At 45.4% G+C, this 508,737-nt stretch overlaps 19 protein-coding genes and 1 long non-coding RNA gene across 23 annotated transcripts; 8 read left to right on the forward strand and 12 right to left on the reverse strand.

Moving 5' to 3' along the window:
• Positions 1 to 3,341: 3,341 nt before the first annotated feature.
• On the reverse strand, positions 3,342 to 8,978 carry TNFRSF4 (TNF receptor superfamily member 4). Its single transcript, XM_074161555.1, is given in 7 exon segments — positions 3,342 to 3,412; positions 4,117 to 4,233; positions 4,524 to 4,753; positions 5,267 to 5,333; positions 5,764 to 5,865; positions 6,181 to 6,303; positions 8,726 to 8,978. Coding segments are annotated over 7 exon segments (963 nt in total).
• A 3,021-nt stretch (positions 8,979 to 11,999) lies between these two features.
• On the reverse strand, positions 12,000 to 26,619 carry SDF4 (stromal cell derived factor 4). 2 transcript variants are annotated; one of them, XM_074161558.1, is made up of 7 exons: positions 26,322 to 26,619; positions 24,246 to 24,611; positions 21,224 to 21,360; positions 20,645 to 20,758; positions 16,823 to 16,981; positions 15,514 to 15,689; positions 12,000 to 13,954 (listed from the first exon to the last, which is right to left on the reverse strand). In XM_074161558.1, the coding sequence occupies exons 2-7, from the start codon at positions 24,551 to 24,553 to the stop codon at positions 13,778 to 13,780; spliced, it is 1,071 nt and encodes a 356-aa protein (XP_074017659.1). In that variant the 5' UTR covers positions 24,554 to 24,611; positions 26,322 to 26,619; the 3' UTR covers positions 12,000 to 13,777. The 2 variants fall into 2 exon arrangements, with proteins under 2 accessions (XP_074017659.1, XP_074017658.1); XM_074161557.1 differs by lacking the exon at positions 26,322 to 26,619 and adding an exon at positions 25,966 to 26,170.
• Positions 26,620 to 27,003: 384 nt separating this feature from the next.
• Positions 27,004 to 28,047, forward strand: B3GALT6 (beta-1,3-galactosyltransferase 6). Its single transcript, XM_074161559.1, has one exon. The coding sequence runs from the start codon at positions 27,004 to 27,006 to the stop codon at positions 28,045 to 28,047; it is 1,044 nt and encodes a 347-aa protein (XP_074017660.1).
• A 63,236-nt stretch (positions 28,048 to 91,283) lies between these two features.
• C1QTNF12 (C1q and TNF related 12) lies at positions 91,284 to 111,981 on the reverse strand. The gene is made up of 8 exons (XM_074161545.1): positions 111,722 to 111,981; positions 102,377 to 102,496; positions 101,342 to 101,453; positions 100,906 to 101,087; positions 96,264 to 96,372; positions 95,639 to 95,729; positions 92,167 to 92,245; positions 91,284 to 91,589 (listed from the first exon to the last, which is right to left on the reverse strand). Exons 1-8 carry the CDS (start codon positions 111,890 to 111,892, stop codon positions 91,491 to 91,493), a joined length of 963 nt encoding a protein of 320 aa, XP_074017646.1. The 5' UTR covers positions 111,893 to 111,981; the 3' UTR covers positions 91,284 to 91,490.
• Positions 111,982 to 118,698: 6,717 nt separating this feature from the next.
• On the reverse strand, positions 118,699 to 125,312 carry UBE2J2 (ubiquitin conjugating enzyme E2 J2). Its single transcript, XM_074161546.1, has 7 exons — positions 125,104 to 125,312; positions 123,393 to 123,523; positions 123,129 to 123,169; positions 122,211 to 122,313; positions 121,959 to 122,097; positions 121,393 to 121,473; positions 118,699 to 120,487 (listed from the first exon to the last, which is right to left on the reverse strand). The coding sequence occupies exons 2-7, from the start codon at positions 123,521 to 123,523 to the stop codon at positions 120,203 to 120,205; spliced, it is 780 nt and encodes a 259-aa protein (XP_074017647.1). The 5' UTR covers positions 125,104 to 125,312; the 3' UTR covers positions 118,699 to 120,202.
• Positions 125,313 to 143,561: 18,249 nt separating this feature from the next.
• Positions 143,562 to 152,134, forward strand: SCNN1D (sodium channel epithelial 1 subunit delta). The gene is made up of 12 exons (XM_074161592.1): positions 143,562 to 143,884; positions 144,723 to 144,975; positions 146,426 to 146,619; positions 146,814 to 146,917; positions 147,338 to 147,501; positions 148,089 to 148,187; positions 148,759 to 148,876; positions 149,405 to 149,483; positions 150,100 to 150,157; positions 150,912 to 150,967; positions 151,378 to 151,453; positions 151,727 to 152,134. Exons 1-12 carry the CDS (start codon positions 143,562 to 143,564, stop codon positions 152,132 to 152,134), a joined length of 1,932 nt encoding a protein of 643 aa, XP_074017693.1.
• Positions 152,135 to 156,064: 3,930 nt separating this feature from the next.
• On the reverse strand, positions 156,065 to 248,386 carry ACAP3 (ArfGAP with coiled-coil, ankyrin repeat and PH domains 3). The gene is made up of 26 exons (XM_074161454.1): positions 248,340 to 248,386; positions 207,427 to 207,484; positions 204,038 to 204,157; positions 203,472 to 203,525; positions 191,816 to 191,874; positions 188,960 to 189,143; positions 186,986 to 187,030; positions 186,442 to 186,537; positions 186,059 to 186,133; positions 184,915 to 184,926; positions 176,683 to 176,795; positions 173,746 to 173,797; positions 173,194 to 173,294; positions 172,642 to 172,753; positions 171,896 to 172,104; positions 171,523 to 171,592; positions 171,295 to 171,389; positions 170,539 to 170,753; positions 169,837 to 169,941; positions 169,325 to 169,426; positions 167,037 to 167,129; positions 166,654 to 166,874; positions 166,391 to 166,500; positions 165,925 to 166,035; positions 165,759 to 165,820; positions 156,065 to 156,171 (listed from the first exon to the last, which is right to left on the reverse strand). Exons 1-26 carry the CDS (start codon positions 248,384 to 248,386, stop codon positions 156,065 to 156,067), a joined length of 2,628 nt encoding a protein of 875 aa, XP_074017555.1.
• Positions 248,387 to 252,259: 3,873 nt separating this feature from the next.
• Positions 252,260 to 280,144, forward strand: PUSL1 (pseudouridine synthase like 1). The gene is made up of 8 exons (XM_074161629.1): positions 252,260 to 252,405; positions 253,592 to 253,649; positions 260,844 to 261,031; positions 267,688 to 267,837; positions 270,085 to 270,258; positions 274,438 to 274,492; positions 277,962 to 278,124; positions 279,186 to 280,144. The coding sequence occupies exons 1-8, from the start codon at positions 252,347 to 252,349 to the stop codon at positions 279,215 to 279,217; spliced, it is 879 nt and encodes a 292-aa protein (XP_074017730.1). The 5' UTR covers positions 252,260 to 252,346; the 3' UTR covers positions 279,218 to 280,144.
• A 3,474-nt stretch (positions 280,145 to 283,618) lies between these two features.
• LOC141473851 (lysophosphatidic acid receptor 6-like) lies at positions 283,619 to 284,674 on the forward strand. Its single transcript, XM_074161455.1, has one exon. It carries the CDS (start codon positions 283,619 to 283,621, stop codon positions 284,672 to 284,674), a length of 1,056 nt encoding a protein of 351 aa, XP_074017556.1.
• Positions 284,675 to 286,748: 2,074 nt separating this feature from the next.
• On the reverse strand, positions 286,749 to 299,132 carry INTS11 (integrator complex subunit 11). Its single transcript, XM_074161501.1, has 18 exons — positions 298,566 to 299,132; positions 297,844 to 297,979; positions 296,745 to 296,842; positions 295,306 to 295,379; positions 294,871 to 295,099; positions 294,658 to 294,756; positions 294,528 to 294,562; positions 293,452 to 293,590; positions 293,101 to 293,165; positions 292,267 to 292,456; positions 291,590 to 291,673; positions 291,000 to 291,089; positions 290,343 to 290,505; positions 289,671 to 289,778; positions 288,999 to 289,060; positions 288,006 to 288,148; positions 287,396 to 287,525; positions 286,749 to 286,930 (listed from the first exon to the last, which is right to left on the reverse strand). Exons 2-18 carry the CDS (start codon positions 297,869 to 297,871, stop codon positions 286,865 to 286,867), a joined length of 1,803 nt encoding a protein of 600 aa, XP_074017602.1. The 5' UTR covers positions 297,872 to 297,979; positions 298,566 to 299,132; the 3' UTR covers positions 286,749 to 286,864.
• On the forward strand, positions 287,859 to 292,009 carry LOC141473883 (uncharacterized). Its single transcript, XR_012463610.1, has 3 exons — positions 287,859 to 288,822; positions 289,693 to 289,910; positions 290,371 to 292,009. It is a non-coding gene; the product is annotated as an uncharacterized lncRNA (long non-coding RNA).
• On the forward strand, positions 298,451 to 300,468 carry CPTP (ceramide-1-phosphate transfer protein). Its single transcript, XM_074161502.1, has 2 exons — positions 298,451 to 298,591; positions 298,670 to 300,468. Exons 1-2 carry the CDS (start codon positions 298,470 to 298,472, stop codon positions 299,190 to 299,192), a joined length of 645 nt encoding a protein of 214 aa, XP_074017603.1. The 5' UTR covers positions 298,451 to 298,469; the 3' UTR covers positions 299,193 to 300,468.
• A 2,640-nt stretch (positions 300,469 to 303,108) lies between these two features.
• On the forward strand, positions 303,109 to 308,558 carry TAS1R3 (taste 1 receptor member 3). Its single transcript, XM_074161735.1, has 6 exons — positions 303,109 to 303,290; positions 304,228 to 304,528; positions 305,238 to 306,020; positions 306,426 to 306,629; positions 306,930 to 307,050; positions 307,633 to 308,558. The coding sequence occupies exons 1-6, from the start codon at positions 303,109 to 303,111 to the stop codon at positions 308,556 to 308,558; spliced, it is 2,517 nt and encodes an 838-aa protein (XP_074017836.1).
• Positions 308,559 to 315,687: 7,129 nt separating this feature from the next.
• Positions 315,688 to 389,544, reverse strand: DVL1 (dishevelled segment polarity protein 1). 2 transcript variants are annotated; one of them, XM_074161746.1, is made up of 15 exons: positions 389,284 to 389,544; positions 359,637 to 359,706; positions 352,229 to 352,350; positions 347,611 to 347,723; positions 335,912 to 336,050; positions 330,362 to 330,455; positions 329,312 to 329,381; positions 328,425 to 328,564; positions 328,032 to 328,108; positions 327,484 to 327,551; positions 325,941 to 326,018; positions 321,146 to 321,277; positions 320,071 to 320,238; positions 319,374 to 319,580; positions 315,688 to 316,274 (listed from the first exon to the last, which is right to left on the reverse strand). In XM_074161746.1, exons 1-15 carry the CDS (start codon positions 389,451 to 389,453, stop codon positions 315,856 to 315,858), a joined length of 2,067 nt encoding a protein of 688 aa, XP_074017847.1. In that variant the 5' UTR covers positions 389,454 to 389,544; the 3' UTR covers positions 315,688 to 315,855. The 2 variants fall into 2 exon arrangements, with proteins under 2 accessions (XP_074017847.1, XP_074017846.1); XM_074161745.1 differs by having other exon boundaries at positions 325,869 to 326,018.
• An 8,089-nt stretch (positions 389,545 to 397,633) lies between these two features.
• MXRA8 (matrix remodeling associated 8) lies at positions 397,634 to 419,468 on the reverse strand. Its single transcript, XM_074161583.1, has 10 exons — positions 419,168 to 419,468; positions 412,539 to 412,559; positions 411,798 to 412,106; positions 411,117 to 411,218; positions 409,425 to 409,883; positions 405,100 to 405,258; positions 403,879 to 403,909; positions 403,377 to 403,453; positions 402,552 to 402,629; positions 397,634 to 401,666 (listed from the first exon to the last, which is right to left on the reverse strand). The coding sequence occupies exons 1-10, from the start codon at positions 419,214 to 419,216 to the stop codon at positions 401,641 to 401,643; spliced, it is 1,311 nt and encodes a 436-aa protein (XP_074017684.1). The 5' UTR covers positions 419,217 to 419,468; the 3' UTR covers positions 397,634 to 401,640.
• A 16,101-nt stretch (positions 419,469 to 435,569) lies between these two features.
• AURKAIP1 (aurora kinase A interacting protein 1) lies at positions 435,570 to 438,219 on the reverse strand. Its single transcript, XM_074161630.1, has 4 exons — positions 437,954 to 438,219; positions 437,601 to 437,689; positions 436,669 to 437,117; positions 435,570 to 435,737 (listed from the first exon to the last, which is right to left on the reverse strand). The coding sequence occupies exons 2-4, from the start codon at positions 437,650 to 437,652 to the stop codon at positions 435,630 to 435,632; spliced, it is 609 nt and encodes a 202-aa protein (XP_074017731.1). The 5' UTR covers positions 437,653 to 437,689; positions 437,954 to 438,219; the 3' UTR covers positions 435,570 to 435,629.
• Positions 438,220 to 439,794: 1,575 nt separating this feature from the next.
• On the reverse strand, positions 439,795 to 451,815 carry LOC141473974 (C-signal-like). The gene is made up of 6 exons (XM_074161621.1): positions 451,626 to 451,815; positions 443,309 to 443,360; positions 442,864 to 443,051; positions 442,279 to 442,434; positions 441,292 to 441,402; positions 439,795 to 440,547 (listed from the first exon to the last, which is right to left on the reverse strand). Exons 1-6 carry the CDS (start codon positions 451,764 to 451,766, stop codon positions 440,434 to 440,436), a joined length of 762 nt encoding a protein of 253 aa, XP_074017722.1. The 5' UTR covers positions 451,767 to 451,815; the 3' UTR covers positions 439,795 to 440,433.
• A 9,582-nt stretch (positions 451,816 to 461,397) lies between these two features.
• On the reverse strand, positions 461,398 to 470,967 carry CCNL2 (cyclin L2). 2 transcript variants are annotated; one of them, XM_074161531.1, is made up of 11 exons: positions 470,607 to 470,967; positions 469,631 to 469,705; positions 469,234 to 469,343; positions 468,840 to 468,960; positions 467,521 to 467,585; positions 464,588 to 464,687; positions 464,400 to 464,504; positions 464,030 to 464,171; positions 463,167 to 463,284; positions 462,989 to 463,081; positions 461,398 to 462,757 (listed from the first exon to the last, which is right to left on the reverse strand). In XM_074161531.1, the coding sequence occupies exons 1-11, from the start codon at positions 470,928 to 470,930 to the stop codon at positions 462,403 to 462,405; spliced, it is 1,608 nt and encodes a 535-aa protein (XP_074017632.1). In that variant the 5' UTR covers positions 470,931 to 470,967; the 3' UTR covers positions 461,398 to 462,402. The 2 variants fall into 2 exon arrangements, with proteins under 2 accessions (XP_074017632.1, XP_074017631.1); XM_074161530.1 differs by having other exon boundaries at positions 461,405 to 462,757; positions 463,167 to 463,298; positions 464,026 to 464,171; positions 470,607 to 470,966.
• A 306-nt stretch (positions 470,968 to 471,273) lies between these two features.
• Positions 471,274 to 474,778, reverse strand: MRPL20 (mitochondrial ribosomal protein L20). Its single transcript, XM_074161664.1, has 4 exons — positions 474,659 to 474,778; positions 473,099 to 473,209; positions 472,725 to 472,802; positions 471,274 to 471,706 (listed from the first exon to the last, which is right to left on the reverse strand). Exons 1-4 carry the CDS (start codon positions 474,743 to 474,745, stop codon positions 471,533 to 471,535), a joined length of 450 nt encoding a protein of 149 aa, XP_074017765.1. The 5' UTR covers positions 474,746 to 474,778; the 3' UTR covers positions 471,274 to 471,532.
• Positions 474,779 to 482,098: 7,320 nt separating this feature from the next.
• Positions 482,099 to 485,816, forward strand: TMEM278 (transmembrane protein 278). The gene is made up of 2 exons (XM_074161780.1): positions 482,099 to 482,368; positions 485,547 to 485,816. The coding sequence occupies exons 1-2, from the start codon at positions 482,099 to 482,101 to the stop codon at positions 485,814 to 485,816; spliced, it is 540 nt and encodes a 179-aa protein (XP_074017881.1).
• Positions 485,817 to 508,737: the final 22,921 nt, after the last annotated feature.

The following is a 508,737-nucleotide window of genomic DNA, read 5'->3' on the forward strand; positions in this document are numbered from 1 at the left end:
CGTGGGCAGAAGGCAGCATCAATCTGTTCAAGATTTTCTGCCTATTTTTAACTACTTTCTGCCGTTTTAGGGAGAATTGGAAAAAAAAAAATCCAAGCAAGTTTTTCACAGAAGAGTGACAAGACTGAAGATGGCAACTAAAAAAAAAATTATTATTCCTTTATTTAGAGTGAAATATCTACATTGGTTTATTTAAACCAGCAGTTTACCAACACACAAATCCTCAAAAAAAAATCAAATCAAAAATCAAATCAAATCATAAATGTCTCCAATCCTATCAAATGTGATTATGATTTAACTCTTCTGGGAGGATCACACATCTCGGCACAGAGTCCGGATACAGTACTACAGCAGCACAGCCAGCACAGACCAGCTCACAGGTAGGGATTCTCACAAAACCCAGCATTTTCAGCCTAGGAGGGCTTGTTATTACAGACCTTCAGCCACACACCACACTGGATTGTGTGTCTTCAGTCTTCCAAAGAGCAAATACAACTTGTTCTCAGCTCCCCTGCTGGGCACTTCCAGGGCCAGTATCAGTTCCTTCTCCCAGCAGAGGGAAGCCATGCCCCAGTTTTGGGAAATCTCCTCCTGGGGAGGCTGCAGGAAGGCATGAGAACATGGTGAGCGTGCTCAGGCATCTTCCCGCACAGCTGAGCCGGAGGGCAGAAAACAAGTAAGATTCGTGGAAAGAGCCGATAAGCCCACACCACAGAGGAGCTCAGCTGCCACAGCCTCACTTCTGCCAAGCCAACAACTCATCCGTTCCTGTGGGCTGTGTTTTCACCATGTAACCCCAAACCTGTGATAGCTCGTTAGTTATTTCCACCATGTTCAGCTGCATGGAAACACAGTACTTGCTTTAGTGCCTCTGCAGTGCAGCCTACAACCTCGATAAGCATCGTTTCTGAGAATTTGCTGGGCGTTCCCTGGAATGCATTTCTCCGATTCATCACTTTGCCATCCAATTCCCCACAAGATGACAGTATTTAGGCCACAGCACACTTCCAAAGACCTCGACATTTCAAGGGGCTGAGCCTTATCACCTTGAACATACCCCAGCAACTCTCAGGTGAGAGCTGCTGCCCAGCCAGATTCAGAGAGATAAAACACTATCCACAGTGATCTCAAGTAGCAAGGTATAAAGTGAACTCAAAGCCAGCTACGCCATAGGATTGGCCATTTGGGGATCCTGCTCTCCGTGAGAATTACACGCACTGGGAAAACTTTTTGCTCGTTTGTCCTCTCCAATCACACACAACATACACACACATCTAGCTGCTACCAGCATTTATTTCAGAAAGTCGCTATCACACTTCGTATATAATACAAATATTTATATACATTGTATATGCACTTCAAAATAGGAAATCACTGCTAAGTACACCATATGTATAACATATAAGAAAACATATGTTTAAAAACGTGTTTCTAGACACCAGTTGTATTCTTGAATACATTTCCTGTTGCACATTTGGGCATATGCTTTGGTACTGTGTTTATGAAATACCTATCGCTAATGAGTTATCTACTAAGGAGTTACATTTGAAGTGAAAAACACTTCTGAATTATGTAACCCCCAAGTTTTACTATTTCCTGAACTTTTACACTGAGGTATTTAAATGACATCAAAAGCTATTGACAGTAACACTTCAGATTTCTCACAGACACTTCAGATTTGGAACTTGCCACCTAAAACTTGAACGCTTTCCAAAACTACAGACTGATGAACTTGCGGTAAAATGTTACAGAAGTAAAATTCATTTCACACAGTGTACGGGCAAACCACCAGGCATTTCAACTGCACAGAGACCAAAATCAAGAACACTTCTTGAATGCAGATTCCACTGACAGCACACATCAGGTGATCATCCAGACGAATGGCCAGAGCACATCTATCCACTGTTACATGATCTTTGGATGCCTTTGCTAAAAGCAAAGGTCCTGAAGGCCCAGAGAGTCAGCACTGTGTTAGGAGTTCAGCTCTTGCCTCTTATCAACAGAGAACATCTAAGGAGTTAAACCTTTCTAAACCATCACAAAATCATCATTTAGCAGCAGAAAAACTCTGAATGTCCACGTACATGCTCCTAAACCTAAGACACAGACTTTCCCCAAAGCCAGAGCACTGCCTGGAACCAAACTTGCTTGTGGGTTTCTCCCTAAGTTCCAAGCAACCTAGTCCCACAGAAGTGGTTTAAGCTGCACAATATGACTGTGGAGATGTCCTAGCTTGACCAAAGCAGCCTTGCTGATGATAGACACCAGGATGTCCACACAGTGTATCAACTGTACAGGGCTTACAGATAAAACATTAGTTAGACATGGCAAGTACTAAAGTTTACATTGCAGACAAGTGGCACTTTACCCCTATTTTGAACTACAGTTTCCACTAATAATGTTCTAATCAGAAATTACTATTCCTTTTGCTTTCTGGCAATCCACATATTCTACTTTCCACACACATGATCTCCATGGAGATTTCCAAACACTTGGAGATCTGGAGCTACCTGGTGATCATGGGTAATTCCATTTTTTAGCCTGATAATGAGTAGAATGCTCAGTATGTTCACATGACAACTTCTCAATGGGTATGTCTGAAGAAATGCAGAAAAGAGAGAAGTGGCATTGAACAGCCATTTCTTGACAGTCGCTTATTAGCCAGCACCAGAATTCTGGTGTTGTTCTGGTATATGGCCACTATCGGAGACGTGGCCTCCCACTGTCTCTGCAGGCCCAGCTGACATATGCCATTCAACTTGGCCAAGAAGAAATAACATTAAAAAAAAATGGAAGTACAAAGGACGCTGGTTCATCAGGGGAGATTCTCCACCTAAAGCGAGGAGAGTTCATTTAGGAACTAGACTGAAACACTGGAGATACCTGCACTGAGAAAAGAGAGACATGCTCTGCTTAGCAGCTCAGAACTGTAAGCCAAGACATAAACTCAGCCGTAAAGCAAGTCTTTTGACTTCCCTGTTTTTCTGTCTGCTCAATGATCAGCTCTTACAGCTTCACAGACACTTTCTTCAGCCCAAAGACATGCCCATCACTACATACAGAATTGGCTAGAAATGCAGAGAGGACTATTAGCAACTCAGTCCTGGCAACAGGGATGCTGCGCACAGGATCTGCCAAAGAGAAAGAACCACATGATTCCAGCAAGAACATCTACTCCCACGAGCCCTAATGCCAAAGGGGCCGCTCAACGAGACCCAAAGGAACCGAAGTGCAATTAAACAGTTACACACATCCACGCGCACAGCCACAGAGTGCTCCGTCACATTACTTGTTACAATCGATCGGCTCAGAAATGCAGGAAACAGTAACGTAATGGGGAGTCAGTTTTTGATGAGACTAGAATTGGAGTCAATTTGTTCTTCCTGGACAGGAAATCGACAGCTCCCTGCTCCTGAAAGACAGAGAATAATAATAAAAAATTAAAAAATACTGTACAGAGTAGAAAGGGCAGGAAAAGGGAAGCCAGGGACTTTTCTAGTTTCACAGATGACTACAGACTTGAATGACATTTGGGTCGGTGCTGGCCTTTCCAGCCAGTGCTAGGAAATACTAAGGGAACAGTGAAAATACACTTTCCTGTAGCTCTGTCAAGGGAACATGAAGCAGCTGTGGGCTGATTCAAGAGCTGCCACTTAATTTTCACTATAGAGTTCAGCTCTTCTCAGTCAAACATTTCCTGTGTTTGCAGGTGACGCTTCAAGACAGTTCACTTCTATGTAGGCAAAAAAGTTCACCATATGCTCTTTTAAAGACACTTGATTCTGGATCCTCTCTGTACTGAATAGAATTCCCTGCACAAAATCATTACATCATTTTTTCAGGGCATAAGTGAGGAAAAAGCTAGTTAAAAGTTAGAGAGAGAATCCTTCTGCATGGCAACAAGTAGGGGAATCTGTGCTCTGTAAGAATGCAAAATTGAGACACTGTGACCTCCACTGCATCAGGACTACACAGAGGATAAATCACTGGCATTAACTGCAGATGACACTGTGCTACTTAGGTACCCCTCATAATGATTGAGACAATTATCACAGTTCAAATACAGGGCCCCAATTATTCCTTTCTGTACATTTTTACCCATAAAAAGAAACTCACCTTGACGGGTTTTCTTCCTCTTGGTCTCTTTTTTGGCTGCTTGGATAATCAACAGGAGGATGGACATTCCACTCACCATGAGCAATATCAGACAAATAAGGATAAGTGATAAAGACCCTGGAAGGAAAAATAGAAGAATACACTAAAAAAGATGCACGGTTCTAGCTGGAGTTCCCATGGCTTTCCAGCTTCAAAAGAAGGAACCTACAACTCCGAAGTACCCCTGAACCACAATAGCAAGCAAGAAGTCTGGAATCCGGTGTGTGTCTCACTGAAAGACTGTGTAAAATACAGGTATGGCTTCTGAGAATGAGTGTGATTTCATTCCCAATGAAATCAGTTTCAGGTGAAAATTACTGACCAGCTCTAGTAAATAGAGACTAGACTTGGTTATTCCCTCTCCTTACCCCAGTTAGTCTCTGTGGGGCTGTTCGTATCCGTGCAAATGAAAGGAATCACACTGGGCCTGGATGGTGAGAACGTTGCAGTCGACGTATTATTCTTGCGGTCAGTGGTGGAAAGACTCAGAGCAGGTGTTGCACTCTGAGAGGTGGCTGGCTGTGTGACATGGTTGCTGCAAACAGCATCGGCTGCTTTTGTCCCTTGTCGAAGGGTATTTTTCCCAAGACTGCTGCAGCTACAGACAGAAAATAAATTAGTGCAGTGTTTCAAACAGTTGCACTATGACTCTATGTAATCTCCATGGAAAAAATGAGTGAATATTACAATACTTTTTTTATCACTACAAACTCAGGCTTCACCTTTCCTAGGTTCTACAGCTATGTGAGGAACAACTAAGCTTATCAAAGTTATTACTGGAAAAAACCTGACATTCTGTTTTTCTTCACATCTGGGTGCCTAACAGCCTTGAAGCACATCTGCATTTGGCATGGGAACCTTTTGCTACAGAAACAAAACATCCAGACCTTTAAAAAACCGAAAGGCTGAGAATACTGTTGTTGCTATAGGTGAAGAGAGAAAGGGTGGACGCTTCAAATCAGTACACAGACTGCTCAAGGCTCCTGAGAGTCATGAGGAACACAGTTTCATTGCACCTACTGCAGGTTTACTCTATGCACCCTGATTTGGGCATCAAATGCTATCGAGATAAACCCAAAATGTTGCTCCGAACATGATCAGTGATACGTACTTGGTCCAAGGTTGGCAGTTTTCATTCCCTCCTGTGGAATAAAACCCTTCAGGACATGGTAAGCACGCTGGAAAAAAAGAAAGAGGGGGAATTTGAGTTCAGTTAGCAACATAACTGTGTAACAGCTACACAGGAATTACACTAATAGTTTATACTAGTACAGCTTATAGAACAGACCCAACAAAACTCACAGAGCCTCTAAAAACCATAGTCATTGGGTCAGAATAACACAAGACGCTCAGAGGCTCATTTTAGTCTGCAACTGGCAAGGTTTGCTGTTTCCTTTACTGGCTAATTATGGATATTAACAAGGAGAGCATTAAGATTTCTGACAGCTCAGGTATCACAGAAGAACAGCTTGCACAACTACCCTGCCATTAACACTTGTGTGGAGACATCAGTGAGACAAACAACAACAGTTTTTACACAAGAAATAACAACCGTCTCACCTGAAGCAGAGGCAAGAGTTTGGACAGTTTGACACATCCCTAACTTACCGCTTCGCAGTGGATGGCCGGCATCTGGCATGTAGCCTGCAGCACACATGCAAATTCTGTCAGAGGTCTTCTCACACTTCTTCACTTCCTTGCTCCCCTTCACTGGCAACAACAGAATCCAGGGCAAGTGAGAAACAAGAAGAAAATTATTAATTACTCAGTGCCTATCTGTTGTGTGTAGAAACAACCGCAGAGAGCAGAGTTTATTAACAATTCTGAAGACACCAGTTTTCAGGCGGTGCAAGCCTGTTTCCCTCTGAAGGCTCTACCATCAGTACCAACCAGGAGATATCAGCTACTGAAGTGATAACCCAGTGTTTGGACTTGGTTGTCAGCCTTTGAGGAGCACGCAAAGATATGAACACTGATTGCCTCCCAAATTCCTATCAAGAAATGCCCACGATACAGCTGACTTACTAGTGTCGCAGATCGTACAACTCTTGCAGAAGCTGTGGTTGTGCTCACTATTAAAGTACTCGTCTTGGCAGGGGGCACAGACTGTGTCTGTTGTTGCTGTGCAGCGGCTTCTCATTCTCTCACCTGAAACAAAGACCACATAGAAGGAGGAACTGATTGTTATCAGAATAAAATCCTCTTAATTTTCACACATTAAAATGAAAGAGCACCCAGATAGCAACAGTTCCACTTACAACTCTGGCTGAAAACATTCAGATTTAGACATGGCAGAATCCCTAAAAGTTTTGACCCATAGCATCACTGCAAATTAAGCAGCTAAAATCGGCTAGTAGGGGCCTGATGACTTGCTGAGAGTTGAGGCAGTGCCCCAAATGATTCTCCCAGTGGATTCCAAATACCACTTCTCCAGACCATCTTTTCATACGGTTTAGACAGCACAGTTTGCAGCCAGTATCAGTTAGGAAAAAAAGCAGGTTTTTAGCACAGCAACAGGTCTGATCGCCGGTGTAACACAATGGCGTTATGACAGATCCTGCCTTCCCTTATGAGATAGATCGTGCAATTCAACCCAAAGTAACACCAAACAGGTATAAAAGATGGCAACAGGCATTTTTTTTTTTTCAGAAAATTCATTAGTGAAGCAGCCAAAAATAAACGTTCGCAGTACCTTTCTGTTGGCATTCTGAAAGCCCATTAGGCATGAAAGAATGCAGCTGGATTTTGATATGCATCTGTATCGGCGCCCAGCAACATCAAAGATGTTACCAGCTCTGTTTCTCAAACAGCGAGACACGGCACAAGATCCAACGTGGGCATTTGTTACTCTTCCAAACAGCATGTGTACATCACACACTGCGTTTGGAAACAAGCTCTGCACACTTGCACCCACATACTCCAACCAGTACAATACACAGTGCTTCCAGAGAAGTTCAGATTGATGCACCAGGATGACAAGGTTTGTGAGCAAAGCCACTCGCCCAAACTGAAACAGCAAGTTACCTGGAGTCAGACATGTTCCTTTTATCTCCCAGCTTCCCTCCACACAGCCCAGGCTGCAGGAACTAGAGAGGCAGCTTTAACAACCAGGGTTTTTACAGCTGAGCTTAAATCTCACAGACTTGTTTCTTTCATTTTGGTTCTCCAATTTTCCATTCTGTGGGTGAACAATGAGCATCAAGTCTCTTGCTCACTCCAATTTTCTCTGCATTTCATTAAGTGCTCTCAGTGGCAAAATACGGGAGATTTTTAGTGACCACAATATATACACTTCTACATTTTTACAATCTATGCAATCAGGAAGAGACTATGAAGAAATGTTTCCCCAATAGCAGCAGATTTGCTAACAATGCAAAAAAACTGAAAAAAGTTGTTTCAGAGTAAGGAAGAAAAAAAAATTTTAGAGATGATGATCTTTATCTGCATACAAATATGCCTTTCCTTAAATTGAGTTCAGAAACACTCAGATTTAAATAGTTTTGAGAATAAAGCAATAGATCGCCTCAAGTCTTAGATGAAAGGTTGAATTTATTCCAACTAGCATCTTCGAAGGTAATACTACTGCATCAGTTCATTCCACATCCATTTGGTGTAGATCACTTAAGAAAAGAGAAAGTAACTATTCTGAAAGATGCGCACAAAACCATACGCAAGATTTTAAGTTGCAACTGCATTTACAGACACGATCTGCGCTCCCTCTAGGCACATACATACATGTACCCTTTTTTTAGTACAATCAGTATTGACTGTACTAAAAATACTCCCTTCTGACAAGGGGATTGCCCCTTGAACAGCAATATTACCTGTTAATTGTTGTTACTCTTCATCACTAAGTCATTTCTACGTGAATGAAATCCCAGCTATTAAAGTATTTGAGGCTTGATATTTTGCATTTATGCTTCTCAATATGGCATTGCCTTCAGAGAGATTCAGATTGGGGAAAAAAAAAACCCACACGTGTACAAAACTCAGAATTCAGACTAAATCAGTTCCTACAATAAGAAAGGAGGAAACAAATACATTTCCTGTCAAGCTACACTTTGCTGATCTCTGTCTATGAATCAAGCAGATCTTTTTCCTTAAAAAAACCACCAAGTCTTCAGTAGTACAAACCTTGCTACAGAAGAAAACTTGTTGTCTTTAGAAAGAGAATTAATTACCTAAAGTTTTCCAGTATTATGCAAAATTTCTGAGCTTCTTTATGTGATAGGTGAAGGACAGTAATATAAATGTTACTATCTTTTCTCAGCTGATATTCCCACAATGAAAATGTACCAGACCGACACGTTAAGAAAGCTGAGCCACACAAAATAAATTAAACAACATGTAGCTCTTTCAAAGAGGATTCCTAAATTTAGTATATCATAGAAATAATCTTTGTTGGTCTAGACTGATAGGAAAGTCTCCTCATCAAATGCTTCTTCTCCCTTTTATGCTTCCTACGATTGAATGATAATTCCATTGAGCTGTTTTCTACCACCTGTGGGTTATTAACTAATAGATATTACATCGAGCAAAGTATAACCAACATCTCGTGAAAATTACTTACCAGGGGCACAGTCCTTGCAGCACTTTTCACGGAAAAGATAGTGATGTTCTTTGCATTTCAATACTAAGCCATGGCTCATAGGGACTGCCAGCAGCAAGAACAAAGCAGTAGAAAAATGCAAGTAAAAACCTACAGCTACCATAATGCAGCCCTACTGTCCCAGCAAAATCCTGACGGTGGCAAACTCTTGGAGAAGTGATTCTAAACTGCTGGTGACCAGAACATATGTCAGTTGCTGAGAAAGTCCCATCATGTGCTCCACGCCCCCATCCTTTTTTTCCACACCCCACAAACCTATTTTTTTACAGTTCGCAACTGAAATATTCATAGGCAGAAAGACAGCATGCTGAAGAGCATTATGAAGAGATTTCTATTTGTAGCCTTAAAACAGAGTGCCTCCAGCCAGGTACATACCTCTCTACATTGTATTACAGCACAGGCCTTGAGTGCCAGAAGAACTAGAAGAGATGATCCTTGTTATTGTAAAGAAAAGTATTAAAGCAATACAGAGGCAACCCCTGAAAACCTTTACGGATGAGAGCCATAGGTAAAATGAAACATAGCCCACATAGGCTTGCTTCTTAAAAGGAAAAGTACAGAAAGATTCTCTCCCCTGGTCTCACGGTAACAGTAGACCCGTGACTTTTATTGCTGCATAAAAAACAACGTTGTTAATACATTTCTCTTCACAGGGAAAGTGCGGAATCACAAATCAGCAGTCATCTTGATACTGCCCTCAGGACCTAGCAAAAGCTGCAGATGAGAAGCATCTGCAGTCTCCATTTCGACTCGTAATACCAGACTCCCTTGCATTGCCATTGAAGAAAAGTAAGATCCAAAATAGAGACTTTGTGTTACCACTACCATTTGCCCCCCTGGAAATCAAAGCCTCCAGCACAGCTGGAAGCAAAGGAAAGCAAAGGATGCAACGTTCATGTACTAGCTGCTTTTGATGCCTATTTTGTTGTACAGAAGCACATTAACTCTGGAATCCAAACCCCCAGAAGGCTTCTCCTTCCAGCTGTCACGAAGACAGAACAACAGCACAGCAAGGAGGAGACTGAAGAGCACACTGGCATTGCCCTCACCTAACACAAGCATTTGGAGCAGAGAAAGAAGTGGTCACACCAGGGTTTAACTTTCCAGGCTCACTATTAGAATTTTACTAATTTGATCTTACTGATCTAGGATGTAAATTTTAGGTCTTCTGGTTCAAAGGGACTTAAGCATCTCTTATGCAAAGGCCCAAGCAAACAAGACATCCTACAGTAACCAAAGATGGTTTATTTGCATTAGTTAAAAACCAGAGCCAGGCTTCCCAGACAAGGCAGATCTACAATCAATGAACATCTAAACGCAACGGAGATTTGATTGGGACAGAATTACATTGGGAATCCCAATTAGCCTGCAGTATTTGGGAGGATTGAACAGCAATATCCTGGCGTAACTTACCCAGAACTGCTGCTTCTCATTTCTTCCTGAAATTTCTGTTGAGATTGTTTAGGAGTGAAAGGGGAGACAAAAGTGAAGCAAAACAGTAACCATTTTTCTACTTCTCCTATTTTCCAAGCATTTTGGAAAACAACTGCTACGGAAAAGAAGTTATACCTTAAAGCCACTCTTTCCAAAAGGGAGCAAACCTGACAGAGCGAGTAAATCACACCAGCTGAATTTCAACCACCTTCACACTCAGTACCTGCACGCAGGAAATATCCACATCTCTTCCCACTGCAGTATCACACTCAATGCCATTTAAGTGGTGTTTTGCCTCATGACTCAGTCATTCCCTCAGCAATATTTAACCAGATTTTTTCCCCCCCAATTCTCTTTCACAAACAGTAGAAGACTTTATATATTCAGTAAGACAATTATTATTCATTAAGAAACTGAAAATGCAAACTCCTGTGATGCCCCCAAACAAAGTAAGATTAGAATTCTGATATATACATTTAAACTGAAAACTCCCAAAATATTGGTATTCTTGTTAAGGATACTTTAATACAAATTAAATGCTCTTTTAATGAAAGCAGTTAGCACACAAACTTCATGTAGCATCTTGAGAATTCAACTTTTATATGTGGCATCCTTCAGTGTTGCCAGGTTTGATACTGCCAGATTCCTTTACGTGGCAATATCATACAAGTAAATAAAACAGGGAGAGAACACGACTATCCCACAGCATTTCACATCTCGCACACTCCTTGGCTGGATTTTCACCAACGCAGATTAACCTCTCCGAAATGCTGCTTGGCTTTGCTGTGGGGATCACAGGCTGTTCCCCAAAATCAGCCTGGATGCAGCTACTCTGGTTGTAGCAGGAGAGGGGAACTCCAGGGTGGTGAGTTGAGCCATGCTATGGGTCAGAAATAAGGCCCTGTTCTGCTTTTATGTAATATACATGTATCATTTTTGACTATAGATGCTTATCCTAGATATTCTACACAAGCTTTTGAATTCTGGAAAGACAAAACATGTCCATGAGATAGTAGCACTCAGATACCAAGTCCTATTAACAGTAGGCAGATTGCTTGTGTACATTAAAACAATCCAAAAAACCAACCAACCAAACACTGAACTCGAAACTAGTGCTTAATAAAAGGCTTTAAAGAAAAAGTCACTAGATTCCTTAGGGATTACAGGCAAGTAAGACGAATTTCCTACAGGAAATGACCTACAAGAATTTAAGAAAGATTGAGTGCATATAAAGTACTTGAAGAATTTTTAAAAATAAATAAGTCTATGGACAAACTAGAACAGTTTGAACTTCTAAAATTCCAAGACAGGAATAATGTCGTGTACCTCCAAATCTCACCACGCAGTCCACTTTATCCTTACAGCTGTTAGTTAACACGTGATCCTGATTTCTGGCAGAGAAAAACAAAACACATTAAGGTGCAGAACTCAAAGCACACATTAAAAATGAACTTTTCGCAGTTGTTCCTCAAGTTTCAGATTTATCAGTTTTGAGGCAAATACTGGAACAACAGTACGTACTTCAACATTTTTGCAGTCGGTCGCTAAATACTGTGTTATCTTGTATTTTTCAAGGGGTTCCAAGCTCACATTACCAGAAGATTAAACTAAGAGTGTGTATGCAAATCTTTGCCTCTGCTGACGATAAAGTCCCAAATTTCATCTTCATATTTCAGCTGCTCAAGCATCCCGCTGCAAACCAGCACTTGCTCTCTGCGCATCAGGTGTGACAAGACAGAACTTGTATCTAAATTGTGCAAACAACTAGAGAATAACACAAGAATGCAGTCAGGACATTTATACAATTATCAATTATTATTGCTAAAACTTTTGTCTTGACTAAATTGCCAACAACCACATTGCAAACCCGCATGTTTACATGTATAATTTTGTGTCAGTTCAAAGTGCAGTTCGTTGCATATTTAGGAAGCCTTAGTTAAAACAGCAGCAAAGCAAAACCTAGACCTTTTGCCAACCAATCTAAACCAGCTATACCCATGACTTCACACCAAGCACCACATTTTTAGACACAGGATTTTGTTTTGAAATTCTCCAGATTCCAGCCATATTAAAATCTCCCCACGCTGCAATAAAGTAAACGTGGGGCGTCGGTAGGGGGTGGGAGCGGGGGCTGACTAATGTGGCAGACGTTCTAAACTCATTTTAACACAAGTTTATCAACTGAATTTATGCCTTACAGTTCTTTCAAAATCGTATTTTAATTTGTCTGTCCTCTGAAGAGTTTCAATTTTTCCCCACTCACTGACAAACCTAAAAACAGCAACATTTCCAAAGCACGGAGAAAAATATTTAATGGAAAAAAAGATATGTATATAAAAAGACTCTGACACAAGCCATTTAACAAAAACAACAAAAAAAAAATAAGAAGGAGAGAGGAAATACTGGAACAGAACCAGACAGCAATACTTATATTTACATTATATTAAGAGAATAAATTTAATCAAATATAACATCTCACTTGGATTTTCAGGCAACCCTTCAGAAAGATGGGTTTTTACAGTAAAGATGGAACCAGAGTAAAAATAAATTTTCTATTTTAGACAGTAGTGGATATGACCCTTCTGTTGCAAGATGCTTTCAGAGATTACCCAAAACCAGACTGATTAAAAAGCTTCCCAAGTGCTGACTGTACGTTGCTCCAGCAAAAGCAGTACAAAAGCAAAGCCTGTATTTCCCCCAGCTTCATCATTCATGAATTCACGGGCACCATTAATGTGCACAGAGGCAAGTAATTAAACTAGTTTTAACAATGAATTTTAGTTAAGTAGTAATCACACCTCTAGGTGAATCACACTGCTGTCTCCAACGTCTTGAAGTCCACAAAGAAACCTTCCCCATTGTTTCATTTTAGGATGAAATTTGATTTTTTTTAAGACATAAGCGATGTCTTAAGTCGCTCACATTCCCAGTGCAAACACAAAACCTGTCACACTATAACCAGTTTTTCTTTTAAAGTACATGCAGAAGTTCTTTCCCACAGCTCCTAAAGATAGTTCAGCGATGGAGAAAGAACTTGCATTTAATTCTCAACAATATATAAGTAGGTCGAGACGCATTGAGAAAAATACTGGAAGATTTAGCCAATCAGTCTATGCAGGGATATTCTCCTGAGGTCAGAACACACGTATTTGAACCACAATCCCCTTTACGAAAGCAAACATCTTTCAGTATTATTTGTGATTTCCCTGGATCAGCAGCTATGGGGGCAACAAGAAGAGTTAAATAATTAAGAAGCCTCCACCAAATATGATTGGCCAAAAGCAGCTGAAATTTCAGCTGGACTAACTGTACAAACCAGGGCAAACTGATGTAGTCCAGTACATGCCCCCTTATTTATGGACCTTTTTTTTTTCCCCCTTATACCGAAGGCAACAGAGCTGTAAATCTTATGTATGGACGGAAGTTGTTTTTAATCTAGGACAACACACTGTAGGCATATAACAGATAGCAGCAAAGTAACTGTCTGTTTAGGGGTTGGATTTTTTTTCTTTTCTTTTTTTTTTTTTTTTTTTTTTTAAAGCAAGAAAGTGCTTGAGAGCTCTGGAAAAGCGAGCAGGATCAGAACTCCTCATGGACATTCCGTGCATAGTCCATAAGCTTGCTGCCCGTGAAGTATTCACTGTATTTCAGAATCTCCTCCAGCTCCAAGTGATGGTTTTGATTTTCATCTGCTACTGCTATCATTTGCTTTGCTTCATTTAGAGCATTGTATTCATTCATAGGATCCATATATTCCTAAAACAAGTAAGAAAATAATTTTCAATCACTAAGCACACATTTCTACACATCAGAAATATGAACCTTAGCTCCGTGTAAGCTTCAGCAATTATAAAACCAAAATAAGCCATCCCAAAGTGAAAATAAGTCATGGAAAAAGCAGTTACCACATCTTTTTAACAGGCTTACATGTATCTCCTAGCTACTTTTCCATTCACTGCCTCCTTGGCTGTTCCAACATAAATCCAGATTTTCTCAGCTTATGCCAGTGTCTACAATAGAAATATTTTGGACATTTTGGTTGCAAACTAAAGTGACTATCAAATCTGGTGGGTTTTGTGAAGAAATATCAATGCAATGAAGAAATATCAATGGTACAGTAGCAATCTGTACGACCTAATTTTTTCTTGTTTCTGGAGATAATCTTTTTATAACAAGTTCAATTTAGAACGTTCTTGTTCCCTTTTAAACCACCAGACAGACATTAGAGAGGTCAGAAGTCTCAGAAACAAAGCCTTTTGCTCCTTCACCTAACTTGAAATAGATTAAAAGATTTCAAGCAGTGCACTTTAGTTCATGATGTAGAAGACTCAAGATTACCTTCAATTTCTTCCCAGAAGATATATACGTGTGTGCATCTATGTGTGTGTATGTATACAAAGACTTCACAAAGAAAATGGCTATTTTTATAAAAGAAAATTCTCAGTAAAAAAGCTATTAACATTGTCTATGTCACAACAGAACTGTTTATCCATACTATTGCTACCGTTCATGCCCACATACTTGCATACTGACTCAGGGAAAAGGCCAACGTTTTAGAGGTTCTCCTGTCGCACTGCCTATGCTGCAGTTTGAACTCTGCTTGACAAAGTGTATTCTTATACCCAGAAAGCAAAAAAAATGAACCACAAGCCTCTTGCATGGGCCACAAAACAGTCACAACTGTAGGGTGCAAAATATTTTACGTTTGTTTGACCCTTCTGCAGACAGAATTATTAGAAGAAAGCCTTACTTCTCAAACCAAAGGCCAAAAAGGCCACAAACTAGAATCCACACTTGAAAAGAAGTATTTGGGTTTTTTTAAAAAGAAAAACACCCCAAAAGACAACAGATCTCTGCTATTTTCTAGGCTATTGGGGCCCTGGGGTTTGTTGGTCGTTGGGGTTTTTTTGGTTTATTTTAAATGAATATCTAGGTTGCCAGTTACTCTCTTTGCAACTGAAAGTATGACTCATTGTCCCATTAACAAGTGCAGCTAATGCAGTCTGTGACTTGCTTTCATGCACTCCATATCCATACAAGTGTCTATGTGACAAAAAAAAAAAAAGCAAAAACATACCTATGAATAACAGTTATGCAAGGAAAACTCCCCCTCCTCTTTAACAAAAAGCATAACAACACTATCTCCAAGCAGTACAGAGCAATACTATGTTCCAAAGTTTTGTAAAATAGACACATTGTACCATTAATTCAAATATTTTTGGACTTCATATTCTCTAAAGTAGTTTCAATCCTGTATTTAAAAACCAACTCTTGGTTTTAAAAACGCTGGAACTAACTATCTGAGGAAGACTTACCTCCAGCTCTTCCATTGTGACGATGCCATCGTGGTTAGCATCGATGACCTCCTCAAATTCCTTCCTTCTGTCTTTTACCCAGTCATCATCAATATCTTGAGCTTGCTGGTTCTCTACAGTACCAACAGGTAATGAAATGAACTCTGACAGGGTAAGTTTCTTATCTCCGTCTTGATCTACAACAGAAGTACACAGTAACTGAGAAGTATTTGCTTAATGCTCATTAAAAATGAGAAATTCCTTCGTGTCAGAGATGTCATTGGTACAGTCCATCTGGTTTCAGCAGTCCACAATCCTGACTCTAGCAGAGAAGAACAGTTACCATTTATATCTTTGGTTAGCCAAAACCTCTTGGTATTAGGGTACACAGACAATGTTTTAGAAGGCTAAAAAACAGACATTCATCAATATACTGAACAAAAAGAATTTTACTGGACCTGAAGGACACATCAGGTGTCAAGATGGGCTTTTTTTTTAATTTTTTCAACAATCTACTGCAACAGCAATTTTCTTACAGCTGTATCCAGTCTCCCTTGTATTAGCATTCAGGTAAATTAACCCTCATAAAAGACTGTGTGCTGGAGTTGTTCTGTCTGTGCGTGTCACACTCAAGTATCACTGGAAACTCTTCATATTTATTAAGCTTACAACTACCAAAGTCATAGTTGGTTTTTTTTTTTTTTTAAAATCCAGGTGTTGTAGCAGTTTTAAATATGCACCACTATTGACTCAATAGAAAAAAAAACCCATACGGTTCCAATACTTACGAATTTTTAAAAAAAATATTATTATTTTCTTAGAAACCTCAACCATTTATTTCCACTTCCATGACTGTACGTCACCATTCTTAAATGGTTGCTGTCCTGGGGAAGTACCAGGCAATTAATGCCCTTCTCACGCAACATTCATACCAATGTATTTTATAATATTTTACTATTCATCAAACCTTTTCTATTATTTCTACAATGACCCTACAATGCAGCAGCACTTCAGTGTGAAGTAGCGTCAGCTGATCTTTTTTGTATGAAGTACTTAGAGTATCTTTCTAACATATAATATTGTGCTGTTCTTTAACAACCAGAGACTAAATTTAGTCTTAAGAGATGCACAGACAACTCCAGAGATGCCAGCATTTTTGCTAGCAGTTTGTTTTCCTTACTCATCACGTGGAAAACGTGGAAAACAGAGCAAACAAGATGTGTCAAAATTTCATACTGATCCACGACAGTGCAGTCACCTAACAACATCTACCAAATAAAATGGTTTGCAAGTAAACAACTCCCAAGAAACACGTCTTAAAATGGCATACCCAAATCTCGGATGATTTCTTTCACCATGAACTTCAGCATTCCCCTACTATGCTCTGGATGAAGAAAGGACAAAAATTCTTCTTCATTCAACAACAGATCAGGAGGTGGGTTGTCAGCTTGGTACCATCGATCCTTCAGGTTATCTAAAACTTCCTGGGCTAGACATTTAAGAAAAAGATTTAAGCTATCATGTTCATTCTATTTAAAGTTCATAAAATATACCTTCCCCTGTTACTCAATTGTTTAAACAAGGATGACCTATGAATCACTTATTTTACAGTTCAACTCCCAGGGAAAGCAGGTGCTTAAGGGAAATGAAGAGCAATTGGTGTCATCTAGTTTGTGCTGAAACACTAGGAAAGATCCTTTAACCAAACAACTGAACTAAAATTAGGAGATGAAAATAAAGAATTAGCTACACTTGTATCAAAACTTCAACATATCAAGTGAAAAGTATTGTCATACCGTAGCTGCTTGTAGTAGGAGGTATGAATAATCCAACTTTGTGCACTACTTGTTTTTCTCCTGTCTTATTTTCAGATTTTGAAGCCCACTACCTACAGAAACCTTTCATTTTCCTGAATACCAGTAGTATCTTTCTTCTGAATTAATCATTTTTGTTTCCTACTTCAAACCAGTCCTGCGCACTGAAACAGCCAAAACATTCTTCAAATTAAGAATATCCTTCAGATTCACTATCTCCATTATTGCAATTGTGACATCACACACCTGGTTAATAGCTACAAGAAAGGAAGACGTCAACCAATTCTTTTCCTATTGAAATAATAACCATAGAACAACAAACCCTTTAACCTTGAGCATGTTTTCTTCTAAGACCAAATAAGACTATAATTAAGTCTAGAAAGACGCTTCTGATCTGTGAAGCACCATTGTATGAGTGCTTTAAACTACCAGCACCAAGTAGGTTTATTCTACTCTACAGCACTGAAGTTTACCACAGGTAAGAAAATATTCTTTGCCAACACAGCTGTTTCAAGCATCAAAGGGACACATTTTATTACTCCAATGTTATGATACAACTTTGCTTATTTCAACTTGGCATTTCTTAATACAACGTTACCTAAACCAAAACGAGTTGTGTTCTTGGTCTGAACTCTTTTTAGGCATGTTCAAGATCACAGGATTTGAGTTAACAAAATGGTACAGCGACCTACCCCAAAGTGGTGATTGCATTATGCATCTGCACACAATTTTAAGTGCAGAGGTTTTTCTCCAGCCACACTGCAATTCCAGACAGCACCCTCACTCTCCACAAAATTACATGTATGAATTAAGCTTAAGAATGGCATTAAACAAATTATAAAAAAGAAAAATCGAAGCCTAGTTTTTACAGCAATCAACAACATATTTGAACAGACAGCTGCTCTTAACAAAGCATCTGACTGAAAAGGCAGTGTAGAGCCAAACCATAAAGCAGAGGAGTAGGAAAGCTATGAAGAGACTTCTGCTCTGCTTCTGCTCCTCCCTTCTTCTTTACCCCATCAAAGGCTCAACATTTAAAAGGATCACCCACCCTGAAAGATCCTATATCCTTAGATTCTGATACATCAGCCTAAAAATGTGATTTGTTGGCACTACGAGAAATTGAAGAGGGTAGCTCTGCAAAAGAAAGTCTGGAAACATCAAGGACAGATGCTAAGTCAAGCACCAAGAAATGCACTTAGTTTTCAGTTACTTAAGGATGCAGATACTTATTACTCCTTTTCGCTCCTTTGTCTATTCTGCACCAGAAAACACACTGACTTCAAACCGAAGCTGCATATGCTTTAGTTATCACTTTAATTTAATAATAAAAGGAAATATTTTTGCTGCAAGCAGCAAATGCAAGCTAAAGTACACGCATACAAGTAGATACACCAGTACCAAAAACATTTACATTTTTACTTCTTTCATTTCATCTTCTTTCATTTAATCTTACATCATTCAGACAAGCACTTTTAAAGTGAGTTTCTCCTAAACTCAACTGAGAATCATAATTTGTATATGAGTTTCCACTAAAACCATGCATCTGATTTGAAGAAAAACCACCCTGCAACACACAAGGTGAATATCATGTGCACCTAGTGGTGCTGAAGATAACCAAACAGGAAAAAAATACCTGTGTAGAGCAATCGTTTTCTGGTGTAGGCATTTTCTAAATGACACACTGGAAAAAATACTGACTGTAGCACACCCTGCTATCTGCAAAATATACTAACAAACACAAATCTGAAGCATTTGCTTTTCACAAGTTTTCAAAACACTCTGAAGGACTATAGTCGTCAGATAAACTTTTTTTTTTTTTAAATTTAATAAACTGTCTTAAATAGCTCCTGCATGCTTTTGGTTGTTGAGTTACAAGGGAAAAAAACCAAAGCCAACGGTCACATCTACATTTTTGGAACTGCTAATTGCAATTAAAAGTTACGTAATGTTTTTTTTGTGAAGAGCAAAGAATCCTTCACAGTCTTAATATGCATCTTAGGGCAAGTTTGTAAACGGCAAATTCTAGTTTTATCAAGGGCACAAGTAAACACAGAATAATCAAATCACTGGCTTATGGTTTTCCACTATAGCCAACCCCACATGTTAGAAGTCACAAGTCGATCCTTTTCCCCACCTTTCTTACTCACTCTTAAATGAAACTCAACTGTCAGCCATTAGTTGAAACTGTCATTATCTGCACAAGTTACATAAAGTTGCATCCCTAGTTTTGGCCTGGCACCCAAACTGTAGTGTGCTTCTGCGCAAGACTCAGAACATGCCTTAAGATCCACACATTCAGTTATTTATTATACAGACCGAAAAAGAATACTTTTACACTGCACTAGAGTATGAAAATAGGTTTTGCCTCTCATCTTCAGGAAGTGGTAGATAACTAATTTGATTTTCCCAAACAAGGCTTGTCACCTAGGCAGAAAAATGATTATGTACACACTTCCCTTATTCAGCAAATCTTATCTGATGAACATTCCTGTAAACTGTAGTTAACCACACTGCCATAGAACATGCTGCACAGGTGTTTTCCCTGCCATAAAATTCAAAGGCCTATTTGCATTTTAGTTGCTTTTTGATATATGGAAAATATAACATAACCCGCTTTTAAATGACTAATTCCTGCAAGGAAAGGCTAAGGCTTCATGTTTTACTTAACAGTAAATTTAAACACTTTTAGATGGGGGAGAGTGGGGAGATTACTCTCTTCAGAGTTGCCATGTCTCTACCGAGCCAGATTTAAATGAAAGTTTCAAAAGTAACAAGGAAGAAATGATTAGTCTCACTAACCTAAAGAATCAATCCGTCTCTATAGACAGCTCAGATGAAACAACTGTTTGGCAACCTTCTGCTATTAACTTCCCATAGGCTCAGCAGTGCCTGAGCACACACCTATTTAAACACAGCACTGTTTGGTACCACATGCAGCCCTCCCTAATTTTAGAACAGAAATCGTGTAAAGCAGCTCCCTTTCTTTTGGGGCAACAGGGGACCCGGTTCCCACATTAACAATACAGTGGTCCACAGACAACACAGGTCTGACAAATTTCAGCAGACTGTTAAACAGAAATAAACGAAAACTACTCAAATAGGCAGTAACAAATAAGCAACTGAGATTTTTCACTGTTTAATATCCACATCAAGAGTGCTAGGAAGGCAGATCTGCATTGGAAAGAAATCCAGTATTTCTGTCTTAGGACTTACATATTCTACATCTGTGTAGAAGCAGAACAACTACTAAAACATTCATCTCATATTAAGAACAGCTTTGACATTCAGGTTTTAGTACAGAGAAAAACTGACGCACACCAATGATCTGCACTTACTTTCTTCATCTATTTTCAGCTCTTCATTGTTTTTTATCTTCTCTGCGATCTCCTTTTCATTAAAGCCCTTACTTGCCAAAAATTTAATTTTATATTCATCCCAGGACACATGGCCTGTAAGAAAGAGCTGTATCTCAGACATGACATAGTATGCTTAAATGACGAACTTTTGGTCTCATTACTTAGAACAGTAAGTTTTCGATTCAGTGCTGTAACCATCATGCTAAGCTTTACGAATGGCAATATGAAAACTATCACTTGATTCACTTTTATGTCTTAAAATAACGTCTTTACGTCACCGTCCTCATCCCATCCCTGCCAGAGCCACTTGTTACAATTTCTTATGACCACAAGTGAAATAACATAGTAGTCAACACAGAACTACAATGCTGACTGGAGCACATCAATTATTTGTTCTATTGTCTTCTGTATGGATCAAAACTGTGATTACACTGTAATTACATGCAGTGCAAAGGGACTTGGATTTTATCACAGTGGATCTGAAGAGCAGCCCGTAGGTTTGGCTACTACCAACTGCCTTAAGATGCCATCAGGAGAGGAAGGAATCATTCATCTTACCATCACCATCAGGGTCCACAGCTCGGAAGTGCATTTTATTCTCTTCCACAGCTTCCTGAAAATGTTCGTCCGTCTTTTCCATGATCCAGCGCTGCATCTCTTTTGCACTTATTTTCTTATCATTATTTATATCCACCCTATGGATGGATAGCAAACAAGATTTAGATTTGGGGACTGGGGGAAGGTTTTGATACCTTAATCTCTGGACCTGGAATACCTTGATCCCAGTTAACACATTATAGCTGATGGTTTTTAATTCTGAACACATTTAAAAGTTCTGCACATACATTTGTTCCCCATTAGGTTTCTGAGTTATCGGGCTCACTTTGCTTTGTCAAAGGATATGCCTGTCCTCAGTGCATCGAACTATTGAGCTACAGATCCAAGCTTTTTCCACCTGCCTGAAATTATCATTGAACTTCCAATTTGACAATCCACTGTTCTCCATAACGTACTGCCAATACTGCTTTATTGTATTAAGATACACTGCCACACCATCAATTCCATTAATGCTTATTTCATTAAAAAGAAGTTAATATAAAAATTACAGTTGAAGAAAAAATACAAAAAACAATAATATGCGACTTTAAGGGTTTTTTGAGCATATCACTAAGTATCTATTCAAAACAGATATAACAATATTTCAAACTGAAAAGGCATCATTAGCATCTAGAAGGCAAGCTTCTATTTAAAGCATACCAAACCCACTCTTGCTGAATTTAAAAAAAGCAACAACAACAAAAAAAACACAACAAAAAACCCCAGCTTGACTTTGGCTTTTTTATCTGTTTGTAACACGACTGAAGTGTTATTGAAACTCAAGTTATTAAATATGTGATTTGCCTTTAAATGTCAACTAAATGTTAAAAGCTTAAGCCAAATAACAACCCTAGCACCTAATCTTCTACAACACTTGGCTGTATTAATAAATGCAGTATTAGTGGTTTTAAATATCATATCATGTCTTTCCACATACATATGCACGGGCTCAGCATTCGCAACTTTTCAGTAACAATGGCAAGACCAGTAAAATGGTCATGTTCCCCTCCTGCCACCTTGCACTTACCAGGTGAACAAATGTGGGTTTTGAGAAGGAACAGGTACTATCAAAAATGAGAAGGGAAACAAATCATTTTCCCCTCAACATTTAACATTCTAGTTTCCTTAGATCAAAGCTATCAAACTTACTACATCCAAGGCGTACTTTCCACCTAAATCACATTGTAACTAAAGAGAAAGGTAACAAACATCCCATTTATTGCTCTTTTAGCTCAGGAAAAGTACACCTTTGTGCTGCTACCATAGTTCACAAGAAGTCTCCAATGGCTCAGCTTTTCAAGAACTAGCAGGCACCCACCGTACCAGGTGAGCTGAAATCCTTTCAGGGTCCATAAACAGCACTTCTGCTTTTCAGAAGAATATTTACAACTGTATGAAATATGATACGGTCCTGCCACAAAGTTACTATCTAAGGCAATAAACACCATAAACACATTTGATTGCTTTCAATATCCTTCCTTCTTCCCTCCCATCAACACCCACCTACACAAGCTAAACTACACCATACAGCAAAAGAATTTTTTATAGATTCCAGGCTAATTTTAACTATTTAAATGGAGACTACAGTAAGTGTTTTTTGGCAATCAGGAGAAGTACAAGAAGAAAGGATGTCAAGTAAGTTCACCCAGGATTTTCTGCAGCATGCCCCAATTTCACAGGGAAAAGCGGAAGTACTGGTTAACTTGTAAAAAAACTCTTCTGTAGACAAGTTAGGCTTGTCCTCCCAGTAAATAGTGACTTCAGAAACTGAAATACAGAACTATGAAATACCACTTGTTCTTTCAGTCACAGATAGCTTGCCCTCCTAGAAAAAAACATGGTTTGGGGAGCTTTACTTCCATGTTTCAGCTTTATTTTCAGTAGACAATAATGTATGCTTTGAACTGTCTACTTTATATCATACTGACACACCACAGAATCTCGTCTGTCATTAATTAAAAACACATTGTGTGTTTTCTTTGTGTCTTCAAAGAAAATATTTCCAAAGCAGCTGGAAGCCTGTGACTTACAAGCCTCTCACAGAAGTTCATAGTATTTCTCTTTTCATCAACCTTTAAGAGTATCTCTAGAAAGCAACCGCATTCCTCAGAATGCTTTTCTACATTTCTAATCAGATCATCTGACAGGACGCAATTTTAAGTATTTGAGTGAAGTTGATCTTGAATCCAATTGCTTTAAGCTTCTTAAAACAACCTCTTTCATAAGAAGCAGGCAGAAAAGAACAGAGTTTGCAATTTGTGAATGACAAGTTACTAACCACCTGCTGAATCTCTCCAATGAACACATAGCAATAAAGAAAATGAAACCTTCTAAGTACCATGTTAATAATTGTAGATATCCTACCAAAGAAGTGAGTGGTCTGAATAGTAGACATAATAATAAGATCCTACTCTAAATGAAACAAGCACCCTGGTTTGCCTATTTGCTTTAGCTGCCTTTTACTCAAGGGAACACCAGAAGAAAAATCCAATGCTATTAACTTATTTTTTTTGCCTGTTAATGAAAAGTTTGCAGAAAAAAAGCGCTTCATCAAGCCTTCTCATTTTATCTCAAGTATATGTGCATCCTCACGCCACCATCAGCATTAATAGCACCAATGTAATTTAAACTGTTCTAATAAAATTGATTCTTCACTGCAAAAATGCAACTAAAGTAAATTCTGCCACCTAGTGTCTAAAAGCATGCACTGATTTTGATTTCCATTTCCGTTATGTTTACTGACATCTTGATCGTTTATTAGCTGACACAAACCTTATCTAGCACAAGAAGTGTTTTATAAAAGGGAAAAACACTCCTGAGAATGGTTTATACTGGTATATTAGTACCTTAATAACATGAACACAGTGCTTATAATATGATGCTTCCCCCTCATCATTACAATTTTTAAATATTACAGAAAAAAATGCTAATTTTACTCGGAAGAGCAGAGAAAGAGGCTGCACTGTTCTTGGCAATAACTTACTTTGAGAAGATGACCATAAGCTTCTTCCTATTTTTTCTGGGTTCTGAATCTTCCTCAAACTCTTCCATATCTTTTCCTAGAAAAACTTCTTGATGAAATTCTTTGTTCAGATGTCCATCCATCTCCATTTTGACCCCATTCAAGTGATCTGGGGGCAATATCTCATTCTCATCTTTACTATCAGCTGGCTTTTCTTTGAGGGCTGAATTATTTGCAGGCCTTGCATAAACATCCATTAGAAGAAATACAAACAGAAGGGACAAATACAGAGATCCCAAACTGCACAGAAAGGCCTGCCTTGACATCATTTTTTCCTTCTTATTCAAAGTATCAGCTGTTTAAATTACTGTGAAGGGATTAAACGATCTAAAAACAAAAAGGAAAAAACACATGCAAATTAAACTCTAGAATATTATGTCACTAATAAAACATCTCCTAAAATTCAGAAGAACCTACACACACAAGTATTTCTATGAAAGAATAAAAAAGCCTGTTAAATACACAACACGAAATTAAACGGTGTCAGTTTTCAGTCTGCACAATTGTAACCTCTGTCAGAGAACTTTGGAAGACAACATCCTTCAAATGGCCTAGTTATGCTCTGAAAACCTTCAGATGTTATAGCATGAGCTGACCTGACAATTGAAACCCAAACATTCACTGAGAAGCCAGCACAGCGCACAGAGAACTTACTGTCCCATCATGCAGCCCAAGCTCAGCGGTGGCAATGGCCCTCACATGGCACTGCACTTCCCAGCAAGCTGCAGAAACAGCTATGACAACACAACAGATCACAGAATGGTTTTGGCTGGAAGGGACCTTCAAGACCATCCAGTCCCACCCCCTGCCCTGGGCAGGGACACCTCCCACCAGACCAGGTTGCTCAAAGCCCCCTCCAACCCGGCCTTGGACACCTCCAGGGATGGGGCAGCCACAGCTTCTCTGGGCAACCTGGGCCAGGGCCTCACCACCCTCAAAGGAAAGAATTTCTTCCACTTTACCAGAGATCTCATCAGACCCCCTCTTTAGAAAGGCTGAAAGACATAAAGGTCTTTTGGGGAAGAGATGACTGAGGGAAATACAATTACAAATGCCACCGCATAAAGTGGAGCTGGCAACACACAGGAAACAGCCGGCAGGAAAAGCAACCCTGGAGGCAGACCTGTCATGACCTGCTTGAAAACAGCTGCCACAAACAAGCTTGTGGGGACAGGAGAAAGGACCACAGCCCAACAGGCACAGCATCGAGGAGCACAGATTCTACAGTTCTGTGAGGCACAGCAGAGCCTTGGGAAGGGAGTACCCGCGGCATAGAGAAACAACCACCGACAGAGAGGGGGAGCCCGGCCCGACTCAAATCAGAGAATGGTTTAGATTCGTAAGGATCTTAAAGACCATTTAATTCCAACTCCATGCCCTGGGCAGGGACACCTCCCACCAGACCAGGTTGCTCAAAGCACCATCCAGCCTGGCCTCGGACACCTCCAGGGATGGGGCAGCCACAGCTTCTCTGGGCAACCTGGGCCAGTGCTTCACCACCCTCACAGCAAAGAATTTCTTAACATCTAATGTAAATCTACCCTCTTTCAGTTTGAAGCCATTAACCCTTGTCTTATCACTACACACCCTTGTAAAAAGCCCCTCTCCAGCTTTCTTGTAGGCCCCCTAAAGGGGCAGTGACGGTCCCGACCCTGCTCCAGGCTGGACCACACGCACTCACCGACAGCTCCGGCTGCCCCTTCTTCCCTGAAGCCTCGGAGAACCGTGACAGGCGGCGGGGAGGCCCGCCTCGGCCCCACTGCCCCTCGCTCCCCGTGCGGTCCCCTCAGAGGAGGAGGACCCCGGGCCCGCTCCCGTCCCACAGGTACGGGCGGAGGAAGTTCGTCAGAACGCAGTGCGTGCGTGAGGGGCTGCCAGCCGCCATCTTGGAGTAGGGCAACAGCGCGCCCTCTTGTGCTGGCGGCCGCCATTTTCCCTCACAGCGGGGCCCGGCGGTTGGCGAGGGGCGGGGAAAGGGGAAGGCGAAACTCGGGGTGCTACAAATCTGAACGTAGTTTCCTACGTGTTCTTCCTTACCTCAATTTATAATAAAGCAGACCACCTCCACGCGGAACCTTTTTAATTCCCTGTCAGGTCCCTTTTCCTGGCTATACGTACATCTGTAGCTTTGTGCTTATTCGTCTGTTTTGCTCGGGAGTCCTTAAAACACGTAACGCCGCCAGCAATCCGTGTGAAACCAGAACAGCAGCTAGCTAGCTAACACACGACTACTTCCACCAGACTGCCAGCTCCCAGCGAGGCGGCACCACAGCATCCATCCCCAACGGCAGCGCAGCCCGCCGGGACAGAAACCGCCCTTCCCCTCACCCCGAACAACGCCCGGAACCAAAATGGCTGCGCCTCAGCCTCGCCTGCCCGCTTGCAAGATGGCGGCCGCCAGGCGCCGCCGTCAGGTGATGCGGGGCGCGGCCACGCCTCCTGCCCCTGCTCCCACAAGGCAGGCGGCGAGGGCAGCGGCGGCCCTCGCTGGGTGGGCAGGGACGGGGCCGATCCTCCTGCCGGCCTGAGCCAGCGCTTCCCCGAGGAGACGTGGGAAGGAGGCATGAAGCCACCTCTGAGGGACGGCGAAGCGCGGTGAGGGCTCCCACAGGAATCTTGTCTCCTCCCGGCGGCCGTAAGGCCGTTCCCGCCGAAATAAACCTTCAGGGCAGCGGGGGCTCCAGCCGGGGCCGGTTCGCCCCGTCGAGGTCCCGCGGCCATGAAGCTGCTGCGCCTGCTGTGCCGCCACAAGACGGCCCTGGGCCTGGGCGGCCTGTCGCTCTTCGCCGTGGTCCTGCTTTACCTGGCCAAGTGCACCTCCGAGGGGCTCCGGCCACTGCCAGCCCCCCGCGGGCTCCCACACAATCAGCCTGCCGCCCTGCCGCCACGGGGTGCCAGGGGGCTGCAACCCCCTGCCGCCCCACCATCTTCCCCTGAGGAGACCGCCTTCTTGGCAGTGCTCATCACCAGCGGCCCCAAGTACAGCGAGCGTCGCAGCATCATCCGCAGCACGTGGCTGTCGGCCGCCGGGCGTCCCCCTCACGATGACATCTGGAGCCGCTTCGTGATCGGCACAGGAGGGCTCGGGGCAGAGGAGCTGCGTAGCCTGGAGCTGGAGCAGAGCCGGCACAGAGACCTCCTCCTCCTGCCAGAGCTGAGGGATTCCTACGAGAACCTGACAGCTAAAGTCCTGGCCACCTATGTCTGGCTGGATCTGCACCTGGACTTCCAGTTTGCGCTGAAGGCCGACGACGATACCTTCGTACGCTTGGATGTGCTGGTGGAAGAGCTGAGAGCCAAGGAGCCACGTCGCCTCTACTGGGGCTTCTTCTCTGGCCGTGGCCGGGTGAAATCTGGCGGCAAATGGAAAGAGAGCGCCTGGGTGCTCTGTGACTACTACCTGCCATATGCTCTGGGGGGTGGTTACGTGATTTCTGCAGATCTGGTGCACTACTTGCGTCTTAGCAGAGACTACCTGAACATGTGGCAGAGTGAAGATGTCTCCCTGGGGGTTTGGTTGGCTCCCATCGATGTGAAGAGAGTGCACGATCCTCGTTTTGACACTGAGTATAAGTCCCGGGGCTGCAACAATAAGTACATAGTAACTCATAAGCAGAGCATCGAGGACATGCTGGAAAAGCACCAGACCCTGGCTAAGGAAGGAAAGCTCTGTAAAGAGGAGGTTAAGCTCAGGCTTTCCTACATGTATGATTGGGGAGTGCCTCCTTCACAGTGTTGCCAGAGGAAGGATGGCATCCCGTGAAAGTCTGAGGAAGGAAAAGGCAGAATGTTGATGGACTCCCCAAGCTTGGTTGCTGTTACTTGGGAAGAAAAAAAATCCCAGTGATTAGGGCTTAAAAATTACTCAAAAGATTTTGCACGATTCATTATGTCACAATCGATGAAACCCTGAAACTGCTAAGAGCTACTGGTGTGGCATGGTGCAGAGATGTTTAAAAAGACATAGATGACAAAAAGCCTGGAAAGGCTCATATGACAGGACTGAAGGCAAAAAATAGGTTGAAAAATAAAGATAGCACAGCAAATTTGGGGGAGATAACTTGGATCAAAAGTTGCTGGAAGATTTTTAACAGACCCTAAGATTTATTTGCTAAAGATTGTGACAGGCCTTTGCTTTCTCTCTAAGATTGTGAAGCTGGCATCTGCTGTTTATTTCTTGTCAAGGAACAAGTGTCAGTTTGGCAAGGTTTGGAGATTCTAATGGAGCCGCAAATCAGTTGCTAATGCCAGTGGGAGCAGGTGGCTGGTTATTGACACAAGCAGTCAAGTGAAGGGAACAGTTTTACCTGGGATGTTCCTGTTAGGGGAGGGAGAGAGAGTCTATTCCTTGGCGAGTGCTCCGATTTACAAGAATAGAATTATTAGACCTTCTGTGTAACTTGTCTCTAAGGTTTTTTTGTTGTTTTAAAGACATCATGTACATAAATTACCTGGCAGCTATGGAGTAAGTCTGTATTTAGGCAGGTGGGTGAGTGATGGTATTTGGCAGATATAGAATATATTACCTTCTTTTGGGGGCAAATAGTTGTGCTACAAAGCTAGCCTTCAGTTGTTAGGCATAGGTGTTGTTCTTAGCTTATCCTCCAAGCACACTGTACTGTGTAAGAGGAAACATTTCCCCTCCCAACAGTAAGTAATCTCACTGACTACTATAAAGTCAGACATTGTAGTCTTCAGATTTATATTGTTCTGGATTACTTCTGTAAAATGTAAATTCAGAAAATTAGATCAGTGGAAGCTATTTGGAGTTCAAACAAGATTGCCCTTAACGTGGGTACCTCAGCTAAGAAAGTAAACTGTTTGTAATCAAGATAAATAGGTTTCCCCACCCTCCAGATTCCGATTTTAGGAGAACCTGGTCTCTCTTCAGGACCTACATTGCAATCTAAGGAGACTAATCCCCCAACAGTCACGTTTAGATGCCCAAAGCTAGGCTGTGTGGATTCCCTCCTTCTCTCCAATAACACCTTAGAGGGGAACTAACAATAATTTTAGGAGGTCTAAGTTAATTGCTCAAGTCATAATGTCAGCAAATGGGATTATATCCCTTAGTCCTGTCTACACTACAAATAATTCTAGTACTGTCAGAGCTTGTCAGCACCAGATGCGGTATTGAACAGTAAAAGCAGACAGGACATTCTTGGCTGTAGAACAGATCACTTACACTATTTCACCATGTTACTTATATTCAGACCTTTAGGTAAGCCTGTGATTCGAGCATTTTTGAATGGCAGGTGCTCTAAAATACCTAAATACTTTTTTTTTTTTCCAGTACTAATACAGAGCTGCTGACTTCCAGTAACCTTTGTCAGCTACAGATCTTTCAGTATAAGCAGAATTTTAATTTTATGCCTGAAGGGCATTTGTAATTATCAGTTTTACTGTTTGCTGCACACTGCACTTTCATAAAATTTCATTTTCTCCCCTCCCGAGTTCAGTGTCTGTTCCCACCTGCAGGAAAAGACAAACTGCAAAGGAAAAATAAGAAAAGGGGTGCCAACGTCTCTGTATTTTTGCTTCTTAAATTAGCAAGTTAGCAATTCATACCAAAGGAATCAAGAATAGGGTTGTTTGTTGTTCTCTTGTTTTGATTAAATTGAGGATTAAGAAAAAAATCTGCAGAGGATGATAATTCTCTGTTTTGAAAATTTGAACAAATCTTTGACTTTCTTTTAAAACAAAGTTAAACTAAAATACTGAAAAAAAAGAAGTTTCTTTAGCATGTGTCCATTCTAATGCGTGCTTACGTATTGACAGATAGGCAGGTGTTCTTTTCAGCAAGGTATACTATTCCAAAACAAGAATTTAAAAAGATTACAAGAAATTTAAATTGGCTTTAGCATTTAAAAAAAAAACAACCATCTTTTTGCTATTTGGGGTTCACTAGTATTGTGTGTGTATGCGTGATTAAATGCTTGTAATGTGAGTATTTATTTATAATTCTTGAAAATGTATTATGTATAGGAAAAATAAGATAGTTAAATGTCATTTAAATTTGTTTAAGGAGGTACTGTAACGTTTTACATATCAAGCAGTGCTTGAATTTGTTGCTGTACAAGCCATTATTTAAAGTACTGGGATCTGACCTGCAGATGAAAAGTCTGCTGCATGTCTCTCAAGCTAGTAAGAATATACTGTTTGTCCATTTTTACCAATGACTGTGTTCATGGAAGTTGTTTTCATTGTTGACTTTGACCCTCCCTGCCCACAACCCCCATCCCCACCCCGCCAAAAAAAAGTGTGTTTCTTCGCTGGCAAAATTAATGGCAGAGAAATGCTGGATCTCCATCCGATTTTGACCCCGTGGAAGACATTATACAAATACTTAATAACTAAGAAATTCTCTTGAAGATTTTCCTGACAGGTGTCAGGAACACAGCGTGCACCCCGAAATACCCGGCACAGCAGAGCTGGTGCCTGAACGCTGCCGAGGTGATGCTCAGAAACAGCAGTGACCCCTCTTGCACACCAATATTGGGTCTGACACGGCTTTGTTACACCCTTTTCTGTTTAAGATTACCCATATTTTGCTCTATTTGCAAAACAAATCAGCCTGGAAGGCTTGACAGGTTCTTTTCCTATGGTGAGGGCGTTTAGTTTTCTTAATAGACACCCCCTTACTGCACATGCAGCACAGATTCCAATCCCAGTTAATTGGGAAATGCCACGAAAGTAAAATACAAAGTTTTTAGTCCGTTTTAGTATTTTAAAATCAAATTGAATCATTTGGGAGAGAGCAGACATCTCACACGTTGTGTGGAAAAACCCGGAAAAACATTAACTAGTACAGGATTATGTCTTTTATATTTTACTAGAAAAAATTTGCATGTGAAAGACCTATTGATGTTATTCTGAATAATCAGGAGACATCTGTCTATTCCGTGAGTGAGTCACAAAAGTTTCAACACTTAAAGTTTCAGTCCAAAATTCATTTTGGAGCCTCTTTTTTCTAAAGCAAAAGATAAAGCACATTTTGAATAACATATTAACTGAATGTTTTAAAAGTAGTAATTAAAGGCTTATCTTTCATACCTTCTCAGGACCATGTTCCATATTTCCTGACATCAGCTCAGAAGTCGAGGATATGATGCTTTTATACTTGAAAACTGTGATGTAATCTTTATCCCTCCTGTGAGTCAGTGGGTCCAGCATTTGGAGGATGTTTTAGTGCTGCTGAGAAATAAGCGGTTTTTGGTCTTTATAGCAGCTATATCAGACTGGAAAGTTCTGCTGGGAGCCTTAGTGAAAACAAAGTTATCCAGGAACAGATTTATCTTCTTTTTTTGTAGCCATTCTTAGTGGTGATAAGTTAGTGATATCTTGGGCTGTTTATTTTATTTAAATAGTGCTTCTGCTGGTTTCCAAGTCTTCATAAATACTTTCCATTTTTAATATTATTGTTAGTGTGGGGAAAAATTATGACTTTGGCTTTTCAAGATATCGGTGTTACACACTGTCAAGTCTAAGGTTACGTTGGCAACCATTCAGAACTACTACTGAGTTCATCTTTGTAACACTATTGAGCTGTTTGTTATTATTTACAGATTAAAAAAAAACAAAACAAAACTTTTTAAATCAGGCATTTAGCATTCTTCCAGAGCTAACAGATACAGCAGAGAAATTAATTGTTCATGACATCTCCTCTCCGTGATCACAACTAAGACTTGATACTGAAGTATTTAAAGCTGACAATGGCATAAACTAGAAAGTTGATTTTATTTTCCAGTGAATTTTTCTAAGACGTGTGCAACATGACTCAATTTTGCTTTACTGTGTAAAAAATAAATAGCTTAAACATTAATTTCCGTAGTAAATAAACCAACGGTTCCACTTAAAAAAACCCTCAAGCTTCTAGGAATTCCTATAGTCAGTTCAAGGTTAAAAAAACCCCAACAAACTAAACCCAACTTAGAAATTACTATTCCTGTAACTCAGTCCTTTCTTTTCTGAATGTCTTGCCTTGTTCGTGTGAAGTTTGCTCAAATACAGGTTCTACGTGTCATACTTTTTGACAAACGTTACATTTTCTGTAGTTGAAATGCCTCTTTTTTTGAGCGTTTAAATGCCTATTTCATACCTGTTAACACTCACCTGTTGGGGGCCGGGGTGCTGGCTTTGCAGATGTGATGAAGAGCCCAGCAGGAAGGGGGGGGGATGCTGATTAAGGAAAGGTGATTAAGAGTTGCATTTCTATTACTTTCTGTTCAGCTCTAGCATCAGAGTTGAAATATGGGTTTGATATTGCCGTTCGCTTGACAAACTGTCAACACCTTCCCTACTATATATTTTATTTAAGAACTCACTGCCTGCGAGACTCAAATCTGTTGCTACATGCACCTGTAAAAGCCAGATATGCTTTTACCTTGGGACTGGAATGACTTTATGCCAACACAATATGCCAATTATTACTTTCTAATACAGAATATTTAGGTAATGTCTAGTAAAACTTGGAAAGGGATCCGTCTGTTACTTACAGCCTGTCTGAAGCTGGAGGATACCGTGTGATAAGTGTGCCTTTATGAACCAGGATTAGCGGGGGGTACTGTGCCGAGTGGCTTTTCAACAATCGAATGAAATTGCACATTTTTTGCGGCCACACGTTAACTTTCCCGTTTGGGGGTGCGGTGTGGCACACAGTTTATTTGTTCAGCATTGATCTCGGAAATAAACTGCTAAGAAACCTGAAGCTATCTGCGATGATGGAAACTCTTGGTAACTGCGCAAGCGTGTTGTAGGTGTATTTATGTCCTTTCGTGTATGCCTTTATTGGCCGAAGGATCTGTGTGCTGTGATTTTTAATAAAAGACTTTTGCTGTACTGGTGATGGCTTGTTCTATGTAAGGAAAGATATAAGTGTGGTTATTTTATTATGCCTCTGAGAGGCACGGAGAATTGGCTATAGTCCTGGTTTCTGTTTAAAAAAAAAAAACCGGAATACTAGCAGCATTCTGACAAAGAATTGAAAATATTTTCAGTATAACATCTGTTCAAATCATTTCAACACTTCAGGCAGTTTAAATAGCACTGACTTTCTGCTGATGAAGTAGCAGGTCTGTTCTCTTTAAAATGAGAGTGTTCTTGCTGTTGCTGCCGCTGCCAAAACCATGGAGGAACATTTTGGGCTCTAGCCCAGAGGAACACCTCTGTTTTTAGCTAAATAAACCCGTCTCTTCGAACCCAGAAGGACAAGATGTCTCCAAGTAAGACCAAGTTGTTGCTTTTGATAGGAAGTGTCCTGGGTTCTCACTAGCACTTCTTCAATTCCCTATTAGAATTTTCCTTGGAGGTGTTTGTAATAAAGCGCACTCTGAGCAGAAAACCAAAAGTCATTTTCCCTTGTGACACCGGGATCTCAAAGTGTCACAGTCACCTCTGACGCATGGAAAGCTCTGCCAAATTTAATGCATTGCTATCGGTATTGATTTGTTCCTAAGCTGAGAGCAAAAGGTACACTTCTTCCTCGCCCTTTGTCAGCATTTAACTCACCTGCTCAGTGATATTTGTTTTAAGAGTTTATATTGGCTGTGGCAGAGGCACAGACAAGTAATAATAAAAACACTTCTCTGATGCATTAGTAACTCGGAAACACTAAGGTCTGATGAAGATTTATTTAAACTAGAATTAAGTGTTCTTAAGTGTTCTTTGTGCTGTTTCACTGAAATCAAAGACATCTCAGGATCTACATATTTAGAAATTCACAGTAAGGATGCATCTAACCTCTAAAATTAGCACATCTGAAGCAGCTTATGATTTGTGTTTTCCCCCACTATGAGAAAAACCAGACTTTTTCAGGAGTCACCCCTGATGTTCTTTCGGCAGGAGGAAGAAGGAGACACGGCAGGAGGAAGAAGGAGACACGGCAGGAGGAAGAAGGAGACACGGCAGGAGGAAGAAGGAGACACGGCAGGAGGAAGAAGGAGACACGGCAGGAGGAAGAAGGAGACACGGCAGGCCACGTCCAAGGAGTGTAAGCGAGGAGAGGAAGAGTCCAGAGAGCCATTCCCTTGAGATAGGCCATTCATGTTGTATCCTCCTTTAGAGTAACAGATACTCCCTTTTATCCGCGTAGTTAATTCAGAACTGTGGTAAGCCAAATAGTAAAACGTATGTCTTGTAAGACATTTATAGACACAGTGCTCAGTAAACATATGCATCCTCATTTTAAGAAGAGAAGCGCAAGTCTGAAATTCCTCACCTACAGGATGGAACAAGGAAGTATTTCAACGCTCTGGAATTTTTAAGACAAGCCAAGTGACCATACGGAGCAGGGGGTTTGATTCCACGCTTGCACCCTGGCCCGTAGGCCGTAATTAAATTCAAAATTTCATACTCACCTCATTCCAGCAGCAGCGGTGTTGAGCTTTAATTAAAATTCGTAAAGCACTACCGTTGCCAAAGAACACATGCAGTCTCCCCTTTTACTGAAATAGCAAGTCCAATGGTAAATCAAGTTAAAGAACTCCCATCAATTACAAATACCGTAGTTAAACATTAAAACCACACTTGACCAGAGTCCTAACCTGTCCCCATTAGCAGCCTTGGGCAGACTGTGTAGATTTGGGGGCCAACACAAACATAAGTCAGCAGATCCCTTTATTGCTTTTATTCTTGTGCTGAAGTTGTTTCAATCATCCCAAATCTTACCCACAAGCTGATCCTAAATCCCTCCTTTCGAAAGAACCGTGCCAGAACCACGCAAATCCAACAGGTTTCCGTCCTCTTTGTGAGAGCAGAGCCAAGCCATCTGACTGTCCCCTGTTTCCACCTGTAGCGTCTCCCGGTCGGGGATACCCGGGCACCCTTGACAGGTTGCCAGTGGGTTACGGGGGAAATTGTCAGCATTTAGGTCTAAAAAGATTCACCCTTCAGATGGCTTTGCACCGAGTGCTGGGGTGATCGACGCCGTAACAAAAGAGAAGTGAGATAGAGCTAAATCGGTCACATCAGCTGAAGGTTTGCAGTTAACACACACCACCAGATAGCCAATATATGTTTTCAGAGAAGCGTGAGAGCTTTTTTCCCCCCCTTCTCTAACACAGCACTTCAGAATAGACAAGCAATACACTACCTCTGATTCCAAACCTCTCCTCTAAATCCAAACCCACCCCCTTTTGCCCCACTGTTGTTAGAGGAGCACGGGTCAAAGACCTGAGAGCCAAAACAAGCCTCCCAACTCAGCCACCTTAGCTTTTTTCCAGGAAAAATTGCAAATAAAAGCCATTTACCTAACGTGACTTCCACAGGATGATGCCTGTTACCACAGCCCAAACACTCCCCACCAAAAAAAAACCCTCACAGAGCTATTCCTGTTGCTTTTATAACGACCGTCTGGTCCTCACCTCGTTACTGACCCCAGGGAATCAGCTGGGAAGCAACAAATCAGCTACAGATGAGGATCGGGCCCAGCTTTCTTTTTAAAGGGACACCCCCCACGTGGGTATCATCCATCTATTTTCCCTGATACCATTAAAATGTGTATTCCAGCTCTTTTAAAATGTATTCTCATCCAAATTAAAATCTTTCACATGCGTATAATGAACTCACTTCCTTTTGCATCTTGCCTAAAAAGATTTACAATAAGACCTTTCTTCCATTTTTTTTGGATAAATCATTCAAAATAGCTTTCAATTTTGTTATTGAAGCTGACCTTTGAAGGAAGAGACTCTATTTGGAGCTCTCTCTAGTTTTTCTGTTTACTTGCACTCTACGATTCAGCCACTGGATGTCATTATCTGCCTTTAAAAGCACAGGACGGGATGTGTTCTTTGATTAAAAAAAAGACTCGAAGCAGAAACCTAAGCAGTGTCGAAAGGTAGTTGTTTCTGACTAAAATCTAGCTGTGTTCACGCCTAAGTAACTGCTATTTAACACAGACTCAACTGGGTGATCGAGGAGGAAAGGAAAAAAGTTTTCCAATTCAGAAATGGAATTCTGAAGGAATTATTGAGGATGCAGCCAACGTGTTGTTCCCTGTAATTAATGATTGATAATGCACACCCAGATTTTAAAGGCAAACCTTTGCAGAAGCCCACAAAGCCCCCCAAAATGGAGAAAAATTAACTAAAAACGATGAGCCGCATCGTGATCACTATGACAGTGAAGTTTAGACACATTTTGGGGACTACAATAACATGGGATTACGGGAAGATAACTCACCGCGCCTGTTATGGAAAAACATGCAGCTATGATTTGCCAAAATCTTTGGATGGCTTTTTCTTGTCTATGTATGTTTGTGGTTAAACTGGCCAAAAATTTTACATCAAAGGGCTTTGTTGTTTGGGGGGAGGGCTGGCAGGTGGAAGAGAAATAGCTTTTCAATGAAGTGGACATTTTTTATAGAAGAAGCCAAAACAACCCCAAATCACCAGTCCCCATCCCTCCACCCCCACTCCCCCCCCTTTTTTTTTTTTCCTTTTTATTATCAGTTTCAATGAAAACATGGAAAAAAATGTGGAGAAATCTAAACTCTGATTCATGTTTTGATGAAGAGTCGAAAAGCCACAAGCCCGCCCATCCATCTCCCGCTGCCCACTGTCTGATGGTCCCTCTGGCCCTGATTTCTGGGGACGCCAAAGCAATCCTCTGCCCGGCCCAGCAGCTTCGGCAAGTTGGCAAGGAGACTAAAGAACCTCTAGTCATTTAAGGCCACAAGCCCCACCTTCTGGTGGCCCGTGTCATTCCCTGCTTTGCTTGACAGCCAAGATCCAGGGAATACAGCATCTGTTTGCTTTCCAGGCAGCGGGATGATGAGCAGTCTTGAAAGCTACAGTGTTGGACAAGAAGAGAAGTTCCACACGAAGAGCCTCTAGTGCAAAGTGCACCACACATAAGCCACGGAGGGGACTGGAAAATTAATAACACTGTCTTTTATTAAAAAAATGAAGAGGTTGTTGTTGTTGTTGCCAGTGATCAATTAATTTGGGATGGTGCCAAATGGCTCCTCTTGGCTTTGAAGCATCATAGCACAAGACACTGCAAAAACATTTATCCAGAACAGATCCTAGCCACAAGAGTTACAAATATTTACTTTATATATTTACTTTAGGGAAGGGCTCAAGCCAGAGATAGTAGATCTTGATTGCAAACATACCAGCAATTGAGGTGCTAAGAACCCGAGTTTTGGGTCTAATCTCTCTGATCTTATCTTGTCTAATATATTTATCTTTCTTTCCGTGCTTTGACCTCAGTAAAACAAGTGTTCTACGCGCTGGAAAATCACTCCTATAAATGTGCCGTGCTGAGCTCAAGGCCCGAATCTATGGCTCTGCTAGGACCGAGGAGGCCAGGAGCTAACCCAGACTTACATAAATTTCAGTATCTTTTGTAGTTCCTTAGATATTTACACACTGCACACTTGTTTGTGCAATTTTCTCAGCTGTCTCTGCCCTGATTTGCAGTCGTCTCTCCTAATCCCCAGCAAGTGGCTTCTCTGGGAATGTTACACTGTGTCCCTTCCTAAAAACAAACCTTGCTGAGTTTGGCTGTGAAGAATGTTAGAACATTAGGGGAATTTTCAGGCATACGGGGATTTTCGCAAATATGAGGTGCTGTGCACAAGAAGTTAGAAAAGTTATGGCTATTCTGGCTTTTCTTTACCATTCCTCATCCCTGATTTCCTTGGGACTCCTGGCTAGTGAGGTGTTTGGTGGGGTTTTATCTTTTCTTTCTGACTTGCCTTCTAGCATCCTATTCTGCAGAGTTTGTCAGGCTGGTGGGTCACTCAGCCGCTGCTTCTTGCCCATCGCGGAGAGCAATGGATGGCTCCCCACGGCAGGGGAAGGCTGTAGAGGGTGAGGGTCCCTCAAGGAGACGTGAACGAATGGCAAAGGCATTGGCAAAAGGGAGAAGAGCTACTGGCGATGTGCTGTGAAGGGAGAGGACAGCCCGCTCTCCACACCTTCAGGTTGAAAGAGTCAGGTTCGCCAGCTCCTTGATCCACAGTTACTCCTGAAACTCTCCCTCCTGAAAGCTCGAAGTCAGATCTACCCTTGAATGCTGCAGCACTGAGATATTGGTGCTGAGCTTTGGTTAATGCAGCTCCCAAGGCTGGTTACTTCTTCATTATAAAGGAAGAACTGACCAATTAATTGTAGTCGGGACTCCTGGAGCCTACAGACCATCAGACATGTCTGTAGCCACGGGCAGACCTGCCAAACCATGGTCTGCAGTGCCCCAAGTTCTTAATGTGCTCTGTATCCATTATTCAACAGAACCCAGTGGAAATAGTTCTTAAAATGAAACTAATGACTACTCCGTGCCTCAGTTTCTCCCTCATTAAGTCAGTAATAACATTACCTCGTCTCAGGGCACTGTGAAGCAAAGCTGTCAAAGGCTTTTGGGATCCAGGCATGGCTGGACTTAGAGAAGAGCCTGATTATCTTACACTTTATAAAAGTCCAATCTGGCTCCTGAAAAGCTTCATCAAAGCAAAACCCATAGCTGGAAGGTTTATGAGGACAGGGAGAGGGGTAAGAAAACAATAACTGAGATCTAATTTCTTAGGAGTAACAGATAGTCCCGGGAGGATATAATTGAAGTCTCTAATAGCTGCAGATAAGATCAGACTGAGTTACTATTTTCAGCCAGTCTCAGACATCAGGACTGGAGTCACCGAAATAAATTCTAAAACCTGAGACAAATGAAATGCAGTGATCAGGAAGCTGCAGGGTCCCAAAGAGGGAGAGACAGCAAGAAATACATAAATATTGCAACTGGGTAGACTCAGCCACCAGGCAGGGATGTCCTGTCCCGGTTGTCCCAAGCACTGGGGTCACTAAAGAAGAGACAGATGCCTGTTTGGGGAAGGACTGACATGAAAAGGAGGAACTTGAAGGGGTAAAATGACCTTGATTTTAATTGGAGCTGTAACAAGAGGACCTTTATCCTCATTATGGTGCACCAGCAACAGCTCTCTGCTCCATTTGCTTTTGGAAACAAGCAGGACACAACCACAAAAGACCCAGAGCCAGGTTTAGCCCAGGGAGTTGCTTTGGGGTGACGGGTAGGAGCCTGTAGAAGTTGGCAATGCCTGAGTGAAGTCAGTGTCCCCCAGCTGGGGATCTGATCTCCAGGCAGTGGTTCCAAATGAGCTATACAGGTGACTTCAAAGATCACCAGGGTGAAGACTAGTGGGTCTAGTAGGGGGAAAGTTTGCATGGTCATAGCAGAGAGGTGGAGGGATTGGGAGAATTTTGATTGTTTTGCTGGGAGGTGGTACTTACCCTTGGAAAGAAAAGGAAGGCTGGTGACTAAAGGCCACGTCATCTCAGAAGCCCCCTTTCTATCTCATGAGCTGTGCGATTCCTGAGTGCTACAGAGCACCCGGCCACCTGCAGGTCGTGCAAATGGATGCCCTGGTTTGAGAATTCCTCCCCCTACTTCTTGTTTGGTGTGTTGATCACCCATTGTAGTTGCCTTAACCTGCCCAAAGGCCTATAAATCCTTGCCTGAGGACCCCAGAACACACTTCCTCTTTCCAGACACAAGCTACTGAGGAACAATATGGTCAAGAGCCCAAGGAGCTGGGCTTGTTTAGCCTGGAGAAGAAAAGCTGGGGGGGTGGCTAATAGCAAGCCTACAACGCCTGTGAGAAGTCAGCAAGAAGACAGATCCAGGTTCTTCCCTGTGGTGTAGGGCAGGAGGACAAGAAACAATGGGCACCTTGAAATGAGAGGTTCAAATTGGATTAATGGAAATTTTTTTTCATCACACAAACAGTCAGTTACTGGAACAGCTTGCCCAGAGAGATTGTGCAGTCTCCAGCTATGGAAGTTTTCAAAACCCAACTGGATAAAGCCCTGATTAACATGGTCTGGTCCCCGACGCTGACCCCACTTTGGGGTAGGTTGGACTCAAGACCTCCAGAGGTCTCTTCCAATGTTAATTATCCTAGAATTGACAGCAAGTCTGCCTCCACTCATCCTTGGCATGCGTAAAGATCAGCCTTAGCCAGGGCACATGACAAATGGGAGATTACATCAGCAGGCAGGGGAATGCTTGGGAAACATCCCATCGCTTGCCTTACACCAGTTCCACGTCGGCTCGTGCAGAGAGCACCCCACCCAATCCATGTGGATCTGTTCACTCCCTACCTCTGACAGCTTGTTTATCCAAAAGCATTTGGCTCTCAATGCCTTGCAGATGAAATAAGAGATCAAAGGCCCTAATTTCCTCTCCTCCCACTGCATTCCCCTTCCACGTTCAGGCGAGGGTTTATATTGACCAGGGATTTCTTCATGGCATGGGAAGTGCAGTTTTGAAGAACCCCTAGCAAAATAACAGGTACAAGCAAGGAGCAAGTTGGAAGTGGCTGCAGGTTCCTTGATTGGGGAATTGTCAGAGGCTGAGTTAGCAGCAGTTGGGAGTAGGATTGTTCAGAGTCAGGAAACAAGATAGGTTCAGAACAACCTGGTCTAGTGAGAGGTGTCCCTGCCCATGGCAGGGTGGTTGGAACTTGATGATCGTTCGGGTTCCTTCCAACCTAAACCATTTTGTGATTTTATGATATTAATAAACAGGTACAAAGCTGGTTGGAAGGTCCTGTCCTTGCAGACAGGATTAGAAGTTCTAGACGAGTTCTTCTATGAATACTGGGAGCTGAAGGAAGCTACTTCCATTTAGCTCAGATACTAAATGGGGCTCCCATTACCAGAGAACTTCCCAGGTTCGTCCTATCCTCACGGTCCCTCTACTAGAAAGGTTAGTGCTATGGAGTCATTTCAGAGAGTAGCTGAGGCACAGGGAGACCAAGATGACATCTAGAAATCATCCTTCAGATCCAGCTGTTGTCTTCTACTCCACAAGCTTGACACAAGCCAGCTGCCTCGGGAAGACATTATAACCACGTTAGCCTGATGCTGAACTCAAGTTAATCAGCTCAGACTTCCACGCTTGAAGGTTAACAGACCACAGGGGACTTGCTGATATTGCTGGTCAGGAGCAAAATCAAAGGCCTGAGCCACATTGTCACGGTCCTGCCTGGGCCCCCGACTGTTGTGGCACCTCTCCTTGGGCTGGGCAGTCCTGAAGTGTCTCCTTGTCCCTGTTCCTTGAATTATTCAGAATGTGTTCTTTCTTCTCCAGACTGAAAACAACCTGTGATTCACTGATTTCTTTCTAAGCGAACACGCAACCTCTTCCATGCAATCAGAGGTTGTTTATTCCACTGCTTCCCCTTTCATCTGAGGCCGATGGCTTTCCATTTCTTTTCAGGCATCAAACGCTAATTTCACTTGGCTTTTGTCAGTGAAATGGGCTGGAACAGAGAGTCATAAACAACTGGATCAGTAACACTGATGTTTATTTAAAAGGCAGTTATGATTTTTTTTTTATTATTTTTTTTTTACTGTCATTTTTTAACTCTTGAAATCCAGCATCTTTCTGCAGCTGTGTTGTTGCCCTCTCCGGCCTTACAGAGCAAGGTGGAGAAAACAAAAGAGATTAAAGCTGGATTTATTGGGATAAAATGATCGTTTAGTGATCACTGGTCCTTGGGAGGCAATCCTGCAAAGTCAGTCCTGCATTTAACTGGCAGCATGTGCTTAATAACCAGTGAATTCTTCTGCGCTTGGAAGATTGGGCCCTTATTTGTGAATGGCATCAGGTGGCCAGGTGAGAGGAAAGGAAATATGAGGAATTTTTTCCCCCTCTTTTTTTTTTTTTCTGGGCAAATCTGGAACAAACTAATGAAACGAGCTTGGGCAAAAAACATTTTAATGTAGCCGCAATGGGTAACAATCACAAAGTGAAGATGGTAGCACAGGTTTGGCAGGGACTAGAGCCTGCAAGAGCACACCTGGATTTACAGCCTAAACCAGAGAAACTTTTAATATTATGGTGCTTTTCCCTTGAGCATTTTGCGACTACGAAAACTACCTTTCAGAGCTTTCTTCTTCTCATTTCCAGAAAGCAGGTGGAAATGCAAAATAAATGCCTGTGTTTGGAAGTTCGTGAAGATGCTGAAGCGAGACAAGGTTGTGCTGGGCAAATGTTTCCTAGTCCATGCCTACTCTCTTCTCATCTCTCAGCTCTGCATTTGCAAGCAAGAGTCCGACAAATGCCTGGTGCTACACGGATGCCCCTCTCAGATGGTGGATTGGGGCTGTTGAGTCTATTTTCCCTTGGCTGCCTAAGAAAGGTAACGTGTCACCTCTGCCCAGCCCCAGATCAGCTCTGGAGATCCATACGTTAAATCCTACTGCTGAACACCTCCTCTTTCTGAAGCTTTCAGGTTCACACAGAACAGTTTCTTGTCCTTGGGGAATGTTGGAAAGAAAACAGTGTTGTCAATAACTGTGAATTGCACTAATTGGGATATTTAATACTTGGTTGCAATTGCGCTGGTGCTGAAACCATCATACCCTGGCTATAAAAGACCCTAGTGTCAGAAATACAGTAGAGTTTTTCATGCCAACTGCTGTTCTGGGTTATGGCTCCAGTCTGGCTGCATTGCTCGGTGAAATATGTTATTAGAAAATTAAACCAACAAAGACAACGTTACAGCAATGTTCAGTCTGAGCCCAACCCACAGAGGGCTGGGACATTCATCACCAAGCAGGGAGTTGCACCCCAGGTCAGCCCAGATGGTGCGTACGAGGCCTAATCCTGCAACGAGCTGAGTTCTCTCTGGGGCTAAAGGCTCCAGAGAACATGATGGTGCTCAGGATCTCGCTCTGCTCAGGACTGAGCCCCCCCAAGCACCATGACCTCCCCATGACAATGCCAGCCACACCAACATGGCATAGAACTGGCTGACCACCACTGGTAAACTGACCCATGGCTCCTTCTCTCAGGGGATTGAGGGGCTATGTCCTGCTGGGACTACCAAGGGAGCAGATGCCATTGGCTTTCTCTCCTCTCTCCCTTTTCCCAGCAACGTGCTGAGACGTGGCACCCTCTAACAAAGCTCTTTCTACGTGCCCTGTTCTCCATGTAGGGCTGGAAGGGGCCCCTTGCAAGAATGCTGACATAATCCACTGCTTAGAGCCCATCAAAACAGGGTGGCTTTGCCAAGGCCACCAGCAAGCAAACAACATTTGCTCTTTGCAGGCTGGATGGAACCCACTCACTCCTTTCCCAGTGTCTGCCCAGTACTCCTGTACTGGCCCAGCATGGATCTGAACTCACTGCTTACCAGTAGAAGAGGCTCCGTGGTCCGTTAGGTTGTGTGCCATTTAATCAAACTTACACCATGCTCACTCCGCTCTCTACAACCGAGACACGGGGCTTTCTCAGCTGAGCCAACGCCTACTGGAGATGCAGGAAATGTCGCAATTAGGAGTCAAAGAAGAGAAATTTTGTCACTCTGTATGCCGGATAAAATTTGATTTTGCAAGTATGCGTGTGTTTAGTCCTGGGGGCTACCTTTGATGAGAAATAATTTGTTAACAAAGGGAGTTCGGGTGCTGAGGGAATAGATCGGTATTTGATTTAGTATCTCCTCTGCCAAGAAGCAGAAGCGATTGATCCACTTTGCAGTCTGACTGATTTCTTAAGAAACCCCACTACATTAAATGAAACCGATTGTTTTTTTTTTTCTCCTGTGTACTTACTTGCAAGAGCTGTAAAACAACAGAGAGCATGAAAGGGTATCATCTTGCAGTCATCAAACCTAGTGTGCTTTTCCCCCTCTCAAATTCTACAAGGCCGCTCAGCCAAACCTTCTGCAGAGGTGGATTCAGAGGCCAAGCCAGAGAACCTTCCAGCAGTAATCTAAACCCCTTCCAGTGGGGTTTATGGGTGAGACAATGACAGGCAGTGTCCCCTGTCTGGTATGGCACTGCTAGCGGGCGCCGTGGTAATGCTCTGATTTATACATTCATTTCCTACTCTCATCTGTGGTTTTGGGTCCCCAGCTCTGCAGCAGCACGCTCTGCACAGGGAGATGGGCTCGCAGAGGAAGGATGGAATAACACTGATGTGCACAATCTGGTTTTTAAGAGCCCACAAAAAAAAACCCCAAAAAAACCCAAGCACAACAAAACACACAACTCGAGAACAACCACTTTTTCTGTGTTGTTGCAGTTACAAGAGTTACAGTCAAAGGAGGGACAAGATAACATCTGCCCAGCCACGGCGAAGCAGTGGAAGCCCATGGCTGTTGATGAAGATTTTCCCAAAGTTCAACCATAAAGCATTCAGCTCCTCTTTGCTAGAATTCATCTCTGCAGCGAGCACAGAAATAAACTCTTCTCATGGCAAAATATAAGAGAGAGAGGAATGTAAAGGACAGGAATTTGAGCATGGAACAAGAAGCCTGAAGAACCTGGCCATGCTGAGAAAGAGGAACCCCATAAAATCTTGCAGGAGGTTCCCCTGTGCAGCCAGTAGTGCACACTTCTCACGAATGAGGGCACTAGTGTGTTTTTAATTGGGAACAGGTTTACTCTTGGTTCCAGCTCATAAGCAGATGCGAGGGAATAAAAAAAATACAGAGGTTTAAGTCTGGCCACAGTACAAAAATTCTGTTTGCAGAGACATCCCTTAATGAGCCCCCACTAGGTATGGTAGAAAGGCTTTTCAGAAAGGAAGGATTGTGATTAAACACCAAGGAGGAGCTAAATCGTATTCTGATTTCAGTCTCTGCCATGTGTACCTGGAGTCAGACTTGCAAAGCCAGTGGTGTTATTTCAGAACTCACACAGGTTGTTGAGAACCGAATGTCAGTCACTGTTCAAAGCAGAAATTGGCCATAAAATACGCTCCTCTTGCCTGAAAGCCAGACAGGTCCTGAGGTTAGTTTCAGGGTTTGGGGTCATGTTCAAGTCTGGTTCAGAGTCCAAGTCTAGTGTTACTGAAATCTTACAGGCCTTGTACGGCAGGAGAATTCCGAGAGTGAGAATTCTGCCATACTGCATGGCCTAAAACCAGGCTGTGCAGAAGGTCCCAATGTCCCCAGGTCTGGCTGCCCATGTCCGAGAGAATGAAGCCTCCAGAGCTGTTGCATTTCTCCCCATCAGCATCGCTGTAGCAGAACCATTTCCCCAGGACGAGTTCCAGGGATGTCCACGAAGAGGTTAACGAAGCACAGACGGAGGCCAACGTATGTATCTCCGCACACACCCTTGCTGAGGCAATCCGGATTACTGTTCCTGTGTAAATAAAGCATAGTGAGAGTGGGTGGTCAGCTCCCATCCCACCCACTACAAAGCATTAGTTTTCTGGGCCTGGAAAATCTCCAGACACGTTGGCCTGACCCAAGAACCACCAACTCCACAGCGGACGCAGGACCATCACCCCACGTTCCCGCTTTCAACAGACACAAGGGATCTCTCTGTGCATTTATTGCCACCTGCTTCTGAAAGGCCTGATCCAATGGAATCGCAGAATCACAGAATCTTCACGGTTGGAAGGGACCTTTGAGATCATCGAGTCCAACCACGAAAGGAAAAACAAAACACAAAAAACCCCACCCAACAAAAAACCAAAAAAACCACCACACCCGCCCACTAACTGACACAACCCAACAATCTCGGGCACTAGAGCATGCCCTGAAGTGCCATGTCTACACGTTTCTTGAATACCTCCAGGGATGGCGACTCCACCACCTCCCTGGGCAGGCTGTTCCAGTGACTGACCACTCTCTCAGTAAAGTCATTCTTCCCAGCATCTAATCTAATCCCCCCCTGACACAACTTCAGACCATTTCCTCTGGTCCTGTCATTATTCCCTTGGGAGAAGAGGCCAACACCCACCTCTCTACAACCTCCTTTCAGGAAGTTGTAGAGGGCAATGAGGTCCCCCCTCAGCCTCGTCTTTTCCAAACTAAACCTGCCCAGTTCCCTCAGCCTCTCCTCATATGACCTGTTCTCCAGACCCCTCACCAGCTTGGTGGCTCTCCTCTGGACACGCTCCAGCAGCTCAATGTCCTTCCTGTAGTGAGGGGCCCAGAACTGAACACAGCACTCGAGGTGAGGCCTCACCAGTGCCCGGTACAGAGGCACCATCACTGCCCTGCTCCTGCTGGCCATGCTGTTCCTGATACAGGCCAGGATGCCGTTGGCCTTCTTGGCCACCTGGGCACACTGCTGGCTCATGTTCAGCCAGCTGTCCACCAACACCCCTAGGTCCTTTTCTGCTGGGCAGCTTTCCAGCCGCTCTTCCCCAAGCCTGGAGCGTTGCCTGGGGTTGTTGTGACCAAAATGCAGGACCCAGCACTTGGCCTTATTGAACCTCATCCTATTGGCCTTGGCTCATTGATCCAACCTGTCCAGATCCCTCTGTAGAGCCTTCCGACCCTCAAGTAATCGATAATTAATGAAACGGCCCATTCATTAATTGATCTGAAGTCCTTTAATGGAACGTGGCAACTGGTGAATGCAGCTTAGGGCTGGGTCTCAGAGACCTGATACAGAAGAAAGGGCTATATAAAGATAGACTATAAATGGCTACATTTAATTTTAATAGAATTCCTTTAACTTGTTCACTCTTCCTTTTAGTACTGTCTATTATTACGATGGCCACTGCTGTGTTAGGTGCTGAACAGATCCAGGGAAGAAAAATAGTCTCTTCCCACCCAAAATCTGCAAACTAAGGTAAAATAAAAGTAACATACAGATACAGAAAAGAAAAACTAATCAAACAATACAATAGTTCTGTTCGGCATGCCAAGAAGTGATCTCAGCACACCATGTCCCTAAATTGCCGTTAAGATTTAAACATCTCTGCTAAGCAGGGGTTTAATGGAGGATTTGAAGAAGTCAGCAAAGCTTTCCCTGTCTTCAGCAGCAACTGAGCTCTTCAGCCTGAACAGATTTCAAACAAATGGCCAAACCTTCAGGCCACTTCAAAAACGAGTCACACCAAGCTAGGAAGAAATCTACCCCCCAAGAGAGGCATCTGTTCAGTGTGGGGATGCATAAACAGGAAAGGTTGGATCTGATTTTGAAATGCTCTTAGGAGGTACCGGAGAGGGCAGGAGCCGGAGCCGTGGGTTGTTCGAGAGCACGCACTGCCCAGTCCACACCCACCTGAGCTCTGGAGTTCAGCCATAGACACCAAACTCTGCTCTCCGGCTCTTGGTAATAGTGTTCCCAAAAAAACCTCACAATTTCAGCACTACCAACATACTGCAATACAATATAAAACTACCTGCACTCTAAAATAAGAGTCATTTAGAAGGCTATAAATAACACAGTGCCTGGTAAACCCAAGCCTAAGAGAGAAATCACTTTACCTCCTACAGACATTCAGCCATTTGGATTAAAAAAAAAAAAAATATTAATCCAAAGGGAATAAAAGGGAATATAGAATGTAAAATGAACCATAATGCAGCTAGGATACAAAAACTATCACCCAAGTTCAACATAATTTCTCCCCTTGCATAACTCCTCAGCACCTTTGCTTTTACCCGAACCTTGACTTTCCCCAGTCACTCCCATTTATTTTTTATCTGTTTAAAAAAAAAAAAGGCACCAAATTTGTTAAGCAATGTTCTTTGCTCTTAACTCATCAGAGCTTTTCAAATGTTCTCTTGCTCCAGAGGTTAATGCATTCATCATTTTAAAAAGCTCTAGCTGGAAACTGGGAAAGCTGAAGAGAAAAAAGATGTTTGAATAGATGTGTCTCCTGTGGCGTTTGCACATTTCACAAAGATGTTTCAGTGCTACCAGTGAATTTGTCGTCCTGTGGACCTTCTCTTTGCGCTACTAGTCTGAGCGCAAAGATGATGATAGAGATATCACAGAGAATAATTTAGGGTACTGGGCTACTCTCTAGATCATGCAATGCTTCCCTTAGGTTGGTTTCCATCTCCCGTGTATTAGGTCTCTTCACCTTGGATGATATTACAGCCATAGAATCATAGAATTGTCTGGGTTAGAAGGGACCTTTAAGATGATCTAGTCCAACCATCAACCTAACTGATAAAAAAACATCACTAAGCCATGTCACTAAGCTATATATCAACCCGTCTTTTGAATACCTCCAGGAATGGTGCCTCAACCACTTCCCTGGGCAGCCCATTCCAAGGCTTAATAACCCTTTCAGTGTAAAATGTTTTCCTAACATCCAATCTGAACCTCCCTTGGCGCAACCTGAGGCCCTTTATTCTTGTCCTGTTGCCTGTGACTTGGGAGAAGAGACCAACCCCCACCTCTCTACACCCTCTTTTCAGGGAGTTGTAAAGAGCGAGAAGGTCTCCCCTCAGCCTCCTTTTCTCCAGGCTGAATACCCCCAGCTCCCTCAGCTGCTCCTCATAAGACTTATTCTCCAGACCCCTCACCAGCTTTGTTGCCCTAAATGAAAGCACCCCATAGCATACACTGCAGAGCAACTTAAAAATGCTGCTTTAACTACCAGCAGAAGAACAGATCTTCTGGGTTAGCCTGGCTTTCCTGGACAGTGTACTAAGTTGTTTTCTGCCATCTGGTGTCCAGAGACTAAAGGCAGATGTTACCACTAATCAGAGTCTTCCAGATGGTCACCAGCCTCAGGATGTTTGTCTTGCACAATTCTGTAGCCAAGAACCAAAGAGCTCTCCTCATAGCCAAAATTCAATGATATTACTGAGGGAAATACCATCTGTGTGCTCTCACTGGGATTGAGTTAGACCTAACTCATCTGGAAAGAGCACTGTTTGGCATTTGGGAAGCTTCTTATCCTATCAAAGATCTCAAAGTGCTTTGATAACTTTAATCAAGCCTCATTAAGCCTCAAATGCACATCTGTAAGGCAAGTCAGGATTTCTTCTCCTTCGGTTACAGAAGAAAACACTGAGGCACTGGAAAGCAAAGCGACTTGCCCTGGGCAGGGCTGTGGAGCCTCATGGTATTAGCTTGAATGTTGTGATATATTATTAATGCAATATCATTCTTCTGGGGTCTCAAGTCTTAATTTTTGGAGGGTTATAGCAGGCAATGAGGCAAGTCCATTGGGAGGCCAGCAAAATAAATGAGGAACCTAGACTTTGATTTTTCTATTTAAATGAAATTCATTGTAATCTCATTATAAATACTCGAAATAAGCATTTTAATGTGTAGCAAGCTGCCCTCTCTCCAGCATCCTCAAATCTCCACCGCCTGCTTATTTTGTGGCCCATTCAGTAGCCAAGGAATACCTGCTTTCAAATAAAGAGAGACACAAAATTAAAGTCTGACCCACGTTCCTGAGGGATTGTTCCAGGGAAATCACTGGTGTACGATCCGGTCGCAGTTTCTTTCAAATACGGCACAGTTTGGCTAACAAGCGTGTGCTTGCTAGGGGATGCAGGCACCATGCTCCTGGGAAATACTTTGTTGCCTTTTTTTTTTTTTAAAGTTTGAATCAACTTTATCCATCTTTGTTATTTTCGTTGTAACTCAGATGATCTAAAAATTGCCCAGGCCTCCAGTGTTTACTTTCGAAACAATAGAAAATGACTGGCTCAGTCACATGTATCCCAAAGACTTCTTTTTTTTTTCTAAGGCGTAATTAGAGTTCCTTCCATGGCTAATTAAATTCTCCAGTGAATGAAAACAAATTTCCTGGAATGAATATCATCTTGATTCACTTTGGGCAAAGCCAGGCTTACGTGCTTCTCCCACTCTGTTCTCTGAGGGTGTTGGCTACATTTCTGAAATCTTCTTGTCAACACATGACAATGCAGGGAAATAGTCTGGTACCGGGGTCTGTGTACTTCTTTGCCACGGATTACAAGAAATTGTGTCTGCCTTATTCCTCTTCTCTGCTCGATGTGATTTTATAGGCTTTTCTTGTCTTCTTCGTTAATCTTTTTCCTAAGCAGAACAGCGATAGAACAGAACTCTCTTTATACAATATGGTTCTGTACTTCTGACTATACCTCTTAGTCTTTGCTGGACCTTTTCTATTTCTACTATACGCTTCTAAGCACGAGATACTGGTTGACTGCCACAGTTGCGTGAGTTCACTAGGATATATATGGTAGAAATACGAACCCTTTTACAGAAATATGAACCCTTATTTACAGAACTCGGGATGCCAGTTCACTGCCTGGCTTTCCCCCTTACTCAGACCTTTCTACAAACTTCTGTCTCCCCATTAAGAAGCAGTCCATGGTAATAAGCACTGAGTGAAATCAGAAGTCAGAATTATTGTCCTGACAACACTGATTTCCCAGTACCTTGCTATTCTGCCACATTTCCCTCCCAAGGAATGTACCCAGGCACCTATCAGAAGTGCTCACATGGTTTAAGAGTGCACAGCAGTTGATTTTTACTGCTGATACAGTCACACGTATGGGAGAAATTCCTACAACTTAGACATTAGTTACAGCAAGTAAGTTAATGAATTATCTTTAGTGCCCTGATTCCCCCCAATGACTGCTCAAGAAAATGGCACTGTTTTACCTTTAAATGTGGTTTGTGGTTCCCAGTGATGGAGGGATGCAGCCTTTTGTGTGATCGCACTCATTTGGTTTTGAGAGCAATTTGCTCATAACTTGCTGAAGGCCACCAAGAAATCAGTTTACAAGCCACTTTGGATCGAAGTGGGGAAGATTCCTCCCAGGGCAGACAAAGATCCGTACCTGGCAAAATCATCTCCTTTCCTGTGTTTGTTCCCTGGCTGTCATCTTCCCCGTGAGTCTATATTTTGTACTGAGTGTTCCCTGGGGCAAGGCAGGCCTATACTCTGCATTTGGCAGTCAAGTAAGGTTAAAGTCAGCCCAAAGGAGACAATAAATCATTATCATGGTTAGACTGTGAGCAGATGCCTTTGGAGGCCATCCATTTTGAAGGCAAATTCCTTCCCTCTCTGACGTTTGCTTTCCTGTTTATTCCTTTCAAAGCCTCCATAAATGGTGCTCAGTTCTCCATCATCTTTTGACACTTAACTGGCCTCCAATCACCTCTTGGTGGTAAACACCATCACATATCCTCATGTGCTGGAAAACTTCATTCTTCAAACTTGTAGTTTATGGTTTTATCACCCAAATTCCATTGTCCTGTCAGAAAGGGGACTTGGACCACGCATTGAATAATAAGACAGAAACAAGGTGCCACTTCACAGCTGGACAGAAGCAAGTTTTTCTAGGATGTGGCCTCAGAGGTGATACTCTGTCTACTTTCTCTACATGTATGCAATGTCTACTATGACAGTTTGTTAGCTTGGGTATGTCAACTCAGATAGCTGTGGTGGCACAGAACTATTTCACCTGGATGCTCAGGCTGTGGTCAGCTGGTTGATGGTTGCATTTCTGTGGAATGAGATATCACTCATATCACTTACAAACTGAGCAGTGGTTATTCCCAGCTCCTTGCTAAAATGGCGTAAAACAAGTAGACCATTTTCACCTGAGTGTCAGGCCAATACAGAGCAGAAATGCCGTGTTGGAAGTGGAATGGACATGATCTCATTTCGCAAGAACTGCAGTTCCCGAACTACTGCTGTTTGCTTAGTAACATGTGAGTTGTTATGTGTGAAATTGCAGGTCTACTGAGGCAATTAACTTCATTATGCCATGAAATATCGGCAAATTTGACAGTAAAAGGCTGATTTCATACACTGCATTATGTTGCCAAGAAGTTAGCTTGTGTGTCTGCTCAAATGCAGGATGCAGAAGGGCTAAGGATGAGAAGACAACAGCTCTACTGGCAGCCATCATTTGGCTCCAGTCTCTGCAAAAGGGAGGGACCAACCTCTCTGCAATGGGGTAAAAATTAACATCTGCAGAATATTTTGGAAGAGGGAAGTGTCACAGAAGCAGACACTTCTTGGTTTTGTGTGTGCTTGTGGAGGTAGTCTGTGATTTTCCTAGGAGAGCTATGCGTGCAGTGGAACTGCTTTGCACACTCACTACTCTTAAATTTCGTAGGGCAAGAACGTGACTTGGATCATACCTATGCAGGGAGAAAAGAACCAGGCTTTTACATGTCGTGGATCCTGAGATGTCAAAGATAGCAGCTGGATGGGCTGACTGTAGCCATGGGTTGGGAGGGATGGAGCAAGGACTGTACAGGTTTCCTCTCCTACCATGTAAATCCCAGACAGAATACTGAGGGTGTACTCATACAAATTTAACCTCTATACTGGCATTGGTACCTCGTCTATGCAGTTTTAGAGAGAGTGCAGCATGAGCTCCAGGCCCATTCTTGGAGCACAAACACGTCATATTTGCCCCTATTTGAGTTTTAGAGGCCACAGCTTTTCATTCAGTTTGCATCTTCCACAAAAATTTTGTCAACTGACATTCTCAGGAGCCATAGAGTAGCATAATCCCAGTGACTCCAGCCACCCTACACACAGTTGTGCTGTTTTAAACCTTAGTAAGTTCTCTGAGCCAGATGTTACCCAAGACAGGCTGACAGGAGACCTAAGTTTCCCTCGGTCAGCTGCTCTCCCCTTTTTCCTGACGCCTCACCCTCTCCCCACATCGCCTCCTCACCTCCCAGACAAAATGACACAGCGTGTGTTGATCTTTCTTAGCTCCCTCAGAGAACCAGTTATAAAGAACCTCCAGGCTGCCAAGAATAATCTAACAGCAGGAAAGCACAGACTACTTGGACTGGCTATGCCACCCATGTTGTGATGAGTGGAGCCAGGGGAGATGAGGAGAGAGTAACTCTGAAGGCTGCGCAGAGACTCAAAGCAGCATGGCAGGACTGATGTGGGATTGTCCTGGGAAATAGCTATGTGCTCTGGGTCTCTTCCACTCAGCAACACCACCTGTGTAAAGCTCCTTCTTTAGCGTAAGACCACAACGTGTGGCCACAACATCCTCAGCAACTTGCTCACCTGCCGTGACAGGTCAGTGGAATGACATCTCTGCGTTGACTCCATCACAAACCAACGTTCTGCTCCTTGGCTACGCTTCTGCTGCAGGGCAGGGATTGAGTATAAGCACTGCGTGGAAGTTGACTCTATGGGGGCCCAAATTCACATTTCAAGAGGGTGCAGATTCTTTGAAAGCGATAGATTCATACCCGCTGACATCCAGCAAACACATGGGAGTGGTGAAATGACCTCGCGGCTCATCCTTTCGCTACAACTCCCCATCCACCTAGATGCAGTCGGTAGGTAGCTATTCTCCTGTGTTTGCAGAGATCGGTGTAGACTACTTCTATGGACACAACGTTGTTCTAAGTTTACTGTGGTATAGACCGTACCAAGAAGACAAGGTTTAGCAGTACTTCAAGAGCCTTCTAGACTATTTCCTTCCCTGGGGCCAGATTTAATACTATCAGACCCAAATCACAAGTGGGTGATTGCAAATCTGTGAGGTAAGGAGGTTTTACTCCCCTCATACGTGCAGTGACTGCCCCGTGACAGGACTCCCCTCTCAATGACGTACAGGTAACACTCCTATCAGAAAGGGAATCAAACATCACCCAGAAAACACACAGAAGGGAAGCTGACTTCAACCCAGCTGGGCTGTTTCACTCGTATCTTCCTTGTCAGAAGACAAGGATGAGGCCTCTGGTGTGTGAAGCATAAAGAACACTGTGCAAGGTGAGGCAGGGATTATATCCATGGTAAGAGAGAGGGAAAAGCCCTTTTTCCCCCCTGATGCCTGCCTTCCCCTTCACCAGCTTTGGCAACCTCTACAACATCAGCGCCGACTGTGGCCCTGACTGAAACAGAAAGAAATACGACTTAAGGAATTTTCCAAACTGCAACATACAAATAAACACATTAGCCATCTTCCCCTCAGCAACCACAAAACATCCTCCCAAAAGCAACACAGCAAGTCACTCATTAGAGATTTAATGAGCTGTGGAAAAATAACACTATTCATTCTCAGCTACTTATTCTCTGTCCTTTCTGAAGTCATAACTGGGGCCACCACAGAACCACACAGGCAGCAGGCAAAGTCATGGGCAAAGGCACAAGCTCACTTCAGCACACAAGCTCCCAAACAGTATTTGTTGGCTTGTAGCTTTGGCTCTGACCTGGTTTGACTCCAGCCTCAGCTGCGTTAGCCCTAAATCCAAATTGGATTGAGCTCGTGAAAGCTGGAAATCACTACCAGAAGAATGGTAGGACAAGTTATCCCTCCTAGCAGTTGATTATCTGTATGCTTCATCTTTACTTTGTAAGATCTGCAGACACTTCTATGGTATCTTTTTTTTCCCAGGATCTCAAAGCACATCATGAAGTGAGGTTTATTCATGTCTCAGAATTCAGAAAACCAGATACAAGGAAATTATGTGGCTTGACCATGTAAGACAGTGGAAGGATAGAGGCCATGTCTGATATGTTCCTAGCCCGAAACACCAAGCCCTCAAGTGCAGCGTCTCCTCCAGCAGGCTTCTACCAGGATGTAAGGATGATTTCACTTCTACACTCTTTCCCTTACTGCTGTGGTTGGTGCTGCATCCCCACCTTCAAAACCAGCCAGCCTGGGGGGCAGCAGGTTTGTCTGTTCTTATCTCCTGGTGGCAATCTGGCATCCACAGATGCAAGTAAATACGAGGAAACACAATCACGCCCCACAAAGCTGTTTTCTACCAAAGAAGATACGTATCAGTGTATGTCTAATGTTTTTCAAAAAAGCCTTCTAGAATTCTTTTTTAGCAGTTACAAGAAGTTCACTGAACACTCCTTTCTCCCAATTTATTTTCTGTTTCACAGGGGATTTTTTCTTGGTCTCAGAATAAAAGCTGATGTTCACAAAGTGTAGAAAGGTTACGTTCATCAGGTTTTCTTTTCCACACAATTTAACTTGGAAGTGTCTAATGAGCTTCAAAAAGAGACTCGGGATTTTCTGCCTCTTCTGCAAACCAGATTTGGAAGTGGGGGGACGAGTCACCTGCTGTTCCACTGAAGATTCATGTACTTCACACAGTTCAGACGATGGACTGACAGCAGTCGGCTGCATTCACATCTCAAAACTTAACAAGAATTACTTCCTATCCCGCTTCTTTCAAAGAGGGGTAACAATCTAGCATGAAGATCAACTATTTACTTGCTGCAAAAGGTCTGCCAAAGAAAACCTGTATAAAACCACAAGTTTGTTAAAATTTTGGTCATATTCCATCTCTTCTGTTTGCAAAGCTGAGAGCACCTGTGGGCTAGTGAAGGACTGTCACAGGGCTATACAATTTATATAGACCTGCTATGGACACCTCTTCTCTTTCCTCATAATTCAGCCTTTCTTAGTTCTGTATAAATTAGATCCAGGTATCATTGACAAAGGCTCAGTTGCTTCTCGGAAGACACTTTAATAGATGGGACTCTCAGCTAGGAATGACATGCATCACTCCTTTTTCTTTCATGACTTGAAAAAAGCCCCAGCAAATGAAAGCAACCCATTGGTGTTTATCAAGAAGAAATTATCTGTTTGTCTGGGGTTTAGCTGCAAGCATCCCAAATTCTGATGAAGACCTCTGCTCTTTTCAAGACATCAGTTGTGCTAAGACCTCACAGAAGTCTCAGAGGAAAGGAGCCTGCATAGGTCTCAGGGATGGTGAGAAGTCTGGTACAGCTACACAAAGCACCAAGAAGAGATGGAGTTAGGCTCTGGATAATATTAGAGCTGGGGAAAAAAAAGAGCCCAAATCTTTATTTCTTTCTTAATGAGTGGGACCAGTTCACCTTCTACATCTCCTTTCTCCTCCATGATATGAAACCATTTCTATAGAAAAGACAATCATGGCTTTAAAAGCCGTAGCACCAATACATCAGCTTGCAAAGGAAGAATAGCCCCTGCCACAGGTCACATGTGTTTATCATGACCACAGGCTGTTGAGACTTTTCTTGTTTGTTTGTTTAAGAAAGAAACCCAGCACATGATAAATCTGTGGCTGCCACTGTGTGGCAGAAGTCTCACCTGCCTCCATCCTCGCCAACACATCCTCGTGGGCCAACACAAGCAATAGTACAAAAATGCCACCAGGAAGTGAAGGATGAGGCCAAACGCTGGATGAATACGAAAAACGTTTTGGTTTGGTTTGGGGTTTTTCTGTGTTTGTTTTGGGGGATTTTTGTTTGTGTGTTTGCTTGTTTGTTTTTTAATTTTAAAAGTCAGTGGTCCATTTGTGGCAGTTGAAAATTCTGGCAGAGTGTTACCAAGAAAAAACTATAACCTTCTCTCCCATGTGACAGAGACTGCCATCAGCTGCCCAGATCCCCTGGGTTCTGCTACACACACAAACAACAACTAGTGTTGTTTCAGAGCTTCTGACAAGAGAATAATTTTTTTTCACTCTGTTGGCATTAATTATGCACATACCACTGAAATTCCCAGACAATCCACCCTTCTCTAGCTTCCTTTACGGCTCCATCCTGCAGGATGAGAAGCCCTGAGACAATAAAGCACCTGGACATGGACATGGACCTAAGCACAGAGAAGACTTGCTGGGCTCACACAAAGGGCTGAGTCTCAGCCGTGGCCAGGGTTTCCAGCCACCACACCGCAGAGAGGGAGACCTCCTGGCATTCGGCGCTTTTTTGCTATGAAAGGAGCTCTAGGAATGCAAGACATTTTTCTATACTTTGGATCTTCGAATATAAAACAAATCAAAGGCGTCCAAGCGTAGCCAGCCACTTTATTTTATAAACAAACTTATTTCTGGAATTCGCGATCTTCAGAAGTTTAGCACTTGCTGAGATTCATGAATATCGCAAAGTTCAGAAAAATGATTACAAGGAGCTAAAAAACAGCAGAAAAAACACACTGAAAAAGCCACTAACCAGAAGATCTTGCCTGTATGGGGTGTGACAGTGCTGCTATTGGAAAGCAGAAGATGACACATGTAGACGGATCTGAGATAGATCCCTCCTAACCTTACCAAGCAATAATCACAGCAGAGCTCACGGACACAGAGCACAACCATCGCCCATGTATAGAGGCCGCAAAATTATACACACAATTCACTTCCTACTATAGTAGGAACTGCTTTTGCCCATTTTGCCCAGTGCATTTGTTTCCAGGCCTTCTATTCCTCCTCCCAGTCAGATTTTCCAGTGCAACTGCTTGATCAGGGCATCTTAGCACAGAGAGCGCCCTTTCCATTGTCCAAGCTTGTGAGGTGTGTGTGGATTTCGTAACAGATTTGTTTAGCAAGATCTGCTGACCAGTCTCCTTTGCCAGTCGTGGCATATTTCTGGAAAATGAAAGCTGTGACACACTCATTCCACAACTTGGAGGACAAGGCCAAGTGGATCCTTTCCAAAACCATCACAGGGCTAGTGACTGGCTCTCTTCTCACAGATCTAAAAACCTCATTTCCCAAAAAATCCTTTTCCTTGAAGAATCAATCCCAATCAAAGCCATTAACACAGAACGTGCATTTCATTTAGGGACTACAAGGTGTAAGAAATTGCTTTCAAATCAAAAAGGTGAAAAGCTACTTTGCTAGGACTTCAACTGCTTGCTGCAGAAAAACTACAGAGCGTAGAAAATCAGGCTCACATTGAGCTGAGATCTGTAGGGGAGAAGTTGGCGCTGCTCATGTGTGGGCTGCACTGACAAACTCTGGAGTTCCTTCCAACCTATATAAATCTGTGATCCCACAATGGCCCTGTCTGTTGGAGACAACAGTCTACAATGTGTCGCGCCCAGCACAAGTTCTATCACTCATCCTTTCTCGCCAGGTGAGGAACAAGAGACCAAGACTTCAGCAGATAAGCCACAAAATCCATTGTAGAAGACTGGCAGTCAGAACCCGGATAAACCCGAAGCAGGGGGCTGTTTTTTAGACCTGTCAACCTGACTAGTAACCCCCAGACAAAAGAAATACCTATGAGGAAATATTTATTTTAGTGCACATTCCAGGCTATCAGATTTCTGGCAGTTTGATTTCAGCACTCTTGGGATCAGGAGCCATGGGCCAAACGTGACAGTATCTCTGAGCACCCTTAATCTTATTTCACTGGGAATTGCGGCTGGCCCCAGGCAGTCTCCATGGAATCGACGCTCTCTCTGTCATCTTCTCATGTCACCCCAACGCTGTCTGACATCCCAGGCAAACTTTTCAGCTCAGTGTTGCACACACAGATATATTGGTCTGAATTTGCACACAGACTTTGTGTGGATTCCCTTTGCTAATTTGCACATGCTGCATGACAGAGGTCTTTTGGAGTGTATCTTAGCTTTGCACTGGGCTGGGATTTGTACATGATAGATTTAATTTCACTTTTGTTTATACTGACTCCAGCTTGATGAATTCAGAAGGGTTGTTCTCGGCATAACTGAGTGTCAGAAGCCAACCAGACACAAAAGATTTAAAATGGAGCCAGAAGGAATGAGATGAGCCTCATTGGGACACTTTCTGGGAGTGACAATGAATTTCAGAGATTTTTTTTTTTCCCTCTATTAATTTTTTAATCTTTGGACATTTTTAGAACCTCTCTGAAGTGAGGTACTTTCAGCCACGGTTTTTTGTTCTAATTGTTCTTAAGACCTTCACACCAGAGGCCTGAGCTCTGGAAATGTTCTTCCTGAGGTATTTTACAGACGGGATGAAAAGAGAAATACTGGATATGTTGCAGGAAGCCTCCCCGGCTTTCACAAGATTTCTGGTTTATTTTTGCAGACATGTACAGCTCAGGTCAAAAAGGTCTCCAGATCTTGAGGAGCTTCTCCAAACCCCAAGCTCTGAACACGTTGCAGCCTTCCTGCGTAGCTGCATTCATTTGTCTCCAAATGGTCTGAGAAAAGAACTGCCCTTTTCTTGAGCTCAAATAATTTGTTCGGGGAAGTATCAAACAGCTGTAAGTAAATGCCAGGGAGTTGGACCCAAGAGCCTGCAGAGCGATAAAAGCAGATAGACCTGGACCTCAAAGGGACCAGCTTTCCTTTATAGAAGCGCCAGCGCTGGCCTGAGCAGCTCCTTTCATGAGCAGTGAGTTGGCTGGCATCGCACAGACCTTCCCAAATTATTTAACTCACTTTTCCACAGCCAGACAGGCTTTGGACAGGTGCTCAATAGCTGAGCAGGGCTAATTAAAACCACTCTTGCAAAATCTGACCAAGGCTAATTAAAAAAAATAAGATAAATTAATGATTGGCCCTCTGGAGCTCTGACAGAGCCTATGGATGAATCCTCCCAGTACCTGATGCTGTGCTGGAAGCTGGGGAAGATGCTTTAGGAGTCCCCACGCACTGGGAAAAGACAACTTAGCAGGAGGCACAGGCACTTTGATATGACTTTAAGTTTGGCTTTCTTCCCCAGGGTGAAGCTGGATAGGTCACCCACCCTATTTGCAAGGACGCACCCTGTCTGCTGAAACAACCTGAGAAAAGCACATGCAAGAGGAAAGCACAAGCTGTTTGAAGAACTACGAATAAGGCTGCCAGCCACGGGTTGCTAGTGCTCTGCTGGTGGGCACCCAACGTCACGGGGCTCACAGCTCGTCAGACACGATCATGCCAAAAGGCGTGAAGACTCTGTTTTCTTAACATATTCCGAATGGGACTGGGTACATGAGGGTGTAGAGATCGACACATAACGGAGCGAAGACAAACCCTGCAACTGTCCCCACCTGAGTGATGCTGAACATGTCACTCGCCTCTCAGTTTCTCTCTTTACACCAAGAGATTTTTAAGGAAGTGACTGTCTATCCTAATGGCCTCGTCTGAGGATACTAATGTAAGATTAAAAATGAAAAGCAGCAGGTATGGACACCTGCTTTCTCCATATGAAAAGCCACAGTAGATACCCTAGAGGTATCTACCCACAGAGAACCAGAACCAAAAACATCATAAAGCCCGGAACTTTTCTTTCCTCAGCTTCAGATGCACCCAAACTGCCAAAATGTCAAGGCTGTAGGAACGAGGTAGAAAAGCCCATATTTCATTCCTCTGCTTAGGGCTGATTTGTACCACAAACTTTGATAAGGGCTGGTGAATACCCTGACATTCTGCCTGCTGACCTTTTAAAACCATGTGATATTTCCCGCTAAAGATTGCCAGAAGGAAGTTAGTTAACTGCAGCGATCAAGCACCCGTAATCGTGCTGCAACTTAGTGCCCTAGGGAGGAGAAAGACACACTGGAGGAATTCAAATCACTTTCAGAAGAATTCTTTCAGGCTGTCTGGCCTGTGGAAACACACAAGTTGTATTCAGAAGGGTTTCTTAGGTTCATAGCAAGTTAGGAAGGAGACGGTTGCGAGGGGTCATCTATATCATCATTGCCAGGGCAGGATAAACCATGTGAAGCTAATCTAAGATCTCCAGAATCACAGAATGACATGGCGTTGGAAGGGACCTCTGGAGATCATCTGGTCCAACCCCCCTGCCAAAGCCGGTCCACCCCGAGCAGGTAAGCCAAGGGCCACCTGTGAAGTGCTGAAACCATGCACTGCCCTTTACCAGCCCTACTTGAAACTGGGCTGCTGCAATCACTAGTCACAAGGCAGTGCTGCTTTTGAAGGCTTACTCCAAAGATTTCTCTCAAAAGCTTAAACGGGAGAGAAATGTGAGCAAAGTGATAAAAACTAAAGGAGGCTGTGTTTGTTTCTCCAGGGAGTTAAGCAAAGGATAGAGAGGCACTGCCAGACCACACAGTTCTGTTATTCAGGTATTTTATTTTTTTTTTATAAAAGGGAGACAACTTCGTTTTTGTTTCTTTGGTTCATAAATACAGCACGTGTGTGGTCTCCGGAGAAACACACCAGCCTGGGCTTTCCTGTCCCAAGTCTCTTCCCAAACACTTTAAGGCACTGCTGGTACCTGGTGGTAATGTCATTAGTGCATTTGTGTGGGCAAGAAAAATACTTCACGTGGAATGACACTAGGGCCCTCTCTCCTAGAGGGACAGCTGCCCAGCCTCTCTTTTCTGTTATTGCCAGCGTATTTCTTTGTGCCAGTGGTTTGGTGCCTGCGGTTAAATTTGCAGATGGCAACGCTCGCTTTGGAAGGTCCAACTCCCTGGGCTGCTGAGATCTGCAGAGCAGTTGTCTGTGGCAATGCCAGCACTTGCCCTGGCAACTAATCCTGCCTGCTGGATGGTGGGAACAATTAAAATAGAGTTTAAGCTTTATTACAGACCTGAAAGAAGGATATTTCTTTGGTTGCCATTGCACAACAGACACCTTTTGCCATCACCCTGTGCCAGCAAGCGACAAAAGGTCCACGCTCAGGACAGCCTGCAGTGAAGAACCAAGGCCCTGATGATAAAAAGATGCGAGGCACTGACTGCCAGTCATTTTCATTGCACTTTCCCATTCATTTCAGTCTTAAAAGAGACTCATAACGTCTGCAAAGAGGCACAGATGTGTCTCGTACAGGGCTCTATCTGGGTAGCTGCTTCTTGTACGATACACATTACTGTTGAGGCACAACAGAAATGGCCAAGTGTAGAATTTCAGGCTTACCATTGGATTTCCTGCCTTTGCCTGGAACAAAATTATATCTGCGTCATTCAGTATATGGGAATTTCCTCTCCTAGATTACATAAATGTTATTTAAAGAGGTACTGGGTAGATTTCATAACATATTTTAACTTTGGAAAGGAATGTTTGCTATCAATTTATTAAAAAGATGTTGCATTTATTTGGGATGTTTTGGCTAAAGATGTTTGTCTCTAAGTTACAAGTCCTTACTAGTCTAATATTCCTACACCTCTTTTTTTTTGCTGTGATAATGTGATATATTAAAAGTATATATCAATACATAATACACTATATATATACATAATTATTTATATTCCTTGGTATGTATCAGATATTCATTTGGTATAAATCAGAAGAAGCAGAACTTTATTTTTGGAGAAGTATCTATCAATGTTAGATAATCACCTAATCACCTAATACTAAATTAACCTAGGTCCCTGTACCAAATCAGTAAGTCTAAGCTAACCAGAGGGTTTCCCCTCTCCCCACATTCATGTTGCTATTCTGGAGAAATCAGGTTAGCACGCATTGCCACTGCTTTTGGACAACTTTGTTTCTAGTCCCAATCACCCTTCTGCTCTAATTTTCATACTTAATGCAAAGCAGAACAGTCTCTGGTCCAAGTCATGGGACCATTCCCTCTTCCCCACCTCTTAAATATAAAAAGCATGCAGCATAATCTTCCCTTCAGTCATGAAAAATACAGTATAATCTTAAGTAAATATTAGTGTTCCACTTACGTAAATACAAACTGCCATTGAGGGCTAAAGCACTGAGCCTGTCAAAACCCCAGACCGAACATATTTCTTTGGAAAGGACAGTAGGGGTCAGGAGTGAAAGACACTTTGGTGTTCACTATGAGTTAGGGGAAGAGTTCTGCTGGAAAGAGAATGGCCCAAATAAGAACTTCATCTGAGAGCTTCTGCCTGCATCCAGTAGAGTGGTCCCTGATTCTCATGGTTTATAACCAAGTGGTGCACCTTTCAGCCCCGGGTCCTGTGCTTTTCTACAATGACTTTAATTAACCTCTGCAGTAAAAGGTCCCCTGACAGAGCAGGATGGGAGGGAAGACTGGATCCCGTTACTGAACAGATTAATTCTGTCGATTTTTCATTAGTCTTTAAAGCATTGGAGACATTCTACACTTGGAACCTAGCTGCATTTGCCCCATCATTACTTTCTCCGAGCATTAATTTCAGGCCCTTTTTTTTGTGTCTCATGCCCTTTTATAATTCCCCTGCTCTGAGCCAAACCCCTGCTTGTTTCGTAACTGCCGTATCTTTGATATAGACATTAGATTTCAGAACAGTGCTCAGATCTTTCCCCAGCATCCACCAGCAGCATATGCAGGTTACCTGCTCCCGTGGGACGATCCTGCTTACTTCTGCTACATACGTGCCAACTGCTGGCTTTGCTGCTAACGTTTCTCTTTTGCTTACTCACTGGCAGGACACCTTTCCCTCATTTGCAAAGAGAACCTGAAACCACAAAGGCATTTAAATGCCAAATCCCCGCTGGCCTCAGCGGGATTTAGAGCCCCAAATACCTTTGTGAAGCTACAAGTGGACAAAATGCCAGGAATCAGTGATAGCTAAAAGACAGAGAAGGGGGGGGGGGGGCGGTGGGAATAGATGAGCTCAAACTCCCAGCCTTGCAGTCAGACTAAACGAACCCAGCTTCTTCCCCCAGCTTTCCATCCTCGGTACATACAACCATGAGCACCATGAGCGCTGGAGAATAATCACCTACATCCAGTTCCTCCTCCCAAACCCTCTCCCCCCATCCCCCCCAACTCTGCTTTATGACACTGAAAGCACGCACAGCCCATTTTAACATTTTCCAGCCCGAGAGCTACAGTCCAACCAGGGTGGGCAAACAAACGTCTCGTCACCGCCAAGTATGGCCCAACATTGGCTCCAGCGAGAAATTTCCAGCCACTATGGAGCCAGACACATTTACATTCCTCTATTTGAAGTAAAAACCCTAATCCTTTGGAAGATTTGCAGTCTGAGCAAGAGCTGTGCTCTCACCCGTGCCTTTAAGGTTTCTTTCTGTCTTGCAGCAAGGGGCAGCAGCAGACTTCTAAAGAAAGAAGGGGCTGTTAAAGAAAATGGACCGGAATTTCATGAAGGGGGCTTTTCTTTTGTTTCAGTTCTTTGAGGCCTGTGACGATTTTCACAAATTTATCTTCAGGATCTCCCCTCTAGGAAATGAATGAAGCTTTTTTTTTTTCTCCGTATTTTACCAGCAGTTAAACAAAAGTGCATAGAAGGAAAGTGTCTTGCCTGATGCCATCTAAAAATTAAAGTTTTCACAGCAGAGCCAGGGTGGGAACTCAAGAGACCCGGCTCCAGTAAGCCTGTTAATGAACATAGACTTAATACACAAGTTTGTCACAATTCTTATCACTTGAAGGAGTAATTAACAGCTTTGACTTTCCCTGCTGGCTGTTGCCTGGAGTTATCACTCTCTTTCCCTTTAGAGGATTGCATCCATTTTTACTGCACGCATTGTGTTTTGCCTCTCACCCTCCATCTGTTTGCATTGGGTGGAATTCTTCTAAGAAATGGAATATACTTGGAAGTCAAGAAGAAGATGGTTCCAACCTAGTAAGTTCATGCCTTAATGCCGTAACTCTTCCAGCCCTTAGAAGCGATACACCTGATGTACATGGACTTCACTAGCAAATCGGTTCACACATGCGACATCCAGGCTGCAGTTATATGCCTTCTTGAACAGAGGAGTATTTCCATAGATCTTAAATTTTATGAGATGGCCTTCCTTGCTAAGAGTAAAACAACAGGAGAAACGAACAAACAGAAAGCTATCATTTTTTGCACTGTACATCAGTTCATGAACTTATAAGATCCACAATCACCTAGTGATTGTCTTTTTAAGGGAAGGAAGAAGCACTAATGCAGATGAGCATGCAGGGAATTAATTCCTTCTGGAACTGCTGCAAACGCTCAATACCCTGCCCTTCTCTCCAAATCAAAGACTGACAACCCACTTCTCGGCATTTCTCAGCTCTTCATGGGAACCAAGACTTCCAAACAGAGAGAGGACATAGGTCCATGGTTCACATTGTCCTGTCTGCTCAGACAACAGCCAGAAAAAACATTCCAGAGTAGAACATGGTCGAGATGTTTGGACTCAACAATAGGAACAGCAGAGCCTACCAGGCCTTGAAACTCGGCACAGCCCTGGATGAGTCCTAAGCACAGAATGCTAGCTCTGGTTATACCTGGGGAAGCTCAAGAGACCAAATTTCCACATTGCTATGCACACAAAAACTTAGTGTGCCTACTTCTGGGACCCACAGCCCTGGATCTAGCCAGGCATTATGCTGGCAAGGCTTTGGCAAGCTTCTTGTGGGCGTCTCTGCCAGTGCACCAGGTGCATTGGCACATCCAAGGCTTCACCTTCCCCGTGCCACCCAACACCCTCTTCTGTTTCACTGCCGAGGCGAGGCTGCACCGACCACAGGAGAGCTTTGGGGTGGTTATTGCCCAGGCTGGGACTCCAGGATGTGGTTGTGGCCTGGATCTCAGCCTTGGCCCCCGGGCAAGATCCCTGTGAGTATAAGGGCTCTCACTTCCTTCCTGGCCAAGCCCGAGGGCTAGCAGCAGTCTCAGAATGGGTCAGTGAATGCCTTTTCGCTCCTGGAATTTCACACAGATTACCTAGCAAACCATAAATTAGTCCTGCTTCTAGATTTCCAGTCAAGGGCTTGGACTTGCTGACCCAGTCTCTTGTTTCTTTCAGCACAGACATTGTGAAACTCCAACTTTCCTGTTTTCTCTCTCCTTAAAAATAAAATTTAAAAAAAAAAAAATCTTAAAAGAATCTTAAAGGTTCTTTTGCTGGCCGGCCTTACACATCAACTTTCCAAGCAACAGTACCACAATGGTTTCTCCTTTCAAATGTCAGAACCAAACACTTCTACCTATTTTGTGTCTGCAGACAGTTCATCTACTCTTTTCAGGAGGATGAGGGAGTATTTGATGAAGGGAGCAAGGGTTAAAACTGGAGCAAAACGCATTCATTCCATGCTAAGGCATTATTCTTCCCACGCTTGACTCCGATCACCTCACCACTGCCAAGGTAGCTGTGAAAACAGAGTAAATAAACCTGCTGCAAAGGTCACACATGCAGCATTCTAATTATTTTAGCTTTGGCCAGCTACAGGAGTGTGACAAGACTATGTCTTCCCAGCAGTAACCCAGGTTGTCTCTAGTCATACTCTCCAGCTCCTTTTGCTCATTTGCTCTGCCCTTCTGAGGTTGGGCTGAGTGGTGGCAGTGATGCCTCCTGAGGCCTCCAGCCACAGACTTGTTGGCCCTTGGTTCTCTGGGCCACTGAAGTCTTCCTGTTGAAGTGCTGGATGAAGTCATGGCATGTTTATCTGCATAGCAAAGAGCTAAGGGGAACAGATAGTGGGAAAGAGAAATGGTTTTTAACAGGACATCTCCATTTCATGCCAAAGATGTGGATTCTCCCATCACAACTTGGGGTTTCTGCTTCCCCTCCTTAGAACCTTTCTGTGAAAGGCTTAAATTAAAAGATACGTACGCAGAAGACCACTCTGTAGGCAGTACTGACCATGCCTCTTGTCATATCCTGACTATAAACAGCATATGCCTCCAACTTCCCTTGCTGGCTCAGGCATATTGCAAAAGCGTCACAGTCCCTACAGTTTTCTCTCCGCACTTCACATCACTGGGTAAATGTAATAATATGGAATAATAAATTAATCATTTCAGTTTCAGATCTTGTAGCTTGTGAGAAGGGCAGCTCTGGAAACAGACATTCCAACAGGATTACACTTTAAGTGGTTAATAACCTCTGATGAGGATCATTAGAATCTGAGAGAAAAAAATAAAACAATAGAGAGGAAGGGGAAAAGGGGAAGACAAGCTGGCTCTTGTTCCACAGGGCCACGGCATCTGCTGCTGAACGACTCTACCACTCAACCAATTGCAATACCATCCAAGTCCTTCCAGCTCCACGCCTTTCCAACCCCTTTCAGGCTGCGGGCTACACTTATTTCAGGCTAATGCTACAATTCCAAGCTCTTTCCTTACAACTGTGCTTAAATCACACCCAGAAGAGGAAACTAATCCAGCGTGGCCCATCTCAGTTAACCAGGCTGAGATCACCTCAGCCTATTTGAGAGGGTCAAACGCGTTAACACTAGACAAATAGTCTCATCACAGCTTGGTCAGAAATGATCACATATTCCAGTTCTTTGGCAAACCGTGTCACAAAAAAATAATTTCTGCTTGCCCCAAAAAAGTAATTAGCGTGTGGCAGATCCAAGACCACTGCAGGATAACCTTCCTCCTCCAACCCACCGCTCCCACTCCCAGCTCGGTTTAGAACGTTGCTCCTTACAGCAAAGTCTCCAGCTGCTAATACAAAATAAATATCAGCTCCCTTTTGCTGGCAGGACAAAGAACCCTAGCTCTCCACATAGAAGGGAGTGTGTACCTGTGGAATACCACGAGGAATCATTCTGTGACTCTACGAATATATCCAGGGTGCCCTCAGAGCAGTTTTTCAGAGAGAGCTCGAGGGGTTCTGGCTGGATGAAGTAAGTCTGAACAGGAGATGGTGCAGGGAAGCTCTTCTAGATCCTTTATGTTCCTTTAGGGTTTGTTTTTTTTTTTTTAATATGTGAGAAGAAGGCACAAGCAATTTTGACAGCTTCTTTGCAGCATTTTCCAGAAGCCTGAAATGGGATTTCAAGTGACAGACATCTAAATTCCTGTAAAGTTCCTCTGTATGCCATGGCAAATTAGGAATTTTCTGTCCAAACCACATATATTGAACTGGCTCTGATCCTGCTGCATTGACATTCTGATGTGTTTTCCTTTCCCTCTATTTCATTCCCTCTGGCCAACTACAATTGTTACACATCTATGATTCATGGCTTCCTAGTCATCGAGGCTGACCCACTAATAACAGCATTGTTTGCATTATGGTCAGCCTATTTTGCTAGACATTGTGCAAAAATCTAGAAAATGACAGATCTTGCCTCACAGAGTCATCCATAGAATTAGAAAACGTCTGTTCACTCTTACACAGAGAAGTGTGAGGTTCTTGAATTACCTTATGTGTTTGTTCAGGGGTTGTATGAAGATGGTACTCTGAGCAGTCCCTCAATTAACTAGTTTCTACACCATGCCAAAAGACCACCTTCATAACTAGATTTGCCTCTCAGCGTCAGAAAGGTCAATGAAGCTATAGGCCAGATAAGAGAATCATCCTCTTCATAGAATGGTTTGGATTGGACGGGACATAAAAGACCATCCAGTTCCAACCCCCTTCCCTGGGCAGGGACGCCTCCCACCAGACCAGGTTGCTCAAAGCCCCGTCCAACCTGGCCTTGAACCCCTCCAGGGATGGGGCAGCCACAGCTTCTCTGGGCAACCTGGGCCAGGCTCTCACCACCCTCACAGCAAAGAATTTCTTTCCAGTATCTAATCTAAATCTCCCCTCTTTCAGTTTAAAACCTTTACCCCTTATTACCCGTAAAGGAAGAACACATGTAAGAACAAACAGAACTTTATTTATGCAGAAGCATCTATTAATGCTAAACTAACCTAGGTCCCTGTACCAAATCAGTGAGTCTAAGCTAATGAGAGGGCTTTCCCCCTTCCCCCATTCATTCCCCTTCACAATTTCAAATGAAGCCATATATCCATCCACTCTTCAGTTGAGAATATCTCTAGATGGTTGGAACTAAATGGTCTTTAAGGTCCCTTAAAGATCTAAAAGACTCAAACCATTCTATGATTCTATGCTTCAGACCACCACACACCTCTCAAACCCCTCACCCTCACACTCTTCCCAGCACTGCCCCTTCCAACTGCCCAGACCACATTCCCTCTCCTTTCCCCCTGCTTCTGTCGCCTCTGTGGAAGCCATCTATGTCTGTGAAATAACTTTCCTATATTAGGTAAAATAGCCTCAAAACTGGGTGCTGAGTGCTCACAGCCCTCAAAGAAGCATCTTGCAGCCGATCAGTTACCACTGCCTACATATCTGAACCAAAAAGGGATACGTTTCTTGCTGGCAGACTGTGGAGACTTGCTGAACCCGAGCCAAGAAAATAGATGAGGCAAGGGGTGTTAAAAGCTACCGTCTCGCCTCTTCTACACATTACACGCACGAGTGCCTTCAGCACCCAGGGCCCGGAGCCCAGACAATTCGCTGAAAGTCTAATGCGTTTCAGATAAGGCCTTTGACTATTACCTGGATTGACAGCCAGAGAATGGGAGGAAAAATCCAGGCTCCGTCCTACGCAGCCGAGCAGAAAGCATCCCAGTTCACAGGCTAACCTAGGTCAAGTGATTTGGCGCCTGCGGTGTATTAAAGCTGTTTACAAGAGAGGAGAGGGAGGGATTTACAGAACTTGAAGGGAACCCACTCTCCCAGTGAACATTGGTTTTATTATTTTAATTCATGATACGTCCTGGCTCTGTGCCCACGGTCAGGGTTGGAAAGGCACTGTCTTTAGTAGAGACAAGGTGAAAATGGATAATATTTCTAAAATCCTTCCGTTTCACAACTACCCAGCTTGCACGCTTTGCTTTAATTCTATGGACCATCAGCAGAAAGCTGTTCCTTCAGGCTGGAGGTGGAAAGAATCAATTCCAAGTTCCTCAGGAGCCATGTGCATTTGTATACACACTCTCAGACATATCTGAGAAAGTACCAGGACAAGGATGCAAAAGGACTACCATGTTCAGAGCCTGTGTCAGAAAGACAAACACGTCTCTTGTCCGGAAAGACATTGATGCAGACACTTCAGTAAATCTCTCCCAGTCAAAGCTGAACTGGGAACCCCAGAAAGACTCTTGTGAGGTTTCAGCCATCTCCCATTTGAGCTGGAATGGTGTTTCACTCATGATTAGTGCTCTCAGAGCCGGCTGTGCCTGGGGGACAGATTGCAGAACCTGCCAAAATGCTGAAAGGTAACAAGACATTTGGGACTGATGGAGTTGATTCTTCCTTACTCTTTCCAAGGCTTCATTTCGTAGAAGAAGCCTGACCTGTTCAAGCCCAGTGTACCCCTCTACACCACCGTATATCATCCTCTCCGTCTGACTGTCAGCCCAAAGGCAGAGAAGGGGCACAGTCACTCGAGGTGGGCTGGGAGCCCCAGAGCGACAGTAGCCATCACGCTGTCCTGTACCAGCATAAATCCCCTGAGTTCTCCAGACACTATTTACCCAGTGGGAAAACCAAAGGGGGAATTACTCCTTCTGAAGGAATGCGACAAAATACCTCCTTTGGAGCCCTAGAAAGATGCCTTTCCCCCCGCTTTTTGTTTGTCTCCCCACTATTGTGTGCCATCCCTGGCTATAAACGAGCTGACACTTCTGCCAAGTCCACTTCCCAGCTGAGACACAGATCTCGCCTCAAGTTTCCATCAGGAACTGGTGTCTCATGCTGGGCTGGGTGAGTGACAGCGGTCCTGGGTGGGACAGTTTGACGCCTCACAGCCCCTCTGTGGCTCTGGATTGAGCAGCTGGGGCTGGGATGCTCTGTATGAACAACACGTAGCAGACTGGAACCAGCACCAGTTCACTCATCATGTTAGTCCTCATGGTCTGACCCGAGCACAGACACACCGTGTCAGGACAATGAGCATAATCATTCTCTAGAGCATCTTGACTCTTTCCCCTCTGCTTCCGTTTTCCCTTTTCACTTTTCCTTTCTCTTATGTTTTTTCTTCCTAGGCCGTTCATTGGGAAAGCTAATATTCTGTGACCAACTTGCCCCCCTACCTTTACCTGTCCACTCCCCACCTCCCGTCCCCTTCTGCTCTTTGATCTGAAGATCAAAGTGAGAAAGGAGCACAAGCTGGTGACAGTAAGAAAATCAACACACGCGTGGAGAAAAGGAAAACACCTGCTTACAAAGAGGAAGAGTAACATCTATTCCTCCACTTGTGATGGCCCCCACAGGTAGCTCTGCGTCTTGATTCTCTGAACTTGGCATAAGAGTCCAACAAATGTTCCTGACTGACCAATGCCCAACTTTTGGAGTGATTTGGGAACCCCCAGCTGTGGACTAGCACCCAAAAAATGTGTGTTTTTCTTATAATTGGTTCAACTGATTTCTGCTGCAAAACTCCAGTTCTATCACTTTTCTCCACTGCTGCAGTATCAAAGCACATCACGGGGATATTGAAGCAGCTGCTGCTCATCACGGAGGAAAAATCGAGTCCCACTGCACCCATTCTGCATGGGATTGGTGCTGCCTGGAAAGCAGGAGTGCCACAGGATAAACCACCACGAGCACCTCTCTGAGTCCTTAGGTTTTACCCTTAGAAAACTTCTTTTTCAGTTCTGAATCAGAATCTGCTCAGCTGGGAAATACAAACAGAACTTTAACCTGACACAGCACAGATGCTCCATGGCAGCTTTAAAATCAATGACTGAAACGTATGGGGTTTTTCTGGTGGCTAGAATTTCTGTGTATTAGACCAGGAACCTCATTTCCTAATATTCCATAGACACTTATCTGTGTCTGTCACTGTTGTCTGAGTCAAGAGCAGGGTAAGGACAGCCTGTACGAGCAGCTACAGCCATCCGAGTCCCTGACATCCTTCTCCGCAGTAAATACAGATATAATGCACATATATAAGTATAGATGCAGAGCAAAGCATACCACTTTGCTGCTCAGGCTCAGTTTCTATGACGAAAAGGAAAGTTTTGGTCTGCAAGGAAAATAGCCCAGGCTCTTTTTTTTTTTTTTTTGCGTGTGAGAATTGCCTAGCGTTCACCAAAAAAAAAAGTAAAAAAAAAAAAGTGTAGGAGGAGTAGACATTGCCTACTGCAAAACAAGGGCTAAACCCAACATCCCTACAGGTTGTTAACTCGCTATGGCTGTCAGCACTGATCCTAATCAATTGGTCACTCATCGCAGGAAAGCAAACGGTCAGGCCACAGCATGCCCCACAGGATCAACAGGCTAATTATTATACTCTGTCTCCCTGGAATAAGCCTGCTATTAAACTCCCAGAAACCTCACAAAGCTAAAACATTGTCCTCCAGCCGTGCCAAAGAGACCCGGAGCAGAATCCCTGAGGTTTCTCTGTGGTACTTCTATCCTGCATTTACGTTTTTAGCGGTGAGGAATAACAGAGGGCAGCAAGGTGCACAGAGCAGAGACACGGTGCCGTGATGCCTCCCGAGACCCCCTCATCCCAAACTCTCCTCCATACCACTTCCCCTCCCCGGCCTCAAGAGGATTTTCTCTCTTCTCAGAATAAGAGGAACACAGCAGCTCTGAGCAGTGGCTATTCATTTACCAGACACATCATTCGCAAAGCTTTGAAGACTGTCCCTCCTGCTCCAGCCCGTCCTGCCTACCGCAGCATCCCTCGGCGCTGCTCCTGGCCGGCGGGCAGGAGGCCAGGGCTGTCACTCAGCACGGGGCAGGGTCCCCGTCAGCAGCCTCTTTAGCCATCACAACACTGTCAGCCCTGGCGCCCAGGCAACCGTGGGAGGATGCTTAACGAGGTCCAATTTGTCTGGCCGCAGGGGAGGAGAAGCCAGGGACTCGTCACGGGATGCGTCCTGAAAAAAGAGCTACGCACTTGGGGCAAAAGCTGCAGGACCCGAGGAGAAAGGTAGAGAAGCTAAAGCAACAAATGGGCTCTTCTTCCCCAACCCTCTCCTTGCCCCCCCCTGGAAGGTGAGGGGTTAAACACAGGCCCCTCTGTCTCCATGCCCAGTTCCGTCTCTTCTCTCTGATCTCCTTAATCTCTTTTTGCAACTCCTGGCGTGGCACCTTCTCCATAAACCCTCTTCTGCTCAGCGTGGCTGAACGCGTCTTTACCCAGGGTATAGACGGTAATTAAGACATTTAGAGCGAGGCATTTTTATTCTGCTTCCTACCGGCAGCATGAAACTCCACGTAGCTACTCTCTGCACGCTGGGGATAACTGGGACACTCGGCTTCCTTGAAAACTCCTCCAGCCAAGTGTTATTACAGGGCAACAATTCACCTGTCTCCCTGTAAATCCTGCAGCTTTAGCCACGCCACCCTCACGCCTTCCTGCCAAGCTACATCCTGCTTTTGCTTTTTTTTTTTTTTTTTTTTTTTTAATATAAATGACTAATTCTCCACACTACTTCACGTCACATGAAAAGGTTTCACTCGGGGCTGCGTCTGGTTAAAACAAAACAAAGCAGGGCAAAAATTGCTTCTAGCTAAAAGAAACATTCTTTCGATGTTATATCACCGTTCCGTTCCATCACATCGCACATTACGATTCCGAGGCACTGGATGAGAGCGCGTTTCACCTGCAAGAAGGAGATGAATAATCCTGATTTCCCATGAGTTCACAGACACCCACGGTAGGGAAGAGCCGGGTGGAAATTCCACTTTAGCTGGGACGGGAAGGATGAGTTCAGGGGGAAATGCAGCAGCTTCCCCTTGACGCACCAGCCCATCGCTCCAAATCCAAAGGTGAGATAATCCAGGAGATCTGGGGATGGAAGAGCAGAGCAGACTGTGCAGAGGGTGGAAGAAGATGCCTGACACAAGATACCTTTTGCTCTCTTGGTTAAACTACCTTCTTACTGCTTTATTTGCAAAGGTACGACAGAGGACACCTCCCGTATGGACAGATCAGCCTTTCTCATAAGAGGCTGTCACTTGCTGTCACCTTGAATTAATTGAAACAATCGCCCGTCAGCATGCATGAGTTCAGAGAGGCTGGGATCAGAGAGTGATCTGCCTGTTACATGACCAGAAGGCGATTGTTTAATCATATCTTCCAGCAAGGAATTCTTTTGCAATCTTTCCATGGGAGTTTGCTATTAAATGTGAGCCCGGAAGTGTGTGAGAAACGGAGGATCCTTGTCCCATCATGAAAACAATTAAATCTACTCTCTCAAACGTTAGCAATTAAAGGCAGGGTAGGAACACACTCCTTTGGTTGGGAATCTCATCGAAACTCCTTTTTCACCTGGAAAATTCTGGGCAGCTTTGAGGCACTCGGTGGTTTGATCCAAGCTTATTTTCATAGAATCATAGAATTGTCTAGGTTGGAAGGGACCTTTAAGATCATCTAGTCCAACCATCAAATCCTGATGCCTTCCAACACTTCCAGATCAGAAAAACATCCACAAAAGCAGGCTGGCTTTAGCTGAACCGAGTCCCTTCCATACCTCCCCAGCTCAGTGAGGCAAATCTACCATCACAGCTGAGGGAACAGAAAGATGCTGAGAGTGTTGTCTTACTCAAAATCCATGGAAGCATTTGGATCTTCCTGGCCTGGCTTTGGCTATGGTTGATGCTGCAAATTGCTCTCACTCCAACATGCTTCCTTCTGCTGCATCCAGACAAATATGGCAATGAACCCAAGGCCTGGAGAAAGCTTATCTGGTTCACCTGATTTCTGCTTACTATGGAAATGAGCATCAGGACACCTTGTGTGCTTGAGAACTAGCAGAGACCGAGGTACAAAACAGCAGTAACTAACCCACCACTCGGTGAGTGTTCAGTCACAGACTGCCTCTGCGACACAACAGCTCAGCTGCAGGCACGACCTTCTCCTCCTCCAAATGACCACGACTGCCAATGATATTGCTGATCTCACAACTGCAGGAGACCCCGATCACATATGCTGGGACATGATTGCCTCATTTAACCCCCTGCCAAGCTCTGCACGAGGTCTGTCTCGCACCACCACAGCATATCCCAGTGGTTTCAGGAAGGTCCCCCAAAGAGAGGGGCTTGCTTCCCCCCAGAAGGGGCAGATCTTCATCCTGAGGCACCTCCGAGCACTTTTTCCTCATGCAAGTAGACAGATCAGCTTCAGCAAGACTCAGAGCTTGCAGGAGCGACTCATAATGAGCAATAAAGGTTTAATCACTCTTGACCATGCGGCAGCGCAGTGGTTTGGGTTGGGGTAAAGGAGGCAGGAGCATCCAGCCTTCCTGCAAAATCCATTTGTAGCTGTGTTTGGGGGTGATGGCATCAGGAGACGGTCTCCAGGATCGTCACATTGTGCAAGAGACGTGAGCCGTGGGGTTAACAGAGCTCAGCCCGGGGTTTGTGTTGCGCCCCATGTGCCTCAGGTCATCTTGGGAAGCACCTGCTGTGTAGGTGCCAGACAGAGATGATATCAAATGAAACTTTGGCACCAAAATTGACATACTTCTGCAAAGCCAATTTACATTCCTTGCTCTGGGCTTCTGGAGCCAAAAGGAAAAAAAAAAAAAAATTAAAAAAATATATTAAGAAAAAAAAAAAAGAGGACTTTGGATCCAAACTTGACACCGTGGCTCCAGTTTGCCTAGCGTAGTTTCCCTGGTATAATGCTAAAATGAGGTTCTGGCTCACAGTGCTGTGTCCTAGAAGAGTCCCCAGTGGGTATTGCAAAGTCTATCATAAGAGCAGACTGGGAACAAGACAGCAATTATGAGATCGTGATGAAAAATGGTCTATTTGTTGCATTGCCCAACCCTGTTCCCATCTTTGTCCTCAAGGGCTTCTTTGCAGACGCTGTGATTTGCCTTTTTTTTTTTTTTTTTTTCCTTAACGATGTTGGTTTGGAAAAAGAGACTCCTTTTTTTTTTTTTACCACCCTCCTGACACGCGGCCCGTGTGATGCCTCCTTCCCTCCCTCCTGCATTGCACCCTCTTCCCTGCAGCAGCCGGGGTTCTCAGCCAGGGAGATGGGCAGATTCACGGCCCTAGAGACCCCCACCCCAGAGATGAAGAAGCAGCAAACAATACTTGCAGGTTTGTTGTTACCAAACCAACTCTGTTGGCTGCTCACGGAAAATACAGAGTTGGGTAATCTGCATCTTCTGGTCTTGAATCTCCCTGACATTATACTATAAGTTATTGCTCGTACCTTTACAAAGCTGGTTTGAGAAGCCCTTTCTGCTGTCAGGGCTTCAACAGCTTGCTACCTGCGTCCTGTCCAAGGGTAACCAACAAAACACAGTGGATACAGCCGGGCTTTTGTCTTGATCTTTCAGCTTCACAGTCTCAGACAAATTACATGGCTCGAGCATCCAAAATCCTGTCTTTTCTTACACTAATCGCTAACAGCTTGGTGCCCCCACCAGCTCCATTCCCAATATAAAGCATAAATTAATAACGCAGCATTAGGTTGTTTTCATATAACATAATGCTGATGTAGTAATATAAAATAATATACAATATTACTGGTGTATATTACAATGCAAGTTATTCACTGTTTTGTCTTTTGCCCACTTGTTTCACAAAGGCACCATCTTAACGTAGCTCTATATTAACACAAGAGTAATTTTAACAACAAATATATTTCTTCTCATTTAGGCTTCTCGTTCAGACCTGGCAAACACTTAGGCACGTGTTCAGCAAGTCAGGAGGAGGACTTTGGGTTTCCAGTTTTGTCTGCTCACTCTGGCTGCCTTCTGCAGCGCCCCTACACGCCAGCAGACATCACCCAGAGCACACGGGCTCTTTCTGCTTCTCAGCTCACATTCTGCCCAAATACTCATGCTTGGTTCTTCTCAAACTTAACGGCCCGTGTCTGATGTGTTCTCGCTGCCTCTGTGGTCCTTCTGACCATCTTTCCTCTTTTGCTCTCTCTCTTCCCCCCCCCTCCCCAACTCCACAGCCCCATCCTGTGCCTGAGCCCCATGGACACAGCTCAGCCCTGGGGTGCCTTACACAGGCCCTGTGATTTGATGACTCCAACAGTTCCAGTGACCTGATTTTCTAAAGGACCTTTGTAGCTTCTTACATTTCTCCTGAATGACGAGCGGGTCCTACTCTTACAGCTTCAGAGAAGTTCCAGACAGCCCATAGCACCATAATATTAACCGGTTACCCTCTTCGTGAGTAGCACAAGCTTTTAAAAAAGGTGCTTAAGGAATCAGACTTCTGCTTTTATTGGAATCCGTGAAAGCTAAAAGCAGCCACAATTACACGAACCTAAATTTTTCTAAAGTTCCCCCTTGGCCTCTGCAGTTTCTACCCAAAGCAAACACGCTCAGGCTGTAAGGCTGGCCTGAAATGAAGGTAATACCCATTAGAGTGGAAAGGCTGCACCTTTATGAGTAAGGCAACGGCAAAATATCACTGAACTGATTATTTAAAGAAACATGTTTTATGTAGCCTTTATTGATTCTCTTCTGAGGTGCTGATTTGGCAAATACTTATACAGGTGCGTAATTGAAGCCCCCGAGGAGTGCCAGGCAGCTAATTATTTGGAGGAACGGAGGGCCTTTTGTGCCAGCTGAATAATGAAATATAAATTTGCAGACTTGTCAGTGAGTAAGCAGTTCTTTCATTGACTCTTATTCCATCTTTGTTACAGGTTTGGGTTAGTCGGCTCCCACTGGCAACGAAAAACCAGCGGTAAGTAGGTTCAGAAGTTTTCCAAGTCTTTTCCCTATTGAGTATAAATGTCACTTGGGGCAGAGTTTTATTTTCACTCTTTCTCTTGTAATTTTCTTTTCTGGGCAGGAATGTTTCGAGTCTTGGTTGCTAATGAGGGTTTATGGTGAAAACTAATCACTACTGGCTGTGTGTCTGTAGATGCCCACACAAACCACGGGAAGGCTTCAGAGGACCCCGTCACTCCAGTGCCACTGCCCAGCTTTCTCTGGGTTGTGCTACCTAGTGGGTAGCACCATCCCACCGAGACACACACCGGGAGGTAAAAGCACTAAAGATGAGAGTTTTTCGGTGCAGACAATACATCATGGCCCGGCTGTTTGCAGAGTCTTGGGAGGGACAAGCATTTCCAGGAGGTGCTATTCCTTCCTTTGGCAGATCCTCCTGGGCAGTTTCATTTCCTAAACGCCTCATTAAGGCATCCGAAAGGACGGCAACATTGAGGCTGGTTTCCTATTTGTTTCTGACAACTGCACGTAACTGCTAAAAGCGATGAAACGGACATAAATGGAGGAGATGCTAAAACATCACAGTGAAAAACACAACGCAAGGTGAAGCTATTGCTACTTTTACGTCACCCTGGGAGGCTCAGAACTGCACACTCCTTTCTCCTAGGTAGAAACTGTTTAAAAAACAGGTGTAGCAGTTCCACAACCCTGAAGAATGAACAAACATGACAGAAAAACCACCCTGTGCTGCAGCACAGGGCTTAGCGGGACATTCTTTTATGCTTATGCTCCCTAGCACGACTCCTACAGCCCAAGAGAGCTGTGGAGACTGACTGTATTGAAACAGCAGCAAGTGCTCCTTGTCCTTAGACAGCCAGGTGTGACAAAACCCTCATGGCCAAGCACTTATGGCACGTAACTCCAACACGTGGCTGAGCAGAAGCAGTTGGTGGCTGGTATGATCACTAGCCGTATGCTGCAGCAAAGTGTCCCCATTCCCTGCCGGCACCCTCCCTCCCTAGTCCATCCCTGCCTTCTTCACAGGTGCTTTGGCAAAGGACTCCCATTTTCCTCTCTGTGCCTATCCCAAACTCCGTCTAGAATAGGAAAAAAAATATTTATTTTCCTCTTCAGAAACCCGGTGTTTTCTCTCTTCTCATTTTATTTGTAAACAAACAGGTGGGAACAGCCTCCTCTGGGGTTATTTCTCCAAGATAAGCTTTCCCTGCGTTTCATATTCATCTTTCCCTACAATCCTCTCTCCACAGATATCTTTATGTTCATATCTAATCATAACAGACTGTTTGCCATATGAGACAATCCAAGACAAATAGCTAATGGGAGAGATTTAGACTGTTTCTTTCTAGGAAGGATGTGTTTTCAGGAAACCAGCAGACATCCCCCAGGAGAGCAAGCAAGTACAGCTGGGAGTAAAGTCAGGCTTGGAAGTATAAGATCAGATTTGGAACTTTGCTTTTTCTCCCTACCCCCAGCCTCCTCTAGCAAAGCCTTATCCAAAGAGATCTGGCAGGAGGGATCACTTTACACGTGTTTTCTCTGAGCAAACCCAAACCTTCCTGGATCACTAATAATTAAGAAACTAGCAATGAGAGTTAAATTCCCTGTTGCCTCCATCCATGTCTCCAGCCCATTCCTAGAGCCAGCCAGGCTCACTCCTATGTCCTTATCCTCAGCTTTGTGATCCCAGCAGCCTCCTCCAGCCCCCTTTCAGGCTACCAGAGCTTTCAGAAGGAGATTTACAGATCCTGTCTATTTGGCCAAAAGGCAGCCTTTAATTCCCTCCTACCAGCGAGTGTCTTGCTCCAGTGAAATAAGTGGTCCTCAATCTCCCTGACTCTTTATTGCCACCCCAGACATCAGTGTCCACGGCATGACCTTTCAGGGGAGGTACAATATCTTGTTTCAAGCCTGTTTGTCTTTATCAATGTGGGAAAAGAACCATCAATCTGCGCAAACTTCACTAAAATTCATGCTGGCGAGTTCAAAAGTCAAGGAGTTCCCTTGAGTCAAGTCAAGGAATAATTCCCTTGGGCTGAGAGCTGGATGAGTAACAGCACGTCGTTTCCTCACTGGATTCCACTGCCGCTTCGCCAGCATCACTGTTGCGTTGCATCACCCTTGTCTGGGTTCCCACTGGGAAAGAACACACCTTGGAGGGTCCCATAGGGCCAGCCGGACCCTGTCACAGCCCTCCACAGTCCCACTCCTAGTTTGGGGCATACTCGCTTCTTGTTCTCCATTTCTGTCCTACAGATGACATCGTCTCACTCAAGCTCTTTTTGATTTCCTATACAGATGGGTGGACTAACAATCTACCCAGATTTGTTCCGTGTAGTAAATGGCTTCATTGAATTTGGTTAGAAGCTGATCTGCGTTGCATGAGCCGGAGATTCGAGCCGCAGTAAAGCAAATAGCGCTAATGTAAAGGCAAAGAGCTGAATAAATAGATGGTGCATGGAAATGCAGTGTTGCAGAACCAGCTGCAGCAGCGCACGGCCAGGCTGGGAGGAAGCCTTCTACATCCATATCAGCTTCCCAGCATCCAGGTCACTGTCCTTCAGAAAAGCCCTTTGCGTTTGGTTTGCGTTTCACTTCCACACATCCCGGGGCACCTTTTCCTTTTCAAATACCTAGTCCCTCTAGTCATCTCCTATCTGTGTGCTGCAGGAATGGAACTGGGAGCCCTTGGGATTAAGCTGGCGGCAGAGTAACGCATCCAGAAAGCGTGGGAGGCTGGTAAGGTTTCTCTCCAGAGGTCAGAGCCCCATCCAGCGTTATTGGCGGAGACAAAGATCATTTCTAGCTGTTATCGCATTGTCACTTCACCTTTGAATAATCCAACAGAGTTACTTTGTCGGGGGGGGTGGTGGTGGTGGTGTTTTGCTTTTCCAATCCCTTTAATCAACTCATCTAGTCTGGGAAAAGCTGATGGGATTTGTAATGTTGGGTAAGGGCTGACTCATTTATAAATTGGCCTAAGCTCACCCAGATACACTCAAATCCTGATCCAGTCTCTGTCCCAGGCTTCTTTTTTACTCCAAGGAGCCTTGGTTCCCAAGGCAGTTGAGATGCCAAACCATACAGGAGGGAGCACTCGGCCCTTTGAGGATCAGGGGTTTGTCTGGAATTTAAAATAAATAAAAGAAATCCTTTCCCAGAGGATGCGAGGCGTGTTGGGGTGAAAATATTACACAGAAGTCAGTCACCACGTTATCTTTTTCCACACGGCTTGTATGTAGCTACAGTGATAAGAGACAACGGTCACTCACAGCTTTCTGAGTGCTGATTTCCCAGTTTCTTAGAGAAATAAGATCATGCCTGATGTCTGCATGTAATTCTAACTAAACATTTTAACTAAACCTGGCAGCAATGTGAAGGTCTCAGATGTATCTAAGTTCCTACAGATTTAAAGAACAAAAGCATCCGGGTAAAAGCAGGCAATTTATGAATATCCTCAAAAAAAAAAAAAAAAAAAAAAAAAAAAGTCTGTAACAAAACAAAACAAGAAAGAGTAACCAGCCATCTAGAAAGAAGTTAAATGGTCTGCCTGAAACCATCAAACAAACAGAGCTGACCTCAGGCATCCTACCTCCCACAATTATTAATTGGATGAGACTGAATTTTTGTGCAGGGAAGCAGGGGAGGCAGTTACTGAAACCTCTAGTCAAAACGGGAGCCCACGCAGCGTGGAACGAAGCCATGTACCCCCCCAGAAAAAGCCATTCTAGCATAGTTCTCCAAGGCCATAGCTAAAAACCAAGCATGAAAATAGCTCTGCCAGGTCAGAGCAAGTTCTCCGTGCCTCCGTGAGTGACCAAAAGCCGATGCTGAGAAGGACAGTGTAGAGCGATTTCCTCTCGGAGGCACAAAACAGGAGGGACAGGACACAACGGCTCCTTTTTGCCGCTTGGGCAAGAGGAGCAGCAGCGACTCCTGGGCCGTGCAGAGCCTGTGACAAACCAAGGGAGACTCAGCGGCTCCACGCCACGCTCCGCCGTTTCGTTAGGGTCATTAAACTGCGGCAGCCGTCCCCGGGCAAGGCTGCTGGCAGGACCAGGACATGGGAAGCAAGAACCTGGCTGCAGTTGGAAACAGTCATTTTTTCCATTTCCCCACCCACCCACCCACCCCCCTCCTTTTTTTGGGCCTGATACAACTGCACTGTGTCTTCAGCAAATGCTCCCGCTGAGCTTTCCGAGTCAAAACAGCACATTCCTTGTGACCCCAAATGCCTGTGTGATCCCACCGGGCACGAGAGGAGAAGGGGGAAGCCAGAGCAATCCTGGAGGTTTCGCTGGGCCAGCTGGAAGGAGGAGGTTGGTCTCAGTGGTCCAGTGGAGACAGAGCTCGTTTGGAACTGCCCCTTCTGGAGATGGTGGTTTCCAAGATGCTCAGCCCAGCTTCTGCGGCGCACGGTGTGTAGTGGCCGAGTCCCATCGTCCGGCAGCAGAGCTGGGCAAGGAAAGGTGGCAGAGCCCCAGGTGAATGAGAAACCTGGTCCACGAACATCCCATGTGCTGCTTTGAAGCGCTGGTGGTGGCTTGCAGAGGGGATTGACTTTGGATGGCACCTTGTTTTCATGTGGCTAGAGCTCATCAGGCCTTAAACAGCGATTCTTAACTCCTGCTATTTTTACTCCAAGCAATGAGAGCTGACATTTAAACGCAGACATTTAGATAGCTTAAACATCACTAATGACTGAGAGGGGATCTCATCAAGGCTCATCAATATCTAAAGAGTGGGTGTCAAGAGGATGGGGCCAGGCTCTTCTCAGTGGTGCCCGGTGACAGGACAAGGGGCAACAGGCACAACCTGGAACACGGGAAATTCCGTCTGGACATGAGGAAAAGTTTCTGTATTCTGAGGGTGTCAGAGCCCTGGAACAGGCTGCCCAGAGAAACTGTGGAGTCTCCTTCTCTGGAGAAATTTCAAACCCATCTGGACGCATTCCTGTCCAACCTGCTCTGGGTGAACCTGCTTTGGCAGGGAGTTGGACTGGATGATGTCTGAAGGTCCCTTCCAACCCCTGCCATTGTGTGATGATGGCTTGGAAAATGAGGCAGGGGTGAGCATGGGAGGAGAACTGGGATCCTCGGGCAGGTAGCCGGCTTCCAGAGAGGATATAGTGGGCATGCGTGCGTGCACCTACATCTGACTCTTCAGTCCTCTCATACACCCCAACACCGGCTGCACAGACGGCAGTTCCCACATACCTGCCGAGCCTGTGGAAAGCTTTCCAGCTTTCCATCCCCTTCCCCTCTTGTTCAGTCCCCCGGCAGCGGCTGTGGCCTCTGGAGGGGAGCAATACCTGGCACGAAGGCAAATCCTCTCCCCCTCATCCACCTTCTGCCTCCCCTCTTATCAGATCCTGCTCATTGTGAGTTTTAAGCTAATGGCTTCCTCGGGTATAGCCCAGAATAGCATTATCGGTGAAGATCCCTATCAGGCTCTAATACACCCTAAGGCTCCAGCTCCTATTTGCTTAAAACAGGGGGGAAAGCAAGAAGAATGTAACCCATTGAGCCCTCGCAAGGCAAGGGGCAACGGCTGGAGATCCAGCACTGAGATGTCTAGCACTGCTGTCTGACATCCTCTCCCTCTTTCCCCGGCATTTTTCTTTAAAGGAAATAGTAAATATGTAAGTACAGACCAATTCCACAAATACCAGATCTGCAGGAGTCAGACTGACTGTAGTTTGCCCGTGGCTCTGGGCTACCTAGCTCCCTCCAGATTTTTTTGGAAAAGGGGATGTTTTTCCTGGTACAGAGACCCAGGGTGACACGAGTGAATGCCTTCTGAGCTCCCTGTACGGCCCCTGGTCCCCTGTGGTGTGAAGAAGCCCATCGGGACGCGTGTGACGGGTACAGCCTCACACGGTCACCACTGCGGTGACAAGATGTGCAGGACACGGAGGCACTTGCTGGCTGCTACGTGTGTGTTACTGCAAGACAAATAGCCTCCAGATAAGTAACCCGATACATTTCATTATTACAAAATGGGATTTTTATGTGCAGAATTTGGATATCACACATACTTTAGTTTCTTTTTCTGACCATGAAAGATACGCAATTAATTAATTTTAAAAAAAAAGTTACTTTTAAGACAGCAGAGAATATTAACCCCCTCCTTGCCCCAGGCACTCAAAAGCTCTCACAAACCAAAGTGGAAAATAAACTCTTCTCCACTCACTTCACAGGTCTGCAACGGGAGGAAGTCAGGAGCTCTGCACACCCCTCAGATCCCATTAGTCAGACACCGCAGCATTTTTAAAATACTCTGTCATTAATCACGATAACACGAGAGAGCGAGGAGGAGATCAAAGAGGTAGAAGTCTGAAATTCCAGTTTCAGATGCCCTGCAGTTAAAGGTAATGACAAGGTTAGGAACCAGCAACAAGCGATCACCAAGTGTTGTGATCTACCTGGGCACCCACCGCTGTGGCAACCAGAACCTCTGAATGGCCCCCTCGTTTTACTGCGTTAGCCCAGGTGCAGATCTAGTTGCACGGATTTATCCAAACCACAGAAAACAGCATGGCGAGACGGGAACCTTCAGAGGGACGACATTTCCAGTAGCTCCTGCCTGTGGTTGAAACTGGAAATATCATCAGCATTTCCTCACCTCGAACAGAACACCTCTGGCAATGCAAAGGCAGCAATGTAGTCGTCGGGGGGGAGTTACCCAGAAAGGCTTCAGAGAAGACACTCCTCCCACTCCTAGGAAATTTCCAATTAATTTTCATCAGGAGGTTTCAGGAAGGGTGATGACTCTTTCCCTGGGTGGAAGACACGACCTTTCAGCGCTCGTCCCCTTTTGCAGAAGCCCTGAATTTAATTAATACCCCTGGTCCCTCTCATCAGGAGGAAATTGGTGCCCTCACAAGCTGTGGCATTGTTAACAGGAGTTATTCACACCTGTAAAGCAGGAGCACTCTTCACAAAGACGATGTTCTTGCTGGTCATCAGGGATAGTAGATGATACCTAAGGTCAACTTAAGAGAGCTCTAGCACTCATTAACCCGGTGTGAGCCTAAACACACCAGGCTGCTGTAACCCACCAGGCTGCTGTAACCCACCAAAGACCCTTTCTTGAAGGGCTAGCGCCGAACTGGATAGGACATAGAAAGAATGAGGGGATTTGTCCAAGGTCAATGGGAGTGCTGGAAAAAGAATCAAAGAATTGTCTAGGTTGGAAGGGACCTTTAAGAACATCTAGTCCAACCATCAACCTAACTCTGATAAAAAGAAACATCACTAAACCATGTCACTAAGGACCGTGTCAACCCATCTTTTGAACACCTCCAGGGATGGTGCCTCAACCACTTCCCTGGGCAGCCCATTCCAATGCTTAATAACCCTTTCCAGGTAAAAATTTTTCATAATATCCAATCTGAACCTCCCCTGGCACAACTTGAGGCCATTCCCTCTTGTCCCATCGCCTGTGACTTGGCAGAAGAGACCGACCCCACCTGGCTACACCCTCCTTTCAGGGAGTTGTAGAGAGCGAGAGGGTCTCCCCTCAGCCTCCTTGTCTCCAGGCTGAACGCCCCCAGCTCCCTCAGTCTCTCCTCAACAGAGAGCCCAGATTTTCTATTCTCTTGCTCTGAGACACTTGCTCCCACAGGCAAGCGTGTGTCCCCTCGGGATACAACCACCACCATCTCAAACGGTCCTATCTAGCACACAGGCTTCAACCCTGAGGGCAACAACGCAGCTACCCATGAGAGCTGCCCCGCTCCTCACTGCCCAGCCTCTTGTAAAAACATCCCCAGAATCTCTATCACTTCATAAAACTTTAAAACCAAAACCTGCTTGGGGATATTTATACCGTTTGAGATCATTTCCCCCAGACTGACTGTCATTCCTGTTTTATAGATTACTGGCAGCTCCCAGCACCCTTTGCTGGGAAAAAGAAGGTTTGATAATTTCAACAGCCTTTGAGAGCTTCGCTTTAAACAAAAACAAACAAACAAACAAACAACCCACCTCAACTTCATCATCCTGTAAAGTTTTGTTAGATTCCAGGTGTAACACACACACACACACAGCGCAAACATTCAGTACCCCGTCAAAGGAGACACCTGAGAGAGTTTTAAGGACAGTTTTCAGCCAATTTAAATTGGCTCAGATTGTTTTATATTTTTTTTTCTCGCAACTAGAGCTACCCGGCAGAGTACTCTCCCATCTACTGACACTTGATTTCCCGTCCACACAAGCATCACAGCTAATTAGTGGTGGAGTCAGTACTGCCAAGCACTTTGTGCCTACCTTCAGACCCAGCTTGTGCTTAAGGACACAGGCTGCCCTCGCCTGCCCGCGGGACCTGCCGGCCAGAGCCCACTGGAGGGATGCTCCTGGTCTTAGCAGGGTATCTCAGTTATGTTTTGCCTAAAAAAAGGCTAGGAAAGGTTGTCAGGCATTTATAAATCGGCCATGAGCATCTGAGTGAGAGACAGCAGGAGCATCCAGAACTCAGCCTTGCTCCTTTTCTACCCTGAGTTCTTGGCACTTTGTTCTTCCGCCCCTCGTTGACCCAGCGCCGATCCAGCTCCCCACAGAGCCGGTCCCTAACACCTCTTCCCACAGGTCCTTCAGGAAAACAAGCTCTGAAAAAGCACACGGTGAAGAGGAGCATTCCTCAAATAGAGCAAGACAACAAACTCTTATTCAGTTTCCTCCTGCCAGACAGAGCTCCAAACGCCATCATTGCCTCCACCCCACCAGCCAGGGCTGTTCTCAGAGGAAAGCATCTCCTTCCAGAGAGCTGGGACAACCCTCATCTGCTCTTCCAGTGCTCTGCAAGCCAGCCACAGCTAGAGGGAGAGCAAACAGCAGGCAGAAAGAGAAATAAACACTGAAACCACTGAAAAGCCAAACATGCAAACAACGTTTATGCCAAACAAACAGCAAACACAACACTTTCTTTGCCAAAAAAAACCACCCCAAGCTGCAGTAAAGAACCAAATTGCATTTGGAATGTCAATGTAAGACATAATAAAAGGACACGTGTTTGGTCCCTGCACACTGAGCCCCTGCAAGATGCAACAAAACCAGCCCCAGCCCGAGCTGAAGCTCCGTTAATACTAGGTCAGTTATCCTGCAATATTATGGCCTCAGCAACAGAGGCACAAGATCATTGCCCAAGCTGGCAGCCCATCTTTCCCATCTTGGATTTCAGGATAAAGGGAAACAAAACACCTCCACTGTTAAGAATGTGAGATCATAAGGCAAAGTCCTAGAATTTCAAAGAGCCATAAGGGAGGAGACGTTTCCGACTCTTATGGCCTGCCTATTCTCAGGAGTACCCAGGGCATGGAGGCTATTTTAAATCCAAACTCCTTGCCACAGAAGAGGTAAAAACACTATACCCTTTCTAAGCCTAGAGATAGAGGTCATCTAAGTAGTAACAAAGAAACACTATTTCCCCCCCAAACATCAAAAAAAACAGTAGAATTGCATGACTGACCAGCAGATGCAGCTTCTCCACTCCACGAGGGTCCAGTGCCTGCTCATCAACACTACTATTATAAATGCCTACCCAGCCCTTCACTGCTGGTTATTTATTGGGGGAATACTGAATCCTGGAAGCCCTGCAGGCAATTAGCTGTCCTGCAGGGAACATGGTGCACCTGAATCCCTAATGGCCTTTCCATCTTCATTGACAGCAGCCTAACCTGAGCATTAAATAAAGCTGCTGAGCGAGAACAAGCTCTGTAATCAATGAGGGTTTGGTAATTTCATTCCATAGATACAGGCCAGGACACAAAGCAATAAAGACTCAAGGTCTTCTTGGTACTTGGTTCTATTTTCACAGGGTCACCAGCTCTCAAATTGTCTGTGGAACCTCAACAGATTCAGCTCATTGGAGTCTGCTGTTCAGGCCCTCTCCAGCACAGTAGTTACAATACCAAAGTACACGGTGTTATTTTTTAAATATCATACAGTATTAATGCCTATATAGGGCTAATTTTACTCTGCTTTTTTTGCTACTGTCACCAATTACGAATGGTTTTCAAATCACCCTTGAGTTCCCCTTGAGGACTAAGCATTTAACCAACCTCCTATCGCTCGCTTCTACCTGCAGGCTCCTCTCAGAGAAGAGCCTTGGAAAGGGTCTCTCTGATTTCATCATCGTCCTCGGGACTGATTTATAACCTGCGCCTTTTATAACAAGAGTTTTATGTGACAAACTAATCATTTTGCTTGACGGCTAATAGCCCGCCGTTCAAGGGGAGTTTACATGCGCTGGGCTCTCTCCTCTGGAGTGAGGAAAGGCAGGCGATCCGCCGCTAATCCAACCTAAATACCCCTGGAGTCAGTCCGGAGCGTGGCATCGGAATCATTTACAAAACGTGAAATTTGAATAGAGCTTAAAACCTCATAACCTGTCAGCTCCCAGCCAGGGCAAATACTCAGAGAGAGCCCGCAACCGGAGTGTCGGGGCCTGGGAGATGGCTTGGATTCACCAACAGTATCTTTAGAAGCAAGAACCTCTCAGGTAGGAAACACTCAGGTGAGAGATCTCCAAACCCTGGATAGTGAACACACCTCCCTCATTTGAGAGAGATCTGCACAGAGCATCAACCCGCACAAAACCATCCTGTTTTGCCTGAGTTTTGTCTGAATCTGAACCGTATACAAGGCTAAAAGCTTGATGGAGATCCTTGCAAAGGTCACACGAGGCCTTTGTAGAGGAAGGGGCTGGGAGGAAGATGAGTGAGCAAGGGCACGGTGAGGACAGCAAAGATGCAGTAAATATCAGCTGATCTGTGTGGGGTGTCACAATAACCTTTTAAAAAGTGTTTTTGAGCTAGTATATGGTACCTGGACAAAGTTACAGCTGCAAGTACAAGTTATCAACCTTTGAAACTTTTTTGAAGGTGATTCTGTGGCAAACGCTTCTGTGAAGAACTCAAAGATGAGGGTAAGAAAAACTTGTTCCAGTAAGAAGAGATGGAATTTTCCTCATCTCCAGTTTCCTCAAAACTCTAAACTTAGACATTTTCAATAAAAAAATCGCAGCAACTCTTTGTTTCCTATTCCGCTAGGACCTCAATAGTGGGATGCCCCCACCGTCTCCTCCTGCCTCAGCTCGGACAGATACTGCACTGAGCACTCCAGAAGGACCCAGAAATAAAAAAAAACACAGCCATTTAATTTGTGCTTCTTTTAGACTTCTCCCCTTGAGTGCCACAAATAGCCAGTGCCACTGGGGGGGATTAACACACTTGGCAATTAAACCACAGGCTCAAGCGCATGGGTTTTATTTTGTTATAAACAGCTTCTTCCTACTGAACTCACTCCCGAGTTCTTAAATTTTCTTGGACTATAAATTTGATGACTACAGAGGAGCACTGGAACCTTTCTTGGCACACCATTCCTCTCCTCGCTCTCCAAAGAGCAGGGTGTTTGTCTCAGCCCCAGCCAGGAGCCGTGCCCATGTGAGCCGGGAGATTTGTGCACCTTCACCACCACCAGCCCCCAGTCCCAGCTCGATTCTTGGCTCTTTCGACCCATTCTGTCCCCAGATTACTGCTGGATGGACAAGCTCCTGCTGGCTGGAGCTCCAGGATACAACTGCAGCCTGGTAGCCTTCAGAGCTAAAAGACTCTTTAAAAAAAAAAAAAGAAAGATTAAGAGTCTTTTGGCTAAAAGACCTTGGTGATGCACAGGGAAGGTCCTTAAGGGACAGCCCTCTGTCCTGGGGATAAAAAGAGCTGATCAAAACTCCACGAGCTTTCCAGGGTGACAGTGAACTCGAGACAAATCGAGAGACATGATGTCTATTTTCTCTGCTAATTTGGCTTCTTTCCCCAGTTCCAGCCCAGTCCGACACGAGCTTTCTCTGCTGGCTGGAGCAGAAAGGCAACGTGCCTTCCAGAGGGACACCAGGGATAGACCTTTACTTCTCCCTCTGATAGTGGCCACAGGCAAAATCACTCCTCCTGCCCAGAGTAATTTAAACCTTCCCTGTTTAGGGTGCGTGTTCCCCAGGGCTGTCTGACACTGGGGAAACACATGTCAGGACAGCACTCCTTAGATAAATAAGGGAGAAGAAGTATAAAAACATTAAACAGGTATAAAGACAATAAACAATTCATCTCCTGCTAAGATCATAAGAGCGAAACACAGCAAAAAAGGGAAAAAAAGTCACAAATCCCAAAACAAAGTCTGACAAACATTTTTAGTTCTACAACAAAATAAATATTTTAACTCTGGTTTACCAAGAACAGTGAGATTTGGTTCAAACAAAACCACAACAACCCCTATAGATATAACAACATATGCCGAATGTCACAACACCGTGATTCTGTTGCTGTAAGTCATGCACGAAACAGCCCAATTTATTACAAATATTCACACGGTACAAAGTACAGTCTAGAAATACACGCTGGGATACAGGCCGCTTGCCCCGATTACACTTACTCCATCAAAGCCCAGTGTAAACAGCCGATCTTTCTCGATGGGGTTTAGCGATATTCATGTGTGCTTGACGCTTTGGGAAGCTCCAGAAATGAGAACTGCTGCTCCTCGCTACGCCTGTCATAGCTGCGGACTCCCCTCTGCCAGTTTATGCTTAAAAAGTACATTCTCCCCAAACGTACTAGGGGAAAAAAAAAAAAAAAGAGCCCTAGGAATTCTGGCATGTATTGTGGAGCGAGAACGAATGTATAAACATTGGTATCTGCTATATTTTAGACAGTCACACAGGTCCTGTTAGAACAACCGCATTCCACTGACTGGGAAGTGGAATTTACCTGTGTTGACTTGTGTAGCAGCACGACTTGATTATTCCCTCTCCTTCCTCCTCCAATAAGCATCACTTCGATACATTCTTCACAAAGGAAAAAATACCATTTAGTGCCCTTAAAAATCTGTCTGAAGGTGGAGATGAAAACAAACAGTTTCGGCCATGTGGGTTTTACAGCAGATTTTTCCACAGCTCCTGAAACAAGACACCTTTGCAACTATCCACCTGAGCAGCTGTGGTGCTGGGGATGCAGAAACATCGTATTTTGATCCACCTGAACGACAGGCCCAGCCACGGATGACATTTTTTTTCATGCCTTCTGGTGTCCCCAGCAGTCTGCCTTTGCATTGGACAAAGATACTGCAGTTGATGAAAAATTGCAACACTTTCCAAGGGATCTCTTCCATTCACTCCAAACATTCAAGAACAAGTATTTGGACTTTATTCTGGGGCCTTGCTACCGTCTGTTTCTGACACTGTTACACAACCATCGCCCCAGCTAAGTTGAATCAATAAAAGGGCCAGGTGTCTGTTGAAAGGGAAAGTTACAGAGCCACATTAAACGAGTGTGGGTTTTTTAATCACAAGGATATTACCACATCGCAGGTAACACCTTAACCCCGTGAAATGTCAACACCCTTTTACTTTGTTCAAATGAGTTTACAGCCTGGAGCTATACGCAAAGCTGCTTTGGGGGCTCAGCCCCACACGCTTACATTTGCAAATAGATTTGGAGAAACACAGAAAACGTTCGCTGGACGGTCTTTGAAAGCACTTTCAACCTCCAAGTAGAGCTCAGACAGGATCCCCCTGACCCTGGCCACCTGATGGAAGTAAGCCTCGCCTCCTGTTTTCTGTCGTTATTTCGCTGCAGTTCAACAAGCAGCAAAGAGGTGACACATCTGATCCCGGGCTGCGACCCTCACTGTCTTTGCCAGGTTTTTGACACCCCGTGTAATGCATTTGACACATTTACAAGTGATTATATGGCACCTGAGAGGACCCTGTTTACGTGACGCAGTCCAAAACCACATGTATATCTTACTAAAACATAAGAACATAAGTAAGGGAGTTCATGCTAGAACTGGTGCCGTTTGGCCTTACCTTTTCATAAAAACAAAACTGCGCAGGCAGCGAGGTATTCAGCTTCATCAATAAGATCATGGAAATACTTAGAAATAAAGAACCACAATTAAAGAGCTCAGACCTTGGGTTCCCATTTTTGAAGCAGGTGCTGTCTGAGAATTCAACATGCTTCTTGTCAAATATATCCAATCCTGAACATCAGTGAGGGCCTATACCACTTACAATTGTATGAAAAAAAGCAGTTTTGCTGGCAAATCTTTGTCTTCTTCCTCCACAACACATAGAATATAGTCACTATTTTACTTCCCCTCTCAATCCTTCATTTACAAACTCAAACACCCCACAATCAATCCCAAAAGACATGCTGATTACAAGTGCTATTGTGAAATAAAGATATAACGTAACAAATTCCAAATCTCAGTGTATTGTTTAGTGAGCATCCGGTGAAGCACAAATTAAATATTACAGAGTTTGCTTCTGAATTATAAGTGTCTTTTTTTTTTTTTTTTTTTTTTTTTTTGCTGAACAAACCAGCGTGGACCTTGAAAAGCAGTAGCCTCTGAAAGCAAGCTGAAGTATCTGTGAAAGGAAAGGCTCTTTGCTTGTTTAAAAAGATGCCAACAGTTACGGGAAGCAGTCTTCAAGAGGCAAAGTAAAGGTTTCTTCAGTCCAATACACACTGCGAGGCTCTGATTCACGTCCTTCCCTGCTACGCTGCTGCAGCCCATGTTACGCGCCCATGAACATGCCCATGAAATCGGACCCATTCTGAATGGTGACGGGAGCTCCAGCACTGTTGTCCACAAATATGGAGGTGTACTGGCCAGCCTGCAGGGAGAACAAGAGGGAAAGGAAAACATCTGACACTCCATAAGGAAGAAAAAAAAAAAAAAGCAAGCGCATTTCACTACCATGAACTAAGCACAAAGTCTCCTGCCCTTTCCTGTGGCTCCTGGGAATGGGATCCGACCACATGTTTTTACCGCAGTGCTACAGCTTTGACTTGGTGGAAGAAACTGTCTATAGTGAAATCGTGTCGTAGGTTTATTTCTTAACTAGATCCTTACTGCACTGGCATCTTTTTGGGCGAGTAGTCAAGTGGCATTTGTGCTTCCGATTCCCTTCTATGAAAAGGGGAATACAATTCCCATCTTGACAATGCAAGGGGAGGTTTGAGAAGGAAGAATAGTTACTGTCATTTCTTAGACAGAAGGTTACTTCTGCTTCTGTTCCTCTTCCTGCCACTCTCCAGTCACCCCAGGTAAGGCATTTAACTTCATTAACCTTAGAAAGAAGGTTAATGAAAACTTCCCCACCTCCTGGTGAGAATTCAGCCTTGCCAGTAAGTAGCTCCACAGCCTGCCAAGTAAACCAGTACAGCCATTCCCAGTCTGCATGGCCTTACCTGCAGCTGCAGTAAGCCATGTACGTAGATAGTGAAGATTTTGCTGTTACTTTCCAGACCAGCGATGACTTCCAAAGACCTGAAGAGCAGCAAAAGAAAAATAAATAGGTTAAGGCAGTCACAACAGTTGTATGTGGAATGACAATAGTCTCATGACCTCCCTAGAAAGAGGACCTGGTGTTTCTGGTGCCCATCTGTACTTGATTCTGGCAGTAATCAGCTGTCTTGAAAAGAGAACAGTAGACCCTCGTCCTCACCGTGGTGTCTAATGGAAGACCTACAGAGCACAAAGGACTGTCAATGCAGAACTCCGGCCGGAGGCAGGAACTGGGAGCCACCTTCTCTCACAGAGGCCTTTCTCAAGGTCCTGTAGTCTCTATCCCCCACCCTTGAATAGGTGCTAAACATGCCCTTTCGATTTATCTACATGCCAGTTATCCCAGTTTGTGGACCACCACCATAGCTTATACTCCTGTTATTCTGACACTAACAGTTCATTCATTTTCAAGGTGTGAAAGGCCTGTTTCACCTTAACAATATATGTTGTCAGCCTATGTAAGAAAGAACATGTTCTGCAGCTGAAAGGTGTTTTGGGAGGACGGGATCAGGGATCACATACAAGCCAAAAAATAAATAAATTGCACTTCAGTTAAAATTCAAGGGAGAGCTCCAGATCACCTCCTCAAGCACTGTTCTTTTCTAATATCGTGTCCTAATAGCCATCATATTCCTTGCAGTAGCAAGACATAGGACAGCTGCTCTCTGTGGCATCCTCTACAGAACTCTAACTCAGGTCCATTGTACAAGATTCAGGGTGGAAGGAGGTGCCTGAGACATCAACAACCGGAACAACCCACGTAAGCTCAGTTCCAAAGCAATACAAAAGCACAGAGCTCCATGCCTGGCTGGTTCTTCCGAAATCTGCCTACCCAGTGGTAGCAGATCTAGTTGTTTTCCCAAGAAAACCAACCCCTTTTCTCCCTTTTTTCCATGAAGTGGTGGTGATGAAAGCTAGCAAGTGCAAACGTGCTGTCTCCAGCCCCCTTGCAAGGAAATAATACGCATTAAAGGTAAGGGCAATTTGGCCCAGAGAGAGCAAGCCACTTGGCACCACCTTGATTGAAGAGCTCAGTCTGTGTGTCATATCCTGCCAAAAGCCTGACTTGGGTGGGAACTTCCCACCATTAATCTCTTCTACTCCAACTGTCTCCTTGCCTCCGAGTTTCCATCTCTCTCAGCCGAAAGCCCTCGGGGCTCTTTCAGCTCCCTCAAATGAACGACTGTGTACGCTGACATCCCCAGGAAATTCCACAAGCACGGGTAGCAGCTCAGCCTGTGCCAGTAGAGTGTCTGTCCAGACAGGCTCCCATCCCTCCACCCATCTCCCTTCCATGCCACGGACCAGTCAAACTCTCCCCCACCATATGGGAGAGAGGGTCTCTCACAGAGCCAGTGCTGATGCTGCTTTCCTCCCACTGCTCTCCAACTCACTCAACCCAGGACATCCTTGCAGGACAACCCATCATAAATTGCGACCCTGGACAACTGATGAAAACTCTGAGTCAGACATCAGAGAGCTTTATCTAAAGGATTAACATCTGGGTCAGTTCTGTCTAAGAAACAAAAGGTTTTTACAGTTACTGTTCTTTGGAGAATGCAGCTATAAATTCTTCAGATGACAAGTTAATCTCAAAACATCACAACCTGCCTGGGCTGTATGTGACAAAGAGGTTGTTCACATGTCTCAGATAGAACCAGAACAGTTTTCAGCTAAAAGGACCCGCAATGAGGAAGGCAGAGTAGTTTCTGTGGCCCAGAGGGAAGCTTCCTGTTCAGATAACTCTTGTGCTTGCATTTAGCAGAACAAGGAAGCGAGACTAAAGTAATGCTGAAAGCAATCAGAGACTGCCATCCATTCTTTAGGAACATTACTGTAAGGTTGACTGAATGGACAGCAAAGGAAAGAGACACAGACAGACGCTGTCCTTGGAGACAGAAGTGAGCCTTCCAGAAGAAAAACCCTTTGTTCTCTCTCAAATGCCTTAATCAAATCAGTTCGGAGCTTGTGGAATCATTAGGAAGAAAAACTCAACACTGTCACTTTCAGTTATTTTGCAAAATGGTTTAAGCGGAATTTAGATTTTCTGTATGATTCTGTAACAGAGGAGGTGCCAGTTGCTCCAGTCAGCAAGTTCCTTGACTTCCCATCAGGGTCCCCTAATTGCTAATGGGTACTCAGATACCAACCAAGTCTTTTCCGCAGGCCAATGAAAGCTAAGAGAGGTTTATTTATTACATGAGGCTTCACGTCAAATTCACCTGCCAATAAGGCCTCTAAATTGAAATGCCTGTGGAGAGGTCAGTCCTATTTGCAGTGTTCTGACTCACGGAACAGGGAAAGCGAGGGCTGAAGCAGCCAGTCCAGCAGCAAATTTATGGTTTTGTGGGTTTGAAGTTGCACCTGTGGAGTCGTTTTATGGATATATTTCAGTGGTGCTATTGCAAGGGTGTTGCTACAGCTGCGCTGGAAGAGCTGCAGACAGAGCAGAGCAAATCTGCACAGCCCTGTACAGGCAATTTTTTCCTCCCGTGACAAGGGCTGAGCCACAAGCAGAGGCGGTGGCCACTCTCTGCAAGCAGCATTGCCCTCTGCTGGGTGCAATTCAGACCAGGGGCTCCCCCCAGCCCCTTCTCCAAGCAAAGCTTGCCAAATCCCTCCTGAGCTGGCCTTCACTGAGACTCTGGGCACCTATATGCTGCGGCTGAAAGGACAACAGAGCAAACAAGAGCAGCCAACAGTATGCTGATGCCATGGCCCACTGCATAAGGAGCGGCACCCAACATTGCCATGACCTAACAAAACCATTTTTTTAGCAGAGTTTTCCAGATGGATCCCAGCAGAGGAAAATCCAGCAACGGTTATCTGAGCAAGCTCCACACGGCAGCTGAGGGCTGTGAGAAGGTATCGTGTACCTGTAGGCAAGCCCTGCGCTTTCTGCCCCAGGACCCATTCACCTCTATTTTCCACCTATTCGTTCTCCTCATCACTCCAATACTTTCATGGCAACACGAGTGAGATGCTGTGATCCATTCAGGATGCAGCTGAAATCATAAAAATAGAGCTAACAACCTCTGGCACAAAATTAAAGTGCTTCTCTCCCTCTGTACGTTTATGATGATAGCTGAGCATTCAGCGCCTTTAACGATATCCAGTTTCAGCCAATTTCATTCACAATTCTCTCAACATATGTAATATTCATCTATTTAGAGTAATTAGCTCTGAAAGGTTAAAAATCAGAATAAAAAAAACCTACATAAAACCTAAGGGCCAGATGGAATCACTCTCTTCAGAAAAGTTCTACAAGCAATTATTGTATAAAATCCACTGTTGGTGAACCTGATTTCCACAGTTGGTTGAAACATTGGCCCATCTGAGAAAAATAATTGCCAAGACAGCATTGCAGTAACTCACGTGTATCGGTGGCACAGAGATTCAATGCAGATCAACACTCGGACATTATCTCTGGCTCGGAGCTGGACTTTACTCTTCAACTCACTGTGGTCTGGGGAAAGTAGTGGAAGAAATATAAGGACTTTTGCAACACAGGAGACCACCAGTTGCTGGTGATTGGCTTCACAGAGACACCAGTAACCCTGTGACTTTTTAGGAAAGCACCTTTCTGGTGTTGGATTATAAAATACTTCATCGTTGAATGTTTAAAACCATTGAATGAATGCACTGGTGATAAAATACAATCAAAATTGCCTTGACGCAGTTCTACATCATCATGTTCATTTCTTCTAAAGTCTTTTGTGGAAGCCATGACTTTCACACATGAGTATATTTGGTCCCTAAGCTCATCCTCCATAAGGAGTGCTGATTTGTTTGGTTTGCCTGGAGAAGCCTGCTGTGGGTATCAGTCTGTGAAAGTGCCCAGCTCTAAGGATAGGGGTTTGGGTCATGGTACCAGAGGGAGGGCTCACTGCAAAGGGCTGCCATTGCACGTGCTTCAAATCAAACAGGACCCAGCATTCTCCAGGACTCCTTCCTGCACCCCTCAAGTAGTAGAGAAAAGGTTTCTGTGGACAACACTCACCAATGTGGACATTGGCTGAAAACTGGTAGATGCCAGACACAGGTGCTGTGAAACGTCCTGTTGCCAGATTTAATCCTGTCCCCCGGAGAAAAGCTCCTTTGGCCAGAGGCTGTAAGACAAGAGCAGATCCTGAACATGTCCCCAGCACCCTCAACAATTACTTCTGCCTCTGACAAAGAACAAGCTTACATTCATGTGAGCGAAGTTGAAAAAATTTGCAAGGCTATTGTCTCATCTCCCCAGAGCACACCTTCCAGATGGGCTCTCTCAGCGTTTGATGCCCACAAAAGGCAGAATTATCAGGATGAGACATGAAGATGCCTGTTTTGCTCACTGCCCAACTCTTCTAACTCATCTTGACAGGGACTGTGCCTACTACATCCCTTATGCTCTGCTGGTGCTAGTGGTGCTAGCCTCCACCCATGTTCTGATATACAAGATGTGCCATTATTTGAGTCAAGAGGTCGCTACTGCTCCCAAAGATTTCCTAGATGGGGCCAAGCAGTGCCCTCAGGCCTAAAAGACTGGAACCTTATACACTGTTCTTGTGATACAAAACTCTCATACAGGTCTCCAATTCAGGTCTAAGTCAGATGGCTTTGATACTGTTAAAGAACAACTCCTTGGATTCTTACAGGTTCCATATTTAGTTTCATTTTTTCCTAGCTTCGGATTTTACAGAACAGGCAAAAATCTAGTAAAATAGTGTGCAGCTTCTCCTCATGGCAAGGAAGCAGTCTGAAGTCAAACTCACAGCAGATTATCTGACTCAGACTAAAATAAACTCTGCGAGAAATGTTTATTGTTAGTTTTGGCCCGCCTGATATGAATTTGGCTGGAGCTGGGGAGAAGCAGGAGTGGCTTCAGCAGGCCAAGAAAGCACATTAGTCAGACTCTGCTTCCACCGCAAGGGCATTCTGTGTAATGTGATGGATGCTCTCCTGAGAGATTTGCCCCACATTGCTCTTACGGGACAGAAGAGCTGTTCAAATCTGACTCTGTAAAGGCACACACACTGTTATATCCCCAAAACATGCACAAACGCATAATTGAGGGATCTCAACAGCAAGCCAACATTTGAGCACGCTTTCCCATACTAGGTGGCAAAAGGGGCCTGAGACGTGGTGAGCAGATTTGCAGCAGTGTTGCCACAGGTGTTATTACACTAAAAATTATTCAGGTACCAGAAGGAAGTGAATTGCCTCCCCATTCCAGTTCATCACAGCCAGAAATTGCCAGCTTTCACAGTGCAGGGTAGGAATAATTTATTTAGCTTTGACTTTGAAAGGAAGTAAAGCTGCAAATATTTGGGTCTGGTGGTGTTTGTTGGGAGAGTTACTACAGGGTAGGAGTGAAATGACTAACCTGCCTTTATTCAGCAAATCCCAGGCAAGGCTCACAAAAAAGTAATTCCCAGTCCTTATTTACCAAGATCTAGCTGTAGTCTTAAATTTCACACCACTTTACTAGAAATGTTTTATGTATGCATATGGTGGTGATGATATACCCCTGGGCAACAGCAGCGGCTTTTTCTCATAAGATTACATATGTATAATGGGAAAACAGTAATAATGAACTGCAGGACAACTATGTTTCGTACAATGATTTCTATATTTATCAGTGTGCACTGATGTGTGCCTACGTGCAGACAGATACACACAAAAGGAGCTCTATTTTCTTTCTGTACACACATATGGACAATATAACAACTAACCTAACAACAAAGACTATGGAAGGAGCTTGATTCCATTCTTATGCTATCACTAGGCCATCATTTTTGGTACTGCTATTTTTGATTTACCTCACTGAGCAAATCCAAGCCCTGTATGTGCAAAACTGTACTGTGTAGTTAATTCATTCCTTTCTTGTTACAGCTATTAGCAGAATCAGCAACATAATTCCAAAACCACTGGCTGAGCATGGAAAGCAATTTTAGGCACCAGTAAATTATCACTGATAAAACATTCCTGTTTCTTCATGCCCTCAGTGGCTTTGTTATTCTTTTGCTCATAGAAATAGACAATGCAGGGAGAGGTTCTCTGGGCAAAATATTCCATTAAACCCCATGCCAATTAGAGCTCCCTGCTGCATTTGCAGCCTCACAGCAGCATGCTCACCTAAGCTGCTTCAAACACTGCAGGGATTTATATCTGAGAAACTAGCTACTTGCACACAGTTATCTCAGTTAGCAGACCAAAAGCAAACAAACAAGGTAGTGTCCAGCCACTCTGTACAAACCAAGACCAGCTTCTCTTCCTCAGTTCATCTCCTATCCCCCCATCTCCCTCACTCCATAGTTCTGGGTGAAAAATAGGAACCATGCACAGAGAATTAAGATGCGAAGTGTCAGTTTAGCTGTTCAGTGATAAACACTGAGAAAAGCAATGCACTGACTTATCTGTTATTAAAGAAAAAGATAACCCAGCCTGCACCATGATGCACAGCAGATGCACCAATCTCCTGAAGTAGCAATAGAATTCAACTGCCAAAGGTAGACACTCAGCTTGACCTCAAGGCACTAGAGACACTAGGATTCCTGGGATCTTTCACTATGAAAAGCACAAGGCCACCTTAGCCTTATAGGATCTGATTCCAGTGGCGTTCCTGAGCCCCAGATAAATCCCAATTCCATGGCCTGTCAGAGACTGCAGTTACTTCGGTTCTCGCTGTATAAAGTACCTTTCTGAAAGCTTTTGCAAGAGGCAATCATTAAAACCTAAAAGCATGAGATACAGGATGAAGAGGTTAGGGAAAGGAGTGTCACATGTTTCATTCCAGGTACTAAGGAAGCTGTAAGACCAAGAGGAAGGGAGGGAGGAAATGTTCTGGGAGGAAACGTAGCATGGGAGGATGAGAAAACATCATGCTCTCTCAAGACCCAAGGTCAAAGTGACTTACATACCATACTCAAGCGGCAGAGAATACAAGTGATAGGCTGTTTCTCAGCACAGGTTCTTTCCACTATCTCACAAATGCTTTGGGTAAGGTCCAAATCCAGGAATTAGAGTCAATCCCTATCATCTCACTGAGAAGTATCAAACTGTTGGCATCTTCACACTATTAAACTGACAGAATGGAGGGAGGGGAATTCTCCCTCTCTCCCCGTCCTTGGACTGTTTCAAGACAATGTTTTCATCTTTGCAATAGCATCCACTGTCTCACTCCCTGCTAAATTCCCCTGTATCAGAGCACAAGCTAAAACCAGACACTTCTTGTCCCAAAGCTGAAATGAAAGGCTGGCATCCAGAGGCCTGCCAGCCCTCCCACATCAGCTTCAGGGCCAGAAGCAATTAGAAAGAAGCTCGGCATATGATAACAAAGCATGGGAAGCAGCAGCCTACGCACTGATTGCCGAGATGTCTTTATTCACATTTTCCCTCCTAATTAATGAGGCAGCAGATCTCTCTAGCCCTGCCCACACTTCAAGCACAATCTTGCCTCTGTGCCAGCACCCACAGTGCTGTCAAACCAGGCTTCCACAAGTGTATCTGGGAAAGAGCCAGGAAAGCACCCTGTTGAGAACATAACCGCTGCCTCTAGTCCTGTAGCTCCGAGAAGTCCCAGCAACAAAACTACTCCGTAGGAAAGGATCTTCTGGGCAGGATTATTCAGAAAGGGTACTCAGTGCAGTTGGGAAGAAAGCTCAACACCTTACTACATGAACAGTGTTAGCAAACCCTGCTGATGGAAAGCAATATTCCCTTTTCACACCTCTTCAAACTCTTCCTGTCACACCACAAAACCAGCCATGTATCTGGAGGCCCTGTGCTATTAGGGAGACTTTGTGACTCCAATGTCTAGAATAAGTCTCCTCAATTACCAAGTAACCATTTGTTTTTAGCTCTTACTTTGCCTAACATTTACACTTCAAATTCAGATCCTATTTGCAACTGTTTCAGTAGAAGTATTAATATAAAATTCAACAGCTTGCTTGTAACCAATTGTATAATGACCTACAGCATCCCATGATGGTGTGCTTGTCATTGTAACATGGCCATAATGAAATTATATAGGTAATATTCATTTGTGTTCTATAAAATATTACATAAAGAATTTGAGCATCAGGACTGGCCCACCCAGCAAAATGATGGCTCTGATATGGGCTCAAAATAAATCTATAACCAATGGCTTCTGTCCACCTCTGACATTTTTATCATCTGAACGTTAATCTGGAGTTAAACAGGGTGTGCACTGAAAAAAACAAATGAACAGATCCTTCAGACTAATGCCAAACATGGACAAGTCTTTCTCCATCATAAATTGAAATAAAAAGACTATTGTTTGGACCTGTGAGACAGCCCTCTCTTGCACAGACCTGTTAGAACTTCAGTAAGAACTGTAATGAGATTCAGCTGGGCTGCAAGAGAGGGAGAAACTGCCTCTTGGATTTGTCAGGAAGGAGAGGACTCAAAGCTAAATATCCATCTCACTGCAGTTGAGTTTCAGTGCTGAAATCACCACATGAGATCCTACTTCATAGCATCCAAGCCTGAGAGGAGCTTCTGGGATTAGTCTGCCCTTTCAGGAAGCACCTTTATCTGCAGAGCCACCTGGCAGCTGTGCAGACCAGGGGAACTCTAGCTGATCTACGCACAAGGGCTGCTGTGGAGTTGCACAGGTTCAGTCTGTAATCCCTTCTCACCGACTGAAAGTTCTGAAGTTCTACCAGGGTCTTCTTATCTACAATGACTTGTCCTTTTAGCTTGCAATGGAAGGCCTCCTCGACACGTCTGTGGGGTGACACTTCCTCCAAGGAGAGCAGGAGCGGAGGCAGCTGGCTGGGATGGGCTGAAATAGCCAGGGACGCTCGACGCTCAATGGCTTCTGAGGACAACAGAAAAAGTATAGGAAAATAAAGGCTTAGTTTAAGAGCCTGGTCTATGAAGCCATTAGTTGTGCAATTAGACTGCTGCACTCAACTTTTCAACTCAAACTAAGAAGCACTGGGGAAACATTTTTTCAAATTTTTGTTTGCCAGATAGGGGAATGCTTTAAGGCAAACGTTTGCAAAGCCAGGTCTTCATTTGCCATGGTGCTTACCAAAAGAAGCAGATCATAAAAGCTCATACAGTCTTTACCTTTTAATATCTCCTTAAACTCCTGCAGAAGGACTTCCCGGGTGACTTCAGCACCAGGTGCTCCTGGAGGTCCCTGGGGGCCAGGAGGTCCTGGGGGCCCAACAAGGCCACGCTGAGGAAGCAACCAAAGAAAAATATGTGAATTAGAACCAGGCAATTGCAATGACAGACCAAAAGTTCTCTCAGCCATGATGAGCAAGATCTACAGGGCTGTCAGCCACGTGAGTGGCCCCCTCCACTACTGGTTCAACTACAGGCCTGGTGCAGTAAATCTTAAACTGGCTCTCTGGCCAGCTGTGAATTCCAGCACTTGGAATGTACTCATGTCTTTATGTGGGAGAACAAACTTTGCTCAGGTAAACACCAACAGATTCTTCGAGTGCATATATACAGTGTGAAGCACAACAGGCACAAGACTGTTTGCTGCTTCTGTATCTTCTCATACCACCAAAGTAACATACTAGTTTTTAAGCTTCTTAATCTGCCTATTTGCTAACTGGAATAGCCATCTAGCCACACTTTACGTTATTAATATACATTGCTCAGACTTAACAATCACATACAGGAACACTTGGTGTGACAGCAGAGCTCAGAAAAAAATGAAACATTCAAAACACCTGGAAAGGTTAGCCACACACACTAGAGCTTTAAACTAATAGTACAAATATACAACAGTGTTATCAATGCTATTTTGATGTATATTGTTCCCAGGGAGTTCCTGTTTCCTCAACTGAACCGCAATAAACCTGCCTATCAGCTCACTGAGAAATAAAAGGAAATCATTAAAAGCATTCAAGATTGTCTAAGCAGCAGATTAAAAGTGCACACATGATCAAGCATCACTCATCAGATAATCAGTAATTCATTAATTTGAAATAAATGACTTGTCCACACCTTGATTAATATATTGAGATACATGGACTTTATCAAGTAGAATTAAAAAAATGTTAATTTTATTTCTACTGAGCATTAAAAAACCAAAAGGGAAGCCACAGTGCACATTTATTAGCTGATGGCAATCTAGCAATAACTTACTAATTTCTTGTCTTTCCCTTTGCATCTCCTTTTAGAGGTATTGCCATCATCTGGGCGGTGAACAAAGGAGATCCAGGTCCGCCGTGGATCTGTGATTCGAGGATCTGGAGATTCTAGGACCTAAAGAGAAACAAGAACTAAGACTGATGTCACTGTATCTCTTCAGCCACTACATGGATTCAGAGAATGCAAAGTTTCCAGACCAGACTGTTGTCTGCTGCCTAAACCACATCCTTGATCCAAACACACTGCATTCAGGAGGACATCGAAGGTGGGATAAAATGAGATTTCACACTTCTGTAACAAGCAATTCGGTTTGGATTATCTGGTACGATGTCACTTTTTGTCTTCATTTACAGGAGCATTGCAAACACAGGATGGTAGTTCAGTCTGAGTTCTGACACAGTGTATGCAAGATGTATGCAAAGGCTGCTTTCAAAGAGTCCCATTAGAGTGGGATTTTTTCTTCCTAAATTACAGACTAAGCTTGCCCGCAAAAATGTCCCAAAAGCCAGAAGATGCTGTCCTTAAACTATCAAAATACCTTCTCATAACTTAATATGCCATCACCTGCAGGGCCTCCCAGCTCTCTTTGCTTAAGAAATCAGGAAGAGCCCAGAGCTGGGAACCAGTGTACCTCAGAGACCTTTCTCAAGCCTCTGAGACTCTCAGCCCTCTGACAGTCCTAATACGTGCCACTGAAAACCTGCCCAGATGCCAAAGACTGCTCACCACTGGCATCTGACATTTATCAGCTGGATCAATCAAGCAATACAGGGAGATTAAAATGTACAGAAAACCTTGAAATGCTCCATAACTTTCAAATCACAGGCTGTAGGGTGACAAATGTGCACATAGGAAAATAAAAAAAAAGAAAAACAAAGTCCACATCTGATCACAGAATAGATATCCATTGGCAAATTTAACTACCTTGCCCTTCCTGTGTTCTGAAAATATATCACAGCCGCAAAGAAATTATCTAGAGAAGCTTTGACATTACAGCGCCTAGTTCTGGATCCCTTCTAAACAAAGTGCAGACAGAAGAGAGCAACTGGCTTTATGAATTTGGGTCCACTTCCTATTGGGGTCCCTCATTCCCATGAGTCACCTCCCAGAGACGACCAGAAGTAAGTGATCAAGTAGCCATACCTGTTGGTTTTCTCCTAGGCTAGGAATGGACTTGTAGCTTCAAATTAAACAAAAGGCACCAGAAATCATTGGTTCCCAATACCCTGCCACACTCTTGTCTGTTGACTATGGGGGTTCCAATCTGTTGACACATCAGCCTCCCAAACGTCCATCACACTGAGGATAAAAGCGCAAACCCTTCCAAAGTTTCATGAACCTTGCTTAAGCATTCAGAGCCATTAATGAAAAAGCCAGAAAGGGAAAAACTGCAATGAACACTTAAAATCTTTAAAACAAACAAACAAAACCCCCACCGTACACCTATTGTAAATTTTTGGAACTCACTCAAGAAACCTGTTTTTTTGTCTCCTGATGAGACAGAACAGGTACAGATCAGAATTCCAGCAGGAAAGCAATACAAGGCAGCAGTGGGCTGAATGACATGTGAAGGGATTCCTACACCATTACAAGTTTAGGAAAATCAATATTGATTTATCACCATTCAGGAGGAAGAAAACAAGATGGGTGTGGAAAAAGCATAGAAGCAAAGTCAGTCAACAGATCTAAAAGTGTTTGCCCCTGGGTATTAAGGCCCTGCTAGAACCATATTGAGTTTTAATAACATTTTTAGTACCACTTATAAGCATAGATTCCCTTTCAAACAGTCTGCAGAAGTATGTAGAAAACAATTAACCTTTAGAATGCAGGTAGAGCTGAGGTCCCAACAACTGCAATACATTTCACCATCTAAGAGCAACAGAAATTGGACAGAGGGTTGCAAACTTTAGCTAGAAACATCAGGGCAACCCCATTTTGAGGAGGAAAGACAACAGTCTGTGTGTGATCTGGTATGAAAAATCCATGCAGCAGCAATTGTTTCAAAATTGAATCTTAGAAGTCTGCTGGAGCTCCAGCTTGAGGTTGCAAGGAATGTCGGTGCTTCTAAGCTGATGCAGAGCCTGGAAAGCTCTCTGCCCGGCATGAATCCAGGTACATGGGTGTAGTACAAGGCACTTGTCCATAGATTTCTGAGCTGATGGGATCGCAATTATTTATTTCAAACAGCTTGTGTCAACAGATGATTTACAAACCAGCAGATTGTGAGCAGCTCCCCAGAAATCAGATGTGTCGCGAGCTGAGCAAGGGTATTCATTAAACCTACATCTCAAACTCTGCGAAGCCAACTCCATCTTCTCTATTCAGCAAATAACCTTAGGTGATTTACTGCTCAGACACAACCCACAGAAAGATCTGCTCCTATTGAATTGCTCTGTTCAGGCAGTCCACTTATCCTCCCCTCCAGATAGATAGCTGCAGAGTAGCCAGCGTCCGTGCTTTAAGCCAAAGCAAGGATATCCCAAGACATTTTGCTGTATTGTTCATGCATTGTACTGTAATTAATCAGAGCCAGAGTTATGGTTATGCACACTCCCCCCGATGCTCAAATTTAGCATGTATCGCAAACGAGAGCAAGACAAACTATTCATAAAAAACTACGTCATTATTTCTGTACCAAAAATCAGTCTTGAACAGGCTTTTTACATTTATAAACACATTTATAGTCAGCTGTCAATTGTGTGTTTAGTCAAGGGGTTCCAGTAGTTGTTTTAGCTAAATTATTATTTGTCCTTTTTAGTTTCCACACCCAGGATTTCAATAGCTTTATGAAATTTCACTGCAAAGTAACGTAAATGGAGTACCATAGGAAATCCCAGGTATTGTGAGGTTAGCCACCTCAATAAAGCATCATCATCTTCCCACAGATTGCTTGAGTGCAGATTTTTGTAAAGCGTAAGAAAGGAGTCAAGGACAGGCCAAGAAGGTCCTTTAAATCTCTCCATCTATTGCAACATATAAACATCAAATCCAGAGGCAAACATTCATAAAGTTTGCAAACGTCCTTATAACAGCACACAAGGTGCCTTTTATTTCTAAAACAACCATGAAATATATTTATCGGTTTCATGGGGATTTAATGGTTTCTGATGGGAAAAGATAGTTCTTTCCTACCCCACTTCATCTGCAAACAGAAAAGTGCAGCACCACAACACACAAGGTCACACCTGCAGAGGACTGTTTATGAGCATTATAAGATATTTTATAATATTATTATATTATAGTTCATAAATGTACAGCAGGCAAGAGCCTACCCATGCTCTATCCAAAGGAAGGAGACATCTTTTTGTCTCCGTGATTGGGACTGATCGGTCTGCGGTAAAGCTGCAGCACCATTCACAAAACAGAAGGAAGCGACTTATTAATAGAAGCACCCAACTCAGGCAGGACGGAGTATTCCCTCAGTGCCGTAACAGAAGCCAGAAAAAGAACAGCTGGGTTGCAGAGAAAAGGAAAATAAAATCAGTTCATCCTTCAACACAGACTGGCAGGAACTCAGAAGCCCAATCTCCAAAACACAAGAACAGAGTCTTAGGAACTGGGATGCAGCATTTGCTGCAGATGTGGAAGAGACAATTCAAATATTCCTGGTTTCCACCAGGCTGCAAGACAGGCATCAACTCCCCTCCACTGCAAAAATGAGGAAACAGGCCAGCTAAAAGCAGAAGCCAGCAATCATGGGCAGACCCTGACCATTAACTGTGAAGACAAACAGATGTCCTCAGCCTTTCTGGAGCTCCAGCTGTGAAGGAACAGGCCAGAGCAGACATCTTGTCAGGGAGAAAAAAGAAATCCAGATGGCACATCCCAGAAAAACAAATGAAAATCTCCTGAAGTTTAAAAAAAAAATTAAAAAAATAATCCCATACCTCTCCAGTGGCTTGCTTAAATTACAAATCCCTCTACAAGACAGTCATGGCACTCCCTGATTTCTCCAGCACAAGGATGATTGACAGTTAAAATGAATGTTCCATCCTTGTGGTATTATTATTTAATTACTATGGCATGCATGAGCAATCCCAGCAATAAGCATGCAAGCCTCTGTTTTTCTTGGCAGCAGCAGCCTCCAGCAGCCAGAGAGACCTTGCAGCCAACTCAGGTATCCGTCAGGACTGGGAACAGCCCTGGAATCCCAGCAAAGGGGACTTATCCCTCCTGGGGTGCTGTTTACAGAGTGAAGCTGACCTACAGGAGTCAGGAGGAGTCCTCATGTTAACTGCAGTGAAGCCAGGCTTACTCCTTAACGCTTGAAACAGTGCCTCCAAAATCAACAGAAGCCTTGCCAGCAATTTTTAATGAACTTTCAATCAGGTCTTTTAAGATTATTTTGGAATCCAAATACAATGGTACCTATCACCTCAGACCCAGTTTATGACACTGATGAGAAATCAGCCTGCTCTGTCCTTAACTTCCCTCACAATAAAAACCAAATTGAGCTGTAATTTAGGCTGCTGTACACAAGCAGAACCTGCGGTTCTTTCTGGCTCTCGCTCCCAGGACAGCACGCACTGCCCAGAGATACAGACAGCCTCCGGCCAAGATGCAGCCAGCATGGAAGAAACTGCTAGCAGAAATCTACAGTCGAGCAGCAGAGTTTGGATCCTGAGAAATTTCTGAACTGTATCTGAACTTGCCTGAAATTCAAGGGTAGTGGGATCCAGTCTGCATCTCTGCTAAAAACCAAACCGAAATGGACAAAAGTAGTTTCAGAGTCTGGGTGAATAAAAGAAAAAAAAAAAAGTCAACACTATCTGCGAGCAAGTCTGTACACCTAAAAGCATCTCTGAGTGTTCTCAGGCACACTCAAGTATTTCTCAGGGTGCAACAGGATGGCAAAGCATGAAAAGGTGACAGTTTTGTGAGAGGACAGCATCCTTTCCACAGGCAATTATTTAGAGATGAGTGTCCAAAAACATGTATCTAACCATTCCAGTCCACAGTCTTCATGCCTGAAGTTACTGCCCTGCAAGCTTTGCTCAAACTGTTATCTATGTATTTGTCCATCTGTGATGGAATTATGTTTAAGAATCCTTTGCTTAATAGTTAAACAGTTGCCAGATACAAAATGGACCTAAGCATTTTGATTATCTTAATCCACAAATTTCTATGTTGTTACACCTGATTTACACCAGCAAGAGTATTGTCAGCTTCATTATGGAATTAGGAGCAAATTATTTGTTTCAGTAGTGTATTTTACTTGGAACAGGTTAAAAAGTGACAGACCACTTCTTTCTTTTTAGCATGAAAAATCCTAAGTCAGCTGCTAATAACGTATGGTTATACACACTCTTGGTTATTAATGAGATGTAAAACCAAGGTCCTGACCACTTGTGGTTTTTAGATCTCTCAAGAATTTTCCCTAGAGCAGAAGCGTTAGGTTTGATATCTTAGCCAAATCCAAAATGGAATTCCTACCTAAATTCCCACTACGTTTTGTGATTGAAAAATTATTCTTCACCTCTCTAAAGGGCTCCATCAACAAGCTTCTCCCCTCCACTGAAACACAAACCACCTTCAGCAGTCACACCCGTAATGAATTTAATTAATCTAACGGAACAGTTCGCATGAGCAAAAGCTACTCTGGGTGAGAGGACAACATGATGTTCGGTGCTGTGTTTGCTGTACTGCAATGTTCACCCATGTCACCCTTGGATGTACCATGTCTTCAGGGATGCCACAAAAAGGTAAGGAACTGAGGAGCACCAATAGAAGGCGTGCAGCACAGCGCATCTAGCACACAAACCCACATCTGACGTTAAGACTACATACTTTAATAATAAGCTTTAAAAAAAAAAAAAAAAATCTTACAAACTGCTCTGAGAAATGAGACCAAGCACTGAATTATGTGATATGCTGAGTCAGATGTAGGAATCCAACATTATTTTACGTGGCCCACAAGGAATTGCTAGGAAGCATGTTGTCGTAGCCCTTCTCATTCATAATATGCCAGAGCAAGACTGGCAATGATGACAGATACAAAATATGAACGATAACACCTTCTGCTACAGACAGGTCACAGTCCAGTCTCTCCCATGGCTTTAACTTGTCAGGCCCAAAAATACTTTTCTCATTTACACATGCAATCACACACTTCAGGCTACGATTGAAATCTCTTTACAGAGGAGGAATGTAATTTGCACAACGTCACTGAACCAGCTGCTGTTTTCAATTGGAAGCAAAAGCCTCCAAAGAAATAATTCAGAAAGATTTAAGTAACAAACCAGGTAGACCTAGCCCTAGATATTCGACAAAGACAGAAGGATCACAAAGGAAATAAAATTTCAAGGACTCCTTGGCTACATAGTGGGTAATTAAATTAAAAACATTACACTATTTCTTGCAGGAATTCCACTAAAGGTAGAATCTCTTGACCTCAAATCATCCCTGAAATTTCACTGGGATGCTGAGTTAACAATTTTCCCCAGGTTAGGGAACTCAGCCTTTGAGTTCCTCAGCTGAACTACCCCTAAAAGCAGGTCACAGAGCAGCTGAAGTGGGAAGAGACACCCACAGATTATCTAGTTTCACACCCCCATGGATGAACTACAGCTGGTTACTCTGGACCATGTGCAGTCAGGTTTTGACTGTGTCCAAGGATGGAGACTCCACAGCCTCTCTGTCCAGCCTTTTCCAGTGTTTGACCACCCTCACAGTAAAGAAGATTCTTTTCTCACATTTACGTGGAATTTCCTGTATTTCAACTTGTACCCACTGCCTCTTGTCCTTTAACTGGGCACTAAGAGCCTGACTCCATCTTTATTCACTCTACTTGGGTATCAAATGATAACTCCTCATCAGTGTCAACCCTAAATAAATATTACTGCTGAACCCCTGTTAGTATAATATCCCATCTTGCAGGAGAGGATGTACACCTGGAAAGGGGAAGGCAAGCCTGGCAAGTGGCAGCTGCTGGTATTCAGTCAAAATAAGAAGGTCCAGTAGATTAAAACCTCTGTATCCATCAGTCATGATCTGCTCTCTCTCTAAGTCCATCTGTGTCAGAGAAGAAAACTCTCATGTGCTTGGCAAGCACATCACATTGACAGCAACCCAGCAAAGATAAGACTGGAGGAAAACTTTAAAAAAAAAAAAATCCAACACACTTACTGTTTCCTTGGAAATATCACATCTATCAGATCTGAGACTTCTGCTTCCTGTTTTAGGTAGAGGTTTCACCACATGCATTATGAATGTTAAAGGGGAGTTTTCTCCACTCCTATTTGAAAAGGATTCTGAAAAGAAATTTGTCCTAAATTGTTTTGCTTAATTAGAAGGAAAACACAGCTACCTTTTCAACAGTATGAATAAAAATCACTACTCTCAGCTAATACTGTATACCCTGCTCCTCCTGCTTTGCTAAACCTACCAGCTGGCCAGAGTCTTCCAAGGTAAACACAGCCTTAATTTTTACTGTACAAAGCCAAAAAAAAAATTCCATCTTTCCTGTTATGTGCTATAGAGAAATGAAAGGGGACACTGCTGTTGTTTCACTTTCCCGTGCAGGGCACCCTTTCATGAAACAAAACGGCTCACAGAAGTACCTTCAAGGCTCAAAGAGATCAGTTTTCCGCAGAGAACGGCTTCCCACCTTCCTTTAGCTTGACAGGTTAGGTAAGGATAGATTCACTATTACTCTGCTTCTTCCCTTAGTGAATACAAATTGTGATGCTTTCTGTGCTATCATTTACCCCAGAAATGGTGGCGATTCTTAAGCACTGCATTTATAGTATGTATAAAATAATCCCTTAGCTTGGGCAGGTGCTATATAAATATAAAATACAATATAGTCAAGCCATGACATTTAGAAGCAATACTTAACCACAGTCTCAAATAGATTCCAAGGAGAAAAGTTCACATTGCAAAATTTGGGAGTGGACACCAAGCAGAGCTCGTAAGCGTTTACATCAAAGATTTGGTTTCGTACAGTCCTTATTAAACAGAACCTGCTTTCACTGAACTCGCCAGCTCTTACTGCAGCCAAACTTTTGCCATGGATATTTTAAAGCAAAGTATTTCAACACAGAAACTGCAGCTCCCAAACAATGTCTTTTTTAATGAATGCCCACTAGTCTCCGAATGAGTACTGTGTTTCTTCTAGCAATAATGTATGTATGACTATATTAGAATTAACCACGACCAGTTTCTGCTTGCTTTTGCAATCAGAATATATTGTGCTTGCGGTCCAATACATTTCACATGGAGCCAAATTAATTCCAGAATAGACTGAAATTTAGTTGCACCAGACGTGTGCCTGGCCCCTTTCGCAGAAGCAGAATGAAGCAGTTATAGAGAGAGCAGAAGAAAGTGATTGATTATAAGCACCTCAAGAATTTAGCGTGTATACAACCTGTCCTGACAGAGCCCTGCAATACACAACAAAGAATTAATTGATGAAACGCTGCTTACAGTCCCCTAATGATAATTTTAAGTGTAGCAGCCAGCTTTTTTATATAGAGGACTGTTTCCCAGACTTGCCCAACCTTAACCAATTACTCTCACAATAGCATTGAATAGGATATTTAGAATGTCAGCCCAATTGTTCTAACTTGCCCCCTCTGCCATGCCCCAATTTTTGACAGGTTTGTTCCTCCATTGCTATAGTGACTGCCATCCCTAATGCTTGTGATCAAAGTCATGTTTTAGAGGTCACCTCCATTTGAAACAAGGGACATTTTTGTGTGAGCAGAGAGAGGGAAGGGATTGTGTGATAGAGGAGACTCCCTCCCTTCTCAGTGTTGTAGTCTCCCTGAATCCTTTCCTACAAGAGCCACAATCACCTTAAACGGATCATCCCGACTCCAGCAAAATTTTTCGCATGTGTAATTTTCAGCCCCCGCAGCCTCTGTGGTGGAAGGCGCAGTGCAGAGAAAGCTCAGCATGCTCAGGTGTTTATACTGTTGCCTAAGACAGTGTTGAAATAACGTTCCAGAGAATGAAGGGTTTGCCTGCAAGAGACACATTAATATCCCAGTATCACTGTCGTACTGCGATAGCCCATTAGCCTTTTTAATCAGTTGTTTCTGAACTGGACAGTGTTCCCACACTGGAACTCAAAAACGTATTTAAACTTAATCAGCTACTACGGGATTGGAACTTCAGTCATACATACTCTAAAATAAGTTATAACCATGAATTGCAGTATCCCAGTGTTTGCTTCAGTAAGCTAGAAAATCACTCATGCACAGGCAAAAGAGAGAACATTTCTCTTTAAAATCAAATAAAATTTGGCAAGATTGCCTCAAATCATTGGGAAAAGGAACCAGCATCACATTACTGCCAGAAATACGTTCTACCAAGCACTGACAGCACATAAACACCTACCTTGGGATGCCCGTGCAGTTCTTCACTGTTTGAGAGGGTAGCATTGAAAGGCTCTGTGTACTGATTAGGTTCCTTCTTCATCTTCCTCTCTCTCTTTGCTGCCATAACTCTGAAGAGGCAGAACTGCTGACAAAGTAAAGTTGCCACAAACACCCAGGTGCACCCCTTCATTTTGCAAAGGGAGGGGCCAAGTCAGGAAGGGCACTCTCCAAGCACAAAAACCTTCACCGCCAATAATAGGAATAAACACAGACTTCTCTCTAAAAAAAAAAAAAAAAAAAAAAAAAGGGTTAGAACTATTAAAGGTGATCTTCTGGGCTATGCAACGTCAAATGAGCAGCATGCACAGATGCGCTGGTTGCTGGAGAGATCTCTGTCCAAGCAGGACACATGGAAATGGTATAGATAAACTTGTTTGAAAATCTGGATTCACTCGAAGAAGGAGGTAAGTCCATTCAGCCTCTTGAAGCTTACATAAATACAAGGGGCCCTGGAAAGTCCTACCACCCACCTTGAAGTGTTGCTCTCGTCCCCCCTCCCAAAATAAGTCTTCAGACTCGTTTAAAATGCACTCAACTATGAAACTTAGAGAAGTCAAATTGCTCAGGGCAATAGTTGCTCAGGCCGGAGCTGACAACACAAACTCATTAGGGGAGTTGTTGGGTTGTTCCTCTTCAACAGGAGATTTCACTTTCTGTCATTTGCAGCATCGTGTGCAGTTCAAAGCACGCTTGAATACGTTCCATCCATTCTCTCTTGAATGACACTTCCCTTTCCTCAGTGACAAGTCCTCATCGTTTCCTTTCAAGATGCTGGGAAACTGCAACCCAAGGTTGCTACAGCCACTGCTCTTCTGAAGGGGCCGAAAGCATCACAGCTCAGGCAAGTGCTCAGCCTTCTAAGGAGAAAAAAAATTTCTCATATCATAAAAATTAGAACAGGGAGAAGCAAAGAATCTGAAGATGTATCTAGGTCCATTAGGAGCAGATAAAAGTTTTCCCAGGTTTTCTCTCCCTCTTTAGCTGGGTTTATCTTTCCTTTTCTTTAATGAGACGACAAGCAGTGAGTCCCGATGCCACAAGCAGCTGTCAGGATGTAGAATCTCATGTCTTTTTCATCCTCATCTGGCCTCACACTAGGCAAGATTTCAGGTACCTCTGAGGGTAGATCACGTCTGATTTTTCTCGATGCTCCTTTCCCCAGCTGCACACTGGCAAAACCCTCCTCAGCTTTTGCTTTACCTCAGCAAATAAGTACTTCTTTCCTGAATGAGTTTCCATCAACTTCAAGAAAGGGGAAAAAAAAAAAAGGAAAAAAAAAAAAAAAAAGGAGGAGGGATCACATTCTAATGAGCTGTCAAGCCTATTCTCTTCACATTCCTATTAGACTCACTGATAAGTGGAGCTGGCCCGTGTGCCAGGCAGATTTAAATCAATGCCCGTTCCCTGCTCCCTCCCCTCAGCCCTATTCTGTACCTCCCCTTCATTATCTCAGAGAAATCACCATTTTTCTGGGAAGTTTGTAAAACTCTACATGAGTGTGTGGTAGAGCTAAAAATATGTGGCTTGGAATATGCACTCAGCATCACACCACACGTTGATACATCAGAACCCCCGTGTTATACTCATTAGCTGTGTGCCATACAACTTTTTACCCTAACTCTCATCACAGGCTGGCTCAGGGGGGCCTTTCTGATTTCTTTACAGGAGGGTGGGCTGTTTATTAAAAATAACAGAAAACCAAAGGTTACACATGTCCTACAAACATTTCATAAGGGAGACCTTGAACTACTTGGAAAGTCTGCAAATCTGTCAGTTCCCCACCACCTAGAATAAATATTCCTATTCTTTCTACAAATACGGAGACTGATGCAAAAATTTATCTGAGATTGTACCATGACAAAGTTCAAGAATGATAAAAGGTTGAAGATCACATAATTTGAAGTTCCTTATTCATCCAGCAAGCAACAGATTGGTTTTCTTTTAACAATACTATGCCTTCTGTAATCCAAGTAATAATGCCAGCACAGCCCTTCACTGGACTCCAAAGGCAGCCAGGGTGGATCAGGAGCAACAGCTCGATTATCTACAGCTCAGGGAAACTGAGGCATGAACAATCTGAGCACAAAATCAAGAAGCAGAATACAGATACTATTTTTTTTTAAAGCATCCTTTGAGAGAAACAGGGTTGGGGAAAGAGAAGAGAGTGAGAGTAAGAAAGGAAGTTACACAGAAGCTAAATAGTTAACAGCATATCACCCCTCCCCCAACAAGCTCACATTCCATCAAAACTACGTGGCAGACTTTATTTGTTAATAATATTTAACTTTCTTTGGCGCCTTCTCATACTTAAGCCTCTTTTTTCAGGTTAGTTGTAGACAAGTCATGAATTTGTAAAAGTGCACTTGATGACACATTAATAGGACAATCTGTCATATCGCAGCTAAACAGCTTGACAGATCCACACACCATGGCAAGAAATGACATTCACGGCTGGAATGGGGCAATCGCTTTTTTGGTCTGCTGTCTGCCTGCAACATCTCCTTCCCCATCCCAGGAGCCAAATCCCAAGACCCTAATCTTGGATTTTGGGGAAATGAATCCTAACTACATTTGCAAGCACAAGGCGAAGTTGCTTGATGGTCCAGTAAGACAAACAGACTGTGCAAACTCCTGACTGTGTATTTTTATCTATTTTGGGCTGAAACAAGTGTCAGCACAGTTGTTACCTCTCCTCCAATCTTTAATTCAGCATTTCTATTATCTCTGGAAAATGGCACACTTTGCTGCTGTTCTCACATCCTCATTGCAGCAGTTCCAAAGCACCCGAGTCCTGCCAATGCATGAACAATCTTCAACCCCGTTTGCAAAAAAAAAAATAGGAATAGGCCAATTTTGCACTTAAACCACAACAAACTAAGAATCTCAAAGTGACTGAAAAGATAAATAGTTTCCTCTCTTAGCTCAGCACCATAATGGGAATAGTTAAGAATATAACAATACCAATTCTGCATGAGCAAAGTTCTAAAGTAGGGAAGATAGTATAAGCGGCCCCATTTACATTTCAAAATTGTGGGCAAGAACCCAAACAGAGTGTTTGCAAACACTGCACTAAGTGTGTGTAAAGCTGGAGAGGAAACTGAACACTCAGGCAAGAAACTTGCAATTTGATCTTTCGATCTCTACTTATGCAGGTCACCTTTTACTCAAGATAGATCTTACCTATGCTAAAAGTAATATCCAAAGGGCAAAAGGTCAAAAGCCAGGATTTTCCCGGAGTTGCCCATTGTAAATATATTGGGCAGCTAAGCCTTGGTACAGAGATAGTGAATTTTTTAAGCCAATACAGTGACACATTACCATTCCCTGACACACACCCGCCCCTGCTTCATAGCAGATAAAGGTCTAAGTACTCCTATGATAGATCCCTTACGTTTAAATCTATAATTTCCCAATGCTAATCCATATAAACTCAAGCTTGTTGACTGGGTTAATATAAAAAAGCTGTTAGAACAAACCTAAACACACTAGCAGATAGAAGAGCAGCTTTGGTGAGACAGACCAAGAGTTTTTGGCAGCTTCAGTTGTCTTCTGCAAACCCCCTGTGCCCCAGATTTCGGAGATTCTTTCCCGCATTCCCCAGGGTCCAGGCGGGATCGCTACGCCATCTCCTGGCAAATCCAGGGAAATGCTGGGAAAAAAGGGGAAACCTGTGCAGCGGCTCCCAAGGTTTCTTTTGCAGTGGGCTCTTCGGAGTGACCGAGGTGTGAAATAACGTTGGTGGGGGTAAGCCTTTTACCACTAATAAAAGATTCCCAGTAAAGCCTAATAAATCTTCCACATTCATTTCCCAGAAAAGTCTTTACAATAACACGAGATGTTCACGATCACCGAGTTCGCATTCACTAGCCTCCCTTTTCTGTGTGCGTAGGTGATTTTTACATTGAAAACGTGATTTTTTTTCTGCTTTAAGAAGTAAGATCTGGCCTTTGCTGGGCAGCGAAAATATCATCTTGTATACTGTTTATATTGCAACCCAGTCACAGGAAGACAAGCCACCAATAACAGTAAATTAGCAGCATACGTTATTCAGAGACAAAAAAAAAAACAACTGTTTGAAGCCCAAGACTTCAAGTAATAATTCTAATTACAAATTGTGACCTTGCTCTTCTGAAGAAAAGACAGCTTATCTCTTGCCGAATGCTTACACGTTTAAGGCAAGTTGGTAAACCCATGAGATGGGCAACAGGCACCTCATTTCTCTGGCCTTCTGTCTATGGGAGAGTTCCCCATATAACACTGGGCTAGATAGACACTATCAACACCCATGGCCAGTTTGAAATCCAAATACTTGTGCAAACACAATAGGAGGGATTTTTTTCCTACAGGATTTGTCTGGGGTAGGGGCAGATGCTTGTCCTCACAGCAAGAATCCTATGACTACATGGATCCAAAATACAGCAATAAAGCTACCCTCATCTGAGCAGGTCCTTACCAACACAAGCATTAACACAAGCCACACCTGAAGAAGGGCAACAGATAAAATGAAAAGCACTAAGTCGAAACAATGGAGTGCAAAAGATCTCCAGGCACAACACCTGTTCTGAATAAGAAAAAAACAAAAAGGTGGAAATACCAGCATTATTAAGCAAAATCCATCATTTCATTAAACAAATTAGGACACAGCTTAGCCCTGGTAGACGTCAGTCAAGCAAAAAAAAAACCTCACCTCCATAAAGTTATAAAGAAACTGCTATTAGAAACAACTATTTTTCGGATACACACACACACACAACTGGAATGCCAGCCCAAAATCAAATTCTAAGAGTCAAAAGACAGTCTCCGAGTAACACTTACTGCCTTACATAGACAGCGGCAGCTCTGTGTATTACAGAAGTAGCGATCCAGGTGTTAAGGGAATGGCAGCACAATGAAGTCAAACCATACTCAAACAGCAACAGCCGAGTCAGTTGCAAGGTCCTAATCTACCTTCTTCTTCAGACACATCATCACTGTTGGCAAAAACAGCCGAACAGCATCCTAGAGCGGTTCCGTGTCTCGGAGAAGGTACTGAAAACAGACTGCACTACAATTACAGTTGTGACACTGATGTCATTACGGAACAAATACCTCTCTGGTAAAGGAACTGCATTATCAAACAAAAGATCTAAAAGAAGTTACTACCTGTAGGTCTTCCTGGAGGTGTTTCACCACAGATGTAAGGGACACCAAACTAACTTGAGGGAAAAAAAACATCTGGAGGTGAGAGAGATGCAGTTTTGCCACAGTTCTTGTTTTATAGTCCACATATATCCAGTTTTCTTCCCAGGGATTCCTTTCCCAAAAACAGTCCCACAGAAAGTATCAATTTTATCATGAATGTTTATTATGAACAAACAACTTTACAATGCAGTCATTTCTACTCCTCAGTACATGCTTGAAGTAAGGTAACTTCCATCACCTTGAAATCTTAGGGGGAGAAAAAGTTACGACTACACACAAATCCAGGATTTTAAAAATCAAGAGATCTTTAAAGGCGACCACTGGGATGTCTTCTGAGTCAGGCTGCAAAAACTTCCTACCAACTGTGTGTAACAATCCTACAGAGACCTATGAAATTGCAGCATGAAAGTGAAGGGCCAAACTTTTGTTCCAGTATCACACACTGAGGGAGAGCTCTTTGTTTGATTACATTAAGTAACGCACTGCTTCAGGGCATGATAATATTTTTGCATGGCAAAGAATGGTTTACTCCATCTAATGACTTTGGTAACAAAAAGATCAGATACTGCATACTATTATAAATGCTTTAAAAAAAAAAAAACAAACACAAAACAGTAAAACCTACACAAAAGGGAATAAATCTTCCGTTACCAAAGGCAAGGAGATGTATTAAAAACTTGTAAGCCATAGGTGCAAGGGTTCAGTCAGCTACCAGCTACTGCTCCTAGAAATGACTCAAATCTTTCTCTCAATCCAGGATACTGAAGGGAAACTGGAACTGGAAGTTTTTGTTTTTTAAATACAACCAATCCTCAGAAAAAAATGCAGCATGTCCAGGGTTTAACCAAAGTTTTTTTGTTTCCAATTGTGGCACTTCTTAAAAAGACGACACCCACCTTCAAATACTTGGGTGTAGCTTAAAGCCAACTTGTCACAAAATAAAATGCCTTTTATTCAACATCTCCAGATTTTACTAGTTCTTTTACCTTAGTTAGGTACATTTCACAGAAGATGCAAACACACCACGCCCAAGGTCTCCTTGCCTTTGTCTTCATTTATGCGGACAAAAGAATTTCCATAAGAGAAGAAGATAAACATAGATAACCAATTATAAGCTTCTGTCTGTAGGCAATGTCAATGGTAATAAAAGGCATTGCGAGAACACAAATATGTTTGAATGATGCTAAGATCTGAGGCACAACAGCCTCAGCTACAGGTCCATATGCTTTCAGAAAAAAATACCGGTCTGACAAACCCATCTTGAAAACCCTATCACTGCAGGAAAGACATGACACTCCCCTTCCTCTCCAGCACACCGACAGAACATAGTTGTTTCTAGATAGATACAACTGATGCTTCTCTTTTCACAAGAGCTGATTAAGCACATACAAGAGGTAAATTAAAAAATAGTTATAAATAAGATTTGGTAAAACCACAAAATAATAAAAAAAATTCAAAGATTTATAAATACATCTTAAAATCCAGCCTTTTCCAAATTCCATCCCCACACCCTATCTCCTCCTTCCCTTCCTTACCTCAGTAAGAACTGCTTTAAGATTTCTTTAGTATAGAGCTGTTCTGCTATTTTGGTAATTCCTACCTATTGCAGAGAATTGGTCACATTTATTGATGCTCTAAGCTGCATGGCTCATGGGTTAACAATACATTTTTGCTTACAATTCAAGATACGAAGGAGAAGCAGAGAGAGAGAACAAATCTGAAAGGGAAAATAAAAACAGTTTCAAAAAAATTCTTAGATACATGAGGTAATATTTATTTGGGCTCTTCACAATACTTAAAATAAGACTATGCAGTTTGATGCAGAGCTTTTCACCCTGCTCTCACCTCTGACAGTTTGTTGTAGCATTAACAGTGAGTGCATTCCTCCCCTGTTGACTAGGGATCACTGTCAATTATGAAAGGCACAGGATGTTTGCCTCTGATGAAACAAAGCATTGGGATAAAATTAAGTGGGGGGGAGGGGGAACGAAGCAAACTCAGTTAAAAAAAGTAATTTCAGACTTCTGAACTACCCTAGGAGCTTTAGTGTTTATCCACAGTCCTGTAATCCCATGAACAAACATTGGTATTTCAGTCATCAATCATCTGAAGGGGAACAGTGATGAACTTACACCTAAAAGAAAAAAGCTTCTAGAATCTCAGAAGAATTAGAAGGGTTTGGGTTTTGGTGGCTTTTTTTTTTTTAAGAGTTTATGCAAATCTTCGAGTAAGCAAGCAGAATTAATTTTAAGGGTTTACTTCAGCTACTGACACCAGATTAATTCAGTTGACTCTGAAGAAGCTGGTTTGTTATTCAGTCTCATTTGTCTTTTTATCTTCACAAGGGCTAGGGTTACTTCATTTCCCAAAGCCCAAGAAATCCAGAGAAGATTTTCTGAATACACAATCAACTCTCCATTGGTCTGTGCAGTTTTATTATTTTTTTTCCAACAGTGGCACCTTGTGATCAAAATTAAGTATTACAGCTTTCAAATAGAACATCTCCCAAAATGGAAATATCTAAATGAACAAATCCAAAACAATACTGGATATGGGTATCCCCCTAAAGACTGATTCAAATGCTTTTTTCTTATTAATCATTCCTAAAGGCCAAACTGTACTTCTTGTAGCCCAAATAAAACCTTCAATTACATTGTGACAATTTAGACAACAGATTTAACACACACAGTGTTATCTTCCCACTCATCTAATCGCTACTGACTAGATATGCGATGTTCATTCTATTTTAAAAAAGAAACCAGCAATCTTCTGTAGCATCAATGTTCACATGAATCAAATCCTTACCAAGTCCACATGAAATCTCTACTTGAATCATTTCAACACCTGTACAGACTCTTCCCTAATGAAAATAAAACATGATATGCATAAACTGTGAAATTTTAAAAACTGTTCAATGAAGTAAAAAGCCTTATTTAAGATTTTCAAATTCCAAATAACAGATGGAGAACTGCTATAAAAATCAAAGCACTAGAAATGCCAGTGTCTCATCAATAATGCTTTGACTTGTGAGCCACTACCAGATAGTAGCGAGGACAAGAGGATCTGTGAGTAGAAATTCTTTTAGTTTTCTGACTAATCGAAACTACTCCATTTCCCAAACATAACCCATGAGCCAACCAATGTCTTACCTAAAACTTGGTAAAACAAATATTTATCCCAGTGTCAGAGTCAGATGCCCAAAGAGTCCCAATCATTCTGCAACTACCACTAATTTGGTCTTGGATTGCTTTTATTATCCTCATTCTTGCGCTATGCTTCTCAGTACATACTTGACTGTGTAGGCAAAGGCTGCAAAACCAACTATAACAAACAAGTTCGCCAAAGCTCCGCCTAAAAGTCCATGGTTACGATTGGCCTGTTGGAGACCAGGATGGTTGGCAGGTGCCAGTGGTACGTGCCCATTCAGAAGGGGGATCCCGTTCTGACCGTAGTGTGCTTCCCCGTCAGGGACAACATCTGGTAAAGGGAGGGATGGGGGTCTGTTATTGAGCTCTTCTTGTGCTTTCTGTTTTTGTTTAATCTCCTGGAGAAAGAAAAAAGAAAACTGAATAGCTGGAAGTGAAGCATTGAAGCCATCGGGTATTTTGAAGAGATTTAAGAACCCAAGTTCTTACATAACTTTAGGAAAAGGATTTGGTACACTTCTTTACATTGCAGATCTTTTAAACTAAATTAACTGCATTACATTACATTTGTACAGACTCCCGAACTTCTTCCAAAGTGACCTAACTTCAGTAGTTGACACTAACAATCATTTGGCTAAGTTTATTTTTAGTTCAAACGTACATTTTCTGAGAAGTATTTTTTCAGAAATAAGAAATTCTTGCATCAAAAGTCTTGCATATGCAGCTTGTTTGGAACACAAGACATTCAGCTGTTCCCAATACACGGTGATATAAACTGTATCAACACACCTACAGGGTTAGCGTCGTGCAAGGAAGAGACATACCTATTTTTTATTTTTTGGGGTATCTCCCATTCTCAGAAGTTAAGCAGGAAGAATATAACAAACTCTGATCTTAAGGGAGAAATAAGAAATCCAGGAGTCCATCAGGGATATTGATGGACCAAGTCAAGGTATACAAAGACTAGTCCTACCCAAACTCAGGACAAAACTGCATACAATTCTAAAATATTGAGAACACAACCATGTCTGCAGCACATGCAGCTCAGTTAAGGCTGTGACAACAATCCTAAATACACATATTTGATTCCTTATACAATGGATCTTTGTGCAGCAGAAAAACAATTCCATTTTGAGATTCAAGGTTTTAATTTTCACGCATAGCAAAAGTGCCTATTAAAAGGCTTCCAAGACTGACAAAAGTAACTGTCTGTGAAAACACCTAAAAAATTATTTTACAGATCTACACAGAGAAGCTAAAAAACTACAGGAAACCAAATTATTGCACGGATGAATTCCCTTACCTCCACCACTTCAGGGAAGAGCTCACAGAAGACTTTATCTTTTAAATTAAACGCTAAGCTTTGTGCAGCGAGCTGTCTTTTCTGTGGAGGAAACCAAAATTATCAGCAGTTGCATATAAGTGAAGTTAATATACTTTAACTCAACTTCTGGCTATCTCCCCACAAGAATGGTGCAAACCACTAGCCATGCAGTTTCTAACATTTAAAACTTCACACAACAGACATTTCTAGACATAAATTATGTTCTTAATTCTTCATTTTCTGGGATTAGTGTTCTGTACTACTGTGCCTGCTTGGTAGACACTTCAAGAGGAAGGAAGGAGGGAAGGAGAAAGAAAGTCCCAACCACACTGTTTACTAAAAGGGATGTTAAGTTCTCTAAGAAATCCTCTCCCCATGCCCACACTACCTAAAATCAACTCAATTCATCTGCCCAACATCTGTAGTAGGCAACAAGGTATTCACTTATGAGATATCTAAATGTTGCTGCTGTTGTTTAAACTTTGAGGTCACGTTCAACACTCCCTCAGCTGACAAAAGGTACAATTGCAGAGTCTGGAGCTTACTGTGAACTCTGACGTCTCGATGCTGCCCAGGGTGGGGCCCTTTTCCACCATAAAACTAAGAAGGCCCGTCAAGATCGTCGAGACTGACCAAGCTGGATTCCATGTATCCGGGTGGAAATCAGTAATTGAAAGACATAACCTTCAAAAGGATAAAACAGGCAGTGTGTGTTATTTTTACCATTAAAATTATTACAGATTATATATATTGCTAAAATGGTGTTAATTGCTTAAGTGTTAGAAGAAAATCCTTACCTTGTATTACACTTAAACCTTCCATTAGGTGTAATCATATAAATACTAGGAGGTTTGAAAGGAAATTCTCTGGGGAATATTAGTTTCCCATGATAATAGCCACCTGCATTACATAAAGAGATGAATTACTTATTTTACATGAAGATGAAGTCCTAAGCTGCTACTCAAAATGGGCCAAATAAAACCCTTTACTTGTCTCCTTCTCCCCCTCACACTAAAGAGATCAAGCTCATCGTCTTCTGCCTCTAAAACACAGGAATAATGATGCACACCTGCATATTTACTTCAGAGGCAATTCTCTCACATGCTTATTACAAACAGTACTTGCTGCCGTCAAGTCTGTAATACACTTAAGGAAAACCAGCCAAAGGGTATTTAATAGAACACAAATGGATTAGTTTTCCAGAAACACAGCTACCTGCAAATATAATTCTATGAAGAATCCAACTTCAAAAAGCATTTTGTGAGAGGCTCCAGAAGACACTGGGAAATATGTGACTACAACAAATTAATAAGGCTTTTACATTCCTCACTTTCTCCTGAGAAATTCATAAGGAGAGTATACGCCTCAGGTCACTGAGAACATTTATGTGATAACAAAATGGGGTTTTTTTGAAATTATCTTGGACTGTCACATACTAAAGTGAGTTATCTGCTCCAAGACCTTTAGCAATTACTCAATAGGAAGTTATCGGTCTTCAGCTTAACCTAAACGTGGTTTTGTTAGAATCCTTGATAACAGGAAAATTACTAATGGACAGCGGTAGCCCACAAGTCACTGACTGCTTTGAAACTGCACTAACAGTTTTTAGAGCTATTTACAGTAGTTATATTTTTGCCCATTTAAGCAGTAATTACGCAAGCATCCCAATCACAACATAAAGTACACGCACGCTTTTGCTACATGCTAACTTTTACCTTCATAGGGAGTCATTTCAGGTCCCCGTACAACATAGTGCCTAAGACAAAGAGGGAAATTTAAACAGTATGAAAGCCATCACACAATCCACCATCAATTTCTCTAGAAAAATAAGAATCTTTATCACTTCAGCAAAAGTTTCATACTCCACCTCCCAAAACCAATATTCTCATACAATCTGTAGGAGTGAGGGAGTCAGACTTGATGACCTGGAAAATCTTGTTCTCTCCACAAGTGCGTGAACAGTTCATTCTAATTCTTACCATTCAAGGATATTAGATGGGAGGGGCTCTGCACAGATATAAGGCACTGGATCTTTCTTAATTCGAAGGTAGTCTTGTTTAAGTCTCTGTGTTGCTGTCGTTGGTGCTCTCTTATTACTGTTGTTGCTCATCTAGTTTTCAGAAAATATATACAAACACAATTTCAATACAATCTTAACAGATCCAGAGCTACTATGCTTCACTGAACGCAGCTCCAGAGTTTTGCAAAAATCTACCTTACAAAGTCTTTTTTTTTTAAATACAAATTATATTACCATAACTTTTGAGTTGCAAGAACCATGCAAAATTTTAACCCACTAACACACTCCCGAGAGACTCTGCATATTGCCAAAATGGGAAAATACTCCTTCCAGAACACCGCTGTTTAACTACCACAGTGAAGTGCTACCATCAAAACATGCTGCACTGTAGAACCCACTTGAACTCTTAATAACCAGCCCTGTGTTTAGGCTGAATGCACATCATTATGACACTGTTTCAAAGGGCTTAGGTTTTTTTGACTAATTCATTTCCCTATTCAATTTTAATATCTATTATGTAAATTTGCCCATGATTTAAACTCTTTCGCTGTTTCTACACATAGAGTTATTTGAAATAAATAACAAATAAAAAAACCCACAATATCCTTATTACTGAATTTGAGGTGAAGGATTTTAAATTAAATCTGCTGCCTGCTTAAGAGTCAGTTAAATTTACAGAAGGGAGCTTCTGAGCCAGATTATTCTCTTCCAGATAAACAAAGGCCTCATCCAAAATGAGACAAGTCAGTGTGAAGAAAGGAAACTCCACGCTGCTTACAAGACAAAGAAAGCATTAGCCCTTACAATGCACCTACAAAACACATACCAATTAACAACTGCTATTTAACTCACTTTTCCCCCAGAAATATAGCAAGTTACTTAGAAATTTAACCAAGAACAGAAAGATTTTACAAAAAGCTTGTATAAAGAGATGAGACAATGCTTACAGTATGATAACAGCATTTGACACAAGTAGTATGTTAAATACCTATGACCTTTTCTATTCTTTTAATTCAAAAGGATAGCAAAGTACCATTCGTTAAGAAATAATATTCAAAACCACAAGCACCAAACCCATGCGGGTCAAATATTCAAACCCTTCTCAAAATAAACACGTTTGACGCGGCTTCTGTCAGAACTACTGTATATCGTTGTTTAAAACATACGGGTTTTTTTTTTTTGAAGGAAGTCGCATGTGTTTTTAAGTCACACCTCTTGAAATCATAAAATAAGAATTTTCTCTAAAAAAGTCAGTTTTAACTTTGAAACATAGCTTGAAACATATCTTTTTAATTTAACACAATTATTTCGTTTTTAGTCTTGCTATAGGACACCTCATTCTGGACTGTAAAAATACATTGAAATATTTTACAGCACTATGTATAGCTGTTGGGTTTTTACCCCAAAGCCTTATCTGAAAGAACATTTGCATCTTAAACGCAGAGGCTAAACGGCAACACTTACAGAAGCCACGACCGCAAACCCATTTTCCCACCGCGACAACACAACTTACCAGAACCAAGCAAAAAAAAAGCAACTCGCCGGTGTTTAGGCAGCCAAACACCAGCAGCACGAAGCGCCCAAGCCCTGCTCCCAGCTCCCAGCTCGGCCGGCTCCCTGTTCCCTCAGCTCCCTCACGGGCTCGTCCCGCCGGCCCAGGCCCCACTCACCTCTCCCTGCTGGTGCAGGCCCTTCCACGGCCGGGACGCCCCACCTGCCTGCAGCCGGTGGCCAAGCGAGGGAGGGAGGGAAGGAGGGGAGGGAAGGAGAAAGGGAAGGGAAGGGAGCGCCACAGGAGAAAGCGGGCAGGGCAGGGCGGCGACCCCCAGCCTCCCTGCTGCGGCGCCCAACGCGGCTCCCAGCCAAGATGGCGGCCCGGCGAGGCGGGGCCAAGGTACCGCTGGACTCTGCTTCCGGGCAGGAACAGCCCCGTTTCCGGAGCGACTCTGCGTCACACGCAGCTCAGCTGACTTCCGCTTCCGGCCGTTACCATGGCGGCCCGGGACCTGCTGAGGGGCCGGGCGCGGCCCAAGTCCTCCGCGTTGAACGTGTGGGGTTTTTTTTGCTATAAGCCTCCTCTTTTCTTCAGATTCCCAGTGTTCGTAAAATGGATAAATCCAACCTCGTTTTCAGTCATTCAGCCATTCATAAAGGCAATATTTTTTGTTCCAGGATTCCGCCGGTAGGCCCATAAAAATACAACAAATCATTTTGTGTATGATATTAGTGCATTGTTTCTTCAGTATTGTTTAAGAAGAGTAAAGCAAGTTACTCCCTTTCAGTCAGGAGGCCAAACGTGACAGGAAGGTATAGTGCCTATTCACTCTTAATTTAATATCGCATATCCAGATCGTTTGAAGGGAAAAAACCTGCAAAATCTTGCTCCTTTGAAGGGAGCACAGAGTTCTGCTCTGTCTCGGATCAGCGTTGAGCACAGTGGCAGGCAGGCCTCTCTAAGGGATTATGGGAGATGCATATACTTGAAAGATTAAACATTTTAATAACATGGGTGTTGTGGGGTGTTTTGTAAAACACAAAATTCCACGTGGCCTTAACATCACTCTTGGCACAATAAGCGTGTTGCATAAGTTACACTAAAATCTTATTTACATGCCAGTTTGTGCAAGACAGGGTTTAGCAGATGTCAGTCACGATGGTCCTTCTCTGAGCATTGCACCCCAGCTGTTATTGTCAGGGCTGGACTAATCAGTTCTCTTTGGTGAGGCGAGTCCAGCTTGAGACTGAGTTATACTTGTATTTCCTATTGTATTTGTTCACACGCAAAAACCACCAAAAAAAAAAAAAGAAATTCCTCTTCAAAAGACTAAGAAATAAACTGTTTGTTGTTAACCATGTTTTGGCATTTCGGTTGTCACCTGTATACTGAACTGTATCCCAGTTGAGAGGAATATTTTGCCCACTCCCTTCCAAGGCTTCTCTTTCAGGGCATTTGAAATTTGCAACCCGAATAATGTTTGTGAAAGGGAATTCATGCAGTTCGATTATCCAAGATTTAATTTTAAAAAAAACCCAAATCATAAGCAAGAGCTTGGCTCCTGATTTATACATCTGTTCAGTGCTCTAGCTGTAGAGCAGAGCTGCTGTACTGTATTAATTAACTATTAGCATATATTTAAAAGTAGGTATTTAAAAGACGGGTTGACATAGAGCTTAGAGACATGGGTTAGGGATGTTTTTTTGTCAGTTAGGTTGATGGTTGGGCTAGATGATCTTAAAAGTCCCTTCCAACCCAGACAATTCTGTGATTCTATGATTCTATGATATGTACAAGTTTAAGGGAAAGTGTACCCCTCTCTCTGGGCTAATAATCTTCCTTTATTGACTCAGGTGAAACGAAAAGGCAGAAAAGAAAACGGTTGAGTTGCCCCAAAGAGTTTGCAACAGATGCTTAGACAGGACCGCAGGACTGCAATAAAAGGCCAGAATTTTTCTTACTGTTCCAAAAGCTGCAGGCATCTTCTATTTGAATAATTCCTGCAGTCACCTGCAGGTTCTCCTCAGTCCTTGAACACTTCTGCACCGCTAGCCAACAGAGGGCAGTGGTGGCCCACAAGGTTTCAGGTCTTAGTTCTGTCTGTTGTCAGCAGAGTACACTCTAGTGCAGACTTGCATTCCCTGTTAGGGGTTTGCGGAGGTTAATCAAGAGCAAGAAGGGGGGGAAAAATGGCCGTGATGTCAGTACCTATGGGCTGAACCCAAATTTTAAACTTTTTGTCTACAAACTTGGGATTTCAAAATCTTGTGTCCTCGAGCTCACTCGAGCTTTTGTGTTTGTTTTTAGTGGGAGTATGTAGTTTTCGTTTATGTCCTAAGCACTGAGGCAGGGTTGTTGATGCACAGTGACTGTCCTATTCAACCCCAGAGAGAGCCACAGTTGTGCAGCAAACTGAAATGATGTTTGGTCTTACAGAACCCCACTGAGAGATGTAACAATTTTTCTGATTTAAGCTTCAAATATGGACAAGAAATATTTTTCTAGAAGTAGGAAAATGATAGAGATTTTAGGAAAAAATGCCAATCTGAAATCACGAAGAGAGGAACCAACCAAACAAAAATATTTTCAGTTTGCTGAGGGATATAAAAATTTTCATTTCATTTCAAATGTCTAATATTTTTACTTCAGACTTCAATCACAATAACGGGATCTTTCATACACAAAGTGTTCACATGTCCCACCTGTAGCCACATCAAAACTTCTTGAGTTAGTGAAGTTTATCAAACCTTATCCTTTTCTTTGAACTGTTTTAATCTTGTTGCCTTGAAATGCTTCAAAGAAAAATGGTTTGCTTCAGAAACAAAGTACTAGTTGGTCTGTTTTGCTTTAATCTCTTACACTCATCCTTATATCTAATCTGAGCTCACCGTTTACAAGTGCTTAAAGGTTTTGCAGAACAGAAGGAACTCCTTATAATGAATTATTATTATAATTCAAGATGAAAAGCACTGTATAAATACAAGTTATTATTAGAATGCTGTATTAGCCTACATGTATTTCGCCTAATAAATTCCCCATGGCAACTCATGCAGTATAATACATACCTAGTTTTATACCCTTTGACCTGAGGACAATTACCTTTTTTTCCTTCTGCCACACCATTTTGTCTTTTTTTGTATTTACCCTGGAATTCCTACTAAGTCATCTAAGTCTAGAAATGTGAGAAACATGAACCTGAAGACTGTAATAAAGGCCCCAGAATGCTGAAGGGATTCCAGAGCTCGTGTTTACACCTCTGTCATTCTCCTTCATGTTCCCCAACCCCAAACTATTTCATGCATAAGTGTGTTGTCATTAACATTCCATTCATCTTTCTGGCATGTTATTCTCAACACTAATGATAGCGTAGAATGAGACCTCTCTCAGAGTAGTTTCTTTCTTCCCAGTTGTTTTCCAACATGCAAATGAATCACACTATAGAATTTCCTCTCTCTCTAAAGTATCTTTGGTGTACTGCTATTGTGTCTTGAAGGCATATTTTAAACCTGGGCTTGGGAAGTGACTAGAAGCTCCAAATTTATGTTTTTAAATCATTAAATGCACCAAGTCAATAAGTACTTACTGCTAAATTAGCTTGGAAAGTGATTAAGTCCAGGACAGAGACAAGTGAGACAGTTCACTATCTCATAAAGGTTGGAGTTGGTTTTTAATTTTATATGGGCCCCTCAGCAGGATCACATGGGTGGCTACAGGACATGAAAACATCTTTATGTACTTGTGAAGACCTTTTGTGTTACTCTTTATAAATACATAGCTGTCTGACTCCCACAGTGCAGAAAACTTTCCTTTAATTGGAATCATAACAAAAGCGTTGCAAATTTTCAGGTCAGGTACAAGAAACAGAAATCAGAATTTGTTCTATTTGTGGGTGCCTTTGGGTAAGTCCTTTGCTTCAGTTTCTCCCTCAAATGAAAGTGGTACTTTATGCACCACTCCACGCATGCAGTCAAATGAGTATTTTGAGGCTGACCTTGGTGGATGAAGAAATAATTTGAGAAAGAAAACGCACCCCGAGGAATGTAGTGATGGTTAATTAGTGTTCACATATACTCAAATGTAATCTTGTCCTGTAAATGTGGCAACGCTGTGGCTGCTGAGCGTCTGTTTAGGTTATCCAGAAAGACAGAGAACACCTGGAAGAACAGCCATGCCTCAAGGCTGCTCAGAACTGAGGGTGCTGATGAAATGGAAAGCTCTTGTATCCCAGAAAGACATTTGATATATCCTTGAGAAGGCAATTTCCCCGAGTCCTATTACCAACAGCCATGTTACAGTGGGATCAGGAGAGGACCTAACTGCATAACTCATATGTACTCAATGGGCACATTTTTTTCTTTAGTTACCTCATGGGTTGACCATTGAACCCATTGCTGCTTCAGATAACCAAGATAGGTCTCTCAGCTTAAGTAGTGAAAAAAACAGGAATCTTTACTTCTACCCTGAATATACAGAACTCCCCCCTAGGTCCTTTACTGGAGTTTCAGTCTCTGAAGCCTGGGGAATTGGAAGATCAGTCAGTTATAATGCGTTCTCTTACTTTATATGTCCATATAATGTGTTCCCTGACATGTAGCACAGTGAGACTTCTGATCTATTCATTTTGTTTCTTGTCTAAAACCACTGACAACTTGCACCATGTAAATATTTTGGATGTACAAAGGCAGAATTTGCTAACTGTGAAGAGCTTACTGCCCACAAGCACAAGAAGCATTAGAGAAATCGTTGCCCAGTCAATAAATGGAAGAGTTTCATGTGGCCTTTCATGGCTGACAACCTCCTAGAACAGGGGGTTCAAATCCTGCCTTGCAGCTTGCCAGATATAACCAAGATTCAGAGCAAGCAAAACCCATGGGAATCAGTAAAGGAGGAGGTTTGGGAGTGTTATACCCAAGTAGGAGCAATGTGGGTGGAGATTACGAAGCACAGTAAACGTGAGGGTGGCCTTGGACAGAGGGGCAAGAACCTGGGATGGAACACAGAAGGAGAGAACAAAGAGAGAAAAAGTATTCATGGGCCTCAGAACAAAGGGGACTGTGGCAATCCTGATCTGAATGGGCTGGAAGAACCATAGAATGGTTTAAGTTGGAAGGGAACTTGAAGATCACATTGTTCCATCCCCCTGCCCTGGGGGATGCCAGGGGACACCTCCCACCAGACCAGGTTGCTCAAAGCCCCGTCCAACCTGGCCTTGAACCCCTCCAGGGATGGGGCAGCCACAGCTTCTCTGGGCAACCTGGGCCAGGGTCTCACCACCCGCACAGCAAAGAATTTCTTCCTGAGATCTCATCTAAATCTGCCCTCTCCCAGTTTGAAGCCATTACCCCTTGTCCTATCAAGAAGTAAGTCAGGCATGGGGCTGAACCTGCAAAGCCACGGGGAAGGAAAGAATGAATCTTTAGGATGTTGTTAAGGAAGAATTCATCCCATGAGTAACAGGTGATCTAGCTCAGGAAATCACAGAGACATCTCTATTGGCAGGGCTCTTGTCAGTGTTTGCCAAAACTGGGGCAAGCAGCTCAGTGATGCTGGTGAAGCCATTTTTCACTCATGTTGGGTAAAATCTCTGTTCAAGACACTGTTATCTGAAAGGCCCTAGTCAGGGTTTTGGTTTTGTCCTGTGTTTAAGCATTAATGAATATTGCTGAATTGTATTTACTCTAGCTTTTTAAAGTGTATTTCTTCGTTTTGGGTGAATGTGAAACTTTTACAAGGTTGTGGGTTTTTTTTCTTTTATGGGAGGGACTTTTGACAAAAGAAATTTGGAAATTCTGAACCCTATTAAAAGCAGGATATATACTGTTCAATCTATAGTGAATCCCCATCACCGATATCTGAATGTGCTGGGATTGTAACTACCTGTGTGCAGATGAGAACTGTGACATTGAGAAACTAAGTCACTGTCCCAGGGTCAGGTTTGTAACACGGCACTGATTGATCACATTTTCCACTGTCTGACCTTGCCTTCAAACCAAGAGATACCCTTGACCGATAATCCTTCAGAGATCTTTTTGTAAGAGTACAGGATATTAATGCTAATGTCTTGGCCAGATTTAGTTCAAGTAATTATATCCTGCCTTCCTGAATTCCCCTCCAATTTCAAGTGCATAAGAGATGCATCACTTCCAGGTCCAAACTATGAGCAATGTCATTTGCATTAAAACATCTTGCTGTTTTCCCATCTAAAAGTAGTTCCACTTCATTGATGGAGGAAACAATGTAGGGTCTTTTGGTCTGGCTTTCTCATAAAATCCTGCCAAGTTGGGTCTCCCTTACTCTTTGGCCAAAAGGTGATTTAGAATTATTGTGTGTTTCTTTGTTTTTCTTATTTTTGGTTCTTTTTCCTCCTGATGGGGTTTATTGCTTTAACTCCCATATTGGCTTTTACTGAGTAACTCTCCTTCAGTGAATGTTTTGTCACTATAGTGCACGTTTGTTTCATAGTATTACACAAGTATAGAACCATAGTATTTTGTAGAATTCCCCAAACTCTTTGATTCCCTGGGAAAGTGATCCTCACCTTTTTCTGTTTTTTAATGGAAACTGATAACTTGTTCATAAATAGCTTCAACATGGGTGATTATCTTGAGTTCCCGAGAAGGGCTGTGGTGGTTCCTGAGTCTCACTGATTCATTGTTGATCATGAGGAAATCATTCAATTGTTTTGAAGCTCCATTTTTCTTATTGTATAAAGAAAGGATGATATTATTTATCTAGCTTTACTGGAAGCATTCATGCTTAATCATTTGGTGTCACCTGTTTGGAGTTCTCTGGGTAAAGGTTCCACATCAGCAAGTGCCAAACATGAATCATAATCTTTGTTTTCAGTAATCACTGCTGTAATGATAACAATCAATGTTTTTAATTTATGGGACAGATGAATATTTCCAGGCATCATACTTTTTGAGATTTACTTCATTTTCAACTGCCTGAATTGGAGAGACAGCAGGCAATCAGACAACCTTAGGTGACCCAAATAAAATGATAGGCAATTTAACCTAATCACCGATAAATCCCTGATAAACTTGCTGAATCTAGGGCTTTTTTCCCCTTTGATTTCCTCTCCTGCCTGGCTAAGATTGGGCGTGATCTCCTTTATGATGATTGACAAGGAGATAGTATTACTTAAAAAATAATTCTGGCGTGTTTCTGAGTCAGAAAGAGGAAAGGTCAGTCCTCTTCCTTATTTATTCCATGGGTACTAGGTAAGGAGCTCCATTACCAGGATCCACTTCCCATTTACCTCTCCATCCTGTGTTTCCCAAACAGTAATTGGTACACGGCCATCAGTGGTCATAAGTGGCCTTCTAATGACATCACCTGAAGATGCAAAGGCAAATAGTATGACATACCAGTTTCTCCTTGCCGTTCATCACTTTCACTCAGAGCCTTTCACTGCTTCCGCGTGCTCTTCTTTAGTATTTGACATTTGTATGATTACATTGCTCTTTAGATGCGAAGTACGGCATGCCTAGCATTAGAATGTTATTAAGCTATTACCTTGCAAGATGGATGTGTGCCTTCAAAAGCCATTATAATGGCTGTGGTTTCATTACTGCTGAACTTCCTTTAAAGCTAGGTAATCTCTACAGAGATCTCTATAGATAATCATTCTTCACAGAGATCATTTGCAATTTCATAGCAAGTTTTTGCATCTAAATATTTTTTCTTACCTGTTTAAAATATTTAGTCCTGCAGAAAGATCTGGTTGAGCTGACCAATAGTTTGTCTTCCTCTGGTTAGGTACAAAATGAGCCTCATTGAATGCGCTGCTTCGCTAAATTTCTTTGACAAATATGCCTGGCCTTACCTAGAATAATTGTCTCCAGTGCTGAAAGGAGGAACTGAGCCTTTCAATGACAAAATATTTCCTTTATAGAACTTAATAAGCAACACACAATACCTGCTAAACGTAGCCTGAGTTGTGAATCCTTGCTGTCCCACTCCATCTTCTGATCTGTTTTTTTCCTTTATGTCCACGGAGAGGAATGGGCACGCACTGAGTGCCACCAGAACGGTTGGAGCAGATAGAGTGTAGAAGCACATGTAGACTTTTACAGCCAGATTCTGCTCAGTTCAGGTGTAAATAAGCAGTTTGCTTACTGATGCAAGCCTTTGGAGATGCTGCAGCCTTGCAGGAAGAAACATCCTTGAAGAGGAGGAGGGAAGCCTTTTCTAACTGTTGGTACAAATAACATTTAGAATTTATGTCTGCCAGCATAGTCTTTGGGCATCTTAATGATAAAGATATGCCAGACATTATCAGAAATAAGCAGCTTGATTTTCTGTGGCACCCAGAATAAAAGGATGATGTCTCCTCTCACAATTTACACTGAATATTGATGACAACACGTCCTAGGGAGTCTTCTCCTAAGGGGCGCTCAGGGCATATTCTGAAGTCTGTGACGGATCAAAGGTAATGTGCTTTTGTTCATCCCAAGCCCAATCTTACCCTCTTTGTAGCTCCACTATTGCGTTTAATCTTCAGTACACAGCTATATTAGTATATGGTATTCTTTGACAAAGAACTAAGCGAGCTGCAGTGGCAAACAGGGCATGGGGATGCAGGGAGCATCCTGAATCAAGTTTCACAGGTAATTGCTGCTGATCTATTAAGTCAAAGTCAATATTCAGATTTTTATTGGAATAGAATATGGAGTTGATGTTTGCTGCCAATACCTGCTGGAGGACTCCAGCCAAAAAGGCCAGGGATAATAAGGAAAACCAGGGTATTTTATGTCAAGACACTTTTCAAAATAAAGTAATACAAAATGCATTTCTTGCCTTGTAGGCCTAACTGTCAGTCTCTGTGTGATGAATTAATGCATTCTCTCAAAGAGGAGAGAGAATTTCAGAAAAAATACTGAGTAAAGGATATAAGCCCTCGTGACGTACATTCACTTCTGGAGGCGTGTTAAATGGCCTGCATGGGAAATACAAATTACAAGTGTTCCTGATCTGTAGACCTCTATGACAAATGGGTCTAGAAGTGAAAATAACCTCAAGATCTTATCCTCTCATGCTGATGAAGTGAGAAGAAAGTCTATGCTGTTAAGCAACGGGCATTGCAAGGAGCTAGTTTGATGAGGCTGAAAGCTTAAGGTCGAAATGTGTGGGATCTGATGTAGGCAGTGCCCCTCACACGGTGTTGGAAAGTATCTGCAGGATTGTTAAATGCACAAAGAATTTAGTCACCCATTTGTCTAATACAGGAGTAAGTACTGATCATCTTGAAATATCAGATGAGATCTAGGAATATCTCTTAAAAACATATTTTTAAATACTGTAGCATGACTACAATCCATCCTGTTGCAATTACCAAGCAGTATCAAAGCAATACTCATCATCGTGCTTACATGGCAGCTTACATCACCAAAGCTTTATACAAACACCAATTAACCCTCTCAACAATGCTGCAAAGTGTCATTATGCCTATTTCAGAGATGAAGCAACAGAGAGAGAGAGGCAGAAAGATTTGCCCAGGATTGCACAGCAAAAGAAGAGAAAAGTTCAAGAGTTTAAGGCTTTCAAGTTGGTATTTCTTTGTCCCATGTAGGGGCAGACTCTACCCTTGTCTGTGGGTGGAGTTTTGTATTTATTGCCATTGCTTTTGCGAATCTGGTGTATAGGGAAAATTTAATATCTTCTTGTTGCATTTGGTGTTTGTTTTGGTTGGGTTTTTTGTTTGTTAGTTTGTTTTAAACGTGCTAGAGACTGAACAGAATCTCCTTGGCAAGCAGGGACCCTCCAGCAAACACGACACAGACTTTGAACAAACAGTTGTGAAGAGTTTGTAGACTTCTGCCTTTATTTGTGTTTTATATGGTGCTGATGGGGTACATTCAGTGAGGAAACATCACTAGGCCAGTTCAACTCCTTCTGGTTACCAACCATTCCTGATTTTTGGGGGAACCAGCTTTTGGGGCTTGCTTGGGGACTTCTGTGGAGGGTTTCTGTTAGTGCCGAATGGACAGGTCAGACCAGGAATATTTGTGCTGCTCAGGTGGACTGTTCACTCCACGTTACTCATGGTGAGGTACGGGTCGTGGAAGTCACATGGCAGCATTTCTACTCTTTGGTTGGCTAATAAAGCTTTCCCAGGCATGAAAAAAAAAAAATAAAAACAAGTGATTAATAGCGAATCGCAGGGCTTACCGGCTAACTACGGTGCTTTCCATGTGAATAAACGTGCCCCAAACATGAAAGCCAACAGACCCAGAGCACAGAGACATTCATGGGTCTCCCAGATAATCTTCTGCAAGTTTGAATGAATCAAAAATAAGTCATCTATGCAATCCTTCCATCAGCCTAGCATTTTGGATCACCTTTGGCATCATTTAAAGGTTGCAAAGTTATCTGTTTTTTAAAGCCAGGTCTTCTCTTCAGCCAGAATGCTTCCCTGAGGGTTTACCTGCTTTCAGAGGGTTGTTACAATGCTTTTTAAAGTTTTCAGCACTGGTAGCCTGTATAGAGCTGTTTGTACATTTGCTGTCAGGGCATCGGGTCTATGACTTTGCAATTACCGACTCAGGCATGGATAGAACTGTTCTATGAGAAGGTGAAGGAATCCTTCAGAAGTTGCAGATGGAAAATATAATATTGCACCTGAATTCAACCCAAAAAGCATCCATCTAAGGAGGTATGACAGCTGACACAGCCACTTATGTAATAGCTGGTTTCAGTTACTGATTTGCTAATGACTGTTTTGCCCTTGCGCAGTTTGTTCCTGGTTTCTTCATTCCCCTCCTTCCTCACTGCCATACTGTAGTACCTCTTCCTCTTGTTGACATCTGTTCTAGTTCCCAATAGGAGAGCCTGAAGTTACTGGATTGATTAACCCCAGTGAATTTCCTACCAAGCATTGCATTGCAATCTCTGCCGGGTACCAAGAGGAGTAGGGATCGCCAGGGGACATCTTCTTGCCTAATTACCAGAAGACAGGAGAAGGCGTACTATCTACCACTTTCTCCAGGAGCCTTGTGAAGATTTGGGCTTCATTTATGATGGAGCTATCGTATCTGTGATTCCAGGATGATTGCATCTTGCATGTCCACAGAACAAGAAGCTTTTACTGATGTTCTCCAATCTATGTCAGTCCTAATTGTATCAGCATTCCTGCAGCTACTGCGTCTGAGCTGGAGTAAGATTTAAAAAAAAAGTCCACTAGCAAGCAGGATTCCACCACCCTGGGAATCTTTGAAATTGGCTGAAGGGTTGACAGGTCGGAACAGGCAGAACATCATCTGTGATGGCCTGTGACTAAAGAAACAAGAACAGGAAGAGAAACAAAAAAGCAGGTGTTATCCCAGAGGGATGACAGGAGCAGCTACAGACGTCTTACTCAGAAAGGTGAGTGAGTGGAAATGAATGCTTGGTCATACTGGGAACAAGCAGGATTTTGCTTCTGAGGCTGCATTTTTAACCCTATGCGCCTCTGGTGGAGGCTTAATGAAAAGCAGGGGTTACGTGGGGCCTATTCATAACAAGAGGTGTAATTAAGGAATGTTTAAATGGCTGGTGACGAGCAGAATATGCATGTGCTCATTGCTGTGATTTCTGGGTTTTGTAAGGATGTGCCAGCTAGCTTTAACCTTGCTAACTCAGGCACTGCTGGTGATAAAAACCAGAGCACCAGGGAGCTCAGCACAAGTTAAGGAGTATTTACCCACTTCCTTGAGCAGGTTTGGCAGCCTTTGCAGCAATTGAAGCTGCTTTGGCTTGATACAAACCAGTGCAAAAGGGATGCCGAGGTACACCAGTGCTATCCCATTTCTGCAGGCATAGCTCGCTGTGGTTTCAAGATGTAGACGTCCTCAGCCATGGCTCAAAGCATCACACAAACAAAGCAATGAATTCCCAGAAAAAATTTTGGTGAACAGGGCTTCAACACAGAGATTTCAGGAGGCGAGGAGAACACCTGAAAATCAGAGTTAGTTCAACCACATTTGGGGCAGGATCAAAAGGAGACATTAAGCAATGTTTGAAAGCTCTCCAGGGCAGGGACTGCCTTTGTTCTGCCTCTTGCATAGGACTGAACAAGCTGTCAGCACTTCCATAATACCTCTGAGTGCTGCTCCTTCCTCCAGTAGGACAGCAGAGAAACAATTTTAATGTTCTGCTTTGAAAAGACGACAAAGTGGTTCTGGCTAGTAAGAACTGGGAAAAAATACAGGAGGCAGAGCTTGGTACACGCCAGTTCAAGTCCATACACAGCACAACCAACCAACAAATGCAAAGAGGAAACACTGGGAGTTTCCTTTTTCTGTAGTTGCCCACAGGAGTTTGCCTGCCTTTGAGTGGGAGGAGGACTAGACTGGCTCATCCAGTGGCCATGAAGAAAGCACCGTGAGGGTGTTTCCACAAAACCAGAGGAGAAGACTCGCACTGATTTCGGAGAGAGGAAAACTGGGTTGGTATGCTGTGTCCTGTGTAATGGGAGAAAATGTGGGAAGATGGTTTGACAGAGTAACCTGGAGCATTCCAGGAGAATGAACGCCATTCACGCAGGAACAAGTGACGTGAGTAAAGCAAGATTTGCTAAAAATCAAGATTAAACTGTCAATCTACAAAGCTTGCTGAAGGCAGGAGGGTGCAGGATCTGCTCCGTATCCCTTCCACTGCCTGCGGAAGTGAACGCCAGAGGCTGCTTTTCTCAGCTCACAGACTGAAAAATAATATAGAAAAAGAGTGGGGAATCTCTGGAAGACACAGGCGAGTTGAGGAATAATAGAAAGGAATGAAACACCTAAGCGTGAGAGAGCGCGATAATATGAAACAAATGCAGCAAGGGAGAAAGTTAATAACTGAAAGACAGTTTGTGTGGTTAGTGGACAGCAAATTGCAGTGAAGTTTACAGTATGGAATGGCAGCAGGGAAAGCTGCTGGAAGTGGGGGGATTTTGATGTATTTCAGTTTTCTAATTTGTTTTCGGCCTCTCAGTGCAAGCAGTTTTCAACCAGCTGGGAAAGTCTCCATGAATGAGTAGCTAAAGTGTCCTCTCCTGTTTCTGTGTGAGCCAAAAAGAGCGTGATTTATCTGTCAGGTCAGACTCACCTCACTGCAATTCACTGTTCTGACAAGAAGTCCAGACAGTCTGGCACCTCTTGTTCTGGATGTTTAAAATGAGATTGGACAAAATGGTAATATTTGAACTCTAGAGGACTAGCCAGTCACAGCAAGAGGGACTAGCTAGAGATCATCACTGAGCTTCTCCAGTTTAGTGTGTGCGACTCTCACTCAAGCCTGTAACCGCAGCAAATGTAATAAGGGGCAGGGAATGAATATTCTACACGCTGAACATTGTCTGTGCTGTTCATCTGCTTTGTGTCTAATAATAGTCAAAGTCAGTGTTATGAGAAAGGTTTGCTCTGTAGAGACCAACACTAAGGAAATATTGAAGGATGAAAGAAATGATTGTCTGGTAGTAGATTTCCCTAAGTGCCTGAGTCCATTCCACGAGGAACATGAATTCACTGAACAACTCTTTGGCCCACATGAAGTAGTCAAAGTCTCTTCTCTCTGCCTGCAGGATACTCTTTATACCTCTCTTCTGTTACTCTGAGCTGGTGCTGATACTAAGACAGGCTCATATTCAAAAGCACCTTTGTACAGTCAGGATTTTCCTTTGTTTCAGCAGTCTGTGACATGGGTGAGAATTGTATTCTCAGCCCCGCCGAGCATCCGCAATAATCAAGGCTGGTGTAGAGCCAAGGGTCAAGAGTGCGGAGTTTGGACAGTTCCTTTAATACGTGACAGCCACGTAAAAGCTTAAAAGCAAAATAACCAGATTCCTTTATTTTGTTTACCTGCACTGTCTTGGTCAACTAAATGGGATGTGATTCCATTAAGCCCAGCTGGGGAAGAAATTGCAGTCCTTCTGTGTAAAGCGTGACTTGTCCAGAGAGTGTCTTCATCCCAAATGGACATTTGCTGCTGCTCTACAGGGCATGCAATATTCTTACTCCTTCCCCCCATTACAGTACTACCAGCACTAATAAACATTTTCTGCCCCACTGAAAGTAATTATAGCATAGTCTTTTTGCAACCCTTAAGGACTTTCTCATGAATGTTATCTCCATAATCTGTTTCTGTATTTTGAAAGAAACCCCAGCTTACTTTTTAACCAGAAAGAGAGTTCTCTTCCCCGCTCCTCCCAGTTCAGGATACGGGATAACAAATGAGCAAGTGCAGGCAGAAATGGTATCTTGCTTGAGGGTCAGCGTTGTCTGTATATCCAGTTCTTCTCCATTTCCTGCAGGAAAAATTCATGGCTGGCTCAGAAGGTCTTGTTCTGATGTGTTGCCAGAGAATCTCCACACTGAGGCCTGCAGCCATAATGAAGCAAGAGAATTTGTCTTGTGTATGTTCATTGTGCAAGAATTTCATTGTCAAGGATTTATTGTTGCCATTTTCTATTGCACAATATAAAATGAAGAGAGAAAGAAGGGTGGGGGACGAATAAATGGACGTGACAGAATTAGGTTTTCAGTGCTCTGAGTTTTTTAAATGAGAATTTAACTATTTACCTCTTCATTGATCGGTGTACGTGGCTCTGCTGTAGCTGTTCATTCAAGAACCAATTGTTGGGGGTGTTTTTTAATCAAAAGTTTACATACTGGCTTTTTAAAAAAACTTAAAACATTTTTCAAGTACTTTTTGTGATATTTCCTTTTAATACCAGAGACAAAGAGGGTTAAGACATAGGATAGGATTAATAGGATTCTCATCTTTTGGAATGATCACTTTAAAATTTGAGATGAATTTCTACATTTTGATTTTCTAAAACAAAATCCAGCACAAAGCAACTGTTAAAAACATAAACAGGATTGAAATTGGTCAAAATCAGATCTCTGTCCTTTCTCCCTTCTTTCCAAATTCAATTTCACAAGAAATTTAAATTGTCTTTGCAAATGACAGTGTTTCACAACTTCCAATGTGAAAGAAACTCTGGTTCCAGCCAATTTTAAAAGGCAGGCAGAAGCTCTGCTGGTTCGATACAGAGCTCTAAACATTATCGATATCCGGAGTGTTAGTATTTTCATATATAAGAAGCTTCTTGCAAAACCATTGCAGAGCTGTTTTCCAACTGGGCAGATGTCAGCAGTAATTAAGCAAGCAATTCAAGGGTGCTTGTGTTTTAGCAGTCCTGGAGTTCTGAATCTACTCCTGCATTACTTAGGCAACTCTTAACTAAGCAGTATTACAAAACCAGGGTGTTCTGATTTAAATTGAGTATCACAATTGATTTAGTCTATCCAGGTCCTAATGTCTGAAGAGTTATATTCTTGATGGGTATGGGATAGCCCACTGCAGGTGAGCAATACTCATGGAGAAGCAGGAAGAAATCCACTGCCACGTGTGCCTTAGACTGAGTAGCTGATCATTTCAGATTACACTGAGGTATGTAATTCCTCAAGCACACCTGTGGAAACCTTAATGGCTTCAATTACTAGCGATCATGCAAGCCTCCGGAAACCATTGAAAGAAGGCAGAAAGCTAATTCCTTGATGGGAAAGTTCAGAGCGGAAGAGAACCTTACAGGACCCGTGGTTACTTCCCTTGGTATTTACAGAAATTATGGCTAAAAAGCTATTCTAGCCATTAAAAAAAAAAAAAGAGAACACAGCACCACCACTCAAACCAACTTTAACTCAAGCGTAACCTTAATGTTAACTAGTTTGTCCAGTTCATTCACTTCCTATTATTCCCTGCATCATGCTTTGAATAATTTCCATGATCTGTTTCTCAAGTCCTGCCCCTTTTGATGTCATCGATGTGATCCATATTAGGCTGGACATCTCCCAGGGCATCTCCAGTTAGAATAGGAGATCTGGAAGCTTTGGACCAAGACCTGTCTTCTGCTCAGGAGAAAGCCTAAGGCTGAGTTTAGTGGCTCCTCTAAACGCTCAAAGATAGAGTTTCTGCCAAGGTACAGTGGGGTGTTTCGGTCTTAGTTGTTTTAACTGTGTATTTCTGTATATATGTATGATTGATACGGAGACATGGATACCTATACACGTGGTTAAATATTTGTCTACATGACATTCATGTGTGAGTGTTTAGTTTGTGTTGAACGTTGAGTTGCTGTGATAATACGTGAACATATACTTGTTCCCTGCTGCTGTGTAACTTCCAGTGACTTTCTCATAACCTGCAGCCTGTCTCCAGGCATTTACCACAGACAAGACAGGCAATTGGTCACTGTTGCTGTTATGTTTTGTTAAGTCCCTGACTGCAATTGCTATGTTAAATAAATTAGTGGTAGGCAGCTCTGGGAAACCAGTGGAGGGAGGATGTTCTGTTGCCTGTACACGTGTGCGTTTTGAAAGATTCCCTCTGTTATTTTGCATTACCATATGCTTTTTCATTCTAGTTATTTTAAGAATGTGGATTCAAGTGGTATGAACTAACTAGCCATAGCCTTAAAAACCAAGTCAGAGTGTCTGAAAACTCTGGATTGTTTCTAAAGCCATGGTTTGAATGTTTACAAGTGTTTTTTTTAGATTCAAAGTTAAACGTAGAAAAAGTGTGTTTGATAGATTTGATTTAGCTTTCGCTTTTGGTAACTATTGCCTTTTATTCTACTTTTTCTCATTAGAGCAAAGGCTGACTAGCGAAGATTAATACAACAGTAACAAATTCAATTTTCCTGGCTTAGTCTCTCACAATTTTAATTTCTATCTTAAAATACTATAAAAATTTAAGGACTCATACAATATATTTCTTAACATACACCGCAGGCTTATTTTCATTTATTCTTATCTAAGTAAAACAAGAAAGAAAGAATTGAATAAGAAAAAGATAAAACATAAAAGTTTAATCTGAAAAATGGGTAACAATAGGGGGATAGCAAGACTACCATGGATTCTCTTCTGGGGTTTGCCCCAGATAGTCCTTTTTGACTAAATAAATATTAAGATGTAAGCCTTCAGCCGTAGGGTGAGCTGATAAGATTTGTATCCCTTGGTTCAGAGTAGTATGGTTCTGGGGAGTCTGTGTGGGAGTAAGGGTTTAACTGTATATGCACAATGCAGAAAAACTGTGTTTCCTTGTAGCAAAAGTGGAATTGCTCATTTCCCACTTCAATTCTTCATCACACATGTTTTTAGTTGTTCACACCCTTTTTTAAATATTTCACTTTGCTTGAGCTTCCCGTATTCAATCAATGGCAAGTATACCCAGGAAATTTGAAAAAAATCACTTATAGTGTTTAATTATGCATATGCCTTTCAGTTAAATTTGTATTATTTTTAAACAATATCTTAGAAAATACAAACACAGTTGTGTAATGGCCTTTAGGGAAAATAACTTGTGAGAAACTGGGTTTCCTTGTCAGATAATACACTTTTGTGGGCTATTTTAAAGCTAATTGGGTATACGGCTTTTGGAGTGCTCTTCTCTCTTTAAGGATTATTCCTAATCTTTCCGAGATGAATAGGCACAGCTGAAGAGACTGTCTTAGCAGCTTGTGCCTCTGAGATATGATTTCATATGAAAAGTCTTATTCCAAGGATCTTTGAAATAAAATCCTGAGTTATCTTTAGTTATTTGTGCGCTCCTTGTCTTCAAACTCTGTTGCTGTGTTTATAAGATTTTTATTTGGAGCTAAGGTTGGACCAAAGTGTTGTACTCAGTAAACTTCTCTTAATAGCATAATAGGTAGGGTGATTCACAGAGTGCTGTAATGTTGGAAACTCACATATTACAGGAATTGATGTCACATTCAGTACGTGGAAGTATGTCAACAATAGTGCCATGTCCCAGACTGGTACTAAAACCTAGGAAGATGCCCTCAATCTGTGCTGGCTAAAATAAATAGGGTTCAGACTTTCATCAGCATCGTCTGAAATTATCTAGAGTAGCACAGTAGATGTTTTACTTACTGTGATAAAGTAGATATGGATTTTGATTTCCAGTTATGCCACTCTTCTTGGGTAATTTTCAGTTCCTGTGCTTTCTTTTTGCTTCTGTAAAATAGAGAGAAGATCTTTAGATTCCTGGGAGAAGCCATTTATCTAAGAGATAGGTGGCAAAATTTCTGTTAATAGCAGTATTTAATATTTCTAATTTCTTCCTGAAAGTTGGATTTATCCCGATTCCCTGACATAAGGATGAAGCCATATGGCTAGTTCTGAGACAGTCTTGTTCCAGGCCTATAGGCCAGCGTGTTTCACTAGTAACATGCTTATAAGAATGAATTAGCTCCAGATCTGTATTAACACACGGTGACGTGATGCTTCAGAATCAGATGCTGGTCCTTGGTGTTCTTCGAAAGAAGAAAGCTACACACCCCTTTGGCTGCAGACTTCTCAGCAACTTGTGTATTAGTCATTAACTTTGCATATCCACACTAACAGAGCAGTCATAGTGTAAATGTTGAATCCCTTAAGTTACCTCGGCAGCAGCACGCAGAGCATTTGACCTTTTGCTACTTCCTGGCGTCCAAACTCTGGAAAGACAGATGGGTGTCAGCTCACCGTTATTTTCAGCTTTTGCTAATAACAAACTCATTGCCCTCCCTGTTTGAAAGTGACCATAGATTGGCCGTGGTCTTTCTATCAAGCTAATAAGATTTTTTTTTTTTTCTTTTTTATCGCACAGAAACAGACTTAGAGGATGGAGCAGGAAATAGCAAGAGAAGAAGAAGAAGAAAAGAAAGAAGGTTTGATTGAGTTTTATGATTCCTTCAAGGATATGTTTGAGTTCTTCTGTAAGAACACGACAATCCATGGCACCATCCGCCTCGTATGCTCGGACAGCAACAGGATGAAGACAGCTTTTTGGACTCTGCTTTTGCTTGCCAGCTTTGGCATGTTATACTGGCAATTTGCACTCATGTTCAGCCAGTACTGGGCCTACCCTGTTGTCCTGACCATGTCCATGCATTCAGAGCCCAAGATGTTCCCAGCAATTACCATCTGCAACCTGGACCCGTACAGGTAACCCGTGCTTCCCCCTTGGCCATAGTCAGATCTTTACGCTCACAGTCCAGGAAGGGTCAGCAACCTAATGAGTCCAACCTGGAAGAAGCTGAAGGTAGAGGAAGGTCTCTCTGCCTCACAGAGGTGGAAAGGGACTATTGTGATTTCCAAACTGGTTTTAAGATAAGATCTTGTTGGGAATTGTGCAAGAGCATGTAGCAGTTTATTTCATACACTGAGTCAGGATAGAGGAAACTTTGCCTTGTGACTTGGTTCAAGCTGCTAACTGATTTTGTGCTCTGATAAAAACAGTCTTTCCCTGAAAAACGTGGCTACTCTGTCTTTATTTCTAACTAAACTAACCGTCTCTGGAACAATGCATGCTAGACCTGATTCTGCTTGGTTTTTCGTACCACAGAATAGCTTTAAGGAAACAATATGAATTCTGTGGAAGTCTGTGTTGGCTCTGCTTGTCAAACCAGGCTCACTCAGTAGTGGCACGTTATCGACAAGTTTCAAATTACATAGCAAAGGAATTATGCAATTTACTAGGAATAATTATCTAATTGGCTATCAGGGAGGCCAGTTTGTGCAGCTGATGCTGCACAGCTACAAGTTCTGAGGTTTTCAGTGGAGGATGCAGCAACTGGAAATGCAGCTACTGGAGCTCCTAATAAATTAACTTACTGAAGTGAGGTTTGTGCTAAGCATAGGTCCCATAATTTCTGACTTTTCTCACGCAGACATCAAGGTCTGCAGAAACCAGGAGAGTGGCCTTTCTATTGATAAAATGAAGTGCTTTTGTCTAACAGAAACGTGGATATTCACAAAGAGCTAATATTCCCATTCCTTGCAGATTTGAACTGGTTAGTGAACATTTGGTCCAACTGGATCGCATGGCAGAGGAATCGATCACTTTTTTGTATGGCGTCAACACATCAGCCAGCTTATTCCACATGAACGAGAAAAACATCCGCATAAAAGACTTGTCAAACATCGGCAATCTCAGCACATCTACCTTCAAGCTGAGCCAAAACTTCTCACTCATAAGAGTGTTTGATCGCGATAACAGGTCAGGGAGGAGGCATTCCAGCGTGGGCTTCAGGCTGGTAAGTGTGTGTCCCTTTTGAGACTTTAACCTGGCTACAGACAGGAACTGCAAGGACTAGGTGCTCCCTGAGGCACAGGGGGGGGGACACAGTACCTGAGCAAGCAGGGAAAGCTCACAGATGGTGGCCAGGTCCAACCAAGAGTCCCATTCATCAGGCGAGTTGGTGGCTATGAGGTAGATTTCAAATCAGGCCATGAAGTTAGCCCAGATCAACAGGGTCCACAGCAAGACAGGAGCACAGCAACAGCCAGGCTGGAAAGCAGGAGCCCAAAGAGGAGCTGAAGCCTCTGGGCTGAGCTTAAATAAGCTCCTGGGGCCACAGGTGGAGGGTGTGGGTGGATGTCCCAGGTGAGGCTACTCAGGGCCGCTAAGTCCTAACAGTACACTCAGGGCCCTGACAAAAATCTCACAAGGTTCATTCAAGAAAAATGAGTGAAAAAATAGCTAGTTTCAGTGCTGTGTAATGACAGCTTGGTGGGTGTTTCGGGAGAGTCCATCCCCACCTCTAACAGTTTATGCTTGATTGTCAGGCTTCTTATGAAGTGAAACAATAGCAACATCAATGATCTCACACAGCCCACCCACTTGTGAAGTCCTTCTGGCAGTGACAAATTAAGTAGATAATGGTATCAGCAGGCTATGGGAATCATTGTACCCCTTTCTAAAATGATATAAATATCTAGACTTAGCAGGTGAGCCTAGAAATAACAGAGAAACAACATGTGAGGGTTCCCTCAGTGTCTAGATGCTGTGGTACTTGGGGGCATTAGAAATGTTGCAGATAAAACAAAAGATGGCAATAACAAATCAAGAGGATTAATGCAATAAATGTGTATCTGTGACTTCGGAGAAGAATGCAAATGCATCAAATTCTTCATATGAAGAACAGGATTTACGTAGGTCTAAGAGCAGAAGCTCTGAGAGAGGGATTGACGTGACTTGAGAGGCCAGCAATTTTTGCCTGATTATTATTGTCCTGCCCCATCCAGCAGTCCTTGACCAGGCACACTTTCACCAGAATCTGTGGGTGTTGACCTAATGCCTGAGTAAGAGCAAAGAAAGCGTCTCAGGACTTGGTTCATGATTCATGGATTGTAGAGAATTCCCACCAGCCCTGTCCTTCCTTCTCCCAAGGCACTTGAATTTGCTTGTCTGCTCTCTTCTCCTGCCTCTCCTCCCCTACACTCATTCCCCCGAGATGAAGTGTCACACCTCATTCAGCTTCAAGGAGAGAAGGTGCTTAGCACATAACAAGATGACCTCCAAAGGTCCCTTCCAACCTCAGCCATTCTGTGATAACTTAAATGATCAGAGACTTCACTTTCTGGAAAAATAAAGGTTCCCCTTGTCCCTGTATCCGGTATTGCCTTTGCCCCCTGAGCTCTGATTACCCTTAGGCTGTCACATCCTGGCTCTGCTGAATGGCTCCCTATTTTCTTTTCCTCCAGTGCAACGCCACAGGTGGGAATTGCTTCTACAAGACCTATTCATCTGGGATGGATGCAATTCTTGAATGGTACAGGTTTCACTACATGAATATCATGTCCCAGCTGCCAGTTATCATCAACATTTCTGATCATGAGGAGCAAATAGAAGATATGGTCTACTCCTGTCAGTACGACGGGGAGCCCTGCAGACCCAGGTATGTTACTTCTTGATACAATAATTGTGATTTCAGTAGAACTCAAGGACTTGGTAGACTGAAACTATTCTCCTATTGATTAGAGTGTAGAAAGTCAACCTGCCTGGTTGGAATAAGCAGGGAAAAATAGAGCCTACTTGGTGGACTATTGCTACATTTGTATTAAAACCCATCAAAATCTCTCTTGATTTCAGTGACTATGTTCACTTTCACCATCCCGTCTTTGGAAGCTGCTATACTTTTAACAGCAAGGGAACAGACTCTTTTTGGACAGCTACAAAACCAGGAATTCCTTACGGTATGTTATTTGGCAAAGAGTGGGAAGAAGAGCTAAACTTAGTATAATTTGGCAGTGGATTAAATATGTCTTCTCTACATGACTTACTGACATATAGCCCTTTCTTCTAGTCTGGTGGCACAAATTATATACTGTATTTGCTTACTTCACTAGTCATGTGTATATGATAGGCGTATAAGCCATATCTTACCTCATAGCAAGCAGAATACTATTTTAGTTTTCAAGCAGAATATTATTACAGTTTTGGAATAGGCTGGTGCAGTCGGTACCTGACCACTCACCAGGTCTCTAAGGAAAAAAGAATGGCCCTTCTGTGAGCTAAGACAGCAATTTCATCAGTGCTGAGAATTCAAGACATAGTGATGTTCCTGTTTTGGCCAAAATGAGTCGTTATATGTTTCCCTTTTCCTTGGTTTACAGGACTTTCCCTTATCCTGAGAGCGGAGCAGAAGGATCACATCCCGCTCTTGTCCACAGTAGCAGGTGTGAAAGTGATGATACACAATCACAATCAGACACCGTTCCTTGAGCATGAAGGCTTTGACATCAGACCAGGCATTGCCACCACCATCGGCATTCAGCAGGTTGGCCACTTCCTCAAGAGCATTGTTTCTTTTCCTTCTGACTGCAGAAAGTTGTGAGGAGCCTGGACAGTGTGACTGACTCACACAAGGGACTCGTGGGACTCTGGTGTTCACTCCTTGACTCTGCATGTGTATTTGTGCAAACCTCTTCTCTCTATTCACTGTGCTCAGGTTCCCATGGGTAAAAGAAAGCTATTCCAAATATGCAGGTGGCCTTTTGATCCTCAATACACCGGGGCCTGGTTTGTTTTACTCTGAGGCTCTTACACCTCTTGCATCTTGTTCCAGCCTTATACAGGGGGCTCATGTGTATATTAGGATGAGAACAAATGTTCAGCAGTGATTTAATTGTTTTTACGTGATGAGTTACTGCTTGTCAGCTAAACCCCAGGGACTGGCCACGTGCACTCTCCTACCTGTGCCCCATTCCTGTATATATTTTATTAGCAAGGTACAGCTTGGCTGCTCACATATGTTACTGTACTTCCTGTCCTTTATAAATGCTCCATCCAGTTAAGTTTAGATGGTGATGGCTAGGTCCAATTAAAGCTCCTAATCACTCAGGCCTCTCTTTTCTGTGTCCACAGGATGAGGTGAATCGCCTGGGTGGCAATTATGGGAAATGCACAACTAATGGCAATGATGTGAACGTTAAACTCCTGTACAACAACTCCTACACCCTGCAGGTATGGCCAGAGTGGCTGGATGAGGCCCCAGCTTATTCAGAAGGGATGAACAGCAAACAAGTCATACCTTACTCTCCAGAGAGTTTTTACAAATCAGCAGGTTGCTGACATAACAGGGAGATTCATGCCCCTCTGAAAAGAAGCTGATAAACAGGGCATTATAATTTGGCATGTGTTTTACTGAGTGGGGAATACTGTGTGCCAGACACTGGGGCTCTTCCCTCCTTCTACCACAAGAGAGATCAGTGAGCCAGTCAAGGCAGCTGGAATGTTCTGGTAGGACATTCTTGGGCATCAGATCTTTATTTGTGCAAGTAGTTGCTCCTGGATCTGGAAGTTTGGGCTGTTTAACTGGGATGTTACTGGGCACAATGAAAAAGGCAGCTGGGGGAAGTTCTGTTTCACTGAGTTCAATACTGTTCTCAGAGGTGAAAATAAGGAATGAAAAGTGTAAACCGTTTGCATCATCGTGCTCTAGTAATGGCTGGTGTCTTTTTGCAGTAAAAAAAATTATTTGGGCACTTGAGAATTTCTGGCTTATCCAACCTTCTATGCCTTCTTTATTTTCCAGGCGTGTTTGCATTCCTGCTTTCAGCACATAATGGTTCGAAAATGCGGCTGTGGCTATTACTACTACCCACTGCCTCCTGGTGCCAAGTACTGTGACTACAATAAGCAGCCTGCATGGGGTAAGAGCAGAAAACTGTTGTCTTGTCCTTCTTGAAAGGGGACCAAAGCTTCCTACAATAGTCACAAGTTACATGACCCTTTTGGTTACTGCCTGTCTACTTTGTGCCTGTTTCCTGCTTAGACTATTTCCTCACATCACTGAATCCAGCCAGGTGGCAGACACCTCTCTCTGTCTCTGCATGGATATCAAGTTAGTGCATAAAAAATATCAAGCATCCCTTTATTTAGGACATTAATATAGGGTTGAGCTCTTCCATATTACCAATATTGGTGGCTGTGCTGGTGTAAGACAAAGCTTTGAAGAAGTTCTCTTGGTTTTCTCCTTGGCCTGTCCTCAGCACATCCTTAGAGGGAAGGCACCTTCTTTGCACACAGGTGATGAGCTTGGCCATCTGGACCCATTCCAAAGTGAGAGGCAAAACCATGTCTCCCTGAGAGAGTCCCGTGTGCTTGGGAAGAGCAAGTGAGGACAGAGGATTTGGTAGCCTTCCATTTCCTGAGCGTGTTCCTCCCATTTCTTTCACCAGGTCACTGCTTTTACCAGCTGTACAACAGGCTCAGAAATCATCACCTGAATTGTTTCGATCAGTGCCCCAAGCCTTGCCGGTAGGTCACAAAAGCAGAGCACAATAAATGCCAGCTTGCAGAGGAAAATTACCCCACTGGAAAATTTGTGGATCAACTGGCCAACTGGATCTTGACATTTTCTGAACCAGAGATTTCATTTTGATGTTTGAACCTCAGTACTGAGAAAGGAAAAGACAAGAGCATTAGACGAATAAATAAGAACTTTGTGCGTGCACGGCAGCAGAGAGGGGAAATTGTTTTATCACACTGAAATGTTTTATTAAGCCCAAACCAAATTCTGTCATTTTCCAATCTATATTACTTTTTTTGGATTGCCTCTTTTATTGTAGGTCAATTTCAGAATAGAAAGACATAATTTTAAAGTAAAATATCAAATATATTGGGGTTGAATGCAGCGAAGAAAAGTTCTCAGGATTTTGAAACTATTCTAGTTTTCTTCCTGGCCTGAACAGTTTTCTGGCAAACTCTGGTTTTATTTTCTAAGCTGATTTACAAAACGTTTTCCGAGGTTCTCCAGAGCTGCTCGCAGAACTTCTACTTTGGGCAACGAGTTAAGGTTGTTAAACTTCTTCATGTATTCACTTTTAAATGCCAAGAATCATAGTGACCGTAATCTCCGTTTTTATCTTATCAGGGAATCACTGTACAAGGTGTCTGCTGGAACAGCTAAATGGCCATCAGTGAAGTCTCAGGTAGCCCATACAGACAACTGCTGTGTTTAGAGGGGATCCTACATTTACTGAGGCTGTTGGGACATTAAAGTTAAGGGTAAAAATGATGACTCAGGCAATGGAAATGGCAAATAAAGCAAACTGGTCCAAAACCTGGGCCCAAGGGAATGACCTTGTAGTTAAGATGCCAGACTAAGGTGCTGGAGCGGAACATTCAGTTCCAGTTCTAATCCCAACTTCCTTGGGATCTTCAGCAATTCCCTTCCTTGCCTCAGTTCCCAGCTGCAAAATGGTGCTAATGACCTTCTGCTCCCAGTGGGTGCTGTGGTGTGAGAACTCACTGTTTGTGAGGTGCTGCAGGGCTTCAGTGGAAACTGAGTCCATCGGTGACCTCTGGCCATTTCTTATCTTCTAATGTTAAATGAGCATCCAGGCTGTATGACCAAGTAATTAATTCATGTGAAATAGATGATAATGTAGGTGTAAATACAACCAATACTTTTTAAAAGAGGAAATTCTTTGGTGGGGGTGCCATTAAAGGCAGGATTTAAGAACCACAATCCTCTACACACCTAAAATATGAGTGTGTATTTCCTTGCTATTCTGGCAAGTACAGCTACTGCCCGAGAGCTATCACTATACGTTACAAACCAATCGATTACATCTTGTTTTATTATGTGCAATTATTGCTTATGAAATCTACATTTACAAAATATTAAATATACGAAAACTCAGAAGACAGGATTGCCAATAATATACACGTACTCTGCTGCAGGACTGGATCCGCCAGGCTCTGAGGCATCAGAACGGATATAACTCCACCAGCAACAGGTCAGTCACTGCGAGAAGGTACTTCTGTTAAGACTGTGGATTAACTCTTCATCCCTGCAGAATTTGTAGATATTAGACTGGAAAGGGAGGACAAGAGAAAAATCATAGAATCATAGAGTCATTTAGGTTGGAAAAGACCTTTAAGGGCATCAAGTCCAACTGTCAAATGTACAGGGTCATCCAATAAACTCCCCATCTTTCCTTACAACGCTGTAAGACAGTCACTGCTGAAACCTCTTGCCAAGCTCATGTTAAACACCCTCAGGAAGAAAGCTTGAGTGAGTGGTGAAACCTATTCCCTGGCAATCAGCATGTAAATCGCATGTAAATCAGAACGCCAGCAGTACCTTCTACCAGGTGAATGACATGTCCATCCCACCGTTGCTGACTGCTCCCTTTCTCCAATACAGGCAGGACATTGCCAAGGTGACCATCTTCTACAAGCAACTGAACTACCAGTCTGTGAACGAGTCTCCTTTACTCTCAGTAGGTTGCGCTACATCAGCTCCCAACATCGTTACCCCTCATTAGTTATGGTGTGCTATGTGTGGCTGGAGGGGGGATTATTTACAGCCCCCGAGATGGAATGGGATTCTTCTTCTTAAGGAAGAGACTTGAAAATTTCACATTTTACACAGTCACACAAAGTTACTCCCCAAATGGCAGGCAGCTGCCTCACCTGCTGGCAATAGGCAGCAATTTCATCTTCCCCGAGCTCTGCTGTGTTTGATAAACTCAACCCTTTGATTCTTTCCACAGGAGAATCTCCTTCTGTCCAGCATGGGAAGCCAGTGGAGTCTCTGGTTTGGATCCTCGGTGTTATCTGTGGTTGAAATGTTTGAGCTGCTCATAGATACACTGGTCTTGTCTCTCCTCTTCTGCTACCAAAGGTTCAGGGCAAAGAAGACATTGAAAGTCGCTCACACTCCTACCGTCCCCAGCGTGAGCTTGACCCTGGAAAACTACCGAGTTGTGCAAGAAGAAGCTGGGAAAGGTGATGATTCTGCTCACGCTCACCCTTCTGGAGTGACTATTGCCAGGACAACAGACCTGCACCTTCACCCGCTCTCCAGCAAGGTGGAAATGGCAGAGCTTTGCCCAGATGTGGTGCTTAATGGGTTCAGATACACAAAGGGCAGCTCGGTGGAAGGGGAGCTGAATAGCTGAGGGTGCGTTTGTGTGCCCAGAGAAGCGGGAGGCTGGAAGCTCCCCTCGTGCTCAGGTGCTGGCAGAAAGGCTGCAAACAGAATGTTCTGGATCCAGGATCCATGAGCACCTAAAACCACACCGCTCACCCCTCCTCCAGTTTGTTATTAAACCATCCGCGTGTCCTGGATTCAGACATCACGCAATGCCCTTTTGTTCCTAATGAGTATCTGGAGAGGGGAGAGCTGCACTTCTGCTCTCTGGGACAGTCGTGGCGTCCTCATAAAAGCCTATTCATAGCTTTTAACTTTAAAATCCTCATGAGGAAATCAGCCTGAGGCTTCAGACAGGCCCATCTACATTTCACAAATGTGCTCAAGAGAAGAGTCAGCCTGGCCGTTCCTGGAGAGGTTTCCAGTGGAGGCTGAGGAGCGTGAGCTCCAATCACTCAGTGCTGTCTGGAGGGTGACAGAGTGTGAGAACAAGAGGTGGCTCTGATCACAGCCCTGTCCTTAACCTGTCGCTGCTGCATTTTGAGGACAATGCACAGAATGCTGCTGCTGAGATGCTTAACCCCAATTATTTCAAAGGAGACCGACCATCCTAGGGGAAAGGAAAGAGAAGAAGTGGGGTTGATAACTTCTGTATGTCACAGACGAAGCATCTGATTTATTTAGAAGATTAAAAAATGCTGCGTTTTTGTTGCAGTCCATTTATAAATAGAGATGTTTTAATGTTAATATTTGACAGTAACTTATGTGTACATAGAAAAACTCATTTATTTTTTGATGATGACGTTTGCACAGGAGCATTTTACTCTGTTATCTTATTTGTTACTTTCTGTAGAAAACAAGAGTTAACAAGAAATCCATGAGCTTTGTTTTGTAACTTTTTTAAATAATAAAATGCTCTGAATACAGACGGTGACTGGGGGTTTAGTTTGATTTTTGTCGTGTCTTCAAACGATATTTGGGTTTGTTACTGCCTAATTGTTACTTCTAAGTGTTGGCTCTGGAAAAGTCTTTCTCAAAGTGTCCAACCTCACGTGCAGAAGCCTAAATGCACGGGGGGCAAAGCATGAAAAGAGATTTGCTTGCAGACACGGAGGTGGAACCCTTGTAGCCTTCAGTTTGCTGTGGCATCACTAGAAGCCGAGCACCAAGATGCTTTGGAAAGTCTCCTTTTTTTGCTTGATTTACTTGATTTTTTTTATTTTTTTTTTCATTCACAGGGAGGATCTCCAGAGCTGTAGACCAAACCCAAATGGACTGTGCTGTAATCCACCAGCCCGGTTAGAATGAAAAGGAACGTGTGGGCTCCATTGCTGTGGGTGATCCAGGCTTTTCCCCGGCTCTTCTGCACTGGGAAACAGCTGCTTTGCTGACTGGCAAGAGTGATTTTATGCAGTACTGCGGTCCCAGTCACCCCGTTGAGAAAGGATAGTGAAGAAAAAAAGCACTGAGGACAAGAAGGAGAGAAAAGGAGTGAGACTTCTAAAGCAGAACATCTGGGCATGCCCTGGGAATGCAAAACTCAAGCGGATGCCACGCGGTCATTACTGAAAGATCACCGGGCCATAGGTACGCACAGCTCTGTGTGTCTGCACACACCGACACACAAAAAAGCCCCTCCCGGGACTCCCAGACTTGTCACCACTGGGAATAAACGGGAAGGCTAAAAGTCAGCTGAAAGGAAATTGATAAAAGAATCTTTATACTGGTCCCAACGCACAAAAAAAAAAAAAAAAAAATCACTGCTGAATTGTGCGTGGTGTAATACCATCCCCAGGAGGAGCCAGTTTGGGGACAGGGAAGTGCGGGACCGAGGATGAAACAGCACCGTCGTGTCTCGCGGTCAGATTGGGAACCAGAGGGATGTGGCAAAGCAGGACCGGGATCTGGGAGCAGGGGCGGGTGCATCGGTTTATCCATGTGCAGGCCCAGAAGAGCCAGGGGTGTTGCAAGGTGGGAGGGAGATGCCCTGGCAGCCTGGTATGCGAGTGGGCAGGGAACGTCTGCTGGTGGCACCGAGACGTGAGACTGGAAGAGCAAAAGGATGTGGGGCTCACTATGGGAGACGGACACAGGGAAAACTTGCTTCACACCTTTGTGTGCCACTTTTAGTGGAATAAAATGATGGTTTCTAAGGCAGTGGAAGCGTAAGCAATGGGTATCCAGTTGGAAGGTAGCTTAGAGCAATCTTCTCTGAGGGTGTGGACTACTTTTCAGCTTAGCAGCTACCTCTTCATTACAGAACGTTCCTGCAGCCCTGCTGGAGTTGAGAAATCACCCGTACAAATTCTTCATTGGGGTCATACCTTCGTGTTTGTGATGTCGTCGCTGAAATATCTGCCCTATTTGGAGCTCCTCGTATCCGGGCTGTGCGTTTCCCCTCTGGAGCAAAAACTGAGGCCCAACTGGGAGTCACTGGTTTGCTCAGAATCTCACGGCAGCGCCAGAGACAGGTACAAACCAGAGCCCAGCTCCCTGCTCAGGCTGGGGGGGTTGGGGACCGAGATGTCTATTATGCTGCCACGCTGTGAGTGTGCTTCATTAATAGCATTAATGAAATTAGAGCCTGTCTTAATCAGATAAAAGAGAAGGGCTACCAAGAGAGTCAGAATCCCGCGTCTCTTTGGGGAAAAGGTCATTTACCTTCCTCTTTTCAAGCCGTAAACCTCTGTCAGATAAATATCGTATTTTAAACCTCCTCGACCTGAAGAGCTTCTCTGGATTGTAAAGATCTAGAGTCAGAAAGAATGAAGAAATGTGTGTGAATTTAAAAAAACATTTCCTGTATTTATTCTCCCTTCATAGATACCGTTTGCGTGTGAGATTTTTTTTCACTCCCACCTTTTCAAAAAAATACATTTCTTCTGCCATAAGATATATTACATTTCAGCACTTCATAGTTCATATATATCCTTCTGACAATACGCTTTGTTATGTCATGGTGCCTATACCTGTATAGCCCACACATAACCTGTTATTATTTGTGCTAACTATGACATACGATAATAAAAATCACCAAAAAAGAAAAATAATACTGAGAGGCGTGCCTTGGGGAAGAGTTCAACTCTCCTCACAGTGAGATGCACAACGAGCAGGGGACGGAGACCCCCGAGGGAGAGAGCTGGGTTCTGGATTCAGGGTTGCCTGCCAAGTCCCCGTGGAATCGGTGTTGTATTTTCTGGTCCTTGTCAAACCAAAGCGCTGGGGGGCGGAGGTATTTTTTAAGAGATTAATTTAAACAACAAAATGCTTTGCCAAAGGTTTTGGAGGGGACTGGTTGGGACTGGGAGCCCATGGCGTGGTGGTGTTACAGTGCTGTGTCCTGGGGGGGGGGCTTTTCTCCTTCAAGAGCTGCACCTGGAGGGTCCTGTGCCACCGGAATTACGTCCCGTCACCGTGGTGGGACCCCAGGGCACGGCAGGCGGCCGGTGCCGTCGGTTCGTGAGCTGAGCTGGCTCCAGTGACGCTGCCACAACGTGGCATAACTAAAAGTCCATGACATTCACTTTTCCTCAGTTTTTCAGAGCACTTCAGGCTTGTTCTCCTCCTGGAACGCTCAACGGTCACAACCGCTTGCCTGTACCTCATTTTAGGGGCAGGCGCTGCAGAAATGTTTGCACACAGCCGGAAAGGGGAGATTTTTCCAGAAATAGCAACTGTAGAAAGGGAACTGGGAGCTAAAAGATCAGCTTAACTCATTTTAAACTGCATTCAGGTGCTGGAAGGTGTGGGACCACGGCCCACAGCCTGACCCCTGGGAGGGCTGTCACCTCCCTGGCCAGGGCACGAAAGCAGACACGGGGGGACACGCAGACTTCGAGCAGAACCACGTCTGGACAGAGAACATCCTCCTTCAGCAGCAGAGCTCCCCCTCAGACGTCTCCGCCATCGTGGCCCTTCCATCAGGAGGTCTCAGCCGCGGGAGGAGGGATGGACGGGACTATCTGCAGGAATGGCTGAAGTGTAGGCTCCTCCTCTTGAGTTTCTCGGGGTCGTTGGAAGCCATGTGAGAGAACTCCCGGAAGATGTCCAGGTAGGTGGCATCTCCTGCAAAAACACACAGGAAGAGGCGTTAGTCCCAGTGTTTTCACTTTGCTTTGCTACTTCCCACCCATGGAGGTCATGGTGCATCAGGCCATTTTAACTTGGAGCTCATGACTCTCATCCGGGTGTAAGAGACAGCTCTACCTGTGACAGAGACAGAGCCCGGCTCGAGCCTTGCCCTGCTCAGAGGAGCCTGTTTTGCCTTTCCAGTCTTTGTTAACTGCAACAGGATTATTCATGATCTTGTGTATGTAAACCCGCTCTTAGGGCTCTTGTCTCACAATCAGATTTGGGATAATTCCTCCCTTTTATTGGGAGTATTATTGGTACTTTTTTCCAAAGCCCAAGAGACAGCAGAGAGACTCTTAAGACTTGAAGGAGAGCTATTCTGGAAGCAGAGTGCTCTGAAACACGAAGGACCTTCCTTGTGCCGCTTGGGCAGCAGCAGAGCTTCACACAGGGCTGGATATTGGTTTGCTGGAGACACTGTTCAGCCAGGACCAGCCATGAGGTAATTTACTGCTTATCTGGCTTCTCTTCTGGCAGCCAGACTTTTCAGAGGTTGTTGTGGCAGGTACAACGTCAGGCCGCCTGTGCTGGGACAAAACAACAGCCTGTTGAAGGGCACTCTCAGATAACAGCGACTCTCCGTGACCAGGCCCCGCTCAAACCACGGGGAAGGCAAAGAGTTCAGGTGTCCCGACAGCGGTTCTGTGATAGAATCTCCCCTGATGCAGGAACAGTTTCGGGTTTACGCTGTAATTCTAGAGATAATTAGGCACCCGCATCCCATTAATGATATCTCTGCTTGTACATTTGCCGCTTGATGTTCTCGGGCAATTTTTGCCACGGTCTGAGCAACCGAGCTCGTTTTTACCTGGTGATGAACCCATGTAGCCACAGGGGAAAAGATAAGTGAAAGATCCCAGGTATTCACCTACAGAGGTGCAGCTGCCTTTGGTCTTTCATACAGACCTCCTGTCCCCTTCGTTTGACAGAAGAGGTGTCCTGGAGAGACACCGAGAGGGAGGATCCCCAGCTGCTATGAGCTGTGTAGCTCCAAGAGACATCATCTGTCAAGGTTGGTGCAGTGCAGAGGGAAAAGCTAATACAAAAACTTGGCTCCACGCAGCCAGGCCCGCAGCAGGACCCCCTGTAACTTCGTATTTCCTCACAAACTCGGCTGGAGAGTGGTCTGAGTGTGTGTCCGGCTGGCTGAGGGTGGACAGAGAGGGCTTGGGGTGTCCCCTCACTGGCCTGGCAGCCACCCGAGCCTGGGGGCATCTTCCAAGAAGAGTTCCTCCAGCTGTTCCTCCGGTGCAAGCTCAAAGGACAGTCCCTCTGTGGTGTCCCCGTCCACCCCAGCTCCCGGGAGAGCACACTGGGGTGGGAGAATTGTCTCTTTTCACTACACGAACAGTGTCCAGCCCAAAAGGTCTCGAGAAAAACAGTCTTCAACATTATCCGCATGCGGGTGGCAAAGGCGTGTAACACCCGCCTTATCGCCAGGGCAGGCTTTGATCGGGGGCTGTTGATTTTGAGGCCCAGGAACGCTCAGGAAATGTCCGGTTTAGTGCCTGCCGCAAACCCAGCTTGACCTACCTGTTGGCTTCTGATTACGGTCACTCGGGCCCCTCCTGAACTGGTGGGACTCGGCCTGTTTCCCCTGCGCCCCCACCCCAGTGCTGTCCTGTGCAGGCAAATACACCCTGACGCGACAGGGACCCGCCTTGCAGCCCGTTAGACACCGTCCCCTCCCACCGGTGACAGCCCCGCTGGGACCCACACAGCTTTTCACCCACTGTGTGCATCACCCCAACTTCCCACCATCTCCACCTGCTCCCCAGCTGCCTATTCCTCCCACCTTCCCTAAATAAAACGCGCTCCCTTTCTGGGAGAAGAAGAAAATAACCCCAAACACCCTTATCCACTTACACACTGTATGGAAAACAGGTAGATTTTCCACGAGGACAATAAAGACTCCTCTCTCCAGGTAAGCAAGCGCTGAACTGGCCGAGTTCTGGTGCAGACACCAGGAAACGGCCACGACTTCTCCTCTTTGATCCTTAGTTTTGACACCAGTGGGATGGTGACAAAGTGGCACTCAAGCAGCGGGACAGAGAATGGCTATTAGCTCCTGACCGTGTTGGTAAAATCATGAATATATCCTCGTTCAGCCAGATCCCCATCCTCCTGCACACCCCTCAAATACTTGTTCTGGCAACACTCAAGATGTAACTCCAATTAACAAGAATCCTCCTGTTGTAACAAAGCGTTAGTCCCAGATTTTGGACGATGTTTAAGTATTTAATCCTCGTTATCTAAAGCAAGAGACCGTCTTTGGGAGATCTGGGTTTCTGTAACAGCGTTTCAGTCTCCAGCGTATTCATCCTCGCGAGACCACAGGCTCCGTCGCAGACAGAAAGGGAAAGGCAGCAAAGCAAAGGGGGGGGCGGTGGGAGTCGGTATCGGGGTGGGGATGAAGCCACGTGTCTCCCAAGCTCTGGGCTTATACATTTACTGTAAGAGCATCCAGCTCTCCTTCCATAAATGCCTTAAAAGACTGTAACACTCCTGGTTTCAAAGCATCCTTCCTATTTAACTCCTTCACGGAGTTCAGGAGCCTGCCCGGATTCATTAATCGGGATCTGTTTGTCCCTCCAGGGGAAAAACAGAGGTTATTCCACAATTTTTGTGCATTTATTTTCTGTGCTAAGCACGGTAGAAATCACGAGGCCAGGCCAGTCTGTCTTTTCTTCTTCTTCTTTTATTTTTTTTTTTCTGCCACAGACACGCAGTGTGAGAGGAACGAGGGGGGGGAGGACGGCACTGCCGCGTGTGGGAAACCGTGCTCCATGTGCGGGAGGATTGATATTTTCATCTAGTGCAAGGTCTCCTTCCACGGGACAGCCACGGGCAGAGCATCAACTGACTCGGGTTCTCTGAAGAAACACGAATGGGGGGGACTTGGGGGGGGGTGTGTGTGTGTGTGATCTGAGCCTGTCACCTCTACCCCAGCCTTCTTCCAAAGCACCCTGAAATTCATCACGTTATCACAAGACGGCGTCACAGAAACCCCAAGGAAAACACGGAGTATCTACGTGGCATCCCGAGTCTATTCACTGCCATAAAATTCAAGCTGCGGGTTGCGGAGAAGGAAAACAGGTTAAAGAGGGGATGGGTTTCTACATCCAGTTAATCCAGGCAACAAGGCAAGAAACCCTCCAATAAATAAATCAAGCCAAAGAAGGAGGAGGGAAGGAGTTTATCTAGATTTTTATTAACAGTGTTTCAAGAGACAATAGAAGAGAAGGGGGGGGGGGGGGGGGAAGGCAGACACCACAGCAACAGTTTTAAAATCGTACAAAGATAATAACATAGAGAATATCCGGTTCCGTAGTTACAGTCAGTACAGGCTGTGTAGGGAAAGGGGGGAATTAAAAAACGTGTTACAAAGTGGTACTGAAAGCAGGCAAGTGAAGGAGGTTAATAGGTTACAGCGTATTTACAGCGAGTGTCAGCCCCTGGGACAGCCCAGCCATCCAGTGCGGAACAGAGCCGTGTTAATTAACCACAATTAGCAGCTTTTGACCTGGCTAAAGAACGTCTTTCTCTCCGTGCTGTTTAGATAGGAAGGTGGGGGGGCTTTTGCTGGGAAGCCTCTTGGTTGGGCTTTGTCCCCACAAGGCTTCCAGCCTGTGACACCCCACAGCGAGGAAGGATTATCCATTTTTGGGATCCAGCAGCCACGGGGGAACACTAGAAACATTCCGGCCTCCTCGTGCCTTGGGAACCCTCCTGGCTACTCCCCACCTCCGTCCCTCATCCCCTCCCCACAGCTATTCGGCTGCCCCACCGTCCCCCTCCGGCAGTGCCGGGAACACAGCTCAGAGGGGGTGTACCCCCACCCCAATTCCAGCAGGCAGAGGGATATGAACCACATTCCTATGGGAACAGCACTCGGGATTTCAGAATCTCAAAAAAAAAAGGTCTTGTTTTTCAGAACTCCCACTTTCCCTTCTCCTGCTCCGTCCCTTCCCCACGCCCCTTCTCCATACCCCACCACCACACACGCACTCACACGCAGACGCCCGTCATCAGCCAACCCCACGGTTTAATGTCACATTTTAATCCTGTCCGTCCCGTTTTGTCTTTGGTTGAAAGCAATAATGCTCGGGCAGCGAGGAGGGAAGTGGGTTCGGGGAGAGTCGAGCAGCGCAGGAACGAGACAGCGGCTCAGGAGAAGACCAGAGCTGGGCTGTGGCCACAGGACAAGGAGTCAATCAGTGCATCGCTTGAGGAGGTCCTGTTTCTCTCTTGCATAAATAACGGCCACGTTTGCTGGTCTGAGACGTGACCGAGCCATTTCACGCTGATCACAGCTGTCTCAGCTTGTCAGCTCTTTTTCTTTAAAGACATAAATTCTTCCGATTCCACGTTTTCCCTTTAGACTGCTCAAAGAAATGGCAGAGACCAGCTCAGAGACAACAATATTAAAAGAACCTGAGGCTTTCCCTGGATGACACGTGGAGAGGGAATCAGGAATCGGAGACACGTGACAGACCCCAGAGATTCAAACCCAGATGACCTGTCCGGGCACTTGGCTACAGGGTTTGGGTCGAGTCAAACAAAAGGTAGGGCAGGGATGGAAATATTCACCCAGATCTCAAGAAGAAAAACCTCCAAAGATGCCAGAGCTGGGCCGGGCTGAGGCAAGGGGTGTGGGTCCGTTTGGGTTTCCATGGTGCCTGGCATGTTGCTTTCTAGACAAAGGCAAATCTCCCCCTGTTAACTGTGGTTGCAACCGAGTTACTGTCACGTAGACAACACACACACACACACACACGCTTTGAAAAGGAAGGAAGAACGAAAAGAGAGTAGTTTTGGCGTTAGGTATTTCAAACAAGATCGTACAACGCCAACAGAGCTGTGTTCCAAGAAGGAAAAAAAAAAAAAAAGTTGTTCCATCTCTAGTCTTCCCAGGAGCCGGGTTGGCCGTTTCCTTTGCTGAAAACCAATTTTCCATAAAACTTCCCCACTCTCCCCTCTCAACTTCAAAGCACACACGGGCACACACACCCCCATCAGAAGAAAATAATCAAAGAAACACAGAAAACATTGAGAAGTGCCTCCTCAGCATTTTTTTTTTTTTCCTGGAGAACCTTTTTGTTTCAGAAACTGGAGGATGTACTGAAGTGTTTGATTATATTTCAAACGAAAGGCATTTAATGCCTTCATTGTCTGTATAATGGAAATCGAAGAGAAAAGGGGGGAGGAGAAAGAAAGGAAAATTGGGGGGGAGTGGGGAGGCAGGTTTTGAAAACTATTCCCTAACAATGCTACAAAAAAATCCTGACATTAAATACAGACAAACTGTATTGAATAAAAATTGCACTAGTCCTCTGGGCACATCAATAATAAATTAAATACTTAACAATTTCACCGATTAAAAAAAGACAGCACAAAATCCATAACAAAAGAACATAACCCCCCCCCTCCCCCCCAATACTGTATGTAGGAAAAGTGCACAAAGTTGCTTTATACATTGAGTCTAAATAAAGTACCAATACATGTTAAATAGATCCATTGTCTTGCAAGACACTGCTTTTTGCGTCAGTATTTACACAGGCTTTAACTTCATGTACTTCAGCAGTGAGTCTGAGCCTCAGCGGAACCAACCCTACGGGAGTTGTGTGTTTTTCTCATGAGCCACTAAAACGCTGACGGTGAAATAAAAAGCCCCGCAGCGGGAGCCCCGTCCCCCCCCCTTCTCACTGCCCGACAGAACGGATCGCTCACGTTTCCGATTTCTCATAAAAAGCTGGAAAACCAGCCGGGGTGTTTGAAGTTGCTATACATGTGAAAAAACCCCACGGCCAGCCAATGAGCACGCCGAAATTCAGTAAGGGAGCAGGACCACGGGAGCGGTGAAACATCGATTTCACTTTCTAGATCATTGAAGTACCCTGAAAGGCGCCAGCTTTGATTGAAGTGTGGCCTTTTTCTAGGAAAGGGCACAACCCCAGGGGACGTGAGCACTGGCAAATGTCTCAATCGATGCAAATCGGTATGAAAGGGGATCGGATTATCAAGGAGAATTCATTACGGAGAATCTCCCGGTTCCCAGCCCAGGAAGCAGAGCGAGTTCTTGGCTGGGTACGGGTTCCTGTGCTGGTCTGGATGTGGCGGGGTGAGCTCTATGACGTAGCCATGAGCACGGCACGGTCCTGCCGACGGCAGACGTCTGTTTAAGGGCTTTGCTGGATTTCCAGCGGGCTCAGCACCACGACCCGAATCTCCGGACAACAGCATCCGACCCCATCCGAGCGCCGCGCAGAGCGGTGGGGTCTGTAGGGCGCTTCACACAGATGGCTTCTGAGAACTTCAGACCTCTCCTGACCCCGCTCAGGGGTAAAACTACCACCGGCAGAAGTGGGCTCAGCTGAGAAGAAAGGGGAGGTCAAATGGGGCAGGGACATGCAAGTGAAGGCACCGCCCTGCTCCGTGGGGAATTTAGGTAAATTTAGGGTGACTTGGACGAGAAAGAAGATGAAGTCCAATGCAAAGGACGGAAAGGAAGCTCCATGAGAACGTGACGTGGTCAGCTTCTGTAATCCTGCACGAGAAACGCTGGGCAGGCAGTGATGCCGGCTCGACCTTCACGTGGGTATCAGGAAGAAGGATGTTCAACCCAGGACGTGTTAAACAGACTGAAGGAGACCACGCGGCAGCAGCAGCTACACACAGTGCCCACCTGCCTGCATCTGCTGTCACTTCCAGGGGTGCACGCCCGGAGTCAGCCCTCTCCCTTCGGTGGTACGACCCCAGAGTCACACGTGGGAACCAGCACCAGAACACAGACCCTACTCACAAAGAATTCATCCTCTGAATGAAGGATTTATATACCCCAGCGTCCCTCTGAGATGGAATTGCAGCAAGGATGGCATTTTACGCCACAAGCGTTCCTCAGTCACTCCGGAGGGTGCCGCAGCTGAAGGGAACACGAATACAGACCAAGTGACCTGCCCTCTGCCAACTGTTAAGGGCATGTCCTACTCGGAGAAGAGTTCAGAGGGACTATCGCCTGCTCAGAGACTACGGGACAGTTTCAGACCAGGTACTGAACAGGTAAAAAGGGAGAGCACACCAAGCACTGTCCCTCCAGCCCATCGTCACGCTGGGACCCGGCAGGTTCCCACAAGGCAGGAACCTCAGGTTTACGCTCAGGTTCAGGTGCGCAGAGCGCTGGCCTCCAGGGACAGAAAGAGCAGGGAAAGTGAGGGAGAAAATGCCGTGAAAGGCATTGCCAATGATAAAAAGGCTGATGGGGCCAAGCGCATTAATCTTTATTTTCCAAGATTGGTGGAAGGAGATTGTTCATTACCCAGGGAAGCAGAGGAAGCCCTGGGGCCAGGTTTCGCGCTGCCATTGATCTGCGGCAGCTCCTAGCAGGGTCACGGGAACCATTTCGGATTCCCAACACACGGCTGGGACGGAGATCAGATCTCGGTACTTGGTACCGTGCGTCCCAAAGCTCTAAAGGGAACAAGAAAGCGGCAAGACAAAGATGGACTTCAAGACAGAAAACTGTGGTCTGGCTGCAGCAAAACTCGGGACAGCACTTTCCTAAGGATGTGGGGACTCTCCCTGGAAGCAAGGGGACACCCTGCAAGAGACTGAGAGGGGTTTCTTGATTGTTCCACTTTTAGATGCGTGGGTGGAGAGAGGGTGCTGTTGGTTCAGTCTCTGAGGGCAGTACCTGGAGTGAAGAGCTGGGTCACTGTTGCTTCAGTATCCGAGGTCACAATTACATCAGTAGAAACAAACCTGCAGAGGTTTTTTTAATCCATTAAGGGCTGCAGCACGACAGCAGCCAGGATACGAAAAAAAAAAAAGTAAAGAAAAATACGTATTGGATAAAAAAAATATTAGGATTGTGTCTCACTGCTGATGTAATGCAGGAGGATGGGGCACTCTCCCCTGTGTTCTTGCGTTCCTTGCCAGATCCTGATCCCCTCGAGATCCCATCTGTGTCCGTAAGGCACTACGGCCCAGCCCCAGAGCCAGCAGCCCCCACAGGCTCAATGCCAGTCATGGACCTGAAAAAAAGCTCTGACATCAATTGCAGTTGAGGGCGTTCAGAAGAGGCTCTTCCAGGAGCACACCTCGCTTGGTATCCAAGCTCCCAGCCAGAGGCCAAGCCGCCGGTGGGACACGAGCTCTGTCAGCCCTCCCGAGACAGGGTTACACGGCTCCGGCACCTCTGCAGAGCTACGGCAGCACGATCCCCGTGACACAGACCAGATACACAGCAACAAAGTGCTCCGAGTAGAAACACATTCCCCCGCTCCAGCAAAGGAGGATACAAGAAAAAAGGAAAGAGACACAAAGAAGGTTCTGCCGGTCATTGGAAGCGGGGAACTGAAAAGCCCCTGGGCCAGCTGCTGAGATGCCCTACTCACATGCTTCAGCATGCGGGGGAAGAGCACAGGGGGATACACATGCAAGTGGAAGTCTCCTTCGCAGAGATGCCAAGTCAGAAATCTGAAGCGACCAGGAACCGAACCGCAGTCAAATGGCACGGTGCAGCCAGCCGTTCCGGCAGCGGGAGTCGGATGTGGCTTCTCTTCCCTGACACAAAGCCCATCGCCAGCGACAAGCTTCTCCCAGCCTCAAAAAAATATTAGCCCTGCTGCTTCCGTAACACCGTGCAGATCGCATCTTGGCCCGGGAAGCAGGCGAGCTATGGCTTTGACCAGCTAACCACCAAGGGCAAAAAAAAAACAACACAGGGAGTGTGGCTGGTATAGTCCTGAGAGCAATTAAGGTGAGTAGCCATCGCTCTCAATCCTACCCCTTCTCTTGCGCCTTCTGGAGCAGAGTATCTCTGCCCCACAAAACAGCCTGTTCCTGTCTCAGAGGTCACCTTTTAAGTTTTCTAAACCGGTCCCAGCAGCTCCCAGATGCTGCAGCAGTCCCAGGAGAGAGCAGGCTGCTGGTCACGCTGCCAGGACGGAGAGCTCCACGTCCAAATCCCTTCCAACCAAACTGTTCAGACGAGAACTCAGTGCACGGTAACTACACTGAAGCAGAGACGGGTTCGTCTGATCGTATTGTTGGTGGGTTTCTCCTGGTGATAGAGGGTTTCCTTTTCTTCTCTTTCTTTTCTTTTTCCTTTTTTTTTTGTTCTTTTTTTTTTTTTTTTTTTTAAATGCTAAACTCATCTCCCATACTTTTCACACACTCAAGTCCACACGCCATGGTCTGTGGTTATGCCCTAGGAGTCTCCTACACAAAATCAACCATCCAGTAGTCAAGCATGAGAACTCAACGCCAACAGGAAAGAGCCCTTTTCCTTCCCGTGTGCATCTCAACCTCTATGTGCAGGCATCAAAAACAGACCAGTCTGCAAGAGACACCAATATACCAAGGATGGGGCTTCTCAGGGCTTCTAGAAATTCAGCCCAGCTTCAAGACAGCAAAGGGGAGGTGGGGGAGTTGTCACTAACACTCATCTATATTAAGGCTGATGAATTCCTGTATACACTTCCTGTACTGCAGCTCAGTAGGGCTGTTGCTGGGATATTGACCTGGTTGTCCAAAGGGCCCCTCTGCTTCTCGCATTTCCTCGTTCATTCGAGCCAGACGCAGCCTAGAGCAAAAACAGAGAAAGCACAGGGGAGAGAGGTTTGGTTACTCCTTCCCAGGTGGCTGCTTACACGTTTACGCGCGCTGGAAAGTCCTGGCTGCACTTACAAGGTGACGATGTCTGCGTTGGCTGCCTGGACAGCAATACTGAGCGGGTCCTGCCCGTCACCATCCACCGCATGCTGATTTGCCCCTCGCTTGAGGAACAAGCAGACCTGACTGTAGAAGGGAAAGAAAAGACCATCAGAGCAGGAATTCCAGCTCCCCAACCCCACCCTGAAGCGGGCAAAGGGCACTGCTCTTCCATGGGCAGGCACAGCTTCACTTATACTGATCTAAATAAACCAGGAAATGCTGCAGTGGCGTGGGGAAAGGAACGGGTGTACCACCATGGGGGCAATTATCCTTAAGATAATCAAGTTGTTAATATGATATAAAAAGGCAAGTTTTGCAAATAACCAATTCACCGAAACCCAGCTCCTTTGCCCACCTCACCCCACGAGTCTCAGCGTTAACGCTGAATTTCAGTCCCGAGGGTGATGGAGAACGTGACAGCATCGTGCAAAGAACTTACCCAGTGTGCCCGAGGTACGTGGCGTGATGCAAGGGAGCTCGGCCTCGGCTATCTCTTTGGTTAACATCCGCCCCATTCTGCAGCAGGAACTCACAGGCTATCAAGGAACCCTGCCAAGGTAAAGGGGAATTTCTAAATAAATTCAGCCAGCAGTACTGAGAGGATGCACGAGCGCGTACCGGGCTGTAAATTGCCCATCGTTGGTGCTCTCTGAAGACCTCCCATTCCCAAACATGGCCTCCCCAGCCGCCAGCACAACGTACCCCCACCACAGCCTGAATCAGAGGCGTTTTGTTTTCATCTTCATCGTTCACCCAGTTGATCTCAGCACCGTGCGCGAGCGCTTCTGCCATGAGAGGCAGGTTTCGGGCTTGTGCTGCCTTGTAGATCAACAAGCCGGGATGCAGCTCCCTCAGATCCTCCAGATCTGATGCTTCCTGTTCAATCTCTGCTTCACCACTTGACTCCTCTGACACCTCACACTCTAAGAGGCAAAAAAAAAAGATGGAAAGAGATTATCCAAAAGCTCCCCATTTCTAATTTCTTATGTTTCCTGTTCTTCTTGGCCCCAGACACTCCTGACCATCCATCCTGCCTTAGCACTAGCCACGTCCCCACGCTTCCATCAGCAGCCTGTGACACCCACCTTCTTCTGTCACGCTGTCCACCACGGAACCGAACACCAGGATATCGGTGCTGCCATCCGTGCTTCCTCCGAGTCCGCTGTCACTGCTCAGACCTGCAGGGCCAACAGAAGACAAACCAAGCCCATTTTAATACCCAGGCACTGCAGTTCCAGGCACAGCTGAGACCACGGCGGGGAAAAAGGACTGCGCAGAACGTCACACACACATTGCACCGGACACTGCTGGCAAGGGAGAGGGGGACTGCTATCCCTTTTAGCCCCGCTCAATAAAACTGCCCAAGGAAAAATTGCAAAGCCTTATGATGTCTGTCTCCCCGCGCTGCCCTTCATGCAGGGATGCTCCGACATTGCCATGGCACTTTGGACTGTTGAGGACAACCCTTGCTGCAATCCATGAGGGACGCCGTGACGGAGACTGGAGCAGAGCAGCAGCAGAGACAGCTTTGCAGCAGGTTATGCAGTGTCGTAAGCAAATAAAGACACCCCTCTGCTTTTACCACTAATAATCTCAGCTTCTATTCTATCCGTGCTCTCCCCAGAGCTTTTCAGTTGTCACTGGGGCACTTGCCAATGCATTGCTCTTGTGACAGGCTATTGACCATGGCTGGCTAAATAACATCAACAGCAAGTATCTCAAGCCAAATGCTTAAAGCATTGTCCATGGCTCATTCACCTTCACAGGCATCCCCTCCCTTTCCCCACAGTGCTTCCCACCTTCCTCGCTCAGCTGGTGAACGTTACAGCTCACTATATACAAGAAACGGAGTCATGAAGAGATGAAGCAACGTGTCCAAGGACACACAAGGTGTCAGTGGCAGAGCAACTTCGTGCTTTTTCCAGCCTTTACCCAAAAGCAGGCAAGAAAATGAGAGAAAGGAGGAAGCACATGCAGGAATTGCCCCTGCAGGAAGAGGGATGGCACATCGCCTCCGTCCTGAGGGACGCCCAGTCCCCCTGGCAACTCTGGCTGGATTCAACTTCTTGCTGCTATTAACTTCCCAATGACTGCAAGTGCTGGGGGTCTCTGTCCTCCCAGAACACAAGAGGTTAAGTCCCCATGATTTACCCCAAAACCTATCCTTAAATCACTGTGATTAGAAAGAAAACAAGTCAGGCTGTAGCTGACAAAACGTTTCTAAATTATGAGCTGAGTAATCTTCGCAAAGAGCAAAAGATCTGAGCCTTGAAAACCACAGCAGAACAAGACACCTCAACCTTACAGCCTGTCTGTTGAAATCTTCAGAGCAGCTACAGCTGGGTCCCAGGTAAAGAACAGTCTCTAAATCAGTGTTCCTGAAATCATGGCTCACACGTAACCCTTCAGCCAAAGCCACAGGTTCCACAGCCAAAGGAGATAATGAAGCTACAACAGGAAAGTTTTGTAATGGCGCATAGCATGAATATCTTTTTTCAGATTCGCTGTCAGAAAAATCATTGCTGTTTTTTGTAGAAAGCAAACACACTGCCTGGGGAGACACTGCTCTCCGTGACGTCTGTACAAGTAAAGCGCGACTCCAATGAGGCCACGTGGCACTTCTCTAGATTTACATCAAAGCAAGAAAGGAGGATCTGGCTCCTATCACAAGAGTATTAATACGTCAAATTCCCAGTTCTGCTCCTACTGAATCAGTGATAAAATCCCCGTTTTCTTCTACAGGAGCAAGATAAGGCTGGTGAATAAATCTGAAATCCTGCCTCTGCCAAGTATTCTTTCTGTTGACTAATAACACTGAATTCCTTGAAACTGGAATAGCCCTTAAGGCACAGATTCAGACAAGCACTAAAGCCCCTTCTTCACCGATTTCTAGCGATAACATGTATTTGTAGAAAAGTCTGTGATTTTCTGCTGGGCTGACTCAGGATTGTAACCGTTCCTCATGAGTTCATACGATAACAAGCAACTAAGCCAGTAAGTTTGAGAAAATTATCACTCCTCAACTAAGTATGACAAGGGACCACACGACTACTGTGTGACAGATGTGGGGCATTCGAAGTAAACACTTCTTACTTCCTATTTGCCATGAGGTCCCACCTGTACAGGATTGGATCCTTTATCTCATCTGAGGGACAGTTGTCCCTTTATGGTGTAGTGAATTGCTGGCTGGAAACCCTAGGAAGCTTTTTGCCTTTGGAAAGCCTGCCAGCCTGTCCTTCCCACAAGGGACTGGCAACGTACGGGTTCCAATCATTCGGCTGAAAGAAAATACATAACTGCCTCTGAAGCTTGGTTTGGAACAAGTAAAATTTGGGTGTCTCTTTTGCTGCCAGCTGCCAGAGCGTCACCTTACCTCCGTCCAGGAGGAACGGCGTACCGCTCCCACCGGGACCAATGCCACTGCCACTCCATGGGCCACCTGTTAGCGGATGCTGCATAGAGATGTGGCTGGCACCTAGAGGAAGGTGGACGGAATATGAGGGGGAGTTCATCGTCACAAACACAAAAAGAAAAATTGTCCGCAGTAAGACTTGCTAAAAAAAGGAAAAAAAAATTTAAAATCCAAAACTAAAACCAGAAAAAAAGCCAATGGAATGCACAGTCTGGGAGTAAGAGATGTTGGGAAAAAACTCCCATCCACCAGAATGGAAACATCAGGGACTGAGTGGATAGGGTATTAAAATAGTAAGTGCAATAAAAGAGCAATGGGTTGCAGTTGGTGCAATTAACTCCCCATTACTCTTCTCAAATATTTACCCTCTCTCCAGTGAGGCCGATACCTTGCCTTGGGTCTGGTGCAATGCACGTGCCCTAGAGCTGGGAGGTAAAGGCTGCCAGGAGCAGGGACACTTTCTTTGTACTTACTGCGTGGGCCAGAGCCAGCACCAGTGTCGAAGTAGGAGAAGAGAGAGTCCAGCTCATCCGGGCAGAAGAGGGAATCTCGGCGGAACTTCCTCTCCAGCGTAGCTGCTGTTTTACACAGAGAGATTTCAAAATACATAGTTAATAACACACAAACGAGACACAGTTCTACAGCTGTATTTACCCAGACTGAGTTTGCACGTCCAACAACACCCCAGATGTCCAGTGCCATACCCATACCCATATTCACCATCAAAATACAACAGAGCTGACTCTAGGTGGTGAGACACTGCAGACCGAGCCATCCCAGGGCATTTTGAGCAGCCAGAACCCTTGGTAAGCATGGCCTCTCCTACTGACCAGGCAGGTTAAAAGGATTTGAAACATATTAAAAAGCAGGCAACTGGAATACAAAACAAAATGCAGAAAGCAGGTTTAGAAGTTGCTGGATCACCCTAGTGTAACGATCTCCTCCTTTAGCCACAAGAACCTCTTTAAACAGATGGAAAATGTTAGGACATGGCTCTAAGGACCTGTGCCAACACAGTTTGTGCAACAGCATTTTTTGCTTATACCTCCGTCAGGCTGCAGGTCCTAGAGAGAGACAAGGTCTCATGTCATTGGGGCAGGTGTGTAGACACCTACAAAAGTGGTGGGGAGGCCACCACAGCTCTGCGTGGGGAGTGGGGCGAGGGAGGTGCCCACCTGAGGACAACATGGCTGGTGACGCATTGCCTGCTTCGTGGCGGTACTTCCTACGAGCCGTGGGTGCTTTCGTGGTGCTGTTGTTTCTCTGGCACTTCTTCACACACCAGCGTCGAGGTTTTCGCTCGTTCTCTGTTAGGGCCTCCCCATTCGGCAGCTTCTTCAGGAATTTCTTCTCCACATACTTCACCTTGATCCAGGCTTCCTTGTCCTGCCTAAGAGAAGAACAGCATAAAGCTGTGCATGGGGTCACCTGAATGATCTAAAGCAAACAGCCACAAGGAGATGGAGCTGCTCCGGGTCATTGTGTCAACCTGGCTTTGAGTCCTAAAAAACTTTGAGGCCTATATTAAAGGAGAATTTCTCAAACCTACAAATATCTCCCATTACAAAGCAAAACTAAGGAGTGCAGGGTGTAGCTGAGAGTGGAATGAGATGTTCAGCCCTAGGCAACACCACATGCTTTAATTACATGCATTTGAAAGGTCTCAGAGCAGTTGAAACCCAGCAAGTCCTGGTTCCCAAGCGTGTTTCACCAGGTTGCTGGCTGGTAATGCACCACTGGCCTTTCTGAGAGTGAAGCTCAGGCTAACTACAGAGGGAGGGCATTGAGGTGCACCTGAGGTAGTCTGGGCCATCTGTGAAGGCCAGTCACACTCTTTATCTGCCTTTCCAGAGAGCTTTGGGTACTGGGTTTGCTGTGTGGATGAAGAGCTTTCCACAGGACTGAGAGGACCAGCACGTGCTCGGACTCACCTGGAGCTCCCTGCTGTTGGTTTCTTAAGTCCCAACTCTTCACACTGTGCCTCATAAATCTGATTCATGGTACTGTTCCCCAGCTCGCACATCAACTGCAACACAACAGGGAGTGAATGAAATCCTCAGGTGAGGAGCTACCTTCCCTCTCGTCTAGCTTGCCACCAAATGACACTCCCTCTATGCCCACCATTTCTCTATCTCTTGTCATTAAAAGCCAACACTCACTTTCAGTAACTCTGGCTCCCAGGAGTCCAGTGTGAGAGATCGGACCTTGGAGCAGTGAACGCCCAGGCTCCTATTTATCCAAAAGCAAGAAAATGGAAATGGTTACGTGCCTCAAAATAGAACTTCTCACACATTAAGAGATGAACAAGATCAATCCAGTTCTTATGCATTTATCTGTACAGATGTAGCTACAGCAGGGAGTTTTATGCATACACAGATGTACCTGCTCACACAGGTACAACAGCAAGCAATTATTTTGGAATGTTTTTGTACAAACATTATAGTCAGTCATAATTCAGGCTCCACTGTTTTTTCCAGGAGCTTGCAATCCATCCCTGGCTGGCAGCACCGAGCACAAACGCACACACGGTACCTGTGGATACCGGAGCACTCGATGCACAGCAGAATGCCCAGGTTGATACTGGCCCAGCGAGGATCTGGCTGACCACAGTCACAGCACTGGTCATTCCCAGGGATGCTCTGCACTCTCTGCAGGATGCTCTCTCCTTTCACACTGCGCTCCCGGGAGTCGGTAGCAGAATCGATGCTGCTGGTTGACGGGGAAGCAGTTCGGTCCAGCCTCTGCAGGAAAAAAAAAAGGGGTTCTAGGATTCTGCAAAGCACTGTGGAATGAACCAGAGCTTTGCATAGCAGAGGCATTAATAGGGAGCATTATTTGAAGAAGAATAAACTAGGGCTGGTCCAAGAAGGGACCAGGTAAAGCCTAATTAATATCTATAATTGCCAGTAGACGGCGCTGCTGCCCATCCCTGCTCTGGGGTCTGCCATCCTCTGGCAAACTCCTTGCTGTCATGGTGCCTTGCCTGCACTTGTCCCAGCTGGGGAGGGAGCAAGCTCTTCCCAGGCGAACATCAATGATGGCAAGAAAGTGAAGATACCACTGATTAAAGCCTTGCCCTTCCCCCATCCCAGCTTTATAAGTGGAGCTTTGGTTGGCGAGCAATTCTTGTCTTTCAGTAAGCACTGACATCAGCTTCTTGAGGGCAGAAGAGTATTTCCAAATGGTCCACCCACGCACACTGGACCTGCCGCAGCCCAAAAGCCTACAGTCAGGGCTCTGAGACACAATTATGGATCTTTTTTGACCCCCTCGCTCACCTCGATGTAGTAGCTGTCAGGACTCTCCCGGTATGCAGAAGCAATGCTGGCTTGAACAGCCTGAATCCAGGCCTGCCGCAGCTTCTCCGAGTCAGCCTGCAACATGCAGCTCCTGGGAAGGAAGGAAAGGAGTTGGAAAGAGCAGAAGGACAGGGTGCTCATTTTGGTCAAAATTGTTCCACTTCATCCTCAGCACAGCCATTCCAATAGGGGCAGCACCTTGATTTGACAGGCAAAGGGGCAAAAATTAATCCTAGAAGCTTGCACTGCCAAAGGTGTTCCCTCTTCAAAAACTCCAGGCAGGTCTGCTACCTGTTTTGAGAAGCTGACCATTGCCAGTGTCACCATCAATATGTATATCAGGTACGTGTGGCCTAGATGTGGCTTATGCTGATGTCTCAGGAACTTCACAGGGATTCTGGAGTACAGGCAATAGCATCTCCCAGTCAACATTTAAAAGCCCATGGCAGCATCTGCTCAAATCTGATCTCTCATAGTTCCACGCACAGTCCAGCCACCATGAGGATGGCCCAGGGAAGCCACCAAACTTACTTGGTAGGCGAGACGACCTCAAAACAAAACCTCCTCTCTATGTCTTCACATGGCTTGACGGTACAGAGCCGCAGGTCTTCCACCACTACCGTGAGGACATCCTAAAAGGGTGAGAACAGGTGGATTTGTTGGCTCCCTGAATCTGGGTCATAATTAGTCCTCTCAGAAAACTCCTTCCCAAACCCCGCTGGTTAGCATGTGCTGAGTCCAGAAAGAGCAGAGCCAGCCCACCACTGATAACTCCAGGGCAATAAGACCGAATCAAAGCATGGGACAACAAGCACATGAAGTGTCAGGCTCGCTGGGGACTTTACCAGTTCCTCTGCTGAACGGGAATAATCTAGAGCACCACAAATACCGTCTGCTGCCACTTAGTTCTCAGTTTGGTCTAACTTTGGAGCACAGTAACTCCTGAATGCGCTTGTTGTCCCTTTGATTCCCCATCCCACTCCTTCCACCCCGCTGCCCCACCACGGCACAGAAGTCCCCAGCAAAGCAGGACTGAGACAAGTTGGCTCATCTGCCGGTGTCAAACGGGGTAGCCTCACTGACCTTTAGCTTTTTCTGGTACACCAGCTGACTGTTCTGTATGGAGAACCACCTCCTGAAGGAAGACAGACAGACAGACATCAGAACAAGTGAACAGCAGAGCTATAAAGGCCAAATAATGCCAAGGCTCCTGTTGCCTATGGCTAGAGTATGGACAGACACATGTGAAGGGAGTCTACCTTCTTAGGAGGCCACAAATCACCATCTAGCAGCTTTTCATTAAAATACAAGTGATGGAAGGTCCATGTGATGCTGGTAGCATACGTAATTCCCTAGTGTCTTAATTTACAGTGCTAAATCCAAACCCCCAAGTCACTTCCTCATTCCAAGATACAGCCTAAGATTTAGCAACCTGATCATCTTCATGGAGGGCACTGAAGCCATGACCATCACTAAGCTTCAGGAAGAAGGTACTGGAATACCTGAGCATGAAGAATCAAAGAGGCTTGCAGCAAGATGTTATTTAGAGCATATATTACATACTCTGTTTGCCAAAGAACTAGGGTCCCTGGGAAAATGAAATGAGACAGGATTCTCGTTCCTTTGTCATTGCTGAAATATTATACAGAGATAAAAGACAACAGAAGGACTTGACGTGTCTGTGGACAAATGGGAAGATACAGGTAAGTGGAGGCCACACCATCTATGTGGGAGCCCATTTGATGAGCTGATGTGGTTCTGCGTCACTCTGAGCTGCTGTGACAGGAGCAGTCTATGCTCAAGGAGCTCTGCTGTGAGATGAAGCCAAGCAGAAAGTTTGTCCCTCAGATTCTGGTCTCTGCTCCATCTCCTTACAGCTGTGCCCTCCTCCTCGCCCCCCCCCCAGAAATTCAGCTAAGACACCTTCCCACTGCCCCAGCACAGAAATCAAACACCAGGATGCACTGTGTTGTGGTTTCTGGTTCCTCCAAATGCAAATTTAGTACTTAACCATCAGGGGACCACAGAGCCTGAGGGGTAACAGAATTATACTAAATTAGCCTGGAATCTCCTTAGTACCAGGGAAGCTTCAGAGATAAGGAATCAGTTATCTAACCAATTCAGAGGTCTCTAATAATTTCAAGTCTTTTTTCCATGCAAATCCAGGCAGTTTCTGTGCATACCACAAACTGTTCACTGAACCATTTAGCGTTTATTTATTCCAAAGTCTAACAGCAGCACATTTCAGCCTTGCTGTGGTATATACTTTGAATGCATCCCATAGCCAAGTAAAAGAAGATCTCTTAATATTGTATCATTTCCCTGCTATGTGAGAGGAGGGAATGTAGGTCAAAAAGGTATTGATCTCATGCATTAGAAACTCACTGGAAGGATTTGAATCCTTTTGCACAACCCTGTATGAAACCCATTGACTATCTCAAGGGAAACGAAACACTCAAATATTGAGCGAGGCTGGAACATGAAACCTTTGCTTCCGCTTTCCCCAAGGTCTCTGGCAGCTGTGGAGCCTCCTGACTACTGCAGGAGGTGTATCAGCCTGACATTCCCAGTGACCTATCACATTAAATATTTATGAATTATTAAAAGCAGGGTCAGTGCACAGAAAGCCATTTCCCAGCTCCTGGCAGCACAGCAGATATTTCCACTTTCACATATCTCCCCGTCCTAGATTAGTCAGGTTTGATACTCATGGCATCTCCTACTGTGTTAGGTATTTCTCTTAATTGTTATGAATTTCCTAGCTGTCCTAGGGCAAGACTTGAGCTGCATTGTTCCCTGTCTTCCTTGCATGGAACCTGGTCATTCTTCCATTGTGGAAGGCACTTTTTTTTCCTGGCATTTACTAAGATACAGCAAAACAGGAGCTGTCTCATTTTATGATACAGCCTAAGAGGAATATACAGCTTCATGGAAAGAAGCATACTTGCTTTTCAACAGGAAAATAATAATCACTTATGTAAACTGCACAGCATCTAGCTCTTTTACTGATTAACGTACATGTCTCCAACACACCAATATCAAAGACCTACAAAGCAAGTGGCTTTGCAAGCTCAGCATGAGTTATAATGTGCTGGTAGAAAATTTATGTGGTCTTAAAACATCATTGCAAGCAAGCAGATGCTTACTCCTCTTTTGCTCTGAGCTGACTTGGCATCACAGAGCCAGGTTAGTGTCTCGATAAGGCTACATTAATCTCTCTTGAGGTACTGCTCCTCTTGGGAGGACTTACTCTGACGCAGAGAGTTATGCTAGCCCGGCTTCAGGTTCTGATCTTACTTGCAGCCACCAGGTTCTGAGCAGAATCACAGAATCACTTCGGTTGAAAGGGACCTCTTCAGATCATCCAGTCCAACCCTCCTGCTCAAGCAGGGCCAGCTACAGCAGGTTGCCCAGACTGTGCCCAGGTGGGTTTTGAATATCTCCACAGCTGGAGACTTCACAACCTGTCTGGGCAACCTGCTCCACTGCCTGACCACCCTCACAGTAAAAAAAGCAGTTTCTTGTGTTCAGATGAAATTTCACATTCCTAATATGTGCCCATTGCCTCTCATCCTGTCACTAGGCACTGCTGAGAAGTCTGGCTCCCTCTTCTTCATTCCCTCCCATCAGGAATTCGTACACATTGATACGATTCCCCCCGGAGCCTTCTCTTCTCCAGGCTGAACAACCCCAGCTCTCTCAGCCTGTCTTCATAGGGGAGGTGCTCCATCCCTCTGATCATTTTTGTGGCCCTCCACTGGACCCGTTCCAACAGGTCCATGTCCTTCCTGTGTTGAGGACTCCAAAAATGCTCCAAAAAGAAAAATCTCTGTATGCAGAAACTATCAAATCAACCTCATTTTAACTATTCAGCTTTTAACTACTTAGCTCAGAATCCTTCCAGTGGCAGTAACAGTTGCTAAGATCTCACTAAAAGGGAAGTGTATTCCTGTGCAGGCAGTATTAGCTGTGTTCAGAGCCTTAGCCCAAACATGAAACAGAATATGAGTTACTACTCACCGATTCCATGTTTTGAAAGCATTGCTAGCTCTCTTGAAGAGGTAGCCTTCCATCACCACTCCATTCGGGGCATCAACATTAAACTCCACCTTCGAGTCATCGTAGGAGAAGTCCTGCAAACAAAAAGAGACTGAGACTTTCGTGACTGCGCTCCCAGGACCAAGATGGAGATGAGCCTCATCAAAGCATTAAGAAGAGAAAGACACCTACATCAAGACCCTAAGGCTCAGGCAGAGCTATCTGTCACAGCACATCCCTGTGCCTTAGTGGGCTGCAGTCACAAATAGCAGTCATGAATTATCCTCATTCCAGTAAGATCATCTGTCCCTATTGTTGGGAGAAAAGTTCCACGCATGCTGTGCTTCCCTCCTCGGGTGCCGATGAGGAGAAAGGCAGGTAGCTTATCATGAGGGTTAAAAATTCCTAATATTTAGGGCAATCTACAGTAGGAAATAAAGCCAAAGAAGTGCTTTTCACTGGCCAAGTGAGTTAGCAATGCTGCTTGCTGCCACCTCTCCATTCTGCAAAGGGCCAGGAACAGAACAAACCCCAGCCTTTTCACACAAGGAAAAGAGGTACGATGATTTCTATAGGGGAAGACTTATCAATTCCGTTTTCATTAGCCATCATCCTATGCCATCTCCAATCTGTGCTCGCTCAATTCTCTCCGCTATGCTACCAGTCCGAGCTGATTTGTCAGGCTTGGCACTGATTCACCAGATAGATCTCATGGATTCTGACAGCTGGCGAGCAAGACACAGCACAGAGGGAGCAGCAGCTGCTCTCACAGAACGTGGGATCCTTCTCCCTGGGCAATGCTCTGCCCCCTTCCCAAGAGAAACTAGGTCACGAAGCCGAAATGACTCTCCCCTCCAACCTGGGGAACTAAGGCACATTGTCTCTCTGCCCGCCCATTCCACCCTAATGATGAATTCTACCCACACCTCCCTCTCTCTCCAGCACAAATATTTCCCCCTCTACTACTTGGTTCAAAGACACAACAGTGCAGTGAAAACAGCCCCCATTAAGTTAAGTGCCTTTCCCAGCTTAGCATCTGAAGACCCTAGTGATGCTGTGTTGCCAGGCAACGCGCACTTCACTCTCATTAAGATGAGTTATTTTCATGTTCGGAGATGCGAGCTTGCCTGGGAGGTGTCATAATAAGACTAATACTGATACAGAAGGAGGAGATTTAATGGGACAGGACTGAGTCATTCCTTGGAAAGACAGCGTGATACCCAATTAGACACTAGAAACTGCTGCAAGGCACCCAATTAAGAGAGGTCTGCTCAGCCCCAAATTTTGCTATAAGAGGGTGAATCCCATGGGGGGTCCTCTTCTGCAGATGTCTTTCATGCACATACAGCAAACAAAGGCTTGAGGGAATTTTCCTCTAACTCATAGATATTTGAATGGGGGATTTTTGTACAGCTGCTCCAAAGTGACAACTCTATAAATTTGATGAGAATCTGAACTGTTTTATTATAAATAATGCAAACAGCCAAAAATACAGGCTTTGTTGAAAAGCACACAGCAAGCATAGGGCAAAACCCTTCCAAGCACATCTTTAAAATGACCATTTAGCCTTGCCTCACTTCATGAAAGAGGTAAAAATAAGGGGGAGGGTCTAATTATAATCACCTGACTTCTTCAGCTGCCCTTGTATAACCAAGCAGTGTGATGGTAAGAAGGATGTATGGCTGATGAGTGCAGGAGGAACAGATGGGCCACATGCGTCACTACAGTAAATCCACTAAAAATCAGTGGAGTCAAGCCAGGTGTGACTTTAACCTCATTCAGTCTGTATTGTGTTACACCTCTCTACAAATCGAACGGCTAAAGAGGAGCAGCTGAAGGCACATGGAGTTGTTCCTTGCCTTTGAAAGGATTCTAACCTGTGCCAAGCCCAGTTTTAGAAAGAGAAAATTATACACAAAACCACGCAGCGCATATCCAGCTAAGACGACGGGGAGCCATCTGGATGATGTCCAAACATCCAAAGACATTGCTGGGAAGAACGGCTGGTGTTTGCATTACTCTGAAGACATCTCCCCCTTCCTTGTTCTCTCATTGCTTAGGAAACTTCCCTAGGCAAAATTCTGCTCATATTTCTGCTGGTGTAATTCCTGAGCAACTGCTATCAACAGAAGTACTGCTGGGCAGCTGAGGGCAGAATACGTCAGCCGGAGCTGTAAGCTGGATTTGTAAAGCAGGTACAAATCAAAGGAGAGATCCAAGGGATAAGGACCAGTCTGGCTCTGATCCCTGGGGGTGTGCAGCAGCCTGATCCTCAGTGGGACTTTGTTCCATTCCATTGTCTTCGGTACAAAGTTATTGAAAGACAAATGAAGTACGGCAATGGGGAGGGTTTTAAAAATCCAGATATTATCCCCTTGATCAGTTTCCTTTTTCCTTTTCCTCTCCCAAACGGGAGATGTGCAGAAATGGCTCCAGTAGCTGGAAGGCAAAATCATGGCAAGTGCAATTGTGAAACTTGCAGCACACCAGAGAGAGCTTAAACTATGGGCTTAAACACTGGATTCCTAGGCACGTCTTCTTGTTGTACCCAGACAGGGAACTTTCTTACCACTGCCATTGAAAAGAGAACAAATTTCTGGAAAAAGAGTTCCAAGAACATCTGTTGAATCCTGATTCCAGGTCAAAGCTAGCTTAGAAATGGTCTGAGGAGATCATCTTGCCAATGGTGTTGAAATATCTCAGTAGTGTGTGGCCACCACTGGATTACACACAGATGTGTGACAATGAATCCCCTGACCTGCCCTTGATGTGTCCCTGTGTCTGTTCTATTCGTTGATAAACAAAGATTTTGATTCTGTTAGTTCTGGGAAGTAAGTCGAAGGGTTCTGGCTGATGGACACCACTCCTGCCAAGCACATCATCAGCTGTGCCATCAGTAACTCTGCGACTCCGTCAAGGGACGCAGCACATCAGTGGACAGTCTGACTCAAGATAAAACTAAGAAATAAAAACCTTCCAGCCCTGTGAGCCAAGCCACGATGTCAGGGAGGTGCTGGCAGAGAAGGAACGTGTCACCCATTCTACAACATCCAAAGTAACTTCCTTGACTTAAATATTCCCCTTGCCAAAGGGGATGCACACATATGCTTTCCCTTGTTCCCTCTTTTTCCATTTCCTGCTACATATGAGATTTTAATGCATGATTTTAATAAACTACCCTTTACTGAATTCTTCCCATCATTGCAACGTACACAGAGTAGGCGAGTCTGCTCTAAAGGAGTTGGGACTGATTTATTAAGTCTGCATTTAGCACCTCATTGTCTCTGTAACGTGAAAAAATGCTGGAGACAGAAAAGGCTTCCTAAGATTGGGATCTGAATGGCTTTGGCTACAACCGCACACGCGATCGTGATCAGCAACAGCAGGGACACGTTGGATCACACATCGGTAAAATAAATCGGATGTCTTCCAAAATAAGACACCGGATCTCTGCCATCATCTGCTTCCCTCTCCTTCACCAACTTCCAGTAAATCACACCAATCTTGTCTCACTGTCCCCTCTCCTTCTTGGTCCTGTCACTCTGAGTTTACACAGGAGGCTGCCCGGGAACTGATATTCTTTTGGAAATGGCATCACAATGGTTTCCATGGGAGCACACCGAATGTAACAATGAAGTAACGCATTCCAAGGGACACGTCCATTGGGATGTGAAAAAGGACATTAATGCGGACATTTTCAAACCAGCAAATGGAAAGCAAAAACCCAGCACAGGCACAGACAGACCTGTGAAAGAAGGGAAAAAAAGGGGAAAAAAGGAATAAACCCTATTTAAAGGTAGCCTCGTGGCTCACTCAGTTAAAAACTCCCTTGTCCATCTCCACACAGCACACACCGGGACTGCTTGAATTGCAGAGGCCAGACCAGCTCTTCCAATTGCTCCTGTGAAGGCAGCATTTCATGCAGAGAAAATGGCTGAAGAAATTAAATAAACCTCCAGCTTCAGTGAACAGACTTAATATGAAGGGTGACGATGCCCCTCATCAGCCTGAAATCCTTGGAGGGGGGGAGTCTTCTAAGTAAGGAGCCCACTGAAGGAGGAAGGTCTTGTTTATCAGTTCATTCCTACCCCAGAGGGCACAACACCTGACTGAGAAAAAACAGAACCTCTCTCTAAAACACCAATACTTCAGTAAAATTATCTAAAATTCAATCGCTATGGCAATGGCCCTCCCTGAAAAGCCATAGCGTTACTCCCTCAGGGTATCAATTCAATGTGGAAATAGGAACACCGTCCTTTTCTGTACAATGTTTGTATTTCTACTGATAGAAAACACTATCAAAACCAGGCAATCATGGCCAGTGAATCACTTCAGTCCAGTTGTTTTTAGATATTCAGAGAAGCATGTCTTACTACCAAACCTCCGTGTTATTTTATTTTCAATCAATATCATTTAGGACAAGCAACACCACATGCGATACGTGCTTTTCCTCACAGAAGACAAAGGCTTTTATCCAAAAGTGCCCTCAAGTAATCAATGATGCTCAGTATTTCACAATAATATTATGTACACTCTAACAGCATTATGTATACATCCATGCATTGAAAAGAACTTCTCCTGAAGGTGAGTTAAAAACTGTATGTGACTGGTTTGGCTGTTCTATTCTAAAGAGACCATGAGTCAGAGGAATATTCACATTCCCTAAAGATGCACACACCCCCCTTCCACACAAACACCGGTGCCTGCACATTCTGTTCTCTTCCAGCGCCTGAATATATTTCAAGCTTTTCTCTATCTGGCTATTTTTACCTCTGTGTATATGCTGTGTACAATCCAAGACCCTCAGAGGCAGATGGAATTTGGAGCAGGGCTCTCCCCCACCTACATTCCCGTTCTGCGCAGCTTTCATTCATTCTGGCCAAATCCCATTTACAGCCCCTTTTGTTTCTTGAATTTCCCAACGCCAAATGATCTCCCTGCTCCGCAGCTTGCCAGCAGATGATGCACAGAGATCCATGCCCTGCCCCAGAGCTTTTCCATCCCAGAACCAAACACATTTGCTCTCCCTGCAGTAATAAAGCTCCACTCACTTTCGGGTCACATCAGCAAATGAGGTCCTACAGGCACAATCCTCGCTCCCCCAGGGAAAAGCACCCTCTAAACTGTCTCCCCAAGTCAAGCCAACCCTGCAGGTGTCTCCTTACCAGGAGGTATTCAAGCCTGCCGAAAATCTTCATGATGCCAGCTGCAAGGGAGGTTTTGCTGCTCTTGCCCGCAGAGCAGGGAGCAGCTCTGTGTGTCCTCTCTCTCCCTCTGCTCGCTCTCTAGAGTAGCATCTCTGCTAAGCACCGTGGGCTGGCAGGGAAGGAGGGATTTCTTTTTCAGCCTTTTCTCCTTTACCCCTCCTACTCCTTTTTGGGAAGCTCTAAGCTCTGCCCTTGGCTCCTGTGGAAGCAAGGGGCACTAGGCGAAGGAAGGCTGCTGGCCCCAGGGGACCACTTGCTTACCCCCTCCTCGTGCCTCCTATTCACAGTCAATCAGCTTAGAGCAAGGGCTAATTATCATACAGCTGTCATGGAGGCACAGAAGGGAGCAGGAGAAGACAGGCAACACAGAGCCAAGTTGACAGGAAGATGCTCACCAAATGCTTCCCTGACCTTCACAGGGCCAGGCTCATCTGCCTTCAGCAGGGGCTGTCTCCCCCCCGGCTTCCTGGAGCACGGCCACCCTTTGGCCAGTTAATTCCACTCCTGCTCCACTGCAGCCACAGAAATCCGGGGCTGGAGGTGCCATATGGCCCCTAGTTTGTTATCCACCAGCTGGACTAAATGAGGCGGAGAGCCCTGCCTTGGCACTCCATCCTCCCTCCCCCTGCAAACAGGCAACAGGAGCACAACTGCTTCCCCCACAACCCTGGACCGGGGAATAGATACAAGGCTGCAAAGGAGCTTCTATACAGCCCTGGATTCTTACACTTTCAGAGACTGACCTGTTGGTTTTGCTGCAGAGGAAGGATTCAGAAAGGTCAGGATGTGTAAGGGAAGACTGGTTTATAAGTTACTGTTTCTCTACTCATTTCCCATTGGAAAAAATTCCTAGGCCTGGGTGTTCCAGTGCTAAGTTCTCCAAAATTTTTCATAGACTCATAGAATGGTTAGAGTTGGAAGGGGCCTTAAAGATCATCGAGTTCCAACCCCTCCTCCCCCGGGCAGGGACACCTCCCACCAGACCAGGTTGCTCCAAGCCCCCTCCAACCTGGCCTTGAACCCCTCCAGGGATGGGGCAGCCACAGCTTCTCTGGGCAACCTGGGCCAGGGTCTCACCACCCTCACAGTAAAGAATTTCTCCTAATATCTCATCTAAATCTCCCCTCTTCCAGTTTGAAACCATTACCTCTCATTCTGTGGCTCCCCTCCCTGATCAAGTGTCCCTCCCCAGCTTTCCTGGAGCCCCTTTTGGGACTGGAAGGGGCTCTAAGGTCTCCCCAGAGCCTTCTCTTCTCCAGAGTGGTCCAACCTACACCAGGCCCTGTGTGTCTTTGTGCATCCATCTGAAGTAACTCAGCCCACACAAAAACATACAAATTCATCACGTGTGGTTTAAGACAGTTAAAATGAGAGCCTGAAATGAGAACTGCCTTCGGAATCTGCCCCAAAGGTGGCAGATGTTCCATGAAGGATGATGGGGAAAGGGTGGTGTAGGAAAAAGGCACCTGAATTCCAGAATCAAAGAAAATAGTCGAGATTTGTGCTGAGCTTCTCTCTCCTGCCAAATTTATTTTAATTAAAACAATAATGAAATAAAATGCCACAAACCACTTCCTTGCGAGCTGAAAGGAGCCTCCTGAAGGCTGCCCTCCACACCTCACAGAGCTGCCCAAAGACAATTCTGTTCCCTGTCTTCAGAATCTGCACAGCTCCCCCACCCCAACCCATCCCAAAACCACTTCAAAACACATTATCTAAACTGGATTCCCTCCCTTTCCGTCATGCCTTAGCAGGCTGTTTGGGAAGACACCGTGTTGAGGAAAAAAAAAAAAAAAAAAAAAGGATATTTCTGCCACTCCTCTCTAATTAAGCACAACTAAATGTCCAAATTTGTCAAGAGCCCAGAGGGTATTCTGGGCTCAGCATGAAGATGTATATTCAAATATGGGCTGTGTTCCCTTTGGAGATGGGGAGATGCTCACCAGATGCAGAATGCCTTGCTCCATCGCAAAGGGAGGAGCAACTCTGACTCAGAGCAGCAGAAAAACATAACGTTTCCAGGCAGGAAGCTTTAAATCCTGACTTGCAGTAGGGATGCTGAGCTCTCTTACAGGCTTACGCACAGAGAGAACCACAGCTCTATGCATGTGTATGCTGATGAAGAGTAATTGCTCTTTCTCCCTCTTGGTACCTGACCTCTGCTTGATTCCCTGCTAGTCCAGTCAGCAAAGCCACGTAAAGAGATTTAGCTGAAATGTACTGCGCTCGAGAGATTTTCCATGCTCCCTCGAATGAAGTCATCACTCCAGCAGGGTCCCAGAGGAACTGAGAGTTCACAAATGGATTTATCCCTCCCGCAGAACACTTAACCAAAGGGAGCATATGCGCAGGCCGATTCACAGGCAATGCCTGTCATTAGCTTTCAAATCTGGTTACGTTTCCATTTCATGGGTTATGACATTTTTGAGAGAGCGCATTAGGAAGAGAACAGCAGCCACTTAGATTCCTCCTGTTGAGAAGTATCGATCCACACAAGTGCCTGCCAGACACAGGCTCCTTAGTGAGTCCTGCTCAGGGCTTGGTTGATGAACAGCTATTTCCCAGGGCTCTCTGAAATCCCCTCTCGCTCTGCCCACAGAGGGTGAGTGTGTGTTGAAAGTCCACCAACGCCCTCTGTTATGAGCCATTCACCTCCCACCAGACCCATAGCCCTCAAAGGCTCCGAGGCATCAAACCTACATTGAAAGCCAGCCCAGTACTGCTGCCACCGCAACACTGAATGTTGAATCAAGACTCCCATACAGAGTAGAGTGAACAGAAATATTATTTTAGCAGAGAACTGAAAACAGCTTTGATGAGGGTGAAATCAAACTCACTTGAAACCAGGCTTTGAAATTACATCTCCAGTATTCAGGTGACAGCACCAATGCGACAGCAACGTTGCTCTGTTTTGCTTTCAAAGGCAGGACTTCGTAAAGGTCCAGAGCAAAATGTTAATTCTGAGCAATGAAGATGCCAGAAAGAGGAAATACATGTGGGTACTCACCTGCAGGAGGGTCTGAAGGGATGGGTCAGCAATCCATGAAGAGAAGGAAAAGAAAAAAAAATAATAATTAGTTGATGTTTCTACAAGCCTCAGATTTGGAATCATTCCCAGATGAATGGTCTGGAAAATCAGAGCACACGTTAACCAAAAATGCCTCTCTACTGAAGGATCAGAATTGTGTGATAATAAATCTTATTATCTTGCCAATTCATGGTGGTTACTCCCAGTTACAGCAGGTGAGAGTGGGATACCATAGCCCCCATGGACCTTCCCAAAGTTATGCTGCTCAAGGCTGTAGCCAGGTCACGTCACAGGAGCTGAGCAAGAATCATCTGAACTGCAGTTTGGAGCAGAATTGCATGAAAAAAGTTCACTGCAGAACACTCCTCTCTCAATGGCAGCACAGAGTCCTGCTCTCTCCCCGCTACAACCCATCAACATCACTTCAGGACAGTGTGAGCCCCTGAGGAACAAAGAAAAGGCCCCGCAGCAAGTCCTGTCCATGGGTACCAGAGGAGCGTCAGAAGGGACACGTGAATACTGCAGTAGCTGGAGATCATGGGGCTCACCAGGCAACAGCTAGCTTATTTGAGGATGCGAGACTGGGGGAGAAAAGAGGAAAAGCAGAGAAAAGTAAGGGTGGGAGAAAAGTGGGCTCTAGACTCTCCCCAAAAACATCTCCGCAAGGCACTCAAGTTGCTTTCACAGGCAACTACAAACAACTACATCCCCTCCTCTTTCTCAGCCATTTATAGAACACAAACCTTTAAGTCTTCCCACATCCACAGCAGCAAAGAGAGAGAGAGAAAGCACAGAAGGAAGGCTTGCTCAGAGGCAGAGCAGGTCTGGGGCAGAGCTGGGAGAACAACCCAGGTGCCCAGGACCCATGGGGTCCTCCCTGTGTCCCTCTCCCTTGTGTACTCGGATGTGTCAGCGGCTGAATGCCCTGCATTTCATCAGCCCTACCTCCTGGCTAGACCTCCGGCATCCAGGAGGTTATTACTCTCATCTCAACAATTTCTCCTGCTACTGCTCCAGGCTGTGAAGGACTAACTCAGCAAGGTCCCTCATCACTGTGGGATCCAGACAGCCACACTATCAGAGAGAAGCGCTGCTTGCACCAAGCTGCGGCCCCAGGACTCACCCTCTGCTGTATCAGCGCATGTTTGTGCTCCATCTCCCTCTTCTCCACTGCAGAATCAATCACCAGCTGGTCCAGCTAAAGGCAGGGAGGAGAACACCAGGTATAAAAGTCAGGAAGAAGGTTTATGAGCCACTATCCAGCTCTGCTTCCCTGCTCTGGGATTACACCAGCCCTGCCTAACATCGTTAAGTCCCCAAAGAGGGGAAAAGGGCTGTGTTTGGGTGTGCACTGAAAGCAGTACGGCATAGCTAATCCAACACCCAACAAGCATGATGCCCTGACCACTCCCTGGTTACCAAGTTTGGTAGCTAAAGAAGATGTCCTTTCAGGGTGAAGGGGTACCAACAGGCACATTGAGTCGACAATATTCCCTGTCTCCTCACCTCTGTGGCTAGTTTCTTCATGTAGGGATCCAGTTCGTGGAGAAGGCTGTAGCCCTGCTGGAAAAAGGTGTACTGCGCATGCATGAAGGACAGCATCTGGGGAAGGAAAGAACAGCAAGGTCAGAACAGGTTCTGGGACAAAGCGAGTATGAGAAGTCCTTATCCCTTATTACCAACAAACAAGCCTCTTCAAGGTCTAACCCTTTCCCTTCCCAAAGCAATCTATCCATGAGATGCCTCTCCCTCTTCTCCTTTCCTCCTCTCATACTTCCACACTGTCAGGCAACCCGTGTTGTGAGCACAAAGCAGTAAAAGCAGCATCTGTCACCCCTGAAAGTCCCCTCTAGTTTTGGCCTGTGGGGTATCTTGCTGGTCCTTCCTTCTCCCCTCTTGTCAGCATACCTGCAGCCCCCAGAGCAGTCCCAGATAGTATCTCCAGGGCAGACCAGGGAGTCGGTATGTTGACCCACGCAACCTGAAATGGAGAGGGCTGCCTTTCATTGAGTCACTGAGAGCAGCCACACAAAACACAGAGAGCCCTTACCGCATCCAGTATTTCAAACTTCTTCTTGGCCTGCAGGACGTTGATCTGGAAAGGAATCATGACGAGACTATCAGCATCAGAAGCACTGAGCAGTTTGGCACGGAGATTTAAGGATGAACTTGCTGCAATACCCACAGCAGCAAACCACAAGCTATTCAAGGACAGTTCCAGAAATTTAGCTTCTGAAAAGACAGTTCTGGTGAGTTCCAGGTGGAATAAAAAGGGAAAGAGTATAGATGCATTTTCTGACCTGGGCTGCTACTGATGAAGGTCACTGCTAGGTGTAGTTTATACATAGACTGACAATAAGCACTGACCCCAGAGTGCAATTTGGCATCACATGGAGGAGATGTTTAATCTATCAGGTCACTGCTTTGATTTCTCTTAGCAGGCTGAGAGGTACCAGTGTAGTGTTATGGGGGTTTTTTTCAGCAATCATAGTGAACCTAGCCAGGAAATTGTGGTACCTGTGGGGCGGAAGCGTGTGTGTGACTATGTTCTCAGTGTGCACACCCTTTTTTCTTGGAGAAAAGTGCATGGCTCACAGCAACACAGCAGGGGAGACAAAGTAGTTCAGGTATGTCCCCAGCCTCCTAGATCTCTCCTTTCCACACCCAGTGTGAGTAATCAATCCTTCAAGTTTGACCATGCTAATTTCAGGCCTGTTGACAAAGTCAAAGACAACAAAGATGAGTTCTGCAAGATGGGAAAGGTGCAACAGATCCATAAACCAGGGTCTGTCTCTGGAGGCTGGAGAAATAGAGGATGCAGAGGATGCCGCTTGGAAGATTTTCTGCATGTAGCATTTCCATGAGGACCAACTGGGACTTTTCTGCCAATACAGTGCCCTCCATAGCTGATTCCACCACGGCAAATTCTGGGACTTTATTTTTGCTGCGAGCCAAGTTATCCATTTTCCCAGGTATCCGAGTTGGGATTTGTAGTGGGAGAGCTTAACTTACTGCAATTAGGATACAGTTTTAATTCATTATGAGGGGGTGCCCTTCAGTTGTGCAGACAATTCAGCTCTCCTTTCAGATATGAGAGAATAAAATTATAACTCTCTTCATTATATCCTAAATTAAATACCGAAGGATGCCCAGACAAGTTCACGTCTACGCATGTCAAAACTGATGGATTTAGACTGGTACCTTGCAGTGGGCCAACAGGGAAATCCCCAGTATTGGGTCAGCACATTAAAGGAACTCTTCCTCTTCGTTAGCAGGAGAAATGGAAGGAGATTACTACAGCATGACCTTGCCAGCAAATACAGTTGCATTCACATCTAAATCCTAGATGCAAAAAGTTGCAATCCTAAAGGAGGATCAACAACAGGCTGATTTATACCTTAAGGGGACAGCATTGCCTTTCTATCTGCAGCTGCCAGAGCATGTGCCATCAGAAACTACCTCATGGTCAGACAGAACTTGCTGGCAGATGGTCTTAGTTGGGTGCTGCAGGAGTGACAGCTAGTGGAGACACACACAGATCAATATTAACACTGAATTTGTCTGCTTAATACCCCCACTGCCTGAAAGGACAGACCTGACATGAAGCCTATGAATGATTCCAAGAAAAATCCTCAACCATTCCGGGTGCAGTTAGTGTTCCTGCAGGAAATCCCCCGTTGGGAAGAGAAATTCAGTGTAAGGCAGTGTGTTAGATTTCTCTTACTGAAAAAAATGATTAAGATTTCCCTTCTCAGGTACGATGTAGCATTTTTAGGAAGGAGAACGTCTGTGACATGAAGAGTCATGTCAGTGCCATGCAAAGGTGCAAACATAGGTAAGCACACATTCCCACAGCATAGTACAGGTTGGAAGGGAAGTACTGGATGTACAGTTGTAAGACCCTACTTGCCCTCTCTCATCCCTCCACTTCTTCATCCCCTACAGTAGATTTTTTCACAATTTGCCTGTGATGTCTCGTTCTGTCCTGGGAAATCCAGTCAGAGCTGGGGTCACAGACACCAACCTGCAACACGTAGTCTAGAGCCAGGTGCCGGAAACACTTTCTAGTTATGGTCAAGGTGCCCGTTGCCTCCTCCACTTCATGGGGCTTGTGCCGAGGTGCCTGGGCATTCTTCACCAGTGAAATCTCCATGTCCTCTCGCACCTTGTCAAACTGCTTCTTGGTTTCCTTGAATTTCCGGACATCACTGGAACCCGAAGAAAATGAGATGGTGAGAATGACAATTACAAAGCAGACAGAATATTGCTGATACCAGGAAAGCGGGAAAAGGTGCAGCCAGAGGTACTACAATCACTCAAAAATCTGCTCCAGATGCCATTGGGATCCTAAGCCACCCCACCAAGCTCCACTGTGTCCAGCTGGACTGACTCCAGATTAACTCTAGACAGTCCTTCTTAGAGACAGTTGGCAAAGAAAAAATATAAGATCTTACACACTCTCTTCAAAGCCTTAAGGAAATTCTCCAGGGACAGCAACCAGAAAGCCAGGCCAGATGGCATCCAGCCCTAAAGACAGTCCACAATCGCCCACAGAATAAGTGGTGAGCAGAACATTTCAGAACCTACCTGTGAAAACACTTGCTTCATGTTTCACTTTCAGAGTAAAGCCAGCTACTTCTCAAATTCAGGAAAGGGCATTCAGGGAGGGAAACCAGGCCGCTCACGTGCGTCTAGCTCATTCCCTCTTGTCTGATCATAAAATCCAGACATTTGACTATTCTTCTCCTCTTCTATAGTAGGCACATTTATTAACATTTGCATTCAGAAATATGATGTACAATATGAATTTTCAAAGTTTTGTTGAAGCCTAGAGGTCTCACATGGGGTCAGGGGTCTGCTCTGCAGGGGCCGGGGGGAAGCTATAAATGCAAAGCAACAGGCAGGGGTTTTCAGTTTGTTCAGTTGTTTTTTCAGTTAAATAGCAGGACTTGATTTGAGTTGCATGACCACAAAGAAGTGAGGACAGCAATTCCTGAAGATCACCTCTTACAAGTGGTCCTGGTTCCTCAGGAGTTGAAAGCGGCAATGCTGATTTACAGCAGCTGTAACACAAACACTTATTTTCTGTCCAGGGAAGCTCCGTTTACCTCAATTATAAATTGTTACAACTTAAAGTAGTCAAAACCTGCTAGTAAATAAGTAGCATCCACTTATTCTTTGCCCTAGGGAAGATGAAGAGCCTCAGTTGAACACGACAGTCAGTGCTGAACTCTGCCCTGTGGCAAACTGTTTGAAGTTGCATATACTTATGTATGGATCAGCCTCTGGCCAAGAGCCTCCTCCATGGGCAGGTACAGCAAGGATAAATGAAAATAGAGGTGACTGGATTACTGTTCTGGTGGTTGTTGCTTCTTCACATCGCCCTCAGGGCTGCCAAGTTACATGGCCATCTAGCTCTATTCACAGGAAAATAGCGGGGTCACTTTTCGCATTTTTGGGTCACTTGCAGCAAAGGGCTGTGGGGATTTCACACAGGTTTTGACCCAGCACTGGAGAGAATGGCTTCCTCATCCCCAGTGGAAACGAGCAGGAGTTTGGAGGCGTACGATACTGCTGGGAATTCCCAGCTAGCTCTAAGCCAGGCTGCAGCAGCGTGACTGCAACCTCAAGACTTTACTAATAAAACCCTCCTTCTCAGCAAGGTCTATGGCTTGGTAAGGTGCTAAGGTAATCACACAGCATTTGGCTACTAACACCATGGTCCGGGCAAGCTGACCTCTCCTGAGCATACCAGGCAAAGACCTTCAGGGCTTGGGGACAGGGAAGGCAGATTAGAGGGTAAATATTGCCCTCTCAGATAGGCACGAACCACCATGCAAGGGCACGGTTCCCATTGTCCCCATCATCAGCCAGGAAGTTGCAAACTGGCCCAAGGTGGATTATTCAAAATGGTCCCAAGCGTAGAAATTATTTTCCAGACAAGGACAGAGGCGGTGCAAAGATGAAAGCGCCAGGGCCCGCAAGTGCAGAGGCTGAGCAGAACAAGAGCAAAAAAGGAGTAAGTTGCAAAGATGCTGAAAGGACGACAGACCCGAAAGGAAGGTGAAATTCCCCCTTCCGACTGCCAGGTTTAAGCAGATTAAATCTGAGCTCATCAGAGAAATGATTAGACAGAAAGCGGGGGTAGGGTGAGTGCCAGGCCAGAAGAGGGGGATGAGGAAGAGGGGGGGTCAGCTATGGACCCCCTCCCTCCATCAAACCATGCAGCTGCTGAGGGATTCACGGACAATTACCAGTTCCCATGGCAACCTGCTCCTGTGTAGCCCAAGGCCTGGGTTGCGTCTCTGACCTACATTCAGCTGAGGTAGGATCCCGTGCTACATGGGGACAGCCTGCTGAGAGCCTTGATCAAGGTACATGCTGTCCCCATCTAATTAACTTCCCGGGCCCAGTTCTTCCACACCTCGGGCCTGCCATGTGCCAGTGCACATCCTTAATATGCAATATTCTGCATTGCTCACACCAGGGCACTGTAAACTTGCTCTCCACTAGCAAAGAACTCTGAACCAGTGGCCAAGCTGAAGGCACAGTGATGATTAGCTGTGCTCTCCACACCAACAAGGGCCCTCCTGTCTGTCATCTTCTGCTCTGACCTGGAAGTATGCCTCATGTCCAGCTTTAACTATGAGCTGGGAACAGGATGAAGACACCTGGTTGACAACGGAGCAACCAAATGATAGGGTAGCAAGAAAACAGCAACAGCCATCATACAAATCACATCTTTTCCTCTTTTCAGTGTCTTTTCTGCTCCAAGCTTCAGTAGCTGTGCAGAGGATGCAGCTCTGTTTCCAGCGCACACAGGATGGGTGCAACGGAAGTTCAAGAAGCTGAAGACCAAACTGATAAGAGAAGTACTCACTCTTTCACAAAATTGTGCAGCTGCTGCCGGACTGACCTCTGAGCCTGGTCAAACAGGATCTGAAAGAAAAGAGAGGGAAAAGAATAGAAAATATTTTTGCAACATGGAAACATTGAGGAGTCAGAAAATTCATCGACGCTTTCTAGGAGCTTCAGTGAGCGGGACTCAGCATTACTCCAGGGCTTAGTGGTGTCCATTACTTGATGACTGTGATAATGGGTAATAACTTTTTTCTGTAGCTACAGCATTCTCTTACAAGTGCAGAATTCCTGCACTGCAGATTCCACAGCCTGTGCCAGGGCTCTGACATCCCAAAGAGACCTATGCCACCAACATACCTTCATAAGAGGAGTGTTTGTAGGAGCTGTTGTCTTCATGGTCCCCATTTTTAACCCTCCCGAGTCTCGAATTTCACATTTTGCCAGAGGAGGGCACTGTCACCTCAACACTACACCACTTAGTGAGGGAGACAGGAATAATCGCTGGAGGTACATCATAGCCAGCCACAGGCTGATGAACACAGGTGAGAGGTCCAAGCATACAGTATATAGACTGAGTTCCTACAAGTCTTTTCAGTTTTAGTCTCCTGTCTGTCTCTCACAAAAAAATGGTCCCAAGCCTATTACTCTACACCCTCTGCCCATCTCACCTCCAGCCCTCCCCTCTTCTTTAAGAGATGCTCTCCCCCTACCCTCCGCTGGATGCCCAACAGTGGTGTCTGCTCAGCTCCCTCCCATCCATCTCTGACGGGCACGATCACAAATTACTCCATATTTCAGACACGCATCGGGATGATGCAGCATTTTGGCTAATTGGGACCAGATGGGCAGAGACTCCCAGACCACATAGTGACTACAGCAGCAAATACACGCTGCCCCAGGGTTACACAGAAAAGCCACTGGCCAGGCTGCAGCTAGAGAGAATGGCCCTCAAAGAATGGACAGGGACCCCATTTTGTTCCACCATCAGGAACACAAGGCCTGGGGACTTAACGATACCCCAAAACATCACAGTGCTGGGGTCTGGCATCACTACGGCTGTTTGCCACGAGTAGCCCTGCCTCATTTGCTCCAATTTCACACTGTGTCCTAAGCAGCCAGTTTAACCTAGAGAGGTGCTGGAACACACAACGGTAACTGTGTCTGTCTTCCTGAGGACGCAGTCACCAGGAGCAGCATTTCCCAGTCCAGCATTTGGCCTTGCTTTCCCTCCTGAAGCGACCAAAGCCCTTTCAGGGGAGCCCCCAGAGTGCGAGGCTAACGCAGGACTTTGTCAAGGCTTCAGCAAGCAGACTGCGTGAAGCTCTTCAGATTAAAACAAATGCCTTTTTCTAGTTTGCTTCCCCCCACCCCCCGCTTTATGGCAAGCTTGGATTTCCAGTGGGAGTTTTTTTGGACAGCTTCTCTTGACACCTCGCCCACCGTTTCTCCTTTCCTTTTCTGCCCACCTTCTCTGCTGCACTACACAGTTCAGGTAAGACCCAGGGGTGGTGAGCACCTCTGGATCTCCTGGCTTTTTCCAGGAGGCAGGAACAGTCATCTTAGATCATTTACAATGCAAAAGAGCTGGCATTGCCTAAAGCAGCAGCTTTTCGTGTGGAGGTGGTGGGTTAACATTGTCTGGCTGCCAGGTACCCACCAACCCACCCTCTCACCACACCTCCTCAGCAAGAGGAGAAAGCTCATGGGGTGAGATAAGTACAGGGAGATCAGTTACCATCACAGGCAGAACAGACTTGACTTCGGGAAGATTGACTTAATTAATTGCCAGTTAAAAATAAAGGATCGTGAGATGCAAGAACAAAACTAAGAACACCTCCCTCCACCGGAGCATGACCTGCATTCCCAGCCCGAGCAGCACTTGTCCACCACCTTGGGATCCTGGCAGGCACTGCAGAGATCTGGCGTGTGACATGCACTCTGAGGTGCTCACAAGCTTTAACCTTCTCATGCCCCAGAGTAACCTACTAGAAAAACCATCCTGGTTCATTCCTGAGCCTTCCTTCCAGTGCCAACAGCCTCATACGGATACAGATGTCCTCCCTACCCAACATCTCCCACGCAGAGATAAGCAAGTCATGCTTTTGACACTATGCAGGTGTACGACTCCAAACAGAACATAAAGCGCCCTGTGCAGAAGCAGCAGCGTCAGCTGCAGAGCCTCAGACACGTTCATTATAAGCATGGCTGCAGCCAAGGACAAAGCCAGAAGCACGCCAGGACTAGCTGAGTATAAACAGCCATGAACAGCCTCTAAATATGAACAGATGCAAAGCAAGGGGGAAAGAAAGAGAACCAAGACCACCCAGCTTTGTGTTTCTACCAATGTAAATTATTTACTGCTCTTGGCATCCATTCGCTCTCTCCAACGGCACTCCAAGAGGCATTGGCCTGCAACTTTTCCCATGGAGCAGCTTCCCCAAGTGACTTTGGGCATTGACGATCCTTCCCTTCAACTCATGATCCCATGCAGCAAGAAAGCCATCTGGTTCCCACCTGCACCTACCTCTGGAAAGTTTCCATCATTGGTTTCCACCAGGATGACACATTTGCTTAGGATCATCCACCTTACCGCTTCTGCCTGGAAAAATCAGCTCCTAGCTGGTGCCCTTGGGCACTGCGTTGAAAGCAATGAGCAAAATCCATTGATAACTTGGTACAGAGGACAAACCCAGCAAAGTCCCAGGCCAGGCAGATCACCCTGGAAGTAGGAGACTGCCCTTGCTCTTCTGTAGTAGCCAGAAAGGCTCTGCACACCAGCGTCCAGCTGGAAAAAGGAGAGATGCCTTCAACAGCACAAGTGAAGCATTTACAGAAGATTTTTCGCCTGTAACAGGGAGACACTCTCCCAGCAGGACACTTCCAGGCCCACGTGCAAAGCTCTTCTCCTGCCACAACATGGGCTCGTTCTCAGGCTGCCGAGGAAGAAAATTAACTAAGGATTCAGTCCAGGACTAAAAATCAGAGCTCATAAAACCGCTCCTTACTGAGAGGGGACTGAACTCATGGTGAACACATAAGCAGTATTTCTCTGCCTGTGGTACAGGGACATTTCTATACGGATTTTAAATTAAATGCATCTGTATCAGAACAGGAAAACTGCACAAACGAGGAAGACAGGCCATATATATATACACCTCCATCTCCTGCTCTGTCAATACTACTCTCCCCTGCTCCTGTTATTCATGCCCTGAGTCCCACAACGCTGCAACAGTGCCCTTCCTTCCAGTCTGCAATGGTTCATGCAGTGCAAATCCGGGGCAGGGATCGCCAAGCTGTTTGTGAGGGGATACTAGGTAATGACTATGCCTTCCCTGCCAGCAGCATCTCCACTGAGAAGCATCCTAAGATACCAGCATTACTCTTATTGCTGCTTCGTTAATTTTGCCAGGGAAGATCACCAGGGGAATATTTTGAAGTGGGTCCTCCATTCAATTTTCAACACAAAATAAATAGAGTTTTAAGAGCTAGAGTTTCAAATACAAAATCATCTCTTGGCTTTTTCTTCTTTCCCAGACATACTTGGAACAAACCATTTGTTTTAAGATTTTCCAGACCAAATATCACCCCACCCTCTCTCTCTTAGCTTCCACCAAGACATGGGAAGTCCAGCCTATGACTCACACACATCTGTGCCGGAGGAGGGTCAGCATGAAAGAAGGGAGTTAACACAGCTCTCACCCAACAGCAGCAAAAGCCCAGATCCTGTATTTCACTTCCCCAGCACGAGCTTCTGAGGAAAAGGGATAAATCCAAACTTCTATTTGACAGGGGGGCTTAGGAATTTCATGCCCCCAAGAAGTGAAACGTGGGCAGGATGCTATTCCTGGAATTGAAAACCTAAAAATCCAAGATACAAGATATCAGAGATCCAAAGGGATGTTACTGTTATAGCACTCCCACAGGACTCTGCAGAACCTACAAGAGAAGAGGAGATCCCATCAGGCTCCAAATCAAAGCAGAAGGTAAAAAGAAGTATGATTGCCTGGCTGCAGACTGCTTCTCTCAGCAGTTACATGCACGAAGTTCAGAAGTAGGACATCGTAGCTGCACACGGGAATAGCACTTGAGTAGAGGTTAAAGGTAGGCAACAGCATTTGCAGTGGGAATTCATCAAGAAGCAGCAAAAGCCATTGTTTCCCTTCAGCTCCTGGTCCAAAGCACTGGCAGAGCAGGGGCCTCACCGGCCAAGGCTCCACACCAAGAAAGCAGGGCAAGTCCAGAGATGGTGGCCAGATTCAGCCAAGAGCCCAGATCATCAGGTAAATTTGTGGCAATGAGGCAGGTCCGAAGCTGGGAAGTCAGTCCACATATCAGAGTCAAGCCCAGAGACCGCCAGGCAGATCCATGGTGACAAGGCAGTTCCAGCATCAAGCTAGAGAAATCAGTCTGTGAGTTGGGATCACCAGGGTCCATGGCTGTGGTTGAGCTGAAGACCTGTGCTCCCACAGCACAGCTCAAACTAAGACTGAAGGCCCCAGGTGGAGTTTAAATGGAGTGCCTGGGCCCATGGGTGGAGGGTGTGGGTGGAAGCCCCAGGTGAAGCTGGTCAGGGCCACTAAGGACTACTAGTGCACAGGAAGCCATAGCCCAAGACGAGATCAAGGTCATGAAGCGAATCAGCCATTCTCCTGCAACAACTGGCCCCATCTGATGAGCCAGAGGGTGCGGAGCTTCCTCTGCAGCTGCTTGACATATGGAAAAAGGCGGCTCTGCCTTCTCCAGCCCCGCCAAGTCACCACCCCAGCCACGGTGGCCATGAGCTGGATGAGTCACAGCTCTGCGCTTATCTCCCTCATGGCCAGTCTGGGGGCTTCGTTCTCACCGACGTCCCCAGTAACAGTCTGGGGACTGGTTTATGTTGCATTTACATGAGGGCTGGTTGTCTGGTGGCCTGGGAATCAGAGCCTGATCCTTTTATCTGGCCTTGGGAATCCTGTCCTGTTAACAGTCTCCAGTGTGTCTCGGAGAGGGAGGCAGTGGGGCTGGCCAGTCCTGATTCTGTTGGCTACCTCTGAGCATCTGCTGGGGGACAGAAGTGACCCCACTCCCTGTCTTGCAGAAGGTGATCATCCATAATCTTTATCTCAGACGCCCTGCTCCCCAAAGATGGTCCATTCTGACATAAACCCCTTCTCAAACACGGCACCGTCAGGACTGCAGTGGCTTTGGCAGTCTGTCCTGGCCTCTCCATCTCTCCTGCTTCTCCTCAACTACCTGTCCTGCTGGAAAGCTGCAAAGAGGTTTTCCAAGACCTGGGTACTCTCCTGTTCTAGGACATGTCTATCCAAGCTGAGGTCAGGGTGTGCCTGACAGAGCTTTGGAAAGAGCATGTAAATACCACTGCAGCTGTTCAAATAACAAAATCAAATTCAACAATGACAGCAAACTGTACATTTTTCTCTGCTTTCATATTCCTACACTTCATTTCTCTTTCATTGCAGCTTCTAGCAGCTGAATAGAGTAAATTAAGGGAGTAGGAGGGTGAAGTAAAACTCAAGCATCTTTTGTTTGGCAGGGGATGTTTAAATGACTTTTATTCCTGTCAGGCAATATGATTTGGTCCTACATCTCTTGAGCGATGGCCCACCAGATAAATGCCACCCATGAAGAGCATTCCATCTGCAATGCCTTTGTAACACAGCTCACTTGAAGATCTGTGCTCAGGAAAACAAGCCAACAACACTACTTCTATTACACGTTGGATGTCAACGCAGTCCAAGCCTAACTTCCGAACCAAGCTGAAGCTGAGTCTCTCTCACAAAAATCTCAAGAGCTCCAGTTTGTGCTTAAGTCAAAGGACACTTGTTCCTGCCCCTTACATATTATTGAAGCTGCTTCTCTCCCCTAACAAAAAAGCAGACATCCTAAAATATTCTAGAAACTGACAAAAACCTAGTCTTTCTGAAACCCAGGATGCAGCACCGAGCTCGTGTTAACTGCTAGACTGGTATCAAACTGCAAGGGCAGCAGCTCACTGAAGTCTTTTGGACTAGTGTAATGCCATTGCACTAGCCACAATGGCAAAACCTGTGAAGCCCTGAGATGACAGAAAGCATCTCCCTTGTCAGAAGGTAATCTCTGCATCCAAGTGACACCCCTCACCATGTAGCTTGCTGTACCTGGACCCTTCCCAAGGGCTGTCAGATGCAGGTGGTCCACACAAGCCTGCCTGTGGAGAACAGGCAGCTTGGAAGGACTCTCCACTTTCCCTTCCTTCATCCTTCCCCCTGAACTCCACCACCACCCTCCGCCCATGACATCTGCCATCGGCCTCACTGACTCATCACAGCTTGGGTGGCTTTTCTTCTTGTCAGCAGGAAATGCTTCCCGGCTCGCTCAGCACGGCTAAATCTCCCCTGCAAGCTGCCGCTGCTCCTGCCGGAGGATTCCTCTGACGCTGCGCCAGTGATTTGTGGCACACAGGAAAGCTCAGGACTTAATGAAGCTCAGCACAGCGCTGTCTGGAGCGGTACTGATGAGGGCAATTAATGTTAATGTTACATCTTCGGAGCTGGAAAATACCTGGTGCTGCTGAAGATGCACTTAAGGCACTCAGCCAGAGGAATCCTATCACAACAGCACTTTCACTTGCATCCTTTCATTTTTCTTATCTTTCTGATCACAGAGAGAGAAGGAACTGCACGGGAAAGAGCTTTGCTGTGACAAGGTGACAAGGTTGCGCCTCAGACCCTGGTGTTTCATTCCAAGGCACGTGTAGGGCAATAGGCTGGTTGGAAAAATGCCTCCCGTTCTTTGACTGAGCCAGGGATTATTGCGCGCCACATTCACTGCATCTTGCCCTCGTATAACCTGGAGCTTCTCCTTCCCTAGTTCCTTGGAAGTGGATGCTGACAGCTTTGAGCTGTCTGTAAGTCGTACATCTCTTAATCTGGACAGCTAGTCGGCACCAAGGGGCTGGCATGGAGTGTAGCCGGTTATGTCTGCTTTAAAAGTCGAAGGAGAGGATTACCTGCCTTCATCAGAGCTGATCGGGTACGTGGCTGCACTAGAAAGAACTGCACCTAGAAGCAGCACAAGGAACTCTGACCTAACCAGAAGGTTTTGGGGAAAAAACATCCACTTCAAGTCTAGAGTTTAACAGTCTTTGGCAACGGGATGAAAAAAACCACTTGAGCTTCTGCGCTGCTCTAATTCCAAACACTGTTGCCTCGCATCATCATGTAAATCCAATAGCCCATAATTATCAGCCACCACTCTAGAACTGATGGCAACTTTATGCTCCTATACCTGTGGGGAAACCTTGTTATATATTTAATTACGTTCATCAGACTCTGTAAAAAGAGGTAAAGGTTGATTTCTCACATATAATGGCAGATTGCTATGCCTTTCAACCTGTTCCGTGTTTTTGGGAGGGCGATAAGGAGGAAGGAAGGAGGGAGCAAACATACACGGAGGATTTAGAGCTGACAGCACAGCATCTGTCTGCAGAGAAGCAAGGAGCATTCCCAGTGCAGAAGAGCTTGGCAAGCCACAGTCAAAAATTTATTCACTGCAGCGTGGTGTGTTGTGAGGAGGAGGGATCACAGGGGAGACTTCAGGCCCTCGAGCAAAATTCCAGTTCACGCCACTCAGGCTCATGTGAAAGGAAACGGTTCACCCTGGCGAGCTGCACAGGAAGGATGCTGCAAGGCTCTGCCATCCCTGTCTGCCACCCGCTGCTCAGAGGGCTCGCGGAGGTAGCTGGAAACTTGTTCCCTGTCACGGATCATGCACCTCTAAGCAGCGCGTGGCAGCTCGCGGGGTGAGGGGATGGGATGCAGCATCCCTTGGGCAGCTCTGCCGTGCCCCACGCTGAAAGACTGCACTCACCAGGCTCTGCAGAACATCAGCTCCTTGCAGTGTGGAGGCAGAGGCTCCTGGGGCAGGGGAGTGATAGAATGGAACACTACAAATAATGGGACAGTGGTACTCCGAGAACTAAATACCTCTGAGAGCCTGCACCTCTGCCCTGCGTCTGTAAAGAGCCAATTACCCTAAACACTGGACTTTTACAAGTACTGGAGGTAATAGCTGATGTTTTCAAATTCAATAGGGGCATTTTGCTTTTGGAACGTGAAGAGAAGTCACAGTCATTTCTCATCAGTTATTTTCCTCCTGCATGAACTGAAATTTTGGGTCTGGGATGCCTGACGCTGGGGATCCTTATCCCTTAGATCTCTAATGTAGCATTAGTACAGCTGAGAATCAGACCACTGAACTGCTGTCAGAAAAGATGACTACAGCAATTCAGTGGAACTACACGCTGCCACGGTTGTTAGGAGAGGGAAATGACAGCCCCCTAAAGCAAAACACAGCATTCAGCCACAGTAAAGCCACCAAGAGAAACACCCGCACAGCATCCTGCCTTGAACCTGACTCTGAGGTGCACACAGCCAGAAGGACCTTTGGCTTTTCTGCTGATGCTGCTCCCAACATCTGCAGCTGCAGCGATGCCTCAAGAGGTCAGCATTGTAACATCACTAGGAAGCTCTTTTTCAAGCCACTAAGCACACGTTTCTGCACAGAACATCTCAGGAAGCCAATTGCCCAAGTCATTGGAAGGGCATTTTCCCTAGAGCAGCAGCAAAACCAGCCTCCCAGCTAAGCATGTTACAGAAACACGTCCTCTGGGCTTGCCAGGGCAGTGACACGCTGTCCCTGCCCATGGCAGGGGGTTGGAACTAGAGGATCATCAAGGTCCCTTCCAACCAAACCATTCTATGATTCTCTGATTCTCCAGCTCACTAGTCAAATCAAACACAACCAGCCAGAGACATTAGCTCCTCGACCTCTTACTCAGTCATCATTACCTACACCAGTTTGTCTGAGCCATCTAACCTTTCCTGTCTCCCCTACAAAGCCATCCCCAGTAAAACAGCAGCCAAGCAAGCCACGTTAGGCAGTCACCACCACCAGCCACAGCCACCAGCCCAACTCTCTCAAATACCTAATGGGGAGAGGCAGACACCTTCAGAGTACAGCTCAGGGAAGCCCTGGACCATAGCTCCAGGAACCTTTCCAACCTAGCACTGCAGTCAGAGGTCACTGTGTTTAGGCTGTTGCATCGTGAAATGGCTTTAACTAGCTAAAATCTGGCTAGTTTGGACACAGACCAGTGCCCTCTAGAGCGGTGTGACCCCCTGGGCCAGCACTAGGGAGGGATGACAAGGGCGCTGGAAAAAGTTAAAAAGAGAGAGAAGGCAAGAGAGGCGGTAGGACTCAACTCTCTTTTGGCATCTGTCCTCTAAGGCTTCTTTGATGCTTCTTCCTCCTTGTGCACTAAAAGGTGGGAATGCTCAGGAGCTCAGTGTGTTCATCTTCTAAATTCAAGAGAGTTTTATGCTTGAATTTTGCTGAACTAGAATCAGGACATCACCAGGCCCCGTGCTCCAGCAATTAAATCATAGAACAAGCTTTTCCAACCGATTTTTGCGGGGATATTTGCCCTTCTTTTTAACTTGTTCCAGTTGTACATACCGTCCTGGCCGCATTCCTAGAGTGAGCACTGACAACTGCTTCATAGCTGAGATCCGAGACACGGATGAGCCAAGATACACACACACACAGGCACACACAGGCACACACGCACACAAAGGAGACAGCAGAAGGCACTAAAAATAACTCATCTAATTGAAAAGCTGCCGGAGAGGGCTCGAGATGCTGCAGTCATTCCAAAGCCATTTCCTGGACAGGGACTCGTGCTGCCGTGCACCGAGGGAGGAGGGTGCTCCCCAAGGGCTTGGGGGGAGGGAGGATTTAAGCATGTTTCTTTCCCCTTGTGCATGCAGCTGGTGGTAGGGAAATACTGCCTTTTACAGCCCCTGAGTCACACGTAGCGGGGAGCTCGCCCCTGCTGAGCAGGGTGGGGTGCATGGGAAGGGTTATACCGCATCAGCTGGGGATTTGACAGCTCTGGGAAGGGTCCTTCTTGCTTATTAGTTGGCTGAGGCAAGAGCAATCCCAGAAGTGGCACTTTTGGCAGAGGCCGGGGATGCAGGGGAAGCTGCACAGCTGGCGGAGCGGAGCCTGCAGACAGCATTCTGAGTCCAGAGCTTTCTGGCAGGGACTGCTTCCTCACGGCTGGGCTGCACGCACACCTCAGCCCAGCCCCTATCAGCGCAGCGGTGATGTGATCCCTGGAACGAAGGAGTGGCCTCTCAGGGGCTCATACGCTCCTTGGCAGAAAGGCCTTACATTTTCCGAGGGAATTTGAGTAGCATCAGGGTTTGACTTTCTCTGCTTTGTCACAAACACTCACATTCAAGGCCGGGCTGGATGGGGCTTTGAGCAACCTGGTCTGGTGGGAGATGTCCCTGCCCATGGCAGGGGGGTTGGAACTCGGTGATCTTTAAGGTCCCTTCCAACTCTAACCATTCTACGATTCTATGAAACACATTTTTTCTCTGATGCTCACACTGGTTTATTCACTCTCTCCCCACCAACAGCATCACTGCACAGCTGCTTGGCTGTTCCCAAAAACTAAGAGTCCTAGGAAAGCTGCATGTGCAGCACCTCTTTTCCCTGTCCTATTTTACCAGGAAACAGTCTTCCCACCTCCTTCACGAAATAATTAAATAGACTTGATGCAGCTCCTTCTCCAGCTGCACGTGGTTAACTTGCATCCCAAAAGCAAGCATCGTGCCTAATGTACTTTGACAGGGGCATCGTGGTATAAAAGTGGGTCAGTCCAGTGCTGACACCCTGAAGCTTCCTTCACTTTAAAGCACTTGTGCTTTCAGCTCCTACTGAGTTACAGACTTAAAATTGTGGGTCTGGCATGGAGCCACCACACATGAAGCTCCTTCCTCTTTTATGAGGTTTACAGATGCCACGGCTGGATGTTTGGGATGGAGAAAGGGCAGATTCTAACCCCTTGGGCTCTGTTAGCGAGACACAGTCAGCTCGGGAGAATAGCCATTGTCTGGGCATTTCCTTCCTTTCATCTCCACGGAGCATTAGTATGTCCTGTGTTATCCTTAAACACAGAGCTGCACACAACTCGCCAAATGCTCCCAGCACCAACTGAACAATGCAGTCCTTTGGGTTTGATCCATTCACAGCCCTACTGGTGTTCTAATGTCACAAATGTGAATGCTCAGCTTCAGAGGGTACTCCAAATCTGCAGCAACAAGGTTCTACATGCTGGTAACGGCCAGAGTCCTGAGACATCAGAGCTCCTCAGGCCCCCTTTGTCCTCACTACAAAATCCTGCACTATCCAAACAGAAGAACAAGGCATCTGCAGTGCAGGACTTTTGTGAGCTCTCCTCTTCCTCTGACAAAGAGGTGTCTAACCTCACCCTTCTACATATTCATTGTACATCTTTGATCTGCAATGAGCCAAAAGGCACCCATGCAACAGTACATACCCTTTCACTAAGTGGCACCTCCTCTGCAAGCCTGTGGAAATCCCACTTCCTAGCGTACGTGATGCCTCAGGACTGACCGCTGTGAGAACACAGACTGACAGCTCATCCAACTCAATACTCCCAGTCCTGTGCTGCTCTCTTGGCTACGCAGCGTGTGGGGACTGGAACCTGAAACTCCCTTCATGGACCCCCACCTTCGTGCAGTGCCTGGTACGCCAAGCACAGGAGACCATTAACCAGAGGTTGCCATCAGCACACAAAAAGACAAGAGGAAGCAGCATCTTACCATGTGATAGTTAATCATTTCCTGTAGACTGTCTCCAAATTTGTCGAGGCACTCCTGCAAAAAAAGGTAAAGAGAACTGGCAGTGAATAGAAGCAGCTGCCCCTCATCCCCAGGGGCTCAACGGCTGGGAGAGACTCTCATTAAGCCACTGCGGAGCCACCCTACCATTTGGCAAGAAGGTGTTTCAAAAATGTCTGACACTGAAGCCATAGGCTCCCCATCCTTTCCAGTTTCGTGCTGAAATCCACATGTCAGTTGTCGCTCGTGTAGGCTGGTTACCCGTGTTTCCTAAGTAACTGATGCTTACTGACCTAGATTCCAACAACCTTGCCAGCACTGTGGCTTCTTACAAGTCCAATCCCCCCGGCAAACCATGCATCTCACTCTGCTCTTTCAGCACTGCCTTATCAGACGGTCTCTACATTCCTCCAAAAATAAAATCTCATACTGAATGGCTACTTAAACAGCATAAGGGTCTTGGACATACAGTCCATACACAGCACCAGGAAGCTTAACGCTCCCCAGTCCTCGCCGTGTCACACGGTCCATCCCACGGGATGACTTACCGAAATCATTTCATCCTTCTTGCACTGTTGCGACAGGTCCCGGACTCCGCTGACAAAGTGCTTGTTGGTGGTGATGTAGGCTTTGCCCGCTTCAATCATCCCACTGCATAGCTTCACCAGCTGCACCAGGAGAGAGGGGTGAGTGGAAAAATCAAAATCTTCACCAACCAAACCAAATGTGTGCCAACACCACACCCCAGAACCTTTAGAGAGGATGCCATTCACCTTCCTGGTGTGGCTACACTAGCGACCCTTTACTGCACGTGGCAGAAACAGGGATAAAATCGCACTTCTTAGGATATGTCATGCTGCCAACATTTCACTTATCACTGAACAGTTCCAGGCTATGCCCTGAGGATGGATGAATCAGCGCAGCCCTTTCTTTCCAGTGGGTTTCTACAGTTCATTCTATCCTGAGGCATCAGACTGAGATAAAAGGAACCTGATCACACTGACTGGGGAGAGGTAAGACTCCTTGGTGCTGGGGGAAGTGATAAGCTGTCTAGAATTTCCCTGCTGGGAGTCTGCTGCTCTTTGGGATAGTCGGGTCTCTGACCCAGCTGGCTCTCCCGTATACTCATGGAGTCTTGTCTTGCTGTTCCCTTGGAACAAAGGGAAGCCAGAATTCAGTAGCTTCTTGATTTTATATCACATTTTCCTTAAACCAACCGACCAGGACCGATGCAGCCAGTGAATATCTATGTTCCCTCACATGCAGGTTAAAATCATCAAGACTGTAGATAACTATAAATCAACTCCCACCATTCTGCAGCCCAAGGAAACATTGCTGGTGCATGACAAGGGGTTACAGCACATCTCCCTGGACTGCCTGTCACTTAGTACAGTCTCTCTGATGGACCTGGAAAGAGCTTTGCTCGGAGAAACATTAACAACTCTAAGCAACCTACAAACGCTCCAGTTTTCATCACTGGCCTTGATAGAGTGAAGTTACCAGTGAAGTTACCCGGAACTTGCAGCAAAATGGGGTGGCTTTGCTTTTGCTTGCTGCAGTACAGGTATACATCTCCACACAGCCTTTAATAACTTTTGATAATTTAGCGTCTGCAGGGAACATTCCCAGACTTCCTAGCCACAGCAAAGTGCCTTAGCGTGCCTGGAAGTGGCTGTAAAGACTGGAGCATTACCTTAGCCACAGTTCCTGGCCGTTAGCCTATCTCCCTTCAGCCAAAGCTTCTTGTAAAAGGTTACGTTAAACAACTTAAGATAAACCCATAAACCAAAGGCCCAAGAGATTTGCAACAGTAACGGCTGGCCACTGAGCACAACTTTTACGTTTTTTGTTTCTTTGTTTTTAAATCATCACTGTTCCAGGCTTTTTAATCAAGTAAAAAACTTCAGCTGCTGATAATAAACAACACTTGGAACTGAAGTCTTCCATTCTGAAAATCCAGGAGGTTTTTAGGGATATTAATCTTACTAATGAAAAATGGCTTCAGAAATCTATCCCTGTCAACCGGCCTCACCTACAGGCTGGGAATTAACAGCTCTCAAGTTTGGCTGGATGTCAAAGCCCTGCTGCAGCACGGTGAGCTGTTTTGGGGCTTGGGGCTTGTTCTATTTATGCAGCCACAAGGCTTTGGGGTCTAATCTATATGCAAACATTGCAGAATAAGCCTGTTTGCCTCTATCTGCAGCTCTGTAAAAATATATCTGAGTGTATCTGAATGTATAAATATATATAGTCACACGTGGTATATCTGTGTATACATAGTATATACAGTCTTCACTCTTTCACACTCACATCCTCTCCTGTCCACGCAATTAGACAGAACAGCATTGGATGCTAACAGGCTTCTACTACCCCATCCAAGCCCAGAGAAGAAAAGCAAACAGATGCGGTTCCTGTCACATCTGGAGCCCAGACGTACACTCGGAGTTTGGACAGACCCTCTGGAAAGGAAATCCAGCCTATTCTGCAACGTGGCGGTTTCTAGCATACCTCTGTGCAAACACTTGCGGCCAAGGCTGTGTTAACCAGTAGCTGAAGGTCATGCAGCACAAGCACACTCCCGAGGGGAGCAGTGATGGCTTTGCAGATGGAGCACAGGACAGAATGAAGGAACTCTTTGAAACAGCCCAAATCTCCGGTGTTCCCTCGGATGGGTCATTTACGCTGCCCTTTACCTCCATTTTAGACAGGAGTTAAAAGGCTAATCATTTATAAACTCAATGCTCAGGGGCACAGTAAAAGGCAGAGAAACAGAGTCAGCCCTTGGCAGCTTGCTGCTCTTAAAGAACTCCTCATGCCAGCTATTTGGGTACCACTGAACAGCATTTACACCAAGCCCTAGAAAGGCTTCCCCGGGCATCCACCCAGCCGGTAGATGGGAGAGGAGCGGGGCCATCCAAAGCTGATTTATTAGGAATGGGGGTGATTGAATCTTGTCCAAACTCATTGGAACTTCATTGGCTCTTCGGATGCAAACTCCAGCCTCACTTGCCCTGGATCCAGGCCTGAGAAGGCTGTTGGATGTGTCCCTGGCACACCAAGTTGTCCAACTACACAGCGCACTGACAGCAGTAGTGCTAAAATCTGAGCAAATTTTGCCTCATGCTTTGTCTTTGGAGCCTTACCCTCTTCCACAGAGGAAAAGAGAGAACCTAAATCCCTTTGCAGCTTTCACCAGTGAGACTAGTTAGCTTGTGCAGATAACCATTTCAAGCAGCTTGAGTAGTAAATAGGTTTTATAGGACACAGCTTTGCCTAGGGCTTGTGACTTCAACAAAGCCCATTTCTCCATCAGACACAGGAGTTTTATCCCTTGCTAGCTTTGGGAAATCTCACAGATAAAAAGCCAACAGCTATTCTGGCTCCTCCTCTTCATTTCTCCCTGTTCTCACTTAGAAACAACTTGGCTGATGTCTCAGACATCAGGGGGAGTGGGGGTGGAAAAGCTGCCTTCCATCCTAAAGCCTCTGACTTAGATCCAAACTACCAACTGGTTGTAAAGAATCACCAACATAAATGCAAAATGGCCAAACTGGTCCCTACGGATATTTCCAGTGTCCGATTACAGCTGTGGCACGAAGCCTGGCTGAACATCAGACAGCAACCACCGTCATCAGTCCGAACCTGGACGTATCAGTCCCCTGAGATGCAGGACCAGAACAACAAGGCCATCATTGAGCATGAGGAGCCCAAGTTTGGACCTCTTATCCTAACTCCCTTGGCAGTCACAAAGGAGCCTTAACAGGTACCTGTCAGTAGAGGGAGACATGGTCCTGTTGACAAGCCCAGTGTGTTATACATTAGTTTCCTGACAGCCTGAGATGGGCTCACTTTTTGGAGGAGACTGGTGGGGCCATATTCCTAAGCAGGAACTCATCAGTCCCTCTTTAAACCGGCGCGCCGAGCTGCCCCATCTTACCTTGTCAAGCTTGGCCTCTATCTCCACTACATCTGTTTCCACTTCATCGATGGTTGCCCTGCAATGACAACAGCAAAAAGAAGTAATTAATTGATTGCTTATGATGAATGGGAAAGAAGCCAGGAAGTCCCAGATGAGTAAAGATCAGAGGGATGAAGGTATGTGTGCTGGTGGTGGACGGGAGGAGGGATTCACACCTCCCACTCTGGAGTTTCCTGCTGTTACATAAGCTCGGGGCTGAGTGAGTCGAGAGAAGGGTCACACCTCATCAGGAATGAAATCCACAGGGCTGGGACAAGGGATGGAAATTATGCTATCTGCTGTCAGCGTCACAGAGAAATTCAGGTGAGCTGTGGTAGTCATACCCCACAAACTCAGGTAGAGGCCTTGTTCTGATTCTGATATTACCAATTAATAGGCAACGCTGTTAATTGGCAATAATGCTAAGTGATGCAGAAATAACCATTGTTACGCCTTAGCCATCCGTTCACATCAGGCACAAATTGCTTGCTTCAGTACCACCAAAACCCACTTTCTAAGCTGTAACTGGGCCTGAAGTGCAGCCGCACGGCAAATTATGTCCTTTGAACCTTAGGAACCATCACTCAAGCAGAAACACATCTCGGTGCTTCTGTCGTTGAACACCCTAAGTCTCTTTCATACACGTGGGGCTTTGCTTGCATACAGATAAATCTGCTCCATGATTATCGGATGTGTTTCCTTTCCACGTCACTGGACAGATGTGACAGCAAGAGGCTGTTAGAATCCAGCTGCAAAGGTCACCAGGCCTCCCTCACAAAGCGAAATATTACCATGACATCAGCCATTTGCAAGAGGCATTCCCAGGCTGAGGCATGTGGTATGGAATGACTTTTTTGAGGCCAGAGCCGATCAGCGAGCGCTGTAAACCTGAGAATTTCCCTTCCAGAGCCGCTCACTGCTACATGATGTCTATACTTGGATGTTTGTTTCTTTAACCACACACCTGGAAACGCGGTAAGCCTCACGCCACCGAGGATACACAATCCAAATTTCACTGCAAGGAGCTGCTTAAGTTTGTGGGCTTCTAATTTAAAAGGTTGGTTCCTGAAATATTACACTCAGGCTTTAAAAAAATCCAGCACTGAACATGTGCCAGCCGAAAGACCAGCAGGGGAGAGATGTGACTTAGAGCCACACGAATCAATACTGCTCTCTCAGCAAAAGGACAGGACACCCACAAACCAAAGGGAACAGCAAAAGTCCTCAAGAAACCATTAGAGGATGTAGTAACTCTGTGCCTCTGAGGCTCTCGATGTCTTCGGCGAATTAGTGAATGATGAAGACAGCGACTGTTTTCATGAAGGAGACAGACTTCTAAGAGAAGCAAGGAAAAATTTAAGCAGAAAGCCCAAAGGATTACAAAGTTGGGGGCTAAACCTAGATTTCTGCCAGGCTGAGGAAGGGTTCAGGCCAACAGCACGGTACCTTACAAAGATTACACATACCCACAGTAGCACAGCATGCCAGTAACATCTATTCTAAGCATTCTTCAATGGGAAATATGTATAATACCTTACACGGGAGCGTGCAGTCCCCATCTGTAAGCTGTGAGACAGCCAACATTTGCTCCAGTCCTGTGTAATCCGGGTGGAGCAAAGAGGAGAGAGTTTGTCCTCACACAGTACGGGAGTAAAACAGAAGACCCGATGTTCTCAGGTCCGTCCAGGAGACTTTCAGTAGCTTCAGACACACACACTGCAGGAGAGGGTAGCTTTTCTACCCACCATGAGAACCTTCCAAAGCCTCACGTGGGCTGCAAGCAGCCAGCTGACTGGGACATCCTGTGCGGTAGCTCTTTGATTAATGACAACCCAGGCCAGGTGATGTCATATGATGGCTCTTTGATTAATGACAACCCAGGCGATGTCATATGACCGTGGGAACTCCCTTCCCCACACGCCAGGCCTGGTCTTTCCACAGCTCTGTACTTCAGGAAGATGGCAGGTAACTGGTAACACAGTGGAGCACATCAAAGCCCCTTCTGACACCACTGAACCCCAAGAAGTTGGAGTTGGTAGGAGAGCCAGGAGACACTAACACACTGCCCTGCAAAGCAGAAGGCTGGAAAGGCTAAATAATACATTGGGCATCACATGAAGAATCAGTGACGGAGAAGGACAGGTTAGCCCCTTCCCCAGCAGACCCTCAGTCTTCTCTGTTGACTTTGCTGGAGACAATGGAAATAATTACATTTTCCCTGTTGGGCCACTTGATCACTTTGTCCTTGATGATGTTCAATAAAGCGGCTTTTACATCTTGGTTCAGATGAAGATTTGCAATGAGAATTAAGACTCCTCTCTGTAGTGTCCTTTTAAACAGAATTCCCCCTAGCGAGTTGGTTTTCCAAGTCCTAGGCAGTTTGGAAATCTCCAGTTCCTTTGGGCTGCCTTTTCCCTGTAGCAGGTGAGGAAACACTCAAGAAGTGATGAAGTTGCTTTGGAAAAGGAGCACCCAGGAGTCTGAGGTCTCTGGGGCAGGGATTATCTTTTCTCAGGACTGCACAGCAGTTAGCACAGCAGTGCCCTGTGCGTCTTGGGGCCTCTATTAAAACATTAGTATAAAAAGGTTAATCCTTTCATTGCCCATGACTTGCTCACTTGTGAGAAGAAGGTCCTTTCTGCTGCCTTGAGACTTCAGACGCTTTTACTGACATTCACATTGGTACTCGAAGACCAGGAGCACTGAATGCCTCAGCCATTTGACATATCCTTCTCAAAGTGGCACTAAACCCTCAAAAAACATTTCCAAGAACTTCTTCATTCCCTGGAGGTGCTCGCTGGGTGCTCCCAGCCACACAACCTGACGTATTGCTGGTGGTGGTCACCTGTTACCTGTGTGCTACAGGAGGTCTGAATCACCTGGTTCCTCATGTGCTGAGAGACGCTGCCTCAGCCCCAGGCAAAGCTGGCCCCACGCCGAAGCCTCCATGCGCTGGCCCCATCCCCACCTTGCAGATGCTGCCCCGTACTGCTGGTGGGGGACCCAGTTCTAAACAGCCCATCGCTGCTTCAAGGGAGTTAAACAAAGCCCTGAATCTGAGTGGCCTCAAAGACTGTGGATCTAATAACCGATTTGTTGAATCTAAATTGGCTGCGTGTTCAAGAACTGTGATGTAACGGCTGTAACTCTCCTCCAGAGACCACTGTCCTTCCCTTCCACTGCCCTTTTGTTCCCAGATGATATTACTTACAAGCAGAAGAGCACCTCCTCCATCAATGCCCCCTTCCATTAAAAATCTCTTCTAGCCTGTGGTTTGACCCCACTGCTCCCAGTCAGGGAAGGCAGAAGGGGGATGCTGGGCATTTACAGGCCACTTGTGACTTCTCTGCTGCCCTCTCTCCTCATCTGGTTTCTTTTAACAAGTGAGTCTGAAGGAGAAAAAGGGGTAGATCTGCTGTTCTGAAATGAAACGCACTGTTCTTCAGCCCTGTGAGAAGCGAGAAGCACCGAAACCCTGCCAGTGCTGCGCAAGGAAAGGATGTGTCTCTACTCCCTTCATCCAAGAGCTCTTGATGTCATCCCAGCAAACAATACTCCCTACATCTTAACATAAGCCGAACACCAAATCCAGAGGAAGCAGGCTAGGTTATTAATCACCATTATATATCGCAGCAGACAGTCTGGAATCTGCTTTCATTCAAAAATACCGGATGCCAGAAAATACAACTACTGCCTACAATTGGCTCCTCTATTTCCTGCCACGCAAGGAGAAACACGTATTTACACGAAGCTCGCTACCTGCTGAGCACTTTAAATGAAGCATATTTCTTACACCTTCCCTCTCTGAAGTTGTAGTACGGCTGCTCAGGAGTGTACCCGATCCCTGGTCTTCTCCTGCACCTGGAAGGAAGCTGGCAAGAAACCAGGGCAGAGCAGGCAAGACAGCAAGAAACGATGTGTGTTCAAAATGGCCTTTTTCATTGGCAGCTCCTCAAAAATGCAGATAGCGAGAGACTAAACCTGCACCCACCGTGGTGGGAGCAAGGCTTTGCGTGTAGGTCGTATTTGTGTAGGAATTCATTGGAACAACTCCCCAGCAAGGAACACTTTTGTGCAGAGTCCCAAGGCCTGACTTTGCTGCAGTTTGCAGAGTTCTCAGGTTCCATTATGCAAAGGGAGGGAACCGGTCACTGCAGGTTTACAAGAAAGTATAATTTTCTGTGATAACAGCAGAAACACCAAGTATAGTGCATCCATTTCTTTTTTTGCTCTTTTGTTGTTTAAGAACAAGCTCTGTCTTGGCACGGCACTGTAATGCCAGCCTTTGCCTTCTACAAATACCTCTCTGTCCCACCACAGGCACTCGGAAAAGAAGGAATAAGGACATTATGGAAAATTACTAACACAGATGGGTGTCCAGCGCACAGTGTTGCCACCGCTGTCGTTCCAAGCTCTGGCCCGACTCAGGGACTCCTATAATGTGAAGCTGCGATGCTACTGCCAGGCGGTGGCTTAAGTCCCACCAGCCAAGCACCTACTTGAGAAAGAGCCATTGTACCTCCCTGTTTTCCTGTCTGCTGGACGCTGCAAACTCTAACAGAAGGGCCAGACCACAGTCTGATGCCATTAGAGAATGAGGGTCTCATTATTCTCTCATTATTCCCTTGCTGTGTTGCAGTGCCCACCTGGCCTGGCATCCCTCTCTCCTTCCTCCCAATTGCTCTGTGTACAACTGGTACCCACCGCTACTGGGCAGCACGGACAAAAAATTAAAGAGACAGATCTTACTGTAAAGCCCCTTTGACAGTTCAGCAAAGGTTATTTTAGTAGGTGTATTTAACAGTAGTCTTCTCCTTGGCTTGCGAGAACATCTCAGCCAACAGAGTTTCACACAATTGCTATTGGCTTAATTCCAGAGAAAGATATATAACCAAATATCTGCTTCCCTAATTAGAGAAAACTCAGATGTCAGTATGGCCATCTTCAGCACAAACACCACCCACAAGAGTATTTCAAAGCTTTGCAATATTCTCAGTGCTCCTCATATGCTTCAAAAGCGTCAACTTGCAAGTGCTGGAGAAAGATGTAAAGACTTAGACACCATAGAAGGGGATGGGTGGCTTCTAGAAGACTGGGTATTCTCTCAGTGTCCTGAAACACAGGTTCACTGGGCTGTGGGTTAGAATCATAGAATCATAGAATGGTTAGAGCTGGAAAGGGCCTTAAAAATCATCCAGTTCCAACCCCCTGCCCTGGGCAGGGACACCTCCCACCAGAACAGGTTGCTTAAAGCCCCATCCAACCTGGTCTTGAACACTTCGAAGGATGGGACATCCACAGCTTCTCTGGGCAACCTGTTCCAGGGTCTCACCACCCTCACAGTAAAGAATTTCTTTCTAGTATCTAATCTAAATCTCCCCTCTTTCAGTTTAAAACCATTACCCCTCGTCCTGTCACTACACTCCCTGATGAAGAGTCCCTCCCCATCTCTCCTGTAGCCCCTTCAGGTACTGGTTACTGTGGGGTCAGCACAGCTAAGTGACTTTGCCTTTCTGTAGCAGCGGCAGAAAGTGCCCTCATGAAGATTTCAGTCCTCTGTGCCACAGCAACAACCAGGAACCTTCTCCAGCAGACTGGAAAAGAAAGTGCTGGGTAGCCTTTTCTTTGCCTTCCCCCAACACTTCTTCCAACCTCCTCCTTAAGCAGCCCTCTGGGAGCAGCCTCTAGAATCCAAGCAGAAATCTAAACTCCTCAGCCGGACTGAAAATTAAATCCTGGTGAGTCATTATGGAAGTACAGACTCCCTTGTGCCCAGGGCTCTGGCCACAATCGATTTGCTACCAGCTCTTTGAACACACAGCCAAAAAAGAAGCTTCTTTCTCTCTAATAATGTGGTGCTCGAGCTTTACTGCAACACATATGGCTGCCCTATATGAACGGCAGCCTGGCTGTGCCAGGGGCAAAGCTTTTGAAAGAAAAGGAATAATTAGAGAGCTTCTTTCAGGCAATTTTTTGCTCTTGCAGCTATTTTTGTTCTCTGGATTTGGAAGTCGTGTGCCTTCATGCATCGCACTCTTGCTGCCAGATTAGATTTTTCCACTTGGTTTCTTCATGCTTCTGATAGCTGGACAGAATAACCAGCTAAAAAAAAAAAGAGAGATGGGATTTCTGAGGATGCTTTTCTTTTCAGGAAAGCAACAGCAGCCATTGTTTAATTTGCAGACATGAGTTAGAGCCTAGGGTAGCAGGGAGGTCTAGCGGCATATTTCCTGCCAGAAGATGCAGAGAGCATCTATAATTTACTCCCCATTTTTATCGTAACCTAAGAAAAGGAGCTGATATATTTGGACTCTGTGTGGAGGAGGAAGACATTTTGGGTCTGGTATCCACTAAGGTATGAATACAACTGACTATGGCTGGAAGAGCATGAAACTTGAGTTTTATATTTAGTGTACAGATTTGATATAAAAAGTTCCAAGTGTTTGATTTCAAGGACAGTGACCTCAGGGACCTCTTCAGTTCCAGGACTGTAATGGAGTTCCAGCTTCATTACAGGAAGGGTGAACAGCTCTCCATCCTTCCCAGTTACATGGTGCTTTTATATCTGAATGAAGTCCCTGGGGAGATGAATTATGAGGCTGAGATGTGGTTAGGGGTACTGCAGCCATGCATTCATCCTGGATAAGCTGTAAGCAGAAGACAAAAAGACCTCAGTCCTCAAGCAGGCGCCTAACTCCTACCCTGCAGTGTCTTTTCCCATACACCTGGTCTTGTTGGCCAGGGATTTGTCTTTCTGCAGCTCTGGCCCTTTGCTTCTTAGAAATCCAAGAGCTGGGAGAAGGCTGGAGCAGAGCAGCAGTGCAAAACCAGAAGCAGTTCAAGTTCCCCCCTTCATTATGATCTGTGCTATTCCAGTACATTGCAAACAAGCTGGTAATTAGCTAAAGCAGCATTAACTGAGATCCTTTTGACAGGCCCTGCTTCATACAGCCAGGACAGGCCCAGCACATTTGCTCCAAAGAGGTAGAAAGCTTGGGGGAAGAGATTATACCAGATTATTTAACACCTGATTTCCCATCCTTCAAGCGTACAACATGCCTAAGTCCATTCCGGGGCTTTTGGGGTTCAAAATGTCCTTATCCTGCTCACTGATGGAGTTGCAGAGTCTGCTGATCAGGCTTCCCTAGAGAAATAACAGGTTTCAGTGCAACTGCTTACTTCAGAACACAGGCAGCGGGCTAAATTCTCTGCCAATTTCATCCCCAAATTTAAATCCTCCCACCACTCCACCAGTGTGTCACAGATAAAAGGCAAAACCCTTTCAGTTAGTTACACAAGCAAGCTGAGAACCTGGAATAACTCCATGGGGATGAGTAATGCCACCTCAGCACTGCTGAGCTCTGCTGCTCCATCCTGAAGGAACACAGACGTGAGATGAACGGGCACGGCAAGTGGCCCAGATGATCCCGACTGAACCTACACGCTTGCCATGTCCACAGCACTTGTGGCTTCCAACACCAAGGGAAAACCCCAGGCAGAGGCAGCAGCTGGAGTGCGCACCCAGGGATGCTCAGCACTCAGGGCTCACACACTCGCCCAGCTGGAGGCATCTGGCTGGAAAACCAAGCGATTCTGACAAGGGAGAATTGAATCCCTTCACCCAAAAAAGCAATGTCCCGATTGCTGGGCAGCTTAGAGCTGTGTAGTCATGTCCTGGCTGGATGCCCTTCATGTTTCCTGATGCTCTGCTCTTCCTGCTAATGCTTTTCCAGGCCTTGGGCTATTTCAGTCATGAGGGGAGAGAAAACAATCCACAATCTCATCTGCTAGTTGTTCAGTGCAAAGGGGAGCCCTTCCAACTGAAGAGATGAAGCTTGAGTTTCCTCGCTCAGAGAAATCAGCAATTCCCCACAGTCCCGAGGGTTTTGCGTTGTGACTTTTTCTTTGTCCTTTAACGAAGCCATTCAGAAGCATGATCCGTATGTGACAAAAATCTTCCCAGAAGCATTTTTATATTCCTTGGGGATAGGAATAATACGCTATTCTGCTATCAGAGACAGATGTGGCAAGAACACATCTGCCTTTCCCCTCTTGTGGCTTGGTCCTACTAACTTTCATTGGATGGTCCAAGCCAAGCACCAAGAGAATAATCACCCACATCCAAAAAGTGATCAAAGCAAGAAAGTCCCACTGGTAAAACGATGCAGAAATCAAGTCGTTGGCATCGCTACAAGCTGAGGCTGAGTGTAATTCTGTGGGTGCCCAGAACTGCGTCTTATAAGCTGTGTCTGGGGTGCAGTTAGTAGGACAGAGCTAGTAGAGAAGGATGGACAAAACCAGAGGGTGAAGGACATCCTGACAGTGGGGCACTGGTTGTGACAGGTCAAGCACAAAGCCCCTTTTTTAGTGAGATTATCATTAGTCACCATTTGCTTCTGACTCTGCTGAAATGGTTTATGACGAGAGGAGCACTGAGCAGGCCTAACGAAGCTGTCATTAGCTGCCAGGTAAGTCATCTCTCAGCCTGGACTTCCCCATCGCTAAATTGATAAACATTTGCTTTACGGTGACATTGTGAGTATCTGGTGATTAATCCACGTTTGGCAAGCTCCAGGGGATCCTCAGGTGACAAGCTGACTACAGCAAAGAGCAGTCATGTATTCGATAAATATATTTAGCATTAAACAATATCGTATTACTAACCAGCTCAGGCATGAAGTGACCAACAGACATTTCTCAGAGAGGCCTGTCTGCATTTTTCACATTTCTTTTTCTTCATGATGGAATACTGGTCGTGGTTTTCTTGAAATTTTGCGTTAACTGAGTGCCTTTGACACAAACACACACGTGCTCTACATGAAGGCAAGTACGGCAGAAACCCAACACCAAACTAGGTATTAAAAAGTAATAAAACCACCTAAAAATGCTTGGTTACCTCTGGCAACTAGATGAAGAGGAGAACCAAAAGAACATAAAATGTAATTCCAAATTATTAGCTGCTATAATAGCAGCTACTTACATTTGAAGCTGTCAAAGCAACTCACAAAGCTGACTTAATTAAACATGCCCTTCTTCTTCCTGGGAAGTGCATTTGGTTTTCCTCACTTTTCTGGCAGGGAAACTGAGGCACAAGAATACAAAGACTAAGATACTTTTTTTCAGTATTGAAGTTCAGAAAAACACAGGGCTATTTTCTGCCTGCAGTCACCAGATTACAGCTTGTTAAACTGGTCAAGGAAAGGACTCATTTGTCCCTACAGCACATTTCTACCCAAAGGCCATCTCCTTCACCACCTACAAAAAAGCTGCATTTTCACAGCTTTCCAGAATGTAAAAAGCACCTCGGAGGTTCTTGCTTTCAAAAGTGCCTACCAAAAGGAGGTACATCTCTTTGGGGCCACATGGCTCTGCTCTGCGTGAGCTGATCCTGCTCCAAGTGGCATCAGCAGGACACGTGGGGTCCCAGCTCCTGTTGCACTCAACATGAAGACAACCCTTTCACCCAGCAGGAGCAGGAACATTTCCGGAGAGCTTCCCTCCACCTCCATCGGTGCCAATTCTAACTCCGGATGATTTGTGACTCGTACATATGTGATTTAACTGCTACACGGTGTTACTACTCCCTTACAAGCCGCCTGCATTGCTGCCCGTAAAACTCTCCCCAGTTGGAGAGGAGAAGCTGGCGCCCTTGAACCCCAAATGAAGCCCCACCTGCAGGCCAGCTGTTTCCAGCTGCTGGCTCGGATGCACGTAGGCTCGCTCAGTTTTAAATCTCTCTTGCCATGGATGAGTCATACGTGAAACAGGAGCACGACACTCAAAGCAGTGCTTTTATACCTTGTGCTATACCTGACCAACGTGTGGAGTGGGCTGGGTAATTCCTCGAAACCCACCTCGCACCAGGAATAACTGCACCAAACCCACTTTGATCCCAGCACCAAAAATGACTGTCAAATCCAGGAAAATAGCTAATCCATGCCTTGCAGTGACAACTCCTCCACAGAAACATCTTCTGTGGCCGGGAAAAGGACTGCCTCATGAGCCTAATGTGTTTGGAAGTGAGCCACTGGCATGTTCGGATCAAAGGCAATGTTATTTAGCCACCAGGAGCATTCAGATCTCTGCTTAATATAGCTCCAAATCAGGCTGCTAAGGGCCCTACACTACATGTCACTCCAGTGATGTTCAGGGTCTCCCTTAGTTTAATGCTGTGGGACAGAATGAAATGTGGTCTTCCCAGGGCAAAGGACAGGAAACAGGAATTCCTGGATCCTGTTCCCGAAGGCCACAGCATCCATGGGAGACCACTTACCAGTCTCTGTGCCCCATTATCGCTCTTCAAAGACTGAGAAAAAGGAATCCTTCCCTCTCTCGCAGAAGTGTTTGGAGGATTTAATAAATAGCAGCGGCAAAATGTTCAGAGAGTGAGAAGCTGTAGGTGTGCAAAGTGGAGTTATTATTATTTATTAAATCTGACTGTGTTCTATTTGAAATGGAGTGAAACCAGCATTTGCCTTGGTGAGATTAGCTCTGCCCCTAACGAGACAAGGATGTTTGGCACAGACACAAGTCATTTCTCATTCAGCTCCTTCTTCCAGAGCCATCAGCAGCCTGACAAGGTCACTAACAGCTGCCAAACTGCCTTCCAAAGGAGCACAGACTTTCTCTAGAAATTAAAATAAGGTGATTGTGTTCCTTCAAGGAAAGGGGGCCTGCAGGGGAGGATGGGATTTTAAGTACCGCCTCCATATCCTCCTCTTCTGCAAGATATTGCATTTCTGGAGGTTTAAACTGAGATGAGGTAAAAGCCAAGCACTGACTTCGGATTTATTTTTTTTTGGTAAGAAAGTGCTGCTTTCATTGCACGGTGAAGTAATGGCTGTGGATGATCCTACAGCAAGTACATGAGTCTCACTTCTTTTTGTTGGCTATTACTGTGGGACACAAAAGAGAAAAATAAGGAACCTGACATAGAGAGACAGCAGAGTCAGCACAACTCTAAAACAAAATAGTTATTAACCTCCCTAAATACCTATCTGAAAGCTTCTGTGCCCTCTAGTATCCACTGTTCTTCCTCCTTTCTTCAAAAGAAGTATACTTTGCATCTCTCCGTCAATGAGAGCAGCCATCACTATGGCAACAGCTCCATGGTGACAATATCCATGACAACCAGATCCTGCAGTTGCTGTGGCTTCCCCTTCAAAAGGAGAGCCTGATTTGCATGGCTTTTTGCATTTGCTCATGGAAATAGCACGGGACAGGTTACGAGACAGTTAAGCGTAGTTAAAGGTTCCTGAGGTCATGAGCAGAGTATACAGGATGGTGCTGGAAATGTAAGTTCTGGGGAGTAATGAAACTGGACGGTGTCATTAAATACCAGCTCAGCATCCCAGCTCAGCTGGAGCGTGGGCTGGAAAGTGAAGGCAGTCTAGGTGAGATGCTTTAAGGCTACAGCCGCAGCATGTTTGTAGTTCTCATACACCAGCCATGCCAGCAAACTGCCATTTCAGACACGCACATCACTTGTTAAAATACTGGAGATTTCAATCACTTTGCTGGTGCTGGTTCCACCAGGCTCAACAAGCATGATCCCACAGGAGCACATCCCAGAGGGATCGGAGAAGGGACTGAAGAGCTCCCCTGGATGGGAACACAGACTCCCTCCATTAATGCCAGCCATTCCTAAAACCAAAAGCTCTCTGAAAACATGAATGAAGCCTTATATGCTCACACGCTTCACACATATCATATAGCTTAGGTGGGAAAATTGAGGCACAAAAACCTCCACACCTCCATTCCTCCTCTTCAGAACACCTGGCTCTCCACATGGTGGAGGGAACGAAAAAAAAAAAAAAAAAAAGGAGCTATGTGGATATTTGAAAACTCCGCATACAACTGAGGGAAGTCAGATCCCATGTATTCAACTGTTGTCTGGGTTTAAGTTTGCTGAAAGGAGCTGGTTTCATAGTCTTGGGTCTGATGTGCACGCATTAGTCACAGCACTGTCCCCAGTTGTCTCACTGGTCCCTCCTTCCTTCCAGAGAGGAACCAGTTCAGCTGATGTTGACTCCCTTGGGCCTTGGAGTCTATTGTTCTTTCATCAACACCAAGATCAGGACAAACTAGATTAAAGCTCAGTTGGGTAGAAGGCCCATGACTTCAGTAATGCTTAAATTGTACTTCAGAGCAGCAAGTTTTCAAAGTGCAAGCTTCATTTCTCTTTCTGTGGATCAATGGCAAAGCTCTGCATTTAGCACCAGGAGGATGAAATCCCATCTTTCTTATAATTGTGAGGGTTCCTGGTTTTACTGATGGCAGTCTGGATCGCAAGAAAGTGACATTGGGGAAAATACCCCTCCATCAGCCCCTGAGTCCGCTGCTACCTGCTCTCACCCGTCCTTATCAAGCTTCTGAGCAGGTTTGTTTGCTGTCTTCAGATTCTTGGGAAACACAGCTTGTCCCCTTGTTATTTATCCCCTTTTATCCCCCACTGCCAGCTCCCTGCCTTCTGCCTGTGTGCAGAGGGGGAGGGAGTTCCCGCAGTCCCCGCTGGCTGCAGCGCTCTCAGACAAAGGAAAAGTAAATGTTTATCTGGTTCTTTGGTATGTATATCACTGCTGTGCTTTCAGCTCAGGAGAGAAGCCTTGCTGCAGCTGGAGTTAATGCCTTGGAATACCATATTCCAAGGGTGGATCCAACCAGGCTGGGGAGGGTGACTTGGAGCAGGAGTCTGGGAGCCAGCGCTCCTGGGTTGAATCCTTACCTCTGGCAGTGACTCACTCGTGTCATCAAAAATAATTCATCATCACTCCCTGCCTTGGCTTCCCCATCTGTAAAACGGAGCTGCGTTCACAAAGCCGCGCTGTGAACTCCACTTAATGACAACTGCACCACATTCAAAGGCCTTCAGATCAAAGATACTGCGAACAGATTACTGTTAATATTGCCAGAGATTTATTAACACAACCCTCGTGCTGACAAGTCAATAGCCTTCCCAAGCATAAATGTGCAAACACTGACCTAGATTTGGAGTAGTTATGCTGGAAACTGGCGCATGTGATGCTTTTGCTCTCTGGCTTTCAAGTCAGCAGTATTCAGGTAAGTGGAGAATATAGAGCCATCCCTTTCCCACTGTCACTCAGTGTTTCACAGTGTTAGCACGACCACACCAAACATTATTCTCTCTTTTTCCATCCCCAAACTGAGCTCTCTTCTGCTTGAGTGGAAGCAGAATGTTTTCTAGGTGCAAAACAAGGTCTGAAACACCCCAGGACACTTCACCTTCCATCCAGGAAAGGGCAGTGTTGCTCACAAATCCTTGGTGACTCACTGAGGCACAGAGTGAACGAGGGGATCACTACATAGAGTGGCAAAGACCAGTCTTGTGACCCCAACAGTGACCTCTCTGCAAGTGAAAGAAATCCCGTAACACATCAGTCATCAATGGAGAAGAGGAGAAAAGAGCCCCTTCCTGACCCTCTCAGTGAACAGGAGTATGAGCTATGGTGTCAGTGTGCCTCATCTTGCTTGCCTCGTCTGCGTGGCTCGCTTGGAGCATTCATGAAGCTCTCGCCCCATTCAGCTCAGTTCTTGCAGTCGGCTGGTTCTGGCAGGGATAAAAATCACAAGGCACAGGCGAGTGACAGCATCCTTGATACCTCCATGATACCTGAAGGAGAGAGACTCACCGAGGGCAAAGTTTGCTTTTGACGCTTGAGGTCTCACCACACACCTTCACCGTGGGTCACTAAAGGCCTTAGAGCCTCCTGCTCCACATGGAAAGTCTGAGGCAGGGAGAATAAATAACCACACGTGCTTACGCAGCAATCCAATGCCAGGTGTGAGAGTACTTACTCCCAGGGCACTCTTTTAACCTCAGGTGGCAACAGTTAGCCAGTGGGAAAGCTACCAAAGGTGGGTTAACATCAACACCTTCACTGGCAAAGGCTTAGAGGAAAAGTCTTGGAGGTTCCAAAGGGCGTGCGAATGCAAAGTCCTCAAGCAGATACTTGACTTTAAACCTGTCTCTCACTCCTACCAAATTCAATGGGATTTCACATATATGCCCAGTGCTAAGCACATGCTTCACCCAGCTTGCTAAGCTGGAACAGGAATCAGAGTGAAGAAATGCCTTTGTAAAACCAGTTGCACTGGTATAGCTCGTAGGATGAACTAGATCCAGAGATATGCCCAGCAAGGAATAAACTACAGAGTGAATGTTACAGGCTGCTACCCTTAAACTCCCGGCTGCCTCGCTGTCCCAAGGACGAGAGATGGAAGACATGGAAAGCCTCGTGCTGAGCTGGGTATGTGAAGCACTCATGGCTGTTTCTAGGTTTGCTCCATCTGCATTACTCAGCATTAAAAAGCCATTTGGTGTAGAGCACGAGAGGTGTGCACACTAACAATCTGAAGTCCCACAAAAATGCCAGCCACAAAGCAAGTGTCTTCATCGCAGCTGAGCATCCCAGGCCAGCCCAGACAACAGGAAAAGAGTCGTTGCCCCAAGCCACAGCAGGTCCAACTGGAGGTTGCTACATTTCTCTAAATAAAAACTTGCTCCCTATGCTTTTATGCAAACAAACAAATAAACAAACAGTAAAGCCAGGCACAAAAGTGAGGATGAGGTATTGTGTCCCTTTCAATTTCTGCCACTGCCCAGTGCAAGGACACCACAGATTTCCTTGCCCGTGGAACTGCATTGCTCTGTGACTCCAGAAGACACACTTTCAAACACATGACATATCTTAAAATAAGAAGCACGAAATCCTTTCTATTTGCCTGTGGCTATTGGGCTTTTCTCTGGAACAATTAAGCCTTTGATTTCTCTGGGTCCCATGTGATCCCTTGTTATCAGAAGCTGCAACTGTAAAAAAAATTAAATATCAGAATCTAATTATCAACTCCTGATCCTCAGCAACCTAACAGAATGACTGCTATGGCCTGAGAGGGGAATTTGGCCAGCAGTGAAAGCGGACAGGCTGGATCTTCTAGCATGAGACACTGAGACACACGCTCCCCACTCCTGCCACAAATATCATCCCTAATTCTAAGCCAGGAGGGCAGGCCATATGCAGAATTGTCATGTACAGTGATAGCAGGTGGGTGGCGAATTGCAGAATTGACTGTTAAATGTCTACCTATTAAACGCAGGCCTTAAATCACACCCTAAATGTTTACCTGCACCCTGTCACTGATCTACATCAAATTCATAACATAAGAACACAGAGGAAAATCTTCTGACATCAGCAGGGATTAAAGAGGTTTTCGGTTAGAAAACAAACCTGGTTTATGCAAAATAGCACAGCCTTGTACCTTGCTGGTAACGGTGTGGAGCGGCAGGTAGACTCAGGGCCTGTGATTCACCAGAATTCCACAGAAAAAAGTTATTTTGGAAAAAAAGCACCGCTAGTAGATGTTAGGTGGACTCTGCTATGCTGCACAAGCCTTCTGCCTCGAACCAGAAATAGCTGGACTGCAGATGTGCGCAAGTTTTTGTTTAGTCTATCATGGTTATTGCTGCGGAGAAAATTTTGTTTTACTCCTAAATATTCATTTTCCCACACACATGCATGACCACAATGCACACACACACACACAGTTTGGCGGAAGATGCAGAGCCTGCTTGTTTGAAACCTCGAGCTGGAATATAATGGCATTTCAGAGAGATTGATGGGAGCCAGAGAACGGAAAGTGGGAAAGACACATTGGCAATAACAGGAGATGCTGCAGGTCAGGGAGGGGGGCCAGGAGAGTGATGCAGAGAGGTGAGGGTAGATCAGCAAAGGGAGGTGCAAGAAAGAAGGAGAAAAGTGCTTTTGCTGGGTGTCAGGGGCAGTTTCCGTTCATACAAAGCGGATGTGAAGCACCGCTGATTTACACCAGCTGGGAATTTACCCTTCGGCACTGGTTCTGTGCCCTTGCAGCCAAAGGGAGTTTTGCAATGAGGCTCCACGAGATCAGCCCGTTCCTTCCTCTGCCTCTTTGTGCTTCAGAACCATGGGCCCTGACCCTGCACCTGGCCTGGCTCTGAACCCTTCTTGTCCCTGGATGGTCCAAAGTGCCAAACGAGAGAGAAAGAGGGACTGTGGCGAGAAAGCCACACAGACAAATGCAGAGCAAGGCAAACGGTCCAATGTGCCCATGGCAGGTGTCCCTTTGCTGCGATGGCAGTGATAAATGTCACCCTGACCTCCTAAACACAAACACACACTCACGCACACTTCATCTCTTGTTCCCATTAGCTCCGGAACAGACAACCACACAGGGTCTATTCTGCGGGCACAGTATCATCTTGCACTGATTACTTCTTGTCCCCTATCTCGACGGTGAATTTTGAACTCATTAGCGTCGCTGCTAATGGCTCTGCACGTGGAGCCCAGGCACACTGGAGGCTGCAGACAATGTCCTCCCTTGTGGCCGCCGCCACAGGAACTCCATTGTGAGCCCCGACACTGGGGCTGTGTTCCCCTTGGCCGGCTCCCCACGCTTCTCCCCGCTCCGTGAGATTTCCTGATCCTCTGCCAAGGCTGAGCCTCACTGGCCTTTTCAGCGCCGGGGTTTTGCTTTACAACTCCCAGCACAGCACTGCTGTCACCACAGATCCATTGGCAGGGACGACGTTCCCAGCTCTCGATGGCACCTGAGCCCACAGTCGCCCCATTCTGCTGGAAGTACAGGGCTCAGACACCCCCACAGAACCCCCAGAATCCTCCCTTGTGAACGCCAAAAGGTTTGTGAGAGGTGTTTTGCATTTGGCACTCCTCACTGGGACACTTGTGACCAGCCTTTTGAAAGTGTTCCCTGCTCATCATGATGAGTGCTTTGGAAAACCTACCTCCCAGAGGTTCAAGTGCCTTTGGCTCTGCTGCTCAAAGCCTCCCCTAAGCGGACAAGTGCTGTGATACCGGTAAAACAGGGAAGAAGACCACTAGGATAAATGTAATCACCAAAATCGATGGCGAAATTACATGAGAATTCACAGATTTGTGGTCTTTAACCAGTGAGGACAGTTCAGACTGCATTACCCAAACCAGAAATTTCCAGTCAGTCACTCCCAGACCAGTTCTAGCTCACTGGGAACACCTCATCCAGACAGCCACACGGAGATGGGGTGGCAGTCCCCGCTCCTCAGAGCCCAGGCAGGTCTAAAGCATAGGACACCAGCGGTTGGTGCCTTCCTCCAGTCTGCAGATGGGGATGGGCATGGGGACAAAAGTCACACTGTCATCTCACAAGGCCACCAGCAGAGCAGAGCACCCTCCTCCTCAGTCTCAAGCCATAAAACACAGATTCCAGGCATCGATCCTGCCTCGCCAACATTTTCCAGTGCCAAATGTTTCTCTGTTTCCAGAAGGAATTCACTCTTCTGCCCCCGAGGGCAGCGATATTCAGAACTACACTCTCCTGGGAACCACCACTGATGCCCTTTTTACGCCTCACCACCCTTCCAACATGTCCTTTGCCTTTGCAGCAAAACTCAACTTCAAGCTTGTCCCAGCAAAACAGCTCTCACTGAAAGAAGTGGACCCATGGTGCATGGAAGCCAACAGTAGATCTGACTTTAAAACAACCCCGACCCACTGGGAGGTACTGCAGCTTGGGAAGGGCTGCACAGCAGATCTAAACTACCCGTGTTTCAACTCTGTGATGCACCCGTCCCCTTGTCCCTTTAAAACCACCAGTTTCAAAGCAAATTCATGCCAGAGACACAGTCCTTGAATCTCTGTCCCAGCTGCAGAAGGAGCAGTGTCCCATTATCTAAGGCCGAGAGAGCATCTACCACTTTCACTGGATAATCCCTTAATTAGCGTGGCCTCCAAAATAATCCTATTGAATGGTTTACACACAGCACAGTTTAAAACAAGCCGTGCCACAGATCCCAGGGTAATGGGCAGTATGTCATCCTTAGGTGCCTTTGTATGAGTTGATTAGCTTTCTTTGATATGTGCTAGAACAGGTTGTGCTCCAACCCTCCCAATCTTTCCACAGCACTAATGGGCCTTTGTTTAATTCATTATAGCTTGTGGGATTTCAAGGCCAATAAGGCTCCTTTGACTAACTCCTAAGACCACACAGGCCATTTAAAAAACCATGCTGGCTGAAAGCTTATTTTCCAGAGTCTTGACATGAAGCTATCGAGACCTGCAACATCACCAGCTCCATGGCTGAAGAAGTAGGATGGGGATTAAGAAATTAGCTTCACCTCTTGCAGTAGAGTAGGAAAAAAAGTCGTTACTGATTCATGAAGACAGATAACAAAACAATTGCTCTTCTTATCCAATGTTTTTGGGACTTGGGGATACAAGTGCAGCACTGAGGCTTAAGAAATGGGTCCTCATCGTGTCGTCCATCGACAGAGAAATCAGGGTCATGGCAGGAATTAACTGAGGGGTCTGATGCTTCAGGCAGTTAAAGCCCTGCAGATCAGGAGGTGCTCCAGGAAACCAAACTGTGTATAGGATGCAGTATGCACTCTTGGGGCCAAAAAAATAAAATAACCTGTCCTTTGTGTTACAATAACAGTTATTCTTTCTTCTTTCTTTCTTAGTGCACAGATATTTACATGTGCACTGCCCTTTTAAACTGTAAATACTGAGCAGTTCTCAGAGGACAATGTCTGGAAAGGTTTCCTGCTATTGCCAGAAGAAACAAATGTCTTATATGAGAGATATTGGCCGGGGGGAGAGAAGGGGCTTGGTTTTGGATTGGGTTCTGAACGTCTTTTCTCTCCCCTCCTCCCACTCCCTTTTTCTTCTCTGATTCACAAGGAAACCACAAAGCAAACTTAAGACTGAATGAATCTTGTTTTTATGAATGTTCTGGCTTTCTTTTAGGACTCACTTCCACCCCCACTAGCCTAAATCTCCTCCATTTATACCAGCCCAATTAATTCAGCAAACTTCCACAAGTGTAAACACAACCAAAATCTGACCTGGTATTTAATTACCGCTGCAGAAGCCACTGGGAGTTACACTGATATACAAAAGCAAATTTTAATGCTCTCGTTTGGTCCAATGCTGTTTAATTTAGTTTAACTTAAACTTTCAAACTCTGAAACACGCTGACCTTTGCGTGAGGACAGACTTACATGACCAAAAGCCCAGAGTCATCCAGCGCTTTTAGCTGCAGAGTACACTGAGTGCATCCATCTGCCTCTCCAGATCCCTATTCTGAAAGCAATTAGCATGACACCTGTGTGACCCTCCGCTTCCCCATCTTGCCATCACCACGTCATTAGAAGGCTCTTCTCTGCTTCGGTGCAACCTCCAGCAGAACTACCTAAAATCACCTTTTCTGACTTTTAAATGAGATACTTCATATATTTCAGCCTGTGTCTGAATGATGGGATTTAAGGGATTTTTAAAAACTTCGCAAGCCATCCATTTCCTATTTCCATAGGCACTTAAGTGCCTTTAGAATTTCACAGAATCTTAGTGGTTGGAAGGGACCTTTGAGATCATCGAGTCCAACCACATTAAAAAAAAAAAAACAAAAACAAAAGCACACAAACAAACAAAAAAACACAACACAAAACCAAACAAACAACAACACCCCCCCCAAAAAAAAAAAAAAAAAAAAAAAGCAGCATCCATCAACTAAACCCCACACACAACACCCCACCACAAACCAACAATCCCGGGCACTAGAGCATGCCCTGAAGAGCCACGTCTACACGTTTCTTAAATACCTCCAGGGATGGTGACTCCACCACCTCCCTGGGCAGGCTGTTCCAGTGCTTGACCACTCTCTCAGTAAAGTAATTCTTCCTAATATCTAATCTAAACCTCCCTTGCCGCAGCTTCATACCATTCTGGTCCTGTCGTTATTCCCTTGGGAGAAGAGGCCAACCCCCGCCTCTCTACAGTTTCCTTTCAGGTAGTTGTAGAGGGCAATGAGGTCTCCCCTCAGCCTCCTCTTCTCCAAACTAAACATGCCCAGTACCAACTAACTAAACATGCCCATTTCAGCCTTGGATCATCAGCTCTAATATGAGATTAATTCCCTACCAAAGAATTGTAGGAAGAACTCTGTTAATGCTTATTTACAAGGTCTGGATAATGCAGCAATGAACTAATCTGACAGGAAAGGCTGAAGAAACTTCTGAAAAGCACTGGATAGAACTGATGTGTTTTAAGAAATGCTTCCTTTCCCTGTGGAACAGGTTCTCCTGCTCGGGGTTGGGTCAGAGCGATTACACATCAAAGGCTTTGCTTTTGCAATCATTAAGACCAAGAGCCAACTCACTGCTCCGCAGCCTGGAATGGCACAGGATTTGGAAAGTGGGACATTCAATGTAGAGCTGCCTGGGAAATTTCTGGAGAAAAAACGTATTTTCTGAAAGAATGTCTTGGCATTGGTAAGTGCTGATTTATCAGAGTGGAACATTTCATGGGACAGTGTTGCGTCTGGGAATATTCCCTTCTGGAAGGAAAAGTTGGACCAGTATGTTCTGCTCCCATCACTTTGAACCTCAGCTCCTTCGACTTCTAAGATTCACATTGAGATCTGAACCCAGCCGGAAATGGAATGACAGTTTTCAAATGAAAAATTGCTTTGGAATTTCATATCACAGAAGTTTCTTGGACCAATTTTTCAGTCCAATTCACTTGTGAAATAAAAATTGGAAAAAAAATTTACAGGGGTTCCTGCAAACCTGCACTCCCAGCTCCAAAGAAAGTCCAGCCCTGCCCTGTGAATTGGCTCCGCATCGCAGACCAACCTGTCCCACAAACGGGGCTAATGGCTGATTTCTGTAATAAGAGCTGGCAAGCATAAGAAAGATTTCACACCCTTCCTCCCGTGAATGGGAAAGAAGCATTCAATTAGGAACACTGCCTATTCCTTAATCATTTCCTTTGTCTGCATGGTTATTAATATCTTTACATGACTAGTCAAGCCAGGGGCTATGTTTTTCTGCACTGGTTTTGGCTACTACTTGATGCTTACAAAATACATCTAGAAGCCACACCCATAGAAAAATAAGGAAAGAAAAGGATGGGATTGCTGGCATTGCTTGCAGTAGCAACTGCATTCCCCAAGCACACTGAAACCCTGTATTTGATATTCTACAATGTCAAACTGTATTTGATATTCTACAACGCCACAGAAAGAGACTGTCACATCCCCAGCGAATTTAAGTAGATAAGGCAGGTAAAGAGCAAGAGAAGTAGAGAGAGGCACAGGAGAAGTTATGTGACCCAAGGAAGTCAAAACAGAAGGTCAATATCCAAACCAAAAATAGAATTGATCCACCTGATCCCTCATCCAGTACTTCGCGCTGCCTGCCAGATAAATATAACTCAAAACCTCTGCTAAAAAAAAATGAAAGGTAATCATCAAAAGCAAGCTGGAAGTAATATGTCTTGCAACAAGACTGGAAGTTGGGAAGAAGGCCAGATGTTCTCAAGCCTGCAGCTGGTCCGTAATGGACCCAGCAATAAGCACACACAGTGTGGAACGGTTCAGGCAATGCTGGGAAGAAGCCCATTCCCCGTCTACCTTGCGCCAAGCACATCTGGATTTTGGCTTTTAAGTAAGAGAATGGGAAAAAAGCCAAAGGTGGGAGGAATTGTCGGCCCCTCTGTAAAGTTAGATGACAGAACTGCATTGTCCTCTCTTCGGAAAGGAGATAGCATTTAACTACACGCTTGCAAGTCCTTGCTGACCACTGAGCTCTCTTCTCTGCTGATATAGTGAAAACAGGAGCCAAACCACTCCAGATCCTGCAGACAGGGGTTCCCAGCTCACCCTGTGACACATCTTGGCCCATTTCTGCTCTCAACTGGCCGAGTACCTGGAATGGAAGGATGTCACCCCTGGCAGCATAACTGACTCCTTTGGGGACAGGCATCCCCAAGCAGCAAGTTCACAGCAGCCCCAAGATGCTCTGCACAGTCACTCACATCCTCCCGTCGGAGAGAGAGCTTAATAAGCAGAGAGGCAGTGGGCAGTGATGCTATTTATATCAGCCATGATTCAAGTGAACATCTCCATTCACCAGAATGGAGATTCAGCTGCTTCTGATTTAATTAAAGAAGGCCTCGTTTGCTTTGGGAAGCAGGGCCACTGCCCATCAGTACATCGTTTATAAAGGCCTTTTCTTCCACACATGAGGATTTCTGTTCTGAAAATTCTGTTACAGACTCACACAGCAGATTAACACAGGAAATATTTTACCATGTGCCTTGTTCAAAGAGAGGGTGTGTAACTGTGTTAAATTAAACCACATCTGCGTTCAGCTAATACAAGCTGCTGGCAAGATGTCACTACAAGCTGGATCTCCACCTGTAGTGGTAACCACCATGGTCATCCAGGAGTGATCCACAGGCAAACCACGTGCCAGGCCAAGGATGCTCTTCAGACAGACCTGCCACACTTCTGGGCTGTACTCAACATGGTGAGTGGTGGAAAGGGAAGAGTTTATGGCCTCTAGAAGCAGTTTAGAGCCCCTGACCTATAGACAACTCATTGAGAAGTCTAAGAAGGCCCCTGGTAGCAAGTTTTCCCCAGGCTTGCCCAAAAGGCAGGGAGCCCAACAGGTCTGACAGATAGAGGTAGGTAATGGTGGAAAGTCTTGTCAGCATCCTCCATACAGCCAACATTGTCCCACTGTGAAGGGGAGATGAGAATGCAGAGTCCTGAATGAGATGTCCTGGAAAGAACGAGGCCAAGGAGACAGAGTTCACGTGGGGAGGAGTGCCTGGGTTTGATTTGAGGCTGAGTCAAGGCCAAGCCACAGCCCTGGATTCTCCATCACTGAGATCACACAAGCCTGACTTGGAAAACAACTGACATAAACCTCCTCAGAACTGGTGACTGTGACACACACCAACCAACCCAAAAGGCACTAAATTCAGCCTTCCACTCAATCCAGAACCAAAGGGCTCTGGTGTGGCAGTTCATACCCTGAAGCGTCTCACAGGCTATGGTTCTACAGGACTTTGCCTCCATCCTGGATACAGAGATGATCCAACGGCACTACAAAACCACCACATGTTCCTGGAGGATGTGCAGGAATAACACACAGTATTCTGGTTTCTGTGCTCTTTATCTTCACATTTCTAAGGCTCCCTTTGTGCAGTGACTAGTTTATTCTCAGATCTGCAGCAGAAGGGAAGGTTCACTCACTCTGCTTCCCTGCCAAGTCTTAACCATGGCCTCTGCTCTATTTTATGGAAGGTTTCTGCACATTCAGATTGTCTAAAATACAAATCATCCGGAATAAGAAATAGACGGCCACTCTTTGTATTTGTGCTATTGGTAAATGGGAACAATGGCTGCAATGATTTCTGCCTGGTCTGTCACCACAGGGTAGCTCTGATCCTTCCCAAAGCTTTGCTATCAGCCTACAAACCTCCACAGAAACCAAGACCTGTTGCTGCTAACCTCTGTTTCCCTTTCTGCTCCAAAGTGACAAAGCAGAAACGCTACTCCTGCCTCGCATTCCTCCAAGCCCACAGGAAACCATAAATCAGAAGAAAAGCATAACATCCAGAGAGAACTTGGAAAAGGCCAAACACCAGGATGGGCCGAGGGGCTGGAGAAAGGGAACAGGGAACCAGTGAAACCAGCTACAAGGTGAGCACTAACCCACACCTGCACCTTGGCTGGGAGAGGTCCTGCTCCAAAGAACAGAAGGAAATTGAGGGTCAGGGCAACTAAAAGTCTTTTGCTCTTTCAAGGGAATACGTATATACACGTTTATCTATATTCTTCATTGACTTCCAGCCTCCCGTCCTCCAGCCTTGCCTGTTCTGTAATTAAATAATAATAATAATTTAAAAACTTTTAGCTGGAGAGGGTTAAACCTCCCCAGGTGTCACCTTGGGTAGAAGCTGAGAAGAGTTTGTGTTTGGAGGGAAGTGAGCGAGCGGTGCTTGGTCCATGAGGTGCCAGCTTTGTTTGGCTCTTGAAGCCTGAAGTTTGGAGTGCCCCGAAGAAACCCTGCAGGGTTGCTTCGGGGCACTCCAAACTTCAGGCTTCAGGACCAGTGTGACCTGATGCCAGCAGCCTCAAAGAAACAAAGCTTGGTTTTTTGGCCAACACAGGGAACTGTGGTCGGTTCAGTTTTGCTCTGCAGAGAGTCTGTTACAGCTCTGCATCCTCAGTGTGATCAACCCCGTCTGTAGACAGGTAATGCCTCAAGTCTCCCTGGGTTTGTGATAGGACCTGCTCTACCTTCCTCCCATCAACCCTGAGGGCTGCGGTTTGGGCTGAAGCACTTCTCTGTGGTGGAACACAAGCAAGAATCTGCTTCGTTTAGAGGTGACTCGTCGTTCTGGTCAAAACAGCTGAGATTTACTCTGGCCCAGATAAATCTATTTATAGTAAGTGTTATGCTAATTCCACACACGCCAGTCTGATCCACTTGTACTCACTGGAGCAATAACGCTTTCTGCTACCTTTTCTTTTTAACCACTTTTCTGCAGCCAGCATTCGTTTTGTTCTCGGATCATCAGCTCTTACTCTAAGGTAGATGTGTGCTTCCCCTTGCTTCCCTTTTCGGTGATCCATAGAGCACTGCATTTCCTGAAGCCCTGCAGGTCTTCTTCCCTGTGGAAACTGCTGGCTCAATCCGAGACCTACACTTTGTTTTGAATAAGTGGGAGAAACCCAGGTAAAAACAGATTATGCAAGTAGTTTTAAAGCCACTCACATTTAAGTCACTGTAAAAAAAAAGATTGAATTGTTTTTATTACCATATCTGAGGTTCCTGTTATGTTTTGTAAAGAGTAGTTCATTTATTGTCACTCTTGTGAACTAAGGAGTGTGGAGGGGATTTTACTCATCATTAAAATGCATCTGTCTTTGGGATAAACTGTACCAATTGCTTAATGGAGAAATGGCAATACAAGAGCTGGTTTTAGTGGTTTGTGTCTCCCATGTTTTGTTCTAGGATAATGGAATAAGCTGTATTTCTAATCTTGACTAAAATCTCTCTACAGATGGCTATAAGCATGATGCAGATGCAGAAGACAGTGTCAATGCTTTTTGATCCTGGGAGCACGGAAGAGTTTTCTGCAGTAAAAACCTGAGGCAGAAGAGCAGACGCTCTGATGATGTGACACTGAAATGATTCTGAGACATGGGGTCCTTATCTCTCTCCTTGTTGTTCTATTCTCACTTATGTTTTTCAAAGGCTCTACTGAAAAATTTCTTTTCGCTTTTTGAGCCCAACGATTTCTCAAACACTTGAACTTGTCACCAAATCTATCAGCTTCAGTTCTTTCCCTGCGACAGACCTACAAGTAGCCAGCAGGCTCAACTCCTCACTCCTTATAAAGTCCCCGTGGGCAGTACGTTAGAGATTGCTGGCTTGACTTGCTGCAAAATGGGGTTTGGATTACTGGTTTGCTAAGAGTAAGCAGTACAGCCAGCAAGTGACTTCAGCTTGCTGTTCCGCTGTTAAGAGCAGTCAGAGGTGGTCTCAGCAAGCTTTTGAATGCTGCAAGAACCTCCAAGTAGATAAACAATTAAAATAGGGAAAGCACATCAAGACATGAAAAACAGATTGCCCAAATCTGGTTTTCACTGGTACATGGATACAGATGTTTTCCTGGTATCTGGTGTTCTATTTTCTCATGGTTTTCATGGAGGCTAGATGTAGCCCTAAAACCATTTCCAGTCTATCTTCTCATGGGCAAAGAGATTCCGTGCCTAGACTTAGCTTATCTCTAGCTTTGGTAATAGCATTTATAACATTTTGCACAAGTTTTGCACAGCTACAGAATTACCCAAGTCTTTGTCTGAAACGTGCTAAATGTCAGTTTATGGCTCTTATCCTTCTTCTGAGAGGCTGGAGGTGTATGTTTAGACAGAGTTTTGAAGCAAGATGAGTAAGATTTCATATTTTGGTTGCATGGTGTTCCATTGACTTTAAATCAGTACATTAATATTTAGCAAAAACTGACACCTCCCTTCAGGAGACATACAATGACAGATAATGGCTTTTATGCACTCTGCTACATATACACAAGCACAGGCTTTTTCCAGTGTTGCTTCTCAAAAATTCAAATTATTAAAAGGCCCACTGCACTTTATTAAAGTATTTGAGTTTACCAAGTACTTTGAATTCTCCATCACTACATTCTGACAGCTAGTCTGAGCTCCTGTAGAACCAAGGCACTATGCAACCTGATGTAGCTGGACTCACTTTGAGAAGGACATTGGATTAGATGACCTGCAGAGGTCTCTTCCAACCTAAATTACTGTAGGATTTAATGGCTTAAAGATTAAATCCTTCCTTAGCTCTTTTAATGCGTTCCTTATGTAATGTATCTCATGATAACAAGTTTCCCCCAGCTTTCTCTCCTCCACAGCCAAATGTTCAAGGAGACAATAGCAACTTGAGCATCTGGATCTTTCACCATCCAACCCCGATTGATCTGCAGGTCATAATGCGGACATAAAGCAGAGAGGAAATGCTGCACAGAAGGCAGTTTACTTTTCACCTCTCATCATTACAGCCTAGGGGGGAAATTCTGACAGAAGTTGCAGCAAACTATTTCCTACTTCTGCCCATAGTACTTGAGCAGCTTCTCAAATTTTGAGAGGAAAGGGAAGCAGCCCAACAATGTCACAGTACTGTTAATCTTCCAATCCTGCTATTTCAGTGTGTGTGGAAAGGAAAATCCCATTAGAAAACTGACTTGGTGAGGACAGGTAGATCAGGTCAAGAAATAGTATTGAACTAGACTGTACGCCTAGGGTAGTGTCTCTTCTCCACACAGCCCTTGTGGCGGTTTCAGATCAGCAGTATGCAGATGTCTGTGCAAACTATGGTAAAACCAGTAAGGAACATCAACTTCTCAGGGATTCTACAGTCTGACTGACAGTAAATCAGATAGTTGACTTTAAAAAGGCACCATCCTAAGCGCAAAGGGGGTTCTCCGCTTGCCAGAGCGGTCAGGACTACCTATTTCTTGTTCAACATTGTTCTTGTCCCCTTTAGTTCACTGGAAGTAATTTCTCAGCTGAAGTGCTGAGCTGAGCACCTCGAAGTGATGGATTCTCCGTGCGGACCATTTCACGGGCCAGCCATGTGCACTAACGCTGATGAATTGGCAGAGCAACTGACAAAGATCAGCTGGTAACCACCACATCGCAACCTCCAGCTTTAGCTCATCTGGGCAGAGCACTGTTTCTGCCGATAGCTAGGAATTTCTCTGGTTATCAAACTGAACAGATCCCTACCTTCCTTTCTGTTCCGAGTATCTGCTTTGCAGAAGAATGACACGGCTCCAAGATTCACCCTCTCTGATTCAACGTGCAGTAGATCTTAGCACCACAACTCTAATACGCTTTGAGAAAAGTCCAGGAAGAGATACAGCTCTCTGCATCTGCAATCTGCCTGGACAACCGCACTCCTGCAGCTCAGTACTCCCCAGGCCTCTCTGAGCATCACACTCTGCAGTTCAGTTCCTGCAATGTCACTCAGAAGAACGATGTAAGAGAGGGCTTTTGAGTTCTGGAGAAGAAAGTATCTCCCAGAGACTCACCCTGAGCAAACCAGGTGACACCACAACACACCTGTTAGTCCTTCTGTGCAGGCAGAAGATGACTCCTCCTGAACCAAATTTCTGGCTCTTGCGTTCTACTGACCTGGGCTTGCTGTGTCTCCTACAGAGAGACATAACTTGCCTTAATTTGACCCTCTGGAGCTAGTTCATCCATCTGACAAGTTCCACAAACTCCTGTGAGACCCATGCCCAGAATCAGTCACACTAAAAACCAAATATTCTCCACCCTCACGACTTCATCAGGTGGGTCATTTGCCCTTTCCCATGAGTGATACTTTTTCTTTCCGTCACACTTTGACCCAGCTTGCTAAGCAACTTTGAGCAGAGATTGCTTCTCTGCTCATCAGAAAGCATCTCCCTGCCTGGGTCACCAGGATCGAGCTTTTGCAGCAGCAATATGGAAACTGCACAGCAAGGACTGAATATGGGAATATTCTTTTCTGAGCTGAAGAAAGAAACATGTGGCCACGCGATTCCTCAGATGGTATTTGTTTGCTTTCTTTTACAAGCAAAATAGATTTATCAAAAAACTTGTATCAAACAGTTCTGTCTTCTCCCCGAGTGAACTCAGCAGCATCCGTTTACCAACAGGGCTGGCCACGTTCCAGCAGGCTTTGTTGAGACTTCCCCTAGTCCATAGTTTAGCTCAATCCACCCTCCCCCTGCAGGGATCTCTTTCGGCACTAAATGCTCCTTGTCTCTTTTTTTTTCTCTCCCTCCCCTGGGCCTTGGCTCAGAACCGGAGCTCCCCAACCTCTGTGCTCCCTTTGTCTCTGTCTGAAAGGCTTTTCCTGTGTCGTGTCCTGCCAAACTCAGCAAAGGTCTTGCCCTCGCTGGCAGCAGAAATGCTGAAAGTGCGGACTGACCTTGGGGGCAACAAGGGAAGGTCCTTGCCCCTTCCTTTGCCCTGGGAGACTTGGGTGTCGCTTGCACCCTCATGGAGGTGCCAAATATTTTTTGCCATGTCCCAGTGCCAGAAACCAACTGTTTTTTCTCCTGTAGAGTACCGATACCAGTAACACAACCCTTTCTGAAAGGGATGACAGCTTATGGCTGTGCTATTTCAGCTGGTGCTGCATGGAGGCTTGCTGGGGGAAGGATAAGTGTCCTAGACACTACTCATCCCTTGCTTTTATTTATTACTCTCAAGGGTTGGGTATGGTCCCATTTTTCTAGCTCTGACTTCCTCTTACACCTCCTCAGAGGGAACAGAACTGTTGTGATGTGGCTTGGGTTGAGGAACTAATTCTCATGTAAAGGATTATTGTCTCAGTCATCAAGCTTTAGAAAAGGACATTCTTCTGAGGGCAGCTTGCAGGACTTCTATCAGCTACAGATTACTTATCTGCTCTCTGTAGTCGTATGATGGACTGTCACATCCCTTTGAGCTAGTAAATCATCCTTGCAGGATGAACCTTACTGTCCTGATGTTGTCTTGGACCCTGCTCTGGACATAGGATGCTTAGACTCATACAAGGAGGAAATTCCCAAGCTCACACAAAAAGCCAGAATGTTGGGGGTAGAGGGAATCACTGGCAGGAAACAGGGACCAGTGAGTGCTACTTGGAGTAAAAATTAATACGTCCTCTGTACTGAGTGATGTGGCCCAGGCAAGGGAGAACAAAGTTGGCATTGTAGTAACCAGGCCTCAGCAGCAGAAAAAGAATTGAAGCACAAAGTCAAGGGTCAGAACAACAGAGTTCAGCCCTGTTGGGCTACAGGATCACAGATATTCATCCTCCATGCTGAAAATTTAGCTAGAAAACTCCACTTCTTAATTTCTTGGCATCTCACACATCTCATCTCAACCCACACAGGCCAGGCAAAAGAGAAGTATGGAGTATTAAACTATGAGTATCTGTGGTGAACACAAGCAAAGATGAAAGTCCACGAGGCTAGATGCTATAGCACTTTGACTTCTGAGAGAAGCCTTTTCCCATCCCATCAACATATATATCAGCTTGGAGTTTTCCAGTGTCTCAGTCCTGTTTACTAGTTTGGCATCATCCCATAGTTTTATGCTTTATCTCTGAATTCAGATGAGTCAGTGGCACATCAAGAGCTTGCCTTATTCCAAACTCCTAAACTCAATCTGGCAGAACCGGTTTTACTGCACTCTTTGAACACTTAAGGCTGGTGTCTCTCTACAAATGTCAGGTTGCTGCCTTCTCTTCCTCCAGCCTTCAGGTAGGCTGTTCTCCACAAATCTGAGAGCACCATCTGAAGTGCCAGCCTCCAGCTGGTGGAGAAAAGTTGGGAAGTGTGTGGGAAGAGAAGTGTGTGGGAAGAGAGGTGTGTGGAAGTGTGCGGAAGGGAAGTGTGGGGAAGGGAAGTGTGGGGAAGAAGGGAAGGGAAGGGAAGGGAAGGGAAGGGAAGGGAAGGGAAGGGAAGGGAAGGGAAGGGAAGGGAAGGGAAGGGAAGGGAAGGGAAGGGAAGGGAAGGGAAGGGAAGGGAAGGGAAGGGAAGGGAAGGGAAGGGAAGGGAAGGGAAGGGAAGGGAAGGGAAGGGAAGGGAAGGGAAGGGAAGGGAAGGGAAGGGAAGGGAAGGGAAGGGAAGGGAAGGGGAAAGGGCCTCTTGCTATGTCAGTGCTATCACAGTGGCTGTTTCCTACATCCTGGAGTGAGGTCACGGTGCGGGGACAAATCCATACTTCCTGCCAAAAACTGGGTTTATCAGAGAGAACAAAGGGGTGATATTCTGCAAAGAAACTGAGCTGTGGGAAACAGCATTGTTTCACTGAGCTAGAATAGAGCAGGAACAACTGACAGGCTTAAATAGCATTCTTCAAAATAGTCATGGAGATTTCTGCATTGCCCCAATAATGCAAATTAGCAGGACTATGCTGGTGTTTAAGCTGGTTTTCTTCTCAAATGCATGGGCATCAAATGGCCTCAAAACAAGCCACGAGTGTGTATACTTGCATAACCTAACTTTTCTTTGTTGTAGGAGAACAGAAAAATCTTTTAGCTGCTCCCTATGTCCATGGAGATACTTTACTGTAGCTATGTATGCAGGCCACGTCTGTGAAATCTACAGGCGTAGTATGCTGTATTTTCAGCCCAATGGTCATTTAGCAGACAAAACCATCTGCCAGTCTCCTCCATGTAGTGTTAAATAAAGACTGTCACAGCTGCCCGGGTGCTGAGGAAGGACTAAAAGCTTCATGTTCGTACCTCTGTGCATCTGAATGCGTGTGTGTGCAGGCCATACAGCTATACCTTATTCCCACAAAATATCCTCTTGCCTTATCAACAGGAAGATGTATCCAACTCTTGCATGTGCACATCTGCATTTACACAAATGTTCACACATGCTGTTTCTATTAGCAGTAGCATTTAATAAAGAGTATGGAAATTATTAAGCCCTGCCGTAGTGTGATGAAGCAGACTGGCTATGCAGAGAACGGATTATCTCACTCACTGATATTATATAATCTGTTTAGACTGTGCCACTTTATGCTTATTTAAGGAATGAATGAGCACTTCACTCTGGGATGTGCCACCCCTGAGTTCTGACATCATCCCTTTAATCCACTGTAATGAATATACAGCTTTGCTTTTTAGCCATTCCCTCGCTATATCCAGTAAAAGTTCTGTACTAGAACGATTACTCTCAGAGGCCACATTTGTGTGTGTGCTATTCCACAGTGAATTAAGTGACGGTTAACTATATCAGAGCAACAGAATGTTCTCCGTCTCCCTCAAGAAGAGACCTGGCATATAAGCAAAGTAAACTTCTCCTGCAGATAAGGTGAAGCAAGACAAGAATGGAACGTGTGTGTGGGCACACTCTGCTGTAAATGTACCACGCTGCATTTGGTTAACCTTCTATTCAGTGGATTGGAACAGGCTGTTGAGAACACATACAACCTTTCCATGAAATTTTTCTTGTCCTTTCTTCCTTCCTATAAATCAAACTCTCTGAACTGAATTCCCTTCTTTACAAAATGAGAGGCCAGAGGAGACAGCATTGTGCAAAAATAAGAGGATCTGTAGATGCACTGCTTTAAAATAAACACTCTCCACTAAGCCAAGACATGCACCCCACCAAGGGAAAATTTTGCCAAGAGGTTTGCGTAGGGGCAATTATCTTGCCTCATTTTCTTCTTTTGGGTGCAGTGGCTGACAGGAGTAATCAGCTCCTGCAGCAACACGTGTGGCTTACTCACTACTACCTTGACCTGTGCTGGTATTGTCTCACCTGGTTCGTCAGGGCAGATACATGCATGCCTGGGCTCTGTTCATACGGTGGCAAAGCCGGTTTCCTCACCACCAAGCAGGAAGAAACACATAAAGACTCTTCTCTAAGCCTTCTGGAGGAACAGAGTCTCCAGCATACCCTGTTCTCTTTTCTAATCTACGGCAGTAGAAGTAGAAACACTTTTTTTCCCCTTTCTGCTAGCAGCTCGCCCAACAATGGGCAGAACATTAAGCATGATGCTTTTCCCTTGCTGGTACACGGCCAGCCACGATGGGTGTTGTGACTGTAGTTGTGGGCAGCTCCTTCTGGGCTGAGGGCCAGTGTGGCTGCAGCCAGGCATGGATGCGGTGGAGATGCAGGAAATCAGCCTCCACCCTCCCTGCAGTCCCCAGGAATAATTGCTCAGTATCCCAGTTCTGTTCCCTGACCTATGGGATCCTACATTCTTACATTCTCGCTGCTGTGTACTGCAGAGCAGAGACACAATTCAGCTCCGCTGTAGCCCACAAGATCCACACATCTCCCTGGGGCTGCAATTTAGCCATGTCGTCCATCCCCTTGGACTGAGGCATACAGCTCCCTAGCACTCCAACATGCCAGGAATTCTGCAGATTAAATTGCTTGTCTTGCCCATTCCAAGATCTTAACAGAGCACTCTGCAGTGCCTCAGAGAAGATAAAGAAGCAATTAGAAAGCTACTGGCAGGCAAAAGTCTCAGCCTTCCATACTGGCCATGATGCCTCCTTCCCCCTCTCCCTCTAAATCTGCAATTGCTGGGCAAAGAGGGAACAAATTCTGCCCTTAGTTGCTCTTCCTTTCTCCACAGGAAAAGTTAGCATGGAATCCTGTTAGCTCAGAGCCAAATCTACTTACTTTTTTTTTTTTTTTCCCACTTCCTTTCCTCCAGCCCCATTTTTAAAGCAGGCTTTACATTAGACGGGAGCCACATTAATTATGGGGAGAGCTAACAACCTGTGAGCGTAACGTCTGAAATCAGAATACAGCCCTGATGCAGAGGAGAACTGCAAGCAAACGAGCAAGGAAGCACTCTTGGCTCCAGGGAAACGTTCTGTCCTGCCCCCAAAATTCACCCAAATTTGGACTGCAGGTCTGTTTCTCGGGCTCTTTTCTTTATCCCAGATAACCGGAGTTACAAAGCTAGCAGTAGCCTGGTTTTTTAACCAAAGCCAGTGTTTAGGAAGCCAGAAAAACTTGTGGTTCCACTGGCCTTTCTGCTGCAAAAAAAATTAATACTGTGGCTGAAATTTCATAGTGTTGTGAAAGCCAGTTTTAAAGGGGCCGTCACCATTTCAGAAAATCTTGGGATTCCAAAGGTCCTGTGCTTGATTTTCATTCCTCCCTCCCATCCGTGCTCTTCCACTGTCCCTGGAGAACAGAGCAGTTTAGGATGCTTAGAGCTTTATGGGGCTAGCAGTTTCAGGTCGCTTTTAGGTGCAAGAATGAGCATAAATTTATTTTGCAATGGCTACAGGAAATTGGTAGGTGGTGGGGAAACTGGCTCTGTCACCAGCCCCATGTATGGGCTGGGCACGTGTGTGTGCCCTGACAAACTCTGTGGGACAGTAGGGACACAACCCAGGGACAGCTGCACCCAGACCCAAAGTCACTCTTGTAGCTCTGATTACGGGTCTCAGCCTTCATCTGTTCCTAACCTCAAACAATCCAGCACACACATTTTCCATCCTGAGTTCATGTTACCCTGTTGAGCCCTACCACCAAACTGAAAATCTTCAGCCTCCTTATATCCACTCTGTGACTCAAACAGAGTCTCTCAATGCACTGTGTTAGTAACGCCAGAATATATGTCCTACAAATCAGAAAATACTGTTTAACCAGCAAAAGGGACTTGCAACATCCCCCAGCGTGGATTTAACTAACTCAGGAGTTGCAGCGGAATTTATAGTGCCCTGATCTGTGCATCGGCAGATGAGACAGTGCTTTACTCCTCATCCAGTGATTATAGGTCAGAGCTGAACAGTCCTACTGACAGTGCAAAAACTTTGCAAAAGCGCCCAGATTAAGAGAGTCGATGTCACTGATAACATTAATAACGTGCAAAATGCTCCCATCTTGGGCTGTCTGGTGCAGGGGAGGGCAGCCAGGGAAAGCTGCCAGCACACAGCCCAAGCTCTTCCAGGTAAAGGATTCTCCACCATGCTGTCGCATCCCTTCTCCCTGACCAGCCTGGAGAACAGCCTTGGTGATGCCACTGAGATCAGAAAAACCCAGCCTGACTCCAGGAGTCTGCACTGCCTTCCTGTCTCTGGGAGGCATAAGGAAATGAAGATAAACGGATGGTTTCCCTCACAGAGGCTGGGAGAGGTCCCCAGTGTGTGCGGCAGCGGTACATCGCCCTCCTTTCCAGCCCTCCTTCCCTCGGAGCCCACTGCTGGAAGGCAATGCTTCCCTACCTAAAGGGATCACCAGAAATGAATGATTAATCAATCAGTGCTGACGGCATCACATTACTGAAGGTGCTTTGTCATCACAAACTTTAATTATTTCACAGACTTTTGACTCAGATACACAGTGTGACCCTTCCACCCTCTCCCTAAGCTGAGGAAAATGAAACAGAGGGGCTGTTGAAATGAATAAAAGGGACTTTCCTCAGTTGCACAATCGCTGGGTGCCAAAGCAAGTGGTAGCCCTCAGCCCCTGGACCCCCAGTTCTCCACTGGAGCTAGCAGAGAGCCTGGGTCCCCTTCAGATGAAGGCTCGACACCATTGTTTCCCATCACCTCTACGAAACTGGCCTGGTGGCACCTTTCCAGCTTCCTGAGCTCCAGCAGAATGAGTGACAATGGACTGACTTATCCCTAGAATGCAGAGCTCGCTGGCTTTGCCATAACACACATTTCAACAGGAGCCTGCCTGGAGTCCGCGCGAATGAGGCTACGCCAAATAATGTTTCATTGAACTCTTACTCTACGTGCTCACTTGGCCACGCTGCAGCCCTTCGAGGACCAGGGTTGGAGTCCAGAGACACCGCATGGTGCCAAGACAACCAGCAAACACAATTATCAAGACATGTGGCTCTCTCCGAGGAGGAACGGATGACTCTCCCACAGATAATTTCAATAGCACAGATAAGCCAGCATCAGCATCTCTCGGCCACATTACCTCTGGGTCTAATTACCCTCTTCCACCACAGGGTTATTGCTCTTTTGTTTTTATTCCTTTTAGTGAGCTTTGTCTTCTAATTTCCAACCCTCTTACATTCTTTACTACAGCTAGAAAACTAGCAACTAGCAAAACCCTCATCTTGGCGTTCTCAGTGGCTTTTGGCCATCCTAACAGGACAAGGCCTCCGGTTCCTCGTGGTGTTGCCCTCTGGAAGGCTCTAGGGGAACGCAGTCCAATCTCACAGCCAGAGTTTTACGCTTTGCAAAACTTCTCCTGCAAAAGCACTTAGGTTGAACAGCTTTCTCCTTAACACTTATCTCACGGCAACCAGAAGGAGAGCCATGGAGAGAGAGCAATGTCAGAAGACTACTCTGGCAAACGAGGTGATTTTTGTCTCTGTGTAGCCACGTGCATCCCAGCCAGCAGAAAGACAACAGAGAGGAACAGAGACTGAAAATGAAAGCAAGAAACTTCTGACTCACAAACTGATCTGTTAAACAGCTGGAAATGTTTCAGTGTTTGCAGATGTTCTTACAGGGTACACACAATTACAAAGCAAGGTGTGTTACAGGAGGATTATTCTGGTAACAAGGTCAATCATCAAATTACGAAATAACAAAATTTCCCTTTTCCACGTGCTACACTGAAACTCATGAGCTACAGCTCCCATGAGCAGCCTGAGAGACTGTATTTCAGAGTTTAATAGCATCCACTGCAAACTCACAGCTTCTAAGTCTGGGCAGTTTTACCTTGGGGAAAAGAAAATTTAAAAAATCCTTTTCTGCTTTGGAGATTTGGGATGGATCAGTGGGGTTTCAGCTTGAGAACCTCAGCCCTTTGGGATACCCTGCTTATACACTTCATAATTCAAAGTTACTAAAGAAACCGCTTGCCAAAAATTTGGCATAAAATACCATTTATGAAGCCAAGCCAGAGATCTCAAGCCAGTTGTCACCAGTCGGTTCTCTCATACCAGGGGATTTTTCCTGACTACACGTTGAGTAAATACCTTCAGATCTGCCCACAGTAATGCAGGGTGAAGGACCGCAGCTTTTTCCTAAGTACTTCAGGGTTCACATGGCAGTTTTGATGACAGGGAAACCTCAGATTAAGGGACGTCTGCTTCCATATTCTTCTCTGATACCACCTATGGAGGGAAAAACCCTGTGCCGTGCGAGGGTCCTGCTGTGATCCGCTGTGAATGTGACTCATCTGCTGCAAGAACAGCTGAAATGTAACGCATCCGCGATTGCAAAGGAGGCCCCTTGGGGTGAAGCTGTCACAACTACAGTCTCGATATGTCACATCAGGCACAAGCTGCCATAAATACACATGTAGGGGGAGAAGCCAACCTATTAGACGATGGATGGACCCCACCGTAAACCATGGTAAAGGCCAGATTTCATTCTGTATTACTGGCTCAGGGTCACTTTGAAGGGATGCTGGAAGCCAGGAGAGGAAACGAAGCCTCCCTGCATCCGGAAAGCACTGGGCTGATGTATAGATATATATATATAGGGCTGGGTGGACAGGATGGACTGCTGCAACTGGGAGAGCATTTCACGGCTGGTGCTGTGAGAGGAAGTAACTATATGGTGACATCTTGCTGTGACTTCTCCCTTTCACTTCAGAAGTGCAATGATAAAGAGATAAGAAATAGAATAAATAGATAAAGACCGGTATTATGATTGATACAGATTATATCATGCTGCTTTCCTGTCTTCTCTCTCGTGCAACCAAACCAGCAAGTGATGGCAATTGTACTCATTAGTCTCTGATTCAAACAGAAGCTCTCCGTGTAGGCGTATCTTCACGCAACGGCAGCCGGTATCAGGGCTCTTGCTTACATAAGAAGCCTTGTGTAACAAAAACCAATTTCAAATCAATGCATGTGCTCTTTTTGTTAAACTGATTTAGTTAAACAGATGAAGATTCCTTCTATGGCCATTCTGGGTGTAATTTAAATTTGCTTTTAAGTAACTTCAGCTAATAAATTTGGCTTGCCTCAAACTGTAGTGTCAATCGACACAAATCACACTTTTTTTTTCTGCGGAAGCCTTCGCTAACACACATTCACACAGCACGGATGCATTAAAACAGGTTTTTCTAGCTTTAAACTTGTCTAATCAGACTTTGCAAGATGAGTTTGACCAAGGGTTTTAATTCTTCCCATTCTGTTTGAAACACCCTAGTACCAGTTAGAAAATATTTTCTAAATGTACTTGTTTTTTCACTTTCTTTTCCTCTGGCAAATGACTTTATTTTTTTCTTACCCTTGCATCTTTCATGGAGCTAGAATTACATGTCTGCATTTTTCTCTGCAATAACGTGCAGACAGTGCTGCACGCTGCTAGAACAAACATCTCTGCCCATGTCCCTGGGTCACTGCCTGATGATGGTGACGCTCCGGGGAGTCCTGCCAGTGTGTGAACTCCTGCGGCACAACCACCCAAGGGGCTGCGAGGCATCGGGGAGGGGACGCCCCTCAGACCTGTGCACGTACACGCTCTCATGTAGCCTACCCCTCAATCGCAGGTCTCTCTTTCCTGCTAAGCAGCACGGAGGTCCGTCGGTGGCCTGGGGCTTGGATGTCTACGGAGGGATGCTGTTTGCTGTCTGTTCCCTGAGGTTGTGGGAGCTGCACGGGCTCCTCCTGAGAAGATTCCATCAGTCAGAGCACGGCACCTCCTGGCTCACCCCACCAACACGCAGCCCGCTCTGCAGTGGGTAACCCTGACCTCACAACAAGCCTGATTAATAAGGTTAGTTAATAGCAACACCAACTACAATAGCAATGTCAGTTAAGGAAATAACTGCTCATTTCCCTCCCTTGTGGGAATTACCACAGAGGCATTTGGGGTTTTGTGTGACCCACGGAGTGCTACAGCCAGGTCCAACCTCTGCAATCTGTTCCTGCTCTTCCCCTTGTCCTCCTGATTGTTCCTCGAGTGCATTCACACCCAGAATGAGTAATGATGTCCCTACCTGTCCCTTAGGACCAAGAGACTCATCCCTGAGCGAGAAAGGAATAAAGGTAGGGGGGGAAACCTTGGGAGCTGGCAGTAAGCCCAAGAACTTCCATTTTGCAAGAATGAGCCAAATTTACACATCTAGCCCTGTTGCTTAACAGATCTGCATGGGTAAGGGCAGAAATGGGTTCTTCTTTGCATCCCTCCAGACCGCTCAGTTCCTCCGTGACCCATCAGAACAAGTCAGAAACACATTCCTAGATTTCCCAGACTCCTGCTAGTTAAAGAGAGGGCTCTGCATGGCAGGGAGATGAAAGCAGCATCTATTGGGGTTACATTCAAATGTGCTAGAACAGGTCTTTCAAGGTAATTATATTTGTTTACTGGAATTGAATATACATGTCTCTACAAGATGCCTTACCGAAATAGGGCTTATCTACCAATCTAAAGATCTATACATATTTAAGTAACAAAAATTGTATTTTTGAAGTTTTCTTTGTAGCAACCGGTCCCTATAAAATAGGAAGCAATGATGGATTGACTGCATATTGAGTATTGATTTGGAGTGTTTTGATATGTAATTGGATTCGATTGCTAAAGTAGACTAGTTTGGTAGCCTTATTATGGGATGCTTAATACAGTGTTTATGCCTATGCAATATTTTTGGGGGAGTTTTTTTTTTCTCTCTGTGTATAACAAACAGAAAACAATTTGATTATCTGGAAAGCTCACTGTTGAGGGGAACAAGCCAATTGTAAAACATGGCCCAGCCCTGCACTGGGAAGTATAAAGGGGCTCTGTGCAGCAGTGGGTGCCAGCAGGAAAGGGAGGGCGATTCCAAGGGACTGCCATGGGAAATCTGGGTTAAATTCTTGCCTCTTCCACAGATGTTTCCTATGGGAAGGTACTTTACCTATTGCTGTCTCAGTCACTGCTCAGAAAGTGGTTTATGTGCTACCTTCTCTCACCTCGGTTTTATCTATATTTTTGTATATAGTTTAGCTTGTATGATATTTTACTTTTTTTATAGTTGTAAGACTTTAGGAACATGTTAGCAAGCGTCTCTGCCATGCATTATGGAAGAAGTCCTATCCCTAAGGATTCTCTTCTATTACAAACAAGTAATTGTAACAGAAGAACTAATTAAAGAATTGGGAGGAAGAAAAGTATAAAAAGGAGGCTAAAATCTGTACCCTTGGAGAAAGTCTGAAGAATTCTATTTTGTTCTTTTTTTATTTTTGCTATGAGCCTGCAAATATCAGTATTTTCTCACTGACGTGTTTGCAGTTCACATATTTCCCTGCTACACATATTTCAGCCATCCTGAAATATACAGGTTTATTTCTCCAGTCTAATCTCTTGTTCTCCCTGTAACAGGCACACTGTGTCTGGCCATTTGGGAAATAGTTCATAATTCCATGCTTAAATAACTGGCTTTTGATAAAGGTCCAACCCAGTGCTCTGAGGGCTGTTTTGTTTTTACGGATGGAGCAGACAGAGCAGAATGATGTTGCCTGCATACTAAGAAACTTGGCCCGAAGCCCACACACACCAAAGGCAAAATAAATAAATAAACATATCAATCAATCTTGACGTCACCAGGAAAAGGGTCACTGCCATGTGGAAGGAGACATCTGGACAGTGAAGTCACTGCTCTGGAAGGATGCCACTGAACGGTTCACATGCTCTGCAGCACAATAGGATAAAATGACAGTCAAAAAAAAAAAAAGAAAAAGGCGGGGCGGATAAATTCTAATTGATGCTAAGTTAACAGAGAGCCTCATACCTTCTGCAGACCTGTCCATGCACCTAACTTTTTCCTGATGGAAAAGTCCCATGACTCCAATGCCAGGCAGGCACACAAATCAGACCAGCCTGTCATCTCACATGACACTGTCCATTGCACTTTCGGAACCAGCTTTGGAACAAGAAAGAGCAGGATCTAACCACGCAACTAAAATTAAAACGTGTGGAGGAGGACCCTTTCCACAGCCCTATGTATTCCCATAAGCAGGGATAAAGAGGATGCACTTGCCCAGGTATTTGTGTTACCTACAGGCGTACACAAACACACACACACACACAAAATGACAACTGCTCAGAGTAGCCACAGGAACAGACCTTTCATACGAATCTTGCATCCAATAAATTATTTTTAAATGCACTTTAAGTAAAATGCAAACTGTTCTATTTAATAATCAAAAAGGTTTTGAGCAGGAACAACAAGAAACGTCTGCAGGGATGGAGAGACCCCCTGACAACTCTTTCTGTTGCACACACAACCAGCCAACTTGCTTCTGCAGGCTATTGTCTGTCTTTCCCTCTGTCCCCATCCAGGCACAGTATTGCAAGCAGCAGGGGGTTGTTAGCCATGGAAGCTCTGATCTTCCCTTTATAGCATCAGGAGATCCTAGTCCAGCCGGACACCTAGCCAGGATGCTGCTGGCACAATGGAGCATCTGTACCCACAATGTGGAGGCTCCTCTCTGGCCCTGGGCATTTCTGAAACGGCCTGATTTAAATGCAGCACAGCCAAGACGGAGTCTTTGTTGTCATAGCCCGGATTCCTTCAAGACCGCTAAAAAAATCCACCCTCCCAGAGATGGGAATGTGACTGCATGGAAAATGACTGTATTTCTTAGCGCTGGCTCTTCGGGCGGGTTAAATCAGCCCTGTCCGGAGGATCCCCAGAGGGTGATGCCAGTTCACCCCGTTCCGAATGGGACCCGGCGCTGTCTGCCGGGCGCTACAATTAGCAATTTTTCAGCCGCAAAACGTCCGGACCCAGCGGGGGCAACGAGGCGAGGAGGGGCAGGTTGCCCGGGAGGGGCAGGTTGCCCGAGCCGGGCAACGCCTGCAGGCCGGCGGCTTGTCCAGCCCCGGGCGGGGCTCGCTGGGCCGCCAGCCCCGGCTCCGGGGGTCGCCTGGGACGGCTCCCCGCTTCCCACCGCGGCCCGGTGGAAGCCTCCCCCCGCTCCCCGTCCCCCGGCTTACCGCGGCCCCCCGCCGCCTAAAGCGATTAGCGGAGCTCGGCGGGGGCCCCCCCCCGCTGTTCCCGCTGCTCCTCCGCAGGGGTTACCCGGGCCGCTGGGCTTACCGGAACCGGGGCGAGTCCTTGATGCACTCCTCGAACTCCACCGTCATCCTGCCGGTTCGGCCCCGCGGAGCCTTCAGCGGAGGAAGCGCATCGCCCGCCGGCAGCCAAGGACGCGCGGGCGAGCGAGCGAGCGACCGAGGGAGCGACCGAGCGAGCGAGCGACCGCCCCCCCGCGCCCGCCGCTCTCCGCCCGCCGCTCCCCGCCGCCGCCGCCCGGCGGTCTCCGCTCCCCGCAGCACCAAGGGCCGCGCTGGCCCGGGCCCCGGCGCGGAGCCGCCCGCGGGCAGGGGCGGAGGGCAAGGCGGTGGGCCCGCCGGTCCCCTCCCCCGGTCGCCGGGGTCCGCGGGGCCCTGTTTAGGCCGCTCCGGTCAGGCTGGGAAATGCGGTTCCCTTCCCCGCTCCGTTTTGAGCTGGGGATGGGTTCTCAGGGGACGCTTACGGAACCGGAGAATGGTTTGGGTTGGAAGGAACCTTAAAGATCATGTAAGTGGCCCAGGTTGCCCAGAGAAGCTGTGGCTGCCCCATCCCTGGAGGGGTTCAAGGCCAGGTTGGACGGGGCTTGGAGCAACCTGGTCTGGTGGGAGGTGTCTCTGCCCGGGGCAGGGGGCTGGAACTGGATGATCTTTAAGGTCCGTTCCAACCCAAACCATTCTATGATCTAGTTCCAACATGCCTGCCATGGGCAGGGACACCTCCTATTAGACCAGGTTGCTCTGGGCCACCCCGCTCCTGTGACAGTGGCCACGGCCTCATATACCACCTTTGTGGGAGGGGATTCTACCCCTCTACTCCACTCTGGTGAGACCCCCTGCAGTGAAATATTTATTGATAGAAACCAGCGATTTAAGAAAGTTTGATAGTAAATGCGAAAGTGTTTTACGAGATTCGATGGCAAGGTCCACTTGGTTAATTACTGCATAGAGGACAGGGTAAGACAGAACTCTCAGGGAGACCCTCCCGTTGAGTCACGAGGTTCAGAAAGGACCCCCTTGCTTTCTAAACTCCTTCTCAGAGAGGAGTCTAGGTGCGGCTGGATCCAATTCTAGTCCCAGACTTGGTCAACGGTTTATGTCTAAGGGATTAGATATGCGCAATCAATCCTTTATATTGCTTAGCTAAGATTTCAAAGTTTAGCACGCGATTTACCACTTACCGAGGACCTGCTGCGGCAAGGGAGCTCTTGATCTCGAGGAGTAACCTTGAGTGGGCATCCCTGTTCAAGCGGAGATGCTGTTGTGCAGCCGCTGACATACAGGAGAGCTCATCGGGCACTGGACTGCCCACTATTTATAGAAAAGATGATTGTATTTATACAGTAAGATGACCTATAGTCATATTTTCATAGCAGCAAGATGTCTAGGTCCCCATTCCAGACAGCTTTTGGCTTTGTTGCCATCCACCCCCCAAAGTCCAGGGACAACCCATCACAACTCCCGCCAACAGCTACAGCTTGAGCAGGAGCCAGGGAGGGGGGAACGGGGAGAGGACACCGCCACAGATGCCCAGTGCCATTCCATACCGGCAGTGTCAAAAGGATTGGCATCAATCCTGTTACTACTTAATCTAGTTTTTAATTTTCTGTCCGCAATGGATTTGCTGCTGCCATCAGCCATGCAGTAAATCTGGGGTAACTCCTCTGCAGCCAGTGGAATCGCCCATGGCAGGCAGACATCTGGGCTTGTGGGTCCAGCTGAACACATCCCGTTTGCTGCAGGACACGGCAATGTAATGTGGCATGGATAAATGAGGCTAATTACAGTGGGCTTCGTTCTGACCCTCCACCCATTGAGCACTACAGACAGAAGAACAGCATAAACCACATCTTCACTACGAGTTTTACATGAGTTTAAAAGTGAGAGAAGGGCCTGAAGTGTAAATATCCACATTTTAATAAATGTATAATATGGACCTAAACTAAAACCAAGACTCAGATGAACACCAGGGCCAGGGGCATCTGAATCCATGACAAAATGTCATGTTGAGGCCTTACCTCAGCCATGGACAGAAGGGTGATGAAACAAGATGAAATAAGATGTTCAGTGCCATTTCCATACACAAACTGCAGCCAGGATTCACCTCCAGGCCAGGCTCCTGTTTCCATCTCAGTTCCCAGACCTGCTTGAGTTGTCAGCCACAGTCAAGAGGATCTTTGCCGGAGCAGGAGTCTGACTTACTTAACACAATTATCAGGCGCTGAGGGGTTCTGAGGAGTGCAGGAAGGGAATTAGCCCTGCTGATCACCACGGTCCAGGAGAAGGGGCAAGGTGACCTCTTGTGGCCTCTGTTTTATGTGGTTTCATCAAGGTCATATCAATACAATTTTTATTTTCTTTGGTTCTTCCAGCACAGATGGATGTTTCTGCCTGCGTGTGTATGCACAAGCTCGGGGATTAGCAATTACCATCCTCTTTAAAGCTGAGATTCATCAGTTTCATTGTAACCCAGTCTGGATGCCATTGTGCGAGTTGAAAGCTGGTTGGATTTTTCCATTCAAAACAGATCTCAGATTCGTATGAGGGGGCCGGGGATTTTTCTGTTGCTCTCCCTGTTTTCCTAATGAGTCGGGCAATTGTCTATACTGGTTTTAGGCTATCGATTGTACAGATAGATATTTTAGAGTATTTTAGAACGATGAATAAAGATTTTAAAATACAGAACACAGGAAGAACATCTGCAGCCTTTATTATCACTCTCTTAGCTTGTTTTTGTCGCTGTAGCTGTTATTTACCCTTGGCAAGCGGTAGCCTGCACACATCTTTTCATACGCAGGATGAATCCAGACTCGCCCCAAATGCCTGTGCTGGTTTTTTGTGGGGATTTTGCCACGGCTGTTGGCAGAGCAGTTTCATGAGGGGTAGGTTCACTGCAACTTGGGAACATCGGAGCCTTCCAGTCAACAATCCCAAGCTCACAAGTAACCCTGAGGCAGGAATGGAGAGTGAAGGGCCACCTCAAGCTCCGTGCCCTGCGCCTCGCCCTCTGAACTTCTGGCCCCATAGAATATTTTCGGTGGGAAGGGACCTTCAAAGGCCATCTAATCCAATCCCCTGCCACAGGGAGGGACATCCTCTACTCAGGTTCAATCTTCATCTTCAACATCAGGTTGGCCATCCAGCCTGGCCTGGACTGTTTCCAGGGATGGGGCATCCACTACCTCCATAGACAACCTGGGCCAGTGTCTCACCACCCTCAGTGTGAAACATTTCTTCCTTGTATCTAGTCTAAATCTTCCCTCTTTTAGTTTAAAGTCATTGCCTCTTGTCCTATCGCAACAGGCCTTGCTAAAAAGTCTGTCCCCATCTTTCTTATAAGCCACCTTGAAGTACTGTATGTTTTTCTGTGGGAGTTACGTTCCTGCTCTGGCACTTTAACTCTTCGTTTTTTGAGATGCGTCTCTGACTCAGGGGAACTGAAGCCCCCTGAACTGTGCTAGGAATAGCCCAAGGGATCAATTCTCATCAGAAACTGAGGAAAAAAATCACCCAAACAAGAAGTCCAGCCCGGGTGGTCTCTTGTGGCAAACGCTGAGGCAAAGCCACTTGCTAGAAGACGTCTGCCCGCAGTAAAACTCAGAGATGAAGGGCAGGCGAGACGATAAAGCCCAGGATTCGAGAGGAGCCTGTTCCCTCGCCACCACAGGCCGGGCCACCTCCGGTCCGTCACTTCAGGGAAAATGCAAACCACAGGGACAGGAGGTGCGGAGCCCCGGGGCCAAACCGGCGGCCTGTACCGGGGCAGGGCCGCCGCCTCCCAGCTGAATGGCTGCCCTTCGCCTCCCCCGCGGCCCTAGGCCTGCCCTGGGCCCTAGGGCGAGGGTAGCCAGGGCCCGGATCCGCGGCCGCGCTGTGTCGCCTCAGCGGGCGCGGGCCCGGGCCCAGTCAGCGCCGCCGCCGCGGCGGCGGAAGCGGGCGGGGGTGGGCGGGCCGCCGGCGGGAAGGGGCGGGAAGGCCGCCCGCCTGCTCCCCGGGCCCCCCTTTCCCTCCGCCGTAGGGCCCTAGGCAGCAAAAATGGTGTCTCCCCCAACCCGATACCTAGTGTTCTTTCAGTACTTTGGCACTAAATATAGGTAGGTGCCTCAGCTCCCTCAGCCAGGCGCGGTGGAAGTAACCAGCGCCTGCTGCGGCCCTTGGGGGGAGGGGGGTGTCAGCCATGGGGGAGCGATGAGGAGAAGGTTGGGGACAGGGTGTGTGGTTTTGGTGAGGGGTAGATCCCTTGCTCAGGAGGTGAGAGTGGGCAGGGAGCTGGACTCTCTTGCTGCATGGGTTAGGAAGGGGATGGTTTGGGCAGGACATGCATAAAAAGGGCAATGAGGAAAAAAAAATAAAAATCAAAGGACAGAGAAGGTGGCAAAGTCGTGGTCTCGGGCTGTGTGTGTGTGGGAGGCGAGTTCCTGGGTTTCCTGCAGCGGTGGTGGTTTGCAGGGCAGCGGGTGCTCGGTGGTTGGGAAACTTGTGGTGCCCGAGAGATGCAGGTGGAAAGGTCCATGGGCCAAGTCCTCCTGGAGGGCAGCTGAGGTTGGGTTTCCCCAGGCCTTGAACATCCCACATATGTAGCTGTGTTTATTTACATTTAAAAAAAAACAAACCTGTGTGGGAGAGCTTGTGCAGCCCCAGCTCATGGAGCTGAGCCTATCTTTGTGAGGTTTTTACAGAATAAGACCATCACATGCCAAAACCCACACTTCTTTTGCAGTGCATGGGCTGTGTCACTGTGGGTACTGACCTAAATTACTCCAAGTAGTTACAGGTAGGTTGGGTTTAGCCTCAGGATGTATCTCTGCACTTCAGCAGCTTTTGTGAATGGCTGTGACTTCCGTAGTAGAGAAGGAAGCTCTTCACAAACTGTCTTCATGGTCTTCCAGCCCCTTGATGACATCCACGGGGCCTGCAGGAAATGGACGTGCAACTGGCGACCAACTTCAGGCCCTGAAATAATTTTATCTGCACATTCTTTTCTAGTGTAATTTTTCTGCCTTATCTTCCCAACACATCACCCTCCATCTGAGGGGCTAGTCCAGAGAGTAACATTTGAAGGATGATTTTTATTTCCAACCTCCTTTCTTGCAAATAATCCCTGTGTCTGTTTTCCTGTCCATTCATCAAACTGTTTGATCCCTGCAAGTTCTGTAAAAACATCCAAGTCACTCAACAGCAAACAGTGTGATGACTGTCCCCTGTTAACTTCTAGATGTGTTGGTGGACTCTGTGTCAAGTCCTTGGGTGAGTAACTATTGTATTTGTTTTGCTCTGCAGTGGGGTTATGGAGACTTCGAATGATCAGACAATAGTTGGAGTCCAGAATTATTTGCAGGTAGGTGCTTGCAAATCATATTGTCATTGAAATGAAACTTCTAGGGTCACATTGTTGAACTACAGATAGTATCAAGGATAAATATTATTTTTAGATTGACACCGAATAAGACACTTGCATATTGTTAAACACTATAATATTCAAAACAAAGTGCTTTACAAATTATGGAAGTCTACAGGTGGGAGAAATAGATCAGGGTGAAGTAAGAGACATTAAGGTCCTGATCCTGAAAAAGATTTGAACCACTCAATGAGACTTGAAATTCTGGTATCCGAGCCCAGAACTCTGATTCTGAGAATCCCTGCTCAGCTCCTGGCCCACCTGGATGTACTTAAGCATGTGAGCTTCATCAGCTCTTACGGCTTTGCCTCCACTTTTTCTTAGAACTGCCTCAGTTCAGAGCAGGTTTAGTTTATCTGTTCTAGTACATGTCTAAGTCCTTTATGGATTTAGAAACTAGATGCTGCATCCTCTCAGGAGAGGATGTCTCTGATAGACTTTTTCAGACATAGAACAAAGCACAGCAGGATATCCATTGTTCTGAAGGGGAAAAAAAATGCTTAGTATCCATTCTTCTGAAGTTCTAATATCGTGGTGAAAAAAGGTATGATCCTGTCATCACTGTTGTTCCAGTGCTGCTTCCCAGGTTCTCAGAGTGTAAGAATGGCTTTCAGGACCAAAGTGCTGTTTGGGCTTGGAGTGTGTAATAGGAGTGCAAAAGACCCACTCTTACACCAGCGAGTAGAAAGTGAGTTACTTGCACTGGGGAACTGCTCAGCACACCTGGATGTTTCTGTAACGTGGTAATTTAATTCCAAGCTGCTGTTGAGCTGCAATATTTGAGCAGTGCTGGTGAACCCCATGGTCCTTTGCAGGGCAGGAATCAAAAGGAAGCTGCGTTATTTTTCTCTCTTGTTTTAGAAGCATCACGTAGTTTGCAATGAAGCTTGTGCCTATTTAGAAGATAAGAGATTGTTGAAGAGGTTGATCCTGATTGCTTTAGGTCAGATCATGCCTTTTTGTTACTTGGTTTGGTTCGGTCAGGCTGTCTAACCCGAGATCACAAGCTGTAGGGGTTTGAAAGTGGTGCACCCACCCTTCTTGTTTGTGATAGTCTGTTCTCTACATTAGCTGCAGTCCTGGTGTTGTGCAGGAGCAGAGCTGTTGAAAAGCTGGTCCGGGACTAGATTTACTGTCCCACCCAGCCCTTTGGTGACCATGGCCAAGATATTTCCACGCTGTGCCTTGGTTTAGTGAGTGAGGGTGAGAGTTCTTGCATGCTCTTGCTAAGCGGTCTGCAGAAGGAAAGTGTGATGAATTATGGTTTGAATAAGAGTTCTCAGGGTGCATTTGTATGGCTTCTTGCCTGACACCATTGCGGAGAAAGTGTATAAATATTGTGCAAATCTTGAAAGAAGAGCCCCAAAGGACTTTCTATCTCATCTGTCTAATCCTCTGAACCATCCAGTGTCTCAGCCCCAGGCGCCGGACTTTGGGTGAGCCCAGCAGTTGTTTTGCATTATCCGAGTAACTTTGTTTTAATAGGCAAGTGGGTAGAATGGGTGATTAAAGGAGAAAAGAATAAGAAAAAAAAAGGAAAAGATAAACTTATTTGGTGTTGTCTTTTCACAGTATCAGCACTTTGCAGGCCAGTTCTGGGATATGTGCTTTGCTTTCATGTGGTGGTATTGATGCTGGGCACTGCTGAGCAGGGCTGTGTCTATTAGAACCACATGGGAAGTCTTAAAGCAACTTTAATAGAAAACTTCTGGGGCCTGTAGGAATTTATCTTCCTCCATTTCTGTGCAGCCTTGAACTTCCCAACTTTGCAAAGCCAGGAAGGCAACTGAAGGGAAGGGCAAAATTAAATCTGTAATGAGATCCTTATTGTATTCTAAATATGTTCAGACATTTGTTTGCAGTTACAGATGAGAAAATAACCTGTGAGGTGTAGACCTTGTGTTTCGACAACTGTGCCATTAAAAGTGTTATGCACTGGTGTGTGAGCAGGCCTCTGTGTGATAATGGAAAATCACTGGACTAGGGCTCAGCAGCCTATAACCCTTTGTCACCCTAAGCTTTTCTAGTCCTCAGTACTGCTATGTAACAGAACCCCTGGAGGAAATGGAGACTTGTTGTAGTTTGGGGACAGATGTAGATATTTGAAGGAGCTTTTAAAATATCTTTGAGGGGGCTGAGCTTTGTAGACAACTCTCTTTCTTTCTTTCTTTCTTGGAGACAATGTATTTGTCTTGAAGTGCTTGGAAGCCCAGCTTCCTAGTGATGGGTCCAAACCAAAATTCCAGACCTTGCTTCCCCGGATCGGGAAGTTTGAATCCTGTGACTTGGCTCCCTCCGGTTCCTTGTGTAAACTTAGAAAATGCAGCACTTCATGCTGTAGTCTCAATTCTTAAAAATGTCCCTACCGTAAAGGAAGATCTCCTGTGTAGCACCTTTAGCTAAAGTGAGTAGCTATTGCTTGTGCTAACGGGCACCATATGCGAGGCCTGTGAGGATGTACAGAATTAAGTTCCCTTTCATGTTTGGTTTGAACCATCTCCTGAGTGTGCTGTTTCCCATTGTGCTGGTAAATGCTGCCCAAAACTAATCTTCCCCACACGAAGCTCTGCTTTGGCCAGCAGCCTTGTGCTAAGGCCAGATATTATTCCTCATAAAAGGAAAAGGAGAGAAGAGAATATACACAATCTCCTTCCTATGTGAGGCAGCTTTGGGACAACCTCCTGCCCCCAAATCCCCCTCAAAAAAAAAAAAAGCAAGAGAGAAAGGAAAATGGACCGATAGAACTGTCATCTTCAACCCCTGGGTGGATCATCATTTCAGTGGCATAGGAAATTGCTTTGGAAACCCTTTCTTCTAGGAGAAGCCACTTTCTCAGCTTTTTTCTTCCTGGCTTTCACTTCAGCTTTTATCTATTCCGCTAAAAATGAGTTAGGTTTTTAGTTGGTTTCAGTTGGCGTAGCACCCATTGAGTCGGGGAGGCTGTGATGACTCCAACCTGAAACTTGCATGTTGTTATTTATTAGAACACAGCAACTTACAAATCATGCAGCATCCTCCATAACAGAGTGCAATCCCTTGTGTCTGTGCAACTCACACCATTGTGCATGGTGAAACCAGTAAGCAATGCAGTTGCCGTGAAAGAGAAATAGACACTTATTTTTCCCAAATATTCCTAATGCCCACTTTCTCTTCCACACACCCATCCACACTTCATTTCACAGGCTCCTTTTGTGGTGCCCAGATGCTCTGTAGACATAAATGGCTGAGTATCTTGGGGGTTTTTTATTTAGAGTTCAGGGAGAGAAGTGGATGAACTTTTGCTTTCCCACCATAGGTGGTATACATTAACGGGCCTGTTCTGCATCTCGCCTCTCCAGCATTTGTACAGAGCGAGAACAGAGCTGCGAGTAATAATAGCAATCTGGAATGTGGATCCATATCATTCTGGCACGCAACAGTGGAAATTTCAGCGTGATTTAAAATATGGAAGTGCTTAGTGAATAAAACCTGTTAGTAGAACAGACCTACCAAATGCAAGTAATACTTTCCCCTGCATGACGGGTATGTGGGGTGTTAGAGGTATAAACTGATACCCTGGGATGCTTATTGCTGCTCCAGAAATATGATCGTCTGGAACGACTATGACTGGGGAAGTAAAGACTAAATGAAAATGGACAAGATCTGACCCGATGAAAGGCCTCCAGCAGGTGCCAAGCCAGGATTTCAGTGTTTGTAACACCTGCTAAAGAGAAGGATATTTGCATACTCTGTGGCTTAAAGAAGGGAGCAGAGACCTGTGAGCTCTGACCACAGCCCAGCTCCTTTATTCTCTATCTTCTCCATTGCTTTTTAGCTGGGTGCTGTGGGCAAAGGGCTTAACTTCTGCCTCGGTTTAGCCCCCCAGGAATCCATAGATGATAACTAACAGGGCAGGGATCTGGATTAATAGCAGTAAAGCCTTTTGAGTTCCTCAGATGAAAGGCCTGCTTGTTTTAGGGGCTTGTTGTTGTTGTTGTTCTGAAAGGGCAGGAAAAACTGGTTGCTCTCCAAGCAATTACTAAATGTAAATAATGCATCTTTTTTTAACAGATTAAAGTATATAGTTTCCTCCTCTGGTTCCTATCAGCTGCGTGTAGGCTCAAAGGATCCTGGATGGTACAGATATGAGACATTTGCATAGGTGAAGTGATCAGTTCTGAATTGCCTGCAAAGAAGTTCAGCAGTTCAGAAATTCTCTCTTTAAGGAGATTAATTAGGATGGGATTTAAATGAAATATTAAAATTTAAACTGGAGGCAGCAGTTGATAGTATATTTTCAACTGCATCCCTGTTAGGCTGGAGGAAGAATCCACAAACAAAGCTTTCAGCTTTCACAAACTGAGATTTGTTGTTGATGGTGGTCACGTTCCTCCTTGGATGCCCAGCACATACATCCTTCAGTCATCTCTCCAGAGAGGTGTGTCTGGGAGAAAATTAAATTGTGCTGGAGAAGGGCAGCTGTGAAAATACCATTTGTTGAACCCGTCGTTCAGTCCTGCACCTCTGTGGATTCATTGGCTGACCTGAGCTGGGGAAACAACCAGATTTGCCTTGGAGTCTGCAATCCTCTCTTTCTTCCTCTCCTGCCTGCTCTCCAACAGGGCTCAACTCCCGCTGGCAGAGGAAGAGAGATCCAAACAGGGTTCTTATTATCCAGCTTTGTTCAGCTGCAGTGATTGAAATGGGATGCAGTGTTGAATCCAAAGGAGTGCTGCATCCAAACTTCTCCAAGCCCAGAACAAGAAAGGATGTTTTCCATGTTCTCTCCCTCTGCCCCCACCCAACTGTGTTCCCACTGGCTGGTTTTAGCCTGATGAGAAAGGAGGGGGAGAAGAGGGTGGAGGAAGGGAGGAGCCTGGAAAACCCAAACATATCTTTGCAGAAATTTTGCTCTTAAAAATGCAGCTTCTGCTTTGAGACAAATTGCTGAGGCACAAGCCAAGGCCTGCTGCAGAAACCTATTTAATTTCTGTCTGCTTCTCTCTACGTAAGGGTGATAAATAAAGATTTTCGTTGCTAATTGTAACCACATGTGAACTCCAAATAGAAGGATTAGGAAGGGGAAAAAACTAAGGTCGTTTTTGTTCTGTTTCCCAGGCTTTCCCCTGCAGCTTGGTTACATTTTTCCCTTGCCTCCCTATGCATTTTAATGGTACGTCTCTGAGAGCCTAGAATCCTGTCTGCTCAAATAGTATGAGTCTGGAAGGTATTTGTGACTCAGCAGTTCACACTTTATTGACTCTTGGTACTAAATTAGAATGTAATAAAGACCACTGCTGGGCTCGCTACTCAGGACATGGGAAAGAGAAGGATGTTTCTAGTCATTGATCTGGTTTTCTGCCTTTTTTTCGCTGTTTTTCAGTCTTTTGGATATGCTTCACTCGTTCCCTGTAATAAATTACATTGGATTTTCTGTTTAAGGGCCTGTCCTCACAAAGAAAAAAGTTGTATTTCGCAGTGGTCCAGCAGCCTACTTTAACACCTTACTGTGGGTAAGACCTGCTGTGGTTTTAACATTGCATTAGAAACCCTGGTGTTCCAATAATTCCTACCAGTGTTGGGCCCTTACCAAAACCCACTCTGGCTTTGCTAAACTTAGGCCAGTCTAGACAGACTCTTAAATATATAGCATCTAATCAACCACCTTAGTATCTCTTTTGCTCTCTCTCTTTTGTGTGCGCATCTTGATTAAAAGACACCATACTAATGACTCATTTATAGGGTTTTATTTACTTTCCCAGCAGGAACCTGTAGTATTTCACCCAGTTGTTTCTTCAGCCCTTTGTTAGTGGGCAGAATGGAAAGGCAGAAACAGGGTGGGGATAAAAGCCAGCTGTGTGGAGAGAAGCAGCTGGGAAAGGGAAACAACAATCCTAGTGGATCCAATCAACAGGTGGATTCTCCAGCAAATCCATCCCCAAATCCATATGGAGAACCTAGGGGATCTTAATCATTGTCCTTCCCCTTGTGTTAATAATAGTAAATTTCAGTTTGTTGCAATACAGTTTGCTAACTAATTTTTAAAGTACCTCTCAGCTGCAGTATAATTTTAGGGCCTTTTGGTCCAAAAAGCTTGAACGCTGTGACTGTAAAGCTTGAACTCTGTGATGGTGTAAATGTTTGTCACTTTCTGCTTTAGTCTTGCTATGGCAGAGCTCTTAGCGTGAGTGAGACATCACCTGAATATTAAGGCAGCTCCAACCCCTGAAGAGAACAGTACTTGAGGATTAGCCTCATCAAGTTCCTGCATTAATGCAACTGTGGAAGCAGCCAATATAAGGGAATTCCATCTTGTGACTGCTGGTGGCGTGTGTTTGTCCTGTGGTTATTTGTACCTGCTGGGGTAGCTCAGTGTCAGCTCAACTACTGGTGTGTTTTATGAGAGCTGTGTCTCCATTCTTAGATCTGTTTATGTTTATATTTCTCAGTGGGACTAATAAATGCATTACATCAGTGTTGTGCTACCACTCAGCTGGTCCCCTGCCTCCTCCTCTGCTCTTAACGATTAATGGCAGCGTGTTGCCCTCTCTAGCCCTGCTCCCTTTGCGGATGGAAAAGAACTTCTGGCTGCAGCAATAAGCCACAGTATTTTACACCGTTCTGGCCTGCACTGAAAGCAAAGGATGCAGCCTAAGCTCCTTCAGGCATCTTGGCTGATGTCATTCAGGCATCCCTGTGTGCCATTTCCATCCCTTTAAGGCTTGGGTCCTGCAGCTTTTTAAGAGCTACTGAAGCAATCCGAGTCCAGTTCTTAGCAGTAAGTTGCAGAGGTGGTGTCTGGGTTTAAATGTGTAGCTCTTTATCCTCTTTCCTACTTAACCAATGACATAAAGCAAAGGATAACAAGATGAATATTTTTTTTTACTTTGTTTCGTGTGTGTAAGGAAGCTCACGTGACATTTTGGATATTCTGTTTGAGGTGATTTCAGGACAAAAGGTGAGAAACCACTGGTGCTAGAAGTCCCCCAAACAGGCTTCTCTCCATCCCTTTCTTTGCAGCCTACTGTAAAACTCCCAACTACTTTTCCGTGTGAACAATAAGGAGACATGTGGTTAGCAAGGAAGAGGATGCTTTTTCTTAGCTAGCTTGAAGTGAGTCTGCTATTCATGAATCCATCTCATGTTGGCTTTCAGAAGGCAGCGGAGAACCTAAAACCCATTGTTCCCATCAAGTTCTACATCTCCAGCCGAACAGATACTGGTGTCCATGCACTCTGCAACACTGCTCACTTTGACATCCAGAGGGCACCGGGGAAGCCAGCTTTTAATGAGAAACAGCTCATCTACTGTCTTAATTACCACCTGAGGTCTGAGCCAATCCGGTGAGTTGGTGGCAAGTCAAAATCTTTTATTTTGCCCCTGTTGGAAAAGGAGAAAACGCAACAGTGATCTCCCATCTTCACCCACAAGATATATTTTCCCCTGTTATGTTTTGGCAAACCACTCTCTTACGCAGGTGTATTTCTGCTGCTACCAGACCCCTGGCACATTAAAGATCAGTCTTACTCCACCGTTGTTGTCAGGAGATCATATATGCTGGCACCACTAAAACACAAGTTGTGAGAAACTGGGGTCACCATGTGAGTATTGAATCCACTGGGATGACTCTAGTTTCACACATGAGCCAGGACATTAGCATGTTAACTTTCAGTGCTGCTTTATCCCCCAAACTCCCTAATTTTCTTTGTTTATTGAATTGGTACATAGTGAAATCTAGGCTGCAGTATTGCCTCTCACCTGTATCTGTGCAAAAAGATGAAGAACAAGCAAACGAAATTGCTGTTAACATTAGTATAACGTACTTCTCCCTTCCCTGTGATCAGCCTCTCTTCTTCCCTTCTAGACCAAGGCTACCACTTGACATGGTTTGGATAAGTTACATCAAAAACTCCAGTTTAATATTTTTGTAGTGAGACTTGATGTTTTGCTCAATAGGATAGATTAAGTCTTTTTCCTATTATACCCAACCATTAATGACTAGGGAGAGTTGTGTATGAATGTAGTGAGGAACTTGATACAGCAATCTACAGAGAGCAGGACAGGCATTTCTTCCTATTTTCTTCTTTCTTCTCGTTAGAGTTACTACTTCTTACAGAATTTCAGAGTGAGCTTATTCTGCATGAGGCCTAGGTCTAAATGCCCACACTCAAAGGCAGAAAAAAACTGATCATTAAACCAACAGTTTCTGTTAGGATTTTGGATCAATTACATAAGTAATTACTACACCCTGTGAATTTTTAAAAAGGTGGATTGAATTTCATGTTCTTTGCTTTTCTTCCCAAGCTGTTGTACAGCTGTCAAACAGTTTCTGTGTTCTTCCCCAGCTATGGGGGCATTTTTATGGTTGAAGTGTAAATTGAATGAAACACTGGGGTTTTTAGACTAGAAGCCCAATCTGTGCTATGTCACAGAATCAACATGCCACTTGCCAGCAGCTGCTTTGCTGTGCTCTGTTCTTTCTTGTGTTACTTTGTCTTATTTGGGTGAACGAAAAACTCTTGGATGTCTTTGTCTATGCAGTGTTTGGCACAACAGGACTTGAATCTTGGTACGTTACTGAAGAGTGTGTCAAAGTACTTCAGTGTGTTGTGCAAGAAGATGGATAATTTGTAGGAGTTATTTAGGTGAGCAAAAGAACTTTGATGCAAGATGCCAGTTGGTAATTACCAGTTGGTAATTACTCAGAGGCCTGGGATGCTCTGTTTCACATTCCTGCAGTCTTTCTGATGCTCTGAACATGAAGGAAGATTATGGAGGTAAATTCCCCATGTCGGAGCAAGGCCCAGGACAAAAAAGCACATCCCTCCCCACCCAGTGAAGGGATTGTTGTAAGAATAGCAATGTTACTATGAAGTACACTCCCCTTTCCCGCTTCACCCTGTCTGCTTTATTTTCTAATCTCTTCTTTGTGAAACAGGGCCTGACCCAAATGCTGACATAGCAAGGCCAGGGATTTGAGGACTGACATCATGCTTGCATCTGGCCTTGGTTTTGCAAGGGAGGATTCTAGTTCTGCAGGGCTTGGGGAACGGGGAATCCAGCTCTAAATGTGCAGGTGCTCAAATAGTTTGGGGTCTGAGGGAGGGAGAGATGAATGGTGATGGTACTTTTTTTCCAGGAGGTCTTCAATGCATGTTCCACGTGCTGTATAAAGCAAAGAGTGAGTTAGTATGAGTTGGTTGAAGCTGTGGCGTGTTCTGCAGAAGGTGTTGATCTGCACTTCAGTCAGCTGTTTTGACTTTTTCAGAGCACATTGCAAGCATTCAAACCTTAAGCGAAGGAAGGAACCTGAGGAAGGCAATCCCAGGTGGCAGAGTCTTCTCTAGCTTTGACTACAGTGGTGGGCGTTCAGTACCTCTGGGAACCAGGCCACCAGCATCAGACTCTCCAAGGTGTTTGCCACTGTTTTTAGAAGCAACAAAGCTATTGCCTGCCTCTGGCTGGCAGAGAGATGTGTGAGAGACAGTGGTGGCTTGACGTTTGCTGCTGTAACGTGGTACATTGTGACTGGGATCCCACCTACATACCTTCTGTAGGTCTATGCTAAAGAAGCGTTTGGTTCCTGTAGCTCTCATGGCCTCAGGATTGGGTTTTGCAGTGGTTTCCTGCAGTATTTCTGGAGTTGTACATGAGTGATGCTTTGCATTTATTTGAACACAGTGGGACCTTTTATCCATGGGCTTTCAGCTCGGTCAGAGACTGGAGCAGAAGCTGCAGCAACTGTCTCGGAGCCAGCTGCGTTCCTTCACCTCCAAACAAACACCAGGGCAGCCATCAGAGGATGAAGGGGAAGAGGAAGTAAAATCCTTGGAATCTGAGCTCAGGAAAGAGGGCAGGAAGGCAGTGTGAGAGCCTTGTTACTAGAAGCACATAGTTCCTGTTAGTGGCTGTTTATTTTGTTGTTTTAACTGACCTTTTCCCCTGGATGTTTACACTTCTTTTGGCAACACTCAGACAGCTTTGGGAACAGCAAAAGGCCACACTGATTTTCCCATTTGATCCCAAAAGTCTTCCAACTACCCATGTCAGCTTAGCTGTCCCTCCATGAGACCTTCTCATGATGTCTTGGGGGTGAGCTCAGCCTAAGGGCAGTGCGCGATGGCTGTTGATGCTGCTTGAGATTGATCTAGAGTGTGGCTGCTGTTTGAAATGCAATGTCAATCCCCAGAAATCTGTAAGGGAAATTTCTCTCTCCCCATACCTTATTTGCAAAAATGTGTTTTAACAGTTTGCTGAGTTGGTTGAGTCTTTCTCTGAAAGCAAAAGTTTCACAGTGGGTACCTGAAAGAAAAGTGAATACTGATTTCCCTGCTTTTCCTACACAGCCCACGGACAGCCCTCCAGTAACAAGTCAGTTCATGCATCCCAAACCTGCGACTGAATATTAGCAGGATAATGTAAGCTTGACAGTTTTGCGCTTACAAATCCAGTTCCTCCCTTGGCCTCTTGAAGTAGCAGATAGATTCCTCTGCGGAGAGAGGCCAAACAGAAAGCAAATCTCTCTCAAGCTAACGAAGTTGCGTGCTTAACACTTGTGAGTACTGTCTCTTGACAGCTTTCACCTTCTTTGACGTACGTGTGAAGAGTCTAATGTAGCTGCTGTGGGGTGGAGATGGAGATTATTTCTTTTCAGACTGCTGTGTCAATTAAAAAAGAAGATTCTGAAATAGAATTTGACTTCTGTGGGGTTTTGATTGTTATTTTTGCTCGGACTGAAAACTAGGTCAGAATCTATGCACTCTGGAAGTCAGACCCTTCCTGGATATTCTAGTAGTAACTGGGAACATGAAATAGGTCATAGTTTTGATTTCCTTCCTTAAAAGACTAAAGCAGTTGTTTGGGTGTCAAAACTAGCTGAGTTTGCAGCCAGAGGGTACCACTGCAATAATCAGACTGTTCTATGTATCACAGCCACTGAATCTCAGTCTCTCCCCAGTTTAGGCTTGTGACTCGTCAGTTGTGTTGTCTAGTTTTAATGGAATAAGTTCAATACTTTCAATACTAGTAAAAAGCTTTTTTTCTTGCACTAAGATCTGACAGGTCTGTATCAGGAGGTAATATCTTCTGATGAGTTACAGTGCTGGAGTTTATCAGGGTGAAGTCAGCTCTACTCCTTCTTCCTTCCTTGGGCTGAACCTTTTAAAATGGTTCAGCTGCTTTCCATTAAGGAGCTTGGTGACGGGCATGAGTCTAAGAGTATTCAGCAGCCATCCCCTCCCTCTGTAAATATGACTTTGCCAAGAAGAATTCTCTCCTAATGCTGAAGAGAAAACTCGGCACTTTCATGTGGTTGCAAGCAAGGGGTGATGGAGAGAGGAATCTTTGTGAGAACACATTATTGTCGATAGAGCTTGGAAGGGAAACAAGATTCCAATCTGGCTGACTGTATCATCAGCAATAATAACCTTCTTTGTAGCATGATGGGTCTCTTCTATCAACTGATCTGTCTTTTAGATTTGCAAAGCATATTTGGAAGGTCTTGTCCACAAAGATCAGAGTGTATTTCATAGATGGGGTAACTTTAGGAGGACTTTGCTGTCCCTTAAGTAGGGATGTTAATACAGTAGACTCACACCTTCTATTTCGGGTTTCAGCTTTGTAAGCACACAATAAAAGCTGTTGGAGTGACAAGACAGAGCTGAGATTTGTCCTACCTCCTGCAAATTGGCATTTAGTTTCTGTTGTCAGTGGAGAGAGAAGGATGTACTTCTGGAGGACATCTTTGTGTCTAGTACATTGCCATTTCTGGGTAGATGCCTTCGGGCTTTTTTTCCTTCAACCTCTTCCTGAAATTCAGGCTCTGATGAAAAGGTGAAGAATGTTGTGAGTCTTTATTTACCAGCAGTCTTTCAGAAAATGGGATCTTAACAAGGCCTGAAATGTGGCTGCTGGAATAAGTGCTAGAAAGACATTCCTAACTAGAAAGAGCCTATAATAGTAATTGCATCTGCTAGAAGAGGCAGGAGAGGATGCCTGCACTGAAGAAGCATGTGAGCATAAATAGGCTTTACTGAAAGCATCACTCTATCAGAGGGAGTAACAGGCTAGTTACTTAATAAAAATCACATAAGCATTAACAAGAGAAGCTCAAGATAGATGAAATGCTTGTGGAGGCATGTAGACAGAAGAAAATAAATGTAATAATTATATTATTGTATTTAGAAGAGGCTGGACGTCCTAGGTTCAAGCTCCATTGCAGGCCTGGAGGATGTAGTCTGCATTTCTACTGAGAGTTCATAGCAGCGGAGCAATCTCCTGGGCTTGTTATTGCAAATCTTTGTGGAGGCCTGTGGCTCAGCTTTAATTTCTTCTTCTGTGGTCTGAGCCTTTGCAGTCAAGGGATGTGAGCCAGAGGCACTTGAGCTGGCAGAAATCCTTGAAGTGCCAACTTTTTTAAAATAAAATAAATAAATAGGTTTGTCTATTACTTGGTCCCAAGTGGTATCATATTTTTTGGCTGCCCTGGGTCCCTTCTCCTCACAATGCCAAACTCCAAAGACAGAAAAGACACACAGCAGGAGAAAAACTGCCTTCTGAGGAGAGGTATCCTCTAGAATAACACCTGCAAAGAGATTGTGCCTGTGTGATAGCGGTGAGGAGCCAGTACTCTGGGATAAGGGAAAATCAAATGCAGTAGAAACTGCTGCTGACATGTTCAAATCAGTGATAAGACTTTGGGAGAGGTGCAGAAACACAGGGAAGCTCTGTTTTCTCCATTGTCAGAGAGAAGGGTGTTTTCCTCTCTGACAGCCTTCATACCCTCCCTTCTGGCTACCAAGCTGTCTGTGTCCCACGGTGAAGGTGAGATTGGCTTAGAGAAACAAGGCAATTTCTCCCTGTTGCTTGTAGAAGAAAACAGAGGAGTTCAGCTGCCTAGAAGTCTGCTTCTTGAGTTAACTGCCCAGAGTCAGTGGAGGATGAGTAGACACGACCATTCCCAAAGGCCATTCTCTGTGAAATGTGAGGGTTCCCGTGAGGTCTGCACGCAGAATTCTGCTGTTTTCAGATAGACTCAGTCTAGGTGATGGTGGGATGCACCTTTATTTTCATTGCCGCGGCAAAGTCCTATTTGTCTTGGAGGTTGTGGGGGGGAGGTAGGAGGGAAGTGACCTAGTTTCATCTATCTCCATCTGCTACAGTGAGCTGTATAGCTGCCTTTGAGAGGGAACACAGAGGTAGCTGCTGCTGGAGGAGTCCTTCCCACATGCGTTTGGGACCGTGGTTCTGCAAAAGCAGAAGGGCAGAGTGTCTGTAAGGTGTTCTCCTCAGCTGGAGATGGAGGGAGTCAGCTTTGCTTTGCTGCAAATGGGGACAGACTTTTTAGCAGGGCCTGTTGTGACAGGACAAAGGGTAATGGCTTTAAGCTAAAGGAGGGGAAATTTAGATTAGATATAAGAAAGAAATTTTTTACAGTAAGGGTGGTGAAACACTGGCCCAGGTTGCCCAGAGGGGTGGTAGATGCCCCATCCCTGGAAGCATTCCAGGCCAGGTTGGACGGGGCTCTGAGCGACCTGATTGAGTTGAAGATGTCCCTGCTCATGCCAGGGGAGGTTGGACTAGATGATCTTCAAAGGTTCCTTTCAACCCAAACGATTCTATGGTTCTGTTTTATCAGTTGCCATTTCTCAACTGAAGGACTGATAGGTCTTAGCCCCTTGTGATGGTGTGAGCATCCCCAAAATTTGTTGATAGATGACCCAAATCAGCTTCACTGTGCATTTGATGGCAGGGGTGATGCCAAGGCTCTTTTGCTGCCTTCTAGTTGACAAATGCCTGTGGCAGCCTACAGATGCCAATCCTTGGTCACTGGTTAGTCGTTGGCTGTCAGGAGAAAATGATATTTAATTAATTATAAATGCAGTTTCTCAAATAATCCATTGTATGTTTCAGTTCCCATCTATGTGGTGACCAGGCAAAAGCTTTTGAATTAGTGCATGACATTTCTCTCCATCTCACTCATTCTCTTCTGTCCTAACAGCATCTTGAATGCCCATCGAGTGGCCAACAGCTTCCACGCGCGCTTCTCTGCCCTGTCAAGAACCTACGTTTATCGGCTGCTGATGGGCTGCACTCATCATTCTCAAATACCGGTGTTCGAAAAGGATCTCTGCTGGGCTCCCGCGGGAGGGTAAGTGTTCCATTAAATCTCTCTGGGGAGTGACCTCATCAGCACTCCGGAAAGGCTTGGCTTTTGGGGGAAGCAGAGAGGGGGAAATTTCCACATGTGAGACCAGATTCCCTGTTCATATTGACAAGATTTCCCTGTTGAAATCAGTGCACTGGGTGATGTTCACTGAGACCTGAGATTTACAGCTCTTTTTAATCGTAGTGTCAGTTGTACCAGCGATAAACATGCTTAGCGCTGCTGAAATACTCAATGGCTCCGGGTAGAGTTCATCAACAACTTTGCGTGTCCCTTCCCGTGGAAGTGATGAGTGTTTCCTCAGATGACCTCACTAATTCATACAGCAAACCCATTTGGACAGCTGGCTGAAGGAACAGTGCTCTGATGGGATGTAGACAGGCAGAAATGCATTGCGCGGCAGATCTCGGAGTTTTAGTTGTGACCTTACAGGCAGGCAAGAACGAGGGCTGAGAATTCTCTTTTTTTTTTTCCCCCTTAGTCATATTTCTGGTAGCGACTCCATGTAAATCTGTGTTTTCGTTCCCAATCTGAGTGTCTGTGTGTTTGAGTAGTGGAGAGCCAATGACTCTGAGCAACCCTACAATGACAAACCAGTGTATCTAGCTCAGTAGTCACTTGTGTTCTTGGAGTAGCCACTGAATCATAACAAACCAGTGCTTGTTGTATGCAAGGGAAGAAAAACAAATTCTGTGCCATTTAAAAAACCAACATGATAAACAGTGGGTGAGGAAAAAACAAACAAAAGCCAGAAAATAATTTGTTATCATCCTTTTAGTTTATGTTGTACTGAGATAAACATACAGTCAAGAAAACTGGTTTTCCACCACACTATAGAAAAACAAGTTTGTAGCCAGTTATGGTAATTTCATCATCGCTATTGGAATAACAACTGTGGGTAATGGAAAAAAATGTAATCTCAACTGTTCTAGCAGAGGAATAAGAATGACATTGTGCTAACATTACATTGCTGACTTTCTTTTCTGTGGGCTGTGGAAGGGAAAAATAAATACGAAATAGCAAAATTAGATGTTATGTGCAAAAAGTGCCTTAATCTTGGGCTTTATGAAATAGCGTTTAATTTAGTCCAGACACTGCAGTTAATTTTCTCAAATGGCAATACCACATAAAGGGTAGGGTGAGCATATTGGAAATGCTGAATGGGAGGTGTCTTACTCAAACGTGGGATGTTTGGAGTGCTGGTTAGTGGAGAAGCTCATAGCGTGTGCACTGCTGAGCACATCTGGTGTGTAATACACATATACATTACACATGTTGCACATCAAACTTCTGTAGACGTCTGAATTGCCAGTTAGATGTCACCAGCACTTCTCAGTGTGACCAGGATTCTGTAAGTGCTGGTCATTTGTCTTGAATACAATGAAAAAATTTAATTATGTTGGAAACCCCCATCTTGATTTGTTTGTTTGTTTGTTTGTTTTCTTCAGAAACATTTTGACTCCTGTTAAAATCTGAAAAACTTAAGCCATAGATCATACTTATTTGCTCAGGCTTTTCTTAGGAGAAATTTACAAAAATAGAATAAAAATAAACATCTGTTCAACAAATATATTAGTAAATTTGTCTCAGTTTCTTTACTTGAGGCTATTTTGAACAGACCTAGATGCTTCAAACGAAGAAATCTGAATGACATCTGACATTTTGAGTTTTACCTTTGACCCTTCCTTCTGCATCTCCACCCTGGGTTTACGCTGGCTTCACCTCTGATGGTTCGCTCACTCATTCCATTTCTGTTACTTCCTAATTTCATCTTCCTGCTGTTGCAAATCTAAGGTTTGGAAAACCATCACAGTGTTTGGTATTTTCTCAACCTGGCAACATCTTATTCAGTTTATAAGATCCAGATACTGCAAAGAGTTTTGTTTCTCCTGCCCTATGCTCTAGCCAGCAATTGGAATAGAGTTATTTGAATTGAACTGTTATAAGAAGCACCGCAGGATAAAGGTTTGTGTAAAAGCATGTGCCTGCCAACCCCTCATCTCGCCTGGGGTTTCAAATACCTTCAGACCTCAGGTCACTTGGCATCTTGGCTTGTGCTTTGGGCTATTACAAGACAAACTCCATCTTGCAAAAAGTGCTTCCACAATGCTGCAATGTTAAATTTGCGTGCCGGTTTTCAGTCTCTCATCAATTAGTTGGATTTTTGACCCCCCTAACATACTTTGTCCCACCTAATGTGCCTTTTCTTTTGCTCTGCATGTTTGATTTCAGCTACCTGAACGTGCCTGCCATGCGGGATGCAGCACAGTTCCTGCTGGGAACACACGACTTCAGCACCTTTCGTTCACTTAACTCCGAAACGCCTTTTCGGTCTCCAGTCAGAACCATCCTCCAGGCAGACATCCAACCCTCTTCTGGGTTCCTGTCCCACCACTATGAACACAGGTGAGATCCCAGATGCTCAGTAGAGAGGCTGCTCTGCTCAGCTAGTGCTTGCTTTCTCTCAAATGCTATTTTCCAGCATTGCTTTGAGAACTGACCTCCTGTGTCAGCGGGGTTCTGCCTAATGACAGCTTGGAAAGGACATTTCTTTCCCTCTCCTCCCCAATGTCCTCGGGGAGAAAGATGAGCAGGAAACTGGTCCAGTTGTTTGTACAATAAAAGGCAGGATGTTATAAACTGGTGTATGGAATCTAGCACAGAGCAATTCCTATGAGGTGCTTCCAGCATTTACACTCATTTTGGTTGCTAAAGACCAGCTCTGCCAGGGGATGGGAATTTTTCCCCCCCCCTGCTGCTGTCCTAGCTTTGCTTAAAGGCTGCAAAGAGAAGGAAGAAACCCCACCCCGACACCTAGGTCCCTGCTGTAGCTATGCAGATCCCCTCAGTTCACACCACTAACTCCTACTGCCTTCCCAGGGGATGCTGATGAAGGAAAGCCCAATATTCCTCAGTTGTTACATATGCAAATGGTTGTTCTTTCAGGACCAGGTCTTGCAAGTATTGAAATTAAGTGGCTTGATATATTCTCTGTCTAGTAGAAAGTGAAGATTTTTCCCAGAAAGATTATGGGTATTTATCATCTGAACTTTAGCTTTCATGCTGGCTTTTCACAGATACGTGGAAGTTGTGTTTCAGCTTGAAAGCAAACCTGGCTGTTGTCTGTCTCCAAACCACATTTTCCTGCTTTCTGATGAGGAGAAAATGCTTTTCTTTGTAGTTTTCCCCACCGAATACCTACTGAGCTGTCTGTAACAGTAAGTGCCATGCTCCAAGCTTTGGAGCCTCACTGAGTTTGCAAATAAGCCCACTGTTTCTTTCACTGCGTCCTGGAACGGAGTATTTTGCTAGCAGTAGTGTATGAGGAAAACCGAAAGGGAGCTGCAAAAACAGAGAGAGATCTGTGTGCTCTGAGTAACCCTGGTCTTTCAGTTCCTCCCAGTTCCTCCCATCTTCTCCGATTCCTGCTTTTCCTGCTCAGCGGCGGTGCCTGTCAACACACAGCCACGTTATAAAGAGCCACCCAGTTGGGTATGGCACTGCCACTGCCACTCTGCTGTATACGCACAAAGATGTAGGCAATTAGTGCCAGATGTAAGCGCTTACTTCCCACTTCTTGCAGCTGAGAAACACCGTTGCCGTGGGAAAAGGAGGGCTGGAGAGGAAAATGGGTGCTGTCAGGTGGCTGCATTCCTGCTGTTTGCCATTGGGTTGCCGTTGCCAAATGGAGAGCTTGGCCTCCCTCTGCCAAGCATAGTTATGCATAGGGACACGAGTAACAGTGAAATGCTTCATCCACAGGATTATCTTGTCCTTTATGATGGGTTCCATTATAAGTGGCAGAGTCCTGAGATAATCTGAAAATAACCATTAATAGTTTTGTTGAGATAACTTGTGAGTGCATATGGACCAGATTTCCTTCCAAATCCAGACCTGCTATTGTCAGTTGGCTGATCTCTGAGACTTATACGGATCAGCTCTTTTTTATGCCTTCAGTTTTCATGTAAAAATTGCAATTTGCCATTCTTTGCATAACTTGCTATATCAGCCCATCCCACATGAGGCCAAAAACAGCTCACGAGAGAGAGAGCAAAGCTAAAAACTGGATCAAAAGCATCAAGCTAGTTGCTGATGGAATATTTTTGCTTTTGGTGACACATGTAGCCAAACTTGTGTTTTATAGTGAGTCATTTTGATAATATGTCAATATAAATTGATTTAATGAATGTTTAGGCTGAAGGGGATGGCTTTGAGAAGCCTATTTTCAATGCATTAAACTAGCATTTAACTCTCTTAGAATACTTTGTTAGTAATAACCACAACCATGAGTTTTCTGATCTAGAGAAAAAAGTTGTGGGTTTTGGGTCTTTGTGACAGGCTGTTGGGGTTTTTTTTGTTGTTTGTTTGCTTGGGGTTTTTTAATTACAGTGTCCTAGTTTTAATCTGTCAAACTCTCCCCATGAGAACAGCTGGCAGTTGTGGAGCTGGTGTTTGTTTGCCCATTCAGCAAATAAGACAGCAAATATTCCTGAAGTGCACGTGTATTTCTTCACTGCAGTAGCAGAATGAACTGTTCCTGCAATGAAAAGGCTGGGATAGCAGTAAAAGCTAAATAGATTTTTTTTTTTCTTTAGCCTAATCTAAGGAGGTTTATTTTCTGTTTCAGAGGGAGGAATACGTAAAATGATAAACTATGGTCTCTTAGTCCAATAATGCAGCTTTTCTTTCTCATTCTTTCCTTCTATTCCGAACTTGAACCACATCTTCTGAATTGACCACTTGTCTGTTTAAAAGGCTGACTGTTAAAATGACTCCTTCCATCAAACTCAGTTGCTCAGCAACAGTGGAAGTGGAGTTAGTGCCCCATCCTTACAAAAAGCTTTTGAATGCTCAGGATGTGTTCAGAGGCTTAGCCCCATCTCTTATTCCTGGGGAGTGATTGCTCTGTCACCTCTTTTCTACCTGAATATGTTTTATTCATTGCAAGGTGCTGGCTTCTGCTGCCAAGTGGAAAAAGACAGCTGGGTTTTTTGCTGGTAAGCAAAATTGGCTGCGAGATTGACAAGAAAAACAGCTTCCCTCCTAAAGAAAAATATCTTGTTCTCTTTCAAAGTCTACAAGGTATTTTTCTTCATTATCTTGACCCATCTTTAGTAGCCTAATATATCTTGTCAAGACAACCAAGGCAGGAGAATCCTGGCTAAAGAAGGTGCATGCAATTTGGTGAGAGGGGGGATTTGTCCCTTCTTGAAAAAAACTGTCTCTTGATCTTTGCTAAAGATCTGAGCTGGGTTATGACCTCAATGTGCTGGGTATTTGCACATGTGTCAGCAGTGCGCGTGTCTGTGTGCCATCGCGTCGAGCTGGCGGGAGAGCAGACCATACGTGAGTGATAGAAACCTTGTCATTTCCTGACATAAAGAGGAATCCGGGGGCAGGAGCTGCCTTTGCATATGCCAGCATACACAACAGGGAGGGCTAAAAGCAGTAATTTGTAAATCCGGTGAGAAAACAGCTTGTGGCTGCTCCCTGCAATGACTGTGTCACAGTTTCTCTTCCTGCCAGCCCTGCCCTGGTCACCGAATCATAGAATCTATGAGGTTGGAAGGGACCTTCAAGATCATCGAGTCCAACCATCAACCTAACTCTGACAAACCCACCACTAAACCATGTCCCTCAGCACCACATCTGCCTGGCTTTTAAATACCTCCAGGGAACGTGATTCCAGCACTTCCCTGGGCAGCCTGTTCCAATGCTTGATAACCCTTTCAGTGAAGAAATTTTTCCTACTATCCAATCTTAATCTCTCCTGGTGTCTGGGCCTGGGAATCATGTTATCCCTGCTCCATCTTTCTTCTGTGGCTCGCAAGAGCTGTCCCCTCTCCCAGGGAATGGGCAGCCCCTTTATCAATACCCAGGTGTTTCCAGCAAACCCAGCCCATCCGTCTGAACCCTCTGGACAAACACGTTGCAGCTGTGCTTTTCTCACACCTGATTCTAGTCTCCGTAGCCCTTAGATACCCAGTCACTGGGCTCATTGCAAGGGAGGAGAGGAGAGGGTTTGCATGGAAATACCTGCTTTTCTGGATGATACGAGGTAAATTTTGTCTCTTTTTGCTGTAGGAAGGCTGTGGGATATAAGGAGCACTTATAAAATGTTAGTGAGTTTATTTTTTTTACCGTTACTTTCATCAAAATGACTTCTAGGATTGCTTGGTAGCGTAGAAGCTTGGGGATGCAAGTACTGAAGTGAAAACCTGCCCCTTTTTGTGCTCTGTTGGCGTATCTGATGTATGATCAGATGATATCTGATGTGTCTGGTTTTTTTTTTTATATATATCTAATGTGTGTATCGGGTTTTTCTTATTTGTAGGACAGAAATGTGTATATAGGTTCTTCCCTGCAGGACTGCTCTGGAGAGTGGGTTCGCTTTGTGTTTTAGTGTTAGAGCTGGTACCAGAACATCAGCAAAACCACAAACATACTTAGAAAGCAACCTGTAGAGATTTAGCAGAGGATGCAAGTGTCAGTGAAGTCTTGGAACAATCAGCCTCAGTAGAGTTCTTACAAGGAATATGTGGTAGAAATGTGATTTTTAAATGCTTTTTTCGTTCCTTTCTTTAGGGGACTGGAGTTTTGGGAGCTGAAGTTCAGGAGCAGGTCATTTCTTTACCGACAGGTAAAGTTGGGTGCTGTATTTGCCACACCGAAGTGTCGCTATCTCTAATTATTGATGGGTTTGGCAGTATTGCATCCCTGTGTGGTGCCATCTCTGTCGCAGAGCTGCTGTTACAGCTGTGTGACACACACAGGGACCTGGGATTGGAGATCTAAGGTTCTGTAGTCTGTGTTTTATCCAGTAGAACCAGAATCGCTTAAATTTGTGTCTAAAATGAATGGCCAAAGTCACAGAATCGTGTGGGAGGATGGAAAGTTTTGTTTTCCACAATCTTTGTCCTTGCAGTCTGAGTGGTAAAACCCAACAGACATATGTTCTTGCTCTGCTGAATGGCACTGGGCCCAGCAAAGACTGCCTGGAATTTTACTTTCTGGCTTTGGAGCATGAAGTAATTCTCAGTGCTGCACAAAGGAGAGGTGGGAAGGCCTGATTCAGCTGCGCAGGCAGGACTGCAGGATCTTTCCCTCTGCCGTGTTCTCTGGTCTCCCCTGGGTTTTCTTTGAAATAATTCCAGTGGGGTTTTTGCCACTATCCTCAGGGGAGACAGCTCTCTCCACAGCTTAATGGATCACCTCGTTAGGACGGAGTTGGCTGTTCTCATTCTGCCTATCCTGGCCGTGGTCACACTCTGGAGGCAGGGAATAGGCAAGAGAGGGCTTGTTTTTCAGACGAGAGAGGGGGTGTTTTGTGGGAACAGCAAGCCGCTATTTTTTATTCTGTTTTGACAAACCAAATTTGTTTTTATCCTGCGCCAAGCAATGCTCTGTAAGCTCTCTGACAGTGGGTGTCTGGATATGAGCAAGGGAAGAACAACAACGTGCTTGAGGAGGGCTTGATATACAGCAGGGATTTGCCTCATCAGATGCTCTTGTGACAAGGAGAAAATGCTGGTAACCCATTTAGTGCATTAGAATGGAAATGCTGTTTAGTGACATTGAGCAGAGAGGAGAGTTACCCGTAATACTCTGCTCAGCCTAATGCCCTCTCTGACCCGCCGTACAGCGAGCTGGCAGCCTGGAGAGGAGCCGGAACAGGCTGGACACGATGAACTCGCACTCTTTTTATTAGAGAATTGCACCGTTTTTATTAGAGAAAAGGGTTAAACAGCCCCAGAAACTATATGTATGTATGTATTTTTGCTGAATAGCTTGGACACAGGGGGAGACACCAAGCACGTGGCTATTTCACATGCGTACCATTAGTCTGCATTTACAGGAACGAACTCTAAGTGTGGAGACATCAAAGCTAAAGTCGCTGTGTACAATGACCTCTAGTGAGGGATGAATAAAATTACATATGTCAAAGATCTGTGCTTCTCTGTGCCATCTGCTTAAAAGCAGGCTTCTGGCACTCTGCAGAGCAGTTTAAGATCAGAGCACACAGAGACAGACAGTGCTTGCCTTTGGATAAATATATCTTGGCTTGTTGGACCTTCTTCGTTAGCAATGATAAACACAATCAGGTTGCTTAGTGGGCTTTGGTTTATTCTTTTGTAAATGTTAGTGGATCAAAAGCTTAGACCGATGCTTCATTAAAGCACTACATTTAAGTTTTCGAAGAGCTTGGTGTGCTTTGAAAGGTCATTAATAGAATGAATGTTTATTTAGGCCAAGTGACTGATCGTGCCTGCGCAAGCGGGGATGTGTTCTGGCAGCAGCGTGAGAAGGTGAATCAGAGAGGACAGTGTCTGCTTGACCAGTTTCTCCCGTGTGGGCTTGTACTGCTGTTGCCTGTAAAATTTGAGACTGGAGAACAGTTCTTCCCTTCTCTGCCTTCGTCCTTTGTTTCCCCAGGGAAACAGATGTTTCCCTGAACCATCCCCAGATGTTTCTTGCACAAGCTTTCTTGGTGCCCATGGGAAGTAGGTAACCGCCTGTATACTAGTCTCTGGGTAAAAGTCTCTCTAGGAGTGCCTTGCTGAGAGTGAGCAATTTTGGCATAAGTTGAGGAGCTCTTACATGCCAGTTATTCCTCGACAGCAGCTTCACGAGGCTGCCTTGACAGCAGAAGTACCAGGAAGACGAGTGGTCAGTGCTCTGCCTTCGGAAGGATGCCTTCAGCTCATGAAATGTAGGCACCACGCAGGGATGTGATAGCTAGTCATGGGGAACAGCATTCGGTGTGCAGGTGGCATTGGCAGATGCAAGCCTTGGCCCTCCTGGAGCAGCATATCTTCTAGGGATATAGAAGGAAAGGGTGTTTTTTGGCTGAGAGGATGCTGAAGTGTGAGGGGTGCTCACGCAGGAGGTGAGCACGGTGGTGTGAAATTTGTGTGGAGGGAGGGAATGGAAGCTGTGACACTCAGAGGTGTTTGAAATCCCAGTTTGCCGCACTGGGGGGCTGTTGTCTGGCAGGCTGTCCTAGTTAGGGTTTTTCTTTCCTCTTTTTTGGCTTTCTGAGAGAGAAGCAAGCCCCACCTGGAAATGGTGTTGCTTTTATATGAAGAACCTGTGAGCTCAGCTCTCCCAGCAAGGCTGCGAGCCTCCTGCCACAGACGGATGTGTGGGTGCTGCTGCTCTTTCTCAAACAGAAACCACCCACTGCTCTGCTTTCTTCCCATGCATGATGAGAACAAGCCTTGCTCCAGTTGTGTGGCTGGAGATCATTGTGTTACAGGTCCTCATCTCATTCTTATGAATGTCTTTAGTTGTAGGGAGGGAAGACTTAAAGGAAATGGGGTAATTTTGCTAGTTCTTTGCCCTTCCCCACCACCAGCTTTGGTGACTAGAAGGTGCTGTGCCATTGCATGTCGCGGACAAGCTTAGCTGCTCTGTGTTGTTATGTCACCCCAGTCAATACAGAACCTAAGCAGCCCACGCAATCCCTGCTAAAAGGGGAAAAACACCTTTCCTCCGCAGACTGTGGGGGTGACTGGGGTACTGGAGTGACTGGGATTGCTGGGGCATGCTCGGGGACGAAGGGAGTATGATCCTTCTGCAGAAATAAAGTGGGTACTGGAAATGCTCCCTGGAGGTGTGTGATACCAAAGGAGTACAAGGGGCAGCCAGGACTGGCTTGAACCCTGAGGGGCGAGTCTGGGCTGTGATTTGGGTCACTTCAGTGGCACTTAAAGCAAGGGTCAAAACATTCTTTACATGGGGAAATGCTTGCTTCTTTCTGACCGCCCAGCTGAAGCAAAGTGCGTGGCACTGGGAACAACTGGTAGTGCTAGGAACAGGAAAAGAACACCAGAAATTAGGCTTTCTGGCAACTATGGGTTTAATAATAACGAGGTACCTATATTCAGGAGCAGGCTTATGTAAAGAAATCATGGAGGTATCATTCTTTCCTGAGTCACAGGCACTGAACTCTGATGAGGTTTCTAGCTTGACTTGCCATCAGTAGTAACTGTGGGCTGTGACACAGCACGATACTGATGATAGCACGAGTGTAGGACTCCAGACAAAACTTCCTAATCCCTTTAAGTTTTACAAGGGCAGCTCCTAAGATGTCTTCTCTGTTTTTCCAGGTCCGAAGAATGGTTGGGGCTCTGGTTGCAGTTGGCCAGGGAAAGTTAACACCTCGTCATATAAAGGAGTTACTGGAGATAAAAGATTCACGGGCTTTTCCACCGAATGCCATGGCTCCACCATCTGGACTCTTCCTAAAATCAGTGGAATATAACGAAGCAGGTAGGTGAATGCAGGGAAATGGCATTTGTTTTGTAGGAGTCAGATCTAATACCAAAGGGAGCAGTAACACCCACAGCCTTCCTTTCTGTGCCGCCTGACCTATGGCTCACAGCTTTGTTCGTTGACACCCACGTCACAGTGAGTGCCCAGGACTGGAGAGGTGTTTGCAGCAGTTGTTATGGAAAAATTGTGGGTTTTTTCCAGTTAGATTTCTTCCTCTTGCTTTCAGGGTACTAAAAGAGAGGTTATGTTGACACTGATGGTGAGATCTCACATGAATGATACTTTAAATTGTCATAAATTCTTGTTCTGTCCCTCAACAATGTATAAAAATCAACTCTTCTGTGGTATCTAGGCACCTGCAGATGCATTTCTGTTCACTCGCTTCTCCCTTGGTATTTTTGAGAGGATTGTACAGACTGGAGGACAGAGCCCAGATCAACCTTTTGCTTATATGGTGGCTCTCTTAGGTTAGATCAGATGCTGTCAAATTATCTGAGTTTTTTAGCTTAAAATAGTATAAATGGAGGGCTGGAAGCAAATTTGCAGAAGATGCCATATGGATGTTGTGGAAGTTTGACATCCCTACTAGGGATAGAAGGTATTTAAAGCTGCAAGCATTAATCCCTCTCTGATTAATCCAGTGTCCATGAGATGTGGATACAAAGGACTTCCCACCCCACACCAGACCTTCTCCAGGCTGCCTTGTCTCAGCCAGACCACAGACCTCCTCGAGTGGGCTTCAAGCATGCTTCTCTGGCAGCAGTGGTGCTCACGCTGGGGATTGAGGAATGTGGAAGGGAAAGGGAAGCAATTAAGAGCAGTGGAAGGAGCTCAAATGGAGTTCTGAGCTCTTGGCCTGGCCTGGAAAAGGTGGCTGCTGCGTCCTGGGTTGGGCCCTCTCCAGTGGAGCTTGTCCTAAGAGTGCTGGCCATGGGGCTACCTGTGCCAGTGGGGAGGGAGCCCAGGTGGGAAATGAAGAGCATTTTTTAAGTGCTTTCAGGTGCTTTCAGTGCCATCTTTTTCCCTAAATCAATGTTTTCTTTTTTTCCCCCTCTCAGATTTGGACACTACAGATGCCCCAGGAGAATAGCAGCTCTGTGAGAATACAGCCGTGTCTGAAAGGACTGTTGTGGATTCGGGATGGAGGTTTGCCAAGCGCTCCTTACACAATACACCGTCTTGTCTCAATAAAAATCATTGACTGGGACCGTAGGCATCTTCCTATCATTTGTTCTTGCCCTCTGAGACTGCCAAGGGAAAAGGAAGAACAACTCCAGGCTGCTTTCAGATAACTGTTGTTTTTTTTTCTTTTTTTCTCAGACTCTTGTGTGTGTGTCTCAAACAGGAGGAGGAAGGAGTGGGGCTTGGAGTTTGTTGGGTTTTTTTTCCTTCTGTGGTGTGTGGGGGAGGGATGCAGGCTTAGAACGGGGGTGGAGAATGTAGCATTTCCTCTCTGTCCCTCTGCTCTGTCACCCTGGCTTTGTACAGCAAAGTGCAAGGGACAACTGTTACTGTTTGATGCAGTGAGTTACAGAAACAGCCTTTGAAAACACTCGCCCTTTCCTCCCCTCACCCGCAGTCACTGTCTTGCTGAACTGCAGTGGCGTTGACATGATCCTCTTCCCTGGGACAAAGTCGTGTCTGTGGCGTGGTACAGGGGAAAGTTCCTTTGAGGCCACTTAAAACCTGTTTTAGTGGTCACAGCCTGGCCTGGTGTCACAGGAACAGCTCTAGGGGTGAGCCAGCCTAAGCATGAGATGCAGCACTTTGGGCGGTGGAGGCTCTGTGGCCAGAAGGTGGCTGTTGCTGGGCCTTCACTTGCTTGTTGGTCACCACCTGCTCTTCCACAGTTGTTGGTGCAGGGGCACTGCAGAGCATGCCGGAGTCTATCCGTGATCTAAGGGTGTGTGAATCGTAGTGCAGGGCAGGGAGCAGAGAGAACTTCTTTCTTTCTATTTATTTTTATTTAAACCACTCTAACCTCAGGTTTTGCTTGCTTATAAAATGCACAATTGGGTAACTTGTGGTTTGGTTTTTTTTGTCGTGAATGACACCAGACTTTCTGTTTTGGCTATAAAATGACTGTTAGAGTGCTAGGTTACAGCAAAGAGGATGAAAATTTTTTGACTTCTGAAGTTCACAGAAGAAGCAATACCTGGTTTAAACAGTCCCGCAGTGGAAGCGATGTGCGGCTGAGATGTTTGACACCACCATAACTAATGTCCCCTTTGTCCATGAGGGGAGGAGAATGACAGAGAAAGCCAGTTTGTCAGAACAGGCTTCCCGCTTGGTCTGGTAAGAGGATGTTCTTCGTTACATGGCAGTTCAGTGGTACAGACTATTGTGTTCAGATAAATAAATGAAGAATCTTGAGAGAGTGTGGAGTTTCCACATGCTGCTTGCACGGTGGAGAACCACAGGGTGGGCAGAGGGGAAGGAAGCAGTTCCTTTTGACCTCTCTTAAGGCCACCCTTGCCTTTGTAGGGCTTGAGCTAGTGAGTGGTCCTGGTACAGAACAGGAGGACAGCCCATTTCGGGGTGTCCCCTCATAAGAAGTGATGGTTCTCTTCCTTGCTCTGTTCCAGGTAGCAGTTTTACCAGAGACCTACTTTTGACAGCATGAGAAGGAAAGACAAGACACTTTGGGTTACTCTCTCCCTTCCCATGGAGCGTGCCGACTGCCAGCTGCGTTACTCCCTTGGGGACTAATTCCCAAAGACAACGACAGAGCTTTGGAGGAGTCCTGGGTCCCTACCATGGAAAAGGAGAGCTGAAGCTGCTGTGCTGTTCCTGTGGTACCTCCTTGTCCTTTCCTGGTGTGAGTACCCAGGGGCAGGGATGCTGTAACGTGCTGCAGTGATTAACACAACAGCAGGGCCCGTCCATCGGTGTTCCCAGCCTTAACGTCCCCAAGGGGTTTTAGAGAGCGGTTTTGCCTGGAAGGGAATGGCAGCAACATCTTGCTCTGCCTTCCCTCGAGGGGAAGTGAGAGTGCAGACTGAAGCCCTGGTACCTGGTTCCAGAGGCCTTGCTCTGCAGACTGGTGGGACTTGGAGGGCAGGAGGTGGTCACGGGTGGCTTTGAGTGGGAGCGTTGTGCCTCCCTCCTGGATTGGGAGCGTGGGGAGGACTAAAGCACACACCGTGCTGGCTGTGTGCTGTGCTCTGTCCCCCGTTCTGGGGGGGAACACTGGTGTACTGGTGGGGCAAGTGCTCTGTCTGGGATCCGAGTGACGGCTTTTCATCTTAGCTTCCTGTGGTTTCTCTCTGCAGAGCGACGTGGGGGACTTGGCAGGGTGTCTGGCAGGGCGGTCTTCTCCCCCGGTAAAGCTCTACGTGGAAGAGCTTAGCGGTGACCTCGTAGTTGTGCAGACGCTTTGGAGGGGCCGGTGTAATCACCTGCGGCTTCTGCATGAGAGATGATGATCTGAGCTCTGGTAAGTTTAACTTTCTGACTAAATTTGTTATGAGTCTTTACAGGGCAGAAAACCAAACCAAATACTAATGCTGTTTGGGTGTTAATCAAGCTATAACTGCTACTGTGGGCTCGGGTATTGCTGGTGGGGTTGGTTTTTTTTTTTTTTGGTTTGGAGTGTGTGTGTTTGGGGTTTTTTAATAGTCACAGTGCAAAAATACCTGCTATTGATGTTCCTGCAAATGTTTCTCTTGTGCTTATGGGCTTGTTATCAAATCCAGTGACTGAGGGGCCGGTTCAGGCAGCAGTCTGGAAGCAGACGGACTGCAGGCAGCACAAAGAACTGTTGGCGGAGGGGGTTGCTCTGTTTTATAAATCCCAGAGCAACTGTTAAAAATAGCCTAAAGTCATTTAATTAAAGAACACTCTCTCTCAGCATCATAAAATCTACCATCAGTAGAGAACTTCAGCACAAACTCCTTGTCTGAATCATTTTTTGATGTCCGTTATTAATACTTGTTAGTTATTATCAAGAGGTATTTAGCATTCTTTTCCTTTTTATGTTGCATTACTAGTTCTTCTCAGTGGATTCAGTTTGGACATCCAGTACTTGGGGAGAGCTGATTCTTGGGCAGTGATGCTTTAAAACTAAAACCAGAAAAAGCTCAGGCTTGACCAGAATTCAAAGACTCAAGTTTGGTTTTATATGAAAATGTTTCCAATAATTTAATGAACTCAAAATCCAGTGGAAACTTGGTGTGCTTTTCTGTGTTTTTGCCAATCAAATGCCTTTGCACAGAAGCAGAAGTATCAAATGATGGATGATAGGTAGAAGATGGAGTTGTTAAAGACTTGTAAAATACTCGATTTTAGGGATTCATTATTCCCCTCCTTCCTCTCCACTCTTCCTTACTTCTGCTGGAGTTGAGCTTAGATGGGTTGATGGTACTTGATGGGCTGTATCTGGGGATGGTGAGTGCCGGTGGGACAGGCCTCGCTGTGACAATCTTCACCCAGCAGCTGGGGTGTCGGTGTCACCCACTGGTGACCTAAAGTGGGATCTTCTTTCAGCTGGGGAGGGATTTAGGGGATCAAGTGAAACTAAAGGTGCTGAAAGGAACCGATGTTGGTGTAGGGTCATGGTGTGAGCAGCTTCTGTGCCTGTGGGAGGCCTGGGACTGTCCTGGGGGGGTGCTGAGTGGAACTAGGGAGTCCTTTGGCCAGACTCGCTTTGCCGTCCCACAGCAGTCCCACAGCATCGAGCAGACAGGAGCTCTTGTGTCCAGCTTCTACAGAACCTTGGGACGATGTATGTGTTGTTTGTTTTGGAGCTGTGACCTGATAGTGTCAGGGATGTCCTTACTGGTCTTATCTCGTGAGAAGCAGTAGCTAATCTGGCCCCTTTGCCATCCTGATTCTACAGCCTCTGCCTTAACTTGCAGAAAAGACAGATGTTTGGTGGTTCTTGCTCTGGCAAAACTCTGAGATAAAGGTTGTTTTGAGTTCTGTGCTGCTTAAAGCCGTGGCTTAGCAGTGCCTGGGTTTGTGTTGATTCTCCTGTCTGTGTGTGTGTCTGTGTGTGTGTACAAACCCTCTGCCACCAGGTGAAGGACCTGTGTAAGCAGAACGTGTTCTCGCCTACTTAAAATGAAACCATTTTTTTTCCTTTCCGATGTTCCAGTTACCATCTCGGGTGAGTTTCACTTCAGTAGGTAAACAACTGTTGGGAGGAAGCATGATTTCAGAGTTTCCTTTGGAAAGTACCCAACAGGCTACCTCTGTTCATGCGGTGCTGTCATCTTGTGATGTTTAGTGCCAGTGGATAATCCCTCTACGGGGTAAACTTAATGCCTGTGTTTTAAAAGATTTATTCTCCCTTACAGCAACACTGCTTTCCATCTGAATATCCCGAGTGCCGACCTCTGAGCCGCAGACTCCACCAGCCGTAACATCGCTCCGTTGTGGAGCTTTAGCCCTTTCCCACTTGAGATGAACTAGAACTCAAGAACCTCCTGAGGTAAGGGATGGCCTGAGACGTGTATCCCGTGTGGGATATCCCCACGCTCCAGCAGAAACCATGGCAGGTATTGCCTGGACTGAAGGAGTCTCCAATGAGACCGTGGCCAATTCTAGTTCGGAATTCAGCTTGGAAGCAGATTTCCAGTATTCCTTGTTCACTGTCATCTACAGTGTTGTTTTTGTGCTGGGACTGATAGAAAACGTGTTGGCTCTGTACCTGCTGTCCTGCAGAGTGACGCACACCTCCCATTCCTACATCTACATGATGAACCTAGCTCTAGTGGACACCTTGTTTGTTTGTGTGTTGCCGTTTAAAGTTCATTACCACCTGAATCGGAACGATTGGATCTTTGGTGACATGGCTTGTAGGGTGACTGGGACCTTGTACTACATCAACATCTACCTGAGCATTGCCTTTTTCACCTGCATTTGTGTGGATCGCTACATCGCCGTGTTGCACCCCTTCACCTACATCCAGATCAAAGTCTTCCACTACGTTGTGGTGGTCACGGTCCTTTGGGTGGTGGCTCTAAGTGTCATGGTTCCACTTATCCTGGGAGGTCCCCTCCACAACAGCGGGGCGAGGAACACGACGCTGTGTTTTGAGAACTTTACGACGAGCAGCTGGACTTCCCGCATGGCTCCTTACAACATCCTGGCCTTAGTTTTTGGGTTTGTTATCCCGTTTTCCATCATTCTGATCAGTTACCCTCTCGTCGCCAAGAGGGTCTCCCAGATCAAGCACAGCATCCGCAAGAGGAAGGCCCTGACCACCATCTCCATCATCTTGCTCATTTGCACCTTGTGCTTTCTCCCCTATCACCTCACCCACTTGCTCCACTTCCTAATGCGTGTCCAGGTCATCCAGAACGAGGCCTTTAGCTGCCTGATCTACAAGATGCGAAGGGTCACCTTAGCCCTGGTGAGTGTCAACTGTTGCCTCAACCCGCTCCTCTACTACTTCTCCTCCTCCAGCAACCGATGGTGCTGCAACTTCAAGCTCAGGTTCAGGTCCAAAATAGTGTACACGATCTGCGACCGGCAATTCTGGGAGTCCTCCTGCGCTTACAAAGTACAAGAGGGACACGGGGATGGGATCAACCGATCTATTTAAAGTAAGTACAATATTCCTCTTCCCAGCTGTTTCTCTGAAAAGAAACCCAGGAAGCCTTCCATTCTTTCATACATAAACCAAAGGAGATCAAAATGTTAAACTTTGGGGTTGGTAGGAGAACACAGGGCTCTTTCCTGGAAAGCAGAAAAGCCCAGGAAAGGGTTACGTGAAAGAAAGCAGCCTCCTGATTAACACTGAGCTGAAGTGGAGTGGCTGTGGGCAGCCCTGCTGGGCTATTTCCCTATTTTGGAGGGCGCTTGTGGCCAGTTGGGCTCACAAACTGCTCCCTGCCCACATTCCACAGCCAAATAAGGGCTTCTCATCCCTCCCTGCGCATGGAGCAATGGGTGAGTCGTTCAGAGCAGGGTTTGAGCATCCCCTGCCTACGGATTCAGGCTGGACAGCCAATAGTGCACTTCTAGATTAATGGATGCAGGTGGTTACTGGTCAGTTAACGCTGTGCAGTGGGTAAATGGCCTCCTCTGGCCACAGCGGTACTGGAGGAGGTGACACAGCTCCTTCCACGGTGCCTGTTCAAACATCAAAGCTCTCTTCAGTCACTGTGTTTGTGTCACAAAATGTACCTGACCCGTTCCACCCCTTCTCTTGTGTTACAGACCCGCTCGCCTTCCGAGAACTGCCGTTTCCACCCTGCGAAATGTGAGACTTCGGAGAGACTTTATCATTTGTGGGTTATCGGAGCCACCAGAAAAACCACGGGCTGGGCCGACACAGCTGCTTCCGAGCCGAGGGTTTACTTAAAAGGATGTGATTTTGGTAACAGATAAACGGACCCGCTCTTCTGTTCCTTCCCACAGCACCCCCAAACTTTCTGAAGGGACAGGGCAGGTGGGAACGGGAGGGGAATTGGGTTTGTTTAACAGGGACGTGGTATTTCCAGTTCCAAACGTGCAAAATGCAGGCTGAAAGTCACACCCTGACCTGGCCGGGTCGGGGTGCCCAGGTTTTGCTGTGCTATTGGACGTGGGACAGGAACTGCCACGGACCGTAAAGGTGGGAGCGGGATTATGGTGGCAGAAGGGTGTGGGGAGGGAAATGATGGGGCCTCTGTACGATTTGTGACTTCTCTTCGCACAACGATGGACGTTGCAGCTTCTGCCCACGTTCAGCCAATGCCATTGTCTACGCCCTGGTGAAGGACAGAAGGTAAGAGGTTTGGAAAATTTGCGGAGAAAAAAACCCCACACGTTGTGACGGTGAGTGTGGGAGGCTGAATTCATCAGTTAAAGCCAATCAACGATCCGCTTCAGCATCTGAGCTGGACGCAGCGAGCAAACCACCAGCAGAGCTGAAATGACTGTAACAGAGCTAAAGCTTTGCCGTAGATGTTCCGTTTCCCAGGATGGGCCTGACCGGCTTCATTGGCACGGGCAGTTTCATTAATGGACACCTACTACTGACGCTGGGTCAGTCACTGACCTCTCCCTTGTACCGTGGCTCTTGGCTTGGAGGAATTGTTTAAATATTGGTAAGAAAACCTGCTCAAACTCTGCTAAAATAGTGAAAATAACAATTCCTGTGTTCCTCTGCTTGACGGGGCTCGGTAAGACAAGTGCAAATCCTTCCAGCTGTAAAAGGGAGATGACAAGAGCCTCTCGGGGAGCATTAGGACAAATTAATCTTTTACCTTTTATGAGATACTGCTATTTTTATCCTATTTATAGGCTACGGAAAAACTTCCCAATGCTGGAGAGACTGTTCTTTCCAACTAAGCACAATTTTTATGTTCCGGACAGAGAGGGAGGGAAATTGTGATTACAGACTCCATCAAGGAGTAAAGTGCTGGGTAAAGAGCACCTTTAGGGCTTTGTATTCTTGCCTCTATTATATTTATACTTTGCATTTTAATTGTGAAGCTTTAAAAGCTCCTTGTTTTGCTCGGCGCTGCTGAGGCTTTAAGGGAGATGTGGGAGGGGGGATGCTGAGTGGTTTTACCTGATTGTGTGACCCAAAGCTGGTCCCCGGGGGCTCCAGAAACGGCTGTAGCGGCTCCCGGACAGCATCCCGTGGGGGGATCCCAAGTGCTGCTGGAGGGTGGGCGCTGTCGCTGAGTAATTGGACAAAAACTGTAATTCCTTTATTAAACAAAACCAGAAAAAAGGCATTGACAATGTAAACAAAATAAAATCTCCGTCTCCGGGAAACCCGGCTGCGCTGCTGCTCCCTCGCTCACGACGTGCTCGGTGGGAGCCCCTTCTTCAGCAGGGCTGTGAGGTAACTGCCCAGCTCCTCGTCCTGGAGGGAACAGAGAGAAGTGGGATGAAAGCAACCTTAGACTTGACTTCCCGTTATGGGCAATAAATTCAACTCTGGACCTAGCAATAGACAGAAGTCGTTCTCGGGCCCATCAGAATCAGATGTTGGCAGCGCTCAAAAACGGAAAAATGCGTTTCTGGGTGTTCTTTCAAACCAGCGGCATAGAACTGTCCATCAGAGCAGGTCTCTGGACCCGAGGTCTCTCTTTTGAGGAGAACGACCGTTTTTATTGAAAGCAAAGAATACAGAACCATTCATTATTTATTTTTTTTGCTTTGCCCTCAAGGAGGTGTTTCCTCGCTGTAAAGAAAGCTTTTAAAAATACAGCCCTAGAAAGTAGACTTTTGTAAGGAAGAAAACACAGTGATTTTGTCTAGGGCAGTTTTGGGCCGTAAGGAGCCAAGACCAGAGTTGCGTGAAAAGCGCGTCTTCAAGGATTCCTACCTGGTAGGTCCAGGACACGAGCAGGACTTTGGTTCCTTGGTCCTCTGAGTGCGCCGTGGCTTGGATGAGAATGGACTCCACCGTTATAGACCCGTCGGGGAGATGCTGCACTGAATAATCCTTCAGGACCCTGGTAAGAGAGAAGCCCGGGGAGTTATTTTGGACGGGAGGTGGGTATGAGCTGAAGGGAGGGTCACCCCCTCTCTCTCTGACTCCCCGACACCAGCACGTTGGTACTGCTTTGAGCTGTGTCTCTGGGCCGGCCCCCGCCGCCCAAGGGAGGGAGAACGGGGCCGATTCATAGAATCATAGAATCGTCTAGGTTGGAAGAGACCCTTGGGATCATCGAATCCAACCATCTACCCTACACTACAAAGTTCTCAATTTCGTAGTTTGCTTATTTTGGTGCTTTTATTAATCATGTAGGATTTCCCACAGAACTTATTTCTGGCTTTTACGATAGCTGTAGCTCCAGCCTGAACCCTCTTCATCTCCACGAAACACCACTCTCAGAACGGACCAGCTGCCTGAGGGAGGAGCTTTTAAGCTTCATCTAAGAACGATAAGCTCAAGTCCATTCCTGGGGGGTGGGAAAAAAGGGAACACTTGCCCTTTGAGGTGGTTGTACACACGGAGCACCGTCTCGTGTTCTTTCCGTGGATCCTGGATGTGGACGCGGCAAGTGAAACGCAACTGATGCTCTGCAAGACCCAGCTCCTTCAAAGCCTGCTCAGGAGAAACCAGGCGGAAGCTCTGCAGAGGAGAAAGGAAGAGCTTGTCACAGATTTGTCTTTGCGCTCTCTGAAGTTCTACTCCTCCTGCGTGGTCAGCTGCTCACAGGTACCTGTCCATCACGGCAAACTCCAGTGGGTGAGATCATTCCTTTGCAATCAAAACATCTCAGCACATTTCAGTTACAAGCACTAACAGCTGGACAGGAGCGTCTGATGGACAGCAAAGGTGGCAAAATGTCCACCTAAATAATCACACCAATCCTTTATTTCCCCAAATTAAAGTTGCTCTTTAAATGGAAGCTGGTTTAACTTCTTTATTGGGGGAATTATTTGTTTATTATTTAAACGTGAGGTTAGAGAGTCAGAACTCCTCCCCTGGCACCTTCTCACCCTTGTCCAACAAGCTGAGGTCTCTACTAACAACAGGCTGCTGCTCGATTGGTTTGATTTTTACAGGCACAGGGAATCAGACAAACCTTGGTGCCTCGGAACGGCTGTAGCCACCTCGGAACAGCTGTAGCCACCGAGGCTCGGGTAAAAACCAGACTTTGAACAGAAGCAGCTCTTGAAATGAGCTGTTCCTGGGACTGAGCAGTAAACGTTCTGCCTCGGCAACACCTGCTCCTGAACAGCAAGACACCAATTCTGAAGTTGTGGGACAAGTGAAGACCATCAGTGAGGACAACTGCCAAGGTAAAGACTCTGTCTTGCACGTTAATCTTCCCAGGTAGGGTGTTACTGGACTCTGCCCAGGAAACTGGGACTGCTTTCCTTTAGTTAGTTCCTTGTTCACCCAGACATCACTTATGGATTTTAACAACACACTTAACCAGAGGACACAAGACAAACATAAGAACTTTTTTACTTACATTATCTTTCATAATTAACGTCCCGTGCATTAGCTTTGGCTTCTTGGCATCTGGTAAGAGACCTACACCGAGGCCAGTGGAAGAGAAAGATGACATGGTTAACAATGATGCGCTTTACTTTTCACACGACTCCTAAAAGACTTAATAGATTTGATTTCCGAGTCCCTGCTGAGGTGCAGAGACTAAGATTTTACATCTTTGTTGTGTCTGTTAAAGCACACGGTGCTTAAAAAATTATCAGTGCTCCAGGCACATAAGAAACCAAGCTGAGTGATACCCACCGAGTGCTCCTCTTCCCACATCCTGATTTGAGAGCTTTTAGATTTTTCTTAAATTGGGTTTATAAAAGCAATTCCAGTTTTGACAGCCCTACCTAGCAAAAGCACACATGGACTTTGTTTTCACAGCAAACAGGCAATAAGTAGCAAACAGAGTGTGTGTGGGGGGGTTTGGTTTTAAATTACTGGCTGTACACTGAGAGCACAGCAGCCACTTCACAGGAAGCCCTTTCAACCACTAAATGCTCATAAAAACCCGTTCTCTTACAGGAAGCGCTGCTCTAAGTCACCATTTCTACAAACAGCCTTTCACCGCTGTTTCCACCCAAGACTAGTCCTAGACAACAGAGGGACAGGGCCAAAAACATTAAGTTCTTGGTTGAAACTGTGTCACCTATTGCTGTTTCTCTTTTCAGGAGTCCCAGGGATATGTCCACAGGAATGCTGGGGTTGGTGAATATCGTGGTGGTCTCTCCGTTGGCGGGCATGTAACAGTTGACATCTGCAAGGCAAACCCCCGCTGTCAGCTCTGCCGCAGCAGCGCTTCCCTCCCACACCCCCATTTCCCCCCAGAGTCGGCCAACAACCTTACTGGAACCATCAAACCCCACTGGGGCAGCACCCGCTGCAGACAGTGAGTAACCAGCCAGTGTGAATTTGACGCTTTCTCCACTCCTCCTTTAAGAGCAGCTGTTTCTAAGGAATTAATTAATATTTATTTTCTGGAGCCCATTCCCTGTTAGCAAGAGAAGCTGCTAACTCGCAGTGTCCGGTGTGCCCTGCCTGCCTCGGCTGCTTGTAGGAGTGTAAGAAATATAAATTCAGTAAGTGCTGAACTAGAACAATACAAATGTAACAAAAACACCTTTTACTTCAGGTCCAAATGGGCATTAAAATTAAAATTAAATGGGCTTAACACGTTAAGTAAGAATGTTACGGTCCCAGGGTGACTGCTGAGCTGTGAGTGACAGCCGGACTCTGTGCTGAAGTCCAATAGATTAAATATGTGAATTTTAACGCCTTCCTTCTCCCGCCATTCCCTCCTCACTATCAGCACGATACGTACGGAATTCCTGTTCTATTTTCTGCTTCAGAAACTCCATTTTCTTCGCTTCCCCGTGGACCAGCAGGACGTTTCGTGGCTCGGCCTGGCGGATCAGCTGCATTATGCCCTTGGCGTCGGCGTGGGCGCTGAAGGACATGTACTCCACCTGCATCTTCACCTCCAGCTGCGGGGGAGCAGAGAGCACGGGCTTCGTGACTCAGGAACCGCTCTGCCTCACTACAGCTTCTGTGCCACGCGCCCCCTCGCCCCTCTGAATTTAGCTTAAAGAAGGAAACAACACCCAAATTGGAAAATGAGGTTGGAGACAGAGCTGCCGATCAGCAGAGACTCCAATAGCTGACAGGATCAAACTGCCCATTTGCCAAAACAAGCCAGTACTTAAGGACAGTTGGTATCAGTTTTAATATCCCCGTCTGCCTAAAAAATGTTATCATTTTTACCGATGTAACTAATGGTGCCTAGTTATTAAACATTATAAATATGCTCCCGACAAAGTCTTACAGCAAAAAAATACACGCTGTTGCCAACGCAAAGGGGAAAAAACCCTTTCACTTGGGTGTTACTTGGGTGTTTCCAGCGCTGCACGTGGCACATTCCCATTACAAGGACATGAAGAACTTCCCCCAGATGATCCTCTCTCTTGAAAATAAAACTTACTATTTGTCTTCCTTCCATCTCCAGCTTGCGCTGCCCGCTCAGAATCTTGTGGCCCACGGTTCCCTGCACGCAGTAGCCCGGCATGATGACCTGAGAAGGAAACCAGAAAAATCTACAAACCCTGCACCTGGACTGTGCGCAGCATCGCTGCTGTTAACATATTCTATCGTAACAGCAGCCACAAATGCCTCCTGCTGATAGAAATGTGTATTCTGCCCCTCTTACGTACTCCCACCCTGCCCTGGGAAGCTGCTGGCTTTGTTCTGCAGCTTGGGAACACCCAGAACACACAGGAAAATGAAACTGGGAAGCAAACTGCTGAAACCTACGCAGCACTAAGAATTAATGCTAGTTACAAGTGTCTTCGAAACAGCTTCAAATTAATGAAAGCAATTTTGTTAATAAAGTCACACTTTGCAAAGAGAAATCAGAGCTGGAGAGAGCTCTGCCCTGGGCTGGGTCACTAAAGGACAGGTGTGGTTTAACCCTGGATGCTCGGGAAGAGCGTTCCTGCAGCCTTTGTCCTCACACCTGTGTCAGCACCGCTGGCACGATAACACAAGCAGCACTCGGGAAACAGAATTTCTTACCATGTTCTTCTCATTCCCTGCCCATTTCCTGAAGATCTGAAGGGACTGTCCCGCATGAAGCATGCCGGGGGTTGCAAACACCACCTGGAATGCAAAGATGTACCAAGAATGAAAACTGGGTTTTTCCATTTCTCAAACCAGGACAACTTACAAATATCTTAAAACCATGGAGAGTATCCACTAATACACATCACAGCACACTTACTACACCAAAGTTCTAATTTTCCTATTTTATTTTTCCCACCTTGTCTAATTTTCAAGTAAATTGTACTGTTCTAGGAAATTTCTGTGAGCATCCACAGCATCTGATAAAAACTTTGAATGATTTTATAATGCTGCTGTCATGCTCGACAGATTCCTCTTTCAGCTACTACCTAATTAACCAGTCAGAAATAAAACCAGCAATAAAAGATTGTGTTTAAAGGATCCGTCTTCCTGACTTAAGTCCCAAGAATATACTGTCAAAAGGTCCAGAGCTGTAGATTATATGGACATGCAATCATTTTCTTTTATTTTCCCTGGGCCTTTTACCTTTACTGACATAAAGCCAGAAAGATCATTAACAGTTACACAGATAAAAGCATTCGGATGGTGACAAGAGGGGTTCGGATGGGATAATGGTGTTAATGGGGGAACAGAGTGGTACAAAACCAGCCCCCCCGGCACCACACACCTACCATAGGCCCCGGATTGTCTGCAAAGGCCCGATCAAAGGCTTTGATGTGTTTGAATTCAAACATGTTCCTCTGCACAAATGTTTTCCGAATTTTCTGGTTAGTCCAGGTGATGAAGAGCTTGTAATAATGGTTGGCCTTCTCCGTCAGTCCCGTGGAAAAATAAATTGGAGCCTTCAAGTTCATTCTCTCCCTGTAGAAAGAAGCGTTTCCAGAAACCCTTGAAGGCCAAATCAGGATCCTGGGTATCCATGTTTAAGCTCCATAAACCTGTGGAGTCTCCCACGCTTCTTTTGTTCATACCTGACTCCCCCTGAGCTATAAATCACTATTCTGACCAATCTACGTCCCTACACGTTAACTTAATACCAACAGGCGTTAGGCCAATCCTCCTTCCCACCCACTAAGGACAACTTCCTTCCATTACAAGTATTAATCATTCTGCTATGGGAAATAACTAAAAGCAGTAGCATTTGGTATTTTCAAAACCATTTCCACACAATGCTTAAATGTAATTTTAATATTCGTTCATCCCTCCTTCCCCTCCCATGAAAACAGTTTGACAACGTGGCAAAGATGCAATCAAATTTTTTAAAGGACAGTTGATCCTGGGTGGAGCAGAAAACAACTGGGATAAGAAAAGGGTGAGTGTCTTGTCTAGAGCCAGGAACGCCGGGAAATACACGGAAAGAAGTAATTCGCCAGCTGCCAGCAGGGGCTGACGTGCAGGGGAATACCGGTGAGACACGGGTACTGAACAGAGATGAAGGAATGAGAAACCACAGCTGGAGGAGGACAGAAGGGAGGCGGTACACGCACAGAGGAGACTGCACTCACCAGAAAGTTTCCAATAAAATGCAAAGTTCCTGGGCACGTCCGAGGGCAAAAACCGGGATGAGAACCTGCAATTGAGATGGGATTTACAGTCTGTTGAAACAGCACATAAACAGCCCTGCAGCATTACCATTTCTGAACAAGCCCCTCAGTCTCCTCTCCCTTTCTCATATTCTTTGCTGATCTTTCTTTCCACAGGAACCTGTTCTCCTGCAGTTTTGGCACAAAAGGAAAGGCACCGATATTTGGTCACAGACAGGTGCCAGAGTTAATTATTAATTACACAGCTCTACAGAGCCAAGGAGAGCTTTGCAGAGGAAAAACCTCATCACTTGGGTTATCAAAACACCGTACCTTCCCTCCTCTTTCTACAGTCTCGTGAACTTTCTTCAGGAAGTCTCTTTCTCTGCAGCGTTTGGAATCTCTGATAGTTGTGGCGTAGGTGGATTCACTGATTAATAAATCCGGGCGACACTTGTCAATCCAGGCAGCGCTGAAACAAAAGGAATTTTAAAAAACCCAATCAAATTAAGAGATGGTACCTGGCATTTCTGATCTGCGGGTCTCAAAGATGAGTGGAGAATGTCACTGTCCCCAGCTGCAGACAGGAGAACAGGCACACATGGGTGCATCGGCTTGCCCAAGGTCACCAAGGAGCCCTGTGGCAGCATCAGGACTCCTCTCCTCTCTCTGCTTTCTTTAAATTAATCCAGCTCAGAACACAGACTACAGATCTTGAGAAGCAATTCTTCTCCAGTCTATTACTTGTTTTAAATGCCTTAAAATATTATTCTAAATAGCATGGATATTGTAAATCTCTCATAGATGCCAGTAAAAATAAAATCATAGAATCATAGAATGGTTTGGGTTGGAAGGGACCTTAAAGACCATCCAGTTCCAGCCCCCTGCCCTGGGCAGGGACACCTCCCACCAGAACAGGTCCCTCAAAGCCCCGTCCAACCTGGCCTTGAACCCCTCCAGGGATGGGGCAGCCACAGCTTCTCTGGGCAACCTGGGCCAGGGTCTGACCACCCTCACAGCAAAGAAGTTCTTCCCCAGATCTCATTTAAATCTCCCCTTTTTTCAGTTTAAAATGAATGTTGAAGTTTGTGACTGGCACTCTCTTAGAAAGTAAATACCTTTAAAAGATACCGTGACAATAAAACATTTCAAACATCTAAGTCCAATTACTACATAGCCTTAAAAATAGATTAATATGAGTATACAGAAGAAGATTACATTAAAGGTCTCTTTGAAAGAATCAATGTAAATCTATTCATTCTCATAATTCAAAATGCATTTAACTTTCCAGCAAAGACGTCATTAGATATTCCAGTCTCCTAATGAAGAATCAATGCTGATAAGCCCCCAGTATTAACAGACGCTGTCAGAAATCTACACAACTCACAGAGACTCAGCTTCCCACTTACCCTAAATGTCTGTCTGGTGTCATGTTATAATCGCCCTAATGGAAGAAGAGAAATCCATTAATATTCTCAAGGTCACGGAACAGGCCATTAAAAGATGTGGGTATCTATAAAGGCTGTTTTGGGTACTCACGGTGTACACAACTGACTCGCATCCAACCTTAATCTGGAACATGGCTGCCCCCAGCACGTGGCCTGCGTAGTACGCCTTGATCTCCAGCTCCTCGTCCACCTGCGCCAAGAGGCAAACACTGCATTAACGCACACCTTTCCAACAACCCACACTGCTCTGCCTTCTACAACAACCCCGCTGCTCTGACCCCAGGGGGCAGAAACCACGGGTTACCTGAACGGTCTGGTGAAGATGCACGGCGACCACTTTTTTCATACAGTCTTTAATCATTTGGGAAGTGAAGAAGTTCGTTTCCCCTTTCTTATCGACAGTTATTTTCCTGTAGTCCTCCAGGAGGATGGGACAAATGGCCTTGGTAGGATGCGTCATGTAGATGGGCCCGTCGTAACCCACCATTTCACTGAAATACGGCAAAGCTCCACAATGGTCCAAATGAAAGTGGCTGCAAAAAGACACAATGGCTCAAGGAGATGCCACACAGAAATTCAGCTTGCCTGGTTCAGATCTTGCTTCGGATTTTTAAAGCACTGCAGGACATGGAGGAACTAGCCAAAATATGGACTTACAACATGTCTGGGCTGCTAGGGACAGCACACAAAGCTTTCCCGTTTCCCATTTGAGCTCTGACAAGGAAGGAAACTTCCTCACCTGATGATCACACAGTCTAGAAAGTCAGTCAGCCTTCCGTTCTGAGTGATGTAAGAGAAGTCAGGAAAGCGCCTCTGCAAAGACACGAAAGAACAGGCCCACGATTACAAAACAAAGCCAGTTAATATGACGTTACTAACACAAAAAAACTATGGTGTGATGAACCTGAAACACTGGAAACTAGAACACTAAAACTCCCTAATGCACTTCAGAGCAAAACTGCGCTAAGGCAGCAGACAGCACTCGTGTCAGCAACACGGTGAGAGCTGCAGGAAACACCGTCAGCGTTGGTGCTCTCAGGGGAGACCTTGTAACAGCCTTCCAGTACCTGACGGGGGCTACAGGAGAGACGGGGAGGGACTCTTCATCAGGGAGTGTAGTCATAGGATGAGGGGTAATGGTTTTAAATTGAAAAAGGGGAGATTCAAATGAGATCTCAGGAAGAACTTCTTTGCTGTGAGGGTGGTGAGAGCCTGGCCCAGGTTGCCCAGAGAAGCTGTGGCTGCCCCATCCCTGGAGGGGTTCAAGGCCAGGTTGGAGGGGGCTTTGAGCAACCTGGTCTGGTGGGAGGTGTCCCTGCCCAGGGCAGGGGGCTGGAACTGGATGGTCTTTAAGGTCCCTTCCAACCCAAACCATTCCATGATTCTATGTGCAGGAAGAGTCACAGAGAAGAAGGACAGGAGGGCAGACACAGAAACTGACCTTGCAAATAAATAAATTACAGCCAAGTTTATCTTCACAGTAAAACAGGTGACCAATGGGTTTTAACTTTCCCAGAGGCACCGCGGCAGAGAGCCTCAAAACCTTTTCTTTAACAGCACGTTTGCTGTGTCACACTTTAACTATTGATATCTTAAAGAATATTTTTGCCATTATTCCTTTCCTACTATTATCAGGTGACCAAACAAGAGGAGTATTTCCTAGATCTCTCTCTAAAGTGTGAGATGTGTGGTGCGGATCCCACACATAATTAACTGCCCAAAGCCAAGCAGCATGTCAAGAGCAGTCTAATTAATGACGGGATTAATGCTTTAAAGCACAGAAGATACCTGCCCATGTGAAACACAGAAAGATAAAAACCACCTGGAACGGAGCATTCCCAGCTTGCTTAATATTCTTTTGGAGGCTACAACCCAGGAAAAGGACAGCTGGATGGTGGCACTTCACAGACCAGGAATGCTTGAGGGGACAAACCTCTTGCACAGGAGAGCAAGATTTTGAAGGGGCAGTAACAGTTCATCCTCTGCCATAATCCAGCTCCAGCAGCGGCTGATACACGTGCCCAATAATCACACCTGGCTAATATCAGTCCTGTGTCACGTAAGATAAGTCAGGTCATGTTCAAATAAAAGGGAACAGAGTGGATCCTTGAACCAGGAGCCCTGCTGGGAAAGGCCAGGCACCCCTACACAACGTTCAGGCTTCCCCACCATACTCACATCATCGTTGTAGCCCATGTGCATCCCGCAGTCAAGCATCACGTTCTTCCCGGCGATAGACACAAGGATACAGCTGCGCCCCACATCCTGGCCAGCTCCTGGGCCCAAGCAAAGACAGACAAGTGAGACACCTCTGGAAATATTCACAGTCACTTTCAAAGAGAAGCATTTAAAGGTCCGTATGAACTTCCTAGCCCTTTTCCAATGCAGTAAAAGTCTATATCCCTTTTTTCTAAGCCAGCAGATCCGTTAGAGAGAAAGCAAATGCAAACTAACTTACCCCATTCCCTGAGCTTATGAGGGGCACTTCCAGCTCCAAAACTGCAGTAAATACAGCGCTGTGTCCAAACCCGCAAGTGGTTCATAGAATCATAGAATCATCTAGGTTGGAAAAGACCCTTGGGATCATTGAGTCCAACCATCTGCCCTACTCTACAAAGTTCAGGTCACATTTGTTCTCTACCCACTGGCAGGCAATCACAGCTACAGTTTCCAATAAGAGCAACATAATCTCTTATCTGGAAAGGATTTCCATGGAACTCAAGAGCCGCCAGGGCTCTGCGCCTCCCCAAGCACTCTGCCTCTCAGTGAAAGCACGGACCTTCATTAAGTTCTAGTTAAGTCAATTCCAAGCCAGAAAACTATCCATCAGGATAAAGCAGTTCTCCTGCTCGGCACATCCTCTGCCCTCTCTGTAGAGAAACGCATCTCAACAGTTCCTGTACAACCCAGTAAAAAAAAAAATAAATTTGCTCCCTGTGGAGCTTTAACAATATTAAGTGAACTCTGTCTATACTGTACACCACCACAATGCCCTTAACAGTAAGCATTAATGAATCCTGTAATCAAAACAAGAGTTGTCAGACTGTCCAAGCCTTACTTGCTTGGAAGAGAAGAGGAGGACAGTGTGACCCAGCGCCAAGAAGCAGGTCAGGGCGCTGTACAGCTGTAACACAGGTTGCCGTGTGTCACCGCGAGCAGGTTTTGTGGCAGGGAAAGGCAGGTACGTCTCCAGCAGTCCAACATACATCACTTTGAATTCTAAACTACAAAGTTTTTTCAGTGTTTCTATTCCATGACGATTTTAGATTGGACTTACCCAAGGGAGTGACTTTTATTTCAGGCATTTTGACAAACTCTAAATCTCAAACTGCACGGCAAATTATTTCAGAAACAGTCTTTTCAATTACTTGTCAGCATCGGGCAGAAGACTTAAACAGAGGCCCAACTTCTTCCTAGAGGGAAGACAGTGAGGAAACACCCGTCAGACCCAGGCGGGGGTCATTTACACCTGGAAACTCCGCTTTCCGTAACCCCCATCACCGCTACCAGCCGGCGAACACCCGGACGGGGCCGCAGCCGGGACGGGGAGAGGAAAGGCCTCCCGCCTTGTGGTGTTTATTCACAGCGCACACGGGTCTCCCACCGCAACCCCGCCGCCCGCCTGAGGTAAAACCCGCCTGAGGCGCAGCCGGGGCCGGCCCCGCCGCTCCCCACAGCCCGCAGGGAGGACACCCCACACAGACCCCCGCAGCGGAGCCCCCCGGCCCGGTGGTGACACCCCAACCTCACCGCGGCCCCACCAAGGCACCCCCCGCCCCGCCCCGAATCCCCCCGCCTCACCGCGGCCTCCCCGCGGCCCGCCCGGCCCCGGGCCTGCTCCCGGCCGCCGCTGCGCAGGCGCGTCCGCCCCGCTCGGCGGGGAGGGATGGGGCAGCGGCGGTAATGGCGGTGGCGGCGGGTGCCTTCAGCCTGCGGGAGGTCCTCGCCGCCTTCCAGACGTGCGTGACGGAGCAGCGGGAGGTGCTGCTGGGCCCCTACCTGCGCGGATGGCGGGGGCTCATCCGGTGAGTGCCCGCGGCGGCCGCCCGCGGCCCGCGCCCGCCGCCGCCCGCTAACGCCGGCCTGTCTCATCCCCCCCGCAGGTTCCTGCACAGCCTGGGCGCCATCTTCTCCTTCGTCTCCAAGGACGCGGTGGCCAAGGTGCAGATCATGGAGAACTACTGCGGCGGCGAGCAGCGGGAGAAGTACGTGTCGCTGCAGTCCATGGTGGAGTACGAGCTGGCCAACGGGCTGGTGGATCTCCAGAAGCGATCGGGACGGCCCGACTCCGGCTGCCGCACCGTCCTGCGTCTCCACAGGGCCCTGCGCTGGCTGCAGCTCTTCCTGGAGGGGCTGAGGACCGGCCAGGAAGACTCCCGCACCTCCGTCATCTGCACGGACTCCTACAACGCTTCCCTGGCCGCCTACCACCCCTGGGTGATTCGCAAGGCGGCCACGGTGGCCTTCTGCGCCCTGCCCTCCCGCAACGCCTTCCTCGAAATCATGAACGTGGGCACAGCCGAGGAGGCTGTGGCCATGCTGGGTGAGGCCTTACCTTATATCTGCGAAGTCTACGGCATCACCCAGGAGCTCTTTGCCCAGCATAAGCTGCTTGACCTTCCTTGAAGGGAGGGATGTTCACGAGCCACGCCACATTCTGACAGGAGTCGGGTGAAACGGGTGAAACCCGCGTGTTTTCAGACACACGAGGGTCTGGTTCTCTGTCCGTGGTCGCTCTCCCTTTTCCTTTTCCAGTACGGAGCTGACAAGTTGCAAAGCTATTCAGGATGCCTCACTTTATAAGAGAAAAAATGCACCTTTTTTTTTTTTATGGGTGTAGGGCCTCAGCTCTACAGCTAGAAAAAGACACTGTTAGTGTGCTTAAGGGATTTCTTTTTCTAGATTCACCTTAAACTCTCCAGCTAGACTGGGAGTGGGGGGTTTTGTTTTCTTTTTTAAGCCAAACTCTGCAACTTCAGCAGCTTCCGTGGGTTTACACCAATAGTCGGGACCTCGTGTGACAGCACAACTTTCAGATGCGGTGCCTGAGCACTCCATGGGAGCACATGTCCCACTCCGTGGGAGCTTGCTTTGCCACTTTTGTTTACAAGCTATTCCCTTGAATGGATCTGGGGGGGTTCCCTCTGTTATGCTTTAACCATGAAAATACAAATCATGAGTAACGCCCGTCTGAAAGAAAGCTCTTTTCCTTGTGGTCACAGACTCATTTGATTACTGCTGCTAATTCTGTGTCCCCAAGAATTAAAGAAGGAAAGGGCAGTGTCTGTCATTCTTGTAAGAGACCGCTCTTCCTTTGTGCTTGGATCCATTAAGCAGGACCTTCCTCCTGTGTCGCTTCCCCTGCCCGTTAATCTCTGCTTTATGCATCCGTGAACAGTTTGTAGTATGTGCTGCACTCTAGTATTTATCGGCTGGAGACTGTATCTTACCTGTTCTCCAGCCATGCTTCTAAACTGTATTCTCTTGATTATTTTTTGTTAATGAATGTGTCAGATGCCTACAAAAATGACTTCTCTGGGGAGAAATCTGAACTCGTACTGTACATCACGACTTTGTGAGGCTTATGGCTTCTATTGCAAATCACTGTATACAACAGCCAGTGTGTGTGTATATATATATACACACACACCCAAATATGGCAAATGGAGTTTACTTAGCTTTTTAAAAGCTGAAAAAGCACTACATTGTTAGTTCAGGATGATGTGAATATTCTAGGGAGGGGGAATCCCACAGGCTGTAACGCGGTTTGATGTATCTCGGATAGATGGCATTTTGTCCTAAGCTAACACTGAACAATTCAGGAAATCACTGTTACCTCATGGAGATTAAACAAACTGGACATTAAAATACGTGAATAAAATGCTTCTGAAGATTATGTTTTATAGGAATGCTTGCTTGCTTTGTGGTGCTGCAACGTGACTGTATTATCTATTAGTATCTTGTCCTTCACTGGCAGAGTGTTTCAGTTACCCAGTGGCTAAACGTGCAACCAACTGCCAGGAGTCACCCCAGTAAGTTACAGACTGAGCTCCTGTTCTCATCAGTCACATCTGTCAACAGTTATCTCTTGCCTGAAGACAGGAAATGTTCATTTTCTTGAACATCCTCAAGGGAGGTTTAGTTGCTATGCTCTGGAAACACCAGTAGCATTCCCTTTCTGCTGAGGCCACCTCAAAACAATTACACAGTTCCACAGGATAAATCCATATATTCAAACGGAGCAGTTCCATGCTACAGAACACCTCTGCTGTCCGATATAGATACAGCTGCTGTTTCAGCTGTGTAGTGTGTTAAATGCCTTAAACTGTGTCAAGTGAAAAAATATTTTAGATCTCCTGGGAGTTTAATGCAGGAACAGTAGTATGACCACCAGGGAAAATTACTTTTTCTCTCTTACCGCATTCATTCTCGACTATTCCTCTTACGAGATAAACATTAATGCTGAAAATTAATTTGATTTTTGCCATTAAAGAATCAAACTTTCTTGGTAGGGAAAAAAAAAAAGTTTTCAAGTTTATAACCAATCATTTTGTGCAAAGTGTGCTTCAAGTGCAATGTAGCTTTCCATCAGTCTGCACACACTCATTTAAACAAGCTGTTGCCTAACGATAATTTTAGTTTCCTGGTGCCCTGCTCTGCCTCCAAATGACGGGAACCTTTTTAACAGCCCCAGTAAGTTACCACCGGGTAAAGCTACGGTCCTGCCGTGGGCTCTGGGCAGGTTCAGGGTCTGGCAGCTTCCACTAACGGGGCCAAAATCAGAAGAGTAAAACCTTCTGCTGTGGCCGGGGTACGGGAAAGCTGCAACAAGAGACGGGTTCGCTAGAGGGGGGTTCAATATCTCGCACAAAAGTCCATCAGGATTTCCTGTGCCACTTGGGCTCATGGGAAAGCACGGATGGGAGGAAATAATTGTCTTTATGTGACTTCTACACCATTCAAACAGCTTTTCTTTCCCTCCTCTGTGCAGCTGAATTTGTACTTAAAACTTTTTAAAAGAAGTTCTGTAGTTAAAGCTAAAACTTAAATATTCCATTAAGGGGAAGGTATCCTTAAAAGGATGTCGGTATAAACATACCTATATAACGTAGCTATAGGAGTCTACAACTGTTGCTTGCTCATATACTATATAACGTAGCTATAGGAGTCTACAACTGTTGCTTGCTCATATACTATATATATAAGTATATATACTCATATAAGTACTCATATACTTAACTTTCCACAGCGTACCTGCTCCTCTTCATACGTGGAAAAATATTCTCGCCTTGTAGCAAAAGTGCTATATATCACCGTGGCAGTATAAACAGGTTCTATGATACAGTATAAATATATCATAAGCCAATAAAATGCAGTAAATTGAACTTTCCAATTCAGAGCTACCCTGTTCTCTAAAATTCAAACCTAACAGAAAAAACGCAATCCATGACGCAACCTAAATTACCGAGCTGCAGAAACTGTGCCGAAACCAAAGGTTTTCAACTGAAGCTGACATCATAGAGCTTTCTCAGAGTGAGAAAAATTTAGATCAGCCAACAGCAACTTCCTAAAACCAGCAGTAGAGCTGAGGGTTATCACCAACCTCGCGGTCAAGGAACGCCCTGCTCCAGACACCTCCTTGGGGTGCACTGAGGAAGATTTGGTATCTCCATGATGAGGTGACCTTGAATTAAAAAAATAATAATAATAATAATAAAAATTACTGCCGTGTAAGCCTCTTACCGCTACCCTTTAGTTCAGGCAACTCACTAAATTATTCTGAAGTTCGTTTGAAAATAAACTGTGTGACATCCTTTCAGTGCTCCTAAGGAGCGTGGAGGTGAGTGCCTGGATGGGAGACGGCCAGGGAGAGCCTAGGGTAAGAGGAGGAAGCGATGCTGGAGAGCACGAGAGTGTCTTCCTCCTCATCCTCCCTCCAAGCAATGGCTGTGTGATGGTGACAGCACTTTTTCTACCAGGCTTCGGCTTTTTGGAAGCTCCTGTCAAAGCCCGTTCTCCTCGGGGATGCTTTGGATGAGCAGCCTGTGCTGATAAAGATCTGCCCCAGCGTTAGACTGGTCACAGACCCCTTTGTGAAAACCGCAAACAGGGACCGTTTCTACAAACCCACCCCATTAAGGATGTTGTTTAGGGTTGGTTGGGGTTAATGAAAAGGAGATGTGTCCAAACCGGGGTGGGACACCCCAGTTTCCCACCTATCCTACAGGAAGCCCAATTTCCAGAGCCGTGGCAATGAATTCAGCGTAAGTGACTCTGCCCGAGCAAAGGGAAGCAGGATTAGGCCGGTGGTTTGCAGCCAAGCACGCTCAGAGGGCACCGCTGCGAATTTGACTATCGCCCACTGAGCAGCGTCACACATTTAATGCATTTTGCTAAACAAATCATTCCCCGTTATTTTCATCTCTCCCAGTTCTACTTAAAGAGACTTCCCGGGAACTGTCGAGACCGGATCCCCTGCCCCTGTTCCCTCTCCCACATTCGCTTGGAGATTTCTTTGAAACTTTTTCCCCCAAACAGGGAAATGACGGTCCCTGAGCTGCTGCTGTGCTTGAGCTTGGGTTGTGCAGCAGCCCTCAAACCCACGTGCCTCTCGGCTCAGTTTAGGAGACCTGGTGATTATATCATCGGAGGCTTGTTCCCCTTTGGAACGGACACCGTGAACCTGACAGCACGCTCCGAGCCCACGTTAGTGGCGTGTGAAAGGTAAGAGGGATGTTTGCTTAATTAGTGCTTGTTAAGTAGAGTCACCGGGGTTGGGAAAAGAAAGCAAAAGGAAGTAATCCTGAGAGCAACTGATGGTCTCACGGGAGAACATTAAAGGTGCTCCAGGGGCCTGGAGCATCTCTCTGAGGAGGAAACGCTGAGGGACTTGGGTCTTTTTAGTCTGGAGAAGAGAAGGCTGAGGGAGAATCTAATCAACACCTATAAATACTTAAAGGGTGGGTGTCAAGAGGAAGGGGTCAGTCTTTTTTCAGTGGTGCCCGGTGACGGGACAAGAGGGAACGGGCACAAACTTGAACATAAGAAGCTCCATCTAAACATTAGGAGGAACTTCTTTCCTTTGAGGGTGGCAGAGCCCTTTGAGGGAGGCTGCCTAGAGAGGTGGTGGAGTCTCTGTCTCTGGAGACATTCAAACCCCACCTGGACACGTTCCTGTGCAACCTGCTCTGGGTGGACCTGCTCTGGCAGAGGGGTTGGACTAGATGATCTCCAGAGGTCCCTTCCAACCCCATGTGATTCTGCGCGAGATGGAAACAAAGATTAGCTCTAAGCTGTGCCATCCACTTCTGAAGGAGCACGGCCAGCACTGTGGGAACCACGGGCTCTGCGGCCAAGAAAAGGTCATTTGAGTCTTGACTCTCCCAGCTAAACACACTGGTCTCTCTCTACCTCTGTTTCTTCTCCTGTGAAGCACAGAGGATATATTTGCTGACAGACAGGATTAATTAGATTTGAAAGGTGCTCAGAGCCTCTCGAGAGTCTCAAAGGCAGTGGGTACAGGGGTGCTCTGCTGACAGTGCCACGTAGACCTGGCCTGGCAACAGGCGGGATGTTGAAATGCCAAAGAATGTGGAATAAACCCATCACGGCTGTGACAGCACCGACAGACCCCACAATTCCCTCTCTCCTCTTCCTGCAGGTTGTTTGCAGATGGGCTACTATGGGCTCTCGGGATGAAGTTTGCTATCGATCAGATCAACAATTCCACTTCTCTTCTGCCGGGAGTAAAGCTGGGCTATGACATGTACGACACCTGCTTTGAGCCCGTGGTGGCCTTACAGCCCAGTTTGCTGTTTCTGACCCAAAATGGCACAACGGGCATTGGAGTCCTGTGCAACTACACCGACTACCAGCCCCGTGTGACCGCGGTGATCGGACCACACAAGTCCGATCTCTGCCTGGTAACAGCCAAGCTGTTCAGTTTCTTCTTGATCCCCCAGGTAAAGAAACTCTCTGGAGAAGCAAGGATTCTCCTTTTTGGTGCAGGAAGGGTTTGGATCAACAACTCTAGCAGTTCAAAGACCTAGAGCACAAAGCACAGATTCCAGTCTTCCCTCTGCCACAGATTTCCTGAGTGACCTTGGGTGGGTCATTAAACTTCCCTCCTGGAACACACTCCAGTGTCTAACTTCCCGGAGAGAAGAGGCATAACTCAGGCCGCTCTGTGATCCATGTAAAATGGGAATAACAGAGCTCCCAGTGTCAACTGGGAGGATCCCAAGAAAATACATCTGGAAGTACTCAGTCACCACAACAGAGAGCTATAAAGGTCAGGTAAATTTAGCCCTGAGCTAAAATATTACTGAATCTTGGGTGTGTCACGCTTTGTAGAAAGTAACTAATTATCATTGTCATTAATGATAAGGGCTGGTGCTGCGATGATGGACACAAATGGCAGTAGAAGGAGATAGCCATGGGTGACCGCTACAGGAGGCAAGTGGCAGGGGACAGGTTATGGTTCTCTTCGTAAATGCAGCCACAATGGACCTATTCCTTTAGATAAGTTCTTCCTTCTCACTTTCCTGACCCAGCATTTTGAAATCTGGGGCACTGAGACTAAGCAAAGAAGGTGGAGAGCGATCTGGAATGTGAACACTTCCCTCAACTTCCCTCTTTCCCTCATTTTCTCTCCTACCCTCTAATCTGCAGGTCAGCTATGGAGCCAGCAGTGAGAAGCTCAGTGACACGGAGGTGTACCCATCCTTCTACCGCACTGTTCCCAGTGATAAGAACCTGGTGGAAGCCGTGGTCCTGCTGCTCAACAAGTTTGGATGGAACTGGATTGCCACCATTGGAAGCGATGATGAATACGGCCGAGGAGCCCAGGGGCTCTTCTTAAGCACAGCTGGAAATCACAGCATCTGCATTGCATTTGAGGGGCTCATTCCTACAGACCTTGCAGATCCCAAAGCCCAAAACCAACTGGAAGATACCATTAGGTTAATTAACAACACCAAAGTCAACATCATTGTGCTTTTCGCCTTTAGTCAGCCAGCCCAGGCCCTGCTGGAACAAAGCATCAGGATGGGACTGAGTGAGAAAGTCTGGATTGGCACTGAAGCCTGGATATTGTCCGACATAACTGCCTCCATCCCAAATATTCAGAGCATCGGGACAGTCTTAGGCTTTATTATGAAAGCAGGCACAGTCCCTGGCTTCCAGAAATACGTTGCCGACCTCTTTACCTCCGTTCAGCAGGATAAATTTTGCCAGGAGTCTAGAGAATTCAACCACCTCGTGAACTCCGACGTGCTGGGCGCGCTTTGCGAAGAGTGCGACCGCATCTCGCTGCACGACGTCTCGTCCCTGCTGAGCCGCTCCCAAATACAGCCCGTGTACGTCGCCGTCTACAGCGTGGCCCAGGCGCTGCACAGAGCACTGGGCTGCACCCACCACGCGTGTCCCAGAGCATCACCCGTCAGATCTTGGCAGGTGAGTAAAGGTCGGGGGCTCGGGGGGTGGAGAAACAACAATTTTTTATCCAATTTACACATCGGAGCTGGTCACAGCCAGGCAGGGATGGGGGGGGACATCGCACTGTGCTCCTGTCCCTGCCCTGGTAGAGATACCACCTCGGCAATTCAGCCCCTACACCAGGACACTGCACCTTCTCTGCTGCTGGCCAGGGCTCCTTCTCCTCTCTAGGACTATGTTCCGGCTCTCACTAATCGGGCTTGGCACAACAGAGCAGTTGATGATACAGCCAGAAGGCCGATAGCCACAATCGTAGCCCACGGAAGGGACAACTGATTTCAGCCAGAAATTAGCTTCCTGCCCCTCCAAGCAAGAACGTCAACTCTACCAACACTTACTGTCAATTTGCATTTTTCTCCTCAGCTGCTGCACTTCATGAACACCCTCCCGTTCACGGCGAACGGCCAAAGTTTCAGGTTTGATCAATCCCACAGCACAAACACTGGCTACGAGCTTATATTCTGGTCCTGGGAAAACGGCACCCTTACTTATCTGCCTGTTGGTGACTACGAGGAGTCCTTGTACGTCAATAAATCCCAGATTCAGTTTCACACTGCAGATCAAAAGGTAAAGACAGTGGGAAAAAGCATAAGTAATCACAAAATGAAGTAAACTTTTTTGCTGCTTCATTAGGACTGTTCCTAAGGAGCTATTAGCCTCCAAGATTTGCACGGGGGACAGTTCTTGCTCCTCTGCAAACCTGTAGCCCATCTCCATTGTGCAAAAACTAGAAAAAGGTATTCCCAGCACTGGTTAAGACTCAGACACAAGCTGGATCCCAGCACAGCCCATTTCTTGTCATATGTTTGGTGATACAGTGCCTCTCCCAAAAGCATCTGGCTGACATTCGCTCTTCCTTTTGCCCAGGAGCCCACGTCAGAGTGCTTCAGGCACTGTAAACCAGGACAATTCAAACAAATAAAAGGATTCCACCTCTGCTGCTATGACTGTACGGATTGTCCAGCAAACACCTTCTGGAGCACAAAAGGTGAGGTCTGAGAAATTCAATGGCTTTAACCTTCTCTATTATGTCTATCTACTGGTTGAGGTCACAGAGATGGTAATGACAGTTGTGAGCTCTTCCTCGCTGCAGCACTGCCAGGGGGATATTTTCCTCCCTTCTGTTCTGCATTGCTCAGTCTCGCTCTACAGATCCTCAGAGGGGGACCTTCCTCTGTCGATCCCAAAGAGAACACGTAAGGACAATGCATATGTTTTACCTCAAGAGGTAGGAGAGGGGGGTATGATGAAATTCAGGGGTCATAGGTAGAAGAGAGGCATATGATGAAATTGTGGGATCTTTTGGAAGCTGGTGATCCTTCCCGGGGAAGGGAAAAAAAGCCAAGAAATACGCGAATGCTTTAGGGAGAGGGTGGAGAAGTGGAGGGGAATAAGAGATTGAACTATCCCAAGCTTTGGAGATCCAAGATGCTTAGGAAGTGGGGGAAGTAGGCAGGGCAGCACCCAAACCAGATACCTAACATGCATGACTGTGACCCCTCCTCAAGGCCTGCCATCCTGCAGCTCTCCCCTGCAAGATGGTCATCAGCTTCTCCCTGCTGCTTTGCAGGCAGCTCCACATGCACACCCTGCCCAGAGCACCAGTGGTCCCCTCTCCGGAGCACACGGTGCTACGACCGCAGCGAGAGGTACCTCTTTTGGGACGAGCCGCTCACCATCGCCTTGTTAACGCTGATGTCCATCACCATATCCCTGACCTGTCTGACAGCAGCGCTCTTTTTAAAGAGCCTCCAGACCCCCCTTGTGCAGGCGTCAGGAGGCAAACTGAACCTCTTCACCATGTTGACGCTCACCCTGCTATGTCTCAGCTGCTGTCTCTACATCGGGAAGCCCAGCAACACCCTCTGTATGATCCAGCAGATAGTCTACGCCCTCTGCCTCAACGGCTGCTTCTCTACCTTCTTCATCAAGTCCCTGGAGATCACCCTAGTGACCGAGTTCTCTCGCTGTGCCCCCACCTTCTTGCGCTGGGTGACCGGCAGGAGGGCCTGGCTCCTGGTTGCCCTGTGCCTCCTGGCCGAGTGCTCGTTCTGCATCTGCTACCTCCACCTGGGCCCCGACTGCCTGCAGTCCGATCACAAGTCGCTGCCCACTGAAGTCCTGCTCGTGTGTAAGACGCGGTCCTGGTTCGCCTTCGCCCTGATGCACGGCTACAATGGCTGCGTAGCCCTCGTCTGCTTCCTCTGCACCTTCATGGTACAGACCTCGGGGAAGAAGTACAATATCGCCAGGGGGATCACATTTGCCATCCTCATCTATTTCATCATCTGGATCTTCTTTGTTGCTATTTTTGCCACGCTGAAGACAGTCCTCAGGTCTGTTGCTCAGATTGGGACCATTTTGGCAACCAGTCTGGGTATCTTGGGGACCTACTATATCCCTAAGTGCTACATCATCTTGTTTAAACCTGATCTGAACACAGTGGATTATTTCCAGTATTCCATCAAAGAGGAGCCAGAGGAGGACTCTCAATAAACAGGTAATAAACCAGATTCATCGTCGCCTGCTTCCCAACAGAATCTGGCTATATTTTAATGAGATAATTCTGTTTATGATGACTTTATAAGCTGTGGTTCCAGATACAATCACAGAATTGTCTAGGTTGGAAGATCATCTAGTCCAACCATCAACAATCACCATATGAAATACAGCCTTATCCACTAGGCTGAACACCACTTCCCTGTAAAGACTGCTGGTAATTTCCATTTCTTATTAACTAGATAACTGCTCCAGAGATATATCCATGAATCCTTTCCCAGGCCTTGTAAGATCTTTGCAATATATTCAACAGCACAGAAATAATAACTAGGAAACCAGAAGGGAATCAACTGAAAAGGTGTGAGATTAGAGACCACAGACAGAAATCCTTGTGATTAACTAATGACACCGAGTACCTGCCTACACAGGATCCTCTACAAAGACCTCCTCTTAGAGAGCAACATCCGAAAACACAGCTCCTGTAATCACAGCCTGTACACATCTATGTGTGTTTGCGCACGCACTTAATTAAAGCGGAGTCAACGATATCCTACAGCTCTGGGTCTCTTTGACTACTATTTTCTTGACTACTTTGGCACAAAATCCAGAACCCATTCTGATCTGCAGAGGCAGATAGAGAGTATATTACCCATTCAAATCTCAACTCACTCATTTGTGTTTCACCAGCATGTGCTTGCAAAGAACACAGAAACGAGGATGAGACACAGGGAAATGAAGGGTGTGCAAATCACACTATCCAAAGTCGTGGCAAAAAGCTCCTCCCATCTCAAAAAACATGCAAAGATCACCAGAGAGAAACATTTCCTACCCGGCGAGACATTCTGCGAAAGGGACAAAATAAATCAAACGCTTTGAGGAATAAGAAATACCTCTCACTTGTATTCACACCTGTAGCCAAACCTGACTCCCAGCTGCCCGTGGTAGCACCATTTAAGACAGCAGCTCCCCCCCAAAGCTGTGGATTTGCAGCTACTCAGAAAAGTGCTACTTCTAGAATCACTGGGGCAAAAGGCTTGAACTCAACTCCTATTGCTGCCAAGAGCAAAAACTCATCTAACTTAAATCTAGGCAACTACCTGACCAGCTTTAAAGCAACCTGACGTGCCATGGGCTGAGGAGCTTTGCAGGTGAAGACAAACTCCCGCTGAACCGTGTAAGCTGGTAGAAAATCACTGAAAATTTACTGTTACAAAAGACTTGAAAATTTGCGCTTGAGGGAGGTTGTTCTCCCACCTGACCTGGACTTCATTTTTGTGAGGTGAAAATGGAAAACCTACATTACTACCAAATTACCGCACTACTACCACGCAGTAGCAAGTAAATATCAAGTCTCATCACTAAGATCTTCTCTTTTTCCTACCCACTCTGACAAAAAACTGCACTGCTCTTTTATTCCCCACGCTAGACTTAGAGTTTTTCCATATATCCACTACGTGGTACTGGAAGTTACCTCATCAACTCAGCTCAATTAAAGGATTTGCAAATTAATCTAAACCAGGGAATATTTTCATTCTTAAAAATAATCGGTGCGCTGCAAATCTAGCTGTCCTAGATTTCTGAGGCTACCTGCAAAGAAAATTCTCCTGGTGTACTTGAGAAAAATGGGAAACATTTGAGAAAAGTACTCCTCAGTGTGATTAAAGACAGCAAAATTCTGACCTGGAGACTGGAAGTCCTTGTTTCTGGAGACTTCTTCAGCAAGTCTTCATCAGCACGTTGTTGCACCTGAGAATCTCGGGAGTATTCCTCACTTCAGTGCTGTGATTCCGTAGCAGAGACGCACTAAGGAACTTTTGATCATAATTCCAGAAACAGAGAAGGAAAAAAATCAAATTTACCTCTATTGCTTCTCTTTGCGGCAGCAGAGCTAGAGCCACAACAGACTCTTTTTTTCTTTTCCTTTAGAGGGCAAGGGAGGGGGCAGGGGGATAGGGAGGAGGGGAAAAGCAGCTGATTAAATTGTTCAACCAGCTCCAGTCACCTGCAGACAATTCATACGAAGGTCAGCTGCAGCCCATCAAGGCCTGCAGTAAAATGTCCAAAATTCTGATCATTTCACCTCACTGGGAAAACACTGGGCAGACCATTCTGCATCCTATGTAAACACCCATGGTTTGAAAGGGAGAATACTGAAAATTCTGCAAGACTTTCTCACAGGCTTTTATATAAATCTGCTGCAGAATCGAGCCATTTATAATGGGCACCTCCATAATAACTACGACTTTGTCTCTCCCTTTGCTGCTTAATCTCTACCAGCTACGAAGAGGGTTGTTCTTTCTACATGAACCTCTCAGACCTTACAGGGAGGCTGGGTGTCCTTGTGTTCCATGACAAATACACTGTGGTTTAAGGCTTACCAGTTAGATCCTACTGATCCCAGCTTGTCTCTGCTGGAGTTTGCGCACAGAGTCCAGAAAAGGGGAATATTCACATGAAACAGCTGGGTTCTACCAGCAGATTCATCTCCTGTGTTCTCCAGGCAGGAAAATTAATTCCAGCTCATGTCTTTGTATCAGGACGTATCCTCCAGCTGCCTTTTACTTCCACAAACTTTCTTCAGCCTTCCCTGTTTACCTACTCCTGCCAAGCTGTGAGAGGGAGAAGCTCAGTAATTAAGAGATAGGGCAATTTAAGGGGAAAGCACAACTTCTGCACTGATACGTTAGTCATTAGCTGAAAACTACAGCCCTTCTGATGAATGGCAGGGTCTTGTGTTTCAGTCAGGTGTCATTAACCTATGTGGAAGAGTCAGGCCCCAATCATCTGTGACCCAGTTTAACGGTGAATATTTACGGGGTCCCTGTCGTGCTTTGACCTGTAAGCACTTCTGAAGTGCCAATAAATCACAGAACTCCCAGCTGCCTGTCACTAGCTCCTGAACAATCTTTTCTTGTCGAGAGGACACAACTTCAGTGTGGCAGGGGATAAAAAAATAAATTAATATTCAACCAATATTTCATCATTCTTGAATAAAAGATAATGCAGTAGCGCAAAGAACTGAAGACATACACCATGGTTATCACATAAAATTAAAAGCTTTTTAGTGTTTAAAATAGCATTTACACATAAGCAGCTATATATTAACTATACAGACACTTGGGTTTTAATACAATATCTACAAAAAAGAATTCAATTATGCAATAGACATTTAACAGGAACAGTGCAGTCCATGCTAGTAAGAGGTCACTCTTGGAGTAGAACCAATTCTAGAATAGGTGATAGTCTGGGTTTTCATTATTTAAAATCATGTAACTTTGTTCCTCTACTGTACATAAAATTCTTTACATGTATTTCTAATCACTGATTAGAATTAATAATTTTAAGTCAATCTTATTACAATCCAGTTAAATGCAAAACAAAAACAATTACATCAACTCATGAGCCGTCAAGTCTCAAGATGGGACTGCCCATTTGAATAGAACAAAAATAATATCAAAAGTCAACGTCTGTGCATCATCGCTTGCCATCCAATATACCTTTGGATAAAGTGTCCAGGGGACTGTTACCTTTGAAAAGTAGATTTATTAACAGGAGGTAAAAGACAATAGCAGTGCTTTTTAAGACTATTTGCCAAAAAACTTACTCCTCGGAGCTAATATGCCGGGTGGGTACACAACCCCTACGGATACTGCCTCCTTGGGGTAGGAGACGCTATCCCAAACTGTTTTCTCATCGTTTTGTATGATCTTCCCACCATACCTGTTAGTCCTTGTTAAAACCTGCTGGCAGGTATGCGTGAACGTTAAGCTCAGCTGCAGAGCACAGGCAGATGTTGAGGGTCTCACTTCCAGCATAAAAACATCAACTATTTAAGGCTCCTCTTGGGAGGTTGTTTCAACGCCCTGCAGAGCAAACCCATAATTTCTCCCTGCAGTCAGAGGCACAGGTCATGCCCTCCACAGCCCGGCCAGTGCCGCTTATTTGATGTTAAAATCAGAGAAAAAATTCATGCCCAGGTGAGAGGAACAGACAGTTCTGCAGGACTCCAGCCTTCAGCCGTCCTTCCACCCGGCACAGTTTCTCCCTACCCTATGGAGCTTCCCTGGTATCGGCGGCTCCTCTTCCTGCAGGTCGGGCTGTACCCGAGAGGAGAAACTCGCCCCATCGGGCCCCCGCCTTGCGAAGACACATGCACTGAACGCCAAGGATTGGGATGTGGGAAATCTCCCATCTTCATTCGCTTCTGGAAACGAAGAGCTGGGCATGGTTCAGGCCTGACCTTCCCCTCACTCCAGCCAGCCTCTCCACTGAACGCTACGGGGGGGGGGGGGGGGGGGGGGAGGGGGAAAATCAAGCTTTTGTTTTAGACGTAGTGGCCGTCACGTATTGCACTGTTCACAGAAGGACCATTTACATTCTCCTACTGCTCTTTGAAAGCGAGCAGGTTCTAGGCGCTGTACGGCATTAACCCCCAGCACATCTGTCAGTACATTCAGAGCAACTCCTTTTTCGCCCGAAACGGGGGCCTGTTTGCGGGGGAGGCTCGTTCCGGCTGGATTTAACAGCCCCGTTTCCTCAGCGGACAAAACGCGTTCCCATACCTATGTCATGGACCGTCAGCCCCAGCGTTACCCACAAACACACCAGTATAACACAGTCCTTCCAACGTAGCAGCAAAGACCAGCGAGACACAGAAGAGTTTCTGCCAACAGCGTAACAACACGACAAAAAAACCCCCAGCAATGTGTGTAAACCGCAACTCTGGGAAAGACATAAAGAAAGCAAACACATTTCTTCCACGGGTGAAAGCTCAGCCCCCAGTTTTAATCCCTTTTGGGAATATCTATATTAAAATGACCCTCTTTTCCTCCAGCCCTGTAAGTTCTGCCTTGAGACAAAGTGGGCCAGAAAAATTGTAGTATATAAGAGACCAGAAAAGCTAAAATTAATTTAAGAGTAGAACCACTAGTGATTGTCTATTATAAAGTCACAGACTTCTCAACAGTGTCTCCTGGAGACGTAGCAGAATTACAGAATTATTTTACCCTGATTTATTTCATTGCTTTAATCGTCAATCTTTCAAACCAGCTCACTGAGTTTAGTCAGCATCTTTGCTGTGTTGCTGGGAGGAGGAAAGGAAAAGAAAGGATTCTGTTGCACAGTCAAGCTTTAGCTAGTGCTTTTTTAGTTCTTTTGAAGAAGCCATCACCAACTTTGCAATCTACGCCAGCCCATCAGATGGATCACGACAAAAGCACCGCTTTCAGAAACGTTACGTAGCTTTTCAGAAGATTTTTGTAAAGAAAACTGTCCAGAACCACTCAGCTCGTTTAGAAGCACAGTAATTGGAGTACCTGGTCCGGGCGACACGGTGTTTCCTACATGCCTGGCTCCCTTTTGAAAGTGAGATTTAAGTCTCCAATTAACACAGACAAGTTGGAAACGTTACTCTCACTTTTGTAAAAGGGATGTGCTTGCACACAGACCTGTCGTAAGAACAGAAGTAGGGAAAAATCTACCAGAATGAACAACATCCAAAACGGGCAGCTTGGAAAGTAATTTTTCAGGGTAACAAAGGAACGTGAAACCACACATATGTAGTGAGAAAGACACGTTCTCTTTTGACATTCATATCAGATATTCACACTACCCATAGAGCATGGAACATAACAAAAAGAAGCATCTTGCCAGTGAAGAAAATGTTTATATACAGTAAAGAGTGATTTTAAAGCACCTGTCCTAAAACCTGCCAGAAGCAGGTGTCTGACAAAAGAGGATTTAACTGAGGCATGGCCCCATGGTCAAACGCCACTAAGTGACTGCAGCTGAACACGTATTTCCCATTAAATGAGCCACCAAACCAGCGTGCGGGTGTGCTCTTACCATGCCCTCAATTCAGATACTTTAAAAAAGCTTCTTAAATGTCAGTGAAAGTTCCTGAATGTACTTCCTCAAGCGTCCACAGCCTTAGAGCGAGAAATACACAGTAATGAAATCTTGGGGGTATACAACAGCAGTTGCTTAAGTCAAAGCTCCGGAGCAGGAGCTTCAGCACGGGTCTCGCTCGGTGTCAGGTATAAAGATTCATTCATTGTACCATTTATGAACTGGTTTCTAAACACCCTCTCACCTCTCTGCTACCAGCTAGCCCCCACCTGTGTTCAGAACACCTTCCCTTGGGTAACACTGCAATTGGGATTAGACATCTCCAGGTTTCTATTTCAAAAAAAAAAAAAAAAAAAAAGAGAAAGAGACTGCTCAGAAATTAAGAATGGAAAAAGAGGTGATGAAAATGAATAGCCATGTCCCACGGGGAGCCAGGATTTACCTACGTCTCTGCTAGAATGGGATAAATATCCCCTTTGACAGGGAAAAGCTGCAGCTACGCTAACAGAATAGCAAAGCAGCAATTGACCTATTTCTGTGGAAAAAAACTTTTAAAACCTGTAAGCAAGTGCGCATTATAACCAGAGGAAACAGACACATCTGTCGGGAGGGATGTGACTGAAATGCCCCGGAACGGACTGCAGCTACAAAGTCACTGTCATGAGACTAAATGAAATACCTGTACAAGCTCTGCACAATGAACGCATACAGCAGCAAGACTCCACCACCCTCTTGAAAGAATAATATCTTTAAAAAAAAAAAAAAAAAGAAAGAAAGAAAGAATGATTGATTTATACTCCCTCGTCAGGAGAAGAAGGTAGCCACAACTTTGCTTTCTGCTGGGAATTGGTTTGAGCCTGCTCCTTTCCAAGCACGCGTTGTCACCTGCAGGTGCCACGTCTGCTTAGAGCACTGACTGGTGCATCCAAGAACCAGCATCACAGACACTGGCCACTGGGCATTTTTGACTTTTGTAAGAGAAAAAGCAGGGAAAAATAAAAGTGCTACTATGCATTGTTGGAAATTTAGAAGTCATGGGAAACAACAGTCCTTGAATCAGCCAGAAAGATACACCAATTGCATTCTGTAGGTGCCACGATTACCAAAGCTTATTAAGATGTGAATATACACCAGCCATTCACAATCAAAAACGAGAGGGGTGGGGGGAAAAGATAAAGATGCCATCAATTTGCTGATATTTAACAATTCCAGGAGATTTTTTTGTTTGTTTTTGTGGGGGATTTTTTTTTGTATTTTTTGTTTTGTTTTGTTGATTTTTCTGCAACACAATTGCAAACCGGGAAGGCGTGACATGCAGGACAACCAAGTTTCTTCCAGTAAGTGTTCGACAATGACCAAATTGCTCACCCAACCCCAAAACAATCATCCCCCCCCCCACCTCCCCAACCCCGGCCCTTCCCCAAGCAGAGTCTGAAGGCACTTCCTCTCACATGATGTCGACAAAGAATTCACAAGGGTTGCCCATGGCCTTCTGGAAGGACTGCCGGCTCCCCGTCAGCTCCGGAGGAACAGAGCTCAGTTCCCTCACGGGTGGTCCTCCAGGCGGTCCGCTCGTCCCGTAGACTTTGGAGCCCATCTTGGGGAGGTTGTAGAGGGGTGGGACTCCTGGAGGCCCGTAAGAATGATGGCTGTGGTGGCTTCTCTCGCTGTGGGTGGCAGAGACGTGACTGCGGTGGCTGAGCTGGCTGACGGGCCTCTCCCGCCGCAGGACGCTGGTGCCGCCCCCGCTGCGGGCAGTGTGGTCGGACTCGCTGCCGCTGCCAGCCGACTTGCGGTCCTTCTCCCTGCCAAGAGCTCTCCTGCTGTTCTCGCTGTTGCTTCGGTTCGAGCCGCTGCTTTTGCTTCCTAAAGATTCCGCACCCCCCCCACCCCCCCCAAGCGAAAAGGACAGAGAGAAAAAAGCAGCGTTAGCTCACGTCCGCTGTCGTCTCCCGCGTCAGCTCCTACCAGAACCCACAGATCCATCGCGATGGCAACGAGTGATGACAAAACCAGGCCTGAACGTGCTGCTGGTGGCTCACAGGATTTAGCAATGACAATCGGTAGCTGACAAGGTTGTGCCATGCACAGGTAGACGTAGACACCTTAGAGCTCGCACAGTGGAAGCAGCAGCTGGCCCGGAGCTACTGGCTGAAAGCCTTCGCTGGCTGAAAGCCATCTGCTCCACTGCCACCCCACTGACCGCAGAGACGGGAGGAGCAGAAACGGAAGGAAGAAGCAGGAATTTGGGCTTTGACTCAAGCAAACGAGGTTCAATCTAATTGTAACTGTCTTCGCTATCTTCTACCGGAAAAAAACTTTTCAAAAAGAAACTCATTTGCCTTCTCTATCAACCCTTGGTCACGCTGGGTACGCTCACACCCAGGGCCAAATCACCTGAGGTTAACAGATGTCCTTTTCCTGGTTCCAGTGGGCAGATTATTTTAAAATTCATCACTACCATGTTCTGTTGTTGGAGAATTTTTCAAAAGCCAGTTATTTGTTGAACTGCTCTACGATGAATCGGTAACAGGCAGGATGTTCCCAGCAGAGGCCACTAAATCAACTCGGAAAAACCAAGGCCTGCTGCTGGTGTCTACGCTGAGTTGTTGCTACATATAAGCTCCAGACTCGAGTACACGTGGAGTAGGAGCTCTAGCTCATCTGCCAAGACTCCAAGAGGTCAAGTGGTTAATGCAGACTTCTCATCTCAGAAGAACCTGGTTTTCTGGAGCTGCACTCCAAGCTGACTACAAGGCAGAAAGAAAATAGAGAAATCCTCTACCATTAGAGCAGTCTGCCTAAGAGAAATCAGTTCTCCTCTGGCCATGCTGAGGTTCGCTCTCTCCCTGACCTGCCTTTAAATCCTGTCACAGAACAAACAAGCAGAAAGTCCCTCTAAGTCTTGAGTTTAAATGCCATCTAACAAGGGCGTCACCTTCTTGGCAGCTAGGGACTGGCCCGTCGTGGAGACGCGCAGCCCAACCTAAAGCTGAGGTCTTGTTCACCAGATGAATTCAGTTACGATGATCTAACATCGCGCATGAAAGAGAGACTTCACAAGAAACTGTATTCAGAGTGAGCAATGCAACCGCGTGTCCCAGTACTCAAGACCTGCCCGAGACACCTGGACAGTGCTCAGGGGTCTACAATGAGCAATGGAAGGGCACTAGCAGATAAATCCAATCCGTATGGATGACATCTGACTATTAAATTATGGGATTATCTATTTATTTCTTTTATGAAGAGCAGTGAAGAGACTGGTGACAGGACCCTCCCATCTGAGCTGAGGTCTCTGGTGCTGCTCCAGCAGAGTCACGCAGGGGCCAGAGAGGCTGACAGGCCAATGCCAGGCTATTGGACTACTGTGCATTGAGACGGGTTGAGCGTCCAAGACAATTAAAAAGGACACAAAAAAAAAAAAAAAAAAGGAAAAAAATACAGCTAAACATTTGGGTCACGAGTCTAAATGATCATGCTGTGAATTCATTATTATTATGGAGGCATTTGAAGCTTACCAATCCCCTAGAGTCAGCCATTCCTCTATGAATCCTTCAGTCTAACGCTTGCTCAGAACAAAACAAGGGAATAACAGTTACAAAACAAGAAACAACACAGAAGTGTAGTTTCCAAAAGAAGAACAAGGAAAGCGTTGAAACCCTTCAAAACGAAACACCTCGGCGCCTTTCATAAGGCTCTCTTTAGCCAGTAACACAGGTCGCATGGATAAAATACCATACCTTTCCTATTCCAGCAGCAGAGATCTAATATTCTACTGCCCACAGACCCAGCTGCCAAAAAAAATATCATGTTCTTTCCAGCACAGTCAGTTTGCAGTTCTAAAACCTCTGGATACCACCGTGAGCTTCCTCGCAGACACCTCTTATTTTGAGATAAGGTGGGAAGCAATAGGGCTAAAATGGTGTGAGCAAGTTCCTGTTATGAAATTCTTCTGTGCGATTTTGGAAAGTCCAACTGGCTGCGGTGAACAGCAAGAACTTACACCCAAGTTACCGGACGTTCACCACAAAAATACACAGAATCCTCACCCTTTCTCTACTGGCAGCATTTCCAAAAGCAAAACTCACTCTGGAAGTGATTTTAAAAAATAATTTAAAAAAAATCTGTACAGCCAAAAAAATACATAATTTTTATTTACTAAGGTTTAAAAATGAATCACAAAATTATCCTCAGGCAGGAAAGGAGGAGGTCAGGTTTTTAATCCATGCAGTATTACCTTTTTTTCCCTGTCATATATGACCAAAGAGACTCTCCTCCCTGTGAGCAGTGTTTCAGCCCTGTAACCCACCTGGCTGCCCGCTCACACTTGTTTCGCACAAGCAGAGAGTGATTTTCCTTTTGTACTGAGCACTGAAGTGAAAGCCAAGAGCACCTTGGTTCTAATCCCTGTTCCATCAGCAACAAAATGGCTTAATTTCTAGCAATATCAGGCAACTGCAGCCCTCCCACTGGTGGCAATGGCTCTGACCTCTAAGAAGGGGGGCAATTTTATCTGTTTTAGCAGGGTGGACAATTGAGTCATTAACATTCTGATTTCATTAATGGCCTAATCAGCATTATCTAAGCAGTAGTTTGCTGTGTGGTGCTGTTGGGTAAGAAAAGTAGAGCTGCCCGCAGCACCATGGACATGACAAAAAGCTTGGCTCTAGTTCCCCACTGGCATTTTGCACGGGGTACAGAATTAAAGCATAACTCTAAACAGCATCTATTCTATTCTATTCTATTGACTCAGTTAAAACACGGCTGGCGGTTTCAATACAGAGCTGAAAGGCTCACCCACTCCATCACACACACAAACAGTTCCGATTACGTGCGGTCGCACCGAATCCATGCAGGTAGCACACAAAAACCACAAGACAGGAGCACAGACAGTACGAAGGAACTCAAGCAAATGGTTAGGGGTAATGACAGCTGCAGAAATAAATCCCAGATTAACCATCTTACCTTCGCTTTGCTGGCTCCCTGCACTGCCACTACCATAGCTAAAGCCTGGGTCTTGGTACGCTGGTGGAAAACACGGAGGGGGCAGAGGATACTGATAGGCATATCCTTGGCCTAACGGCCAGGGAGCAGCAGGATGTGGAAGTGGAGCAAGAGTATCCTGATCCGAGGCTCCGCTGGAACCATTGTTAAGGTTCAGTGCAGCCATATCTGGAAAAGAGAGAAAAGGTGAAGAGCGTGTTCTCACCTACCAGCCAACTCCGGCACGTTAACAACGGCTGACACAGCACCCAGCGTGTGAGGGACTAGAGGGACTTGAAATATCACACATGGTAGTGCAGGCATCAATATTTGCCACCGAGCACCAAGTGCCTTTGCAGCACTTCCATAAATCAAGGATAAATAATCCCCATTTGACAGATTGGGAACTGAGTGTGGCTGACAAGCAGGAGGTCTGTGGCATCGCCAGAAATAAATCCTGCTTTCCTGAGCCTCGGAGCAATGTCCCGTTTGATGAGTTCATCCCGCTCTTGCAATCACTTGGTCTAACAGGAGTGTCAGCCTCTTGTCATGCACTTCCCAATAACGGCCTGCTCTGGAACACCCGCTTGTGAAGCCCTACAGGAGTCTCCTCTCTGCTCCTGCGAGCACAGAGGAGACACCACCGCGCAGCTTGGCCCTTCCCAGGCGGGGAACTTACTGCCACAGAGGTCTCCAAAGACATAATAGCACTGTTCCGAGAAGGTGATTTTGTTCACAGTGTGCCTGAGGTAGCCGTGTTTTAACATGCTGCTGGCGTATTTTCTAGCCTCCCGTCGGTCTTTGAAGCCTTCCACGTGTGTGTAAAGCCAGTCAACCACATCTGCTCCTAAAGTGAGAATGGGAAGAGGAGACAGAGGATCATCCGAGCCAAATTGATATTCTTTGGGTTTTTAATCCTCACATTATCACACCGCCCACTAGTATTACTGTGCCAGGTACTGAATGCAAATATAAATATGCAGCAATCTTGCTGCAAAGAGCTCAAGATGTTATTTTCATGACTCAGCCTAACTGCTGAATTAGTCACCACCAAACATCACTAAAGAAAGCAAAGAATTATCTTGCATCCAGTTGGGACGCTATTGTAACAGTGACACCAAATACACACACAGAAAATTGTATAGTTACACTGTTCAACCCCTCCTGAGTTGCAGTAATAAAATGATGTGGGATGTACAGAACAGAAGTGACCGGGGGGGAGGTCACCTTCTTCAAGAGGCAGGTGTCACGTTGTCAAAAGACCTGGGGGGTCCCAATCCCTTTCTCAGTAAAAAGTAACTACAAACCCGATTGACTAAATGTTAGCACAGCTCAGGTCACGGGATAGCCAGAATGAAAAGCAGACCAGTTGTGGTAATTTAAAATGGAATTAAGATGCTTTATGAAGGTTGTGTGGCTGTCTGGAACTGGAATTACAGGGATTGTGGCTCTGCTGGACTTGGGAAGATTGCTAGAGCCACATGGAAAACCTGAGATCCAACAACTAAGGGCTAATGACCAGCTGTGTGTGGCCATGAGAAACGTGCAGTATTTTTGGCTGTCCAGGCTCAAAGAAGAGCTATTAGTTATTTCCTGTCACACTTAAGAGTTGTTCATAAATACCAAGTCAAGGGAATATAAGAGGTCATAGAGAGGAGAAAAAAGTTCATATAAAGATAGTTTCTTCAGCCTATTTCCAAAAAGCCACTGGTTTTTGGTTTTTTTTCCCCCCAGCATTCCTGTGATCTGCTTACCTATCACTGCATTGGAGATGGTGATTTTTAACCACATCCTGTCCCGAATTTCAAGGCCCGAGTCTGGCAGCTGCATAACCTTGACAATAGTAGCCATGTCACTCTTCACAGTTAAGGGAGATTCTTCTAATTCTAAAAGGAAGAAAGGTTACATGCTTCTTTGAAGTGAACCGAGTCCGATATGAACTTCTCAGCTCCCAAGCTGGATGAAGCGTTTCCAGACAGCTTTACCAACAGATGCAAAAAAAGACACAAAGGTTCCCAAATGCACCCTCACCGATGGCACAAATTATCGCATTTGTACCAATTCTTCAGAGACTGCGCTCAGTGCAACCAGTCCAGTCGCTGAGATGCTGAGTCCCTGCGTGTCTCGACCTCTCACAGCAGCTACAGATCAGCTCCGCGCTCTTTCAACCCAGGCTGCATCGAGATTTGCAGAAAAGGGAACCCAAGGAGTTCTAGGACCATGGCTTCTCATTTCAATTTGCCACGAACGGCCCCTATCCGCCCCCCGGTTCAGTGCACTGTAGGCAAAACTCTGTAGGACAGGGTTTTTTGGCTTGTTCTGTAACTTTTGCTTTAATTGTCAAGAATAATACCCATCTGCATGGACAAAGACGATGACCATGTCTCAATCAATGTCCTTTTTTTTTATTTTTAAGATCTGGGCATCAGCATAATTGGGGAGAAATGAAATTAGAAAAGCAAGCTTCCATCATCAGGATAAAGGCTAGTGGTATCCTTAAAAAAACCCAAATGATGGCAGCCTTACAAGTTAACAAGTCACTTAACCCAGCATTTTTCCTGCATCTTTCTTGCAGAACACTTAAAATAAGGCTGCTCCCGAATGCCTCGGCAGCCGTCACTGCTCCATCCATCCTCACACACTCCCATGGGCAGAGGCTTCATACTTTCCTGATGAATTCTTATAATAAAAACCAGAACAACTGGGCTGAGATTGACCCCACAGAACTGAGGTTCCTACTGGAGGAGCCTAGTTCCTTTAGCAACTCCTTCTCTACCCTACGCAGGGGCAAAGTGGCACCCGGTGGGGTGAATCTGGGTCTGAGAGTCTACCAGCTTCTCATGTTCTCTGCAGAACTCGATCACCCCGTCTATACATAAACGATATTCTATATTCTTTGGATACAGCACCCAGTCCTCCTTCCCACTCCCATCTTCTCAGCCCTAAAAAATCCACGTTGAGCACATGTCCTGTGTTTGTAGTTCAGACCATCCCAGCAGGAATTCAGAAACCCTCCTTCCCTCCCTCCTCCCAGCTCCCCGGATCACCCACCTTTCAAAAGCACAAGGGAACCACTTTTGTCCTTTTCCAGCAACCCAACATTTTCATAAAAGGTACAACAAGCATGAAACAATGAAAACTGAAAATGCTTCTTTCAATACATGCACTGCTAATATGCATGAAAACATCCCAGACCATCTATGCATGCGGTTGCAATACTTACAAAGTTTGAATAAACACTAAAATTTTGCTTTTGCTTTAAGTTAGTTTGGTTAGTGGCAAAAAGCAATATGTTTGTTTGGGGGAAAAAAAAAAACCAAAACAACAAACCAATATTCAAGTAAAGTATGTGGGGAGCAAGAAAGTGTATTTTTCTTGGGTATCTGCGATCTGCATTTAAAGAACAACACTGGCCAAATGATCATCGATATTTTCTAAGTCTGGTAGTTCTTTACAAATACGAAAAATTCTAAGATGCCTCTAAAATGCACCCGGTTTGATCTGAACTCAGTCGACTGTGGGCCTGACCACCTGGACAGGGATGTGCAAACCTGAGGGACGGCACAGGCAGTAACTCCTTGCTGGGGAACCAGATCTACCCCAAAGCTCTTTCTCAGGGCTTTGGTTATTCCTTCAATTCAAAAATCTTCTTAAGTCCATACAAGAGAAAAAGAAACTTTCCAACCATATCAGCAGACTGTATTTTGAAACAGTAAGATTTTCAAAAAGCATGGAAACACTTGAAGTTAATATTATGGAATGGGACAGCGCTGCTTTGCAGAAAGGGGTCCTGGACTGGCAGAACAGGGGTGGAAAAATCTACTTTTAGCAGAGTAAAGAAGGAGCAGAGTTTGCACTGACTGAGGCAGCGAGTCCAACAGCCAAAAACCACCGTGAAAGACTATTCTGCATCAGCCAGAACACTGCTGGAGAACAAGATACTTTTCTAAGCAATAATCACTATGAAACACCTCAGTCCGCCTTGGTTTGCATAGTCCTATTTTTGAAGAAATACACCTGAGAAAATAAAGAGCTAACGCAGAATAATTCCTGCTGTGTGGTAGTGGTTTGTATGGGCCCAAAATCTCAGCTACTTTAATCACTGGCACTGATGTGATGATGGCTGTGGAAATACTGCTGATACCAGAACTCCACCTTTGATCCAGAGCCCAGAGAGCAAAGGAATGACAGTCAGGAGGGAAGCAGCTACTCAGTCCATTTACGTTATCCTGGCCCTGCTCCACAGAGTAAACCAGCAGAAATTCACAATGCTCAAAACAAGGAACCACAAAACAGACTTGTCCAAGACGACTCTGTTAATTCACTGCTTCCACTTCCACAGCCAGGTACTGTAGAATGGGTATTATATTTGCTTCAAATACCAGTGTCTGTAGCCTCAGAGGAACTGAAACAGAGAATCTTGCACAGGATCATGAAAAGTCAGAAAGCCCCACTTTGCATGAAGCTCTTCGTTCTTTGAGATGTCAATGTGCAGTCTCTCTTCACCTCTCTCTCCTCCTCTGTTCCTCCCCAACTCTGTCTTTCCTGCCAAAGAGGTCCACAGGAGAGGTCCTCCTTGTCCCTTGGGCCCTGAGGCGCTGCCTGCCCTGTTCAGGGGGTGACAGGACTGAGCTGAAGGAAGGAGCATTAAGAAGAAGGTCACAATAAAAGTTCCCCATTTTCTAGCATTCAGGAAAGGAAACGCTGTGAGTCACTGGCACAGAAATGAGAAGCTGTCTCCAGAATCGTGGTTCTGCTCCCAAGTAACCTTTATTTTAAAAGTAGGATTGAGAGGGCGTCTGCGTTCCACACTTCCAATCACATCACTGTATATCAAGGGACAGAATACATGAATAGTTCAAGAGGAATGCAGAGAAACAGACTCCTGTTTGACAGCGATCAGCAGATACATTGGATTCCACAACCTTTAGTACCTGTAAGGCTGAAAACACATCTCAGGACAAAGCGTTCATCAGGTGAGGGATTCACTTGCTTTCTGCTGCCGATGGTTTTCCCCTCCAGTGGTGCTGCCGACTATCTAAAGAGGCTACTACAGAGAGCTACTACACCTCCAAAGAGGCTAACCGCCCTTTCAATTCCAGGTGAGGTGTAAAACCAGGAGCTATGTGCTTATAAAATCTGAGAGAGGGTAGAAGACAAAAGGCAGACACCCATGTACCTGATAGGACTTAACTGGTCCCTGCAAATGCAACTTCCACACTTCAGCAATGTGTTAGTGACAGAACCTCCCCTGGACAAGGCACCAACACACACTGGGCTTTAAAATCCTCAAGCTCTTGTTTTCCTTGTTTATTTTGTCATGTTTTTTTCTAAATGATACCCTCCATTTCTCTCTGGAAAAATCTTACAAATAGAAAAAAAAGTTACTCAGGCCTAAATTTAGACTCCGGATCTGGCAGACACTTAAGCACCCCTTGTTAAATATGTCAATATTTACCTGGCTTTCAGTGACTGCATAGCACTGTCCCACAAACGAGATAAGCTCCTCGGGACTTTAAAGCCACTTCAAGATTTCTATGTGTATATAAGCAAATATAACAAATCTCCTGGCTACAGACGGACAAAGCTGATAGAAAAGTTGCACCTCTAGAGAAATTCTTCCATATGAATATTACAGGAAACAAACACATACTAATGGGGTGTAAAATACCTCAAAACTTCCATGTCAAGTAAACAGCAGTGCTGTTCTAAATATGAACACTTTCCTGAAGTAGGACTCCAGCGGACAGTGTTCTCAGAGACACGTGCTCCTCGTGTATTTGTCTTGCCTTACTGCCACGTATTTCAACCCAAAAGCTCGCTTTTATCCCATGCTGACATCAGAAAGCAAAGGAAGAGTAAAATAAAGCAAGAGTTTATATTCTTTAAACAAAAAATTCCAAGATAAGGACTCATGACATCTTGGTTGTATGGATACGACCATTTTGGAGACTGCCACAGACAGACTAACCAGGAAAGAAGGCTGAACTCTCACCGTAATTTCATGTTGGACATTACATTTGTTTTTTCCTTTTTAAATCACTTCTAAATGTATAAAAAAGTATAAAAGAAGGCTATGTGAACATCAGGGGGAGATTTCCTAAATGATACACTACCATTATTATTCAGTGACATCTACCTGAAGTAAATAATTTAAATTTATTAAAAAACAGTCAAATGCAAGGAGGAAGCTCTCACATTCCCCTGAGGGAATAAACCTGGAGACCTGTATGTAACTTTAAAAGGGACCAGAAGCCACCTCTTCCTGAACGGGATCCCTGGCAAAACACTTCCGCCCTTTGGAAAAAAAGGTTTTATGCTCCCCGTAGGAATGACAAATTTAAGAAATCATTCAAGAGTTGTGTGGCGGCTGTCGTTTTCATCGTGCTTGTGGCTGGGGTCGGTTTTGCGCACAGCTCGGCACCGCTGGCCCCGAGCAGAAGCCGCCTGCCCTGTGCTGGCCGCAGTGTGACTTACTTTCCGAATCGGGAATTGAGCTTGTTAGTGAGGAGCTGGTAGATGTGGTGATGCTCATGGAGGGGCTCATACCGTAACGGGGGTACGCTCCCGTCATGGCTGTGGTATGAGAGATCCACGCTGCAGGGTCGATTGGTCTCACCGGTTCAGCTGCAAAACAACCAGAAAGGAGGAAAAAAAAAAGATAAATGGAATCAGATTTGCAATAAACATTAAGAACTAGAGTAGGAAGGAATTTTTTGGGGGTGCACAAGTTTTTGCCATTATGATAGTACAACTGGCATCGTCTCAGCAGGAGGGAACAAAAAGCACTTCACCAGAGTAGCTGGTTTCCTCTAGCAATTGCCTCATCAGCCTGATAGGATACAACCGTGACACTCCTGTTCCTGTAACTGCAGGAGGAGTGAAATATTTCCACTTGTGGGAAAGAAGCTGCCGGTCCAGTAACAATATTTCACTATTGTTCTATACAGTGAGATAGATTCTCTTCGCTATGACCCGAAGTCCTACCAACGCTTTGCCCTAGCTGACGGGACAATCTCTACCTACTTCTAAGGGTCTTGGATCCAAAACAACCACTCACACCCAAAATAACCACTCAAACAGAAGGTGAATAGAACAGTAACTCTAGAAACTTTGCATTTACAGAGATGAGGCATCGTGGAATTCCCCTCTCAGTGTTTTCAGCAGCCATAATGGAACTTTTTTGGACTGGAATAGTCTTGCAAAATAAATAAGACAAAACATATAAAGACCATTTGAAGAGACTGGTATCAGAGGAGAGTAAAAATTACACTCAGACCTTAAGAAAAGCCACACAGCAAATAATTTTTAAAGCTGGGAATAAAACTCAATTTTCCTCATAATCCGGGTTAGTTCTTTTCTTCTGAATTACAGTGACTGTTGTTCTGTTGCCTTAAAACCAGAAATTATGTAAAAGAGCTCTATGTTAGGAATTTCCACAAAATATCCCATTATTATTAATTATATTAATTTTAATGGAAAATGCTATCCTCGTCTTCTTAAAAGGACCAGTAACAAGCTGGTTTCAGCATCATAACAGAGCACTCACCAGTAGGAGGCAGCTGTGTTTGTCACATTAGCACAGATCCTTTATAGCTGGAAAGGTTTACTAAGCCAGAAGTTCTAAAACTAGATAATTTAGATTATTATAACTAGATAAAAGAGATTTTATGTATATGAAACAATGTTGTTTGCCTCAAATTTTAAAAATAATCAGTTTAAATTCTTTCTATGAAGTGTACATGTGACAAAATGAGGCTTTTTAACACGGAAGTATAGTTATCCTCCAAACTTTCTATCAATTGAAAGGTTAAGATCACGAGGATGTACCCCCCAAAAGGTTAAGAGCTTGATCCAAAGCCATGTGAAATCAAAATAAAAACTCCCATGAATTCAATGGGCTCTGGAGTCTCAGAAAGAGTACCTTAAACCCCTGCTTCCCAAAACAAAAACTAAACAAACAATACAACCAAACTTAAAAAGTATCGAACTTAGAGGGAACAGAAATCTGTTAGAGGCCAAAATAGCTGAAAATATTCTAAACCTCGAGGGCTCTGCAGGAACCCAGCAAAGAGCACAGGTATGTACTCACCCCTGGGGATGGTGAAATAACTCCTGGGAGTAGGGTCCCAGCATTTGGCTACTGTTAGGCTGATAGGTCTAGGAAGAAAGAAAACAAGTAAGGGTGATTCATCTTTCCCTACAGAAGCTGTAACTGCTACAATGAACTCTCTGAAACAAACTTATTCCTGTCCAGCAGTTGTAAAGCACATTCTGAGAATGCTTTTGAGATGCTTGTCAAAGTGTTTCCAGTATGAACCAGTATCAGGATGTTTCTGGTTTCTGCATCATGAGCACTATTGGTGAAATCTGTCCAACGATCAGCTCCGGAGATATTAAAACGCTCATCGCATAAACAAATAGTGCTACTGAAACCAGGCAACTCCTAGTTTGTGTTGGTTTTGGCTGGTGCACTGGAACCAGTCTCACCTCTCCATCACTCACGCGAAGAAGTTCAGAGTTGAGATCAGCAGTCACACTGGCTGCTTACTGAGATCAAAATGTTGATTTCTCTGAGCTTTGCCCAATTCCAATAACCGTGTACGGAGGATGAGGAGCAAGATTTTGTAATATGCTCACCCTGGTTTGGAGACTATTTCCCGTAAAACCCGTACTGCATCATCATTGCTCATGTTCTCAAAATTGACATCATTCACCTGAAACGTTGCAGAAAGAAGAGATCAGGCTTTGCAAGAGGAAAGTTAAAGACATTTTAATTATTTGTCTCAAAATTTATTTGCCTTATAAGTGTTTCCATTCCTTTGAGCAGCTGCAGAAATACTGTTTCTCAGAACTACCCAGCAGAGTTCACAAAGAATTAACAGATTTAAGTGACAACAGTCTTTGTGACACATTTCCCCGAGTATGGATGAATTCTGTTAACTGATTGCCCAATTCATGGATCTGGTGGGATGACTGAGCTGAGCCACCAACGTACAAGCCAGTGGCATGTATTTTTGGACACGGACCAACCTGCAGAAGCATGTCTCCTGGTTCAATTCGGCCATCTGCTGCCACTGCCCCTCCTTTCATAATAGAGCCAATGTATATGCCACCGTCACCCCGGTCATTGCTCTGTCCTACAATGCTGATTCCCAGGAAGTTATACTTTTCTATACAGATAGAAAGCGGAGGGTAGGGAGGGAAAAAAGCAAACAAAGTGATTGGAATGACAGTGAAGAGAACACAAGGCTACTTCAGTCTGGAAAAATCAGTTCTCTCAACACATCATGGGCCACGTTTGACTTACAATTATCTCAGGTTGCCCTATTGGCATATGTCTGCCTGGCACGTGCAGGGAAATGCTGCTAAAGACATTATTTTTTTCATACAGGACACTGAAAAGTTACATTCAGAAAAACAGGAAGAGAAACGACGTTGAAAAGACACGTCTACACCTAGAAATTAGGCACCCGATCAGCATTAGGCAATGGTTTTTTCCACACGTCAGAATTTGGTGCTACTGAAAGGTGCTGAATCGGCAGCTCTGCACATTTCTATCTGGCTAAACAACGACATGCACGAGCAGCAGAAATGCAAACCTCTAGCGCTTCTTGCTCCTAACAATGTCTGACCCATTACCATTCCCAGAATCCGTGTCCTGGAGTTCCAGTTCCTTCCCTGCACTTCTCGGGAAGAATAATGATCTGCCTGTGGAAATGCTCACATTGACCCAGTACTGGACCAGTAACCCAAGCACAGGCAGCAGAGCAGCAGCTCTCAGCTGCCATTCCCTTTAGTTCAGTTGGCATCCTTTTAAATCAAGGGACTTTCTACTGGCTCCAAAGGCTGCTACACAATGACAAAATACACCTGTATCACTTGAAATTCATCATAAAAAACATTGCTTGTCCTCTTACCCATGTTGAGTGTGACAGTGATGATATTTAGGGACATGGTAGAATCAGTGATGCTGCTGAACGAAGACGACTGCAAAATACAACAGAAAATTGTCAAGGTTTTAAATGGCTCAGAATAAGAGAATCGAAATAACTATTGAGGATCAATTCAATGGGAACTGATTACTAGGTTTCCGTCTTTTCCATCCAGAAACCATTGTGGCCTCCTCAAAATTATTCTTCATTTAGAATCTGTAAGGAAAAGAGTCTGAACACAATCTGCACTTTCTCCAAAGATTCGTTTACAAAACACACTGAGCAAGTTGCTACATTGAGGTTTCTCAACTGAACTCCACGTTGAAGCATTTCTGCTTCCCGACTACATGACTGCCAGGCAGGCATTGAAATACTAAAGTGCTCAGCGGAGTATGATTTATTACATCCACGGCTCCTCCCTAAAGAGAGGAGCGAACAGCACACGATCCCTCAGGAAGTGAGAAGACAGACATTCCCCTCCCTCCAAAATGAAATACAAATTTTCTTATCCAGTATCTTTAAAAACATTACTCCAGTTCTTTTGATGAAACATGTGCATATTCATTCTTTAATCTGTGAAGACTTGTATTTATAGGAGAGCAACCCAGTTACTTCAAGAAAGACCACCCTCATTCTGCTACCGCAGGACTAGCACAGAAAAGGGCAAGAGGAAAAATCTGTGATTTCTGTCAGCAGAACGTGAGTCTCAGCAATTTACACATCAGTCTGACACCACAGACACCCCACATCAGCCAGGTGCAGAACAGAGGTGCTCCTGCAGAGGCTGGTCTTGAAAGAACCAAGAAATGGGATCACTGAACAGTAAAAGGAGAAAGGGAGAGGAGAAAAGGTGTCTTGACTCCAGTGCTGCAGAACATCCAACGTTAGATATTTAATCCAGAGTAGTTTGGAGCCAGAGGGAGGCTTTCCAATGAACTCAACAGGGCACAGATCTGTTCTGGATCCCTTCCTAATTCACGTGCTACATTCAACATCACGGTTCACCTCCTTGGAAGATGATGATGCCAACCTTACCCTGTCAATCTGCCGCATCCTTTGTTTCCTCCTCCTGCGTTTATGCTTCCGTATGAGTCGGGACGAAGTGCTCTGCTCGGTGGAGCTGCTCAACCTGAGGGAAAGGGAGAGCAAACGTCAACTCTGTAAAGCTGAGCCTTTTGCATTTCTCTGCATCCTGCCAAAAAACAGGCCGATTCCTACAAATGCAGAGAGAGCAAATCACACAGATGCCATCACCGTACACTGTATCGCTCCGTTTGTTGCTGAATCACTGCTCACTCCCAGTGTGTGCTCCACCGGAGCCTCTGCCTTGGAGCCAGAGAAGGTACCAGCTAAATACAGCACGGATTAGAGAATACCATTTACTGCTTTGCTTTCTTTTGGGAGCAAAACTTAACACAAACCAAACCTCAAGAGGCATACATCACCCCAATTTAACCACCAAAGGCCAGCGGTAGCATCTTCCACTACTTTAAAGGTGGTCCTGACTCCAGGCCCATCAAAGAAAAAGGCACAGTGTAAGAACAGCCATACATTAAACAATCATTTTAATCTCTGCTCTGAGACACAATCTCAGAATCTCTTAATGTTAATTTTTGTGAGTCTTGTCATGGCACTGTTATTTTCTTCTGCTGCTATCTACCCTGTTAACGGGAACTTAATGTTGGGGCTTGAATTCAATTAAATAAAGTAGCAATTGATAATTGCTACTACCAAACAGCAACAGAGGAATAGTGAATATGATTTATCTTTACATATTCTGTTAGATTTATTTTGCTGTGGGTTTTTTTCAGGCTCTTCAAACTTGTAGAACCTATATGTGTCACATTCTACATATAAATCCTTACGATCCCCCTAAGAGTTCAGATCGTTAATCATTCTTATTTTACAGACAGTGGGATGAGACACAGAGAGACACAAATGGATTTGCCCAAATTAATTTCAGAAGCCTGGAACCAAGCCTAGATTTCAGAGATACCAGCGTAACACCACAGAGACATCTCTCCTCTATTTGTTATGTTACGAATGGCAAAAAAAAGTAATGGTCCATCATTAACCAAGATTAAAAAAACCCAAAACCAACAGCCCTACACAACACAAGTGATTGAACTGGTGCTGCCACAGAGAAACCAGCACCAGCCTTCTCCCCCAGTCCCCATGTCCCTGCCTTCAAAGTTCTAGCCACATGCAGGAATGCTAGAATACCTCCAGCAAAACTCCATACCAGTAACTTCAAAAAAGCAGCTTTGTTGTCACTGGATCACAACCCACCGCACCGGGAAAGCCATCTCGCGTACAGTAGGTGTGTTTTAGTCCGTCTCACTGAGCTGAGTATCACAGATGATGGAGCTGCTCAGAGGGTGTGAGTCTCCTCACGTTCTCTTTGAGTTCCCAAAACTATTTCAGGCATGTTAACCTCACACACTCCTTTCTCCCCTCCCAGCAAGGCAAATTAATTTAAAGAGCCAAGAGGTGGTATTTTCAAAAGAGATCAAAAATTTGATAATTCTCGCTCTGTGGAAACAGCTCACAGCACCTGGCTTTCTGAGGCTTTGCCTTTGCAACAGGAAAGATAACGAGGTCTCTCAGATGCAGAGCTCCCAAAACTGGACTTGTTCAACATTCTCCAGTCTTTTTGAAAGCCTGGACACAAATCCAGGCAATTGATTTTCATTGTTTACAGACATTTCACCTACTGCCACATCATATATTATGACGTTACCCCAGTGTGTATCACTTTAGGAGTAAGCAGAGCTTCCTGTCACCAACATTTTTAGAACAGCATCCTCTAATGGTTACTGTGTATAAAGAGAATTCACTAAATTCATATACATCATTTCATTTATTCATTTTCCCACTACTACGACCCTAAAAGGAGTAATGCCTCCAGCTAACATTGCCTAGTGTAAAAAGCAATTTTAAGTTAGCAATGCTCATAGAGCAGAGGAAGAAAATGGAGATAAAAACTACACTGAAAGCCCCACCTGCCTGCCCTCCCTATTTACTTTGGCAACTTGGGGGCGAGACTACTTTGGAAAATTCATTCCATTTCAATACGTGACCAAAAGTTTTGATTCCTCTGTAAGCAGTGAACATTTTGGATTTTTCTTTTAGATTAAAGCAGCAAAACTGGAGTTTATTGACAAATCTCTGAACTTCTGTTACCGGATGGTAACACATGGGAAGTAAAGTTCTATTCTGCGGTATTTTTTTTTCATTCTACTCAGCATTAGACAGAAGAATGGAAACCAGTTCCTTAGAAAAGCCCCAGTTCAAGTTCAGTTCAAGAGGACAGACAATATTTCAGAGAAGTGACCACTTGAGCTAAAGCAGCCTCTCACATTAGTCGCACAAAGCTGATGATCAGAAGGCTGTGCAGAAACGTTTTTGCGTTCTTATACGTTGGCTTCTATACAGAGGATCAGTAGAAAATGTTAATTACACTGGAGAAACCATAAATGGAGAGCTCATGCAACTCAGTTTCTTCCTCCCTTCTTGGGGGAAGCTGGACCACGACTGGAGTTGCCTTTAGAACCCCTGTGTAAGTAACAAGGCAGGACAGATGGTTTCAGAGTCCACACTAAAAGCCTATTTGTAACCATCAGGTTTCACAACCTTGCTTAAGTTTTCACAATTTCTTAAAAAAAGAGTCAAGCTTCTATCTATTTTCATGCAGCTTCGGTGCACTCCATCATCTCCTCTTGTAGTTTCTTTTAAATCCATAGCCTTAATGCATCCTTGCTGAATGATTCATAAACGCTGCGTATCCCGTATTCTAGGAGTATCGGGATGCTAAACAGCAGCTCAGACCTATTCTAACGAGGAGTAATATTTTGATCTCTGAAGAATCCCCAGAAGTCAGTAAAAGTTATTATTACAATTTGACAAGCAAAACCAGATGGTGTATTTGAGCTATTGGGAAAAATAAAGTGCAAAGATGAAAAACAAATCTGGAATCAGAGCTACCAATTTCCTGCAGTAGCTACCGGCCAAAACCCTGACTGCACTTCTAAGAGAACAGCTAAAAAAATCCCACAAAAGAGATTTTTAAAAATAATAATAATAATTTGTCCAATGTACATTCCCCAAAGGAAGGAAAAAAAGGTAACGGTTTGTTAAAGAAAGCTTATCCATATAGTTTAAAAAGAACTAATGTTAATTTCTTAGATGAGAAATAAATGTAAGCAATTTTTTTACAATGAATTTAGTCACATTAAACTGGGATTACTAATTGCAAGTTGCAGACAATAATCCTACAGCTACAGATGTCGTATCTGCTAGCGCTTTATTTGCTTAACAGAAGATAAGACTCTTACTGTAAAGTTTACCATGAGCTCCCCACATCAACCTGCACTCAAAATCCCACCTACTACCTGCAAATAACACTAACGTTTCATTATATCATACTCTGAAAACAAAGGAAATAAATTATTGCACTCACGCTACTTGAAGAGTTCTGTACTGTCCTCTAATATCTGGGAACAAATTAAATCACTGAAAGAAAAAAATATTCTTTCTCTCTGAGTGCAACAGAACTTCCTTGGACTAGAAAGGTCCCAGTTAAAAATGAAATAAAGCAATGTCAAACACTCACTGTTAGAACAGCATCCTCAACCTTACAACCTCTTCACTTCCAAGACAGTAACATCCTTCTCACTTCTTCTCTCAGTGATCTCCTCCATGTACAAATCTCCTTTACGATACAGGTTCTGACCCCAGAGCTCATTGGCTGTTATTAAACAAACTTACCCCCTTCAACCTCTTTTTCCCCAGGCCGCTGTCTCCAGCAGATCTGGAGCGCACTCCATTTTCTATTTGGCCGTATTTGCCTCTAAAGAAAACCTCTCCCTGCCAGCACAATCTCTCATCTGCTGGAGAACATCATCACCGACACAACAGCATACCTTGGAGCATTCCATCGAGTTGTTCTTCCTGACTAGCTGGCCTGGCAGCTATTCTCGCTGCCAAAACCTTCTGCCCCAGCCTAGAAAGGAAAAGGCCCGCGCAGCAGCTTCCAAGAGTCTCTTTCTTCTCAGGTCAGACGCAGGAAGCTTTACTTTATTAATAGAGAAAGATTTAGCTGGGTCGAAGTATAATGTGCTTCAGCGGCCACCCTGGCTGTGCTAATCCTGCCCTACTGCATATCTTGCTGCCATGGAAATGATTAATTTATTTACAAGAAACAAAAATCAGCTGCAGAGTTGTTGTTGGTTTTGTGGGCTTGATTTTTTAGGGAGGGGAGGAGGGTTAGGAGCCCTAAAGGCTTCAGGAAGGCTTCGAGCACATTCAGGTTAACTGCTGATCCTGCCAACCCTTTAAGAACATGAATATCCAGGTGAAGTATAAAGCAGCCAGAAGGTTCATTTTCTGTATCTTCAGGTGTTGGCAACTTCACCGTAACTGCAAAATAAGTTCTTGAAACTAATTCAGGACCAAATCCTAAATGTTCATTTCGTTACCCTTTCAACCCTTTGGAAACACCCAGCCTTTGAACAGGATTTGAAGGAATTGCTGTTCTTCAGCCGGTTTCTAAGATATGACCAACTGCAAGACCAAATAGCTCCACTGAGTTCAATAATCTGTTTTGTAAATCTGCTGTGTAAACACAGCAAATGTTTAAGTATTCTACCTAGAATTTAAGAATATCACATTGCACCTTATTTATTTTAGGTACAGAACTCTGTGAAGCACCAGAGATCTGTGATCGTCATCTTTTCTGACAATTAATACAAATCTGTAATGCTCTAGAGACAGTGTTCAAGAATGCTCCCACTGCAGCCAAGAAAGGGAAGAATATTAGTTTTAATTCATTTTACCTCTTTAAAAATAGGTATTTTGAATCAGAGAAACGTATTGGTTTATAAACCTTTTATGGAACAACAAAAGTATCCTTAGAGATTAACGAGGATGTCTTGAAATGGGGAGCTTTTTTGCAAAAAGCAAGGAATAATTCACATTCTCTCTGTCTGCACAAAAAGAAAAAAATAATTAAAGAGTCATAAACATACAGCATCCCAGCCTGCCTTTGCAATAGCATTAACTCTGATGAATTCCTGTACTGCTCACAGGCCTCAGAGCATGCAATTACACAGGAATTCCTTTACAATTCAGCTTCAGTGAAGTGCATACTTATTAGGAATCTACGCTGAAGGTGTTTCGTTACAATATTCACATCATTACTTTATAAATAGGTAGACAGTTGCACGTTGCTTTGATCTTAAAATGTAATCAGTCTTGCTGTTAAAAGGGAAAGAACAGGAGAGAAGTTTTCTCTTCACTGGAAGAGTGGCTATAGGCAGTTTGGCCAGTGACCCCAACAACTGCACTTGTTTCTCAGAGCAGTGATTATACACAACATGATGTTACTGACAAATGATCAGTGCTCAAAACACACGTAGAAGAAAAAAAAAAAAAAAAAGGAAAATAAAGGAAAATTAAAAAGAGTAGATATAAATCTTCTCGTCTCACCAGTCAGCATGCTTCAGGAAAGCCCGGAAATGCAGTGAAGTGGCTGGGAAACAGACGTAAACAGCATTTAACGGCTCAGGGACCACTCCAACCCCTTACCTGCTCGTGTTGTCATCGTCATCAGAGTCGATGAAGCTGCTGGATTCCAGCTCACTGCTCATCATGGTGGAAGAGCTGTCATAGCCAGGAGGGTGCTCACGGTGCCTGTCCAGTTTCGGATGGCCATTGATCCGAGGGACTGGGAAAACAAAACAAATGGAGTATTACTAGGGAAAGAGGAGGAGGAGGAGGAGGAGGAGGGAAGAAGCAGCACCGGGAGCAGCATGACGTTCACACTGACATCTGCAGACAGCTCTGCAGGAGGGTCCTTAAGCCAAAACCAAGCTCTGTGAGAAGCTGAGTTCATTCATCAGCTGGGAAGCCTCCTGCCCCGGCCAGCCCATCTGCCTACCTTACCTACCTTCTTCCTAACTTTTGCATTTGTCTGTGACTCAGTTCATGGCGAGCCATAAAGGGATTGAGGCAGACGTAGCAGGCACGGACAAGTGCTATAATGGTACCAGAACATCTGTCAGAATGGCCAGGAGAAGTTGATGTCAATAGGAAGGTACATAGGAAGATCTTGGAAAAGCAGCAGATAAACAATTTGAGTTTGGAATGGATAGGCCTACCAGCACAGAAAACATTAAACAACATTCCTTGATGAATTCTATTAATATCTCAGCCATAAAACCACCTTTCCCTCAACCACAGACTTGAACAATTAAAATTCTTCCTTTTCTAGGGCTACAAATTCATTTTTTAAGTCTTCATACAGTGCAGCCTAGAGTTCAAAATATTTCACTATATCTGGAAACCTGGATGCCTAATCACAGCATCAGACAAATCCAGCCCAATCTCTTCAGCCCCAGCTTAAGTATAAAACCAAGTCCAGCCACCTTGTCCATTTATTTTTTGCTTCTACACAGTGAAACATCAGAAACTCTGGAGTGAATTAAAGTCTCTTAGTCCAACGGTTCGTATAACCCAAATATGTGTTCACTGGAAAGAGCGCTGGAACAGCTCCCATTGCCATCGGCAGCACTATCTAGCAGCCAGGTAACTCCCATACGCTGCTCACACGAACTCCTCATCTCATTCTCAACACACTTCACCTTCAAGCCTAATTTCAGGAGCAGTTTTTGGCTTGTGAGAACATCATCACCCCCAAATCAGTCTGCTGGACTACCAGAATGCACGCGACACCATCACCCCTAGAGGCTCTGAAGTTTTCCTGAGGAGGATGGAAGTCAAAACATCAGCCGTGGAAAAAAACGATGTTTCTCCACTTGAAAAATGCCATCTTTTTTATTACTGTGCTTGTTTTTTCTGCCTTCCTCTGCTATTCATCGCTTGCAACTTAGAAAAGTAATCACATCAATGTTGGGAGATAACGCTGATTTCATTGGGAGAAGCTGACATTAAACAGAGCCCGATATTAAAAACAAGCCCCTCTCAGAAGCAGCTTTCCCAGCTCGGAGTGGGTGAGTAGCAGGTTACAGAAAACTATGACCTGGATTTTATCCACATTTAACTGGTATAAATAGGAAGCAAATTTGAGCAGCGTCCTTCTCTCATCAGAGATACTTTATTTATAATTGGCTTTATTATTAAGTATACAGCCCAGAAACAAAGTTGCCAGCCTGGATTTGTCATCTTTATCTGCAAAACCAGCCTGTTTATACAGCTGGGGAGGGAGGGGGGGTGCCTCTGGTCATCAATAGGCGGGTTGTCTCTCAAGTACCCACTAGAAATCACCAGTCACCGTTGTTAGACAATGCGGATTCTTCATTTCATTCCAAGTGGGTGGTCTAAAAACCTCTCGCTCTTGTGGATGTTTTCTGCTCTAAGATTCCATCCTGCATCCACTTCTCTGCTGAGAATTCTGGATGCCATCAATTAAGGAGCATTAAAGGTAGGTATCTAGAGATTGCAGCCTTGCAACGAGGATCGCTGTGAAACCAGGACACGTTTCAAAGTGTCACACCTCATCCATTGGGGGTTATTTACTCTGGAAAGCTTTTGCCCTTAAAAACCTCTATGAGCATATTGCTATTTTATTGAATTTGCAATTCAGTCATTTGCCTAATACTTCCACTAGATAAAACTCTGCCTGTAACTCGGCTGATTTGTTTTTCCTGTCTCTAACCACCGGACACCACAGTCAGCAGTTGCGTGGTTTTTCACTACTAGTAAGAAACTACCCAATTCCAAATCTGAATTTGCTCCCTGCTACCATCCTAAAAGACTGTCTTCATGCTGTCTCTAAGCAAGTGTCCTTCAAAATTTAACTGTATATTTATGGCACTAAAGAATAAAATAATTCAGCGGTCAGCCAGCTCTAACCGCTCAGCACTGGGCTCAAATACAAGCTTTCTCTCTCTACTGTACTGTTCTTATAAGCATATTTTATAAGAAATGCTCTTCCTCTCCTGCTTGGCCCAAGATACATGAAGGATTACAGCACAGCAGGCACATACAACACACTGGAATTATTTTACAGCCGACATAATTATTGACGGGAGCTGAAACCAGAACAGCCTACAGTTTAAATTTCCCCCAAAGTACATGTCCGCTGCTGTTTCAGAAAGTACAAGCTTGAAGCCTGGACTCATGTTCCTATCAGATGGAACAGGATTGCTAATCCCATGTCTAATACAAACAGTTTCCTCGTTCATTAGCAGGTAAATAATATACCCCATCCACAAACTTGATCAGTTCACAACCATTATGAAAAATTAATGGCCCACACCAACACTCTATGCTCTTTAGTTCTCAGGGGGGAATTTTCACACAGGGGACAGTTTTAAGACCAGAGAGAATTTTTAACCAGCTGAAGGCTGCCTCAGTTTCCCTGCACAAAATAAGGGCACTGACTGCTTAAAAACTTCAGTTGAAATGAGTATTAATACCTACAGCGACACACGCGGGGCTGCGCTTCTGGATAGCATCTGACTGGTTCCAGTGGCCTCATCAGGTGGTGACACCACTTGTGACAGTATCTCCTACGGGGAGTGGGTCTCAGAGGGGGATGCTGCTGCGCCTGGAGCTCCTGCTGCCTCTCCTGCTGTGGCTGGTTCCTACCAAAACACTTCAAAAACGTGGCAGTGACCATTTCCCAGTGGGCTGTGCCCACTGAAGGAAATCCCCAGCGCAGGCTGTGACTATCACTCTGTCCAAGTCCAACAAACGCATCCAGATGTACGCGGGGCTTCCCACAAGCAGTTATTTTTCACGCACAGTGTGAGAGGAAAAAAAAAGAGCTAGTTCAGAGCTCCTGCTGGGACACTGGAAAATTCCATTCCTGGAGACTCAAAGATTAGGAAAAATATATGGTTTTTTTGCATGCTCTTCCTCCATGACATAATCCCAAGGAAGGCTGTGCCCAAGAGGAGCGCATCAGGTAGGCAGTGTATCTTGAAGGACTGGGGAAATAGAACAAAAAGCATTTGCATTGACTTTGCCATTTGCTGCTCTGCCATTTCCACCGCACGCTCCGTCGGCACATCTGCAGGACACAACTCACGGATCAGTTCTGAAAGTCCAAATCCTTTTATAGCCACAATTTTAATGGGGTCCCGGAATATGACATAGCCTCTTTATCCCAGTAATCACACGTAAATAGACCTTTGGAATTTGCATAATAACTTTTTAGAATATAGACAGGCTACTAAAGATTACACTGAATTGGGGCTTCTTTAAAATGACCTCTTATTTTAATATATTAAAGAAACGTATCTCAGATCTAAATACATGGTTTTCCTGTCTCTCATAAAACCTCTCTTTTTTGGAGATAGAGGCGAAGGAATATTTCTCTCTAAACATATATGTGTGTTTCTCATTAATAAATTCCATCTACTTCTGCAAGTATCTGCCAAGAGAAAAATGTTTCTGAGTTTAACCTGATGTAAATGCTGATGATGGAGCAACCCCACTTGTTCAAGAGAACGTCTAAGGCAGACGGGTTGCTCTGTCGGGACACGGAGCACTTAAAGCCTAAAGCCCTAAATACGGTCATCGTCATTAAAAACGGTAACGCAGACGAGTTTCACAAAACCAGTCAAAGTTCGGCACACGGCAAACCACAGCCTCACTGCAGAGAGGTGATGGATCTCATTGTGTACGTGCTCACGTCTGGCTGAGACCCATCGAGCTTTGTATTTTAAGGTCTTCACTTAGAATCGGGGCCGGACCCCCCCTCGGTATCAAAGCCGAGGTTTCTGTTCATTCCAGTGAAACCTCTGCTTGACTTAAAACTGAGAGAACTTTGTCTCAGGTACCTCCAACACCCTCTCCAACCACAAGCCCTGGCGTTACCTGTGTGCACTTCAACACCGCAGCACAGAAGCTGTGTTGGTTGAATTATTAACTTCTCACAGAAGGACAAAACCTCCAGGAGCCGTGAACATTTGCAGCTTCTGTGCAATTTACTGAGGATTGCAATAGCTCAGCTGCTCTCGGGGCTCAGCCGCTCAAATGTTTCAGAGTTTCAAGTTCTTTGACTGCGGCTTCAGGACAAACACGAAAAAAATACAATAGGGCATTAATTTGTTAAGATGGGACATTTAAAATGATGATCCTTCCAAGCAATATTACAATTGTCATAAACCTTTTTCAACTCCCCGTTTCCCTGCGAGTTTTTCATTAGTCTTTCTCGCCAGTTGCTCCTCGCAAGCCTAAGGAATTAGGACAAATGCAGGATGATGATACTTTGCGTAAATTAGTGTTTGCTTTTAGTGTCATTAACAGCAGCGAGGTTTAATATTACAATGGTCTCAGCTTTTTCATGTGGTGTTACCACAGATGCCAAATTAGTAACTCTAATGCTAAATTTAAAACAGATTTACCGTATTTGTTAAAGATTTTGACCTGAGCTCTTCAAAAAGTAAATGTTCTCTAACACCATCCAGGTGGGTTTGCCATCTGACTCAGATTACGGATTACTTGGCTATGAAAATCAGTGGCTTTTAACAAGTCTCTGTGAGGTTTTAATGCTTCCTAGAGAACAGCATTTTGAAAGCGTACCTGCCCTCCTGGAAAAGTTCACCGTCTCTAATGTCGAAATGATCTTCTCTCCCCCGGTCTCTCCCCCAGCTTATGGTCACCCTCAGCCATACGGAAAACACTTGGATCCTTCCCCCCCCTCACAACCCTTTCTCCTGCTGCTGGGCAGCCTCAGCCACAGTTCTCTGCCGCTGGCCAGCCCCTCTCCAGCCCCCACCGCGGGGAATACTCACGGCACGGCTCTGCCCGCTCCGCCAGGAGCCCCTTTGTCCCCCCAGGCCACCGGGGCCAGAGAAGGCTGTGGGGATGGCGACTGCCAGCTCCTGCCTCACCAACCTTAGTGTTCTTCTATCCAGACTGGAAACCGCCCCCAGAAGCAAAACCCTCCCCTGGTAATGAATGCCTTCAGGGGGTGGGCAAGTTACATCTACTGCTTGAATGACTTGGGACAAATTACTCCAGTGGAAGCGAGGCCGTCCTTAAAAATAAACAAAATAAAAAGGACAGTCCTACTGGTATGGGATCTGGAGTTGCAGGGTATCATGTTTCTAGTATACAAAGAAAACACAAAGCATGTGGTTTAGGGTTGTCTTGTAGGTCCAGGGGACCCACCAGAAAGAATAAGCAAAGAAAAACTTTGTCCCCTCCCATCCCCGTCTTCTAATGGGGAAGGAAAGCAAATTTCCCACATGCAAAGCGCCGCCAGGGAAATCAGATCACAGCAGCCGGCATCACACCGCTTAAAAAGCGAGACACAGATTTATATGGTATTTTACACGGGGCTTGGACTCCTCGCAAGCATTCAGTACCAAGAAAGTGAAAGGCACAGATGAATTGAGATGGATGAATGATGGCAGTAATGTATATATTTTGTCTGTTTGCCATGACTCAGTGTGACCTGTGGTTTTGCTGCCAGCAGCAGGACCGCACCTGGAAGGCTGCTCTCCCATCATCTCAACGCCCTCCACGGCAGCAGAAAGTCCTTGGCACCTTTAAGCCCATTCCAAACTGCCAAAACCAGCGTTAGCACAGTTACAGCAGGTGATGGAAAAGGACCTTAAATCTCTGCCTTTGGAAACAGGGTGTCAGTCTCTGTGCTCTTTTCTGTATGTCACATCCAGAGACCCAAACTTGGTCCCATCACAGAGATGCAAAGGAATGACCCCAAAAAAGGAAAAACCCGTACCTAAATGCAGTTTTCCTCTTTAACTCTTAGCTTTTCTGTAGTGACTTATTTTATCAAATATAAACATACTTTTATATTATTATTATTATTAAATATATTTATTATACAAAAAAAAATTTTAAAGGCTCCTGATTTGCAATGTGTTGGCCTACCTGCATAAATTAAAACTTCAATTTATTGCCCTTCTCATATCATTCAATATAAATAAAAAAATGGTTCGCTTCACTGTTTCCCTAAAAGCCAGTGCACAGCTGGATTCAGCTGGAACTGGAAGGGGTGAACAGATGTGAGGTAAAGAGAAGGGCTTTTAGTCTCATTTTGCAGATCTGAAGAGACACCGATAGTTGAGATCAACATCCATATTTCTAGATATTCCAAGTAAAATACCCCTGGTTTATATACTAGATCAGAGGAGCTCAATAAACTAATCATACCTCCTGTTTACATTTTTTCCCTCGCCTTTTGCCAGCTATATCTTCTCTGTTAAATTGTAAACAGAAAAAATGGGTTCAAATTCACGTATTTCCTGTTTGAACTAGATCTTCTTTCACAGAAAATCTCCTATACAGGGCTCCAACAGATAAAAGTGGCTTTACTGGTATGCAAATACACTTCACTTTTACAAACATTTTATACCTCCCAAACAGCACCAAGTAGCCTTGAATTCACACGAAACTTTTCCTGTGTAATTAAGGTGTGCATTTAAATCCATAAAGTTTTTGTAATCTCTCTACCCAGTTAAAATCCCCTTTTCTAATTTTTTCTAATTTAACTAACATTGTTTGGAGGGTGGGGGGCAGGAACTGTTATAATTGAGTGAGCACTTTCCCAAATCATGATTATAAGGGTTTTATTCATAAAATACTCACAGATATCCAAGTCCTTAGTCTAAACAAGACCCGTTCTGGCTCTGGTTCAGTGCCTGTCCCACTAATAACCAGGGACTTTCTGCCCTGCTGACCCCCCGCCCCTGGGTCTTCATTAGGGGACGAGAGAGTTCACCGAGACGGTCTGACAAAAGCCTTTCAGTGTGTCACCGAGATTAGAATAAAGCAGAGCCTCGAAGGTTAAAATATGTCCTCCCTGACTTTTATCAACAGCAGAGTAGGTCCTGCCTGAGGGACAAAAGCACATCAAAGTACTAAATCAAATAAGCCTTGAAAGCGGAAAGGGGTAGAGCAGCATCTGCTGAAGGAAGCTGTAAAGAGGGATCTGTGCCAGCGCAGGGAACAAAGGTGAGAGCGTCTTGGAAGACGTCACAATCAGGCTCCCAGTTAGGAGAAAAAACAACAGAGCTCCCAGTCTCCACCAATGCAGAAAACCTTTACTAACAGGAAACATGTTACCCCTTTTTTAGTGGAGACTTGCAAGCCCATCTGTGTGTGCAGGGGTCGGAGTCTCTCACCGATGAGCATCACACCGTCTACCCCTGCTTTATAGAATCCTAGAATGGTTTGGGTTGGAAAGGACCTTAAAGACCATCCAATCCCACCCCCTGCCCTGGGCAGGGACACCTCCCACCAGACCAGGTTGCTCAAAGCCCCCTCCAACCTGGCCTTGAACCCCTCCAGGGATGGGGCAGCCACAGCTTCTCTGGGCAACCTGGGCCAGGGTCTCACCACCCTCACAGCAAAGAAGTTCTTCCCCAGATCTCATCTCAATCTCCCCTCTTTCAGTTTAAAACCATTACCCCTTGTCCTACCAAAGGAGGACCCCTTGTCCTTTACGCTTGTGCCCATCTGACTCCTATATCCCTATACCCCAACTCGTCTTGTGTTTGAAGCTCTTTGGAACCCTTAAACAGGACAACCCAAGAAAGGCTCTAGACATTGCCCCGAGATAGACTACATCCCGTTACAGAGCTCCTGCTCTCACAGCCATCATCCTACACTGCCGGTACCCCACCCACGGCCATCTGGTCACTTCAGAACGCCAGGGGCTCCCCAGCCACCTCAGAGTTGTTTAGATGTGACAGTCTTTAAAGAGCAACAATTGCTGAGAACAGTATTTTCAGCTCCCACTGTTAAAGCCCCCATTGCAACTGTTGTGTAGTCCCAGTCCTTTCTGTTCCGATTCCTTGGCACACCCTACGGTAAAGAACACACAGACTGCAGCGAGGACTGGAAATCTGCCCCAGCTCCTCTTCCCAAAGGTGGGGATCCACAAGCGTGCCCCACATTCAGAGCTTCTCAAAGCAGGGGTCGTTATCCGGCGGTTTTCAGCTGCCTGCACAACAGTTAAGTTCACCCCACAGCAAACGCGGTGTTGAAACACCGATGTCGACACTTGACATCTGCAGACTTGTCAGAGACCCAGCAGCAGCCGTAAAACATTCTCCGACGGCAAAGAAAACTTGTTCCCTTAATTACCTTCCTAATTAGAGCTTCCACAGTCCCCTTTTCCCACTCCTCCTCGGGAAAGTAAGGTGGGAGCTTTGTTCTGGCCAGCAAGAGGTCCCAGGACCATGTGCCAGGCAGACCTCCCACCTTCCTAATTAAGATCCTCACTCCACTTTCACTTAATAGGACTCTGTCAACGTCCCAAAGCAATAAGGACTGTTGTTGCTTTAAGAGAGACAGCGGAGCTCTGACATACTGACAGCTCAACTCTTTCAGACTAATTTTAGATGAAGCTAATGCCAGGGATAGATTTGGTACTAATTAGTGTGAAAGGTGATCAGGAAAAGATGTATTTCCCCAATTCATGCAAAACCCTCTTTGGATTCAAAGTCTCGCTCTCAGAAAAAAAAAAAAAAAAAAACAACTCTGCATATACAGCATCATTATATAAACCACAACATAATCATCATTATACCTTAAAATACATATATGCACACACACACAAACACACAGAGAAAGACATTAAAATGGTCTTTTTATGAATTAAGAATGGTGGTTTAAGAAAGACAGGAAAGATTATGTTTTAAAGACTCCACTGCTACGTAGAATGACGGGGCAGCAAAGACAGGTTCGTGGGTCTGACCCCTAATGAGAAGGAATAAATAATTGTCTACAACTAATGGCACCTACAGAGCTCATTACTGAGTATTATTTCAAGGTTTCTAAAAGATAAAACTTAAATGCATTTGGGAGATTAAGATGAAATTCTCATCTGCTCATGAGGGAGCTGTGCCGGGGGGGCTGGAGGGCATTTAAGTGAAAACCAGTGGCTAATTTAAAAGGAAGCTTCTGTCACGCTCTGCAAACAGTACTGGTCCCTGAACAGCAGGCTGACAGGAGAGGGATATTCCTGCAGAGCTCACAGTTAGAATTCTGTGTTTCTACTTACATTTACTTTGGGATATTTTCATTTTATCCACATTCCCAACAGATCTTTGTTTTACTTCCCTTCTCTTCCCTGCCCTGGGGTTTTCCAAAGTCAGAACGAGAACCTCATTCTGTTGAACCTCTCAGTTCAACCTCTTTGTGAAACTAAGGCTATAATACACTGTTCAGTTTTCCTTGTGGAATGAGTAATTCTTTCCCTTTGCAGAGTATCCAGGGATATTGTCAGGGTGAGTAATTCTTTGTCATTCACTTTATACCAATAAAGAGCTCAAACAGTTACAGACACAACACGGTGAGCTGACAGTAGTACCTCCGTGTTGGTGACTCTGCATCGTTAATACCTGTGGGACAAACCTCCGAGTAACGAGCGCTCCAATGACGAGCCCTCATCCCGCCTCGCTGCAAACTGCTGGAGCTGTAATTTGGGTATTATTTAAACACGTCTCTACAAGACCAAGATCAAACACTCTCACTGCATTTCCTTCTTTCTGCAGGGAAAGGAGGATTTACCACTATTTCATAATGACAAGGGAGCACAGTTTCTGCCCCTGAAACAGCTGTGACCAGTTGTCACAACCTTCTTGCCCTTCCTCCATCCTTGTCCCCCTTTTCCTGTGACTGTTCCCCCATTTCACATCCAGCTGTGCTCCAGACAAAGGAAACACGAAGACTCAAGAAAAGAATGGCTCTGTTAACATGTGACCATTGTTATGAAGAGGCCTTAAAATCCTTCTCCAGGATAAAAGAGGAAAAAGACGCTTCTTTTAACCTTCAGTGCAGGATAGAGTGCTGAACCGTGCATTTTGGAGACAAGCTTTCAAGTGAAAATAACACACTGGTGGTTTGGGGATTTTAAATAAAATATTATGACCACGGAAACACTATGGACATTAAATAATAGACTTCGTGAGACCAACATGATACAGAAGTTGTCCTTGCGTTACACACGTTAACAGAACTCACCTCTTGCTCACGTGTGTAACCCATTTCAGGTAGGAGGCCTAAATTGTTTTGAGAATGGGCGATGTCTGTGTTACTGAGTGACATGTCCTTCCCTGAGCACGGCTTAGACTGACAGGAGAAGGAGGAAATTTTATCCCATTTCTGTCTAAAGGGGAAAGTAGACAGAAGAAGACCAGTAGAAGGTGGAAGCTCCTGTGCTCGAACAACACCGTGTGAGCAATCTGGACTATGGTCCTTGACCAGCCGTTCAACAACCAGCTCTTTTGCCACAAATGTCCATGGCAAGACACGCATTGGCACTAGTTTAAACTGATATTAAACGCTATTAGAAGATTCTGCCTCTTTCTGTGATTTCCCAAAGGAATGTGCAGTCAGGGTCACACAAAGCCAACTCTCTGCTCCACCCACTGAGTCATTTCGACTCGCTCGGAGGCAGTTACAAGTTGGAAGGGTTAAATGAACAGAAAGACACCTGCTTCTAACCCACACAGTCTATATATGACTTCTGGTCTTCTAACTGGAGGCAAATACTTTAGTGGGTGGAGCTGTGAATAAAGCCTGTGATGGCATCTCTTGGGCCCAAGTATTCCATATTCTGGACCATTTTAAACTCAATGGGTGGCACCTATTAATTCTTAATTAAGCCTGGAAATTCTGGTCTGGCAACAAATGAAAAAAACAACCTTACTTTGATGTACAGACTAGAGGCAAGAGATGAACTTCTGTAGTTTATATGTGTACTTTGGGTGCATTTATGTATAAAAAGAGATCTTCAGAGCCAATGTGCTGTAGTAACACCAGCATAAAACACTACCGCTGATCCAAGCCTAGAGAAATCAACAGAAATTATTTCAGAGGATTTTGGCTCAGATCTGGCAATGTTAAAACACTAAGAGTTTCAAATGGTCTATACTGCAAACCCCCATCATACAGGTAACGTGTTCTACCTTTGAATGAGCAAACTTGAATAATGGAGGCAGCCTCACCATGACAGCGTGGAGCGCAGCATTGTGTGTCGTTGTTCCTTTCCAAACTAATCATCTTCTAAAACTACAGAAAGTCCTGTATATTGTCAAAAAGAATCTCCCCGCCACTTAACTGTAGGTTGTCCAGACCTCTTCGAAAATGCTGAGCTTCAAAGAGTTTCAAAGCAATCATCAAATTATTCCATTAAAATAATAATAGTTCCTGAAAGCACACAGGAATGCAGACACACTTCTCTTCTGCAGTATTCATGCAAAAGCAGTTGTTGCTCCGAAAGATTATCAGAAAAAGTGTTCTTTCTGAATGAAAAAGGGGAAAAATGAAATAGGACTCACCATCCTCATGCCCTTCTCTATTTCTCCGTCGATGTCTGTCTCGCCGGTGGCTAATAACTGACTCTGTTCCTGTTTCGTTGTCCAGGCCATCCCGGCTGCTGGCAGCATTTGGGCTGTTAGAGAATAAATCAGAAGAAACAGTGGAGTCATCTCTTTTTTAGTTTTTGATAAAAACAGTTGCAGTTATGAGAATGTTGGTTTAGAAGCTAGAAAACTATTAGGTGGATTAGCTGCAGTCTTGCTGCAGCTCTGCAAGCTCCCCCAGACTGCTCTGCTCGCCCCAAAACTACCTGAAGGATGAAGAGACAGTTCAATAGCCGTGCCCTACTCTGGCCACTTTTACTATAGAGAGAACACTGACCTTGAAGGTTGAAGTCTTGCGAGTCACAGCAAAGCTCAAAATAAATAAGTGCATCTCTATGAAATGTACAAATAGACTCCAGGTCCTTTCCTCTACTCTTTTTACTCCTTTTACCCCTCTGCTCTGTGCTCGTGAGACCCCACCTGGATACTGTGTCCAGCTTTGGAGTCCTCAACACAGGAGGGCATTGACCTGTTGCAACGGGTCCAGCAGAGGGCCACGAAGATGATCAGAGGGCTGGAGCACCTCTCCTGTGAAGACAGGCTGAGAGAGCTGGGGTTGTTCAGCCTGGAGAAGAGAAGGCTCCGGGGAGACCTCATAGCAGCCTTCCAATATCTGCAAGGAGCCCACAGGAGAGCCGGAGAGGGACTCTTTGTCAGGAAGTGTAGTGACAGGACAAGGGGTAACGGTTTTAAATTGGAAGAGGGGAGATTTAGGTTAGATATTAGGAGGAAACTCTTTACTGTGAGGGTGGTGAGACACTGGAACAGGTTGCCCAGAGAAGTTGTGGATGCCCCATCCCTGGAAGTGTTTAAGGCCAAGCTGGGTGGGGCTTTGAGCAACCGGCTCCAGTGGAGGTGTCCCTGCTCATGGCAGGGGGCTTGGAACTCGATGATCTTTAAGGTCCCTTCCAACTCTAACCTTCTGTGATTCTATGATTCCTCATGTTCTCAACTGTTTGAAAGCTACACAGATACGCCAGCACAATATTAAACCAGTAAGTCCCAGTGAAGGACCATTATGAGCAATGCCACTTTGGGCAAAAAGCAGAAAGATCTTGATGAGGATCTCAGTGGCCAGTTTTCTTCCACTCCGCTTTTGCGAGGGCTCTGCTGAGCATCACTTTCTCACTACTGCAATTAGCCAGAACAAAAGGTTTCAAAAAGGCAGCAGAGAATTTGTCCCCATGGTTTAGGGCCACTTTCTGGAAGGGATCTAAACAGACATCAATGACAGCTCCATACTCTTGAACTTCCAAGCGCTGAGGAAGGGCCATTTCTCAGTTCATCTAAAGCAGGCTGGCTTGCATTTCTCATTCCAAGTCAGCAAACCAAGAGCAGTGGCCATAATACAGAACACTGAATATGAAAACCGCTTATTTACAACCATCTGTTTCAGGATCTCTGCTGAGGAAAAGAAATAATCAGTCAAGTTAAGGCAGAGTTGGCTGGAGCAAAGGGGGAGATGAAGATGCTCTTTCCCCCCTGCTGAACAGGACGAGCTTAGCTATTTAGTTTTCCCCTCAGACTCAACCTGTTTTATGTCTCTCTGCTATTCTTACATGTAATAAGCTACTTTGAAGCCCTCACGTGGAAGGAAATGAGAAAAGCCTCTTGGAGCGCTGGCAAAGGCCATAGCTCATTTTAATGGACTAACTTGTGGAAACAGATCTAAAGCTCCTGAAAATGTAATAGTGCATGACCTGACATGGGCTAATGCTCTGCTGTGAAAGAATTCCCTTAGGAAATTACTGGTCATGCTCTTCCTCTCTGTCCCACAAATACCACCCATTTATAAAGGAGTCCCAATTCACATCTGCCCTTTGCATCCATTATTTATGCCTGACTTATGCACCCAGAGTGCCTAATGGCCATCATTACACTTACACCACAGCATCACAGTCAGTAATGTATTTCTCCTAGAATTCCACGCAGCCGGAGTACATGTTTTACACAGGGAATTAAAGTACCAAGGATCTAACCGACTGATCCCCCCGGGCTTCTATGGAAGCTGGGCCCAGAACTGGTGTCTGTGCAAGCACATCTGGAGAGTGTTACATTGAAGAGGCTGCTGAAAAGCCTTCTGCACGCCCACACGCTTTCTGTGCCTTAATGAAATGTACTGACTTGCCCGGCACACAAATTAGGAAATCAAGGTTGTTATTCAAGAAGACATTTGACTGCACATTTTAAGCCCTAATGAAGCTACCAAAATGCAAGTATTTAAGTGCTGTCACAAGTACATTTGCCTTTCTTGTTTCAGCCCAGTACAACTGCAAAGGGACAGAGGGTGACAGTTTCCTAAGGTCACCCTGGGAGTCTCTCAGCCACCTCAGCAGCACCATCTACTGACTTCTGCTGATATTTCCACCACTAAATCGCTTCCCAGGCTAAACCCGCCTACAAAAGGTGGTTTACACCCCAACAAGGGGTGCAAAAGGAACCTCACAGCTGGCTTGTTTCCTCTTTCGTTGCTGAGCCAATTAAATTATATTCAATTAAATTTTCAGTGGACATACCCAAGAGCTGTGTACGACAGGCAGCTCAGAGGTCACCATTCTCAACTCCCTCCACCTCCGCTGCTAAACCAGTAGCAGCCTCACCCATTCAGATGAAGAGGGACTTGGCAACCACTAAACAGAAGGAGCGGGGCATGAAATACAAGATGAACTTTGGAACCCTCACACCAGGGAGGGAAAAAGTAAATTTTCTTTGGATTTAATCAACGACGAAGCAAAATATCAATGCTATCAGGCAGCTTGAGGTTACCACTTCACATCTGATAAGGATCTCATTCCCTTGGATGGCATCGCCTGCTGATCTGGCTGCTCCATCCATTTCTTGTATTCTTCGTGACTACAGTCATGATTCAAGTTCTGGAAGCCACACTTTACAACGAAAGACTTGAGCAGCTCAACTTCTTTAGTTTATCCAAGTGAAACAAGTAGTTTCAAAACACAGTGGATTCTTTATCACTTGGAATCTTTAACCTAGAGTGGGTGTATTGTAAAATGAAATTCTGATAGCAAAACAGAATTAAAAGCTTCATGCAGAATACCTGAGTGAGATACTGAATACTCTGCCCTGTGCTATGGAAATAAACTTAGGCCATCGTTAGGCTCTCTTCTGGATTGTAAAAATAAAACACAACAGCAAAAAACACTGCAAAAGTGTTAAGACATTCAATTGTGAAGAGAAGAACCAAAAAAGGCATTAAGGAAGAACAAGTTTTAGTCCAGAAGACACCCCCACAAGCCAGATTCTCTACTGCAGTTTAAAAGAAGAAAGAAGAAAGTACACTGAGTGAGAAAGAAGGAAGGTGGTTTATCTAGGAACGAGAACGAAGCCAGAAAGCACGACCTCCCGTGTTGCTACTCCTGACTCCGCACGACCTGAGGATTCCCTTTGCTTTGTAATATGAGGATTTCCACATTTGCTTTGCAATCTGAAGACACCATCACTGGCAGCACCGTGCTGACGGATGGCATGAAGGTACAGACAGGATTTTTAGAAGACTATGGAAGGCGGCAGGTGCATCAGCCGAGCACAGCTTCAAATTCATCCGTCTGAGCACATACAGTTATTACCTGTGAGTGGTTCCACAAACAGAATTGTGCCTAACCTACCATGCAATTATTTTCTTAAATAAAGTTTGATCTTTCGGCTGTTACATGTAGGTATAGGTCAGGAAGACAAAGAACTAGTTATATTTGCCAGCCACGTGACTGCACTCATACAGGCCTCTCCCAGCCAACATAGAGCAATTCATGAACACACGAGGGCAGTAAATCCCTTGCAAGACACACAGTCTCAGGCAGGGTTAGTATTTCTCAACATTTCTTGTCCCCTCTAGAAGGCATTTATCTCCAAAAGACTCATGCATGACACTAAGGGCTCTTCCAGGCAATAGATATCCCAGAAAGCAATGGAAACACATTACACCAGGCAAATCAAGACCATGTTTCCCAGCTAGAACCAGGTCCTGCTTTAAATCCTCCTTGTGAAAATTCAGAGGGTCTCCCTCAAGATGAAGCCATTCTGAGGATACACACGGCTCTGCACACGGAACAGGAAATAACAAGGCTACCATTAAATCAGATGACTCCCAGTCTGGCTGTTCACAGCTCAAGCTGTTACCCTCTGGATGTGCACGGAGGAGGCATTATTCCCTATGGAAATTTTTGCTCTTGATAGCAGTGTCCTGCTGGCTCTGCACACTACAAAATTATACATAACACAGTAATAAGAGGTTGTCATCCATACACTATGAAAAGCATTTTGGGCTACCTCTCTACTTAACTCTTCCACAGTGGATTTAAAAATGAGATATATAGGATATATATTTTATTCTAACAATGACAGGGTTTTTTTCTTCCCATCCCCCTTTTAATTCCTCAGTTCTAATAAGTGTATTATTTTTCTAACAATAACAAGAAATAGCTGGTTTGCAGCAGCAGGGAGAAACGTGAGGAAGAAACAGACAGGAATTGCGTTTATTTGTTATAGAATAAATAAGAAAAAGACAACTTGCTCTTACTGGAATGATGGAGGCCGGGAGTCTCCAATGCCGCCTGTTCTCTCGATGGGTGGCGGAAGGTCCGTGTGGCTCTCGGTGCACTGGGAGCCGGTGTCAGAGTGGGAGCTTTCAGCCAGGACCAGCTGTCAACAGAAAGAAGAGAATTCTTCTTGTACAGGTTTCTCCTCTCTCTCACATAAGACATTCAGCCCCTGCTTTGCTAAATATCCTGTGAGATCTAAAGGAAACTAGGGGAAAGGAAGTGCTTAGTGTCTAGTGGCACGGATTCCTGCCAAACTTCCATAAAATCAGGTTATATTCAAGCTCAACATGAAAACATCACCAACTAGATTATGCCCAAAATTCCTGCAAGCACCACAAAATTTTTCTTATCTCAGAGCAAACAAGCACACGAGGCAAGGAGTGCACTTTTCCTTGTGACTTGGCATTACAGCATCCTCCGAGTTGCCTAAGCATGCAAGTTATCAGCATTCCTTGGAAAATGCACGCTCACTGTAAGACTGAGCTCTCAGTCTGTTTTTTCCATGACAAAAATAAAAAGCAAAAGCTGAAATTTAACAGTACGACAGCCCAAACAGGCTATAACTTCTTATACCCCTGAAAATCCACAGTCTGGTCTGGACCCATCACCAAATCTCAGAATTGCCACCATCCCTGTTCCAAGTCTGAATTAAAACCAAACCCCACCGAATCTCAACAGCCATAAACTTTAGGAGGACCAGATTCCTGATGTTCATCATACTTGTGTCTCTTGGGCCCGTTTTGTCTCTTAATGTTCCCTTAAGGCAGAGCTGCAAGTAGGAAAAGTCATTTTCCAGTCATACCATGAAAACCAGGATATGTAATGTGCACTTTTCCATAGTTCATAATGACCTAAAAACCTTTATAAAACTACACTGCCGTAACCATCACCGTCAAAACCTCTCCGACACTGACCTTTACACTCATGGAAGCTGAAGGAGCCTGGCAACCAGGGCAGAAGGAAAGGCTGCAGAGCACCCAACACACAGCACTCACATGGAAATACTTAATTGAAGATCTGCTGCAACAATCAATCTTCTCATTACAAACACCAGGCGTCTATGCACAGCCTGGTGCATTTGGGAATTATTAGAGATTCCAGTCCCGTTACAAGGCAGGGTGTAAATTTTTCATATAACAACTAACGCCACAGCATGTTATTTCTACTTCCTATCAACATCCTCACTCATTAACAGGGACGCTTCTGGCTAACGGATCACAAGGATGGTCATGGCACACAGGAGGCTGACTGCACTCAATCCTACTCCCAATAAATCAAGACAGAAAGAACATCTCCATTCAGTATGGCTCGTGTGACATCTTTAATCAGCAGGTAAATAGACAAGAGAAAGAATAATGAGTCTTGCTTCCTATTCCCACCCTCCTGGTCTGTACCTCATTGTAATATACTGATTGACAGATTACATTTAACTAAGATCTGATTCTATCCATTTTTCTACCGGGCTAGTGTCTACTTTTTTGTATTTAAAAAAAAAAGAGATGTTTTGTGTTAAAGGATCCTTTTGCACACCCAGGTGAAACTGTTTTCCACGTTATTTTTTTTTTTAAATCTTACTAGTGCTGGACAAAGCACCTGGCTGAAGTGTTCACCCAGGAACCAGACAGAGCCGGTCCCTCCTCTATCAGTGATTCACTAAATCTTTTATAAGAAAATCAGCATTTGTGCCTTTAATTTACCAAGGACTAATTGTAATATAATCATGAGATCGATGCCAGCTGTTAAAGAAGAGGATGGAGAAGGAGAGGGAAGATGAGAGGAGGTGTTGAGGATGCAGTATATTATTCCTAAGAGCATACACCATAAATAGGAGAAGGCAAACACACACACACAGAGACTGTCAAAAAGGAATTGCCTGAAGACAACAGTTCTCCAGCACCACATGGAGTCGGCTGCATTATTCAAACTCTCTTATCACCAAAGCAAGAGCAACAGAGGAAACACTGAAGGGGAAAATAACATGAGCTTTCCTAATAACTTGATAATTAAGGTTTCTTTCTTTCAGGTGGGGAAGTTAATGGGAGATGTTTACAAAGCATGTTGGCATTATGGAGATGCAAGAACGTCTCTGAGCCTGGCTCATCCCCTGAGGAATCTCGTGCAAGTGCTTTCACTAACAAAATCAAACGAAGGGATAAAAAGAAGAAAAAAGAGGAGAAAAAAGAAACTGGGTGCAGGCAAGATCTATACATCCCCTCACCCTTCACATTCCAAATTGTATCAAGCTTTGCCAATAAGCACCTGGCCCCAGTTATTTGAAAGAAAGAAAACATATTCCTTCTTTAAGCCTTTCTGCTGAGGGCAACACCTGCCTCAAAGATGAGCTTGATACGAAAAGAGAGACGGGCCAACAAGACAAATCCTTTCCATATTTCAGGATATTTGTTCTTTAGTGTTTCCCTGCTCCTGGAGGAAGAAACCTTGGCAATGCAGAAGCCGAGCCCGCTGCACTGACTGAGGCTGCGGATCAGCCTGGGAGTGCTGCTGAGCAGGAGCAAAATCCATGGCAGCAACACAGCTCCTCGGAGAATATTGCCCCTGGGCTGTGATTTCCTGAAGGATAAAGCACTGGGTGCCCGCTTCTTATTGACCTTCAGCGGGATTAGAGTCACAAACAGCCTCAGACTATGCCATTACCATCATAAAGGGAAGAGGGCTGCAGAAATTACCCGTATTAATCTTTCGGCTGCATTCAGGAAATACACCGTTTTAAACTTGAATCGGCTCGCTGCCAGGTAGAGCGAACTGGAGAGAAGATACAAGCAATATCTCCTGTTCCCAAGTAGCTCGTTAATCCTAGATAAAGGTCTTTCAGATTTCAAGTAGTAAATCATAAGCACAACAGCCATGATAAAGCAGTGGCCAGTGCGGAACATCTCCTGTTTATATTCCCAAGTTCAAATCCGTGCTGTACTGCCTGTACTCCCAGTCTGGCCAGTGAACACTCAGCACCAGCAAGCATCCTTCCCTTCCCACTATCGCTACTGGTCTCCAGTGAGTCCTTGGATCAATCCATTGACCTCTCCATAGCTCAATTTCCCTTTTTCTCCTCTACACCACATTTGCTTATGTTTTTCACTCAATTAAGGCAAGGACTGTCTTTTATAGCACTCAGCAGACACCCCAACAAACCCACCCAGGCATCAACCCAGCTCAGGGAATCACTGTTCAATATTCATGGCTGAAAAACCAGACAGCAAGAACCAGTCTGAGAAGGGGAAAGAGTGAACCTTGGTACGCTCTGCCCTCATAGTCTCATCTGGCTAAACATTTATTAGTCCACCAGCATGAAAACTACAATATTTAAATTCTCACCCTTACTGAGAGCAGCAGCAGCTCTTGGTATTTCAGCTGCGGGAGAGGCAAGGGACTGATAACAGTAACCAAAGAAATACCCCAAAAGAGCCATTCATATTTTTGACAGCAACTTCAGAACAACCACATTCATCTACAAGTTGAAAGTAATTATTTCCTATAAAGTCACAGACATCTCAAATCCCAAGTCAAAGCTTCAGAGACACAGCCCATTATCCACACGAAGGCTGCTCCCAAAGGACCAATTGCACAAAAGGACTTACTGACGAGGCCCCTTATTCCACCAGGAAATCTGTCAAAGGCAACAGGACTCCACATTGCTGGAAGGTCTGCAAAAGCCTATCAGGAAACTTGATATTTATTTTAGTAATGAGAAATTGTCTATGCTGGCTAGATTAGGATTCCCCCCCTTTTTTCCTGCTGAAAACTACAGCACATTCACTGCCTCCGTTACGTGATGAAAGGCAACAATGCACTTTGCTGAAGATGATTTAACAATCCTGAAGCTCCTGTGTTGCCTTCTGTGGTAGAAGACTAAATGGTTCTCCTCAACAGTTTTAATTGCAATTGCAAGTACAGTGTCTACAAAGCTTACGTACAAACAGGACAAATATTATCTGTTGGCACCCAGATAACAGAGAAGGGGAAAAAAAAAAAAAAAAAAGAGAGAGAAAGAGTGACAGAAGGCTGTGACATCACTGCCAGCCAATGGGAAATAGTGCACATTCCCCGCAGCCTCTCGGGGAATTGTTCCCAGATGTTGCAAAGCCTTCCTAAAAAACCCTGATAACAGCCAACCCACTTTGTGCGAACTGCTGGCAGTGGCCACTCGGCTGGCTCCGAGCTGGCAGCGGCCACAAGCCAATTCTTTCCACATTCCCGGCTTCCACCAGGAGGCTGTCGCTGCACCGTGCAGAGAGAAGAGAAAAACATTTTAAGCTTTTGCAAAAAAGCCTGAAGGTAACGTATTCTCTTCTGTGCAAGATATTTTTGCAAATTGCCCAGTAAGGACCTGAACCTGAAAAAAATCAAAAATGCATGAATAATATCACTCGGGTAAGCAGTCCCAAAGAGCTCAAAAGAAATTATCCCCTGAGAAAAATCCTAACCTATGTTTTATATGCATGTGTATGCGCCAGCAGAACAGGCACATATATCAGCTGGTTTCTGCAGAATTTGTGTAAATGCATTTACAGTAATAACTACTAGACCAAGAACTCTGCCATACAAAGTCTCTATATTGTTGAAAAACCTAAAGGTCAACCACTGAAATCCCTGAAATTGAATCTAGTAAGTACTAGCCCTCTGTCCCAAATTATGTAGTCCTTAAAAAAAGCAACAAAAAAACCCCACCCCAAAATCAAAAGGATGAGATCTAAGATGCAGAGAAGAAAAACAAGCAGGACATAGGAGGGATGAGGAGGAGGTTTAAATAGCTAATTAGGAGCAGTGATTCTAATTCAATACTAATCAAGCTGTAGATTGAGTTCCCAGGGCAGCAAAAGTAAGCAACAACTAAAGACTTGCAGATCCTCCCTTGAACATTTTCCCCTATGGAAATCAGTCCTGCATATGACACCAAGATCAAAGTTCCAACCTATGACAAATAGAAGGATTCAAATGTTATTAAAAAAGATGAAAATCTCAAATTTCTAAATGTCAGTCATCTTGTAGACTTCAAAGTAGCCACTGCACCAGCCAAGAGAGGAGGTGAGGGGGCAGAGACAGCTGAGCTCTATCGTGTGCCCTTAGTGTTCCAATTTTAAGTACTGGATGTGAAATACTCCCATACACACTGCAGTGATTTACAGGGAGGATGACAATTATCACAGCTGGTTTTGTGAAAGAATCCCAAGCTGCTACCACCTGACACACATTTTACAACACGGGAGACAAAGAAAGCTCAGGCCCATCTTGTTAAAAACCAGAAAAGGAAACAGACCTGCCCAAAACGCAGTTTATCCAAAAGGTGAAAAGACCAATTTTGCTACACACGCACCCCCCCCAAAATGTATGCGATTATCTGTTAAGTCCCAGTGAATAGGGTATTAAAGGGTTCAAAACTGTGAACAATTAACTTATAGTAAGATTTACATAAAACTCCTCCAGTAATTAGCAGCAAATAGAGGCAGATAAGCACTGCAATTTTATGGGTGTTAGGGTGGAAAAAGTAATTTGCAATTCCTAATGCAGGTCAGACACAGATGTTCCAGCTGATTGTTCAGCAGAGTGAAGAGAAGCCCTTGTCAACACCAGCTGCAAAAGGTGCACTGCAAGAGCTCTGAGAAGGGAGCGATAAACTGGATCCAAACTAGTGGGATGTGCATATAAATTTGGAAAGAAGCTGATGGGATTTCACTGTTTATCATCGAACTAATGTTATTTCAGCTAAGGAAAAAATGCAAATCGAACTCAATCTTCTCCTAAAGAAAAGACATAAGAACTGAAGGTAGGATTTTGTTCTGACTTGGGAAAACCAAATTTGTCTTTATATCGTCTATTAAAGGTAGATGAGAAACTGCCATAGTCTTAGCATTAAAGAGGATGATGCAAGTATCGGAAAAGCTACAGAAAAAGCAGAACTGGACGTTGCACTCCAGATGTGTCCTCACTAGTGCTGGGAGAGGGGAAGGATTCCCTCTGTCAAATGGCAGGCAGTGCCTTCCCAATGCAGCCCAGGAAGGGCTCTGTTGGCTCACAGTCAACTTGCTGTCCACCAGGAACCCATTAAAGTTTCAAGAAAATAAAATGTTACTTAAAAAGCTACCTTCAACTTAGTCTCATACACTCATTTTAAAAAGAGCTGGCAAGAAGGAAGATTTTAAGATAATCAGACTATGAGGTATCTGTTGCCACTTGCAGAAGACTTTCTACGTGACCTTGAAGGGAAAGAAAAAACCCACATAAAAAAACTTCTGTGTGTCAGTTCCCACCCATAATGTGGAAAAAGCAAATAGTTGTGACATACAAAGAAAATACAAGATTGAGGTCTCTGGATCAGCAACCGCGTCTCCCACTGTGCACGGCACAAGGAGAAAGAAAAGAGCGGAGACGTTGATCTCGGTTGCAGCCTTGAAGCAATACTGTAATATAAAAAATAGGAATGGGTGGGAAGATTTGAAACAAGGTACAAATCCTTGGAGCAAGGATTCGGCATTCTTCTACGTTTGGAAAGCAGCCAGCAACCTATACTGGAACAGGAATCACAATAAATTGAATTCGCTCTTAAGATGCTTTTCAGAAATTGTAATGTTTCTCTGAAATTAAAATAGTACAGTCACAGAATTAAAACATAACATTTAACTCTAGTGTGTGTGTTTGTGTATATATATTCTTGTTCTGATCATACTGTTCTTTATATTCTCCTGGTTTTTAGCTGGATAACAGAAAAGGCATATATTTTCATATTTCATATTATTTAAGAAGCTGGGAAAAGAATTCAGCTCTCAAGATCAAAAGCCCTTGGGTTTTTGGTTGGGAGAGGGAAGGAGGAAGAGGTTAAAGAACTGCGATGTAAAGGGGAATGAAATCCACATCCTTATTCATGTGGAATACTTTGGGGTTGGGGGTTTGTTTTAGCTTAAACTCCAAGAACGCTGGCCCTTGTTGGAACAACCTGAGTCATATTTTGCTGCACAGAAGAGCCTGAATAGTCTGTACAAGTTCGGAATGAATCATCGATGTATTGAATCACCAACACAAAAGATACATGCTTTAACCAGACTGCAGAGATAAAAACAAACACTACCACGCTCCTGAACGCACTTGGAAGAGACGACAGTGGGAAAGAAAAGATGACACAACATGTTACTAATATTAAAGGTTTCTTGTTTAAATCACCTTTTCAGCCCTGCACACCTTTGCGGATTTTAATTTTTAAAACAGATTACTTAATAATGGGATGTTACAGATATAATAAAAAAACTAAGCCTTTGCTTCCATGTAATTTGAGATTCAAGACACTTCTAAAAATCAGGATCCATGGACCAATTACCCTGCTGCTGCGCCACTGTATCAAACCCCACGTGCGTGCAGAGACACGAGCCAACGTACCCAGGACACCACTCTTCCATTGAAGCAAGGCAGCTTTGCATTGTCGTCTGAGATCTCCTCCTTTACCACCCTGGAAAACAAAAACACAGAAAACAAACAATAGGAAGAAAATCAAGGGTTTGAAATGACATCAGATCAGAAGAGACAGGAGTTTTCTTAAAAGGTCTGGGAAAAATATGGATTTTTACTAAAATGTGGGTATCAGCAAGTCTTCTATGTTTAAAGAATATGTGACTATCAGAACAAAGGAAGCAAGCAAAAATAAACGGTAGAATAGTACCTTTCCAGACAACCATCCCAAATGGTAGATACAAAAGTAATTACAAGCATTTTTCCCAATTTGGAGTCTTCCATCTCACCACAATTTTTAAAGATGGTGACTGAAACCCCACCGCGTTGTGCAGTGTCTGTGTCAGAGATCACAGCTCACAGGTTAAGGCCACTCTGTCAGCGCAGGATGGACTATTACCTCAACTCCTAGACTGGATTTGCAGCCAAAACACAGCACCTTCCCCCCGAGGCACTGAAGGAGCCGAGGTCAAGCTTCACGTTGAACCCTTATCCCCTGCACATAAGCCAAGCATCTCAACCTTCTTCATTAACTCAAGCTCCCTTCCCACACAGACACACACCTCTCTTGCCCCCTCTACCTCCCTCCTTCCACTGGTAGAATGGTTTCAAGATGGTCAGCAAGGCCGAGGCCTGGCCCTGGCAGGGGAAGAGCCGCCACGGTCAAGCCCAGAGCTTGACCATGATCACCTTTGATTGAGGGCAAGAATATGAAGAACCATCTTCAAAACAGGAGTCACCACGATACAAGACCCCCTCCTCATCCCCTCAATCCCTCCAAGAAGACATGAATCCCTTCTGCCTAGAAAGCAGACCTGAAGGACAAGCTTCCTTTCAAGCCTTTTTTTTTTTTTTTTTGCTTTAAATCTGCAAATTGGAGCAAACTAAACCCAGCATCTGGCAGAAGCGAGGCAGCCCCAGGCATAGCAGCGTGGAGAATCCCACAGGACATCGCACGCCCTGGACAGCAGTTACTGACACCTGAAGCCCTGCACGAACCTCTCTTCTGCTGCCTGCCTTGTAGCAAGGTCCCTGTGGATTCTTTCAATCCTACAAGGAAGGGCTAAAGTGCCAGCATTCAAATGCAGGACTCGTCAAATTCCTGTTTACACAGGGGAACAGGGACAATTTGTGTTTGACAATCTCTGAGCTTTAAAAAAAGCCAACCTGAAGTCTAGTCAAACTCAATAAAGATTTGTGGTTCCACAACCACATTTTCCTTTATTTTTGTTTTTGTGTTTCTTGTTGCTGTGTTAAAAAAACCCACAATAGCCACAAAGTAACTGACTGTGCATGAAACAGTGTCATATTATGAGGGTGGAAAAAACTGGTTGGGAAGGAGAAGAGAGCAAACGGACAAAGGGTATCTTTCCATCTTACTTCTGGAAAATTAGGAATAAATACCAGCACCACTAATACCTGCATGTGCATATTTCAATCCTTTTTTTAAAGAAGGAAAGAACATTCTCTTCTTTCTCCACATTTATTTGCATTGTTAAAGGCTAGTCGTACAATACTAGGTGGACTTCACCCCTTTCCTATTATTGGAAAGAAAAACATTTTAAAATATTCATTTAACTCCTAATGCATCTGTCCTCCCTTCACCTTTAGGCAACAGGAAACAGATGATGCGATTTCATTATTGGTTTTAGTCATTTATACCTAGACTCCAGAGAGACAATTAAGAGTAAACTCCATTGAAATCAACAGAGATACTCAGTGCTTTAAAAACCTTTGACAATTCAATGAAGCTCTCAGACCTGTAATTCTGGAGCTGCAAACGCCGCGCGCAGACAGAGCATTTCAACATTTGCATGGATCTCCAGCCCCAGTGAACTGACTCGGATTCACACGTTCTCTTTTGTGTTCCACCGAGTCCTGGAGAGAACGCTCACTCAGCAAAGGTCCAACTGCAGGATAAGCAAATAAAGATGCTGCAATAATTTTATCTTGACAGCTGCATGTTTTCAATGACAGTATTTTTTCTTTTTATCTCCCAGTAAGGAAATGCCACTTACTGCAACCCAGAAACCGTACCCAGAAGTTCTGCACCAAGCTCTAAGATTTAGGCAAAAGTCAAGGACTAAAACCACACTGATTTGTGAGGGTCAATCCAGAGCAAAGGCCTGGGAATCCTTCTAAACTTGACACACAGAGTGGCAGCTGGGACATCCCTGCAATACTGCACGGACTGGTTCAGTTGTCCTCGTGATGGAAAACCAGTGCACTGAAGTCACGGCTTACAAAACAACACTATCACAGCCTTAGCCTCCTGCTGCAGCTGAAGGGAACGACTTCCAGATCTGTTGCAACTTGAACTACTAAATATAGCCTTGAGCTATGAGGCAAGAGAATGACAGACTAATTCCCAGCTTGCTTTGGGTAGCAATCAACAGTGCCAAGAACATCAAAGACAGCAGCAGCCACTAATTTCAAATATCACTGTTTTACAAATCATTATTTGTAGTAAAGACGCAGCTCCTTTCAATCCTCTGGAAGGGGGAACAGTGGAGGGAAGGATAGAAAGGAATACGAACGGCTGCAGGCATACGCTCCAGTCTGAGGACAGCTCTGTATTCAAGAAGATGTCTTTTGCTCTACAAGAACTTAGAAGCAAGGGCAGAGGGAGACCCATGTTGTTGTCTGCTCTTGAAACACACACAGTCCATAAAGAACTAATATACACAGAAGATTAAGACCAGGGTCTTAAGGTCCTAAGGAATGGATTCTCAACCTGGACCCAACCCAAGCATGGCAAGGAAGAAGAGGTGATGCACTTGATCTGTCAGAGGCCTCCTTCTGAGGGGAAGAAAAGTCTATTCACAGAATCATAGAATGGTTAGAGTTGGAAGGCACCTTGAAGATCACCTAGTTCCAGCCCCGCTGGCATGGGCAGGGACATCTCCCATTAGACTAGGTTACTCAAGGTTACCAGACCCTTTAGCTCATCCTTCAAACGCATCTACGAGGTAAAAGGAAGGTAAAAGAAGAACATCGGGAAACAGCTCACCCAAGGTCACACACAGTACATCAGTGACAGATCATGAAAAAGACCCCACACTCTTAAATAGCCCCAAACACCTGCTCTACATTGTCAGCAAGCTCCCCATGATCAAATCTCACATCGATAGTCTTCACTTCGAAAGAGTATGTGCAAAAAAGGGTGTGGATGTGTGGGGAAGGGGAGGAGGGAACAGTTCTCAGAAGCTCACATCCTCTGCTTTATTTGACTTAGAGGAGATTTAAGAACTAATTACTAAATGAAACAATCACTGCTGGTAACAGCCCCTCCTTCCTCTCGCTTCCTGGAATTGTGTCTGGATCCTCTGGCTTCGCTACCACCCTGCTCTGCACAAATAGGTATATTTGCATTTACCAAAACCAGTCTTGTTCACCCCCTCATTCCTCACCTGTCTCTACGGCAGGTTCATACTCCTCGTTACCTTCCCAGTATCCTTCTTTTCCTTCAAAGAGGATTTTACCCCGAAGACCAGGGATTTTTTAGGCTTACCCTCACTCCCATCCCTCTGCCAAGCTGTCTGCTGCCTCGGAATATATGCTGACTCCATATTAAGAACACCAAGTGAACCCCACAAACCCCTAATGACTCTCTGATTCATAAGCATTTAGGCAATTGGATATTAAACACTGGGTTTGATAGCGTTGCACACAGTTGCACCTTGATTGCATCATACGCGCCCGTGAGAGACTTAATCTCCAGAATTAGCTAAATGATTTTTTCTTTCTACTCAGAAAAATGAGGTTAGGAAGAAAAATCCCCCTTGCTTGACTCGCCAGCTGCAGGCCCAGTCCTCCATGGCCACACATCTGGGAAATGCAGGGTTGAGACAGCAGCATGGCCCCTGCAGATTCATTCTAGGTTAACGCGCACCATGCCCCAAAGTGCCCATCCTCATACACCAGATTAATCCCATCTTGTCACCGTGACCATAACCAAGTCTCTTCTTAACTCTTTCTTATTGTCCTTTCCTGATGGGAGAAAGAGGAGAGAAACTTCATTTACTTTTTATAACTTGCTTTAGGGAGAAGGCAGAGTAATTAATTCATTTGTTCTATACAGTTCTTCAGTGACTCCTGTCCCCACAAAGGCAGGTAAGAGATTATTCAGGTGTTTTGATTCATAGAACCCTGTAGGTTGGAAGAGAAATCCAGGGGTCATCTAGTCCAAGCTCCTGCTGACAGTGGGTTTAGGCTGCTCTGGGCCACGTCCAGTCAAGTTTTGAGTATCTCCAAGGATGGAAGTTCCACAACCCCTTTGGGCAACTTGATTCTACTTATGAAGTCTTCCAAAAAAACTAGCAAAATTTTAAATTAGGAAAATTCTAAGTAATCATAAACCCACATCCGCAATGAGTTAATACTACAGGAAGCAACTCGTAAGATTCTACTAACTGCTTTGGCAGATTCTAAGCTCACTCAAAAGCAACTTGTGCTTTGTAAGCTCCCAACTTCTAATGTGGTTTAAGAGATATTTGCACATTGGACTAGCAGTTGGAACTCCAGTAGTATTACACTCCCCTGATGGCGGTTAGCTGCTTCTCCTGACTTCACTAGCTATAAACAAAAATATATTTAAAGCTCCTCAGGAAGAAGCCCTTTCTGAAGAAGATCCAGACTTGCCAAACTATCCCCTGCATCTTGCGGGGCAGTATCAGGCCAAACTTCCACAAAGAATATAAACCCCTCTGAAGATCAGACTCTTTACTACAATACAAAAGCAAATGATAGAGGACAGCTATTTTTAGGAAAACCTAAATGAAATAAAGACACACAGTTGCTTTAAGGACAGTTTGAACTGCAGATTACACACAGCAAACAGCTGACATGCACAGAAAGAAAAATACCTCTCACCCTTCTGATCACATGGCAAATTGCAACGACTCAACTGGAATCCAAGGCTGCAGCTCCAGAAATAGTCTTTCTGAAGCTTATTAACATTTCACTTTGAATCTTTAATGCAGAATTAAAACTTTAGCCTTTTTTAGCTGAGATGACAACACAGAGAGCCTTTAGCCACCCGTCCAACTCAGAGAAATTAATGAAAATAAAGCCACCCACTGAACTTACAGGTGAGGCTTGGCTAGGATATAATATTTATTCTGGAAATAAGAAAGAGGGGAGGAGAAATATTTTTGCCAAGCAGATAAACACCATAACGCAGTGCAGCAGAGAAGGGCTCTGCTCAACACAAAAGATCCGCAGCCTTCTGTGATGGATGAAAGCCTCAGATCTCGCCTGCCCCCCACTGAGCTCGCCAGCAGGGAACGCGTGGCAGGTTCTGAGGCAGCCCTACGGTGCCAATCACTCTTCAAAACACCACCGAGCCAGACTGGAACCAGCCTTCTCCTTTTTAGGTTTTTATTCATAAACAACACTGACAATGCTTTTGCCTTTCCATATATGCACTTTTGTACGTCAACTCCCACATAAACCTGTCAAAAAATGAATATGAACGTGCTACCCACAATTATGATATAAATGACACACCCAACTGAGGAACAAAACCCTCTTCAAAAAAAGATACTGAGCTGCAACGCATGCGAGAGCTCTCCTAACGAACCAGTGAGCAGCACTCTGCGTGATCTGCAGCGGCTCGGCTTCACGAGTCCAACGTCCCTTCTAAATAAAGCCATTTATAAAGTCAGCTCTTGTGAGGGCTCTCCCCAGGTTGAGGTTTAGCTCCTGTCCTTCCACCGCGCACACCAGCTCCTTCTTACAGGTTCTGTAGAAACTGTAGCAAGAAATTGTCATCTCCTCCTGCATAGGTGACAAATGCATTAAGAAACATTCTTTTTCTTCATTTATGTCATTACCTGCTACTCTCTGTCTCACGTTATTCTTTAACACTTTTAAAAATCTAAACAGTCTCGGTAATGCTGGCTGCAATTACCAGTTAATGCATTCCTATGTTTATACACCAGTTATCCTCTGCCACATCTGATCTTCATCACCATACTAAACACTTTTGCCCACAAAACTGCCTCTTCCCTGTCTTCTCTACTCACCTTTATTCCCAGAGGCACATCCTGCAGTTTGCCGTGCCAGCCTTCTAGAACAGCGGGGATAACTGATCACCTTTCGGGAAAACTGCAGGATACTGGAAAAGTTTTGGCACTTAGGTCCTACACCAGATACTGACCTGAGCTTAAGCACACGAATGAAGTAAGAACTGCTGTTTTCCCTAGGAGAGAATCAGTCTGAATCTGCCCTTTATTTCAAACATAAAGCTTCGCTTTATAGCAGTGAGTTGGGACTCAAGGGCAACTGAATTTGTTGAGGCTCCACTCCGGCACCAACCCACTGCATGACCTTGAGGAGGTCATTTGGCCTATTACACTCGCCCTCTTACTACAAGAAAATTATGGGACCTTCATGTTTAGAAGTTCCTTGATGACTATTTAATATAGACATTCGAGCAGCAGAAAGCCTCACTGCTTGGTTAGAGAAATCCAGCGTTCTGCTTAAGCAAGATCCCTGCACACGGATCCAAAAAGAACAACAGGAGTGTGTGAGGAGAGAGGAAAGCAGAGATTGCTTGCGTTAGCGCTGCCTCGCCTGTGAACAGGGGAATTCTGAGCTCCAGCAATCCAGTTTAGCATCTGCATCACACTCAAAGCACTTTTAAAGGCCTATCAGTCACTACCGAGCGCAAGAGCCTGACACAGTGACTCATACTAAAAGGTTCCACGTGTTTTGAACCAACTGGTACTTGGGCTCCCAGCCCAGATCTGTCTCATCCTTCCCTTTCAGTCAAGTGCGGCACAGCCCGACCCGTGCCAGGCTCCAGACCCTCGCCGGATCCTCTGCCCATTATCTTAAAGGGTCTCCAAATATAGAGCACTTTGGCACGTCCATGAGGAATGGCTTCCAATTAAGTACTTTAAAATATTTATGACTGACTGTTACAGAGCAATGGCACAGAGGGAATACAAATTGCTTCTCTACTCCTTAATTAACAATATTTCAGTGGTCGTGCAGATGCTCAAGGTGTGAAAATCCCACTAAAATACAAGCATTTATGGCATTTTAGGTTGGTATCTGTAGAAATTAGTCTATTTTGATTTTAGCACTGATAGCCCCAACTGTGCATAGTGTTATCTTCCGGTCCATAAACAGCCAACCCAGGGCCCTGGTTTCGGCTGGGACAGAGTTCATTTTCTTCCCAGTAGCTGGTACAGTGCTGTGGTTTGGATTTAGTATGAGAATCATGTTGATAACGCACCGATGCTTTAGCTGTTGCTAAGTACTGCTTATACGAAGTCAAGGACTTTTCAGCTTCCCATGCTCTGCGAGGAGGCACATGAAAAGCATCATTTGTTTTGCATATTCTATTATTATTATTATCATTCCCTTCCCTTGCTGTCCTATTAAACTTATCTCAATCCACAAGTTTTATTTTTTTTTCCCATTTTCCTCCCCATCCCACTGAGGAGTGGGGAGCAGATGACAGTGAGCGAGAGGCTGTGTGGTACTTAATTGCTGGCGGGGTTAAGCCATAACATCTAGCAGAAAAAAGGTTACTCTTAATAATGTGCACAGTGAAGCCAAGCAAATGGTTGACTTTTGGAGTCCTAAGACCTTACCATTTGTTTTTATTAATACGATCTACTCCCTCAGAAAGGGTTTGGAATAGAACTGGCCAAACTGTCCGTAACAAGCAAAGGATTTTAGCCACACTGAGAGTCTTCTGTCTTTTCTATTATTTCCCTTTTTCCTCTACCCCCACATTATTCAGTAAATTATTTACGTGACTATATTACAATCTCAGGTGTTAATGAATCTATTCTTGCAGATGCCCCAAGGGACAGACACATATCATCACCTCTGTCATAAAGACAAGCAAGTCACAACAGGAAGGGACAGGTCAGCATAACTATGACCTGAACCCAGATTTCCAAGTCCCAGTCCAACGTGTTAGTTACAAAACAATAAATATTAACAAGCCCCCATAAAATTAAATAAAGTTCTTGAAAACAACCTAGGAAAAACACTGTAAAAGAGCGGCTGCTGCCAGCAGCGAGTTGGTTGTGGAATGCTCAATTGAAACAGCTGGCTCTGATTTTGCTTTCCCCGGGGTGCAATTATCTTCAAAACTCCAGAGCAGGACACTCTCAAAATAGCACTTTGAGATGACATTCACACAAAGTCAAGGCAGAGATGCAGCCTGTTGAAAATCTAAGCCTCCGCAGGCTGAAGTCGGGTCACGACCTCGCACGCCGAGAGCCACATACCAATTCATTGAGACGCTGCGGTTTCTAACACACAGTCCAAGTGCCATTCTCCCAGCCAGTCCTGAAGGCGAGAACTGAAAGACACGGTTCATGATGCTTTTAGCCTATCATCAACTGCTCCCAGACCCACTGATGGACAGCAAGAGAGGCTGCACAACTTGTATGGTTACTGGCCACTCCACCTACCTATGCTACCAAGGAAATAACTATTTTTGTGCAAAGGGAACACTGGTTTTGGTAATACAGCCTCCCTCAGCACAAACAGACTCCAAGAGTACGTCCTTTTTGCTATGCTTCCAGTCCTTTCAAAGCTACCTGGGAAGCATTAAGAGCTCCATGAAGGCCCAAGATCTCACATCATCCCTAAGGATGTTTGGGGATAACGTAACTTTAATTCATCAACATGGAAAAAGCATCACTTTGCAGCCACTAGCCTTGGACCTCCAGCCAGAAGCTGGATGCCTCAGCCTAAGCCTGCAAATCAGCTGTTCGATAATCAGTACGGACAAAGAAGCGTGTCAAGGTACTAAATCCCAGTTAGTTTTAACCCAGCAGCTCAAACAGTGACAAAAGCAGTGATGTAGTTACACAAACTTCGTTACAGTCCACGAATTACACTCTGGTACCTCCTCTGCCTGCCAGACCACACTTAAGCCCACGCTGCTGTAAATTATTTCAAGGGCTTCCCACATTAACAAGATTCAAATGAAGATAGACACACTCTTTACTACCATGCATCCAGAATGGCACGCAGACAGCCCCTCATCCCATAGAAATAGCCCTCATACCCATAGAAAAGCTCAACAAGCAAGCTCAACATACAGCCTTAGAAAGTAGAGCGTTTTTCCTAAACTCACTTTGCTTCTAGTTGATTATTTCTCCCATTCTAAGTAACCACTGGATATGGCAGCAACCCCGGACCCGTTATTACAACTATTCAATTCATTTTCAATAAAGGTGTCACACAACCAGGCCAGAGAGAGTGTCAGCTGCCAAACAGCACAAAGCGAGAAACGCTGAACTTACATGAGAGCAGTCAAGATAAGTATCAATTCTTATTCCTCTGTGAAATGTTCCTTTTGTGCTCTCTTAAAGGTACCTCATTATAATAATAATAAAGCTAGGTCAAAAAACAGCCACAGCTGTTAATCAATACCTCACAGAAATACTATTTACAGACAGGTTACAATAATTGCTAACAAAGAGATGAATAGCAACACGAGAAACAACCGTATTATCCAGCAGCAGCTACAGTACTCCAAGACTCCAGATACTTGGGAGAGAAAAGAAGCTATTCATAAATTTATTTAGCATGGTCCCTACGCAGAAACCTCAAACACTTATCTCTCTCCCCCTAGGTTATTTGTCTAGACATATTTTAATTAAATGGCATAATTCTGGTCACTGATGTGGTGAAAATTATTTAGTTTATTTTAATAAGGTCTTTTAGTCTCCACTACTCCAGCTTCCAGAAGCGTATCTCACAGCCCATGACAAGTTAGACGTACGTTGTAATGAATGCGATAGCGCCTGTTGCCTCCAGACCTATATAAAACACAGGCACAAAGGTGGAGACTACCATCGCCGATTATCTTCAAAGCACATGCAAATGTCAGCTCTCCCACAGAATTACACAGAAAACCCTAAATGATCGTGTATCCTTTTCTTTTGTGGGAAGCCACCGGAAGCCTTCACTAGTCAGTTCCTTGTACGAGCTTAAAAAGTGAACTGCATCATCCAGATATCAAGTTAATGCCCAATTCCCAGAATCTTCATCGAGTCTCAAAGGCAGCCCAGGAGGGGTATAACATGAATCCTTTTCGTGCCTGTTTCAGCCGTTCAACACATGGTCTGGAGAGTCTCTATTTTGGAACCCAGGTCACAAGATAAAGTTGTCCTTGTCTACACCCCTTCAAAATTCAGTCTCCCACAAGGAACAACATGCTAGTGGTGCAGGACAAGCCCAGATACAGCCCACTGACATCCCCCTGGGTCAGCAACACCGCGAGACAAACTTCTAACACAGTGAAAAACTGGGTTCAGACCTTTTACATTCAGGCCTAGTAATAAATTCCACCCACACTTCAAAGTATAACTGGACCTACAAGTTTGTTAAGGCATTGAGAGAAGAGATCTCCAGCTTGTCACAAAATTCCAAGTCAGATATAAATTAAGAAACAGGGAGTCTTTGGATACAGGCCCATATGGGATGGTGATCACTCTTTCAATATTTCCACCTTCAAAGTAAAAAATTTTTGGTTTCACCATCAGAAAGGTGTTCCAGTGGAGAAGTGAAACAAGTTCTTGATAGAGAGCACAAACCCCAGCCCCATGTTCATGTTTAGACACGAGTTTGCTATTCCAAGCCACACTGTAATGCATTTTACAAAAATATCTACTATTTCATTTAGAAAAATAGCAAAGAGTGATAGCACACTTTGAGAAAACGGAAGTCTTCCAGTAAAAGACAGCAGGTCCATATAAACACCACTACGCCAACCTCCCCCATTTCAGGAGTGGCCCCTTCAGTTTAGAACTGGAAGACACTGGTAAGGCAGAGATACGGTTGTTGCATTTCCTGCTACACCCCTGAAAAACTACAGGTGAGAAGAAAGCTGCAGTGCTCAGGGACTCACTTTGGTACTAGATACAGATTTTTGAGTTCTTTTTAAAGAAATATTTCTTCAAGCTATTCTTGTTTGTTGCATCCTTTCAAGAATGTACAGCAGTACTGAAGAACACGGATTTTCCACAAGAAAAAAAGCCCAACAATGAAATACAACGCTGTATTTTACCATTTCCCCAGGCGCATCACCATCTTCCCCATCAGATCACCAACTCCTTGTTCCTCATGGATACAGCAAGAAGCATTTGCCAATGGCTCTTAAGGCCATCCATTTAAGGAAAATAAAAATGAGATAGGTCTAAACCACTGAGCCATTCAGTGGCGGCATCCTTCAAAAGACAGGGAGCAGGCCTGCCAAGAACAGACACGCATGCACTAAGACATGATGCTCCTCCAAATATTTAACCTATAGAACTATAACCTAGGAGCTGGTAAAGCACAAAGGAGGACTTCATCCCGGGAGGGGCCCCTACTTACAGGAGGTTCATGCTTTTTACCTGCCCAGCTCTGCCTTTTGGCTTCCCCACCTCCCACTCTTAATTTTAAGAGTCATTTCAGGAACCCAAGAGGCTGCTCAGAGAAACAGTTCAGATAAAAGGTGCTCAGGTTTTATGCATCACAGAGAGAGACAGAACTGAACCTTTTCCATATGCAAAGGGAGAGCAAGGAAAATGCAAACCCTTCATTCCAAACCTGCCCAAGCCCAAGGACATTTGACTTCTAAATGAGTATTTGTAGGTCTAACACCAGAACAGGTAAACTGTGAAGTTTGATTTTGTTGCTGCTTTTGTTACAAACGCAGTAAAGAGCGGCTGAACAGCTCCAACTCAACCAACCCACACCATAAGCCCTGAATAGCTTCCGGAGCTTCCCAAATCCCGGGTTTTGGGGGTTTTTTTGGGGTTGTTTTTTTTTTGCAGAAGGATACCGATAGCATCTCTCAAGAGTAAAAAATCCACTTTGTCATTTCCTAATTCTGATTTCATTGAGACATATATCCTGCTGTTTGGCGGAGCCAGATAAGAAGAGACCCAGTCCCAGTGGTTTTGTAATCTGTCCATTCTCCTATTACAGCTGTTCCCGTCTCTGCTCGTTTGCTGTCAGAGGCTGGGGAAGACCTGCAGCTCTGGAACCGCAGCACTTGCCAATGGTTATCCAGCCAACCAGAGGCTGATTTCTTAATTAGTGATCCCTGGAGTCTAAAGAGAGAAGAAGCAGCTATTAAAAGGAGACAGCATGGATGAGAAGGGGGGGCAGGTGGGAATTCAACACTGAAACATAGACTAGTTGCTTGAATTTGCCGAAAGACATGCCAAGTACCTTATCCACAGGCAAAGGTCTAGCTGTTGCTTTTAAAACCAATATCCAATAAGCCACCAAAAATCCTTTTAAAACTCAGTCTGTCTGGCGGGGAAATCAGAAATGTACATTAAGCAACTACCTCTTTTACAGAATCTTTAAGAGGGCTAAGAGTTTAAGACACCTTTGGCAGTATCTCAGTTATAACATTTTAATACAGATATTGCCTTCTGCCCATGTCCTGAGTCACTGTTTTCAAAAGGAAATCTGTCCGTAAGAAAACACAACAACAAAAGGAGGTACTGTCAGATTCTCAAAACCGATAGTTCCTTTACTTTGCCCTGGCAGACCCTGTTCCCCAGTAGCACGGTGCCTCCACCCCTCGAGACACAGCTTCTTTTGATAACACAGGTTTAATAAAAGTTCAGCTTTTGTACGCTGCCTCCACAGAAGACTTTTTGGAATGCTACCTGACATCTGCACTTACTGCTTAACACTCGGGAGAACAAATCCTATTAGGAAAGGAGTAATATATTTTCAAGAGCTGTTTTTGTTTTGCATTTAAATTTCTATGCTCTCTATCCTTAGAGAAAAGAATGTTTTAAGATTTCATGAGCTGACAGATATGCATGTCTCTATTGTTTTTATTTATTTTACCTGGCTGCTTTAAGTAAAAAGAAAATATTTTAAAGAATATATGATTTGAGAAATCAGTAATCTCAGCAAGGAAAAGTCAGAGTAGCTCTATTACTACTGAAGATAAGTTTTTAAGTGCTAATGAATTTTTAAGAGCCAGTTTCCCTGAGCAGCTAGAGAGAGTTGGTAACAGTTAGTACTGTGCCTTTAATAGAGTAGAGGTCTCAATTACTTGCCAGCAGCGCAGCTGATTCCACTAGTGTCTTCTTATACCGAAATGCCTCAGATTTAAAGAACAAAATAAAATTGTTAAGAAGGAAATATTTTAGGCAAACTTTTAGAATAAGCACTGAAAATCAGAAACACATTTGTTCAACAGATGCAGCACTGGACACACATCTGCCTCACACATTCTCTCTCAGGTGCATGGGGGGCTGCTAAGTTGAGGACGATGTGACATCCCGTGTCCTGTGGGGACAAAACAGCAGAGAGGTATTGACTGAAGTGAATGAGAAGAGACTTTCCAGGAAGGAGAAGGAGAAAAGAGAATCAACTAAACTACCAACTCAAAGAAAGTTTAAAGACTCCTAACATGGGGAATGAAACCTTCTGCTCGCCTCTCTACCGCTAAATTCCCAGGCACTGGAAGCTGAACCAACCGCTCAAACAATCCAACCTCCACAGCACTATTCTCCAACCTCGAAGCCCACTCAAAAGCCACCATCACTTAACCTTACCGGTTCCCTAAGGTCATGAATGTCCACAAGATTGTCCTATTTGTGTACAGTTACGAAGCCATTTCCTGATTTGTGTGACATTACTCCAAAGAAATCAAACTTACAGAGCTCTAATTCTGATGTTCAATCTGCTGCTGAGAGTTCACAGTGTCCCAATTAGGAACTGACACGTTGTAAAGCTTCTCGTCAGCTTGGAATCCAGAGACAAATCACCACTGCTATTGCTCCTAGAAGCCCCCAGGATAAAAGGAGAAAGGAACAATAAGACCCAAGAGTTTCTAGGACTATAAAAATAGAAAGAAGGTCTTATTTTGCTTAATTTGAAGCAACACATTTTATTGGAATGACAGTGACAGACTCAAAGCTGTCAAAACCAATTGCATCCAGAAGCAATCACTGGAAGCAACCCTTAGTCAGCTCGCCAGGCTTGGCTGGGTAATTGTGTCATCAATTTGTTCTTGCATCCTGTATATCCCAGGCCACAGTCCCAGACCTCGGGCACAGCGAGTAAATATAATTTCTACTCACTCATTTTCTGTTACTTTCACTTTTATTTCATGTAAAGAAAGAAGCAAGATTCTTCCTTAAAAGGAAGTGGATCTGATACATCTTAATGGATTTCTCCCTTTTCTGACATGTTGTTATTTTGTCTGTGTGAGGAGATGTTTTTCAGTTTACTACATCAATATTTAACCAGATTGCAAAACATTTAATGTTCCAGAGAGATGACTGGGATATTATCCAGAATTAGTACAATACAGCAATCCCACCCTTGCTCCGAAATACATTAGACTGTACTTTGGTCTCGATTCTCCAGACTGCCCTCACCCAGCTGAAAAGCTTTACTAGTGCTCAATACTTATTAATGGAAAAAAAACAGCACATTTGAACTTCTTCACCCACTAGATGAAAGAAATGAGCCACAGAACTTCACAGATGCATAGAGCAGGTATAGTCCAAGCAGAAGGGTTTACATTTACATCCAAATACAAAACCTACAGCTGGAAGGATGCTACATTTTTAAGTGCTAGTGCTCACAGAGCATGCTCTGGCCACCTCAGAAGTGGTTCTTCTGAAGAAAGCTCATGTTATACCACTAGGATAACAGGGATATTCGCCCCTCTTTTCTCCTCTCAAGGAGAGATCATTTGTGTGCACACAAAATTTGCAAAGGTGGGGATCAGAATCACGGAATGATATGGGGTTGGAAGGGACCTCTGGAAACCATCTAGTCCAACCCCTCTGCCAAAGCAGGTCCACCCAGAGCAGGTTGCACAGGAACGTGTCCAGGTGGGTTTTGAATGTCTCCAGAGACAGAGACTCCACCACCTCTCTGGGCAGCCTGTTCCAGGGCTCTGCCACCCTCAAAGTAAAGAAGTTCCTCCTCATGTTTAGATGGAACTTCTTATTTATATATAAACTTTTCAACAAGTTTTACTTTAAGCCCATTATTTACTGTACCGTGATCCTCTCATTCCAAACAAACCCACCTCCAATGCTGCCTGCCCTCATGCTTGTTCCTTTTTGCTCAGGTGCAATGTGAATTCTTCGGAGTAAGGACCATTTTCTTGCTGGAAGCTTAAACTCTGCCTCACGAAACATGATGCCCATCTTCACAAAGGATCCCTCAAACCACAAGTGACCATGCTGTATTTGTCTCTGCCACCTTTTAAAAAAGTTAATTGCAAGTGCAATTCATGCAGCAACTCACAGGACAAGGCCAAAACAGACCAGCCAAAGATGTCCCCACAAAATGAACCTGTCAAGGAGATGCCTCCTAAACCTCATCACCACCCTTGGACACCCATGAGCCCCTCCTGGCAGGAATGAAAATCCCAGTTCTTTTTGCACTGCCTGGTTTTAGTCACACAAACTAAAGTCAGCTTGGCACTCCGAATGCAAAGCTGCCCTGGAGCAAAGGATAATTCACAGTAGCATTATCTTCAATTCACTGGCTTACTGGTAATTTGGTCTGAACGGGAGGGTGGGGAGAGCGTTAGCAAAGACAAAAATAAGCAGATGACAAATTTGCTTATTAACCACATTGAATAAGAGATGTATTAAAAAAACGTAAGGAGGGAGGGGGGATGAAAAGCAGGATGTGAAAGAAGCAGGAGCTGGAACAGCATGGCTAATGTCAACCATGAAATGCAACCCCTGCTGGGACAATCTGAAAGACAGAAGAGGCAGGCTTTTTAATATTAACTATTTGATCGCTCTACTTCAGATGCATCGAGCTAATATCACATGAGGAACAGCACTTCCATTTACCCTATCGGTAATTCTTACAAGCTGAAGACCTGAAACAGCACTGAGAACAATAAATAAATTCACCCTCCATTGAAAACTTTCGTTATCTTCATTCAAAGTTGATGAGGACACACGGTTCAAGAGTCATCCCGAAATAAGTAAAACACCAAAGAGCTCTTTGGAGCTCAAAACTCTTTGGAAAGCACATTCTGTAGCATGTTGGGATTAGTTTCTAGCACCACTGAAGCCAGTGAGGATTTTTGCATAGACTGAAACAAGGAACTTGTCAAGCACGTCTACAAGCATTGCACTTGCTCAACAGTCTCGAATGACTAAGTATTCCCACATTTCTCCATGACATCAGAAATCCAACCTCTCCTTTGAATCCAACACTGTAACTAGCACCTCTAGTTAGAAATAACACACTTGGTCCAGAGATTCCTAAATATTCATGTTTTCTGCAGCATTCATACCTTGCCATTGCTTGCTACCACTGTGCACTTTCTTCCTCAGCAAGAGGAAAATGGAATTAGTGTCAGACACTTCTTTGCATATTCTTTTTCAAATAAAGAAAAAGCTTGTCATGCATCCTTACTCACTCCTCATCTCTCTACCAGGCAAGTCTCTGGGCTCAGTTAGTTTTGTTCCATTTACTGTACCTTTTTTCAGTTTGTGTCTATAACTAAAATAGGTCATAAATTACAACTGGAAATAAACATATTTTAAAAGCAGACCCTAAAAGTCTTGCAAACCCACTCTTTTAGTAGTTTCATTCTTTCTGTACTGGCAAAGAATTTTGATTTATTTATATAATTTTAACAATTCAACCACAACAGAAAACTTTATGTGGATAAAAATGGAGCAGTCACTGAAGCTGGTCATTGCAAAGGACTTCTACTACAATGACAGCCCAAAAGCAATGGCAGGGAGGGGAGGAAAGAGTCTCTCTGAGACTCAGCAAAACTAAAGGATAGAGAAATCTGACAAGATACCATGTGTTTGCACTGTATTCTGTAAGAGCAAACTCTCCACGTGTATGCCAGCTAGAGCTTTAGTCTGATTTAGAAGTTCTTTACAAATGAGAACTGAAACCCCAAAATAAAAACCCCAAAATATTTAGAAGTTTCCAGGCATGTCATTTTAACATGTTTACAGTCTCCTCCAAAGGCACAACTTATGTCCGTAAATTAAGGCAGGCACAAGTTTAACTGGTTGTAATATCAGGGTCTCGATCACTTACCCAAGGTCACGTACAGAGTAGGCGGAAGAGGGAAAATTGAATTCAGACCTCAAATCCCAAACCAGTGCCTCAACCCTCATAGTCATTCTTCTCTTCACATTCCAGAGGGAAGACGGAGAGGGTAGGTTTCAGATAGGATTTAGCTAACAAAACTCTTATTTTGAGACAATTTTCAAATCTATCTATTCCTCTGAAACTTTATGTGGTGGATGCTTGGCTTTAACAGCCTAACAGTTATTAAGACACAGGCTCTTGTCCCAGTTCCCAACAGTAAGACAGCTGTTAGTAAACAGTATTTACACACTTACTTACAAAGGGTTTTCCAAATGCACCTACTTCTACACCTCAGAACTGACAACTGCAAAGGCAGGTTAAAAATAAATAAATATATCCCAATCCGGAGGTTGCCTTTTAGGGCTGTTCCTCACAAATTGCTGAACGACCTCTATAGGACACTTCTCCTTTCAAAATCAGAGATAACTTCAAAAATAGAATTATGCAAACCCAGCAGCTTTCCAGAGCTGTAGATGGACTCCAGACCTCAATCATTCCAACTGAGATTGCAAGTTAAGGTGAAGATGCCATCCTTCTCAGTATCTACCTCCCATATCACAGCCCTATCAGGTCAGCCATCAGTCACATTCCAATCAATAATTAGCTGATTCACCTTCAGCATCACAGTCATCCTCTGCCTGTGGCAGACACACGCACCCCCCCCATCCAAATCAGAAATTCTCACACTAATTAAGCATTGTTATCTTCACCAATTATATTATTTGCCAAAGCCAAGAATGTCGATCCTCACTTCACCTGCTTGATAAAAAAAAAAAAAAGCCAGAGTACTTTTCCAAAAGGAGATGTTATCTTCTTCAGAAATTATGAAATAGGTAAAAATTAACCCAATAGCCAAATGATCCATAGCAAGCCAACAGCATAAGGTGAAGGGGTTCTCTTATTTCCCTCAAGCGTTTCGCTCCAATAACTAATGCAGAATGTCATGTTTTGTATGCTTTGAATATCCTCCCAGATGATTTTCATACTTTATCTTACCAAGACCACTGAAATAACCAAAAATGATCGCTATTCCCTCAGTTACTTACATTTCACAAGGAAATAAGCCACAACAGAATCATAGAGCAACTATTTAGGCCGTTCCTTCCTCAAGCACTGTAAATTCCTCTGTGTTTGCTCAGCAGCTTGTCTCAACCGATTAAACTCCACAGCAGAAATTGGAGGACAAGCCTCCAGTAGTCTGCCCTGAGCACTGGGACCCCAGAACAGCATCAGCAAAGTCACCAGTGACATCCTCCCCCTTCCCCAACACACTCATTAAAATATGAGTTGGTGCTTAATTACTTTAGAAAAAGGCATTCTAGTGGCAGGACAATCCGAAGGTTCTTTGCTAAAAGGCAAGCAGTAATCAGATAGAAAAAGAAAAGTAGCAAAGCTTTTCCTGCACATATGATGTACACTTAAAATCTTCCCTCCAGGTGGTATCATTTGCCTCAAGGTTATTATCATGTTTGGAAAACCAAGCACAAATTCATATCTAAAAGGATCTTCTCAGGAGATAGCTGGATGCAGCTCTTAGATTTGCAGGTTTTCAGGAGAGTAGACGTGACCTCTTCATTTTTTTCCTCCAGAAGAGGATCATCTATCTGCCAGTTTTTGGAGGGTGTGTAAGGAGAGGAATTTTCTTTTTTGTATGCTCTCCAAGTAAAAGAGGGTCAGAACACAGTGGGAGCTGCCATGAACTCAGAGGGGAAAAAAGAAATCAGATGTTACTATCAACAGACGCTGCTTCCTTGAGAATACCTCTTATAAATTTGCCCCTTTTAACACATTGACTTTTAGGCCAACTAAAATCATAAAATCATGATGAGAAAATATCTTCCAAAATACTTTAACTGGCTATTGATGGACTAAACCCAACACATGTAGAAGGTTGCAGCATGTTTGAAGCTAACCTAAGGTAAGTCTCTGTATCGTGGTGCTGTAGCTTGCAGAAGTAAAGGCTTACAGTTATAATCATGCTAATAGAGGGCTGAATCTATTTCAGTTCTGCTTTTTCACAGGGTCCATTGTATCAGGAAAAGGACCACACCACAACAATTCCAGAGAGCGCTTACCCAGTACCACTTCAAGCCACTCTTGGACAACACAGGTATATGCTTAGAGAACTGAAGACCGAGACAGACTGAGTGGTGTTCTATTGAGAAAGGACATTTTTACAGCTTTCATATATTTTATTGCCACCAACATGCTCTTAAGCAGACATTTTGATTCAATTACTAGTAGGCTTCCAACTGCAATACCAGCTTTGTGAGCTAAACTAACAATGCAGACCAATTTAAAAGCAACATTGCCTGCATTCACTGCTACATCTTTGAACAGAAGAAAAATAAGGCAAAAAAACCCTGTTTTGAAACTCTTGAATAAACAAGGCAAGACTGCATTTCTGAACACTAACAGGGAGATTTTCAGAAATGGTTTTCCTCTAACTTCATCGGAAGCAGGGTGAGACCTACCCTAAATGATTATGAAAAAACAACACATTTTGCTGGGACAAGAAAAACAGATGAGTTTGATCATCTGTCCAGACTCAGCACCCCAATCAAGGGAATAAAAGCAAGCACAGATTAAACAAACAGTAAAACTGATATTAAAAGATTGTCAGGAATGCTCTACTCCCCTTTTTAATTCTCCCAATCCACCTACTCAGTGTATCTTGTCTGAAAACAGTCAGTTCTTTGGAACTGGGGTTTCATATACTACATCTTGCAAAATTCTTAACAAATAGCTGCGTTAAACTGAATTCACATGTGTTTTTCCCATTAGTTACATGCAGAGGGATTTCAAAATGCTGGCTACTGAAGGCCACTGTGACATTTACTCAAGACTACCAGAGAAGAGGATTTATTTGCAGATTGCACAAGCGTCCCTTGCAGGACTTAATTATCGCCATGTAACAACACAATTAGAGCACATAAAGTAAACATTTAGCAAAAGATGAGGCACCTGTTCTTTTTATAAATAACATAGCCAAAGAAAAGATGCAGTCCTGGATATCGTAAGTAATTAGCCATCAAACTGCGTCAGAAAAGGTATTTGCTCAGTACAATATTGTAGTTTAGAGACTTCAGCTTCAGTAACTACAGGGAAATCCTTATGCAAAAAGAATGCAAATAATGGAATAAATAAAAAGTAACCATGAGGCATGAGCAAGCTTTTTCAAAAAATAACTATAGGATCAAGCAATATCAATTTGTCTCAATTCAGTGCCGTGTCCATTTTCACCTCTTCATTATCCAGCACAGCCAAGCGATCCCAAACATTCCAACAAAGGATGAGCAACAGCACAGCTGGCTCCTTCTACAACGGGCTGAGTCCTGGCAGCACAAGGGCAAAGCCAGATTTCAAGGAACAAAGGGTAAATTAAGTCTATCTGTAGCAGCCAGCCACTGAAAGGACACCGCCGCCTTTTTGAGCCGCCTTCTCAAGTTCTCCTGGGGTTTTTCAGCACGTAGTGTTCAGCGCTGCTCCAGTTAGTGTAGATGTAAAAGCAAAAGAAACACTCAGAACTTACTTGCTCACCTCAGGATTATTTGGTGGGCACAGGAAGGACAAAGGCTGACTTCACCTCCATCACACAGAAATACCATCTTCCTTTTCCCACACAGACCGAAAACAGGAATAAAACTCTTCTAGACACTGCCTTTACTCAGTAAGTTTAATACTTGTCACTTTGCTTCCTCTCTCTTGATTTCTTTCCAAATAAGATCCAGAAATCTCAGCATTTCAAGGAACCAAAAAGCTCGATAAAATAAACTGAAATAATGCATTTGGAAGGAGTTGTATTGAGTCAGCATCACTAATTGGAACAACCAGCTGATTCTATTGAATTCTCCCTAATCAGAATGACAATTGACCAGGTTGCACTGCGTCAGGGTAACACCTATCAGGCTGCAGTTAAAGTGGAATCTGAAATGCAAGCACCAACAAAGCTATTTTTGAAAATGCCAGACTCCTGCTTGAAGGTAAATAAGCAAAATCCAAGGGAATCACAGAATCATAGAATGGTCCGGGCCGGAAGGGACCTCCAAAGGTCATCTAGTCCGACCTCCCCGCAGTCAGCAGGGACACCCCCAACTAGACCAGGTCGCCCAGGGCCTCGTCGACCCTCACCTTGAATATCTCCAGGGAAGGGGCCTCAACCACCTCCCTGGGCAACCTGTTCCAGTGTTCCACCACCCTCAGAGTAAAGAACTTGTTCCTAATATCCAGTCTCAATCTCCCCTTCTCCAACTTGAAGCCATTGCCCCTCGTCCTGTCACTGCAGGCCTTTGTAAACAGACAGACTCTCCCCAGCCTTCCTGCAAGCCCCGGGCACTGTCGGGCACTGGAAGGCTGCTATTAGGTCTCCCCAGAGCCTCCTCTTCTCCAGGCTGAACAACCCCAGCTCCCTCAGTCTGTCCTCGTAGCAGAGGTGTTCCAACCCCCTGATCATTTTCGTGGCCCTAAGGGAAGGGAGCCTGCTGTACTAATCTCAAATATACCATGGAAATCTTTTCAGGCGTTAATACTGTATGTAAATTAATTCCTTAATTCAAAATTTTAATCTATTCCATTGCTATTTATGGTTGGTTCCAAAGCACTGAATGTGGATCTCCTCCTGGTGCATCTGGGTCTCCTCCTGGTTGCCTGTTGACCCTCCTGTGCCAGGCTAAAATGGTGATAATCTTTCCAAAATTATTATTAAATAAATCCCATTTAATTCAACTTACTGCACAGGCAAATTTTAATTAGAGATACAGCAAGCCCACAGATAAGTTGCTGAACATGAATCCTATAGAGATTGTTAACGTTCCCAACAGCTGTACAGTCCGTGTGTGTATTCTTAAGCCAAAACAAGTCTACCTGAGCACTGGAAAAAAAGAAAAACAAAACTGTGCACACACTCCATGGAGGTGTTCATTAAATGAACAGTAGTAAACTTGTTTTTCTAACTTGTCCCACTGCAGATCACTAGCCACAGGAAGCAGACCAAACCTGATGTATCCCTTTAGCGTGTTTTCATAGCATTAGCTTTTAATAAATATAACATACTCCACCCTCAGAGCAGAGCAGTCCTCAGGTTCCAGCAGAAAAAAGTGGTTGTTTTAAATATTTAGATTACATTACAGTTGGGACGTTAAAATAAGCAGCGACTTGTACTGTAGACAGCTATCAGAATCAGCTTGGCAAAACATGTGTAAGCTAACCTAGTGTGGTTACAGGGCACGAGCTTTGAGGTCTATTAGGCTGGTGTTCTTACACATATTTTTATTATTTGTACTACAATAGTGCTTTCTGATGTCAGCAAACAGAAAAGCACCCCAGTGCTAGGTGCTGTATAAATATATGCAGCAAGAGGCACAGTCTGCAGAAAGTTTATAAATTTCAGCAGAGAAAATGGGGAAAAGATAAATAAATAAAGGCTATTCTCATTAGGCAAGTAGCTAACACAGGCCTCAATTCAACACTACGCTTCAGTGTGTTGAGTTGAAGTGCTTTGCTGAGTCCAAGCCTAAATCTGTGGCTAAATACAATTTTTTTTTCTATTTCCCAAGTCTCAGTTCAGTGCTTTAACTATGCAACTATCCATTTTCTTCCACTAGTAACAGTACTCCAACTTTCTGCTGGTACTAATGAAATCTCCCTTCCTGTCGTAAGAATTCTCCTTCCCCTGAAGGCCTCCATGTGGTTGCTGTTGATCCAGACACTCAGGCCTGGGACCTGCCCTCAGTAATCCCTATTTTGAGAATATGATTCCAGATTTATTTGATTGAATCAAGCTGAAACTTGGCATTCACTTTTTACTCCTCCACCAACAGCAGACCAAGACTTCCGCAACATGTACAGCATTTAAGTGTGCAACAGACCATGCGGAGTGGAATGAAAGCTGGAAAGGACCACGACCAACCCACTGAGCTGTAAAGCCAGAGTCACCATACTCGGGTTTATTACCTGTCTCAACGAACTAATAAAAATCCAAGCATCTTCACAACTCAAACTACTTAACCATCTGTGGGTTTTTTGAGGAAAGCCTTTCTTAAAAAGCATTTTCCTCCCACTGCCCTCACTACAAGTTACACACTCAAACCTGTATTGTTCACGCAACAGAACAGTTCCACTAGAAAATGGCTCAAAATTCAGTGCATTTCAGAGAAAGACTCCCAGTGACTTCACCAGGCTTTGGATCGGTCCCAAGCAGAGCTTCAGTGCTGCCACATTCCCTGCTGCAGCCTCCCAAAGCAGCGCGGGCAGCAGCAGAGAAGGGTGATGAATCTTAGCCAGGGGCGGTGACATGCCTTGCATTCACGTTCTCACTCAGCCAAGCCTTTCCCATCCCTGGGAACAGCTGTCCCAGCCTGACCTGAAGACAACTTGGATTATTATGCAATCGTTCCTTTCTAGCCTACAGACAGGCAAACCTGGCCAAAAAGGGTACAGGATAAAATAAATAAATAAATAAATCTTTAAAAGAAACCCATTTGTTGCACCATCTGTTCAACCACGCTTGCTATCCAAAAGATATTTTCAGTAAACACGCCACAGGCATTTGCAAAGATCTACATGGTAAATTACGGGACTGCATCACCAGTTGAAGCCCCAATCCTTCAGAAGGTTAAAAACCTTCTAAGTGAGCTGCTGTCTTTTTCTCTGTCTAACTGTATCTCAGATCTCTGAATAGCTGCTAAGTGCTGAAGAAGCCTGAGATAAGGGAGAAAATACAGAGGGTTAAAATTGAAAGGACATAAGTCTTCAGGAAATCTGCTTTCATTAGTTCTGCCCTTGTGGAACAACTTCCTTAGTCATTCACCCCTCCTAAAAACACCCTGTTCCCTCAATAACACTGAAGGTAAAAGAGACTAAACAGGGAGGAGACAGAAATGCACGTGGGAAAACAAGCACACAAAGGGAGATTCTACGTGGTTGCTTTGTAAAGATAATCTTGCTTATATTTCAAGGCCAAAAGTTAGATGGCACACCTCTTCTTACCTGCTCATCTACCTGCCCATCATTCAGGTGAGGAACATGGACATTGTCTTGAATTCTGGATGCTCTCTGGACCCTCACATCCAGCCTTCATTTAGGTCTTGTAGTCTGAGTAGTATTTCTGAAACTTTCCATATATACAGCTAAAATATATGCCAGAGCTTTCATCGTAGTAGTCACCTCAACGTCCCCTTGCCTAGTTCTGCTCCACAGAGTCATTCTGTGGGTATCAACCCTTGTCACAGAGCTGCAGAGATCAGTGAATTCAGCACATGCCTCCTCTGTACATTATTCTGCCAGCTCCATATTTTCTAATGCAAATATGAATCACTTGCCTTCATTTTATTCTGTTTCAAAAAAGACAAACTCCTACCTGTAACTGACCTATATCAGCCTCTGTCACCTGCTTGTTCAGTTTTCAAACAAGTATGGAGGTAGGCATCCTTTCATGCTGCTCTTTAGTCTTGAGAGGTTCTCCTTAAAAACACCAGCAAAAATACCTCATTAAAATCTTTGTTGCAAGAACTACCAAAAAAACCCCACAAAAATCCAACCCAAAACTATGCTCTTACTACTACACAGCACAACAGAGTCCACCCGAAAGGCAGAATCCCACCTGCAAGGGTCCAGTATTGCTGCCTTATCCCTGAATAAGCACGGAAACAGTTTTCCAGGCACAGGACTCAGCCCCAAAACTTTCCCCTGAGCTCAGAGTCTAGAACTCTGTGGCACCTGAGTGACATGGAACAGGCAGAAATAAGGCTGCCATGGTTTTGCCCAATGTTCCTTTGGTTGCTGGATTTTTACAACAGCTTTCAGAGTTACATTCCATGAGCGCAGAATTCTGCCAATATAACACGCCAATCAGCTCTCTTTTTTAAATTACGTATGTCTAGCCTCCAAACGGCACTTTAAGCATCGATTGCCTAAGCCTCATTGATCAATGGGCAGCTCCTACTTTCATTTGTTCCCATGAAAAATACTTTGAGGGTGGTTTTTTTTTAATATCTTGTCTCTAAAAGCTTTCCCAATTATGAAATTGTTCTGCATCTCCATAGCTAGACATCTGTCAATTAGGAATCCCGTTTCTCAGTTAGGACTCTTCTTGGGGCAAGGGTGAAAACAGAGATGGTACACCGCCTCCATGAGAAAAGACATGTAACAGTGCTTCTCACCTTCTTCTTCTATCAAAAAATGCCCCATTCAGCTCATAATCCCAATCCCAAACCAGATTCCTGCTGCTTTAAATCCCAATTGGTTGCTAGTTTTCAACACGCCAAGTACTAAGAAAATTAGTTTCTGCACGAGAAACAGCTGCACCTAAAAGTATAGTTGAAAAGGAAGTTCTTTTGCTGATACCAAAGGAATGCCTAAAAAGCCACTCCTCAAAGTACTCCCTGAAGAAGTATAATCAAAAGAGTATTAGTTCACACAATGGAAAGAATGAGGACTTGAACCTCACCCAGAAGGATGGCAGAAGGGACACACTCTGGTATTCGACAGATAAAGACTGCAGAGCCTAAGACTGGCTTGCTCTTCTACCCCGCAGTACTGAGACACCGTCACCAGCTCCTGCCCCAGCCACACCGGGACGGAGCAGAGCGAAGGAAGACAGAACAGTGCAAGGGAAAGTTTATTTATCAGCATCAGCTTTTGTACAGGCTACGAATTTAAGATGTTACAGTCCTTCCTCTGACTCTCTCCTGCAGAGCATCCTGTACTGACCAGAGGTGAAACCAGTAACGCGGAGCCACAAAGTAGATTGTCGTATAACAAAATTAAAACACGTAACTTATGGGAAAGCCTGGATGATACACATTTACAATTTTGTATTTTTGGAAGTTAGTAATAGTGTTTTACAAGAAAACCTCTGGAAATACCAAACATCTAAGAGCAAACAGGTAAGAATTCCTTTTATAGCATGTCACAGATTCATTATGAACTGTTTGGATCCAACACAGTTTATGCAGAGAGGTTCAGTCTTGAGAGCCCAGGCATCACGAACTATAGCTTTATTTTCAGATGTATTCATTATTTGTCATTTTCCAATCATCAAAGAATCAACAAAACTGCATTATACGTTATCGTAAGGATGTGTGTGGCTGTAACCTTAGAATCAACAATTTCAGTGATCGGAAGTGACCTCTGAGCTCTTCCCCTGAGAGGAAAGAATCAGGCGCTGGAAGCAACTAAGCAAGCCGATGACAGAGCTCCATGTCTATAAAATACATATCACAAATATCACCTTTTCTAAATCTCATTGCTGGCGGATACTATCACATTAACGAGTCTGATCCTGTAATGTCCCTGCTTATTTTCCCACCGACTAGAATAAAAATAGAAGCTGCAAAGTGCTTACAAAGGTTGAGTCTTAAAGTCAGAACGCAGTTAGACACCCTGCACCTTAAAAACAACATCATACCTACAGATGGAATCAGGAGGAAAGCCTGGGCTTTCAGAATAAGGATAGGTCCATCCCATCAGGAGTTAGCGCAAAAGTCACCCTTGAGAATGAAATGGCACAGGAAAAGCAGTTTTATGTCAAAGTAACACTGCCAGGAAAATCAAGATGAAGGTTCCACATTGTATCTATTTTCCACAGCTTTACTGGTAGCGTACCATTAAGACTGCAAGGCAGAGTAGGAAATATAAACTGTCACCAAAGCACAGAGGGAAGTACCCTGCTCCTTCACCTTTCTTCTCCTGCAGCTTCCGAGAAGCAAAGCTGAAAGCAGCCTGGTAACTCAGCACAGGTACACAAAACACAAACCTGCTTAATTCCATAACACAGCTTGATACAGCTCCACGTCCCCAACGGAATTCCCGTCCAATCCTTAGCAACTCTCTGTCTTTCCCAGTTGGAAACAATTCAACACATCCACCGTTTCTGAACACAATTATTTATTACATTATTTCAGGATCCAGGAAAGGCTGTGCCTTAATTACAACAACATGTGCAGGGTATTGCGAAGTCAGTTTCCCCGATCGCTGGCTTCTCCAGGAGGCTTCCACTTCTCCAGGAAAACATTTGCTTTCCTAACGCAAGAAGTACTTTTTCGCTGCGCGCTGGGATTCACCAGCCGCCCTGCCAAGCGGGGGTCACCGTGCCAAATCACAGCCCCGCACGGCCACCGAGCAGGAGCGCCAGGAGCAGAAGACTGCAACTGTGGAACACCACCACACTTAAAACCAAAATGGTACTGTAGTTTAAGCCCAAGTGCCATTTAGAGAACACACAGAAAAGAGTTTCCATGGAGGACATTTTCAGGCACATAAGGTAGAAATTAGATATAAGATTTTGTTCCGGTTAGTGGCAACTCCATCTATAATTACCTATTCGCAACAACAATTAAAAACGTCAGTTTGAAGACGAGATGATGAAAAAAAGCCCACATTTACTATTAGCACTTGCTAAGGCAGCCAAAATTTATATCAGTCTCCTTCTAATTCTCTATTTTTCACAAGCATTTAGGATTCAGAGAGGAACAAAAATTTGATTGACAAAAAAACCAAAAGCAGACAAAAATCTGATCATCAGCTTGTTGCCCTGCAAGAGCCACCATCGAGAGAGTTCCTTCTAGCTGTCTCAAGACAATGGATTGCCACCCTAACGCATTCAGTAGTTATATTCGAGACTATTGATTAAATAAGAGAACAGAATTTACAGGTCCTAATCCTCATCATCCACTTGCGGCCTTTCGGCTTCCATCACCTCCATCTCCAATCATTCCCAACCATCATTTCCATCTCCAATGCAAGAACAGACCATTTTCACCCCACTTTCGAGACTAACAGGAGAATCCACTGTAGGATTTCTATCAGTAACTCTGTCACCTGGTCAGAGCTGAAGAACACCCAAACGTGTTAAGAGATCGTCCCAGCAGGTTCAACACGCCTCAGCAGAGTTTACATTTTCTAGTGCTGAATTTCTGCAGCAGAGGGAACGAATGCATGTGGTGGCTCAACAAACCCACCATCCTTTATTGAGGTTGCACCACAAATACTTAAGAGCTTGAATTTATACGACAACTGCAGGACACGTGTCCCCGTCACTTGAGGGTGAAGGAGAAAAATTTATGAGTAGACGATTTCAAAGACCTTATTTTGAAAACAAACAGTTTGTACAGTTGTTTCCCCAAAGAATGTTTTCACTATCCAGAAAAACAAGAAGTCAATACATGAACACTCCTACAGTCACACGCCAATACTAACAACTCGCCACACAGAAATGCTTGTCAACAAACAATACCCATTTTAAAACGCTGGATAAAAACACAATTAACATTAAAGGCTTCAGGTCTCACGGATAAGAGGGAGGCTACACAATATGTAAAAGGATGCCTGGGATGATATATCTCACCAAACACAAAATTTGCACCTCAGACATGGTGTTATTTTAAAGTCAGGTCCATATTAGTTTCCAGAAACCTGCTCTCTTTTTTACTGGCAAGGCATTTAAATTTGTAAAATTGTCTTCCCAGTGACAGACGCGAGTACAAAGAGAAGCGATTCGCCACAAAAAGGATTGATACGTTTCGAAAGTTACTGCCTGGCAAACTGTTCAAAGGGGGTTTTATTGGTTTATTTTATTATGGCTGCACATAAGCCCGGTGCCATGCAACCCGGCGTGGCATTTGTGTGGGGAGACGAGAGCCATGTCAAAAATCTCCTCGCTCCAGTCAGAAATCTGGCCAACACCATCACAAAGGTGGCTCTGCAGCCCGGCCCTCGGCTTCCTTTGGCAGTGCCAAGATGGGGAGCAGACCCTGCCAAGACGTGGCCTTTTTGGCCAAAAAAAAAAAAGTGTCCTTTTCGGCCACCGACCCTTTGACACCCGCCGCCCTGCGAAGGCAGACCCTGAAGAGCCACCCCCGTTTTCCCACCGGCGTTTCTCCATTTCCACAAGGCTTCACCTTTCCGCGCCTCTGCGGCCCGACTCTCCTCGGCTCCTCAGAAATCCCCCTCCCCGGCGAAGGGCTCCCGCCACGACCCCCGGGGGCCTGGCCCCGCCGGGCTGACAGGCTGCCGGTCACCACCTCACGGCCTCAAGCCGAGGGAGCCGGGCCCGCCCGGCTGGGCGCTGACTGAAACACCCGGCCGAGAGGCCTCCTGGCCCCGCTGGCGGGGTCCGGCCGGGGCTGTCAGCTGCCGGGGCGGGCCGGGCCGCCATGTTAGCGGCACTGGCGGCTGCTTTCCCCCCGCTGCCGGCGGGGCCTAGCGCCGGGCGGGCGCCGCAGTGCGCGGCGGGCAGGGCCGCACCCGGGCGGCGAAGCCCAGCGGCCCGGCCCGGCGACAGGCCGGGGGCCGCGGTGGAGCCCGCCGCCGCCAGCCGAGCAGGTGTCTGCCGCTCGGGGCCGCTGAAAGCCCTCCCCTCGGCTGTCAGCGGGAAGGGGCGCGGGGAGGAGAGGAGGGGCAGGGACCCGGCCGCCCCCCCCCCCCCGCCGACACCCCCCTCCCCAGCCCCGGCACGGGCGGCCCCCGCCGGCCCGGAGCCGCTCACCCGAAATCCTGGTCCATGGACTTGAAGAAGAACTTGTAGCTGTGGACGGGCCGGTTGCTGAGGACATTTTTGAAATCGGCCAGAGTGACTTTTTCCGGCGGGACGGGCAGCTTCACCAGATAGGGGGTCTCCTCCTCGTCTATGTGGTAGATGATTTTAGTCTCCGCCATGGGAGAGGGGCAGGGGGGGAGCCGGCCCGGGCCTCCGCCGCCGCTCGGCTCCTCTCACGGCCTCCGGCCCAGAGCCGCCCCCGACAGGAAGGGAGCTCCCAGCGCCCGGCCGCCGCCGCGCAGGGGCTCCTCGGCCGGGATTTCGCTCCCTGCACTGCTCTCTAGCTGCCCGACCCGGGAACGGCAGCCCGCCGCCGCCCGCCCCGCCTGCATCCTCCGGCCCGCCGCCGCTCCCCCCGCCTCCGCCGCGCTGGGCAGCGGGGCCGCCGCGGGGCCCGGCTCCCCGGGGCCGGCGGGCAGCGCGGGGGCGGGCGGGCGGCGGGGGCGCGGGGCCGCCGGGGCAGCCCCCCCTCCTTCCCCGCTCCCGCCAGCGCCGCTCGGGCCGCCGCCATCCCGCAGGGCGCCCCCTGGCGGCGCGGCGGCACCACAGCCGGCGGGGAGCGGGGCTGGTTGCGGCAACCTCCTGGTGCTGGTCCCATCCCTCTTCCCCAGGGACCGTCCTGCCTTCCCCAGGGACCATCCTGCCTTCCCCAGGGATCATCCCTCTTCCCCAGGGACCGTCCTGCCTTCCCCAGGGACCATCCTGCCTTCCCCAGGGATCATCCCTCTTCCCCAGGGACCATCCTGCCTTCCCCAGGGACCGTCCTGCCTTCCCCAGGGACCATCCTGCCTTCCCCAGGGATCATCCCTCTTCCCCAGGGACCATCCTGCCTTCCCCAGGGACCGTCCTGCCTTCCCCAGGGACCATCCTGCCTTCCCCAGGGATCATCCCTCTTCCCCAGGGACCATCCTGCCTTCTCCAGGGACCGTCCTGCCTTCCCCAGGGACCGTCCTTCCTTCCCAAGGGACCGTCCTGCCTTCCCCAGGGACCATCCTTCCTTCCCCAGGGACCATCCTGCCTTCTCCAGGGACCGTCCTGCCTTCCCCAGGGACCATCCTTCCTTCCCAAGGGACTGTCCTGCCTTCCCCAGGGACCATCCTTCCTTCCCAAGGGACTGTCCTGTCTTCCCGAGGGATCATCCCTCTTCCCCAGGGACCATCCTGACCCAGGGACCGTCCTGCCTTCCCCAGGGAAGGACTAGGGACAGCAAAGGGGCTGAGCACCCACCCCTTGCCATATAATTCTCCTCTCGCATTGTTAGGGTTTGAGGAACCCACAACAATTTACCGTCGTTTAGGCAATTATTCTGTCACCCCACCCCAGGAAAGGGATTTGGGAAAAAAGCAAGGAAACCCAAGGGTTGAAAAGTAAACATATGTAATAGAATAAGACTAGATAATTACCATTAATAACACTAAAGAACCAATATTGATCCCGATGCCAATATAAAATACACCAGGATCATACCCAGCCCATTCCATCCCAGGAAGCCGTGCACTCCCAGCCCATGTGGGACCCTGCGAGTGCTGGGGCTTCGGGAGGAAGGGAAGGGCTCAGGGCTCCGGCACCGGGGCAAGGAGTTCTCAGAAGAGAGACCTTACCAAAAAGTAAAATTACTGAAAGAGAAATCAATCCCACGTGGCTCAAACCAGAACAACTGTCTTTACATTTTTATTTTAGCCCTCAGGTATCGGGATCAATACTGGTTATTTAGCGTTATTAATGTTAATTATCTAGCCTTATATGAGAGTCGGGCAGCATTATAATGGCAGACAGACTACTTTATTTCAGGTATCTCAAGAATTCAGACTCCGTCCCCTGCAGAGGACCAGTGCCCTTTGTGCTTCATGAGAACTGAGATGGGCTCTGTTTAAGCAATGAGCTCATGGATTCTCTGCCGATCATGACATTTTCCACAGTGCAGGTGGCTTCTCTGCAGCTTATGCTAATAAGAGAGCAGAGACACACATCTGTGGCTCAGAAGAAATTGCTTTGAATAGCTGCTTCAATGGAAGCCCGTCGGGCACAGAGCCCATTGAGGTGCCTGGCACAGGGCAAGCTTTAAACCCATCACCTCTTGGATTTCACAGAACAGCAAGTCACTGGTGGGTGCTGCCAGGAGAGAGGGGTTACGGTTTGGAGCACACAGCCCAGAGAAAAACATTTAGAGGGCCATGTTTTTCAGGTGAGGTATTTGGGAAAAGTTCACCTTTCTTTCTAGAAATCCCCAAAAAATGACAGCCAGGAAATGAAGATTTCAGAACTGCATCCTTGGGTCTCAAGGAATCTTTTGTTCGTTAAAAAATACTTCTTCAGGGAAGTCCTAAGCTAATGACTTCTCTCTTTTCCCCTTTCCATGAAAGAGGACATTCACTTCGCAGAATATTCAGCTGCTTTCTGTCAAGGGCTAAATCACAGCTCAGTGACTGAATTACCTGTGACACTGGAATGATTTTTCTACCGGGATGAAACAAGAGAAGTTAAGTGCATTAGAGGCTGCCAAAAGGTCTGTTAAAATTATTTCTATTTATTATTTTCTATTTTCTGAAAGTTTAATCATTACCAGATCCCACCAGCACACTGTCACACACCGCTTCCAGAGCCAAATCCTCCTACGCAGAGCCAGACCTGGGTACCTCTCCAGCAATGGCACAACTCAACAAGATTTAACAATATTGAGAATCCAAAACATCATCAATTCTCTGCTGCCATTTCTGGTATAGTGAAGCAATTACAAAAATCACATTCACAGGGGTGATTCGCTCACCTGCTGACATTCATTCCACCCATGACTGCTAAACTTCAATCCTTGTATGATCATCAAACCAGGCAAGATAAACAGCAAAGTAAAGGTATGGCCTTAGTCTTCATCATGTAACTAGCCATTTGGTACTGGTTTAAGTCAGGAATGACCAACCTAGTACACTTCAAAGAGGACTTTCCAAGAGTGGTAGCCACTGATGGCCAGTCATTTCTCACACTTTCAATTTTGGAATTCTGACAGAGTAAAGCCTAAAGCACTGAAGGTTTCTGTAAAACCGTGCATTCAACTTTCTGTCCTGCCTGTGTGCGCAGGCACACGCTCTGGTTCTGCAAGCACGTGAGAGTACTCTTGGTATGGAAAGTATGCCATGAATCCATCACTTCACCACACGTGAGAATTCCTGGGCAACAATGGGGAAGGCTTCCTTGGGCAGGACTAGCAGATAACTGTAGCAGAAGCGGTATTTTCTGAGATACTGAGCTTTATGTAGTTTTTGCAGCATGGAACTCAGGCAAAATATTAACATCCAACCCTTTGGTCTCTTCAGTTGGTACTTAATGACCTCCTGAATTCCTCAGAGACCCAGGTGGTATCCACACAAAGACCAAATCTGCAAAGAGCTCTGGTTTTGCTCTATTAGCTTTGCTTTCACTTTTGACAACTGAAAATATAACGAGTTGTGTAATTGTCAGATGACTACCTTGGAACAGCCATGATAAGGCTGGATCTATGACTCACAAAAAGCTTTCTGTGTCCCCATAAAGCGCCGAAGAGAGGAGATAACCCACTTTCATGTCGCAGTCAAACCACAGGCTAATCCAATTAAAGAGTGTACATAGGAATGCAGAACACACCACCTTGGCAAATCACTGCTCCATCAGAGCTAACATCTTGCTTCTTGCGGAGTTCAGGCCTTACCACTTCAGTGGAAAATAAATATAAGGCAGAAAATCTCTTGCTATTAGTGCTGTGCTCTCCGTGATAGAGCAAATAGTCTTGCTGTCCCCTGCAGGGAGCAGAGAGTGTCCTGAGGCATAAAAGCTGCTCACCCTTTCCTTCATTTATATAGCGGTGCACTTCATTACCACACAGAGAATAAGCCAGCCCGTTTAAAAAGGTATCCTTTGAATTACAGTGATGGTTGTTGCTTGTCTCTGTGAATTCAAAAAGCCCACCACACCCTGGGTGCTCAGCAAATAAGTATTTGCTTAAAGAGATACGACAAAAAGAAACCCAAAGCTCCGAGCCCTCCGACACACTCCCAAGCTGTGACTCGGGACCCGCGCGGAGATTCCAAGGGTGTTTTTTATCCACCTGCATGAATTTATTTGTAAAAGAACAAAATCATCTTTCACTTGGAGGATTATTTCTTCTCATGAGTCGGTCCCTTGCAGTTTTGCCACTCGTGTCAATGAAATGAGGTGTGACTACAAGTACTTTCACTTGGATAGACAGGTCTGGGAAACAAAGACTTCTGTTTTCACATGTTTTAGCAACACAGCGGGATCAATGGGGTTACCATCACTGCAAACTTCCCCCCATCTCCTGCCAGCTATCCCTGCCTCCGGTAGGACTGAGGGTACCTACAAGGAGGCCAGTAGCTGGGATGTATTAGAAACTAAACTGGTAACACTTATTAGCCAGGGAAGATTCCTTCCAGATTGGAATCACAGTAGTGAACTAGAGACACAAAATCTGTGTTGCCAAAGTATGGAGTCCCACCGGTAGGACTAATCCTTATATTCCTTTGTATAAGTATTTTTTCCAAAATCGCTGTTGCTTAAAAATAAAAGGAGATATGGGGTTTGGACTTTTATCATTGAAAGGATGTATCAGAAGCCGGTGTCTGAACGAACCACACCAAAACTGTCAGCCAACCAATTCCTCCTCTTCAGAGAACCTGTTTCTGAGCACTACGTGCAGACTTTCAGCACATTCAAAAAGGCAAGTTATGCAGCTAGTCTTCATCTCTGGGGCAAAGATCCCGTCTCACTCTACCAATTCACACTGGCAAGATTAGCATCAATGCAGAATAAGAGCTAAGCACGGAAACGATCCCAGAAGAAAAAGAGAAGCAGAAAGATATAACTGCAACCAAACAGTCTGGATGTACTTAAAATTAAGATGGTGTAGAGTGGCTCCCAAGCTGGTGGATGTCAGCAGGATGCAACCTAAGTCATTTTACACTGTTCATAGATCTGGTCTAAAAGATCTCCAAGTTGTTTTTGCTTTTATTCTTCCTCTCTGTGCAGCAGACCTCGGGCACAGTCAGGTCACGGCAGAACTCAGTCCCGGTAGTTTACAAGAAAATAAAGACATCAAACACTAGAGGGAGGCAAAAGACCTGCAGACCAGCAATCCGCTCCCCAGCCTCCTGGGCAAAGCTCCCCAGGGCTTCCATCGCCACCGGACTCAAATACAAATAAACCTGGGGGGAAATGACAGAAGGTATTTTCAGTGACATTTCCAAAAAACCCTCTTAAATTGAGGAATGTGTTTTATGGAGGGATATTGCCCTACAGGTCTGTAGGAAGGAGGCACTGTGTACCTCCTATGGGAGGGGAAAAGAGAAGACTAGAGGACAACATTCATCTCGTGCTCCACAGGGACTGCTAAAAAGAAATTAGAAAAATGTAACGGAAACCATTAACCAACGCTGTTAGCAGATGCACACAAATTATGGGATTCATCGGAATGAAGAATGTCTCCTCCAATTTCAGTCTCTTTTCCATCTAACTTGAGTCTATTGATGGCTGTTCAGTTTTTGCTACTGAAAATCTGATGCACCTCAGTTCTGCTACAGTGTGATCCTGTAGTGCTGGAAGAACTATCACACGGAATAAACAACATTCCTGTCCTTTCAAGGTCTCACAGCAAAACTCAAGTGCGAATCAGATACTCATACAGAATGGCAACAACCTCCCTACCCTGCTGCAGAAATGCTGCTGCTGCTGTCCTGGAACTCAACTGTACCTTAACGCAACAATTAAAACGGTGGAGATGACTCTGAAAATATGTGAAATGTTATGGCAAAAGGCAACAGGTTGAGCACTTCAAATCACTGGGTGACATCAAGCTGGTTTTGATGGAAGTACCTTTTCCTCCATCGTGTGTTTGCTGTAGATGGGTCTTCAGGGGGAAATTTTCATGAGATGCTCGTGTTTGGGCAAAAAGCTCTGGATGTGGAGGGAAGAAGTAATGCTTTCCAGGCAAGACCTCCCTTGTTGCTGAATCACACACACAAAACGCTGTGGGTTAGAACATTAGTACCCCCAGCCATGAAAACTCAGCGCTCCCACACTTTCTCTGGAATCTTCCTGGTGCCAGTCATGGAGAACCAGTCACTATTGCACACACACACTTTTGGCAGCCTCAAGCATTTTCAAACACTTCCATGTGATGCACACCTCATCAATGAGTTTAATGGGTCGATCCCAGCTCCAACTCATCATGACTCAATCTATTTTCTTTCCTTAGCCATTTTCTGATTCTCCTACCTCTTCCTAGCACCTGCAGCACTTTTTAAAGAAGGGGAGGGCCACAACTGAAAATTTTCCCTGCAGCAACTGTCTTCAGAGCAGCTGATCTGCAGAGGGCCATATACACGTTTAAAAACTTGGCCTCTAGGAAACAGTGGAGGTTTTTTTGCTTTGGAACATCTATTCGGATCTTTATCCTACTTCTCTCAGGTCCCCAGCGTTTCTTCTTCCCCTCAGAAATTTGTTCTGTTAATGACTAGCAAGTCCCTCTCCACTGGGAAGACTCTCCCCAGACTGGGAGGCAGAAAGGAAATGGGGACAAATCTGGACTTCATTTCAGACAAGTTGAAGACAATGAAAATATTTCATTTCAGTGGTCTGCAAAGCAGGCTCTGTGGTTGTGAAATTAGCTTTTCCTTGTTCCCAGCTGCTTTCCTGGAAAAATCAGACCCACCGCCTATAGAGACAGAGAAAAGCAACAAGATGCCCCAGCAACAAATAACCAACAGTGCCTGGGCCAGAGGCTGCTGGCAGGGACCCAGGGCACCAGGAGAAAGGAACGGGCTTCAAGCATTAATGACACCCAGCACCAGCTAAGGCTGCGCACTAAGACCTCACTCTTCAAGATAATTGCATGATTGCAGCTGCCTTTTTTGCAGGTTCCCCAATGGTTGAAGCCCTCAAAAAAACTCCACTCGAGCTCCATATTCCCCCAACAAAGAACAAATATAGAAATCCAATCCAACATGTGTCACCTCAGTCCAGCAAAGTGGTGGCATCTCTGGCTCCCAGCATCAAGAGTACGATTTGAAGACTTTTTTTTTTCTTTTTTTTTTTTTATGGTACAATGCTCTAGTTTGCCTGTGGCATTTAAGGGGGGGGAAGTAAGTTTAAATCTTAGAAAAATGCTGTAGAGTCAGATGTTCCCAGCGGGACTGGCACCAGCTCCAGGATGATCTCACTTTGTCCAAAGTACCTCTTTTTCAGTAGTTCTTATTTGGCTTCTCCTTACCATGAAGAATCTCACTTAGAGGTCATAGCAGCGACTGACCAGTGAAGTCCCACAACGGTACCAGAAAGGTACTTTGGGCGAGATCTTTATTGTCCATGGCCCCTGGCTTCACCTGCTCCAGAACTCATCATTCCTTCTCAGCAACAGCAGAGCCCAATGAGAAGGAACTATTCCCCATCCACTTCTCACCATCTTCATCTCCTAACCCATTTAACCGTTTTGGGTTTGGCTTTTTCCCCCCTGGTTATCTGAGAATGCACAAGCAGCCATCACAGGACGATTCACCCCAGTGAAAAGGAGGTATGAAATGGCAGAAGCCTGGCTGTAGTAGGATTTCCAAGCAGGTAAGAGAGAAGATAATACTTTCAGCAGAGCCAGACAAGCTGGTCAATAATCTTAGTTTGCTAAATTATACTTCTTTGCCTCTTTAGTTTCATATCTTGCTTTGAGCCTTCAAACTGTTGCACCTGCACCCTGCACTGCCCATCCAAGCAGCAATACAAGCTGTTTCCATCAGTGTCCCTGGAAGAACTCTGCCACGCCAGCTGGGATACTACTCAGTGAGTGGAAGCCCTCCAAGAGTAGAATGTGCAGCAGGCACTTTGCAAGGTGTTAGTTCTGCAAGGAAGAGAGGAATTTGGGCTGGGAGCAAAGTCTAAAACCGTGCAGTTAACTATTCCAGCAGGATGTGTTATCTTCCCTTCTGGACCTGCAGAATTATGAACTATGAAGGAGCTGCCAGCCTTCACCTCTGATAGATGGTTTGAACACCATCTACAGCCACAGATCTGTTCATTATACAACACTTCTGGAAAGCTAAAATTTCTCTATGGGCCCTGTGACCAACTCAAGTGATGATGTCCCATGTGGAAACCGTATTGAAATCACTGGAATAACTTACTGCCTCCAATCTGCACTTTGTCAGGCACTTTAGGATGCTCCGAGATGAAACACACTGCACAGCCATCGGGAAGAATTAGCTAATGCTGGCTAATAGCTTAGATAGCATCTCCAAAGAGCAAGAAATAAAATCAACCTTAACTTGAAACTCCATTATATTCTCCTTTAATTCTTAAAAGCTAGGAGAGTTACACAACAATGATAAATGGTAAAGGTTAAGTAACAACAATAATGGAAATTAAATCTGTTACAACAAAGAGAAAAAAATCCAAGCTTTATGGAGAAAGTCCTCCTCTCAGTCTTGATAGGAAGCAGAGTGGGCACAGAGCTGAAAAGAGAGGGCTCTAGTTCTAGTCTCAGTTTTAACCCCTTTTAAGGTCACTGCCATCCATCCTTTCCTTGTTCCACAAGGGCTCACTTTCCATATGTTACCCTAAAAGAGACTTTAATTTCTCTGCCCTCATTGAGCGAGAGTACTCACTGAGAAATAATTGGTATAAAAATATTAGGGGTTATTATTATTTTAACTAACTGAATATAAAATGCACGTCTCGGGAAACCAAGGAGACTACGAGGCAAAGCCTGCCAAGAGCTGCAAAGTGACAGGTAAAGAAGTCTATCAAGATGCAGCGTTCCATTAGTACAGCGAGAACACGACTTCGAATAACTCGAGCAAAGCGCATTTACCAAAGCGCTACACACACTAAAGAATTGTTTCTCCACAACAGGTAAGTTACTGTCCCATGTTAGGGAAAGAAAGGTTGAGATGAGAGAAAGAGAGAGAAAACCAACATGTCTAGAGTTGCACTGAGTCGATGGCAGAGCAGGGACAGATGGCAGCGGTCCTGCCCCCAACCTAGTGGTTAATTGTAAGTCAAGCCTTCTAATTTTCACGTGCAAGATCAGCTACATCGACTTCATGCCACTGCCAAAGACCGACAGGATACACAATCCATAGGTAAAGGACCTAAGTGGCTTCTCATCAGTATTTAAGGGCAAAGAGCCTTTGATAATTCCTCTGTATTAAGAAATAAACAAACAAAACTCTTCAGTTTAATGTTCGGTTTTCTTTCTCTCTTTTTTCAAGAGTTTGAAAACACAACTGGTTATCCAACAGTCATGCCTGGATCTCTTCCAGCCAGGATTTTAACATACTAAATTACACGCTGGATGTGGCAGGCTGCTTTTGAAAACCACCGTTCTGATCATCAGTCCAATCACACCACACATGCCTCTCCCGAAGAAAAAAAGGGCCATAATCTCAACTTGGGCTCCCACCTTGATCAGTGTAGGGTTATACTGGCATGTCTGACCACTACCAAATTCAAACTGCTGATCAAAGCAAGGATGAGGAACTCATAAAGCTCTTCCTAAGCGCTTGTTTCAGAGAACATATTAAATTTTTTTTCCCCTTAAGCTATTTTGCAGCCTAGAAGTCCAATAAAATATTTAAATGCCTCTGGAGTTTATGAGTAACCCCACTTTGAGCTGGTGTCTGTACGAGCTGCGCTAAGCAATTTGAACTGGCAAGTAAAGATCTCCAACCTTTGACTCACAGACATGAAAGGGAGGGAGAAAGACATTAATGACAATTACTTGAGACTGTGCCACCCTGATGGAATAACCAGAACAGTGTTATGCACCTGCAGGAATGCGCCTTGGGTTTCAATCAGGTCCAGCCAAAGGCAGCCCAAGAATGTCCGTCTGCTCTGGGGGAAGGGCAGGCAAACGGGGACCTGGGCCCAACCCCAGACCCTCCTCTCCACCATTTATGGGTCTGCCCAGCCCAAGCACTTCTGTAGAGGAAAAATCTTAATTGAAGATAAAGGTAAATCATAAAAACTGTCCAGAGAGCAGTGGAAGGGCTGAGCAAACTAAAAGATAAGGATCTGCCCAGCCATAGCTTAGGAAGGCTCATCTCATATTCTAATATTAACATTTTTCATATTTGAAGGCATTAAAAATAAGGGTGCCCAATATATTTATTCTTTAACATAGTCCTCACTAACAGAACTATCAATACCTATAAAAATCAACATGGTCCATTTTCCACTCCTATAAGAAGTGTGCATCGAAGTACTGACATCCCAGCTTCTGAGGAGACAACACAGTTCCTTCTGGTACGTAGGAACCTCACCCACCACACTGCTGCTAGGTGGTTGGGATGGAAAGGAAGGGGCAGGTATGGGGTTTGACATGGATTCCTACACTAGGAAGGCCCTCAAAACAGCACTGGACCTTTACAGTGCACGTGCTCCTGCAGTGGGCAGCTTCACCCAGCCATGACAACATCTCTTTCTGGTTTGACCCAACTTGTGGCCCTATTAGATGGCTCTGACATGTTCCTGGATAAGTGGCGAGGGTGGCTAAAACAACAGCCAAGACATACACCATACTAGGCAGCAGGTCACATTCCCAGTTGTTTAGCTGGCAGACTGGGATGCTTTCCTTGGACCACAGCTACTCCATCACTTGCAAAGACCTCAGAATTCTCCATCCCCAGGAAGAAATCCAGGCTGAGACACCAGTTGCAGGCAGAGCGCTACTTCAAGACCGAAACCACACCATCACATCCTCTCACACAAGCTCCTCTTCACACTTTCACCACGCACAACATCCTGGCAACATCCTGGAGCCCCTATCCCAGCTCCATGCAGTCACCAAGCCCATCCACAACCACTCCCTCTGCTGTCCTCTTCAGACCACCAGAGTAGGTTGGCCACCCTTGCCCACCTTCACCCTTACGCAACAAGAACACAAGTCACTGTCATCACGCTCACAACCGTAGAAAAGACCTTTTCTTCTGTGCTCCAAGGACCACAGGTGTGCCTGGTTTGGGAACGGTGCCACAGAATATCCCAAGTAGTCAGAGGAGATGTGTAGAACTGTTAATATTCTCAGTTTTTCCTGATGCTTTAACTTCTTGGATTGTAACACTGAATTACTGGCTTTCAATTTTTGGACATCAAATTTTTGGACCTGACCCACTGTTGGTAGGTAGAACTCCCTTTCAGCCTACAGCTCCGCTATCTCAGGTATCCACTCCCCAAAACTACCCCAAAATCTACACGAATGGATTCATCTCCCTCCTCAACTCCCCTTCTGAGACCCTGGCCCATGAAAATTCCTGACAGGCTGTTCAGTGGAGTGTGTTGTTACTCTTGTTCCTCACGGTCTACTCACGAGAAGCTACTCCTTTTACCAACCTCTCTGCCTGTCTGTGATCATACCTGTGTTCTGATGTGCACGCAAGCTCTGTGTGGCCTGGATCCACCCAAGGACTGCAGGAAAAATCACATTCCAGATTCCACACAGGAGTTAGCCCTCTGCATAATATTCCTGGTTCTGATCTAACTGAGACTGGTATTACAGCACTGTACCTCCATCAGCTTCAGCTGAAAGTGTCTGCTCACTTTGCCAAATTTGATTTGGTCTGCACTGAAACAAAAACAAATCAACAAACAAGCTTAGAGTGAGAAACACAGAGTTAGGCTTCCAGAGCTCTTTGGTGCTGATCCCAACCCTACCCTTGGTCACCTGTGTGCCTCCCTTTTCCCCGTAAAATGAGGATATTGTCATTTCCCCCTTCATAAAATGAGGTATTTACATTGTCATTTGTGAAGGGGTGTACTCTTTGTACTTCCCCCAGAATATGTAAAGTGCTACGTGACGGTACTGCTCCTCCTGATTTATGGCAGCCTATGAGAGATCACAACCAGGCTTTGCTATTATTTTTTCTGATGAATACATTACATGGAAAAATGCCTGCTATAATGATGGCTCAAGATTAGTGATGCAGGTTGGTTTATTTAAAGCAGTAACATCAAAGCAAAAGGTCTGCTGATTCAGCTCATAAAAATCATTGATGCATAAAACCAACAATAATATCAAGAAAGAAAAGGGGAATGGAGAACTGGGAGAACAGAAGAAGAAAAGGCAACCCCAAACCCACCATAAGTGAACACACGACAGACAGTCTAACTCTTTCAAGAAGCATTTGCAAATACCCTTGTGCTTAGTGGGGAGAAAGTCTACGTGAAAAAAAAAATCTATGGTAACTGGAGGGACAGGGTATTAAGAAAAGGCATCTCTCTTCCATTTATCTATCTTTGATTGAAGCTTCTGGTCCAGCCAGCAGCCTGGGAACGTCTTCATTTACAATATTCCTTCCTGAAATCTGAAAACAAATTGAAATGCACGTCAGTACCTGAAGAGAGATTTCAAACCACCCAAAGAAGCACACTCTAATATGGACTTAGCTACCCAGTGACAAGTGACCATCTGCAGTCAACCGCGTCCCCAATATCCTCTTCATAAAACCCACAGTGAGATATACTGTGTATAAACTATTGCACAGATCATCTCTGCAGAACACAGGCAAAAGTATCATGAGAACTCCATCAAGAAAAGCAGGGTAAGGCAACTCATGGACTTTCCAAACCATTCCCTTCTTGATATCATTTCACTGACATTTATTATATTCTGAGTTCATACGAAAGGAGTCATGGAACCAAACAACTTCTTACCAGCACTGCCTGACATAAGTGTGACTCTACAGACTGAGGCATAATACTCAGATTAATACTGGATAAGCGAAAGGAGATTCAGCCCCTAGGGAGGGAGAGTTGTTTGCTTTTGTTGGATGAAGTAAGCGACTGCCCATTACACATAAATTAATTCAACTCAAAACACTCTCTTCTGCACAGTGCTTTCATGCCAGGACATTTTTGTGATACATCTCCCTCTGAGGTTACAGCACAGAATGCGCTATTCCAGCCCTCCAAGGCATTCTTTTTCCAATAAAGAAAAATCCTATTTGTGCCACGCCAAAAGTTTTTAAAAGCCTAATCACTACTTGCATCTTGCGGCTCCATGATGAAAGGCTAGGAAGGGAACCAGCTTCTCATTCCTGCTGTCATTTGCCATGATGTTTATCATTCCTCATTCGGCTGTGGCTTGGTCAGCTCTAAACACTGCTAAACTATGTTCTTCCCTCCTCCCTCCTTCAACCCATCAGAAGGTTCCTACAGCCACCAATTAGGGGGAAGCAGGTCATTATTACCTTTGTCTAAATCGATGTTCTTTGCTGGGAAGCTTCTTGCTTGCTCAGCCTTCTCCTTCAGGATGTTGTTTTTGTAATCTGTGTAAGGGAGGAGTAGAATTCATATAGCCATTAGAACATGAAAAGAAAACAAAGCTTTACAAGCAAGGTGGGCATGTGATCGGTCCTTCCTTGAAGTACTCTAGGCCTGGCATCTCCAGATCTCTAGGAGTATATCAGAAATATTCTAAGTTCCCTGAGTAAGTCAACTACAGTTCATACCCACTTTCAAGACATGATAAGGTCAATAGTTAGTACTAAAGAATGTTGATCTAATTTTTTTTTTCTCCAGATCACTCACTTTGAACTAGTTTTGATGTACTATAGAATGACGATATTCATATTGACAAATGCTCTTGGTTCCCTGGACAGGAGATTCTAGAGAACTGCTTTGTTGATCCTCTTCCCTACACAAACTGCTTAAACTTGAGGAATCCTTTTCCCTTGATTCTGTCCTGATCTCACTCCACACTCTTTTGCACTCACTTGTATTTGGGGTTCAAGTGCATGTCAAAGAACCCCAAAAACTCCAGGTGAAACAGAAGAAGTTGTGCCTTGTTACTGACCAACCTCATCAATCAGCCTCTAATTAAACTCAAAAGCCAGGATGCCCTCTCTCCAGCTGCAGTCCCTCTTGCACTGACTTGTGGGCTGAGATTCTCGAAGCTGCCATTTAAAATCAGGAGGTTAAGTCATTTCAAAACAGGCATCTAAACGCCATCAGAAAATCCTCAGTTATAACGAGTTTTGACCCGGTTTGGAGAATGGTTGCCCATTGATGCATACCCAGTCTGATGTCTTCACTTTTGTATTGAGCCAGGTCTGTTGTGTCGACTGTGAATTCTTTCAGATTTACATCCTTCCTGAAAAAGGAATAACAGCGAAAAATGGTATTGTCACATCCTTTAATATCTGGCTCCTTTCACACTTTTTCACAATAGCTGTTCTAAGATTACTTTAGAGAATTTAATTTATCTTGTTTATTTGCTATATATCTGTAGAAAAGTTGAAAAAAATCCACAGAAGATTTCATTCTCCATTAAGTACTAGTGAATTACACAGCAATCCTTACAGAATCCTTTCCAGTTTCTACCAGGCTTCCCTGGAGAAAGCAGGACAGATCGATAACCGCTGGCAGCCATCCTACATGTTTACTTTCCCTGTCTTTGCCCCCAACCTATCAAACAGATTTCAGGTCATACTGCTTACTAGTGAATCCGGTTCTTCTCTCTCTTCCTTTTACTGTCTTTTCTACAAAAGATAGTAGACCCCGTGTAATTATACTTACTCTCCGTATTTCTTCACATTGTATTCATAACCTAAACAGGGAGAAGAGACAGAATGAGCAGTCGTATCCAGTCCAGCCACTCCCTCCCACACAACAGCGATAACAATAACACCTAGTCCTTATTCACAGTGCTCCTTACTGCGATGCTTACAATGATCCCTTTCACAATCCCTCCAATACACAAGAATTCATGTGTGTTCCACCACCACAGGGAGCTTCCCTTTCCTTTACTCACCAGATTTCCACTGTTTTTCCCACATCTATGAGTGATCAGCCACGAGGAACTACAGCAACTGCCATATTTCACTTCTTTCCACCTCCCATATATTCCAAAAACATTAACCACGCGTGTCATCTCTTGGGTGCTGGTGCTGCACTTGCCCATCCCCAGCTCATTGCTTAGGCCTGTATCCATCACACGCTACAGATCCCAGTTTTCATCAGCCTCCTACACGCCAGGTATCCAGCCATGCTCCTGTCTCACCCCACCCTGCAAGGTGGGATGATTTCGGGCTCCCCTTTTCCATTCAAAAGCTAGGAGTCTGTCCCCTCTGTGACTGCAAAGTAACTCCACTTAAGTCAGGGGAGACAGCCCCATTTTATGTTGGTGCCAATCCCCTGGCACATAAATAAGGATGAATGTGGTACTGCAAAGAACACAGCAGAAGATGAAGATTCCCTGGTATTTGCTTTTTGTGAGGCATCCAAAACTATTTGTGTGGAAGTCACCAAAAGATCTCAGTGCCCCTTTATCCAATTACACACAAAGAATTGCCCAGCACAGGGAGTCCAGCAAGGACTTTGACATCTTAGCTCCTAAGGGATACATGTGGGCCTTCTGCTCTAAATAAATTCCACTTGTAAAGAGCAACCATCTAGTGGTTCTTATTTTCTTCTCCCTTAAACATAGCAAATCAAGGCCTAGAAATTTTTACACCACACCAATGAATCTCTCTTGGCATCAGGTGCTGCTCTAGGTGGACCTGCTTTGGCAGGGGAGTTGGACCAGGTGATCTCCAGAAGTCCCTTCCAACTCTATATCATTCTGTGATTCCGTGATCAGCACCTGCGAAGACTCCCCCTTGTATAGGGTGCAGGTCTTCCGGGAGAGGATCATCGCCTTCAGCATCAACCTTTGCAGTGATTATCTGCAGAATCAATTCTCTCCTGCCATGAGATATCCCTACAAACACCAAAGGGCTCGTCTTTTCCAGCTCTTACCTCTCTGCCGGCGCTTGCGGGTGACGAGGACAACAATGATGAGGAAGACAATGAAGAGCAGTAGAGTCGCCAGGACGTAGCCCAGCTGCTGGAAAAAGTGCACCCGGCTCTCAGGGATGATGACATTTATTACATTGTGGCCCCTGACAACATTGGGATCTGATGGAAAAGAAAAGGAAACCAGGCTGATAACTGTAATGGACATCCAAAGCAAAGCAGGTTCACACGTGGACCCAAAAAAGCGCATTCAGGGAGAAACCCTTCTGAACCGCGTGAAGCAAAGGGCAAATGGCTGCTAATTGACAACATACCGCCCCTCTGTCAGATGGAAAATGTGCTTTTCACAAGACCATTTTACCTCCCAGGAGCATGAAGTATTAATAGTGACTGTCACACACTCCCTCGCTGTCCATCTGTGCTCCTGCAGAGGGGAAGCACAGGCAGAAGCCACCCCAGAGAGCCCCGAGTCCCTCCACCGGGTAACACAACCCTCCTCTGGGTCCCTTTCAACACACGCACCACGGCGCTCCGGCTCCAGACAGCCAAAGTATGAAGCAGCCCCTCCCTGCCAAGGGTTATAATTTACAGAGTGGGAGGATTTTTCAATGCCAAAGAATGAGTTTCCTTTTAAATAAAATTTAAAATTAAAAAAAAAAAAAAATCAATAAAATAAATAAAATAAAACCCGACAAAGAAAAGCCAAGATTCCGTTCCGTTTGTGGGTGCAGCAGCATTTCAGTTGCACAGCACAGCGAAGGGTAACTCAAAACACTGACGTGGAACATTTTTGTAGATCTCAAATAAATAGGTCAATGTTTTACACATATAAAGAGGAAGCGACTTCTGTGCTTGCAATAGTCAGAGGACAGACAAATCCAGCCCAGGCAGAGACAGCAAACCCGTGAGACACTGTGCTGGGGGAGGCTTTTCTCTTCAAAACAGCTAAAAGTGACACGTTCTCCCCCCAAGAGGGAACATTCCCCGAGAACCGTACAAGAACCAGTACGGACTCTGGGCCAACCAGTCTCTTGGGACTTTAACCCCGTAAATTAGTCAGGGGGCATAAGGGGAAAGATTGGGGAAACATCCCCAAAGCCACAGTGCCATCAAACAGATGTGCTCTAACGTGAGAAACGTTGACATTTTTGGAACTGCTGGCATGGTGACCGCTTCCAGTTTGTCAGGTAGTTTGTTTCCAGCATTTAAAAACACCAACTCACCAACAATAAAATCAAATAAGATGATAGTGGATCGAAATAAACACATTGAAACCAGAGAGGATCGTTTGCTGATAGTAACAGCAGTCCTGAAAAATCAAGAGGTTTTAGTATCCGCTCTGTTCCGGTAGCCCAGCACCCACTCCAGCAACAGTCCACTTTGTACTGGCCTTGCTGGATGCTGGGTGTTTCCTGGCTACAGCACTGAAAACCACCATGTATTTTTCACCACTGCTAACTCAAAAAATACCAAACCAAAAAACCCACTTGCAAAGCTGCAAACAGGATACGTGACAGTTCTACTGCAACAAATCTCTGCATCCTGAAGGGCTTCTTCAGCAGCTCCCGTAACGAGACGGGAGCCACTGGGACAGCTGCGGAGCCAGGATTCAGCAAACATAAATGCATCCTACTCCTGGCTTTTGGCTTTCCCACAATACTGCAAGAGAGGGCAGGAGCAGAGTTAAACAGAGACTCAATAACTTTGGGTCTCCTTGGCTTACTCAATCGAATAACACTAAAAATACCTGTCATACTAGTGTTTTGATAAAGCATCACAGGTGGATTTCAAAGTGCATCACCGGGAAGGCAGCAGACGATATCCCATTTTATAACTGGGGAAACTGAGGCACGGAGTAATGGTTGATTCAGTCACACCCAGCAGATGAATGGCAGCGCCCAGAATAGTGTCACCAAGGTAATACAGACTCTCCTCCTCGTCCTAGTGTTATATCAGAATTTAAACTGAGGTGATGAAGGTTTATTCTGTAACCAAGAGTTGATTTTTCAGTGTGTCTCAACCCAGCGTGCCCATATGCCTCCAATTCACACACCTGAGCTGGTTTAACTACTGGAAAATAAGTTTTAATGGTGGAGGGAAAAAAAAAAGAAGAGAGGTGCCTGTACATTGCTTTACCAAAGTGTCAAGGGTCAGATTCTTCTGCTGGGAAAAATGGAGAGGGCTCTACCAAGAGAGCTCACAAATGCTGGGTATGTGGCCCGTTTTCCTTTCCAGGCTGGCAAAGGATTGAGAATAGTTTAGCAATAAGCATGAGACACAACAGATTCCATTCTTCAACGAAAAAGAAATGGTTTCCACTCTTCAACCAAAGCAAATGCAGAGTAAAAATGCACAGTTAGCAGACATACACCACATTTCTACTGCTGAGACTGAGAGCAGAATTGAGCTCCTGCTTATATTCAAAACAGGACGAAGTTTCCTGTCTGGAAATGGCTCTGGGCCTTGGAGCTACGCCAGAAAATATAGCTGCTCGCTGAAAAAGCTCATTGCTTTGCTTTTGTTATCTCCTGATGTTTCATTTCGGCTTTATGTTATATCCCCAGACGAGTTCTATACGGTTTTTCATGGGATGGGGCAATATCTCAGCCTCTACGCAAACAGGGCACGTCCCAGCGGGGTTGAAGCAGTCGCTCCGGATGTCTCGGCTGCTTTCACATTCCCATCCATTCAGCACATTTTTTGTGTGTGGTGCTCTCAGACCAGCTGAGCGTTCGCTGCCCATAGGGCACAAAGCTCTTCTAAGGCTGTTCTTTTTGACAGTGAAAATGGCTTTTCTCAGGAAGGCAAGTTCCTCCAGCACCAAGGGCACTACTGCCCAACTAAGACATTCCGGCAGGTTAAACTACTTGTAGGTTCTGTCTAACTTCTGAGCAGGTAGGTAACTATTCAGCAATAACCAGGACAACATCCTGGAAAGAGAGGGATAAATTCCTGGGTGGGCAACTCGGAAAATAAGATCTAGTTTCCATCTGCACAATGTGATCTGGACAGGGCTCAAGGGCAGCGAAAGGACAGGGAGACTCATGTTTTTGTGTCCTGACCTCCAAGCCAGCTCAGCCCCAACAGCCACCTCCCCTTAGCACTGCCTGGGTTTTCTGGACACCAACCTCAGTCCCAGGGGGGAGGTTTAGGTTTCTGTGGCTTGAAAAAGCCAATTGCTAGAGAAGAATAGACCTATTTAAAAATGTATGAAGCACGTCAAAATTCTGTATTAAGCAGCCAATAAATATTAAACCACAATGAATATTTTAAAATGTTAATCAGGAACTATACCCAAAAGACTTTAAAAAATATTGAACTTCTGATTTTCATTTTATTTTTCTGCCTGAACTAAGCGTGATGGTTTTGAGTTTGGACAGGCTGTCAGATGATAGCTCACTGCAGTGGAAAATTTGAAAATTGGTTTAAGGAAAAAAAAAAAAAAAAAAAAGGAAAAGCTGAAGGGTGGAGGAAAATTCCTGGTGCTTGATTCTGCACAGTCTGGCACTTCTGCACCTTGCACAGCTTAAACCCCCATGCAAAGGGGAGAGTGACTTATGAACTACACTGGTGAGATCAGTGGCATGTTGTAACAGCAAAGGCAGAGCAGAATCGATCCCCACCTTCTCAAGTTCCATAAAAGCAATGAGGAGAGGTAGCCTGTTAGGAAAACAGCTTGTTTGCCTTAGGGCATGTCAGCACTGCAGAGCAGAACAGGCTGCAGAATTCTCCCTGGAGCCCAGAAAACAGAAGCTGGATGTGATATCACCCCAGCGCGGCAAGGAGGGTAATTAACCCTGATGGGTGGGACACTCCGCTGTCGGTGCAGCACAGCGTTAAAGCAGCTCCTCACCGGTATTGCTAAACTCCAGGTACACCAATGTCATGGAAATAGCTCAAACAACCAAGTCCAAACACTAGAGCCACATTCTAGCAGCCAGGGAGGAAAGAGCTCATCTACTCTTCTAACCCTAAGGGCTTATAATAACCCCTGGCTCAAATGTAAGAAACATTCATAGAGGAAACCTCAGCATTGCTCTAAGTGGCACCTTCATTTCAGTGGCGTCTATGGCACTTCTGCAGGGCACAGGTTTGCCTTGGCCACGGTCCCTCCGGCTGGCACTAAGAGGTCCCTGCAGACCACTGCGGAGGGACAGAAAAGGCAAGGACAGTTTGGCATTTGGAGAAAAGGCCTCCTGAGGTGATGATGGGCAGTAACGTGTCATGTTCCTGTTCTGTGGCTTACTGAGCTCTTTAGAACTCGAAGGTACAACTGTAGATACTTATGACTTCTTCAATCAGCAGAACCACTTCTAGAGGCCACTTACCTACGGCTGGGGCAATGTTGTGAGTTGTGAGGTTCACCACCTTCTTCTCTCTCACTGGCTCCGTCACGAAGACTTGGTAGATCCTGCGCTCGTGCAGGCCACAGTAGTGATGGTGCAGGTGGCAGGAGTAAGTGCCTTCATCTGCACTTTCCAGCTGTGAAATCCGCAGGGAAAAGTCACCCAGGGCAAAGGCTGTGTCAGTGATGTTCATCTTCTGACGAATGAAGAGAGGTCCGTAAGAACGGCGCTCACCGGAGGCGTACAGGTCAATGAGGCGGTCAGCCCGGTCATGAGGAACCCCCGGGGGCTGCCTGTCCCAGTGAACCACTTGTTGTTCCTCTTCGCTGTGCCGTTCGGTCCAGATGTGGTTACGGTTGATACAGGGGAGCGTCACCGTGCTGCCTTCTAGGGCAACAATCACCGGCTTTTCCCCATCCCAATACTCGTTGGCTTCCTCAGCTGTGGAGGAGACAATACAAGCTGTATAACCTTGGTAGGTGCATCTTTACATAAAGGGACACCTAAGATTTCTCTCAGACCCTGCAATCCTGTAACACATCCCCTCCCAACACCTTGAAGTGCCGCAGGGGTAGGTGCCTTGTTCACACTTGCTTCAGCAGTTCATAAAGAAATGCACCTCTTTCCACCCCAGGTCAGTGCATTAAGCAAGATCGCTCTCTTTTCCTTATAACTGAGAGTTAATCTCTTGCCTCAGAAAGCAGGAAGTATATTTTCTCTACAGACTAAGAATGGAATGAGAACAACAGATTTCATCTTCAATATGCTGTATCCCAATTCTCCAAGCAGGAAATGCTTTTCTACCCACAAATGCCCTAATTACTGGAGGAGTTCAAGAAGCACTGTTTTGTATTTCGTTCTTGAAAAGGAATAACCGAAGAACCAAAACACAGATGAGGGGATTGGAGCTCACGGGGCTGCCCGGGTGTTTTTATTGCCTAGAAGCTGTGAGAACAACAGCAGAAGAGATGCATTTCTCTACTATCGCATCAGCCCTTCAGCAGCTTCCCAGCAAAATCAGCCCCAGTAGCTTCCACTTGTGCATGATAGAAAGGTCAATTTAAATGACACAGTAGTGATGCATGCGTGGTGTGGGTGGCACACACTACAGTTGCCAACAGCCCTTAGAAGCTTGCTTTTAGAGCTGGAGTTGAGGTGTGGTAAATTGAGGAGGCTTTTTAACTACAGGCTTCTCAGGGTAAACTCACCAACCGATGAACGAGGCAGATTTTGCGGCTAACCGGACTGATGATGGATGATTACTAGGAGCAGTAACAGGACCATTAGCTAGTTGGGCTGCCTAGAGTAAACAATTACCTTAACAGGCTCCGTGCATTGTTTGGTAGGTGCCAAGAAAGGAGAGAGGTTCATAAATACACCCATTGAATAAAATCCCTGAAACTCAGGAAATCTGATAGCAAATAGCATCATGAGCACCACTGTCCTAATACTTTCCAAACCTCTTGTGGCATCTGTGCCCTGAACCTGCAACTGAGAAGACATGGGCAAACCCCTGCATCCACACTTTAAAACCAGCAGAAAGCATGCAAGGCCTTCTGTGAATCAGCGTACAAGCCCCACTGAGAATTCAACAGAGTCCTGGTGGCCACTGAACTCCAGTTGTCAGACCAAGTCCCTTGCAGAAAGGAACACCAAGCTCTCTGCCCCACCTACCTTTCTTGGTGATATCTAGCTGGATTTTCACAGTTTCATATAAGTGGCAGTAGTGATGGTGAAGATTACAAGAATATGTGCCTTCATCACTCTCTGCAACATCTGGTACAACAGGGAAGAGAGAGGAAGTTGAATGTTTTATGACGAGACAATGATTACTTTTGTCATTTATACTGTTTCCCAAATGCTTCTATGGATGCAAAAGGGTTTTTATATAACTTAGTTCTAACCCATCCTTATCACCAGGGTGGGCCAAACAGAGAAGAATCTTCTCACCTAATATAATAATTTATTCAGTTTATTTTTATATGTGTGGAACATATTTGTATTAACAGATGGAACGAGAAAGCCCATTTAAGTTTAGCTACAAGCAGGCACAGGAAGAATGACAATCTTGGGTTTATAGTTCAGGAACTGAAATATAGTTAAAGGTTCACAAAAAGCCCAAGTGATTTTCAGGCAATGACTTGTTACCAATTCTCTTTTAAAATGGGACTGTTTCAAAGGGAAATAAAACACTATTGCCACTGCTTCAGAGGACCTCATTAGACTGATATTTATCTATTTGTTTATAGGAAACGCTCTGTAAAATAGCCATTTTCACTAAAAAACACAAAGTCAATTTAGTCATGAATCCTCCGTTCTGCAGAGAGCAGAGGGAGAAACGATGCCGTTCAGTACCTTTGATCACCAAGGAGAAGTTGCCATCCGTAAAGGCATTCTGGGGCATGAATATCCTCCCTCGGTTGTAGGAACTGTACACCCGCTGGTCTCCAGCCGAGTACATGTCACACAGCCGCTCCATCTTGTTGTTGCCGTAGTACTTGCTGTACACGTCCCAGTGCACCACGCGTTGGCGGTCGTTCAGACGATCCTGGGTCCACACCATGCGGTAGCTCTTGCAGGGCAGGACAGCCTGCGACCCCAGCGTAGCGCTGATGTTTAACACAGACACTACAACGCTGTCCGGGTTTGAGGCATCGGCTGGTACTGAGAGCCAGGAGCAAAGAACAAAAAAAACAGAGTTACCAGATTAATGGGATGTGAAGAAGACACTAGGATAGGACTCAGACCTGTCCTAGAACCTCTGCACACCTTCCACCCAAAAGAAATTAACTTTCAAGACCAACATAGAGCTCACTCATAGAGAAATGCAATAGAAAGCCACTTTAAAACACTGTTTTCATTCAGTTAAAGCAACGTCTATGATGTCTGTTATCAGGATCATAGATTTGACCCATTCTACTTACCCTTTCTAATCTTAACCCCCAGTTTAATCAAAGTTTAGAGACAGTAGTTCGCGGAATGCATGGTTCATGCCTACAGAAGTTAGAGATAAAACCCCCAATTGCATGGAATCAGGGTACTTCTTATTTCTACTGACAATCACAAAAACAGGTAGATTAAAAAGTTGTCACTCACCTGAATATAAACAAACAGAACCTGTCAAAGCAGAAAAAAAAAAGAATGTTACTGACAACAAAAGGAAGAAAAAACTAGAAATATACCCATAGCCAGCGGCCACCTTCTCTGTTATTATTCCACCTATTCCTCCTTTCTCTGTTAATAAACTTATTTAACGTGTGCATTGTGGTTAAGGCCAGAGGCTCAGACCTTGGTTGGTCCCTGCAGCAGCAGACACTCTGCACTTTCAGCCAAAGACAGCGCCTGACCCAACAAACTCAAACTTAAGAGCAATGTGGGATCTGCTTAGGCTGCAACTGAATTTCACACAGCCCATGTCTTTATTCCATACCAGCCACAGAGATTTTTTCAAATCACAGAGATTTATTCAAACGTCACACCAAAGGTATCTGTCAATGCGTCACCCACAAAAACTGTCTGAAAAGCCTATTCTGCTCAAGAGGAAAATATTTTAAAATGTTGTGTAAGATAAAAACAAGAACCCAAGGCGGCAAGAAATGAACCGATGCCTTTGTTTCTGCATTTCTCTGGTCCAGTCCCTCCTGCTTTTTGTGTAGGAGGGGTCTAGGAGGTCTCCTGGCATCATTTTCAGATTCCCAACACAATGACATCATTCATCTCTCTAACCAGTCAAGCCCAACTGGCTCCCAGAAAGATTATTAGATGTTTTGTCCTGCTAATGTCATAGGCACAATGTCCTCCAGACAAAGGCTGTATTTTTTTTTTTTCAGCCCCGGAATTTATGCATTTCAAAAGAGAATAAATTAACTCCAGACTGGGGCTATTTTAACCACGCCCCCAGTGTATGGGCTCAGAATAAACTGTTTCCTCTCCTCTTCCTATCACAAAACACTGGGCAGTGACACCAGAATACAATAATAAACAGCACCATCTGTTGAACTGCCGGTTCAAAGACACTCCAAATATAAGCTATTTTTTCAACATTTATAATCTCAGCATCACAAAAAAAAAAAAAAAAAATAATAACAATCTCACATAAAGTTTGTCCTGCTCTGGATATAAGAAAGAGACATCATGCACAAGATATTATAATTCCATCATTTGAAGGTCTCTCCTAATAAAAAATGCCTGATGGTAAAAAACAATAAGCTGCCAGCCTCTGTTGATGGAAAACAGGACTTTGATTTAGCTTAGCACAACAAAACAATGACACAAAGCTCTTTTACAGCCCTAAATCAGCCTCCTCCAGGAGAAATCAGGCAGCATCCACTTGTACCAGTGAGACAAAGCAATGCCCGTGTGTCCAAACTGCTGTTGTTTGCCCTGTGGCTAGCGGACACCGCAGTGTCACAACATGAGCGGCCACTTGCGTGCTGGGAGTGGTGTCCATGGGCTGGCTGCCTGCACAGCCAGCGCTTCCAGAGTCTTGCATTACTGCTCATTAACAGAAACATCCTCTCCTGGCTCAGCAAGAGGAATGCATTCGCTTTTCTCTTTTCCTTTTGCAAGTTAATGTATAAAACATTCAACCTAAATGCGGCATCGTAAATCTGACAAATTACAGAAGTATCCACCTCAGCCTTCCAGTATGCTCCGCTCAGCAGCCTGTCACAGCCCTAAACCAAAAATGGCACTAAACCCTAGTTCTGTATCTTTTAGCTGGCCCTGCTGGCATGGTGAGGACCACCCAGGTCCCCCTCTCCCACCCACGGGAGCCTTCGGCCAGGCTGGGCTCCTGCAGCCCCATCCGCCAGCGATAGGTGTTTCTCCAGGCTTCCAAACACAACCCTCTGTAAAACAAGGATGTGGTGGAGTTGTTTGTAATGTAACAGCTTTTAGGTAAAAAAATCTTATGTCTTGTGGGTTTTGACAGCTTCTGTTTGCCTCCACTGTTCAAGCTTCTGCTCGCAGCTCCCTAAGAAGCAGGGCAGGAGCACTCTTGCCTACTTAACAGTTATACTCCAGGGTCTTTCTTGGTCTGTTCCTCAGTGACCAGGAGATGCTGCATCCTGCTGGGAAAAGGGAAGAGTCTGAAATGCCTCGCCTGCATTTTACCATAGCGCTATTTTGACCTGCTGAGCGTTGCCACACAAAGCTGAACAGCCCAGTGACATTATACACCAGAACAAAACCCATCTAAGAGGAAGGCACAGTTGAGTAGCGTGTTGGAGTTCAGCACAGAGACAAAAGGTGGAAGAGAAAGGGTTTTTCACTGTTGGTCTGTGCACACACACACAGATGTGGGTCTGAAGCCAGGGAGGGTATCATTCATAGGCTCAGACAAAGTGGTAGGTGAGAATATCAAAAAGACAGCAGCCAACAGGCAACGTTCTAGAAGAGAAAGAAAACACAAGTCTTGAGACATGGGAACTGCACAAAACAAAGAAGGAAGAATTGATTGTTCTGATTCCCCAGCAATGCTGGAAATCTGCACACATACACCAGGTCATGGATAAGATTCAAACTTAAATTTGAGAGGCCTGTAAATGAGATCACTTAGAAATCTAAGGAATCTGGAATGTCTCTGATCTCTTGTATGCCTGGAGAAAATGGAATTTAAAACAACTGACCTTCAATAACCTGGACATAGAGCAGCAGTTAAAGAAGGAATAAGCCTTTTTCTATTTTCAGCCTCCTCCCTCTGCTCTAGGAGTTAGCTCTGCTACGTGAGATGAGCAGAGCAAACAAGACATATTCCCCAGCCATGCTTTTTAAAGTTATTGTTTGTATAAGATGGTAGCTACTGAACAAAGGCAGAGATATATCCATAACCCAGCAAAATTGACAGCTTATGAACTGCAAGATTGGGGTAAACTGGAAGCAGATATTTTGGTGAGTCACACTTCCCAATCTGCAACTGTAAAAATCAAGGAGTATTTATGCACCGGGTGAAAGCTCAGACTCTTGTAATCACAGGACTCCAGGACCTGGAGCTTCAAAACCCCCAAATACCTCAACAGTCATCAACACAGAACTCACCGTAGCTTTCATTTTAAATTTCAAATTCCATGTGATGGGTGATCACTTTGACCTCTCTCTATGCGATGTATCCACAAAACAAAAACAACAAGAAGGCATCTATATGCTGTCCCCCAACACGTCTGTGCAGAGTCAGCCTGCCTCTCAGCAGGATCCCAGAGGAATTCTGCTGGTCCCACAATATAGGAAGAGGAAGGCAGCCTGCAAAAGCGTTTCCTAATCCCTTGTAAAAGGCAGAGCCAGCTCTTCTTGAATCCCATCCACTTCGCAAGTAAAGAATTAAGCCACAAGAACTGCAGGCAAACTGGAAGTAAAAGCCTCAGACTCCAAAAGACATCTCACAGCAGCTCTCTAGGCAGTGTCCTTGGAGCAGTTCAAACAGAAAACTGTCCCCTGAGCCTTGCCTGAACAATACCACCACGGCTCTGCTCCTGGAGACAGCTGCTGGCAGAGGGTCTGCTTCACAGGTAGATGCATGTGCTCATGAAACCACTAAGTTCCTGTCTCACACTGGAGGATGAAAGACTACCCACACAGAAAAGGGAACTGCCAAGACCATAAGTGGTAGCGCAAGTGCCAAGCGGCACATAAGCTACACGGGACGTGACAACACCAGCTCTACCTGCAGGGCTCCTGCTGAGCTCAGGAAGAGCCTTGCCCTTGTCAGCAGAGCGAGGATGAGCTGCCTAGAATGTTGCCTTACACAGCAATGAGCATTACTCAAGTCCAGAATGTAGCTGTGGGCAAGAAAGAAAACAAACTAAGAAGTCACTGGAAAAAGGAATGTCATAACCCACCAGGCACATGGGTTGAAACAAGAGTCTGTAAGGTTGACGCTCTGCTTGCCTAAGCTCCTTATTCCTTTGCGCACCTTCTCCAGTATCTCCCAGCCTGTCTCGGCCTCTTTTTCTCTTTTGAAAAAGGAAGCAACATCATCTTTACATTAGGGGAACATAGGGATGGTTTAGTCCTAGAGAAAGGACATGATCTTCACCAAAACTGTATGTGTCAGATTCCTTGTTTCTCCCATAAATCCCATTGTCTGTGCAGCGGATTTAACGGTCTCTGCAGAGCCATTACACAATTATTGCAAAAACAGCAGTCTGGGCTATGAAGCTGCTTCCAAATACTTTTGGAGAATGGCAGTGGCTCTTTAGGGAACTGCCCCAGCACCTGAGAGAGGCCATAACAGCTTATGATGCGGTAACATCAAGGTGACAGATTCACAAAATGAACCCAGCTTTCTTCTGGTAGCTGGTTTTTTAAACTCACTGACCAGGAATAAGTAACATCTGGGCTCATTGCAAAGAGGCAACGGAGGGAGCTAGTGAGCAATACAGTTCCACCTGGACATCTCCCATTCACCACCCACTCCTGCTGGCCTGGGATTGCAAGACTAATCATAGAATCATAGAATTGTCTGGGTTGAAAGGGACCTTTAAGATCATCTAGTCCAACCATCAACTTAACTGATAAAAAACCATCACTAAACCATGTCTCTAAGCTCTACGTCAACCCGTCTTTTGAACACCTCCAGGGATGGTGCCTCAACCACTTCCCTGGGCAGCCCATTCCAAGGCTTAATAACCCTTTCAGCGTAAACATTTTTCCTAATATCCAATCTAAACCTCCCCTGGTGCAACTTGAGGCCATTTCTCTCTTATCCTATCACCTGTGACTAGGGAGAGGAAGTGGAGGCAAAGAAGCTTGGGACTAAGCTTTTCAGTTAAAAAAGCTTTCCCTTACAAGGCCAACTGATGGTCAAGCCAGGCCTTGAACTGGGCTTTTATCTAAGCCTCTATGTTTGTTTATTTTATTTAAAGGCTTCCCGGGACAACTTCCTCAACAGCAGAGCCTTCTGCTTTCAAAAAGGACATGAGGACCGGAGAGCCCTTAACCACCCATCTAGTGCCAACAATTCCAACACCTCACTGCAGGTAGGAACATGCCCGTGAACCAGTAAAAAGCAAGAATGTGCTGCCTCGGCAGAAAGGAAAAAAGGATTCTGTCTGTACAAGAAAGCAATCGCCATCTCGGCCACTGCACAATCAGGATCCCTCACAGATTTGCCCTGACTTTCTCACAGTTCAGAAATTAGCGCAGCTTTATAAACCCGTCTCCGCTTTGTGTACTTCATGTTGGCTGCGGGCCCACAGAATAGTCTGTAGAGCCATTCCAAACACAGCGCTGTTCCTCCCTGCACGACATTAACACTTGAGGGTGTGGTTCCTCTCCAGAAGGGATCATCTCAGCAAATATGGGACGGCACAGATTTCCTCCCTCTCCCACTTCCCATCTTCACTCCCGGTGTTATAACCCAATTTGTGTGGGGATGGCAGGACTCAAACATCGGGGGCTGCCTGGCATAATGACAGTTATCTCTCCAAAATACACCTAAAAAAAAGTCTGTTGGAAATAATCCATCCTTAGGTGGGACACACTGTTGTCTCTACACAGTTCCCCCCCGACTGCTCCATAGCAACCCAACCTGCTATTCCTGCTCTGGGTGCTCCCCGAACTCTGCCAACGTGTTAAACCACACTGGGGAGCAGCTGGACTGGTTGGTGCTTCTGAAATACAGTATGTGGCCTCTCCTCCTTCTCCAGGCTTAAGCCACCCCCACAGACTAGTTTTTCTGAGCCACTTTAACCCTTCTGTCCCTATGACTGTTCCCAAATGCTGCCGATTCCTAAACCTTGCCTTGAGGCATTGCAAAACTGGGGATGATGTAGTGACATGGAAACTAGATTAATTAAGGACCAAACTGAGAACTCTTCATCTCATTCCATCTACCTACTGAAGAGTTCTGAAAGGCAGCCTCAGCCTTTCATTAACAGGGCTGTGAAGAGCAGGGGGGTTCACCAGTCCCCAAAAAGCTTGTGCTCCTCACTTCCTACCGTCAGCACTTGACTGAAGTCTCTCCATGCTGCTCTTAGAGCTGTAACTGGCCCTTCGCTCATAGGTGCCTTCCTCAGAGCCCAAGGTGTTGCAAGTGTGGATTCGCTGGGGTTTTGCAATTAATCTTCAAATCTCCTGCCATCTGAGCCTTACTGGGCTTTCTCTCTTTAGCTTGGGGTCAGGTTCTCAGGACCCTGAATCTGCTTTCAGCTCTTACAGAGAACTCTGTAATTAAGGAAAAGGTAGAAGCCATTCTGTTACTGTAACCTCATTGGACTTGTCCTCATCCCTTTCCTGCACCTTACCCAAAAGTGAATTCCTAGGTGTCTGCCTTTATGCTGACAGGGAAAAAAAAAAACAGACCACCACTTTAATTTTTTCCTCCATCCTGAACACACGCACACACACGTACCAGCTGTTTCTGCCTCTTCAGAAGTATAAAATAACCTTGGATCATGTAAATCTAACTCGGTAAGCTTTACTGTACTCAATTCAAGCTTATTGTTTTTGAATTGGCTGATCAAGGTAACCGATAAGAAAAAAATAGATTGCACAGACCTGCTGAACGGAGTACTGCTTAAACAACCCCACACATTTCTCCTTTCCTCTCCAAAAAGCATGAGAAATCTACGATTCCTTCCCCTCGCAGACGAAAACACAGCTAACTTAGGAATCCGAACAAAATCTTACAAAGATAGCAGTTCAAAATCTTCCAGCTAATCTCCAGCCCCGTCCTCTGCAGTTGAAATAAAAACAAGTAACATCATGCCGACAAGCTAGGAGCTTACTTTGCTGAAGCAAAATCTGCCACAGAAGGAGTTTTGCAAGTTGCTCCATTTCTTCAGCTTCTCCGTGTTTTCGTCTCTCTTGAAAAACAAGTTGAAGACTTTTTTTTTTTAACCTTTTTTTTTTTTTTTTTTTTTTGTAACTGGAAAACACTATGACCTCATCAATTTACATCCAGAAAGCTGTGGACAGCAGCTCATATTCTGCAGAATTACTCCACCTCCAACTTCTAACTCGCCACCTCCCCACTCTGCTCTCCCCCTGCACTCACACTCCACCTCCTTCCTTTCCCTAACGCTTTCTGCACAACTACTACAAACACCCACTCTTCTCTTTCCCCTCCCTCTGGGACCTTCTGATCTGCCCCTGACTTTGATGTAAAAGTTTTATCGGGTGAAGTTGGTTCCACACAGCTCTGGGCTCACGAAAACAATCCTTTTCCCTCCCCCTAGGGATGGAACTAATTTTCCTTGTGCTTTACTTGATCCAGCTGTTCCGTCCTTTGTCTGACACTCATCCAGCTGTCTGCTTGAGACTGGATTTATTCTGTTGCCTTCAGTCGTTTTTTGATCTTTGTCTCCTCATATGGTTTTACTTCATGCTCAAGTCTCAGAAGACAACCTAGAAAACAATATTTACTCTGTCCTGTGATTTGTAAGCAAGGGCTTAATAGCAGCTATCTTAGCAAAAGGATAATAATAACAAAGACTGAATATGTGGGAGCTTAGGGCAGTGGGGGCATAAGAGCCTAGAATGCAACACAACTACAAGCCTCAGAATACTGCAACATGGGGAATAGGTTTCCCCACCACCAAAGCCAGAACGCAGAAAGCTGGGTCAGATTGAGAACTTCTGCTTTCAGCCCTTCCTACAAGAACTGAACTACACGAGTTGTTGCTTGACTGGCACCGAGACAAACAGCCAACACATTGCAGTCACCTTAACCACAGGAGACCTGATACACTGCTCTTCTCCTTCGGGGACTCACAACACCAGCCCCGAGAGTAGTGCCGAGAGGCAGCAATGTCAAGCCACGACTGAATTTTCATCAGTCTTTGCACAAGGGAAAGACTGTTAAATTACATTAACCAGTTCCTAAAGCCAGTACTGATGTATTTCACTGTGTTTATACAACTCACCTCACTGTCTCCCGCAATGATAAACGCAGTCAGTGGCTGAAAACAATCAGTGACAAACAGCAGGGGAAGAAGCAGTAAATTCTTAAACTCCAAACACTGCTTCACAGCAGAAAACCTACACACACCCTTTACGCATATACACTTACAGACCAGTTCCAATCGCCTTAGTTTGCATCTGCAGACCAGACTGTGTCATCATTTTTTTCAGTTTAGGGGACATTACTCCTTTAGATGCTGCAGGACGCGCAGAGGGGACAGACTCCTTCAAATGGCAGGATTAAACAAGGATGGAACAAAATCATGCCCTTGTGCCACCGTTTAAACTGTCGAAACTCTGCCAGCCTACCCTGAAGAGGGCAACCACCTTGACTGGGAGTGGGAACAGCTTAATCGGCTGCTGGCTGAACCATTTAGAAAAGGCCCTAAACTGGTTTAAGTTAGTCTCCTCTGCTGACTCTGCAGGTGTTAAGACGTTTTTCTTCCACATCAATCCAAGTCTGAGTTCTGAAAAAAGCAATTCATTTCCAGTGGAAAAATTTATTTTCCTTTCAAGAGAGACAAGATGGCAAAAGGCAGTGAGTCAGAGTATTCAACAACCTGTTCCATAAAGCACCTTCAGATATGGGTATGAAAGGCATAAATGTTGCTTTAGACTTGGAATATGGCTCCATCTGAATCTGGCCTTGTTTAGGCCTAACAACCTCATCCATGTAGGCGACTGAATTAGCCAGGAGTCTTTTAATACAAGACTTGCAGGAAAAATACATGAGTATGAAGTCAGGGAATAGCGTAGCTGCTGCAAGTATGTGTTAAAAATAAAGACACGGTAAAGCTCTCTGCTTGCGTACTGTTGTTAGATTATTGTTGTTTGTGTTTAACAGCGTTTAGTGGATTCAACAATACAATCAAATCAGTCATCAAGTGGAAAATGTTGAGGAAAGGGAATAAAAATTCTCATTCCTAAATGTCCATCTGTAGAACAGAGCTAAATATATGCGAGGTTCTCATAGGAGAGCTTAAAAATACAAGCTTTCCCATGGCATTCCATGGAGATAAACTTAATTGCCCCACTTGAATTTTTCCTTCTGACATTTTTCTGTACCATCTAGTATACCAGAAGATAGATTATAACAAAAACCCAAATAAACATCTAAATAATTATACTCTGCAACAAGGGAAGCTTTGGAAACATGGAGACTAAATCAGATGAGAACTTCATCTAGTCTGGGATCCTGTCTCCAGCAACAGACAGAACCAAAACTTCCAAAGAAATTCCAAGAAACCAGAGTGATTATTATTAAATATTCTGTCCATGAAAAAAGCCTACTGTTAATTCCAGCAGGTCTTCACGCTGCCCAAAACAGATCCAGATAACTGCTGGTTTGTTTCTAGTGAAAAGTTCCACAGTAATCTTCAGATAAGAACCTTAAAAAACTTCACTGCAAACTTCAACTCTGTCATTTATATTTAGTGGGGAAGTTTGTGGGTCATTAGATACACACAGTCACTCGCAGTCCCAGTTCCCACACTCAGCAGCAGAGCGATGTCAAAGCCCCGTACGTTCACGTGTCCAGTCCGACTGTAACCTGAATGCAAAAACACAGGCTGGTCTTTGCAAGCTTCAGATATTTGCATTAGTCCAATTCTGTAACCACCTGCGTGCAGCAAAGGCTCCTACTAAGACACATCCCTAAACTGAGAACCTGCTGATTCTCGGGCATCACAACAACTGATCTGCAGGAGCTGAGGTGCTGGGCTGTTGCTGAGCCAGAAGTTCAGTGGCAGAAGGAGCCTTTCCTGTTGTCTCCATCAGGCCAGGGAGCCAGACGAAAGGCTCACATCTGACAGCCTTTTGTTCGGCTGCATCATCCGAGCAGAGTCTGGAACATGTCTGGCTGGGAGGCAAGAAGCTGTTCCCATTGCGCAGGCAGCAAATACAGCACCCTCTCCTTCCCTTGGTTTCTCCCAACCACAGGCAGAACCTTCCAGGCTGCAATTCCAGGTTGCTTTTCCACCTTTCTGCCTCCCAGCTTTGGCACTGCAGAGGTTACTGGCTGTTTCTCGCATGACTTCTGGGATGGACGAAGATTGCTGTGGTCGCTGCTCTCATGAATTGGCTATTTCCTGACTGGAAGAAGCCAAGTTCAGGCTGAACCCACTGAAGTGTCCTAAAGAAAACCACACACTGGAAGGAAAGAGCAACAGCTTCTCCGGGATTCACAGTAAGAGGAGAAAAGGGACACAGGAGGCTATTTCACAGCTCTTTGCCTTCTTTAATTCTGCAGTGTCTCATCAGCCCTGTTCCTCTAGAGCTTTACTAGTCCAAAGAGACCCTGGAAGAGCAGCTGTGTCAACACTTTTCCCGGTCAGGAGCTGAATTTTTAACTAGATTCTCCATGGAGGCTGGCCTGAGCAGCTCCCTCGCCTTTCTCCTTCCTCACCCCCGCAGATATTTTGGGTATTGATTCTCAAAACAAGAAGCATCCCTCGGCTGCCCACTGCGGCGTATACAGCTGCCTGCCCTGGCCACAAATCCTGTCCAAAGAAAGCAAGTTCATCCATCCAGAGGAACTTTCCAGCACCAACACAAGTGGTTTTGCTTCCTGGGGCTCTGCACCTGCCATCCTCATCACAGGCCAGGCGAGCAAGGAGGAGGAAGGCTCCCATGTTTCCAGAGTCTATTTCAGATATGAAATATAAGGTGATATGAAATAGATATTTCAAATGCTGGTGACTCAGGTGGAAAAAAACCCTGCCCAAGGACAGGGGTCACAAGATTAATTGGCTTGTGGGAAATAATAATGGGCAAACCACGTCTGCCAGCAAGTTTCCTCTGCCCAGTCTCTTCCATTTTGACATTTTTGTTTTCCATGGCAGCAGGCTGCACTAAAGACCTCCCAATAAATGTGAATTGAAGGCCACCAGTCTGGAGAAACTGAGCAGGTATCAGATCGGGAAGAAGGACTGATGCCAGAGGTACCCCTCCACCCTTGTATTGCAATTTTGAGAACCATTAACCCTGGGAAGCAGGAGTGGAAGTGGCCACTTCCGCCCCATTTTCACAGCTATATATGTATGTAATGTATTAAAAAGAAATGCCAGGATTAATGCTCTGTTGACACAAAGATACAAATTACTGTACAAGGCCTTATGTACAGGATTTGTCAACACTCCATGCTTATTACCAACAACTTCTTTAGATCTTCCTTAAATACAGGACCCATAGTACTCTGCTGTGATCAAAGGAAAGGAGAAAATATCTACCCTGAGCAGAAGCAAGGATAATTCCTAGCACTGAAAAGTAATAGGGAATGCCACAGCTTGGGAGTAGAGAGTGCTAATTGACAGGTACAGCAGCAAAGGTAGCAAGGATCCTGCAAAACCAAAAATATAAGCAGAAATAGAGCTTTGCATGGAAACAGTAAAAGAGAAAAAGGCAGGGGGACTGCAGTTCAGGGTTAGTGTACACTGACGCATTTTATCTTCCAGTGGGAATTGCTCAAACAACCCCATCATGCCAGTGGTGTGATCAACCTGTAACACTCAGAAGGATAAACACACACCCATATTCACTCCCCCTTTCTAAGAAAGGTCTGTGGGTAAGGGGAGCCTTCAGAGCTGCCTGTTGATGGAAAAGAGCAATGTAACACAGAACCATGTGAATTACCAGAGGGTGTGTGTTTCCCGGGAGGCTTCATTTAGTTGCAAAGCTTTACTCATTAAAATAAATCTCTCAGCTGCAATGAATCCCATAAGCAAGCCTGAAATAATTCAACTTGCAGCGAGAGCTGTGAACTAAAAGGACAAAACTGAAACCCAGCCACAATAACAGGGCTGTCAAGCGAAGCCTGTCATTATTCCAGTGATGTAACAAGCCACATACCTCTTACAGACCCACCATTACAATGTCTGTTCCCGAGCCATAAATGCTAAAGCCCCTGATTTGCCTTCTCTGAAGAACATATTCAGAAAGACGAGGGTCTGGAGAGATGTTTTTTCTGCTTTGTTTTATTTTATTGGAGTCCACTGTGATCACCAGCCTGTGAAGCAGTCACCAAACCAGCAGCTGAGGCAAACAGACATGCCCAGTGCATGAGAATGGCAGATCTCTGACACCCTTTTTACTATCAGTTAATAATACCCCTGGGACAAGTCATTTCCAGCGAAAAGAAGGGTGAAGTCCACAAAACCACCCCACAGTGTTACCCGCTGCAACGGTCTAAGCTATTCCATGCCCAAGCACTCCTGAAGCAAAATGAGGGGGTTGCCCAGGAACAGTGAGTGATATTTGGGGGCTGTCCTTTGCAGGCAATTCCTCAGGTTCCTCCTGTCTTGGATCTCCAGCTGGAAAGCTTTACTTCCCTCTGTGCCAAAGGCATTGGAGCATAAATTAATTAATGTCAATGTCCAGGTATGCAAGATATTTAGTTAGATGGAATCTTAAGAGGCTTTTGATCTTCTGCATAATGCACTGAGCTTTGCAGCTTGCCTAGCAGAGACTTGGATATGCACAAATGAGGAGTTAAACTGTAGCATCCGAGCAGACTGCTCTCTTACTGCATCAATTAATAGGTGCACATGTGTGTCTTTATCTGTTCTTCCAGCTCTGTTGCCCTCATCGCTGGTCAGAGAGTTCTGTTTGCATCTTTTGCCGTGAGGCATCTCTACAGCTCAGTGGTTCCTGTCATCCAGCATCTTTGGATGGCACTAAATTTAAACACCCTCTTTTGTTGGAAAGCAGTCAGCTTCAGATTCCTGGGATTCATCTCAAAACCAGTAATAGAAACCAGTTACAAAAACAGAGAAATTGCCCAGGAAACCAACACAGATATTTTTTTTTTTTCCAGACTGAAGCCTGAAGATTATTTTTCCAAGATAAAAATGTGTTTTGGCAATTTTTCCACAACATGACATCCTAAAAGCTGGGTTCAGCGTGGGGAGAAAAACCAAATGGAATTATGCACCCAAAAAATCGTCAGAGGCAGGTGCTTAGCAGGTATAAATCAGGAAGCTTATATGAACTACCATGGACCTATGTCAGTTTACACCTACTAAGAATCTTCCTCATAAAACCTTGTGTTCCACAAATACTCCTCAGATCATTAATCTTACCACTAGGCAGCTTTAGGTAATGGTGAAATTTGGTTACCCTTTTCATGAAAAGAAAAGAAAATGCAGAGTCTCCTTCTCTTCGCCCTGTCTTTTCTGTAGATCCCACATAGCTCTGCTTCAACAGATGGTTTTTCTGGTGCTGAGTAGATTTGCCTATTCATAACCCGTGAAAATCACTGTCAAAACCTCATAAATAATAAATATTTTTGATACTAAAATCAATTATTTTGAATCAGTATCAAATTCTACATTGTTCCAAATAAGCAGCTGAATCGGATGCAGTTAGGCTAAGTTTTAAGTTGGTTAAATCCCAACAGTTCTATAAATGTTCTCACTGAGGTTGTTGTTTTGGGGTTTTTTTTAATGGTATTTAAGCACAACCTCCTCAATCTCAGCAGGAGATTTATACCCTTTATATAGGGTACCTGATATAGGGAACACATTATATGGTTTTTTTTCTGCTCCCTCATTCATGTTTGCAAGTGTCTTTTTATTGGCAGCCTCATACTTGTGTTTATTTGCTCCGCACAGACAGGCTTTCTATATGGCCCAGGGAGCTTCTCCTAGGAAAAGTTTGCAGTCTAAACAGACAGGAGCAGGAAGGAGCCATACGACACAGAAGGAAATGACTCACCCAAATTCACAGAGGAGATCAGCGGCAGAATTCAGGATACAGCCCAGAGCAGCTGCGTGTCAGCCGGGGAGAACCTCACTGCCTGGATGCCGCTGCCTCCGTCCTCGCAGGGAGCCCAGAGCCCCGCAGGAAGACTCACTACGCACCTAAAGGGTGACAAGGAACAGGCTGAAGGACAGACTTAGACCAAATTTCTTCCCTGTCTTTCAGCTCCGGAAAGCGTCAACGACACATGGAACTCAGCTAGAATATGGACAGAGCCCTGGTTTTTAACTTTACAATGGCCTGTTGTATCCCTCTTGCCTCTCAGATTTTTCCAGTGTTCTGATTCCCTAGGGCAAACAAGAGTCAGTGCCACCTGCTGCTTCTTTTTAGGACACCACAGTGAAATTATATTTTTTTTTTAATTTTATTTTGTTTGAAATATTAAGTACTTATCTCCTAGTCTAGTCGGAGATTCAGTAAATTTTTAAAAATTTTTTTTTTTTTTAGAATTAAAAAGAAAAAAAACAGGTATGACCTCAAAATCACTTCATGAACCATGAAGTTCCTGAGGGGATGGAAAAATAGGCAAATCTGAATTGGAGTTACCATCAATCATTACTTCAGGAGCTGGCTCTATTCATGTATATGCATCTGTTAATCCTCCTCTAAGGTTCACAGCAGCAGCCCTGTGTGTTGTGTGGAAGCAGGGGGATGTTTTTCAGGGCTCCTGACAAGCTGTCACTTGCAGCTCAAGTTCCCCCCAAAACCTCTAGATCCATGCAGACAAATGATCCCCCCAAATTAACTTCTGAATATTGAGTGCCTGAGACAGAAGGGCATCCAACCTATGAGACGGGGCTGACTCACTCCCACGGGAGCTGTGGTTTTTAGCTTTTTCAAATCCACACTGAAACCATCAGGCTCCCCTCTAGGGGCCAGAGACCTAGTACTGGTCCAATTTGGCAGATGGTAGACAGTGCCGAGATTCGGGAGGAAATGATTGAGGAATCAAATCACCACTTCGAACATCCACTCAGCCAGTGTGTTTGTCTTAACAAATGCGAGAGAAGGCAGCAGCTCAGAACTGTGACATTCCCCCCCAGAGTCTCTGGCTGCACTGCCAAAACTTCACGATGGGACACTCATCAACACCAGGCTCACAATGTTACAGAAGTTAGAGCGTTTTCAGGCCCTGATTGCAAGATACACCACCAAGAACCCCTGCGCTTCTGCTCTCCTTTATCAGAGACAAGAAGAACATAGAATCATGGAGTGGTTTGGGTTGGAAGGGACCTTAAAGACTATCTTGTTCCAACCCCCTGCCCTGGGCAGGGACACCTCCCACTAGACCAGGTTGCTCAAAGCCCCGTCCAACCTGGCCTTGAACCCCTCCAGGGATGGGGCAGCCACAGCTTCTCTGGGCAACCTGGGCCAGGGTCTCACCACCCTCACAGCAAAGAAGTTCTTCCCCAGATCTCATCTCAATCTCCCCTCTTTCAGTTTAAAACTGTTCCCCCTCATCCCGTGGCTCCCCTCCCTGACCCAGAGTCCCTCCCCAGCTTTCCTGGAGCCCCTTTAGGGACTGGAAGGGGCTTGAAGGTCTCCCCGGAGCCTTCTCTTCCCCAGGCTGAACCCCCCCAACTCTCTCAGCCTGTCCTCACAGCGGAGGGGCTCCAGCTCTCACAGCATCTTTGTGGCCCATCCAGGTCCGAACCTAAAGGCATTTTGAAGTAGGACAAGGAAGATTCACATACACTTAAACAGGCTTTGATCCCATAATCGTTATTGCCTTTCTCACAAGTACTCTGCTAAGCTTCCATGCCAGAATGAGATAAAAAGCAGAGATCACCCCCTAACAGCACGGATTCCGAGCTGATGGAGAGGAGGAAGCAGAGAGCCTCTTCCAGAGCAGTTCTCCAGCAACCTCACACACAGGCAGCAGGCCAGGTTTCTCAAACCTGGGAAAAGCTTAAGCCACAAGCGCATAGCACTGTTTATTTCTGTGAAGAACCAAAAAGCTCTGAAAGTACTCAGGGAATGGACACATTTAGCTGAGAGATACCATTTTGTGTCCCCTTTCTGACCATCAGCATCATGCCTCAAACCACATCTTTTGGGCCCTCTGTCCATGGGAACACTGTTCTGGTGCTACAAGCTTTTGAAGAGCAACTTCATTCCTCACACTAATTGCAGCCCGGCTGTTGCACCCGCCTAAAATAATCAAGCAGTGGGATTCCAAGCACAGCATCTTATTTTGAGATCAGAAATGACTGGGAAAGAGTGGAAAAATTAATAGGTTGGCTCTGAAAAGGGTGCTCAAAGGTTGCCTCCCAGAGAGTTTTATTATTTACCTCAGTTTTGAAGGCTATTTCATTTAAAATAAAACTACTTTGGCTGAAAGGAGGTTGCTTTCCATACTGAAATATAATTCTGCCGCCAAATTTAGGCACACAAACATGGACTCAGGCCAACTTTTAAGAGTAATCTATGCGAATTGTATATTTGCTCTAGATCAATCCAAGAGGACTCTGGCACCCACAACTTTAGCTAAAGAGAACACGGTGCTGCTTGCTTCGCCTCCTTTAGGAATCAGGTGCCATTCTGGAGCGGACCATGGCAGGTGCTTCACAAAACAAAATCCACTGTATAATGGTTTATGAAAGAAAGAATATATATAAATGTGGATTCCCTGCTCTACACACCCCTTTCTAACCTAACCTGATATTGTGAAATCAGCAATTACTCCCAAAGCCTCAAGCACCTAATTCCACCCTTTAGGAGAAGTCACAGCTTCCATCGTTGCACGAGTTCCCTTCTTATTCCTGACCAAGCTGATACTTGCAGGGCAAAACTGCACTTTTTTTTTTTTTTTTAAGAACATTTCTAGAGGTCTCTTGAAAAAGCTTCTCACATCAAACACACCACACCCCTTCAGTGCAGCTTACAGGACCCTGAGACACACTAAGCTGCATTAAGGTAAAGAAATGATCACTCAGTAGGATCCAGACGAAGCTATGAGCACGTCTGAGCTGATTTTTACCTACTCCAGGCTGGAACACACAGCAAACAAACTGGATTTCCCCTTGCTGGATTTAGGCTTTTTGCAATAGCCCTTTCGAATGGAAGAGGACAATTTCCCCCTTGGCTCAGCAGAGCAGATCTCATTCCTTCCTCCAAGCATATACCTGAGCGCTAACGTTAACTCCCAGGCAGGCACACAACAGCAAGCTTTGCCTGCAGCTGATTTGTACCAGTGCCCAGTTTATGGCATCCATGCTTTGTGCTGCTCTCTCCCAGTCCAGCTCCTCACAGCCGCGCAGAACAGCACAAGCTTGTAGAGCTCCGCAGAGCCATGGGTCCTGTCATCCCCCTCAACAGCCTGTATACAGTCAGGTAACAGAAACCATCTCAAGAAGGAGAAAAAAAAAAAAACAAACCAACAAACAAAAACCCCACAACCTAAAAAACCAGTAAAGCTCATTCAGAGTTCCCACTCTGAGCTGGGGAGCCCATGACACCAAATGCTGTAATGTTTATTTCTCCATAAGTATAATGCAGAAATAGTCAAGTGACGTTACCCTCGCAGCCCTGCTCCCGAGGCAGCTGTCCCTACACTGAAAGCTAAATACATATATTTTTATTTGCTCTCCTTTCCGCTCCCCAGCCCCATTCCATCACTCAAGGAGGGGTTGCACCCAAGGCACAGATACCAAGATTGTTATTTTCCGCTCGCTTTCTTTTCAGCGTCCCAGGTTTTTGCATAAAACACTTGTGAGAGAAAACCTTTCCTGTCTTTCTGAGGGGTACAAGCCTCTTCCCTTCCTCAAGGAATTGATGATGTTATCAGAAAGTAGGACACATTTAGCTCTGTCCTACCTTCTGATGGGCCTACAGCAGAAGTTCTCACAGATGACAGGATGCCAATAACACAGGCCACAAAGACAGTAAAATAAGGCACTGAGAGTTCTCTGGAGGATGCCCACTCAGACCTAGGGAAAGAAACAGAAAATGCTGCTGCATATTATCTTTTCTGGACAGTAACTGAAACAGTACGAGTGGTCAGGGAAGCCAAATCAAGCCCTGCTAAGCCTGGGTGACCAGTCACAGATTCTGCCTTCGGGATGTACCTGCTGATTCTGCTGCTGAACACACTCCAGCTGGCTCTTCCACGATGAACCAGCCACCTCAGTGCTGACAGCAGCAAAACCCCTCTGTCAGAGGAGGAAACGGCTCTGACTCAAAAGCACCCAGGGAACGGAGCTGGTGAGTAACGTGGTGCTGTTTACACATAGTCACATTGCTGACTATAACTGTTACCGTTTCTTCTACTATTTTCTTTCTTTGGCACGTTCTATGACTGCTTATTCTTCAAGTTTAACCAATTCCTTGCTAAGTGGTGATAGAGCTCAGCCAGGAGCATCCTGCCATAAACTGTTAATTCCCTTAAAATAAACCTGACAAATTCCAAGCTACTAGTTTTTTTACCTGATGTGCTTTTTTACCTCCTTGCTCAGGACTCCACATCCTTGTCTTAACACCAGTCCCTTTGCATGTGGTTGTGGGACTCTGAAGAGCTTGCAACTGCTTAGAGGCTCCGGGAGTGTTTTCTCCAGACCTAAACATTCCAAAGGCAATGACACTCCCTCAGCATAGGACCTGTCTGATCAACACCAAGTTCTGTTTATTGAACAAGTGAAAAAAACTGGGGTTTTGACCAATATTTCATGTTATTTTTCTACTTTAAACAAAATTTTAGCCACATTTCCTAAGGAAACAAGGCACATGCAGTTATATGATCCCACTATCCATTAAACCTCCTCCTCCTTCCCATTATTTTGAAACACAATAGCCAACTTCAGCTACATTGAGAATAGGGGACAAATCTCGTAGTTTTATAGTTCTTACAAGTTTTGTAACTAGCAGAACAGAGGAAAGATGCGTTAGTGCCCATGCAGTGAGCGAGACTAAAAAATTCAGTCTTATTTCAGGGAATCGACACAAGAGTGACATATCAGATGGTTGTCTTAAATTCTCCAACTCACAGAACTCCTTGTTTCAGTTTTGCTCCTCTGTCTTACAGGGAAAGGCAAGCGAGGATGGATAATTCCATGGGAAAGCCAGCTCATTCTGTTTGCTTAAAGCCGGCTCAGAAGTCTACAAGAGCTACACTTACTGATTTTTTTGGTCTTTTAAATTTAAAAATCAGTAGGAAAAGCAAATGCCACTTTTCAAAACCATTTCAGTTCTGCAAAAATGCAACACTCCTGGTTAAGTACAGAGTGCTGTTATTTTTGGAGAGTAACCGACCCAAGCAAACCCAAACCAGGATGTTTTCACAGTCAGAACAGAAATGCCAATAGCAAAACAGCATGAATGGTGAAAAGAAAAGATGTAATTTTAAGTTATCCACAGGTGCTGTTTGCGAGATCAGTAAGATCACTTGAGCTAGATTTTCAGCTAGTGTAAACTAACGTGGTTTATTAACTTTGGAATACGTGGACTAGGGTTCACACCCACTGAAGTACAGCTGACTTCGTATTTTGAGAAGGACCAAGTCAAAGCTACTGAAGCCAATGTACATACACCAACTTATCCTCGGTAACATTTTGACAGTTTTTAATATGAAAGCGTCTCATTTAATATGGGTATTAGCTCACCAGAGTAAAGGTACACATTGTTTCTGCTCAGGAATTACTGGTTAACGGTAGTCAGGTAACAGAAGGAGCAAGGCCCTATCAAGCCCCTGAAAGGTGTGTTTTGGACACCAGATGTTCATAAACATTCCCTGGCATGGGCTAACATGTACTCCTAAGACTGGTCTTAAGTTTACTAATGGAAGAAAGAAAAACAGTTCCCCCAATACAGACATAAAAAGAACTTGGGCTTCCAGTGCTAGAATTATGGTATGCAGAGAAACCCTCTTGCAGCAAAGGAGAAGGCATCACCCCTACCCTGATGTAAAAAAAAACAAAATCCAACAAAACAAAACAAAAAAACAAAAAAAAAACCAAACCACCACCAGAAAAAAACCCCAAACACTTCCAAAACCCCCAGGTTCTTAGGAACACTACCTACCAGGAGCCAATACAACAGTAACATGAAGAATATCTCTCTTTACATTTGCTGCTACAGTTGCATGCAGCCAGGTTTACTGCGCACCCCTCAGCACTTCAGCCACATGTCCCTGCTCCCACGAAATCATAGTTGAAAACATTGTGAACAAACTCCTTCAGTCTGGACCCTTTCAAGGTGACAGTCCATCAGCCTAACAAAGTCTGACTGTCCAGGTAATACCAGCCTAATTTTTTTTCCAGGCTCCTCGTGCTTTAGGATTTAAGGATGCCCCAACCCTTTGCACGTCTCCAAACAATCTCTGCAGCTCCTGGTTTGAATCAGCTTCAGGTCTGGTCTCATGAGCGGGAACTGGAGGAGCCATCATTACATTCCACTCCATTTCCTCTCCGCATGACTCCTTCCTGGAGAGCCAGCACACTGTTCTTCTGCCTCTGCCAAGGACAGCATGGAGAAGGCATCCACAAGCTCAGACTCATTGTCTGCATGACCTCAGGGCTGCTTTAACAGCTAGCAGACTATCTAACATGCTTTGTAGGGTAAGCACCAGATTTCCAAAGGAAAGGAGCATCTTGTCTTGACTGCCGGACTTTCCCTTTTCCTATGACAAACTCAAAGTTGAATAGAATTAATCTCAAGTGAGCCAAAACCACGGCAGACAATTACGGAGAAGCCTGTTCCCATGGAGAACTGGAGCAAACAGCTGCCACATAAAGCTAAAGTCCCTTCCACAGACTCCAGACCTTCTATGCTGTGGTTAACTGCTCTTTGTCATGAAGAGGTTAAGCCAAATTGTGAAGCTGCTGCAATTTACACACACTTCAAATGTTTCTACTTTCTACCCATTTGGGGTTCTATCCTTGTTACTGAAAGGGACCAACTTCCTTGGGTTCCTCAGTTGCACTGAAATAGGATTGGCATCTCAGTGTGGCTGCTACCTTTATAAAAAGGTAATTGAAATAATCCTTCTACTCCCCGTCAGTATCACAGATCTGCTTCAGCATTATTTCTAAAAATCTCTTGTCATTGCTAACAAAATCACCATCCCCACTGGCTATGAAACACAGAGCACAAATTCCTCTAGCAACCTCCTGCTGACTTTCAACCATTTCCTCTCAGAGCAGCAGAATAATAAGGAGATGAAGAAGAAATCTTCATGTCTTAGATATTTTGAGAATTATAGAAGTCAAACCTTTCCTGCCTGCAGCCCTTTTTTATTTCTTCTGCTACCGCAGCTACATACACCCATATACTTTTTCTAAGCTTGCAGGTACGTTGGTACACACATATTTTGCAGAGGAACAGCAACTCATAATAAAGCTTTGTGCACAGTATGTTACGTACTCGTGCTCCCCCTGCAGAACAATAGGTGCAGCTTCCGTCTATATGATTCTCCCGGTTTAGCAAAGTGAGTTTAAAATTGCATCCTGCAGTCAATAGAGTTAAAGCAAGTTGATAACAGCCCTGGTGTATAATATCTGATTAGTGCCACGTTAAGACGTACAATCTTTGCAGTATCTGCCACAAAGAAAACACAAATCCCAAGACGTGCTTTGAGGTCCTTCAGCAAATAGGAAAATAGCATTTATGTGACTAAGAGTGGCAGTAACTGCCATGGATGGTTTACAGGCACTTTTGTAAATTACACAGTAGTTCCAGACTTCTATGCATAGCTGTGTAATTATGTCTAATAGATGTAAAATTAATGACTGCTCCTGGCAGACAACAATTTGGAGGACTGGACTTACTACTCAGAGTATACCACTTAATGAACCACTTTGTGGAGACTTGCAATTCACCCCACAAGCACCCTGTATTAGGGATCATTGCCACACTACAAGAGTTCACTTGCACTGAAACATCACAAGGTACTGAATTTTTCTGCTTTGCAATTCCCACTATTTCAGTAATTATCTTTCCTAGTTACTATCCCAATGTAAAAAACAAGTTAGAAAGCAAGGTGGTGGTGCTCACCCAGGAAAACGGCATACAAAGTTCTCTGCCTGCATGATCCCATCAGACATGAGTACAATGGACAAGTTTGTGATCTACAGCCCAGTCATGATGCTCCCCAAGAGAAAGAGAGGTTTTGTATCAAAGTAGAGAGAGAGATAAGTCCAACTTAAACCTTAGAGGAGAAAAATGTATACGCTTGGCCAGTTTGTAGATTTGAAGACTACAATAGAGAATAAAGACATAGGGCTACAGCTTGATATATCCTCACAGGATTAAGGTAGACAAAAAGAAAAATCAAGAAAGAATAAACCTCAAAACTGGAATCAGAGGTACAGCACTGATAAATGAGCAGCGCATGCTACTTCTGTCTTTTATAAAGTCTTCTGCTCTGTGTAATTCCAAAAGCATCCCAATTCTTCAGCAGCCAGCAATCTCCTGGAAATGCACAAACTGAGTACCAATTTTCCTTAGACAGAAAAACAGCAAACTTGGACTAAGAGCCAAAAAGAGAAGCCATAGATCTGACAGACAACAATAATGCTGGCATAAAGGCTCTTGAAACAAGTGTGACTGGAGAAAAAAAAAAAAGACATGGACCTAACTTCAAAGGTGCTAATCCTCTCAGGCCCCAGCCTTTCATCTCTGTGCAGGGAATGTGTATTGATATTTTAAAAATGCCTGGATGCACTCTACATATTTAACAAACCTGCAAGCCAGATTCTACACTCGATCTTCTCTTGCTTGGTGAGTTTCTAAGGCTCATGGCTAGACATCCTCCTCTTCACTGAAATCCTGACAATAGGCTGAATCAAAGTGTCCTACTGGTCCTGGTTAAAAGCAACTGCAGCCTATTTAAAGCACAAAAAGGACGGAGCACCTTTTTAACTTGTTTGATTGAAGTCACCTACAGTTAACATATGGTTTGGAAAAAAAAGAACTATAAAAATGTGCTAACCACACGTTTCTACAGGACTTCGATACAGGTCTCAGAATGGCAACAGTTCTCTAGCAAGATTAATCAATTTTTAAATATGGGTGTACCCTTTCTTTAAAATACCAACATAAAGATCCAGCCAGCTTCTACATCAATGGCTAAGGGGTTTCAGAGGCTTTCAATTTACTGCCATCTAGTGACAAGAAGAGCAGAGTAAGGATATAAAAGAACAGAATTTCAAAAAGAATTTTTCAAAATGCTTGTGAAGAATTCTTTCGCTTATCCCATCTCCCACAACCGACTGTTTTTATAGTACATCGTTCAGTCAAACCTTAAATAGCAACTGCAGAACTTCAGCTGCAGTCTAAGACACCTTTGCTCAGACACACGATTGGGGGCAGCAGCAGCACAGGACTGTACCAGCAGCGCCGAGTCACTACACAAGCGCTCACACCATTCTTTTGAGGAGAAAAAGCATATTGCTGTCAGGTTTGCACTTGGAAAACTGCTCACCAAGATTCAAAGTTTCCTCCTACTAATTTCATCACATTCAGAAAAAGGGTAAGAGTAATCCGCGTACTTAAATATTTTTTTTAATTACAATTACAGGTTAAAATTCATTACAAGTGTTTTTATCGCTTTGAACTTTTCAGAAATATCTTGGGCGTTTGCCATCCTGCAGGAGGATTTTTCAAACCAGCTCTTTTCCAGATGCGCTCCAAATCTTTCTCAAATTTCATCTAAAACAGAAAAACAAAAAGAAAGAAAAAATGGTAATATAGCTCAGAAGCAACACTCAAGTATTCAGTCACTACCCATGTGTCCCAAGCAGAATCTAGGCATAACGCACACAAAGGAAACAAATGCTTTTTAAGTAGGCAGCTTCTTCTAACCATCAAAATAGTTCACCTTACTGCACAAAATACATTAAAATGCACAAGGATCTTGGAAGCAGTATATTTACAAGTCCTGTGCGAGGAAAACTGAGAAGACTGAAAACAAAACTGTAAGAAAATTGAGAGGATATCCACATCATAGCGTTCAACACTACTTTGTACAAATCTGAAAAAACAGAATTACAATTAACCCCAATTTGCACCTAGGCAAGGTGAAAACTACCAGAGAATGAAGTAAACTGTATCAGAGCAAACCTAACAGACTACTGAAAGGCAGTGTTGAATGAGAACATCTACAGTTTGAAGGAAGGCCCATGTCTTCCCTCACCACTTCTATTAAGGGAAGTAAAAGGCCTCCACATAGAAAAAGACAACAGGAAGCACCTGAGGATGTTGGCAAGACAGGAAAGAAATTAAGATTAAACCAGTCTCCCTGATATAATGCAGACATGTGAATTAATCTTTCACACAAACAATAAAATTCTTCTCCATTAGCCACATATGTTTATAAGTTACCACCACACAAGAAAAATTACGCCTTGTAACTATCACACATATATGTTTACAGCCACAGAAATATTCTAAATTGCAACTCCTGGAGATGCACAGGTCAAGCACCAAACAGAAAAAGCTACTGTACCATAAGTACTGAACTCACTAAGGCTCTCCGAGCTGCTGGCATTTTTCCCCAAATCAATTCACCTCATCATCTGGTACTTGAACAGAGGCCAGTTTGAGAAGCCGGCACATTTATGTCACGTTACCCTGAGCTTACCTGACGTTTCTTCTTGCGACCTTCCTTTATCCTCCTCCGTATAAACTTTCTTCTCTTTAGCAGCTTTTTGAATTTGTGCCGATTCATTTTCCTTCTGCGAATCTTCAAAACGTTCTTACATTGAAGCTTGTTGCTAAGTCCTCCCTCTCCTTCCTCCACATCAGCTCCCTCATCAGTCGGGGGACAGTCATATCGCTGGAGAGGTTCATAGGCCACTTCTTCCTGAGCATTAAGGACTTCTGCTTTAGGAAGGGAGTACCTAACCGTCAGCCAGCTTTCTAAGGGGCTGATGGAAAGTTTTCTGGGGATCAGCATCTCTTCCAGTTCAGGGTCCAGGGCATACCACTGGTGAGGCTGGGCTCCACTCTTGTTAGATGGCTGAGTGCTATAGTGCGCAGATGTAGAGTGACAGCAAAGAAAGGAAGACACTGACCTGGGCAAAAGGCGGCCTTTGAGAAGAAAAGAATTTCACTTAAGAGGCAGAATTTTCAAACAGAAAAACTCAAACTGCCAGACAACTATGGCCAGAATAATCTAATAAAGGAAGCTACTTACAAAAATTATATTCCCATCACAAAAGCAAGGAACTATTTTTTAATTTGAATTTAATTATGTTACCATAACACCATCTGCTAAAATTACATTACACAATATTTCACTTTGACAACTGCGTAAGTGCACTTTGGAATGGCAGGGAACTGTTCGCTGTATGAAGCCTTTCTGCTGCTAAGGAACCGCCTCCTCAGCTTAAAAGAGGTCAAACCAGAGCTACACAACACTGACAGAATAGAGCAGAGACATAATAACATTCCACGACCCCTGAATCAACAACAGCCTCACCACCCTTGCAGTGCTTGCCGGTAAAGTAGTTTCTGCCAGCCTAATTACCCCAGAAAACCAACAGAAAACCAGGTCACATGACATCTGTTTACCTGCAATGCGTGATGCCTTCAGTAACTGGGAAGTCACCTGTGATATTAACATATTGTTTCACTTTGTTCACTGTCAGAGCCGGTAATGACTGTTAAAATAAGAACATTTATTCAATGAGGCAAACATGGCGGGTTTTTTTTTTAAAAAATACTCTTAAGTTTAACCCAAAACCCCCCAAAAGACGGGCTGAGACACCCTAAGCACCCTCCCCGTTTTACCGACACACTGTCGGATTCTGCTGCAGGGGCCTGGCCCCAGCACTGCCGTAGCTTAGCTGCTGGGGTGATTAATAAAGCTCTGGCTGTCCCAGGTTTAAAAATAAGGTAACTCCAGCCCGCGCCCCCCTGCACACCTCAGCCCAGCTCAGTGCGAAGGCGCTGCTTCCACAGCAGAAATCGCAAAAAAGGCGCCCGTTGCCCTCAGGCCGTGAGGCACCACCGCGCGGCCTAACCAAGGGCTGCTACAGAGGCGGGACGGCCCGCCCCGCGCTCTGCGGGAAGCCTCCCTCTCCGCTCCCCGGCCAGCAAACCCCGCCGCCGCCCCGCTCCCGAGGCACAGCTCGCTCAGGGCTACCGGCCCCTCAGCCCCGATCCCTTCCCTCAGCCCGCCGCCGCCATCACTCACCATCCCCTCCCGCCGCCCCTACGCAACTTCCGGCGTCCGCCGGGCGGGGCAGCGCCCCCTAGCGGCGCCCGCCGGCGCTGCCGCCGTGAGGCGAGGGCAGGCTGAGGCGGCAGCGGGAGAGGAGCGCGTCCGTCGGCGGCCATTCGGCAGGGCAAAGGAGGGCAATGGCCAAACAGCACGGCCCCTCCTCAGGGGAGGCCGTCGGCGGTGGCAGCCTGCGCCCGAAGGAGGCTGAGACCCTGGCCCAGGTTGCCCAGAGAAGCTGTGGCTGCCCCATCCCTGGAGGGGTTCAAGGCCAGGCTGGATGGGGCTTTGAGCAACCTGGTGTGGTGAGAGGTGTCCCTGCCTGGGGCAGGGGTTAGAACAGGATCATCTTTAAGGCCCCTTCCAACCCAAACCATTCTATGACTTCGTGTTACGTTGGAGAATCCAGGGGGGAAGCACTTCCAGAACTTGTGCAAATAGGCCACCTTCTTCCCAGCACAGATCTCCGTCCAAATCATGGAGCAGGGGCTGTTTCCATCGGCTCTCCTCACAGCAGGCTGCAGAAGGCACGTCCGCTCCTTTCCCCAGCACCTGATATTCAACTCAAACCAAATAGTTGAACTAATTCAAGCTGAGCTTGCCCCTTTCCTGTCAGGTTTGCACTGGTGCTGTGGCCACACTCCGAGATGGAGACAGGCAAGTTACTGTCCCATGTTAGGGGAAGAAAGGTTGAGATGAGAGAAAGAGAGAGAAAACCAACATGTCTAAAGTTGCACTGAGTCGATGGCAGAGCAGGGACAGACGGCAGCGGTCCTGCCCCCAACCTAGTGGTTAATTGTAAGTCAAGCCTTCTAATTTTCACGTGCAAGATCAGCTACATCGACTTCATGCCACTGCCAAAGACCGACAGGATACACAATCCATAGGTAAAGGACCTAAGTGGCTTCTCATCAGTATTTAAGGGCAAAGAGCCTTTGATAATTCACCTGCTCGGTCACAGCAGCACGTCACTAAAACCGGGTCTGAGCACAGAAGCATGGCATGGCAAGCAGTTGGCGTGGTGAGACTTCATATCCCTGTGAGCGTGGGGATGGCAGAAGGCAGCCGGACACCTCTCCTTAACCCCCCTTCAGCTCCATCCCAGGGCAGGGCCCGCCGTGGCTGCTGCCCAGGCACCGCCTGTTTCTCCTACTCACCTGCCTCTTGTTTGTCTTTTCTTACCCAAGTACAGGAACCCACCACCTTGGCACAGCATGAAAGTACCTAATCAGCTGGTATGAGGGAGCGACGTTGAAGCCAAACCCAGACTTCAAAGAGCTTTTTGCTTTTATCCCTACCTCAGCCAGAACACAGAGATCTTTTCACCAGCTGCTTTTAGTATTTCAGACCAGACCAAGGGTCTGCCTCAGTTACACGTACACCCCACCATGTTAAACCCATCCAGCCCCAAGGAGACAGCAATGGTTTGAGTTTCTTCCTGCCAGGTAGAAGTACAGTTCTCTGCTCAGGGAAGAGAGACCTACAAAGAGAAATCTACATACAGGTAAATCAACTGAAGTGGTTTAGTAAACAGACTCTTTGTTTAAACAAGACTTTATTGAAGACACTTTAGAAGTGTATGTACAAAACAACATTCCCACCCCCATATTAGGATGTTAGTCACCCACTGGGAACAAAGCAAGTGCCCAGTGTGTGCTGTCAACCTGGGGACGCTCAGAGCTTGCCGAGGAACCTGCAGAAGTACCAAATTCTTGTAGTTTAGAGCTGGGCAATTTCAGCCTTGGCTCAGTTAGGACTGAAGGAAGCCTTTTCCAGAGACATGTCTCCAGCAGAGTGAACATACTGGAATCTGACAGCCTACACTGGCCTTACTCTGAGGTCACATCATTTACTTCTGCAGAGACCAATAGACCCACTTTGGTTTTGGAAGCAAAGAGGAACCAGCCCCTGGATTTAACTTGCAGTTTTTAATCTATTTTTAGATGGTTCTAGGAGAACCCCATCACTAAGGGCACAGTAGTATCTGCAGGAAGCATTAGAACAGAGCAGTAGCAATACCAAGTAGAAGAGTCAGCCACCTCACTTTCCAAGTACACCTAGAGGGAGGCTGGACATCAGACTGGCTATTTCAACTAGCGTATAAGAAAACCCTAGAGACACAGACATTAGTGGCACAAGTTAAATAGCAAGTGACATGCTGTTTCTGTAGCAAACTCTGCATTTCTACCACGGTAGAGTTTCCCCTTGCCAGTCCAGGAAGGAACCATTTTCTTTTTCACCAAGACGATCCAGAACAGAGAGAATTCCTGGGATAGCCTCTTGGACCTGCATGGGAGCCTAGAGCAAATCAAGTTTTGATTATTACTGGGAATATTCTACAGAACAGGAACAAATACACTTAAGGAGTTACTATAATCAAGTAGGATGTATCTTCATGTTTCATAGTGTGCCTCTGCAACACATGCAAGTGTGTACTGTACAGTGGCTTTTTTCTCAAGAGTTGGTGTTGAGAGATATTAGTTGTTTAGCTTAAATAAGTAAGTTTTAATTAGAATAAATTACTTAGGGTTATCATATGGTGTGATTTATGCTGTTTGCCCAGCTTTACTTGACATAAGAGAGATATTGAGATTTGAGATTTTGCGATTCAGAGATTTACTGAAGCCTTTAGGCCACAATAGAGTTAATTTTCGTAGTGACTTTCCTAGCAGCCAGTACAGTGCTGTGTTTGGTCTTTTAGCATGAGGATAATGTCGATAGCACACTGGTGTTTTGGTAGTGTTTTCCCTAAGTCTGGGACTTTGCAGTTCCCTGTGTTCTGCCAGTGAGTGCAGGTGCACAAGAAGCATAAACCAGAAGATAAGGAGGCGACAACCCTCAGCAGAGACCGCAAATCAACAAGATAAGAGCAGTCAACAGCCGGCCTGGACACAGAGAGAATCCAAGACGGTGTTAGAAGACCCCCAGGTGTGTGGGACTGCTGGGGACTCCTTGAATGGCACGTGAATGCTCGGGCAGCCACTTCTCCTTGAACAGTTGTGATGAGTCATACTTTCACATTTTCAGAGAGTTGTCACTTACCATGTTTCCGCCCATGTCTGTCTGAAGCCAGCCTGGGTGCAAAGAAATGCAGAGAATTCCATCCGATTTCAAGTCTGCAGCAAGACATCTGGTGATCATGTTCAGTGCAGTCTGCAAGAGCGGAAACCATCTATGAGTTTTACAAACCTTGAGCAAAACTTCAAGCCAAACTAATTGACTTCCAATCAGCCAAGCTAATTCCTTCCACCATGCTGTCTGATGACAAATGAAAGGGCAATAAGAACATCACAGCAACTTATCCAGACTTAGTGGGGGCTTCATTCTCAGAGCTATCTGTTAAGAGAAGCATTGTGAAAGCTCTATCACTATCAGCCTAGTGCCCAAAGATGAAACTAAGTTATGATGGAAGACAAAGTAGCATTTGAAACTCTTAAGGAGCTGTGGGGAAAAATAATATTGACATAAGGACTCTGTTTTTCTGCAATAATCACTACACAAACATTCAGGTTTTTTACTTCTGAACAGGGAAAACAAGCATATTAACAGCTTATGAGTAGGTGGTGTAGGAGAAACTGTATGTCTAATCTTGACTATTTGTCCAAACTCACTGGATGTGACAAAACTAAAAACTCTGCTTCTCACTAACTAGCATTGCCACGTACAGGTCAGCACACCTTTTGTTGGGTTTCATGCCTGCTGTCTTGCTGGGACTGGAGAGGAACACAACTCATAGGACACATTTGATGGCACCAGTTCTTTGCCGAATGCCAAGTCCCTCTGCAATGGATCTATATCAGAGTAGTGATGGCAAACTTGTGAGCCTGTTCTTAAGAAGTCAGCATGCTTGCTCCAGATGTATGGTTTTCACAGGTCCCATTTCCACCCACATGAAGACAACAACAATTCCAGTTCCAGCCTATCCGAGGAAGTGCTGCACACCTCAGATGATCGTTTTAAGCTCAGACTGGTCTTTAACTCACAGGCCTGCCCTAACCCACTGAGCACAGCCCAGGGAAGCCAACAAACCTTTGCTATCCTGTAGGGGTAGACCTTGAGGAACATCTCATTTGCCTGGACGAGTTGCATGGAGGCAGCAAGAGAGGACATATTGATAATAGCAGCTCTGTGGCAGCCCATTCCTGTGCTCAGCTGGGCTGCCTTCCTCAGAAGGGGTAGAAACGCCTGGGAAAATAAGAGTGTTGTAATTTCATCGGCTTGCTCTTGGCCCATTTGAGGCAAGCTGGACTCTCAGGCTGTGCTCTATGAATTGCAATACAACTCTTTGGCACCAGTACAGAACAGTGATGGCTCCCCAGACAAGCTGACCATAGGAAACCCTTCTATAACAGCCAGCTGTAAGTAGCAAGGACCTTCAGTCTCTTCTGCCCACCTCCTAACCCGACCTGTCCACTGAAGTGACCTCATACCAAATGGATTTAAATAAAGAGAAAGATCCTTGATAAAAAGGATCTCTTGCTGTTCTCTAGGCATGCAGTTTGATATCAGACCTGTATCTGTGCAGTTCCAAGCTGGCAAATGCTTTGGTTACACATCAAGCTGAAAAAGCCTCTTATAGTATCAGAGATGAAGCACGTTCCTCCCAATTCTTACCTTGGTGACCATCAGCTGGGCAACTGTGTTGGTTTCATAAATGGTGAGCATTGTCTCTGCTGTGACTTCTTCCAAGGAAGCAAGCACGTTGATGCCAGCATTGTTAATGAGGCAGTTCAGACCTTTGTCTCCCACAATTTCCTCCACTTCCTTGACTACTTTCTTGATGCTGTTTTCACAGACCACATCTGCACAGAGGAGCCAAGAACAGCCACAGCGAACAGTGAAACGTGTGGTTCAAATACCATCTCTCACTGTACGACACATGAGATAACAATGCTCAAAAGACTTTACATAGATTAAGTTTTCCCAGTGTTATCTTAAGATGAAGGTGATGGGTTTCAGCTGCTGGGGGTCACATACAGCTACTGACCACCCAGGAGACCAGTTTCTTTAGATGCATTCACCTTAGTTCAACATACTTCTGTATAAGCCCTTTACTCACCCAGTTGGAGGAGCTTGATATTGCTGTATTGCTTGCTAAGCTGCTGGAGTTCCTATAAAGAAGAAATTGTTTGGGTTATCTTTTATATAAATATATATATCCCTGTCTATTACGTAAAACAGTTTGAGATCTGCACCTTCAGAACTGTAACTGCCATTTGTTTTCATAATAGGACCGAAGGCAGTGATACTACTTTGCTTTCCTCAGCTTTCCTGAGAACAAGATCAACTGCTCCAAGAAACTGGACTCTTCACCTGCTTAGTCAAGATAGATTACAGAGGTAGTTCTCAGTGTGTACAACTCAAGGGTGTGTTTGCAGTGTAACCAAAGGTCTTCGACCAAGCGGGTACCGTTGCCAGTTCCACAGCAGACCCGGCGCTCAGACTGCATTCCAAACCAGGAATTCCCTACTTCTGTAAGAAAAGCATAATTCTCCTGAAGCTCAGCTAGTGCTAGACACCAGTTCAGGGCAGCAGGAATGCTTAGGGAAAGCCATTTGGAATTACTGCTTGCAGGAAAAGTTTCCTAGCAACTTTCCCATGGAAATTCTGTTTCCCAGCACTCTCATCAGCTTCAATTCTTGTAACTGAAGGTAAAGCACACATTAAATTGGTTACATACACAGCAACTGTCCACAAGAACAGTTCTCTCTGCTAGATGGCTATAATTCAGTCATCTACTACCTCTCAGTAGAGGAATGATTAGTGTTCCTGGATAAAATTAGTACTATAGCGGTGTTGCTGCTGGACAAAGTGTGTCCAAATTGGATTTATAGGCCCAGCTGGAATACTTAGGTTTCTGTGCCATGTAGCCAAGTGGGAAGTGTGGCCAAATGCACCAGATGGATTACATACTCCCAGCTATGTTTAGGAGAGTGAGAAAACCTGGCCAAACATTCCAGCTCAAGTAAATCCATTTCTTTAGGAGCCCTTTGGGAAGAAGGGTCAGGGGCGCTGATTTTGAAAGAATACTTCTTTGCCACTTGGAGGCACTTGGGGACTTCATGTCCTCTGTCAAGCTATAACGCATTACATCTTTTATCTCAGTTCATACCCTGCAGGATTCTCTCCAGGCTTGTTTAGAAAATTTGTTTTCCCGCTGAGGACAATCTACAACTGCAGTTAAAGCTATTAAGGGGAGGGGGAAGGAAGGGGAACAAGTCAGAATCACAAAAACAGAAGACATTCCTTCCCCTGGATAGGGCTTAATGGGACTGTTTTCAACAGATAAAAGGCCAAGAACACACTATCTTGTTTATTGATAGTCAGGCATGAAATAGTTCTGCCATGTCAAGGCCTGCAATAATTATGTGGCTTTGGACTGTCCGCTGGACTTAGCTTGACAATATCAATTACTCGATAATGAACTCCAGAAGTGCTCTGGCTTCTCGAGGTTTGTTCATTTATTTATAGTCAGATCGCTTTACTCTGCGACAGAAACAAGCTACTAACTTTTGCTGAAAGGCCAGAGATGTTTTGTGTAGTGAGAGCAACCGAGAGGCTTCTGAAGTGACTGTTATGTTCAGTTAGGAACTCTGAACACTGTAGCGTTAAAGCATTCTCGAGAACATAAACAGCATGGAATTACAATTGCTGCATGCAAATCGGGTTTAAAATTCAATGGTTTTTCCATTTAGTTAATTAGTTAACAAGTGACTCCCACTTCAGTGTTTTAAGTTTCTCAGAAGCAGCTCCCAGGCATAAAGCTAACTTATAGACAGCTTTGGTCTTCAAGAATGTTACTCCACCTGACAAGCAGAAGCTGAAAAACCCAGTTAGGAAACCTAAAAATTGGAGAAAAGCCTATTCTTTCCCTACTGTGACTAGAAGGAACATGCGGAGGGGAGGACCGAGACAAGTTCATGGCAGCGCAATCAGACGTGGCCATTTCAAGCCACCAACCACGTGTCCTGCTTCTCCTCTTCCCCCAGCCCAGGTTGTTTTGATCAAAGAGATCAAAAGCCTCCTGTGTCCAGAGAACTCTGCAAATATCACTGTAATGCATGAATAGACTAGTTATGGACTCCCCACCCAAGGGATAAACTTTATTGAAACTCTCTGTGGTCATCTGTCAAGTGCCTTGTTTTCCCCCATTAAAAACAAAACAAAACAAAACCACCCCACTAAGACAAACAAACAAAACCCCAAATAACAAACCTACACCACCAGAGTTGGCTGCAGGGGTTTTTTTTGCAGCAGACTTGTGCTCGCTTTTTTCATGCCAACAGGGTAATGCAGAGACACTGCACCCTGGACAAATAAATTAAATCCCTGGGAAGGCAGGATCTCAAGCAGAGTCTAACCAGAGCCAGTGGAGCCCATAAGGCAATGCAAACCCAAGAATCACAGAATGATATGGGGTTGGAAGGGACCTCTGGAGATCATCTAGTCCAACCCTCTGCCAAAACAGGTCCACCCAGAGCTGGGTGCTCAGGGTCCACCCAGGTTGCACAGGAACGTGTCCAGGTGGGGTTTGAATGTCTCCAGAGACAGAGACTCCACCACCTCTCTGGGCAGCCTCTTCCAGGGCTCTGCCACCCTCAAAGGAAAGAAGTTCCTCCTAATGTTTAGATGGAGCTTCTTATGTTCAAGTTTGTGCCCGTTCCCTCTTGTCCTGTCACTGGGCGCCACTGAAAAAAAGACTGACCCCTTCCTCTTGACACCCATCCTTTAAGTATTTATAGGTGTTGATTAGATTTCCCCCTCAGCCTTCTCTTCTCCAGACTAAAAAGACCCAAGTCCCTCAGCCTTTCCTCCTCAGAGAGATGCTCCAGGCCCCTTATCATCTTTGCAGTCCTCTGCTGTACCCTCTCCAGCAGTTCCCTGTCCTGAATAAGCGAGCTCATCGGCACTGCAGCTTTATTTTACCATCAGTTTAGGCAGTTTCATTTAAAGGCAGTAGGTACAGCCAACGTATCCCAGACTGAGTCAGCTTTAGTTAGTGCACCGCGATAGATAAAAACAAACAAGACGAACAAAACCAACAAAAAAACCACAGCACAACCCCCTAATACTGTGTTTAGTGTCATAGCCCTCAAAGTGCCCTGCACCTGAAGAGTTACCCCTGGGAATCAACTCCTAGGGATTCCAAGAAAAATTTTAAGCCCGATTAGCATCTGTTGTTTCCTGCTCGGCAATTTTAATTACAATTAACAAAGAGTCAGCCTACTCCCATTTAAAGAAGATCCTCTGGCACTCAAGGCTGCAGATACGGACTCATCAGGACACAGGATATTTATTGCCAGATTTCAACCAGGAATGTTATGTTGTCCTTGTCATTTAGCAAGATTTACTTCGCCTCCTTTATGAAAGCATTATTCATTTCAGTTACAACTCTTGGAAGGAGCCCGGCCGTACTGGGCCAGTTGGAAGCAATCAAGGCAAACTAACAGCCTGGAGGCGGCTTTGTCAGGCAAAGCGTACTCGGGTATCTGTTCACATCATCCCGCCTGTGCTTGGGACGAAGTCAAAGATGTATCATATTTGCCCTGTGTCTCTGAGACAGGCTATTCAGTATGACAGCGTACAGCCAACTTTCTGTTCGACTGTGTGATAGCCAGACTGCCCCAAATCCACAGCCCTCGCTGAGTCAGGAGGAAGCCAGACCTTAATGCTGTAGGAAGTGCAAAATGCTTCCAGAAAAAAAAAAAAAACAAACCCCCAAAACCAAAACCAAACAGTGCAATAACCCAAAATTAGAAAGACTTCAAGAATGCCCCCTTTGCCTGATACAGCCCAGCTGTCTTGCCAGATCGCTGCTCTAAAGACTGCCCAGCTGCTCTCCCCGAGAGCAGAGCACATGGCTAAAATATGCTAGTAAAGAAAAAAAAAAAAAAAACAAGACCAAAAACCTGACAGAGACAGTGTGCAGAAACACTTCAGCGAGAGCTCTGTGTCTGAGGAGGGAACAGACCCCGCACTGTTAGTAACACTATCTCCTACTTCAGAGGAAGGGAAACAGCACATTAAGCCCTGGAAGCTTTCCAGGGCCCAGCAGAGGACTCTTGAGCGGCGAGGAACTGAACGTTTTCTTGTTCACCTGGGAACGTGCTTGGGCTTACGGGGCAAGCAGGGGGAACAGGAGATGCTCCTGTCCCGAGGTCCCACACGCGGCTCTCGGCAGAGCCAGGCTGAGTATAGGAAGCGCCGCAAACAGGATTTACACTGTGCCTGTCCACATCCCATCACCTACCTCCCTTCCCCAGAAAGCCACCTCTTCCTTCCACACTTCAGCAAGTCCGAGGGGGGACTACAGGGGCTACACCATCATTAGGTGTTGTCTTAGACTTTGGGTCAGGGTTTTTTTTCCCTTTTATAGGGAAGCAGGATGGGGGAAGAAAGAGCGAAAAAGAAAAGCAGGAGGGGTGGGGGGAGAATTACAGATGGGTTTATGAGCCCATACAGGCTGCCTAATAATAACTGTACTGTGGTTTTGTCCATCTGGAGTGCAAAGACGGGACGTCAGGTTTATTTTGCAAAAGATTTGTAGCTGCTTCCACTCTCAGTGCTGGAGCAGCCCAAGCAAAGACAGATCAGAATCCAAGTGTGGCTGAGGGAGTCTAGTATGGTACTTTTCAAGGAGGGGCAGCGGTTATCTAGATGCGCCTGCAGCCCTGCTGCACGTTATCGTGTGATCTAAAGCCCATTTGTTAGGCAAATGTTCTGCGGAGGCCACCTAGGAGCTCTTCAGCGCAGGAACTCAAGTTATTACAACTCCTGCCAGCACAGACTCACATGCAAAAGCCTGCAGCTGTTCAGCATTATCCCAGAGTTAGCAAGTTACGGGAGACATGCTGCTTTCTGTAGTAAGCTGGGGAAAGCCGAGTCAGACTCTTCCCCAGCATCTCCTTCTAAAATCAGGTCCTCGGGGGCTGTCTGTCCACTGTTTGGAGGACTCCGAAGTATGCAGTCACCTGTGTAACAGCGTACGCTCTGCTGGGAGATTCTCTGGATAACTGTCTGCAGCCTGGGAATTGCTGCTGACTGTTGTCCCCAAGATGGGTGCTGGATTTGCCAGCAGCTAAGCATATTTAATCACTTTTTCTCCAAAAAGTGGAAGATTATTTTTAAAAGGGCTTTTAATTTAAGCTCTTCCCATCCCTTCTCACCCCGCCCCGCATTCTGCAACAGGAAAATGCTACTCTTCCAGATCAGATGAGAGCAGAACTTGAGAGAACTGCCCAAAGTTGCTGTTCTCCAAGATTACCCTCTAATCCAGGAGAGGAATCGGGGGGTCAGTGCGTTCATATTAAGGAAGATTTTTCATATGGTCACTTACCACAGAGCAAAGTGGGAGGAAACAAAATTAGACAGCTTGAATCACCATCCAGAGAAAAAAAAAACCAAGCCCTGACAACCCAGGTGTGCAGAGAAAAGAACAAGTCCCTCAACTTCACAGCCCAGTCTGTGTGGCCAACAAACGGGTCTTAGATGGGCAAAGCCCATTTCGTGTGCTCTAAGACAAGTCTGCAGTGCAGGAACCTGACCTCTGGGGTTTCAAGATTTGACTGGAAAGTCAGCGAAGGCAGAGTTTTCTGTCTGGGAAAGAAAAACAAAACAAAACAAAAAACCACAAAGAAAAGAAACTCACTGAACCTTTGCCTTTCCTTACCATACCACGCTCAAGCCATGTTGCCAAGTTGGATCCGAGCTTTGAGACAGTGGGTTGTCTACAGTGCTCAGACTCATTGCCAGAGGCTGGAGCAGGTCTGTGCTTGCCCTCTGCCAGCCAGAAGGACTAGGGGCTCAATGGAAACGCTCCTCAGACGGTCAGAGGGTTTTGTGCCAGCTTTATGCGTTGCAGATGGGACAGACGATACCAGTGAGACTACTACAGTACCTTTAGCAAAGATTTCCCTTCCCTGTGGAGCTTCCAAACCCATCTGTTAGAAATATGCTTTCAGCTGGCTGCAGAGGTTTCTATTGATGTGCTGCCAAAGCACAGCACATGGCCTAGAGGTCCTCACAAAGAACAAAAACCCACCCTCATCCACCAAGGACAGACATTGCCTCCCCCCCCCCCCCCCCCAAATAAAAGCTCAGGATGCCCCCCATGTGGCCTGCAGAATCCCCACTCGGGGTTACTGGAATGCGGCTCTTGGCCGGCTTCCTGCCTACAGGAGACACCGCTGCCAGCAGTCTGTCCAGGCTTCTGCTGCTGCAAGCGAGGAGCGACCCAGGCTCTTCCCAGGCACACTGCGCTACTTGAAGGCTATTTCATCTTCTTGTGCAGGCTCACCAGCCTTTTTCCTCCAGATTTTTAAGTACTGGCAACACAAAGAACCTCACAAGTTGTGTTAAGGTACATCCATGTAATGTTTCCTAGGAAGTTCTTCCTATTGAAGGAACCATTTGGCTTCTCCATGTAATTGATCCGAGAGCATCATCATGAGGAATCACGGCTGAACACAAGGGCCAGGTGGTGAGAAAGAGATCCTCGCTCAGCACCGGCCAAAGCAGCTTTAGAACAAACAACTAAGCAGGGAGATTTCTATCTAACAACAGGTCATATGTCTCCACTGGTTTCCTGTCCCACTGCTGCTCCGCACTGTTGTGCAATCACTAATAGGAAATACATCTGGGACAAACGCCAGATCTCGTAACAGGAGTTAAAAGCGAACAGAGCGGTAGCAAATACCTGCTCGGGAGCTCATGTAGCGCAGAAGGGGGGCAGAAGGGGGGGGGGAAGCTGCAGGAACCAGCTCTGAAAGGCAGGCCCTGCACCAGAGTCCAGTCTCGCTGGACTGTTTCTCAGCCATTCGATTCAGAACTATCCTAAACGTGCCTTTATGCTGGAGAGATTGTTTTGACAGCAAGAAACAAAATTAAGACTTTTTCCTTCGGTTTGATAAGCACCTGCAGAGCAGCACGGTGCTACTGGAGGAGTGAGCGGTGCGAGTGCAGGCATTACTCACCCTGTGCCACCATCCTCGAAGGGAGCCCCAGCACCATCTTTTTAAAGTTTTTGTGTAGCTAAGCAGTATCCACCATAAAGGAACAGACGTAAAAGCTTTCTTTACCTCTGCACTCGCCAGGGAATTAGCTTTTCGCTAAGACAGCTTTGTGCCGCGCTTGAAATAAATAGGGGAGATGCAGAAGCAGAGCTTTTGCTGTCAATTCTCCTACCGAATGCCTGTGGCAACACACAGGGGTTTGAAACAGTCACGGAGCTCAGATTCTCACAGCTCTGGAGCACGAGAGATTTCCTAGGAAAGGAAGAGGTTGATGCCTGCGTGAATTGCTGCGCTGCCCTTGCAGCATCTCCTTGCTAAGGAGAGCCACGATCAGACTGGAGATGCAGCAGAGGACACTAGTGGCCACAGAGCGAGCAGACTGATAACCCTCATTATCAATTTGCCTCCCAAAAGCTCAGGGAGCGCATTTCATTTGTCTGACAGTCATTTATAACAGTCGAGGGATGGGGAAGGAGTCCAGACACATTACTGCTAGGCTGTAGCGGCGGGAACGCCGGCTGAAAGGGGAACGGTCTGCAAGTGAATTCAGCAGCAACACGTAACAAAAGCTACCACGTTTTCAGCAGAAGGCTCTGGTCCCTACCCAGCCAGGAAGGGCATTAAGAGGAGTGTTTAATCCCCCATTCATTGGGGCCCCCTCACTTGTTGCAAGTCCATCAGAAAAAGGGAAGAGACGGACAAGGCACAGCTCCTTCTGGGAACACACACACAGCGTAAAAGAGACAAGGAAAGCCCTAACAGGCTTCACTGGGAAGGCTTCTGGGGGACGGACTGCTGCTGCGGGGCTCCGGGTCTGTGCAAAACTGGAAAAGGCCAGGAGATACTTATCTCCAGCTGCAAATCCAGGGAGAAACTCAGGGGCTGGAGGAGGTGGCTGGCAGGAGCGCTTGAGATGCTGCAGCCGTCCAGCCTGCCCTCCTCCTCCTCCTCCTCTCGGGAACACAGAGAGGTACCCGAATTGCCATATCCCGCTCTCGTTTCACCTCCAGCCCCGGAGACTTCCACGGCACCGGCTCTACCCGCCCCCGGGCCGGAGCTCAGCCCCAGCTCCCACCGGCCCCGGGCACTCGCTCGCAGAGAGATGCTCGACCCGTTCTGCTCCTCCAGAACCGCCTTCTCCTTCTCCTTCCCCTCCCCGACAGCCCCCTCCGGGGCCACCGCTGCCAGGGGGCTGCCGAGATCGTGTTCCTCCGGGCTGCACCTCCAGCCGGGGAGAGAGCCCCGGCAGCCCGGGGGGGGGGGGGGGAGCGGGGGGGTCCCGGCACCGAGCGGAGGAGGCGCGACGGTCCCCCGGGCTGGCAGCATCCCCTCCCGGGGAGCCCCGGCTCCCCCGCCCCGCTTTACCTGCGCCTTCTCGGGGTACCGGCAGGTCGCGAAGACGAAGTCCGGGGAGGGGTCGGCGGCTGCGAGCCCCCGCACCAGCCCCAGCCCGATGCCCCGGCTGCAGCCGGTGATGAGCACGGAGCGGCAGCGCGGCTGGGCCATGCTGGCTCGGCTGGGCACGGTTCGCTCTGCTCCCGCCGCCGTTCTTAACCTGCGCGGCGCGGAGCCGGCACCGCCGCCCCGATCCCGCCCCCGCCGCCCCGCCCGGCCCGCAGCCTCCCCCGCCGCCGCCTCTCACGGCCGCTCTTCGCCTCCCGCAGCCCCCCGGGGGGCTCGGCTCCCGCCTCCCTCGGCGGGTCCCGGGGCGGGGAGGGACCGGCGGCTGCGGAGGAAGGCAGCCCCCGAGGGTCGGTGTGGGCTTTGGGAGGATGCCGAGAGCCGCCCAGCCAGCCCTCGGCAGCCGGGGATGTTTCCCCGAGTTTCTCTCCCTCGTCCCCTGCCCCGCGTTCAGCAAACGACGGTTTTCCAGCAGGGGATGATAAATCCCTTCTTCCTTCTTCTCTCGCAAAGATCACGAACCTCGCTCGCCTCCTGTAGAGTTACCCAAACGCCCCGTTTCTCAAACTTCTGCAGGGAAAAAGCAGACCCCTCCTTGTCCCCGCAGCCCGAACGCGGCTGCAGCTCTGCGGGGCATCGCCTGCCCGCTCCGTAATCCTCATCCATCAGACTGACACAACTGGACGAGGCTGAAATTGCTACCCCCAGTATCGAGAAGGCGGCAGGAGAATGGAGAAAAGCTGTAAGTTCTCTAAATGGGGTGATGAACCCACATTTCCGGACCCGTCCCCACATCGCTGCCGGCAGCACAGATCAAGCAGCCTTTTTGGGGCTGTCACGAGCATTATTTTACTGCTCGTTCTGCATTTGTGGGTGATCTGTTCCCAAAAATCGCTACAGGAACTCGCCTTCCTCACACCTATTACCCACCGAGCTTGCGCGTGCTTTCCCAGGTAAATAATCTATTATTGATCTGCACAGTCATGCATATAAATTGGTATATTTAGGTATGGAGGCTTTAATTACACCTCTTAGTACTACATTGCTCTTTATTTTCTTTTTTTAAAAGACCAGTAAGCCTTTTAAACACTAACTTCATCCTGATATAGGTCAAGAATAGCCTCTCCCCTTCTCCTTCAGAAAGTAAAATACAAAGAGATTTGGGAATTTGTTCAAATTCTGTGGAGAAGCCTAGAAAATCTGATGAGTATTTCCTTTTTTTTTTTTTCTTTTTTATTTCTAAACAACTTCAGTAGCTCCAAATAACGTACAGGATCCGCGTATTTGAAAATGTCCGTTACTGCTGGATTGCTCAAAAAGGGGGTTTGAGATTCACGTGTCAGGCTCCGGGGGTGGGACGAAGATGGCGAGATGCTTGGGGTCACTCCTCGTATCTCAGGCCCTCACAGACACAAAAAGCGTCGATGGGCAGTGACACGGAGCCCTGGGCGGTGGTTGTGTTGTTTTGTTGTTATCTTTGTGTAGAAAGCCATGAGTGTGATGTTTCTCTCCGGCGTACCCCGTCCCTGCACACACAGAACTCGCTCTCAGCCTTCCGCGGGTACCGAGTCCCGGGTTCTCGCTGAGTTTCTGGGGGTTTTTAATATGAAGCAGGAAACCGAGTCCAAGGTTGAGCCGATACGGCGTGTTTGCCCGCTGCAGAAGTTCCAAACGCAAAGCACGTTGCCTTTAATTGTGTCCCATCGCCTTTTTATGGCGTCATAAACACACACAGCGCTTGGCAAACAAACCAGAAGGGCAACATCCATCACAAATCACCCCTGGTAGGTCTGGAAATCTGTAACAGAAGTGACAAGCGGATCCGGCTCCACGTCCCGGCCGGGGAGCAGAGGTGAAAGGATTTGTCTTGACCCAAGCTGTGGGTCAGGGGACAACACCCAGTTACGGCACCCTACCTGGCGGGTGACTCACAGCAAAAGGGAAATGGCCACCTTGCTTTCCAGCTTCTCACTCATCGCCTTTGTGTGACGATGGTCCCAGCCCCGTTCACTCCCGGGCAGGGGGATCCGTGTACATCAGCCGAGGACCAGGACCGCTGTCTCCGTACTGGGAGCAAACCAATTTGCTGCAACTTTTCAGGTTCGCTGCCTATTACCGGGTGTTATGGTTTGAAGAAGCCACAACAATACTAAATAATTGACATTAATAACAGTAAAGAACCAGTATTGATCCCGACTCCGATATAAAATACACCAGGATCATACCCAGCCCGTTCCATCCCAGGAAGCCGTGCACTCCCAGCCCATGTGGGACCCTGCGAGCGCTGCGGCTTCGGGAGGAAGGGAAGGGCTCAGGGCTCCGGCACCGGGGCAAGGAGTTCTCGGGATGGCAGCCATCAGGGGAGAGAGAGAGAACTCCTCAGTAAACTTTCTAACTTACATTAAATGTGACACTCACGGTATGAGATAACCCCGTTGGCAGCTTGGGTCAAGTGCCTGGGTCTCGCTCCTCCTGGTGAGCTCAAAAACACTGAGACCTTGAAACCCGCACCCCAGAGCTGGCTATAAAGTCAGTATTTTCCCAAATCAAGACACTGGAGTCTTCTAAAAGTGTGGTTTTTCTCAAGCATTAGAAGAGACCTTACTGCAAAGTGAAATTCCTGAAAGAGAAATCAATCCTGTGTCGCTCAAGCCAGGACTCCGGGGCTGCGTGAGCGCCCAGGTAAGGCAAACGATGGAGAGATCGCTTCTGCTTTGAACATGCTTTGTGTCCGGTCTCGGAGGACTGCTAAGGAGATGCTGAAAATGCCGTTGCCTTTCACTGTGCTCTCCCAGACTTATTCCCGTGTAAATATTCTTCTCTCTGTCCTTGAAGGCTTGGGTTAGACACGTTCATTTTGAAGTCACATCGGCTTCAGGTTGGGCGAGCGAGCGGGAGCCTGTTCACGCTGCCGATTGTTCAGGCAGCTGTGACTCCTCTGCAGTTCCGAGAGAGAGACAGACTCCTCCACGGCAGGGTTTGGAGAAGATTCTACGATTCTATAAGTCTAACTGAAATTTGAATACCTGCCTTCACCCAGCAGCTGTACGGGAGAGAGCGGGAATTCCCCAGCTGCGGTATCTCAGCTCTCAGGCAGCGTGAATATCCTTCTCAGCACTTCCCTATCGTGCCCTCCATGGTGGCGTTTCCCTAAGGAAAAGCGCTCCAAAGACCAAAAGGAACTCACATGCCAGGAAGGGATCAGCTGGGAGTGCTGCTCCGCAACTGGAGCTTCCCTTCCTTGGGATGGGTCCCCTCCAACCCCTCCAGGTTCATTGGGTTTGGAAACAGCGTTGCCCCGGGGGGCTGATTGCCCGGCGGTGGTGGGAACTCACTGAAGCTTACCCAGCCTCGCAGATAAGAGGTGGGTTTCACGCCTGGAGGTCTGGAACGGGCAGATGTTCAGCCGGGCAGAAGCTGCCAGTGCTCACACGTACACACACAGAGAAATCAATCCAGGGGTTCCAGAGCATCAAAACAATTAAATAAACGCCTGATTATTGCTCTGCCGGGTGTAAAAATCAACGCGTGGATCTATCACTCTGGATTCTCTATATTTTTTTTCTGTATTTTTTATGTTTTCTATATTTTTTCTATATTGAGGTCTGGAGCCCTCAATATAGAAAGGACATGGACCTGATGGAGCAGGTCCAGAGGAGGGCCACAAAAATGATCAGGGGGTTGGAACACCTCTGCTACGAGGACAGGCTGAGGGAGCTGGGGTTGTCCAGCCTGGAGAAGAGGAGGCCCCGGGGAGACCTCATAGCGGCCTTCCAGTACCTGAGGGGGGGCTACAGGAAGGCTGGGGAGAGTCTGTCTGTTTACAAAGGCCTGCAGTGACAGGACGAGGGGCAATGGCTTTAAGTTGGAGAAGGGGAGATTGAGATTGGATATTAGGAACAAGTTCTTTACTCTGAGGGTGGTGGAACACTGGAACAGGTTGCCCAGGGAGGTGGTTGAGGCCCCTTCCCTGGAGATATTCAAGGTGAGGGTCGACGAGGCCCTGGGCAACCTGGTCTAGTTGGGGGTGTCCCTGCTGACTGCGGGGAGGTCGGACTAGATGACCTTTGGAGGTCCCTTCCAGCCTGGACCAATCTATGAATCTATGATTTAAAGTGGATCCGCAGAATTCGGTTCCTCTGCTCTCTAAAGCCAGTGGGAAAAAGCTCATCTTTGGGCAAAGATGAGATGTGGCACCGAGCCAGCCCTGAGGGTGCCCTGTACAACGATACCCGTGGGTTTTTGTCTCCTTCCTTCCAAATAAAGCTCTGTTCCAGAAATCTCTCTCCCTCTCACAAGCACTAACACTCTCTTCTTTTCCAGGTGGCGTAACCAATTACCTCCCTTCCCCTCTGCGCTGTGGTAAATTCAGAACAATTCTCTCTGTGCTGTACCAACAGCCTTTTGTTGGTTTTGGAGAAATTTCAAAAAAAAAAAAAAAAAAAAAAAAAAAAAAAATCCCCGTCAGGCGTAAGACTGTTCCGTCGAACTCGTTGCGCTCGTGCTTTACTCAGCCCTTGCTGCCAGCGCACACGAAGCCCACAGTGGCCGTGCTGGGACTGGTGGTGGGGACACCTTGGGTGGCACAGGAGCACTGGAAGGATGGCATCGGGACGAACCTGATCACGGCACTAAGAAATTGGAGACGCCCGTTAGGGACTTCACGCTGCGCTTGAAATCAAACGTCATTGATTGGGGGCTCTGGGGCCACCAACAGCAGAAGGACATGGACCTGTTGGAGCGTGGCCAGAGGAGGCCACGGAGATGCTGGGAGGGCTGGAGCCCCTCCGCTGTGAGGACAGGCTGAGAGAGTTGAGGGGTTCAGCCTGGGGAAGAGAAGGCTCCGGGGAGACCTTCAAGCCCCTTCCAGTCCCTAAAGGGGCTCCAGGAAAGCTGGGGAGGGACTCTGGGTCAGGGAGGGGAGCGATGGGACGAGGGGGAACAGTTTTAAACTGAAAGAGGGGAGATTGAGCTGAGATCTGGGGAAGAACTTCTTTGCTGTGAGGGTGGTGAGAGCCTGGCCCAGGTTGCCCAGAGAAGCTGTGGCTGCCCCATCCCTGGAGGGGTTCAAGGCCAGGTTGGAGGGGGCTTGGAGGGACCTGGTCTGGTGGGAGGTGTCCCTGCCCAGGGCAGGGGGTGGCACTGGATGGTCTTTACAGTCCCTTCCACCTCAAACCATTCTACAATTCCATGATCTTTCCAGCTCTTACTGGAACTGCTCGCTACAGTTTTTAACCACGTTCTGTGTCCCAGAAGCCGGTTCCTCAGCCTGCTCTGCTCTAACTCTTGAAGTAAAGCCCAGGTTTCAGCACACCGTTAACCACAGCCCAACCAAGCAAATTTTTTTTTTGCTTTTCAGCTCAACCTGAGTTTCGCTGGATACACCAGAGGCAGAATTGCTTTGCTTAGTAATTTCTCACCCACATTTAAGGGCAATAAAACCAAGGGCTGCCTGGCAGCCCCTGGGGAGGAGTTACCTGGCAGGACAACGGAGAAAACACTCCTTTGATTTTGCATGAAGCAATGCTCTCAAATAATGGCTATTTGGAGGTTTTGTAACGAGCGAGCTCCCTTCAATTCAGCTCCTCTTTGGCTTCGGGCTGTCTTTGTGCAGGACACGTTGCAAAGCTATTTATTTATTGGGTTTTTTTCAGGTCTGTGGCACTTTTTCCACCCAAGAGCATATAAGAGCATTTCTAGTGTTTGTGAAACTATAAATCATTATTAAAGTTATTATTATCTGTGGGCAAAACAAGGAAAATAAGGTTTAAGACAGACACTCCCTCTAACTAAATGGTTTTTAATCACCAATCCACGGCCTTCAGGTGGGTGAATTCAGTCTGAACAGGCTCTAGGAAGTCAAACATGGGAAGAGCAGCCGCCCTTCACAAACAGAGGCGCACAAAGGACCCTGCCGTAAACCAAAGCCATGATCAGTATCGGTGCTTCAGACCCGGCCACATCAGATCTTAAGCAGCTTCAGAGGTAACGATGGACTCCCAAGCTTCTGAACCTCTCCCCCGTTTCCCACCCCACGGGTTTTCCAGAGGCGCAAAGGGCTCAGCACCGCGCTCCGGATGGAGGCAACGTCTGAACTGGAGCTTACGGTAAATCCCAATTAAAGCCTCCCTTCAACTGCCCAACAGGGAACTGGAACCTGCTTTTCTGATCCGATCTCAAGAATTCCAAGCATTGTTGCTGTTCATTCAAACATTCTTTGATCGTGTCAAGCACCCGCTTCCAATCTTTGGCTCACCCAAGGAGGGGACCTTTCCTTCCGGTCACCACCTGCCTGGCACACACTGAGCTAGAAGTTCTGTATTTGAGGAAGTAATTCTTTAGGGTCTCACCTGGAAAAGGAAAGCTTGGTTGGCTGACCCTCTGGAGTCCGTTGCTGAGGAAGCATCAGTCAGAGAGCCTGGGGATCAGTTCCCACAAAGGCAGGAGGACGAGGCTGCGTTGCCAGAGCAGGGAAAAGGCTTTATCTGAGGAAAGAGAACTGGAGTCTGGCCGAGACCACAGTGTCTTCTAAATCAGAGGTTTCAGTAAACACCGTCCTGCCAAAGCTCCTGGCCAGGGGGACATCCTCTCTCCAAGCACAAGGAATTACAGGTGAACACCAGAGACAGAGATAACAGAGGAGGAACCCAAGAAGTTCTGATGAGCCAGAGCCACGTTGTGGTCTTCAGAAAACAGAAATCAAAACTCACCTGAAGAGTTGAGACTTGTATATACATGTACATAAAATTGTGATGGGTTTATTTATTTATTTTAGGTAAACTTAAGCTTGTCTTTGTTTGCTCAGTCTGATACACACGTGTTTCTGCGTTCTGTAATCTTTGTAACCATGAGAACTAGCATTTTTTCCTGTTTTCTTAAAACAAAAATGTAGATTCTCTGACAGTTTCTTACCCAGAAGGACTGCAAGTTGTAAACAAGTTCTGAATAGTGTACGATCTGTTATTTAGTCACAAGCGCTGGGAGCTGTGGGGAGCTGAGGAACAGAGATTGGTCTCAGTGCTACGAACAAACCACCATGCACGGGTTTGAACTGGAGGAACTGGTCGGGTCAGAGATTGTCTAACGCCTTGTAGTGAGAAAACAAGACAATGCCTGGATTCAAGGATGGGCACAATCATAGAATGGTTAGAGTTGGAAGGGACCTTAAAGATCATCGAGTTCCAACCCCCCTGCCCTGGGCAGGGACACCTCCAACCAGACCAGGTTGCTCAAAGCCCCGTCCAGGGCTGCACCGCTCCTCCAGCCTCCTGGTATTGAGAAAAGAGCAATTGATCCTTTGATCAATCTTGAACTAATGTCTGAGCAGGATTACGCATCATTTCCCCCCATCGCTTCCCCATCGGCTGGCCCCGGGGTGAGGGATGTTCTTCTAATAGGATGATAAAAAGCAGCCCTGTGCCTTTCAGCTCCGTAGGAAACATTGGGAAAAGCAACTATCAGACGTAAAGAGACAAAAAGTAGCGTTATAAGAGGGCACTATGAAATGACTTAACACAGTATTTCTTAACGTTTTCTCCAAAGACTGGGCTGATTTCTTTTTTTCCAGGCTTTTTTTCCAGCACCGCTCGTGGAATCCAGCTGGGAGCTGCCAGCTGCATTTTAAGTTGGAGAAACGCACCTTCCATCCCCCAGAATTTTTGTGGATTGGTGGATGTGGTTTGGTATCAACCATCAGCTAACAGAACGCCCAGGATTCCCAACTTCAAGGAAATAGGGATTTAATTCAAACTTTCATACGTGGACCACTGCAAAGAGTTTAAATTGAATCTCAGAACGACTCTTCGGAACGCCCAGCCGGCTATTTCCAGAGTGAAACACGACAGCTCAGTTCTTAGCACTCAGCACAGTAAATGCCCCCCGAGTTACCAAATAGATGTGATAACGCTTTAATCTCAGACTTCCTGAGCAAAAGTAAAACAATACGAGGTTTGCTCACCCGTCTGGCTGCCGGCCACAGCCCCGGGCGGCGAGAAGAGGCACCTCTGTCAGAGACAGGGAACCTGCTCCCCGCCAGAGAAACAGCCCCCGATTCCAACAGCTCCAGCTCACGCCTCCTCTCGGCGGCGTCTCCCAAACCCACCTCCTCTCTGCCAAGACCGTAGCCATCGGAATCGGGCTTTTTCGCTGGTAAAAGACAGATTGTTCTCTTCTAGAACAGGACGTCTTTTAATCCTGTGATATAATCCCTCTTGTTTTGGAACCAAACCACTTTAATATAAAAATATACACACTTTCTGCCTTGTTTTTTTTCCCCTCTCCAGATTTTAGCAGATGTACTAGGGAAGGAGATGAGTATTTATTCAGCGCTGTACATCAGCACACCAGTTTGTGGAGCACAGATGCTGTTTTTTATGCCAAGTGATATTATATTCCTGTAGACAAGCGTAGAATAGCCTGGCTCTTACCTGTATCCTTGTCCACGCTGCTTGCAGGGGAGGAAGGTCACATCCACAGCCAGCAGAACCGAGACTTCCCTCCGGTAATTGCTCCTGAAGCCTCTCCGGAGCAGACCTGCCTCCCCGTGTGTCGCTCACCTCAGGGACTCGACAGAGGCAATTCCAGAAGCACCCAGAACAGAATGAAGTAATTAAACAGGGAAACACTAACTACCTTTAGAACCGGAATTAGTAAAACAGAGATTAGAGCTTGACCTGCTCCAAGTCACACCCAGGTAGGAAGAATTAGAAAGATGTAAAAAGGTGACTCTCTCTCTCGAACGCCGTTACTTCAGGTTGTGTACGTCTGAATAGATCAAAGTTACTTTTTGTATCATGTTGTGTCTGAGCTACTTGAATACTTGGACGTCTGCTCAATTATTTAGCATAAGTATGAAATAATTACTTTCCATCTGTGAGCAGAGGTCAAGTTAAGGCAGATATTTTGCCAATTCGGGCACGTATTAACTCACACTCCACAGCAGTGCTGTGCTGGAGCTCCGAGGAGCTCTCCTTGTCTCTGCTGCCTCTCTCAATTAGCTCTCTTCTCAGCTGAGACTTAATCAGAACTATGGTAATGAACTACAAACCAATTACTGCTACTACAAGGTGACTGGGAAATAACTAGTCTTCCCCCTGCAGCGGAAAGAGGGGCACCCACAGAAACTACCCAGTAGTGATGCATTTACACACCACGGTTACTTTGGGAAGTACAGACTCCTGTTACGGAACAGAAGTTTGGGTGGGCTGCAGGGGTCAAAAGCATCCCTTAATCCAAATAAAGATTAGTCAGGTTCACAAATACATCCACTGGTAATTACACAGACTGATCCCAGGCAAACTCCAGCTGAGGAAATCGGTAGACTAGAGGGTGGCTAAAGGCAGCTGACTGCAAATTCCTCCAGCTGCTTTGCATACATATTAAAAAAAAATAAGAGAACTGCCAAGAGATTGGCTTGGATTTAGAAGAAGCGTTAGAAGAGTCACCGAGGCAGCTGCAAGACTGACCACAAAACACCTCAGGCATCTTGTTTCCCCTCGAGTGGACAGAGGGAGTTTAACAAATGGTTCTAGGAAGCTTGAAAAGGCTCCAGTCCCGGCACCCAGTTCCGCACCAGTCTGCTCTGCCGGGATGGCGACTGCACCGATACTCGGGGTGGAACGACTGGGGCTGCTCTGAAGTCTACTGCAATTCAACAGTCTCTTCAGTTCAGCACCACATTTCTTTCCTTATGAGTAGGCACAGTGGTGTAGCTCATAAGAAACTATCGAGTAAACTTAATAAGAAAATCAAATACTTTAATGAAATTAGGGAGCATGAGAGTAACAGCTCAGAGATACCACTAGAACTGATACTACTGGGCTGTGGGGGTTTTGCTATTTTTTTTTCTTTTTTTAAATGCTCTGTTCTTCAACAAGCATGCAGATTGACAAACTACTAATTCTTCCGAGTGTCAAAGATCCTGAGTAAAGAATTTCAAACCACTTAAAATGAATATATAGGAAATGTCTCATGAGCTGGTGGCCCGCACACAGCATTGCACAGATAAAAATATACTACTCTCAATACACAGAGCTAAATACTTTCACATTTATCAGAATTTTCTACACAAGTCTTTAGATAGAATTCAAGTTTTGAATTTTCTGTATATATCTTCCACCTGTATTAAACAAATGCTTATTTACATCGTGGATAAAGTGTAAAGGCTAGTAAGGCCATATTCCCATACTGTACTGTAACACTGCAAAATATATATACACATATAACCTAATATAGGCAACAGTTCTAAAAAAAGTCACCTTACATTTGTACAACATAATTGAATCAGTATGAAAAGACAGCTTTGTTAGCACCAAGCCACTCCAACGGGTTTTACGACCTGTCTCGAGCCTTCTAGTTCCACAGGGAAGGACTGTTCCGCACAGCATTCCGGCTACTGAGCACTGGAGGTCCCACTGGCAGAACTGGAAGTCCCAAACAACACTCCACTGCACTACGGTACGCAAATTACTAAAGAGCACAGGAGCATCCAGAGACAAGTTCTGCAGCGTTACCGGGTGACGCTCCAGCGGAACAGTCACCAAGACATTTACCAGATCGAGTCTTTCACACCATCCTGTCCTATCAGGATCTTTCCTTTGGATTCATGACAGTAAGTACAGAATTGCCAGCAGAAGGGATGTTACTGGGTGGTTTGCAGGGCAGGTTAACCCTCTCACTGCAAAGAGCAAACGGGGAAGACCTCCACCGCCTAAATTCCAAAGGAAAGACCTTTTTGCCTTATTCATCGCCTGTGCCTGCTGTGGCCAGGGTGGTCTCGGTCGTAGCGATGACTTGCTCGCTCGTAGGAGCGTGACCGCTCGTGCCTGTGGTTTCTGTAGTAGTGACTCTTCTTCTTGTACTTCCCCGAATGGTCGGAGCGTTCCCGGGATCGGCTCCTGGACCGCGACGAGCTCCGGCTGCGCGATTTCCGTGGTTTGTGTGTAGAGTATTTGTAGTCTTTTGATTTCTTGTAACTTCTCACCTTGGAACTTTTGTAGCTCGAACTGTGGTTGAACTGTCTCGGAGGAGAGTCACTGCGGCTCCTAGAACGGCTGTGGGATTTGGAACCGCTGGACGTGGAGTAACTTTCACTTTTCCTATGGAAAAAGAACAGGAGAGAAACCATTGTTTTCTTAATATTAAATGGAATTATTCTACATTACTGTTAGCACCTAAATGTAGTCACAATACATACACACGCACCTTAAAGCACACACTGCTGTGTTATTTCACAGCTGCCCTTTGTTGAGAAACTACCAAAGCTCGCTCTGGGAAATTTGAGTCCGGGAGCTTCCCCCCGCGCAGCCTTCTCTCACAATAGCACTCACCTGTGCTTAGGGGACGCAGATCTGGATGGGGATCTTGAGTAGCTTTGGTCTCGACTGCCACTTCGACTTCTGCTTTCTCTTCCTTTCTGAACGCTGCAAGAGACAGTAAACACTTAAGTTATTTTTGCTTCAAGTAGTAACGGGAAGAAAATAAGCTCCATCATTACGAAAGCCTCACCCGTTTACTGGGCTGTTTGAACTCATTCTTTTTGCTCCCTCCGTTTTCCTTTTAGCATTCTTCATCGCCTGAACAGGTAGCGGTGAAGGTTTATTTCCTTTAACTTCTTTTGGAGACTCTAGAAAAACAAGCCTTTGTTACCTTATTTTGAAAGTAGAGGCAGTGACTGAAAGGACTGAAGCTTCCCCTCGCCCCGTTTCATCATCTTTGCAATAATCAGTTCTGTACACATGCAGGTGGCTTGTATGTGCACACACAGACCCTCACAAGAAATAGATCTGAAGGACTTCATAGAATTTAATCTGAAACATTTCTGCCAAAATACTGAAGTGACACCAGGGGGCCAACTGCAATAGTCACACATTGCTTTCAACTTCCTTTTCTTGCCAATTATTCAGTATCTTTTTAAGGTAAACTGAGGAGGAAGATGGTAAAAGTTATCTTCAAGGCAAGACATGCACTAGACGGGAAACTTTAGACCAAATATGCAAGAAATATTCCCCACACACCACCCCGAAGTACTACTGCTGTTAAGAGTTCCTAACCCTACCTATGCTTTAGCATTTCTTTAGCATAATGTGCCAATTGCAAGTATTTGTTTGAGTCTATTGCCAAAACCACATAAAAGCAAGTCTTTGTACTATATAAATTTAAACTAGCCTTAATTTTAGGCTAATTTGATTTTAGCCTTTATCTGTTTCAAGAAATTACGAAGTTACAATGCTATTCAAACTCTGCCATTTGAATAGCTGCTAGAAGCCAACTTAAGAACAAGAAAAGACAAACCACACTGTATTTACCCTTTTGGGATGCATATACACATTTAAGATGAGTTATTAAAAACAAGTTACCCAACTACTTACCATTTTTGGGTACAGGGGAAAATCCTGATGTGTTATCCAAACTTGGGGCTCCCTCGGGTACTAGACCTTTAGCTTGTGCTTTTGCCTCTTCGATAGCTAATTTCTTCTTTTCCACTTTACTTTCCAGATCAGATAAATCAACCTGTGAAGGCAGGAGCACTGATTATGACAAAGCTTAATAAGCTGGACTTTCTGTTTACTTGCTTTTGGGGGCGGGCAGAGGGAATTCTGAAGAGACACAGCCACTGTGACTACTACCCCGTTCCACTCAATATCCAGGCTCACAGCTAATTTCAAATGGGAGGTTTTCCAGCTCGTGTTCTAAACAGCAGCCTTTGAAGAACGATCACGATAAGAAAAAGGAGCAAACCTTTTTTCGAGTATAGAGCTGCAAAATTTTTATGCAGATTTCTTGAATTTCTTCCTCCGTCGCTCCAAAGAGTAAAAACCAGTGTGGACGATTGGGAAGTGGAATCTGAAAAGGAGGGGAAGACATGCTCAGTTTTCCGTTTCTACTAAAAGACCAAACAAACTTGAAATTAATGGAACTACACTCACCTCCAGCGTCCTGGCTGCGAGGTAAATACACGCACAGGCAATGCTTTCTGGCTGGAATCTCACAAAGACGTCTGTTCTCAGGCTATCATTCATGTAATTCCTGAAAGACAGGATATCAGGGAAGTTGCACAGCACTGCAAAGTTGTTTGGTGGTTTTTTTGTTTTGTTTTTACTTTTATAAGGACTATTTCTTTCTGCATTCAGTTACTGCATGCAGTTCTTACTGCATTCAGACTTTACTCCTGTAAAATTTAAAGAAAAGTTGAATGATTTTACTAAAAAAATAAAAAATAAATCCCTCAAGGGGAGGGATGTGTGACAGAAATTAAGTCTGATTGACTGACTGGCTGCTGAAAATTCAGTGGTGAAAAGAGAACCAATTTTAACTTCACTTTTCCTTCTGGAGCTCTACCAACCTGCTCTCATGCAATAGACAAGTTATTTTCAGCAAGACAACATACAATATAATCTGAAGTACTCAGTTATAGAGTTTTAGGTTCACATGTTTCTCTGCAATAGGGCTGAGCCCTGATGGTTTGCTGAAAGCTGCAGCTCCTGTAGTAGATCTCCCATGAAAACGCAGTCCCACTTCAGCATGTGTCAATTTCCACTGGAGATTTAAGGGGTCCATTTTGCTTCAGAAGCGTGATTTTTCCATCCAGAACACAATTCCTTTTGATTCAAAAAGCAGCCATAGAAGAAATCGGGGTGTTTGGGAACATCAGTTCAGGAGAATACTCAGTATTCAGGCAGATCTCCTCTTTGGCACATGAAATACGGTTTCCAAATTGTCCCATTTCAGTAAGGTTGCTTAAAATGAACATTCACAGAATGAGAAAACTGTAAAATATTGCATATATTCCAGTCAGTACACTTAAGCATTATTCTTCTAAATCTTAAATACACACAGTAACTTCCTCTGAATCTGTCAGCTGATGTGCTTAAAAAGATCTAGATAATTGAGCACGTATGTCAAGCAAAGTGAGGAAAAGCTAAAACGAGACACAATAGAAAGTCCTCAAAGCGTTATGGCTTTCTGAAAGTAGTAATTAACCATGTGGGTACCCAGTATACAAGGATTCACCAAACCCCACGACGTCCAAGCCAGAGACCACAGCCCAGACACTTGTAACCAGTTTATACAGGACAGACAAAAGGAACTTGAATCCCAGGAGTATCAAACTCCCAGTTGTCTTATACTCTTGTTTATGTGAAGAGTAACTGCAACAGCAGAGAAGTAACGCCAAGCGTCAGCTTATCTTTCTGGGAGAAAGGAGCTTCAAAACCTACTCTTCTTGTCCCACTACAACGAGAAAACAAACCTTTTGGCAAAAGAAGCATTAAAGAGAAGTGGCACTTCAAACATCTGGAAGTCATACAGCCTTTTTCTCATTTGGCAAATTGAAAAACATGCCTGCTTTTAAGTTTGTACTCTGCATATTTTCCCTGTGGGCTCAGAATCAGACACATGAGGAAATGAATCCTTGTCACAATATTTTAAGAAAAAGGTAATGTTTAAAAATGCACACTTCAAAAAACAATTATACTGGATATCCACCAGTTTTCAGGTACTGGAAGCAACAAGCATCAGTACGCAAATATGGTATTTTAACATCTGAACCATTTCTCAATTGGGGTAATTTCCTCCCTCCTCCTCACCTACCCCTCCTTCCATAGCAAGTGGAAAACTGGTAATGAGTAGTCCGTAACTCATGTTCCAGTACTTCATGCAATGGTACTGGGACGTTTCCCCAAGTCCCAAGTGTTACATTTGACTCCGAGCTTCACACACCTACTCAAACGTTTTCTAGCTAGCTTACACATGGCAACTACATTTCAGCTTTTGTTGTGTTAATTCACCCCTTTAAGACTTAAACCCCACCTTAATTTGCTTTATCATTTAAGAATACATCATTTTAACAGTTAGAGAGATATAACATTAAAAAAAAGAATCTTTCAGAACTTTTAACAATCAGGTTATCAAATATACAACAGTCAAAATGCACAATGAAAATAAAAGTCAAAAAGGATAAGCACAAGCAGCAGTTGGCCAGTTACTATACTATCATGTATATACCACCTGTCTAGAGCCAGCCTTCTCTTGGTAGAGCCTGCTTTGGTTTGACTGAAGACGGCAGCTATCCCTGCACCATAGCGCTTGGGCAGCAGAGGAGAAGTCTTAGTCACTTACCCTCAGAGGCTACCCTTTGATTAAAAGAGTACAGAAAAGAAAAGTCAAAACTGGTTCTCTACACACAGGTCACAGTACCAGACAGTTCAGTCAGCAGAAATATGATCTTTGGATTCACTAAAGGTTTTTAAAACCACAGTATTGCTAAAAAAACACATTATTGTCTAAAAGCATTATCTATTCGTTCAGTTTAAGACCTGCTTCCCATTCCCAAGCAAATATTTACTGTAATGAGAGTGACAAGGCAGAGGACATTTCTTGGCAAACATGAAAACATTTGAGTTTATCCAGTTTCAGAAGCAGACATCTTGCATTATCCATACAGATAAATAAAATTTATCTGTGCCGAGTTTTTGATACACCTGTAATCAAGCTCAAACCCTGGGAAAAGCCATTTCCCAGCACTGCTAACAGACTTTAACTACACATAATTTTCTCTGAAGAACAAAAAAACCCCAAGGAAACACTATAACCACTCAACATTTTCCCTTCAGCTGAAAAGTAAAAGCAGAGAGGAGGGAAGTGAGAAGTCAGGGTGGAAAGCTACCTTACCATTAAAACAGTGCCTCTGACTTAAGAGACCGATCAACATTTGGGTAGTAGTTTGGGGCACGCCAAGAAACACTGGAGCTGTCTGGTGTGGCCCACAATCACCTCTGAGCAATGCTGCCCAGAGTGCCTCAAGTGACATATTTCTGCTACTGCCCCTGCTGGTCTCTTAGAACAAAGAAAATCAACTTACCATGAAGTCTGGACCAGGTGTTGGTTACGTTCACATTCTAATACCTGAAGGTACATAACGATTATCTGGAAGATACGGGTTATCGAGTTATTAACAAGAATCTCGAGAGCCACCTATTTATTTCAGAGGGACATCCATGAGGCATCTGTTATTCTCTTTCAAGCTCTAAAACACTCCACACGAGAGCGCGTTTGCAACACCCCCAGTGTTTATCCACACAGCTTCTGCTCTCCAATGCAAAAGTTTGCACGAGTTGACACTCAACCAGATCTGACCTTCCTAGCTCTCCGTCTTCTGAGCTCAGTCACCATCCTATTCATCTAGATGTCTTGTCTTCAACTGTTTTCATGCTAGGTATGTTCTCCTACACAATTCACGACTCCTTTTTAGCTGTAACTCGGGAGAAAATATTGCTAGCTGCAATAAGCAGTAACAGAAGCGTAACGGTATTTGCACAGAACATGTTGTGTGTCACCGGTTTATTCAGTTCTTTTTCTTATGTTTGAAAGGAAAACAAGGATGCAGATAAAAAGACTACTCTAACAGCAAAAATTCATACCAAATACCAATTAACAATCAAGTACAATTGTCCCCTGGGGTACTGACAAGTGAATTCTGAAAATCAAGTAGGCTTTAAATGATCTTAAGACAGCAGCAGTTTTTAGAGGAAGAAAGAGCAAGATCCCAAGTTCTGCTGGCACAGAAGCAGGAGGTCCTTTTAGCACACGTAGCTACTTACAGCATAATGCTAATGGTACTGAAGCACCCAACAAAATATTTGCAGTAGTTACATCCTCCAAGTATCATCCTGGTCTGATACCCAATACTTAAATATTGAGAACTGTCTCATTTCTAGTCAAGCCCTTCACACCCAAGTGTACTTTTCAGAACCTAAGAAACACTCCTAACTAGCTCACATGGGTTTAATAACCCCAGCATGTTTCCAAAAGGAGTGATCACGACACACGGTGTTTCTGATAACAGGATATCACAACCCTGGGTCTCCAAATTCCTTTCTGCTGAAGAACCTTTGTTTAGTTGACATTTTCTAACACCAAAGCTACCTACTTATGTAATTTGACTTCAAGGAATACTCAGAATCTGCATCCACCTCCAGCCGCCATTCAGCAGTGATTTAAGACCAACTAGTAAGAATCTCTTAAATGAGAAAGACATTGGGATGATAACAAACTAGCTTTAGTGAATTAACTAGCTTTATCACGTACAAACTACACAGCTTCCGTGCAGTCAGGCAGTCTACTCAAAGCATTTATAGCATATGAAACATTGATGGTAAATTTAACTTATACAGTACAAACCTTATGAGGGTGCTTTACGTGAACACAAAATCCCAACTCCTTTAACACTCTTCTTTCTGCCTTAATAATTTGGTTCTTCAAGTTCACATATTCTTGATCCAGTATAAGAGGCACAGGTTTTCTGCAAGAGAATTTCACATTCTGAAGAAGATAATCTTAACCTCAAAGAGTACTCATAGGCAGGTTAAGTTGTGTTTGTGTAAAAGGCATCACTATTTTTAACACCAGAAATATTTACTTAATAAAATGGATCCACTCACTTTTCTCCTTCATGACATCTCTTCAAGATGTTCCCTGATTTATGAAACAGGGAATGATACTATCATCGGCCCATGAAGTTTAATAATTAAAAAACAACATAAATACTTCAGATTATTTCAAAGTCTAAGCTTACTTTTTTTCCCGCAGATGTCTAAGGCGATGGAACACGTTAATTACATCCCTTATGCGCCGTGGTGCTTCTTCAATTTTGGATGCCAGATGAACACAGGCCATTGACACATGCTGAAATATAAGTATTGCAACATACTGATGTTTTGCTCAAATCAGGAACTGATCGCCTCCAACAGCTTAAGGAGGGATAACAAGAGAAAATGGTGGTAAAACAAGGAAATACTAGAAATTTGACAAAAATCAGTACTACGTAGCTTTGTAAAATCATGTTGATCGATAAGTAAAATCTACAGGCCAGTTATCAACACTCTGATCACATGTAAGTTGACAACTTGCCAAAACAGATCAAAGATTAAATAACATTTGTAGCCATACACATCTTTTGAATATTTTCTTACCTCCATGGAATGCTTCACAAAAGACTTGGTATAAAAAAAACGTTGGAATAGCACCTGTCCTGTAGCCATAGCCACCTAAAAAAGAAGCAACCACAATAGATATTAAAAAAACAACCACCAGTTGCAAAAAGAAATTGCCTAGAATGATTTCAACAGATTTCATACCCAGAAGAATAGCTCAACTATATTTAAATACGGGTGTCACTTCAGTGGTGTCTAAAGAAAACTAGGACTCTCACTTCAGTAATGAATTAAGTTGCCCAAAATATTATCAACACCACAAACACTGTCTGTAAGACACACATTAAATCAAAAGCTTCTTTTATGAAGTATTAAAACATGCTCTAAAATAAATAAAAAAAAATAAAAAACACCCCAAGCCCTACAACAGAACTCAATAAAGCTAAAAGTTATAACCGTACGCCAGAAAAACATTTTTTTTTTTCAGTGTGGATGGAGGGAAGAATCTAATCATATTACGATTTGCACATACTCATTAACACAATTGACTCGTTAACGCACTAGGTAGCTAGAAGATGCCTGGGAAGTTTTACACTCGGAGAGCAACGAGTTCACCAGGAAGCAAAACCTTTCCGAGGTCACTACAATTCAAAGGAATTTAAGAAGCCTTTCTTTTCGCAATCCCCAACCTGAAACAAGAGGATTCCCCCCTTCCCCCCCCGCCGGGAGGTGGCGGCGGAAGCCGGTTACATCACCCTCTTCCTGCTCCCGGCCGGGCGGGGAAGGCCGCAGGCCCCGCGGCTCTCCCGGCCCAAAACCCGGCCACAAGGGGCAGCTCCCCGGCTCCGTAAGCGCGGATGGCGGCCTAGCGATCGAGTATCGGCTCGGGCTGGCCGAAGCCTGGCGAACAAAGCTCTCCCCTGATAGGGAACGCAGGCGCCCAAGCCCAACCCGCCCCGCCGCGGCCTTCTTTCCCCCGGCCTCCCCATCCGACCAGGCCGCGGCCCAGCCCCACCTGCGGCAGACGAAGCAAGATGCCGGCTGCCTGGATGAGTTCGCAGCCAGTGACCCGCAGCTCGGTCTCGGTGTCGGGGTCGAGGCCGCTGCTCATGGATGGGGTGAAGCGCAGCGTGTGCTCGGGCAGCAGGCAGTTCTCCAGGGTGATCAGCACCCCCGAGTAGAGCCGGTCCCCGATTAGCACCGCCCCGGGGCCCGGTACCGGCGCACCGCTCCCCGCCGAGGCGGACGCCGCCAACGTAGCGCCGCCAGCTTGAGGCCCCACCGGGCCGCTGCCTCCCACCGCCACCACAGCCGCCGCGCTCCCCGACCCCGCCGCCATTTTGTGCTAGTGCCGCCGCCTCGCCTGCCTCAGCTCTTCTTCCCCACCGGGCGGCGCCCCGCCCCGCCCTTCTCCTCGCCGCCTATTGGTGGGACGCAGCAAAGCGGAGGCCGCCGATTGGACACGGCCGCCGCGAACGTCCTGACGTTTCGCTCCCCCCTTCCCCCCCCCGCAGGCTGCAGGGAGCGGCATGACGCACCGGTTGGGAATTTGAACGAGGCGGAGGGGGTAGGACTTCCGGCGCGCGCCACCGCCCTCAGGGGTGGCGAGGAGGCCTGGGCCCAGCTGCCCCCCCCGCGTCCTCCCCCGAGCGGCGCCAGAATTCACCACACAAATGGCTTCTACAGTAGCAGTTACCAAAAAAAAAAATCTTTATTAAGTTCTTAACAGAAAGCGCCCTTACGCTAAGTATGTAATTAACGCTGGAGCTTCTACAGGCCTGACTGACCACTGCCTGGCACCCCAGCCTGCCCCAGCCTCCCTCAGGAACCCTCCTGAGAGGATTTTGTTCCACAGCTGCGATCTCGGCAGCTCTCAGCAAGCGAGGTTACTTCGTAATACAAGTTCCTCTTTACAACACGCATTTGCAGACTCTTTTAACATCAATAGTGGTGTACGATACGTGAAAATATCCCCTCCGGTTCTTTTCCGTCCCCCAGGGCAGCAAGGAAGCCTTCTTGTCTCCTCCTCTGGGCTAAGGCAGCTAAGGACTTGAATGTCTTTGGCTCATAAATAGCCAAATCAGCAATCACTTTCCTATTCAGCTCCACCTGGGACTAAATGAGAGAAAATTTATTGGTTACGTTGGGTTACTTTCTAGGAACAACAGTGAAATGCTTAATGATTACTTGAGGTCTTAAGGCAAATTACCTTAACTGTACAATTCGACAGTGTACAATTTTGGAACTATTAGTCAGAGAACAGTCAGACATGACTACTCGGCCATGGATCACTCATTAAGCCACTGTGTAAAATCAGTTTTACTGACTTTCTCAAAGTCTTTCTGGTAAAAACCAAGAGCTGAAGAAGAATCTCTTATTTCATGGAAGGCCATGTTACAGGTTAATCCGAGGCATTTGTTTTAGTTCTTAGATATATTCAGGTTTACTTGTGCTAGAAGCTGCTTGGTACCTTAAAATTTGTCCTGGGGTAGAGGAAGAAAGACTGCAGGATCAAATACTCGTTAACAAAGCTAGTTAACTCCATATTCTAAGGGGGGAGGGGTATTCTATGAAACAGTTTGCTTCTTTTGGAGAGAGAACCTTACAAAAATACATTGCTCTGAGCCAAGAATCAAAGGGACAGTCATCTTGAGGGGAAAAAACAAAAAGAAAAACCACCACGACGTTCACCAGGATAAAAGGAGTTAAGCACATAAGGAAGAGAAACAGGTTTAGGGCAGAACTTAGTTCCTGCAAGCGAATGAAACTCCTTCCAGAAGCAGAAGGGCTTTCATCAGGAGAACTCGGAAGCAGGCCAAGCTCAGTCTGACAGAAGGAGCTTTTCAATCCCTCCACCATGCCCTGTGCCCCTGTTGCCTGCTCAGGCTCCAGTCTGGGTGTCCCCACCATTATTCTTCAAAGATCAGCAAGCAGAGGCTGCAGCTTCAATTCCTTGCAGTTGCATTCTTAGAGAATAACCAGCAACCCTTCGGTATGTTTTGTCAGACTACATCAACTTGAAAGATTTCAGAGTTTTAACACATTCATTTCCCTGGCAGTTCGAAAAACCTCTATCAGACATTTTCACCAATTTGTTATTTTGAAGTAATTATCCTCCAAGCACCAGCCTTACCTTAAGCAGATTGCTTATGAAAGCCGGGTATTTCAAACCATGTTCAAGAGAAGCTGCTTCGATCCTCGTGATCCAGAGCTGAAAGTGTACAAATTATAAAATATGTTAAAAGTAAACCTTTTTACATGCTGATCTGCTCACACTTAGTACATATAACGATAAGACTGCAGGTCTGAAAATAAGTGCAATATATGCATGTACGAACTTCAGGATGTGAGCTTTTCAGACCATAGAGGGACTATGCTTACTTTAAAATCGTATTTATCACTCACTGGTTAAACGTTTTGAGAGAACCCGCCAGTAGGGAAAATGGCTACTTCAGTTCTGCTCTTCACCCATTTTAATGTTTATACGTAAAACATTTTGCTCTTTACCGCTCTGAGGAATCTCTTCTTCTCTCTTCTGGCCTTTGTAGACTTCACGAAAGCCCTGCGAACGCTCCGTACAGCCAGCTTATAGCAACGGTTCTTCCTTCCACGAAAATGCTGAAACGAAACCACCATGTTCTTGGTTCGGTTATCTTTAAGGCTGTTACACCCTTCAGAAATACCAATATGTGCTCGTTTGCACTTTGCAACTCTTCACAACAAGGGTCACAAAATAGTTCGCAAGCATCAGCTAAGCCTTCAGCTGGCATTTAATGAAAATATTCTTGCCTTCTTTCACAGCGTGGGAAACCTGAAGCTGAAAAGTTGGAGCAGGATACAAAAAATTTCAGTCTGGCAGGACGGAGCCAGAGCCAGGCCTCGCTTGAGGCTGCAGCTCCAGGGAGAAGACAACCAGCAAAACCACCTCCAGCGCTTTCAGCCAGGCCCTAAACTCACCCATTTATACCCATTCCTGAGCTGCCCTCTCAGGTTTGTCAGTGTGGATTCAGGGATGGGACGGGAGCCTCTGGTATTTCAAAAACCTTGCAGCTGCTCAAATAAAAAGCATAAAGAAAGACGTTTACTGGAGCTGCCACTGACACCCAGCTAACGTGAAGCAGGAAGAAGGAGCCGGTGCTGTGCAGTCAGAGAAATAAACGACTACTGCTGGCACTACAATACCAAGATATGGTCACTTAATTCAGCATTTTCTGCCTCAATACTACAGCATTATTTATTCATGCCCATCCCCGTGCTGTGATACGGTATGAAAAACCGGACGCCATTTATGACCTTGTCCTGGTTTGAGTGACACAGGACTAATTCCTCTTCTAATGCTTGGCAAAACTGCACTTTTTAGAAGACTCCAGTGTCTGAATTTATTGAAAAATTTACTTTATAGCCAGCTCTGGGGTGCGGGTTTCAAGGTCTCAGTGTTTTCGAGCTCACCAGGTGCAGGGGACGAGGAGGAGCGAGACCCGGGCACTTGACCCAAGCTGCCAACGGGGTTATCTCATACCGTGACTGTCACATTTAATGTAAGTTAGAAAGTTTACTGAGGACTTCTCTCTCTCTCCCCTGATGGCTGCCATCCCGAGAACTCCTTGCCCCGGTGCCGGAGCCCTGAGCTCCCGAAGCCGCAGCGCTCGCAGGGTCCCACATGGGCTGGGAGTGCACGGCTTCCTGGGATGGAACGGGCTGGGTATAATCCTGGTGTATTTTATATCGGTGTCGGGATCAATACTGGTTCTTCAGTGTCATTAACGTTAATTATCTAGCCTTACTCAATTCACCTCTCGTGTTTCCTTGCTTTCTCCCGACTCCCCGGGAGGGGAGAGGTCCTTGGGTGACAGAATAATTGTCTAAACCACAATAAATTGCTGTGGGTTCCTCAAATTATAACCGACCCCCGTCCCGCTGGCTGCCCGACCTCCCTCCGCTGGTGCCCGGCTGGCGGACACCCCGACGAGGGGACAAGGCCAGGCCGCTGTCGCGCTCCCCAGGCCGGGACGAGCCCCTACGGTGGGCACTGGTGGGGGGACGGGGGGGACGGTGTGGGACACTCACCCGCGCGTACTTGAGCACCTCCTGCACCCTCCAGAAGCGGTCGGTGAGGCGGCTGCGCAGCCATCGCGGCGCGCTCAGCAGCACCATCCCCGCGACCCCCCCCGCCGGCAGCGCGGCGCCTTCCGGGGCGGGGACCGGCGGACCCGGGCCCGCACCTTCCGCCGAGGCCCAGCGGCCTTCCCGGGCTGCACCGCCTCGGGGAACGGGGCTGCGCTAGGGGAGATGCTGCTGAAACTCCCTGAGTAAAATAAGAATCGTAGTATGGTTTGGGTTGGAAGGGATCTTAAAGCTTCTCCACAGGGATCTCCTGTGGGATCTCCACAGCTTCTTTGGGCAACCTGGGCCAGGGTCTCACCACCCTCGTAATGAAAAATGCCTTTCAGAAGTGCTGTCAGCGTTCTGTTCTGCAGGAAGAACATACAGCTCTACTGCTTTCAGTTGTTTCTTAATTTTTGTTGCTGTTGGCTGAGCTCTTCTCCAGTTGGATAAGGATATATGTCGTCCCTCAGTGGCTTGGGTGTCAGATGCTGCGGCCTTTCGAAGCTAAATGCAACTGCAGCAGAGTGAATGATGCTCAACAAAGAAAGGTCATTGTCATATTCCTATTAAACTGGAGCATATCGATAATCAGTCACCTGTCTCTGCAGTCTAAAACACTGCTACACAATAACCTGCTATTCGTATGCAAAGGCTCAGCCTTTCATTCTTTAGACACGACGGGCAATCAAGTTTGTTCAGTAAAGTGCTTTCAGTGAATCATAGAATCATGGAATGTTTAGAGTTGGAAGGGACCTTAAAAGATCATCGAGTTCCAATTCCCCTGCCCTGGTCAGGGACACCTCCCACCAGACCAGGTTGCTCAAAGCCCCGTCCAACCTGGCCTTGAACCCCTCCAGGGATGGGGCAGCCACAGCTTCCCTGGGCGACCTGGGCCAGGGTCTGACCACCATCACAGTAAAGAATTTATTTCTAGTATCTTGTCTAAATCTCTGCTTTTTCAATTTAAAACCATTACCATTCGTCTTATTGCTCCACTCCCTGATCAAGAGTCCCTCCCCATGCAATAATAATCCATGTGTCCATAGAGACATGGGGAGGGAGCAGCTTTGCCATTTCACGTTGTCGTTTGTCCTGTAGGTGCTGGAGATGTTTGTGAAGTTCCATGAACACTGTGCTTCACTCGCAGTCACCGTTGAGTTCCCATCTCTGCACCCCTGGGCTAGATCAGACTATATCACTAGCAGTGCTCAAACGAGTGGTGTTAAAGCAGCAGGAATACTTTTTGTGTTGTTTTCAGTGACTAGAAGAATTCCATATTGGGTAGAACGTCTTACAGTATCCTGTGTGTAAGAGATTGTGAGATGTAAAATGAAAATTTATGAGCTGTAACAAACCACAAGATGGTGCTGTCATTATAGACAGTGGGAAAATTAATTCTTAGCAGCGAGTGTCTCTGCTGTCGGAGAAGAGAACTAATGAATTTGTATGATCATCTTTAATCATTACCAGTTTCAGCATCTCAAAGCAGTGACGCTCCTGTTAGAAATTGCTTCATAACTTGCGCTATCACCAAGACATCTTTCCCACTTAGGAGCAGGTACTTGTTAAGGATGTGGAAATTTCACAGAAATAGAGGCCTGGGGACTCTTCCTTACTATCACTGAAAATTTTAAAATGTCAAAGCTGTGTGGAAGGGAAAGAAATGCAGACTTAATATTTTATTGTTTTCACAAGTATCAGGCTGTTTTCTTTTCCTATCCCTCCTCACTGAAGCATGTATCTTTAACATAGAACAAATCAGCAGGAAGCCTGCAAGACAGGCACAATTTGTTATGAACATCAAGAAACAGATCGTACTGGGTCTGAAAAGAATAAGAATATTACAAAATGTTTTTAAAAAATGTAAGTGGTAAAAAAATTCTTCAGATCAACCAGCCTGGCTATTCCGAGCTGTTTTCAGTAGCAGAATTATTGATGGTTTCATTGGGTTTGTCATTTGGTTTTGGTTTTAAAACCAAAAACTCTGTGGTGCCCCAACACCAGCTGAAGTGATTTTTGGGGAGAATTTTTAGTTGGCCAGTACCGAGTTCGCAATCTTTCCGTGCTTTAAGCGTAGCCTTGATTCTACCTCCTATAGTTTGGGGTTGGGTTTTTTTTTTGTGTGTGTGTGCACATCTTGTCCTTTCTCCTCTTCGAAGGCATAAATCCAGCTTGAAAAAATATTACAGATTTAAGTCAGTGGTTGTTGGACAGGCATAATAAATACTGAGATTCTTTGGTAGCCTCCATGCCATTTGTCACATTTATTACATCCAATGGCATCTGTTTTCCCCCGCACAGATTGAAGGCTTTATTAACACTGTGGCTGGCCAGTGCAACAGCCGAAAGCAGGGTGGATTCAATAGTTATTTCCCTCTGGGTGTCTGCATAGATCTGGGCAGAGATTTCACATTTTGCAGCTTGAGAGAAGGCTGCTACCCCTGCATCCTCCCCCAGGAGCCATTCAGCCTGAGAATGCAGTGAAGGAAATGGGTGGAACAAGATGAAAATGGACTTTTCACACTCTGATGTCTGTTTTAAAGGTTGTTTCTCTCTGTATTTTTTGATATATCTCTTTCATGCATTTATTACAAAAACATTTTCACAGTTCGTTCCCCCTTTCCCAGGGAAGTGGCTGTCCAAACAGAGCTGCTCCTGGGGTTTAGAGTCTTGTCAAAAATCGAAATTGATCTGTCGGCTGAAGTGCTTTTGAAATCAATTTTAAACACTTGGATTACCTGGTACACCCTTCAAAAGTATTTCAGTGCTTGACATTCAAAAATGAGAAAGTAGAGGAACATCTTCATATTTGGGAGACAGTTGTCTATTGGTTTTTGACTTACAATGCAGAGCTGTGGCAAACAACTTTATAATCTGTTTAAAGAAATAATTTTCAGATATATTTTTCATTTTGAAAAACAAGGAAACGCATTATTCCCGTGCGGTACACTGTGGTACCCAAGATGTTCTTTAGCACTCAGCTGGGTGGGGTAACCAGAGACTAGAACAATCTTTCAGAGGGAGGAAATAAGATTGTCAGGGCAGTATTCCACAGGGAAATTCAGCTTATCCTTGTCTCCTTCTACTCCATTCTGTGCTTCTGGTTTCACTTCTCTCCAATGGGGCAGGTTCAGGTTGTCCTGGGCTCCCCATTGTGGCTGGGAAAGTGGAAGGCTGGCTGTGGACAGTCCGGTGCCAGAGACTCCTGGTGCCTGCTGCCCAAAGGGGAGTAATTGCACGCCAGATTTCACACTTCTTTTCCCTTACCCTCCTCCATCAAGGGCAGCTGAATTCAATACAGACAGATGTTGACTTTAATCTGCACTACAAATTAATGTTTTCTCTTATTTACCAGTATATTCCTACTGGAACAAATCAGGCTACAGGCTGCTGGCAGCGCTGTCAGTCTCAGACTCTATTTTTAACGTTCTTCCCCTCTCTTGGCACATCAACTACTTTTTTCTCCACTGAGACAGAACTCAGCAGAAAGAATAAATAATAACAAACAAAACAGATTAATTAAATTCGGTGTCACCTTCAGTGCTAGAGGAAATAAAATAACTTGAGAGAAATCTAGCTTAAGTCATTAGCACCAGTCCCTGGTGAGGAGCAGCACAGCTCCCTCTGCTTTGGGTGAAGAACTGGTCTCTCTCTAGCTCCGGAGTGATGCTGTGTCCTTCCCCTATTCATCTCTAGGGTGAAAGGCTTTTCCCTCCAGCCAGACAATACCAAACAATGAAACACATCCAGCCCAACCAAACCCCACCATGGCCAGGGGAATAGCCTCCATTTATCCATCTGGGATAAATATCAAGTGAAACCAATATTAAAGAAAAGCTACTCTTGTGCTATTTGCTAAACAAAAAGGATTCTATTGGAGATACTGGCTCCCGCTTCTATTTTCTCCTTCCCAAAACATCATGAAGAAGCTAGAATTTTGCATAAATAACAAACCTTCCATCACCGTTGCCACAGTTCGGTCTGAAAAGATCTTTCACAGCTCGAAGTGGGGTGGTGGGACGTGGGAACCAAGGGCTGAGGAAGGGATGGCCTATCTTCATAACTACAAGTAAAGTTTCCCTTCTCAGCGCAATCCTTTATCTGGGGTGTGAGGATCCTCAGGGCACCAATAAGCCTCAATGGTCCTGATAAGCATCAGCTGAGGCTTCCATCCACACCCTCTGCCCCGGGACCTATTTAAGCTCAGGCCTGGGAATTTCCCTTCTCTCTGAGTTGCTGTTGTGGGTTTACACCTCTTTCTGAGACTAGCTAGGCCACCGCCAAGGCTGGTCATGGTCCTTGTCCTGGATTCTGACCTGTGGACTGACTTTCTGGCTTGACTTTAGATCTGCCTTATAATTGTAAGCCTGTCTGAAGGTTTCTTGGTTGAATCTGACCATTATTTCTGAGTCTGCTATTTTCACCTTGCTTAGGTTCTGTGGGATGGAGCCTTTGCTGGCAATCCTCTGTCTTTCCAGTGGGGGTATTGCACTTAGCTCCTCATCTCCTGGGGAGAAGCAAGAATTTAATTAATGCTAAGCTTCCAGCAGCCTCCTCTGGCTGAAGCTTTGCATTTTTCGTATGGGCTTTGAGATGTGTCGATGGTAAGCACAGAACAAAGTGTCCCACAAAGTTATGAGTTATTTCTGCTGTTAGTAGGAATGATACCCCTGACTTGTGATCTGGTACAGATTAGCCAGATGAATTTTTACTGCTGGATACTGATAGAGCTGAAGTTTGTGAGACCCTTTTAGATGTTCAAGAGGCTCTACAAGAAGAGCTATAGGAAAAAATGAAGTGGTAAATGTGGATCAACTAATAATTTTCATAGCTGGGGAACTGTATAATAAGTATGGACATTGTTGAGCTGTTTAAAAGCTACTTATTTGTTTCAAAATGCTTCCTTCTCATAGGTATCACTCATTACACCTTTGAAATCTGTATCCTCACGCAGCTTTTCAGCTCACTTCAATTTTAAAGCCTCTGTTTTGATATTGATTGCATGTGCCAGGTTGCAAATAGTCTCCATTTGTCTCACTGCTTTCTTTCTACAAGTAGCGTGTAACACTTCCAGCCCAGGGTGAGAAGGTACTTTCAGCAGCAAGTGGACAGAATCTGTTTGATTAGAAGGCAGTCCTTCTGGCTATGTGGGCCTGTATCTTTGTAGGGTGGTATTTTACTTCCTGCAGTCAGGAAGATGACTCATATGACACATATGTGCCTTCTAATGGAAATAATGGCCTGTGGCTTGGGAAGCTACATCCAATTTTTAGCTTTGCAAGAAGCCTGGGAAACTCTTTTGGCTCCATGTATGCCTGCTGCCTGTTTCTAAAACTTTCTGGTACTAAAGCAGTAGCAGAAATCAATAATAGTCTGCCATGAGTGATGAATATTGAGCTCAGGCTACTGTGTTTGTGTTGCCCTTCTCACCCCCTGCTAGTGGTATGGCTTTGTCAGAGGCTGGTGCTGAGCTGTGTGGGTATTTGGGATGCAGCTGCCCCAGGTTCATGAACCCTAACTTACCATAGAATCATGGAATGGTTTGGGTTGAAAGTGACCTTAAAGATCATCGAGTTCCAACCCCCCTGCCCTGGCAGGGACACCTCCCACAAGATCAGGTTGCTCAAAGCCCCGTCCAGTCTGGTCTTGAACTCCTCCAGGGATGGGGCAGCCACAGCTTCCCTGGGCAACCTGGGCCAGGGTCTCACCACCCTCAAAGCAAAGAATTTCTTTCTAGTATCTGATCTAAATCTCCCCTTTTTCAATTTAAAACCATTACCCCTCGTCCTACCATCTGGTAGAGCTCTTCTAATGGGCCACCAGGAAATGCTTCATAAGCAGGTCTGTCTGAGTCCTTGGGGAACCTGTCTTAGCCTTAATTCTGCTGTGTGTATTGCTACAGCTGGCGAGTAAATAAGTAAGGCTGATATAAACATACCAAAACACCCAACAATGGCAGGGGGATGGGTGCCCAAAATGTACATTTTTTAACAAAAGCATTTAATGAAGGAAAGCTAGCACTCGTATGTATTATAAAATCATGATTATTATGACATCACTTAACCTTTAGTATTGTATGAACCTCATTTTTCTGATAACCTTTTTCTAGGGCAGAACATTCTGAGAGAAATAGCATCAAGTGGAACATGGGACTCTTGGACTCTTTCCCTGAGCTGTGCCTTCTGGTAAGACCTGTGCTTCCTCAGTTTCCTCTGGAGTTAGGGAAGTTTTCTCCCTCCTGCAATACTATGATCATGCATATATGAATGTGTCTAAAAGGCTACGTAAGTGTGCAGATATCACTCAAATTCTGAAATAATATTGATCATATGAGGCAGATGAAATAATTAATAATTGCTGTGCCTTTGCTACAGGAATATCAATACAATCTGCAAACAATAACAGTGATGACTGCAGAGAACAAGATTTCTGAGGTGGATAGGGCTTATTGTCAATTTCTGGAAGGTTTTTTTTAATCTAGAGCAAAATTGTTGAGAACGAATCAGAGGCAGAATAATTAAAAGGGATCATCTTGACCTGGGAATGTATGGTTTGAGCGTGGCTCTTGGTTGCTGTGTGCTAAATCAGTTCAGCAGTGAGAGAGATGTCAAGGATTGGCTCGCACAGAAAGCAGCTTCAGAACCTACTCTGTAAACAGAGCAGCGTCGCGAAGCTCAGAGAGGAAGGCACTGCTTGGATTGGAGTGCCTGTGAGCGCAGGCAGCGGAGAGCAGTGACACCACACGCGGCTCCAGGCTTTGCTCCCAGCTCTGCGAGGTGTGGGCAAGGACTCCTGCAAGGCAGGGAGTGGAGAAACAGCTGCTCTTTGTTATCTTCACCGGTCACCTCATTTGGATGAGACTTGAGCAGGAATATTCACTTGGGTACAGGGTGAAGAGCATGGAAAGACGATTTGAAGTCAAGGAACTGTCTGAAAGTGCCTAAGCCTGGTATTCTCAGCAAACAGCAGAGCTCGAAGGCGAAGGAGGGTACTAAAGCGAGGTGCTCTCTGGAGCCAAGCAGCCTATCAAAGCTAAGACAGCAACTCTTTGGGACCCCTTGGGATCATAATCCTACGAAGAACAACAACAAATTCAGGAGCACTATGGATTCAAAAGCAAAACAATAGCTATTGCCAAACTTTAGCAGCCACATCTGCTTTAAAACTGAGGTTGGGACACTGCTGAAAACATTCTGAAAGGAAATAACTTGTGTTGGCCAGATCCTGGGAAAGCAGGTGGCCAAAAGAGGGCTTTCCTTCTTTGCTCCATTATGATCTCTGGTTAAGTGTTCTTGTCCACGTGTGGAAGAGGCCTCTGCAAGTTACTTCCCAGGTCTGTTGCCAAAAGCAAAGAAACTATTTTGGATAAGAGTGTGGGCTGATTAGCAACCTTCTTGAAGAATGTCTGGCCAGGACACTGAAGACTTTGGAGCAGAAAATGTCTCAGAGAAGTCTAGGATGATTCCTAGCCTTCCACCGTATGACATGAATGACCAGCTCCTTCCCAGGGAGCCACGGAGTGGATGGTGCTGCTTGGCATGGACCCTGGTGGTAGTCACCATGAACTCCTTGGTCTTTTTAATGAATTTGCTCCTGATGTTTGTTATCTTCACCATTGTCCTGCTTCCTACCATCGTGGTGGTTTACTTTGGCTTCCAATGCCACTCTCGGGTAAGTGAGCCTTGCTCCACTTGGCTGCTAAGAGCCACCTCTAAGGCAGGACCATCCGTAAGGGGTTTATTTTAGAATAGTGGCTGTAAAGACAAGGTTAGACTCCCTGAGCTTTGGGGCTGTTTTCATAAGGGGTGTGTATATGTATAGACTTTCTTCGGGGCAGGTATAGCCTGGGCTGACAAGAGCAGGTTGATGGTGGTTCATTCTGAGCCGTGGGCTCCTGGTTGTAGAAGGGAGTGGTCTCTCTGCTCGGTGACACAGCTATCAGCAAGGCTGGCATGTGCGTTTGTCTAGGGAAGTACAGGCTTTATGGTTTCTGGACTAATTGTCTTAAAGTAGTTGGTTGGCACCCATAAGTTGTCAGTAGCCAGAAAGGCTCTCACTGGAGAGGCAGAGCAGGGACAGAAGCTGCCTGTGACTGCCCAGCTCCTCGTGGACTGAGACGGAGTGAGACCCCTTGGTCCCAATCCCCTCTGTGCTGCACTTTGTACAGTTATTTAACTGTAAAGTGATGAGAGATAAACCTATAGTACTTCACAACAAGCTTGCATGAAATGCCAGTCTTGTGGGCACCTCTGAGTGCTGGCAGGAGTGAGTTAAATACATTTTTACCCATCACTTCTTCCAGTATTGTGGGAAATGGAAGCTTAATTGGGCAATATAGTTATATTCCTATGAAAATAACAAGCAGCTGTGACAGGTCAGGTGAATACACTCCCTGGCTTGGCAGAACTGCTGTTTGCATTTTAATGTCACAATATTTCTCTATTTTCTGTGACCTCTGTTGCCTGAACTCTGTAATTCACCCAGGTCCTGCGTGGGCTCTGGTAGGGTTTGCTACTTTCCGTTTAAGCAAGCCTTCCATAGTTTGTCATATTTGATCTGCCTAATGACTAATTATAGCACTAGTAAAGTCTAACAGAATATATAATCCCCTTATGCCAATCTAACATTCAGGTGTGCTCCCAAATGTGCTGTACAGTTTCTCACACCAGCAAACGAGCCTGCTTTGCCAGTAAGGGCTGTGTGCATGTCTGTTCCAGTGTGCTGCTGTCCTCTGCGTTTTTAGTTCACTAATTTACCCCGAGGAGCTGTGAACGTGTGGTAAAAGCGCCCATTCTGTAGGTGGAATCTTACTTTGCTCAATGCAGGTCCCTTAAACCCTGGGACACAACAGCAGGCTAAGACATACCGCTTACTGCAGGCATTTATAGCTTTGACTGGGGGATGTGCTGTAATTTTCCAATAAAACCATTGTGTTGTGTTACTCGGCTGATGTCCCAGTGACATGAGCTGTCAGCCTGCAGCTCCCTGTCCCAAAGCTCCCTGACAAAGGGACTGTGCTGCTATTGTATCCTCAGTACCGATGTATTTGCTGGTCTGAGAAGTTCACCTCTGAATTTTATCGCCCTGAAATTATGACAACTCATAGAGCTGCTGTTATTGAAAAGGTTTTCCTGATCCTGCAAACTAACGAACGGGGAAATGTCTGTCATGGTGATTGTTTTGTGTAACAGGGCAGACCCAAGTGCTGCTGCTGGTTGGAGTGAAGCATAATTCATAAAGAAGTCATGTACCTCTGGACCAGGCAATTCCCTCTATGGCTCTGACACCTGGAGATGTTTTAACACAGGATGCAAATGTGTGGAAGGCTCTGGAGGGCCTACAGAGGGCAAAAGGGGCTCAGAGGGGTCCTGATCTACCTGGTAGTTGTGCAAACCTCCTTCATTGTGGGTTGCAACACTTCCCTTTTACAGTCTGTGGCTGTTATGATTTTTGCATACAAAAGGGCAGGTGCGTAGAATGACTTTTGACTTATCGAAGGGTAAGTCTTCACAAGCAATAACCTAATAAATTCTCCTTGGGAGAAAGTTCAGTGTGGGCCTTGGTAAAATGCTGGTCTTTCTCCACAAGTGCAGTGCGGGTACAGGCTCTGTAAGACATGAGGCTTTTTAGGGTAGGTTTAAAATGAGATTGTCTGCGAAGCCCTGAAATAAATTTTTCTTATGATCTGGAACTGGTCCTTGAAAGTCATAAATAGGGACTTCAAATTGGACCCAAAATGGGGAAAAAGTATGAGGACTGCTGTGCAGAATTACCCCTTCCAGCTTCACTCTGCTTGACCCTCACCTTGGAAAACCTCAAGTTCTGCTTTGCACACACAGTGCTCTCCAGTCAAAGGCTTTGAGGAGATGCAAAAGGTTTTCGAGTGCAGTCAGGTACATCAGCAGTGAGAGCAGCCGTGTTGCTCTTAGCTGTAAGGAGTCTTTCAACCCAGACTTCTCTTCAATAGGCATAGAGAGGGATTGCGGCAATATGGCTTGACAAGAGTGGTCCTTTCTCTTTGGGTTACCGCTTTTCAATGCCTTCCTAGTAGCCAGAGGCCAATTTCTGTACTGCAGATCCATTAGATGGATTTTTTTTTTTTTAAAGTATGATGGGTTGTGTTTCTTGTACTGCTGAAAGAATATGGCAAAAGGCAAGGCAGCTGGGGGACGTGGGGGTTGCCTGTAGCATTTGATAATGCAGGACATCTGAGTGGCTTGAGTCAGATCTCCTGCTGCCAGGATGAAAGGAGGGCTTTAAATGCCACTCAAAAAGGACCGGTTAATGTGCTGGATGCTTTGCAGCAGCATGGGGTGAATGGGCTTTCCTGGCAGATCTTGCAGTGGGAGGAGACGTGAGAAGGTAGAAATGGGTACAGCGTGTACACAGAGGAGAGAACACAAAGGGGTCTGTTCCAGGGCAGGAGTCTGGAGAGTCTCCAGCCAGTGGGTAGCTATGGAACGACCAACCTCTGTCTGGAGAATCAAAAAGCATCTTGCTGTATTTTATTTACTTTGTTATAATTTCCAGTGAGTTGTGCCACCCACACTGATGCAGCAGCAGGAGGCCTTTTTATTTGGTTTCTGCCTATCAAATGCTAAGCTGTGCGATTCTGATGATGTAATAAAGATTAGTGTTTCCTGCTTCGGGATCAATGTGCAGTGCTCTCATCATAGTGATGCTGGAATAATTGAGAGCTTGATTAAAATGTCAGTCACATAATGTAGCCTAAAGATTGCTGGGCTCAGCTTGGAGAGAGGGAAGAGGGGTGTCCTTCTGTGGAAGCACTAAAAACTCAAGCGTACTTTGGTCACCAGGTCTGTGACAAGCTCTGTCTCTCTTCCCACAGGTGCTGCACTCAGCTGCCCGTTACTGCAGAAGCATCTTGGATGACAACAGCTCTTCTGCCCTCATTATCCTTGGCTTCGTCATCATGTCCCCTCTCATTGTGGTGGCCATGGCTATCTACTGCAGCCTGGCAAGGCGTCTCCGCCTCTTCATGTGCTTCCAGCCGTACAGCAGGGCTGTGTACAAGGGGGTGAAGTGGCGCTGGTACGAGGAGGGAGGTCTCTGCAGCTGTGCCAAGGGGTGGAACACTCAAGTCAAGGCCTGGGTATGAGTTGGCAGCACCAGAGGCCCTGCCGTAGTCAGCACCGCTTCTTCCTGCCCTATCCATCTCCATTGTCACCTCCCGGAATCACCATCCTGAAGTCTCTGCAGATGAAGGCTGGGTAGCGCATAGATGTGCGAGGAAGGAGATCTGTTAGTGAGCCATCTCCTACAGCTTTGTAAGTGGGCAGGATTCTGCCCACCATGAGGGAAATACAGAAAACAAGACCTTGACAGTAAAGACAACGTTCAGCCCTGAAAAGAAGAGGGTCTCCTCTCAGTGCCTGTTGCATTCAGAGCACAGGGCTGTTTGCAGTGGTGACAGCATGTTCTGCCTCAGATGGGATATAGGGTACGTGTGTGCAGGATTGAACAGTGGTGAGAGCGGCTGCTGGCTTTGCTGCACACCTCAGAGAGGTCTCTTTGGGAAATGCAGCCCTTGGAGCATCCAGCCAAGAGGAAGCAACTGTGGTTTTCCCATGTGTTGGACTGATGTTTCTAACCTCTTGTGAAGGTGTCTGTAGGTCACTGCCTCTGTGATGTTTGGGATCTATCACTTTCCTACACATCAGATATTCTTCCCCAATTTAGCAATCCCTCTTTTTCCATACCTATAGCAGTGCTTATGCTCCTTTTGCTGTTCCTGACATGCCATAAATCGCAACTGAGTGAAAAGCGGAGTGGATGTGAAAGGTCTGGTGGGTAGGGAGAAGCATGGCAGCTGGGTGCATGATTCCCTCCTTTCAAATCACTGCGGGTCTCTGTAGCGTTCAGCCGGTGAGGTCTGTGTGCTGCTCATCTGTGCTCCCACTGCCTCTTGTTCCCCCGTCTCCCAAATATAACCATTTCAAATGTTGTGTATAAATAAAGATCATGCCAAATCGCTGCCAAGGGAGTTTCTCTGCCCTGTCTCAAAGCAGTGGTTGCATCAGAAACAGCCATGTGGTGCTGTTGTACCACAGTACTTATCACTGTAAGTTAAAATGTAATTTCTGCTTGCTTTCTGAGGATAGATTTTTTTTTTTTTTTCCAGTTTGTGCAGTGACCAGATCCTGGGGGATAGCTCTATTCCCCCTTTGTTGTGCTTGGTATAGGGTGGGAAAGACACACACAGGAGGGAAAATCTTGGCGAAGGCATCAGCAAGCTGTTCTGGATCCACAGGGCTAATAAAGCAGTCCTCCTTCAATTAGTTCCTTTAATTAAGAGCCAACTTAGAATCAGGAGCACATGATTGTCTCATGTTGTGCTTCTGCCCATGAGAAGTGAAACATCCATTATAAAAAGAATAAATTGCTGTTGATCGTGCTGCTGGCGGTGTTCATTGCCGGCCTTCCCTCTTGGTGTGGCCTTCTCTGTCCTCTGCTGTCAGTCTGTCTCATCTTCAAGAGTTAAAAGGAGAGAAATAGCTGTAAGTTTCTGACAGGACTGACGAAAAACAGGAAAGCTCCATTTCGTGACAAGGAGATACCGTGCTACAGGATAATAAGGTTTTGCCTGGAAGCAGTGTTTGCTGCCTGTGTAGAGATCTGATATGAGCTGTGGTTCCTTTTGCTCACCTGTCATTTAATCCAACTGCTTTTACAAGGAAAATTCTTCAACCTGGCTGTGGTGTGAGTATTGTGCTGAACCATTCCCATTGCTGCCTCTGCAGAAGAAATTAAGAGTTATTGGCAACAGCCTTCCTAATAAAACAAAAATTGATTGAATTTGGTATTTTACTTTACAGAGAGTTTTAATAGCAAAGGGGAAATGAATCTACCTGAAAAACACGCTTCCTCTCTGCAGCAGAACAGAGTTCATGTCAGATAGTTCAGGTTGTCCCTCGGGGGTGTCCTGGCACGGGCAGGGAGCACAGCAATGCCCTGCAAACGGTGCCACGGCTCTGGGGGGGACCTGGTTTAATCCTAAATTTCCTGCAGAGAGCACAGAGACATCCTGAATATCCTCATCTTTGGATGAAATCCTGAGGGTGGCTGTGCCAGGCAGGGGCTGTCCCTGCAGATGCTGGGGGAAAGGGTGCTACCAAGCGACGCCTGCCTCCTCGGAACTCTCAGAGGGGGCTTTGTTCCGTGAGCTCCCAGCCCAGTGCTGGGTTTGAGCACAGCTCTGCTTGGCAACGTGCAGGAGGGGGACAGAAAGAAATGTATTTTAACCAGTTTTTTTTTAAAGCCCAACTATGTATGGATTTAAATTCCCTACGATGTCCTCTCCGTAATTCAAAGCCATGGCACTAACCTGGTACTGAGGTACCTCAGAAGACGCTAAAATATATTTCCACCCCACAAGGCTTTGGTCTGGTACAGTGTTTATTTGTACTTCCCTGCTCCTCTGTCATCACTGAATGGTCCAGATCCAAAGCTGATGAAATCACTGCCCGGATGCCACATCTCAGTGGGTGTTTAATCATGACTTAGTCCTTCACACCAGGGCTGGAAGCGGCTGTTCTGGCAAAGGAGAAAATAGAGAGACAGTTGTGATGTGCTTCGGGGTTGCACAGCCGCTCCTATGTGGTGCCTGGGAACGTGCAGTGGAGAGATGGGCTCCTAAATCCACATCCAGAGGATGAAATCCCCTACAGGCATCAGCCTGAGAGTTCTTCTCCATCACCTGTGAGTACAACCCAGCCAGCCTGGTAAGACACAAAAAGCTCTCCAAGGCTGTCAAAAATACCCAGAAGGGTGTGCTGAAAACCTTACTCTGTGCTTTGCGAAATCAACCAACGTTTGCAGGAGCGTTTAATTTCTGCAGTGTGAATTCCCAGGGTGGAAAATCAGCCAGAAAGAACCCAAAGTGCTGACAGTCGGTGCCAAGCAGTCAGTTTGCCTTGGGCCATAGCAGGGTGTATTCTTTGTGTGAATACAGGAGACAAGCTGCTTTGAGGCAGGTTGATGGGAGGTAAAAGAGAAGTGCGATGTAGCTGCAAGGGAGGGAATGAGTCCTAATTTGTAAAAGTTTCCTCCTTGCAAGGAAGGGCTGTTAGAGGCTGTCCAACTCGGAGCTGATTACCTCACCCCTCCACTTCCATGGGCAGACTCGGTCATGGGCCTCAGCATCACTGTTTATGGAAACTTTATATAGAGATTATATATGGATTTAATGTGTCAGAAGTGAACTAACAGGATTCCACAAGCGGCAGGAGGAAGAGCTTCTCTCCACATACAGCCCTATTAAGGAATTTCTCTGATTTGTGCCGTGCGTAGGAGCTAGTGAGGAATAAGCCCAGGTGCTCCTGAGATAAAGAACAAATTCTTCTCTCACACGAGTATAGATCTGGCGACACATTATTGAAATAGAATCATAGAATCATCTAGGTTGGAAGGGACCTTCAAGATCATCTAGTCCAACCATCAATCTAACTGACAAAAAAAACCCCATCACTAAACCATGTCCCCCAGCACCATATCAACCCGTCTTTTGAACATCTCCAAGGATGGTGCCTCAACCACTTCCCTGGGCAGCCCGTTCCAATGCTTGATAACCCTTTCAGTGTAAAAATTCTTCCTAATGTCCAACCTGAACCTCCCCTGGTGCAACTTGAGGCCGTTTCCTCTAGTCCTGTCGCCTGTGACTTGGGAGAAGAGACTGACCCCCACCTCTCTACACCCTCCTCTAAGTTGGCGGAGACACTCTAGATTTGCAGAAGGGTAAATGAGAGGATGCTTCAGGCCAAGGGAATGCAGAACCTGTACAAAACACTAGGGAATTGTAGGCCAGTGGGAACCAGGAACTGAATAACCAGGTCCCTGCCTCCCTGTGTTTGCCAGTTGAAGCCTCCGAGTCCAGCAAAAATTCTGGCTGAAATGTTTAAGCCATTTCCCAGCACTTTCAGCTGGGTATTGGTCCTCTGATGCCTTCAGTTATTGGAGCCCTCAGCTGGGGACACTGCAAATAAGAACCATCTGTCAAGCTGAACTGAAATCAGGACGTTCTTCTTTCAGAGCCAAGGACAACACAGCATTTATTGGAAGGATGCTAAATTCCTCCTTTGAGGGGGGCTGGCGGAAGGGGAGCTGGAACCTGCGGCACATACCATGAGAAGCTGAATGCGACCGTTCGATCCAGGCTATTTTCTGAGCCAGGCTGAAGGCTGAGCATCCCACCTGCTCCCGAGGGTGCTCTGGGAGCCTGGGCGAGGGAATGATCCCAGCTAGAGCCCTGCAGCGTGTAGCGAAAAGAAGGGATTGGGGCTCTGGGTTGCTTTTTGGGATAGTTCCCCCACCCAGGACACAGCAGGGTGCGTTAAAGGGAACCAAATTCAATGTGAATTGCCAGCACTCATACCCAGAGGGGTTCTGCTTCTTCTGAAGAGTCAGAGTTACCGGTCTCTTGCAAAAAAAGATTGGTTATTGCTCAATATCATCCCGGGCAGTTTAATACTCCATGTGCTTAGTTTTCTGCACATAACTCTCTGGGCTCATTTGGCAGGGATCTGCATGGTAATATCATTCCAATGACATACGTGCTGGACAATTCCTTTTGCTCTCTATATTTGTGTTGCTAACTGCTTAATTATAACTTGAATGTCTTTGGGGAAGTTTCCATTGTCTTCCTCCACCTCCCTTTCACTAAGCTAATTACTCACTGATGATTGGGTTCCAGCTCTGCTGGAGAAATTGGGTGGAATGAATGGAAGCAATTAAACAAAGAATAATCAGGGAGCGCCTGCCAAGGGCTTCTTCACTCAGTCGTTCATCTTCCCAGTACGTAAGTGCCTGCAGAATGGGTCACAGACCCAGTCCCTGTCCTGGGAATAATCCCCCTGGGACCTGCCTGGGTGCTACTGGTGAGAACCGTGCAAATGAAAGGGACAAAGGTGAGAACGAGAGCGGCAATTTAACCTGGGTTTCTGGTACACCAACGCCTCCGCCTACATCAAACTAGTCCCTCACAGCAAAAATGCCCTGAATTTCTCCCCACCCCAGCTTCAGATTGGCTGCTCCGTTCTCTGCCACAAAACCACCCGCTGAATCTGTGCAGAGATGCTCTAGAGGAGCGTGAGCTGCGGGTTTGTGAGCTGCGACACCAGATGCGGGGCCAGGAGACAGGACTGGGCTGATCAGGACCATGGTGTTTCTTGGGTTTGCGTCTGGAAGTACGTAGTTGGATTGGCATCTGGCTTTTTGGTCTTCCTTTACCTGTCTGTCATCTTCCAGGGTAAATTTAGATGAGATTTTAGGAAGAAATTCTTTGCTGTGAGGGTGGTCAGACCCTGGCCCAGGTTGCCCAGAGAAGCTGTGGCTGCCCCATCCCTGGAGGGGTTCAAGGCCAGGTCGGAGGGGGCTTGGAGCAACCTGGGCTGGTGGGAGGTGTCCCTGCCCAGGGCAGGGGGGTTGGAACTGGATGGTCTTTAAGGTTCCTTCCAACGTAAACCATTCTGTGATTCTACGATTCTATGAATTTCCTGTCATTTCATATATCGTTTGCAAATGTGTGATGCAGCGTGTTTCTGCGCTGGAGGAGCAGCTCTTCCCTTGTGTGCCCAGGCCTCGAGATGGTGCTGTGGGGCTGAGCCTGGAGGACGCGAGTGCGCTCCGGTGCATCCAGACTCCAGCGAGACCTTTTGATTTGGGACACCTGGTCCTGGATGCTGTGCTCTTCGCGGCCTGTGACTGCAGCCAGCGCCACGGATGCCGGGAAGGCAATCCACAACTGGCTTCGTAGCTGTTTATCATAGAATCATAGAATGGTTAGAGTTGGAAGGGACCTTAAAGATCATCCAGTTCCAACCCCCCTGCCATGAGCAGGGACACCTCCACTAGAGCAGGTTGCTCAAAGCCCCATCCAGCCTGGCCTTAAACACTTCCAGGGATGGGGCATCCACAACTTCCCTGGGCAACCTGTTCCAGTGCCTCACCACCCTCACAGGAAAGTATTTCCTCCTAATATCTAATCTAAATCTCCCCTCTTCCAATTTAAAACCATTACCCCTTGTCTTGTCACTACACTTCCTGACAAAGAGTCCCTCTCTGGCTCTCCTGTGGGATCCCTTCAGATATTGGAATGCTGAACCTGTTTATGTCCAGACCAAGAACCCCTAGAGCCACGGGACCGGGTGGAAGTGGCATTGAGCACACGGGTGGGATCACTGTGTCAATTTGAGCCAGGGCTCAGCACCACCATCATGCAGGTTCTCCTTCCAACTGCGCTCCTGGGCATTGATTCTGGGCTGAATCCCTTCGGACTAGGCAAGGCCACTCCAGGCTACCAGCATCAGTCACTGAAGTTTTGGCCAAATCTGGTCCTATTTAGCTGGCGAGAGCTGCAAAATGTAAAAGGGGAGGGACTACGGTATGATCCTGTGGTTTATTGCTGGAAACTTTCATCGAAGGAAACTCAAAGGGATCAGTGTGTCCTGGCACGATGCACACGTTTTCTGTAACCGCCAGCAGTCACCTCCCCGGCAGTCGTCACCGCTTTCCCTTTGACCTCAGCCCAACCACCTCCCCTCGTCGAATATGATGAACTTCCCCAGAGCTGAGCTGCCAACGGGAATAATCCCTCTGCCCGTCTGCGGCAGCGAGGTTTTTAGGGGCTGCCATCGCTCCCATGTGAAAGAGCAACGCAGGGACAGGCTGGGCAGGGCTCCCGGGTCCTGCGGTGGCAACCCAAGCAAAGGATCGACACCCCACACTCCGTGGGAAAAATAGGGACATTTATCGGACCAACAAAAGAGCCGCTTTTCAGGAGAAGAGCCATGAATTGCCCACATCGGATGCTCGGCGCTGCAAGGGCTGTTGCTGCTGACGTGGTTTTGCTTTGCCTTGACCCTCTCTGCCAGCACATGAGTTCATGGAGACGCTGGCCGGTGACGTGGGCGAGCGGGAGAGCCTGCCGTGCGTCCGGACCAGAGCGTGCTGGGGGTGGGTGCACCTGAATGCCAGAAGCAACTCAATCCCAGCCAGCTTCTTCCTCAGCTCCTCCCGCGGCACACAGCAAAGAGGCCAGAGTGACCGTCCGTCCCACCAGGGCCCCGGAGGGGAGAACGAGGGACACTCAGCATCCACACTCATCACACCGAATGAAGTGCAGCCCAAAGCTGTGCTCCGGGAATGCTGGTGTCCTGGCAGCGCTGCCTGGGGAACCTGTCCTTGGATTCCTTCCCAGCCCTAACGGCTCCTCTTTCCCGAGCCAACGGGGAAGGGTGTTTACTCAGGACATTCCCTGCACTCAGCGGTGACTGGGAGCTACTGAAAGGGGCACTGGCCCTTAAAGGGCATCCCCACTTTGGGTCGTGCGTTGAGCCATGCCAGCTGGTGAGCATTTAAGGAGTTGTATGCAGCTCCCCAGCCAGCCAGCGTCTGACGACGGTGCTGGCTGTGTCTGCAGCTCCGTGGCAGCAGGGACGTGGCGCTGAATCACGGAATCATGGAATTGTCAGAGTTGGAAGGGACCTCTAGAGATCATCTAGTCCAACTCCCCTGCCAAAGCAGGATTGCCCAGAGCACATCACTCAGGACTGCATCCCTGCATCCAGGTGGGTCTTGAAAATCTCCAGAGTAGGGGACTCCACCACCTCCCTGGGCAGCCTGTTCCAGGGCTGCGTCACCCTCACCAGAAAGAAGTTTTTCCTCGTATTTAAATGGAACTTCCCATGTTCCAGTTTGTGCCCATTGCCCCTCGTCCTATCGCTGGAAACCACTGAAAAGAGTGCAGCTCCATCATCCTTCAACCCACCCTTTAGGTACTTGTAAACGTAGATAAGGTCTCCCCTCAGCCTTCTCTCTCCAGGCTAAAGAGCCCCAGCTCTTTGAGCCTTTCCTCGTAAGGGAGATGCTCCAATCCCTTAATCATCTTGGTTGCCCTACATTGGACTCTCTCCAGTAGTTCCCTGTCTCTCTTGAACTGGGGAGCCCAGAACTGGATGCAGTATTCCAGTTGTGGCCTCACCAGTGCAGAGTAGAGGGGGAGAATGACCTCCCTCCACCTACTGGCCACACTCTTCCCTATGCAGCCCAGGATTCTGTTGGCCTCTTGGCAACAACGGCACATTGCTGGCTCGTGGATAGTTTACTATCCACCAGGACTCCCAGATCCTTCTCCTCAATAGCGCTTTCCAGAAGATCCATCCCTAACCTATATTGGTGCCTGGGGTTCTTCCTCCCCAGGTGCAGGACCCTACATTTGCCTTTGTTGAACCTCATTGGGTTCTTCTCCGCCCAGCTCTGAAGGGGAAGGTTAATTCCTCCTGCTCACCCGAAAGCACTGTTCTGCTCCTGCTCGTCAGCAGCAGCGTTAATAAGCCATTGTGCTAAAATTACTCTTTTGTCAACACTTTTTTTATCTGGGTGGTAGCGAGCCGGAGGCTGCTGAAGTATGTTAAAGCCTTTGTGAAGTGTTGCAATCCCAACAATATGGTGTCTGTTCTGCCCATCAGACCCGGCACCTCTCTTGTCTCTTTCCAGGGAGTGTGAAGGAGTGAGAACCTGCCTGAGGAAGATGGTTTTGGATAACAGAGGGGTAGCTGCAAAGAGAGAGAGCCTGGCCCAGCCTGGGGACGGAAAGGGCAGGGGGCCAGGAGCGTGAAGGGAGCTGCTGGCTCCGAGTCCCCTGTCTGCAGAGGAGAACATGGGAATGCAGTTGGCTCTCGTGGGTGTCACTGTGAACACAATCTGCACTTGGGATCTGATGTTCCTAAAAGCCTTGCTGCTAATGAGCCGCCCAGCAAATCCCCAGGGAGTGAGACTGAGCAGAATACAATTAAAGGTGTTGAGGGTTTCCCACAGGCACAGACCAGCTGTGGCCCCCCCTTTAATGCCACTAAAGGTAACTTCTTGTGACAGATGGGAGATTTGGGGAGGAAGAAGAGAAAACATAGCTGCTCCTTTTTATTTTCCCGTGGTTTCAGCATATACTTGCCAGGCTCTGGAAACCTGGGGCTTTGAGCAGATCTGCTGGCACAAGTTCTCTTACTGGTGTTTAGGGGGGAGCTGAAAAGCCATTCCCAACCCTTTTAGGTGCTGGAGACTGTTTTGACATCCTGTCTCTGGGGCTGCTTTGTAAGACAGGACATCTCTGCGTGAAGCAATTTGTTCCACTGTCGGCACGACTGGTGGGCTCAGCATCAAAAAGGTCAAGCTGACCATGCTGGGAAGGACCAGCCAGAAGATGCTGACGTGCTTCTGCCCCCTGAGACTCGGTGGGCAACCCTCCAGCAGGTATAAAGTAGACAGGATGTGCGGGGCTGGAACTGGTTTTCAATGGTTTGTGTGAATCTCAGGGAGAGATAAGAAGTGAGGCCAAAAAAAAAAAAGAATCCCAAACAAAGCAGTCAGGAAAACAAGTGATGCTGTCTGGTTCGCTCCTCTGCTTTCAGATGCCGCCGATTTCACCGTGCCTGCTCTCATTGTTTCCCAAGTGCGTAGCATAGAGCTAAGGAAACCAAGCCCTAGACCCTAAACAGATGAGCAGAAGCAAAAATAGAAACCAGGAGAGCAGACTTCCTCCCAGACATAAGCCCCTTGTTGCTGAAAGCCAAGAATATTTGCTTTGTGTCTGAAAAGTCCTCCTGACTCCTTCACCAGCTTCCGCTCGCTGACCCGGGTGGTTTCGGTACCAGTTGTGATGCTGAGGCCGGGGGTCCGCTTGGTGCATCCTGGAAAGACCTGCCGGGCCGGTCTTCCAGGGCAGACTGCTCACAGCCCGTTCCCACAGACACTAGAGTTACGGAAGTGTTTATTGTCCAGTTTGAAAGACATTGTCCCTACCTAGAAACCTGGTGCCACACGCACGAGCATTAATGCTTCGCCACAACGCCACGTGGGGAGGAGCAAGAGATCCGACCAGCTTCCTGCAAACTGCTTTTGGGTAGCTCTTATTTCTCCTTGGAGATGGCTTTCCTTTCCCACACTGCTTTTCCCCCCGTGAGGTGTTGACCCCCGGGAAGGGAGGGCGGAATTGTGTCAGCTTTTGGGGACAGATGTTTTTACAAAGGCCACTTTTCTTGCAGGGACCAGCTGCGCCTCACGCTGCTGCCGGACACCCAGTTGCCGTTTAATTTGGTATTGCTTAGTCAGGAAGGCTCCATCGGAGCCAAATGCAGCAGGCAAACACTCCATTTGTGATATTCTGGCATTTGCTTTCTAGTCACAACTGGACTCCAGATACTTAGAAATCCAGAGGAAAAAAAAAAAAAGAAAAAAGAAGCAGAGAGAGCAAATCAATCAGTCAGGCTTCTGCAGACGACGAGAGGGTTTTAGTTCTGCTTGCAGGGAAGGAGTTCCTTCAGCCTCCTGATTTACCACTTATTAATAGTGCGATACTCCATACCCTACATAAATAGAGGGAGCAGGGGTAAGAGAGGAAACCCTTTTGCCTTCTTGCAGTTAAGGTGTGGATAGCTTTGTTATTTTTCTCAGGAGCGAGGCAGGGCTCCGTGCCTGCCTGTCTACGTGGGCTGGACCATTCCTGCCCGCGCTTGGGAAATCAGGTTTCTGTGAGATTTGTGCAGGTTCCGTGGGTGGAACTCGCCTCAGCTGCCTGCTTTCTCCGAGCAAGGGCCTTTTGTGGTGCTTGCCTTGGTCTTTTGACTTCTTGTTGCTCCTTGCCGTAATTTTAGCCGCACAAATGTGGCAGCCAAAGGGTGTGATGCACCTTTGGGGTTGTCTGATCAAGACAGCAGTGATTGAGAACAGAGTTTGTTGTTACACGTGAGCTGCAAAAACAGTTTGGGATTTCCTGGAGTAGAAATGTTGTAGTAGCAGAATTCCCACATTTCCACCAGAAAGGGTACTTTGAGTCATGTTTGTGAATGACTGAAAGTTAACCTTCACCCCAGCATAGCCACCAGCTTTTCAATATAGGGGTTTGGCAAAAAAAGGGATTATTTACATTGGATTTTAGGGGCTTAAAGGTGAAACCCCAAGGCAACGATACTGGTGCCCCCAGCTGCCTGTCTTTACAGGCTGTTGGTGTTGGGGGCAGGATACGGTACACTGCAATCTTGCCTGGAATCAGTATTTTGCAGCTTCCTGAGTGCTTTGCAATCAGCAAAAACTGCCGAGTGCTGCAGCAGCGGGTTCTCTTGCCACTGTGTGAATTGGGAAAGATGCTGGGGGGGATGCTGGCACTTCAGTGGCTGTTATTGTGCACTGAAGAACTCCATCTCCAGAAGAAGGAAACTGCTTCCCCTTTGTGTTACAGAGCAATAAAGACATATTCTCAAGCATTTCACTCAAAGTCTCTACTAACAATGGTTAGAAGGAAAACCTAGAGACCAGCAAGTCCCCTTTCTTGTCCCAAGAGTGACTAGAAGGATAGAGGAAAGCAATCCTTCCTGAGACTTACACAGACTAGAGGGGTTGTTCTCACCTGTAACCACCTGTACCCTCGGGCAGCGGCTGTTCAGAACAGATGCACCATCTCCTTGTCAATCCTCCTGGATATGGCTGTTCAGAAAAAGCCCATGAACATTCTAGAGACAAAAAAAAAAAAACAACCCTCTCTCCAAAGCCTGGCCAAGTGTTTCTCTGGCATAAGCCACTCTCATGAGGTCACTGTTGGAGTTCCTCCCGCTGTCTGGATCATTCACAACCAGCAACGAAAACATTTCTCTTTGGGCTCGAGCCCCCTCGTGTGCAAGTGCCTGACCATGGATATGGGACATACCTGTCTTTGCATTCCTGCTGGCATCCTCTTTAACATGGCTATGTCTGCTACAGGAGGATTTAGGATATTTACTGCATCACACACGACACAGGCTCAGTCTCCGGCTTTCATGCTCCTTCCAAAACTGCAACACAGGGAAGTCCTGTCATCACTGATTAAAGAACAACTGGACCAAAAAGAGACTCCAGGAATCACTGCACTAAAACTGAGTGTCAGGTTTTTGATCTAAAATCCTGGAAAATGTTTGATTCCGGTTAGGGTCAGAGGTCTAACACAGAGGGGTGCAAAAAACTGCATTTTTGCTGGGTTCTCCAGCTAGCAAAGGCTGGTGAAAACTGGGTCAAAGGGTCTCTCCTCACATCTAGGCACAGACTAGTCTGAAGGCCCAGGGGAGAAGAGTGAAGAACTCCCAGAACTTCACTGCTTTGGAGATTTGCAGTGTATTCTGTGCAAGGAGAGAAGGTCTCAGTAGCCTGCGCGTATAATGATGCGAGCAATAACGCAAACAGCCTCGGGAGAAGGCTGCAAACAAACAAAAGGGCCCTTTTTTCTTTATTTTTTTTTTTCAGTTCCACAGTTCCATTCGGCATCTGTTTTTCTTCTTTACCCCTCTGTGACACCTCTCCATCACGTTTCACCATGGCTTGAGAGGCCACGCTTGCAACGGCCTCTCAAGAGCTTGTCGGTCAGAGGGATGAGGAAAGAGGCAGAGGACAGGAAAAGAGAAGCTCGAACTGATTCCTGAGCGCCTTTCACGGGGAAAGGACCAGAACAGCAACATCCTTGACAGGTGCCAGGAAGCTGCAGGGGCTGAAAAAACCCCTGTGGGTGGGAGAAATCTGCCGAACAGGATCTGCCAGACTTCCCCTGCACGACAGACAGGCGAGCAGGGCCAGACATTAGGGCAGCCCCATTTGAGCAAAGCTCCCCCCCCCAACTTCTCCCAACCAGCAATCCCACCACCTGAGATTGCCAGCTGAGCGTGCCTAGGGGTGATTACCTCCTCCCTTTTCTCTGCCCACCTCTATAGATGGGGGCTCTGACCACCTCTATAGATGCAGCTTGGGTTATCCTCATCTCCTGAGAACTAGGAGTGGAAATGGCTGTGGAAGGGGTATGTATTACTTCACTGCTTGCTTGGTTTTTGGGGGGTTTTTTTTGTTTTTTTGTTTTTTTTTCTGCAGCTGGGAAGAGGAGGGATAGGTGGAACTGCAACTTTTCCTGCTTTTAGTAGAGACCAGGATTTGAGTATAAGTGTATATAGAGGTGCAGGTCTGTTTTAGTGTGTGTTTTGCTGCTTCTCTGTTGCTCGCATACTATTTATAGAATCATAGAATTGTCTAGGTTGGAAGGGACCTTTAAAATCATCTAGTCCAACCATCGAACAACATTATCTGAACATTTAGCAGCATTCCCAGTGACCCATTGCCTTTCTAGTACCATTCTCTAGGAATCCACTGCAGTGGAGATTTCCACAAGGTTAACCTGTTTAGAAACTCCACAATGGACTGAAATTCCTTTCCAGCTTGAGCAAAGCTTCTTATTTCATTGTTTTCCCTTTCCTCTCTGGCAGGGAGGTGAGGAATGTAGTTGCAGACCCAGATGGCAGCATAAATCTGTTGCTTAATGCTATTTGATGCTTCTTCATGCATCTGTTGAAACAGAAGTGGGTAAGGACTACCCTGTAAAGGAGGCTGACAGTATCGGTCCTCAGGTAAATTGAGCAGATGATGGGGTAGAAAACAAGGTGTGTTTATTTGAAAAGGCTAAAGGAGTGAGTCAGTGCTCACCCAGGGAGATTGCAAAGACAAGTACACTTATTTCAGGGTAATTTGGAGTGGTTCTGATAATGTATTTACTGACTAATCTAGTGAGAAATATCTGCAGCATTTTTTTAGTTCTCCACGTCCCAATTTCAGGGCATGGGAGACAATGTTATCTAGTGTTATCATCTAATGCCAGCTCTAGTGCCAGAGCTTTGGGTCATTTGCTGATGCAGTTGACTATATGCAAGGTCTAATTATAGATGTAAGGGGTGTGACTAGGGCTGGATAACCCTACTGATATGAAAAACTAAACCAGAAAGCCATAGAAACGTAGATAAATTGCTAGCATTGCTAACTGAGAGCAGCCAGCTTGGAGAGGTGTTCCTCTGCCGTGGATTGCAATCCCAGTTCTATTTCTCCCAACACAATGTCCAAGTGTTTACATATTGTGTGCCCAAGTGTTTACGAGCTTCCCGGAGTCACTTGTTTTCTCATGAACAATGACAATTATCCCTTCTTGCCCTTAAATTAAGCACACATAGACCTGTGTACAGGACCGGTGGCCTATGGAGAGTATTCTGAAAAGCCCATGGTGCAGCCCTCTGTGCTGACCATGGATGGGACTCTGCATTCACATCACCCATCTCTTCTTTTTTGCCTGAAGAAGTAAATTCAGTTCTGCAGAGGGAGCCTGTGCCTCCATGGAAGGGTGGAAATCAGAGAGAATATTTCTGACTAATAGTATGACTTATTTGTGGGGGAATATTTTTTTTCTCTCATTGTTCTTTCATCCTTGGCTCAGGCATTGCAGCACCCAGCTCAAGAACAAAAGTCTCTTGTCCCTAAAATAGATGAGAATTGTTTTGATTTCTTTGCATGCATCAAGTCACCTCTTTCTTTATGGACTACTGGAATTGCAACTATTTCCCTAGTCTGACGTGGGAGGAGTACGAGGCTGGCAGGACATACCATAAGGGAAGGAGACCTGTCAGCCATAGCACTTCCCAGCAGAACCCTCTGCTTCCTTCAAGCTTGTTTATGCGACAGGATTTCTAATCTAGGAATCCATGTCCCGCCTGCCTTCTTTCCACTGTGAACAGCAGCTTGCTGATGGCAGGAAGTCCTTTTTCCCCTCCTTCCCCCCCATTACCTTTAGATTCCAGCAAGTTTGTCCCCTTCTTTCAGATCTTAGCATGGCTCTTTCCATTAACGAGTTCAAGTTGAATAATATGGTCCACTATAGGCCACCCAGATGCCACATGGCATCAGACACAGCAAGGCTTCTGCCTACATCAGGTGGCCCATGGTGGAACTGGTCCCTGGCTCCCAGCAGCAAGGTTACCTTCAGCCTGCAGTCCTTGGAAACCCCAGCAGCCCTCCTCCACCCTCTGGATTTATAAAATAACTGGGCTCAAGCTGGCTCTGTAATTGGGGGAGAAAAAAAGAACATGTGAGACTCTTTCCAGCTCCTGAGTGTTGGTTTGTGGGGGGATGGCAGCCTTGCCTGGGGATGGAATGTGTGTTACTCTCGATGCTTCCCCTCCTGAGCTCATGAGTGTCCTCCTCAGCTCCAGAAACCAGGCTGGTTCTGCTCTTTTGTGCCAGAAAAGTCAGATTGCCACACAGAAAGGCTGTGAGAGATGGTGATGGGGTAGGGGAAGGTGATACCCTATTGCGTGGGTTTATGCTTGACTCTGCTGGCGTTTGCTTTAACGCGACGGAAGGCAGTGCTTTTCTCCAGCACTTGCTGTGTGGGGCAGCAGGTGGATTGTCTCGTCCCGTCTGTGTTTTGTAGGCAACAAAGCCTGCATCCACAAGACCTACATGTCTAGAACTTGCTGAACATGTGGAAAATAAAGAATGAGAAATAAAGCCTTGAAGGAGAGACTCAGATCTGACTCAGAGCTGTGCCCTGTGAAGAGGAGAGGCAGGGCATGTGTGAGATCAGTCATAAACCAAGACCTTTTCAGGCTGGTGTGGAGGCTGGAGAGAAAATCCCCAGGCTGACACTAACCAGCATTGGGGGGGACAAGTTTCCCCAGTGTTATAGGAGCAGAGAGTGAGCTCACCAAGGTCAGCTGGGCTGGAGGAGCCCTGCCGACGGCGCAGGGAGTCATTCCTTTTCCTCCCACTCACTCCCCAGCTGCCTTGCTGGGTTCAGACAAAAAGGGTGATTGTTTTTTTTGTGCTTGAAGCCTCGTTGCTGCTCAGATGCTTTTTGCCTTGTTACTGAGAGGGGGTGAGAAAGCTTCAGATGCAAAGCGAGCCCCCAGCGAAGCCTACCTCAGAGGCAGGCAAGTCCTAAACCCTGAGACTGAAGGTCAGTTCCTTTCTGGCTGCCTGGACCAGAGAAATGACCTCCAGAGCAGGACTCTGGAAATCCCAGTCCCAGACCAGTCCTCTGCTGTCACCACACGAGTGCTGAACCTGTTCCATCCCAGTTTTCAGACTACGCTTATTCTGAAACTAAGCTTCTCTAGGCTGAAAGGCTGCTGGCGTGGGGGGTAAAAATAAGAGGACTGGTACCTCTGCTCCCCTGCCCCCATCAGAGGAGGAGGAGGAGGAGGCGAGCGAGAGGCTCTCGCTGTCACCTGGATATTGAGTTTTATGGAAAATCAGCCTCATTCTCTTCCAAATTCCGGGCTGCGAGCGGAGAGCATAGCTTGGCCAGCACTCCTGCAGCTGTGCCTGAACCGGGGGCCAGGAGGTGTCTCCTGGTAGGAACTCACAGCCGCATTCTGCTTCCCTTTCCCCTTGCGACGGAATGCAGGTCTGATGGGGGCTCAGCGATGCCTTTGCCTGCTCCCCCCCACCTGCCAAGCTAAGAACCCAGCGGAGCCTGGCAAGATTTAGACAAGCCTCTAAAAAAAATAGAGCACACCTGAAATGCAGCCACTTTGCTGATAGGAACGGGACCTATCCTGTGCTGTGGCTTTACTCTATCCCCTACCATGGACGCATTGCAGCACCAGGGCATGAGCTTGTCTCGTTACTGCCCTGGTAGCCTCTCCCTGTGCAACCACTACTTGCCACTGTTTGAAAGGTTAGCCAGAGGTGGATGGAATGGTGCTATAAGTCATGAGAGAGTTAACTCAAACCTTCAAAATACACACACAGCAGTCTGTCAGAGCCTGCAGAGCTGCATGGGGCATTAGGCTGTAAAACTGTCTTAACAATTACTGCTGGGATTCAAAGAAATCGGGTACAGGAGCCGAAACAAGCAAAATAGATGACAACGCGGGCTCCTGGAGGAGAGCTGATGTCCTTTGGCGTGGTTGTTTTGTTGCTGGCTCCTCCCTTAGACACCCTGCAGACAAACAAGCCCAGGAAGACTGTCTGAACGTGTGAATCTCCCCTGCGTGCAGAATGCTTCCTCTGCCGTGTCCTGCTCTCGTGTGTGTGCCCGCAGGCTGCTCCAAATCCTCTTCTCTCTCTGGCACCTTGAGAGAGACACAATTACCGAGAGAGGTTGGGTTCTCAAGGCTGAGAACTTGATGTTCAATGGGAAATATCAGCTTATTGCATAGCTGGAAGTTTCTCAGGAAACCTGGTTCAAAGGAGGTTATCTGAAATTTGACTTTTCCCAATTGTCTGGGCTTTCCTAACAGGATAGAGATAGGGGATAAAAGTCAAGCAATAAGGAAAAGATCCACTCCAAAGAATAGCTGTTGGTTAAAAATTAACTGCTGCATCCAGACCTGGTTTGTACTGCTTAAAGTGGGTCAGATTTTCAGAGCTGCTCTGGTTCCTGGCAAGCAAAGCAGGGCTACAGCAGGGCTGAAAGCACAGGGCTGCAGGAGGGGAGCAAAGAGCTCTCTCTCTCAGCTCTGCCCTGGCGGGAAGCTGATGCGCGTGGACAGCCATGAGCATCTCTGGCAGCGCGGTGCGGGATGCGTTATGACAAGCCAACAGCTCTTCGTTCAGCCTCCTGTCTGCAAAAGTGGAGCTCCTACAGCAACTGGGAGAGACTGGGCCAGAGACATGGGCTCTTTCTGACCTACCTGACACAAGGAGAAATCCAGAAGCCTCTGAATAAGCAACGAGCCACTTAGATTGTGGGGTTTTTTTTTTTTTTTATTGCTGTGTCTCCTGGTTTACCCCTTCACTCCATACCAGCTTGGGGGAGCCTACCCTGGCTGCGAGCAGTTATTACAGGAATTAGAATCATAGAATCATTCAGATTGGAAAAGACCCTTGGGATCATAGAGTCCAACCATCAACCCCACTCTACAAGGTTCTCCCCTACACCATATCTCCCAACACCACATCTAAATGGCTCTTAAACACATTCAGGGATGGTGACTCAACCCCCTCCCTGGGCAGCCTATGCCAGTGTCTGACCACTCTTCCAGGCAGGAGTGAGGAGAAAACGAACTCTCTGGGCCATCAGATGGGTAAGTGAGCCTGGACTGTGGCAGACCAGCCAGGCTTGAGTCTTTCAGCTCCGCTTTGCACTGCTGGCATCCAGCCCTCCTGCTGATTTTTTTTTCTTTCCCCCTCTGTATCAGGTTGCTCTTTGACCCGCTCCTGCAACTCTGCAAATGATCTCATTTGTTCCGACAAAATTTAAAACACGTCAGAACCCAGAGGCAAGGTAAAAAAAAAAAGCAAGAAGCTGGTTGGACACCACGCAGCTTGCTTTGTGAGCTTGTAAACAAAACTGGCCTGGCTGCGGCTCAGAAAGTCGGGCTGCAGAGCCCTGCCATAAACGCGGCTGACTCAAAGTGCTGCAATGCACAGAGGTCTGTCTTCCCTAATATCATCCCTTCCAGCCCATAATGAAACTGTAAGTATTAGCTCTTAACGACAGTCAAGTCTCCTTTTATGGCTGGCTCGAAAACAGCAGTGCAAAGCCCCACGCCAGTCCATCGCTGCGATTTTTAACTTCGAGGACTGAAAATGCCTTTACAAATGTGAAAGAAGCAGCAGCTGCTGTTAGCTCTGGGCCAGTTGTCCTGAGGACAATAGGAGTATTATATCATTAAAATATGGTTCCTCTACGCCCTACAGCATAATTTTGTGACCTCTTGCCCCGATGTATGGATTACATCGGATGTGGCTGAATTTTTGAATGGTCTAGTCACTCTCTCAGGCCTGGGCCAATTTTACTGCCTGGTGATGGGAGCTGGCTTGCCGAGAAGCTTCCCTGATATCAGCAGCTTTGATCCACAAGCTGTGCTGGGACAACTTCAACTGGTGGTGGAGTTTGCAGAGTCCCAGCTCTGAGGCTGGTCTGCTCTAGGAGCTCCTTTGGGAAGCTGAAGTTCAAAGGTGCTGAAGGCTGTCTTGTGGCCTATCAAAAGGACCAGGTTCTCTTCCTTTCTGGGCAGATGTCCAGCTTCCACTGCCCCTTGTCCAGTGCTGATACTGTCTGGAATTCCTCAAGGCAGATTTGTGGGGAGACACCAGGAGATGCTCGGGATGTGAAGCTGGAGAGGAACTGAGGCTGTTGGTCCATCCCATCCTAGCTCAGAAGGACCCTGGGGGCTGTAGGTCACTTTGGTGTCTGAGAGCTGATGCTTTGGGACAAGTTGACTCCTTCAGACCTCACCCAAACGCAAATAGTCCAGACTTCATAAAACCCGAGGAGCAAATTATATGCTGCCTGGGAGCCAGAGGGAACTGAGCCCTTAGCATGAGCAGGCAACTCAACTTAGAGACCCTCCTCCCTCTCTGTGTGTTAGACATCTCACATGCTTGTGTCTACCTGTGTGTTATTTCCATAAATGCCTTCATTTTGAAATAGCCTGCTTCAAATGTATACGAAATAGAAAACTAGGATGCTGTGTCCTGGTGTGACCCCATGCTGGAAGGGAAATTGAGTTGCTGGATGAAACCAGGCTATTTTTAAGAGGGTTCTGATAAGTCTGCAGCCAGTTCTTCAATATTAGGATAGGAAACAGCCTTTCCCAGTATAAAAATTCAGGTGGCTTCATTCTTCCAGAGAAGATCTGTCCTGCAATTTTATTTTTTTTTTTTTCACACATGTTAAGCTTTAGTGTAATACTGCAAGTAGTCAAAAAGCTACTGCATTTCAGCCCAGGGGCGGCTGTGTTTTTTGTTTGGTGCCTCTTTAAGATGACCTCTCATCCCAAAGCATCCATAAGTTAGACCTTACCTCACTGCGCAGTCATTCCTAGTCATAGGGCAACTTTTGAGAAAAATAAAGCTGGTGAACACAGGGAGTAAACACGTCTATTTCTGTAGATCATCTTCCAAGTCAAACAAAAATAAGAGCTGACTTGAGGCTGGAGACTGCATGACACACTGTTAACTGAGAACTGACAACGCACGGCCTGATCCTCTCTGCTGTAAGTCCGAGTGGCATTTCTAGAGTCAGTGGAGTTCAAGTTCATGCCCTCCAGCCTGTAGCTGTTTACAAGTTAAGTGTGACAGGGTTGGGCAGTCAGGAGCCATGAGTGGTCAGTGTTTGGAGGAACATCTGGAGTCACTGTGAGTGGTGTTGGTGATTTGGTGTTGGTGATTTGCTCTCCGCATCCTCTGTGTCGGAATCGAGCCGATGTCTCGGCAGGAGCTGGTGGAGATCTTGCCTTCCAGCCCAAAACCACCCATGCTGGGCTGCACAAGCCTTCCCTGGAGTCCACGGGGCAGCTTTTACCCCGCATCGTCCTTCCAGTGCTGCGGAGCCGCTCTGCTTCCTTTCCAAATGGGGAATTTCCAAATTGCCATATATAGATAGCCCCTCCAAACAAAAACTTTTATGTAGAGCTGAAAAAAGGGCTGTGTTCCCAAAAAGCCTGTTTGTTCCAGCTGCGGTAATTTGTCTCGGAGAGGATATTGCATCTCTTCAGAAATCGCGCATTGTTTACATCCCCAGAATGTCAGGGCAGCTGCAGCACGCCACGAAAGCCTTCCCCTGCAGACCTCGGAGGGATTTGTGCTGCACAATAGCTGTGTGTACACGCCTGAGTCTCAGGAATATCCCAATCAAAATACGGTAGACTGGTGGTTGGTGGTTTGTTTATTTCTTTTCTTTTTTTTTTTTTTTTTTTTATTTTTACAACTGTTAATTGCTCCTGAGCTGTTCTGTAACTTGGCGTGGTAAGGAAGATGAACATCCTGAGTGAATTAGAATCCATGTCACCCAGAGAACACGAGCTCAGCGGTGACAGGGAGCTGAGCCTACGCCGAGATCCGCAGGCAGATTCTGATGGCGTTTAAACAGGAGCAGATCTGGGGTGATGCCGCTGGCTTTGGAGTGCAGGATGCAACCGGGAAAGAATCGGCATGCGCATGCACCAGTCTTCCTGGAAACAGGATCTGTCAATTACAGTAAAGTGTAAAAATAAAACAAAATTGTGTAAGATATAATTATTTTCCAGGGTGGTTTTTTCCTGCTTCCACCTCTCCCAGCAGGAATTGCTGGGAGATAAAGGCTCAAAGCTCTGCGGGGTGTGAGACTGAATGGCCCTTGCATTGATAAACTGACAAAAAAGGGAATTATTCTAAGGTGAGCAATCTTCCGTGGAAAGACTTCCTTAGGAAATGAGTAATGGAAGGAAATAATCTCTGTATACCCACCAGCCCTAGTCAAGGGGCTCTTAACACATATCCGTGAACCCTGGGATCTAGACCCATAGCGTTTCTAGCCCACTGTCTCATTGGGCAATGGGGCAGAAGAATAGGCCAGGAGCAGATGGAAGTCTAGGCTAGTTGGTGAGAAGCAGATGGGGCAACTCTTGCTTCCTCCAGCCCATCCCTTCCACATCCAAGGTCCAGGACACAACCCGTGTGAGAGCAGCAAGAGGAACACATTCACCAGCAGAGAACAGGGATGCGACTGAAGGTGTGCTTCTCTCAACGGTGGTTTGAAAAGCCTTTTGCCTTCTTGGCTGCCATCATGGCCAATACACCAGCAGCTGAATTGAATGTGACCTGTGTAATGCGAATGGATGAATTTGCTCAGATCGGTGAATTAGACCATGCTGTGATTTGCTTTGCTGTGTCATTTTTTTTCCCTGGGAGCTTGCTTGCCAAATGAGCCTGCAGACTGACAGCTTCGCTGCTAAAGTACCTGCGCTTCACCTTGAGTGCTGTTAAATGAGCACAACTCTGATAGGGGCAAGCCCAAACCACGATGATTTCAGAGGAAAGACCCTGCTCTTGATTTCAAGAGGCAACGCTGGAGCCCGCTGTGCCTACGGTCAGGGATAACTCAGCAGGTAATATCCAGACTTCGTTCAGTGGGCTGTAACACTAAGAAACCCTGATCTGTGCGTCAGGGGAACCAGGTAGCAACAGTATTTGGTCACCATAGCTACTGCACCAGGATGTAGATGCCATCTTTGAGGGGAGCTCACAAGTGATGTGCCCTTGGTATGAGAGCAGGGGTATCTAATTCACTTGAGTACCTGGGATAATGCTTATTCCAGCCTGTGCGAATCCGTGGGTGAGGCTGTCACTCCTATGGGGTGATGCCACAGGGGACTGAGGTATCCTACAACCTAATACTGCAAGGTCCTTTGTGATGCAGCTGGGTACCAAGCTGGGAGGGGAAACACCAGCCAGTGCCCTGGAAGTTTAACTAGCTGACTGAATCCATGGCTTCTCAATCACATCTGATTTCTTGAGCCTGTTCTGACTTTCCATTTGGTTGATGAATTTGGATACAACTTCTTTTCCACCCTGCAGAGCTCCTTGGCCCCTAACTCCTGGTCCCCTTTTTTACAGTTCCCAGGAGAGAGAAAATCAAGTTGGAGGAAGCATTGCTCACCAGCTTCAGAAATCCCACAGGCTTCTAAACGTTCCCCCTCTGCTACGTTTTAGCCTGTCTTGTTGGGCGCTCCCCGTGTTAAGGGGGGTGACGATGGATTGGTCTCTTCATAACTGGGTGTAACGTTCCAGCTTTTCTCTACCAGTAACATCTTGGATCTGTCCAGAAGGAGCACATGGTAAAACCTGAAGTGAAAAAAGGGAAAGGGACTGTTGTCACCTCCCCCTGATGAGCAGGAGCCAAAAGCAGGTACCATGAGGAGGGAAACTCGGTTTGGTCCATTTTTCGTTCTGGCAAAAGTCTCCTGCACGGAGGGGAAGCAGAGAGGCTGTGTGCCAGTGGAGGTAGAACCCGGGGTCTTTGGTTTGTCCTCTCTGCCCATTCCTCTGCCCTGCCGTCTAGTAAGAGATTTGTCACAGGTTTATCTTCAGGCGTGTGAGTCCCCTTTGACTCAGAAGTCACAGACTTGAGACCGTATTTAACACCACGCTGCAGGGAGATAATCAGTGGGCATGTAACAGGCTAGCTGCACCCAAGGATATTGCCCTTTTCCCTTTTCCCATACCCTTTTCCACTTCGGCAGTGGCTGCTTCCAGCCGGCTCTGCCTTTCTCGGTGACTTCTGTACCAGCTCTTCTCCTGGGTACGGAGCCAGGGGTGGCCGTGGTTGGTCCTCCCAGGTTTGGCCCCGGGGCAGGACAGGGGAAGGGACACGCTGTGTAGCGCTAGGACCTGGAGGAATGCTCAGCCTGCCTCCTCCCAGAAGATTAGCCAATATTCCCAGGGCAGGGCACGCTCCCCAGCCTTTCTACTTTTTTCTTTCCTCT

The sequence above is a fragment of the Numenius arquata genome, chromosome 20 (genome assembly GCF_964106895.1).
Source record: "Numenius arquata chromosome 20, bNumArq3.hap1.1, whole genome shotgun sequence".
Classification (NCBI taxonomy): Eukaryota; Metazoa; Chordata; class Aves; order Charadriiformes; family Scolopacidae; genus Numenius; species Numenius arquata.

What these genes read in the sequence shown, in the direction of transcription:
- INTS11 (XM_074161501.1), bottom strand. Translation starts at nt 297,871, where the DNA reads ATGCCTGAAATAAAAGTCACTCCCTTGG. An exon ending in AGATGGAAGGAAGACAAATA is followed by an intron (nt 290,506 to 290,999) that starts GTAAGTTTTATT and finishes GCTCCCCCGCAG; the next exon opens with CTGGAGGTGAAGATGCAGGT. An exon ending in GAAAATAGAACAGGAATTCC is followed by an intron (nt 289,779 to 290,342) that starts GTACGTATCGTG and finishes TTTGCCTTGCAG; the next exon opens with ATGTCAACTGTTACATGCCC.
- B3GALT6 (XM_074161559.1), top strand. Translation starts at nt 27,004, where the DNA reads ATGAAGCTGCTGCGCCTGCTGTGCCGCCACAAGACGGCCCTGGGCCTG.
- CPTP (XM_074161502.1), top strand. Translation starts at nt 298,470, where the DNA reads ATGGCGGTGGCGGCGGGTGCCTTCAGCCTGCGGGAGGTCCTCGCCGCC. An exon ending in GGATGGCGGGGGCTCATCCG is followed by an intron (nt 298,592 to 298,669) that starts GTGAGTGCCCGC and finishes TCCCCCCCGCAG; the next exon opens with GTTCCTGCACAGCCTGGGCG.
- PUSL1 (XM_074161629.1), top strand. Translation starts at nt 252,347, where the DNA reads ATGGTGTCTCCCCCAACCCGATACCTAGTGTTCTTTCAGTACTTTGGC. An exon ending in TACTTTGGCACTAAATATAG is followed by an intron (nt 252,406 to 253,591) that starts GTAGGTGCCTCA and finishes TTTGCTCTGCAG; the next exon opens with TGGGGTTATGGAGACTTCGA. An exon ending in TGCTGGGCTCCCGCGGGAGG is followed by an intron (nt 267,838 to 270,084) that starts GTAAGTGTTCCA and finishes GTTTGATTTCAG; the next exon opens with CTACCTGAACGTGCCTGCCA.
- SDF4 (XM_074161558.1), bottom strand. Translation starts at nt 24,553, where the DNA reads ATGATGTCAAGGCAGGCCTTTCTGTGCAGTTTGGGATCTCTGTATTTG. An exon ending in TGTGGACCCTGATGGTGATG is followed by an intron (nt 20,759 to 21,223) that starts GTAAGATGAATG and finishes TCTTTCTTACAG; the next exon opens with GCCATGTGTCCTGGGATGAA. An exon ending in AGAAATCATCCGAGATTTGG is followed by an intron (nt 15,690 to 16,822) that starts GTATGCCATTTT and finishes CTTCTGTTGTAG; the next exon opens with ATCAAGACGGAGATAAGAAA.
- LOC141473974 (XM_074161621.1), bottom strand. Translation starts at nt 451,766, where the DNA reads ATGGCCCAGCCGCGCTGCCGCTCCGTGCTCATCACCGGCTGCAGCCGG. An exon ending in GGTACCCCGAGAAGGCGCAG is followed by an intron (nt 443,361 to 451,625) that starts GTAAAGCGGGGC and finishes TCTTCTTTATAG; the next exon opens with GAACTCCAGCAGCTTAGCAA. An exon ending in CCCAGCTGATGGTCACCAAG is followed by an intron (nt 442,435 to 442,863) that starts GTAAGAATTGGG and finishes TTATTTTCCCAG; the next exon opens with GCGTTTCTACCCCTTCTGAG.
- AURKAIP1 (XM_074161630.1), bottom strand. Translation starts at nt 437,652, where the DNA reads ATGTTAATATCACAGGTGACTTCCCAGTTACTGAAGGCATCACGCATT. An exon ending in GAAGGCATCACGCATTGCAG is followed by an intron (nt 437,118 to 437,600) that starts GTAAACAGATGT and finishes TTCTTCTCAAAG; the next exon opens with GCCGCCTTTTGCCCAGGTCA. An exon ending in GTCGCAAGAAGAAACGTCAG is followed by an intron (nt 435,738 to 436,668) that starts GTAAGCTCAGGG and finishes TTTCTGTTTTAG; the next exon opens with ATGAAATTTGAGAAAGATTT.
- LOC141473851 (XM_074161455.1), top strand. Translation starts at nt 283,619, where the DNA reads ATGGCAGGTATTGCCTGGACTGAAGGAGTCTCCAATGAGACCGTGGCC.
- UBE2J2 (XM_074161546.1), bottom strand. Translation starts at nt 123,523, where the DNA reads ATGAGCAACAACAGTAATAAGAGAGCACCAACGACAGCAACACAGAGA. An exon ending in TGAAATGACTCCCTATGAAG is followed by an intron (nt 122,314 to 123,128) that starts GTAAAAGTTAGC and finishes TATGTAATGCAG; the next exon opens with GTGGCTATTATCATGGGAAA. An exon ending in AGGTTTAAGTGTAATACAAG is followed by an intron (nt 122,098 to 122,210) that starts GTAAGGATTTTC and finishes ATCCTTTTGAAG; the next exon opens with GTTATGTCTTTCAATTACTG.
- MXRA8 (XM_074161583.1), bottom strand. Translation starts at nt 419,216, where the DNA reads ATGGAGCAACTTGCAAAACTCCTTCTGTGGCAGATTTTGCTTCAGCAA. An exon ending in CAACATTGCCCCAGCCGTAG is followed by an intron (nt 405,259 to 409,424) that starts GTAAGTGGCCTC and finishes CTTTTCCATCAG; the next exon opens with ATCCCAATGTTGTCAGGGGC. An exon ending in GAACATCGATTTAGACAAAG is followed by an intron (nt 401,667 to 402,551) that starts GTAATAATGACC and finishes ATTTGTTTTCAG; the next exon opens with ATTTCAGGAAGGAATATTGT.
- SCNN1D (XM_074161592.1), top strand. Translation starts at nt 143,562, where the DNA reads ATGGAGCAGGAAATAGCAAGAGAAGAAGAAGAAGAAAAGAAAGAAGGT. An exon ending in CAGTGCCCCAAGCCTTGCCG is followed by an intron (nt 149,484 to 150,099) that starts GTAGGTCACAAA and finishes TTATCTTATCAG; the next exon opens with GGAATCACTGTACAAGGTGT. An exon ending in TATAACTCCACCAGCAACAG is followed by an intron (nt 150,968 to 151,377) that starts GTCAGTCACTGC and finishes TCTCCAATACAG; the next exon opens with GCAGGACATTGCCAAGGTGA.
- CCNL2 (XM_074161530.1), bottom strand. Translation starts at nt 470,930, where the DNA reads ATGGCGGCGGGGTCGGGGAGCGCGGCGGCTGTGGTGGCGGTGGGAGGC. An exon ending in CCTGTACCCAAAAATGGTAA is followed by an intron (nt 463,299 to 464,025) that starts GTAGTTGGGTAA and finishes AAGGTAACAAAG; the next exon opens with GCTTGTTTTTCTAGAGTCTC. An exon ending in TCTGCGTCCCCTAAGCACAG is followed by an intron (nt 462,758 to 462,988) that starts GTGAGTGCTATT and finishes CTTTTTCCATAG; the next exon opens with GAAAAGTGAAAGTTACTCCA.
- ACAP3 (XM_074161454.1), bottom strand. Translation starts at nt 248,386, where the DNA reads ATGACGGTGGAGTTCGAGGAGTGCATCAAGGACTCGCCCCGGTTCCG. An exon ending in CTGCACAATTTTGTGAAAGA is followed by an intron (nt 189,144 to 191,815) that starts GTGAGTACTTCT and finishes TTCGGGTTCCAG; the next exon opens with TGATGTCCGGAAATTCAAGG. An exon ending in GCTTTCAAAACATGGAATCG is followed by an intron (nt 173,798 to 176,682) that starts GTGAGTAGTAAC and finishes GTCTTCCTTCAG; the next exon opens with GAGGTGGTTCTCCATACAGA.
- MRPL20 (XM_074161664.1), bottom strand. Translation starts at nt 474,745, where the DNA reads ATGGTGCTGCTGAGCGCGCCGCGATGGCTGCGCAGCCGCCTCACCGAC. An exon ending in AGGTGCTCAAGTACGCGCGG is followed by an intron (nt 473,210 to 474,658) that starts GTGAGTGTCCCA and finishes GTTTCGTTTCAG; the next exon opens with CATTTTCGTGGAAGGAAGAA. An exon ending in TCATAAGCAATCTGCTTAAG is followed by an intron (nt 471,707 to 472,724) that starts GTAAGGCTGGTG and finishes TCTCTCATTTAG; the next exon opens with TCCCAGGTGGAGCTGAATAG.
- TAS1R3 (XM_074161735.1), top strand. Translation starts at nt 303,109, where the DNA reads ATGACGGTCCCTGAGCTGCTGCTGTGCTTGAGCTTGGGTTGTGCAGCA. An exon ending in CACCCGTCAGATCTTGGCAG is followed by an intron (nt 306,021 to 306,425) that starts GTGAGTAAAGGT and finishes TTTTCTCCTCAG; the next exon opens with CTGCTGCACTTCATGAACAC. An exon ending in CACCTTCTGGAGCACAAAAG is followed by an intron (nt 307,051 to 307,632) that starts GTGAGGTCTGAG and finishes GCTGCTTTGCAG; the next exon opens with GCAGCTCCACATGCACACCC.
- DVL1 (XM_074161745.1), bottom strand. Translation starts at nt 389,453, where the DNA reads ATGGCGGAGACTAAAATCATCTACCACATAGACGAGGAGGAGACCCCC. An exon ending in GGATGCGGCAGATTGACAGG is followed by an intron (nt 329,382 to 330,361) that starts GTAAGGTTGGCA and finishes TGTATTTTGCAG; the next exon opens with TCGTCTTCGTTCAGCAGCAT. An exon ending in TTATTTCACCATCCCCAGGG is followed by an intron (nt 326,019 to 327,483) that starts GTGAGTACATAC and finishes GTTGTTTTGCAG; the next exon opens with CTGAACCGGTGAGACCAATC.
- C1QTNF12 (XM_074161545.1), bottom strand. Translation starts at nt 111,892, where the DNA reads ATGAAGGGGTGCACCTGGGTGTTTGTGGCAACTTTACTTTGTCAGCAG. An exon ending in GTTTAAGGAGATATTAAAAG is followed by an intron (nt 101,088 to 101,341) that starts GTAAAGACTGTA and finishes TGTTGTCCTCAG; the next exon opens with AAGCCATTGAGCGTCGAGCG. An exon ending in TTCAGCCAATGTCCACATTG is followed by an intron (nt 95,730 to 96,263) that starts GTGAGTGTTGTC and finishes TACTTTCCCCAG; the next exon opens with ACCACAGTGAGTTGAAGAGT.
- TMEM278 (XM_074161780.1), top strand. Translation starts at nt 482,099, where the DNA reads ATGTCTGGCCAGGACACTGAAGACTTTGGAGCAGAAAATGTCTCAGAG. An exon ending in GCTTCCAATGCCACTCTCGG is followed by an intron (nt 482,369 to 485,546) that starts GTAAGTGAGCCT and finishes CTCTTCCCACAG; the next exon opens with GTGCTGCACTCAGCTGCCCG.